At 39.7% G+C, this 492,795-nt stretch overlaps 3 protein-coding genes, 2 long non-coding RNA genes and 1 other non-coding gene across 22 annotated transcripts; 4 read left to right on the top strand and 2 right to left on the bottom strand.

Moving 5' to 3' along the window:
- Positions 1–10,567: 10,567 nt before the first annotated feature.
- Positions 10,568–129,778, top strand: SPC25 (SPC25 component of NDC80 kinetochore complex). Of its 5 annotated transcripts, none has more exons than XM_065525616.1 (8): positions 10,568–10,648; positions 11,432–11,578; positions 11,674–11,739; positions 23,329–23,475; positions 24,860–24,964; positions 27,358–27,456; positions 29,479–29,604; positions 129,611–129,778. In XM_065525616.1, the coding sequence occupies exons 2-7, from the start codon at positions 11,446–11,448 to the stop codon at positions 29,601–29,603; spliced, it is 675 nt and encodes a 224-aa protein (XP_065381688.1). In that variant the 5' UTR covers positions 10,568–10,648; positions 11,432–11,445; the 3' UTR covers position 29,604; positions 129,611–129,778. The 5 variants fall into 5 exon arrangements, with proteins under 5 accessions (XP_065381688.1, XP_045223134.1, XP_015287814.1 ...); XM_045367199.3 differs by lacking the exon at positions 129,611–129,778 and adding an exon at positions 70,405–70,423; XM_015432328.4 differs by lacking the exon at positions 129,611–129,778 and adding an exon at positions 41,060–43,083.
- NOSTRIN (nitric oxide synthase trafficking) lies at positions 41,401–104,443 on the bottom strand. Of its 12 annotated transcripts, XM_065525614.1 has the most exons (17): positions 104,360–104,443; positions 94,847–94,932; positions 86,558–86,829; positions 79,927–80,010; positions 76,420–76,482; positions 76,137–76,218; positions 73,081–73,143; positions 70,300–70,398; positions 62,598–62,723; positions 54,830–54,928; positions 54,608–54,733; positions 50,527–50,635; positions 49,214–49,302; positions 46,328–46,453; positions 45,064–45,178; positions 43,955–44,044; positions 41,401–41,622 (listed from the first exon to the last, which is right to left on the bottom strand). In XM_065525614.1, the coding sequence occupies exons 3-17, from the start codon at positions 86,653–86,655 to the stop codon at positions 41,486–41,488; spliced, it is 1,506 nt and encodes a 501-aa protein (XP_065381686.1). In that variant the 5' UTR covers positions 86,656–86,829; positions 94,847–94,932; positions 104,360–104,443; the 3' UTR covers positions 41,401–41,485. The 12 variants fall into 12 exon arrangements, 9 of the variants coding, with proteins under 9 accessions (XP_065381686.1, XP_015287810.2, XP_015287812.2 ...); XM_015432324.3 differs by lacking the exon at positions 86,558–86,829; XR_012421187.1 differs by lacking the exons at positions 50,527–50,635; positions 86,558–86,829.
- On the top strand, positions 122,835–125,297 carry LOC141408182 (uncharacterized). The gene is made up of 3 exons (XR_012421193.1): positions 122,835–122,965; positions 123,562–123,655; positions 125,159–125,297. It is a non-coding gene; the product is annotated as an uncharacterized lncRNA (long non-coding RNA).
- An 851-nt stretch (positions 129,779–130,629) lies between the features above and the next one.
- Positions 130,630–444,486, bottom strand: CERS6 (ceramide synthase 6). 2 transcript variants are annotated; one of them, XM_005573386.4, is made up of 11 exons: positions 444,123–444,486; positions 353,080–353,185; positions 339,362–339,492; positions 270,042–270,099; positions 210,001–210,051; positions 206,058–206,150; positions 189,436–189,564; positions 186,566–186,672; positions 139,929–140,085; positions 139,312–139,335; positions 130,630–136,246 (listed from the first exon to the last, which is right to left on the bottom strand). In XM_005573386.4, exons 1-11 carry the CDS (start codon positions 444,290–444,292, stop codon positions 136,094–136,096), a joined length of 1,179 nt encoding a protein of 392 aa, XP_005573443.3. In that variant the 5' UTR covers positions 444,293–444,486; the 3' UTR covers positions 130,630–136,093. The 2 variants fall into 2 exon arrangements, with proteins under 2 accessions (XP_005573443.3, XP_005573444.3); XM_005573387.4 differs by lacking the exon at positions 139,312–139,335.
- Positions 182,624–184,581, top strand: LOC141408181 (uncharacterized). Its single transcript, XR_012421192.1, has 2 exons — positions 182,624–183,203; positions 183,524–184,581. It is a non-coding gene; the product is annotated as an uncharacterized lncRNA (long non-coding RNA).
- LOC123568118 (U6 spliceosomal RNA) lies at positions 294,814–294,919 on the top strand. The gene has a single exon (XR_006691344.2). It is a non-coding gene; the product is annotated as a U6 spliceosomal RNA (small nuclear RNA).
- Positions 444,487–492,795: the final 48,309 nt, after the last annotated feature.

Raw genomic sequence — 492,795 nt, 5'->3', positions numbered from 1 at the left:
AAATGCTTGAATAAATGCCTGGGTATGAAAAATATATGATATGACAGATTATCTTCTGATCACTGATTTAAAATAAGAATCTTCAATTTTCTTTATCCAAGAGAATGATAGACTATATATGGAATAGGGAAAGAAATGTGTTGCTTTTTGACTATAAGACAAGCAAGCAGAAATGAAAGTCATTTGGCTAATAGAAATGTGTTAGGATCAAATTGTATCTTTTATTAACTAGAGAATACACTTGAGAGGAATGGGGAATGATTCATGTGACAAAGATAGGAATAGACTTCAAAGGGCTTTTGACCAGTCAGGAAAATGGTTTGTTGAGAACAGTGTTAAGCAGAAGTGGAAAGCACCAAACAAATGCTGAGAATGAACAGAGGGGTAGCACAAAGAGACTGTGGATCTAAGTCACAGGTCCACAATCTACGGCTGTGGACTATGACTAGACTATGGACCAGGGCCATGGTCCTGGACTATGGACTATGACTGGACCATGGACTATGGACCAGGGTAGACTGACAATGAACAGAAGGGTAGCACAAAGAGGCTATGGATCTAAGTCAGAGAGATGTTGGGTTTAGAGAACTGGACTGTGTCTAGAAGGATTAGTGGGAAAGCAACTAAGCCTCACAAGGGGACCAGTGATGGATCTAGGTAACCTTGTTATTTTATCATTCGGATTTTTGTCTTGGCTTACCATGGCCTAAGTAAAGACAAAAGACTTCAGTAGAGGCCTTCACAGGCTATGACTATCACTTTGAACTTCTCTTCGAATTTTGGGTCCCATCATTTAACAGCACCATTGTTACTGGGCTTCAGTGTCTATTGGTACCTTGCCTGGAATAAATGCATTGACTGACCATTAACATCTTTTGGGGTGCTTTTTAAATTGCCATAACTGTGTCCCACCTGAGATCATTTATATTTCTAGTGATGGAATTTGGGCATTGGTATTATTAAAATAGTTCTCAAGTGGTCCCAATGTGGTATAAGGGGCTTCAGATCATTGCGCTAAGGCAATCCATATAAGGAATTAGCCTTGACTAATTAGAGTCTATGCTTCGGGCTTTTTTTTGTTTTGCATATTCAGGTTCTATAATTTCCATAATCTCTTTAACGAGCCATGAAGAAGAGCATAACTTCCCTTTATTCTTTTTCTAAAAAGTGTTTGATCTACATAATTCATAATATTCATTTTCTTCAGAAATGTCTTATCCTTAAATCAGGATGTGAATGATATCAAATACATTTTGTTTTCCAATTAAAAATTAAACTTCCTGCTCTTCAACACCTCAGAGTCTGTGATTAGCCTTTCATCTATGGTAGTTAATTTAGAAAGATTGTCTCCCGAGAACTATCTGGTTCTGTAGACTGTGGGATAATTAAATGAAGCAAAAGCACCTTGATTTCTTTCACCCTTTAACAGCACCTACTAATCTGCTTATTCCTCATAGTTCATCATTTTTAGTCTTTTCGCATCTTAGCTTCTATGCATCTGTCAGTGATGCCTTCTCTAACCAGCATCCTCACCACTCCTCTGACAATGGTTTCTCTCAAACACTCTTTTCTCCTAGGGAGTTGTATGAGTCTGCTAGGGCTGCCATAACAAAGTACCAGACTGGGTGACTTACACAACAGAAATACAGGAAACTAGGAGTCTGAAATCAAGGCGTCGGTAGCATTGGTTTCTTCTGAGCCTGTGTCCTTGGCTTGCAGGTAACTGTCTACTCTTTATGTCTTCACATGGTCTTCTTGCTATATGGGTGTGTTCTAATCTCCTCTTTTTACAAGGATACCAGTCTTATTGGATTAAGGAAGATACTAATGACCTCGTTTCAACTTAATCGCCCCTTTAAAGATCCTATCTCCAAACACAGTCATTTTGGGAGGTACTGGGGCTTAGGACTTCAACATGAATTTGAGGGAACACAGTTCAACTCATAACCGGGATTTAAACACAATTTATAATAATGTATTTGTGACGAGCGTATATGTTTAGTATCTCTCTCCTGCACTACAGTATAAGCTCCATAAAGCAAGGGGTCCTGTCCACTTTGTGCAACAGTCACAAGCACAGTTCCTGTAACAGGCCTGTGTAGAAGCCAGTCGCTCATGAAGCTGGAAAAGCTCGCATGGGCCCCTAAGATGGTAGGTTGGGCCAGGCACAGTGGCTCACGCCTGTAATCCCAGCACTTTGGGAGGCTGAGGTGGGCGGATCACCTGAGGTCAGGAGTTCAAGACCAGCCTGGCCAACATGGTGAAACCCCATCTCCACCAAAAAAAAAAAAAAATACAAAAATCAGCCAGGCGTTGTGGTGGGCTCCTGTAGTCCCAGCTACTCGAGAGGCTGAGGCAGGAGAATCACGTGAAACCCGGGAGGTGGAGGTTGCAGTGAGCTGAGATCATGCCACTGCCCTCTAGCCTGAGCAACAGAGTGAGACTCCATCCAAAAAAAAAAAAAAGGCAAGTTGTTACTGATAGTTTAGAGGGTATTCACAAGTTTATTTTCTTTTTATTAAAGAGAGGGCCTATATAACAGGGGCTTTATAGAGGGGCCTATATAAAGTCATATAACAGGGGCTTTAGATTTCACAAAACCTGGAACTGCCCCTGGGCCCATCATAGTTATTTAGTAAATGTTTATTGAGTGAATGAATTATTGAACAAAGTTGATATGAGTACTACATTATAAAGAGCCTGTGTTTTAAAACTATCTTACTTACTTGGTTAGTGCAAACTCAAAATGCATTTCTCCACAGAGATCATGTTATATAGTGACAATGTCAAGAAAGTGTATTTAAGGTGGAGAAAACATAATGTGTATTCTAGAAAGGGCTAATATATTTGTGTGTGTATATATATGTGTATGTGTGTCTGCATGTGTATACATACATATAGAAATATGTATGCAAAATATGTGTATGTGTATATATACATATATTAGCACTTTGTGTGTGTGTGCATATATGTATATAACATATATTTGTTATATATATACACATATATGTATATAACATATATGCACACACACACAAACATACACATCTGCTTAAGATTAAATAGAATAGAAGATTCAACAATTAAAAAAAAATTTGGCCAGGCTTGGTACCTCACATCTGTAATCCCAGCACTTTGGGAAGCCATAGTGGGAGAATCACTTGAAGGCAGGAGCTTGAGACCAGCTTGGAAAATGAAGCAATACCCCACCTCTATTTAGTATATATTTGTTTTATATATATTTATTGTATATAAAATAAATATATTTTAAAATTCTATAAAGGAAAGAAGAGAATAGAGTGAAGGGAACAGGGATAAAAAGCAGACTTCTTTGAATATACTTATTTTATAGATTTGACTTTGAAACCATGTAAATATTTTACATAACTATACAGCAAAATTAAAATTAAGATGTGATTCATACAAAATTTTAAAAATGAAAGAAGTGAAAATACCACTTGATCCATTATACTGCTGAGCGATTCGCTTCCAGCTTCTCAGCACTTACATGTATTTTATGATTTGTTCCTGTGGGAAATCTCTTTCTACACATTTCTTTAGTCCTCCTCCATCTGCCATCTGCCTCTCGAGTTGCCACTGCTTAGGGTGGGGATGCTCCTCTATCCTATGTGGGCCCCAGCAATAGGGAGATACAGGAGGTTGGTTCTTTCTGACACTAATCATCTTCCGTTGGAGCTCTTCCCTCCAATGACAGAGCCTGCCTGACAAGCTGGGTCATTTCAAATCCAAGGTTGTTAGAGTTTAAGGTCTGTGCAAAATCAGTTCACCAAATGATGGAACAAAGTCACATTCAACCTACCCAGACCAAGATCCAAAAGAGGGTAGATCCACCCGTACTCATCCTCTTTTTGAAGCTGTCTTTCCTAAAGTGTGACCTGTGGACCGCCTACCTCCTACCACCTGCATGCAATTTCCAGGCCCACTCCAGATCACAGAATGAGATATTTTGGAAATAAAATCCAGGAAGCGTTCTAGTAAGCTTTCCACATGGTTTCTATACACATCAATTTTTAGAAGCATTGTCTTCATTCATCATTCCCTTGAAACAAGGTTTCTATACTCCTCCTGTACCTCCTATGTGGAGTTGGTCTCTCCTTGTACCACTTTCTCAACTTCTGCCTTAAGCCATTTTTTTTTCATTTGCTTTATTTGGGGGTCTGTATTATTCCACTCTTTCCCATGGATGCAGGCCTGGTCTGTTTCCATATTCTTCCTTTTAGATCTCCTTTTTGTTATCTTTTTTTAAGACACATGGTAAATACCCAAAAAATATTAGCTATAATTAATATTAGTTATTCTTATTTTGCCAAATAGTTTGTAAATGTGGAATTGAATTCAAGCTCTGACATTCTTGATCAGAGTAGAAGTAGGGTTAAAAGATATAATTTTGCTCTTATACACAATTCTTACGTTGCTTCTCTTTTGTATTCTGACATCTCTGCCTCTTCCCCACTCTCTCTGTTCTCTCCTCTCTTTTCTTCTTCCCCCCCACCTCTCACTCTCTTTTTTCCACTATCCTGTCCCCCCCTTTTTTCATACTAAATATTTAGTTATCTAAGTGTTTTAATTGGTCACTGTCAACTCCAACAGAGCAGAGATAAGTCTGAATTGTTCACTATTGCATCTGGGAATCAAGCCAGATGTCCTACACATTAGGAGATGGTTTTCAGAAATTATATAGCCAGCCACCGTTCCCTATGGGATCACCTCCTTTTCTTCCTGTTATAGTAGAACTCTCCATTTGATTCCTCCAAGTGTTCAAGGATCAGAACTCTGCAGTGTTAGAAAAAGCACTTTTAGGCCGAGCACAGTGTCTCACGCTTGTAATCCCAGCACTTTGGGAGGCCGAGGTGGGTGGATCACCTGAGGTCGGGAGTTCAAGACCAGCCTGACCAACATGGAGAAACCCCGTCTCTACTAAAAATACAAAAATTAGCCAGGCATGGTGGCACATGCCTGTAATCCCAGCTACTCGAGAGGCTGAGGCAGGATAATCGCTTGAACCCGGGAGGCGGAGGTTGCCGTGAGCTGAGATTGTGCCATTGCACTCCAGCCTGGGCAAAAACAGCGGAATTTCGTCTCAAAAAAAAAAAGAAAAAGAAAAAGCACTTTTGGAGTGGAAGAAATCTTTATGTGTCTGTGCTTTTGGGTCTAACCTTAGCCAAATCTTTTCAGTCACCAGGCAGTGCATAACGTGAATTGATTTATTTAGGGGTCAGTGAACTTCCTAAAATTGCATGCAAAATGTTTGTGCTTGTACATATCTCTTGGAAGAAGCCACGATTTTCACCAGATTCTCAATGGAATCCCTGACCCAAGCAAATTAAGTACAGCATGAGATTCACTGGAATCCCATGCACTATACATGGGGCCTATATCCAGGATCCTCCCATTTCCCCAGTTTCCTCAGAGATATCTTCATAACTCCAACCACCCTAGCATGAGTTGCTTGTCTTAATAACATCCTTCCTCTTAATGACTTTTTACAAAAAATATTTTACTACTATAGTTGGTCCCCAAACCTTATTCTGCTGCCTTGTTTTTTAGTTCATCTCTGTAGTTGAATACTTCCAGTTCTTTCTAGAATGTTCTCATTCTGATTCATTCAAAGTTTTCTGAGATTTTGATTGACAGTAAATCCCTACCTGTATTACTTAGTGGGACAGAGGATAGACTTTCTCCAATATGTTTCACCACGTCAAATATTATATAACTGCAAGATATTTCTTATCATAAAATGAACCATTCATCGCTGAGTTATAGTGCTCATGGCAATTCAACACCATTCAGAGATATTTGACTTTAGCTTGTGTTACTTATAAGGTGGCAGTAAACAAAAATATATTGGAGGCATTGACCTTTAATGTCTCTGCATGGTCATTATCCTTTTACCACAAACTTATCTGCCTTCTCTAAAATAAACTGTATTTGAGATCTCTCCAGGGTCACCTTGCAATGTAAAATGTATTTATTTAAGATGGAATTTAGACCCTAGTGACCTTCAGAAAATCGTTACCTTCATTCTGGCTAGCATCCCAGGAATATTGGCATTCCATAATGACACTATTATGAATGACCCTGCTACAGCTGTTCTAAGTACCCCCCTCCATTAGTCTCCTTAGGTACTTTTCTCTAGAAATGATCATGACCTATACATCTATATACTTTTTCTTGGATTACTGAAGGACCCAACAGAGTTGCCCATTGAGCAGTACTATTAACTTTCTTCCAAGTAGTTAATATATTGTATAGCTGTGTTCATTTTTATAGATGACTTAAAGAGTACTGTATAGAGAGATTGTGTAAAGCAGTGACTCTCAAACTTTAATATTCATCCAATTCCCCTGAAGGGCTTGTTAAAACACAGATTGCAGGGACTCCGAATCTTTGATTCACTAAGAATAGAGTGGGGTCTGAGACTTTGTATTTCTAAGTTCCCAGATAATGATGATGTTGTTGGGTGGAGAACCTCTCACTTTTGAGAAGCATGAGTCTACGACACTGACAGAGTCTAAGACACTGTACCACACAGGACAGAGATAGATCAGACCTCAAGAATCTTGTGGTCTAGTAGGGAATATATGATATTTACATATGTCACATACCATTGTGTCCTTAGAGGTGAACAGATAGGGTAAATGGAAAAAAGGAAAGGCAGACATAGCTTTCAGTCTGTGAGATTAGGGAGCTTTTGTGGTGGAAATGGCAAGTGGCTGGGCCTTGAGATATGAGTAGAATTTAGAAATGCAAACTGTAGGATGAAAGGGAAAAAATATTCAAGAACATAAATGAGATAATACCATTATCACACCTAAAAACATTAACATTCATTGATGAATGTATTTAAAAGCTGTAAAAGAAATCCTCATTTTTGATATTTATGAGACAATTTAAAAATTGTACCTAGAATGGTCAGATTCATAGAGACAGAAAGTAGAATGGTGGTTGCCAGGGTGTGAGGGGAGGAAAGACAGATTCGTTATTTGATGGGCAAAGTTTTTAATAAAAAGAGTTCTGGAGATGAATAGTGGTGATGGTGCCATAACGCTGTGAATACACTTAACATCCCTTTACTGTACACTTAAAATTGGTTAAGATGGTAAATTTTATGTTATGAGTGTCTTACCATAATAAAAATAACCTGGATATTTTTCTTACTATATTGAATGTTTTCTGAGTGCTTGGGAGATGTAGTCTTTTTTTCTTCTAAAGCTCTGATATCCTTCATCTTTTATTTTTAATTTTAACACTTTTATTGAGTTACAATTTATATACTATGAACTTCCTCATTCTAAATGTATAATTCCATGATTTTTAATGTATTTATAGAGTTGCCAGTAATTGACACAAACCAGTTTCAGAACATCTCCAGTACCCCAGAAAGTTTCTTCATGCACTTTGGCAGTCAGTGCCTGGGTCTGCTCCCAGCCCCATGCAAAAACTGAACTGCTTTCTGTGTCTGGGAATCTGCCTTTTCTGGTTATTTTATGTAAATAAAATCATAGTATATGTAGTCTTTTTCACCTGGCTTCTTTCACTTAGCATAATGTTTTTGAATAGTTTTTCATGAATAAATGCTTCTTAGTTTACTGTAATCTGTTAGTCAATTTCCAGGTCACTTAAATGGTTGTTTTTGATAATTTGGTCCAGTTTTATAGTTTCTTTTTGGGGGATAAAATTTGGTGACTTCCTTCTACCACACAGATCCAAACCATATCAGACCTCCGGCATAGTGGTGGGAGGTGATTGGATCATGAGGGTGGATTTCTTATGAATGGTTTAGTACCATCCTCTTGGTACTGTCCTTGCAACAGTGAGTGAGCTCTGATGAGATCTGGTCATTTAAAAGTGTGTGGCACCTCCCCCTCCCCCTGATCTTTCTTGCTCCTGCTTTGGCACATGAAGTACCTTCTCCCCATTTGCCTTCTGCCATGATTGGAAGCTTCCTGAAACCTCCCTAGAAGCAGAGCTGCTCTTCTTCCTGTACAGCTTGCAGAACCATGAGCCAATTAAACCTCTTTTCCTTATAAATTACCCAGTCTCAGGTATTTCTTTATAGCAATGTGAGAACAGACTGATACAAGGTCCCAGCCCTTCCTTCCTTCATTTTATTTTATTTTTTTAATTTTGGGAAGGAGATGAAAGAGTCCAGGTGTAACCTGGCATTGACTCCACTTTGGATACTGTACTTTATAGCAACTGTCAGAAAACTTACTTTCTTAAATCATCTATTGCAATGTTTGACATAGGCCATTCAGAAATCTAGAAGATTGAAAGTTTCTGTTCGAGAATCTTTTCATTTTCAATATTGTAGGTCCTCAACCTGGAATCTGCAAGAAGAGACTCCTCCTTTGAATTCATAGTAACTTTTGTCATTTCTGATTTTCTCAGTGAATGGATGTTGAAAGTGTAAATGTGAATGTCAGCATAAATGTGAATGTCATAAAGAGAAACTTATACTTAAAGGTGGGGAACTTATAGTCTCAACCATGGCATTACTCATGATCATTTCTATCCTTAGCTCTGCCCCGAAAATGCAAAGTATCTACCCAGCAAGCATATGTGCAATAGAGGACAATGATCTTTTATCCTTATACCCCATTATCCTTCACCCATCGTAGAAAGAATTAAGTTTTCAGGGGAGGAGCAATAGAGCTTTCAGTCTGAGCAAGACTATAACCACCATCTAGAAACACCTCCAGCCTGGGAACATGTGGCATCTTTCTATTCCCCACCCTGCAGAAACCTAAGCCTGGGTCACAGACTGTATATCCCAGAGAAGGCAGTGCTCAGCTCAGTACATGGCACAAAATAGAAACTCAATAAACTCTGGTTGAGTTGAAATGAAAGTCACGTAATATGTTGGTGGTGGTGATGGTGGAGTTGTGTGAATACTAATGGGTCGGTGGGTCTGTTTTCCCCTTCTTAATGCTGAGAAAGCTGGAGGCCCTATTCTGTGCACTGAGCAGAAAGAAGAGCTGGTTGTCTCTAGCTATCCTTGGGAATACGAGAGAAATTATTCAGCCAGTCTTTCAGAAATGAAAATTTTGACAAATGACAAAGAAACTTCTTCCTCACATCCTGACTGGGGAGGAGCACTCAAAGAATAAAAAACAATAGACAGCCTGAGGCTGCCCTAATAACCACACATTGGTAGGGCAATCACCCCTCTTAGCTGAAGACCCAAAGAGAGCAAGAATTTTCACTAAACAGTCTGATAAAGACCAGTATAAAAACTTAGTGAGGAATTCATCAACATGATATCAAGTCAGCCCCCTTCCATGAATCTTCTTAAGTACTGTCTTCACTAATGTGGTACTGTGGAAACCCTAAAAATGAGTACCAGCACTCAATCAGCTAAAGTTCTGAGAGGCTCGATTCATAAAATTTTGCTTTAAGGTAAATAGTATCAGATATATAAAATCAGAAGTTCTTGGGAAAATACTTGGAAATGAAAGGAGATTTATCGTAGTAAACTGTATGTCTAACTGTATTAATAGCAGTCTCTAGGCTGCAAGGTGACTTTTGGGCATATTGTGAAGTGTTAAATATTCATAATAACTTGTCCTGGTTTCACAGGTCTTAATTTAGTTCTTGGATAAAGAATGGCTAATATCTGGTCCTCTGAGCATGTTGTTTACATATTTATTTATTTATTGTTGGTGTTTGTATTGTTGATGAAAATGAAAAGAAACTAGTATAGTAACGATCTTTTGGTGTATAACAGATTTTATTTTCACAAACATACCATAGTCTAAGATGAAAATAATAACTTTGACCTCATTATTTTGGCCAGCTTTATTTTCCATTCTTCAGAAAGCGTATTCTCTAGGTTCTTTCCCTAGTTTCTTTCTTCCTCAGCTTTACCAAGGAGGATTCAAATACCGAATCCATGTCACCTTTCAGAGTTTCTAAACAACTCAGGCTCCCTGCAGCTTGTCTACTCTGGCAAATCCTAGTTGAATACCTGTGCCTCATTCCTGTCCTCCAGGAACACAGCAGGTGATTTTGATAGTGCTCTAGTTTCTTCCACTTCTGCAAGATAGTAACATAGTGTTCTATTAGGCCTCAAAAACATTATGTTAGAGAAGCTGGGGGTGTAGAAAAGAAGGAATATTTTTGTAAGCAGTAAAAACCTATTCTGAGGACCACCTGAATGTTCCTGCCCACTCATAATTGAAGTCAACTTTACAAGGTGAATACAAAGAAGAGGATGTATTTCTTGCAAAAGATACGATTAAAGATCAATATATATATTTGTTCCAGAAACCTTTATTTGAAGCCGATGAATGACTTATTGTGGGCGAGCTCTTCGGGTGCTGTTAATACTTTCGGGTCACAGTGGAGACGCTGGTTGTTGTTCAGAAAAGAACTACGAATCCCAGAATGCCCTTTTCCCCCATTTTCCCCGCGAGAATCCAAGGGTGAGTTCAACGAATCCTGTCATGAAGAACCTGTGCTATCGGCCAATCAGAAGGCGAACGTGCGGCTGGAGGCGGGTGGCGGGAAGTGCACTAGGTTTGAAATTGGAAAGTTGGCGGGAGCTGAGTCTGGAGCTCGGCTGTTGGCTAGAGTGGGCGCGGATCTGGTGTGGGGAAGGCGAAGGGACTCAGGCCTGCCTGCGAAGGTGAGGGAGGTGGGCGCCGAGCTGGGCTCCTCGGCCCGCCTGTTGCGATAGGGGAAAGTGAGTTTGGAGGCGGAATGTGTGTATTTGCGGCGGCGTTTGTGAAATGCGCATCTTGTTGCTGTTTGGGCCTCACAGCCTAGTGGAGTGGGCAGCTGCGAACCCAAAGCGCTCTGGGTTTCACTGCAGGGATATCTTTTGTCCTCCTGGGAAGGTTTTAGCGTCGCAGAGTACTGGCGGGTCCAGGATTCTCCCAGGACCTCCTTTTACAGAGGATACTGAGGCCCGAGGTGACTTGCACACATCCTGGGCAGAACCCGCTCAACTCCCACCTTAGTCCCTATTTTACTGTTAACTTTTACTGTTCTGAGGTGGAGGAGAGAAACAGGGTAGAGGTGTGGGGTCTTATTCTATGGGAGGGTGCCGGCCACCTGGCGATACTGATGATCTCTGATCAGAAAGGGTTAGAGTTGGAAAAGGTGATTTAGAAGTCAACGGTTTTACTTGTGAGAAAATGGACCCAGGGTCATAGCGCGTGTAAGTGTCCTGTGCAGTTACACTTACCTACTAACAAGCTGCTAGAAGGTAAAGGTATCCTGAATTCTTGCTGCACCGTAACAACAGTTAAGCCCAGGTTGCTTGATCTACCCTTGAATACCTAGAATTAAGGATAAGTTGCTATTTTCTAGCAAAGGACAAATTGCCAAAATACTGTATAACTGATTGGAATATGTGGCTGATTTGATTTCAGTAACTTAAAAAATGCAATGTGTATTCTGTTTTTAGCATTGTCCTACATAATGGTAGAGGATGAACTGGCACTGTTCGATAAAAGCATAAATGAATTTTGGAATAAATTCAAAAGTACGGACACCTCCTGTCAGATGGCGGGACTAAGAGATACCTACAAGGACTCCATCAAAGCATTTGCAGGTACCTAATGTTAACTTGTATCATGCTGTTTTTGCTGTTCTAGTTTATTTTTTAGCATCATTTCAGCTGAATTGAAAATTCAATTTCTCTTTCAGAAAAGCTGTCTGTGAAATTAAAGGAAGAAGAACGAATGGTTGAGATGTTTCTGGAATATCAAAATCGTATGTGAAAAAGTATAAATCATGGGTTTTTTTAGATAATACGTCTTTATCATGAAATCTCATACAAGTAAGACAACATATTTTGTGTGCACAAGTGCGTATATGTTGTGTGTGTGTATATATACATGTTTATATATGTGTATATATATGTGTATATGTATACACACACACACACACACACACACATATACATGTGGTGGCTCATGCCTGTAATCCCAACACTTTGGGAGGCCAAGATGGGTGGATCCCTTGAGCTCAGGAGTTCAAGACCAGCCCAAGCAACATGGTGAAACCCCATCTCTACAAAAAATTAAAAATATATATATATATAGAGAGAGAGAGAGAGAGAGAGAGAGAGAGACATATACACACACAAAATACATACACATTAACACATATACATGTGCTTATATATAGGAATAAACATTGACATACCATACAACTTAAGAAAGAACATCCTACGTTACACCTTCTTCTCCCACCTTCCACAACTAACCTATCAATATATTGTTTAGTATTATGGAGGTTTTTTGTTTTCTGAGACAGCGTCTCACTTTGTCAGCCAGGCTGGAGTGCAGTGGCATGATCTGGGCTCACTTCAGCCTTGACCTCCTGGGCTCAAGTGACACTCCCACTTGAGTGGTTGCTAAGTTGCTGGGACCACCGGTGCATGCCACCACGCCTGGCTAATTTTGTATTTTTTGTAGAGATGGGATTTCACCATGTTGTGTGGGCTGGTCTTAAACTCCTGGGCTCAAGCGGTCTGCCCACCTTGGCCTCCCAAAGTGCTGGGATTTCAGGTGTGAGCCACTGTGCCTGGCCTCTAGTATTATGTTTTTGAATGTTATATAAATAGCATTCTCTCGTATGTCTTCTGTCCATTTTTTCACTCAGCACTATACTTGTGGGATTTGTCAGTGCCGAGGTATAAATGCCAGTAATTTTTAAAAGATGAGTTTTCACGTTGGAAATCCCAGCCTGGGGATTGAAAAGCTGGAGTTCTCTCAGCTCTGTTAGTACTCTGTCAGTGTTTCTCTCCATAGTTTTACTCCTATTCTTGCCATCTTATTTCTACCACTCTCCAGGTTGTCCAGAGTGAATCAGCAGCTTTTACTGAGACCTGGCAGTTTTTACTGAGTTCTTACACACAGGACACAAACTTGTGTCCACAGTTCAAATTCCACTAGAGATACTCGGTTTAAAGGCATCATGTTTTAAACAATATTAGACTAGAATGTCCTTACATGGGGCATATGTTCTTTCATTTGCAAAATGGGTAGCCTTGACTTACCCACTTCACTTGCTGTGTGACCCATGAAGGTATTTGACTTTGTTACCCGAGTAGATTATTTGCTAGACTTTTACTTTACTCATGTTTACTAGTTTTGTTTTGTTTTTTTTTTGAGATGGAGTCTCACTCTGTTGCCCAGGCTGGAGTGCAGTGGCACGATCTCAGCTCACTGCAACCTCTGCCTCCTGGGTTCAATTGATTCTCCTGCCTCAGCCTCCCAAGTAGCTGGGACTACAGGCGTGCACCACCATGCGCGACTTTTTTGTATTTTTAGTAGAGATGGGGTTTCACTGTGTTAGCCAGGATGGTCTCAATCTCCTGACCTCAGGTGATCCGCCCACCTCGGCCTCCCAAAGTGCTGGGATTACAGGCATGAGCCACCGCACCCGGCCTATCCATGTTTACTTTCTAATCTGCCCTGAAGCTTCCATGCCCTTCACTGCTTCTCTCATTCCCTCTGTAACCATAAGCAAAAAGGAAAACCACTTTTGTTTGCATGTGTGTGAAAGAGTGATATTGAGTTTGAGTTCTTACCTCTTTGTAGGATCCCTAGGCATTAGAAAATTAAGTTTGGAACTGTCAGTTTTACTACTGTGAGTCTCAAAGTGTACTCTTAAAGATTATCTATAGTGTGAAGTTATGCTCTATATAGTCTAAAATCTAAAAGCGTTATCAATATTTTTCTTTTAAAAATCAGTTTATACTTGGCCTGTAATCCCAGGACTTTGGGAGGCTGAGGCGGGTGGATCATGAGGTCAGGAGATCGAGACCATCCTGGCTAACATGGTGAAACCACATCTCTACTAAAAATACAAAAAATTAGCCTGGCGTGGTGGCCGGTGCCTGTAGTCCCAGCTACTCAGGAGGCTGAGGCAGGAGAATGACGTGAACTCAGGAGGCGGAGCTTGCAGTGAGCCCAGATTGTGCCACTGCACTTCAACCTGGGCGACAGAGCGAGACTCCATCTCAAAAAAAAAAAAAAAAAAATCAGTTTATACTTGAACAGAAATACAATTTACCCAAGTTTAATTAATTCAATGAACATACGACGGCTATTGCCCAGCAGTTAGGAGAAAACAGTGCATAAAGTATAATCTACTCACAATATTGTGGAGGATATAGATGGGGAAACCACACTTAAAATATATTGTGCCAGGCTCAATGGCTTGAGCCAAAATAATCTCAGCATTTTGGGAGGCCGAGGCAGGAGGATTGCCTGAGCCCAGGAGTTCAAGACCAGCCTGGGCAATATAGTGAGACCTTGTCTTTACAAACATTAAGGAAAAGTTAGCCAGGTGTGGTGGCGGACACCTGTAGTCCCAGCTACTCAGGAGGCTGAGGCAGGAGGATCTCTTGAGCCCAGGAGGTCAAGGTTGCAGTGAGCTGTGATGCCACTACATTCCAGCCTGGGCGACAGAGTGAGACCCTATCTCCAAAAAAAAAAAAAAAAAAATTGTAATTGTTGTTATAATAATGTAATAGATGCTGTGTGAGGATGAGGATGGAATCTGGAGGGTTTGATTCTTCCAGTGAGGATTGCAGGATATTTAATAGCTAACCATTATCTTGTATACCACGTGCCAGGCCCTGTTCTAAGCTCTTTGCATATATTGACTCATGGATCCTCACAACAACCCTAAGAGGTATAGATATTGCTTTTAGTCTTACATGTTAGACTTTTATGACAAAATAAGCACAGAGAGGTTAAGCAGCTTGCTCAAGGTTAGATAGCTGATAATGAAGAGAAATATGATTTGAACCTACAGTCTGATTATACCACGCTACTTTGGAGGAGATCACATACAGAAGAGTTAGGGATGTTTAACAGAGTCAACACTACATTCTAGGAAGAGGAAACAGCACATGAAATGTGGCAGGAACACGAGAGCTTGTTAGGTTCTGGGATGGCTAGATACACTGTGGATGGGGAGTGGCGGAGAAGTGGCTGGTAGAACTGGTTGGCCAGATGGTGGACATTCCATGTTGGGCAAAGGGGGTTAGACTTTTTCAGGAGATAAAGAGTTGCTGCAGGATTTCAACCTGGAAAATGATATTGGATTTTTATTTCAGAAGAAGCAATCTAGTAATCATGCACAATAAACAGGAGGGGAGTGAGACTGTTGTCCATAAAGAGACCAGTTAAAGGAAAAACTTAGTGTAATAGTACAGGCACATAATGAGTATGGCTTGGACCAGTGACAGGTCTGAGGACTTCGACTCAAGACTGTTGGCCTGAAGGTGAGAGTATGTTGTGGTCTAGGATGATTCTTTCTGACATGGAGTATGAATCAGTGGTGATGCATTTACTAAGTGAGGGGTTGAAAGAGAGGAGGAGCATGTTTTTATAGGTGGGAAGGAAACATACAGGGTTCAATTTTAAATGTGTTGGGTGAATATGTTGAGTTTATTATGCAGCAAGTCTTCAGGTGGCGATATCTGGTAGGCAATGGATATATTCATCTGGAAGCCAGCCAGGAAAGCGGTCTTTGCTGAAGATGGGATTTGTGAGTCTTTAATCAATTTGGGGAGTTGAAGCTATGGAAGAATATGTAGAGTAGAAGAAGGTAGCCTTGGTTAGTAATAATATTTATTTACTCATTACTGTATGCCAGATACTGTGCTAAATGTCTTACATTGACCATCTCCTTCAGTCCTCATGACAGTTGTCCAGGGTTGGTATTATTTATTATTATTATTCCTACAGTACTGATATTACAGTCCCAGAGAGATTATGATTTGATCATCAGGTTAACTCCAGAAGCCTCACTCATCTTGAAAGCCTTATGTTTTCTCTACAGTTTGAGAGAGGGGTAAATGGAAGGGACCAGTAAAGACAGACTTAGTAATTGGAGAACAGAGGAAGTAAGAGAGAAGGTCACTGAAACTAAAAGAGGAGAGAAGCAAGAAAGGGTGTTGTCAACACTGGAAGTCACACGTAGATCCAGTAAGGTAAAGACTGAAGTAGATATTATTTTGGGAATAAGAAAGGTGGAGGGAATCTGTTCACTGGCTAAATACTTGTTGAGCTACTGCTCTATACCAGGTAATCTTCTAGGAAGATACTGCAGAGAACAAAATAGCCTAAAGTTCTGGAGCCATAAATTCTAATTATCACAAGAAGGAAGATCATCTGTTGAAGGTGAGAGTCATTTACTATGGGGTGGCTTTTAAGTTAGTATAAACCCTGAAGTCTGTCTAAGACAGAGATTATCCCTGTTTTACAGATGAGGAAATTGAAGCTCACTGAGGTTAAGAAACTTGCCTAAGGTCTGGGGGTAGATAGAGGATCTAAGATTGCAACCATAGTGTCTGTGCTCTTTCCATTGTACCATACTGACCTGCATTGGAGTGAAAACGCAAGGAAGGGTTCCTCTGGCGAGTAGGAGTGAAAGTTTGAAATGTTGATCCTGGGAATAAGACAACCAAGTGTGTACACATGCAATAATAGTCACACAGCAGGCCGGGCGCGGTAGCTCACGCCTGTAATTCCAGCACTATGGGAGGCCAAAGCGGGTGAATCACGAGGTCAAAAGATCAGGACCATCCTGGCCAACATGGTGAAACCCCGTCTCTACTAAAAATACAAAGATTAGGGATAGTGGTGCGCACCTGTAGTTCCAGCTACTCGGGAGGCTTAGGCAGGAGAATAGCTTGAACCTGGGAGGCAGAGGTTACAGTGAGCCAAGATCATGGCACTACACTGCAGCCTGGAGACAAAGTGAGACTCTGTCTCAAAAAAAATTGTCACACAGCATCAGGGGGGCCAAATTCACACAGTTCTTCAAATGTTATAATGAAAACACTCTTATATGTAGTATTTATGTGTCCCTACTTTAAAAGTTTTTGTGTTATTATTACTGGATACTCTAACCCCAGGGAATGGGGTAGCCACTGTTATCCCTGTTTTACAATTGAGGAAAAGAGTTTCAGAAGTTGTGATTTTGACGGAGGTCCTTGAGTAACAACTGACGAGCTGGATCAGAATTGAGAACTTTGACTTTCAATCTGGATTTCTTGTATAGTACAATTCTACTTAATTCTTATCTTTAAAGAGTAGCATTTTTCTTTCTAGTAAGATGTTTATTTTTAAATTATACTTGACATAATATATGATCATGTTCATATTCTTAGAACATACAGAAAAGTAAACAAAATTTTAACCTGTAATGTTGAGAACCACATTTAACAAAATGACTTTCTAGCTTTTATTTTTCATGAGCTATGTAGATTTTTAACATAATTATATTCATGGTATCTATATAACTATCTTTTTTTTCCAACTTTGAGAGTATTTTCCCACATTCCTATTTTTTTGAAAATACATTCCATTTTATTGATATACCATGTTTTAAAAATCATTTACTTTTTAGCCATTGAAGATGTTTTCAGTTTTTCATTATAAATTCTGAAAAAGAATTTTTTAATATAAATATTTGCATATAGCCTATTTTCCTAGGGTAACTTTGTAAAAATGAAATTGTTGGGTCAAAGGAGGTGAATACTCTTAAGGCTCTTTTATTTTACAATGTCAAAAATATTTTCTAGAAGGACCTTAGCATTTTGCATTCCTCTCAACATTTGTTGTTATTTTTGTAAACATTGTTGTAATAAATGAAAATTGAAATCTTACTGCTTTACTTGCATTTCTGTGATTAATCTGAGGTTAAATTATCTTCCATATTTAGTAACCATCTGCATTCTGTGTTTCATCTGTTTATGCCTTTGTCTGTTTTTTTTCTTAGGAATTTGTATTTGTCTCTTCCTCTTGAGATTAAAATGGTAGCCCATTGTTGGGAGAGGATAGTTTAATGAGCAAAGCATTGTCTTTGAAGTCAAGACCTGAGTTTGAATGCAGTCTATTTATTTTTGAGACGGAGTCTCGCCCTGTCACCAGACTGGAGCAGTGGCGCAATCTCAGCTCACTGCAACCTCTGACTCCCTGGTTCAAGCTATTCTCCTGCCTCAGCCTCCTGAGTGGCTGGGATTACAGGCACACATCACCACACCCAGCTAATTTTTGTATATTTAGCAGAGACAGGGTTTCACCACGTTGGCCAGGATGGTCTTGATCTCCTGACCTCGTGATCTGCCTGCCTCAGCCTCCCAAAGTGCTGGGATTACAGGCGTGAGCCACCGTGCCTGGCCCTTATTATTTCATCCTAACAAATACAGCTTTGGGCAAGTTACTGAACTGCTGAGTCTTTTTCCTCTTCTTTTAAAAAAGTAGTAAAAGACTAAAGAATTTACTTTGGATTTCAGCACTGTTTAGAGAATAATCTACCTCTTGAACATTGATTTGATATTTCATTTATCATATTAACTTCCTAAAAATGCCAACATTTGTTTGGCATGTCTTTTATAATATTTAGAAGCATAAAATATCTCTTCATATATCCAGATCAAATATGTGTCTCAGACAAGCTTTGCAGTTTTTTTCAAACAGAGGCTACATATTTCTTGATCTAGGTTGATTCTGAATTTTCTGTTTGTTACCTCTATAAACGAGAATTCCCTGTTGCCTGAGGAATGCTTGTCTTGAGAGATGTTGTTCAAGCACTGAGAATTCCATGCTCACTTCGATTTGGGAAACAGATCATAGTGTATTTCTCTTTTGAAGATTTATGGTATTTAAGGTCTTCATAAATTTGGTGGTGGACTAACTTGTTTAACTTTGAGAACAAAATTACTCATCCGTGGAGCACATATTTACTTGTAATTAAAATACTGGAATTAAATGACAGTGTAGATAGTTTAGTTTATTTGATACAGTTCTAGACTACTGGTATTACTAACTGACATTTGATTTTAAAGTGTTTAGATTTCTTTTTTTTTTTTTTGATCTGATTTCTTTTTTTTTTTTTAATGTATTTATTATTATTATACTTTAAGTTGTAGGGTACATGTGCATAACGTGCAGGTTTGTTACATATGTATACTTGTGCCATGTTGGTGTGCTGCACCCATCAACTCGTCATTTACATCAGGTATAACTCCCAATGCAATCCCTCCCCCCTCCCCCCATAGATTTCATTTAAGTATTAGTAAAACTAAATCTTTAACTCAAAAATTCAAAAGCACATTATAAAGCACCCTTGAGCTCTACTGGCTCTGGTTATTTGACCTTGGTAACCTCTGCCCTAGAGCTCTTAGGCTTTTTGTGCCTTCCTGCCTTATTTAGTCCCCTGATGGACACTTTGGGGACACTGTCTCTGGGCAGTGGGCCCCAAGTAGCAGCAGTTGTATCTTTCTTCCGACAAACAGAGGAAGAAGTGGCCGTGCCAGGGTTATTCTCCCAGCAGAGAGGTCTGGCCAGGTTTATGCACAGGCATTATTGTTTTTATTTTGAGCATGTGCAGGAGAAAGGGGTGGGTAGTTGCAGAAGCTGAGTGTTTAAGAGGGCTAGGGCAAGAAGAACTTGTACAGATAGTGACAGGGACATGGGGAAGGCAGGGAGGGTAGAGGGATTAAAGCCAAGAAGGAGTAATGAGGTGCTGGCCAATATGTGAGACAGATGTAAAAGGCCAGTATTTTGGTACATGGATACCTTGTTGAATTGCACTTGCCTTTATTGCACTTTACAGATATTGCAATTTTTACAAATTAAAGGTTAATGGCAACCATGTGTCAAGCAAGTCTATGGGCACCGTTTTTCCATCAGCATGTGCTGACTTCATGTCTATCACATACTGGTAATTCTCACAAGATTTCAAACTTATCATTATTATATTTCTTGTGGTGCTCTATAATCAGTGATCTTTTACATTACTGTTGTAATTGTTTTAAGTGCCATGAATGACACCCATATAAGATGACGAACTTAATGGATAAATGTTGAGTGACTTCTGACTGCTTCACCGACCAGCTATTCCTGTCATTCTTCCTCTCCTTGGGCCTCCCTAGTCCCTGAGACACAGCAGTATTGAAATTAGGCCAATTGATAACCCTATAGTGACCTCTAAGTGTTCAACTGAGAGAAGGAGTCATAGGTCTCTCACTTTAAAGCAAAAGCTAGAAATGATTAAGCTTAGTGGGAAAGTGTGTTAGAAGCTGAGAAAGGCTGAAAGCTTGGCCTCTTGCGCCAGTTAGCAAAAGTGCTAATTCAGTGAACACATGAATGATAAGAGAGAAACAGCCTTATTGTTAATGTAGAGAAAGTTTTAGTGGCCTGAATAGAAGAGCAAACAAACCACAACATTCACTTAAGCAAAAGCCTAATCCAGGGTGAGACTCTAGCCCTCTTCAATTCTGTGAAGACTTGAGAAAGATGAGGAAGTTTCAGAAGAAAAGTTTGAAGCTAGCAGAAGTTGGTTCATGAGATTTAAGGAAAGCAGCTGCCTCCATAACATAAAAGTGTAAGATGAAAGCAGCAGTGCTAATGTAGAAGCTACAGCAAATTTTCTAGCTAAGATCATTGAATGAACAGATCATTAAAGAACAGATTCTTGATGTAGATGAAACAGTTTTCTATTGGAAGAAGATGCCATCTAAGACTTTCATAGCTAGAGAGAAGTCAACACCTGGCTTTGAAGCTTCAAAGGACAGGCTGACTGTTTTTAGGGACTAATGCAACTGGTGACTGTAAGTTAAAGCCAGTGCTCACTTGCCATTCCCCAAATCCTAGGGCCCTTAAGAATTGTACTAAATCTACTCTGCCTATGTTCTATAAATGGAACAGCAAAGCCTGGATGACAGCACATGTGTATATAGCATAGTTTACTGAATATTTTAGGCCCACTGTTGAGAACTTCTGCTCAGGAAAAAAGATGCCTTTCAAAATATTCCTGCTTATTAACAATGCATCTGATCACCTGAGAGTGCTGATGGAAATTAATGTTGTTTTCATGCCTGCTAAGACAACATCCGTTCTGCAGCCCATGGATCAAGGGGTAATTTTGACTTTCTTGTCTCATTATTTAAGAAATAAGGCTATAGCTACCACAAATAGTGATTTTCTCTGATGGATCTGGGCAAAATAAATTGAAAACCTTCCAGAGAAAGGATTCACCATTCTAGATGCCATAAAACATTCATGATTCACAGGAAGAGGTCAAAATATCAACATGAACAAGAACTTGGAAGAAGTTGATTTTAACCCTCATGGATGACTTTGAGAGGTTCAATACTTCAATGGAGAAAGTAACTACAGATGTGGTGGAAATCACAAGAGATCTAGATTTAGAAGTGGAGCCTGAAGATGTGACCGAATTGCTGCCATCTCATGATAAAACTTGAGTGGATAAGGAGTTGCTTCTTATGGATGAGCAAAGAAAGTGGTATTATGGAATGGAATCCACTCCTGGTGAAGATGCTGTGAACATTGTTTGACAACAAAGGATTTAGACTATTACGTAAACTTAGTTGATAAAGTAGCAGCAAGGTTTGAGAAGACTGACTCCCATTTTGAAAGAAGTTCTACCAGGGGTAAATGCTGTCAAACACCATTGTATGCTGCAGAGAAATCTTTCATGAAAGAGTTGATTGATGCAGCAAACTTTGTTGTTATCCTATTGTAATAAATTGCCATAGCCACCCCAGCCTTCAGCAACTACCACCCTGATCAGTCAGCAGCCATCAACATCAAGGCAAGACCCTCCCCCTGCAAAAGTTTAGGACCTACTGAAGGCTCAGATGATTATTAGCATTTTTTAGCAATAAAATATTTTTAATTAAGATATGTACATTGGTTTTTTAGCCATAATGCTATTGCACGCCTAATAGACTACAATATAGTGTAAAACAACTTTTCTATGTACTGGGAAACCAAAACATTTGTGTGACTTGCTTTATTGCAATATTCGCTTTATCACAGTGATCTGGAATAGAACTTGCAATATCGCCAAGGTATGCCAGTACTTAAAAATAGCACAGAATAGCAAAAACTAATAAAACCAATAAAAACAAAGCGCAAAAACGAATATTACAGCTATTAATATTGGTATAAACATCTATTCTTACCTATGTATTAATCACTGGTGTTATGTACAAAAACTATTGATTTTTTTGGTGTGTAGTACCACAAATTCTGATAGGTTTTCAGTAGATTTTTCTGAGTATTCTAGATAGATGTCTATTGTCTACATATAATGAAAAATAGTTCTTTTTTTTCCTTATAGTTTTACCAGCTAAATATCTTGTCTTGGCCAGAAACTTCTAGGGAAATATTAAATAATAGTGCTAACTGGCATCTATTTTATTCCTTTTGGAAATGCCAAATATATATTATGAGATTTGAAAGGTTTTTTGATTTGTTTCTATCATGTTAAATGTCCTTCCATTTATAGTTTAAGAATCAGTATCAGGAGTAGATGCTGAATTCACATGAAATGTTCCTTCAATTTTTATTCATGTGATAGATTTTCCTAATATTACAGCTTCACTATATAAAATCCTTAGAACAAACTATATTTGCTCTTGGTGGACTATTTTTAATGTAAGTTAATATTTTGTTGAGCATCTTTGCACCTATGTTTTTAAGTGAGATTAGTTTATATAGTTGTGGGTAGAGGGCCAGTGCTATCTTTAATTTTTTGTTTTAGCTTTAGAATTATGCTTACATTGTAAGCTTTGCCTGCCCACCTGTCTTCCTTCACTTATTTCTGTCTTTTGGTATGTTCCAGAATAATTTATATAGCATTAGAGTGAGCCTTTTCCTCAAAGCACTGTGTAAAGCCATCTTCTAGAGTTTGGTTGTTGGCCAGGCGTGGTGGCTAGCCCTGGTAATCCCAGCACTTTGAGAGTCTGAGGTAGGAGGATTGCTTGAGCCTAAGAGTTTGAGACTAGCCTGGGCAACATAGTGAGACAAAACAATTTAAAAATCAGCCAGGCATGATGTGGCATGTGCCTGTAGTCCCAGGTACTCAGGAGGCTAAGGTGGGAGGCTGCAAGGAGTAGTGATTGTGCCACTGCATTCCAACCTGGGCAACAGCGAGACCGTGTTTCAAAAAAATATAAAAATAAAAATAGAGTTTGGTTATCTTTGATGGTAGTTTTTATTTCTGTACTTATTGGGAGTGGGGAGCTGCAAAGGTCATGATCTTTTGATTTTCTGTTTCTTGGTTTAATTTGGTATTCTCATTTTAAGAAGCTTTTCTATCTCACTTTTTTTAAAGATGAGTAGGAAAAAATAGATTAGGATTTTTTTTCTTTTTTGTCTTTTATAAATTTTGAATCATTAGAAAATGCTTAGCAGTCGAAACGTTCTTTATTAATCTTTATGAAAGTTAGTAAACTTTGGCCTTTTCTTAGATACATGTCAGAGAGCAAAGCATATTCTAGCTAATACCTTGTGCTTCTTACAGAGATCAGCAGGCAAAATAAGCTCATTCAAGAAAAAAAGGATAACTTGTTAAAATTGATTGCTGAAGTAAAAGGCAAAAAGCAGGAATTGGAAGTACTGACTGCAAATATCCAGGATCTTAAGGAAGAATATTCTAGGAAGAAGGAAAGTAAGTTTCCTGTTGTAAACATACTGATCTAAAATGGAAAGTGGTGACGGTTCACCATTATTAAGTACATCTTGCCTGTTCAAATTCATTGCTAAAAATGGATTACAGTACCTCAGGGCATAACCAGCCACTCATCTCTGCAAGATGTCATTAAAGTTAGCTAACTGTGTTTTATTTCCTTAACTTAAAGGGCCTTCTCTTGTGATTTTTAATATAATCAGTAATAATGAAATTGATATGAGGTTTTATTTATTTATTTTTATTTTTATTTTTCCTGAGACAGAGTTTCACTCTTGTTGCCCAGGCTGGAGTGCAATGGCACGATCTTGACTCAGTGCAACCTCCACCTCCCAGGTTCAAGCAATTCTCCTGCCAAAGCCTCCCGAGTATCTGGGATTACAGGCACCTGCCACCACACCTGGCTAATTTTTGTATTTTTAGTAGAGACAGGGTTTTCACCATGTTGGCCAGGTTGGTCTTGTACTCCTGACCTCAGGTGATCCACCTGCCTCAGCCTCCCAAAGTGCTGGGATTACAGGCGTGAGCCACCATACCCGGCTGATAAAAGGTTTTAATTAAGCAGAGTGAGAAGTGGTGTCCCTAAATAAAATTTGCTTTGGACAAGCCATAGTGTACTTAATGCAACAAATATTTATTGACCATACATTCTCTGCTAGGTAATATTAAGTGCTCTTTTTATGCTGCAAAATCTCTTTTGTATAAAGAACTTTCATATTCAGATGAATGCATCTTTTAGAAAGAAGCCTTGTTTGCTCACAAACTAGGTAATCTATTCTTCAAATCTTCTGAAAATAGCAAAGTTTGTTTTGTTAATGCTTTTTCATGTGGAGTTCTTAACCAAGTCTAAATTGTGAAATTATTTTTCTCATTACTTAGGGACTATTGTGCTACTTTAAAGTATACTTAGGGACTATTGTACTAACTTAAAAAAAAAAGAAAAAGAAAAAACTTTTTTTTTCCTGAAATAAGGCTGACCTCTTATAAGAAATAGTTACACTTAAAGGAATAGAACATTTTCCCATGAAGCAATTGGTTATCTAGAAAAAGCACAATAGTATAAATGAAGTCTGTTTATTTCTATGCCAGCCATACGAATCCCTGGCCTATTTATTTATGCTACTACATAATAAAGCAAGACAAGGCTTATTCTTCTCACTATCTGTATACATTTTCTTGGGCAGTTTTTCCTTCCAACTTGAATGAACAAAAACTTCTTTTAGCTAACTGGTAGATATAGAAACAATAAATGAAAGCAGATTTATAGGCTTGGCATCATTTTATAGTCGATTTTAAGTTTAAAAAATTAACTCAGCATTAATTTACTATTTAAAACATTTAATATGTGTGTGTTTTTTAATCACAGCTATTTCTACTGCTAATAAAGCGAATGCAGAGAGGTTGAAAAGGCTGCAGAAATCTGCAGACTTGTATAAAGATCGACTTGGACTAGAAATTCGAAAAATTTATGGTAAGTTTGTTAATATAAATAAAACACAGGAGATTAGAAAAGTATGTCTTTTCTTAAATAGAGGAGAATTTAAAAAATATTTTCAACTAAAATGATGACATTAACTTTTTAGAAAATAGGAAAAAATTACAATTTTTAAATTATTCTAACATAGTTACTGATGCTCTAGTTATTTATCATTCAGTATTTTAATAAATGTATTTTTGGCAGGATTGTCAACATGCAAATAATTTTTGTGGTTCCTATCAACATTGTATTATGAGCATTTCCTCAGTTGCTATAGCCTTCATAATGGTAATTTTTAAATAGTGGTATAATAATTCATTCTATTCATATAGCATAGTTTATTCAACCATTTATCTATTGTTTAACACATATTTTGCTTCTACCAACATTTGGAATCTGCCAGTTTTTTCAGTTTTAGAAATACAGGTATCCCCCCTTATTCACGGTTTCTGTTACCTATGTTCAGCCATGGTCTGACAATATTAAATGGATGAGTATAGTACAATAAGATATTTTGAGAGGGAGAGAAGCCACATTCAGATAACTATAACTTTTATTATAGTATGTTGTTCTAATTGTTCTATTTTATTATTAGTTGTTATTAATCTCTTCCTGTGCCTAATTTACAACTTAAACTTTATCATAGGTACGTATGTATAGGAAAAAACATAGTATGGACAGTCCCTGACTTACGATAGTTCAACTTACAATTTTTTGACTTTATAATCAGTGTATCAGGGTGGTAAGTGCATTTTTGCCCTACAAGGTTTTTGACTTTTGATGTGTTTATTGGCACATAATGCCATTGTAAGTCAAGGAGCATCTGTTTACATAGGGTTTGGTACTATCTGTGGTTTCAGGCATCTGTTGAGGGTCTTGGAATGTATTTCTCCCTGGTGGGTAAAGGGGGACTATTGTAAACCGGTGAGCATTGACTTTCCTGTTTTCTTTGTGTGGTTTTTCATAGTATTGTTTCCCAGAGAGGAATTGCTAGGCTAAAACACATGAATATTTTGATGCCTGTTGCATGTATATCACATGTACATCGCTAATGTACGCCAATGTCTGTTGTGTCTGGGCTTCCCAAGATCACTCTTAGCTTTGGTGATTCACTAGAAGGAATTAGAATATAGTCATATTCATGGCTAAGATTTACTGCAGCAAAAGGATACAGAACAGAATCAGCAAAGAAACAATAGCACATGGAGCAAAGTCTACAGGAAACCTGGCACAAGCTTTCAAGACTCCTAACCCAGTACAGTCAAACAGGATGTGCGAATCCCTTCAGCATCAAATTGCGACAACACATGTGAAGTGTTGTCTACCAGGAAGCTCATTAGAGGCTCTGGAAGCTTGTACCTGGTTCTCCTTGGACTGTACCCCATGTACCATTTCCCTTTGCTGATTTTGTTATATCCTTTTGCTGTAATAAACCATAGCCCTGAGTATGGCCATATGCTGCTGAGTGAATCCTGTGAGTTCTCCTAGTGAATCATAAAAAAGACCACAGCTGCCAAATTCATTCCATTTTATGGCTGAACAATGTTCCATTGTATGTATATACTATATCCATTCATCTGTTGGTGGACACTGGGTTATTTCCACTTTTGGGCTACTATGAATAATGCTGCTATGAACATTGGCATACAGTTATCTACTTGAGTCTGTTTTCAATTCTTTTGGATATATACTTAGGAGTGGAATTGCTGGGTCATATTGTAATTCTATATTTAAACTTTTTGAGGATCTGCCAAAGTGTTTTTCACAGTGGCTGTACCATTTTACATTTCTACCAGCAATGTACTAGGGTTCCAGTTTCTCCACATCCTCACCAACACGGTTATTTTCCATTTATTTATTTGCCATCCTACTGGGTATGAAATGGTATCTCATTGTAGTTTCGGCTTGCATTTACATAATGACTAATGATGTTGAACATCTTTTCAGGTACTTAATGGGCATTTTTATATATTCTTTGGAGAAATGTTCTTTCAGGTGTTTTGCCCATTGTTGAATTGGGTGGTTTTTAGTTTTGTAGGAGTTTTAAATACATTCTATGTATTCAACCTTTATCAGATAAATGATTTGCAAATATTTTCTCCCATTCTTTAGGTTGTCTTTTCCTTCTCTTGATAGTGTTCTTTGAAGGACAAAAGTTTTTAATTTTAACAAAGTCCAATTTATCTAGCTTTTCTTTTGTTGACTGTATTTTTGATGTCATATTGAAACTATAATATATTTTAAAATGAATTTGTAACTTCTGCATTTGGAAATGTTGGTTACGTGACTGTACATGCTTAGCAGTGCAGATATTGATTCAAGATGGAGTAAGAAAGGGTATCGCTATTGAAAGCTTTGACACACCAAATAGTTCGATCTCTTTTCAGGTGAGAAATTGCAGTTTATATTCACTAATATTGACCCTAAGAATCCTGAGAGCCCATTTATGTTTTCCCTGCATCTAAATGAAGCAAGGGACTATGAAGGTATGTACTAATATCTCCTAACTGGTATTTAAGATTGGCATTCCAAAATATTATTTCAATCAGAATATAAAGTAATATGGAGGAAAGCAATAGCTCCAGACTCTATTGCTTCCTTTTTCAGTCTTGCTTCTTGGGTTATAGTCTTCTAAAGGAAGTGAATATAGTCTTGATTTATAGATATTGTCTAGGAACCTTAATAAGTAGCATCTGTTCAGGATGGCACAGTGCCAGAGTGTCTGAAAAATCTAAAAATCACTGCATTCATGTGCAAATATGAATTTTCCTTTTAGATAACTTTTTTAAAAACTGAAGCTTTAAAGAATATGGCTGCTTAAATGTGAATATTAGAACTTATCCAAGTAGATCACTTTAAAGTCACATGTTAAATCACCAGAATTTAACAATTTATTTTCCCAAAAATACATTTTTGAAAAACTATTTCATCCTGCAAATCTCACCCATTGATAATAAAGGTTAGTTACTGATTCTGCAGCTGGCCAAAAGGCCTTTGATTTATAAGGAATATATATCTTTGATAATAATGTGAACAAGAAGGGAATAGAAATATGTTTATCTCTTGTTTATTCTTCTAATGCCCCTGTACAAGTAATCCTTAATTTATTGGAATTCATAAAAATGGTTCTCAGCTCATTACACCTGTGCTATCATCTTAAAGCCTTTGTAGCTGACAGACACTCAGGTGAACTGCTGAGCTAGCATAGCCCTGTGCCCTGGTGGCTCAGTTCCTGTTCCTAGGGAATTTATATTTTGAGAATCTGATTCATATACAGATGTTTGGGTTTTTTTCTCTCTACATAAATATCTTCCAATCTAATTAGTGCTAGATTTTAAAAAGCAAGCCCCAAAAACCTCTTATCTAGCTTTTCAATTTTCTCTAAATTGGATATTCTCTTATGGTATAATCTGATAGTACATGATAGTATATTACAATAGAATATACAGGATACATTTTGGACCAGATGCCCTTTGCTGTTGTTTCTCTGCTGTGGTCATGGACCTTGTTTCCTAAGCAGTCTGTACCCGAGAGCTGGAAATCTGATAATGGGTGAATTTCTTTTCCTTTGACCCCTTTCACTGGAGACTTGTCCCAGTGTACCAGGTGGTACAACTACATACAAGAATAATACTGTTATTTGTGACTTTGAGTCTCATTTGATTAATAGCCCCTGTAAATACCACTCTTGGAATAGCAACCACATTTTCTAATGCCTGCCATTTCACTTGGAAAATTCTAGATATTTCTTTCATAATTGTAAATTATTAAGGCTAGGCACTGAAAATTGTTCTTTTTTCAGGCTGGGCATGGTGGCTCACGCCTGTAATTCCAGCACTTTGGGAGGCAAAGGCGGGCGGATCACTTGAGGTCAGGAGTTCAAGACCAGCCTGGGCAGCATGGCGAAACCCTGTCTCTACTAAAAATATATAAGTTAGCTGCACATACATGTTACCTGTAATCCCAGCTACTCAGAAAGCTGAGGCAAGAAAATTGCTTGAACCCAGGAGACGGAGGTTGCAGTGAGCTGAGATCGCACCACTGCACTTCCAGGCTTGGTGACAAATCAAGACTCTGTCTCAAAAAAAAAAAAGAACAATTTTTTTTTTTTTTTTCAAATCCAGTGGTCAGAAATGAAAAGTCAGACCAAAGTTTTGCAGATAAAAATGACTTAACAGTTTTAAAAAAAAAGTTTAAATAGTTAAAATATATAGGTTTAAGATGATGGGCAGGGTCATTCTGCATCACTAAACTCTCAATCCTTGAGTGCCATCTGTTTAAATTTAAAGCAAGATTATAGTACTTCAGATTTGAATATTTAGAGATTAAATGAAGGAAAGATCCAAAAGATAGTTGGCATGTGAAAATCAAGTGTATCCTTTTTTGCTCAAAGAATTTCATTAAGATGGAATTGACATTCAAACCAGATGAGAGCATCTAAATTAGAAACACTTCTCTGCCATAAAAAATCTATTCTAATTGTCTTTGATTTTTTTTTTTTTCCCTAGTGTCAGATAGTGCCCCTCATCTTGAGGGCCTAGCAGAATTTCAAGAGAATGTAAGGAAGACCAACAATTTTTCAGCTTTTCTTGCCAATGTTCGGAAAGCTTTTACTGCCACGGTTTATAATTAAGGTACAAATAGTGTATATAAAAATGGTTTATTTTTCTTGTCTATTTTGTGTCTCTTTTTAAAAGAATTCTCATTATCTGCTGTCTGCCTGTAATTCTTTGGTATTTTTGTAACATTCTGTGTGGCATACTTCTTTCAATCACAGTAGTCCATCCTTATCTGCAGTTTTGCTTTTTACAGTTCTAGTTACCCACAGTCAACTGTGGTCCAAAAATATTAAATGGGTAGAATGCAGTACAAGACATTTTGAGAGAAAGAAACATTTCATATACATAACTTTTATTACTGTATGTTGTTACAGTTGTTCTATTTTATTACTTATTGTTGTTAACCTCTTACTGTGCCTAATTTGTAAATAAAGCTTTATCATAGATATTTATGTATGGGGAAAAAGCAGTCTTTATCGGATTTAGCACTACCTAAGGTTTCAGACATCTACTGGGAGTCTTTTAACATCCCCCACGGGTAAGGGAGAACTACTGTATTTTAATTAAAATCTTAGGGAAACATATAAAGTAAAATATGTTCTTTTAATTAATGAAAGATAATTAGTTTACTACTTTTTTTTTTTTCTGTAAATGTCAGGCATGAGTAACTTAGGCTAGCACTGGGAATGGAAATTTGTTCAGCCTGCACTGGGTTTCAGTGGTCTCCAAGCTTTTGTACCACTTAATATGGACTCTCAATATTAAAAAATTAAAAGGACGGGTCCAACCTAAGTTTGACAGTTTTTAACATGTACTTGGCAAAATAAACTCTACTATCTTACTATCAACCTAATGTCAAAAAAGAAAGAATATTTTTACCTTACACCAAGAGAGATCTATAATTAGAATAAAGGACGATCCTTCACATCAGAAGAAAGTTGGCAGCATTTTACTAGGATATAGTTTTGAAAATCTAATTGTAGAAATTTATAAACAGTTTCCATTCTGTAATGTTTGCCATTTAATTGTGGTCTGGATATAAGTTTGTCATCTTGGGAGTCTGTTCACCACAGATTAGAGTTCAAATGTCAACTTATTCTAGGACTTTTTTTTTTGTCCTCATCCTTTCTGTGTAAATTTGATGGCATTTAAGTATGCTAGCTATAGTGAAAGCTACATAATACTGTTCCAGTATATCGTGAGCACACCTAGAAACCATAGAACAATGCCTTCCATGCCTTCAGTTGCTTCTCCTGCCTTCTCCCTGAATAATCTGGGGGAAAATTCAACTTGTCGCCCAGTTAGTGAGAGGAGGAAGGGAGTTTCAGAGCAGCCTCTCTCAGTGGCCGCTGTAGGGACAGAAAGATGTGATACCTTTCCTCATCCATCATAAGGGTCACAACCAACACTCCTATAGCAAAAGACAGGTTAACAAGAGAAAAACACAACAAATGTATTTAATCCAAGTTTTATGTGACATGGGAGCCTTCGGAAATGAAGACTTAAATATGCAGGTAAAACTGTTTTTATGCTTATGTTTGAGGAAGAATGGAAGAATGGACAGCCATGTAGAAACGTGATTGGATGAACAGGTGTGATCTAGTGGTAATAAACTGAAGAAACCTTCAAGGCCTGTCTGTTCAGGTCTTTCTTGGGGTCTTTCTGTGTAGCTTTCCTTCTTCCTGGGCGTGGGGCAGGACCCTTATCGAAGGAGGGTCTTAGGACATAGTAAGGTGGGGGAAAGTTGGAATAATATTTCTAGGTTTTACAACTTACTTTAGAGAAGAGAGGAGCAAGAAGCAGGAAGGCAGGAAAAGGTCAGAGACCTTGGTTCTGATGCTGCTTCTGAGGCCTTCTAATCTCTCTTAGTTTAAAGTACTTACTATGCTAAAGCACCATAGTTTGGGGTATCATGTTCTGAGCCCTAACACCACTCATACCTAGGACTTGGCTCAAGGCTTTGCTCATTGACATATAGTAGTAGAACTTACCTGAGAAGAATGCTATGGCCTGGTGGAGATGTTATCACTGACACATGCCAGTGTGTAGATCAGCTTTTAGGGACCATTGATTGGTATTTTCTCTAGAGATAAAAGGCTAATAAACTGTCCTGGTAATTGGAATGGGTGCTACTAGCAATAGACCTATCCTATTTCAGCATGGGCTTGTCTGAAGGGAGTATTTGAAGAGAGAGAGTACAATAAGCAGACTCCGGTTTTTCCTCGGCAGACTTTCACATTTGGCCTTATTTTTTATATACTTATTTATTTATTTATTTATTTTATTTATTTTTTTTTTGAGGCGGAGTCTGGCTCTCTTGCCCAGGCTGGAGTGCAGTGGCCGGATCTCAGCTCACTGCAAGCTCCGCCTCCCGGGTTCACGCCATTTTCCTGCCTCAGCCTCCCGAGTAGCTGGGACTACAGGCGCCCGCCACTTCGCCCGGCTAGTTTTTTGTATTTTTTAGTAGAGACGGGGTTTCATTGTGTTAGCCAGGATGGTCTCGATCTCCTGACCTCGTGATCCGCCCGTCTCGGCCTCCCAAAGTGCTGGGATTACAGGCTTGAGCCACCGCGCCCGGCCTATATACTTATTTAAATGAATGCAAAAAACGATATCAAAACCCAACTTCGGTTTTTGTGAACCTAGCTTGATTTGGAGCTCAATTTCTATCAGCAGGATCTGTTTCTTCTGGATTGAGCCTCTATGTGGTAGACCACGGCAATTTCATACTCATCCGGTTCCTGTAAGTTAGTACAGGTGATCAAGGGGCTAAAATACATGTGTTGGGTTATACTAGATTCCCCCTGAAACCCAGCTATAGAGGCAGATTAACCTCAATAATTGGGCTAAGAATGGGGATGTTATAGTTCTAGAAAGGGAAAGACAGCTTAGATGTTTGGCATTAGAAACATTAGATGACTATCTGCAGTGAGTATGTGTTGACTGAACTTCTCCACTTGAAATATATCTACAGTGAACAAATGTAACAAAACTTGAGGGAAGGTCTTGTCTCAAAGAAGACTAAAGAAAGATCATATCTCATACTGCAAACTCGATGACATAATGTTTTGAACCATACAGTAAGAAGGCACTAGGCATTGACCCAGCTTGCCTAAGCAAGAAGAAATTCTGAAAGATCTCTTTCACCAGCAAGTTGGAGAAATGAGAATTGGGGATGAGAGAACAAATGGGTAGATCCCCACATAGGGCCCATGTTTCCTCAAGGAACAGCCATTCTTCACTTCTAACTGGTGGGTGGAATGGGGTCAAGATCTGAGAATGAGATTCCATAGCAGGAAATTCCCAAGAGGATAACATAGGAATGACCAGACCCAGTGGCTCACAGCTGTAATCTCAGCACTTTGGGAGGCCGAGGCGGGCGGATCACGAGGTCAGGAGTACGAGACCAGCCTGACCAACATGGTGAAACCCCGTCTCTACTAAAAATACAAGAATTAGCTGGGCATGGTGGCACGTGCCTGTGATCCCAGCTACTCAGGAGGCTGAGGCAGGATAATCACTTGAACCCAGGAGGTGGAGGTTGCAGTGAGCCAAGATCGTGCCACTGCACCCCAGCCTGGATGACAAAACAAGACTCCGTCTCAAAACAAAACCTAGGAACCAACTTTGCTACTGGAATCCAAAGTCAAATATACAAAGAAAAATACATTATTATGAACAGAGGGCGGAGGGCCTTGGGCCATAGAACATTAGACGATTAGACTGATTTGTTTTCTCAACAGGGAAGTTGATTCATTCCAAGATTGGGGATTATTCTAACAAGCCTGGTCAGCTGGCCATCTTAAAATAATGGTTAATACCTTTTTTTTTTCTTTTTTGCACTTCCTACATGCCCAGCACTGTTCTAAGCCCTAAGCCCTTTACCTCCATCTACTCATTTACGTTCTCACAACAACCTGTGAGGTAGATACTATTGAAATTTTTGTTCTACAGATAAGGAATACGAGGTACAGAGTTTAAATGACTTAAAGTCACACTGCTGCTGAGTGTTAGAGTTGGGATTCAAACCCAGATGACAAGCTGGCAACTGAATCCACGAGTTTCACCTAGATCTAGACGATGCCTTATTGCCTTTCTATACTACATTACAAGGAAAGTATGCAAAAACAAAGTTCTTAAAGATTCTCAACAAATTTGAATTTCTATAATATAATTTGGGTTTTGTGTTTCTGTAGAAGTATAATGATTAAGAAAAAGAACTATATTGTCTTGAAAGCAGAGGAGGACTATGCTTTGTCTGGATCCTTAGGAAATAGCCTCACTAAAATGGCAAAGAGCTACAGATCTCAGGGGAACAGTGAGCAGAGTATGAGGTGTTTAGAACCCCAGTGGCTCATTGAGAACAGTCACTAGGGATGTAGACTGCAGTCATCACCCAGGTCTTTTTGGAATGGTGTGTGAGAGGGCTATTAATTTGTGCATAAGTTTTTAATCTGTTTGAGCAAATATAAAAGCCTTAGGCTGAGCATGGTGACTTAATGCCTGTAATCCTAGCACTTTGGAAGACTGAGGAGGCCAGGAGTTCAAGACCAGCCTGGGCAACAAAGCCAGACCCCATCTCTAAAAAGAATTTAATTTGCCAGGCATGGTGGTACGTGCCTATAGTCCCAACTACTTGCAAGACAGAGGTGGAAGAATCGCTTGAGCTCAGCAGTGAGCTCCAGCCCTAGGTGACAAAGACCCTATCTCTTTAAAGCAAAACCAAAAAGAAACTTAATTTTTGAAGTTTACTATATACCCACCTAGGGATATTTTGGAGCTGATACTAATATATTAGCTCACATTTTAAAGTTGATGCATTATGAAAATTCCACTTGAGCTGATTAATAATACATATAAAAGGCAAACTGAGCTACCTTAGTATACTTGCTTTTTTATGCATTATGTTTAAGATGATGTGTCATAACAATGAAATAATTTTTAAACATTTAAAATCTTCCTAATGTGGAAATAAAGCACAAGATACACAGATAAGATACTTTCTTAAGTGGGAAAATATAGGCACAAATGTAAGTAACACTGCTTGAAATGGAATCCAAATGGGGTCACTCATCTATTCTACATTTTGTAATAAAATGGTACAGGTCTCTAAAATTAAACTCAGTAACAAATTAAGTTTAAAAAAAAAGCACAAAATTACTACAATGTTCTATTAATATATCTAAAGTTTCGATTTCCAGGCTAATGAGAATTAGAAAGTGTTGGTTATTTTTCAATTCAGAAAATCCTGTACAGACATAATTAGTTACGTTTGAATTTGTGTACCATGGCGGCATTTAGCTCTCTTACCTAGCAGTGTCTGGGATATAGTAGAAGCTTAATAAATACGTATTAATGTTGAACACATTATCAAGACTCAACAGAAAATTATTTGATGGGGAATCAAAATTGCACTTCGTAAAAGAGGTGGCTTGTTCAACAATATCTGCAGACATGTTGCTAAGGTGTTTGGACATTTTTGGAAGTTAAAGATAGCTTTGCTGTTTTTTGAGACAGGGTCTCACTCTGTCGCCCAGGCTGGAGTCCCGAGTAGTTAGGACTACAGGCATGCACCACCACACCTGGCTAATTTTTGTATTTTTTGTAGAGACGGGGTTTTGCCATGTTGCCAGGCTGGTCTCAAACTCTTGGGCCCAAGGGATCCACCCACTTCAGCCTCCCAAAGTGCTGGGATTTCAGGCATGAGCCACTGAACCCGGTGAGCACTTCTTGACTCAGTAACAAGCTGACAGAGAACAAGTTCCTTTCTGAATAAAGATAAGAGTTTCATCTAAATAGAAAAAGAGTCTATCGGTTAATGGGAGGATCTATATGCTATATAAAATCAGCCCTTTCTTGGTATTGTTAGTATATCGTGGTGTGAAATATGAAAAGTGTATGATATGGTGTGAAGAACGTTTCAAGTTTAGACACACATTTTCCTTTTTCCTTAGCAACTAGGCACGCTGGAAGTAGTAGCTGAGAATAAGGTCTAGCAAATGGAAAAACTTCAAGGGAGAAGTTATTTTACTCAACTTAATGTTTATGAATTTTGGAAAGAGGCAATGTTTGAGATTCAAATAAATGTTATCTATATAATGGCAACTGTTGAATATTTTAACTTGTCTTGCAAAAAGCTCTATATTCCGGCACCAACATGGTATTGTGGGGGAAAAAAGTTGAGAATTAAGACGCAGGCCAGTCTTTGCTCTACTATTGAAGCTGATACATGACCTTGCGCAAGTTATTTATCCTTTTTGAGGTCACTTTTCTCATCTGGCCATACTCTACTATGTGTGTGGTTTCCCAGACTTAGGGGAAATGAAGAAGATTTTCTTTTATTCTCAATTAACTAAAAGTAATTATGAATATTTGTTGAATTTTGTGTTTTTCTGTACTTATATAAATTTTCATCATTAACCTATTAATGTGATTTACATTAACAGGCTTTTGAAAAAAAATGTTGAAATAACTTTGCCTTGTTGGAATAAATCCACTTTAGTCATGTGCAGTCTTTTTTTTAATACAGTGTTGGCTTCAGTTTATGAATATTTTGTTTTGAATTTTTACATCTATAGTCATGAGTGACATTGGGTTATAATTTTCCCATGTATATTTTTCTATTTCCTGAAAAAGTTTGAATAAGATTATTGTTTTTGAACTCACTTATAAAACTATCTGGTCTTGTGGGGATTTTTTTGTAGGAAGAGTTTTAAAAAGGTACTCATTAGATTTCTTTAACAGTTATTAAATCATTCAGTTATTGTATTTCTTCTAAGTTTAGATCATTCATATTTTTTGAGAAATTTGTCTCTTTTTCTTGGCTTTCAAATTAATTGGTGTAAAGATTCATAGTATATAATTTTATCTTTTAGATAACTGCTACATCTATAGCATCTACTTACATTTTTTATGTATTTATTTATTTATTTTTAGAGGCAGGGTCTCCCTGTGTTGCCAAGGCTGGTCTCGAACTCCTGGGCTCAAGTGATCTGCCAGCCTTGGCCTCTCAAAGTGCTGAAATCACAGGCATGAGCCACCGCACCCAGCCTACTTTTTTCTTATAATGTTTATTCATACCTTTTTTCATTCTCACCAAGATTTGCTCATTTTATTAATCCTTTCAAAGAAAAACCAATGGATAGCCTTGTTCATACTCTTCTATTTTGTTACATCTCTCCTTTCTTTCTCTTTCTCTTTCTCTCTCTCTTTCTTTCTTTCTTCCTTTTTTTTTTTTTTTTTTTTTTTTTTTGAGACAGAGTCTCGCTCTGTTGCCCAGGCTGGAATGCAGTGGCGCGATCTCAGCTCACTGTGCAAACTCCACCTCCCAAGTTCAAGCGATTCTCCTGCCTCAGCCTTCTGAGTAGCTAGGATTACAGGCACTTGCCACCATGCCTGGCTAATTTTAGTATTTTTAGTAGAGACGAGGTTTCACCATGTTGCTCAGGCTGGTCTCGAACTTCTGACCTCCTGATCTACCCGCCTCCATCTCCCAAAGTGCTGGGATTATAGGCCTGAGCCACCCTGCCCAGCCCATTTCTCCTCCTCCTCCTCCTCCTCCTCCTCCTCCTCCTCCTCCTCCTCCTCCTCCTCCTCCTCCTCTTCTCGGTGTTCTTTACTGTGGGTCGATTCTGCTGTTATTTTGATAAACATAATTAGGATGCTTCATTTATTAATTTTAGCATTTCTCCTTTCCTTGTGGGACTTTTTTATAGCTGCTTTCCCGAAACTACAGATTTTGATAAATAGTGTCTTTTTCATTTTTTATTTCTAACATTTTCTAGTTTCCATTAAGATTTCTTCTTGGACCATGGATTATTTAGAAGTATATGTGTATGTGCATATATGCATTTGCATATATGGGTGTGGGCACACATACACATTCTCCAAATGCACAAAGTTTTTTTCAGTTACCATTTTCTTAATGATTTCTACATTATATTATGGTCAGATAATTTCCAGATACTTTGTGGACTGGTGCCTGGTCATTTGTTACAAACGTGTACTTTCCAGTGCTTAGGTGCAGTGCCTCTTCCTCATCTGCCTATAGCACTCACCCAACCCGTCTCACTTGCTTAACTCCCAGGCAGCTCGGACTTTCCCTGATCTCCTCGATCCTGATTGAAACCTCTCACTCCTAAATGTCCTCATTACCTGTTGTCATACTCCTGTTACAGCATTTATCATGGGATCTTGTATTTATTTACTGCTCTGTCTTGCTTACAAGAATAGAGACTGGGGGCTCTTTTGAGAAAGAGGACTCATTGTCTTTAGACCTAGTATTTAAGTGACAGATCTTTTGTTTCTTAACCTCTCCACATGGTAACTTCTATTCATCCTTCAAAATCCAGTTCAAAGATGATTTTTTTTTTTTTTTTTTTTTTTTTGAGATGGAGTCTTGCTGTCACCCAGGCTGGAGTGCAGTGGTGCAATCCCAGCTCACTGCAACCTCTGCCTGCCGGGTTCAAGCCATTCTTGTGCTTCAGCCTCCTGAGTAGCTGGGACTACAGGCATGTACCACCACACCTGGCTAATTTTGTATTTTTAGTAGGGATAGGTTTTTGCCACGTTGCCCAGGCTGGTCTTGAACTACTAACCTCAAGTGATCCACCCACCTTGCCCTCCCAAAGTGGGGGGATTACAGGCGTGAGCCACCATGCCTGGCCAAGACTACTTCTGGTGTGAGGAGTATGCTGGTCCAGGCACCACACTGGAAGAATCACTGAAAAAAAAAGCAATTCCCATTTGCCCCATGTGAGGAAAGCTCAGTTTCCCCATATACGTGGCATGCTTCTAGGTGCTCCTTGATATGATTCCCTTTGTTGACCCAGAGCCCTCTGTTAGTCCTGAGCTTTAAAACCAAAGTTTGTCTCCAACCAGTTCAGTTTGCTTCCCCTCCTAGGTCTGCTTCTCCAATTCCATAGTTCCTCTGAGAAAGAGGTTTTCACCTAATTCTCTGTAGGTCCATTTACTCCAACCTCAGAGCAAAGCTGCTTTCCTCCTATTCCTCTGACCCCCTGACCCAGTTAGTATCCCTAGGGCTCTGCCCCTTCAGCAGGATTTCCCTGATCTCAAGCACCCATACTTCCCATTACTTTCCCGGATCTGACCTCCTATTTGTATAAACACAACCTGGATTCTCTAGCTCACTGGTCTTCTCACTCCTGTCTCCATTGCTGCTCAGCTGAATGTCTAGGGATCCAGATCCTCCGTGCTGGATCACAGCATCCTGGGACCTTTGACATTCCCCTCATCCATCATCTTCAGCTCTATCCAGGTAGCTGCATTCTCTCTGCAAAAGGTTTCTGCTCGTCTCTGCTGTGTCCCCACTCTCTGACCCAAGTCTGAGTCCCGCCTTCTCATGCCCAGTCCGAATCCCACCTTTTCATGCCCCGCAACCCCAAGCCCATCTTCCTGTATGAGATTGCAGAGGACACTAGGGTGTGCCGCTATTTGATCTAACCCACTTCTCTTTCTCCCAGCCAGGCTGATTACCCCTCAAGGCCGTCAAGGCTTTGGGAGGGGACGGGTTTTATCTTGGGGGAGAACAAAATTAAACTGTGTTCAAATTACTGATCAGTTAAAGTTTTATAATACTATACAATAACATTTACCCCCAAACGGAATATTACATTTTTGATGAATCATAAGGCACTTTAAGTGATTAAAATGCCTTGTCATTAGGCATATTAATTATTATGGGTAAGTGAAAATGCAGAAAAATGAAATTAGTAAATCTTTCTGGTTGATAGCATGATGGATATGTCAGCTTTTCCTCTACTAGAAAGGAGCTAAAATAGAGTAACATCAATGTGCTCAATATCGGCCTCTGCGGCCTATATTTCAGGTTGTCAATGGTACTAAAAACTTCCTGACATATAAAACTTAGTGGAGTATAATTATGAAAGTCCATTTAATAGTTTTAAAGCACTAACATTAAAGTTATTCTATATAGGAGACTTCAGCCCATAATTAATGTTCACCACAATATGCACTAAATCTTTCTGGAGTATCATCCCCATCTATCTAATCAGAAAGTTATTGCCCTACTAAAAAGATACTCAACAAGTCCGCTATATCCAATTATATTTGTATTTCATCTGGTTTATAGTATTTCTTTGAAGCTTAAAAGTTATATGTCAGATGCAAAAATAATTTGCAGCAACATTCCAAAACAGGGGAACCATTTAATGTTTTCATAAAACACAACTGATTTATGAAGAAAAAAAGATGTCTTTCTTTGAAAATTACTTTCAAAGAGTTTTAGGGTCAAACTACCATTATGATGATTTTCTCCACAGAAAATGGTCTGGTGTAGGCTGCAGTCAATTGCTACATAATTTTTTATCCATCAAGGCTTAATGGAAAGAAGTAAGATGAAAAGGAAATATAAATTTAAAATCTCTGTTCATGGTCTAATGGCCTATTATCCAGCCAACTTTCTACTTGCAGAAAGCCTTCATTAAGACACCATTAAGGATGGCATTAAAACGTCTGAGCTGTTCTGGGTTGTAAGTTACGTCTCACACAAATTTTACTTGCGCTCCTTCAGCTCTAATATCTGTATCTAAATATCTATTGTGTTACTTATATTCCGCTATAGGAGTGTAATGGTACAGACTTGCAAAATATAGTCCTCAGTTTGAAAAATTTCTTCTTGAAAGTATAAAATTTGATGAATTTTTTTAAAAAAGAGGTCAGGGGCAGGAGAGTAATGGGATGGATTTTAATTACTCCTTTAATGCCTGTATTGAAGTTCTAAAGGACAGCCTATTTGGCACAAGAGTAAAAACATACCCAGCAGTTTCATGAAGACCATGACCTTCCAATCAATGGAGTGTGAGATCTCCAGGCCAACTTAGGTCATTTTCTGAAAGAAGCTGCTGTAACATTTCTCTTCACTCTCAACTGTTCCCCTTGGAAGTAGTTTCGGGGCCTAGCCTCTCTCATTCCCAACCTTTGCCCGTGATGGGTCATTTGAGGAAGTACCATAAATTTTCTTCACCCTAAATATTCCATTTTGATAGTGAAGATTGGTTTCCTGAACTTTCCATTCAAACTAGAAATCCACTATCATTTAAAGTCCTTCCATTAGGAAGCTGCTTAGGATATTCCGTCCATAATGACTTAGTTGGGAAGTACAGAATTCCTTATTTCTGAATTGGTAAATGAGGTTTCCAGATGGGCAAGAAGGCATGAAATTTGGGGCATTATCTCCCTCCTAGCCCTTTCCTGTCCAATTTGCTCTTGTTCTCATATCTCTAGCCATCTCTGGCTCACACCTGACCTCACTCTAAGAGCAGCTCTGGTGGTGGACAGGGGGTATATATGAAGCAACTGCTTCAGAAGATCATTGGCTTAGGATGAAACTGCATTCTGCCCGGAGGCCCTCAGCCTGGGAGCTGGACCTTTGTCTACCACCCTTTCTTTGGATCTTTTATCCTACCATCCCCTAATTTGGGTTGATCTCATTGGTGTTTTGATTGCCTGTCTCTCTGCTTGGAATTGATCTGTATTCCTCATTTCCCAGGCTCTGCTTGACCCCCTCGTAGGCCTGCTGTGCTCTGTTGCCACCCAAATCCAGAGGAAAAAGACATCTAAGTCCTCACTGCTGTTGTCTACCAGATAACTCTGTGACTTCAGGCAAGCAGCTGAACCCACCTTGGACTCAGTCTCTTTCTGTGACACCAGGGGTTATACTGGATCATCTCTAGGGTCTCCTAGAATTCGGAAACTCTAGGAACCAAGGAGCCTCTTCCTTGTCTGCCTCCACCCATCCATCTTTTAGCTGACTGTTTCAAGCTAATAATCATGAATGCAAAGTGCTGTGACGTGCAGGTAAAACTCCATCCATTTCAAAAGAAAAACCTGTAAAGATAATAGCACTTTATTCTTATTTGAACCACATTGTATTGTTGGTTACAGAGTGTGAAGGTAGTATGTTCAGAGTCTTGTTTTATGTCTTTGTAGCTGTGTTGCCAGCATTTGAAGGTAACTCCTCCACATAAGCGGCAGGAAAATGGCCTTTTTTCCCATTCAAAGATCCAAACCACCATCCTTCTTCTTTTTTCTCGTGTATAATCACAATGTCACCTGTGAAAATACACAGACAAATGGGTCTCTGCAATATGAACACATGCCTCAGCCCGATTGATAAGAGTTTTAAGGAGGTTCTGCTTCAAGGAGTTACTTGGTAGTGTCATTTTCTGCACTTGATTCAGATGAAGCCAAATGTATCAAACACCTGTGTATAAAGCAGGCATAATCCAGAGGATACTAAAAAGAGTAAGATAATGAACAACTGAGATAAAATAATTGCTTAAAAACAGGATTGGCCAGGTGTGGTGGCTCACACCTGTAATCCCAGCACTTTGGAGGGCAAGGCAGGCAGATCACAAGGTCAGGAGTTCGAGACCAGCCTGACCAACATGGTGAAACCCCGTCTCTACTAAAAATACAAAAATTAGCTGGGTGTGGTGGCACACGCCTGTAGTCCCAGCCACCCAGGAGGCTGAGGCAGGAGAACCACTTGAACCCGGGAAGTGGAGGTTGCAGTGAGCCAGGATCACACCACTGTACTGCAGCCTGGGTGACACAGCGAGACTCTGTCTCAAAAAAAAAAAATCACCTTGGGTCATATATCCTTACGCTGCCTGGCTCACTTTCTATGTAGCTGATGGATTGTCACCAAAGTCTTTCTTGGTGTCCATACTTTGAGGGTTTCACATGCTGGTGTTTATGATACTTTGGCACGTTGGCTGCTATAAGTATGTCTCACCAACAGTGTTTTCCTAAGATCAAGACAATGCCTCTGCATTATACCTGATTTCATAGTCCAAAAGCTTAACTCACAACTTTGCATAGAAATGTAACTCCCCGTTCAACAACTTAGCCAACTTTAATACAACATCAATTTGGAGACAATATTTTTTAAAGCAATGATTCAAATAAAGAGAATTCCATAGCAAATTGGACAAGAAACATGGCTCTTGTCATAAAAGTAGAAAGATCTGCCCCCTTCAGGATCCAAGAGCTTCTTTTTCTTTAGCGTCATTCTGAGGTGATTTTTCAGTCTTCCCTTCACTCTTACTCAGCAATTCTCTTTCTAAGACAAAGGAGACTATTAACTCCTTTTCTGTCTTTTCTTAGTCATAAATCGCTATTCTTAAAGGAGATCATTCTCAGTCTCTAAGTTCTGCCTTTAATGGGTTCTCTCAGGTCAGTAAATTGACATAATCTATTAACAAGAATTCCAACAAATGATTTCAAATTGTATTGCCAGCTTTCCTAAGCCTCCAATGTCGTGTTTCATTGAAAGAAACTACTTAGAATATAAAGTGTAAGCAGGCTTTGCAACCAGCAGAGAACTGAAAACAAGATAATCAATTTATTGTGAATGATATAACTCAAATGCAGCATCCATGGGTTTTAGGTGGCATCTGGGAAGTATGTCTTTTATTCACATAGGAAGAAAAGTAATTGCCTGGGGAGAGATGACTGGCAAATGCTGCAAAGGAAACACCCAATAAATAGCAAATGTGCGGTGTCCTTGTCGTTTGGCTACAAAATGTATCTTGATTTTCCACTGGCTCTGGGAGCCGTGTTCTTGTTTTGGATAATATACTTTCTCCCACAACGTTACTCTTTCTCACTAACCCTTCCGTTTCCAGATCTCTGTCTTAGCACCAACATCCAAACGTGGTTTCTAACTGGACACATAATGAAGGTTGAGGCTGGAGACTTTTTTCTTTAATAATGTTGTGGTTTATATTATAAAGCCACTATATAACACCTTTCCATGTTAAGTAAAACTCTGTGACACAAAGAAGGGGGTCTTACTCTTTAGACTGGACATAAAAAGCTTTTCTGAGAAGTGAGACCAGCACTAAGCTGGGAGTCAGCTGACCCAGGTGCTAGAATTTGCACTTTCACTAAGTTGAGAGAGGAAGTCACTTCACATTCCTGCATGTCTAGCTTCTAAAAAATAAAAAGGTGGGGTACACCTCTAATCACTTTCCATTACTGACATTCTACCCCAGTGTACATTGTGATTAGGAGTATGGCTGTGTTTCCAAGTTGAAATCCTGCGCTGCCACAGCCTGTGGCATTAGCCAAAGCACCTAACCTTTCTGTGTGTCAGTCTCCTCTGCTATGAAATGGGAATAACCAATAAAACCCTCCAAGGGTTTCATTAATATTAAATTGGACAATATGCCTGCAACAATGTCTGGCACATAGAAAACAGAATAAGTGTTAGCTATTATCATTATGTGAGCTTTTGTTTTATATGTGCTTACCTTTCAAGAAGGGTGAACTGATTTGACATGGTAGTAACTCTTAAGGCTGCCACACTAAGACAGGGTTTTATTCATGCTAAGAATCTCAATATGGGAAGGCAATTAAAATATTTGAGAATGATTCTTACCCTTTTCCAAATTCAACTCATCATCTTGCCTGGCTTGAAAAGAATATAAGGCCTTGCAAAGTCTGCTGCTGAGCTGGGCTGCACCAGGGACTGAAATAGATTAAGCTGTAATTACTATGCTGTGTTAGCAGGCAAATGAATATGAGCTGAAGCTCTTTGGTTATTTAACAGTGTGGTGCAGAGTTTCAATATATTAAATTTTTCTCAAAAGGAAAGTTTGTAATTTTACATAATTTCATTCCTTGATTCAAAAACCATTTATGATGCACTTTCTATATGTATGGACTGCATATGTTATATAATCAAAAACTATAATACATGAAATAGTAAGTCTAGAGAAAAACATTGCATGCATGTTTTAGAAAACATTCACCAGTTTTGCCATTCAGATATAAATAGGGGATATTTGGGGCATGTGCATGTTATCATCCCTAGCTGTGTATGGAACTGTTTCTCAAACAATGCAGCGGTGACTCCTTAATACATCGTGTGAACCATAATGTCCTGGTTTTACTGAAGTTCTTTTTTTTTAACTAATTTCTAATTTAAAAAACTAGATAGTCAAGATTATGGTAATTATACTTGAACATGCAGGGACAGTGACATGTGTGTGTATGCTGAAAGATGAAGAGCAGTGTGGTGTGTGGGTGCACGAATGACTGAAGTCAGATGACTGCTAATGGGGCTTTGTAGGCCATGAGTCCAAGCCCTGGCAAACCACCTGGATCACTATGTGTCTCGCAGAGAGGACAGGCTTCTTATGGGAGTTTGGAGGAGGCTATGGAGACAGAGTGACAAAGCTCCTCACAATGGTTTAAGTGTGATTATGTGGATGGCAAATAACAGGCCATTTGAATAAGGTGGATGCCAGCCATCTGATATCTGAGGCAACTTCTCATATTATAAAATACTTTCCCAACCCTCTACTCTTCTTAACTTCTCCCATTTTTACATAAAGCTACAGAGTCTAACAAATTAATCAGTCCCGATGGAAATATAAATTTCCTTAAACAGATACAGGTCAAAGTGGCTCTGAAAATAAAGTTTAAATGTAGCAATGTGCCCTGCCAGTAGGACCCAGGCCAAAAAGATTGTGGGCATGGGATTACCTGGAGTTGAAGAACTTGGATTGCTCTGCCCACCAGAAGATGCTTTGCTCACAATACTCTCTAATCTCTTCATTAAAAAAGGCCGAGATATTTTCACATAGCTATGAGTATGCTCCTGTTCAAATGGTATAAAAAGTCATATTTTATAACACGATTATCATAAACATTCATGAAAATTAACTCTTCTGTAGCTGTTTTCCTCAAGATTTTTTTTTTTTTTTTTTTAGACAGAGTCTTGCCCTGTCACCCAGGCTGGAGTGCAGTGGCATGATCTCAGCTCACTACAACCTCCACCACCTGGGTTCAAGTGATTCTCCTGCCTCAGCCTCCCTGGTAGCTGGGATTACAGGTGCCCACCACCATGCCTGACTAATTTTTGTATTTTTAATAGAGACAGGTTTCACCATGTCAGCCAGGCTGGTCTGGAACTCCTGACCTCAGGTGATCTGCCTACCTCGGCCTCCTAAAGTGCTGGGATTATAGGCATGAGCCACTGCGCCTGGACTGGAAGTTTTTAAACTGAGGGGTATAAATAATTCAATAGATTTCTAAGCCCTACTGTGTTTCAGTTTTGAGTTGAAGCCTTAATATTTTCAAAATTAAATAATTACTGTACTTTATAGCCTGTGTTTCCAATTCTAACCTGTGTGTCTAGGCCAAATAGTAACATTCATAACATTACTTTTACAAATACAACTTTAGTTGGCTTAATGCAAGTGAAATGATCACAACCCTCTAAATGACTGAGATTGTTTTTGAGCTCTTGAGCCTCTTAGAAAACCGTCCCTTCACAAGATGATTACGGCTCCCCCTTCTGATCAGTAACCACAAGCAATAGCTGCCATGTACGTTCACCTGCTCATCCACTCCTGGAGTGCAGCACTAGGAAAATAGGTGTATGTGAATTTCAGAGCTGTACTGGTGCATTATCTGCATTAGGCACCATGTTAAACAGATGAGACTAATACAATTTAATAGAAATTTTACTGTAAAACACATCCAAAGGATAAAATTCAGGTATGATGAGCCAGAAGACATTGAAAGTGTTTTTTAGCTCCTCATAGAAGTTTGGTGTACACAGAGTGTATTCGGTTGTGTCTAGCTCTTGTTGTGCTCAAAAGAAATAAAAACATTTATCTTATTAAGTGTATGAATATTAATATCACATAGAATTCCTAATATCTTTTTTGCCCTGATGCTACTTTAAGCCATTCCACCCAGCAGGCCCAATCAAGAACTTACAACCAGTCTCCTTGAATGTTACCTTTTCCCTCCACCTGAAGATGGAGTTACTGCAAGGATGGCTGGGTTGAGGTCTTTGCTCAAGTTCTGCTAACACTGATGACAGTTTGTAGGAGTTTGCTTCCAAAAGGTCTAGTTTCAAATTGTTCTGTGGATACATCATTTGGCCATGTGAGCAAATTTCTAGTAAATGAGGCACAACTGTACAGGAATATCAGAATAACTTTCAAAATAACAAAGGTTAGAAAAGTACGCATTTAACTCATACAGATATTCATAGAAAATGCCGAAGGAAAAAAAAATGGAATGAACTCTTTAAGCAGTCTAGAGGGTGGTTTTAGTTGTTGAGTGTGTCTCATTCTGTACTCTGGGGGTAAACAGGAAACCTTGGTAATAGTATTTTATGGCAATGAAGAGCTTTGACTCAATTTTCTGCTGAGGGATGAGAAAGGGAGTGTTGATTGTAGAAGGTAGATTTTTGGTGGTCTGTGAAGAAAGTGAGCCATCAGTGCTCAATCTTGTGAACAGAATTGAGTTAACATCAATAGAATCAAATGAAATTGAATGTGAGGTTCGTTTGTTCTTTGAGAAGGTGAAGTCTTATATTACCCACAAAGTTTACAGGAATACTTCTGGAAACTGGGAACAATATTCTAGGGTATTTGAGTATAAAAATACTAAGTCAAACTAAAGATACATTCCTAGTCTCTGTCTGTTCTTGATTTGACCTTGAACTAGAAACTTTATAATTACCCTGTCAGGCTGGGTCCAGCCAAAGTGAATTAAATAACAGAATCTAAGCATTGGAAGGGTCCTGCTTATCCAGCCCCCTCATCACCATTATCCCTCTCTCCCCTACACCTCCAGCATGGGAATTCCTTAACCCTAATATCCCTGCCAGGGTGTCACAACCATGGACAGAAGACATCCAACTGATGGAGAAGGTCTCTAATTGTTGGAGGAATCCACTACATTGTGGTGCAGGCTTACCTAAGACAAAACTAAAAGCTCCCCCATGCCTGCTATTTAGACCTTCACTTGATAGTCTCATAGAGCACATCTAGTTCCTCTTGTATGTGGCCCTCTTTCTGGTATCTAAAGACAGTATTTAATCTAAGTGCCTCCAATTTTCTCAACAATTTCTCCTCTGACATTGCTTGTGAACATTCTTGATTCAAATATGGCACTTCAAGGACCAAGATACAGTGAAATAAGGAAGAATTTAAATAAAAGTTTCCTCATCCTAGAAACCTTCCCTGGGTGACACAAAATCTACCAGTATCACTAGTTTCTGTCTACCCAGATGCAGAGCATGTGTAATGAAATCATGCGGATATTTGGCAGTCATCACTTAAAGGTTCACAGTTGCTCCTTCACCGGATCATAAACACCAGAAGTTCCGGGGTCAGATCCTCTCCCTCCTTTTGTCCTCCACTGTATGCTTCAGGCAAGAGGACCCAGATGACCCTAATACACGTATGCTGGTAATGACAATGACAAAATTCTGTGCAAGGACAGCCAAAGGAATAAATGTATAACCCAATGGCATCATGAAATGCTTTTTATGACTTTATTTTGGCACATGTTATTTGCATTGAATAGTTAACAGTTTGTGCGGTCACAGAAAATGTCCTACAGTCTGTTTTATAATTTCATAAAAATTGTAGCCACAGGTCATTGCAGGTATGTTAGACCTCTGTTCCCAAGTGCACACAATGCAGGCCTTTCTTTTCCTAAGAAGTGTCAGGCTTGTCTCTGCAACAGCACCCTACTCAAGAAAGCCTATCTAAACACTAGGTCAGCGATACCTCACTGCATCTGTCTTCTTTCACCAAAGAACTATTGAAATTGCCAATCTGGGTACAATTATCAGGTACCTACATTCACAAGAAAGTTAGGCTATAAGCAAGAAAAAGAAAACACCCAGATTCCTGTATCCTTCAAAACATTGCTAAAAAATTTATCTCCTTAAATGAGTCTCAGATTAACCCCAGTCCACTCCTGATCTCTAATCACAGCAGAAACCCATATGTTGCACACTGGTGCTATATATCTGTTCATTTTTATTCCTATGTAAAATTCATCAGCTTTTTGTTAACTACCCCTTTCATGTGGGTTCCTCTGAAGTGGCCAAAATGTCCATCAGTCCCCACGAATGTCTTTGGGGCTAGAGTTCACACGCTCAGCACAAAGGCCAGGAGGCCCACCTCCCTGCCTCTTCTACCATCTCCCCACCCCAATTCCCACCCTCAAAGAACTTCGCCTCCAAAGTTGCTCCTGGTTTCCCAAGATTTTGCCTCACACCCCAGACAGCCCTCTTCCCTCTGTGCAGCCTCGTCTTTCCTTTCTCCTGTTATTCTCCGATAACTGAGATCAGCAGAGGGATGAATGGAAAATACCGTCTTAATAAAAATTACTAGTTTTTGAGCTCCTCCTCTGAGCATTGTGCTAGCATTTACTAAATAATATTTCACCCTCATAAAAACCCCATGAGGTTAGTACCAATATCCCCATTTTGCAGATGAGAACACTAAAGTTGCCCCAGGTCCCTGTAAACAGCAGAGCTAAATCTAAATACAGGCCTTTCTGAATGCAGATCCTGTATTTCCTGTCACTTTTCTTAACTGGGTTAAAGTGCACATGTTTTCTAGGCCCTTAAAGAATGACTGTTTTAGAGAATACTATTTTAGACACACTTCCTAGGACACCAAAGCAAACATTTCTAGGTAGTTGGATTTTTCCAGATCCCTCAAATGACTTATGAAGCTGACCTTATAAGCTCTCCCACTAGATTGTTCTATGTCATGAGAAAGGAAAGGCAAACAAGGCCAAGCGGACCAGAAACAAGTATTCTAAAAATAACCCTTTCATCACTAAATCTAGGAAACTGCACTCTGCAAACATTTACCTCATCCATTAACGCTGCTGTGTCTTTCTGGCTCTTTGCATCAGAGAAGGAGGAGTTGCTGGAGTATGTTTTAAGCATTCGTTCCAGGCCTGAAAATGAAATAATGTTCTCAGTCACCTTTCACACTGTCTCAGTGGGACACAGCTGGGAGTCAGTCACTCTCAAAGGAAGCCTAGGAGTGATACCAGTGATTTTTTTTTTTTTTTTTAAGACGGAGTCTTGCTCTGTCACCCAAGCTAGAGTGCAGTGGCATGATCTTGGCTCACTGCAACCTCTGCCTCCCAGGTTCAAGCAGTTCTCCTCCCTCAGCCTCTTGAGTAGCTGGAATTACAGGTGTGTGCCATCATGTCCAGCTAATTTTTGTACTTTTAGTAGAGACACAGTTTCATCATGTTGGCCAAGCTGGTCTCCAACACCTGACCTTGTGATCCACGCGCCTTGGCTTCCCAAAGTGTTAGGATTATAGGCATGAGCCACAGCACCCAGCCACCAGTAGGATTTCTTAAATGGCTGAGGGAGTCTCTGCAGGTAGTTCTTAATAAATCTGTCTGAATGATAAATGAACTGTTCGTTTACCTTTCTCTTCACTTAATGAAATTTGAGAAATGCTGGTGCTTAAAGCATCTTGATTGTTATGTTTCCAGATGAGACTTTGAATTTCTTTCAGTTGACCCATTCTAGCGATTGCTAACATTTACACAATGTTGGCTTCTTCCTCATTAGTATTCACATCACTAAATATTTTCTATCTTGAATTTGCTCTCTAGTATTCCATTGCAATGAGTTATTGTGATCCATATAAAACAAGCTACTGTGTAGACATCAGATCCACGAATGTGGAGTCATTTTTGTCATCCATGTTGCTTTAGAGCTGCTTCACATTCTAATATGCCTAACTTCTACCTACAGAATTTAATTTGAATGATTTTTACATTGTTTCAAAAGTCAAAAGAAACAAACCAAAAAAATCCTCCAAAACTCTTGTGCACAGCTGGTTTACCATGTTCTAAACCAAACATTATTTCTCATTCTAGCCAATTTCAGAAACACAGTTAAAATGCTACATTTCTGAAAATAGTAGTATAATACTTATATAGGTTTCATAAATAGACCAAAATGTGATTTTCCTTTTTTTTTTTTTTTTTGGCTTTCTTCTTCTTTTTTTTTTATTCACACAATTTAAGTTTGATATATGGTTCTTTAAATGAGATGACCCCTGCCAAATAGCAAAAGCAGATTAATCCTAACTCCGAATGAAACCTCTGAGCATAATATGGTCCTTTTTCTGGCCATTCAAAGAGATGGTTACACACCTTCCTTGTCTTTTGAGGCTTTTTCAATGTCTCTCTGCAGTCTCAATAATTTTGGTTTTATTAAAGACTTTCGTCTCTCTTTATCCATTGCACTGTTAGGATCTTCTTCCTTTAGGAAAAAAGAAGGATGTCTAACAAGGGGAAGAAGTAAGAGTTGCTATTCCCTGTCCATACTGAGACTTCCACTGGCTGCATTTAATTTTAACTTTACAAAAAAAAAAAAAATTTAAGCAGGATAATCTTCAGTTTTGCATACATCGTTCTACCTGTTCTAGACCTGATGAATAAGAAAATACCTCCTTGTTCACAACTTGTAAGTCACATGGCCGAGCACTTTTTAATACAGCAAATTATTCTTTGAGGATGGACCCTTGCTACAGTTATTTCATTTTCTTGATAAATCTATTTGTTGTATACTTACTGCTTCCTTATTTACCTTTGTTCAAGTTAGAGTCCTTTAATGGCCCAAATGTAATATCATGTATGTGCTTTGGGCTATGACTGCCTCAGGAGTGGAAGACATTTTGACTGAGTTCTGTGTTGGCTCAGTACTGGGAAGATGTGAGCTAAAACACATATGCTCTGCCCAGAATGGGTTTATGATTTAGTTAGGCCTTGAAGCATGACATGAAAGAAACTAGCAATACAAGACCACATGCATTCACGAATGGTACAGACACCACAAGTGGAGGCAGCTGACGGCTTCAAGAAGGCAAGAAGATATTAACTGTCTAGTCAAGGAAAGATGGCAAAGGGCACTCCAGACAGGAGAAATGGCGGGAGCAAAGGGCTGAGGGAGGACTGTGGGAAATGTGTCAGGAACAATAAGGACACCTGTTGCATGAGCAAAAAAATAATGGAAGAAAAAATTGTTCAGGGAGTTAAAGCTAGATTTTAGGGCTGATGTAGGAATTTTATCACATAGGCTATGAGGAATCATTCATGATATCTGAGCTTTCACATGTATTATTTCAAGGATTGAATAAAAAAAAGGAATAGGATGGTAGGGTTGGAGTGAGGAGGTTGCTAAACATGAGTGTGGCAGAGGGACAGAAACCCATGGAGAAAGAGGGGAAACTAATGACTCAAGGTGGGAGGGGAGGATGCCGGCTTCTCTGACAAGGAAGGAGAAAAATTAGGATCCCAGCTGAGAGATTACCTTTAGATGGAGCTTCACAAACAAGAAGTGTGAGGATTTAGAGCAAAGGGAATAGCCTCTATAAAAACATATACAGATAAAAATATTTTATTTACATATTTTGCATTACACATTACAAAAGTTTCTTTATATTCTAGGCCAGGTGCGGTGGTTCCCACCTGTAATCCCAGCACTTTGGGAGGCCAAGGTGGGTGGATTGCTTGAGGTCAGGAGTTCAAGACCAGCCTGGCCAACATGGTGAAACCCTGTGTCTACTAAAAATACAAAAAATTAGCTGGGTGTGGTGGTGTGCACCTGTAATCACAGCTACTTGGGAGGCTGGGGCCGGAGAATCACTTGAACCCAGGAAGCAGAGGTTGCAGTGAGCTGACATTGTGCCACTGCACTCCAACCTGGGCCACAGAGCGAGACTCCATCTCAAAATAATTAAATAAATAAATAAAAGTTTCTTTATATTATTTATTATATGCAACTCCTACAACTCAGTGGTTGGTTTTATTTTCCTCATTTTACCCGTGACACAGATAAATAAAAGAAGGCCCAAGCTGACCCCAAATTCTCTACCACCCTTTCACATGTCAGCCTACAGCTGAGGTGCAAGCTGACATCACACCCCCTAGTAAACTCTGACTGAACTGCTAAGATGCCTAACTAAAACCATTAGTCCTTCCCTGTTGAAGGAATGTTAGTCATCACATAGCTCCCGTACCAGTCAAAGGCTTCTCTTGGTTTGTCTGGGGACATCTTTTGCTTAAACATGTATTTCCAGGTATAGATTGTTTCTGGGTCAGTTTCAGGATGGGGTATATTGCCATCATTCAACTCTCACATTTGTCCTTCTCTTCTAAAGATTTGTTAGGAAGAAGGTCAGTACTGGAGGAGGCATATAAAATTACAGATACCATCTTTTGAACGGCATTTATGATAACCTTACAAGTATTTTCACCAGGTCACCAGCCCTCCAAGTGTTGCACTCAGATTGGTCTCTTTGTTGTCCCTGGTCCATGTAAATTTCGTAACACTGGATAAAAACCAACCTACACTTACAATGACTATAAAGTCAGACACGGGGGTACTTTGCCTTAAAGATGTCAAGAAAATACTATTCACTCATTTTGAGACACAGTCCTTTCTCTTGGACGACAGATACATGGTTGTGAGTTCTGACACAGTGAAGTTTTATAGAAACCAAAAATTTCCCTGAACATGCCAATAAATGAGAAGTCATCATGGCTGCCTCCTTACACTTTGGTAGAACCCTAGTCAAATTTTCAAGGAGAATAATCTTCATTTTACTGACAAGTTATTTGATAGGGGCATTTTTATTATTCTTTGGAAGAAAATAGTAGATTTATTTTATTGTACATTTTTCCATCTCAGGCCCTGCCTACATTATTTGGAAGAAAAAAAGAGCTTTCCCCATTGTAATCAAATCATTTCCACTTCCATTTCTACCTTGTTTCTGCATTGAACAGACATTGATATTGCTAATATATTTCTCCTTTGCCAGGGTAGGAAAAAAAAGACTCAATAAAAAGTAGCTGGTCATTTGCTGCTCTCTGAAGGGTAGGGAAAGGGAAAGCCAGTCAGGATTTACTGCTGTGCCTGATCTAACCGCCTCTCCCTTCTACCCTCATCTCTTGTTGCCTGATCAGAGGTCTAGGAAGGTCAGCTTTGGCTGTACTTCTAACCCTATGGAGAACATAATCAGTGGGCTTGTTCTCCGTATCAGAGAAGAGTGACACCCCTAATCTGGAGCTTGAAATCCTGAATAAAATATGGCAGAGGACCCAGGGAAACACTATCAGGAATTCTTTCTGCAGATTTTGGTAATTAATAATCAGTTCCTAGAACACTACAATTAAGAATATCAAGAGGGGAGCAGAGGCCAAAATCTTTGAGGCTTGACCCAGAAGAACAAATAATTTGCCCAAGATAGCAAAGAGGCAACATGCTTAGGCTCTCACCAGGGACACTGACCAGTTTTCAGCCAAAACACCCACAGTAGAATCACTCAAATGCCCTCAAAATAAGCCTCCGGTTATCTGGTCCAAGGTTTTCAAAGGAAGGGACCATGAAAAATACTGACAGTGACTCCCACTTCCTAGAACCCATGCCTTTGGGTGATCTCCCCTCACACCCACCTTTGAGTATGGGCTGCACTTAGTGACTTGCTTCTAACAAATAGAATATGATGAGATGTCACTTCTGAGATTAGCTCACGAAAGATTATAATTTATTGGGCACTCTGGCTCTATCTTGATCACTTATTCTGCGGGGAGCAGGCTGAGACATGGAGAGACCCATGTGGCAAGAAAATGGTATCTCCAACCAACAGCAGTGAGGACCGGAGGCCTGCCAACAGCCCTGTGAGTCAGCTTGGAAGTGAGTCTTCTGCAGGAAGAGCCTGGAGGTGTCTGCAGCCCAGCCTGACACCTTGATTGCAGCCTTGGGAGGGGCTCAGAGACACCTGGCTAAGACAACTGAATTCTTGACCCACAAACTATGAGATAATACATGTTTGTTTTAAGCCATTATTTTGGCAGGGGGAGGCGGTAGCGGGGGGTGGTGATTTGTCGCACAGCAATTTGTGCAGACAATGAATTTAAGCACCACGTGATATACAGTGATTAATTATAGGTCATTGAAACATATCTACCTGGCAATACTTTTATAGAAGACCGAATATGAAGATTCTGTTTAAAACCCTGCTTGACTTTCTTTCCTTCTAGAAAATACCAAAGACATGTTTCCATCGCCCAGTTTGTAAACTAGAACGCTGGGTGTTTTTATTTATATGGGCTATGAGAAATCATTTTCATTTATAAAACATGGTATTTGCTTTCAATTTTTTCCATATAAGTCCCTCAGTACCTAAGATTCTTCATTAATGTAACTTATTTTTTTCCATTTCATACTTACAAAGTAATCTGTTAACAGGAACTCAGATTTGTTTTCTGTAGATAAAATTGCAGTTTCTTCCATTACAGCCTGGATATCTTTTTCAATGTCAATCTTGCTGATGGCACAGTGAATCTGCGTGTGGCACTGCAATGCCAAGGGGAGCAGAATAAGGTTGTCGAAGAAAGGTTTCTGCCCCTTCTTACCAGGCATACCAGAAATGGAGAGATCGTCTATACTCACTGTGGTCAGGGTTTGGCCAAAAAGAGAAATATGTTGGCTGTACTGGTTTAAGTTATTGCATAAAAGTTGAATTCTTTCCTTCTCCAGCTCCAGAATGCTCTGAAAAGAATGAAAATTGGGGTAAGATCAGCCAGTTGTTATGCAAAACAGAAGTCACTTATCAAATACTGACACACCTGAAGACAGACTGAGCAAAGTCTCATGTTTAGCCTCTTGACTATGTCATATCCAAACCACAGTGGAGGGAGATTTCCAGGAGAGAACTGTGTCTTGGTATCTTAAATCACTCCTTTAAGAGTGATTTAACTCACACACTTTCCCCAGGCTCTTTTGACCCAAAAGGGATATAGGCAGATGCTGTGGGTTACCTAAGTTTACAAGGAAGAGGGAGAAAGAAGAAATGGAAGCATTTGAGACACATCTATGAATTCTAGAGGAGAATGAAGCCCGGGAAAGCCCATATCCATGTCTTGGAAATGCATTGAGACACTCAATAGTTTTAGAATTGTTTATAGTACATTCCAGGCGTTCTGTTAGTCTCTGCAGGGAAGAGAATGACAAGCCACAAATTCTCTGTATAAGGAGATTATTTGACAAGAGAATAATCCCAAAGTCTGACCAATTCATAATTCTACCTAAAATTAGGCCTGGGAGTCAGAGTCCACTGTTTGCAGGTAGGCACATAGCTTTTTTATTTTGTGTGAGATGACAGAAGTTTCATTATTAGACTTACAACTTTTAGGTAGGAAGGGTAAATAACAAAGTGAGAGGAATCACATTTGCCTTGTTAGCTATTAACATTTTAGAGGCCAGGCGCAGTGGCTCACGCCTGTAATCCCAGCACTTTGGGAGACCGAGGTGGGAGGATCACCTGAGGTCAGGAGTTTGAGACCAGCCCAGCCAACATGGTGAAACCTTATCTCTACTAAAAATACAAAAATTAGCCAGGTGTGGTGGCATGCGCCTATAATCCCAGCTACTCAGGAGGCTGAGGCAGGAGAATCGCTTGAACCCAGGAGGTGGAGGTTGCAGTGAGCCGAGATCACACCACCGCACTCCAGCCTGGGCGAGAAGAGTGAAACTCTGTCTCAAAAAAAATTAAATTAAATTAAAAAAAAAATATATATATATATATATACACACACACACACACACACATTTTAAAATGTTACTTATTAGATCCCTGCCAATTGAGTTGCTGACTGGTGGTTTTTAGAGAGGGCAGAAAGGTTTAACAACTAAGCATTGTTATAGAAGACCGGGTCAGGCAGAGTACCAAGGGAGATTCCAAGGCCATGTGGGGGCAGAATAAGGCTGCTGGGTATGTGCCCAGGGGAGTCTGGGTTTTAATGGCGATGGCAGGTGTCCAAGACAAAATTCTTCCCATCTTTGTGTGTGTGTGTGTGCATGTGTAAAAACAAGGCCTGGCTAGGCGCAGTAGCTCATGCCTGTAATCTCAGTACTTTGGGAGGCCGAGGCGGATGGACCACCCGAGGTCAGGAGTTCAAGGCCAGCCTGCCCAACATGGCGAAACCCCATCTCTACTAAAAATACAAAAATTAGCCATGTGTAGTGGCACGTGCCTGTCGTCCCAGCTACTCAGGAGGCTGAGGCAGGAGAATCCCTTGGACCTGAGAGGTGGAGGTTGCAGTGAGCTGAGATCATGCCATTGCACTCCAGCCTGGGCAACAAAGTGAGACTCCATCTCAAAAAAAAAAAAAAAAAAAAGAAAGAAAAGAAAGAGAAAAAACAAACAAGGCCTGGGCATTCATCCTTTTATCCAGAGAAGGCCAGCTCGGTTGCTCTCATAACCGCCATCCCAACTCCTCCATCCCACAGAGATCACCAGCAATCATCTTTCATGAACAAGGCGTTAGGCAAATTGGTGGGTAACACGACCATAGGGAAGAAGAAAGATGGGTATGTCTCAAGGCCCTTGGCAGTGCAAGAGGTGAGAATGGAGAGTCACAAAGATCACTGGGTTCTCCTTGCTCACCTTTTGGCATTCCTACAGGAGCCCACTGGCCTGATCCAGTATGGTATTCTTCTATATCCCTGTGCTGTTAATTCATTTATGGTATATGGTGATTAAAATTATTTTAAATTTCTTTATACTTTTAATTATGGTAAAATTTACATAATATGACACGCCATTTTATCCACCTTAGGCATCTATTTCAGTGTCATTAAGTGCATTCACATTATTGTGCAACCATCACCATAATTCATCTCTAGAACTTTTTTCATCTTGCAAAAGTAAACTGTACCCATGAAACAACTTATTTCCTACGCTCTGCCTACTCTGGCAACCACCATTCTACCTTCTGTCTCTATGAATTTAACTTCTCTTGGTACCTCTTACAAGAAGAATCATACACTACTTGTTCTTTTGCATCTGGCTATTTCACTTAGCATAATGTCTGCAAGATTCATCCATGTTGTAGGATGTGCCAGAATTCCCTTCCTTTTTGGCTGAATAATATTCCATGGTATGTATATACCACGTTTTGATTTTTGGTATATAGTCATTTGAACACTGCTTGTAAATGAAAGTAGTAACAGGTTCAGGCAGTAACTATGAACATCTGTGCCAATCACATGCAACTTTAGATTTTGTACCAAGTGTCCTGACATTTGGATTGGAAGCCTGGAACCTTGCCCCCATGGCAGTCTTCTTAGTTGCCTCTGAAGCTGCCCAATTTTCATACATCAATGGGAGTCAAATGGATTTGTTTATGCTGGCAGTCCCCTGAGGCTTTCACAAAATTGGAGGCACCAGTCATTTGAATGTGGCTGTCTGCCCTTCTGCCTCCCAGACAAAGGATTAAAGACACAGAACAGCCTATCAAATGTTTTGCTTCTTAAAGGGCAGAATCGATATGCCTCATAAGAAATATGTAAAACAAATTCTGCTCAGTTGTTTGGATCTCCTATGTGACAATCTTCAAAAAGAAGTCCTTATCCTATAGAAAAAGATCTAGAAAGCAGCTCTTCTGTTTTAGCCTATGAGTAAAAGACAAGAGAAAATAAAAGCCACGTTTTAGAACATATTGCATCCCTAGTGGACAGGTGTTTCTTTACTTTGACAAGTGCTGAACCACTAGCATCGATCTGAGACTAGATAACCAGTGTCCCTTAGTGACATGGTAATGCTTAACAGATTTTAATTACATTTCAGGGAAATCATTAAAATGATCTATGTTTGTTCATAAAAAGAGGAGGAAATAAATTCCACTGTGCAAAGGAGAGATCCATAACTCATTTAATGATTTGTTGCTTTCTATTATCTTGTTCTTTTTACATAAAATAAGTGGTAGAGAAGCCAGATACTCTGGAGGACCTCAAACTGTCCTCTTGAAGTTCCACAATAGTACATATGAAGAAAGTGTGGTCAAGGAGTTATCCAGAAAGATTCAGATTTCAGCAGATTTAGAGCCTGTTTGGGACCCAAGCATCATGACAATTTATGTTCTTCATTCATTCCTTCCAGTTCTCGCTGTCCTAGCCTTTGGGCTGGTACTACAGGAAGAGGTCAAAGGGATTTTGTTTTCATTTAAATGACTGTCATAGAACAGATAAAAGAAATATGCTCTTTCTAGAGCAGGAACTCTCAAACTTTAGAATACCTAGACCCCTCTTTATAATCATTCAGAGGCTCTGATTGATTTAGAGGCTCCCAGGTCTAGGGAAGCGCTCAGGAATCTGACTTTTAACAAGCACCCCAGGTGCTCTGAGACATTGTCCTAGGGCCACAAAGGCCCACAAAAAATACATTTTTAAAATCATAATTCTTCCACCCAGAGGTGACTGCTATTAACATATTGATATATTTCAGTCTAGGTATGTGTATATGTACGATTTTATCTTCCAGTTGTCTATCAAATTATTCAAATTTGAAATTCTGGTTTTTCCATTTAACCATACATGTGAACAGTTTCCCGTGTCATTAGTCTCTGAAAATACCACTTTAATTACTTCATAATCGTCCATTGTGCAGCCGTGTGGTGATTCATTCAGTCATCCCTTTAATGTTGGACATTTGCAATGTTTCCTGACTTTTACTTTTGTTTCAAATAGAAATCTGTGTCTGGTTTGTCAGCTATTTCCTCAAGACAGATTTAGAGAAAGGAAATTACCTTTTTCAACAGAGTCCTAGGAAAGAATGAAGCCCTACTGTCCTGAGGAGTCCATTGTATGTAACGAGTTGTTATTCCTCTCATCTAGAGTGGGACTACTCAAGTGCCATCCTTGGGAGAACTGAGAAAACAGCCACTCGAATCATTTTCTGTGTTCTGGGATTTAGAGGAGGAACACTGGTTGAGAAAGGGAATATTTTTAAGGCTCTCGACACATATCGCAAATGGCTTTTTAAAATACTTCCTTGAGTGAGTACTTCAGTCCCAAGCATTTGATTCTTTGTAATTCTTGGTAATATGGCTATTATTGTGAAAAATATAGATTATTTCTATCATCTGAATTGTTTCTTCTTGGAGGGTAGGATGTGGCTAGAACATAGTATGATTGTGAAGTAATAAGACTAATTTTGACATGTGGTTTGTGGAATTGGTTTCATTACTTATGGTCACAGTTGAGGTTTTACAATATTTCTCACAGTATCTAGTACACTGCCTTGAATGTAGTTCAATGAATGTTCTCTGAAAGAATTTGTAAATCCACCATGTAGAGTAAAAAGAAAGAAGAGGACACTTTGTAGGACCCTAAAATGAATTCTTACATTCAATTTTTATAGAAGAATGGTGAAAGAATGGAGAAAAAATGAAACTGAGAGACCCTAACTGTCCCATTTCCATTGCTCACACTTATAATAAAATTTCTCTTTGAGTCAATTCAGGCTGTTTTTGTTATATGATTCATGAATCTAACATTTGACTCTTGAATGTCATAAACATATGCAAAATATGGCATTCATAGAGTAATATGTGAGTCAATGACCTGCTGGTATAGACTGAGTATACACAAGCCCAGGAAATACCAACTAAGGGCATCATTATTGAGGGTTCAAGTGAAGCAAGAGTGACTTGACAGAAGTCATCACACGTTTTGTCTAACGGGCTTGAGCTGGCTCTCAGGTGGCAGGAGAGAACTCAGAGGAAGGTGGGGTAAGAGAAGCTGTATGAACTAAAAAGGAGAAGGACTGAAACACTGGTGGCCTCCAGCATAGCGGTAGCAAAAATCCAGGATACAAGAGGGGAGAAAGAAAATGCTCTTCCTCAAGGACATTATGATGAGTAGATATTCCATGTGACTTGGATAAAAAAAGAAAAAAAAAGAAAGAAAGAAAGAAGGAAGGAAGGGAGGGAGGGAGGGAGGGAGGGAGGGAGGGAGGGAGGGAGGGAGGGAAGGAAGGAAGGAAGGAAGGAAGGAAGGAAGGAAGGAAGGAAGGAAGGAAGGAAGGAAGGAAGGAAGGAAACTAAACTAGGTCTTAAATATTTTGAGAGCTGAAGTTGAAAGATGCCTTTTGAAATGTAAATGAATGTATACCTTGTTACCGTCTGGAAGACTGTAAGAAAAGAGATAATTTCCATGATGCTTCAATATAAACTCTAAGAATGCTGAGAAGGGGGAGTAGTGGTTGGAGAGGAAAGATGTAGAGGATCTTATCAGGAGGAAAGGAAACTGAGTAGTAAGAGCTTCTGATAATGAAGATAATCATAGCCTTCCCTAACATATATTGAAGGCAAGCTAGTTATCAGCTACACCAGGTAGGACCCATTTATCTCCCATTGCTGCGATGTAGGTAGAAGGGTGAGGAGGATAGAGACACTGAGGTGAAGTATCTTTCTCACAGCCCTTGAAGGGTGGGTGCCTGGAAGATGGAGTGGGAGCAGAAATGTCTCTCCCATCTCCTATCAGGGCCATCCAAGGAAGCTGTCCTCAGTGGAAAGACCACGGCTCCATCAGGAAGTGATGAGGTGAGGTGAGGCAAGGTCAGAGCCCAGGTTGCAGAGCCAGATTTCAAATGAATGAAGTTAGAATTTAAATCCCTGACCTTTTCTCATCACCTTCATCTAAAATCTATCTAGCATAAGCAAGGAGAGTACCAGAAGCTTATGTTTAAAGGTGTAAATTAAGGAATTTTTTCTCATTTGTTCCTATTTTTGACCCAAGTTTTCATCTCCTTTAATTTCCCCTTTCTTCTCTAATTCTGCATCTATCCTGCTCTGAGTGGTTGAATTGCAAGAGATGTAAATGCAGCCCTTGGGTTTCCGCCTGCCACATAGCCTTTGCTCTCCCAGTTTTCACTGGAGCAGGAGCATAGCACAGAGGTCCAGGCTGAATCTTGAAACCATCTCAGGCTCATTGCTTCATCTTTCCAGCCTCAATGTCCTCATAATGTCGTGATTAATACAAAACGGAAGCACATGAATGTGCTTAGCACAGCCTAAAAGAGGAGCACTGAGCACCAAGCACTTGTTCCACGCTAGCCATTAGATCATGGCTTTCTCCAATCATATCTGCTTTAAACACTTTTTTTTTTTTTAATTTAAAACAGGTGGGGAAAAATAAAACCAAAATATGCATGTTCTTACTCTCCAGAATTGATAGTTATTTAATTTGGTCATATTCATGTTGAGCCTGGGGTTGCACTGCTTCACCAGGGGCCGTGCATAAGCTGTGTGGCTGTTTCTGGCAGTTCTGTTGTATTCCCCCATGGGCTCCATTTCTGCCACTGAATACATGGACAGTCTATATGTGTAAGTTTACAAACACACACATATAAACTCAGTATAGTTTCCACATGAGTTTAAAAGAATTTTAATTTACACAGATTGTGTAAGTGGTATGTTTCTTTTCTTCAACATCATGTTTGTTGAGGTTAACTCATGTTTAAATATAGTCTTAATTAACTTCATCGATGGATATTAGTTCGCTTTCCAAATGCGAGCATCTTTGAAGAGTAATTCTTCTCTTGATGGGTATGAAGATTGCGTACAGAATTATAAACAATTCTGCAATAAACATTCTTGTGCATCACTCTTGGAATAAAAGTATACATTTTTCTGTAGGATATATGCCTAAAAACTGCTTTTGGGAACTGCTGTGTGGTAAGTACATGCTTATTTTAGTTTCACCAAATATCATTATTTATTCCCCCTACAGGGTACAGTAATTCTTGTTTCCTAACATCCTTACCAATACTTGATATTGTCAAGTTCTAATTTTTGCCAAATAATCTAGCATTGTTTCATAGGTTTATTAATTATTTTGATTTCTCCTTTTGTGATGTGCTTGCTGACATCTTTTGCCTATTGTTATCAGATAATTTGCCACAATTCCTTCTTTATGTGTCTACTTTTGCCACTGAGATGTACACATCTCAAGCATTGAGATGTTACTTTATTCAATGCTCTGTATCTCCAGTGCCTAACACAATGCCTGACCTCCATAAGCGATCACTGTGTGAGTCATCGCTCATGACTAAAACTAATTTCCAACCACCTAACACTTAATCCTTAATTTACACTTCACTTTGACAGCACTTTTTGAAGTTAGCTGGGTGCTATCCTGTTCACTAAGAATTAGGAACAGAAACTCTGGCCAATGAAATTCAAGAAATTGTCACTAGTAATTGTATCCATGGAGAAATTGAAACAATGAGAGGAAAGGTGGTTTGTCTAGAGTCACAATATGTGTGATGCTCATAGCTATGACAGAGGGCAGGTCTTGTCACTGTAGATCTGACCTCCATCTTCAAGGTCACACAAAACTCCACAGAAGAAGAAAAAAATGTGAATATATAACTTACCTGGTAGCAGTTCTCTAGTGTGTTTTCCCATTTCAGTCTGGTAGAATAACCCACCATGTTTTTTTGGTAGTAATTTTCATCTTCCTTTTCCAACTTCTCAGTTGATTTTGTCAGTTTATTGAGGAGCTAATGTAAAACATCAATGTCACACACTCACTAACACATTTTAGAAAGCCCTTTATAATTCCATAGAAAAAATTGTATGTGGCTCAATATGTTTCTCACCTCTCACGTACAGTCATAAACAGTGACTATAGTTGACAAAACCAAAGATCTTTATCAGAAAAAAATGCATGGCCAAACCTGAAGGAAACCCAAGGGCCTTCCAGTATGGTTCCCCCAATCTTACACATTGATGGGCTTGAGACCCTTACATAGGAAGTGATTTGTCTACACTCACACAATCACAGAGAAGGTCAAACAACACAGCTTTTGAGAATTGACAGTACAGGTCAAGACTGCAATTGGCCAATGAATCCCATAGTCTTATCTGGTAAATCCTTCAGGCTCCTGCATTTCTTACCAGGTTAGGTATAGACTTGTGGAATCACACAATTTTTAGAACTAATTTTTAGAATGAGTCTGGCTACTGTTCTATCTAGCAATATTATTTTACTTTTACTATATAAACCCAGAAGTAGAGGTTTGGAATCAAACTTCCAGGATAAGAGTCCTGGTCCTAGCTGCAAACAAGTTACTTAACCTTCCTGAGCCACAGTTTTCTCATACTGGGTTGCTTTGAGAATTCGGGCACATCTTGGGACTCAGAAAACAATACCACAAAAATGAAGGTCTCAGAAGCAGCCTCAGAAGTAAAAGTTTCTCTCTGACCTTCTGTCCTCCTATCTCTCACTCCCGTTCTCCCCGGAGGCTATTGGTAGAAACCAGAATCCCTCTTCTCCAAGGAAGCTCACAGAAACCAGAACCCCTTTTCTCCAAAGCCAGCCATAAAAATCTAAAAATATTACTCCCACTTTTCCACCGCCTTTCTGTGTAAAAACTGGCCATAAAGAAATTATCTGACTTACTTGGTTTGACTGTAGGTCACAAGACCCCTATTCCAGAGAGGGTCCTGCCCCATCCCCAGCAGGAAGGAAGGCTGCACAGAGAGGCCAAGAAGAGTCTAGAAAGAGGGCCTTACTGGGTTTTCCCATGCAGCCTATTAGCATTAGATTGCACCCCTTTTGTACATAATATTTCTACATTTTGTTAAACCTAAGCATAAACATAGACAAGTTCCCCTGTATCTTTGCATCTTTTTTCTGAAGGCTCCCATGTCACATAAAACTATGATCAAATACATCAGTATGCCTTTTCTCCTATTCATCTGCCTCTTGTCAGTGATTTTTAGCCTAACATCACAGGGCAAAAGGGAAGATTTCCCTTGGCTCTGACATAGGTAACACAGATGAGGCAGATGGCACCTTGCCCAACACCTGGCATAGCACTCAAAATTTAGCCAGTATAATTATTGCCAGTGAAAAGCCTGAGATACATGCCCAGTGTTCACTGCAAGTTATGGACAGCTTGATAGATGGTTTCCTCTCATACTGCTACCCAATGATCTGCTCCCTTACAAAGAGCCCCCTCTTGCCTATCACCAAAATTTGTCATTCTCATTACTAAATCTTCTGGAAAATCAGTGTACAGTAATACAAAACTCCCTGGGCCAGGGTAGCTGAAACTGATTCTTAAAATACCCAGACAAGTAATTTCATGTTTCTGAGAAACAAAGAAGTTGGATTGCATGAATCATTCTCCAACTTTATAGATATATTTTTGAAGCATTCAATATCTTTCTTTTCCCTTTTTCTTTTTCTTTTTCTTTTTTTTTTTTGGAGACAGGGTCTGGCTCTGTCACCCAGGCTGGAGTTCAGTGGTATAATCATGGCTCACTGGCTCACTGCAACCTCCCTGTCCTGGGTTCAAGCAATGCTCCCATCTCAGCCTCCCAAGTAGCTGGGACCACAGGCATGCACCACCACACCTGGCTAAGTTTTGTATTTTTTTGCAGTGGTGGGGTTTCACCATGTTGCCCAGTCTGGTCTCCAACTCCTCTGCTCAAGCAATCTGTCTACCTCAGCCTCCCAAAGTTTTAGGATTATGAGTGTGGGCCATCGCACCCAGCCAATTCTCCAATTTTACTCTATTTAGAAATGACCTGAAATGCTTGTAAAAATTGCAAATTCCAGAATTCTACAAACAGCAATACTTATTTCATACATCTGTAGGGGGATTAGAAAATCTGAATTTTGACTATATCTCCTCTCATGGTTCTGATGCAAATGGTCTTCAAACCATTCTTTAAAAAACATCAGGCCGGGCGCGGTGGCTCAAGCTTGTAATCCCAGCACTTTGGGAGGCCAAAACGGGCGGATCACGAGGTCAGGAGATCGAGACCATCCTGGCTAACACGGTGAAACCCCGTCTCTACTAAAAATACAAAAATTAGCCGGGCATGGTGGCGGGCACCTGTAGTCCCAGCTACTCGGGAGGCTGAGGCAGGAGAATGGCGTGAACCCGGGAGGTGGAGCTTGCAATGAGCTGAGATCCGGCCACTGCACTCCAGCCTGGGCGACAGAGCGAGACTCCGTCTAAAAAAAAAAAAAAAACAAACATCAAAGACCTCCCTGATTTAGTAGTTTAGGAGTTTCAAGGACAGAGACAAAGGCTGTTAAAATGGACCCTCTCTATTTAAGGATATGTTGACTAACCTTACAATCATGAAAAACATTCATCCAAAATGTTGAATATTAATACTGCTCACTTTTTTTATTCCAATTGATATGTGGGCTATACAGCTGTCCCCCAGCTCTGATGTATGACCTACACAAGACGTATCTGGTTTTGTATCAAGTTGAATGAACCACATCTGTCTGTAGAAATGCAAGCTTGTGAACATTAACTTAGCAACAGTTCAATGCAAGGACTCAGAGAGTCATCATTATACTCTGCTAAATCACTGTCCTCAGATTCTTACTGAGAATGCTCAGCACTCCAGGAATGAAACTGAGTTGCTTTTGAGATCACCATTAATATTCATCAGCCTGTACTATAGAGTTGTGGACTAGAATTTTCTGCTCAGCAAATTTATAGCAGGTAGTTCCAAGTATATTTATGAAAGAAGAATGTATACTCATATATATATATATATATATATATTTTTTTTTTTTTTTTTTTTTTTTTTAAGATGGAGTCTCACTCGGTTGGCCAGGCTGGAGTGCAGTGGTGCGATCTCAGCTCACTACAACCTCCACCTCCCAGGTTCAAACGATTCACCTGCCTCAGCCTCCCGAGTAGCTGGGATTACAGGCATGTGCCACCATGCCCAGGGTTTCACCATCTTGGCCAGGCTGGTCTTGAATTCCTGACCTCAGATAATCTGCCCACCTCAGCCTCCCAAAGTGCTGGCATTATAGGCCTGAGCCACTGTGCCCAGCTGTAGACTCCTGTATTCTTACCTAAGGAACTGCTCAGAAACCTTTACTAAAATTTGTCAAAGATTGACTTCTTTTCCTTTCCTTCCTTTTTTTTGCTCTTGGAACAAACATCACATTCATTTGTTCACCAGACATTGAGGGCCTTCTATGTGTCATGTGCAAGGCTTTGGGAATAGAAAATGGAACAAGACAGGCTCCCTCTCTAGTCAGGGACCCACAGACCAATTACCATCTTGTGTGCTGATAGAATTGTATAGGTACCACTGGGAAGGACATCAAGAGAGGCATCTAAACTAGCCTTGAAATTAAAATGACATTTCAGCTATAACTTGGCGCATAGTAGGTGCTCAAAAAATTGATCTCCATATGAATAAAACTAAAATGAAAGTAGGAGTTGGTAAGGCAAAATAGCATGGCAGGATACAGAAAAATATTTTTTGGTGAAGTTGGATCACACAGTTTACGATGGGGAATGGGGAGAGGTGATGTTGAAGAGATTGGCAAGGTTCAAGTCAGGAAGGGTCTTACAGGCCACATGAAAGAGTTTTTCCTGGCTGAGTGCGGTGGTTCACGCCTGTAATCCCAGCACTCTGGGAGGCCAAGGTGGGCAGATCACTTGCGGTCAGGAGTTTGAGAACAGCCTGGCCAACATGGCAAAACCCCATCTCTACTAAAAATACAAAAATTAGCCAGATATGATGGTGCATGCCTGTACTCCCAGCTATTTGGGAGGCTGAGGCAGGAGGATTGCTTGAAACTGGAAGGTGGAGGTGGCAGTGAGCCAAGATTGTGCCACTGAAGTATCTGGTTTGAGTTAGAATTGGGAGGATATGGTGGGTGATGATATTCAAAGACACAGAAAACACAGAAATAAAGATTATCTTTGGTAGAAAGAAGTGGTGGTTGGAGTTTTAGATATTGAGTTTGAGGTGTCAGAAAGCAGTTTACAGACTGGTTTGGGCTAGAGATACAAATTTGGGTATTGCCAGCATAGATACTGTAGTTGAAGTCTTGAGAATATACTTAGTGAGTATGTATTATTTATTGAGTACCTGATATCAAGAGTACTGTATCAGACACTGGAGAGACAATGGTGAAGAGAACAGAGTGAGGCCCAGAAGAGAAATCTTCAGAAACTGCAATATATAAAGATCAGGCCAAAAAAGGCAGCCCATAAAGAATCTAATTTAAAATTTACAGAAAGGAGGAGGAAAACAAAAGCATGAGTTGTTACTAAAGTCAAAAGAGGAGAATATTTCTACAAAGGGGAAGTAAACAATGCTTAATACTTCCGAGAAGTGAACTAAGGTAAGACTTGGAAAGTACCTGTTAGCTTTAGCAATGAGAAGACATTGTTTTCAATGGCAAGAACACTCTTAGTGGAAAGATGGGGAAAGCTTGATTAGGGTGATTTGAAGAGCGAACAGAAGATGAGGAAGTGGAGATAGAGCAGACACCCCTTTCACTAAGATGTATTGTAGAAAGGAGACACGACAATATCTGGAGAGGAACAGAAGACCCCATAAATAAGTGTCCCTGCAACTTTCTTTACTCTTGTAAGATGGGGAGAAGGTGCAATAGACTATTTGTGCCTTCCCACCAAATTAGGTCAGGAGGGTTCCACCTACACTTCCAGAATGTCTGTTGTTGAAGCCACCCCCATCTATGGAACTTGGTTATAGCAGCCTGAACAGACTATAAGACAGGGAGAGTTATAGAAGCCTGGTGGGGAGGAATCATTAGGGAGAGGGCTATCCAAGATATGGGAAATATGGGATAATCAAGAGAGGGCCTCTGGGAGGCAGGATGGGATGAGATTAGAGCACAGGACGGAGAACTGGCCTCTCCATTGCAGATATGTAAATGCTATTACTTCAGTAGGCAGGTGGCTGTGCTGACTTCTATTTACTCTGTGAGGTAGGAGGCAAGATACTGTGCCAGGAGTGCGTGGATGGAGGTGTGAGGAGAACGGAGGTTTAGATCAGCTTCTGGTGAGAGAATCAAGACTCCTGGGCAGGAAACAAGGAAGAATTTGCTGAGCAGCACAGAGCACCAGCTCAGGTGATCATGAGCGCTTCTGTGTGAGATGAGAAAATGAATGCCTCCCTCTTGGGTGTTCAGCTTCAGGATTAACAAAAGCTGCCCGATTAAGCAGGGAAGATGGCATGGGTGTGTGACAGAGTAACAACCAAGGTTATGGTTACCAACTGGACGAAGGGAGAGAGCACTGTGGACCTTTACTTCCCAGGGAAGCTGCTGATGAGGGTAGGAAGAGGAAATTCACCACTTAGCTGCCATGCTTTTTTCTTTATTATTGCATGACATCAATAAAGAATAGCTTCTAATGAGCACTCAGAATGCCTAGGCAGGTCCTGGCACTGAGTATTTTAACAGACTGTGGGTTCGCCTCCTCGGAAGCTGCCTCATTATTCAATACTTATTATGATCATTTCCAACTGTGAAGACTGACATGGAAAGAAATAAGACTCTTGTGAAATCTTGCTAACAATGAATTTAAGTTATTCAATGGATATTTCTTCAGATTAAAGAGCTACTTGCGATGACAATTTTCTCTTCCTTTTAAGGGGTTTGCAGTGGTGCTGGTTGCATTTCCTTAGTAGGGACTCATCTTTTGTAGAAGATATTGACTATGTCAAAGGTTTTCAATCTGGGGCACATACCACAAGAGGTGTGCAAGATAATCTATTGGGGTGTAAGCAGAAAATCTTTATTTTATTCCTGTACCCCAATATTATTTGTGTTCATTTTGCCTGAAAACTTAGTGGTCAAGCTTACTCTTACTTAATATATGAGTCTACACTGGTGCTCACACATGGACAGTTGTGGATTCTGATATGGCCTGGGGGGAGGGTGGGGATTCTGCAACCTGAAAAGCTGCCGTAGGCCCTCACTGTGTTTTCCCTTCCAGCATCTGGGACATGTGGCCATTGACATATACCTGGGCCATGTAGTTTTACAGACATTATCTGGCTCCAGTTAGGTTAGCATAAACAAAATGCACAAATATCTTAGATTTCTGCCAAGAACCTGTAGATTGATGTTCCACTAGCAATTTAATCACAAAGAATCCACAGCAAAATGTCCGAGCTGACGCTGCCACCTCTCCTGGTTGTGAGTGTGTTACTACCCACGTGAAAGGGCAAACAGTGAAATGAGATCTGACAAAAATTTTGATGAACAAATAAAAAATTATCGAGAAGGCTGGCCAGGGGTGGTGGCTCATGCCTATAATCCCAGCACTTTGAGAGGCTGAGGCAGGCAGATCACTTGAGGTCAGGAGCTCAAGACCAGCCTGGCCAACAGGGTGACACCTTGTCTAAACTAAAAATGCAAAAAAAAGAAAAAGAAAAAAAAATTAGCCAAGCCTGGTGGTGCGCACCTATAGTCCCAGCTACTCCAGAGGTTGGGGTGGGACAATCTGTTGAAGCCTGGAGTCAGAGGATGCAGTGAGCCAAGACTGCACCACTGCACTCCAGCCTGGGCCACAGAGTGAGACTCTGACTCAAGAAAAAAAAAAATTATCAAGAAGACTATTAGAAATATGCATTTAAATTTACTATGGTTAAGGCTGAACCTTGCTCCAAGTATATATTTTTCCTGAAAACATTACTTAATGATTATCTAAAGACATCATGGTTGCTAATCATTTCAAATATTATTTCATCTTTCTCTCATCCTGGAAACATTTCTACTTTTATGCTTCATAATGTTCATAACATATTAACATAATACATAAAGTACTATATGTAACAAACAACATATATAAAGTATTTTTTTAACTTATTTGGGGTATTAGCTGAGAGGTTTTTTTAAGATAATGTTAATAGAGTTTCCTTTCAAAAAATTGGGCATCATTGGTCTCATTTGTCATCTGTCAATAATATTTTTAAAGAATACATGTGGTCCAGGCAAAGTAGCATGCTTCTGTAGTCCCAGCTACTTGAGAGGCTGAGGTGGGAGGATCCCTTGAACCTAGGACTTTGATGCCAGCCTGGGCAGCACAGTGAGATCCCTTCTATTTAAAAAAATTAAAATAAAGTTTAAAATGTGTGTGTGTGTTGTGTGTGTGTGCGCGTACGCACAAGGAATGATTTGGAATCCCCTTTTATGCTCTGTCAAGCTACATCTCTGCAGGGATCCCACAGAGAAAGAAGAATCAACCCATTCTCTTGTGTTTGTAGCTAAGGGCAGCAAGCCCATCCGTCTATGGCGCATGCACTCAGCCAGCCATGACAGCTTACCTTCCGCCTCTCCTTCTCAGTCATAGATTGCTTGGAGCTTTCTACAAGCTGGAAAAGTGCTTCATGTTTCTTGGTACTAACCATTAATTTCTTCTTGGCCTACAGTGAGAAACATACAAACAACAAAAAAAGGAGCAGAGGCTGATGCCAAGAGAAAACTCTTCTCTTTTGGAACAAAGCACATTCATGTGCTAGCTTTAACGATTATGTATCCTAGAATCCTCCAAAGGCTGAAACAAAAATGCGTACTCATTCCCATTCTCACTTCAAAATGTACCTAAAACATCAGAGCAGCTAACACTTTGTCCTGAGAACTCCTGCATATTTTTTCATTATATTGGGTACCCTCAAGAGGGTTTTGAATTTTGCTAAATCATCGAAGGCCTGCAAACTTCCAAAATAATGTTCTAGTGAGCATAATCGCTTTACCACAGAAGAAATCACAACAAACACGGAAGACTGCCTGCATCATTCTTTACATCAACCTAGGCTACAATTGAGATTGTTTTAAGATGTTATCTTAAAACGTGTGGCAAGGGTCGCAATTTGCTTCCTGATGGCCAAGCCTGAGAGCTGGGCATTTGCCTGGCATCTTGTGAAACGCCCTGCACTTGCTGGAGTTGGAGAAGTAGAAAGAAGTGGGGAAGGAAGGAGCACTCAGAGTCTCCCTACCCTGTTCATGCTGACCCCTTGGAGCAGGTTAGGATTTAGGGGATAATTTCCTAGTCTACCTAGTTGAATTTAGCTGAAGATGATGCTCCAGAGATAAATTATGCAAACAGAATTTGGTTTAAGTTGGATTTAGCCTGTTCAGGAAGTAGGCTGATTGAAAGACTTTGGCTTTTTGCCTCGAGGTTGCAAGGACTGTCAAACCAGATAGTAAAGGGGAGGTCTCTCTTCCTTGGCTTTTTAGCTTGGGAATCAGAGGCAACGCCTTCTGCCTCCCTCTAAATGTGAGAAACCTCAGCAAAGGAAAATTAAAGAAATAAGCTCATGGCCCTCTTTCTCTACCTCCTGTCAGCCACATGCCTGCTGGGAAATAAGATTGTGAGGCATGAATATTTGGTCCTTTAAGGCTTTTCATTAGAGTCTCCTAAATAGACTGTACTTCATTACTGACATGCTGAATCCCTTGAATTGTAACTTCAAGGGAGAAATTTATTATAGCCCAAGAATTTTATGTTCTCTAATTTCTCTGTCACTCTTCATAAAAAAAATGAAATCTTTTATTTAGAAAAATGACTTGATAGAAACTGGGAAATGATAAAAGATGTTTTTTCTTGGGAGCAATTGCAGCCTCTCAGCATTATTTCTGGCTTTTGATTCATTGTACTGAATTCCTGTGATAGCTGAATATTTAAAGAAAATGGATTTTTAAAAACAAATCCTTTTAAAGGCCAGGTGTAGTGGCTCATGCCTGTAATCCCTACAGTTTGGGAAGCCAAGGTGGGCAGATCCCTTGTGCCCAGGAGTTTGGGATCTGCCTTGGCAACATAGCAAGACCCTGTCTCTATTTCTTTAAAAAAATAAAAAACAATTCCTTTTAAAGAAAACTCATAAAATCCATGGCAAAACTAAAAACAAATGACTGGACACTGTTGCTGGGACTTATTATAAAAGTGATTCTCATGAGCATCCTTTTACCATTGTAACTACTGTGGACATAGAAATTCACTTACATCAAACACTTTTTATTAATGTCCTTGGTCTTATGGAGTCAGTCCTCAGTTTTGGCAGAAGCTTTGGAAGTAACACCAAGTTTGCCTGTTTCTGAGGGCGTTTATCTCTAGTTATTTGGCATCAGTGGCTGTTTACTTGTAAAGGTTCTCTGTGGGCACTAACGCTTTGGAGATGAAAAAGGATTTCAACACTTACAGAACAAGTCTTCTCAGAGGGGTTCATTGAGTCTTGTTAGCAGATTTACTGCTAGTCCTTTCTACCTGAAATGAATTCCTCCTATACTACATTGTTCTAGAATAATCTTCTGTGCATATGGATCCCATCTGTTATTTTCTCTGCTTCAGAACTCATACTGATATGCTCTAGCTTCCCACATCAGATCGTAATTCTTCTCCTTAGAATGTACTCCCTATTTCCTGCACATATGTCATCTAGCCAACTAAATTTTAAATTACTTGAAAAAAAGTTATGTCTTAGAATAGTGCTGTGCACAAAAAGTGGACCCCACATACTCATGCAATTGATATATGCATCCCCTTTTACATATCACTACCCACCCCTCACTGGGCCACTCTCACTAGTGATGTACATATCACTAACACCTTTCTACAAATTAAAAAAAACAAAACCCAGGTAGTGTTTATCATTTGCTGTAAGTTACAAATTATACAGAATGGCAGTCAGCATAATGTAATGATTAAGAGCAGTGACCCTGGAACCCAACTTATGACAACCATTGATTCAACCATTAACCAGCTCTGTAACCTTGGGAAAATTACTTCAACTCTCTCTATCTCCATTGCCCAATCTGTAAAATGGGGCAATGCACAATGACATATGACATTGGGTTGTTGTGATGATTAAATACATAAACGTAGAGCACTTAGCACATAATAAGTTCTAAATAATCATATTTAGAGCCATGCACTTCCATTGGTTTGGTGAAAAATATATCTATGTAACAACTCAGGTAAGGAAACATTTTTCTCTTCAGTTAGCACTTAGAAGTACTAATGCTAGAACGTCATCACATTTGTATGAAAGCAAAACACTTCAATTCTAAAAACTGAGTTTACACAAATGATATCTGTGGATACTTGCCTTAATTTGCTGATTCCAGTTGCTAATGACAAGATTTGCTGTCTTTTCAACTTCATTGTCAAGCTATTGAAGAAGGAAAAAGGAAACAAAGCTTTGCTTTCTTCTTCTTTAGTCACTGCAATAGACTAAATGTTTGTGCCCCTAAAATTTATAGATTGAAACCTATTCCCTCAAAGTGATGGTGTTTGGAGGTGGAGTCTTTGAGAGATGATTAGGTCATGAAGGTGGAGCCCCCATGAATGAGATTGGTGCCCTTATAAAAGAGACTCCAAGAGCTGCCCAGCCACTTCTGCCATCTGAGGTTACAGTGAGTAAATAGCCACTGATGAATCAGGAAGTGGGCCCTCATCAGACAGCTAATGTGCGGGTGCCTTGATCTTGGACTTCCCAGCCTCCAGAACTGTAAGAAACAAATTCCTATTATTTATAAACTATCCAGTTTATGGTATTTTGTTAGAGCAGCCTGAACTAAGACAGTCACAGTACTAGCTTATCAATCACTATTACAATTCACGGGAATTTCAAGATCCTACAATGGACATATTAGACAAATTATCTTATCCCTGTGTCAAGTAACAGGACTTAGTAAAATAATTATTTCTAATCTATAAGAATGTAAAAAGCATGCAAACATGTGCAGTCATGTGCAAGAGGCCCTTGCATGAGCTGATATTGTTGCTAGTCCCATCACATCATCTTCCATGTCAATCCATGCAGCAAAAACCTCAACACCGTGAAAACTGGTAACAGTCCTAACAGTGCCAATTTTACTATGTGTCTCCATTGCCCCTGAAGTGAATATTGCTTTAATTTCAAAGATATTGAACTCTTAATCATAATTAACTTTTTCCCTTGCTTTTAAATAGCCAAAGAGACAGTAATAATAATGATGAAAATGATCCTGACAACTTCCCAGGGAGATCTGATGGAAGTTACAGCAGAACATTTTTCCCCGGAACACAGACCCAGCAATCAGCCATTATTCAACTACTCTGAGATCTAGCGAATGCTACACTTTTATTTTTTTCCAGTTGGTTCAATTTAGAGTATATGGTTCATTGTAACAGACACAATGAAAATATTTTATGTACTATGCCACTTTTGATTTCATGTATGTGGCTGGAATGTGGAACAAGTTCACTTTACAAAATAAAATCTAACCTTTTGTGAGAGTAGAGTGGGATGGTGGAGTGCAGTGGAGAGGGGCAATGCAGAAAAGAAGAAAAACAGGACCAGTAGTTTGGGGGTGCTCATGACATCCATTAACTAAAGCACTGTGATCAATTATCACAGGACTATGCCTCATTTATGGTAAATATTAAAGAAATGCTAATGACTTATGCAGTGTGAAAAATATTTTGTAATCAATGAAATATAGACTAGTAATTGGTTTTTATTAAGTTGGCTTGCTAAGGCAGGTTATATTGCTTGCTAGTAATTCCCATCAAGTTCTGTCCATCACCCGCAACTGAATAGAGCATCCTTTCTGGTAAAATATACCTATGTACATACAAATATCAATTCCACTTCCTGACTCAGCTTAATGAGTTTGAATACAATTTTTAAAAATCATTTCTCTTCCATCAGAACTTTCATACCTCTCCTCATCCTTCTGACTTGCCCCTGAGGATGTGCTTTATCTGACTGTATTTCCTTGAAACTCCCCCTTAACCACCACCCCTTCCCTTCACAGGGACCACCTACCACAGCTTACAAACCTCTTACCTGCACCTGGTCCTGAAACAAACAGTGACCATAACCCCACCCCTATGAGAGCCAAGCAGTGTTTATTAAACACCCAATTATGTTGCCTAGAAGTAGAGTATAAAGTGCTTAACTACTGAATAATACACAAAGAAAAAGAAAAAGGAACACAAATGTAACTGTTCTAGGCCAAGGGCAGTGGCTGACGCCTGTAATGCCAGCACTTTGGGAGGTCGAGATGGGCAGATCACCTGAGGTCTGGAGTTGTAGACAAGCCTGACCAACATGGTGATACCTGGTCTCTACTAAAAATATAAAAATTAGCCAGGCATGATGGCAGATGCCTGTAATGTCAGCTACTCAGGAGGTTGAGGCAGGCAAATCACTTGAACCCGGGAGGTGGAGGTTGCAGTGAGCCAAGATGATGCCATTGCACTCCAGCCTGGGCAACAAGAGCAAAACTCCGTCAAAAAAAGAAAGGAAAAGAAAGAACGGGAGAGAGAGAGAAAAAAAAGAAAGAGAAGGAAGGAAGGGAGGGAGGGAGGGAGAGAGAGAGGGAGGGAGGGAGAGAGAGAGGGAGGGAGGGAGAGAAAGAAAGAAAGAAAAACTGTTCTAGAAGGAAAGGCACAGAGAAAGAGTAGAGGATCTGCTATCAGAGGACCAGGTGCCCCTGAAAGGATTGTTGAATTATTTTTCTGTAATTTTTAGGATATTTGAGGATTGTACCCACTATTACCTTTACATAATACCAAGCTAATAAGCTAGAAAACATCTTTGTAAAAATTGTGCTTATCATTCTCTTATTTACAAACAGAATGATAAAATTGTTTTTCAAATGCAAAAAAAGTATAAAAATGAAATAAAAACCTCCAATTTCACCATCTAAAGATCACTCATTAACATTTTGAGAAGCTTCTGCCAGTTTTCTCTATACATATATAATATATACATATTCATTTTATGAAGTTGAGATTGTATAAATTAGACTTTTTTGTTCTGCTTTATTTAACAGTATACTGTGAAAAACAATCCCCATGTGATTAAATTCTTCTACAATAAGATTTTGAATGGTTGCAAATTATTCTATTGCTTAAATTTATCACAATTTATTTTGAATGATTCAGTAGTTTCCAGTTTTTCACTATTATAAGCAATGCTCTAACATCCTTGCACATAAATCTTGGATTTGTGTTTTTTATTATTCATTTATTTTAAAATAAATACAAGTATTTATTTTATTTTTAGGATAAATTCCTGAAAGCTGGTACCATGTTCAGATCACCTTTTCCTTTCTGGGCTAAACACAGGAATCTTGCTTTAAACAGGAAAAGTAAAGAAAGGTTTGGACTCACTGATTTTCTCTTCTTCTCTTGTACGTTTAGGACTTGATAAGTCGGTTTTATTGCTTCCAATTCAATTGCCTTGCCAAGTTTTCTGGAAATAAAACATAAAAGACACAGAAGCATAATATCAGGGTTTATATCTACTTTCCAAATTACTTTCTGGGGAAACAAAGTAGGGTGTTCTGGCACATCAATTCAGTGCAAGTTGGAAGTGGAATATTTGTAGCACACCCACTTTAAATATTTATGACTCCCTTTAGAGTTGGAGAAAGGCCAGGGTGGGAGAACTCACTGATGCAGGTCCGCTGTGGATTTCATTCCCTCTGAGGCCCAGGCCCAGGCACTGCTGATACAGCTAAAGGCAAAAACAGTGGGGAACAAAGGTGAGTGTCATTTTCCTAGGAAATAGGATGTGCTGGCTAGAAATACAATATCACATCTGATTCACCACATTCAACAATTGCATTCACTTCCCTAACCTTATTTCAATTTCTCTGTGAGATTAAATTCTGCCAATACATTTATTTGCGCTATACTCATTATATATACTGCTTTTTTTTCCAGTCATTTTTCATTTAGATTTTCATTTCCTATTTCATATCTGTATAAAATAGTGGAAATGGCCAGGTGTGGTAGCACTGCCTCAGTCTCCTAAAGTGCCTGTAAATCCCAGCACTTTAGGAGGCTGAGGTGGGAGGATTACTTGAGGCCACAGGTTCGAAACTAGCCTGCGCAACACACACAGCGAGAACTTTTCTCTACAAAAAAATTTTGAAAATTAGCCAGGTGTGGTGATGCATGCCCATAGTCCTAGCTACTGTGGAGGCCAAGGTAGGAGGATTGCTTGAGCCCAGGAAGCTACAGTGAGCTATGATCATGCCACTGTACTGCAGCCTGGGCAACAGAGCAAGACCCTATCCCCTGAGCCCCTCTCCCCACCAAAAAGAAAAAAATAAGAAATAAAAATAAAATAAAACAGGGGAAATAAAATAGCCGAGGGTGAGAACAGGTTGGTCATAGGATACACATAGGTATGAAAAAACTGAGACTCAGAAAAGTTAAGTGATAAAGGGCTTGAGAGCTCTGCTCACGTCCTGCTGCTGTCCTTGGGGTTGGAGTCCGGCTCCTGTTCCCTGCTGGGTTTGAAGACAACAGCTCAGATAGTTTATGGTCCTATAAGCAGTATCTCACTTTAACACAAAGGATAATGCTACCCAGTCCCTCATGGCATAGTGGGAGGATTAGGAAGTGTGATGTCATTTTTCTCCCACAGTGGCCCTATCTAGTCTGCCTTCAACAGTCAGGATAGTAAGTCCAGTCACATCAAGAAACCCCAAGTACAGAGGCCTGTGTAGATTCTGATGAAGAGGAAGGGGGTGGATCTGCATCCTTGCCTTAATCAGAATGGTGCAGAGGTTTTGCCTCAAAATGCCTTAGTTTGCATCCTGCAGTCTAAGAATAAGAGAACTAGACCAAAAGATGCCAGATTTTCTACGCATCCAAAGCCAGATACGAGCTTAGGCACAAGAGCATACCTGCTATGTACTTACAATTATAGGAGATTCCAGAAAACACTAAATGAATCTATATTGACAGGAAGCAGATCAGTGGGTTGTTTGGGATTGGGTGGGAAGGAGCACAAACAGACATGATAAATCTTTTGGTGTGATGAAAATGTCCACATTTTGATTTTAGTGGTGGCTACACAGGGTATTTACATACGTCAAAACTGATCAGATCATATGCTTAAAATGGGTGCTTATTATTGCATGTAAATTAAAACTCAATATAGCTGATTTTTAAAAAATGAAGTCAGGCACATTTTAGGGTAGAGTATCTGACATTTGCCCCTTGGAGGAGCTGGGTATCAGGACAGGACCAAGCATGTGGCCTCAGAAGGGCCTGTGTCTGAATGGAGATGCTCCCCCTTTGTTTTCTGCATGACCTTGGAAGAATCTCTGGCCCTCACTTAACTGATCTTTTAAAGTAGAAGTAACTTGGTCAACACCTGGGAAAAGACGGGGTAAAAATTGAAAGAGAAGGAAGGAAGGAAGGGAGGGAGGGAGGGAGGGAGAGAGGGAGGGGAAAGAAAGGAAAGAAAGAAAGAGAATTAGAAGTAATGAAGTAATAAGATATCTGTAGTACCTAACACAGATTTGAGTATGGATAAAAATTCACTAATGTTCACTGTTAAATACTGTGCTAATCCCAGTTGGCCTAACATTCTGGACCTGCCAACTCTTTGGTAGTATTCTGCTGGATGCCACAGCTGCAGCACAATACACACACCCCTACACCCCTATACCTCTCATTCCTCAGGAGGCAATTCGAATCAAAAACATAATGGACATTCACAGAGCTTTCGTTCCCTGCCAGGTACTCTGCTAAGCATACTTCTTCTATTACCGCATTTAATTCTCACAGCAGCCATAAGAGATAGGCTTTACTTTTATTTTAAAGAGATCTTGAGAGATAAGATAAATTGTCCTAGGTCATTCACCCGGTAAGTGGTAGAGTTAGAATTTAAACCTGGGCAGTCTATCTATACTCAACCACTGTGCTATACTGGTTTACTGTAGTCTACTAAAAGACTGTCCTAAAAATAAAAATAAAGCTAGAGCACCTTCAAAGTCACCATTTGTTATTATGGCTGATGCCTAAAGAAGAATAGAAATATGAGCTCCAGAAGGCTTCTTTTTTTCCTTTCCCCTCTTTATCTCTTTCATCATCAAAAGAGACCTCTACAATGGCACTGCCAGTTCAAGGGCACGTCTGCATGTATTAATCAAGAATCTTTGTAGCAAATTACCACGAATGAACTATTTTTGGTATACCACTATCTTTCTTCTCTCTCCCAATAAAGGAAACTACTTCATTCTTAGTGCTGCAATATGTTGAAAAGAATGTGAACCAACACCTTTCAGCACATAATGTGCTAAGCTCGTCACACGCATGATCTCATTTAATATGCCTACGCACACACAATAGAGCAAATATTATTACTCTCTCCAACAGAGGAAGAAATAAAGGCACACAGAGGCCAGGTTACTTGTCAAAGGTCATAGAATAGAGAAAACATAGGATTCATACTTCCTGACTCCAAGACAATCTGACTTTACAACACCACTTCCCAAGTTAAATGTCATTACCAAGGCCTATTATGAATGTGGCCTTAGGAGTCATAAACACTGAGGAAGAATCCAGCTATGCAACTCATGATCTGGGTGACTGGGGGAAGTATCTTGAACTTTCCAAGTCTCAAGTCCTTATCTGTAAACAGGGATAACAAGACCTCTCAAGGGTTCTGATGAGGATTAAATGGGGGTATCAGTAAAGCATTAACACAGTGCATGCACACGGTAAGTGCCCAAGAACTGGAAGCCATGCTTGATGTGATGTACTTGCCATGTTTAGAAGAGGAAGCTGGAGTGGAACATATGTCACTTTTTACTACTTTTAAGAATGATTTTGCTGGGTGTGGTGGCTCACACATGTAATCCCAGCACTTTGGAAGGCCAAAGCAGGAGGATCACTTGAGCCCAGGAGTTCAAGACCAACCTGGGCAACATAGTAAGCCCTTATCTCAACAAAAAACAAATTTAGCAGGGCATGGTCCCAGCTACTCTATATGGGAGGCTGGGTGGGAGGATCGCTTGAGCCTGGGGGATTAAGGGTGCAGTAAGCTGTGATTGTGCCACTGTATTCTAACCCAGGTAACAGAGCAAGACCCTGTCTCGAAAGAAAACAAAACAAATTTTAAAAAGGGATGATTTTGCCTTACCTCTGCCACAATACTTACCTTTTTCTCGTGTTCTGTAATGCTTTGCTCAGCTTGCTTGCCAGTTTCTGAAGTCCTTTGGCATAGCTAATTTCTAGGTTTGCCCTGTTAGAAAAAGACTAGTCAAATGGGATGTGCTGGGCTGGGCGCAATGGCTCACACCTATAATCCCAGCACTTTGGGAGGCCAAGGCAGGCAGATCACTTGAGGCCAGGACTTCAAGACCAGCCTGGCCAACATGGTGAAACTCCATCTCTACTAAAAATACAAAAATTAGCCAGGTGTGGTGGTGGAAGCCTGTAATCCCAGCTACTTGGGAGGCTGAGGTGCAAGAATCGCTTGAACATGAGAGGCGGATGTTGCAGTGAGCTGAGATTATGCCACTGCACTGCAGCCTGGGCGACAAAGCAAGACTCCATCTCAAAAAAAAAAAGTAGGATGCACTGGCTAGAAATCAAGCAAACACACACACAGATGCACACATGCACACATGTATGCACGAAGGAGGGGTCAGGCTGAAAATGTAATGCCTACATAAAGAGATGATTTGTTTACTACAAGGATCCTCTTGTCCTTAAGCATAATCCTGAAGGGTATCCAACAGGCTCCTAAAAAGACAGAGGTTTGTTTTTGTTTTGAGATGGAGTTTCCCTCTTGTTGCCCAGGCTGGAGTGCAGTGGCATAATCTTGCCTCATTGCAACTTCCACCTCCCAGGTTCAAGCGATTCTCTTGCCTCAGCCTCTCAAGTAGCTGGGATTATAGGCACGCACCACCATGCCCAGCTAATTTTGTATTTTTAGTAGAAACGGGGTTTCAGCATGCTGGTCAGGCTGGTCTCAAACTCCTGACCTCAGGTGATCCACCCGTCTAGGCCTCCCAAAGTGCTGGGATTACAGGCATGAGCCACTGTGCCGGGCCCAAAAGAAGAGTTTTTAACTAAGCTCCTTTGACATCACACTAATGGGTTGAATTGTGTCTCCCAAGAAGAAGGTGAAGTCCTACTCCCCAGTGCCTGTGAATGTGACCTCATGTGGGAATAGGGTGTTTGCAGACGATGATCAAGTTAAAATGAGGTCACTAGGGTGGGCCCGAACCCTATATGAATGTGTTCTTATATAAAGGGAAAATGTGGACGTAATCAGACATGCACACAGAGAAAACGCCATGTGAACATGAAGGCATAGATCTGAGTGGTGCATCTACAAGCCAAGGAATGCCAAAGATTACCAGCAAATCATCAGAAGCCAGGACAGAGGCACAGAACAAATTCTCCCTCACAGCCCTCACAACGCACCTCTGACTGCTAGCCTCCAGAACTGTGAGCCAATACACTTCCGTTTAAGCCACTAAGTCTGTGGCTTTATGACGGCCCTAAAAACTAATGCAATTGGCCAGGTGCAGCGGCTCACGCCTGTAATCCTAGCACTTTGGGAGGCTGAGGCGGGCGGATCACAAGGTCAGGAGATCGAGATCATCCTGGCTAACACATTGAAACCCCATCTCTACTAAAAATACAAAAAATTAGCCGGGCATGGTGGCGGGCGCCTGTAGTCTCAGCTATTCAGGAGGCTGAGGCAGGAGAATTGCTTGAACCCAGGAGGCGGAGGTTGCAGTGAGCCGAAATCATGCCACTGCACTCTAGCCTGGGTGACAGAGCAAGACTCCACCTTAAACAAAAATAAAAACAAAACAAATACAACTAGTAAGGAACAGAAAACTGTCCTACTGATCTCAGGATATCAGCACTAATCAGATTAGCTCTAGATTATAATCGTTGGCAATAAAATAAATTACGATTGGATTAACCAAGCAGTAACTTTCTAATGGGAATCTGCAGTGGTAGCCAACACCAGATTTAGAAAATGAATTTCTATTACTTTCTGTGCAGGACAAGGCTCAGTAGGAAGTCCGGGCATGCCCTCCAAAAGCAAACCCCTTGGTTCTTTTGGATAGATTGAATCACTCTCATCTTAAACCTATTTTACCATGTCCTATTTATAGGACCATCTATAGCTAAAATGAGGGCATCTTCATATCACTTTTGACTACAGAGAATAAAAATGTAAGGAATTAAGTTCAATTTATATTATGTTTCCCCTTTTAATATGGACCCTAAGAGTTTTCACTGCATTTTTCAGTGTGTTAATCTATTTTTATTGTACTTTTAGAATGATTTATGATGTTATTTCATTTGAGAAACATCCCAGAGCTCTCTAATTAGACAACTAGTCTAATACCTGCATGTTTTCACACAAATTAACTCCATGTCACAGACTGAGGAAAGAAAGACAGCCCTCTTCTAGAAAATGAAATCCAGAGATGATGGGCTATTGATCTATTGCTAAATTACTATTCTTTTTTTTTTCTGTTGGTACAGCTGTGCTTTAAGTTGATTTTATCACTTTTTGTAAGAAAGTCATCGTAGGATGTATGTTAAGGCCTAGCTGCAGAAAACAACCATTTGGTGTCAGAATTTGCCCAGACATAAGGAAAGGCTGAGGCCAGTATTTTGAGACAATGAAGCCAGTCAATAAATATCTCATTGCACTTAAAAATAGATTTCTCTGCTCTAGGAATATGTCCCAGTTGATGGAAAGAGAGAGAAAAAGAGAGTGCTGGTTAACAGCCAGCTGGGAGAGACCATCACCCTTGATGAACTCAGATGCTCTGGAACCCCAGGAAATCTCTATCATTCAGTAGGAGTGGCTTCAGGTACTGTTAAAAAAGAAGTTATATGACCTACTTAAAGGGGTTTTATGAAAAATAAAATGTGTTAAGAGCCCAAGTCTACTAGGGGCTCAATGTCTGGAACGATTGCTGCTGACCTGTAAAGCTCTGCATCATGTGACTCTGGCAGCCTCTCTGATTTCCCTTCCTGCCAGTCACAAGTTGGCTGATTCTACTCCTACTCAGTGGCCAACTGCCATCCTGCCTCAGGGCCTTTGCACTTGCTGTGGCCTCTGCCGAGTGCTTCTGCTACATAGCCGCATGGTATTCTCCTTTGTGTCATCCCCAACAGGAGATGCTCGAACATCACCACCGCAGAGGTTTGCCCCATCTAAAAAAGGATCCTCGCCACTCTCCCCTTACAGTTTTATTTGTGTCTTATTGTATCTTGTATCACATTATAATTTTTTAGTTTACTCTGGTGAACACCCCTAGGATGTGAACAGTTCTATAAGGATCAAGAATGGCTTTGTTCGTTGCTGTATCCCTAGGCCTAGAAGAGTGCTTGGCACATAACAGGCACTCAGCATGTATGTCACAAATGAATGAATGAATAAGTGAATGGACTTCCCACCAGGTCCTGGTTGGAATTCTTACTGGTCTCTGCCATAGACTTGTTCTTACCTCACCACTTTTGAGAACTGTAAATTAACAAGCTGTTTAGATGCAGTCTCTGTAGTTTGAGCTGTGCTCAGCCCTGATGTTAGAGCACACAGCTGTCTAGCACTTGAAATAGCTAGACACATAAACCCTTTCTGAGTACAGGAAAGCTAACCAGAGGGCTGTTTAGGTCTTTTCTTTCCAGCATTGCATTCTTTCTTGGAAGCAGCACAAAGAGCATTAAATAGGATAATGCTTTTTATAATGTTCAGCTCAGTGCAAGGCACAAAAATCATTCTTACTAAATATTAATTCTTCTAATGTGATCATTGTGTATTCAGAAGGAATACACAGAGGTGGGGATGGTGTGGGAGGAAGAATCCCCAGATTTCTTGTCCTTTGGCTCTAGAACAATCCTGAATGGTTTCTAACAGGAAAGGTAATGCTGTCAGTCACAGCCTCTTCCTCAGAATTCCATTCTACTTTCAGAATGTTCTTGCAGCCTGTACAAAGGTGTTTCTGAGGCTAAGCAGACCTAAAAAGGACACCAGAAAGAAGTGTTGCTTTCCTTTATGTTGTCAAGTTTATTCCACTTGGGGAAAAAAAAGTTGGGCTTTGGTGGTATGAAAAAGGGGTGCTTGTTCACTTTGAGGTGATTTGGGGCTTTTTTTTTTTTTTTTTTTTTTTTTTTAGTTTGGCCAGCTTTTCTCCTGTGCCCTGGTGTTTCTGTCAGCTTTCTCTTGAGCATAATAGGAAACCAGCCTAAAGAGGTTCAACTACCACACAGCATTTCTTGTGTTGGGAGTCTTCTCTTTACAGACAAGTACCTTAGAAATCTTCAGCAGGGCAGATTTGTGGGTTTATAGAATGGTATTTAGGTTAAAAGTTCCTGTATATTGCACATAAAGAGAGTGTCCAAACAGTGGTCTCCTGACAAAGGTGTTGCATCACCTTTGTGACATGCTGATGCTTGACCTGTGTTCTCCCTAGGCAAGAAACAGGAACCTCCAACACTTACTGGGCACTTACAATGTGCTAGGCATCATTCTAAGTGCTTTAGGTATATTTCCTCATTTAATCCCTGATAACCCGTGAGGCAGGTATACTCTGTCTACCCATTTCATGGAAGGGAACACCAAGGCACAGAGAGTTGGGTCAGTCACTAGCCTGAGGGCACACAGGAAGGAAGTGATGGTGACAGACTTAGATTCCAGCCCTGGGCAATCTGGCTGGGGAACCTGCCTGCTTAACCACACCTCTTTCCTACCTCTGAAGTTTTGGGGAAGAGATTGCAGATGGAGAATTGTGGGAGAAGTGAACAAAAGTGCTTTCAAAAATTGATACCGCCTCTCACTTCACCTTTAATTGCAGTGTTCTGAATCAGCACAGCTCCTGGAGGCTGTGTAGCTGGAGTCCCAATTCACAGCAGCCTCGGTGCAGACATAATGAGCTTCCGGGCCTATTCCAAAGGCATCTGTGCAGTTGCAAGGCATTTGGGTAATAGGAAGTGGGGATGTTGAGGGTCTGGCAAAGTGGGAAGGATGGGGGCTCTGACAGCAAATGTCACCGAGCTAACACTTTGGGCTGGAGTGAGTTGGACACTGCCTCTCTGAACAGCACGAGTGTACCCTCTCTCTTTGCCTGTAACTTACTGATGACCCCAAAGGGTTTAGAACTAGCATTCAAATCAACCAAGCAAAGCAGGCTGCAATCATCTACTCTTGCATTTTAAATCCTAATGACCAGTTTGGGAACCTGAGCAAATTACTCTGCAAGACAGAAGGAAATGAAATGCGGTGGGGAGGATGGGTGTGGGACAGTGTCACTGTGCACTCTTTCTGCATAGATATAACGAATCCTCTCCCAGGCCTCTAGCCCTGAATGGCTTTTATCTCAACAGATGTTAACGGTTAAATTCTTCCCCTGAGAGAATCGCTCTTTTATACGAAGCCATGTTCCAAGTGGCAAGCGTGAAGAAAGCTGTTATTTTTGTAAGTCAGAATGTTTGTAAATGGAAACAAACACTTCCACGGCTCTTCCATGCTTCCGGTCTAATGAGGCAATATATGTATCCTTTCAGGATGCCTGCTAAATAGAAATAAAATGACCTAGGTGTTTTCCCAAGGCAGAGGCAGCAAGGCATACCCCACTTAGAATGATTTCTTCTCATCTCTCAAAAGGAGGTGCTTTATCTCGGTTCAAGCTGAAAAAGTACCACATGCAAAGGGAGTAGAGAGAGCAGAGCTAATCTCACATTGAGATGTGAAATTTTCATTCCCTCATTAAAATAGTCAGAAACAAGCTTGTAAAGACATTGTGCTTAATTCTCTAGCCCTTTCCCATTTTTTTCTTTCCATTCTACTGCCACCATAGCTAATACAAGTTAAAATGCCTTCTCCAAGCAATTGTCTTGGCCTGTTGCATTGGTGATGCATATATATTTTGATAGGCAACCCAATCTCAGAATAGTCCAGTGGTTTTAAAGATTCTGGACCCTGCCCTGTAAATATATACACCTACTATATGCCCACAAAAATTAAAAATTAAAAATTTTTTTAATACCCTAAACAAGATTCTGGACCAAGAAAATGACATGCCCTGACTTTTAATCCATTTATATTCTAATTTTCTCTCAGCATGCAAGGCTGGTCAATGTTATTTCATTAGTAATAATGAAGGCCAGTTGATAAGTCAAAGAGCAATGTTTGACTGTTTGACTTAGAATTTAAAATAAATTATATTTTTGAAAGAAAAGAGAGATGGAAAATATCTGGTTACAGATTCAGTATTTTGGATAAAGTACAAATTAAACTGTAAGAATATGTGACCATGTAATCAATTTTAGACTATCCTGCTTTTGTAAAATTAAGATAATGAAAAGTAGTTTAAAAAACAAACTGTAGTTGCCCCCCTGTGTCTATGAGGAATTAATTAAAATGGAGTTAAGGCCAGGAGCAGTGACTTGAGCCTGTAATCCCATCTACTCCAGAGGACGAGGAGGGAGAATCATTGAGACCAAGGGTTTGAGACTAGCCTAGGCAACATATCAAGATCCCATTTCTACAGAATTGTTTAAAATTAGCCCAGAGTAGAGGCACACACTTGCAGTCCTAGCTACTTGAGAGGCTGAGGCGAGAGGAGTTCCTGAGCACAGGAGTTTGAGGCTGCAGTGAGCTGTAATTGCACCACTGCACTCCAGCCTGAGCAGCAGAATGAGAACCCCATCTCTAAAAACACAAAACAGGGCTAAGCCCTTCTCATGCTTGAAAGAAGCAGGTGACAGAGTCCTCCCTTCATTATAAATTGAGAAGAAATTTTAGTAACCTCAAATTCTTCTGTTGGGATATCACACATCTTTTAAGTTCCTTCTTTGGACCAGCACCAGCTTCCGGTTTGCGGGTGGATGTGCTGATATTTTCCATCCAAACTTCATTGGTATGTCTTTTGAAAGACCATCACAAGCTCCTCTTACAAACAGGTTGTAAAGTTCATTACCGGCAGCTTGAAACACATTTTCATATGGACGCTCTGTTGTTGGAGTGGCTGGCTCACTTGCTAGCCCAGTGCAGCATTACTAATTGTCTTAATTCTGCTTCCTGAGAACAGTATAAAAAATGCTGAAACAGGAGGATAAGACCTGAATGATGCCCTTCTTGAATGTCTAGTCTGTGAGTCTCACTGAGACCCGGCTCACTCTGGCCCAGGGTAAACGTGAGCGAAGGCAGCTGTAGAACTTCAGAGCCTAAAGTGTGCGTTCATTCCCAAGCTTAGTGCATTAGTGTGTGGGGTAAGGGCGAACAGGGTGTATTGTGGTGAGGGAATTCAGATAAAGTGGATGAGAAAGGCAGTTTTCAAAACTTTTTAGCAGGGAAACAAAATTTTATACAGAATCCCACCGTATCTTATAAATACCAGTCAAGTTGATCTGATTAAAAGGGAGAAAGAGTGAGGAGGAAGCAGAGCCCTGCCCATGTAACCTCCTCCTCACCCCCTGAGGTAGCCCCTGCGGGCTCCCCACAAACCCCTTGAGCTATAAGGTTTGAAAGCCACTGGGCTTCATGACTGCTGCTGTCCCTTTCCATACAGGACCCTAAGACTCTGCAAAGGGGGCTGAACCAGGACCCCCGAGCATGGTGGGTCCCCCACAGCAGTGCCCAAAATTGCCTATCCACTTGGGGATACCCTGGCACTGAGCCTGGGTTGAGCTGGGTAGGACTCCAAATGTATCATATTTTCCATATCCCCATCTGTAAATCAGAAATGGAGAGAAGTATGTATGCTGTGGGTTGTGAGATAATTAAAGAGATCAAGTTAAGACACATTTAACACAGTGGCTGGTCTATGGGTTGTGCTGAATAAATGGTCTCTCCTGTGATTTTACTACTTTTTCTAGCTTTTGTTCAAAATAATATGCTACATATTATGCCAGTAAGTGTCTTTGACATACCCACTTATGACTCCTCAGAAATAGCCTAACTTGATCTTCTTTAACGTTGTGAGTGCCTGGAAGGCACAGAGTCACTCATACATTAGTGTCTCCACTTACTCAGTGAGCATCTATTGAATGCCTACTCTGCGCGAGGCCCATGCTAGTCACGTGGGACACAAAGACCCTCAAGGAGTTCAGCCTCTAGGGAAGGAGACAGACAAGTGAACAGAGAATAACAGTGCAGGCTGTAAGAGCTACGACAGATGCAAGCACTAATTCTGCACATAGAACTGAGGAGCATTTTTTGGAGACTAGACACTGGAGTTAAGGAAGGCCTGCCATGGTAGGATGACTGGATCTTAAAGAATGTGTTGAATGCAGCCAGGCAATGAAGGTGATGAAACATCTACCAGGCAGGCGATACAGCCTGTGCAAATGCAGGGACCCACGTGTGGTGGCAGTGGTGGTGATGGCAGGAGTGTGAGTGGGATACAAGTGGGGTGGGATTGCAAGTGGCTCAGTAAGGAGAGAGGCAGGGATCATGCGGAGATGGAGAGAGACAAAGTAAACAGGAAGGCAGAGTTCAGATCTCAAAGGCCCTTTTATAAAATGATGAGGGCTAAATTTTATCCTAAAGGTCATGGGAGTCTTTGAAGGATCTTAAACAGGGTCATGGCTACAGAGTGAAAGGTGCATTGAAGATAGGCACAGGGCCTCAGCTAGCCCACAGATTCAGGTAACTTTGCTTGGATTGGAAACGGGCGTCCTCTAAAGGGGCACAGCTCTGTCAGAGTAAAAGGCGTAAGGGGTAAGAGTGGATTGGATTTCTGCCTCCATTCATCCCACTCAGCCGTGTGCCTTTGTGCAGCATACAAACTCCACGGCTATAAGGCAGCATTCCTAGACAGAATAGTTTGAGAGAGCTTTGCCAGAACAGTGGAAGAGGCCATAAAATAAAAAGAAAGCTATGGATATCAAAGGGGTTTCAAAGAGAGAAGTACGGTCTTAGTCATGAGTTGAGATGGACAGAATCATGGATATGGATGGTCCCAGGCATTGAGCTTGATTGACTGGGCAGTGGTTCCCAGAAGGAGGACCAGCTTTGGAGAGGAGCAGATAAACCCTGTTTTGGACATATTGACTTTGTGGTTCCATGGGACTTCTAGGTGGAAATGTCCAATATACTGTGAAATATATGGTTTGAAGTACGGTTTAGACATGTTCCTAGTACTGCACATTTGTAAATCATCAATATGTGAGAGAGCTAAAACTGTGGGAGTTAAGGTCACCCAGGATAACGGTAGAGTGAAAGATGATTTTTCAAATATTTAATTTCAATTTGTTATTGCTTTGTTGACAGTGTCTGCAATGAATCATGGATTGAACAAGTGGCCAACTATACCTCCTTCTTTTAATCTTTTCTTTTTAAAGTTCAGAGCAGCAGATCTTGGCATTTGAAAACCTGATCTTAAACTCCCGTACAGAGGAACAATTGATTTTCCAGTCAAAGCCTGTTTAAACATTAGCTGTGAGGATGCAGGAAGCCAAACATTCACAAAGTGTTTCTGAGAATGTACCTTTGTCTCTTTAAATCTGATCTGTAATTGTATTAAAGTGAACCTGATAACTTTGGCATTAGGCATTGTAGGAGCTGCTATGTTTCTCTGGCTAAATCTGTTCGCTACTGCAAAAAAAGAAGCTGAAGTAGCTAATTGGATAAAAGAAGCTAAGCATGACCATGAATTGCAGAATATCCAGGCAAAAGGGTGTTTTAGTAACAACTGCACTTTTCTATCACCACTCAATCAGAATAAGTGCAAGAGAGCAGCTGAGTTTGGAAAGGAAACATTCTCTGGCCTGGCAGCTTGACTGTGGTGCTGCCTCTGGTATCCAAGTGCTAACGCAGAGCTCTGTCAAGCAGAACCACATTCCAGGAGCTCTTAAGTAAGGGGTCTGGAAACGCACACCTCCAAAGACAGTAAAGGCCTTGTTTTAATAATGTAGGTATAATAATTTTTAAAAACTCTTAACTATCTTTAAAAAAATTCTCATGAAAATAGAGATGGGTTGTGCTATGTTGACCAGGCTCAAACTCCTGGCCTCAAGCAATCCTCCCATCTCAGCCTCCCAAAGTGTTAGGATTGCAGGCATGAGCCACTGCACCCAGCCCATTTATTTATTTATTCAGTCTGCAAGTATTTACTGAATGCATTTTAGGTGGCAGGTACCCCTCATTCAAAACCCCATGTCCTCCTTCACTGTATTTTGCATCCTGCTGGTCACGGATTTGCCTTCATCGTTGTCTGTCATAACCCTCAATGGAAATGCCTACTGAATATATTCCAAGACTACCATTTTACTTTCTTATTGGGTTTCCCATTACTTGTCTGTAACCGTAAGTAACAAGATAGCTTCTTTTGAAGAGTAATGGCTTTCCAGGTATTTTTCTAATACAAGGGAAGCTTACCATTGTTTCACATGTAATAAGCCCACCTTTAAGAGGAAAATAAGGCCAAGTCTCATTTCTAGATAGCTGGTGGGAATCAGCCTTCTATCCAATGTATATCTAGAGGAGGAATTTCTGACTTCACAGAATGGGGAGAGTCGAGGCAAATGTAATCCCAGCCATGCTGTGACCATCCATCCTTGTTGATATGGTTTAATAAATAACCAACATAATTGTTGACTCAGTTCAAACACACTAGGAAGAGGGAGTGACCTCAGAATCATGTTACTGTGTGGGAGAGAAATGATCCAGCCCTGAGAAGTGGCCTATGTCTTTGCCTGCTAATACACAGGAATGCTGTCTAAAAGTATATAATGTGCCACATATTCATAGATTAATAGAATATTTGTGTCCATTAGAAAATAGTTATTCCCAAATGCCATCTCTTTTAGTGTGGACAAGCATCCTTCAGGTTAACTACATGATCTAAAAGCTGAGCAAGGGGAGGAAACTTGAAAGCTCAAGATAAGGAGACACTGCAAATGTACATTTACCAGGAATCAATACAAAACAACTTTAAAAATGGCTTCTTGCTAAGGGGAAATAATTTAATTGTACAAGTTTAGCTTTAGAAAATGTTCAGAAAAGCATTTATTATATAAATGACCTAATATGTAGCATAAAATTTTTTGATCTCGGTAAAACATTAGATCTGTTCTTTGTACTCATACTATACAGTCTTTATCCAGGAATGTGCTTGTAATTTTGCTAACCAGTAGACTCTTGAGATGTTCAAATTCTAAATTCTTCTCTATAAGGAGGTAAAGCTATGAGGGGAGATATCTTCAGCTACCCAAGTGTTTCTTCCCCACTGGACATATTTGTCACTCTAGAATAAGTGATTGGAGGGTTTCACACATTAATAGGTTCAGGGCAGATGGCAGCCCTAGGAAGAGACTTCAAGAAAACAAAAATAGGAAATGAAGGCTCTGACTGTATGAAGAAAGTGGATGTCGGTGGCAAGGTGGGGATGTGGAGTGATCTAGAAAAAGGAAAAACAGTGAGACAGACTTCAAGCAGTGACCCCCCACCCCAGAGTTTTTCAGTTCACTCTTGAGTCTGTTTACCAGCAGGCATCATCTATTGCCTGTCTTCTATCTTCACAGCTCTCTACCAGGCACTAATTTTGAACTCTCAGATACCAAATAATTAATGCCTAGATGACTACAACCCAGGTTATATGCCTGGCGGATACATGCATAGATTCTTCCTGGTCTGCAGGCAGAAGGTGGCTTTCTAATCTAGGTAATGAGTTGAATTTGTAGGATTCATAAAAATAACTGGTCTTATTTAAAATAATTTCCTTTGGGACTGATAACAATATTTTCTTATAAAAGAAATGACCTCTCAGATGGCCCCTCCCGCTTTCTCTGTCATGGAACCAGAGCAATTTGGCTGTTAGGGACAAACAGAGAGCCAAATCATGAATGAACTCCCATTCACAATAGCTTCAAAGAGAATAAAATACCTAGGAATCCAACTTACAAGGGATGTAAAGGACTTCTTCAAGGAGAACTACAAACCACTGCTCAGTGAAATAAAAGAGGACACAAACAAATGGAAGAACATACCATGCTCATGGATAGGAAGAATCAATATTGTGAAAATGGCCATACTGCCCAAGGTAATTTATAGATTCAATGCCATCCCCATTAAGCTACCAGTGACTGTCTTCACAGAATTGGAAAAAACTGCTTTAAAGTTCATATGGAACCAAAAAAGAGCCCACCTTGCCAAGACAATCCTATGCCAAAAGAACAAAGCTGGAGGCATCACGCTACGTGACTTCAAACTATACTACAAGGCTACAGTAACCAAAACAGCATGGTACTGGTACCAAAAAAACAGAGATATAGACCAATGGAACAGAACAGAGCCCTCAGAAATAATACCACACATCTACAGCCATCTGATCTTTGACAAACCTGACAAAAACAAGAAATGGGGAAAGGATTCCCTAGTTAATAAATGGTGCTGGGATAATTGGCTAGCCATAAGTAGAAAGCTGAAACTGGATCCTTTCCTTACTCCTTATACGAAAATTAATTCAAGATGGATTAGAGACTTAAATGTTAGACCTAAAACCATAAAAACCCTAGAAGAAAACCTAGGTAATACCATTGAGGACATAGGCATGGGCAAGGACTTCATGTCTAAAACACCAAAAGCAATGGCAACAAAAGCCAAAATTGACAAATGGGATCTAATTAAACTAAAGAGCTTCTGCACAGCAAAAGAAACTACCATCAGAGTGAACAGGCAACCTACAGAATGGGAGAAATTTTTTGCAATCTACTCATCTGACAAAGGGCTAATATCCAGAACCTATAAAGAACTCAATCAAATTTACAAGAAAAAAACAACCAACCCCATCAAAAAGTGGGCAAAGGATATGAACAGACACTTCTCAAAAGAAGACGTTCATACAGCCAACAGACACATGAAAAAATGCTCATCATCACTGGCCATCAGAGAAATGCAAATCAAAACCACAATGAGATACCGTCTCACACCAGTCAGAATGGCAATCATTAAAAAATCAGGAAACAACAGGTGTTAGAGAGGATGTGGAGAAATAGGAACACTTTTATACTGTTGGTGGGATTGTAAACTAGTTCAACCATTGTGGAAAACAGTGTGGCGATTCCTCAAGGATCTAGAACTAGAAATACCATTTGACCCAGCCATCCCATTACTTGGGATATACCCAAAGGATTATAAGTCATGCTGCTATAAAGACACATGCACACGTATGTTTATTGCGGCACTATTCACAATAGCAAAGACTTAGAATCAACCCAAATGTCCATCAGTGACAGACTGGATTAAGAAAATGTGGCACATATACACCATGGAATACTATGCAGCCATAAAAAAGGATGAGTTTGTGTCCTTTGTAGGGACATGGATGCATCATTCTCAGCAAACTATCGCAAGAACAGAAAACCAAATACCGCATGTTCTCACTCATAGGTGGGAATTGAACAATGAGATCACTTGGACATAGGAAGGGGAGCATCACACACCAGGTCCTATTGTGGGGAGGGGGGAGGGGGGAGGGATAGCATTACCTATTGTAAATGACGAGTTAATGGGTACAGCACACCAACAAGGCACATGTATACATATGTAACAAACCTGCACGTTGTGCACATGTACCCTAGAACTTAAAGAATAAAAAAAAAAAGCATGAATGAACTTAATACACTGAACTGTACATTTAAAAATGGCTAAAATAGCATATTTATGTTATGTATATCTTATTAAAATTAAAAATAAACTATGAAAAAAATTTGGCTGTTAGGTTAGAAGTTACTTCATATTTAAAATGTTTCTCTTTTTGACTCCTTTTGACAAACCTGGTTTTGTTCTTTATAAAAGTCTGTTTGAGCTCTCTCATATCTTTCTTTGGCCTCATTCATTTGCTGCTGATAAAGCTAATGTTTTCCTTTTGTCTTGACCTTGAAGGAAACCAAAACATTCCTCTCAAAAATGCTGGGGATTGTTGAGTTTAAAAAACTCTGCCCCTCTCTCTGCTTTTCCCACCTAAAGACAGTCCAACACTTGCTTATCTGCTCAGAGATAGTGGTGCCAGAGGATCTAGGAGCAGACTTTAATCTTCCCATATATTTACCTTCCCACATTTTCCTGCCTTTTGGAAGCCCGAAGATGCTATCTTCTTTGTCTTGTCCCTATTAGGATTTCTGGCTCTTTGGTGAGATACTATTTAAGCATGACCCCTAAGCCACTGCCTTGAGAGAAATGCTTTTGAACTGAGGCCTCTCCCATGTGATGGGTATAGCATGTGTTCATAAATTTCTGCTTGTTTTTTGTTAATCTAACTTGTTTTCAGAAGAGTATCTCAACTAAGAGCTTGAAAAGGGAGAGAAAAGAAATTATGTTTTGTCCCCTACAACCTACTAATTCAGGATGCAATCAGTCCATGGCGTCTTTGGTCTTATGGCACACATTCAATATTTAAAATGTGAAATAGTTTAAACAGTCTCTTCTGAAGGTCTCTTTAGACTTGCTTATTACAGAGCTATCTAGCAGTAGGGAAAAGGCCTAAAAAGTCCCTTATGACCAAATTCAGTCCTTGGGTTTTCTCATTTTAAGCAGGGCTTTTGTAACTTTCTTGACTGAGTTAAATGTCCTCATTTCAGCACAGTGAACAGTTTTACACATGATCACACCTAGTATTAAGAAGACAATGCTGAAAATGGTGACTTTTCCTTCATCCACCTGACAGTGACTAAGGAAATCAAAAGGCCAGGCTCTAAGAGGTCAGCATACAATGATGAGTAAGACAGCCTCTGCCTTTCTAGAGGAGAGAAAAATGTAAAGTAATAATTGCTGTTGGTGTGAAAAGTGCAATAATGAGAGTATGCATCAGATCCAACAGTGGGCCCCAGGAGAGGGTAATAAACCCAGTCTGAGGAATCAGAAGAGACTTGACTGAGCCTTCCTAAGCAGAATTACTTCCTGTTGTTTCTTGATTTTTATGGCATCCTGTTGATAAATGTGCAATAGGGGAGAATCATTCTTCAAGCAATCTCTCGAGTACCAAAATATAACACCACATTCTGGAAAGTAGGACAGCTTGTAATCACTCCTCCAGTCATATCACTTGCTGCAACTAAAGAGGAAGAACCATTTATTGCAAACGTGCATTTTGTACCTTTGCTGAAGAACAGATGTGACCTGTTTGCAGAAATTCTCTCCATTTTGAGAAAACTCCTTTAGGTTCTTATATACTTTATTATACTGAAAAACAAGAACAACAACAGAAAAAAAAACAATGAACAGGAAGATTACAAGCAACTCTGAAGATAGAGCACCTATAAATTCAGAAAACTACTATAACCATGATATATGATTTATACTGTCATTATAAATGATCGTGCAGCTACAGGCATGCATACCTTTTGGATGAGTTCTTAAAATCAAGGTGAGGTCTCTTCTGCCTGGATATGAAAGACCCTGGAGAACTTTTCAGAAATAAAGCTGATCTGTTTCTCTCCTCAGCCAAATGCAAACAATTCAGCAGTGGGGTGCATTTGACGCCTGGAATGTCACAGGAATATCACCCCAATTGTTCCCAGGAAGGACAAAAAAATATATTCTGAAGGATGCCACATAACTTTTTATGTCCCCTCCTGCACACACAAACTTCAAAATTATATTTCTGGGGCTCATGACAAACCGTGAGCCATTAGAGTGAGCTGAGTCTTTCTTATCTGAGATAGGAAACTGAGTAAATAACCCGGTAAGAAAACTTTGTCCTAGTCCTCTCTCTGTCTCATTTAATTCCAGTAAGAAAATGTTATCATAATGAGTTGAACATTTTGGCTAAACCAAACCATTATAAATTTATTAATTACCCTTTATAAATTCATGTATATTTGAATTTAGCCTGCGGACACAAGAATTTCCAGTAAAAGTTTTTGTCATTTGATTTAGAACTCCACAATGTCTTCCTGGAAACTATAAATGTAGACATTGATGACAATAGATTTTAAGTGCCTAAACAGAGAAGCTAAATGTCAATTGATTCTGCAGTTTTTTCTGACACAGAGCAAGTGAATTAGATGATGGAACATCCCAGACACACTCTCTCATAGTTTCCATCTGGGAGGTGCAACAGCAGATTGCATTTTTCAAAATGAGATTTTACATAAGAGGACCCAAATTCAATATGGATTGAGAGCTGTGCTGTTCTTTGCTCATACAATGAGCCAGCCTATTCCAGTGTTCAGATATTGCCAGCATTCAGTTGGGCACCATATTGAGAAGGGAAAAACGAAGGAAATTCACATTTACTGAGTGCCTCCTATTACAGTGGGCACATTCACAAACCCACACGCCCTCAGGGCCCAGAAAGCCATTCAGTCAACAAAGCACTTGGTATGTGGTGCTAGCAGAGTATCAAACTAAGAACATAGGATGACAGAGGAGGAAAGACCTAAAGAAATGAGCTGATCCAGGTCCCTACCTTTGGTGATGGAACAAACCAACACCTAGGATACAGGAACATTCTTACCATATCCATTTACCTTTATGCGGTAGTTTAACTTTCCTGTGAATTTAACACAGAAAGCTGTGATAGGACTTCATAGATGTATATTAATATTAGCAAACCACTTCCTTGAAACTGCCTGGGACACGAGGAAAGTGGTGAGGGTGCAAAGCTTTAATGAGAAAATTGTTAATTTCTAAAGCAGAGTTTGCAAAATCCTGTGGCTGCTGGCACCAGTCAGGCCCCTGAATGAGTGAGGAGCAGGGTGGGGACTGTGAGCCGGAGAGGCAGCTGTTAGAACCATTCTGGCCCATCACTGCCACCTGGAATGTGGCCCAGGAAAGCCAGATCTCCCACTTTGTCCAAAAAAACTGAAATCAGGATTTGCATCCGAAACATGATTTTTTTTTTTAATGGTAGCAAACGATTCACAAATTAAAAAAACTCTGCAGTGTAAACAAAACACACTTGTAGTGAGGTTCCAATTTGGAGCCCCCCTCATGAAGGAGAAATAATCCTCCTGTCAGAGTCATGAAAGTAAAATCACTGTTTGGCAATCAAGCTTTCTAATTTTTATTTCCAATAAAACTAACTTGCCATATATGAAAGGTATGATACTGTTAAGGCCTCCTTCCTCCCCTTACAGGCACACTGGGGAAGTTTAGGGGAGTATTTTGAAATTGTGAGACCTGCAGTAAAGAACCTTGTTGAGCCTCTTTGTTTACTCCTACGTTACCTAAACATGTTCACTAGATTTCTCCCTAAGCCTTTTGTCTTCTCCTGCAACACCTAATAGCATCCCATGAAACACACCTCAGTGTCATGAGAAGAAAATGCATAAATGTTTAGCAGGGTACATGCTCCTGGAATAAGGTCATTTCTCAGCCTCCCTCAACCTTAGGTGTTAACCATGTGACTAAAAGCTATCCAAGGAGATGTGAGGGAAGGTTCTGTATGAGGTTTCAGTAAAGGCTTGTTTGCACTCTTGTCTTCCTTCTGGACTTGAAAATGCAGGCCAAAGCCATAAAGTGGTATTGAGATTGGACATAATGCATTAAGAACATAGAGTGGAAAGAGAAAAAGAGCCTGGGTTTCTGATGGCTGTAAAGGACACCACAGGAGCCCTCAACTCTCTACTTTTGGACTTATTTTATGTGTGAGAAAAATACAATGTTTTTTAAAAGACGTATGTATTTGGGGTTTTTCTAATATGCAGCTGAACATAGTTCTAACTCATACAGGGTCTTTTTGCTTTGAATTATGAAATGTTTTTATGTTTTATAACATAATGATACAGAAAATAATAATAATGCACATTAGATACTCACTACCTAAGTTATAGAGATAGTAACACTTTGCTTCTTCTCTCTCTTTAAACAACTTTTTTTTTCTTTTCATAATTTATTTGGCTATTCTGAGGCATTTATTGTAACATATGAACATTTGTCTAATTACATATCTTTTTAAATCCCTGTTGGGATCCTGATTGGAATTGTATTACATACATACATCAATTTGGGAAAACTGACTTTTTAACGGTGTTTAGACTTTCTATCCAAGGACATAGTAAGTTTTTGCATTTGTTCAAATTTTATTTTATGTTCAATAAAATTGTATTATTTTCTTTATAGGTCCTGTGGCTTTCTTATTTGATTTATTTAGAACTATCTCACAGTATTAAGCTGTGGATTTTTATGTATTATCTTACTGACTTCTCTCTCCAGCCCACAGCAAAGCAGAAACAGACTCAACAAAAAGCCATGGGGCTGTGTGCAAGAGAGAAAGACCTGGATGCATATGCTTACGAAGTAAATCTTCTACTCTCAAACACTATAAAGCTGGGGCTGAGGATGGGAGAAAAGAAAGCAGAGAGATGGATTCGAGGGATTTAGAGTAGGAAGGAGAAAAAGAACCTTCCATTAGGGGAAGCAGGAGTGGAAGGAAGAGACTTCAAGATGAAATGTCCTACAGGAAAGGCCCTTACCAGTCCACCATCACCAGAGGATAGTCTGCACATAGAAGTTACCTATGGGAGAGAATTAAGGGACCCTGGACATCAAGTGTGGGATGGGGCATGTAGAGAAAACTCTGCCCATAACCAATGTAAAAATGAGTAGAACCAGTTGAGAATTTTTCTATGTGCTTGTGTTACAGGGGCTGCTGCATTTCCTAAACTGATCAAGCCATCAAAACTCCCTAAGACACATTTTTAAATACTGTCTCAAGGGAACTAGTTTTAGGAGGCTAGGCCATGCTGAAAGTTTACAAGCCAGTGATTGAAAACTCAATGGCCTTTAGTGGCAGTGGTGAAGCCTGTGGCAAAGGCATTCACATTCAACCTCTTAAAGTAAGGGGCTGCTGGAACAAAGCACAGTCTATGGCCTCCATTGACCCTAGGGCTGCCAGCTCTAGAATTTGGAAGATGATTTTCCGTCATTTCGTAGACTAGTACTTTCTAACTTTTTCCCCAAAATGGCACACGTAGAAAATATTTGTACTGGAAGAGTGTGGTAAATAGACACAGTTGTTCCAGGAAGAGGGAACTGGCCCATGGCTTTGCCTCCTACCTCGCTCCCAGCCATACTCTGTCAATTCAAGGGTGCAGAGGACTTGTGTCTCAGGTACACCTGTAACCATCCTCAGACGTCAAACTCCAGTATGCCCAGGCACATGCAAGTTGAGAAGGTATTCATAATTGTTAATTTAGTGATCAGATAAGAGATGAGGTTATGAGAGCAATGGAGAGAATCTTTACCTCTGATCCTATATACTATGTACCAGAAATTCCCCAACAAACCCTGATCCAGATTGAGATAAAGGTGACATCAATAAATAAAAGAGTTGCTAAGAATATTTCCATTATCCCAGCATAAATCCTTATTTAGAATCAATGATTCTGTACTTTTCATCATGTACCATCTACTCAGACTTGGAGATAAAAACTGTGAAAAGCAGATCCACTTAAATGCCAAAGCAGACCTCCAGAGACCATATAATTCTCTCTCTCTCTCTCTCTCTGTGTGTGTGTGTGTGTGTGTGTGTGTGTGTGTGTGTGTGTTCAGAAAATCTTGGAACATACCTGCTGTGTGGGGGTGAAATCACTTGACTTTAGTTTTGGTTGTCTTACTCCTACCTCACCACACTCCCACCCACTAGAGAGGACTCTGAAAGGGTTCCATGGAGCACAGTTTGGAACAGTTAAGGCCCAAAGAGATAACGATAATCTAATTAGTTAGAGACAGAGTTGTGATTAGAAATATTAGGTATGAAAATCAATTAGAGAATCTATTAGAATCAAATACATTTATAAATGGCTGATCTTTTTAACCACACTAAGTTTACTCCAAGTTATAGTAACCTTTAAGTGTCATGTGCAATACAGCTGGCTTCTTAATGTCATCAACCAGCAGAAGAAGAAGGGCTTGCTGTGGTCGCAGGGAGGTGGAAGGCAATTTTGGTGTTCTTTTCCTACCCATTGAGCTTTTAAATATCCTAACCCCCTACCAAATATTCATTTCAGAGAATAATCTACTATTGATTCTACATCTCCATATGAATTCATATTAATATGCTGCTTCTCCTGGGGATCATTCATTATTAGGAAAAACAAAAAACATTATGAGGCTTTTCTCCCCGGATAAAGGGATTTCAGTCTGGTAGTGGAATATCTGGGATCTTCCTAAGCCCCTAAAAAAATAATGACCCCTTCACAAATAGACAACTGGTCTACACAGACATTTCCCATTCAGCCATTAGGAAAATGTTTCTTCCCAGAATTTGTAAGCAAATCCTGTTGATAAATATAGCCATTACAGAAAACATTCAGTAATCCAGCCAATCAGCATATGAAATGGTTAGACAGATGACTTGTAAAGATTATAAAGTGCCTACATCAAGCTTGGCCTACCTGCTCTTTCTGGTTGAATGATTAAGAGGGTTAAATTTAGTTCTAGAAAGAATTATAGAAAAATTTATTTGTGTTGATGCTCGTATGGAATAATTTTGATAAATAATGATGATCCTCGCAGTGTTAAAGAAACCATGATATTCCACTTAAATTTAACACTGGATGCCAGGCACTGTGCTACTGATATCATGTGAGTTCTGATTCACTGGGGGCTATGTTTCAAAGCACTGCCCCTCTATGAAGGGAATCCATGTACGTGTTCACCAGCTGCGTAGTATTTGGGATCCTTGTGGCAGACTGCCGCAGATTATGGGATATGGAACATTAAAAAGCATAGTCTACTCCATCCTCTCCTTCTTTTACTTTACACATGAGGAAACAGAGGTCCAAGAATGGCATGTTACACATCTCATTGATGCACACTGGGGAGGCTGTGGGCAACATGACACCCATGCCAGATGCAGTCTCCTTCTGTATTTTTGCAGTGAGTCAGATTCTCCCAGGTGCTATGGACCATGGCACCGGCACCATTTGAGTTAGTGACAGTCTTTGTCTGGTGTCCAGGCTAAGCCACCAAGATGGGAAGCTCAGGTTGTCATCTGAGCCAGGTTACCAACCTGAGGAGCAACCTGGTGCCATTTCAATGGAGGATGACATGAGGGGAGTGGCTGACTGTGTGGAGCCCAGAAGACTTGCTTTGACAGACCCCTTCCTGGATACTGAATGAGTGTGTAAAAAGTAAAAATTTGCTCAAGCCTGTAATCCCAGCACTTTGGGAGGCCGAGACCGGCAGATCACGAGGTCAGGAGATCGAGACCATCCTGGCTAACATGGTGAAACCCCGTCTCTACTAAAAAATACAAAAAACTAGCCGGGCGAAATGGCAGGCGCCTGTAGTCCCAGCTACTCGGGAGGCTGAGGCTGGAGAATGGTGTGAACCCGGGAGGCGGAGCTTGCAGTGAGCTAAGATCCGGCCACTGCACTCCAGCCTGGGTGACAGAGCGAGACTCCGTCTCAAAAAAAAAAAAAAAAAAGTAAAAATTTGGCTACAGCTTGTTACTTGTCCTTGATTTCTATGTGATTGCTTGATAGGAAGGTGCTATTAATACTTTCTTGTGATCGAATTCTTTCCTTTGGAGATAATTGGATCCTACTTCCTCACCTTTCTTGCACATGGATTTGAAGATGAGTTCCCTAGACATATTTTTAGGTTTAAGAGCTAAACCTAAACCTTCACAGGCAATGGGGCATCAAGGCCCAGAGCCAATTCTTCTCCTTGTCAAAAACAGAACTTTAAAGATATCTTAAAGATATCTTCTTCGAATAAGTTCTGACACTCTCAAGATTAGTCCTACACAGCATTTAGGCAATCTTATGCCAACCTGGTGACAATAATTTGAACTCAAACACTGACCTGGCTCTTTGAGGTTGACGGGCCCAGGTATCAGCCTATTTTGCCCATTAAAACTTGATCTAAAAGAGATTTTTAAATTTTTTCGTACCATGAGCCCTTTTTGTAGTCTCATGAAACCTATTTGATTCAGAATAACATTTTTAAGTAGCGTAGGGTTACAAAGGAAATGAATTATATATTTTTAGAGTGTATTTTTAAAATTATGATATTATATGCTTTTTAATTAACATGCTAAATTACATATCTTAAGTATTACCAACATTTTGAAGTCAGGTTGAATGTAAATATTTCTAGATACGTGCAACAACTGTCATGTTGTTATAAAATTTCTGATTTTTATTGGTTACAAAGTCACAGACACTACACAGATATTACTAGTAGTATTGGGGCTTGTTGTCTATATTCTGGATTGAATAAAATTCTAAATCTCAATTAGAAATCAGTACAAATAGAGATTTGTTTTCACTGAAGTTCATGCAACCCACTGAGTTCCATACATGGGTATATTGGTATGGGCCCGGTTAAGAACTGTAGCTAAGACTTTATGAATTGTGCTCTGTGCAACTCTAGGGACTCATGGAAAGGGACATTTTGCAGGTGCTTAAAGCTTTGGGTTATTTTATAAAACTACCTAAGTGTTTCATGAGGCACTCATTTGCAATCCATTTCCTTGTCTTATTTTGTTCCCAAACTGTAGATTCATCTTCACATAGCATTGTTTCCCAAGTACAAGCTAAGAATGTACCAGGAAATCAACTTGAACACTTGATTAAGATGAAACAATTGCAAATAAATAAATGTTCTGTGACTTTAGAGGGTTTGGAAACCCAGGCTGAAGGGATATCCGCCTCCCCATGACTCCTGGATTCTTTTGGTGGCAATGAGCCCATACAGATGACCTTCAGCGTTTTAGCCAAGGACAGGAGTCCTTGGCTCAGCAGAGCACAAGGAACTATTCAGCATGTCAGGGAGTGGAGCTTTAAGCAGACACAGAAGTATGGTTATGGGTTGCCTTGGGGGCTGCTGAAAGAAAACATTTCTCCACATCTGAAGACTGACTTTGCTGCCTGCAAAAACAATGCTAGGCCTTCAGTTTCCTTTTTATGTATTTATTTATTCTTCTCGTTTTAAACTTAATTACATCTGGCCTGCATTTCCCTCTCTTCTGTCCATTGAACCCGTCCCCTGGTGTTAATTGTCTTCTTTGGTTACTATTAGTGCCAAGATTTTGCTGCCACTTATCCCATGCCTGTCCTGGCCTGCCACCCTGATACAAAGTCATCGAGTAGGAGTGTTGAGACAGGGGAGGATTTTACAGTTTAGTGAGGGAGCAACCTCAAGGAGAGATAAATAAATGATAAAAGACTACTGGCCGGGCGCGGTGGCTCAAGCCTGTAATCCCAGCACTTTGGGAGGCCGAGACGGGCGGATCACGAGGTCAGGAGATGGAGACCATCCTGGCTAACACGGTGAAACCCCGTCTCTACTACAAAATACAAAAAAACTAGCCGGGCGAGGTGGCGGGCACCTGTAGTCCCAGCTACTCGGGAGGCTGAGGCAGGAGAATGGCATAAACCTGGGAGACAGAGCTTGCAGTGAGCTGAGATCCGGCCACTGTACTCCAGCCTGGGTGACAGAGCGAGACTCCGTCTCAAAAAAAAAAAAAAAAAAAAAAGATAAAAGACTACTTAAAAATTATTCATAATTACCAGTGGAGAGAAGACTGAGATTGAAGTAATTAAAGGTGGAAGTTTCACTCTTAAAAATCTATAACAATATCATTGGAATTTGTTTCTACATTAAGCACAAATTATTTTTGTGTTTAAAGACAGTAAAATTAGGCAGAATTGGCTACTATCTTGTCATTAGTAAAATTACTAGTCATTTATGAGTTCATCTCATTTAGCTCATCTGATTTTCTGCAATAGTAGCCATAGTTCCATCTTTTCCAACCATGTGCTTTTCTTATCCACTGAATAAACAAAAAGGAAATCAATAATCCTCTGCTGGTCTTCTTCATGGCTCTATCTCAGCGCCCATTTATCTGCTGCTCCACAGTTTGTGTTATTAATACATGAAGGATGACTGAAACCTCTTGCTTATGACGTCACCAATCTTAGCTTTTCAGCCCCATGTGTTGGGATAAAACACTGACCCTCCTTAATTACTTTATTTTCAAAGTAAACATATCCCCTTTTATTTTAGTTGCTTCTTATTTCCTAAATTACGTCTCTGCTATTGCCACCAGTGACCTCACAATGTCTTTGGACTTCTGACCAAACTTATATTTTTGGTAGTGCTCCGAATATTACCAAAACAAGCAAACATGGAACAAACATGCTGCTAAACCAGTCTGAGAACTACTGCAGGCCAGGCAGAGCGGAGAGTCTATCCTTCCTCCTGCAGGACTTGTGATCCTTGACTCAACAAATGAGGGCAAAAAAGCACAAAAACTCTCCTCCCTCACTTTATTCTCAGAGCCAAAAATTGGCTGCAGACATTCTGCGTGTTTTTGTATCCACTCCACACGCGATGTTGGCACCATGGGTGTCTGTCTTAAGAATGTTTTCCAAACAACCACCATCTGGATCCAAATATGATGCTTTACTCACTCAAAACTTTTTCCAAGAATATGAGAAGGAAAGATGACAATTACCTGCCCTGTCATTTCCTAGAAAAAGCTCTGTTTTTAAACTGAAACAAAGAAAAACCACAAACTTTTGTACCACAGCCAATATCTAAATTTGTTTGGTTTCTGAGTGTCTCAAATTTCTTAAGTTAAAATCCATTAATATATAAACCCACCCTCCACCCTCCTCACACGCAGGCACACAACCCACACCGAGCTACTCACCGGACAATCTGTCAGTGGATCCCTCATGTCGAAATGTGTCTGGCTTTTGTCCTTTCACCTACGCTCCAGCATTCTAGACACTGTAATCAAGGTTGGGTGTGTACTGGACTTCCGGGATTCAAAGGGCCTAGAGTACGTCAGTCCTTGTCAAACACACCAAGGAGGAAGTCCCAGCTCTGGACTTTCATCCCGTTTGTTTCCTGAGAAAGTAAAGAACTGCTCTGGATGAAGAGAGCCAGGGTGAGACAGTGAGAATGACTTCTCTAAACCCTCAGAGGGCAGGATCCTGAGTCCTGAACAGCGTAACATTGAGATAAGGCACAGAAGCTGCAATGTGTCTCCAATAATTCTAGCGCTCGGTCTGACAGTGCAGGAACACATATCCTCTCAGCCTGTAGTATTAATCATGCTTGTTATTTTCTATATTGTATGATGCTTTGACTTTTTGGGACCTCGTGGACTTGGAGAGAGACTGCCTGTCTGAGGGTTAGCTAATTCCTAGAGAGAGCAAACAACTGGCTTGTGAGCATGCCTTTAATATGCAAACCAACAAATCTAGAGCCCAACCACCCCGCCCACCTCCTTTATCCAGCTCTCAAATACCAAGCCCATATTCCCCCACCCCCTAAAATCCCACAGGGCCAGATACCAAACAACTAGGAACCTACTCCTGTAGAACTATAACTACAGAATGTTCAGAAACAGCTATCAGGAGCAAAGTGTACACTAACCACTTCTCCGAGCCTAACTCCACTCTCCCTCCAGCCCCAACAGGATCAAGAGGCTAAGCTTTCAATGTAAAGAAAACAATTGCCTAGATTTGGCCTCATTTTTCATCACTCAAAAGGATAGACAGAATAAGAACTCAACCACAGCTTGAGTTCTACTGCTTTCTCTGCACCTGTGGTCCCAGTTGCCAATCATTAGATTTCCAATGAATGGGCTATTGACGTATGACAGCCATTTGCTAGGCTGTGGGCAGTTCTGTTTGACTGGCAGGCAAGGGCAGGCCCCAGTTTGAAAGGAGCTCCATCAACACAGTCCAGTGGAACATTTCACAGTTGAAAAGCATTCAGTTTTCACCTGCCTGGCTGGCTCAGCCTCCATTCATCTGTCCCTGGTGTTCAGGCTCCATTCAATGTCCCCAGAAATAAGCCAGTTGCAGTGGCTCATGCCTATAATCCAAGCACTTTGGGAGGCAGAGTCTACAAGGTCACTTGAGGCCAGGAGTTTGAGAGCAGCCTGGGCGATACAGCAAAAGACTCCTATCTCTACAATTTTTTTTTTAAATTAGGGTGTGGTGGTATGTGCTGTAGTCCCAGCTACTCAAGAGTTTGAGGCAGAGGATTGCTTGGGTCTAGGGGTTCAAAGCTGGGCAACACAGTGAGACTCTGTCTCTAAAAAAAAAAAAAGAAAAAAGAAAAAGAAAAAAAAGAAAAAAGCTCCTAGAAACAATGTAGAAGAGTCGAGACAATTAAGGAAAAGAACTTGCCTTGCACCGTGGAGAGGAGGGGTCTTTTCCATACACTTAATGTCCTCCCTCTTTGCTTATCCAAAGAACTTGATCACTGGAGGTTACAACAATCTTGGGTAGCTATCTCAGGACTGGAATTAGACAAGGCAACTCTGTATAATAAAAGAAATTTAAGTCAGGTACAGTGACACACACCTGTAATCTTAGTACTTTGGGAGGCTGAGATGGGAAGATTGCTTGAGGCCAGGAGTTCGAGATCAGCCTTGTCAACATAGCAAACCCCATCTCTTTTTTTTTTTGAGACGGAGTCTTGCTCTGTCACCCAGGCTGGAGTGCTATGGCCAAATCTCAGCTCACTGCAAGCTCCGCCTCCCGGGTTTACGCCATTCTCCTGCCTCAGCCTCCTGAGTAGCTGGGACTACAGGCGCCCGCCACCTCGCCCGGCTAGTTTTTTGTATTTTTTAGTAGAGACGGGGTTTCACCGTGTTAGCCAGGATGTTCTCGATCTCCTGACCTCGTGATCCGCCTGTCTCAGCCTCCCAAAGTGCTGGGATTACAGGCTTGAGCCACCGCACCCGGCCCCTCTATTTTTTTAAAAAGAAATTTAGAGACAGGATATAGACTGAAGTTAATAATATGTGACTCAAATTCCCACTTGCGGGGGCTTCTCTGCCCTCAGAGATTTTAGATAAACTTGTCCAGAGCCACAGTTCTAGGACTTGGGGCAGCTCAATGTCTTCTCTGTGATTCCTGCCCCATTTTTCTTGCTGCTCTTTGTTTCATTTCAGTCCCAACTGAGTCCAAACTGGGGAAATTGGTCTCCCTTGCCAGTTTCCACAAGAAATGCTGTCACACAAAGCCTACTGTGATCTTTGTATATGAAATATAGATTGGTAGGGCACTCCTATCCCCAAACTCTTCATGTGTGCCATTCCCAGTGCACTGACTAGCTTTCCCTCAGACCTCCTGGACATCTGCTGAGTTAAAATCCTTTCATCTTGCTCCCATCTGCTGCAGGGCTGTTGTAAGTGCAGCAGGGGATCCTGGCTGAATCCAGACTGAGAATTAGAATTTGGCTATTTGTTGAGCTTCTCAGAGGAGTGTTTGAATGTGCAAAAAGCCTTGATTTTGGAGGTCAGAAATAGGTTGGTATCATTTATCCTTTGTCACAATAATACTGTGTAACAAACAGAAAAACCAGTGGCTTCAAATGACACAGACTTTACTTGGTTCAAAAATCTATAGTTTAGCTGGGTGGATCTTCAGGTGTCCCCTGACCTCACTCATGTAAAAGCAGGTCATCTACACAGGGCTTGGCAGAGCCATGCATCTGGGCTTTTCTGGGCAGGGGGATGGCTGGGGGCTAGCTGTTGGCTGAGGCCGTACTTCATGAGCTGGTAGTCTAACCAGGCTCTTCTCAGGGTATGGCAGAGGAGCCACAAGAGTGAGTGGAACAGCTCAAGGCCTCTGGAGGTACAGCTTAAAATGGACATCCCATCATTTCAGCCACATCCAGCTGATCAAAGCCAGTCATGGCCCAGCGCAGATTAAAGAGGCAAGGAGAGCTTCTACTTTTTAATAGGAGGAGCTCAGTGTCCCATTGTAAAGGGCGTAGAGACAGAGAGGGGCGGACAATTGGAGTTAGTTTTCCATTCCATTTACTACAATGACTGGTTAATATTTGTTCTTGAGTGACTAGAAGTAAAGCATCAAGGACAAGGAGCAGGTAGCTGGTTATGTATCTTCCTCTCCCTCTCCCCAACCCAGCCTGGGGTGACATGTTTTGAACCTCAGCAGACTGAGGTTAGGAAGAGAAATAAGAGGACCTAAATCATAAAAGACTCTAGATGGATAAGGGCTGTTCTCTCCTCTGACCCCACATTCCACCCTAAACATACTCTGCTAAGGAGTATAGCAAAAAGCACCTCTGCTGGGTATGGGTTGGGAGGAGGCAGCAGCAGGGAGAACCTGCTAAGGTGTCTTCAGCCACTGAGGCTCAGGTAGGTTGTGCATCTTGATAAGGAAGATAGAGCAGGCCACAGTGAGCACATTTGTCCCCGAGCATGTAAGAATTCTTCTAGTCCCGAAAAATGGCCCAAGGGGACTTTGGGAGGAGAAGACTGAGTTCCTATGTGAGTAAGAGGAGCAAAGAACTTTGTAGTTTTGGAATTAATATTAACAACCTCATTTGTACCTACAGTTTGATGAGAATGTGAACCTAAAGGAAAAAACAACTGAGGCCAACTTAATATAAGTAGTGCATTTACTTGGGCCACGCTTGAGGACTCCAACCCAAGAGCATAGTTTCAAGTTGCCTTGAGTATATGCTCTGGTTAGCAGCAGGTACAAGTAGGTTTTTTTTTTTTTTTTTTTTTTGAGACCGAGTCTTGCTCTGTAGCCCGGGCTGGAGTGCAGTGGCCGGATCTCAGCTCACTGCAAGCTCCGCCTCCCGGGTTTGCGCCATTCTCCTGCCTCAGCCTCCTGAGTAGCTGGGACTACAGGCGCCCGCCACCTCGCCCAGCTAGTTTTTTGTATTTTTAGTAGAGACGGGGTTTCACCGTGTTAGCCAGGATGGTCTCGATCTCCTGACCTCGTGATCCACCCGTCTCGGCCTCCCAAAGTGCTGGGATTACAGGCTTGAGCCACCGCGCCCGGCCACAAGTAGGTTTTTAAAGGAAAAGAAGAGGAAGAGGAAGAAGCTCCTGAGTTGTTTGCCAAGAATTTCCATGAAAATAACATAAGCTATTGATTGGCTATACACTGTTCTGTGTATCACAAATTCCAGGAACATAAAGATAGTAGATGAGGTGGCTAGTCAGGAACAAAATGCCTTTAAATGATTGCTTCCAGGCGTGGGTTCAAGGAGGCACAGCAAGACTGGAGCCCCATGCTCCCTCTCTGGGCCTGATGAATTTGGCATACCTCATATGGCTCAGACTGCTCTAAGCCATTTTTCTTTTCTCAAGAACTATCTTCTTTCTTTCTATCTATCTATCTATCTATCTATCTATCTATCTATCTATCTATCATCTGTCTATGTCTATCTATCTATCTCTGTCTATCCATCTATTTGTCTCTCTCTCTCTATCTATCTTTGTCTATCTATCGATCGATCGATCGAAGCATCTCCTCCAAGAAGGTATACCATTCACACTTTCTGAAAATTTTAATGTGCAAAGAATTCTTTTGAGTTCTCTGTTCTCAGATTTGTCTCTGGTCCCACATTTCTGACCTGCACTCATACTCTGGCTGCTTTCCAGCCTAGCCTCCAGTTAGATTTACTGTCTGACCTCTCCTGTCCTAATCTTCCTGCTTTCTTTCTCAGTCTCCGCTCAGCATGTGCCTTCCTGGTAGGGCCTCTCTGCAGAAAGAAAACCTGCAACGGATTCCCTTCCAGAGTCTGGCCTGGAAGCTGCTCTGCTGGACTCCAACTTTCACATTTTGTGCTGCCTCTAAGGGGAGTTAACAACAATAGTACACATGTATTAAGTATTCACAAATACTGGGTGTTGGTAAGCTGGTAAGAAAAAGGAGCCCAAATGTAATAGGAGCTAATGGCAATTCAAAACTTGCCTTGGAAGTTTCTTTTGTAGCCAAAACATGCAAAGAACTGGCAACGGCATAAACATCATCAATTGAGACCTAGGTAAATACTTTATGGTAATATAAGCTCACATTTAAAGGACTTACCACATGTCAGGCATCATTCTAAGTGTTTTACAAATACAATTGGCCCTCCATATCCCTGGGCTCTGCATCTGTGGATTGAAAATAATAATTTTGGCCGGGCGAGGTGGCTCAAGCCTGTAATCCCAGCACTTTGGGAGGCCGAGACGGGCGGATCACGAGGTCAGGAGATCGAGACCATCCTGGCTAACACAGTGAAACCCCGTCTCTACTAAAAATAGAAAAACTTAGCCAGGCGAGGTGGCAGGCGCCTGTAGTCCCAGCTACTCGGGAGGCTGAGGCAGGAGAATGGCGTGAACCCGGGAGGCGGAGCTTGCAGTGAGCTGAGATCCGGCCACTGCACTCCAGCCTGGGTGACAGAGCAAGACTCCGTCTCAAAAAAAAAAAAAAAAAAAAAGAAAATAAAAATTTTTAAAGTAACAATAAAAATACAAATAAGTGTTTATGACTACCTATATAACATTTACATAGCATTAGGTGTTATGAGTTACCTAGAGATGATTTAAAGTACATGGGAGGATGTGTGTAGGTTATGTGCAAATGTGACACTATTTTATATAAGGGACTTGAATATCTTTGGATTTTGGTATGAGGGGGTATCCTGAAACCAATACCCCATGTACACTGAGGGATGACTTATTAACTTATTTAATCACCACGGTTATCATTTGAGGTAGATATGTATTATTTTGATCCTTATAATACCCATAGGGCAACAGAGGCACAAGGTAGAGACGAGGTCTCACCATGTTACCCATGCTTGTCTCAAACTCCTGAGCTCCAGCGATCCATCTCTCTTGGCCTCCCAAAGTGCTGGGATTGCAGAAGTGAGCCACTGCACCCAGCAACACACACACACACAAATTTAAAGGATAACACTTATGCTAACTTTAATTTTTAAAAAAGAACTGATAGTTGAGATGATGACAGCGTGCCTTGTTATTTTCGTATCTCTAGGATTTTGCTTACGCTGAGCCTTCCAGTGGGAAGTCCTTCTAGTTTTATATTGACCCAGCTGATTTTTACTTATCTCCAAAGTCTAGCTTGTGTTGTTTTCTCCAGAGAGAGTGAACTCTTGCCTTTATACTACTGCTATCTATTGCACACATCTCTTTTACTTCATTTATCTTATCGTGTTGAAAGTATTCATTTAGGCTGGGTGCAGTGGCTCATGCCTGTTATCTCAACACTTTGGGAGGCCATAGCAGAAGTGTTGCTTGAGGCCGGGAGGTCGAGACCAGCCTGGGCAACATGGCGAAACCCCATCTCTACCAAAAATAAAAAGTAAAAAAACTAGCCAGGCATGGTGGTGTGTACCTGTAGTCCCAGCTATTCAGGAGGCTGAGGTGGGATGATCACCCGAGCCCAGGGAAACTGAGGCTGCAGTGAGCCGTGTTCATGTCACCACACTCCATCCAGCCTGGGTGACAGAGAGGGACCTTGTCTCAAAAAAAAAAGAAAAAAAAAATAAAAGTATGAGTTTAATGGTCTGCCTCCCACAGTACTCAATGAGCTCCTCATAGCCAAGTATCTGGAGCAAAGTAAATGTTCAATAAATAATTGCTTTCCTTTGAATTAAATACCGAGAGAGTGACTCCATTAGCAAGTTTCTCTTTTTTGGCAAGGCAGGGGATATTGTTTACGCGTAGGCCCATATCCTCAGCTATCAGGAAGCAGAGTTCAAAACACTGAGACAGAAGATAAGTGTGACCTTCTGGGCAGGAACTCTAAAATGGGAAATGGTTCCAATGCACTTGGGAGGCTCTGACACTGATTAAAATGGCCTTGACAAGCAGGAAACGAAGTAGGACTCGGCAAGAATCCCAAGGGGCCACTTAGAGAACTTTCTTGGAGGTTTGTTGGTTAAAATATATAAACAGATGAGGTAAGAAGAGTCTTGGGATTGAGAATAAAACCGAAGAGTTCCCTAATGTTAAGAATAAGTTTGGAAGAGCTGGAGTCTAAAATGGGCAGGGGTCTGACAAGTTTGCCAAGAACATCTAAGAGAATTTTTGCCGTATTCACAGTAAGATTAGGGCAGCTGGCCTGCTGGTATTAAAGGCCCAGTGGGCAGGAGTACTTAGCCAGGCTGCTGGGGTCCAGGGGTTAAGGGGTCAGGTGGGAGCAGCTAGCTGTCAGCAGGCCACATCTTCGAGAGCGCTTTCTTTGTAGGACTAGCTATGACATGGGTGACACATCTTGATATACATTAACATGTCTTCCCAAGGCCAGCTCCTGGTTCTGAGTCCTGGATGATGCCTAGTCCTTGACCTGTTTGAGCTGACAGAGGAGCAGCAGCTTTCCCTGTTGCCGCAGCACGCACATGCGCACCACGGTCAGTGTTTACCATACCTGACATCACTTCCACCAATCACCCTCAGAGGGAAGTGTAGAAGCAATTTCATTCTGATTAAGTCACTCTTATTTTCAGTCTGGGATCATTGCAGTGATAAGTTTTCCTAATTTTCATATCTCTCCAAAGCTAAAAGATACATTTCTGAAGACTTGCCTTAATGCACATATTTTTTAAAAAAGTTTTTAAGGGTTTTGAGCTTTGCCCAAAGCCTTAGATGGAAAAAAGAAAACTATCCAATTTAGAAGCACTAATGAGTACTTTAAACTGTGGCAGAAGCAGTGGGGGTAAACACTGATGCTGTTATTGTTAATAGCCAGCCTAATTTGTAGCATCTAAGGTAACTTTTATGCTCTGCTTGTACTAATTACATTGTGGTTGTAAAAATTGCACAGAATAAGCTTTTTGCCTCTTAACACCTCATTGAAATTACTTAATTTTTAAATCTGAGCCCAAATGGTCATAATTAACTTACTATATACATGCAAATTCAGTGTGCTAGGGTTTAATTTTTATTATGCATGTCCAAGTGTCATATATATTAATTTTAAAACTCCAGGTGTTAATGGAGAAAGAAGATGAAACCAAATAGATTAATTTGCATAAAACAAATTAGTATAAATTTACTTTTCCACAATAAGCCCTAGGAAATGAAGACTAATGGACAACTAATTAACAGTCAAGTCATCCTATAGCTGTGATCTATGGCTTTAGCTTCCAAAGGAAAGCATGAGAACAAGGACATTTTACAAATGCAGATTTGCCCAAATTACATTATATCTTCATTTAATCACCTGTGTTAATATTTATGTCTCATTACTTACATTTTTTTCTAAGCTCATCTATGATCAAATCTCAATTACAAATCTCAATTTAAATGTACACTGGAATATCCAGTATAGAGTTGTTTTAGTCTCCAAGGCACATTATGAGTTGGGCATTTTTGCCTATGTAAATAAAGTGCCAACAGTGGGACTTATTCACCTTTTCCATCTTGGTCCCCTCTACACTTTATAAGTAATGGATTTATAGTGATTTCCTATAAATCATTGCCAAGTTATGGAGATGGAGTCTTAGAGAAGAAACAAAAGCATGCCAAATGGTTATTTATTGTGATCTTTTCCTGTGGCATCAACTGAGAGGCTAGGGGATGGGCATGGGAAGTGGTAGAGCTTTACTCTTTACTGGACTTCCTTTTGCACTTTTGAAATTTTATATGCTGTGCTTGCATTACCTATTCAAAACTATTTACTACGAGCCAGGTGCAGTGGCACACCTGCAATCCCAACTACATAGGAGGCTGAGGCAGGAGGATCCCTTGAGCCCAGGAGTTTGAGACCAGCCTAGGCAACATGGTGAGATTCCATATGAATTTTTTTAAAAGTATATATTAATTTTTTAAAGCCATTGTACAGCCCTGAGACTGAGGGCACCCTGTCCACTCAAACTTAGGTTCAGTCAAACAGCCCTCTGAGTACTTGTTAAAAATCATCCCCTTAGGCTGGGCGCGGTGGCTCAAGCCTGTAATCCCAGCACCTTGGGAGGCCGAGACGGGTGGATCACGAGGTCAGGAGATCGAGACCATCCTGGCTTACACGGTGAAACCCCGTCTCTACTAAAAAAATACAAAAAAACTAGCCGGGCGAGGTGGCGGGCGCCTGTAGTCCCAGCTACTCGGGAGGCTGAGGCAGGAGAATGGCGTGAACCCGGGAGGCGGAGCTTGCAGTGAGCCGAGATCCCGCCGCTGCACTCCAGCCTGGGCGACAGAGCAAGACTCCGTCTCAAAAAAAAAAAAAAAAAAAAAAAAAAAAAAAAAAAAAATCATCCCCTGTTGTCTTCTCACTCAAATTATTTAACCTCTAAGTCAACTCCTCTCCCAACTCTTCTGAAATGGTTCTACTGAAAAACACAAGTTCTTTCATTTTGCCTCTCTGTAGCGTTTTACACAATTGATAAATCATTGATGTGTATTCATCCATTCACTCATTCATTCCAGGATGTCTTTTGAAGCACCTTCTTTGTTCCAGGTATTGACGAGAGATCCAAGGAGGAACAAGCGCCAATCCCTTCTTTCAAGGACAGCAGTTTGATGAAGGAAGGTTACATTATACTATGATAGATTATGAAGACGACGATAGATATGATGATAGATAGATATGATGGACAGATTATGAAGATATGATAGATACAGAGGAGGTCTTTAGAGAAATGTAATGGGAATTACAAAGAGGTATCCCACGCAGCCTAGTTGGGAATGAAGGGAAACACAGAAAATGCTGGTAAGAGATAGTCACACTTGCTGACACTTGATATGCATGTATCAGTCGTGTTTACATAAGAGAAACTGTTCTGTTGTATCTGGAAAATTATCTCTCAAGAGTGCTTTGAGTGCACAGTTTGCATGGGACCTTATAGTTCATGAGGCTTGGAAGATACTCAGAGGCCAGATAATGGGATGACTCTAGTGCCATGTTTTAACTTTAACCCAAAGGTAAATGGAGTCACAAAAGGGTCTTTCTTCTCTCCACATAGGAACTTAACGCACATTTGTGATATTTAGATTTTTTTTTTGTTTGTTTTCTTTTTTGAGACAGGGTCTCACTCTGTCACTTAGGCTGGAGTGCAGTGACACGATCTTGGCTCACTGCAACCTCTGCCTCCCAAACTCAAGCAATCTTCCCGCCTCAGCTTCCCAAGTAGTTAGAGCTAAACGTGTGTGCCACCAGGCCCAGCTAATTTATTTTTTATTTTTTGTAGAGATGAGGTTTCACCATATTGCCCAGGCTGGTTTCCAAGCTCCTGGGCTCAAGCAATCCACCCACCTCAGTCTTCCAAAGTTCTGGGATTACAGGTGTGAGCCACAGTGCCTGGCCAATATTTAGATTTTAGTTTTAGGCTGTTCATTCTGACGGTAGTGTAGAAACTCTAAAGCAAACTGAGATAAGGATTAGGAAGAGTGAGGAGGCTGTTGCCAGGAACCAGGAGAAAAATGGTGAGGCCTTAACTAACCCTGGAGGCAGTGGTAGAGTTTTAAAATGGAACCAGCAAGACTTGGTGATAGACTGGATTAAGGGTAAGTAATGAGGGAGTGGGAGGAATCTAGAACAAAGCCCAAGCTTCTGGTATCTTCCTCAAAATTCCCTTCTCTATGGCCTCCATGGGAGGAACTAAAGAACAGGAGTTAATGATATAGGCTTTGGAGTGTGGGGAATTCAAAAGTTGGCTACACTACAAATTAGTATGCTAACTTTGGGAGAAATTTCTTAGCCCCTTTGAGTTTCAGTTTCCTGTTATGTAAATGGAAGTAATACCATATATTTCATAGCAGAGTATACATAATGACTGTTCAATAAACATTTACTGTTATTACTGTTATCAGGATCCCCTTATTTTTTGCAGAATAAAGATGTTAAAGATAATTTTATGGCCAGGTATGCTGGCTCCTGACTATAATCCCAGCACTTTGGGAGGCTGAGGCAGGTGGATCACCTGAGGTTAGGAGTTCAGACTAGCCTGGGCAACATGGCAAAAACCCTGTCTCAACTAAAAATACAAAAAACTAAACAAAACAAACAAACAAAAAATTAGCCAGGTGTGGTGGTAAGCACCTGTAGTCTCGGCTACTCAGGAGGCTGAAGCAGGAGAATTACTTGAACCTGGGAGGCAGAAGTTGCAGTGAGCCAAGATCGCACCACTGCACTCCAGCCTGGGTGACAGAGTGAAGACTACGTCTCAAAAAAGAAAATAAAATAAAGATAATTTTATATTATACACACAAAACACTAAAAAATATAACTATCCTAATTCAAAAATTTATAAAACTCACATGACTACTCACCAAACAATTTAGAATTCTCAAGAAGTTTTACTTAATGCATTTTTTTATTTCACTAAATTTTTCCTTTGATAACTTGAGGCACTTGTATTACTTTACGACTCTCGAAAGTCGCAGATAGCATCCTCATTTTAAAAAATAAACATTTTGCATCTAGAGATCTGAAAATTTTACTTAGGACATTAAGATTTTGAAAACAAACATATTGGTTAAAAATACTCTCAAAGTTACAAACAAATTGCAAGTTCATTACAAGGATTTTTTTTTCCTTTTTTCCTGAATAAGTTGCCAATCTAATGCTCCATCATCTTCTAATATTTTAGTGTGCATTTCCTTCAAACAAGGATGTTCTACAACAAAACCACAATACAACCATCAAAAGCAGGAAATTGAAATGGATTCATCACTACTATCTAACCCTCAGTTCCACCAATTGTCCTGCCTAAGTTTCCCATAGCAACAGGAGCTAGTTCAGTATCGTGCCTGGCATTCAGGCACTATGTTTCTTTAGTCTCCACTCTGGAACAGTTCTTAGCCCTTCCTTGGCTTTCCTGCCATTGACAGACTTGAAGATGACCAGTTAATTATTTTGTGTAACATCCTTCAATTTGGGCTTATCTGATGTTTGCTCATGATCAGATTCAGGTTTCGTATCTTTGGCAGGAATATCACAGAAGTGATGCTGTGATCTTATTGCATTCATTCACGTGACTCATTTCATTTGCCCCATTAATGATGGTGTTCACCTGATTACGATGGTGTCTGCCAGGCTGCTTCGCTGTTTTAACCTTTGAAGTGAGTAAATATTTTGTGGCGACGTACCTTGAAACTAGGCAAACACCTTGCTCCTCATCACATTTTCAGTTTATTATATATTAATTTATATCATATGAACTCATAGTTTCCCATTTTATTCAATGCATTATAATTTATTACTATTACTACTTTTATGGCAAAGTTGCTGTAGCATTTTATTATTGCTACAAAAGACAATCAATCATATTTTCAATGAAATATACTCACTGAATGATGGTTCAACACACGAGGCAAAGAGGGATGTCTTTGGAGAAGGCACTTAAAGTAGCAAATTTTACTGCTTGACTAAACCAAAAATGAGCTAACTCAATCTGGCTGGGGGCCTGTTAGGACTGTTCCTTCTCACTGTGGCCTGACTAAAAACCAGCGGCATTAAGCAAGTGTCACATTTCCCATGGCCTGTGCCCCAATGAGGTGGTTCTGCTCTCATAAGCTCTTTTATGAGACCAGTTTTCCCCAGTGCCGGTTCAGAAAATCTGCTCAGAGTTGGCAGAAATTGTTCAGAAAGCTTCTTGAAGGCCCTTTGTTTCTTGGTCTGACTTTCAGTTTGTACCAGCTACTTTAAGCAGCTTCAGCTTCCCAAGGTTACTAGCAACTTCTACTTTTCCTAATATATTTGGTTTTCCATTGCATTGGTTGTGATAGTCTGTTAGACTAGTAGCCTCCCAATTAACTGTAGCTCCACTTCATCCCTCTTTTTGAATCTGGGCTGGGCTCGTGACTTCCTTAATCAATAGGAGGCACACTCCAGCTGATATGGTTTGGATCTCTGTCCCCACCCAAATCTCACCTTGAATTGTAATAATCCCCACATGTTGTGGGAGGGACTCGGTGGGAGGTAATTGAGTCATGGGGGCAGGTGCTTCTTGTGCTGTTCTCATGACAGTGAATAAGTCTCATGAGATCTGATGGTTTTATAAAGGGGAGTTCCCCTATACAAGCCCTCTTGACTGCAGTCACGTAAGATATGCCTTTCGCCTTCTGCTATGGTTATGAGGCCTCCCCATCCATGTGGAACTGTGAGTCTGTTAAACCTCTTTCCTTTATACATTACCCAGTCCTGGGTATGTCTTCCTTAGTAGCGTGAGAACAAACTAATACACCAGCTTATTAATTTTGAGGCACAAAATATCCTAGATTTTAGTTGGTTCTGTGTCCTCATAACATTTTCCCATCATTCTTTACGTACTTCTTTGCTTTCTGGCCCAACAATGTTCCACACCCAGTCTTAGATTTCCCCGCCCAGGTCTGGGTTCAGCTACTTCAAGGAGCCCTGGTTCCTTTTCGTGGAGAATGGGTTTAGGATGGATTTAGAAACCAAGATCTGGGTCACTAGGTGTGCTCAGAAGGAGCTATTGAGGAGGCATTGACTCTAGGCCCTGAGGTGGACAGTTATGAAATATCTATCATCTATCTACCTATCTATCTATCTAATCTGTGTGTGGGTATACACACACATACTCACATGTAAATGCAGATATACACTTACATCTGTGTTCATTTTGATATCTACCTATTAAAAACCATACACGGATACCTACAATTTTAATCCAATACTACTAAGTTCATTCGGTTTTCTCCTCCTCCATATTTACACTTCCCTTTTCCAGCAGTGAGAAACTGGCTCCGCTTATTGTTAATATATTTACATCTCTGATCAATCCTCCCCAATGTAACCCATCTCCCACTGCTTCCACTCTGGCTTTCCATGCTCTGGCTTCTCATGCCAGGCTGCCCCTCTGCAGGGATGGCCTCACCATCCTGCTTGGGCTTTGATTCTTCGTGCTTCCTCCTCCAACTCCTCACTCCCACCTTGTGTGGATTCCTCTTTACCCCCATCTTGGACTATGATTCTGCCAGCTGCCCTGTCCTTCTGGGCAGACACCTCCATGCCCAATGTGGCCCCCAACGTTCCACTCTGGGCCACAGTGATTCCCTCACCTGGCAGAGATATCTGCTCTGCTCTGTCCTATTTGAGGTTTTGGGACTGAACAGTTCAGGAAGAGAAGCGAAAGGAAAGGAAAAAGAAAAAGGAAGAAGAGAAACTCATCATTATCATCTTTTTGTTTTTTTTGAGGTAGGAGCTCACTCTGTCACTCAGGCTACAGTGCAGCGGCACCATCATAGACTGCAGCCTTGAACTCCTGGGCTCAAGCAATTCTCCTGCTTTGGCCTCCCAATGTGCTTAAATTATAGGTGTAAGCCACCAACCCTGGCTGTCATCTTTATTATTTACATCATTTTTTTCTTATCACTTACCTTTCTTATCACTATTTTCTTTGCTGATTTATCTTCTTCCTCTCATCCCCCAAACATGGGTATTTCTCAAGGTTCTGGTTTGGCAGGCAGTGCAGAAAAGATCAAAGCTTGGACTAAGTTCTTTGCATCACCACTTTCTGGTTGTAAGACCAAGGACAAGGTTTTTACCCTCTTGTGCTTCAGTTTATCTGGAAAAAAAAAAAAAATGAAAATCATAACAGCCTCCAGTGTCAGTCTTCTATTTCCAATTTTTGTTAGACATTTCCACATGAAAGGACTCTCATCAGCTTAAATTTAAAATGTAAAAATCAACCCATTTTTCCTTTCCAAAATTGAGGCATCTTCTCACAGCTCCTCTTTCTGTAAATATATATTCACTCTACAAGAATTTATCGGGCACCTGCTGTGTAGTGGACACGGTGGCTGATAATGGGCACCTACTGTGTAGTGGACACGGTGGCTGATATGGATCAGCTATCAAAGGCAAGGCCTTTGCCCTCAAGACGTTTCCAGTGAGTCCAGTGGGAAAGGCCGTGTGGTAAGTGTTCTGATGGAGTTAAATGGTTGTACCTTTTCTTCTCAAGGAAGAGCACCAAATTCCCAAAGACTAAGGCTTTCTGGCAAGACTAACTTCTAACATACATTAGTCTTCAAGGCCAAGTAAGAGTTAGCTACATGAAGAAGAAGAGGAAAAAGGTCTCCGTGGCAGTGTAAGCAGCATGGCCAGAGTTCCGGAGCTGTCACAGGCATGGCACATTCTGAGATAGATAGTGCCGATGGGGAGGGATGAGGATGGAGTGGAAGGCCAAGGTCAGGCCACTAAGGGGAAGAACAGGTGGTAGGGAGTGGGATGCCGGCTGCCTCACTGCTTCATGCTATGCCCTTTGTCTCAAATGCCCTTCCTCTTTCCACTGGACTCATTCAAATCCTATCCATTCTTCCTAGCTTTCTCCTTGAAACCTTTTCTTACCTGATCCCAGAAGCAGCTGTTACCAGCAGCGAATCCTTATGGGTCTGCAGCAACCTCAGTTCTTAGCTCCTCAGAAGAAAGAATTTGGGGCTGGGTGCGGTGGCTCACGCCTGTAATCCCAGCACTTTGGAAGGTGGAGGCAGGCGGATCACTTGAGGTCAGGCATTTGAGACCAGCCTGGCCAACATGGTGAAACCCTGTCTCTACTAAAAATACAAAAAATTAGCCAGGTGTGATGGCGGGCGCCGGTAGTCCCAGCCACTCTGGAGCGGGGGCAGGGAAGAATTTGACCGAGGAAAAATAAGGCAGAGACTAAGGCAAGTTTTAGAGCAAGAGTGAAAGTTTACGAAAAGGTTTTAGGGCAGGAACAAAATGAAGTAAAGTACACTTCGAAGAGGGCCAAGCTGGCAACTTGAGAGATCAAGTGCCTGGCTTGACCTTTGACTTAGGGTTTTACACATTGGCATACCTCTGGGGTCTTGCATCCCTTTTCCCCTGATTCTTCCCTTCTGGTGGGCTGTCTGCATGCCCAGTGCCCTACCAGTGCTTGGGGAGGGCTGCCTGCGCAACGTGTTTACGGGAGTTATAGGCATGCTCACTTGAGACGTTCTTCCTTTACCAGTACAACGTTCCTAGAGGAAAGTCATATACCAGTTAAACTCCCCCATTTTGCCTCATAGTGCGCATGCTTGAGCCCACTTACCTAACTCCTGAGATCTTATTGGGAAGCTGCTGATAACCAGTTTCAGGTTTTTTCTATCTGTCGGGAGACTGCTTTCCCTGGTGCTGGCTGTGACTAATTGTTTTAGAGAAATAATGACTGTAACAGTGTAACAACCACCTGACCATCACTTGATGGTCGTCTGATGTTCCGGATTGGGCGGGCAGCCCTCTCCTGGCCTGCTGATGTCTGCCTACTATAACACAACCTCTCTCTCCTCTGAACTTTTCTGGCAATTACTATTCTCACAACATATTTGATATAACGATGATACCAATGTCTTCTATCTATAGATTTTATTTTTATTTTTAAAAGCCTTTTGCTGGCCGGGGGCAGTGGCTTATGCCTGTAATCCTAGCACTTTGGGAGGCTGAGGCAGGTGGATCACTTGAGGTCAGGAGTTCAAGACCAGCCTGGCCAATATGGTGAAACCCCATCTCTACTAAAAATACAAAAAAAAAATTAGCCGGGTGTGGTGGTGTGCACCTGTCATTCCAGCTACTTGGGAGGCTGAGGCACGAGAATCACTTGAATCTGGGAGGCAGAGGTTGCAGTGAGCTGAGACACTGCCACTGCACTCCAGCCTGGGCAGCAGAGTGAGACTCTGTCTAAAAAAAAAAAAAAGTTTTTGCCTTGATCATTAAGTTTGATGTACACATAGAACAATTATTTCTTCAGAGCTAATAACTTCTGCCTGTGGCCTGCCTCCCTAACTGGATTGAGACCCCCTTCAATGCAGCAGCTTTGCCCCTGACTTCCTTATACTCCTCACAAAGCCTAACATAATGTCTCAAACGATTGGTGCTCAATATATTTATTGACTTGATTTTGATGTGCATTTTACTGCTTTCATTAGCATTCTGGTTCTGTGGGTAAACAATTTGGTACATGTAGCATAGTGTAAACTACTGGTTACCATAGTGCAAACTATTTTATAACTCCTCAGAAATGACTTGTAAGTGATACAACTAAGAAATGGCAGCACTAGAAGTGTGGTATGTCAGGGCTCTGTTCTGTGTACCATCTAGTACCCTCAGCTAAGAGAAAAACAATACGCAATGCTCTGAAAAACTCTAGGGATCCTTTTGAACTCATCTTTGGTGACATGGCTCCAATTAGTCTGAAATCTAACATAGTCTTGCTTGATGGCTTGCCAGACAGTAACTAGCACTCTGGGTCAGGAACTTAGGCTAGAGCCAAGAGTTCAATCCTGATGAATCAAATTAACAGCTATGACTCAGAAAGAGGAGGGCTGGTAACTGCTCTTTTATTTCCTATAACTCAAGTTACAGGATATAAACTCAATTTGTAGCATTTCATCCCTCACCTACTACCCACCCCTAGGACTATTTCCCTATGAGTCTTTCAGCCCATTCTTAAAACCCAGACCCCTAAAAAACAACTTTACTATGCAGATCCCTTCCATTCTTCAGTCTGCAATGTCTTGAATGACTGAACTGCTTCCCCTGGTTCTTTGGGAACCTGTGTTCTGGGTTAGGTTTGACCTTGCAAGTTCCCAGGGTTAGATTGAGGAAGATGGAATTAGACTGATAGAGTGAACTTGAAAAATTGAGTTCAGTTATTGATGTATTTGATTTATTGGGGGTCTTTCCCAAGAAAAGCTTCTGATATTGTTGAAAGGACTAAACAATATGATTCCAAAAAGAGGGAAGATACAGATGAAAACTACAGGAGGAAAAATTAGATCTGTAAGAAAATTTAACAGAGGTAGATAAGAAAAAAAGCCAATGGAGAATTCGAAATGCAGTACAAATCTTGGCAGCCCACACCTTCAGAAACAAATGCAAACATTTGGAATGGAAATGAAAAAATGGAATCTGTGTAATGAACCAGAAAGAGTACGCATAAGTTTTGGAATCACTCAGGTCTAGGGTCAAATCTTTACTGTGCTGGGGAGTGTTTAACTGGCTCATCATAAATGAATAAATAAACAAGAAAGCAAGCCCTAATTTGCAGCTTTTGCTGCAAATTATAAAGTTATTAAATACATGGTCTAGGAAAGTAATGTCACTGAACACAGATTTGTGAAGAAATGCACAACAGCACACATAAATACAAATACAAATTTGTATTCATATCCTTCATACAAATACAATAGATGTAAATAACCTCAAGAGCATAGATGATAGTTGAAGATAGGTAAATCATTAAAAGTGATGTTTTTGGGTATTTATTACCTGTAAATATGTATTTTTTTGAGGCAGGGTCTTGCTCTGTGCCCAAGCTGGAGTGCAGTGGTGTGATCACACTTCACTACAGTCTTGACTTCCCAGGCTCAAGCAATCCTCCCACCTCAGCTTCTCAAGTAACTAGGACTACAGGTGTGTGCCACCATGACTGCTGATTTTTGTTTTTTGTTTTTTTGGTTTTTTTGGTAGAGACGGGGTTTCACCATATTGTACAGGCTGGTCTCCAACCCCTGGGCTCAAGCAATCCTCCTGCTCAACCTCCCAAAGTGCTGGGATTACAGGTGAGAGCCACTGTGCCTGGCCTTATTACCTATATTTTAAAATATAATTTTAATTTGTAAGTTTATACAATTTTTTAAAATGACTGTTTAATGATCAGCTTGCAAAATTTCAGAAAATAGAACAATCAGCCTGTACAAGCTGATATGAGCTGCCTCCACCACACCACTGATGAATGATGATACACTTGATCCTTATGATTGCTGGATTCCATATTTGTGAATTCACTTGCCCTCTAAAATTTATTTGCAAACCAAAAATCAATACTCAAAGCATGTGATGGTTAATTTTCTGTGTCAATTTAACTGGGCTACAGGATGCTTAGATATTTAGTTAAGCTATATTCTTGGTGTATCTGTGAAGGTGTCTTTGAGTGAGATTAACATTTGAATCTATAGGCTGAGTAAAGTAGATTGTCCTTCCTGGTGTGAGTGGGCCTCATTTAATTCCTAAAGGCTTGAACTGAACAAAAAGTCTGAGAAAGGAAGAATTTGGTCTCTCTCTGCTTGACTGTCTTTGAGCTGGGACATTGGTCTTCTCCTGCCCCTAGAACCAAACTGGGACTGGAACTTACACCAACAGCTCTTCTACTTCTCAGGTCTTTGGACTTAGACTGGAACTGTACCGTCAACTCTCCTGGCTCTACAGCTTGTGACCGAAGATCTTGGGACTTCTCGGCCTCCATCATCTTGGTGTGAACCAATTCCCCATAATAAATCTTTCTCTCCTTCCCTCCCTTTCTCTCCCTCTCTCTGTATACACACACACACACACACACACACACACACACACACACGTATTTTATTGGTTCTGTTACTGTCGGCAAATCTGTACAGGCCTGAGGCAACCTCAATTCTTGCATCCTCAAAAGAAAGAATTTGACTGCGGAGGCATAAGGCAAAGTGAAAGACCAAGGCAAGTGTTTTAGAGCAGGAGTGAAGTTTATTTAAAAGTTTTAGTGCAAGAATGAAAGGAAGTAAAGTTACTTGGAAGATGGCCAAGTGGGCAACTTGAGAGATCAAGTGCCTGGTTTGACCTTTGACTTGGGGTTTTGTATGTTGGCATACTACCCGGGTCTTGCATCCCTTCTCCCGATTCTTCCCTTGTGGTGGAATGTCTGCATGCGTAGTGCTTGCTAGCACTTGGGAGAGGCTGCACTCAGTGTGTTTATTGGAGTTGTATGCATGCTTACTTGGGGCCTTCCTCCCTTACCAGTTGAATGCTCCTAGAAGGTCATATAACAGTTAAACTTCACCATTTTGTCTCTTAATAAGCATGCCTGAGCCCACTCTCCCAACTCCTGAGATCTTATCAGGGAGCTGCTGATAACCAGTTTCAGATTTTTTCTATCTATCGGGGGAGACTGCCTTTCCTTAACACCACTTTGACAAATTATTATTTTAGAGAAACAGTGTAACAACCACCTGACAATTACCTGATAGTCACCTGACATTCCTGGTTCAGGGGTGGCCCTCTTCTGCCCTGCTCATGCCTGACTAGCTACCTACTGTAACAGTTCTGCTTCTCTGGAGAACCCTGATGAATACATGTATCTTTTATAGTCATCTGTGGTGAAAATTTTGAGTCACTTGATGCACATATTCTAAGCTGGGGCTGAACAAGGCGCCACTCTGCCTTCTTCTTTCAACTCATGCTGTAAACAAATATTCTTTTTGTAGTTTGTCTAGTGACACATCTTTCGCATCTTTGTGCTTTTTGTTGGTGATTTTGCTGTTTAAAATGGTCCCCAAGTGTAGGGCTAAAGTGCTGTCTAGGGCGCTTAAGTGTAAGAAAGCTGTGATATGCCTTATGGGGAAAATGAAACCACCTTTGCAAAATAACAGCGAGAAAATTTTAGCAGTGAAAGAAGTCTGATCTAACTAACCCTCATCTTGCCTTTAACATCCAAACTGCCCTTAATCATTCCTTGGGCTTGGGACAAGCTAACCTTGGGAGACATTTAGTTTATAGTTTAAACAATAGCCATTCCTCAAAACGAAACCACCTTTTGTAAAGCTAATGAAAGACCACCAGGTTAGGAGGATGACAGGAGCCTAAATTCTGCTAAGGTGTAGACATAAAGGATTATCAACCATTATTCTGGAGGTTACAAGATTTGCAACTTCCCCAATTACTCTTGCAGATAACATCTGTCTTGCAGAACCTAAGATTGGCCTTTTGTGATGTCTTTTCAGGTTTTTGCATTTCTGATGACCAGTGTCTCCATCTGGACCTCCCTGTGGCCCCAACCAGGTGGTGGCCCTATCCAGAAGTGAACTGAGCACTCATAAGGACCATTTTCCATACCTCTATGATTGCATCCTTGAAAAAACCCTAGCCTCTGAATTTTCAGGGAGACTGATTTGCATGATAATACGCCAGTCTTCTAATCAGCCAGCTCTGTGTGAATTAAAGCCACACAGAATTAAATTCCTTTATCTTGACAAATCAGCTCTATCCGGGCAGCCGGCAAGGAGAACCCATTGGGCAGTTACAAAAATGCATGTGTTGATAAGCTTCATTCAGGAATGAGTTATAGTGCAGTTGACTGTGAGTTCAACGGTAATTAACCAAAAATACAGATTAAATAGGAAGTCTTTAAACAAATACACATAAAACAAGGTTATGTATTAATCAGTTGATGAAATGTGACCAGAAGGTCCCGGAAAACTAACCCTGTATTTATCCTAGGAGTAATGATTCAGCACTGGCTAATTCAGTGCTTGCAGTGACTTTTTAGAACATAACTATCATGAATAATGAGAATAAAATGTATCTACCTTTGAGGGGATAAGTGGCTTGACTGAGGTAGTTTTGCACCCAGCATTATGCCTGACACACAGTAGGAAAACAAGGTTGATTCTCTTCTCTGTCTAACCTCCCTGGGTGGTGGTGTGATGCTAAACTAAGTAGGTTCATTCATATGCAACTAGCAGTTGTGAAATCTACAAACAGCAAATATTGTCATTTTTGGCTTCTCTCCTCCTCCAGAGAGGTGCTTTGGAAATCGCTCTCATCCATCAATTCACAGTCCACTAGGTGCCTTTGAACTACATACAGAAAGGTGGTAACGAAACAACAGAAAAGAACTGCCTTTAGTCAGGAAGTTTGCCTTCCTACCTAAAGATCTCCTCTGGCTGATGATTGCCAATTTCTCATATTTTTTTCAAGTTGCTTTCCTTGAAGTGACCTGAAGGCATTTCCTGTCCCAGATCTTAGCATACTTACAGCAAAATCTTCCACCTCTCACTCTCCATCAGGACTTTGACTTTGTTGCTTGAGAGTTAAATCTTCAGTAATATATAATCCTTTATATCCTCCCATGGCCATGTGCCCATCTTCCTGCCTTGTCATGCAATGCAGACACTACGGACACACTAGGAGTTTGAGAAGGCTTTTTCCAGTTATAAATACAAGTTAGTATTTGTTCCATTGCTTAGCTCATGTTCTTTCTCTTATTAAAGATGACAACCAATAAGATTATGCTACTCCTGTCTCAAATCCCTGAAGTATTTCCCACTACTCTTAGCCTAAAACTTGCCCTCCTTACCACGGGGATAGGATATGGGCCCTGTATGATCTGTCCCTTGCTAACTTTTCAGTCTCATGCCCTGAGCTTTCCTTTTGCTCATTATGCTTCATCCACACTGGCCTTCTTGTTATTCCTTGAATTTAGAAGCATACTCCCACCTTGCAGCCTTTGTCTTGCAGGTTCCCACTGCCTTTGCCTGCATTGCTCCTACGCAAGATCCCCCCACTGGCTGCTCCTGTCAGTAAGGTCTTACTTAGCTCAGATTACCTGTCCATAAGGTACCTTTAACCACCCAATCTGAAGAGCCCTGGCAATCACCATGCAATCACCTTATTTCTTCATTACTTTGTCCTTTTGAGATGGGATTGTTCCCTTGACATTGACCCCCCTTTTGGGCAGGAACTGGAATGGCTTGTTTCACTCAGCCTGCTGAATGCTGGAATTAGCTGGTTGCTCCTCTCTAGCAAAAGCAGGCTCTGTGTGGGCCCTACAATGGCATCCAAGCCCCTGTCCTCTCAGCACCCTGGTTCTTGTCTGGCATCCAGGAAGAATCAGGTCACATAGACGGATTGAAGGGTGGTGTATGCGGAGGATCTTATTGGGCAATAAAAGTGGCTGTCAGCGGGATGGGGAATTGGAAAGGGGATGGTACAGAAAGGTGATCTTTCCCTGAAGCTGCACTGTCTGAAGTTAGCCGCATCTATCTGTAGTCTCCAACACTTCGTTGCTGCTTCTCTGCTTACCACTCAGCCACCTGTATCCCTGACACTCAGCAGCTTGTATCCCCAATGCTCAGCCACTTGTGTTGCTCTGCCAGCTGAGTCCTTTTATGGGCACAGGATAAGGGTGTGGCAGGCGGGGGCGGGGGGGGGGGGGGGAATTGGGGTGAAAAATGGGGCCAGCTGTTTTCACTTAGGGCTGAGGTTCCAGGCTTAAGGGTGGGGTTTAGCGGGGAGCTCAGCTGTGCCATATCAGTTTGTCACTATGTGAAATTGCTTTGTTTTAAGGGCTGAATTGTGTCTGCCTCCAAATTCTTGTTGAAACCTTAACCTCTATTGCCTCAGGAGGTGACAATATTTGGATGCAGGGCTTTTTAAAGAGGTGATTAAGGTAAAATGAGGTCATATGGGCAGGCCCCAATCCAGTATGACTGGATTCCTTAGAAGAAGAGGAAATTAGAATACAGACATACGCAGAGGAAAGATCACGTGAAGATACGGTGAGAAGGAGCCATTCATAAACCAGGAAGAGAGACCTCAGGAGAAATCAGTCCTGACGGCACCTTGATCTTGGACTTCTAGCCTCTAGAACTGTGAGAAAATACACTCTGTTACTAAATTTATTTTCTCATGGTTCTGAGCCACCCAGTCTGTGGTATTTTGTAATGGCAGCCCTAGCAAACCAATGTTCCTTGTTTCTTTTTAAAAAAATAGACTTTATTATTTTAGAGCAGTTTTAGGTTCACTGCAAAATTGACAGGTATGGTTCCTGCTTCTATGGAACTTGCAATAAAGGGAAGGAAAAAAACAAACAAACAAGGAGCTGCACATCATATATCATCAGGGAAATGCAAATTAAAACATCAATGGGCTACCACTACAAATGTCACACAGTGGCCAAATTCCAGAACACTGACACCACCAAATGTTGGCAAGCATGTAGGGGAACTCTGTTGATTGCTGGTGGAAATGCAAATGGTTCACACACTTTGGAAGAGAGAACCCACACAGGGAAACCCTGAGTTCAGACAGAGTTAGAGACAAAGTGTTGTCTCCTGCTTGTTTCCTAACAGATGGAACGTTAATTGCTAACAACTCTTACTAGTTCTCTCGTAACTGGGTTCATTTGTTTCTTCAGCAAATATTTCTTGTGCCCTATTACATGCCAGACTCTATGGGAGGCTCTAGGAATACTGGCTTTATGCTGCTTATTTTGTTTGCTCTCCCGCATCTATTGTCTGCTGGGAGGCTGAACCTTGTAGTCTATTTCCCCCGGGCTCCGCACTGTCAGCTTTCTGATGAGTCCAGCCAATGGGTAGTACTTTTTGCTGAGTCCAGCCAACGAGTGGTACAACAAGGCAGGAAGAGAGAGACATCGGGGTATTTTCTTTCCACCCAGGTTTATAGCCCCCAAAGAGTGGCCTCTCTTCCACCCTAGCCCCTCTCACTGGCCTCTGGTTACAACCCAGGGATGGTAAAGGCTTCCCATACTTGCTAGCCTCTGGATGCCTCACTTTCCCTTGTTTGATGTTGTAATCCAGCCCATGCCTCTGTAAAGTCATCCTTTTGTTAACATTTCTTCAACTTAACCATCTCACAGTGACTCTGTTTCCTGCCTGGACCTTGGCTAAGGCAGGCTATATATAATTTTTAAATTTCAGGCTAGGTGCAATAGCTCATGCCTGTAATCCCAGCACACCGAGGCCAAGGTGAGTGGATTGCTTGAGGTCAGGAGTTTGAGATCAGCCTGGGCAACATAGCAAGACTTCACCACTACGAAAAATTTAAAAAATTAACTGTGTTTGGTGGTGTGTGCCTGTAGTCCCAGCGACTTGGGAGGCTGAGGTGTGGGGAAATGCTTGAGCCCAGGAGTTTGTGGCTGTAGTAAGCTATGATTGCAACACTGCACTCCAGCCTGGGCAACTGAAACCCTGTCCTTAAAATTTTTTTTTAATTAAAAATTTTTAAATGTTAATGTCTAGGAATAATATAACTTTTGTTTCTTCGTGCTCTAGCACTTTGGGAATAATCAAGGGTGTGGGTCCCAGGATCCAGTTACCGTGCTGTTTGGTTCTGAGGGACCACCCAGCGTCCCAGCCGATCTTGGTACACAGCTCTCCTCCTTTGTTGTCCTATCATCTCTCAATGTTGTTAGCATTGTTGCCACTGTTCTCACTGAAGCAAGTGCACGGCTGGTGGAAACAGAATTAGGCAGGAATAACAGATGCTTAGGTTGAATATGGCAGCCCCAGTAGTAAGCAATGGGTCCTAGAGAAAAGATGAGTTGCATTTTGGCTACTTGGGGGCGATACTGCTATAGTTTGAATGTCCTCTGCAAAACTCAAGTATTAAGGTAGGACCTTGTCCTGATGCATGAATTAATGCTTTTATTTCAGGAGTGATGAGAGGATGAGTTTGGCCCAGTTTCCTATGTCTAGCACACTTGCTTTCCCATGTGGCACCTTCCACCATGCAATGACCTTCACCAGTTTCCAGCGCCACGCTCTTGAACTTCCCAGCCTCCTGAACCATGAGCCCAATAAACTTCTATTCTTTATAAATTACCCAGTGTGTGGTATTCTCTTACAGCAGCAGAAAACAGACTAAGACAGATGCTTATAGCATTAGATTATGCTATGTTTATAGAACTGAAGAATTCATGAATTCCAAATACGAAAAATAAGACTATTTTTCATAGTCTGTATTTTTGTGTCTCAGAGGAATGTTGGTGGTTTAACTTATTAAAATAACTCATGCTTGAAATCAGCATGAGTTACTCTATTGTTGGGGTGGTTATAATGTTTATAAGATTTTAATAGGGTATCTGCTTTATTTTTTGTAATACTTCTGATAGTGGTGGGGTGTCTGGTTGAATTTTAGTGCTATTTTTATGGCTTTTGAGTCCTAGATGACCTAACCTTAGAGCAGAAGAGCAGAGTGAGAGAGACAGTATTTCACAGGAAAGACAGAGAAAGATGGAGAGAAGTTCTAACAAAGTGAGGTACAAACCAAGAGAAGATGATGTGGGCCAAACTCCGATGAGGGGTGCATACACAGAGAAGGAAGTTTTCTGTTGTGCTTTGGGTTGTTTATCCTAAGTGCCTCTTTTAAAATTGCTTTAAAATAAGCATAACCTGATATATTTCAGATGAACTCTATAAACCATATTTTTTTTCCAGAATAAAGCGCTACATAACATTTAACATTGAGGTTTTAATCTTAATTTTCAAAGAAACACTATAGTCTATCCAAGTTAATGTAACATTAGTTTCTCAATGATCACAGTGATACTGGGATTTGACGAGGCTTGTAACAACCTACTGGGATGATGTGAGCCCTTATTGACCTCATCCAGTGAGATGTGATGTTTTACCCACATGAGATGGTTAGCATTTACAGTAAAGGGCACTTACACTGCACTCTTAATACTTATCTTTATTATGAAAGTGTTTCCAAAGTAAAATGATCCTCATAATAATGATTGCTTCCAGAGATCAAGAATGAATAATTATATTTTCATATAAAAATCAGCAAAACACAATAACAATACATAAAATAATTCTAATTGGCTAACAGTATTTCATTCCATTTCTGACAGAGATGCTCAAGCACTGAATTGTCTTAAGAAAACAATAAGGTTTTGTCACCTATCCTATTTCTCACTGCAAGTTGAAAAAAATCAAATCCAAACACTACCACCCCTTCTATGACAACAAATGGCTCTGGAGGTAAATGACTATGTGGGCAAAGAGTTGATGAAAATCATGAGCTTAGGGGCTTTATGAAACTTTGGAAAATCAAACTCAGAGGTTGTTTCCCTTCTTAAAGTAATGAAGCTCTAAGTTAAAGTTCCAGAATCATCACATAACTGTTCCTATTCCATAGCTCATTTCTTTTTTTGCAGGCAATCTTATTTTTTTAAGGGTAGTTTCACGATGACAGTTTTAAAAAATTACTGTGGATAAAGAAAAAATTGTCTCAATGAAATAGAATTTTTCACTGAATACAGAAACCATCTCAATAGTTGTTGCCCCCTGGTTTCTAGGCCATACAACAGACATCAAACTACGAAGCCAAACTTTCATGGACCTGTGTTAAGAAAAACACACATATATAGGCATACTACTTTTTTTCAGAAAAATGGAATTAGGCAGAGAAGGAAGTGTGGGTGTACAACTGATCCACAAGCTATTGGGAAATCAATAGCTAAAAAATGTCAACACCCTGGCCTCCTTTTATCAGGAACTCCAGGAGGCTGAAAGTAATGTGAGTGCATGAGATAAGCGAGACAGATCTTAAGTTAACGGTCCCCTCCCATCCCTTTCTGGGCAATCTCCAGAATGCCTAGTTTTGTGGAGACACCATGTACTATCTGGCTGCAGAGACTTTCTTAGACCCCGTGTTAGATCCTGTGGGGTCTTAGCATGTGGCCATGTGGCAATGCATTCCTTTCAAAGGCTTTGGGTTGAACTCAAGTGGGAAATACCTGGAAAAGACTAAGCTTCTCCTTTGGGTGTCTGCTGATCCTATTAAAAATATTCATGATGCTTTATGATCTCCAATACAATTTTCTCCATGAAAACAAGCATCAGATACACTACCTCTAAGTATTTATTGGAGGGGTTCCAACAGCCTCGTGGACAGGCCTTCTCAGCAGCTACTGAGTGCCCCCTAGGGGTGGGGAGGGGACAGTGCACACAGAGGTAAACCACAGAGCCCTTTTCTGGCCTATTACGATGAAGAACTAAAATGTGGCCAGTGAACCAGTCAGTGCTCATCACTACGGGGTAATTTGAGAATGGCACAATTTCATTTTACCAAAAGAAACCTTCACTGGCTCTGGGGACTTCAAAATCTTCATTTAAAAATATTTTGCTGCGTTTTCTTCAAGGGCGGCTTGTGACAATTGAACTGTTGATTATTCCTTCCATGGACAGCATGGTAGTGGCAAGTGCAGTAACTGGCTCATTGCATTTTCTCTTTCCATACAAGTTACTGGAACTGCCATGTGATCACTTTTCCAGCAGGCTGACTTCGATGTGATTTTTTTCTTATTTAAATGTTAGAAACACCTCAGGGCTATTATTATTTATCTACAAAGCAGAAATCAGCCAAGGACAAAGGAAAAAAGTAAGCTAATCAGAACCTGAAGACCTCAAATACCACATGAAATGTAAACATTTAACTTTTTATTTCCAAAGGATTTCTTGAAGCCTCCCTCTCTGGAGATAATGACATCACCATACATACTGATAAACAATCTTTTAACACCTTTGGAATCTTACAATTTTTATACTTCAAATTAAGAAAAACGCTCAAATGGTCAGGCAACTTTGGCATTAACATTTCCAAGAAAGGGACAAAAACAACTATTAATGCAAAATCATGAAGAGATTGGGGACAATTGTGGGTGTCTATAAAGCTCTTTGAAAAGCTCTTTAAAGCGAACTCGGGTAAACGGAAATGAAATCTGACTTTACTTAGGCCAAATAACAATGAGGTTTGAATATAAAGTGGAAGATTCAGGCCCTTTTATTCAGTTTGCTCAAATTCAAACTCCACCAAATACTCAGAATGGAAAGTTTGGCAACAGAACTGGACATGTGGAGGTTCACCAACCATTTTGATCAAAGGTGATCTGATTTTATCTCGCTTCTTGCCTACCCTTTCTGCCTTGTTTACCTTGACCAGATGCCTGTGGCATTATATAATAAGACCTCAAGGCATCATCTGTCTGGCAGCCCAGCAGAAGTAGGATGCTAATAAAACCCTGGGGTAAAGCGGCAATCATTTGCATTTTTATCACATATACTTGAATAATCCAAAATACTGAGAGTTGCTTCCCTATGCTCAACATCCATAGGACCAAATTTGGAAAGGTGAACTGTAGTTGGCTTATACGATGGTCTTAGGTTCTCTATGACCTGCACTTAGCCATATTTAGCTCTCTAGATAAGAGGCTGAAAAGATTCTACCACCTTCAGGTGTGTGGAGAACATGACCAGGAGGCTGACAAACGAGGGAAGTTTCTGTTGTACCTGGTGAGTGGGTATTATGAAAAGAATATGGGTAAGGATGAGTCAGTGATATTTTGGTTTTATCACTTTTTGGAGAAACATACATATACATAAATAGAACACACGTTTTTATATAATTTATTGACCTGAGGCCAAATTCTATTTGATTTTCTACTTTCCCCCTACTAAGAGATCCAGAAAAGCTATTAACATTAGAGAATAAAGTATTCCTTCTTCTAGAATCCTTTCTACATACCCCTTTTTATCCTGGGAAGCTCTGAATGTGACCAGAAAGGAGGCGATATCAACACAGGCTAAGTTAATTAATGAGAAACAGCACTCTGACTAACCTATAGTTGAATTTACAAAATACACTTCAAAGCTATGGCCTAGCACAGGGGGAGGATGAGATACTGCACATATTTTTCTCTCTCAGCCTTATCAGGCTACCACGGGAAAGCTACAGACAGAGATATATTATTCTGCATTATAAAAAGCCTGCAAACCCTATTTTAATTAGCCCCAAAGAACTCTGCCCTGAAATGTAAAATGAAATAAAACTCTCTGGATAACACAGAGGACTGTGTGAAGTGAATGCCATCACTGAGAGAGGCCCCAAGTGTTGCCAGTTCTCCTTCTAAGTAACTTCTGGGGGGAAAAATGATTACTTAGATTTGTCTTTGCTAATGACAGGCCCAATTTACTTCATTTTATGCAATTCTTCTAAACCTTTAATTTACAAGCTGACCTCCTTGAAATTATTCTTCTGTGCTCGGGTGTCATATGATCTAAACCTGAACACATTATAGATCTCTAAAGTTAATTTTACCCATTGAGAGGACTTGCCCCAGACACTAAAGTAAGCTAAATATGTTCATATTTTAATTAAGAAACCTTTACCTTCTCAAAATTTTCAGCTATGCTATTACCTTTTATACATATACCTGCATTTTAGTAGATGTTCTGATGACTAACAAGTCCTTTTATGATTGTTCTTACAAACTCAACCATCCACAAATTACACTCCTAGACATAGGCCTGTTTTGTGAAATAAAGTAACAAGACTCTAAAAGCAGAATTATTTGCATTGTTTTCCCAATAAACAACCAGATGTACTTCTAAGCCTCTTCAATTATTACTATGGACCATAACAGAAACATTATTTTGTAAATAAGTAGGGAAAGATATAATATTACAGTAAGAATTTTTTGGTTGGGAGCATTCTTTTAACTATTAACCCACAGATTGCAAATTGTGGGCACAAAGCTTTAATTTTTTCAAAGAACTGAATTAAATGTAAATGGTTCTGAGCAGGATATGCACTCTCTGGTATTTCTGCACACTCGTTACCATTTCTGCTATTGTCTTCACGGCCCTGATTCACACATTTATATTACGGCATTTTTGTTTGGGGTTCGTGTTTTAAGTGATGGCCTTCTTGATTTATGAAGGGTTTTATAATCCCTTGTTCCTCTTACTAGAAGTTAGAAGAAGAGATAAAATCTTTGGCCAACATACAGTTTTCTTATCTGTACATAAATAACACTGCTGTGTAGAAGACTTATGGAAACTTATTCTTCAGTACTTTTCCTCATTGTTGATATTGCCATTGTCCAATAGAATTTTTCATTTTTTCCAGAAACAGCCCCACTTGAAAAAAATTCCTGGAAACCAAAGAGGCATTGCAGTGTAATGCCGCTCAGTGTCTAGTAACAGGAAAGTCATCTGGATTACGTTTAAGGAGAAAAGCAAAGGGTAAAATAGTCTCTCTCCCATTGGCTTTATTTTGCTCAGCAAAATAAAAACATCAACATCAAGTACTAGATAGGGCTTTTTCTTGAAAGCTGGTTGCATTAAAGTGCTTTGCACTGCACATGTAATTTTTATCAACTCTTGAAAGATTTTTTTGGTCCCCAAATATACTTCTTTCTTTTATAATGTGACAGAAGACTGCACTAATTATAGGGTAGTGGCAAAACCTGGCTGAAATCAGCTGCTCTCTTTATGTTATTCCCAGAACACAAGACAAATTCCCATTCTTAACAGTGATTTCCTTGTTTATAACTATGAGCTTCAGTGAATATCCTCCTTCAGAATCAGAGCACTGACCTCATCACAGAGAAAAACAAACAAACAAACACACTCTGTAACCTACAAGGTTAACCCTCAACTAGCTATCACACCCATTGAGGAAATCTTGGCTGTGTGCATAAGAAATAAAATCTATTTCAAAGCAATTTAATACAAAACCATTCAAAAAGTTCTCCAACAACCATCTTCTTTAATTTGAACTGCGAATCGACCATGAAGAGTGAATATTAAACACCCGGTTCGTCCGGTTTAAATGGTCACTAAGACTGTATAGGCAATTTCAAAATGGGCACTGTAACAAAAAGAAAGCAAACCTATTTAGAGCTGAACGAGAATCTTGCACTGGATTTTGCTTGCTCTAAGTGATAAAGTAAGCTGATGCTCATAGCACATTGGACTACAGCAAGAGAAAGGGGGAGAAGCAGATGGAGCATCTCCTTCACTGTCATGAGCCCAGTGAGTAAAAGGAGTGAGGAAACCCTCTTTTGTCCACAGATTTACAAATACAAAAAATAAATAATATTCTAAGACAGTACAAATGCAAATACTGTTCCCTTGTGTCAATTACATACAGCATGCCTACATAGAGAGAATGGTAATTCTTCTTCATTCACAGACAGGACACATGGCAGTGCACTATTCAAAATGCTTTGATAATCTTAATTTTTGTTTCTGGTGCTGAGATATTATGAAAGGAACTGCATTTGCAACTTATTAAATACTTCCAGGAACAAATAGTTCACTTTGCTTGGGACTTGTAGTTTTCAGTAACTAATCATCCATGGAGCAGGAGCCGGTCAGGAGATACCCGTTGGTACCACTGGTCCCATTGGTGGTTGTCGCAGTGTGGGGATTCTTCCCTGGAGGTTCTGAGTCCTCCTCATCTGAGCTAGACTCAATATCACTTCGATCATCCTTGGACACCTGTGGAGTAGAAGCAGGTGAGTATAACCAGCACCTAAGAAATCATCAAGGTATGGCATGCTAGAAGCACATGCAGTCATACACAAAGGGAAACAGATCCCAGTGTTAAAAAATTGAAGAGGATGAGAACATTGCCATAGCAATAAGTTCCCCTTCATTGGAGAGATAAAATGTAGGCGACAAAGGTAAGTATCATGGAGGGCTAGACTTCCTGACCTCTTGAAGGTATCTTTCCATATTCAGAACATACTAGACCATGAATCCCGCTTTTAATCAAAAAGCAGCATACTGTGCCACTGGAACAGCATCACAGGAATTTAGTACAAATGGATCAATTTACTCATTGATGATCACATTCTCCTTGAGAATAATTTAAAGTCAGCTCTCAATTAACCATACCAATGGAGATAGTCACTAGCTCAGAACATTGAAAAAAATTCCTATTTGGCTTTTTAATGCATTGTTTAATGATTACATTTTTATTTTGTGTATGCTATAATTAATTAGGAATTTTGTTTCGTATGTCACACAACAAATGACAGCAGGAGGCATCTTTTTTTTTTTTTTTTTTTTTTGAGTCAGAGTCTTGCTCTGTTGCCTAGGCTGGAGTGCAGTGGTGTGATCCAGTTCACCACAACCTCTGCCTCCTGGGTTCAGGATTCTCCTGCCTTAGCCTCCCGAGTAGCTAGGATTACAGGCATGCACCACCATGCCCAGCTAATTTTTGTATTTTTAGTAGAGACAGGGTTTCAGTATGTTGGCCAGGCTGGTCTGGAACTCCTGACCTCAGGTGATCCACCCACCTCGACCTCCCAAAGTGTTGGGATTACAGGTGTGGGCCACCGTGCCTGGCCAGGAGGCATCTTAAGAACCTGCTGAGTGGGGTAGAGCTTGAAATATTTCCTGAGTAAAATCCACTGACCAGATCATCAAGAACTGGCTCCCTGCCAGGCGAGATGGCTCATGCCTGTAATCCCAGCACTCTGGGAGCCTGAGGTGGGTGGATCACCTGAGGTCGGGAGTTCAAGGACAGCCTGACCAACATGGAGAAACTCAGTCTCTACTAAAAAAAAAAAAAAAAAAGCCAGGTGTGGTGGCACATGCCTGTAATCTCAACTACTCCGGAGGCTGAGGCAGAAGAATCGCTTGAACCCAGGGGGCGGAGGCTGCAGTGAGCCGAGATCGTGCCATCGCACTCCAGCCTGGGCAATAAGAGCAAAACTGTCATAAAAAGAAAGAACTGGCTCCCATCCTGCCAAGTCTCTTCAATGCTCCATTCAATCTCCCTAAGTCACATGGAGGTCAAAATAAGGTGAGAAGATGTAAATCTATACATTACCACAAAGGACGAGAAAAATCCTACTGTCTAACAAGGAAGTAATTTTTGTGGGAAATTAAGAAAATACTGCTTTTAAGATAAAAATAGTTTGAACCTCCTACTCTGTAAGTCTAAATTATGGTAAGCATTCTTACCCAGAAGGCCTTAAGATTTTTGAGTAACTCATCACTGCTTACTTCTATTTTTCAGTAGTGTGACAAAAGAGACCTGGTAGCCTTCCTTCATAGGAACGTTCCCAATCTGGTCCTCCTGTGATTCTCTAGGGGTGGGCTGGGGAGGTTGGCAAAGTCCCCTGGGAGGTATGGCAGAATTAACTGGGGGCTTTCCCACATCACATCCCGTCTGTGCTACCATTACACTCTAACATGAGAATCCTGGACTCCCTCCACTCTGCCCAACTTGAGAAACTAACAGTTCCTGTGGGAGAACGTCCTCTCTCTCAGGTGGGTGGGGTCAGGAGAAAGCGAAAGCTCAGAACTACTGCTTTATGCCAACCAGTGGTGATGAAGTAAATATCGTAAAAGTGAACCTCGCTCCAATACCCTTTGAGATGGGACTGAACTCACACAGGCCATCTCCAAACAGATTTAGATACTCAGACTCCAAAATGGCTAAAGGTAATTGAACTTAAACATTGTGAGTCACAAAGCCAGCATTATAGTAAAGCTCCACTATGTTGATAAGTCCATTAGTCTTAAGTAGAAATCTCCAGTTTTACAAAGTGATTAATTTACATTTGCATGCTCAGTCAGATTTTTTAAATTGCACTTAGAAAAATCTATACTTACGTTACCTTCAAAGAAAGGACAATTTAGAATATCTCAAAATAGCCCAGAGGAAAATAACTCATGGCCAAGATGAATCTTACTGTCCCAGGTGAGAGCCGCAAGGGCAGCTAAGATATTGTGAAGCCTGAGATCTAGAATAAAATTAATCATCATCTCTTCATAAAGTAAAAGGAGTAAGTTGAAGAGCAGGCAACGTGTCTGGTAGAAATAGCAATTCAATTTAGGACACAAGTAATCTAAGCAGCATTCTTGCATATTTAGTTATTGTTATCATATTGACAGTTTTGTGCATGTTGACTAAATTTGTATCCAAATGAGGACAGAGAGACTTTAAAATAGAAATACATGATCATTTTAAAGAGTGAGAGGTCACAGAGAAAAATGAACTTTAACTTCTGAACAATTAATTGATCAAAATAATTAGGATTTCTACTAGAGATGGTGCTGAGAAGTGGTTTCATACTACATGACTAGATGCCCCGACTTCCCCTGCAGAAGAGGCCAGCTCTGTTGACCTTGATGAATCAGAATGGTCACGTGCTACCATATGGCCCTGGGCAGGTCAGGCACACAGCTGATGCTCAGGCCTCCATTCTACAATGTGTTGATCCTCTCCCCCTCCAACTAGTTCTGTTTCTCCTACTTTACTTTGGTCTATTTTTGACTTTTAGCCAACATATTAAACACCAGTGAAAGAAATTCTTCTTCTCTGTTGGATCATGCAACATTTAGCAGAACACAAGCTCACACCAAAGGGCCCTAATAGAGCTGTCTCTAGTGTCCCTTGCAGCTCATGGAACTGCAGCTCACATGAAGCCTCTAGCCAGTGTCAATAGGTTAGACAGAACAATATGCACGGAAACAAAAGCATCTGAGTGCCCCTCCAACAGGCAAGAGGCACTCAGGACAAGGACAGAGAGAGAGGAGGAGAAACTTACATGTAAAGGGTTCCACTTCCCAGCCTTCCAGGGTAGCAGAAGGAAGAGAACAAACAAGTAAGAACATGTCACAGAGAACGATCTGGAAAAGTCTCTGCTCTACACACATGGTGGGAGCTGAGGCTTAGGAAGCTTTATTCGAATCAACCTCAAGTCCACTTTTAACCAAAAAGATTTAACTAAATCTTGTTGGAAGTCATGAACAGATTTGTTTTTCAGTTTGAAAGAAAGGTTTGTTTAAACAGGCATACTGCACTAAGTGATCCTTCTCATAAAAGGAGAGAAGTGATTAAATTTCTGTTCAGTATAAATATAATCAGAAGAGGTCCATGGTTGACAGGAGGAGCGAGAGCGAACACAACAAATAATATATTATTAAGTCTAAAATTACAAATGCATATCATTGGGTGCCATCGCCAGCAAAGGAACACTGAAGACTTAAAAAAATGAACTAGAGAAGGAAATGACATTTTCGTTTATGTTTCTAGGTAGTTTTGTTCAATTCTGAAGAAATAATACCAATTTTGATGAAATATGAAATAGTAAATAGTTGATCCAGAGAAATTACAGAAACAAAATTTTCTAAGACATATTGAAAAAAGTGAGTTACAGCTTACCTTGCCTCTTGAAACAGCTTTGCAAGCTATTTTCACAATCAAGTAAGACCAGAAGCAGTTCAACCCTTGTATTAGCAACAGCAGTAGGTTAAAAACCCACCAGGAAGGGTAAGGTCCAACGATCTCCCAGCTTTCAAATAATGTGGTATTTAACACCCTAAGCAAAAGAAGCAAGTGATTAGTGAATGTGGCATTTTCCTTTGCTTTCCAAGGAACTCTCATCACTCCTTTAAAGCAGAAGGTCAACAGTGTCTCCCAACTACCCCCTCTCTGGCAGGATGGTATGAAAGTTTGCCAGGTACTTAGAAATGTCATTTCCTGAAGAATTGCTCTGGTGGTATGACTTTCATTTGGTTTTAGGTTGAATATTTTTTCCCTATTCGCTTCTTCGAAAATGATAAAATAAATATAACGTAAAATTGACCATCTTGACTTTTTTTAAGTGTACGATTCATTGGCATTAGGTAAATTCACATTGTTGTGCAACCATCACCGCCATTCATGGTCAGCACACTTTTCATCTTTCAAAACCAAGATTCTCTACCCATTCTACCAGCCTGCATCAACCACCATTCTCCTTCCTGTCTCTGTGAATTTGACTACCTTAGCTACAGCATCAAAGTAGAATCATAGTATTTGTCCTTTTGTGACAGGCTTGTTTCATCTTCAAGGTTCATCCATGTTGTGGCATGTGTCAGAACTTCCTTCCTTTTTAAGGCTGAATTATACGTATATATCATGTTTTATCCACTCATCCACTGAAATGGAACTTGGGTTGCTTCTACGTTTTGGCCATTGCAAATAATGCTACGAAGAACACGGGTCTACAAATATCACTCTGAGTATATATCTTTCAGGCATATATCCAGAAGTGGAATTGTTGGATCATATGTTTCCCCCTTCACTTTTGCCATCATTTCTTTCATTAATTTTCATTCATTGTTTTGGTTGAGATGCTGTATCTACTTGTTAAAAGGCCTGTATGATCTTTGAAGTTGCTTTTGGGCTTTAAATAAGTGAGAAGAATGCCATTCAATGCCAATACACTGTAAAAAAAGAGATTAACTCCTAAACATTACTTAAGTACAAGCCATATGCCTAGCACAGGGAAAAACACAGTGGAAGTGAGAATATGAGTGAGACGTAGGCTCATATCTAGTAGGAGAGTCATTAGAGGGTCCTTAATTGTGTAAGGCTTCCCCTGGGAAAGCACTGACAATTGAAAGACATCATTTTGAAGTGATGTCTTGAAATGAGTATCGGAAGGATTTTGACAAAAATGATTAGAGAACAATGAATGTATTTAGTTTTAAGAGTATGTAAGAGTATGTATTTGAATTAGGAAAAATTATTTGAGGTAACTGGTTCTCTCTGTAATCTACCATCAGAACTAGAATGCAACAGCCACCTGGAGCAGATATCTCAAAGGCTGGTTTTAGTGCTTTGCTCTGGTCCCTGCCTGTGTCTGCTCCTAAGCACTTGGAAATGGACTCATGTCATCTGGACCCATATTGCTGCCACAGAGAAGCACAGCACCTGCATAATTTTGGAATCATTCTTATTCTCGGCTCTCCTCCTCAGCTTACCCCAGGGATGGTTTGGAGACCCACAAGAAAACTCACCTAAGTGCATTTCTACTGCCTGCCACTGCAGCACTTTGCTGGGACAATTTGATTCTAGAGGAGAGGCTGGGTGGACAACACTTAGTGGCTAAAGGGAAGGGAGAGAAAACTCTCGAATTTAAGACACAGATCACTCATATAAGAACATAAGACAAATAGATAATTTAAACAAAAGAAACTGTGATGAAAGCTTTGAGAGAGGTTAGAAAAGAACTTTGTGAATTAGAAAAGAAAAAAACAGGCCGGGCACAGTGGCTCACGCCTGTAATCCCTGCACTTTGGGAGACCGAAGTGGGCGGATCACCTGAGGTCAGGAGTTCAAGACCAGCCTGGCCAAGATGGTGAAACCCTGTCTCTACTAAAAATACAAAAAAAAAAAAAAAAAAAAAAATTTAGCTGAGTGTGGTGGTGTGTGCCTGTAGTCCCAGCTACTCAGGAGGCTACAGCAGAATTGCTTGAACCCAGTAGGCGGAGGTTGCGGTGAGCCGAGATCATACCACTGCAGTCCAGCCTGGGTGATATAGCAAGACTCCATCTCAAAAAAAAAAAAAAAAAAAAAGAGAGAGAGAGAGAAAAACAATTATTGCAGTTGGAATAAGAGGTAAAGAAAAAAGAAAAAAGGAGAGGCAAGGCACTGTGCCTCACTCCTGGAATCCCAGCACTTTGGGGGGCTGAGGTAGGAGGATTGTTTGAGTCCAGGAGTTTGAAACCAGCCCGGGCAACAGAGCGAGACCCTATCTCTATATAAATAAAATAAAAATTAACCATGTATGGTGGCAGACGCCTGCAGTTCCAGCTACTCGAAAGGCTGAGGCAGGAGGATCACTTGAGCAGGAGTTGCAGGTTACAGTGAAGCTATGATTGTGCCACCGCACCCCAGCCTCGGTAACAGAGTGAGACCTTGTCTCAAAAAAATAAAGGAAAAAGGAGAATGAAAAACAAAATAGACAAATAGATTCTTCCCCATCCCCCAATTTCTGCCACTCCTATTTACAGACTAGAATGAGACTAACAGTTTGTCTCCAACCCTGCCATACTAGTTGTCTTTAAAGCGTAATACATAATAAACATGTTAAAATTCTAAAAACGATAGAAATTTAATGATTTGAATTTTACAAGTCATTAAAAGAATAATACCTCATGAAATAGTTGTATTCACTCTGGGGAAGGGGGATAATATTAGGAAATCTGTTAACATATTACAAACATAGGCCAAATTGGTATAAATGTAATGATTTCAACAGCATCAAAGACACTTGGTAATGTTTAATTCCTCATTGTTGATGTTTAACAATTAGAATACAAAGGACTTACTATGATTTTTGTAACCCTTTCAAATCAGCATATTAATAAACACCAGAATTATTTCCTTTAAAATCAGGAAAACCATGGACAAAAAGTATAACCATTATTATTTAACACTATTCCGGAAGCTCTGGCCATTGAGTATGGCAGGGAGTCAGAGACTGAATTTCAAATACATAGACATAAAATATCTATAAATATTTTAAAAACAGCAAACAACCAAAATGTCCCATAACAGGAAACACTAAAAATTAAAAATTTCGTTTTCATTCTTATTCCAGAAATTATTTTTTTTTTACATTTTAAAAATTTAATTTTTATAATTTAAGTTCTGGGATACATGTGCAGAACGTGCAGGTTTGTTACATAGGTATACATGTGCCATGGTGGTTTGCTGCACTCATCCACCTGTCATCTAGGTTTTAAGTCTCACATGCACTAGGTATTTGTCCTAATGCTCTCCTTCCTTCACTCCCCAGTCCCCGACAGGTCCCAGTGTGTGATGTTCCCCTCCCTGTGTCCTTGCGTTCTCATTGTTCAACTCCCACTTATGAGTGAGAACATGTGGTGTTTGGGTTTTGAGAAATTATTAATAATAAATAATTAATACTTATTAATAAATACAATTACTTTGTAAAAATGACTAAATTAGGATAATGCCTACATTCCTGCCTTGTTTATTATCTGAAGAAGCAGTTATCTCTTTAAACATCAGTTTGCAGGCCAGGGGGACAACAAGGCTCAACTCCGTGGCAGTGTGGGAGGACTCGCACACCTTACACTCTTTTATCTCCAGCACCCTGCAAAACACCTGGAAGTAACATGCTTGCCAGACACGTTCGTTGATTGACCATGTGTTTGCTAATCCAACAATTCAATAAATATGAAGAAGAAAGCTCTGAAATAATAAAAATAATTTTATTTCAAAACTAGCTCTGCTTCTTGACATACTACACATGTTGATATTCAGAGAAACTTTAGTTCCCTTTGAACAGAAAGAAGTTCTGTGTAAATAGCAACAATGACTGCATTATGCTATTCATTATAAGTTAACCTTTGCTGGATTATAGACCGAGAAGCTTTCTCGCCATTGTGACGCTAGGACTGATGCTACTGCTTGGCTTAATTTGAACAGGATGTCAGAGCAGCCGTTGGCAACATGGCATTCACATTAATTTCTGAAACACTGCATCAGGATTTATGGGCTTTGCCATGACAATCAGTGGCACCTCTGATTACTTATGAGATGCTGCTCAAAAGTAATGGGATTTCGTTGAAAATCAACTTGGCTTCCCGTAGAGACACTTGAGAAAATACAATCAGTGCACCAAATGGATATATCTCTCAGTGAGAAGCATGGTAAGAAAAACAATATATTAGGAATTTATACTGGGGGACAGAGAACATATGACACTCGGACTCTAATAAACAGTAAACCTAGGAAAGAGCCTTTGTTTGGCCCAAGAATGTTACAATTGAGAAAACTGGTTTTTTTTTTTTTTGGACAAACTATTAAAACGGTGACTATAGAATCTTATTTCTGGGAGGTACTTTAGGAGTATGTACTTTAATGATGCCATCACGAACCTATGGTGACAGAGTTCAGGATAGTGGTTGTGACAGTTAATACTGAGTGTCAACTTGATTGGATTGAAGGATGCAAAGTATTGATCCTGGGTCTGTGAGGGTGTTGCCAAAGGAGATTAACACTTGAGTCAGTGGGCTGAGGAAGGCCGATCCACCCTTAATCTGGTGGGCACAATCTAACCAGCTGCCAGCAAATATAAAGCAGGCAGAAACACGAGAAAGGTGAGACGGGTCCAGCCTCCCAGCCTACATCTTTCTCCTGTGCTGGATGCTTCCTGCCCTCAAACATCGGACTCCGAGTTCTTCAGTTTTGAGACTCAGACTGGCTCTCCTTGCTCCTCAAGCTTGCAGCCAGCCTACTGTGGGACCCTGTGATAGTGTAAGTTAATACTTAATAAACTCCTATATGTCTCTCCTATTAGTTCTATCCCTCTAGGGAACCCTGACTAATAACAGCGGTTGTCTTTGAGGGAGGATTGACCGGGGGTGGGGGGATCTAAGGGAGGCTGGACCCTTCTATATCTTGATCTGGGTGATGATCACATGGGTTATACATACATACAAATTTATCGAGCCATATACTGAAGATTTTTTGCACTATATTGCATATAGGAATTATACGCCAATAAAATAAAATGGAAGACAGTACCCTGTGGGCCAAACAAAACACATATATACAAAACAAACACACACAATGTACAGCTTTCGGCTTTAAGAATTACTCTAATATCAGTGTTCTCCTTAGATGCTTAGATGCAAAGGGGTACGGCCTCAAGTATCTTATTTAAGACACTTTGTGTTTGCTTCACAAAAACGGTTGTAAACTGTTGTGCATAAATGTGTTCATCCCCCACACACATAATAAAGAACTGTATAATAGTTCTATGATAATCAAAGTTAAGATAAAGAACCCATAAAAGTTAAGCATGAGCTAAAGTAACTACAGGGCATGGCTAAATTAAATTTTATGATTCATTAAAATCACCTACCAAGGCTAAGCTTTTGGGGTGGTCACAGATGAATTTGTATTCAACATATGGCTTCTAAGAAAATAAATTCTTTTCTTTTCCAAATAATAGCAGCGAACCTCTACTGTTGCCTAATGAGTACAGAGGCAGAAGGGACCTGAGATCATTTTTCTTTTCATTCAGGTTAGGCTCATTTAACCACTAGATGGCATATCATGCATGCACAGTGCATACTCAGGCAGGTTTGTTCTGCCCAAACCTTTTGCTAAGGGTGAGTCCCAGTACAGAAAACACTTGATCTCCATGTTATACCCCCCATTCTAAAAATCCCATCAAATGAATGGGCATGCCATCAAATGAATGGAGATCCCATCAAATGCATGAAGAGGCGTCAGTCTGAGCTGTTTTCGTCCTGCATTTGACAGAAATGTGCCTACAGGGCAAAGCTGGGCTCCATGCATTTCACTACTGATGCCCTGATACACCTGTGACCACCTCAATATCTTAGCCTTGGTGGGTGATTTTAATGAATCATAAAATTTGATTTGGCCATGCCCTGTAGTTACTTTAGCTCATTCTTACCCTTTATGGGTTCTTCATCTTAACTTTGATTATCATAGACATAAGGGATATGTTGTGTGGGATGCATACATTCATGCAGAACAGTTTACAACTTTTTTTTTTTGTGAGGCAAACACAAGGGAGTCTTAAAGAAGACACTTAAGGCCATACCCATTTGAATTCTAAGCATCACTGTGACTTAAAGCATTATGCTTTCCCCTGAAACCTGAGGACTGAGGTCTCATAATGTCACAGAGTGCAGTGTAAAAAGACCTTCACTGGCATCTTACTCCAAAAAGCTATCTCCAATGCTCAATTTCCCCATTCTCATTGCAACTTCCAAGTAAGAGTTTAAATCCATTCTCTGTAATATGTAAAATTAGATGAACATTCTTTCAGCCCTGTCCATCTTACTTTTAAATACTCCAGTGACATACAGGCAGGAGCACATAATGGTAATCAAGACGTTAACAATGGCCCAGGTGATCTTATTGTATGAATGGGTTACAGGTGCATGTTTTTGATGACACCATGGCCCTTGGCCATGGCAAGTAACCGCAAGTTTACCTCCACCGCTCCTCCCCTACTTTAACTAAAGAGTTCTATCTGAGCCTTGGGTTGTATGTTTTTGGAATGATCTCTAAAAAAACCACAATAATAATTAGACCCAAGTCAAATATCCAGAGAGCCAAGATTTCTTCTCTAAGGAACAGAGTCAGGGCCTCACTTTAAGGAGTGCTACATAATGTCAGTAAGGATACCTTGAAAAGTAAAATGAACTCTGTGGTCAAAATTAGGGTGTGGTTTACTTCATAGCTTTTGAATGGTCTTGACTTTGCTTTCCCAAACAGACCTCAGTGTATTTCATGATGTGCGTTTCTCTGGCATATATGTTCATTTGACCTACATAAAACATAAATGAAAGTAGACTCTACCTCAGATGACTAATCTGCTAGCATGTTTTGTCCATTTTAAAGTAGATGCTGATAGAAATGCATTTAAAATTCACTCTGAACAAAAAACGTGGGCATTTAAAACCTGAAAGTCAGGTAATTAAGTCATGATTACAAGCAGCCCTCGTTGTGAGGGTTTTCTTAAGGTAACAGAAGTTCCAGGCTTAAATAACATCAACATCATTAGTCAACATCATGTTGACATTAGTCAACATCAAGACTATTACAAGGCTGAGAATGATGTTTGCAATGTCCTTCCTTTTTAACAAGACTGCCCCTGCTGCAGCTTGCATTCTCCACAACACTGGTGTTGATATCAAGTTCCCAGTTTTGGGAGGACAGCTTCTGGGTAGCCTCCAGCATGGGTGCCTCATTATCTTGAATAAAAAAGTCACTAATCTATTAATCTGTAGCAAACATGGAAGTTACTTATTTTCTTAATTTTTTTTGTAGAGACAGGGTCTCACTAAGTTGCCCAGGCTGGTCTTGCACTCCTGAGCTCAAGTGATTCTCCCACCTTGGCCTCCTGAAGTGTTGGGATTACAAGCATGAGCCACCATGCCTGGCCAGAAGTCATTTCTTTATCCCCGGACAGGAATCTGAACTTGAACATGAACAAATAATCTATCTTTCATTTCGCAGTGCACATAAGAGTTCCATCTGTATCCTTAGCCAATAGGACATGGGGTCAGTGAATTTATTTTTACTTTCAGGTCATAGCCAGGCCAGTCTTAGGAATTGGTCTCTTATCCCAGGAAGTTTGTAATTGGTGACTTCCTGGCTGGGGTAGATGTTATTATTATTATTATTTTTTTCCAAAAGTACTTGCTGCCCTATTTGCTGTCCGTCTGCCTGAATTCCTAACTCTGCCACTGCCTGGTCTACTTACCCACGCTCCTGACCTCCCAACCTGAGTCCTTCCAGCCAAGGCTGTGTCCTTCGGGATGTATCCTGATTCCAACATGCTTGTTTTCAGCCCTCTAGTTAGCTCTTTGTTGCCTATGTGTGCATAAGACAGACTTTTGCTTGGTTCTCTATAACTTCTCTTCCTGGAGTAATTACCATGTGTTAAGCACTGTCCCAAATATGTTACATACATTGCTTCATTTTTGCCCATTCAACGTCTCTATAAGATCCTCAAATAGCAACACTAATACTAGTTAATACTTATTGAACATTAACTATACGTTAGGAACCGGGCTTAGGCTTTATATGTTAACTCATTTAATTCTCAGGAAATAAAGCCTATGGGATAACTTCTATTTCTTTTTTTCCACACTGTGTCCTGTAATTATCCCTATTTTTCTTTCTTTTTTTTTTTTTTTTTTGAGACGGAGTCTCGCGCTGTCACCCAGGCTGGAGTGCAGTGGCCGGATCTCAGCTCACTGCAAGCTCCGCCTCCCGGGTTCACACCATTCTCCTGCCTCCACCTCCCGAGTAGCTGGGACTACAGGCGTCCGCCACCTCGGCCGGCTAGTTTTTTGTATTTTTTAGTAGAGACGGGGTTTCACCGTGTTCACCAGGATGGTCTCGATCTCCTGACCTCGTGATCCGCCCGTCTCGGCCTCCCAAAGTGCTGGGATTACAGGCTTGAGCCACCGCGCCCGGCCTATCCCTATTTTTCATATGAGGACATGGAAGCAGAGGAATGTAAATAACATTCCCCAAGTCAGATTGCATTGGTGGGCGACACTGAGACTTGAAGCTACCTGTCTGCTGGTCTAGGCCATCAGGTTCTCCCATCCCTTTCTCTGTTCTTCACCCAGGCTTACACTCAGAGCTGATCCGTCCCCACATTATGATGGAGGATGAACATCAATATCTCTGTTCAGCATTTCTGCAGATATTTGCCATTGGCCTGTAATTCCCTGTAATGTGTTGTCCCTTGGGCTCATAAGCTAGTTTCTGGTAGCCATAAGCCAGGCCCTGCTGCTTCAATGACCCATTTGGTTTTATTTATGTGGTTTCCCCACTTTGGCCCACCCCACTTGACCCTTAAATCCCAATATAATTGTCTCCATTACTGAAAATTATATAATTCCTTTCATTACTACTTTGTCATGTACACAAAATATTTAAGACACAAAACCAAAGATCTTCGTAAATTCAACAAGGAAATGGGAGTGCCAGCCCTGTGCCCTTTTCTTTGCTTTTCTCTTTGAAAGGACTGAGGCGGATGTGTATCTGTAAATATCCCTTACTTTAAGAAAAGGATAGATAAGACTGACTCCTGCTAGGCAGGTAGAAGCCTAAGAAAGACTGTGATTCCAGGGACTTACTCTTCCAGTTTTCTAAAAGAGTATAAAACCAGCCTCCCATCCTCATAGAGGCAGGATGGCAGAAGTGGCTCTGAAACCTCCCTACACTTGTGTGCTCCTCCCTGAAGGGCTACGTTTGCTCATTTCCATTGTAGGATCATTCCCAGCAAGGCCAATGGCAGGCCAAGCACTCTTGGGTCTAGGTGGGGAATGCTGTCAGATTACCATGGGCTTCCTTACCTTTTTTCCCTTTTCCCCTTCCCTTGAAGATTTCAATGGTATGTTTTGTAGAGGTGAGAGAAAACAAAGACCAAACACGTACCAATTTGAGACTCTGGTTGTGAGATTATTTGTTTCAGCTTCAAAGTTTCTGGGTCTAATCAATTAACTCAGTTAAAGTAGAAAATCTTGGTCATTCTGATAATTCACTGAACTCATCTCTGACGGACCACACTGACAAGGAAGTAGAGAGGGAATTTCTAGCTGCCTGGCAGAAGGAGCCTGTTTACAGGGTGGCTATTTACAGCAGAAACACAGAGAGGCTGCTCTAGTTACTTGCTTCTTGGGAATAGCTTCCATTTTGGCTTCCTATCTGGGCAGTTGCTGAGGCTGGGACAATTTGTATTTTCTCATTTTAACAACTTCAATACCCATCTATGGGTGGGATAGGTTCTTAAGCCAGAGGGGCCTGCAGTGGGGTGGGGGCATGCTTATTGCACTGATCACAGCCCACGGGAGTGATATGGTTTTGTACATTCCCTAGAGAAGGAAATGAGGCACACAGTATCCATCTTTATGCCTCCATGCGAGAGTCACACATGGATATTTCAAATGAAGATCCCTAGAGATGACTAGAAAGCATGAGTAAAATACTTCCCTAACTAGTCCACTGAAGGATTTAAGAGAGCTAGAGCCATAGTAATATTTCCTTCTGTTTGGAAGATGTTCAAAGACTTCATGTTTATTAGATTCAGTCTCGTTATTAACTGTAAAGTCAGCAGATCAGATACAATACCAACTTTTTGGTCAGGAGATCAAGATCCTAAAATAGTATTTAATTATCCAAGGTCACAAGACAGAGGTTTTGTTGTTTCTTACCAAAACATATAATCTTTAGGAATCCCTCTCTCCTTCTTTTAAAACTTACATTAAAAAAGAGAATGCGGGCTGGGCGTGGTGGCTCACGCCTGTAATCCCAGAGCTTTGGGAGGCTGAGGTGGGATCACTTGAGCCTAGGAGTTCAGGAACACCCTGGGCAGCACAGTGGGACCTTGTCTCTACAAAAATAAAAATTAGCCAGGTGTGGCAGCACACGCCTGTAGTCCCAGCTACTGGGGGGGGGGAGGTGCTGAGGCAGAAGACTCGCTTGAGCCCAGGAGTTCAAGGCTACAGTGAGCTATAAGCATGCACTGTACTTCCATCTGGGTAACAGAGCAAAGGCCTGTCTCGAAAAAAACAAACACAGAATGTATAGTCTTGAAACAATTTTTAGCAAATAAGAGCTAAAAGGGAGGTTTAGAAGTGATCATGTTCAGGCTGGCAAGACAGGAAGAATGCTTCCCTCTGCTGCCTAAAAATCTCTCGAGAAGGTTCTGGTAGGGTCTTGGCTCTGGGAGAATCTCAGTATTTAACTCTTTAGGGATCAAATTCCACCCATCTTATTTAGCTTGTAGGGAGTCAACATCACCTTAGGCATTGTGTGTGTACTCTGGGTATCAGAACTTCAGGTAGGCCTTACCCTGTCTGCACTGCAGGCCTGGTTGTGAGACTTCTCTACCACATCCAGGAGGCAACCGTTTTCCTAAAGCAATGTATTAACTAACAGGTTCATCTGTGATCACGAAAAAATTTCTGAAAACTGAATATTATGTATTATTATGTAAAGTATATATACTCACTTGCATTTTGTCCTTTGGCCCTTGAAGAAATCCAGGCCTAGACACTTGAACACACCAACTGGTTGGTGGGTCCAAGAGTTATGCTAAGGAGTACGCTACTGTTCCTGAGACACAGACCCTCCTTCTTTCCAACTTCCTTCTTCTCATCTCTCATGTCTTATCTCTGAGACACGGACCCATAGTGCCTCCTGGCTCTCTGGACTCTGATACTTACATGGGGAGTGGTATTTGATGCCTGGCTTCTCGCCCCCTCTGGAAAGCCCTGACTTCCCTGATGCTGTCTGCTCTAGGGGTCCCCGTCCTGACACTGTCCCCCAAATTCCACCCCCAGCCCCATCAAGCCACACCAACTCCTTCATTTGCACACAGGTGGAGAGGGAGGATGGGAGCAGTTGGGCATGGGGTGGGTGGCAGGAAAGCAGGGGATAAGAGGACAGTGTTTTACCCTTACCTAGAGTGTAAGAAATTTCTCCTCTAGCTAGCTGTGTGTGTGAGGATGTGATTTGGCATGGAATTCTAAACAGGTATAGATTCTACTGGAAGTGTTACAATACTTTAAAATGAAGGTCTGTTTTTATTTCAATATTTACAAGATTAATTCTTCACTTTTATCCTGCAAAAATATCCCTGAAAATTTTGGAAGTGCTGCTAAAAAGAGAAAAAAGTATCCTAGGCCTGCAGTCTTGAGAGAGATTCTGCACCATATTATCTCTAGGTTGGCAAAAGAGAGATGCAGTGAACATGCTTTTAACAAAGAATTGCGCCCTGTGCGCCCCATAAGTAAGAAACAGTTGTGGCAACTGAATTGTAAGATGCTCAAAATCAAGGGGGAAAAGGACCCAAATAAACAACAACAAAAAGCCTTAGGAAAGTGAATGCACAGATTTAGATAAAATTTTGCTCTTGCAGGCTTCACAAGTATGACAGAAAAATCACACACATGAAACTATATGCACTGAATAAGTGATCAAGACAAACATAAATGTATCATTCTGTTTAATCAACAACTGAAATAATGTTAACTACTAGAATCAATGCTATAGAATGTGATGGCTGTGCCTGGGAATATGGGTGGGAAGTGAGCTTCCTCAGAGAAGAATTGAGATTTGAGTACTACATTTGGTCAAAAACACCTGGTGCTAGGCTCAGTTCGTGCATTCCCTAGCTCTGTGATGTGAGTTATCTTATTTCTCCAAGCCTGTTTCCTCATCTACAAAATAAAAGCCTAAGACAAGATGTTTACTAAAGGTTTCTTAAACTCTAACATAAACAACCTTATGAATTTTTATGTTTTCAGATTTACTTAAAATTTCACTTGTTCTGATTGTTTTCTCCATGGATAAAATACCCCATTTGTATAGATGCAATCTTCTCTGGTGAGTCTTCATTGTTTCTCTGATTTTAACCTAACAAGCAAAACCAAAGGAAAGGTTTTGTTTTGTTTTTACACCTAGATGTATGGGAAAAAGCAAGAATGCAGAAAACAAGAAAAAAACGTACAAGATCCCATCTTTGGGAAGGAATCTATGAAGGATATAAGGCCCTGAGCAAATGTTATATTTATGAGATCAAACCACTGCCTCCTGAGCACACTGAACACTGTGCAGAACCTCAGCTTTCAGCAGCAGGACATTTAAGTTGGATAGCAATGGCAACAGAGATTGCTTAGCAAGCCCTCAGTTTAGGCATACTGTAGCTGGCAGCTACGTGCGGAGCTCCTTGTTGGTACCCCATCACCAGCTTCCACAGGGAGCCAGGCAACCAGGCATATGAATACACAAGGACTGGCTGGGTGTGACCTGGCAGCAGACAGGAGAGTCTGCAGCCTCACCTTATGTGCCTGTTCAATCCAGCAAAGCTGAAAGCTATCAGCAACATACTTTGCCACGTTGCTGTCTTTAATTTCCAATTTGCATGCAAGGCCTGAGGCATGAACTATACAACTTGGTGTCACTGGACACATTCCAGTGTCAAACTCAGTCTCTCTCTCTCTCTCTCTCTATATATATATACACACATACACACACACACACACACACACACACACACACACACACACACACACATATATATAGTTATTATTATTTTTGTAAAAGATGGGGTCTGTTGCCAAGGTTGGCCTCAGACTCCTGGGCTCAAATGATCCTACTGCCTTAGCCTCCCAAGTAGCTGGAATTACAGCTGTGCCACCACTACATCTGGCATAATCCATATGCTTAAGATATTTTCTCCCTGTGACCAGAATATTAAACATAAAAATGACATCTAAAATGAGCAAGATATTTGGGTACACCCTCCCTAAACAATGAAACTGTATCCCTGAGAGAGATTTTAAGATGGATAAGACTAGGTACCTACACTCAAAGAGTTTACAAATAAGTGTAGGAGAATCAGACAAATACATTGATTACTAAGGTAGAATTATTAAATATAATAGGTGTTCCAAGCAAAGGGAGAGTTTTGAGCAAAGGCATGTATAGGCTGGAAAGCAAAGGGTATACACAAGGGACACACTGGCTACCTGCAAGGCAGTAAAGGAGAAGTGTTGGCATAATTTTGTGGAAGGTCTTTCTTGCTGGGAAGAAAAGTTTGAACTTACAGTGGAAAACAAGGAAATCCTGGAAAATTTGGGAATGGGGCTGGGGGAACTAGATTAAGGCCTTGATTTAGGAAGAATATTATGGAAACTGTGAGATGGTTTCCATCAGGGGAGAGTGGAGGCGCGAGGACGCTGCATAGAGGCCACTGCACATATCTTGGCAAGAGGACATGAGGATCCTAAAAACAAGAGCAAGGCTTGAGAAACACAGCTGCTCTTAAACAAAAAAATACTGCTCAGTGATTATTATACTTCATGGAAACAAGTACTCCAGAGAAGTGTGGAGCAGTGAGAGAGAAGGATAAACAGGAAGAATGAGATTCCTCAAGAGAGAAGAAAGCTTGATTTATTTACTGAAGTGGCACGGGCTCCCATAGCAGAGTATGCACCCACCTCCCCCTCATCCAGTAGTGCTCTGTCTTCTGGTACCATATTTGGGTCATAACAAAGTACCTGATGCACCCCACACCCCAAACCACATCCTCAATCTCTTTTCTCTTTAGAAAAGGTGATCAACTCATTCACACAAGCGGTTGTTAGTACTGCAGTAAATAAGTTTCCAGCCATATTCTAGCCCCCAGATTCTTTTAACCTGACACTTCCTGCTATAACCTCTTACTTGTGTTTAGGATCAGTTTTGAGGTAACATGGCTTTTGATCAAAGTCACTGCTATCATCAATATTTAGCTCAGTGACCACACTTATCTTTTGCATCTATAGCATGAAAGCAAGTGAAGGTAGCAAAAGGGAGATTGGTTAAATATCTGGTAATCAAGAAAGTTTAGTGGAATTAACTTTATTTTTATTAAGTTTGTACTGTATGCCCAACACTGCCAGGAACTATGGAGGATATATAGTAGTGAACCTCAAAGAACTTACTCTGTATTTGAGGAACTGGGGTTGGAATAAAAACTGGCATACTATTTGGCTGATACTGTTACAATATGTGTCAAAATGTGCACATCTAATGAGCCGTAATCCACTGTGCAAACATCTGTCCTAAGGAAGTAATCAGGAATCCGTGAGAAGATTTGTCCATGAAGATGTTTATTTCAATATTATTTATAATAACAAGCCACTGGAAACATCCTAATTAATGCCCTAAAATAGTGCACCAAATAATGACTTTTTCATATGGCAGATACTCTGTAGCCAATGAAATTATATTATAGAAGAACATTTAATGAAATGGAAAAATGCTCAGAATACAATGTTAAATTAGAAAAGCAAAGCTATAAAAGCAGTATGTGCAGGATGATCTTACTTTGGTAAAGAAAAAAGATGTAATTTTAAACACATAAAATGTTAGAAACAAAGGTATCAAACAATGAACAGTGGTTATCTCAGAGCTATAGGATTGAAATTTCTTCTTCTTCGTGGTTTCAATTTTTCTACAAAATTTCTATAACAAGTATTTAACTATAATTAACATGTATGTAATCATATAAATATTTGCTTAAATTAAAATTTGAGGAAGCCACATGAGAATGATAATATACAGCCAAGCATTAACAAAAGCCAATAGAGGTCTTAACTGGGACAAAGAGTGCAACAGATTTTCACAGGGCTGGATGTAAGGTAGAAGGTGGGGCTCAGACACCGGACCACACTGAGAACTAGCTAAAACAGGGCAAGGTCAGAAGCAGCTTTCCATAGGACACGCCCACCAGTGTGCCATGTCAGTTCGCCATTGCCATTGCCAAGCCAGCACCTGGGAGTTAACTGCCCCTCTCCATGACCTGAAGACCCAAGTTACTATGCCTTCCCTAGAAATTTCTGCATTAACTGCCCCTTAATCTGAATGTAATTGAAAGTGGGTGTAAATATGACTGCAAAACTGCCCTGAGCTGCTACTCCCTGCCTAGTGGGTAACCCTGCTCTGCAGGAGGACACACAGAGCTACGGCACTGCCTCTTCAATAAAGCTGTCTTCTTCTACCTCCGGCTTGCCCTTGAATTTTTTCCTGGGCAAAGCCAAGAAGCCTTGTGGACTAAGCACCAGTTTGGGGCTCACCTGCCCTGCATCAGATGAGTTTCCAGACAGCCACCTCTCCTGTCTCAGAGCTGCAGGAGGGCAGCCTCACTCTAGCCAGAGTCCCAGCTTCCTGCTCCAGAAAAGGAGACAGTTGCCGGAAAAACTCCACTTTCCCCATCTGCTCAGACTGTCAAGTTTTATGTGCATTGAATAAGGGGTGGAGACAGTTCTCAGCAAGCATTTGGCTCCCTGGGAGTTCTGAGAAGAGAGGAGGCCAGGGAAAAGGAGGGCGTACCTGTGGGAGAAAAGGACCTGCCTATCTGGGATGGGCTTGTGCATTTCTCACTCTAAAACAGATTTTTAAATTCCATCTGAACAAAAGAAGCAGCACTCAGATTCATCCAGGTTACGAGTGTAGGGATTCAGAGAGTGAAGAGGGATCAACTTAAACAAATAGTTGCACATTTGATATCCTTTGCCCCTGGAATGTGGGTTTGTTGGCAGGCTTGGAGCTGTCTTTGTCAAGGTGCCTAATATTTAGAGCTTAATAGCTGCCTAGGGACTGTGAAACCTGCCTGGGTTCTGCACTTTTCTGTTACTTTCTCATGTCACGATTTTGGAAGATACAGGAGAGGGAGTGCTTCTGGAAACGATGGGTACAATCCCTCAAATCTTGTCTTTTGGGGAAGGAGGAAATGGTAAGAGAGAGCGGTAGGAAGGGATAGGGGAGGCAGGAATCAGGGGGTAGGAAAAGGGCAGACAGAAAGGACCCAAGAGATCTGCTTCCCTGGGGCACTGCAGATGCCTATACTGTGAATCAAGAGCAGGCCTTGCACAAACTCAGGGTGGCATTTAATACCTGTACCCCAATTTCTGGGATTAAACATTATACTAATAAAAAGACAAATAGTTGTGCCTTAGACCTTAGGAGAGGGAAGCCTCTGTGCAAAACTCAGAGCCTGAGATCTGAAAGCCTTTTCCATCTGTAACTGCCAGGCTGGAAATCTGCCTGATGTGATCAATTTGCTGGCAAGCTTTGGACAGGCACAGACAACACTTTACTGAGGAAGAGAGAAATACAAACACAATTTGACTGAAGCAGTCCCCAGGCCAGTCATTTGGTGGGGTATGCAGGTTCAGGAGTAGGACCACAATGAGTTCTTTTGCAGAAATCACTGCAAACACTTCCAAGTCATGGTTTTAGACATGGTGGTTTTATTTAGCAAAAAATATTTTTCCAATACTCAAAAGACAGTATACAGAGTCTCAGGAGGTTTCATCTAAAAATAAATTTTAAAAAATTAACTAACACGACAAGGCACTCTCTTGTGTTTCCACCAGTAATACTGAGTTTAACTGTGCTTATCCATTCAATGTTAATTACTTATTTCCGTAGTCTCTGATCACAAATAAAATGGTTACAGTCAACAAGCTGAAGGTAAGACTTCTACTCTCACTGCAGGAAGAGCAATACCCAAGGCCATACCTTAAATCAGAGAGGAAATTTATCCTACACACCATTGGCCATCTGAGTGTTCAGGGCCTAGCTCCTTGTCAGAAGGTTAGGTGGCATCTGGGTAGCATCTGATGCAGCTTTCACTCACAGATACTACGGATGTTGATGAGAAAATCGCAACATATTCAAAGAGAAAAGTGGGCAAAGGATATGAACACAGTTCACAGAAGAAATACAATGGCCAAGAAAACATGAACAAAATGTTCTGCCATATTAATAATCCAATAAATACAAAGTAAAACAGGATACATGTATGTTGAAGTCTTTGGGCTGAACTATCATGATATCTGCAGCCTAATTTCAGATAATTTGGCAAATGTGTGTGTGTGTGTGTGTGTGTGTATGTGCGAGCGTGTGTAGGAAGCTCTATTGGTATAAGGGCTAACAGTTGGTGAGGGCAACTGGGGGTATATGCATATTTACTGTTTTTTTCAAAATTTCTGTGGGTTTGAAAATGTTGAAACTAATAATTAAAAGAAATATTTAAACTATATGATCAAATGTATATAAAAAAGAGAAAACATCATGTTATCAAAAAATAAAGTAAAACCACTCAAGTACATAGTTTGTCAGGGTACAAGTAGGTGAAATCTTCATAGAAAATAATTTGGTTATACATATCCAGAATATCTTAAAATAACTCTCTACCTTCACAGTCACTTTTACAGTTATCTATGTTTTAAGAAATAAAGGTTACCAACAAAGATTTAAGTTCAAGAATGCTTTCTCCATACTATTTCTAATGTTTTTAAAAAATGATTAAAAATTCGTATCTATAATGATAGAACATTATTCATACATTAAAATCATGTCTTTTTATCTAGTGACATGAGAATATTCTCACAACTTAATGAAAAGTGACAAAAGATTTAAAAAAAATTTTTTTGAGACAGGGTCTCACTCCATTGCCCAGGCTGGAGTGCAGTGGTGCAATCATGGCTCACCGAATCCTCTACCTCCTGGGCTCAAGAGATCGTCCAGCCTCAGCCTCCTGAGTAGCTGGGACCAAAGGCATGTGCCATCATGCCCGGTTAATTTTTTTAAAAAAAAAATTTTTAAAAAAAGATGAGGTCTTGCTATGTTGCCTAGGCTAGATTAAAAATTACACACAGTATAATCTCTAATTTTCCTTTAGACATTTTACACACATACGTATAAAATATGATTTAAAGAGTAATTAAGTGAAAATATGCCAAAATGGTAATTAACACTAGGTACTTCTGATTTCAGGGATTTAAAATGTTTTCTACACTTTCCAAATGTTCTCTAATGAGTATGTATTCTTATAATTAGAGAAAATAACATACTTTAAATGTATATAAATGTATATAATCATTTTTTCAAAGATGATTATATATATATATAAAAAATATATACATATATATAGAACCCTTTACCCTTTTAAATCAGTTTGAAAATAGCTATTTGTGTTCAACTCTCAGGTGCAGAAGAGGTGAAGCTGCTTCAGTGCCAGGGCTGAACATCTTTAGGATTGCACAAGGTGTACCAAGGGGATGAAACAGAATTTGAGCCTGTTGTTAGTTTTGGTGTTAACATTCCTATGTGTAAGTATCCCCAGTGTGGCACTCAGATAGCAACAAAGAAACAAAGTCAAGCAGAGAAACACCAGACATCAGAAGAGACTCATCATATCCCTTTGCCCCAATCTTCCTTAGATGGAGACCACGCTTGGAACTTGATGGCAGAGGGGTGGGATGTGTGCTTTTCTGAAGGTCTATTAGTGGAGACTACACATCTTCTTGTATGATCAAGGGCAATAAAGTAAAATAATAAACTTATCAAATAAGTAGTTGATGATAAGTAGCAATAAAGTTCTAAAAGAAAATCCCTTTCATAAAGAACCCAAATTCTTTAGATTCTATTATTCTAAACCTCATCCCTGCTCCAGTCTCTGGCTACAAGTCAGGTTGCTAAAACCTGCTTCTATGGGTTTCTACAAGGTGCTGGGTGGGGCCTCCATGGGCCCCGGCAAGAGGGAGCAGCTCTGGACTTTCTCGGGGCACACAGCTCCCATGCGGTGAGGGGCATGTGAGGTCAAGAGGAGGTGCCACTGGGAGCCCATTCAACCCTTCTACCAGGCTCTGGCGATTCCTGAGCCCACTTTCTGGGTTTGCATTCGCCTCTTCTCTGAGGACCAGATGTGGGTATGCACAACATCCGGTTCATTTTTTACACTGATGGGGCTGGGAGGTGATCCAGAGGCCAGCTGATCTAAGAGGGGAATGTGGCATCCCCACAGGTGAGTATCAGCCCCTCACAGCGCTTGATGACGTCAAAGGTAGGAGGAGAAAGGGAGAGGCTGCCTGCCAGGGGCTGGACGCCCACTCTCCCTGACGCGCCACATTCTGGGGAGGACTCTGGGGAGATGGACATTCTACACTGAATCCAGACTTCTGGATCATTATATAGGTACATTTGTCCACATCTGAATATACTTGATTTAATAGTTGTTAAGTTTGAATTGTAACACAAACATTTAGACATGCAGTCTGTGGGTTTCCATTTGTTCTCTTATCCTGGACCTTCCAGTGCTAGGGTTGAAGGTCTGCAGTGAAGCATGTAAGCTGGTGTTCGACATTTTAAAAAATATTTTTAAACTGATAAACATACATGAGATTTTGGAACATGTACATAATACATAAGACATGCCTACTGAGATGATTAAAAAATCAACTTTTATTCATAATGGTGCTTTCCATTGCAAAACTCATTTCCCTTTATCTGAATAATTCAGAAATCTGGCTTCTCCACTTCCCACCTGTGTCCCATATGCTTCAAAGAGCCTGTTCAATAGGCTGATGGTTCCCAACCTGCCTGCTCACTTAAATCAACTGGGGAGCTTCAAAAGCAATGCCGCTTGCCACGTATCTCCAGAGATTAGAATTTAGTTATTCTGGGGTGGAGCCTGGGCATTGGAATTTTTAAACAATCCCCAGATGATTTCAATGGTAAACAAGTTGGGGAACCACTTCTGTAAGCTTTTCCCCCTTTTGTTCTCTATTTCCCATCAGTACTCATTTTTAAAAAATCCCTAACTTTGAATAACAATTCTGAGTACCTTTCTATTGATCCATTCCTGCTCTCAGGAGAGACATGATGACTATGGGTCATTTATGATTGTGTGTGCCTGAATGATATTTACTAGGCAAAATCCAATGTTTGAAATTTTGTCCTCCTCCCCTATCCACTTTATTGAGGACAGCAGAGCCTCGAGCTTTAGAATCCTCAACTTTTGAGGTTGCCAAACTGTCCCAACTCATAGATACTTCAGGGACCATTCTTTCCTCACTCTCCTTTACTGAGAGCTGCTCAAAGCTTACGCTTATCCTCCCAGGATTTTGCAGACATTGTCTTTTGAACACATTTTGCAGACATTGTCTTTTGAAGTGAGGGTCTGAAGGAGTTGGTAAACTCCTTCAGACAGTAAGTTAAAGTCCAACAAAAAGGAGGCGGTGTGTTCGTAGGATCTGATAGCCTGAAAAAAAAAGGTGTCCTTATCTCCACCCACATGTAGTTCATATAAAGAATGATTCCTAACCAGAAAACAATAACAAGACAAGACACTTCCTAAAAATTCTCTTTTTTTGGTGGTGGTGGCAGGAGGGGAGGGGCAGAATGTGGGGAATCAAGTCAATTTCTATTCAAATGTAAAAATATTTAAAAAATTTTGTGGCCCACTGTATGTTCTAAGCACACACTTAGATCCTGCGCTGGATGCCGAGTGAGTGGATGTTTGTGATTCATAATTCAGTTACAATGATTTGGGTCATTTAACATCCACGTTGTTAAAGAGAGAGCAATGTTCATTACAGACTTTTACTTAACAAAAATATTCCCCTTTACATTCAGTCAATACCATCAAGTTTCCTAAGGTGTAGCATCAGGCTTATTATATTTAAAACACTAGAGAAGGTTATATAAAACATTTTCATGTCAAGTTTTTAAAAAGCAACTCTTTCTTATTATTTTGAGACGGAGTCTCGCCTCAGCTTCCCAAGTAGCTGGGACTATAGGCATGTGCCACACACCTGGCTAATTTTTCGTATTTTTTGTAGAGATAGGGTTTCACCATGTTGCTCAGGCTGGTCTTGAATGCCCAGGCTCAAGAGATCAGCCTGCTTCAGCCTCCCAAAGTGGTGGGATTACAGGTGTGAGCACTGCGCCCCGCCAAACAACTCTTATATAAAGCTCCAACTAGTAATTCATTGTCACTTTGCCTCAAGCTGCCTCTTCCAACAGGTGTGTGTATATATGTAGGAATATAGACAGTAATCTCCCATCTTAATCACTCTTTCACTGGGAGCGTTACGGCTGGCCCCAAGTAGTGTGAGGCTCTGGAGCAAACTACACCTTCCTTACCTAAGATATCGACTCAAGTGAAAAATCAGTCCATGTGGAAAGGCAACCAAAATTCCAAATAAGTAATTATCCCAAGGAGATAAATATCAAAAGACAGCAGGGAGTGGTTCTACTGTTTAGCGATGCTGAGAAATTTCAGGGACACTCCTAATCACTAGAATCAATTCTTCTAACTTAGGTCTTCTAATGACCACCCACTGCAATTAGAATAAAAACCCAAACACGTTATACAAAGACCCACAACACAGTCCCTAATCTGCTCCCTCTTCTACTTCCCCAGTCTCAATGCCCCTCCTGTCCATCAATCTTTCTGTTCTAGGGCTAGACCAAGGCCATTCCCACCTGTGGGTGTTGGTATTAGTGGTTCCCTCTGCCTGGCCTCTTTATTGTCCTTTATTGTGTGTCTATTTCATTTTAGATACTTGCCCACAAACTTACCGCCTCCCACTTTAAAGCATAAGTACAATGATCACATGCATTTGACCTGCTTTGGATCTGCCAAGGCACTTATGTACTCTTTATCAAATAATAGGTGCTGATAATGGAGGATTCCCATTCCAAGCAAACGGACAGCTGGCGGAGCCCACTTCAGCAGCCCAGAGTGTCCCTAGTGGCCATACCAATTGACAAGTATAGATCAAACAGGGCTACTCCTCACATTTCTCTTGTAATATTTATACCCATAGGCATAATTTTTCAGTACACCGTTCCACGATAATTGTATTTGGCCTGTTCACTACCAAGACTTTAGTTTTAGCAAAAACTTTAGACATGCAACAGAAGAAAGAAGGAGAACATTAGGCTCCTGAAAATAAAGTTATTAGAAAAGCAAAAAAGGGGATGAAACATCACATTGAGACTTATACAAAGTGACTTTAGAAGCCATTTAAAGTGAACAACATAACATGCAGAACTGAAACGAACTGCAACACCAGTGAAATGTTAACACTCTGTTTTTATCATCATTCACTGTGACTTGTTTTTTCTCTGCAGAGTAAGACAAACGCCAGTCACGTCAAAGCTCAAACCTTTTCCCCTGAATACTCTGACTGAAGTTGGGTGGGCCCTCAATGACCGTGGAGCTGCCAGCGACATGCTCATTTCTTGAAATGAATACTATACTGAAACTGATGTTTTCAGATGCCACCTGCATAACCCTGGTACTTCTGTTATTTCCATGCTTCTTGCACCAAGGAATCAATGCTCACAATGCTATTGTTGCTGCTCTCCACATGTGGACAGTAACATCTATGGCTTTCCATGTGAATAGCAACACATCTTTACAGCATGCTTGCCTGAGCTAGGCCCTGTGGCTCTGAAATGAACATTTTCCTTATTTATTATATATATGAACTCTGGTCTCATTACCAGCATGCTTAATCACACCGTCAACATCATGCTCATGATTCTCTAACTCAAGCTTGTCCAACCTGTGGCCCATGGGCTGCTCTGAATGCAGCCCAACACAAATTCGTAAACTTTCTTAAAACATTGCGAGATTTTTTTTAAAGTTCATCAGCTATTGTTAGTGTTAGTCTATTTCTTGTGTGGCCCAAGACAACTCTTCTTCTTTCAAAGCAGCCGAGGGAAGCCAAAAGATCGGACACCCCTGCTCTAACTGGTTTTCTAGCTCAGTCTGTCTTTTTTTTTTTTTTTTAAATTCTCCAAATCCATACATATAACTGCCTGCTTGGTGCCTGCTCTTGGATATTTATGAGGCAACTCCAAAATCAAACTCATATTTCCCATCAACCCTATTCAATATAACACCACTATCACTGCTATTATTAATCATCATAGCTCCAGAGATACACTGTTGCTTTTATTCCCCAATTTTGCAGCTCAGTAAGAGGTTAGAGTGAGTAGATAATTCATCCAGTATATAGACGGAGTGATAGAACCAGAATTTGAACACATACAGGGTTTATCCAGAGTCCATGTTGTTAACCACCATCTCCTTACCACAGTCCATGGCTTCAGCCCTCACTGAGTTACTTAAGTCAAAACTGCGGCATCACTCTTTCTACCTCTATCTCCTTTACCCATCCCCTCCATAACCAATGTGGCTACATGCCCTGTCCATCTCCTGAATTCCTCTGGAAGCCATTTACTTCTGTCTACCACCACTACCACCACTCTACTCTAAATAATGACCAACTCCTACTTAGGCAGTAACTGCCATAGGCTTCTAGTCCCCACTTAGACCTTGTTTCAAAGTGATCATAAACAAAATGACAACATGAGCAATGAAATCATGTGGCAGTATTTTGTCAGAAGGTGGTCATCCAGATAATCTAGAATATGTGTATTTAAAGAAATTAGACTACTACTGTGAACAATTTCAGAATCCTTTCTTAATTTCTGAAGATCTGGGTACCCCAGAGGCTGAGTTAACCCAGGCTCATTCTTCAGATGGCAGCTCCAAAGTCATTCATCAGGGAAGAAGCATTGCCTGAACCTCAGAAAAGGCTGGATGTTAACAGCAGTTGATATGTTTGCATAATGCTCACCACACTGTAGCTATGTCATTCATGTCTCTGCCCTCCTAGATAGAAAGCTTCATCAGGGCAAGGACTGAAATGTGTGCCTTTCCCATCCTGGTCTCAATTACCCAGTAGTGTTTGGCAAACAGTGAGTTTTCTTTTTTTTTTTTTTTTTTGAGACGGAGTCTCACGCTGTTGCCCAGGCTGGAGTGCAGTGGCGCGATCTCGGCTCACTGCAAGCTCCGCCTCCCGGGTTCCCGCCATTCTCCTGCCTCAGCCTCTTGAGTAGCTGGGACTACAGGCGCCCGCCACCGCGCCCGGCTAATTTTTTGTATTTTTAGTAGAGACGGGGTTTCACTGTGGTCTCGATCTCCTGACCTTGTCATCCGCCCGCCTCGGCCTCCCAAAGTGCTGGGATTACAGGCTTGAGCCACCGCGCCCGGCCGAGTTTTCAAATATTGGTAGGATAAATGGAATTTTTCTATAATTCAAATGGCCTTAATATTTTCTAACTCCGAAGATAATACATAGCATGTAGTTATACAGAAAAAGTTAAGAAAGTAATCTCTTTCCTATTTTTTTTCCATATTGTGCTTGGTGAATATTTTCACCTGCTGTGTAACAACTTTATGTGAAGTGCTGTTAAACAACATGTATCTAAAGAAAAAAATCCGTGGAATTTTCTCTCATTATGCACCAAATATGCATCAATTCTGGAAAAGACTCAGCACTAATTTTTCCCTTGCTCTTTTTTTTTTTTTTTTTTTTTGCCATACTGAACTTGACAACATCAGCTCCTAATTGGACCTGGAGAGCTCAAGGAACATCCCCTTAAATGTTCCTTTCCAGGTCGGGTGCAGTGGCTCATGCTTGTAATCCCAGCACTTGGGAGACTGAGGCGGGTGGATCACCTGAGGTCAGTAGTTCGAGACCAGCCTCGCCAATCTGGTGAAACCCTGTCTCTACTAAAAATACAAAAATTAGGCGAGCACCTGTAATCCCAGCTACTTGGGAGGCTGAGGCAGGAGAATCACTTGAACTCGGGAGGCAGAGGTTGCAGTGAGCTGAGATGGTACCATTGTACTCCAGCCTGGGTAACAGAGCGAGACTCTGTCTCAAAAAAAAAAAAAAGTTCCTTTCTTCTTCATACCACAGAAGGCAGTGGAGTCAGTTGCATCATGTCATTATTGAGGATTCCACTATTTATGCTTAGCAAAAAATAAAATGGAATAAAATAACAGCATAAAATAACAAGAGTAAATAAAAAATAAATGTAATGCGGGAGACACCATCTGCCGCTCCTCTTAATTCACTTGAAATAGGGGCCATGAATCTTCTGCACCCTTGGCCCTTTCCAGTTCTGACCTGCTTACCTTTCTTAGTGAGACCACCTAGTTGCACACATGGTAAATTTAGGAATTTTCATGGAAATTTTAATATACTCATTTTTACCATGTGACGAACCTTAGACTCTATTCCCTAAGATTTTGTTCTACATTGTATGCTGTTCTTCCCTCTCTGCTTTTGCTTATGGTGTGAGCTTAAGGTGGAAGTCCTTCCTCCCATTTACTACTTATTCATTCTTCAAGGCCCAGGTCAAATATCATTTTCTCAGTTAGACCATCATCACTGAATTCATCAAAACTTCTAGTGTAGGCTGGGTGCAGTGGCTCACACCTGTAATCCTAGCACTTTGGGAGGCCGAGGCGGGTGGATGACCCGAGCTCAGGAGTTCAAGACCAGCCTGGGCAACATGGTGAAACCCCGTCTCTACTAAAATACAAAAAAAAAAAAAAAAAAAAAGAGCCGGGCGTGCCAGCGTGTGCCTGTAGTCCCAGCTACTCGGGAGGCTGAGGCAGGAGAATTGCTTGAACCTAGGAGGCGGAGGTTGTAGTGAGCCAAGATAGTGCCACTGTATGCCAGCCTGGCGACAGAGTGAGACTCTGTCTCAAAACTCCCCCCTCCAAACAAACAAAAACAAACAAACAAACAAAAAACTTCTACTGTAAAATTTTCTACCGCTGTTTACCACTTCTGGCTGTCTGCTGTGGGTTACAGTTGGCTGCCCAATGTTACAACTGGACTGCAAGCTCCTGGAGCAAGGGTACCACATTCATTTTGTCTCCCTGGTGGTTAGCCCTGTGCCTAAGCTTTTTATGATTTACATTTGGTACTTCAAAAAATCATGACATTTTCTTTGACCAAGAAAATGTGCCTAAGCTTTTTTTGACCAGGAAAATGTGCCTAAGCTTTAGCCCTATGCCTAAGCTTTTTATGATTTACATTTGGTACTTCAAAAAATCATGACATTTTCTTTGACCAATAACTTATAAAAAATCTGTGATGCAAACTCCAAGTTATAATGTTCCATTTTATGCTTATTTTGAAGTCCATCCCTCAACAGACTATTTACTTAATTTATTTAAATTCTAATCAGAGGAATGAGAGGTAACAATACGAAAGATTTTTAAATTCTCTGAAGTTCTAAACTTCCATAGTCTTAAGCATTATTCATCTACAACAGTGTTAAAAAAGTCATTATGTAACAAGAACAATTAGATGCATACCAGAAACATAAAGTGACTATTTTCTGTTTGGTTCCTGATAAGTTGCCATTATTTATCATTTAATAGTCACCACCATCTGTCATTTAAAATCTTCACACCATCCACCAACATTGAATGGCAGAGCAAAGCTGATTCACACCTCTTCCTGTTGGTCACATGTAACAAGCTCTGTGCTAACAGATGCAAGCAGAAAGCAAGGCCTGGACTACCATGCCCAGCGTCATTTGTCACAGAGGGAATCCTAACTCATAATTTGAGTCTCTCACCCTGTATATAAAATAAAAGTATATTTCATTTAAGTGTGTAACTTTTATAATTGAAAATTTCAAATATATCCACAAATAGAAAACAGAATAACAACCAACCCATCGAATACACATTCTTCAGTAGCTTTAATAATAATCAACTCATGGTCAACACTGACCTCTCTCCCCCTGCCTACCTTGGATTATTTCGAAACTAATCCTTGACACATTATCTAATCTATACATATCTCAAACTCTTAAAAAATGCTCACCATAATGCTATTATCACACCTAAAGACAGGAACAACAATTCACATTCACCTGTTGATGCCATCGTGAACCTGCTGCAGAAATGGCTGTCACTAAATATTTCCCAATAAATAGCTCAAAAGCTGTTTATAAACTGTTCATATGATGTTCAACTATTACAACGGCACTTTTAGGACAAAAGAAAACTGCTCATTCCCTGAATGCTGCTTAATACTGAATTCAGTTTTTGAAAAGAAGATGTACATTATATTTCTTTATTCACATACAAGACACAGAGCAAAATCCTTTGCATCCACACTCTCATTTCAAGCTCAACAGCCACTCTTCCTTTTGGTCCCTGCCTAGAGTCATAAACATGGATAATTTCATGCAGGATTTAAAATGTGTATCGGAACAAAAGGTTTTAGACACTGCAGCCCTTCATTTTATAATTTCACACCACCCTTAATGAATTTCCTATGAATACTGGTATTAAAGAATTTGAAAGAGGTAGCACTTTTTAAAAAAAGCAAATGTCAGATTAACAAAAGGATGTTGCAAAATTTTTTCCTTACACATTAGAGGAAAAGGACATTTATGTGACAAAGTGCCTTTCTGCGAGCCAATATTGGATTTTCCATTGTTGGTGGCTCAGTCTCTCCTGGGAGGCACTTAATTGAATCAGTCTTGAAAGGTTTTCATTGTGTTTTTCCTGAGACCCTCTTATGTATTACAGATGCAACTGTAGTGAGTACAGCTGTAATGGAAGATGCTGTCATCCTATTCCTCAGTCTGGCCTCTGTCACAATTGCTTGTGCCTCTTAAGAGGCTGGCATGCTATCAGGAAGAGGTCAAGGTAGACAGAAGCAGGAAGCAATAGCTCTTCACAGGAACGGATAAAAAGTAGTGGGCATAAAGAGGTGGTATAGTCACCAGCGGATCCCCTTAGCACAAATTCTAGGCAAATCCACCAAAATACAGTCAGATCCACACATTTATCAGACAGGGACCAGAGGTGAGAGAGCATAAGAGAATTTCGTCATGGTCTGTGAGGGCGAGGTAGGGCGAGAGTAAAGGGGAAGGGCAGGCATGAGAGACGTGCTGCCAGCAAGCCTGTCGTGCACTGCCTGCCATGCCAGGGCTGTCCCTACACATGCGTCAGTTCCATCTGAGAACCTAGAAGGAAAATGCTAACCACCACATGATTCTCTCTGACTAAATGTTGCAGCTGGATTATTCTTCACTTTCCCTGTTCTAATTTGAACAGTCAGACATTTCTCAATTTAAGCCTTTTTCCCTCCAAGAATCCTCCTCTACCTAGGTGCCCTCATCTAAGGCCCACCTATGGCCAGGCACAGGAGGCTGAGGCGGGAGGATCCTTGAGGCCACAAATCCGAGACCAGGCTGGACATCATGGTGAGATTCTGTTGCTACAAAACATTTGTTTTTTTAATTCGCTGGGCACGGTGGATATGCCTGTAGTGCCCGTGCTTGGGAGGCAGAGGCAGGAGTCCAGGAGTTTGAGGCTGCAGTGAGCTATGATTGTGCCATTGTACTCCAGCCCGGGCAACAGAGCAAGGCTCTGTCTCTTAAAAAAAAAAAGCCCACTTGGGTCTGATAAGGTCCTCATTGCGTCCATATATCAACCATCGTTTTCAAATGAAATAGACACAGCTCTATACAGTGCTTTAAACCTTGAGATACTTTCATGTGCATTTTTACTTAATATACACAAAAACTCTTTACCAAGGAAGGTCTTATTACACTTATTTACAGTGACGGTAACAAAAGTAGGAGAAGAGTGCTGATTTGATCAAGTTTACTAAGAGTAAATTAATGCCAAAATCAAAACACCACCATGCCTGGTTAATTTTTACAATTTTTCATAGATTTGGGGTCATGGGGTCTCGCATTATTACCCAGGCTAGTCTTAAACTCCTGGCCTCAAGCAATCCTTTTGCCTCGGCCTTCCAAAGTGCTGGGATTACAGGTGTGAGCCGCCTCGCCCAGTTGCCTAGAAAAATATTTCTTTCTTTCTTTTCTTCTTTTTCTTTTTTTTTGAGACAGGGTCTCCTTCTGTCTCCCAGGCTGGAGTGCAGTGGCACAATCACAGCTCACTGCAGCCTCAATCATCCAGGCTCAAGTGATCCTCCTGCCTTAGCCTCCCAAGTAGCAGGGACTACAAGTATGTGACATCATGCCTGGCTGATTTTTTTTTTTTTAATTTTTAGTAGAGACGGGGCCTCATTATGTTGCCCAGGCTGGTCTTGAACTCCTGAGTTCAAGCAATCATCCTGCCTCTTCAGCCTCCCAAAGTGCCGCGATCATAGGCATGAGCCACTGCACCTGGCCAAAATACTTCTTAAGTGCTGTTGGTGACAAAATCTCACCAGCATTTCATACTCTGTACTCAGAAACTGTTTCATGTCCAAGGATCACACTCATGGAGCCCTGAAACAGTCTGATTATATTACCACAATCTAAACAGAATTAGGGTGTCAATCACACCCTCTTACCCCAGAAAAAAATTGTCCTTGTATAAATTTTTAGGAAGCAGAAATGACTAAGATGGGTAAAATTTATAGGCCTAAATCTACCATTAACCTTAATTGATCAGTTCCTTATTAACTTTTTTTTTTTTTTTTTTTTTGCAGGGGTGTGGAAATAGTCTGTTAAAAGTATTACATGGCATGAAGTTGTATCAGCACTGATAGCTGCAAACGAGCCTGGCACAGAGTTAAAAAGTCCTACACTGACTGAACAATCAAAGTGCCGTACTGTTCAACTGAGGAGGCATAAGATCAGTCTTGTAACCCTAAAGAACACATACTCAGTGAAGAACTGGTCCACTTGAGAACAATGTATGTGTTTAAATGCTTTGACTCTGTGGTTGGATGATACTTTATTTTTTAACTCCTGTGGCCTAGTATTTATTTCTTAAAGATTGTTCTACCTTATGCTTAAGGAGCTGAAACTCTGCAGTGTCATTTGTCAGGATAGTGATTATGTGCAAGTGGGAGAGTTTTTTTAAGTCAACAATAAATGTCTTGCACTGTGAAAATAGCAGCTTGACTCCCACATTCATTTCGTAGCAGAAGGCATGAAATGAATTGGCCTTTTTGAATTATTTCCGAAATGTGCTCCAGATGCATATAGATAGAGCACTAAATATAAACCTACTTGCTTTTGTTTTTGTCCCATTGCTAAGCAACTTTTAAACCAAAGTGATATAGAATGAGTTCATCATCACTGTTCTTCAAATTTAAGTCTGTAAGAAAACAAAGCAATGTATATTCTCAATATACAGTCTGATAAACCCTGTTGACTACTGATAGATGGCCAAACACAGCCATGCTGATGTGTGTGTGCGTGTGTGTCTGTCTATCTTTTGTTCCTGATGGATTCGTTCATCAGGTTCAGTGGTAGCTTCCTATTTATAGTGGCATAAATGGTTCAGTGTTAGCTTCCTATTTATAGTGGCATAAATTATACCAAGGACGTGTGCCACTCAGATCTCCCTGCAAGACATTTTATCACTCAGCTGTGAGGGGCACAGTTAGCTGACAGCCTCCAGCAGCAGTGCCCTCAGAATCTGCCCCAGGGTATGAGCCAAGGCATGTTTTTCGTGGGCATATCCCCGTCAATAACTGATGGTCAGCTTATTTTGTTCTCCTTCTATACACTGCAGGCTTTTTAAACAAGTAATCTATGTCCACTATCTCTTCTTGCTTACCGCCCACACCTCCTATACCAGAAACTCTTGCATGCATAATTCTACACATTTTTTTTTAACTAGAAGGTCACCAACCCCCTCATCACTGCCAAAGCATAACGTCATAAAACTTTCAGAGCTTTTAGCTCTAAAACTTTTAGCAACTGAGATTTATTCCAATTCTCCCATTTTATGGATGAAGAAGAGAATGTGTACAATTTCACAGTGACTGGTAATTTCATTTGCCTTGATCTGCCCTGCAGTATTTGATACTGCTAACCCCTCCATTTTAAAATAAAGTATTGGCAATCTGATTTTTCCCCCTAATGGGTTCAAGAGAAGGCCTGCGAAAGGCCTGACAATAAGCTACATTAGGCATGGGAAATGATTACTAGAACATGTGTCCGCTGCAATTCAGATTCTTGGGCAAGACCCTTGTCAACCTTTACCTGCTCCTCCACCACCATCATGTTTCCAGGATTGTCAAGAGGCTTTTGTTACGACTGGAAAAACTCCCTAGAAGTGTATTCAGTCTTCCTTCTATGCTGGAGTTGAGCTGCTTGTCTCTTAACTTTATATATTCTTCTACTGTAAGATATGCATTTGGTTAAATGACAGCTCTAGTAACTGACATACCTTACTGTCAAATTTTTCTCCCTTTTCTCCAACAAAAGTGCATTACTTTGTACTGCCAAGAAGTTTTCAGATGCAGAAGCAATAAGGAGCAGCAAGTTGTCACAGCTTACTGGGAACAGTGTTAACATGAAGGAAAATTAACTCTCGTTCCTCTTCGCTAAGGGGAAAACAATCTCCATCTGTTCTCAGGTGATGTGGAAATCTACTTAGCTGTTTTTCAAGGTTCTCAAGATACTGGTCCAGAGAAGCGTATCCTGAGTCTAGTTATAAATGATAACATGAGAGTTTTAAGGCCCATTTGTTGTACCAAGACTCTATAAGCACAAAAAGTGCCAGGAAAATACAGTTTCAATGAAACTGTTGGGTTTTCATGTAAATGCAATGAAGTTGTTTTGTCTGAAATCTCAAAACCATTAAGGCCCTCATTTATGTGATAAACATATTCCCTTTTATTCCTTTTATTGTTTTGCAGCAGGAAGCAAGTGATAGTCTCTCCAAATTTAATTACGAAAAGGAGCCCCATGAACTCATGGAAGCCACTGGTGTGATACTTATCTGATGTAGATCATAATAAGCACAACTCAGCATCACTGTATGTTTTTATTTACATATGTAAATATAGTTATTTTATATATATATTTATCTATCTCTTTGTATTGTAAACACACAGCCAAGTATCACTTTACTTGACTTCTTTCTGGAAAAAAAGCAGGTCAGAAGATAAAAAATAAACAATGACCCTACTTGTGTATGTAGTTATTTTCAAAATAAAGCAACCTTTCATCATCTTCCCCAAATCTTTGAAGGATGGATAGAGAGCAAGTTTTTAAAAAAGGGAGAGAGAAAGAGTGAGAGAAGCCACAAGTCAGTTATGTCTGGTGTGGGCTGCCCAAAGGCCAGTCCCCTACATACTACGCCAGAAAGAGAGTTGAACCCAGACAACAGCTGTCAGGGACAGCATGTGGGGTGAGAAAATAATAGAATGGAGAATTAGGTAGAATATGTATGTTAAGGAGGAGAGAGAAGTTAAATAAGTATTACTGTGGCATTCAGAATATTTTTCCTTGATTCGGGGAGAAAAAAGTAAAAAGGTTTATACTATATTACACTGAATTAAGTAAACAAGCTACTGGTCTGGGGAGGGCCATTTATGAAGGTGAATTCCAAATTAAGATGCAGAATAAATCACAGAGATGAACTGCAAGATGCACCAGCACCAGGTGCAAGGGACTAAGCACATAAAGGGAGAATGAGATGTGGTCCTAGCCCTGTTGGAACTCACTCTTGACTAGAGAAAAGTGACAAGGATAGGCCGGGTGCGGTGGCTCAAGCCTGTAATCCCAGCACTTTGGGAGGCCGAGACGGGCGGATCACGAGGTCAGGAGATCGAGACCAGCCTGGCTAACACCGTGAAACCCCGTCTCCTACAAAAAAACTAGCCGGGCGAGGTGGCGGGTGCCTGTAGTCCCAGCTACTCGGGAGGCTGAGCCAGGAGAATGGCGTGAACCCGGGAGGCGGAGCTTGCAGTGAGCTGAGATCTGGCCACTGCACTCCAGCCTGGGCGACAGAGCCAGACTCCGTCTCAAAAAAAAAAAAAAAGAAAAGTGACAAGGAAAGAATGATTACCAAACAATTCCATTATAACAGTGCTTCAGGAAAATGCCATGTGACTGCTACTGAGAGTAGGGAATTTAACATCTACTTCAATTTTTTAATGGGATGGGGGAGATACAATTTGAAATAAATGCAATCATATGGCTAGGAAAGAAGAAGGGGGTCAAGTTCCATGAATAATTCATTGCTCAGACAGACATTCAGGTTCTGTTTCTTCCCTACCTCTTCACGGCAGCTTTAACCTATTTTGTGAAGCAACTGACTTATTTCTCCAATATATTGTAGACAATGTATAAAAAAGGGTTCTGACCATTTTTCATGACATGCTGACTTGGCAAACTGTGCTCCTAACATAATGTAGTATTCTAGGAAAGGGACGTAATTTAAGGAACTTGTACACAAAGAAAAATTCCTTCAGTGCTTCACGTATCTTCTGAATTCACTAAGAGACATGGAGTTTGTTACGTATTTGAGACCGGGCACCTAACTGATAACACAGTAAGCCTGATGAGAAATCCTTAAGGGTGGCTGCCGGGGACAACTCACCAGGTCCCTCATACAGAATTTAAAATCGTTATGCCAGAACTCTTCCTTGGATGACTGCATGGAAGAGGCAAGATAATATCCCACCCCCTGCTATTTCTCCTTTGCCCTTCCCTTCCCATGGTCAAATGATACTTGAACATCACTTTAAAGCATTCATTGCTGTATGATGATGTTTGTCCTTCAGTAGCATACAAAAGATAAAATACCCTTATATTTCCACAGGATAAAAACTAGGAAATTTGGTGTACTAAAGTCTTGATTAATGGAAATACTGTGGTTAACTTAGCGATAACTAGACATTTTTCCTTATTTTGTTTTGTTCATTTATTGTTAGTCAAAAGGTATAATAAAAAGCCACTGAAAATATTTTACTGTTATTTGATGGTTCACAATCTTGTGCTGCTTCAGATTAACATCAGTTATGACAACAGAGCATGACAGAATTAGCAGGTAGGAGGCTTGTTTGGAACAGAAGTGACTCAGGGCACTTTCTGGATGTTATTTTGGGAAACAATGCCAAATACTTCCCTATTTAATTAGCATGCACTACTGGGTAGTAGAATTACAGCTAATAGACAATTCCATTTCATTAGATGCATTTTGCTATATTTATATTTCAATTATAAAGACCATCTAAAATATTAAGTGATTAAAACAGTACTTCTGTATCGCTCAGAATTTAAAAGCATTTGCAATTGTTTCAGTCTGGTCATTCTTTTTTTTTTTTTTTTTTTTTGAGGCGGAGTCTCGCTCTGTCGCCCGGGCTGGAGTGCAGTGGCCAGATCTCAGCTCACTGCAAGCTCCGCCTCCCGGGTTTACGCCATTCTCCTGCCTCAGCCACCCGAGTAGCTGGGACTACAGGCACCCGCCACCTCGCCCGGCTAGTTTTTTTTTTTTTTGTATTTTTTAGTAGAGACGGGGTTTCACCCGGTTAGCCAGGATGGTCTCGATCTCCTGACCTCGTGATCCGCCCGTCTCGGCCTCCCAAGGTGCTGGGATTACAGGCTTGAGCCACCGCGCCCGGCCCAGTCTGGTCATTCTTAAACGGAATGTACGCAGAATCATTTCATTGAACATGTTTCCAATGGCCTTTTTGAACAATTTTAATAAATATTTTCATGAGTCCTGGATTCTACATTTCTTCATAACTTTGGAATAACTCATAGATCGCAACACAATGTATTAGTTGCCAAACAAATCAAACTAAATATTTTGCAACAAGTCTCTTTAATGCATGGCCTCAGACTACGTAGAATACAAAGTAGTCTAAGACACAACTGTTTGTGAAAATTATATGTGGGTTTACATGTTGTCCATTCAAAAAAGGACTTAAGATAGTTATATTTGGTGGCTGCAACTTGCCCTGAGAGACATGGAGTTTGTTACGAATTTGAGGTTGGGCACCTAATTGACAACAAGCCTGATGAGAAATCCCCAAGGGTGGCTGGGGACGACTCACCAGGTCCCTCACACAGAATTTAAAATCGTTATGCCAGAATTCTTCCTCGGATGACTGCATGGAAGGGGCAAGATAATCTCCCACCCCCTGCTACATGTCCTTTGTCCTTCCCTTCCCACGCTGCCCTCTCTCTTTTCTTCACTCAGAAGCCAACATACAACACACCATCATCAAAACCTCAGACCTGGCTGCTGGTCACAGCTAGTTGGAGTTTGCATTTTAGTAGACCTGCTTGTTTTGTGATTTTCTTCAAATACATTTGACAAATGTATTTCCAATTCATTGACAATCCACTTTATCAACTGAGCATTTCCGTTTTATGACCAGTTGTGGATAAAGGCAGGACTTACTAAACTTATTAAAAGCAGTACTGTCTCCATCTGATCTGTTTCTATCTGATCAAAACAATTCAGTGGCTGGGATGCTCCTGCTTTTGAAAGCTACTAAGTCACTGTTGTCTTCGTCTTCTTCGGCTGGGCCGATTCCGCATCATAAGGAAAGATGCACGTGGGCTGCAACATCTCAGTCGTGATTGTGCCAAACTGCAGGCGAAACTCTAAAATTTCATTCTCCATTAAACAAATATTTATTGATGGTTTTTTAGTGCTAGCTGTTCCTGGGCACATAACCTAATCTATATCTACATCCCCAACACCCACACTGTGCCTGATGCACAGCAGGCTCACAGTAACGTGCTATAAACAGATCGATAAAGAAGAAATGATTCTTTGTCTATGAGGAATTTGTGAAGTGTTTGCTCTCTTGTCTGGGAAACAAGACACAAAGACATGAAAAGTTAAATGATAATACATGATAAGACACAGCCTCACAAGGAACAGAAGGATTCTAGGGATGCCAATGATCCTGTGGTTCTGTCTCCTTGGCAACACTGCCACCAGAGGCATGGAAGAGGTTCTGCCAATGCAAGGACACGGCCAGGGTGGCCTGCTCTGACAGCACCACAGAGCCCTGTGCTCTGGGATTGTGCAGGGAAGGTTTCTGGGATGGTTATGGTACTGGTCCACCACACAGGCAAGAAGGCAAAGGGCAGGCACACAGCAGTCCAAGGCTGAGGTTAGGACAGTTGAGAAGGAGCTCAGCATGGATGGGAGTGGAAAGTTGGCAGGAGAGACCCAAGACTAAAGTCAGGGAGGTGATGGGAAGTGAGGATGGAGAGCACTAGCCCGGTACATATCTGTGCTATATAACAGCCTAAGCAAATAGAAACATAGTTGACGATGGTTCTTCATCTGCTCTAGGATTTTCCATAAAGTATCAGTTCTCTCAAGTAAGTGAGATGCCTGGTCAAATACACAATTTTCAAATCTCTGGTCCTAGCATGAGACTTTATTACAACACTCAGATATTTTTAAAACAGAGCAAATGGTCATACTGAATTTTCTCCCTAGATGATAAACACATCTTATAATGCCTTGAGCAAACAATCTTTTTATTTTTTTCTCTTCCCCCAGTAAAGGCTTCTCTGCAGGGATTGGGAAGGAGGGAAGGAACACTTAATACATTAATTCTCTACAGAAAGCGTTACTAGGACAATGCACCTTTTTTTTTTTTTTTTTTTTTTTGAGACAGAGTCTTGCTCTGTTGGCCAGGCTGGAATGCAGTGGCACGATCTTGGCTCATTGCAACCTCTGCCTCCCAGGTTCTGGCAATTATCCTGCCTCAGCCTTTAGAGTAGCTGGGATTATAGGCATGTGCCACCACACCCAGCTTATTTTTGTAATTTTAGTAGAGATGGGGTTTCACCATGTTGGCCAGGCCAGTCTCGAACTCCTGACCTCAGGTAATCTGTCCTCCTCAGCCTCCCAAAGTGCTGGGATTACAGACGTGAGCCACCACGCCCGGCCGGTGACAATGCATTTTTTTGTTGATTCAAGTCACAAAAGGAAAAAGACTGCTTAATCAAGAGCATATTCTGTTCTCCCTTCCCAATATTAGGAGTAATTGCCTGAGGTCAGGAGTTCAAGACCAGCCTGGTCAACCTGGTGAAATCCCATCTCTACTAAAAATACAAAAATTAGCTGGGTGTGGTGGCGGGTGCCTGTAATCCCAGCTACTCGAGAGGCTGAGGCAGGAGAATCACTTGAACTCAGGAGGCGGAGGTTGCAGTGAGCCGAGATTGCGCCATTGCACTCCAGCCTGGGTGACAGAGCAAGACTCCATCTCAAAAAAAAGAAAAAACAGAGTAATTGCATGTTTTTTTTTTTTTTTTTTGCCTAAAGTGGACAACAGTTTTAAAGACTATTCCAAGGCTGAATGCATTTAGTACTTCACTCCACCCACTGCCTTATTATTACTCACGAGACTAATTTTTAATGGCCTAGCCAGAAAGTTGGCAAGTCTCTTCTGCAAAGGACCAGAGAGCAAATGCTTTAGGCTTTATGCGGCATAACCCTGTCACAACTACTCAGCCATGCCACTGTAGCAGAAAGCAGCCAAAGACAATATTAATAGATGGCAAGGTTGTGTTCCAATAAAACTTTACTGATACAAACAGGCAGTGGGCTGCTTTGTCCCACAGGCCATACTTTGTTGACCTCTGGTCCAGACCTTCAATCCTAAAATTACATTAAAATCTTTATGTTCATCTGAAAGAGACATCTCAACACACATTACTTCCATCTAACTCTTCCACATCCTGTAAAGGTGTTAACCAATGCTGATAGATGTAAGAATTACGAAAAACACACCAAAACACCTTATGTCCAAAAGATACCGGGTTTCATCCTTCAAATCTTTCTAATATATTTAACATAGACCAGCACCAAGGCAAATTTCAGAGCAAATTTGTTGAGGGATTGCATGAAAAAAAAGTCAGGTTTTTCAAATGTGTGAAGTCTGCGACTAATCTGTTCCTTATCAACAATTCAGAAAAGCATATAAGCCATGCCACTTTGGTAAAATACATCTTGAAAAATAAATCAGATAAAAAAAAATCTTCTCCTGCGTGTCTATATGAATTTCAAATCTTATCATGGAAAATGGTAAAAGGATGATTGAGTCTCCTCTGTAACTTTTTTGTTTTGGTTTTTTGTTTTTTTTTTTTGAGACAGAGTCTCACTCTGTTGCCAGGCTGGAGTGCAATGGCACGATCTCGGCTCACTGCAACCTCCACCTCCCGGGTTCAAGTGATTCTCCTGCCTCAGCCTCCTGAGTAGCTGGGATTATAAGGCGCATGCCACCACACCCGGCTAATCACACCAGGCTAATTTTTGTATTTTTAGTAGAGATGGGGTTTCACCATGTTGGTCAGGCTGGTCTCGAACTCCTGACCTCGTGATCCACCCACCTTGGCCTCCCAAAGTCCTGGGATTATAGGCGTGAGTCACCGCACCTGGTCAATTTTTTTTTTTTTTTTTAATTGTAGAAATCTTCAGAGAGAACAAATTCACAGATAATTCCCCTACTTTTCAGTGAAGCGATCAACAGAAAGCAACATTCTGAGAAGGCAGATGCTTCTGTCCGAACAGTAGCTGACCAGTAAAGGTACATATTTGACTCTAACCCTCCTGTAGCCAAGGCCCTGGCACTTCATGGGACATGACTGGAGATGTGGAAAATCATTATCTGGCCACGGAAAGAGGTTCTGGAGATAGTGGTATGCCCATTCACTTGGGATTTGTGAGAATATGGTAAACTAGTACAGTTTCAATATTACATGCTCACTGACTACTGAGAACAGAAGCCACTAAAGGGAGACAGTTTAAGTCTCATAATTGGATAGACCATTTTAGAATTTTATTTCAGATCTATGGTCATGGTTCCTTAATACAGACTAGTGGGAAGCTATAAAATGTAATAAAAACTTCAGACCACTTGGCTATAATGGGAATTTATATATTTAACAGTAACAGCATATTTTGAAAAATGCCTAATATTTATGAAGTATTTTATAGTTCGTAAAATACTATTACACTTGATCCTTAATATTTCTGGTAAGGTAGGTAGACTATTCACCATTATTTTACCGATGAGGACATAGGGTAGGTATACTATTTACCATATTTTACCAATGAGGACACAGTTGCAGAGAAATCACACATCTGGTCTTCAGACAGTGTGGGAGGAGAAATCTGACTCAAAACAAGCAGCCTTTCTAGCCACTGTACCATGCCACTTCTCTTTCAGCATCTTTGTGAATTTGCTCCTTTCTTTACCAGATTCTAATGTATCGCTGATAGATGATGATGTTTGCAATATGTTATCTTGACTGGGGCAGAATGACAGAGGCAATCATTTTTAAATGACTCTTTCTTTTTTATTGAACTACCACCAACTATGTATCTTATCAAATGCTTTATGGCCTTAAAGAAGAGAATATTGCATTGTAGAAAGAACAAATGGAACATAGTAAGTACTTGCTGAATTGAACTGATATTAGGAGACCAGAGTCCAGAGAGCCCAGTGAATCATTGACTAGATGAATCTGCTTTCTCTGTGTATTAAGGGAGAAATCGCACCTATCTTACTTAACAAAGATTTAAGGAAATCAAATAAGAAAATGGACATGAGACCGTTTATAATTAAAGAGTACCTAATTAACTCAACAAATACTTACTGAGTGGGCACTGTAAGGCACTGTTGATGGATGTTATGAGTTTGAGTACAATCTATGCCATATTAAAACCACAGCTTTTATGGGAAATTGTTAGGAACGTAGAGATTACATATAAGTGGACTATAAGAGAGAGTTGCAGATCAATGAAAATTTTAACAGCTTACAATGATGCGTAGATTTACTCTCAAAAAGGATCAGATCATTGACTGTGTGACTACAAAGTAACGGCTAAAACGCATAGATTTTTGAGTTGAGGAGAGCTAACTAGACACGACTTTCCAGAAATTTAAATACAAGAGAAAATATTTAAACTTTTAACACTTTGAGTGATGGCAAGTCAGTGGGGCACCAGTGATTGCTTGTTTGGTAATAGTAGTGCAACAAGTATCCAATATATATTATTGAAGCTTTTAAATACTGACTACAAACCCAAATCTTTAGAAGTATATGATAAATAAAGACTTGGCTAAAATTTGATCTTGACTATATACAGCACCATCTGGGAAAAATAAGTATGTATTTGAAGGAGATACTGATAAGAAAGTCTGCTGTTAATTATATCAACAATGAAACTACCTGATTCCACAGATGTCATTTAATAAAAGAACAATCAAATTATCTAAGGATGTGTTAAGAAAGAATTCCTACCAGATAAATTCTGAGTGACCCACTAAATATTTGATTATTTGATAAAACTGGTAAAGCAGTAAAACTCTTGATATAGTAAACCTATTCATATGTTTGCTCAGGTTTTAGCAAAAAACTATGTAATTATGGAAGAAGAATGTTGTTACCGAGAACAGGAAATAAAGACACATTATCTTGGCTTCCAGGATGGTCATATTATGAAGTTACAATTTCAGAGTTTCATATGTTAGCAAAATGTGAGAAGATGATGCTTCTACAAAGATTATCATCACACGTACCTGAAGGAAACCCATAACAGTATTAGCAAGATTATTTCACAGTCATTATATGATATAATCATACAAATACTGATTCAAAATAACAAGGTATTATTAAGACAAATAGTAGAGAAAACTACATTTTGAAGAACTGATGTAATGTTCCCAGATGATTTGATACAATAAAATTCAGAATCAGAAAAGACCAGCATGAAAGCCAGAGAAAAAGGTGACTGAAGGAATTTACAATGCTTATCTTGATGAAGATAACAGGAAATGGGGGAGTAAGAATTTTTTTTTTCCCCCGAATATTTGCTGGGCTGAGGTATAGAACAAGAATTACACACTGTATATAGTTCCAGGGTCAGAACTAGGACAAAAACGCAGAAAGTATTGGGAGGTAAACTGTGACAGCCTGGGGCAGAACTCTCTAATAATGGCCACTGTGCAACTGGAAGGGACTGTCTTTAGAGGTGCAGGGTTTCCTTCCACTGGAATTATTCATGTGGTGGCTGAATTATTTGACAACAAAGGTCTCTTCCCACATCATATTCTACTTATCTCACAATCCAGGAAAGACTGTGAACAAGAAAAAGCAAAGCAAGGAATTCTGTGGTGAGGCTGTGGGCAGTGTAGTGATGGGCTAGAGGAGGAGTTGCCACTTTCTTTATCCTCCCCTTCAAAATAGGGTCATTAAACAGGTTAGCAGGGCCAACAGCAGCACAGAGTGGATATAAAAATTGCACTTTCTGGGGTAAGTCATGTCCTAGGAACAGCAAGGCCAGCATTGGCTGGAACCATCTACACAGGGAGACCACAGAGGACAGTGATATCATCAGGAAGGAACAGTGGAGAGATCAGTTTTGGTGGCCTGTGTGTGGGAGGGTTGCATCCCAGATGTCCTCTGGACAGAAATAATCAACACTCCCTTGGATAGCGTCCCAGCTTGGAGAGAAGAGGAAAGGGCTGTGCAAATGCGTCTCACCTCTTGGCTTATTAGACAGGATGAAGAGTTCCCAGGCAGGACGAATGAGTCAACCTAGGAAGCAGGCCACAGATAAAATATAGTGTGATGCTAAGAAGTGGAAATGAATTAAAGCCAGTAAAGGGCAGTAAATGAGGAATGTGACAAACACAAGTTCGCTTCGTTAGAGTTATGTGCTGAAGATGATCATAATAAAATCAATAGCCAATCGAGAAATGGTGTGGGGATGACTGAATACCCACACACACAAGAATGAACTTGGATACCTACCTTCCACCATACACAAAAATCACCCCAAAACAGAGCATAGACCTAAATGGAAGAGTTAAAACTAGAAAACTCCTAGGAAAAAAAAATAGGAGTAAATCTTCATGACCTTGGATTTGACAATGGTTTCTTATGACGTCAAAAACACAGGTGACAAAAGAAAAAATAGACAAACTTTTATCAAATCTAAAAGCTTTTGTGCTTCAAAGGACATCATCAAGGAAGTGAAATGCAACCCTCAGTAAGGGAAAAAGCATTTGCAAATTATATATTGGGTAAGTCCTTTATATATCAGATACATTATTATATTCATCATTCAGATATATAATCATACATAAACTTTGACAACAATAAAAAGACAAATAACCAAATTAAAAATGGGTAAATAATTTGAAATGCAAATTAAAACTACAATAAGATACCATTTAATACTCACTAAAATGAATACAATACAAAAAATAGTAGGTGTTGGCAAGCAAATGGAGAAAGTAGAACTTTCATACATTGTTGGTCAGATGTCAAATGATGCTGCAACTTTGTAAAAGAGTTTGGTGGGTGGGGTGCAGTGGCTCATACCTGTAATACCAGCACTTTGGGAAGCCTAGGCTGGAGGATCGCTTGAGGCCAGGAGTTCAAGTCTAGCCTAGGCAATGTAGTGAGACCCTGTCTCTACAAATAAATAAATCAGCTAGGTATTGTGGCACGTACCTGTAGTCCTAGACACTCGAGAAGCTGAGGCAGGAGAATCACTTGAGCCTAGGAGTTCAAGGCTTCAATGAGCTATGATGGCACCATTGTAGCCCAGCCAGGCCAACAGAGGGAGACCCTGGTTTTTTTTTTTTTTTTTTTTTTTTTTAAACTTTTGTTCTAGCTCTAAAGAAAAAGAACATTTGGTTGTTCTTCAAAAAGTTAGAGTTACAATGTAATCCAGCAATTCCATTCCTAAGCATATGCCTATGAAAATTGAAAATGTGTGTTCACACAACATCTTGTATGCAAACATTAATAGCAGCATTATTAACAATAGCCAAACAGTGGAAACAATCCTGAAGTCTGTCACCTGATAAACAGATAAATAAAATGTGGTATATCCATACAATAAAATATTATTCACCAATAAGAAACAATGAAGTACTGATATATGCTACAACATGGATAAACCGTGAAAACATCAGGAAACAAAAAGAACTCAGTTACAAAAGATCACATATTGCATGAAACCATTTATATAAAATAACCACAAAATGTAAGTTCACAGAGACAGAAAGCAGGTTAGTGATTGCCAGGGGATTATAGGAGGGAAGAATGAGGAGTGACTGGCAGTACAATAGGTTTGTTGACAGCAGCATCAACACAAATACATCAGTAATGAATGCACTGTGCTGTGATGCTGTCATAGGAACTTCTTAGGTCCATTATAATCTTTTTTTTTTTTTTTTTTTTTTTGAGACGGAGTCTCGCTCTGTCGCCCAGGCTGGAGTGCAGTGGCCGGATCTCAGCTCACTGCAAGCTCCGCCTCCCGGGTTCACGCCATTCTCCTGCCTCAGCCTCCCAAGTAGCTGGGACTACAGGCGCCCGCCACCTCGCCCGGCTAGTTTTTTGTATTTTTTAGTAGAGACGGAGTTTCACCGGGTTAGCCAGGATGGTCTCGATCTCCTGACCTCATGATCCGCCCGTCTCGGCCTCCCAAAGTGCTGGGATTACAGGCTTGAGCCACCGCGCCCGGCCAGGTCCATTATAATCTTGTAGGATCACTGTCATATATGCGGTCCATCATTGGCCACGAAGCGTAGCTATATGATACATGACTGTATTTCCAGAAGCTACAATTTGCTTTCTTTACTTATGGTGAGGTTAAATCTTTCTATAATTTTGTCATTTATATTTTTCTGAACTGTGCCAGTTCAGAGCCACTCCAAATACTTCTGTTGAGTTATTGTTCTTTTTTTCTTACTCATTTCCTAAGAGGTCTCTCTTTTCATGTTGAATAAATAATCTCACTTAACAAGCCAATACTTACATAACAATTACTATGAACCTGACATGTTTCTTAGCTCTATAGAGACATAAAATCACTTAATATTTACAACAATGCTGTGATTGGGCATCATCATCATTTCTATTTAAGAGATGAGGAAACTTCAGCACAAAGGTGTTAAGCAGTGGAGGCAGGATTTGAACCCACGCACACTGGTCCAAACGTCCCAGCTAACCAGTATACTCTCCTGACTCGTACAGATGTAGCAAACAGCAAACTTAAGAATGTCAACCAAGATACTCAGACCCCAGAAAATGTGTAGAATCTGGTCACTGTAAAAGACTGTGATAGGTGTTCTTTTCTGGAACTGCACTGTCCAATAAGCGAGCCACATGTGGCTCCTGAGCATTTGAAATGTAGTTAAACTAAATCTAGATGTGTGGTAATGTGAAATATACACTGAATTTCAAAGATTTAATATAAATTAAAAGAATGTAGATACTCAAAACATTTTAATATTAATGTGTTGATAATGTTAAATAGTATTTTGGGCCGGGTATGGTGGCTCATGCCTGTAATCCCAGCACTTTGGGAGGCCAAGGCGGGTAGATCACTTGAGGTCAGGAGTTTGAGACCAGCCTGGCCAACATGGTGAAACCCTGTTTCTCTAAAAAAAAAAAAAAAAATTACACCAGGCGTGGTGGCACGTGCTATAGTCTCAGCTACTTGAGGCCGAAGAATCACCTGAACCTGGGAGGCAGAGATTGCAGTGAGCCGAGATTGTGCCACTGCACTCCAATCTAGGCGACACGGCAGGTTTTTTTAAGACTCTGTCTTAAAAAAAAAATACTATTTTGAATATACTGAGTTAAATATGTTATTTAAGTGAATATCACCTTTCATCTTTAAAAAAAAACTTTTAGTATGGCTACTAGAAAATATTGTGTTACTATAAATCCTGCATTATATTTCTGTTGGACAGGGTTGTTCTAGAAGGATGTATTGTGACTGGAAGAGAAGTCTGGAGGAGCAGTGCATGGTTCTTAAAAGGCTAATCATGGTGTATGCTGTCTTTGAGGACCATGGATTGATTATACAACAGACAATAAGCCAACTGTTACTAAACCCATCAACTACCAATATTCTGATGACTCATGATGAATTCAAATATAGTCAAGAGGAACCTGGAAGATATTGTTGGTGAATACAAAGAAATGGGTTGAAAACAAAAAGGAATATAGGGCAGGGGAAATAATTTTGTTTCTTCTACCTAAAGCACAGTCTTTGAAGGAGAAATAGGTCTGTGAAATGCTTCTTAAAACTAAAGTCTAATCTACCTCCATTACACTTTACCCTCCACAGGTGAGTCACTATTTCACACAAATACTCTATTTGCTATAATGTATAATTTAGCCAACAGAGTTCCTCAGTAAGTGCAACAAAACTATTTAAATATTGATAATCCATCGATGTTACCTATGTCCAGTAAATGTTTGGAAAAAAAATTTATAATCTCTGGCCTCCCCCACCCCATACCCCAAATTATAAACCAGAATATTAAAAGGATCTGTAGGAATTCAACTGCAAGTACCCCAAGGGCAGCCCTATGTCTGACTGAATTATCAGCATTACCAGTACCATCCCAGTGCTAGTAATGCAGCAAATGCCCAGTAAATTTTCACTAAATACACACAGAAAATGGTAGTTCATTGGAATTTTAAAGTCCATGCCTAAACAATATGGAAAACGCAAAGAATGGATATTCTAGACTGGTGAGCTTACTGTTGTAGATGGCTAATCACACAGATGGGGGCAAGTACTTAGAATGAAGACCCAGGAGTCAGCAAAGGTTTTCTAAAATCCAACTTCACATTCTTTTCCTGACTCTGCCTCTATCTGTGCAGGGAGTGACTCAACAGAATAAATCCTGAATTCCTTAAGACCTTTGACAAAACTCTTTTATATACCTTAACCAAGGTGGGGAAATAGCAGGCATGACAATCTAACAGTTAGAAGGCTTAGTAATGAGTAGAAAAATCATACAGGAAGACTGGTGTTTGGGGAACTGAGGTCAATCTAAAGAAATTCTTCAGGGGTGGACAAGGAATCCCTCTTGGTCAACATTTTTCTTCAGTAAGTTGGAAGAAACATGAAAGGCATATTTGCCAAGTAACACAAAGCTGGAAGAGACTTTGGATAGAATTCAAAGACTATTTGGTTAGAATGGTATATAGCTAATGCAAATTCTCTAGGATAGTGGTTTTCAAACTTTAACATGCAGCAGAATCATCAGGAAGGCTTATTAAAACACACTGCCAGGACTCATCTCCAGAGTTGCTCACTCAGTGGGTCTTGGGTGGGGTCAAGAATGTGCATTTCTAACAGGTTCTCAGGTGATGCTGCTGCCACTAATCCAGGGACAACCCTTTGTGAACCCGTGGTACAGGAGATTCCTGTTATATACTTGTTTGCAACACTGCAGTTTCTTTCTTAATTCCAACCTTCATGGCTGAGGTTCCTGAGTCATATTCTAGACTAGTGCCTTCTATGACCGATGGCTTTCTGTGACTTCAGAACCCATGCAAGCCACATCCTTTTCCAACTATTCTGTGGAAATCATTAGTAAAGAGTGCCACCCTCTTCTGGAAGAAGAAATCAAGCAGTTTCTTGAGGTATTCCCCTCCCCCAATATATTTAAACCTCTAAATACTTATGGTAAAATTCAAAAGGAAAATGGTTCAGAAAGCTTATTTGGAAAGGGTGGCTCTATCAGGAAGAAGACTGGCATACTCACCAGAGAGGAAATATACCCAGTCGTGTGGTGATAAAAACCACGGCAAACATAACAAACAGGAGATCACACATTTTCTGAAACTTGGCATAATTTGCCATTTTGGCAGCCTATGAAAGAAAGGAATGTGACCTATTAATGTAGTTAAACTGATAATAAAGAGTTTCTTTCAATATGCATGAGTCTGTTATAAGATACACTTTATCAGATGCATAAAATTGCCTGTGACTGAAATGTCATGTATCATGCATCAGTATTTATAAATTACCCACAAGCTGAGTGAGAGGCAGCATTAGCCGTAAGTAGAATTCCTGACTGTTACAGATTTAATAAAATATTCAGCAACCTGAAAAATTCAATTGTATGGTTGATTTCAGAAAAACAGAGAGAAAAATAAGAAATTCTTACATCATAGATGATATTAGCAAGCCAGAGACACCAAAACAGAAATCTGGTATAACAGTTCAAACAGAAGTGCTGGATAATCCTTTAAACCTTTTTATGAATCTCAAATACTGAGGCCACGAACTTTATATAGAATATATGGAGCTTTCTGTGTTTTTCTTCCTTTCTCCCTAAAATTACAGGTTTTCTTTAAACAGGCACAAGGAATACTCTGGGAGATGCTTTTCTGGCTTATTCTCATGAACTTAGAAATGAAGAAAGTGTCAAGATCATGTCATTTCAACTAATCCATTTAGGTAGAATTTTCAAAGTTACATGAATGGGTCATTTTTAGATGAAAGCCACCAATGCTCAAAGGGTCTGTGAAAAGTATTTGCATAATTTATGAGAGCGATTTAAGTGAAGACTTTTTATATTATAAATTAGGGAAGAAATCACATCCCTTTCTCTACCATCTACTTTTTTACAAATGATTCTAAAAACAGGTGAGACTGAAAACATAATTTTGCTTAATCATCTCTTTTTACATTTTTACATAGAATTCACAGCACCTACACACAGGGTTATAAATTGATGATGTCTTCTGAATTTATAACGTTATTTTCTACTTCTTGGAAACTTAAATTAACTGAGTCAGATTTGAAAAGATTGTTGACATTATCCACAGAAGCTATAATTTAAAAGATTTAAATAAAGCACAAAGTTATGAGAGGAATGTATTCCTAAGGGGAAATATCTATTAACTGGGTGGAAGTTAGGATTATAAGCTTTTAATTTCATGAACACTTCAGGGGTAACACCATAAATTATGTTAAAAGGTACCTTTTACCTTCTTCTGGCTACGTAAATCATGACATTTTTCTTTTATATTTTTTCACCAGTATTCAATAAATAAGCTTTAAACACAAACTTTTCAGAAATGTCTAGGCCGTAAGATAACATGTTGAGGAGCTGACAGGTAACTTATCTCATTAATTGAATACTCTGAGTGTTATTTATTTTTATAATGTTAAAGAGAATCTAGGTGATGAAGAACATTTGTTTTTAAGCCACATGACTGAGATTTCTGAATTTTTTTTTCTGGATACAAGTGGAACTTGATTAGAAATTTTCTGAATCTACCCCATGGCACTACCAAGCATCATGCCAGCCATTTCCACAGGCAATGCAGTTGGCTAATTGTACAGGATTGATTGTACAGCCTTAGGTTGCAGTATAAATTTCTACATTCAAGCAAACTTAGGATTTAACCAAATGGTAACTCATTTCCAGGGGACTGCAATATAAGCAATCTATATTATTGATTATACTTATTATATTTCTTTATAGTAATTATATTTCTCCTATTAAAAAATATGTTGAATAGAGGTTAGCTTGAATCACTTAAAAATCATAGCAACAAATTATCATTTGACTTATCTAGCCCATTAGGTCTATTTTTCTATTTCATAACATGAAAGGACCAGTTTTTTTTTTTAACAAAGTACTGTATACACCTCAAACTTTAATTGCCTTTATAGTAGATTCAAATTTTATAGCATAGAATTCTGCTTATATTGCAATGACAGGTCATTATTTGAGGGTATGCCTAGTCTACACTCATGGTATAGTAATTGCTTCAAAGGTGGCAAAACAAAGCAGTTAAAGCAAAATGGTGGGCCTAAAGGAAAATAAATCAGAATTCAGATCAGATTGTAAGAACCATTTCTACATAGGCTTTGTACTCTTACAAGGTAATTCTGACCAGTTATATTAATTTCTTAATATAAAATGCAAAGACTTTAATGATTAACATTATTGAGTATGACTCTTCACAGGAGCCATAGTTAAAAGTAAATATCACATCACAATTTTCCTTGGGATTTTACCTTTTAAAATATGCTAGAACATTTTTATTTATTTTACCACTTTAAGAATTCTAAATAATAGTCACCAATTCATATATAACCAATATTTCCACAGATATTCTTTATACTTTCATATATAGAAAACATAGTTTCTACATAAAATTTGCAATTCGTATGCACTTTTCACTGTAAAAACATTAGGAAAATGTATCTTGGCAATAAAAATGATGACCCCTACTTAATTTTACTGGGATGTATAGCTTCCATCAGTACCCAAACCGAGTTTTACAAAATTTCCCAATAAATCAGGGTAAAAGGTACAGCACACAAAACAAAACCTAATCAAATAATGATTTTCCTTTGTAAAATCATTCATTTCTTAAGTATGGATTAGTAAAGGTTTTCAGCATTTTATTAACAATTTTTTTTTGTATAAAAGTTTATATACTAATTTAAAATCTCATTTTCACCAGTTTAACCTTCAAAGAAACACTACAGTTTCAAGGCAGTTATTTACTATTGTACCCAGGCACCATCTAACATAACATTGAAGAGCTAATGAGATTAGGGACTTCCTAAATTTTGGGTTTTGTATTCTTAAAGATGAAAGAAAACTTTTACCTCCAGAAGAGCATCAGCCGAATCATGAAGACAAAGGACCAGCGTTCCTACTCGGGCCATATTGTTGACATATGAAAAGGTAATCAAGAAAATACATACAAGGTGGTGCAGGAACATAATGCCAAAGTCCTTGAGGAAAGAAAAAACAACCATATTAGAGTTTAGCAACATCACATTTCCATTTAGCCATTCAGCCACTGAACCAGGACTTACTGAGAACCTCCACAAGCCTAGCACTGAGGATGAATAAGGTATGAATAAGGTATAACTCTTATCCTGTGGGAGTCCATCACGTGTTGGGAGAGACACATAGGAGATTGGTGGAAGCCCAAGATCAAGGCTCTGGCAGATTTGGTATCTGGAGAGGGCCCACTTCCTTGTTCATAGATGGTGACTTCTAGCTGTGTCATCATATGGCAAAAGGGGCAAAGCACTTATTTAGGGCCACAGGAGATAGGAGGAAATCAGTGACTATCAAGAATGCGATCAAGCCAGGACAAAGACCATATCATAAAGAATGCTTTGTAGCAAGCCAAATAATTTGAAGCTATGGGAGAAATCACTACAGAATTTCAAGAAAAGAAGGGTACTACTTGCATTTGAACCTTTTTAAAATTTTTTATTTTATTTTATTTTATTTTTGCTCTGTCGCCCAGGCTGGAGTGCAGTGGCATGATCTCAGCTCACTACAAGCTCCACCTCCCAGGTTCACGCCATTCTCCTGCCTCAGCTTCCCAAGTAGCTGGGACTACAGGCGCCCGCCACCACGCCCGGTTAAATTTTTTTTGTATTTTTAGTAGAGACAGGGTTCACTGTGTTAGCCAGGATGGTCTCGATCTCCTAACCTTGTGATCCACCCGCCTCGGCCTCCCAAAGTGCTGGGATAACAGGCGTGAGCCACCGTGCCCGGTGCATTTGAACTTTAGGAAGGTCTTTGGGGCAACTGTACAGGTTTAACTGGACCACTTCTCTGACTACTAAATGGTTGGGGCTTCAGAAGGTACTGGTTGTGTCTTTGAACAGAGTGTGGCATCTATGAAGGGACAGCAGGTCAGAGGAAAAGGGCATTGTATAGCTCCCAGCCCAGACGGTCCACTGTCTACAGAAGGGCTGATAAGCCACATAGCAAGGTTAACGGTGGTGCTGTGGTCTAAATATTTGTGTGCCCATCAAATTCATGTTAAAATCGTAATGCCCAAGGTGATAATGTTAGGAGATGGGGCATTTGGGAGGTAATTAGGGCATGAGACCAGAACCCTCATGAATAGGATTAGTGTCCTTGTAAAAGGGACCCCAGAGAGCTGCTTTGTCCCTTTCACCATATGAAGACACAGTTAGAAGGCACCATCCATGAACCAGGAAATGGGCCCTCATCAGATACCAGATCTGCCAGAGCCTTGATCTTGGACTCCCCAGCCTCTGGAAGTATAAGAAATCAATTTCTGTTGTTTACAGGACTCCCAATCTACAGTATTTTGCCACAGCAGCTCAAATGGATTAAGACGGGGGTGATGGTTTTCTGTTATCTCAGATTTCTTGGAATGTGCATCTCAGTGTTAGCATCCTTCTCCCAGAATATGCCTGTTGGGATACTAAAATAAGAATCCTACCATGTTGGCTTTTTTGATAGGACCTACACAAACAAGCCCTGAATTTTTAAAAATTGTTTTATGTTAGATTCAGGGGGGTACCTATGCATGCTTGTTACTTAGGTATACTGCATACTCATGGGGATTGATGCCCTGAATTTTAATCATTATCTGTCCATAGACATTAGAAAAAAATATATCTTGCAGCAATAATAGTAAATTGACCATCCTTATTTTGGTCAGCTTCAAGGGAACCTCATCTTGGCCTCAGTGAAGATTTTTTTTTCTGATATTATCTCTTGACTATCTGGACATGGTTTGTTGTGAAATGGAATTTTTGTTGCTTAGAAATACAGTCTTTTACTCATACTTTTATCTAATCTATATATCTCTCTCAGAGTAAGTCTGAATTTCTTTGAGACTTAAATGCCAAGACTGACCCTAATGTTGCTCTATTTGAAGCCTCTGGCGGAAGAGGACTATTCCCCATAGACCATTCATCTAGGGTAGATTTATTTGAATCTTTCTCTCTAAGGGAGAGAGCGTGAAAATGAAAAGCATATCTGAAAACTGACGTATGAGCAGATCCCGATTATGAAAAAGCGCAGCATGTAGGTTAAATCTAGGGGAATAAACCCAAATTTTTATCTTGAGAAGTCAATATTCATATGGTCATTTATTCATTAAAAATAGTGACTGAGCATTTACTATGCTCTAGACAGTTCTAGGCTTTGAGGAAAAATAAGTAAGAAAACTAGACAAATACTTTTGCCCTTGTGGAACTTGTATATTCTAGTAAGGGAGAACAGACAAAAAATATAAGTAAATGATCTCTTATAGTAGAAGGTAAAATTGTGCTATGGGGGAAAAAAGCAATCATGATAAGAAGGGTGGGGAGTCCTGGTTGCTGGGGGAGATACATTATAATAATACACAGAGGGGCCAGACCAGGGCAGGTCTCTCTAAGAAGGTGACTTAAAGATGATGAGGAAGCTAGTCTTATAGATAGATGGGGAGAAAATATTCAAGCCAGAAAAAACAACCAAGGCAAAGGCATTATCCATCACGGTCTTTCTATCCTGATGTGTTCAAGGAATAGCGAGGAGGTGAGTGTGGCTGGAGTCAAGTAAGAAGGAGAGACGTGTAGAAGCCAGAGCAGCATTATAGATTATAGATTTTAAAAATTAGTAGCTTTTTTTTTTGTCTATTACCACTCTTTTAAAAAGATATTTTAACTTTGTTGAATAGAAAGTAATCACTCTACTATTTAATCCCTGATATGTAACTGTTCTACGTATCATTTGTATTCAGATCTAAATTGGGAGGTTAAGGGTCAAGAATAAAATTATTTCTGAGGTTGTAAGGACTTAATTTTATCTATCACATTGCAGTAGGTACAAAGCACTTATAAATACTCTCTAATACTACTCGTCATGAACACAAAACAGGACTAGGTTTTTATTCTTACAGATGTCTTCATAAACTCCTTCCTACAACATTCCCTTGTGAGTATTCTCGTTTGTTCTGAGAATCAGTGTGGGTGACAGTGCTAAGGTTGGTGGATGTTCTGCCAAGCTAAACATCTGGTTTACAAAGGCAACAGCAACTAGATTAGGTAGACTCCTCGGTTCCTTGTGAATTCCACTTAATCTTCTACCCAAGGGGAAGGAGGAGGCCCTAGTGCTGTCTCTTTTTCTAAATAGCCTTGTACTTTTCCTCTGTGACCCTTTAGCTCTCATGGCTTCTGCCCTGGTTCCTGATTCACTGGGTGACAGAGCCACTTTCTTCTGGACCCCCACTTACCTATCCTGGACCCTCACTTACCTATCCACCTTTCCACAACTCAGAGAGGCCTCTGTCTCTAACTTATATTCTCCAATTCAGTTCAGTTATTATTGTTTGCTTTTTCTGTGGTTAAGGCAACTTCTAAGTTAAACATAAGTGCAAGAAAGTTAAAACCAGGGTCTTTTCGACAGGACCAGACTCCTGAAAAATGTAGGTGTCTTGAACAATTATGGAGCACCTATTTCATAAGAGCCAATTTGTAATCCAACTCATCAATTTTGTAATTTTTGGTAGGGTAATTGCCTATCTATATAATTTTTTTTTTTTTTTTTTTTTTTGAGACAGAGTCTTGCTCTGTCACTCAGGCTGGAGTACAATGGTGCAATCTCAGCTACTGCAACCTCCGCCTCCTGGGTTCAAGCCATTCTCATGCCTCAGCCACCCAAGTAGCTGGGATCACAGGTGTGCGCCACCACATCCAGCTAATTTTTGTATTTTTAGTAGAGATGGGTTTCACCATGTTGGCCAGACTGGTCTCGAACACCTGACCTCAAGTGATCCACCTGCCTCAGCCTCCCAAAGTGCTAGGATTACAGGTGTGAGCCACTGAGTCTGGCTATCTATACAATTAAGAGACTGGATCAGGTTATTTTTATGCTGTCAATTCTATAATTCTAGGCTTCATAGTTATGGTGATTAAATAATATTTGAAGTCTTTACTAATTTCATATTTGTGTATATGTGGCGGGGAGAGAGTGTGGGAGAGCCCACACATGCGCCCTCTTTATTTAGCAGCTGAGTAGCTGTTGATGTCACTACAGGTTAGGGTCTGAAAAGTCAACTTCAACAACTTTAATTGCTTAAATGATTCTGTCTACAGTTTAGTGAACATGTCCGGAGGTTATTTTCTTCCCTGGAAAGTGCCTAACATTTATGGACAACCATACATATTGATTTATTACTAGGATAAACAGTATATTAGTTTGCTAAATGAGGTCAGATAATTTAAGAAATGAAGTGCAACGATTTCTCTTATTTTCAATTAACCTAGTCTCCAAACAGCATGACACATTGATGGTAGATTCCACTGTCAGGAGCATGCGTCTTCCAACAGTTAATTCTAACTGCCCACGACAGAACTGAGCATTGAGAATGCAGTGGCTGACCTACCACTATATTCCTTCATCTAGACTCACATTTACATCTAGTTCTCAGCTCAGGCAGAAGAGAAATGATGACCATACTCTGAGTTTAACACGTGATTATGTACAGGTGCAACTTACCAGTTTTACCTACTTCTGAAATTCTGCTGTCTTTGCAGTTAGTACCTAAGGTTTTCTTAAATCATTAAAGTTAGACAATACCAAAATGCCTTAGACATACAATAAAAATTGCACTGATAACATTTTCCACTGAAAGATAAAATCTGTTCTCTCCAAGCTGTTACTTACTAGATTCCATCATGTGGAGTATAGTATTCTACCAGATAATAACTACTTCAAAACAATGGATCCATTAAAGTAGAGCTTACCTATCAACTAATATTTTAAACTGTTTCCTAAACATAATCAAATGAAAACACACACTGCTTAATTCAGAAATTCAATGAGTTTATATTTGCTATGCTTAATACACAGATTTCAAAGTTTAACCAGCTGAATACCTAAAAAGAACAATACTTTCCACATTTTCTATTGTTCAGCTCTGAATGACTGCTCTTGGCTCACTGAAAGAGAACAAGGGTTTTTCTCTATTTAATTTAAAAATGAATAAATATAAATTGATTAAAACACTTATGGTGGATTAGTACCATTTTATAATGAAGTTTCCTGAGATGTATCTAATATATCGTCAATAAACAACCCAATGGCCTTGCCAATACAGCACAGCTCCTTTAAAAATAAGAGCCTTGTTTTTTAGACAAAATTTGCTTTGTAAAGATGTTTTTTGCATATAAATCACCTGGTCCTAGAAAACATTTGTTCTATTACTGAAGGATTCACAGTTATGCCCATGGCAGAAGACCAATTTTCATTACAGTCCTATCTGTATGAATATGAAAAAAGAATGAATAATGGATTTGCCATCTTTTACATTTCTGCTTCAGAATGCATTATACATAATAAAATACCTTTAATAAAGGCCATGCAATCATTATTTTATGTGTTACTCACGTCTTCCTGACCCAACACACTTCTTTGAGCAGGCACTGAATCTGGTCCAAATAACCATTTTAAACAAATTGCCAATTTGGATTTTATCAATGCAGGGTGGAAAACTTCCATCCTTATATTTGCAACTGCTGAAAGTGATTAGTGCGCACACAGACACAGTCATGGCTGAAAGAACATTAGCATTTTAGGTTGAAATGTTTTCCTGCATTTTTCATAACTGCAATTAAGGAGAGAGACTGTGATTTCTTACTGGTCTTCAGACTGAAGACTGATGCCAAAGCCTTTATTCAAAACAGACTGGCCTGGATACGTGCTTTACTTGTGTCCTCAACCTCCTGCTATTCGGCCATATTGTTTCTTGACATTTTCACAGCCATTATCAAGGGCTCCTTCTATGTTCCCTGCTTGATATTTACCCTAATGTTGACCTTTACTTCAGTAGCTTTGCCTATGTTAATTATCAGAGACAAGGGGGAAAAAATCAAACATGGTCGTCACTCAAACTTAATTAGAAGTCTGAAATAAAAGAATTCAAGGAAGAGTCATCCATTTTAGCATTAAAAGCTGGTAAGATAAGGCTGTTTTTTCCTCATTACATTTTCAAATAGCATTTAGGGAACCTAGAAAACTTTTCTAGTCTGTTCTGTGTAGCTTTCACATCAGAAATTCCTGGGTACAAGTAAAATTCCAGCTACCTGGGCTCCATCCCCAACTGTTAGAATGAAAATCAGCATCTTTAATTCCGTTCTCTAGGGGAATTTTACGTACAGTAAAATATTAGCACCAAACATCCAGAGGGATCTACCTCTCATTGAGACACAGATCTGAAAGTTTATATAACGCAACTCCCTTCACAATGATCAAGCTGTAGAGAATCTCTGAAATAATATTGTTTTCAGGAGGCACTACAAATTCATCTTGATGTACATGCCTTTACAAAAACAAAATTCACCCATTTTTCATTAAAAATAATACATACACATACTATAAACAGGAACTGTTCCCTAAATTCTCATTGGCTGGATAATATATTAATTTTATGCAATCTCTTTTGGGAATAATTTTTGCAACTGATTAAGAAAAAATATTAGTGAACCTCTTTATAAAGGGAATTTAGAAGATCAAGATTTTAATTAAAGGCTGATTTAGATGTGCACAGACAAGAAGAATATGAAATACTTCTGAAGTGCAAGAAAAAGGCTCTTCTCCCTCAGATGCAAATGACGCATATGAGCTTTCCTGAATTTAATAAAATTAATAAATCTGTAATCTAACTAATATGAATAGAAGTCAGGTAATAGCACCAGGTTACTCAATGAACTGATTTTCAGACTCTCTAGGAAACAGAAGAACAGCAGCATAGCTTAAAGCTGATTTCATTTTATGGCAACTGCAGTAATAGAAACCCCTCATTAAAAAAATAAACAAACAAATAAAAAATAGTTCTCTTATTTGAAACTCCAAGGCACATAGAAATTTATATGACTTTTTACAGAGTAACATGTTTTTCTTTTTAGGGATAATAACAAACAGTTTTCCTTTCTCTCTTGTGATTTTCCTGCCTTGGCATAAAACTCAGAATGCTGGGGGTAGAAGTGGACTTTAAGCATGTAACTTGGCAACGTGCTAAAGAGAGCAGCTACTCAGTCTTCATCTCCATTTTAGAATGAATAAACAGATGGAGACGGTGAGGATTTCGGACAAAATTTACACACATCAAGAATAATCATAAGCAGCTTTTCCATTAAGGGAATATAAAGATATAATAGCTTTTCAGCCTTTGGAGATGGGTAAAGTCCTGATGATCAGGATGACTATATATAAAACCTCTTAAAGAATACCAAAACCCCCAAATAGTATACTAACAAATCTTAATATTAAAACTAATGTGTGCAAATAAATCACAAAATACGTCCTTAAGGCAAAAATGAAATACAGTACCAGAAATTCACATCAGAATAATTTGCTGCTTTGTCCTGTCTTACGGTGGGTTCTAGAATAAATAGCAGTACAACTTCTAAAGCTTTAATAATTTGGTTAAAAAACAAAACAAAGAAATAAAAGACTAAAAAATTGTGTAGGATTTTGAGACAATGGCTAAATAATAAAAATATATTTGGGGTGATTTATAGAAATCAGTTGATTCTGGGTCTCTCCCCATTAGATAATTTGAGGAGAATCATAATCTTCTCTTACCAATTCATGATGTGAAGAGTTCACGTAATGTATGTACAATCTCCCACAATTTATTTGGTTGTTCTGTTTCGACTGGCTTTGAATTTTGGCTCACTCTAAATAAGAGAGTTGGTTAAATGGACCATTTAAAGAAAGATATTTCACATAAGGCTCTTCAAAACTCCAACTAGAACTCACTTTTTTCTTATGTATAGCCTATGCACCCTAAGGTAAATATCTACAGGAAAATGTGGAAAGGAATGAAGAACTGTGACTTATTTGGGAAACGTTTGTTCCATTATAAAGTGGAGGAGTCCTGGCAGGAAAGAATCAATTACTCCCTTCTCCAAAATTCAGTCTGTGAATAAAATTTCATTCACATTAGATCTAGAGTTGAATCTATTTCAACACTTTTCCCCCAATAGATTATAGATTTTTCTCCTTTTGGACTAAATGTATACACATTTAGGTCCTTGAGGGGGATAACTGTAACACACAGACTTCATTTTAAAAACACCAAGTGCCATGAAATTAATTGGTTTAAAGATGTTGAATTTACTATGGTTACTATCAAAATGTTTTTATAATGTATACTGATGTGATTTAAATATCTCCACTAGCCATTCTCAAATCTAACATCCCCACTGTCCATCAAATATGCACAACAGGTTATTCTACTTTACAGCAAAGACAGGCAAAGGGCCAGATGGCCAGATTTGGGTTTGTAAATAAGGTTTTATTGGAACACAGCCATGCCCATTTGTTTACTTACTGTCTATGGCAGTTGTCTTGCTATAGTGGCAGAGTTGAGAACTTGCAACAAAGATTACATGTCCCCCCAAATTAAAATATTACCTGGCTCTTCACAGAAAAGCTTTGTGACCTGCCTTAGAGTCACATCAAAGGACATACAGGAAAGCATCATATTGGAAAAGTCATATTATCTAAGATGTGGTAACCACATAGGCTCATGGCTAACTTCACCACATTTTTGTCAGACCAAAAAATGTGTAAGAGATTTAATTTTCATAGCTGTCCTGATGTAATCCATTAAATATTACTCTCAACATTCAGATAAACTATAAAGAAAGAGAACAAAAAAATTCTCATGATCAAGTATAACCACAGATTTTAAACAATTTGAAAACCAAGGAGACTTCACAAGCTTTCAAAAGTAAGATGCTTGTTTGGATTCAGTATTGTTTTCTCTACTGCTAGATGTGCCGTTACTTTATGACTTCTAGAAACATATATAAATGAAATAACCATTGTATAAGCAGAGTTTACTCAATCTTTCTCCCGTGCAACATTTATGGTCCCATTTCAAGATCAAGAACTCATAATCTTGTCTACTGTGAATTATTTAGTTAATATTTAATCTTTAATTGATTTTATCACCATGGAAAAGGACACAATAAAATTTTATTTGCACAATAGAAAATGGTAAGATAGTGTTGTTGATTAGCATCTGATGGGCCCGGCCAGAGCATGGAGCTTGATTTCCAACGCCTTGGAGTCCTCCTTCACGCCTTCCTTCCTCTCCTGATCAAAAGCACACTCTCCAAATGCACTCTGCTTTCAAATGATGTAGATAGTTTTCTTAATTATACATGTCTTTTTATTCACTGAACTTTAGATCCTCAGAAGCTCTCTCTTACTATGAGCCTTGCTAAATCACAAGTGCCTGGAGATGAAGGTCTTGTACTATACCTTCTGGGTTCTGTTTAAATTACCCTTGGCTCAGTCACACTAGTTTGCACAGCTTTTAATGGGGAAAGGTCACTTCTGAGACATTTAAAACATACTCAATCTAACAGTCTTAAGTAATACAAGGGTTAGCAGAATTAACTCTTTTTTTTTTTTTTTTGCAATAATCCCCGGAACAGAGATAATGGTAACCCTTTATGATATCAAACAAACCCATTTGGGCTGAAAACATCCAGAATGATCAGTAGGGGGCAGATAGGGGGCAGATTGTGTTCTACTAAAATCAGAAACATCCCAGGACTCAAAAGCCATCGTCCATTTACTATAAAGGTCTTGAGGCCTAAATTGACAATGGGTAACCAGGGACTCAATTTTGTGCTTTAGACAGAAGATGGAAAAAGTCTCCCTCAGGTCAACCAGGTTGGGATGGCATGTAAATTGTCAGGAGGGGTTTGGGGAACTCTCATCATCCTCAGCCTTATCCTCCACATTCTAACTCCTCTTTCTTCAGCTGCCTGAGCTACCCACTCCTGACTCCTCACAAACATACAGAATTCTAGCTGCAGAATTTCCTGGAAGCTGCTTCTTGTCTCTGTGCAGACCTCTGGCCACACAGTTTTTTTTTTTCCTTCTGGCTGTGATGCTTGTGTTTTCTCCTCTTTTGGCTCCTGGCCCATCCCACCTTGACTACCTGGTGAATTCCTACTTACCCTCTGATTTGCCTAATTCTCATGTGCCAAAGGCTCTTCTGTCTGATATTGTCATTTATTCTTAACAACAACCCCATAAAGCAAGTGTAACTTTGAAACTCTATTTTACATAGAAACTGAGGCACGAGAATGCCACATCATTTTCCCTATTATACAAACACTTTTGCCCTTGCAGGCCTCCTGAAAGGGCCTCAGGGATCGTCAGGGATTCAAACAGCACATTTCGAGAGGTACTGATTTCGACAAATTATTTCCAAATATTATCCTAGGAAATGATAACTAGCCATATTATTATTAACATCTGCGCCAGTCAAGATAAGCTAAGATATGCAGCGATTACAAAGACCTTAAAACCTCAGGGGTTTAAAACAAAGGCTTATTTCTTACTCATTACATGTTATCATTGGTTGGGGGCCAGGGGACTCTGCTTGCCTGAGGCACTAAGAAACCCAGGCTGACAGAGCAGCCCCTATCTCCAGTGTTACTAATCACTGTGCTAGAGGTGGGAGTTCTAGAGAGTCTCATGCCAGCAACTATAATACTCTAGCTCAGAAGCGGCTCAAATCAATATTGTTCACAGCCCACTAGTCATAGGGCCCCACCCAATCACAAAATGGGAGGCTGGCTGAGAAGCACAATCCTGGGTGTGCCTGAGGGTGAAAAGCTGGCAGTATCTGGCAAGTGCCTTAATGACTACAAGGAAAGGCTACATTTATTGAGCATTTATGATGTGCCAGGCACTGTTCTAAGTACATGTACTACTTATTTACTTATTTACATTTACAACACACCCATGAGGTAGGTTATGTGAACTCCATTCTTTGGATCAGAAAACTAACGTACAGAAAGGTAAAGTAACTTGCTCAAGGTCACATCGAATTAGGAGTGGTGCTGGGCAGGTAGACAAACTCCAGAGCCCACGCCTTTAACCTCTAAGCCATATTGCACCCATAACAATGTTTTCCCCAGTCTAGGACAAAATGAGAAAAACAAGGACTTTTAATGATAAATTTAAAGGATTGTACTTTATTACAATATGTTCTTTCTCCCTTTCTTTTATGGTAAAATGCCCTTTCCTTTATGAATCAATGGTGTTAATGGTAGGTGCTTTTTGACTTTCCTTACTGGGTCATTATGTTCCAGGTACTGTCTAAGCGCTATTTGTCAAGTACTGTACTACCTAGTTTTACATACATTATTTTATGTAATTCTATTCCATGCTGCTTCTTCGTAAGAAGATTAAAACATGCATTTTCCTTTCCCCTAAAACTAACTGCAGCAGGCAAGATCTGGAGCATGATACGACCTCCAAAGGCATCTAAAGCACTTACAATAATGGGCTCCAGTTATTCTCCGCAAAATGTTAGTAGAGAGCTTACACAAGCTCATCAATAAGTTTCTTGCTATACTTAATCATACCTCTCTGTCAGGAATCTTTTATAAGATGTAGTGTTTCTCTCGGTTTCAAGACCAAAAGAGCAACAAGTTGATTTCACCAGCTGGGCCCTGGAACTCTGCCAGGGATGCTTTCCTGAGAAGGACTCTGAACACGAGCAGAACTCATTGGCCGAAGGCCCAAGCCTTCAAGCCAAACAGCAGCTTAGTTAAAAGGGACATAGGATTTAGACATAAGCAAGCTGTTCTGAGCTCCAACGCGAAAATATTTATAAGCTTCCTTTGGATATTTTAGATGGCAGGAGAAATGTTCATTGTGAACAGGTGCTAAAGGATAAAATTTTGATAAAAATTAAGCCTTGGGAAATAGAAGATAATTTAAACATCTTTTATTTTTCATCTAATCTTCCCTTTGGGAAGATAATAGTATTTCTTATCACTGACCAAATAAGTACCAACTCTGGAAATGATTAAAAGTGAGGCAATGTGTTCTGTCACCATGAAGATGAAAAGTTCTCCCCTCATTTTTAAACTTCAGATTCTATGTGGAAATAGAGCAATTAAAAAAAAAGATGCCAAAAAAGAAGAGTTTATGAGTACAAAGCCATTTTAGAAAAATTCGTGAACCCAATAAATCAAAATAAGTGATTGTTAAACCTATTTAAAGTACTGATTCTAAAAGTTTGAGGCATGCATTTGGAGCCAGTGTTTATAAATCCTGGTCCCTGTTTGAAAATGGCCATTGACATTCTTTGTCACTTAATATGGGAGCCAAAGAAACATTGTGATAACCCTTCTGTTAACAAACTCATGAACAGTCTTCTGAAGTTGATTTCCATACTGTATTGCCAATGGGTGTCTTCAAACACCCCTACCCCATCATAAAGAAGCAGGCTGTTTTTAGAGGCTTCAGTTAATAGTTCCAATACAGAAGGTGGAGAGTGCATCTGGCAGACAGAACGTGCCATAAATCTTCACTGATGGCTAGAACAGCAGGTCCTCCAAGTGGGGGCGTAATAAGGATGAAACTGCCAAGGACCCATGGGGCCATTCAGCAAGATGCAAAGGGTAAAAGCAAGCACTGCGGCTCCCTAATGAGAGATGGCAGCAGAGGAAAAGGCCTTCCTAATTAAAACCTGTGCCAGGGAATAAGCACGTCTGGTAGTGGCCAAATTCCCATTTTTGTGCAAGAAACAAGAATAAACCAGCTGCATCAGGAATGTACAAATGTAATCTGACCAGGAGAAGACAGAGGCGCTACCTATCTAAAACAAACTATTGGTGTTGACTAGCAAAAAATATACACTCAATTTCTAAACACTGACAATATATACAGGCCTAGGATCAATTCCACAAACTTTACTACAAAATTATCCCTTTTACAGGTGTTTTCCACTGATGCTATATATGTTAAAGTAATACAAAATGATACATTTCAATCCTCCAAAATAATTTACCTATGAAAAGTATTGAGATAATAGTCATTTGGCTTAAAGCAATTGATATGGTTTGGATCTGTGTCTCCTCCCAAATCTCATGTTGAAATGTAATCCCCAAATATGATTGGATCCTGGGTGTGGTTTCTCATCATTTAATACCATCCCCCATTGGTGCTGTCATCGGGATTGTGAGTTCTCATAATATCTAGTTGTTCAAAAGTGTGTGGCACCTCTCCCTCTCTTTTGCTCCACCATGTAAGACATGCCTTGCTTCTCCTTCACCTTCTGCCATGATTGTAAGTTTCCTGTGGCCTCCCCAGAAGCCGAGCAAATCCCAGTATCATGCTTCCTGCACAGCCTATGGAACTGCGAGCCAATTAAATCTCTTAAACTTTTCTTAATAATTTACCCAGTCTCAGGTGTTTCTTTCTTTTTTTTTCCTTTGAGACAAGGTCTGGCTCTATCACGCAGGCTGGAGTGCAGTGGTGCCATGTTGGCTCACTTGGTGCACCACGTCTGGCTAAATTTTGTATTTTTTGTAGAGATAGGGTTTCGCCATGTTGCTCAGGCTGGTCTTGAAGTCGTCAGCTCAAGTGATCCACCCATCCATCTTGGCCTCCTGATGTGCTGGGATTATAGGCATGAGCCACCATGCCCAGCCACAGGTACTTCTTCACAGCAGTGTGAAAACAAACTAATACAGCAATAAAGACTTCTTGAGCCCTGCTGGCTCATTGCAAAGCCATGTTCCCCATGTGATGAGAAAGCTCAAGCTAGTGGAGGGACTTGGTAACTTTTGGTACAGCAATGTCTTACTAGGACTAGGCTTCTGGAAGCCAAGGACAGCTATTCCTGCTTTTTGACTCTGGATGGCACCTCTAGTTCTCACTAAGCAAGAGAAGGACCGATAAAATGGCAAAGAGCTGTGAAAGGCTTACTACCTGTAATGTCAGGAGCATGGCAAAGCAAGGATTATGTACGTGTCTAATCCAAGAGCGAATCACAAGGCTCTACTTGGTAAGCCTAGCCTCTAATTCATTCCCATATTACATGGCCCTGAGAAACTTACATAAACTCACTCTGTGCGTCAATTTTCCCAAAAAAAAAAAAAAAAAAAAGAAGAAGAAGAAGAAGAAGGTTCTAGCTCTCTGTTATATAAGTGTTTTATGTGACTACCTGGACAAAAGGTCTCCTCAAAAAAGAAAATAAAATGCAACATGAGCCTTGCACAGTACCTGGCACATAGAAAATAATCAGTCTACATGTATTGGCACTACGTGACCAAAGAAGACTCCCTCATGTAGGACAGAAGAGACTCACTTGACATACCATCACTAAAGAGTCTGTAAATGATTTCAGAAACCAACTCGGAGTATTGGGTACAATGAGTAAAGGAACCACAAATTATGGGTGTCAAAGAGTCATCTGTTATGCTCAAGCTCGCCTTGACAGGGGCCACCTACTTCTTCTGAGAATCAGTTGGTATATACCATATTAAGGGCCTTGTAGCCATACAATCAGAAAAGACAGCTTTTTGCCAGCCAAGTAAGCCACTGCTGTAGGATGGCGGAAGGAGCATATGTGGCGAAGGGGACTTGGGTAGTAGGCCCATAGACTCTTAAAACGCTTTTCAGCTGCCACTTGGATACCAGTTTGCAACTTAGCAGATTACTGATTTAACCAAGAAATGACACATTGCAGTACTGTGCTCCATCATAACGTAAAGGAACTGATTTCGCTTATTCATTTACCCTCAACTTACTGATCCCCACGATGAGCAGCTACACTGATAGTCGTGGGGGTGCAAAGGTGAACATATCTTGCTTGCTGGGGACTAAATGCTTATGTCCTCCTCAAATACATATATATTGAAACTCTAACCCCCAAAGTGATAGTATTAGGACATGGGGCCTTTTGGCAGAAGCCCTTGTGAATGGGACTCATGTCCTTATAAAGGAAGCCTGAAAGAGCTGTCTTGCCCCTTCCACCATGAGAGGACAGCGTGAGAAGGTTGCCATCTATGAGAAAGTGGGTTGTTGCTAGACACTGAATCTGCTGGTGCTTTGATCTTGGGCATCTCACCTTCCAGAACTGTGAGAAATAGATTTTATAAGCTACTCAGTCAATCTGGCATTTTGTTGTATTAGCTCAATTGGACTAAGACATTGCGTTTTATCCTCCAAGTATTTGAACTTTGTCTTGAAGGTTTTAGAAACATAATTCTTAGGCAGCAGATAAACAAGAATGACTACTTAGATACGAAGACTGTTTAAGAGACTACATAACAGAGTGGGCAAAAGGAGAGGGAACTGTACGTTTGTCAGTGATATTAAGGAAAGAAGGTACACGGAGTGGCAAAAACAAGAGCAAAGGAAAACGTCCTGGCTGACATGACTGTTGGTTCTAAGGGTTACTGGAGGAAGAACAAGACTAGAAGACCATGTCTTCAGTCAGGAGCACTTTGCATGTAAGGCTTAATTTCCTCATTCATAAAATAAGCATAAATAATAAAATAATCAAACTGGATCTTTGATTTGTTGTCAGGACTAAATGATATAATGTACAAAAATAACACAATGTACGTTGTGTATCCCTTACCCCAAATGCTTTGGATTAGAAGTGTTTTGAACTTTGGATTTCTTTGGATTTTGGAATGTTTGCATTATACTTACAGATTTGCATCCCTAATATACAAATCTGAAATGCAAAATGCTCCAATGAGCATTTATTTACTTTAAGCATCATGTTAATACTCAAAAAGTATCAAATTTCAGAGCCTTTTGCATTTTCAGATTTAGGGATGTTCAACCAGTACTATCATCTGTGACTACAGATGTGGAAGTATGGACCCAGAGATAATGTGGGGCAGAAGAGAAACATTTCAGAATTAGTGGGATGTAGGTTATGGTTGGAAGTGTCAGGAAGTATAAACTCAATCATCCAGGGAGATGGCATCCTGTAATTCAGGTCCAGAACTCTGGTGCACCCAAATATGTAGGGCACAAGGCATTAAGACAAAGGACAGCAAGGTGACTTTGAAGGATTGATCCAAATATGGTGTCACAGAAAAATAAGTAGTAAAGAGCTAGAAGTGCCAATTTTGCCCAGAAGCTGGTAGGATGAAAGCCAGAATAAGTGGATTTAACACGTAGGGGGTCACACAAAAGCAATTCCAGTGGAGGGAATAGGTGGAAACCAGATCACAGTTCACTGAGGAATGCTGCATTTCCAAGATAAATTTTGACACTGGATAACCCTGCAATTGGGGAATTAACTCCATAGGGCTGAAACACTGAGACTTTACTCTCTCCCAGGAGCTACAAATAGAATTTTTGCTTTTTATTTAATTTGGAGAACAGAGGACTTGGGAATTAGATTGAGAGAAAATCATTTCTATGGGGATTCACTGCTACATCATTACATGGAGAAAAGAAGGCTAAGTTTTAGGGGATGAGTGAAGAAATAATAGAAACAAAATACAAAACAGCACAAGCAAAAATAGAGAACTTTCTGTAATAATGCAGCAGGTCATACTAACCTAGGGCTGCCAGGAGAACAGGTGTGAGTGCCTTTGAGAGTCTACACCCACCTGCTAAGGGCCATTAAAGATGCATGTTTGCAAGCACTTTACAACATAACTGCTCTTACCTTTCTTTTGATATCAGTGAACTGCGAAAACATTAAAGACCAATAAAATGACAGCTCCAGGATGTAATAGTAGTGAAGGTCAGTTGTGAGTGGCTGAAGGTGAAAGAAAAAAAAGGAATGATTAATAGTTAATAGGGAACCCAATTTGTATCCCAGACATCTCAAGTTCACTGCTCAAAAGTAACATGGTCTTGCACCTGCACAAAGGCAGTTTCTGTCCTATTCTCTTTGTAGATGATGGAGCTTTGAGGATAACTTTCATCCACAGCTTGATGATATTACTCTCATTTCATCTCCGACTCAAAAAGCATTAATTAGCATGAACATTTGGGACTTCATTCATTATTCAGTTTAACAATAGCATTTATGATTCTTTGTCACAAGTATCTGCAAGATCCCTTAAGCAACCTGAAAAAACATTCTAATACAGACAAAGAATAACCCTGGACAACTGCTGAGAGTATAGGGACAAGACAGTAGGTGATAGGAACTGGAATACTATGTGGGTCACTGAGGCATAGATTTAAGTTTCGCATTGATCAGAAAGTTTTTTTTTGTTGTTGTTATTAGAAAATGTTCAGTACATTTCAAATATCAAAAATAATTATTCAAAAATATTTACTGAAAGATCAGAGGGACAGGAAAGCTGCCAGCAGATACCAGACTAGGCACCCAGCCAGGATATCTGATCACGTCTCAGCTCCACAGCTTAGCAGGTATAAAAGTTGGGTCTTAGTTTAGTGATACCTGCTTTAACTGCTTCAGAGGCTCAGGGTTGGGGGGAGGCTCAGAGAGGCAGTGGAAGTCAGGAATATTTATTTTGCACACAATCCCACTAAAAACAAGAGAGTTTTCAAAAAACATTTTTGATGAGTTGTTTTTAATTATTATATTGAGTTGTAATGATATGTCTTGCTTTATCAAAATGAATGAAAAACATTTGAAATTCATCACACAAACAAGTCCATACCCCCATACACAAGACGATACCATATATGGTAAATATAATTGAAAGGTAAATGTTTTGTACACCAATAGTAGCATAATGAATGACAATCAGAAGAAGCTGGCACTCACCCACTCTATGCATGGGAATCACAGAAAAGTTGTCCTGCAAAGGTCTCTGACAACAAAATACACAATGGGACAGGATACTCCAACCAGCAATCCTAAAGTCTAAATGACAATGAGCCCTGCTGTGGACTGAAAGTCTGTGTTCCCCCTAACATTCATATGATGAAGCCTAATCCCAATGTGACAGTATTTGGAGGCAGGGCCTTTGGGAGGTAATTAGGTCATCAGAGTGGATCCCTCATGAATAGGGTTAATGCCCTTATAAGAAGGGACATGATCTCTTAGCGTATTCTCTTCTAGCAGCCTGAACGGAGACAAGCATCAATTCAGCATCTCCCTAAAGAGAATCCATTTCCCACTGAACTATCCTTGTAAAACTTGAAGGCATTAATGATGAAGGATGGATATTCAGGGCAGATGGATAGCTGCAATAAAGTTTAGAAAATCGGGCTCTGGTTCAGGACCCTTTGAGCCAAGGGTAAATTTTAGTTTTAATGAGATTCTCTTACTTCCACCACCTGGGGAAAGGCCCAGAGGAATTATAAGGGCAAGTCAGAGAGCATCTGGAAACCGCAGAGTTCATAGAGAGCGTCCCATTATAATAATTACTATGTCCAAGGAGTGCTTTGCAGTTGACAGTGCTCACTCACATGTTAATTTCTTTGGTTCTCATAAAAATCCTATAAAATTAGTACTATAATTCTAGACCTAGATTATATAGTTGACAGGAAATTGCTGTCAGTTAATTCAGGTTAAGAGGCTAAGGCTAGGTCTCATAGCTAGTGAGGCCCCATGACCACCAACTAGGGCATCTCATGTCCAACTTGTGCTTCTTATGTCAAGCTGGACAAGGTTCAACTGAATGCAGCTTCACATTATTTTAAACTTAGAATATACACATGTATATGAAATTATTTAATATGTAACAAATAACATGCGTACTTATATAAAGTAAGTGTATCCTTAATAAAACTGAAGTAGACCACTACTTTGTCACCTAAATGTCTGTTCAATTATCTATTTAACATATATGCTAAAGATATAATAAATACGTTTCATAAGCATGTCTTTAAAAGTGCCCTTAAGGATAGCAACTGACTTGGAACAGCAATCTATATATTTACATAGACATGCTTACACACAAAGTACTGTAATTGCATACATAATAATTGTATGTTGTTTAATTCAACCCCCACCACACACAAAGAAATCAGCTAATATTCTTTATTACTATATGGCATTTTCAAAGATGCACCATTCCCATGAGAGACCGTGAATTTGTCCTGCATTCTGGGGACTATATGCTGAATCATACAGAAAACAATCTTGATCTGAGTCCTCACAGATAGCACCTTGCCTTCCATACTAGTGGTGTTTCCTGTTTTTTTAAAAAATTACTATCTCCCAGACCCTCAAACTTTCATGTTGAATCTACAGTGCTGTGAAACCCTCTGCAGCTACAGTATAGGCCATAGCTCTAGCAACTCATTTTCTCAGAAATAAGCAATTTCTCAGCTCCAGCCATGAACATGACAGTTATTCTGGACTAAATTATAGTTAGAAAGAAGAGTAGGGATTACATTTCATTTGGCATTTGTATGTACTTTTATAAACAGAAATGTAGACATACATGGATTTTGCCACTCACTATACCATTACAGGACACAAAGAGCCTTAGGTGACAATGTTCCAAGTACGGTAAATAGCAGTTGGGCCTGAGAATTACAATTGTGTAAAATAAGCTATTGGTTTCACCATTGCTTTAGTCTCTATCAAATATCCTCTGAATGTTCAGCTTTCTTGCCATGTTCTATTGTTTATTTATAGTGTTTTCTAACGTGAATAAACCACTCGAAAGAGATGAAAATGCCAACTGGAATTCAATTTCAATGTGTCCTTAACGTTGAACTAGCTCAAGGAGTATCCAGTGCCAGTCCCCACCCTCTGCCGTGACACTGTGTGTAACAAAGAAGACACAGACACAGGGCAGGCCTGCTCGCCATAAGCCTGTGCATGCCCCAAAGACCAAATACCTCAACAGACAACCCAAAGAAACCCCAAACAAAAAACCTGAAGTTGCTCATTATAATGTATAATATGTCTCTTCAAAATACCTAGCTGCATTTGCTTCTCTTACATAACATCCCAACTGAACACGGAGTTATAGAAATTTCCCAGCTAGAAACTCTTAGACAAGTTCCAGCTTTTTTAACTGATCTGGGGACCACAACAACACATGCTTGTATCACTGAATTCATGGAAAGATGCAAAAGTGTGCCGGTGGGCAGAGATCTAAAATGCTTCCTTTCTGGAATATGATTTTAATCTCACTTTCAATGATGCTGTTTTTAGTTTCAGAAATAATCCTTCCACACGTCATAGTACAAGCCCATTTTTCTGCATTCAGGGAAACGGTGCTTGATTTACATATTTGGAGGCTGCTTCTAAGCCACAAAGTGAACTGAACTCAGTGTACCTGCTCCAGCCTCACACTTGATCTTTCCCACTTGCTGTTGAGGCAGGTCTGTGCTATGTCAACAGGACTCCAGACTTACCTCAGTGATTAGAAGCAGATCAGCTGTTAGGAGCAGGAATTTTCCACCTGTTGAACTGATTGATCCTATTCTTTTGTAAATGTACTTTCCAAGCTGACTCCACCTGCTAGGGCAATTGGGCCTTGATTCTGAACTTCACTAAGAATAATGCACAAATTACTATCCTCACTAGATTATGTCCAGCACTGATCAGCGGCAGTCGGGCCAAGAATGAAGGGGGTTGCCCAACCTGTTGGGGCCTGCCTGAGACCATGAAATTGACCTAAGGTAGATACTTTATGTGTGTAAAAACCCAGACAATAATGCCTCCTTACCTGATAGGGGTAGTTGTACCAGCAGTGCCTTGTATTCCACAACCAGGGAGTCTGAAAAAAATGACAAAAAATATTTTACATATTTTAGAACACAGATAAGAGCATAAAAAAGGTTTACAATAGGCTCTTGCTCTAATATTTTTGGATTTCAATAATTTACCTGTGTGGGAATTGAAGAACTTTAAAACAGCTAGGCATAGGATATTAAAGCAACTAGTATACAATATATTCTCTCTTGGTAATCTAAACTCAACTGGTAGTATTTTAGGCTGCTTCTGGGATGCAGTCTCAGCTGGTATTTTTTCTATTTTGCTGGTCACTTAGACATATTCCTGCTACATAACCAGCCTCAACAGCAGGGCCCTGCAGGGGTCTCACAGAAACCAGATGTAAATCCTCCATCTCACTCTTATCTATAAACATTGATGACAGTTAGCATAAACTGCCCCGAAACTCCTCAGAGTCAACGTTTACCAAGCGACATTATTCATGCCTTGACCAGGGTTCAGTGACATGCAGGTACACTTCTTATTTCAGCAGGACACTTAAGACTAACCCTCACACACATGCCAACTCCAGACCTGTGATCCAGGTCTTTTTATGACAAAATAATCATTCTTAATTTGAGGGCAATTACTTGCCTTATGACACAGTATAATTAGGAAAATCTAAGTGTACACACAGATTCCAAACATTTGTAATAATCAAGGAGGGGTTGGTATGAATTCAAACAGACAGCTGAATTATCCAATAAGACCAGCACAAACTTTCTCAGGGTTTCAAAATAATTTCAAAAAAAGTATTAACGTTGTAATTCTTTTGCATCCCTTATCCACAGCTGTCAGCACTTTCTGATATACATCTATATACATTTGATATACATCTATCTGTTTCTTACAATTAATCTGCCAACATCTTCATCAGCCCTGTGTCATAGGAATGAGGACAATCAGCTTCAGGTGGCTAATATCTGCTGAGTCCTCCTTATGTCCTATATACTTTTAAAGGCTCCTACACATATTAACTCATTTAATCCTTATAGTGGCTACTAGTATTTTTCTTATTTTATAGATAGGTAAATGGAGGCCCCAAGTCTGTGAATAACTACCTAGGTTCAATAGCTAGGCAGTGCCAAAGGTGAAAATCAAACTCAGACTCTCTGATCCCAAACCCAAACATAACCACTGTGCACCCTGTCTCTGAGTCTGATCAAACTAAAGCCGATCTCAAAGGAGGGAATCAGATTCCTATACAAAGCCATGCACTGCCCTAAACCTAACTACGTTCCAGAATCTTTACATTTCCCTTTCATTCAAGCACTTTTCATTTTCTTTCCGAGATCTTAACTTGGCTCTTGATTTTGCCTTTTGCTCCCTGTTCAACACTGTCTGTATCATGTAATAGTACTGCACTTAACTTCCTGAGTGTCTGAGTTGTCTGCCTGTCTCCTCCATTTCTCTCATCTATAACATCGATGTTCATTATTGATCTCACAGAGTGATTGTGGAGATCAAACGTGGTAGTGTGCATAAAACTACTTGGGAGACTTACTGTGTTTTTACAGTTAAGTCAGCAACATGTGCCCATTTAGGAAGATGTAAAAAATAAAGAAGAAAAAGTAAAAATAATTTAAATTTTCATCACCATTAACATTTTGATGTATGAGCCATTTTTGGTCTTTTGTTCCTATGTAATATAGTTATAAACATGATACAGATCAATTTACTTTTAAATACCCATATACATGCAGGTTTTAAAAAATGTGGGTACAACACAGCAACATCTATTTTAAAGTACCAATATTAGTTATTGCCATTCTCTCTGATAAAGTTATCTCCTCAACTGAAAGTCCTTGAAGGAAAGTTATGTCATATGCATGTTTATCCTCTCACCATAGACTTCCAAGTTCACAGTTCAGCACTCATCTACTGAATGCTAATGAAAAGGAATACAGAATGGAAAGGCAAGGCCTCATGTTCATCTAAATTTATCAGTCCCAAGACCACTGGGCATGTGTGTGCTTGCCCCTAAGGATGCAGCAGTCATCTCTGCCACTGTGGCCATCCTTTCCAGTGACAGGCAGGAGGGCAAGGTATAACTCACAATGATCCAGAAAAATCTGTCGTTCAGAACTTCCCTTCCTTTGTGAGCTTCTTGGCTGATCAGTCTTCTAAAACCCAGGCTTTTCTCTGTGTGAATCAGATGTGCATCCCCTAGACCTGTTTTCACTGCATGCCCAATGCCTGACTGAACTGCAGAAACAGCGAGTAAGTGTCTGCCTCTCTTCGGGCTCCTATGCACTGGAGGCAGGGGCACAGGCCTGGATACCATGAATCTGATGAAGCTACCAGGGCCCAAGGTCAGCTCACAAGTTTTCTGGCCAATCATTTAAGAATATACTCTTTCACACAAATGCATGTTCACATACACCCCTCACTCTGACAACATCGGGTATTAATATCACCTTCTATATGCACCGTACATTTTTCTAGGATCTTAAGTTATACCCCCCAAACACGGTGAGACAGTAGAACAAATATCTTTCCCAATTTATAGAACTCTATGAGTTGATTCTCCTGATTTCTTATAGCTCAACACTGGTGTATGAATCTGGATTGGCTGTTTATAATTTAGGCATAACTTCTCCTTCTTTTTTTTTTGATGGAGTCTCATTCTGTCACCAGGCTGGAGTACAGTGGTGCGATCTCAGCTCACTGCAACCTCTACCTCCTGTGTTCAAATGATTCTCCTGCCTCAGCCTCCCGAGTGGCTGGGACAATAGGCGTGCATCACCATGCCCAGCTAATTTTTGTATTTTTAGTAGAAATAGGGTTTTGCCATGTTGGCCAGGCTGGTCTCAAACCCCTGATCTCAGCTGATCCACCTGCCTCGGCCTCCCAAAGTGCTGGGATTACAGGCGTGAGCCACCGCACCTGGACCCAATTTAGGCATGACTTCTTTAAGTTGATACTATAAAGTTGACATTTATCTACTTTCTCCATTGATAAAAATTTTCCAGTTTTTTAGAATCATTTCCACATTCATTTGATGTCAAAATCCATATATTCTATCACACAAATTATAGGACAGTAATGTAATTAAGAACTTAAAAAGATGAAATATTTAGACATCATAGAGGAATGGTGATTAAAAATACACTAAAACCCTCAATTTAGAAAGTTAGGCCTAGCATCTCCCTAACTAATAATAAAAACTCTGTACCTAGGAGGTTGCATGGCAAGTCAAGCACATTTTCCAGAAACAGAACGCCTTTTTCACATGACGTTACAACATCAAAGAAGGTTATCAAGGTTGGAAAATCTGAAATCAAATTTTGGGTCAGTCGTGGTGGCTCACACTTGTAATTCCAACACTTTGGGAGGATGAGGTGGGAGAACTGCTTGAGCCCAGGAGCTCAAGACCGGCCTGGGCAACACAGTGGGACCTCATCTCTACAAATAATATGAAAATTAGTTGGGCCTAGTAGCATGTGCCTATAGTCCCAGCTACTCAGAAGGCTGAGGTAGGAGGATTGCTTGAGCCTGGTGGGGGCCAAGGCTGCAATAAGCCATGATTGTGCCAGGCATTGGAGCCTGGGCAACAGAATGAGATCCTGTCTCAGAAAATAAATGTTGTTACAATAACCTATGGTTCACATTATTCCTTCTCACTTATGTACACTTAAATCATGTTATAAAACATTTCACAGATTTAAAGTATTTTATATGTGTCATCTCATTTAATTCTGACAACAACATTGTAAGCAATCAAGATAACATCACCAGTAGAGGCCAGCAGATACCATTAAAGATTTACAAAGAACATGCCAGCTCAGAGCTTCACCAACTGTTAAAATGCAGACTGAGGTCTGGGCTTGGGGATGAAATTCTGCATTTCTAAAGCTCTCCGTTGATGCTAATGCTTTTAGGCCATGGACCACATTTTGCCAGTAGTAAGGTACTAGGGAAAAGTAAGAAGGGTGATTCCATCTTTTTGGTATTTACCATGTGTGAGGAATCTTGCTAAACACTTTGTTATGATATTTCACAATTCAATATAGATAAATGAACTAATGAATTATTTCTAATCTTTGCGAGAATCATTTGAAGCCGAAGAACAACTGCTACTAAAGCAATAGCTAAAGATATGCTTCTCATCCAGCCTCCTTGGCTGGCACAATTCTGGTGGAAGCTCTGGTGGAAGCAAAGTTTGCGTGTGCCACTTGGGGATGGTGCCCCTAAAAGGTCAGTGTGAATGAGTTCCTCTCAGCCTTTCTCCATTCCCATTGAAGGGAGATAATGAAAACTGAAGCAGTCACCACTGGCCCTGAAATGGAAGTTTCTATGGAGTCCGGTATCAGAAGTCTCCCACCAGCCCTGATCTGCTTCCCTCTGGATTGTATGTATGAGATAAATAAATTCCTATCATTTCTCTCATATCTAAGCTAGTGTGTTTTGCTTACTTTTATATACAGTAGCATAGCCTGTATTCTAATATCTGCATCAAGGCAAGTATCAATTATTTTGTAGACAAAGAAACAGTCTCAGAGAGGAACAGTAATTAATTAAAGGCTACACAGCTGCTAAGTAGAGAAAGTGGAAATCAAACCTAGGCCAGCTGGGCTCTTCCACTGTGCCTTCTGCTGGGTACTCTGGGTGACGAAGAATGAATAATGAAAGAAAAACATCACAGGCATTTGGAATAGATTCCCCCAAATGAGCTATTACCTAGAAACACTGAATTTTAGGTTTAGAAAGGACCTCCAAGTCCTGTAATCTACAGAACAATCCACAGGTCCAGATGGGTAACCAGTTCTTCTTACTATTAAATAACTCAATGGTTATCTCACTGACAAGATCCCTTAGGCTTCCTTCTTTCCTGCTTTTTTTTTTTTTTGCCTTGGTCAACAGAAATTGCATGTATTTATTTATTTATTGCATCTGCCCTAATCACTAACATGACTGTATTTGAAGATAAGGCCTTTGGAAGGTAATTAACGTAAAATGAGGTCATAAGGTTAGAGTCTTAAACAAATAGGGTTGGTGGCGTTACAAGGAGAGGAAGAGGAAGAGAGAGATTTCTCCCTCTCCACACGTGTGCTCAGAAACAAGACCATGTGAAGATCGCAGTGAGAAGGTTGCTCTCTGCATACTAAGAAGAGTGCACTCACTAGACACCAGTCCTTACCAGACTTTATCTGCAACTTCCAGTTTCCAGAACTATGAGAAATAAATTTCTGTTGTTCAAGCCATCTAGTATATGGTATTTTGTTACAGTAGTCTGAGCTGACTAACATAGCATCATAAGAGAACTCCTCATAAATGGTGCTTACTAGCTATTAAATTACACGTCAACTAATTTCAATTTAAGAAGACTTACAAAACGTCTGAATAAGGCTAAGACAGGCCATATCATAGTGGAAGAGAAATTACCTCTAACTCTCTCAATCTAAGCCACAATGTATAATGGGATTTTTCATTAGATTAAAATGTGCCTCTTCTCCCAGACGCATCAATTGAGACCTAAGTCAGCAGCAAGCATATCCATCAATAACAGATTCCCTTGGGAGGCATCTGTGGCTGTTCTTACCCTGAGCAAACCTGATCCTGGCACCAGGATAGGAGTCAGAAGCACTGGTGCAGGTCAAGCCTTCATCGACATTTTGACCATACACATAAGAATTGAGTGCCATTTATTCTATGATTTTTTTAAAGAGAAGGGTAAAGAAGCATCTTTAAGGGTCAGTAAATCTGCTCTTTCATCCAGTTTCTTCTTTTACTGGCTGCACTACAGAGGTTTCATTGTGAACAGAAGTCAGAAAAACAGGTAAGGTCTGAAACTTTACTTTACCATCTGCAATTATGACGCTAGTGCAAGCCTAAAGAAATAGAGATTTTGAAGCAAGGACCAGAGAAAAGGATATCTGATTAACCAGGCAAGTGGTCAGTGGTTAAACAGAAACATAAATACACATATATACATATATATATGCTTTTTTCCCTCCAAGAATCAGTAGGTATCTGCAGCTGAAGAAACAGTAGTTTCTTTGAATTAATAACTATTTTGATTTAACAAAAGAACATGAATCATAAAACATATTAAAAACATTTTGTTGCCTCATCAAAAATGTAAAAGGTGTGTGGGTATTTACTCGAAGTCAGCACATTGAGGCAAATTTCATCTTTTGCTCTTTCCATAAAAACTCTTACCTAGCTTTCACAAAGCCCAGCTGATGCAACTGGGAGTCAAGGAACATAGTCTAACAGACATTTGTTCTCTATGTAGTTGGATTATGTTTAAAACTACCAAAAATCTAGATTCTTAAACTACTTGGACACTACTTTCACTAAAACTACTCTGAGAAAACACTTACTGAGTTATATTCAAACCTTATAGCTTTTGCTTACATTGAGGATTTACTGTAAGAAACAAACAAAAGAAAAATGCTTCCATGAATTTATACTGGAAACATTCACCCTAAGTCCAATGTGTAAGTTCCACAGGACATTTTTGCTTCAAAATTTAGTCCAAGGCAGGATGAAATACTTCCTTTCTGTTAATGCTTAGCATGTTTCTTTGTGCCAAGTGATAATTATGTTTCCCCATTGTTATTAATACCTTTCCACCCTGGTTTTGAGAAGCTGAGATCTAATTCTAAAGCTCAGTCATAGCAAGTGTGACCTGTGATTGCCTCTCAACATCCTTGCTTATTTCTCTTTTCATGTGTAATTTTAAATGTTCAATATCTATATTGATAATTTGTTACCTAAATATTGAAGACTCTTTTAAGAAACAACTGTGTAATTAATTTAAATGAATGTAAATCAAATCAATTTGAGATGATAATCTACAATTTTAATTGAATACACATTATAAAATAACTCAGAATACAAAGAAATATTTCACATTTTGTGAGTTTACAAAGATATAAATAAATTGTGTTTGGGATGAAAAGAATGAAGCCAGAAGTCTCTCAGCCTGAAGAAATTCCTGATTAGTGGTGAGCAGCCGAGAGCACTCCCAGAATGCAAGAGGTGCCCTTTCCTCCTTTCCTAGGACAGTAGACGTGTTACTATAAATCTACCAAGCACAGCAGTAACCCCTCCCTAGAGGCCTGTGGCATCTGCATTAGCCTTGAAAGCTCTCCTGATGTGGAAATGTAATTTGGACTTGACCCCACGGCATTACATAAAGATAGCCTTTCATATTGATCAGACTTTAAAAAGGATGCTAGTCCTCTAGACCCGGTCTAGCATGTGCCTTTACCACATTCTGCAATCAATTTAGTAAGTAACTTTCAGATCTGTGAAGTACATACACGTAGAAAGAGTTTTTTGGAGATAAGCACTGAGGTCACAGGATTTCCAAGAGAGTTCTATCATAGAAACAAGTAGACGGAAAATGTGAGTGGCATTTCCATGGCTTCTTTAGCCTTTCAGCCAATAGTTCTCAACTTCTGCTTCTGTTCAGCTGAGGGGCTCCACACACATCTAACAGTCACCACGGCACACTATGCACACTACAGCTCAGGGTAAGAACGCCATGGTTCTCAAGAGTCTGGGAATATGGCACTTGAAAGACCACCTCTCCCATTTGTTCTGATGTGGACTCTCTTCTTCACCCAGCAAGAATCACTGCCAAGTAGAAAAGACCAATCAATTCCATGTTTAGAACAGGAATTAGGGAGAAAGAGACCAGGTATAGAAAAGAGAAGATGAATGAAAATGAGATAGAAAGACCTACAGGGAGGGAAATGGTGAGAATGTCAACACACGGGGAGAGAGATGTGCAGGCCAATGTAGAATTTGAGAACGAAGCCAGTGAGAGTGGCTATTAAGAAGCACAAAATTAGTCAAAGGATATTTTAGAGAAATGGTTGATAACATGAGACAAAGGATTACTATTTCTAATATGTAAAGAGGTCATAAAAAGTGATTAAAGCATTTAAATATCCAATGAGAAAAATGGGAAGAAGATACAAACAGGCAACACATCAAACAAAAACATGTGACCAAAAGCACATGTAAAAATTACAGATTAAAACTAGACAGAATATTTTATCTGAGAGTCTGGCAAATATTTAAAAAGGTTCATACCCAAAGGTCACTTATATACTTATAGGAAAACCAATACTCTGCAAACTGGAATAACCTTTCTGAAGGGTAATTTGGTAACATAAATCAAGGGTCTTTAAAAAGTACATATCTTTGACCCAGCATTTATTGTAAAAAATTAACTAGACCCATATGTAAAGGTATTGATACACAGATATCTATTGTAATTCTATTTACAATAAAAATTTAAAACATATCCTTGACCTAGCACTTATTAAAAAAATAATTAACTAGATCCATATGTAAAGGCATTTATACATAGATATCCATTATAATTCTTTTTATAACAAAAATTAAAATAAATTGGATTGTTCAATAATACAGGGTTGACATTTTTTTACTTTGGGATTCTCTGGAAAGAGACAGAGATAAAGACTCGGATGCCAAGCTGCTTTGGAGAAAGTAAGATAGACAAAGCTGAAAAACCAATACAATTTTCAGGAATGAGCTGGTTACTGCTGCAGGCAACTGCATAGGGAGCCCCTGCAGAACCACTCAGCATGGATCTTGTAACTGTCTCAACATGGGACAGGGATGCTGCGGCATTTATCCACCAACTCCCACCCCCCATTGTGAGAGTTGTAGTATTAACTCCCCCATTTTTCTAGGTTGTATCTTCCTGTGTCTCAGTGACCTTCGCAGCTCTGGAGAAAGAGCAGAAATATGGTCCAGCTTGTATGTCATGTGGCACTGTCAAGGGTGCATGCCACTGCTCACTACTGCTGTGCTAAAACCAGATGAGCTACGGAAATGTTAACAGGCACATTCATGTTTTAAGTTAAGATCCAGTCACAAGAAGGTATAGAGTGTACTTTACGTTTAAAGTAGTTATATATTTAGACACACCCACTAAGAATTCCCGGCAATATATTTACCCAAAATTGCTTAATAATTATTGAGTAATAATTATTTCAGGGGCTTTGTATTTTTTTCTTATGTTCATATATTACTATTAAATTATATAGTGTCATAGTTATGATTTTTCTGCAATGACCAAGTCTTATCTGGATAATAAAAAGCCAAGTTTATGTAGTTGTAATAGGTCTTATTTCAAAAAACACACTGGCAAACTAAAAACAGAACTACCATATGATCCAGCAACCCAACTACTGGGTATACATCCAAAGGAGAGAAAATCAGTATGTTAAAGAGATATCTGCATTCCCATGTTTATTGCAGCACTATTCACAATAGCCAAGATATGGAATTCAACAGATGAACAGATTTTAAAAATGGTATGTATACACAATGAAATACTATTCAGTCATATAAAGGAATGAAATCTTGCCATTTGTAGCAATATGAATGAATTTGGAGGACATTACTTTTAAGTGAAATAAGCCAGGCACAGAAAGACAACCTCAGGTTGTCACTCATATGTAGAAGCTAAAAAAGTTGATCTCATAGAAGTAGAGAGTAGAATAGTGGTACTAGGGGATGGGCAGGGTAGGGGGAGGGGGTTAGCCAGAAGCTGGTTAGTGGGTACAAAATATAGCTAGAAAGGAAGGACAGTCCTAGTGCTCTACAGCACGGTCGGGCACCTACAGCTAACAATTTATCGTGTATTTTCAAATAGCTGGAAGAGTGGGTTTTGAATGCTCCCAACACAAATAAATAATGCATGTCTGAGGTGACAGATGCGCTAATTACCCTAGTTTCATCTTTATGCATTATATACATGTACTGAACTATCACACCGTACCCAAAAAATATGTAAAAATATATGTCAATTAAAAATAATAAAAGCGAGAATGAAAATAGTTTTAAAAACCCAACTTTGCTCTATATTTATAAACAACATTAATAGTATTAATAATACATTGCCACCCTCAAATTATTCAATAATTCTAATTAACTTTAATAGCACAGGATATAGCTGCCTTTAGAGTATTTATATGTTCACAGTGATATTTCAAGTACAAACAAGTCATTAATAATTCTAAATTCCCAATTAAGAGAAAGTAGAATGAGATAAATAAGATGAGCAAATAGTATAGAATAAAACCTTGCACTCATTACAGTGATAATCAACCATTCTGCCACCCACCCAACTTGCTCTCACCTTCCAAGATCCCCATCAGTCCCTTCCTTACTACTTCTCAACCCATTTACCTAGGCCTTCATCTGTTTGTGCTATTACTGCACGCTTCTCATTCACACATTGTTTCAAGTATTAACTGAGTGCCTGCCATGCATCAGGCACTGGGCTGGGCATGAAGATGCAATGGACAAGCTCTCCATTCTCAGGGAACTTACCATCTCCTGGGTAACCAAAACAATTACATTATGTGTTACAGCAGGAATAAACAGAAGTGGTACGGACATAGTACATAAAAAGACACTTGGTCCACTTTGTGCTACTATAACAGAATATCACAGACTAATTTATAAAGAACAGAAATTTATTCCTGGTAGTTCTGGAGGCTGTTGTCCAAGATCCCTTGATTGGGATTTGGTCTTGTGAGAGCCTTCTTGCAGCATCCTCACATGACAGAATGCTGAAGGGCAAGCTACTCAGAGGCTGTGGGAAGCCTCTTTTATAAGGACCTAAATCCCATTAAGGAGGAAGGAACCCTCATGGCCTAATCTCTTCTTGCAGGTCCCACCTCTTAATATTATCATGTGGCACCACCTGAACTCTGGAGGGGACACATTCAAATCACAGCAGCCTTGGAGGGTGGGTCAGAGGGGAAGGCTCCATGAGGAGAGGCCCGGTAGTTATAGACAGAGGACAAACAGAATGTAGTCAGTGAGCAGATGGAGGAAGGGAACTGCAAGATGGAGGGAAGAACCTGTGCTTTCTTATAGCTTATGGACCAAGTCGTATCTCCAACATCACCATTTTTCCTTATCATCCCTTTCCTTGCATTATTCTCCAGATGAAAAAAGTTCAAATGCCTCCTCCCCATTTCCAGCTGAGAAGATGAGATGACTGTGCCTGGTTTTCCAGGCTCCTGTCTGCTTGGCAGACCACCGTGACCATGCATGACTAAGTCCACTCTTCGCAGCCAGCAACCCCTGCCCTCCCCAGGCCAACTTCCTTGTGTTCTATTCATTCCTATCTCCTCGCCAGAACTACTCAGACCCCTCTGTCTTTCTGCCTGCTGCTCAATCTTCCAGGCTCTAGTTTGCTGGCTTTCTGCTTCCAAAAATGTTTTTAAGCATCAGTGAGTCTTTCTCTGCATAGAACTCCAGACTCTTTGAAAATGCCGTAGTTCATAAATTACTTTCAATGTTTAAGAAGTGCCTATCATGTTTCCCTGTGGTTTCATCCTCTTAGGTATTGATTTTCTGAATCAATCATCAACATTTAAAAAGACTTCTAAGCACACAGGAGGCTGCAGGCTATCAGATATTGCTCATAAATAAGAACAATGTGGATCAGTGGAAAGAGGCAAGTAATGAAAGAGTAAACTAATATTCATTGGCCCCTTTCCTGATATCAGGCACAACATAAGTCCCACTTGTAGTTTCAGGCATTGCTGTATGAGATGCTCATCGTGAACCTCATAAACACTATAAAATAGAGAATTGACAGCAATGGCCAACGACCTGAATCCAAGCCTCTCTGAACCATGTCCTATCTGTGTATGAGCGAGGTACTAATCTCCCTAAACAATATTTTTTTTTTTTTTTTTTTTTTTTGAGACGGAGTCTCGCTCTGTCGCCCAGGCTGGAGTGGTGCAGTGGCCGGATCTCAGCTCACGGCAAGCTCCGCCTCCCGGGTTTACGCCATTCTCCTGCCTCAGCCTCCCGAGTAGCTGGGACTACAGGCGCCCGCCACCTCGCCCCGCTAGTTTTTTGTATTTTTTAGTAGAGACGGGGTTTCACCGTGTTAGCCAGGATGGTCTCGATCTCCTGACCTCGTGATCCGCCCGTCTCGGCCTCCCAAAGTGCTGGGATTACAGGCTTGAGCCACCGTGTCCGGCCCAATATTTTCAAATAAACTGTTTTTCATGACTAAGATACAGTTTTGTCAAACAGAAAAAGAGATTATGAGTGGAAGTCATAGATGAGAAAGAGAGAAAAGATGGGGATTTCTATTTTAACATCCCCTAATAGACACATCTGGATATACATACAGTGTCTTTAGTTTTTAATTGACACATTGTAATTGTACATACTTATGGAATACAATTTGATGTTTTAACACATGTAGATATTGGATAATGACCAAATTAGGGTAGTTCACATATCCATTACCTCATGCATGTAATCATTTCTTTGTGGTGAAACTATTCAAAAGCCTCTCTTCCATTTTGTAATATACAATATCATACTGTTAAGCATAGTTGCTCTACTTTGCAATAAAGCCACAGAACTTATTCCCCCATCTAACTGTAACTTTATACCTGTTGACAAACATCTCCCCACCCTCCCTCCCCAGTCTCTGGTAACTACTGTTATAATCTCTGCTCCTATGATAACTTTTTAAAATCGATGTCACACGAATAAGATCATACAGAATTTGTCTTTCTGTATTTGGTGTATTTCACTTAACATGATGTCCTCCAGGTTCATCCACATTGCTACAAATGACAGGATTTTATTCTTTTTCATGGCCAAATAGTATTCCATTGTGTATATATGCCACATATTCTTTATCCGTTCATTCAATGGACACTGAGGTTAATTCCATGTTTTGGCTATTTTGAATGTTGCTGCAATAAACATGGGAGTGCAGATCTCTTTGACATACTGATTTCCTTCCCTTTGAATATATACCCAGTAGTGGGATTGCTGGATCATAGGATCTCTTTACTTTTAATCCTATGAAAACATCTATTATTCCAAAGAGTTGATGCATATTGTCATTCCAATTAGTGACTAATACAAACGTCTGTCTAAAGAGCCTATGTGTTCCTCCCAGGGATTTACGAGGGCTTCTGGAGCCATGCCACCTCCTCAAGGCTCCCAACTCCCACCAAGAATGAAGAGCTGGTAATAAAAGTGTAATTACCATGTACAGACAGGTCTTCTCATTCCCATATGAACAACTACTCGGGTGAAAGTAACATATTATGAAGGTAGAGGACATGTGAAAATAATACAATGGACTTAAAACAATAAACCAAAATCTTGCTCTTCCCTTGTTCCAAGGTAATGGGTTTTTCAGCTGGAAGTCTGACGATCCAGCCAGACAGTGCTTCTCAGCCCCCTTGCACTAGGAAGCAGGCATGCTTCCTCCACATTTCCCTTTCCAACCAGTGGGAGCTCAGATGAGGCAGGAATCTTGCTCCCAGTAGGCCTGACAGTACCTCAGGCAGCAATTCACGAAGGGCCATCTGCAGATTTTTAAGGGTCCCTGAATCCAATTTAGGATAGTATGAAGTCAAAACTCTCTTCATAACAATAGTAAGACATTTGCCTTTGTCACTGTGTTGATATTTGTACTGATGGTAAAAAAGCAATGGTGCCGTCACACTGTCTTCCACAATGGTTGAACTAATTTACACTCCCATCAACAGTGTAAAAGCATTCCTATTTCTCCACATCCTCTCCAGCATCTGTTGTTTCCTGACTTTTTAATGATCGCCATCCTAACTGACGTGAGATGGTATCTCATTGTGGTTTTGATTTGTATTTCTCTAATGATTAGTGATGATGAGCTTTTTTTCATATGTTTGTTGGCTGCATAAATGTCTTCTTTTGAAAAGTGTCTGTTCATATCCTTCGCCCACTTTCTGATGGGGTTGTTTGTTTTTTTTCTTGTAAATATACCCAAAGGATTATAAATCATTCCACTATAAAGACACATGGCCGGGCGTGGTTGCTCATGCCTGTAATCCCAGCACTTTGGGAGGCCAAAGTGGGCGAACACCTGAGGTCAGGAGTTTGATACTAGCCTGACCAACACAGAGAAACCCTGTCTCTACTAAAAATACAAAAATTAGCCAGGCATAGTGGTGCATGCCTATAATCTCAGCTACTTGGGAGGCTGAGGTAGGAGAATCACTTGAACCTGGGAGGCAGAGGTTGCGGTGAGCCGAGATCGCACCACTGCACTCCAGCCTGGGCAACAAGAGCGAAACTCTTGTTAAAAAAAATAAAAATAAAAATAAATAAATAAAGACACATGCACACATATGTTTACCGCAGCACTATTCACAATAGCAAAGCCTTGGAGCTAACCCTAATGCCCATTAATGTTAGACTGGATAAAGAAAATGTGGCACATATATGCCATGGAATACTATGCAGTATAAAAGAGTGAGTTCATGTCCTTTGCAGGGACATGGATGAAGCTGGAAACCATCATTCTCAGCAAACTAACACAGGAACAGAAAACCAAACACTGCATGTTCTCACTCATAAGTGGGAGCTGAACAATGAGAATATATGGGCACAGGGAGGGGAACATCACACACCAGGGCCTATCGGGAGGTGGGGGGACAAGGGGAGGGACAACATTAGGAGAAATACCTAATGTAGATGACGGGTTGATGGGTGCAGCAAACCACCATGCACATGTATACCTATGTAACAAACCTGCACATTCTGCACATGTATCCCAGAACTTAAAGTATAATTTAAAAAAAATCTCCAAAAAATCCCCCCAAAAAACAAAGCAATGATGTGTAAAACTGCCGGAGGCTTAGCAGGAAACAAGACAGTAGCACCAAACTCTACTAGCGGATACTGTCTTCTTCACCAGTAGACAGCTGGGATTAGAAGGAAACAGTTTCACTGAAGACTATCCTTGATGAAGCATAAAAGTCATTAACTTCATTAAACCTCTACCCTCGAGTAAACATCCAGATGATGGAACGAGAAGTACACATGAAACACTTCTGGGGCAAAAAATAGGGAAGAAACTTGTGTGATTCTCATTTGAGTTGCAGGCTGAACTAGGCACTTTTTCATAGAGGGCCATTTTGATACAAAAGTATGACTGACAAGGTGTGGTTATTCTGAATTAAGTACTTGTAGACATTTTCTCAAAATGGACAAAGAGAGCCTGTCACTTAAACAAAATCAAATGACAGTATGTGCTGCCAATGATAAAATTCAAGCTTTTAAGTGAATATTGTTAGTATTTTGGAAAACATGTATAGTCCACTATGAACCTTAAATCTTCCCAATAGCTAAAAATTTTTCTGAGGGGATCAATAAAAACATTAACAAATGTGAGTTTTTAATGTTCCATAATGACATGTGTAAACACTTGTAAGATCGCCATACCTCAGTGGACCAGTAATTTCCAAATGACCAATGCATGCTAAAAAAACCATGTATGGGTGAAACAGCCATTCAAAGGAAAGATAGATTAATAGATGTTAACATTAACTGTGTATAGAAAGTCCACTAACATTAAAAAAAGACTATTTGTTGAGTTTTGCTATAGGATCAAATAAGAATATTTACAGTTTTCTGGAAAACACATTAAGATACACCTACCTTTCCCAACTACATATCTTTAAGTTCAGGTTTTCTTCACATACTTCAACCAAAACAACACATCACAACAGATTGAATGCAGAAATAGGAATAAGAATCCAGCTGTCTTCTACTAAACCATATATTAAGGAGAACTGCAAAAATTTCTAATTTTTTGTTTTTTTATGGTTATTTTGGCCGAGTGCAGTGGCTCACGCCTGTAATCCCAGCACTTTAGGAGGCCGAGGCGGGCAGATCACAAGGTCAAGAGATCGAGATGATCCTGGCCAACATGGTGAAACCCTGTCTCTACTAAAAATACAAAAGTTAGCTGGGCATGGTGGCATGTGTCTGTATTCCCCGCTACTTGGGAGGCTGAGGCAAGAGAATTGCTTGAACCCAGGAGGTGGAGGTTGGCAGTGAGCCAAGATCACGCCACTGCACTCCAGCCTGCCAACAGAGACTTTTTTTCTCTCCAAAAAAAAAGAAAAAGAAAATAGTTATTTTTTCCAAATGTCATTTATGTTACCTTGTAAAGCATTTATTATTATTATTTTGTTGTTGTTGTTGTTCTTGTTTTTTGTTTTGTTTTGAGACAGGGTCTCGCACTGTACCCAGGCTGCAATGCAGTGGCACAATCTTGGCTGACTGCAGTCTCGGCCTCCTGGGCTCAAGCCATCCTCCTGCCTCAGCCCCCCAAGTAGCTGGAACTACAGGTGCATGCCACCATGCCCAGTTAATTTTTTGTGTTTTTTGTAGAGGCAGGGTTTCATCATGTTGCCCAGTCTGGTCTTGAACTTGTGAGCTCAAGTAATTTAACTGCCTCGGCCTCCCAAAGTGCTGGGATTACAGGCATGAGTCACCATGCCCGGCCTATTGTTATTTTTCAATAAGGTAATGTAAGCCACGTGCGGGGGCTCACACCTGTAATCCCAGCACTTTGGGAGGCCGAGGTGGGTGGATCATGAGGTCAGGAGATCAAGACCATCTTGGCCAACCTGGTGAAACCTCGTCTCTACTAAAATACAAAAAATTAGCTGGGTGTGGTGGTGTGCACCTGTAGTCCCAACTACTTGGGAGGCTGAGGCAGAGGAATCGTTTGAACCCTGGAGGTGGAGGTTGTAGTGAGCCGAGATCACGCCACTGCACTCCAGCCTGGTGACAGAGTGAGACTCCATCTCAAAAAAACTATTTATTTATAAATAAATAAATAAATAAAGTAATGTAAATTCCTCAACTTTAATTGTTTATACAATAAATGCCAATAGATATGACAAATAGCTAGTATCAATAACATAAACAAAAGCTCTTTAAGATCCTATATAATTGTTACAAGAGTAAAGGTCCTGATACCAAAAAGTCTGAGAACCACTGCCCCAAGGATGGCAAATCAACAAAAGAAAAAAACCCGTCTCTGAATATCACGTGGAGCAGAGCTGCTCTGCTGGGCTAGGCCATTCAGAGCGGGGTTGTGACATGAAGCAGAAATGAACTTCTCTGTCCTTTAAGCCACTGTGCCGCTAAGTTTCTTTGCTACATTACTGCTTTATCCTGACCAATTCGAGGTACATATGGCAAGAACTCCAGTTCTCAAGATGTAAGTTCCTTCAAATACATTTGCCAAATAAATAATATTCAGAATGTGCAATGTCACATCAATAGTATCCAATATCCAATTTATGTACACCCTCCCTCAAACTTCCTAGCCAAAGGCCAAAATTAGTATCAAGAAGCCAAAAACCAGTCAAATCAAGTTGAGTGTGGGAAGACTCTTTTTGTTAAGGTTAGCAATATAGAAGTTTAATTAGACAATCCTTAACTGTGGAAGAGGAAAAGGGATGGCCTTTGAGATAATACAGCCTAATCAACCTTCAGGATTTTCACAAGTCATCTATTTCTAAAAATGAATTTATGTTGAGTTAAGGTCTAGCTATTTTAAAAAATCATCCTCCTGAGGACACTTCGAAGCAATTATACAAGAAAAGGTTGAAAAGCCAACACGCTCTCTCTCTTAAACATATTAGACATTCTCTGCTTGACTTTTCTTGCATATGAAAATTGACTTGCTTTTTAAAATGTTATTTTGTCATCATGCCTGGTTACTACATCTGAAAACCTACACGTAACAGGTCACAGTATATGAATCATGACTCCAAACATATTAAGTATAAAAAGTTCTCTATTTCCCAAACTCATACCCTAGGAGAAACTCCCAGTCATCTTCTGTCTAGAAATGATTGCATATGGCCATGGAAGACATATTTTACATGAGTGAATATATTAAAAGAAAAAATGTTGTGCTGTCATTATTTGAGAATGCCGTGGGAAAATACAAAATTCAGACGCTTGCAAAGCAGCCAAATACCGGTAACATTAAATTATTTAAGCAGTGAACACCTCTTGTATGAATGGCAGGGGAATCCAGAGTAGAGAGACAAAAGCTCCTTAATTTCCCAATCCCTGCAAATTCTGAAAAAGCAGGGAATACGAAGGAGCAAACTAGAAAGGACCCAGGAGCCCCACTCTCAGGCCCTACTCTGCCATCAGCCAGCTGGGTGACACTGAGCAAGCCAATTCTCCCATCTGGCTGCTCATGTATAAAATTAGAGGCTGGACCAAATAATTTCTAGAATTACTTCAAGCCCTAAATTTCACCACCACCTTTTTTCTCCCAAAAGACAAATCCTAGTTTGTCATGCTGACCGTGGTGCTGACTGACCCCGTGAATGGAAACTTGACATCATAGGGAGTCCTCCCTTTTCCTTCTTTTCGTAATGACCCAATTTATCCAGTGTAATTTAGACTTTTTGAATCGCTGATAATATTAAGCCACTTTTATTAAACATAATCAGGGCATTATTAGTAATCAGGACAATAAAAAGCTCATTTTGTGCAATTTTATAATGTTTGAGTAAAACTCATAAAGTGAGTAATTGCTTCTCAATGTATCCTCTATCTGTGAGGCTCAAGTTTTATATTATGTTTGGTATTAAAAATTAAAATTTTCTACATTAAACACTGATGAAAATTTGATGGTAATGATTTAGGAAATTAATACTCACCCTCTTTTCTTCATAGCTACTTTCATACATTAGAATTCAGAAGGAAATAATAATTTGGCTTATCATTACTCAATACTAATAAGACAACTGGTCAAACTATGTCCTTCAAATAAACAGCACTTCCTTATTTATTGTTTATTTCCTGATTTAGGATAGAGAAGTTATCCTTTGAGTTGCTCAGTTAATTACAAGGAAGGAATTGATCTCTAGGCAGTTATGCTTTGATAATCAGTTTCTGATTTTAATCAAGCTTGTTTTGCTGTTTTCCCAGCTTCTCATCTTCCAAAATTGTGTAATCATTTTGGGGGGAGGAGTTGCAAGATACAAGTAGGATAGATTAATGCAATTGAACTATGTCAAGAGGCTGAACCAGCAATACAGAAGAGATTTGCTGAATATAAGATAAAGCTTCTCTCTGAATGAATCAAGAGAGCTCTTAAAAACAACGAGACAGAAAGCCTTGGTGATTAATGAAACTAGGATATTGAAAATGCGATCTCAAGTTATCTCTCCATTTACTTGGAAACAAAAACTAGATGGCCAAGTAGCCACAGTCCACCACTGACCAACCTGTATCTAAGCAAGTAGAATACACTAAGTAGAACTAGGCCTTTCTTTATCTTCTGTTGTATTTTTGGAATGCTTTTTTGTTTTGTTTACCCCAACACCTAATAAACTTCTAACTTCACTGATGTCTACAATATTAGCCCATCAATGTGTACATTCTTGTAGTTAGGCTCATACTCTCATGGGGTTTCACTTATTACTTGCCAAATACTCGATTCTTCAGGTATACATACTATCCTTTTCAGAACGTGCCTGTGCAAACAACTGAAAAACAAGATTATTACTGTACTAGAAATTGGCAATGTTGGAAAAGGACATGAAGTTGAAACAAGCTGGAGGCATCAGCCTTTAGGCCAAGGTATACAAATGACTTCAAAACTCCAATCTATACTTCCAAGGGCTATGACTCAGAATGTATCCATGAGGCAACCATTAAATGGGAAACAGGCAAGAGACAATGACACTGTACTCCAACTGAAATAACTTTAGTAATTGAGCTGAGAAGACACACTGTTCCATCAACTTTGAGAAGTATTATCTAGAAAACTTACATGAAGCTAAGGTGTAATTTCACTTAATAGATGCATCATTGAGTTAAATGACAATGCTGTTTTAGACCTTCAACTAGCATTTCTAAGATACTCTAATTGAAGGGGTTTTGCTACCATAAAAATATTTTCAACTGTATAGAAATAGCCCAGTTTGGGCCGGGCGCGGTGGCTCAAGCCTGTAATCCCAGCACTTTGGGAGGCCGAGACGGGCGGATCATGAGGTCAGGAGATCGAGACCATCCTGGCTAGTACGGTGAAACCCCGTCTCTACTAAAAAATACAAAAAACTAGCCGGGTGAAGTGGCGGGTGCCTGTAGTCCCAGCTACTCGGGAGGCTGAGGCAGGAGAATGGCGTGAACCCGAGAGGAGGAGCTTGCAGTGAGCTGAGATCCGGCCACTGCACTCCAGCCTGGGTGACAGAGCAAGACTCCGTCTCAAAAAAAAAAAAAAAAAAAAAAAAAAAAAGAAATAGCCCAGTTTGGAGTGCTTAAATATTACTAGTCACCAATTCAATAAATACATATTTTATAATGTAAACTGGGTGAAAATGTATCAATTTAGCTTCTGAGTCTAGGACATATATCCTGAAAGAATGACCCCATTTTCATATATCATGAGTTGCAAATAGAAATAACAGATATCTTTTACATAACAGTGTAATAGGATTGTATTATAAGTAGCTACTGTGCCAGCAAACAAATTTTAATCAAAGATAGAAATAAATCTACTCATTGTAATATGAAAGTGTTTTATAATGAGACTCACAATTCACTGTAATTTTGTGCCTGGAAAAACTAAGAGGACACCCAAGAAGAGGAAAATTACAATTAGTCTAAACAGGAAGTAATCAAAAACTGTCTAAATATAGGGAAAATTGGCATCTATAACAAGCTCCAATAGTAACAAGATGTAACTAGCTGTACCACGGATTTCCTTAAGCTTCAGATTATATTTATTTAAATGACGCCACTTTAACAAGTGCTATAAAAATAATCAAACTGAATGCTGGGACAATTAAGTCCCTAATGTATCCTCACTTATTCATTCAAGAATATGCATGTGGCTGGGTGCAGTGGCTCATGCCTGTAATCTCAGCACTTTGGGAGGCCGAGGCAGGTGGATCATGAGGTCAGGAGATGGAGACCATCCTGGCCAACATTGTGAAACCCTGTCTCTACTAAAAAAAAAAAAAAAGAATTAGCTAGGCATGGTGGCATGCACCTGTAGTCCCAGCTACTTGGGAGGCTGAGACAGGAGAATCGCTTGAACCCAGGAGGCGGAGGTTGTGGTAAACTGAAATTGTGCCACTGCACTCCAGCCTGGCAACAGAGCAAGATTCCGTCTGGGAGAAAAAAAAAAAAAAAAGCATGTATCAAGCACCTGCTCTGTGCTAGCTTTACAGGTGCTAAATTTCAGAAGGAAATCATAATTTGGCTTATCATTACTCAATACTAATAAGACAACTGGTCAAACTATGTCCTTCAAATAAACAGCACATCCTTATTTACTGTTTATTTAGGAGTGAACAAAACCAAACAGACAGAAAATCATTGCTCTCCCAGAACTTATCTTCTAGTGGAGGAAACTGTCAGTAAACAAGAGAAATAAGCAAAAATACACAGTATTTTACAATACAATGAAGGCGAAGGAGGAGAGCAGGTAGCAGGAAAGGGGCATATGAAATGTCAGAGGGTGTGCAGGGAAGATGATATTGATAGCACAGCCAGGAAAGCATCACTGAAGTAGTGACCTTAGAGCAAAAGCCTGAAGGAAATCACTGTCATTGTAACTTTCACTTTTCTGTTTTGACTATGTCGTTTTCTAGTTTCTACCTTTATTTATATAGAAATAAGCCATCCACACAGAGGAAAGAAGGCATGAATAAGAGAAGACAAAAGGTAAACTTGGCTTTTAACTGGCAAAAAGTTCACCACTGCTTTCTTCATTTCTAAGTTTGTGTGTCACCTTGTGAGTGCTGCGTTACATCCTCAGGTGCAGTCTTTGCTAATTGATGGGTCCTGGAAAGAGCTCTGAGATGGTGATAATTAGACCTAGGTGGTGGGGGAAGGGGATGTGACTAGAATTCAGATTTCTCAGGAGGCTGGTATTCTCTAGCAAGTTGGAAAATGAAAGGGAAAAAATGCAGACAAATTGACTGTTTTTCTGCATGAACCCCTTAACTGTTCCTTCATTTAAACTGACATCCTATCAGCTTAAAAAATAGTGTGATTTTCTGTTTCAATTCTCTGCTCTATAAGATAGCCAAGGTGATTATCCATGAAGTTTTATGAAGTCAAAAAGAGCAAGAATTTTAAAAGTAAAAACACTGTAGGAATAGATGTCATTGATTTTATTCCTTAGATCATCCCAATTGCAACATGTTTTGATAACAAAAGACAACAAAGTAAGTAATATAAAAACGAATCTGATGGATCATACTGATAATATAATCAGGATTCTGAAGCTGTTTTTACATCCAAGACCCATATGATAAACACCTAATTCTTCAACACATTTGACCAGTGTGTCTAATCATTCTAGTCTTTCAAGAAAATCTGCTGTTCTTATACAACACATTCTTCTGACACCATCGTGTATGTTAAGATATATGAGTTCTTATGACAATCTCCTAATTTATGTCTCAGAGTAACCCGCGAGTATATAACTTTATGCAGTGGTTGTTATTTCTGGAAAACATTTGATCAAATGCTATAAATTCACAAGGGCAATGATTTTCAATTAAGGTGTCATATGAGGATCATTTTTACTTTTTTTAACTTACAAGTTTCTGGGTATCAGAGACATGAGACACCCAATAATACCAGTAATAACAGGTTTATTTTGCTCAGTATGAAGAGGGTGGCCTTATCTATCTTGAGCAGAGCTGCTTGTCCTCCTCCTCCAATTGCCTACACCAACATCATTCTCCCTTCTCTTCCGTAATTATAGAACCCCAACATTAAGGTGAACATACTGTCTCCTGAAAAAGCAAAGATGACAATTCTCAGCTTTCTTGCAGTTAGGTAGGGCCCTGTGACTCAGTTCTGATCTATGAAGTGAAAATGGTGTGTGGAATGTCTATAAAGGCTGTTTAATAAGAGATGACTTAGCTGGAGAACAACTTTCTAGCTATCTACCTTTTCCTTCTTTTGGGGAATTGTTTCATTGATGTGATGGCTGGAGTTCCAGCAGCCATCTTGCACCAGGGAATAATCGGGAATATAGAAGCCGTGTACCGGTATGGTAGAGCATAAAGACAGAAAGTCCCCATATCCTTAATAACATAATGGAACCATCATATCAGACTTCAGACTTCTTTGACATGAGAAATAAACTTTTTTCTTCTTTAAGCCACTATGACTGATTGACTATTACATGTTCCAAACCTAATCCTAACTAATATACTAGAGAGGGACAGCAAGGGACATACAAAGTCGGAGAAAGATTTCAATGGTTTACAGTACCCATCCTGTGAATTTCTAATGTACTGACATTTTTCCCCAATATCTCAAAAGTCATGCATATGTATAAGTCTAAGCATATAAAAAGATCTAATAGCATTTCAGCCCCATATGCTGAAGCAATAAAGTAAAATAATTCACCTGAGCTCAGTATACTAAAGAATAATTAGCATAGTTTCATAGTTCTAAATTGATAAAAGATTAGAGTTGCAGCCTGGTGCGGTGGCTCACAGCTGTAATCCCAGCACTTTGGGAGGCCGAGGTGAGCAGGTCACCTGAGGTCAGGAGTTTGGGACCAGCCTGGCCAACATGGCGAAACCCCATCTCTACTAAGAAAAATTAAGAAAAAAAAACTAGCTGGGCGTGGTGGCGGGCACCTGTAATCTCAGCTACTCATGAGACTGAGGCAGGAGAATCACTTGATCTCAGGAGGCAGAGGCTGCAGTGAGCCCAGACCGTGCCACTGAACTCCAGCCTGGGTGACAGAATCAGACTCTGTCTCCAAAAAAAAAAAAAAGATTGAGTTGGAAATGGAGTGCAAGCAATGAACTGAAGCTCCACAGAAGGACTCCTTAGGACATGCACTCTTGTTGACCATGGAATAATGGATAAAGAGGAGGTAAATATGATCCCAAGGCCTCTAGCTTGGGTGACTGCTGCAGATGGCGAGACCCATAAATAAGATGAGGAAAATCAAAGTAGGAATAATGGAGAAGGAAAGAGAATGAGTTTGGTTTTGCCCTTGAAGAACATTCCACATTATCTATGGGATACGATGCAAAGAAGAACGTTAGAAAAGAGGCTGGTAATTCAGGTTCACTTGTTCTGCATTTTAAAAACATCTGATGATTCCACACCAATTACTCAATAAAGCCCGGGCTCCTTATCATGATTTCAACCTGAAATCAATTTACAACTTAAAATCTGCCCTCCACCTACTTTTTCAGATCTGTCGTTAACATCGCTGTCTCTGCCTACAAGGCCCCACCAAATACAAATATTATGCTTAAGTCACAGATGACTCTTCGGAGGTTCCCCCAAACAAGCTTCACAGAAGGTCCCTCCATGCATATTTCTTTCACAACATGTATCCATTTTACTTGAGATATCTGTTTACCTGTCTGCCTCCCATACTAGACAGAACTATTTGAAGGCCTAGCCTATTATCTTGGATGTAGTACATTAAAACCGATAAGCACACCAATACTTAGTTAACAGAGGCTCACACCTGATGCCTGTATTTTTGCTTCCTCTTTTATCTGGAACACAGAAAAGAATCAATGATGACTCTGGATGTCAGGGCTGGGGGAATAATGCAGTAGTCTCATCCATTAGAGAAAACATATTTAAAAAAAAAAGAGAGAGAAAAAAACTGCCAAATAGCTAACAGAAGCAGAGAGCTTTATACCAGGAAAGAGGAACACAAACACTCAAGTCTCTGATAACTTTTATTTCATGTGACAAAACACATCGAGTGCAGAACTGATAGCTCACATTCGGTAAAGGCAGGCAGGAGAGTGTGACATGGAAGAAGGGTCAAGAGGCAGGGCTGGGCTGGGGTGGATAAAGAAAAGCACTACAGGAAACCTCTCCAAGCCCCCAGAACACAATGGCCACTTTACCTATAAAACAAAACTGAGATGCTGTGCTACCTGCTCACCCTCGCCTGTGCAAGAAACTGACAAAGTGCACGGGCCGATAAGATCTGGGGTTTTCCTGCTTAAAAGTTTTCTAAATGTCACTAGGTTAGCATGGATCATCCACTTGTTAAAAACACAGAAAATCCCAATCCGAAATACATTGCTTAGCTTCTCTAATTTATAATGAAAAGAAAAAATAAAATAATGACAAGCTATAGTGTAGAAAACAGAGGAGCCTTATCCATGTTATATGTGAAAACTTTTGCCAGCTTTTTGTGACATGTATCTTATTTTTGGTGAGAATTAACAAAGATGATCAAATGTATGTAGATTACCTTTTAATTGGCATGATACAGTACAATATAACACAGGATATGCATTATAATATTACGAAGTGCTGACAGCATGAGAACTTGTTTGAGCCCTTGAGAAACAGTGTCTTCTTAGTTTATGTATATCTCAGGCCTTTTATACACAGCATTGGAATATGGTTTTAGAAGACTCCAAGAGAGGAGAACCCGAAAAAGGAAACGTGGCACCACTCATGTATGCCTCACTCAAATTTTAACTGCTTCTCATTGTGGGTTCTCAATGCAGGCCCTTTATAAAGACACGATGAAAATGAATATTGTTTGACCTAGCAATCACATTCCTTGGTATTTATTCAAATAAGCTGAAGAATTAGGCCCACATGAAAACATTCACACAAATGTTTATACCAAAATGTGGAAGCAACCAAGATGTCTGTCAGATGAATACACTGTGGTATATCCACATAATGGAATATTATTCAGAGATAAAAAGAAAAGAAGTGAGCCATCAAGCCACAAAACAGACATGGAATAAGCTGAAATGCGTACTGCTAAGTGAAAGAGGCCAATCTGAAAAGGCTACATATTGTATGATTCCAACTACATGACATTCTGAAAAAGGCAAAACTTTGGAGAGAGTAAGATCAGTGGTTGCCAGGTCTAGGGAGGTAGGAAGGGATGAAAAGGCAGAGAAGAAAATGTTTAAGGCAACAATGTTACTCTCTATGACAGTGTAATGGTGGATGCATGTCATTATATATTGGTCCAGATCCATAGAATATACAACACTAAGAGTGAACCTTAATGTAAACTATGGACTTTAGCCAACAATAGTGTTGTAATATTGGCTCATTAACTATAACAAAAGTACCACTAATAATGCAAGATGTTAATAAAAGGGAAAACTGGGAAGTGTGGGGGCCAGGGGGTGACAATGGCAGGGTGAAGGGTATATGGGAATACTCTGTATTTTCCATTTAATTTTTCTCTAAACCTAAAACTATATATATGTATATACACACACACACACAAATACACAATCTACTAATTTTTAAAAAAAATTCTTAAAACCTCCAAGTTATTTAATGACATCACTTTGTCAACAGAAAATGCAAGCAGCTTGGAAGATAATATGCCATAATAATTCAGAGTATGTAACTTCTTGAGCTAGACCTCCTGGGCTCAAATTGTAGTTCGTTCACTTACTAGTTGCATAATTTGCATAATCTTGTTTTATTTCAGTGAGAATTTACTGACTACTGTATGTCAGACACTATTGTAGGTATGTGGTATACAGCAGTGAACACGTAAAGATCCTTGGCCTCACAGAGCTCATATTTTACTGTGCAGAGACAGGCAAAAACAAATCAACAGATAAAGTAAATACAGTAAGAGAGAAGGTGATGAGCATGTTGGAAAAATGAAAATGGAGAGCAGGTTAAGGGGGAGATTAGGTTACGAGGGAGGGCTGGGGAGTATTTCCTCATCTGTTAATGAGAGATACAATAGTTTCCACCATCTGAGGGTGCTGTGTGTTCCATGAGATCTTCCATGGGACGAACTTCCACAAATAGCACTTACCTGGCTCAGTCAGCAAAGGTGGCCTCTTACTACAATTATTGCTAACAAAAAACTTAAGTAATTGGTAGTAAATGTTTAAATAACTTATGTTATACCTACCGTATTTCAATTCCTTATTTTTTTTCCCCCATAAAATGCTAGAGCAGAAGCTAGTATCATGGGAAGTGTAAAATTTAAATACCTTAAGAGACTCATACACTTCAGGAAAAACGAATACTTGTAGAATTTGTGGTTGTTTACCAGTAAAAACCATCTTTTCATTTACCTTTCTATTCACTTCTGCCAAGAAATCTCATATATGATTGTTGATCATAGAAAAGATGCGGCAACTGTGTTTGTGTAGGTTAGGTTTGGCTGCAAAGAACAGAAAAACTCAAAGAAACAGAGGCTTAAGACAAGATAGGCATTCGTTTGTTTTGTAAAATGTCTGGAGACGGTGATCCAGGGCATCATGGTACCATGATGTCATCAGGGACCTGGGTTCCCCGTCAGAGGTGTGTGAACCAGAGTAACTCCATCTTAAGTAGGAGCTGGGTAAAATGAGGCTGAAACCTACTGGGCTGCATTCCCCGATGGTTAAGGCATTCTAACTCACAGGATGAGATAGGAGGTCAGCACAAGATACAGGTCATAAAGACATTGCTGATAAAACGGTTTGCAGTAAAGGAGCCGGCCAAATCCCACCAAAACCAAAACGGTGATGAGAGTGACCTCTGGTCATCTTCACTATTACACTCCCACCAGCACCATGACAGTTTACAAACGCCATGGCAACACCAGGAAGTTACCCTATATGGTCTAAAAGGGGGAACCACGAATAATCCACCTCTTGTTTAGCATATCACCAAGAAATAACCATAAAAATGGGCAACCAGCAGCCCTCAGGGCTGCTCCATGGAGTAGCCATTCTTTTATTCCTTTACATTCTTAATAAACCTGCTTTCACTTTACACTGTGGACTCACCCTGAATTCTTTCTTGCACAAGATCCAAGAACACTCTCTTGGGGTCTCGAATGGGATCCCTTTTTTGTTAACACTCCTAGCTCACTGCTCTGCCACTTTTAAGGTGTAGACTTAGTCCCTAACATCCAAGGAAGCTGCTGGTGCCATCACATCTGTGTGGAAGGCACAGGAAGAGATAAGGAAGGGCCTCCTGCTTGCCTCTGAGGACACTACCCAGAAGGCCTTCCCCACAATGCTTTTCATGTATGTTATTAACCACCAAAATATCCTAGCCCTTGGCTGCAAGTAAGGCACGGGTTGTTGAGTTGGCAGCTGTGTGTGCAGCTAAGAAACAAGGAGAATGGGCTCTGAGAGGTAACAGCAGCTGTTCAGAGGGGTGAAACACATGGCCATCCCACTTATCTGGCTGAATGGAGCACCCAGGACTCCAGTGGAAATGCAGAAGGAGACTTTCTGTTTGCAAGATTTTTATATAGTTGCTGGGAGAAAAGGGAATTGATGGTAGTTGCTGACATATTACTGAAAATCAGTGAAGACCAGCCTTTTTTTTTTTTTTAACGGATCCAAATTCTACCAAAGACCAAAAAACAAAGCAAAAAACAGACAAAAACAAACCACCCATAACCAATTCCAATAGATTTTAAGACTGAAGAAAAATTTAGAGATTTTTTAAAAAGTATATATTATATATAACACTACAAGAATACCTATGGTGAATCCACATAATTTTTTTAATGTAACTGTTCAAAAATATTTTCAAATACCATACAATAAGTGAAAAGGCAAGGTACAATATAATGTGAACTACACAACATATGTATATGAATGATAGTAAAGAAATTAACCTAATTTTAGTTTTCAAAATCTCTATATAGAAAACTTGAATTTAAAATTATAGGGGCTGGGCTCTGTGGCTCATGCCTATAACTTTGGGAGGCTGAGGTCAGAGGATCACTTGAGGCCAAGAGTTCAAGACCAACCTGGGCAACATAGTGAGACCCCTCTTTACAAAAAATAAAAAATAAAATTATAATTATTTTTTTAAATTCTGAATTCCAGTAGTAGTTCTGAACTGCTTGACTGCCTTTATATTTTCCTATGATCTTTGGTGTATTTTAAATTTATAATCTTTAATCATATATAATTTCAAAAGTCTAAAAGGCATGAATCATCAACTGAACTAATAATACATTTTTAAAGTACTATCATTTTTAAGTTTGGAAAAAGAAAAAAATACACACACTGTGTTTAACTGGATGGTGATTTGGAAACAAGAATGAAAAATCAGTAGCTCAAAAGCATCAGGTTCTCAAAGGAAGCGAACCACATGGTGCTAAAAGAATACAAAACAACATAAACCTCCTAAAGATCTGAACTCAAGTGGGTCCTAGCATTACCAAGATACTAAAGGTCGAACAATAGGCTCCATTCACACTGGATTTCAGGGTTTTTTTTATGACTGGGATAAGATAAAAAGAAAAATCTTCAGTCTTGTTTTGATATTTTTGGTTATGCCTGACTTCTCTTCATGGCAAAGATGAATCATCTGAATAGCTACTAAGTATTTACTACATGCCAGCAAGATGTCTGGCAGGAAGCTACAAAGCCTTTACACCACGTACTGTACGCTGTGGGAAGCTGGGCTGTGGGACCCCAGTTCTCTGGGTCTAGCTTTCTTTCCAAGGTCTTTTTTTTTTTTTTTTTTTTTTTGAGACAGAGTTTCGCTCTTGTTGCCCAGGCTTCAGTGCAATGGCGCAATCTTAACTCACTGCAACCTCTGCCTTCCAGGTTCAAGTGATTTTCCTGCCTCAGTCTCCCAAAGTAGCTGGGATTACAGCCGCCCGCCACCACGCCCAGCTCATTTTTTTTGTATTTTTAGTTGAGATGGGGTTTCACCATGTTGGCCAGGCTGGTCTTGAACTCCTGACCTCAGGTGATCCACCCACCTTAGCCTCCCAAAGTGCTGGGATTACAGGTGTGAGCCACTGCGCCCAGCCCTTTCCAGGGTCTTTGTAGGTACAGCTGTTCCCTTCAGATACTGCCTGTCTCCAGCTCTCACCAGTGATACTCTTCCTTTTACAGCGATGTCTACTCTCTCCATTTTATTTGATTCTGCAATTGTACTAGGCAAAAAAGACCACTGTATGGAATCCAGAAATTGTTTAATATAAAATATAACAAAGTATGTGAAATGTATTTCCTCCAAAATGGTGTTTAAGTTGGTTAGAAAAAGTATATTCCAATTAGCAAAAATAAAATCAAATACTAGGTTTATAGGAATGGGAAACTACAAAATTTGAAAAAAAGAAAAAAAAGAGAGAGAGAGAGAGACAGCCTTGAATGGTATACCAGGGCTCAAAGGTCTCAGCTGAAGATAATTATGACCGAACACTCAGTATTGTAATAGTCTGTCCTGATGCTGTCAACCATCTATTAGAGCACAGAATATTCTTATTTAAAAGAGACTACAATATGTCTGTAAGCCAATCTATTTTCATAAATCTTTTGGTATAAATTGTCTAAAAACTATCCTTTGATTCTTAGCAATACAATACAAGAAAGAATCTTTTCTGACCATCAAAATGCACTACCCATGTAACATTTCCATCCAGTACAGCTGCAAGCAGCATTCCTGGCAGACATTTGCACTGCATCCCAGTGGGGAGCCCGGCAGCTTTAATGCTTCTGTATCTTGTCACTTTGTGTATCTGACTCTCCCCAGGGATCCTAGTTTTCAAAGGTGCTAGTGATTCTTAGCTAAATACCCCTGTCAACTTTACATTGCTTACCCTGAATGCCATGAGAGAAAGACAAAAATCTAATTCTCAATCTTAAGCGAAAATGTCAGGGATTAAACTTGCTCTAGGAAAACAATATCCCTCTAATGAGCCACCGGAGGAAATACAAGCAGAAGATAAGAAATGTAAAGTGTCTTCCCATAACCTTAAATGGGGAGAAAGGTTTTGTTGGAGATGAAAAACGTGATTATGTGAATCACTGTGCTCCTTTCCACTTATTGCCTATAACTCATAAATTACAGCCTGTCTACGAATGGTACATTTGGTACTTGGGAAATTCTTTATAATTAATAGGCCTCATAATTCTCTAGCTGCTAGTCTAGCAGGTAATCTTACAAGCCTAATTGAAATGATTTCCTAATCTTCATTCCATTTAAAAATATAATTAAGAACATTAATGATAGTGAGTTTAAATAAGCCTTTTCCTAACATGTTCATTCTTAGGATACAACTATACTCGGATTTCGTTTGGCTTCTCTTTTTCCCTTTTCTTGAGTCACATGTACATCCTCCTGGGACACAGATACTGCTACACTGCTGATGCTAAGAAGCAACTCAGATAATCCAGGCTGTGTATGAACCGCCCCATCCCCTCCCGCCCCTCTGCTCCCGGCTGCCACTCCAGATAATAATCTCTACAGATTTGCTGTCTGAATAATCCTACGGATTTGTTGTCTGCACATAAAATGCACACTTCTTTGTTCTGTTACATTAAAACCAGGAGGCATTTCTCATTATCATGCCTCTATGTTTAAACATCACATTTCAATGTATCCGAACTATACTCTAGGAAAGAGATGGTCAATTTGGAAATTGCTTCTGGGCCAAACATTTTCTTTCCATCGTGCAACAAATTTACCTTTAAAACAAGAGACACAAATTTTCCTTTCAAAAGGATTCAAAACCAAACTGAAGCCAAAAGAAAATAATAGACTATGTAATAGCAAAAAAAAGTGTAAAATTTTTAGAGAAAAATGGATATCCAAAGATAATGACGACACTGCTATTGCTTTTCTCATAAAGAAGACATGTTATTCAAGATTTTTTCTTTTAATTCCAGTGAACATATTTAAAAAGTCACAGGTAGTGGTCAAAATATATCTGGAACAAATTTTTTCTTACTATAATGTTTGTTTTATATTTCTTACAGAGTTTAGAAGAGTATGAAAACATTTTTCTACTTCAGCCCTTGGGAAAAAGCAAAGCATCACGTGACAAAGCATTACAACTTCTAGGTGAAAACATTACCAGGGCCCTTATAAAAAAAAAAGAGAGACTGTTAGAAAGCAGGAAAAAACAAAGCCTCATTAGGTAATAATTAGCTAGGCATGGCATAGTAAACAAGGTTAGAAGTTTCTCTAGAATCTCCTTTATTTGGAGAGGTGGGAAGGGCAGAGGATTATGGGTAAAGCTAGGTTTCAGATTCTCTTATATTTGAAAGGTTAAGGGCAGAAAGCATAACTTGATGGCAGTGCCCATAGAGCTCAACCCAGTGCCCCTACATAGAGGCCTCTCAATAGATATCTGTTGAATGTTGTGCTGAGTAAATTTCTCAGCCAGCCATGTAAACATGTAGAGAATTTTCAATTATATTCCACAGTCACTTAAGGATCCATGTCCCTTGCTGTTATACTGGCAACAGAAAGCATACACTCACTCCAGGCACATTTCCACATTTGTATTCCATTTGAATTTTCTCCTCTCTTTAGTATAAAATAATCTGTTTTCTTGATTTTGCATCATAGTGCAATACTCAGGATCAATTTTAGCTTTTTAATGAAATATTTCCTACAAAGAAAATGGCATTAATTTCTTTATCTATGTGTTCTTCCATCTGGGTGATTGCCTTAATTTTATACTGAATGCCTGCTGTGTGCTAGTCAGTGTGTCAGGCACCAGGGTCACTGTAATGACCAAGCCACCATCCAGCTTTGCAAAGAGTTCATAGCTTAGATGATTAAAAAAAAAAAAAAAAACCCAGACAATATGATCAAACAGGCATTACAACTAAGATAAGGTACCATGGAAATATACAAGGGAAGTGTTAACATTGAATACACTGAAGAGACGGGAAATGATGGTTGGGGATTCGTCTTAACCTTTCTTTTCTTTCTACATCTTGTGATAATTTACCTAGCTAAAGTAGAAATTTAAAAATAAAAAAGTAATCTGATGAACAATGTGTATTAGCATGATTCCATTATTTAAAATAACATACATATATTTGTTTATGCATAAAACATTTCTATACACCTAAGAAGTACTTAGATTTCTAGAGAGAAAATACTAGGGGTAGGAAATGGTGTGAGGGAAAGAAAAGGAGATTTTTGTTATTTTTATGCTCTTTTGAACTATTTTAACATTTTCCCACATGCATTAATAACTTTAACTTAAAAATGACTTTTAAAATATGGAATTAAATCAAAAGAAAAGTGAAGGTAGTGACAAACTGAAGGTAAGGTTGACAAAACCATAACAAACCAAGTGGGTGACTACAGGATCACCTACAATCTAAAGAGAATAATGGAGTAATCACGACAAAGCCAGGGTATTTCAGACTAGTGCTCTGAATGTGTTCTATCACAACAACGCAAAGGCAACAGAGGCCTCAAAGCTTGACCAGGCAGGGGAGGCAAAATCTACTTCCTTGGGATTGCGTCAAGGACCGTAAAAGAGAAAACCTGTTGTATAAAGTTACAAACCAAGGGTGGGATACAATGATTATTAGCTTTCTAGTGGTCAACTGTAAAGAAGAAAATTTATAACGTCTAGGAAATAAAAGCAGAGCAATTTGCTCAGGGAATTTACCTACTCGTCATTCAGAGCTGAGAAAAATTTCTTCTAGAAGTACGCACAAAGAGGATACTGTGTGATACAGGGTATCCTGATAGTCTCACGATATCCAGTGACAGGTTTCATAAGACTTCTTCCCATAATTACTCCCAACAGAAGCTGATGGCACCATGCCAAATGTAACTCACAGAAGCATTTCTGAGGGGGCCCGTCTAATGTAAAAGACTGGGACATCCTGTTTAATAGCATGGCTCTGGAACCAGACCGCCTGAGTTCAAATGATGGCCCCACCACATAATGTGTTGTAAGAACTTAGGCAAATTACTTGACTTTTTTTCTGTCTCAGTTTCCTTATCTGTGCCTTAGGGTTTGGTGAGAAATAAATGAATTAATACATACACAAATTTTAGCACATTGCCAAAGAGGCAAACACTCAATCCATGATGGCTATTTACACAATTATGCTTGACTTTTCTGTCATCTGAGGCTTTACTCGGGCATTAAGCATGCCTGATACTGGGGATGACTATGGTCTTTGCTGGCTAGGTGCAGACTCCCATGCCTCTGCAAAGAGTTCCCTCTTCTGTGGAGGCTCAGGAGCCTAGCAGAGAGCAGAGACTAGAGGATCTCCTACAATCTAAAGAGAATAATGGAGTAATCACGACAAAGCCAGAGTATTTCAGACTAGTGCTCCGAATGTGTTCTATAATAACAACGCAAAGGCAACAGAGGCCTCAAAGTTTGACCAGGCAGGGGAGCCAAAATCTACTTCCTTGGGATTGCGTCAAGGACCGTAAAAGCGAAAACCTGTTGTATAAAGTTACTGATATTATGTTTACATTATTATTTATATTGCGTATAAACTAGGACTAGGCATTGCTCACTGAATTCTGAACAATAAAGCTCTTAGGTAGGTCCAATTACTATCTAATTTTACAGATAAGGAAACTGAGGCACAGAGAAGTTTAGGTAATTTGCAACATGTCACACATCTAGTAAACGACAGAACCAAGACTCAAGTCCAGCACACTGGCTTGGCTCACTATCTTAATTACTATATTGTATTACATCACATACCACATCAGTTAGAAGTTACAAAACTTTCACCAAAAAATTTATAAAGCTTACTACAGAACAGCCTTGCTTTCTGACAAGGTTTAGTTTAAGCCCCTTCTAGATAATAACATATTAACCTCCTATAAAAGAATGCCTGTTCCACATCATTGGATCAATGACTTCTTTGGAATAAGTGGCTGCCACCATCCAGGCAGAATCTCTTCTTAACCCTCTAGGACCTATTTAGGAGGAAAGCCTTGAGAAGACTAAAGAGCAACAAGCCCACAAAGAAACATGTGGGCTTTCCTCCTGAAGGTCAAAATGCATACTATCCGTATTTATTTTTCGTAAGTTTTATCATGTAATATTTCAGGTTTACAACATGATGTTATGGGATACATATAGACAGTAAAATAGTTACTACAATGAAGCAGATTAACATATTTATCATCTCACACAGTTCCTTCTTTGTGCATGTGATAAAAGCAGCTAAGATCTACTTATTTAACAAAAATCCCTAATACACTATTAATAACTATAGTCCTCATGCTGTACATTATGTCTCTAGGCTGGTTCATTCTACATATCTGCTACTTTGTATCCTTTGATTTACCTCTCCTTATTTTCCTCCTCCTACTCACCTACCCCCTGCTCTTTTATTCTCTATATTTGCATATTTGAGCTATTTTAAAATTTCACATAAGTGAGATCATGCAATATTTTTCTTTCTGTGTTTGGCTTATTTCATTTAGGATAATGCCCTCCAGGTCCACTCATGCTGTGGCAAATTGCAGGATCACCTTTTTAAAGCTGAATAATATTCCACTGTGTATACATACACATTTCCTTATCTATCCACTGATGGACACTGAGGTTGTTTTCATATCTTGGCTACTGTAAATAATGCTGCAAGGAGCATGGGAGTGCAGGTATCTTTATGAGGTGGTGATTTCATCTACTTTGGATATATACCTAGAAGAGGGATTGCTGGGTCATAGGGAAGTTTAATTTTTAATTTCTTTAGGAAACTTCATACTATTTTCTACAACGGCTGTACCAATCTACATTCCCAAACCAGTGTACTAGAACTCCCTTTTTTCCATACCCTCGCCAACATTTATCTCTCTTCTTTTTGATAAAAGCCATCGTAAGAGGTATGAGGTGGTATCTCACGGTGCTTTTAATTTGTATTTCCCTGATTAGTGATATTGAGCACCTTTTCATATGTCGGTTGGCCATTTTTATGTCTTCTTTGGATAAATGTCTGTTTGGGTCCTTTGCCCACTTTTAAAAATCAGGCTATTTGTTTTCTTGCTGTTGAGTTGTAAGTACTGTCCTTATTTATAAAGCCTTTTTGCATGACTGTACTCTACTGGCCTATAGCAACTAACTTAGGATAAGAAGGCTTAGGTTAAAGTCCTGGTTGTACATGAGATGTATAAAGAAGAGACCTTGGTCAAAACAAACTTCCTGGTCTTCAGGTACTATATCTACTATAGTGTTCTTGAGATTATCAATAAGACAATATTGCCTCGTTGTAAAAGTTAAGTGTTCTATAAAACCATAAGATAAGCATTGGGATCATCATTTATCTTCAAGTAACAGGACTTGAATAGTAATGATATAAAATATTACTTTTGTACAGAATTCTACTATTAACTCATGGCCAGAGAATATTTAGAGCAGGTTTTGCACTGGTGTGGCCAACATGATTCAACATGGCCAACAAGATCCTGTATGCTTCTGTAGGTCTTACCTTGTGAATTACAGCATACATTTTTGGGTTTTTGGTTTTTTTGTTTCGTTTTCTTGAGACAGAGTTTCATTCTTGTCACCCAGGCTGGAGTGCAGTGGTGTGATCTTGGCTCACTTCATCCTCCACCTCCCTGGTTCAAGTGATTCTCATGCCTCAGCCTCCCAAGTAGTTGGGATCACAGGTGCACACCACCACACCCAGTTAAAATTGCATTTTTAGTAGAGATGGGGTTTCACCATGTTGGCTAGGCTGCTCTCAAACTCCTGAGGTGATCCACCCACCTTGGCCTCCCAACTTGTTGGGATTACAGGCATCAGCCACCACTCCAGACCTACAGTACACATTTAAAAAAAATGTACAGTTGGTTCACAGGACCTCATGACAGACACTACCTATAGCCTTGACTTCAGCAACACCTATTTTTAATAACTAAAAACAAAATCTAAGTCATTTTACCAAATATTTTATAGGATATCACCATATCAACTTATAATTTCTTTTCCTAAGTGCTGATGTCTTTTGATTCCTGAGATGCATGAGGAATCTGAGTTTATCAGTTTAAGTGCTTAGTAATCTAAAACCAAAAGTTTCAACTCTGAAATTCATTAGGAAGATTATATATTGAGGGAGACGCATTACAGAATGGCTGATAATCAGCATCATCTCAGCCCAAGGTCCTTTCTTTCCAATATTAATATGGTGCCAAAAAGGGCCATCTGACTAGCACTTTCAAGCAGATGATTTTCTAACTATTTATTAAAGAGAAATATTTTCCATGTCCCAGGGCATATTGCTAAGACAGGGATTTGTAAGTTCCAATTCATTATTGGTTTTGGCAGAATTTTACTGTCACAGTTGTTAGCGTTGCTGGCAGCAGATACCATTTCTCTGCTGCAGCAGTCCACAGAAGAGATGTCCTAGATTAGCAATAAAAATGGAGGGAGCCAAATAATAGAAATGAAGATTTAAAGGCAGTCATGTGGAGCTGATAAACCTAAGGATGGAAGAGATAATTGAAAACAATAACACACATATCTAAGATAATTAAACAAACATAGCACACCAGAAAATGTCCTCAGGTCATGTAATTTTAACATAAGGTATTTAAATCTTAAATCTCTTTCAAAGGAGAACTAGAATCCTTCATTGTGTTGCAGGAAAAAAAGAATTCTAGGTACGCCTGAATGTCCTTGTTTTATGAATAGTTCCCTGATGCAATCAAGATGGCCATTATCAGTGTCAGAGCCATCTAGTTGAAAAATGACTCCCATCATGAAAAGTGGAGCAGCCATTGGAAATGGTAGCTGTGGAGAGCCCACTGGGGTGCAGCCTGAGTTTAAATCTCTTCCCTTCAGAGTTTCAATTGGAAAAACAGTCATTTACAAACACAGTGTCAGCACATTCTATTTTTCTTCTGAGGGACTTGCAGACCTTTAAGTGATTTTAATACTCATGACAATGCTGGTAAAAACAACAATAGAAACTTTGCTTCATATTTACTGTACTTCCAATGACCTGATAAGAGTATTGCCCAGCTACCTTTAGAGAAGCCAGACTTCAAGTGCATATTATTCACTTCACATACCTGAATCCACGACATGTATAAAGGCTGATTGTTGGGCAAATATGTCTATGGAAAAAGAATACAGTCAACAACTTGCCATAGAATTAAAATGGGTGTCCTAGTTATCTCTTCAACATGACTCTTCATTTACTTTTACAAGGAATGAAACTGGATGAATGTGAAAGAGAGCATGTGTCTGTGCATTGGTGAGGCTTCCAGATGTGCATAAGGAAGAACGTGATTTTTTTTTTTAAGACAGAAGCAAGAGGCTCCTTAGTGGGGAAAGGGCCAGATTTCCCAGGATGTTTTTGTTGTTACTATGTAGCAATAAATTGGTTTATTCTTGTCTCTTATTTTTCCTACTTGCAAACAATCAAATCAGATTAAGCTTTAAATACAAGTAATATAAGAAAAGTTTAAAAAAAACAACAATTCATTAATTTTTCCTTTTTTAATACTTTTTCCCCTTGGTTTTAAAAAGAACTACCTATTTATTTAGCAGCTAAGGGCTTGGACTTAGAAACCATTAATGAATTATGTGGTTTATGTTTGCGCTTCCAGATTGAAAACAAAGGAACACAGCTCAGGTGTTGCCTATGTGGCTTAATCCCTAAGATCAAGCAATAAATTAGTAACTGAACTAACATTTAGCTCTTCAAATTAAACTCAGAGTTATTCATAAACTTGTTCCCATCATTAGCTGGTATTCCATTTTTAGAGGCAATGTTTTGATTACCAACTTGAACAGAGGCAAAAATTCGGAGGTCAACTGGCCGCAGGGAGGGAAAATTATGAAATTAGTGAAGCTTCTGGCCACAGACCCACTAGTGACCCTAACGATTGATTTCCTTGAACTAAGTTCGCTTATTTGATTAGAGTCATCACAGCCCATCAGCAAATGTGACTGCAATTTATAATACTGACAAGCTTTTTTTTTTTTTTTTTAAATTCTTAAGGTCTAATTATGTAAGGGTTGTTGTGAAGCTGCCAAAAAAAGGGGGTTAGGGAGCAGTGACAGAAAGCGATAATGTATGAAAAAGAGATTTGTAAACAACACCACACAGCACAGATGTGCTTTACCAGCTAATAAATTATCAATCACTACTGTAACAGTCTTATGAACTGCCTGGCAACTGAGGTATTAGCCACGCTTTCAAAAGATACATAGTTGGAAAAAGGGACGAGGACTTAGATATGGTAGGCCTGGCTCAGATTAAAGTTACTGATATGGTTTGGTTCTGCGTCCCCACCCAAATCTCATCTCAAATTTTAATTCCCCATATGTCAAAGGAGGGAATAGTGGGAAGTGATTGGATCATGGGGGCGGTTTCTCCCATGCTGTTCTCGTGATAGTGAGTGAATTCTCATGAGATCTTATGCTTTAAAAGTGTCTGGTGGTTCCCCGGACACCTCTCCTGAACCATGTAAAATGTGCCTTACTTCCCCTTTGCCTTCAACCATAATTGTATGTTTCCTGAGGCCTCCCCATCCATGTGGAACCGTGAGTCAATTAAACATCTTTTCTTTATAAATTACCCAGTCTCATGTAGTTCTTTACAGCAAATATGAAAACAGACTAATAGAGTCACTTAAAAAATCTTCTATCTCCCCTTTGCTTTAATTCACAGAATAAATGTGTAATATACTTGTCCCAAAGGCTACAGAGGATACAGTTAATATGAACATAAATGACTACTTTGGAAAATAAACATATGGCTTGGTTCTAATAGTTCATCCTTCTTTAGTGACTAAATGAGAAAAAGAGTAGGAACTGCTACCTTCACAAGACATGAAAACCTAGGTAAAAGCGGAGCTAGGATTGCTATGCCAAACTGCCCACTGTAGCATGCATCACTGCACATCCCTTTGTAATCTCAAGTGTTCCTATATATAAAAAGTTAGAAAATCTAATTATCACCATTTAAGAAAAATTTCAACACAGATTTACTGTTTGCCTCAAGAAAACCTCTTCATTCATTTACAACTAGAAACTTTCTCTCCTGACTTCCCTTTCTCTCACCACCCAGTCTCCTCAAAGCTACCTCTTACACTCCTGCCCACTCTCCAAGTGACAGAATTTCCACAATCCTAAAAGCAGAAGGAAAATTTTTTACTTCTATATTGTTCAAGAAGAGTGATGCTGATAAAAATGAGATATGAGACAACAAATAATTGTTGATGCTTTTATAAAGGCAATATTATACGACAGTAGGAAAAACAAAATGCATATTTAAAACTGCAGAGAAATACTGTGAAACATTTTAATAATAATTGAAGGGGTACACGAATGCACCATGTAGCTGCCACCAGCACAGATCTAGCAGACTTCTGGTAAATTTCATTAAAAAAAATTCACCAGAAGTCAGATAAGATAGATAAAAGCATTCAGATACTGCCTCTGGAGTGTAATAAATAGACAAACGGGGCTGGGAGAGTACTTCAGGTTGCACCAAGATCTCACTATGAATTAATTTGGTTGTGATTTAGAGGCTTCAGGAGTTGGGCTATTTCATTCAAAGAAGGAATCAGTATTGGTTGGTAGGGCCAAAGAAATGTAAAGGATTTAACAATTGATGAGTCACTCTCAGTGTTCAGAGCAGGAGGGAAGGTTGTAGTAATAAATTCCCAAGCTCTGTCAATGATGTGCTGGTGAATGGACAGACAGTAATAGAGTGGAGCCACCTTTCCCTCCAGCTCCCTATTGGGACTGTTGGACACTCTGGCATTTGTGATTCCTGTCCTTCCCCTCCTCTCATGAGACACCAACTCCAATGTCTGCAAGAAAGCAAACAGAAAAAACAGGATATACCGGACCCTACCAAAACAGAGGTTTCTTTGGCTTCAGCTGTCTATTCTCCTGATGTCAGAATTAAACCTGGAGCAAGTGAGCAGCTACAGGTAAAGCACTGCTACGTGGAACCGCAGCTCCTCCTGTGTGTGTGTGTGTGTGTGTGTGTGTGTGTGTTTAAGTCTCACTTACCTATTTCTTTTTCCCCCTTCTCTGTTAAATTTGTCTCAATTCTCAATATACCTTACTTAACATGCCATCGGTTTAATCTCATATACCTCCTGGACAAAAAGCGGATCTAGTTCAACTATTTATAGAGTATTCATGTCCAGGAACCATCCTTGAGGGGCTTACAGTAAGTTTGGGGAAGCAAACAGGGAGCACTGTGACAAGGACAGTCACACATTCTTCATGGGGTGAAAGAGTGTGATGGGATCGGGGAGGGCAGGGACTTGGGATAGCCCAGAGGGAGGAGGAAGGGAAGGGAAAGGAGGATGGAATGTGAACAAAGACTTGTGTAATCAGAGGGGTAAGCCAAGGTAGGAAGGGTTGATAGCACTTAGGTCTACCAGTGGCAAAACAGAACTGCTACCGGGGAATAAAGCAAACCTTTCCCATAACAAAGTGAAATATTATTCTTTCTAGTACAGCCAAAGCTTTTCTTGGTTAAAAAAATACAGAAACAGAATTTCTGGACACTGCATACTACATAATTTTAGTAGAAATTAAATACTTTAAAGGCTAAAAATATTTTTAAAATAATTTCTTTCCCATTTCCTGCCATAAATTATCCATATTAAGACATAATACAATATCACGGAATTGGTTTGTTTTTTAGGGGTTGACTTCACACTGAGATGGAGTATTTTTACCAAGAGAGGCCATGTAACAGTGATGAACGTGGAAAAGGAAGCCCACGACCTGGGGCTGATTCCAGATCTGTCACTTAAAGTTACTTCACCTCTCTGAGACTGTTTCCTTCTGTTTTAAGTGGAGTAATAACACAGATGTTGGAGGGCCAGGGAGAGGATCAACGAAACATCACACTTGAGGATGTAGCACAGTACAGCTTGAGGCAGTAGGCTGAGGAAGCCCATGGCTGCTGCAGCGAACGGCTCATCTTTCTCTAAAATCAGTTTCCTTCTCTCCCCTAAGTACCGTACAAACTAAAGTACATTTAAAATTATTTGTATTAGGATATTCAGGGCCTAAACTCAACATTGGACCAAATGAATCTGACAGAGTTCTACAGAACTCTTCACCCCAAAACAACAGAATATACATTCTCCTCATCATTACATAGCACATACTCTAAAATTGACCATATAATTGGTCATAAAACAATCCTCACTAAATGCAAAAGAACTGAAATCATACCAAACACACTCTTGGACCACAGTGCAATAAAAATAGAAGTCAAGACTAAGAAAAGTGCTCAAAAACATGCAATTACACAGAAATAAAGAAATTAAGGCAGAAATCAGGAAGTTATTTGAAATGAATGAGAACAAAGATAAAACATACCAGAATCTCTGAGACACTGCTAAGGCACGGTTAAGAGAGAAATTCATAGTACTAAATGCCCACATCAAAAAGTTGGAAAGATCTAAAATTAACAACCTAACATCATAACTGAAAGAATTAAAGGAACAAGAACAAATGAACCCCAAAGGTAGCAGAAGACAAGAGATAACCAAAATTAGAGCTGAACTAAAGGAAATCAAGACATGAAAAATGATTCAAAAGATCAACAAATCCAGAGTTGTTTTTTTGGAAAAAAATTCATAAGATACACAGGCCACCAGCTAGACTAATAAAGAACAAAAAGAGAAGAGCCCCTACATCTCTCTCTCTCTCTCTCTGTACTCTCTCTCTCTCTCTCTTCTCTCTGTCTCTCTCACTCACTCTCTCTCTCTCCCTCTCCCCCTCTTCTCTGTCCTTCCTCCTCCACAAAAAAAAAGAGAGAGAGAGAGAAAAAGAGAAAATCCAAATAAACGCAATTAGAAATGACAAAGGGGATGTTACCACTGACACCCGCAGAAATAAAAATAACCATCAGAAACTACTAGGAACACCTCTATGCACACAAACTAGAAAACCGAGAAGATATGGATAAATTCCTGGACACATACACCCTCTAAGACTGAACTAGAAAGAAACTCATTTCCTGAACAGACCAATAATGAGCTCTCAAGTGGAATCAGTAATAAATAGCCTACCAACAACAACAAAAAGCCCAGGACCTGATGGATTCACAGCCGAATTCTACCAGATTACAAAGAAGAGTTGGTACCATTCCTACAGAAACCATTCCAAAAAATGAGGAGGAGAAACTCTTCCCCAAGTCATTCTATGAGGCCTGAAATCACCCTGATACCAAAACCTGGCAGAGACACAACAACAAAAGAAAACTTCAGGCCAATATTCTTTATAAACATCAACACAAAATCCTTAACAAAATACTTGCAAATCAAATCCAGCAGCACCTCAAAACGCGAATCCATCATGATCAAGTAGGCTTCATGCCAGGGATGCAAAGTTGGTTCAACATACCCAAATCAATAAATGTGATCCATCACCTAAACAGAACTAAAGACAAAAGCAACATGATTATGTAAATAGAAGCAGAAAAGGCTTCTGATAATATTCAACACCCTTCATGTTAAAAATTCTCAGTAAACTAGGTGTTGAAGGAACATATCTAAAAATAATAAGAGCCATCTATGACAAACCCACAGCCAACATTATACTGAATGGGCAAAAGCTGGAAGCATTCCCCTTGAAAACTGGCACAAGACAAGGATCTCTCTCACCACTCCTATTCAACACAGTATTAGAATTCCTAGCAAGAGCAATCAGACAAAGAAATAAAAGGCATCCAAATAGGAAGAGAGGACATCAAAGTATCTCTGTTTGCAGACAACATGATTCTGCATCTAGAAAACCCAAAAGCTTGGCCCAAAAGCTCTTTCAGCTGATAACTTCAGCAAAGTTTCACAATACAAAATCAATGACAAAAATCACTAGTATTCCTATACACCAACAACAGTCAAGCCAAGAGCCAAATCAAAAAGGCAATACTATTCACAACTGCTATAAAAAGAATAAAATACCGAGGAATACAGTTAACCAGGAAGGTAAAAGATCTCTACAATGATAACTAGAAAACACTGCTCAAAGAAGTCAGCAAAGACACAAACAAATAACAAAACACCCTATGCTCATGGATAGGAAGAATCAATATAATTAAAATGGTTGCACTGCCCAAATCAATTTACCGATTCAATACCATTCCTATCAAACTACCAATGACATTCTTCACAGAACTAGAAAAAGCTATTTTAAAATTCATATGGAACTAAAAAAGAGCCTGAATAGCCAAGGCAGTCCTAAGCAAAAAGAACAAAGCAGGAGACATCATGTTACCTGATTTCAAACTATACTACAAGGCTACAGTAACCAAAATATCATGGCACTGGTACAAAAACAGGCACATAGACCAGTGGAACAGAATAGAGAGCCCGGAAATAAGGCCACACACCTACAACCATCTGATCTTTGACAAAAACAAGCAATGGGGAAAAGATTCCCTATTCAATAAATGGTGCTGGGATAACTGGCTAGCCATATGCAGAGAAGCCTGAAGCTGGACCCCTTCCTTACACCATATACAAAAATCAACTCAAGATAGATTAAAGACTTAAATGTAAAACACAAAACTATAAAAACCCTGGAAAACAACATAGATGATACCATCCTGGACACAGGAACACACAAAGATTTCATGACAAAGATACCAAAAGCAGTCGCAACAAAAGCAAAACTTGGCAAGTGGGATCTAACTAACTTAAGAGCTTCTGCACAGCAAAAGAAAATATTAGCAGAGTAAACAACCTATAGAACGGGAGAAAATATGTGCAAACTATGCATCTGACAAAGGTCTAATATGCAGGATTTATAAGGAACTAAACAAATTTACAAGAGAAAAGCAACCCCATTAAAAAGCGGGCAAAGGAAATCAACAGACACCTTTCAAAAGAAGACATACATGTGGCCAAAAAGCATATGAAAAAAAGCTCAATATTGCTGATGGTTAGAGAAATGCAAATAAAAACCATGATGAGGTACCATCTCACGCCCATCAGAATAGCTATTATTAAAAAGTCAACAAGTAACAGATGTTGGCAGAATTTCAGAGAAAAGGGAACACTTACACACTGTTGATGGGAGTGCAAATTAGTTAAACCATTGTGGAAAGCAGTATGGCAATTCCTCAAAGAGCTAGAAGAAGAACTACCATTTAGCCCAGCAATCCCATTACTGGGTATATAACCAGGGGAACATAAATCATTCCACCATAAAGACACATGCATGTGAATGTTCATTGCAGCACTATTCACAATAGCAAAGACATGGAACCAAACAAAATGGCCATCAATGACAGACTGGATAAAGAAAATGTGGTTTGTACACACCATGGAATATAATGCAGCCAGAAAAAAGAATAAGAGCATGTCTTTTGTGTGAACATGGATGGACCTGGATACCATTATCTTTAGCAAACTAACACAGAAACAGAAAACCAAATACCACATCTTCTCACTTACAAGTGGAAGCTAAGTGATGACAACTTATGAACACAAGGAAGGAAACAACAGACACTGGGGCCTTCTTGAAGGAGGAGGGTCGGAGGAGGGAGAGGAGCAGAAAAGATAACTATTGGGTACTGGGCTTAATACCTGGGTGATGAAATAATCTGTAAAACAAATCCCTGTGATATGAATTTACCTATGTAACAAAACTTCACATGTACCCCCGAACCTAAAATACAAGTTAAAAGATTTTTTAAAATAAAATTATTTGTATTTTATACTAAGCATAACTTTTTTAAAAAGGCAAAATAAGGAACAGGGTTTTTCCCCTTCTCCAAAAACAAACTCAAAAAATTATATTCATTATCTTCACTGAAATATGGACGTACCTTTTTTCGCCCCTCTCTTGCTAAGTTAGAGACTCTAAATGAAAAAGTGCTTTCTCATCTCTGTGGAAAAAGGAAATCACAAAAAACCCCACAGTTTTGCCAGTTAGTGAGTAATCATTCTCTTGGGTAAGGTGGGATGGGGGGAGAACAGAATAAATCTTTAAAGAAACTCCCTCTGTCTTTTCTCCCCTTTTAGAAGTTACTATATATATATATATATATATATATATATATATACACACACACACACACACATACATACATTTTTTTTTTTTTTTTTGAGATGCAGTCTCGCTCTGTCACCCAGGCTGGAGTGCAGTGGTATGATCTCGGCTCACTGCAACCTCCACCCCCAGGTTCAAGCAATTCTCCTGCCTCAGCCTCCTGAGTAGCTGGGATTACAAGTGTGCACCACCATGCCTGGCTAATTTTTGTATTTTTAGTAGAGACGGGGTTTCACCATGGTGGTCAGGCTGGTCTTGAACTCCTGACTTCGTGATCCGCCCGTCTCGGCCTCCCAAAGTGCTAGGATTACAGGCATGAGTCACCGTGCCCAGCCTAGAAGTTACTTTTAATATGTTGAGAACATTCTGCTTATCTCTTCTTTCTAAGTTCAGTCTTACCTCTTCAGTGCCTGGTAAGTCTTCCTAACAAGCAGGAAATGGTTTACTTGCCTGAAATTGGCTGTCAGTTGAGTTTTCTTGGGTATGCCTAACAAAATCCGCAAGTGATACCCAAAAGGCTGTTTCCCTGCATGTGGACCAATGCCAAGGAAAACAAGGAACACGACTGCTGCAGTGGCTAACACAGGTCTCCTTGCCTCCAGTCTTTGTGAGTTTTAATTCATTCTGCACACCGTGACCAACTTTCCTTTCTCCAGCTCAATCATCTGTCACTTCTTTATGCTTTCACTAATAAACAGAAGGTGAATGCTTGACCCAACCTTTGTTCTTCTATCTCTCATCGTTCTCATACCTGCTGCCTCCTCTCTTCCCCATCCCCAAACACAACCCTTCCCACATTCCAGACTTACCACTCTCTATTCTTCCCCTTCACCTCCTTTCTTCATCTTCCTGAGTGGAAGCTTCCTTCATCCTCACTGTCACATGCTCCGTTCAGACTTCCCTGAGCACCCTATCTGAAATCCTCCCTCCCCTTCTGTAATCCTAGACATCTGTTTTCATCATCACTATACTACTTATCATGTGCTGCCTGATGTCATTTTAAAATACTTGCAAGCAAGTCATATCTTCTATTAGCCTGTAAGCTGTTTAAGGATAAAGAATATGTGACCTTTCCACAGAAAGATTTTTATGCTATATCAGTTCTTCACAAAATGGCATTTCCCTCTGGATATACTAGTGAATGCCTTCTCAGAGTTCAGGAGACACCAGTAGGGAACCGGCATGGTTTGATAGGCTGAATAATGGCACCCAAAGAGATCCACATCTTAAATCCTGGAACTTGTGAATGTCACCTTATATGGCAAAAGAAACTACAGATGTGATTATGGACCTCGAGATGAAGAAATTATCCTGGTGTATAGAAAGGAGACAGAGGGAGGTTTGACTACAAAAGAGAAGGCGATCTGATGACAGAAGCAGAGATTATAGTGATGGATTTTGAAGATGGAAGAAGCTGCCATGAGCCAAGGAATACAGGCAGCCACTGTGAGCCAAAAAAGGCAAGGCAAGGAATTCCCCCTCCTGAGGGAGATGACAATAATGATCAACTGGTATCAAGACCTAAACTCTATTTTTAGTTTCTACACTCCCATCTAAAGGGCTACAGTAGTTATAATAAATGATGCATAGAATGGTGCATTTTTGGTGGTAGCATTCATTAATCAGAATCTTGCTAGTCTTTGACAAAACATCATGCTATCAATACTTCTTGTACTACATAGAAATCAACTAGAGGAGTCCATTCTCTAAAGTCAAACAACTGGCTAATAAGAAAAGGTAAGCGGTGAATCATTTCCTGCCTAGCCCCACCCAACAACAACAGAAAATATTATAAATTAGGTCTATAGGGCCTCACTCATGTTGTATCCCATAGCATTTGGTAATTTTGTTTTTACAGTTTTTTAAATAATTCACATGAAATCAAACTAATTAGCAAAGTATCACTTATTCAATTTCTTTACAGCTTCAAGTACTAGCTTAAGTAAAAATTGAGGTGAGGATGGAAGGGGCTGTGATTAGGAACAAAGTAAACAGAGCTAGTTCTTGCTTCATGCTTCTGATAGCAGTGATGCGTGCACATACACACACGTGGGCAGAACAATGCGGTATAGTTACTACCTCTGCCCATTCGGATCAAATAGCTAGTGCCAAAATATAACTCTTCTGCCAATACTGAACAACATGCATCCTATTAAGAAACTATGTTATGATACCACATCATTTACTCTTAACCCCCTAATCAAGGGTCTGCTACGGAGAAGAACATTCATCCACAAAAGAGATCCTGACAATTCACAACAAGGCTATTAGTTGTGGAAACAGAGTATGTTTACTTATGCTGTGGTTACTAAGTGTCCTCAGTATGCAAGTCATTATAGGCACAATTCCTAGAATATTATCAATTAGTGCTCCTAAGCAATATGGGCCTTTCCTGTACTCTGGAAAGAGAGGGCAAGTGAAATGCTAAAATGGTTATATTCCATTCTGCAACTTTCATTAGACTACCAGGAAACCTTGTACTGTGCCAGGGAGAGGCAAGAATACCTGATCTTCCATTTTGAGGACCCAAGAGTCAGTTTGATGCTCCCTGATTACTCTGTTAAAACTGTAGTAATGGAGACATCATGAAGCATCCTTCAGTCACTTCTTAGTGGTGGGACCCTGGCTATCAGCCACCACAGCGTCACTAACCAGATCACACATGCATGTGTGTGTGTACACACACACTCTCCTTTAAACATAAGACAAAACTACTGGAAAACTGCCAACCGACCAACTCTTCAGAACTAACATTCTAAGGGTAGATCTTTTTTGTGTTTTTGAGACAGGGTCTCATTCTGTCTCCCAGGCTGGAGTGTAGTGGCACAATTAGTGCTCACTGCTGCCTCAATCTCCTGGGCTCAACAGACCTGCTCGCCTCAGCCACAATGCCTGGCTAATTTTTATATTTTTTTGTAGAGACGGGGTTTTGTCACATTGCCCAGGTTGGTCTCGAATTCCTGGGCTCAAGTGATATGCCTACCTCGGCCTCCCAAAGTCCTGGGATTATAGGTGTGTGCCACTGCCCTGGCCTACGGTTGATCATTTTTACTGCTAATTCCACATACATTACTAATGGGAAATAGGGTAACAAGAGTTAATGAGAATTCTCACCTAATTACTACAGCATACTTCATTTTAGTCATTAAAGTTCTTTTCCCCAAAAAATTTTTAACAAAATTATTACAAAATAGCAAAGTGGCATTTTTAAAAAATTTTGTTACTCAAGTTTCTATGAACCATCTACCTGGCTGGATATCAAGCGCTATAGGAGATTCATGTGGGGTATGAGGCCCTGCTGCGAGCAGCTTACAAAACTGGATGGAAATAAATTTGAGATGAAAGCACTCAGACATGATACTTCAAACTTAAGTACTGAATGATATTGTATAATAATGATAATTCCTATTTACGAATTTATGAATGAACACCTCTTGTGGCTCAGGGATGAAACAAGGTGCTTTACATATATGCAATACAACCTTCCAACCTATATGCTAGAGCTTTAAAGGGCTTAACATTATAGGTGTTCAATGGTGAGGGGATCCACAAAGAACCTGGGCTGGTAGGTTTTAGGTAAAGGTGAGGATGGTCATTCTATGTACATAAGCAAACCCTGAGGAAGCTATGCATCCATTTGCCTGGGACTGGAATGTGTGGGGCAGTGGAAAGTCTAAAGACTAGGTGACAGTTTTATGCTTCATTTGCCTTTGTCAAAGTTGCTAATGTCCAGAGGAAAAGCTGGAGACTTTGTTCAGTGCAGTTTCTATGGGAAGCCAGAGAAGAAATCTCAAGAACAAATCAGTTAAACTGATTACAATGAAAGACGTGTCTAAAAGAAAATGACATTTCCAGCACAGTAATACTCATCTGGTATTTGAAAGCAAGGCAAATGGTGCAGAGAAGGGTGAAATGGGGCGGCTGGGGAAGGACAAGTGGTCTGAGCAAGCATGTCGCCTGTGAAAGCGTTAAATGGTAATGAAGGAATAGTGACATCAACATCTGGTGGTTAAGCTCTTCCGGCCAGGATTAAGGATGTAATTTTACAGCAATCTATGCCTGGATTGGGCCGAGGGATGGAGGAAAGCTCTGAAATGACTCTCCACCGTCATCTTTAGTTTCCAACTCCCCTCAGTCACCACTCTGGGTATATGGAGGACGATGGGAAGAGAATACAGAGGAGACATGGGTTAGTGGTAGAGAATGAGTTAATAAGATGAGAGACTATAGATTAAGGTCAGGGAGAAGAAAAGTGAGGAAGCCCTTTCCACACAAACACCAGGTATCTTTTACAATGAGGACAAGCAGGAAAACTAAGCCTTCTTTGGCTAAAAAGTCCCATCTCCTTAATGCAACATTCCACTTATCAAAAAGCCTCATATTGTATAAGTATTTTTAGACAAAGCTTAACTTCTCTGCTAGATTACAAAATCCCTGAAGGCAGGAGCCATACCTTCCTGCATCTGACACCATGCCTTGTGCATAGATGCTTAATAAATGTCAGCTAAATTGAATTAGGCTCCCATGTTACTGATGACACCAGGGAAAAGAAGAGTAATAATAGCCTTGGCACCACAAGGTGAGTGTCTCAGACCGTTTCATCCATGGTGCCCACAATCACTGCTGTCATAGGATGGGTGCTCAACAGATACTTAAAGAAAGAATGAACAAATGAACAGAGATCAGTATCTCCCACCAGTATGAACAGAAGCTCTTTGAAAGTAGCCATGAATGGAACACCCTTTAAATCCCAGCTTCTTCTACTTGAATGCTTTATGCCCACATTTCCACTCAGCAACATGCAGGGACTGCTTTGTCCGGCAGCTGTAGGATTAACAGAAGCTATTAAGTTGTCAAGGTAAAGTACACGGTCCTAAGGGCACAGAAACTTGATGCATGTCTAGATATGTAAATACTGACATCACTATCCATATCGAGAACATTGCCAGCACTCACTCTAGCAGGTGCTCTTGGGCCCCCCTACCCCCACTCAGGTAAAACCACCTCTATCAATATAGATTAATTTCTATCAGGGAAAAAGTTATTTTATCCTTTTCACTCTTCACTTCCTTGTGGAAGCCTACATTTCACAAAATGGTCATCTTCTCTGTGCTGTGGAATAGTCATCCCAAGATGTCTAGTATCACCAGATTTTTGATTAATAAATCCTAAGCAATGACAGCAATGGCCCCTGTCAGGCAGGCCTATTCTCATGTGCATTAATAAATGAGAAGAGAGGCAAACATAAACAAAAGAAAGCACAAACACTAAGCCATTTGTCCCACCTGACAGCAGACCCAGTACCAGATACTCCCTGAACTAGAGTTCCCCTGGAAGCACACACAGAGCTATAATCAGAGCATGAGCTGGTCCGATCGGAATTCCTGCTGCTCTGCTCCACATCAAGTACTTGTCCTAAGCAACCCACCCCCATCCCAAACACACCCAGACAAGATGAGGCCCTTCCCTGCTGAGAAAGAACATCGGTTTCACAAGCAGAAGAACATCTCATTACTTCCCCCAGAAAGCTGTTCTTAAGCAAAGAACATCTGGTTTGTTTCATTATTGTTGTTGATGAGGAAAATGTTCTATTATGGTGATCATTGTATGTGAACGCCATTAGCTCTCAGATTTTATAAAAAACACACTTGAGTAATGCTTTCCTTGCTGAATTCAGTAAATGATTTTTCTTTCTTTTAGCTAATGCAGAGTGAATGTGCCGGTACAGATTTTGATACATGGATCGATACTTCATATCAAATTACCTGAATCTTCTGGGAGTTACTAGTTTTCTATTTCCCATGGTAGAAACAGGAGATGAATACTAATGCAATTCCCTTCTCAGGCACTGCCTCCGGCCAAAGGAAGCCTGTAAAGCTAGTTTTGTCATAGCATATAAATTAGACCAATGTTTTCCATAGTCAAGTTCAACTCTAAACTTTTGAGTAGAAGTCTATGCCTTTAGGGGACTGTCTAATAATGAAAATCATATTTAAGTGAGTGTTGGTAGACTTTGACATGTGCTCTTTTTCTTTATTTCTAAAGTTTCTACAAAGTTGCTATGTTATCAAGTGAGCTGAAATAATAAGATGTATGGTTTTATAAAACACCAAATCCAGAAACTCTTGTATAATTCCAGAAGAGCAAGTACTCAGAAGGCAGCAGCCACCATTTGCTCTTGGAGTTCAAGGAATCCCCAAAACCTCCCCCAAAAATCTATATTTCAGCTGTATTAAGTTCTAAAGTCTGTATATCTCACAGCCTGAAGAAAGCTGCCAGTCTGAAACGCCATTATATCAAGACACAGCCTGAACACAATGCAGAGACAACATGAAGAAAGGCTTCTCAACGCTCTTTACAGAAAATTTTATAAAACCAAAATCAAAGTACTGCATACCATTAAACAAGAAGCTATAAGCTATAATCTCAGTGCTGATGAAATACCTTTATCATCTGAAAAAGTTTTTAATTTATCCTAGGCAGTGGACAATTTCGGGAAAGTATATTTCCCGAAACGTCAAAATACGAAGTTGGTCAAACTAGCTTTTAAAAAAATCCCTGAAGTGAATTTTTGTTTATATATTTTAGTTGATATATAGTAGTTGTACTTATTTTGGGGGTAATGTGTGGTTTTTGGTTTTTTTTTTTTGGATACCTGTATACAATGTGTAATGTTCAAATCGGGGTACCTGGGATATTCATCACCTCAAACATTTTTCTTAGTCCAACCAGTTTCTTAATATGAATAGTATATAGATGGTCTGCTAGTTACATTGTAGAAAATAAATTCATAACATAGAAGGAGAGAAAAAATTGTTCTGTGGAATGATATCAACTTGTGTAAAAAGGAATTTCTATACCCAGTCTGAAAATTAGGAGATGATTTCTGATGAGATCCAAACTAGCAAGAATGCAGCAACCGCAGATTCTCAGCTTTGCTAGTATGAGTTCAGCTGAAAGTAGTAGATAAATAAAGCAAAACAATGAGAACTAGGCAAACACAAACAGCTGAATTTTTTTTTTGTTTGTTTTGGACCAAACATCTCTATTTCTTCACCATTTAAATGGAATTCAACTTTTAATTTTTATTTCCTCCTCTTTAAAATTCACAACCTCATATTCTTTTATGACCCAGGTATACCTAATCCTACGCATAGTCTCTTCCATTCCAATTCCTACATTTCAGAGTTAATTTTATTTAATAGAAAATAAAGTATTAAAGATATATTGAAAAAAACCCTCCAAATTTCTACCTCTAAAAGGAGTCTTCATTTTTACCTACTGTTGTGATTTATCCACTACATGACTGCCACAGTAAAACATATACATGAGATAGTTACTTTCATGTAACATTCTACTACACATTTTAAGAATAGTTTCTTTATAGTTTTTCTTAAAAAGATTGCATGCGCAGTGGCTCAAGCCTGTAATCCCAGCACTTTGGGAGGCCGAGGCAGGCGGATCACGAGGTCAGGAGATGGAGACCATCCTGGCTAACACGGTGAAAGCCCGTCTCTACTAAAAAAATACAAAAAAAAAAACTAGCCGGGCGAGGTGGCAGGCGCCTGTAGTCCCAGCTACTTGGGAGGCTGAGGCAGGAGAATGGCGTAAACCTGGGAGGCAGAGCCTGCAGTGAGCCGAGATCTGGCCACCGCACTCCAGCCTGGACGACAGAGCGAGACTCCGTCTCAAAAAAAAAAAAAAAAAAAAAGATTGCATGCCATTTTGTCACTTTGATAATTTAATTAAAATATTCTTCTAATATGAGACATTAAGCTCAGCTTTAGATTTGCTATTTTATATATGTGTATATATTCATATACATTTAGTGAATATCCATCACCTCCACGTTATCCCAAGTTGTAATAAGCAACTTCCCACATTCACACATCCATATTTTGTATTCCTGTGTAATTTTTTCTCTCTTTTTTTTTTCAGATGGAGTCTCACTCTGTTGCCCCAGGCTGGAGTGCAGTGGCACGATCTCAGCTCACTGCAACCTCCACCTACTGGGCTCAAGCAATTCTCCTGCCTCAGCCTCCTAAGTAGCTGGGACTACAGGCATGTGCCACCACACCAGGCTAATTTTTTTTTTGTATTTTTAGTAGAGACAGGGTTTCACCATGTTGGCCAGGCTGGTCTTGAACTCCTGACCTTGTGATCTACCTGTCTCGGCCTCCCAAAGTGCTGGGATTACAGGCGTGAGCCACCGTGCCCGGCAATTTTTTCTTAAGGATAAGTTAATCGGAGTTGGATTGCTAGGTCAAAATATGGGAAGATATTTAAGATTATTATGCACCATCATGCCGCCTTCAAGGAGGTGGAACCTGCTCACCATACTTATCAGCAACTTCAAATTCTTTACTCAATTATGGGATATGAGCTGAAAGCTGTTAGTCAGGATAGTCTACATTACTGATTTTAGAGATGAAGCAATTAAATCCAAGAGAGATTAAGAGGCTTGTGTAAAGGTCATAAAGCTGATTAATGGCAGAATTCAATAACAAACCCAGGCGTTCTGACTGCCTCTGCAGGGCCTCACAGTCACATTATCCTTGGTTTCTCACTGGCCTTGGAATGCCCTCCTCAGACAGAATGCCAGCCACAAGCCAACACAGAAGGAAAATGAGGTAGGGTAAATGAAAGGGATGAGGAGAATCAGAACATATGCAAGAGGGTAGATGTAGGTAGAAGAGGGAAAGGAAAATGCAACAAGCAGCAAGCAGCACTGAAGAATTTCCTTTGGTTATTCAAGATTGTTTTTGTTGCAGATGTTTACCTATTTGCAAGCATCAAAGCATAGCCAGGACAACGGGTCTTACCAAGTAGGAGGCTGCAACAGTACAGTGTTTTTCAGGTGAAGGGATGACAATGGACTTACACAAATAATTCCCAGCAGAGACTACCTCTCTTTTCCCATCTTACAGATGAGAGAAACGAGGTTTCAGAGAGCAAAGGTTCCATTAAATATAATGAGCAGGGTCAAGACTGAAATCTCAATCTTGACTTCCAATTTATCATTCTATACTGATGTGACTTTTAGCTTTCATTAGTAAGGTAAATTTACTAAAAAAAGTTAAACGGCTAGCTTTTTAAAACTTATCTAAGTTGTTGTTGTTATTGTTTTTAACCTAGACAGTCTAAAGACAGCAAAACAGGCTTCCGGTTTGGCTTCAGGCGAGTCAATTCATCTTTCTGAAATTGGTTTTTGTTTTCTGAAATGGGAAACTTGGGATAGGTGATCTTTAGGGTCCCTTCCCAATGTTAGTATTATATATCATGTGCACTTCTTATAGAAGTATTTTATGGGGGTCATTTTCATTAAAACCAAATTTTTTTTTTTTTTTTTTTTTTTTTTTTTGAGACTGAGTCTGGCTCTGTCGCCCAGGCTGGAGTGCGGTGGCCGGATCTCAGCTCACTGCAAGCTCCGCCTCCCGGGTTCACGCCATTCTCCTGCCTCAGCCTCCCGAGTAGATGGGACCACAGGCGCCCGCCACTTCGCCCGGCTAGTTTTTTGTATTTTTTAGTAGAGACGGAGTTTCACCGTGTTAGCCAGGATGGTCTCGATCTCCTGACCTCGTGATCCGCCCGTCTCGGCCTCCCAAAGTGCTGGGATTACAGGCTTGAGCCACCGCACCCGGCCTAAAACCAAATTTAAAGCCTCCTTAAACAGCAACATAGTCCAAGCAATTTTAAGATTTTTTAAATGACACAAAGAACAAAATCTTAAACGGACTCATATTCTAATGGCTAGACAAATTCTATTTTCAGTCTCAAAATAGGCAAAACAATTACAATCTTGTTTCCATGTCAGAAAGATTCCAAACTAAGCAATAAGCAAAAGAGAACGTCTCAAAATATGAAACCAGGGGAACACTTCGTGGCTTTGTGTGTTGAATTCGAGAACACCGCATGAACAATGAAAGGCTGCACCTTAGTTCAGGTTGGATTCAGAAAGTCTAAGGGAGTGGGCAAAGGACTCAGTCTGACGGGGCACTCTCAACCGCAAGTTTTCACTCAGCAGTTAGTCGTGAAGTCAATGTAACGGGGGCAACCTTCATGTTTTAAAAATGTAATAAAGTAAGTTATAATAAGATTTATCAGAGTACATTTCAGAATGCAGCAATATGAGACAATTGGGCTAGTTATTGAGATACTGCTGCCGGTCTCAGAGCGGAGACTGTGCAAGCCACACTTCTATTGGCTTTAAGGAGTTGGTGCCTCGCCAAGTTTAGCTTCTTAGAAGCACTTGAGGAAGGCTGGAAGGCTGCAAGAGGAAGATGGGACTTGCTCCTTTCTGTTTTGCTTCCAGTTCTTGTCATCACATGCGTCCCCTGCCTCTCCACCCACTCAGAAGTGTGTCTTCACTCCAGCAGTGGCAGTTCATTCTAGTGGCAGCAGCTGGTTCCAGTTTGTAGTTTTTCCATATTCCCAGAGTCAAGCCCATCCTGTTCCCTCAGGGACACCAGCTGGTCAGTGTCCCCTTGTCAGAAGTCTTCTCTGGCTCCATGGCTCTTCCTTTGAGCCTCTATGTTCTGGAATCCCCTTGTCCTCACAATGGCAGTGCATTCCTGCTATTACTACCTTCACTATATCTCAATGCGGCGCTAATGGGTGAGGGCCAGTCCTTGAAATGTCTGTTACAGGTCCACAACAACACAAGGAGCTTACACCAGAGGTAAATTAACTAGATCACTAAGCACACTGTTTTCAGCTAACTTTTCTTCATTGAGAGACTTTTTCAAAAATCAGGAGGAGCTGCTTTACATTCAGGTGCAAGCTTCTTATCCCACTGCAGACTGGCAGTAAACAGCAGACCAATTTACTTTGAGTAACACAGTCTTGATGGTTCCCTCTGGTTAATGATTCTTTATGTTAATGATTCTTTATATTACAGTCACTCCTAAAATTAACTTCTGTGGTTTCTATCTCCAATGGACCCCTGACTGATATTGAAATTAGACTTAGGTATATCTTGAGTAACTTTTCTTTTACATACATGCATGTGTGCAAAATGAATAGTGTACAAAATGTACCACATGGGTTGGGCGCAGTGGCTCACACCTATAATCCCAGCACTTTGGGAGGCTGAGGCAGGCGGATCACCTGAGGTCAGGAGTTCGAGACCAGCCCGGCCAACATGGTGAAACCCCATCTCTACTAAAAATACAAAAATTAGCCTGTCATGGTGGCACACACATGTAATTCCAGCTACTTGGGAGGTTGAGGCACAAGAATCGCTTGAACCCACGAAGGGGAGGTTGCAGTGGGCCAAGATCGCATCATTGCACTCCAGCCTGGGCAGCAGAGTGAGACTCCATCTCAAACAAACAAACAAACAAAAAAAACTCCACATGGTCAGACATGTAGTTTATAAGAAAAAATAGAACCTAGGAAAATGTGTTAATTTGTATGTGTACATTGTCTGCTAGGACTTCAGAACACCTTAAGTTTTCTAGGTCTTCCTTAACAAAAGTATTTGACTTTGCCAGTTATAATTATGAGCAGACTCTCTTATATACAGCAATTATAGAAGCAGACTATATTAAGTCAGGCTTACTTTCAACTGCTTAAGTATTTCCTACCAACACAGCAGTAACTTTACTGAATAGTTCACTAACATGTCTGTAAGGTTGTTCTGTAGTATCTACTTCCCTACTTTTTTAGGGTAGAATGGGTGCTTACTAAACCACCATAGAAAATGAGACACAACAGGCTCATCTGACCTAAAGACAGAAGAAAATCGATTAGTGCAAGCTATCAGGGATTTTTCTAACAGCACATGTAATAATTCACATTTTTGATTCTAGAAGTAAGTAGCCTCTCACCTCTTAAAATGGATCCACTATGCTGGTATTATGAGAATTTTCCTACTGTACTTTTTGGAAGAATCTGAACACAAAGACAAATTTATGCTGTATGGATAGAACTATGTGCTTATTTTCTAAAATTTAAGGCATTATACAAATTTGAATTACCGTGTTTTGATTATTTCTGATGCTGCATCCCTAATTTTTTTCTCTCAGTTTAGATGGGCAAATATATTGTCCATTCCAAGAAAATTAATACAAATATTTTTAAAACGTGCATTAAAAGAAGTATTTAAAGTTCTATAAATAAGCAAAAATGATTCGGCTAGGTCAAGTCTGCTACCCAAAGAAGGAAGTCACTTGGAAATCATGCTGAGGTCAGGGCGGTTAGGGCGGGCTCACCAACCGGAGAGAGCTCTGGAATAAGAAGGAGGAGCATGTGTTTCTTGTCAGGTTCAGCCTTTAATAAACTGTGTGACCTTCCGAATGCTACCTACCCTCTTCTGGATTTCTGCTTCCTCAGCTGTGAAATGAGAGGGTTGGACAAGATGGCTTATGAAGTCCTCCAAAGCTATTTCAGTCAGATGAATTCTATGTATGCATTTCTACTTCACATTTTGATTAAGACTAAACCACACAGCTCATCGAAAATTGAGTGCTGCTTGGATGGAATTAAAGAAAGAAATTCCCACACAAATTAATTCAACAAGAAGAACAATGTCTAGTTCTTTCCCTTCCTTTTTACTTTAAAAAAAAAAAAAAAGCATTTGTTATAACCAGAGGCAGTTGAAAGGAAATTGGCATAAAACTGATCTAGTTTAAGAAAAACTAATTTCCAAGGTAACAATCTACTGACAGTTCCTCTTACTGCCTTGTGCAGACTCACTGAGGACTGGTGGATAAAAATTATTCTCATTCCATTCTGTTTGTTTAGGGACAGAGTGAACCAGAGCGAAGTGTCAAAGTGTTTCCTGTTCTGATGACAGATAACCACATTGCCATATGAGAGCTAAAGTGGCTATATCCAGCAGGCCTAAAAGTAAAGGGCAAAAACGTGCTCATACTCTCTTTCCTTTCTCACCAACAAAGCCCCTCACCAACAGAACCAGGCATGAATTCTGAACCTTGACCTTAGTTAACAACTTGACCTTCCCATGAAGCACACCTCCTCCACATCAGCTGAAATTCCATCCAAAGCCATTTCCTCTTCCAAGGTAGTAAAGTTATAAGCACAAAAGCTCTACAGCCATTCTATTTTTTCTAGATAAGTAAATCTGAAAACTAGAACAGAATTCCAAAATAAGCCGTTTAAACCATGTTAATTTACTCCAGTTGAGAATTTCTTCATACACAGAAACCCCACAGAGTAAAACTCATCCTTTTAAATAAATTCAAATGGCCTCTGGGCCATATGGTGTTATTAAGTGAAAATAAGTGCAATTACCAAAGGAGAAGACTACAAGTAAAAAACAATCCTCTAAAAAAATATGATAATGGGAAACAACCACTATTTATAATAGAATTCACCGCAGGCAGACAATATTTGATAACCCAGATTTTAAAATCTTTTTTTTAAATGTATTTAAAATTTCCATGTCAATATTTACAAGATTAATAAGGCATGACATTTGGTGCATTCCCAATTTTAACAAAAATTCTGTAATAAATAAAGATAACACTGATATCACTTTGGAGGCTAATACTATAGAGAACTTTTAAAAATAATTCCCCACGTTATGCCAAACCACTATTGTTAACATGTGTACGACTATGAGAAGATAGGTCTTCACAGGGTTTTATTTAACGAGTCTAACCCGATAGTAGTTCCAGTAAGAATTGAAATAACCTGGAAAAAGACTATAGCAGCCACAAGGCATTACTTTCACAGATTTCGGTCCCTCAGTTCATGCAGGATTATAGTAAAATCAATAGCAGGGGAAACAATCTATGAAAGAAATGAAATTTTTCACCAGCAGTTAGTGCTGCCCTGTTAGTAACTATGCGAGAGAGAGAGAGAGAGAGAGAGAGAGAGAGAGATTATATATTATAATATATCATATAATATATATTATATCATATAATTATGATATATCATAATATATAATTATAATTATATTATATATTATAACATTTATACTATATCATATAATTATATAATATATATTATATAGTATATATTACAATATATACTATATACAATATATACAATATATACTATATAATAATATATTATATAAAATTATATATATTATAATACATACTATATAATAATTATATAGTATATATAACGTACATACTATATTATATATAGTTATTTCTACTGGTGAAGAGTACAGTGGTAATACATGCTGCAACAATTCATGTTTTCAAATTGTGTGATGTAGAAACTCTAACTTCTTTCAAAACATCAGATGGATTTTATAAGCTTCCTAATGCCTGAAAAGTAATGAATAACGCACTGGAGTGAATATGGGACCTAGCAACATCCAAAATATTTTTGTAAGTCAAATGAAAATGCACAAATAATTCTTAGGAAACCTGTTATGATGATCTAAAATATTATTACAGTCATATGTTAAAAAAAACTGAGATACAGACATACACTTATATAAGAATTACGTAAAATATTTTGAGAGATCCTACCTTTTTCAGGAATCTCACTCCGTAGGTAAATACATAAAGGTAAAATGAAAATCTCCACCTGTAGAAGGTTAAAAAAAATTCTGTGACATTCAGTTTATATATTCGCAGCATATACTGAAACATGTAAAGGAGGGAAAAAAGTTCATTAAATTAAATTTGTCCCCCTCCCTCAACTAGGAATTAAACTTAATGAGCAATTTCAGTGCTAGCTGAAGCCATACACTGGTATACATGGCTTACAGAAAATATTTTGAGTATTATATTGATAACTTAATTTTTTCATTGTTAACTGCAATATTTGCCCAATTGCTCATCTTCTCATTCTCCAACATGTGAACTTCTTCTTGTTTATCACTCATGAAGGGATATGATTCAATAACATGAAGGTATAATATCTGAATCAGACAAATAATTCAAAACCAACAACTTGAGTTAAATGAAGTTCATATTTGTTTTAAAAGACTGAATATTTTAAAATTAGGTAAGAATTTCACTTTGTCTTTTAACAACTATATTAACATCTTTTTGGATGTTGCTAAAGGAAGGCATATAGAATCTAAAGAAATCAAATTACAACTATAAATGACAATCTTATACCATGCCAAACTTACGGTCTAGTTATGACTTTCACTTTTAATGAAGAAAAATTTTTAAGTTTTCTTTTGATTTTAAATGATGGAAATGTTTTAAGTCTTTTAAAATATAAGATATATACGTGTGTGTGTGTGTGTGTGTGTGTATACTTATTACAAAAAAACTCTTACTCTAGTACTAAATTCCCAATTTTATTTCTTGTACTTCTGAGTATGCCTTTAAAAGCTGGCTGGATGTCACTAAATGGCATTCCTGATGTCATTTAAAAAAGTTATCTTGTGAGTGAAGACAATTAACTTATTGTAGTATAAAAGTCAAGAACTTAATTTTAACTCCATCTCCATTAACAATCTCTCAGTGGTTGTGGGTGAGAGTGATAACAAGTTTCTGTTGGTTGTACAAATTCTAGATCAAAAATTAAAACCAGCGATGTCTTCACGGGTGTGTGACTTAGGCAGTCACATAAGACTTCATGCTTGATTTAATGATTTGGTGTTACCATCTTGAAATTCTTAACAGTTGTTGAACAAGGGACCCAGCATCTTATTTCGCATTGGATTCTGCAAATTATGTACCCAGTTCTGGTCAAGACAGACTCAACTAATTTTGGGCAAATCTGTTAATATCCTTTGATCTCAGTTCCATCTCTATAATGGGAGAGTGGGTTTGTGCTATAAGGATGCCTTAAGGATTTGGTAGCACAAGTATTATCTCTACTTCTCTCTCGTCCCTCCCAATCCTTCTTGTATGGAACTAGCCTACTTCACGCATTTGCCTTGTCTGGCCCCTGGAGGCAAATTAATTTGCAACTCTGAGATTAAATTATTTATAACAGCTGTTTCAAGTCTAAGACCCTTGTTAGTAGGTAGTGATCAGGCAGTTTTTATGTATAAAAAAGTTTTACAGAAGTCATTGGAATTCCTACCATCACTTATGTATCTACATTTTATTTCATCACTAAAATGACCCAGTTTTCATAACACATAGATTCTATTATAGGAGTACTGATGCCTCCATCATTTGAATAGCAACTTGTGATGAATATTTACAAGGCAGAGTTTATTTCCACAAAATATCTGCAGAAAGCAAAATTTCCAAGCATCTTGCAACTTGAAAAAGTACTTCTTTAAGTTGTAGAGTTTCATATGTTATAGTTTTAAATGCTAGCTACCAGTCCCTGATATAGTCCCTCCCAAGCTTCTACTAAGATACCTGTAAAAGAGATAAATAACAAACGTCATGCAACCATGAAAAGGAAGATATGACCTTCAACCTACTGCTAGAAGCAGTGAAGAATTCTTATAACAGAAAAAGAATGAAATTAGATGTAAAAAAATGTGATTAGCAGTGAAAAGTCACAAGCCTTGAAGGAAGCAGGGAAATCTTCATCTGCATATCACCCTGTCTCCACTTTCTGCCATCTTGCATAGAAATGCAAAAATCTGTGTCAGTCGGAAACGTTGCCCTTTGCCACAAATGATTGTGTACATTTCTTGAGGCAGCAAGAGAATCCCCCACCCCATATGTTAGTGATGGCTACTTTCAAAAGCCAACTGGAAGAAGGAGATGCACTGTGAAACCTGGCAGTTTCAGCGACAGAAAGGCAGATTTAGGGACAAGATGACCTATGAAGGTATTGCATTCTGGAAGTTGGCGTCCTTACATAATCCATATATAAAGCAACAAAGAACAAGGCATTGGAGATAGCTGCTTTATATGAAACTTTCACTGAAAATGGGTCCGACTCTATAGACATCAACCTGCTACAAGGTGAGAGATCTAAAAGAGGACTTTGACTAACAAAACAGGAGGAGAGAGAGTGGGGCTGAGAGCAATCCACACATCCCCTCTGTTAGCAGGTCTAGATGAATATCTCTAAATTTGGGAATGAAAATAACAGCTTGATATCAGCATAGTTCTACTAAGTAGTAATAAATGTGGAAAGAAAAGGGCATGTTAAAGATTCAAAGGAGGAACAGTCTCCTAAAAATGACTTCCTAGAGGAATCATTAGTAATTTTTAGGAAAGTTTTAGGCATTGCCAATATAACACAAGATACGATCCCTTGAAACAAAATAGAAAGTTGTAAGTCAATAAAAGACTGCTGGGTAAGTTATAGGTGGAATAAAGAAGCATTGCATAGAGTCTGAAAAATGAAGTGCAGCATTATTATCCACTGGAGGGGAGGAACATAGATACATATGGTATAAAATTAAGTCATTTACATAGAGGGTAAATATCCCCGTAAGGTCAGAGAAAAGAACCAAAGATGAAAAAAGATCCTAGATCTGGAAGACTAGAAAATAAATCTAATTACAGTTGTTTCTGAGGAAATACAAGAACTGAAATGGAAGTAATACTCAAAGGCAAAAAGACTAAAAAAATGTGAACTGAAAAAAAAGACAGACAAGTAAATTGCATTCCAAACAATATCAATTCAAAGCAATTTCTGACAAAAATGTTGAATCCTAGGTTTAAAATAAAAAAAAAAAAAGTTCTTCAGTGTTCAAGCATAAAAACAACAAGTCGACACACATAAATCAAAGGAAAACAAATCACCATCAAAGGAACAAATATCCAGTTGGTCTTACAACTCTGCTGTATTATTAAGTGCCAAAAGAAAGGGGAGACTCAATCAAAGAAAGCTATTGCCAGGCAAACTGCCTCTCATTTGCAGAGGAATATATGAAAAGTATTCTCATATATTCAGAGGCTCTGAAAATACATTATTCATTAACCTTTATGAAAAAATTACTTCAGCCTATTCTGACCCAGCAATATACAAATAAAAAATAAGATTTCAAAAAGTAGAATTCCAGCATGAAAAGACTATGGTTAGCAACATAAACCATTGCCCTAAACTTCATCGCCAAATTAAATGCTGTTTTTAAGGGCTAGTTTAATACAAAATATTTAGCAATAATAATCAAGGGATGAATTCTTCGATTAATGAAAACAAGGAAATGAAGCATTAAATTCATTCTTACAGGAACATTTCAAGACTTCTTTTGATAACAGAAATAGACTAAGCCTATTTCTTTAAAAATTTAAAGATTACTCTTGGTTAAACAAGGTAAATTAAACACATAAATTTACCTCTGTGTCTTTGTGAATGCACTAAATGGGCAAAAGAGGGATTATGTTTAGCAAAGCATAAACTCCCAGGGACACAAAACTGGAGTGAGGACAACCACCCTGTTTCGGGGCCTGGAAAGCTGCAGGGCAGGAACGTTAGCTTAGCTAGTGGAACCAGAAGTTGAATTCTAAACTATCTGTGGAGGATGCTCGGAAGGACCACCAATTCCCAGAAAGACTCCAAATAAGGAAACAACTTTGTAAGACCAGTACTGGAAAAAGAAGCCTAGGGATTAGCCTGTCCAAAGCCAGACACTTGGTAAGTGGAAAAACTGGGACACAAACCTACCAGTGACTCTAAAGCCCTGTCTCAAATTCTACAGAATTAAAGCATACTGCTTTGCCTAAAGACGTCAATGTGTTCCACTACATTTCCTTGGATATGGAAGCCTTTTATATCTTTCAAACCTGAAAATTAGAATAGGAAGCTAGTAAAAACTACCACCCACTGAATCTGGTTTATTGTCCTTACACAACAAGGTTGAACAGGGCTCTTTGTTAAAATCAAGACTACTAAAATGTGCATTTGAAGCAGGAAACCAGAGCATTGAGGTCCCAGGTCTTGTTGCCAGGCGTCACCCAAAAGGCAAGGGATTGTAAACTACAGAGGCAGGAGAAGCAGGGGAATCATCCGGAGCAGCCACCACCCCCCACCACCCTTCGCAACTCAGCACATGTTCTAGGAAGACCAGGGCCGGAATATGAGGGCCATTTGATTTACAACTGTAACATAGTACTTCCTCTATCCCCTAAGTTCTTCTATGCCCTTTACAAATAGGAAGTCATTTAATGAAACTGTTCCACACAACAAGGTAGGCACTATTATCAACATCTTTATTTTTTTTTTCCCCCTGATGAGGAAATGAGCACAGAGTGGGTTTAATTACTTGCTGAAGGCCACACAGCTAGTAAGAGAGAAAGTCGGGATTGGAAATTAGGCTGTTTGGTTCCAGCATCCAAACTCTTAACCATTAAGCTAGGCTACTTCTTCCTGATTTTATACCTAAAAATTGAAGACAATGTATTCAGCTAAAATGATGTTTCTAACCTGGTGGATATTAGTGGGTGCTGTGTAATTGGGAATAGTCTCTACCCTGAGGAACGGCAACTGACTGCTTGCAAATCTGGGGATAGAAGAGGACTGAAAAGACGCTTCTTTTCAATACCAGGGTAGCTAAAATAATATTAAGCTTATTGACAATCATTACCCAGAGAGTTTTTCTGTCCTACTCACTCATCTCTCTCTACCTGCTGAGCCACTGTGGCTCCTTCAGGATTTATATCAAATTCTAGTTGTTCCATAAAGCCACCTTTTCTGGATGCTGCAACATGGAAAACACTGTAATTCTGACTTGTTCTTTACCTCCTTTCCTTCTCTTTGATTATAGCCACAAGCCTTTGAATTGCTTGTGAGTTCCAAGTAGAATAAGACTGAGTTTTATTTATCTTTGCATTTCTGACCACAAACAGTGGCTTGCAAAGAACAGTTCCTAAATTGACAACTGAATTTTTATTAAGGGTATCAGTGCTCCTTTCATTTACTGACTTTTAAGTATATTTAAACCACAATAGGTCAAATAATTTATCAACTACTTCCAGGAACGGTGCAAGTATGAATAAAAAAGGGGAGAGAGATGACAAATATTGCCAATCCAATTTTTAAAGTGATCAATCAATCTGATAAAAATTTGGAATAAAATGATAGTCAACTCTGGAATGGTCTAGCTAATGAAAAATACTGTTATTGTATATAAAACTAAGATACATTGCTAGAGCACCAAAAAATCAGTATATGGTTCTTTTGATTCTGAAATTGATTTTATTAATTGAGACATTTCTCATTTCAGCTTTTCCATCATCTAAATAAAAAGATTAACTCATTTATTATCAAATCCATGAAGAGAGGTGAAGTATAGCTTATACCTATGACATTAAAATTTTTCTTTCATAAAATTTAACATAATATAAATCATTGTGCTGTATCTTACAAATTACTACAAATGAAGCGAACTTACATAGTTGGATAAATGAGCAGAATATATTTAGGAACAAATATAGACTTCAATCTAGTGTTACTTTAAAATACATAAATCACTTTACCTCTAAGAACAAAGTAGATTAAGTGTCTATTTTTCCACTCAAAACTCACAGCTGATGACTTTCCTGAGATACGATATTGCACTCATTTTTATTAGTTTTCCTGTCAAGTACAATGGAATTATAAAAACCTTCCAATGAGGTTTCTGTATTATATGTGACACATTCACTTCCACAAAGTTTTGACATGAAGTAATTGTGGATTCAAGTTTGATAGAAATAGTCATCTTTGTGAAGTCCTTTTACTTATAGAAGGTTCTCTTGGGGGGCGGTCACCTATTTTTACAAAACAGTAAAAGCTGGCATTTCATGGGTACTTACTTTATACCTGATACCATCACAAGAGTCTTACATATATTAACTCACTTACATTTTGTAAGAACCCTATGGGATAGATACATTGTGTCACTATCATTCCCATCGTACTATAAGATGGCAAGTTTAAATTATTTGCCAAAGTACATGGTGAATTTGGGATTCAAATCCAAGCAATTTTACTCCAGAGATCATGATTTTTACTACGAAATATTGAAAATTTTAACACATACATTAAAATCTTATTTTTACTATAAATACCATTACTCTGCTGCTACCATCTCTGTTTCAGCTCCTTTTCTATTCTAAGGTAGGAGGGCAAATAAGACTTTGTCTACTCTTCATTTCTCTATTATAAAGCACACACTCAATGTGAAATGACTTAGCTAAAATCCTTTTCAGAGTTGGTGTCATGAATGTATACTAGCAGAAAAACAGTTCACTGAATGCAACAATTCGGTCTTACAGGTGTTTTATAGGAACATCAGTACATTTCTGTCCACATAAATCAGAGGCATCTAATCCTGCATTCTTAAATTTTCTTGAAGCAGACATTGTTTTTAACAGCTAGGCAGGGTCCCTAAGAGCCCATCTATGACCTTATTCTACAAATGGAGGACCCATGGAATTGTAAACTTTTCTACATTTAACAATTTAACTTTGTGAAAGAAAACAGGTGTCCCCATTTTTCACACCAGGTCTCCATCAACATTTTGGGGTCCTGTGACCTTAAAGTCAAGACTAGAAATGGATAACTATGCCACAAGTGTCAGAAAAAGACTCAGATACCTGATATACTGCCTATTTTCTGAGAAGGTAGTATAGTGCTCTTTAGTGTATAAACATCACATTTTACAGATTAAACTGACATCTCAAGTTCTTAAAAGTCACCAGCTTCAGCCTTTGTTTGTTTGGGTAGATTGGTAAATTTTTGATTTGTGGAACAAAATAAGGTCCTTCAATTATTTTGCATTTAATAAGTCAAACAAAGCCATCAGACATATTCAAGCACACTAATGATTCAGATACAAAATTCTTTCTTGTCCCATCGGCTTTTAGCCAAAGTGTCTAAACACGGCATTTTTTTCCTGCTTTACTGAGGTATAACTGAAAGAGAAAAATTGTATGATGTGAAGGTGTACAACATGATAATTCATACACAGATACATTGCAAAATGATTCCCATAATCTAGTTAGTTTTAAACCTGCGTCACCTCACCATGCTATATAATAGATCCCTGGAATGTATTTATCTTACAACTGAAAGTTTGTTATCTTTCAACCAATATCTCCCTCTTTCCCCCAACCCTATCCCTGGTAATCACTATTCTACTGTTTCCATGAGTTCAACTGACACCATATTCTGAAGTTGAGGAATTGGCTTGAACTCTTGGTTAACTGATTGGTTTCATCTGTAAACATGGTTAAAAAGTTGTCACATGATTTTTAGGTCAGTAGTCTCCTTTTCAAACTGTTACTGAGACACTGACTTTATTACTTGAGTTCAATGGAGATGTTCATCAACTAGGGAGGAAGCAAATTGACTGTAGTTTGAAAAACATCCCATATGTCTTAAACAACAAAATAAAGGTGAGATGAAAGATTCCTTTTTGGAAACTCTGACATAAAATCTAAATTTCTAGAGTAGCTTTCAAGCTTTCATTAGTTTAAAGAAACTAACGCCCAAAGAAATAGGATAGCTAGGGGAAAAGATGTTACTCATCCGATGGACAGGTTATGCAGATTTCAGTTCTTGCTTTAAGACAAACATTTCCTGAAACAATTTTCACCTCCATCAATAATTAACTGTAACTCCAAATAATTTTCTTCATTTGCTTAAGGCTCAGCTCTTTCTGTTTGAAAAGGAACAGAATTATCACTGCAAAGTCCTTAAGGTTGGAGGTAAGTCAAACCCATTCACCTATTCACTTTTCATTCTCCAGTCAAAGGTGAACTTAATTTGGGCAGAAGAGTCATTAAATCATTGATTCAAAAAATATATTAGGCACTTATGGAAAGTCTGATGATTTGCAAAGGAATGCTATATGTCTCTCATATATATGCATATATAAAAACACACATATATGTAGTAAAAACAAAAGAAAATAAAAACATCAAATTCAGGATAGACATTACTTTTGAAGAGTAAAGAACAGAGAAGGTATACAGCAAGCTGGTCCAAACCACAGCCTGCAGGCCACATGCAGCCCAGGATGGCTTTGAATGTGGCCCAACATAAATTTGTAAACATTCCTAAAACAGTGTTAGATTTTTCGTGATTTTTTGTTAGCTCAATGACCATCCTTACTGTTAGTGTATTTTATGTGTGGCTCAAGACAATTCTTCTTTCAGTGTGGCCCAGGGAAGCCAAAAGATTGGACATTCCTGGGGCATAAGGGGAGCTTTAGCTGATTCGGTAATATTTCCATCCTTCAAAACAGCATCAAATATAACTGGGTGGGTTTTTATTATATTAGTCTCTGTGCTTGTTACATTTTCTCTGTATTATAAAATATTTCATTATTAAAAGATTCTGTACACAAGAATTACGCTCATTCAGAAAGTATTAAATGACTATGTCTTTTCCTTCTCACACTTAGAAATGTCATATGACTTGTTCTTTATGCCATCATTCAACCATCCTTTTCTAAGCATTGTAATTACTTTTCCTGTTTTCCTGTCATTGTATTCATGTTTTCAGGGCTAAAATTGCAATTGGAAGTGTATCAGCTATTGTATGCATGTATAATTCTAAATCCACTATGTTCTATTTCACACATTTAACTTTGATTTCGTTTTTTAGTGATTTGGTCATAGGCTCCATTAACAGCTAGCCCATATTGTTCTTTATTGGGACCCATTCTTTTCTCTCCAAGTTGAGTACCCTTGTCAAGCACCCATCAAGGTAGAATTCAGCACCACTGGTATCTGTCCTTTCCCATTAGTCTTCCCAACATCAGTCCTAGTCCCTACAATCTATTTGAAATACATCTGCAAAAAATTCAATGTCATTCTATTAGGTGAAATTCTACCTATAAAATACCTCTCATTACTTCTAGAATTCCCCTGAATATACACTAATCTTATAATTGTCAGCTTAAAGTCTATTTACACTCATTTGAATGACCATAATTTGTGGGAATCAGAACAAGCAAGAATTTTCCAACTAACCATTGTCTAGTGTAAGGATAAAAAAGGGAATAAAATATTGATCTCTTGTGGCCAAAATTAAGTTCAGTCAATATGACTTTGGAGCATGCACTGGCAAAGGTCACAATTCTTTAGTGTGTGGTTCAAACAAAAGTAGCCAAGGGTTTATTATTATTTAGAGTCAAACTAATGTCATGTGTCCCTTGAACATCAAGCCTCTATGTAATTTTTTTCTTGTCTGAAAGCATATTGAAGACAAAAAGTCACTTCTTCAGCACTGATACTGCGAATTGCTAAGGAAAAGAGAAAACTAAAGCCAAAGTTCTTAACTTTTCAAAATGCATGTACATTTGATTTTAAGAAGTGAATTTCCCCAGCTGGGCAGATGGCTTGAGCCCAGGAGTTCAAGACTAGCCTGGGCAACATACTGAGACACCATCTCTGCAAAAAATACAAAAATTAGCCGGGCTTGGTGACACGAGCTTGTATTCCCAGCTACTGGGGAGGCTGCGGTGGGTGGATCACTTGAGTACAGCTGGTCAAGGCTGCAGTGAGCTGTGATCACACTGTGTCTAGAATTAGTGGGTTCTTGGTGTCACTGACTTCAAGAATGAAGCTATGGACCCTCGGTGAGTGTTACAGTTCTTAAAGATGGTGTGTCTGGAGTTTGTTCCTTCAGATGCTCAGATGTGTCTGGAACTTCTTCCTTCTGGTGGGTTTGTGGTCTCGCTGTCAGGAGTGAAGCTGCAGACCTTCGTGGTGAGTATTACAGCTTTGAAAGGCAGTGCGTCTGGAGTTGTTCCTTCTTCCCAGTGGGTTCATGCTCGTTGGCTTCAGGAGTGAAGTTGTAGACCTTCACGGTGAATGTTAACAATTCACAACACCAACACCAGCGCGGACCAAGCAAGCAGCAGCAAGATTCACTACAAAGAGCAAAAGAACAAAGCTTCCACCGTGTGGAAGGTCACCCAAGCAGGTTGTCACTGCTGGATCCGGCAGCCTGCTTTTATTTCCTTATCTGGCCCCACCCACATCCTGCTCATTGGTCCATTTTACAGAGAGCTGATTGGTCCACTTTACAGAGAGCTGATTGGTCCCTTTTGACAGAGAGCTGACTGGTGCGTTTACAATCCTTGAGCTAGACACAGAGTCACAGAGTGCTAGTTAGCTAGATACAAAGTTAGCTAGATACAGAGTACCAATTGGTGTGTTCACAAACCTTGAGCTAGACAGAGAGTGCTGATTGGTGCATTTACAATCCTTGAGCTAGACATAGAGTCACAGAGTGCTAGTCCTCCAAGTCTCCACTGCTGGTGGACCCCGCACAACCTCTGCAGCTGCTGGCCCAGGTGCTAAGCCCCTCACTGCCCTGGGCCAGCAGTGCCGGCCAGCCACGCCATGTGCGGGGGTCCCCCCAAGCCCATGCCCGCTGGAACTCACACTGGCCCTCGAGCATGGGGCACAGCCCCAGTTCCCACTAGGTTAGCTAGATACAGAGTACCCATTGGTGTATTCACAAACCCTGAGCTAGACACAGAGTGCTGATTGGTGTATTTACAAACCCAGAGCTAGACACAGAGTGCTGATTGGTGCACATACTATCCTCCCGCTAGATATAAAAGTTCTCCAAGTCCCCATCCAGTTCAGGAGCCCAGCTGGCTTCACCCAGTGGATCCTGCACCAGGGCTGCAGGCCCAGCTGCCCGCCAGTCCCCAGCTGCCCAACAATCCCCAGCCGCGCCTGCATGCCTCTGCCCTTGGGCTGTGGATGGGACTGGGCACCACGGAGCAGGGGGTGGCTCCCGTCAGGGAGGCTCAGGCCGCTGGGGAGCCCACAGCAGGAGGAGGAGCTCAGATATGGCGGGCTGCAGATCCCCAGCCCTGCCCCGCAAGGAGGCAGCTAGGGCCTGGCGAGAATTTGAGTGCAACCCCTGCAGGCCAGCACTGCTGAGGGACCCGGTACAACCTCCCCAGCTGCTGGCTCGGGTGCTAAGCCCCTCACTGCCCTGGGCTGGCGGTGCCACTGGCTACTCCGTGTGCGGGGCCCCCCAAGCCGGCGCCTGCCAGAAGTCGCACTGGCCTGCGATCGCAGGGCGCAGCCCCGGTTCCCGCTGGCGCCTCTCCCCACAACACCTCCTGGCAAGCAGAGGGAGGAGGCGCCGGCCTCAGCCAGCCCAGAGAGGGGCTCCCATGGTGCCTTGGCAGGCTGAAGGGCTCCTCAAGCGCCGCCAGAGTGGACGCCGAGGCCGGAGGCTGAGGAGGCGCTGAGAGTGAGGGCTGCTAGCACATTGTCACCTCTCAACACCACTGCAATCCAGCCTGGGCAAGAGAGCAAGGCCCTGTCTTTAAAAAAAAAAAAAAAGTGAATTTGCCCTTCTCTATTACTGTGTTTGGTGTCAGTTTTCTGCTGCAGGCTCTACTACACATCTCATAACAAAACACGAGACTGAGTAATAGAACTTTCACAGGGATAAGGTGGAATCCATCACTTATTACTAAATCCATACCTATTAACAATAGAGTAAAATGTCTTTAGTTTCTTTATCTGAAAATGGGGACTAAAATACCTAATTATTAAGGTTGTTAGGGATGAGAAGGGAAAAATTAAATTAAGACGAACAGGAATGGATCCTAGTTGGCTGAGGCGGCTCATTCTACTTTTTTTTGTTTGTTTGTTTCCATAGGTTTTTGGGGGAATAGGTGTTATGTGGTTACATGTGCAAGTTCTTTAGTGGTAATCTGTGAGACTTTGCTGCACCCATCACCCAAGCAGTAGACACTGAACCCAATTTGTAGTCTTTTATCCCTCACCCCCTTCCCATTCTTTCTCTGAATCCCCAAAATCTATTGTGCCATTCTTATGCCTTTGTATCCTCATAGTTTCCACTTATGAGTGAGAACATACGATGTTTGGTTTTCCATTCCTGAGTTACTTCACTTAGAATAATAGTCTCCAATCTCATCCAGGTTGCTGTGAATGTCATTACTTCATTTCTTTTTATGGCTGAGTGGTATTCTATCATATATGTAAATATATATGTGTATATGTGTGTGTATATATGTATTATATATATGGAATGTGGAACCAGTCCAAATGCCCATCAATCAACGAGTGGATAAAGAAACTGTCCACTTGTTGACTGATGGGCATTTGGGCTAGTTCCACATTTTCACAATTGTGAATTGTGCAGCTATAAACGTGTGTGCAAGTATCTTTTACATATAATGACTTCTTTTCCTCTGGGTAGATACCCAGTAGTGAGATTGCTGGATCAAATGGTTCTACTTTTAGTTCTTTACCATAGTGGTTGTAATAGTTTACATTTCCACTAGCAGTGTAGAGGTGTTTCCTGTTCACTGCATCCATCTCAACATCTATTACTTTTTGATTTTATTATGGCCATTCTTGCAGGAGTAAGGTGGTATCACATTGTGGTTTTGATTTGTGTTTCCCTGATCATTAGTGATGTTGAGCTTTTTTTCCTGTTTGTTGGCCATTTGTATATCTTCTTTTGAGAATTGTCTATTAATGATTGTTTTTTTTTTCTTGCTGATTTGAGTTCTTTTTAGATTCTGGATATTAGTCCTTTGTCAGATGTATAGATTGCAAAGATTTTCTCCCACTCTGTGGGTGCTCTATTTACTCTGCTGACTGTTTCTTTTGCCATGCAAAAGCTCTTTAGTTAAGTCCCAGCTATTTCTCCTTGTTTTTTCTGCATTTAGGTTTTTGGTTCTTTTAGGTTCTTGGTCATGAAATCCTTGCTTAAGCCAATGTCTAGAAGGGTTTTTCCAATGTTATCTTCTGGAATTTTTATAGTTTCAGGTCTTAAATTTAAGTCCTTCATCCATTTTGAATTGAGTTTTGTAGATGAGAGATGAGGATCCAGTTTCATTCTCCTACATGTGGCTTCCCAATTATCCCAGCACTATTTGTTGAACAGGGTGTCCTTTCCCCACTTTACATTGTTGTTTCCTTTGTTGAAGATAAGTTGGCTGTAAGTATAAACCAGGCTTTATTTCTGGTTCTTTATTCTGTTCCACTAGTCTGTGTGTCTATTTTTATACCAGTATCATGCTGTTTTGGTGACTATAGCCTTATAGTATAGTTTGAAGTCTCCAGATTTGTTCTTTTGCATAGTCTTGCTTTGGCTATGTGGGCTCTTTTTTGGTTCCATATACATTTTAGGATTACTTATCTAGTTCTGTGAAGAATTATTTTAGTATTTTAATGGAAATTTCACTGAATTTGTAGATTGCTTTTGGCAGTATGGTCATTTTCACAATATTGATTCTACCCATCCATGAGCATGAAATGTGTTTCCATTTGTTTGTGTCATCTATGATTTATTTCAGCAATGTTTTGCAGTTCTCCTTGTAGAGGTCTTTCACATTCTTGGTTAGATATATTCCTAAGTATTTTATTCTTTTTGTAGCTATTGTAACAGGGGTTGAGTCCTTCATTTGATTCTCCACTTGGTCGCTGTTGGTGTATAGGAGAGTTACTGATTTGTGTACATTAATTTTGTATCCAGAAGCTTTGCTGAATTTTTTTATCAGTTCTAGGAGCTTTTTGGAGGAGTCTTCAGGGTTTTCCAGGTATATAATCATATCAGCAGCAAACAGCAACAGTTTGACTTCCTTGTTACTGATTTGGATGCCTTTTATTTCTTTCTCTTGTCTGATGGCTCTGGCTAGGATTCCAGTACTATGTTTGAAGATAAGTGGTGAAGTGGGCATCCTTGTCTTGTTCCAGTTTTCAGAGGGAATGCTTTCAACTTTTCCCCATTCAGTATTATTTTGGCTGTGGGTTTATCACAGATGGCTTTTCTTACATTGAGGTATGCCTGTTGAATTCCAATTTTGCTAAGGGTTTTAAACACAAAGGCATGTTGGATTTTGTCAAATGCTTTTCTGGGTCTATTGAGATGATCATGTGATTTTTGTTTTTATTCTGTTTATTTTTCTCAGATGTTCTTTGTGCTTCTTGTATTTGGATGTCTAGGGCTCTGGCAAGGCTGAGGAAGTCTTCCTCAATTATTCCCCCCAATATGTTTTCCAAACTTTTAGATTTCTTCCTCAGGAACACCAATTATTCTTTGGTTTGGTCATTTAATGTAATTCCAGACTTCTTGGAGGCTTTGCTCATTTCTTCTTATTCTTTTTTCTTTGTCTCTGTCGGATTGTGTTAATTCAAAAACCTTGTCTTCAAGCTCTGAAGCTCTTTCTTCTGCTTGTTCGATTCTATTGCTGAGACTTTTCAGAGCATTTTGCATTTCTCTTAGTGCATCCAGTATTTCCTAAAGTTTTGACTGTATTTTATTTATGCTGTTTATTCACTAAAGATTTCTTCCCTCATTTCTTCTATTATTTTTTTTTTATTTCGTTAAATTGGACTTCACCTTTCGTGGGTGCCTCCTTGATTAGTTTAATAACTGACCTTCTGGATTCGTTTTCAGGTCAATCAGGGATTTCTTCTTGGTTTGGATCCATTGCTGATGAGCTGGTGTGATTTTTGGGGGCTGTTAAAGAAACTTGTTTTGTCATATTACCAGAATTGATTTTCTGGTTCCTTCTCATTTGAGTGGGCTATGTCAGAGGGAAGGTCTGGGGTTCAAGGCTGCTGTTCAGATTCTTTTGTCCCATGAGGTGTTCCCTTGATGTAGTACTCTCCCTCTTTTCCTAGGGATGTGGCTTCCAGAGAGCCGAGTTGTAGTGATTGTCCTCTCTATTGTGGATCTACCCAACCAGCAGGTCTACCAGGCTCTGGGCTGGTGCTGGGAGTTGTCTACACTGGGTCCTATGATGTGAACTGTCTGCAGACCTCTCAGCTATGGATACCAGTGCCAGAGGAGGTGGCAGGGAGGTGAAATGGACTCTGTGAGGATCCTTAGTTTTGGTTGTTTAATGAACTATTTTTGTGCTGATTGGCCTCCTACCAGGAGGTGGCGCTTTGAAGACAGCATCAGCTATGGTAGTATAGGGAGGATCAGGCAGTCGGGGGGGGACCTAGAACTACCAAGAGTATATGCCTCTTGTCTTCAGCTACTAGAGTGAGCCAGGAAGGACCATCAGGTGGGGGCAAGGCTAGGCATGTCTGAGCTCAGATTCTCCTTAGGCAGGAGTTGCTGCAGCTGCTGTGGGGGATGGGGATGTGGTTCCCAGGTCAATGGAGTTATGTTCCCAGGAAGATTATGGCTGCCTCTGCTGTGTCATGCAGGTTGGTCAGGGAACTGGGGAAAGCCAGCAATTACAGGCATCACTCAGCTTCCACACAACCCAAAAGGCCGCTGTCACTCCCACCATGCACCTCAGCAACAGCACCAAGTTTGTTTCCAGGCAGTGGGCAAGCAGGACTGAGAACTTGCCCCAGGCTACCAGGCTCCCAACTGTGAAAGCAAGCTGGGCTCTTTTCATTGCCCTGACATACCAGTCACACGATGCAGACATTTAGAAAATCATGCCTCATCTCCTGGAGTTTTAAGTTGTTTGTAAAGAAAATACCTGTATGTGTAGACACAGATGTTTATGTATATGTATATGTTCACACATATGCATATGTATATTATGAAAATATGTGTATGTACACATACGTTTGTATGCACATATGTATGAAAGTTAAATTCATATATGTCAAGGATCTCCCATCCAACTGAAAACAAATGTAGGTGCACAGACTTCTGACCAATAATTTGTATTTTCTATTCGAGAAGATGCTCTTGCTCCTTCCTCACTCAGAGAAGGGACCATAATCAGCCTAACAATCTGTCTTAGATTTTTCCAATAAATGCCAGTGAATTTGCACTCCCGCATAAGAAAATAAGCCATTTCACAAAACCCAACCCCGTTACAACGTACAAAATGAAGTTCTTAGCTGACTGGCTGATGCCATATGAGCTGCATGCTGATTGGAAGAGTTATGAGTTACACATCAGCTATATTCATACTGCAGCACTTTATGTTCTAAATAACAAGGGCCCTTTTTTCACTAGGAGCATGTGAGACTGAGCTGCCCACTTGAACCGAGCATCATGATTTCTGGTCCTAGCAGCTATTACACGGTATTATATATTGACCGTAAAGCTATACTTAGAAAATGAGTAGCATGAAACAATGGGTGAACATGAGATCATGAGGTTGCCAAGCAGGAAACACTGTAGTAACAGTGTTTACACCTATGATACTCATAGGGTGATCCTGGGCAAGTTTAAGTGTCTCTTCTGGAGAAACAATCAGACCATTAAGTTCTCTTGAACTCTTATATTTTGAGTCCAAGTCCTATATTAGTTAAGTCTTGTATCCTGATCCTGCAATATTTGGCACAACTGGCCATTCCACCTTGTTTGAATCAGTACTGCTGTGTTCATTCCCTTTTTGTCCAACCCTCTGCTTCTCTTGCCTTGTGCACAGACTACCCTTGGTCTGTCAATGCCAGTGACACATGGGGTTCCATCCTCAGCCTTCTTTTCACACCATGTGCTCCTGCTAGGTGAACTCACCCACTCCCTGTATGCTGGGCAATCACTGTCCCTAACCATTTCTATATCCCTGGACACCCAATGTCATTTGGACACCCAAACATCGGCACCTGAGGTTCAAAATCCAAAAACAAACAAACAAACAAAACATATTATCTTTCTCCCAGGAATCCACTGTTTCTTCCTTCCATTTCTATCAAGGACACTATTCTCCACCCAATGTCCCAGGTCCTTGAGTCCTCCTTCGCCTTCAACCCCCTTTATCCCAGGCATCAACCCTGAAAGTTCTGCATTGGAAATATCCCTTTCATTTACTTCCTTTGCTCCATTCCCTCAGTCTCTTCCCTAGCCCAACACATTTAGTCTTCATCTTTCTTCAAGAGGTAGGCTGGCATTAGCTGAGTGCCACAGCCAGACCCGTAAGCCAGGCTGTCAACTGATTAATCATGACAAAGAGAACAGTCACAAAGTCCAGAATATTTTCTTTGATATGAATGAGAGTTACTCCCCCTGCAGAAATATCTACACAGGAGGTTGCTTGCAAAACATAGAAAAAGAACAAGAGGAGTTTGAGATCTTAAGAAGTGCTGCTCAGACAGATGGCCTAAGGTACCGTCACTAAAGAGCAAGTCTTACGTATCCAGCGGCCAACACTCCTAATCCCCCAGTGCTTTAATATTCTCAGCCAACCTGAATATCAAAATCTCTGCAATAGGCAATCCATATGATGTCTCTGTGCCTCCACCCTTTTCTTAGTTGGGTAAAGCTAATCAACTGTTGCTCTGGCCTAGCCTGGGATAATTTCTTTAGGGAGTCTAGACAAATTTCATTCTTGTTTCACCATATGTGAATTAAACAAAACAACACAAAAAAGCCTTAACCCTGAGTTTTCTTCTTCGTCCAACTCAACCTTTCATGATCCTCCTGCAGTTTTCTCTGGTCTCCACCTCCCAGGAAGTGTTTATCCCCATAAGATACTATTCTAACATTAAATAACGTATGTTATTAGTCATCCTTTAAGTGACCTACAATCATTTGGATATTTTCAACTCTGAGTGAAACATCTGTCTTAAATCTTCTAAGCAGGACTAGCTCTCAGGAAGCTATGTTCACTCAGCCTGGGCATGAAGACTTCCTCCACAATTTTCACACAGTCTGTTTGATCCTGGGCACTCCCTATGCCTCTTTCTCATCTGCAAAATGAAAATAAAACCACCTACTTCAAAGGGTTAGAATGAGGATTAAATGAGGCAATACTTGTATAGAGAATAGCATTCAACACATGGCAAGGGCTCTGTAACTCTTAACTATTATTACTATTTTTATATAGCTGGTATATGACGTGCACCCAATAAATGACTTCAAGTTTCATGAGTATGGGCCAGTGCCAATGGCTAGACAAACTATCAACTACAATATGACTTTAGGACAGACATCGTCTACTAGATTTGAAGAAGACACAAGTGTAGAATGAAGGAGGGCTTCATTCTTACAAAGTGGTTAAGCAGTAGGACATGCAAATAAGAGACTCTGTGTTGCTTTTTTGTTAAATTTATGTGTCAGGATTTGGCTGACTTCTTACTTTTCCCTTGTTTGCATTTTTAAGGTTATTTAATATTTAATGTTATAAAACCACTTGAGACTTCTACTACCCTAAATCTGTACTTTGTACAAGCAGCTCTGAAAATGTTAAGTGTAAAATTTAGTAGGGTTGGAAAGTGAAAAGTACAGCAGTGAATTTCCATGGCAATGTGCTGTTATAAATAAGACATGATACATGGATAAATCGACCAATGAAGATGTACAGATGAACAAAATAAGTATGTTTATTCATGGATTTTAAAATCCTTTTGTATTCTGGTATTTTATAGCCACAAAATTAAATAATCTAACCTTCAAGGTCATCATGTAAGACCTTTAAGTCTCTAAACAAAAAGTTGCAAACTTAAATCTCTACAGGGACTAGGCAGGTTAAGGCAATTGAGGAGCTGGTTAAACTTAGCTCTCAGAGTACTGAGATGAATGGTTATTGGCACACAGTTTCTATGCTGGCAATGCTGGGGAATGTGGCTATTTCAATACCCCAATGAAATAAGGGCCAGTCAAATGTCAAGAAATAATGCAAACTCAAGTGTTGTCAGATTTTCCTCATTTTTTCATAGAAAGCTGAAAATCTGATATTTTATAAGATGTCAGACTTTGTAAATACTGGTGATTAATTCTACTAAAAATAAAAATCAGGCAGGTATAGTGACTCATGTCTGTAATCCCAGCACTTTGAGAGGCTGAGGCAGGCATATCATCTGAGGTCAGGAGATCGAGACCAGCCTGGCCAACATGGTGAAACCTCGGCTCTACTAAAAATACAAAAAAGTAGCCAGGCATGGTGGTATGAGCCTATAGTCCCAGTTACTCTGGAGGCTGAAGCATGAGAATTGCTTGAACCTGGGAGGCAGAGGTTGCAGTGAGCCACTGCACTCCAGCCTAGGTGACAGAGCGCGACTCTGTCTCAAAAATAAATAAATAAATAAATAAATAAATAAATAAATAAATAAATAAAATCATACAGGCCAAATTGTGCAGGCTAGATTCAACTTGGGGCTACCAGTTCACAACCTGTGCTTTAAACTCTTTAATAGTATAACTATAGTGTGTGGCAGAGATGGGTGGGATGACCTACTCTTCTTACACTCTAAACTATATTCCATATAGAATGAAAGTCTGCTTTCCTGAAGCATAGTATTTTCATAGGGAAAGTTCCCTCTTGCATTAGATTACTAAATACCAATCTAATGAACTTTTGCTCAGTTCTTGGAAAATATCTACCAAGTAAAAATGAAATCGAATCAAATAAACTCTATTTGTTATTATGCTAACAACCAGATATGGCCATTCATTAAGAGATACCAAGGATTTACTAAATACCAAGATATACAACTAGGTGCTGGGAATATAAATATGAATTAAGTCAAAGTCCTTCCCTCAGGGGCTGACAAGCTAATCTCCAAAGCTGCTTCCCGGCGGACGGGCAACAGCTGTAAATCTAAGCAAGCCTTACCTATTCTAAAAAAATCAGTCGCATCTTTTGTCTTCACTCCCAGCTTGTGACAATATTTGGAGAGTTACCTCTATTCTCAGGGTCATCCTGCCCTAGTGTCACTGGGAAAAAATGCCTGGAGAACTCAGTCTTTCCACATCAAACCGGTTAAGCCCGGTTAAAATAGAGATGGTGTCCTTTCTCATTCCTTCTCTGGGTAAGCAGCAAGGAAAGAGTGGTTGAGTAGAGAGGCAGAAGAGAAGGCAGCATACAAAACTCAAAGAAAGTTCCTGTGAGCTAAGTAGTTTTCCCAATGTCCAAATCCTCTCAAGACTTTAGGGTCACATAGAGAAGGGAAAAATGGACAAGGCTTCAGTGGCTCTCAACAGAGGGCTGTCATTAAAGCTATGAAGGTCCCTACTCCATGGTAGTGGAGGAAGAGCTCATAGGAGCTGAGGGTGGCCAGGTCCTTTCTGGTATTGTTCTGAGCCTAAAAAGGACTTGGAGCAAAAAGATTCTTGACATTATGAAACATTTATCAAGAATGAACTATATTCTTATATTTATCTTTCCTCTTCTAGTAAAAAGCACAATAAAGGCAAATCAATGTTCATACTTCAAGAAACAACAAAAAGGAAATGTAATCCACCCCACTGTCAAAGATTTCATCATAAGATCTTTTTAAAGTTTGAAAATGTACAAAAGAAGGGAGGCCGGGGTGGTGACTACTCACAGTCCCAGCTACTTGGGAGGCTGAAGCGAGAGGATCCCTTGAGTCCAAGAGTTTAAGACTGTAGTGGGTAGGTGGGAAGGCAATCAGTAAGAAATTTCCAGCTAGAGTTACTACAGTAAATAGGTCATTCCAAGTATCTCATGAATGATAACAATTTAAATTACAAAATGAACATTTCAAATCACAAAAATAAAATTATTTACACTTTTCCTAGAATATACTAGGTAATTCAAGGCAGAGATAGACTATCATATAGAAAATTGATTCTCAAGTGGTTCTTGTAATCACTTGTACATATCTGAAATATACTGGCTAAGGTAACAAACACACATTCTTTGTTCCATTGCATGCTTTAGAGTAACATTATTCCTAGTGCTATAAAACCTCTTTCATGTAGAACCTCAGGGTAACCAGGAAAGCACTGACAAGAAAAGATGTAGGTAGAGAGCAAATTGCCTTCAATGAAGGGACAGCATGCAGATATTCTCAGAACCAAGCCTAGAGATTAGGACTGCTTTCTAACAGGGTTAATAATTAACACCTGCAGTGTTCTTGAACATGGTTTCTGACTCCAGGACTTTGTCCATTTATAGCCAGATTGAGGTTCCTAAAAGAACAACTCTGAAGACACTTAGTAATTGAGCCTCAAGGCTTTCAATAATTAAATCCCACCTTTAGACTCTGGGTCTTGGTCTCTACTAGCCCAATGTGTGTGTCTCCTGAAACATCAGCTCTGGGCCTGCTGCTGCCTTGACCAACCTTCATCATCTGTCCCAAACAAATCTCCCAGAGAGGGCCCCCACCCATCATTTCTTCTGCAAGACTTCCCTCTTCCTTCAACTTCTGTGGTGCTCTCCCTCAGAAAGGGGTCACAGGATTCTTTTGCATTGCCAATCATGCCTCCTTAACATCAAAACCAAACAATCAACAACAAAAATACATCTATTGACTACCTACTATCTTCCAGCCACTGTTAAGTGCAATCAAATATGTAATACTGTTTTATCCATCACAGCAACACGTCAACGTGGTTTGTCTGAAGTCAACAGCTAGTAAATACAGGAGTGGGGACCCAAACTCAAGATGACACCAGGGATGTCTGATGTGAAAGCCTGTGCTTTTTGTACAGCAGCACTCTACCTATCGTTTAACAACAACAAAAATAATAGTTAAAATCTACCAAATAATTACCAGCAGATATGCTTCTAAACACCTGACATGTTCTAATTCATTAATCCTCACAAAAACTTTGCAAGGTTAATACTGTTATTACTCTCATTTTAGAACTATGGAAGGAGACACAGAAAGATCAAGCAATTTGCCTGAACTCCATGTCTTGTAAGTGGCAGAGTATGTGCCCTTAAGCAGTATACAGTATCTTCTGATAGTGCTGCCTAGCTGTTTTCGGATTTTTATACTAGCTCTTCTGTTCAACTTCTCCCCCTATATTCTTTATCATCCTTTTTGCATTATAAAAGAAAGTCATTTAAAGGGATGAGTGGTATGTATGGAGAGTAGGGGAAACAGAAATGAAAAAGGAGCACTCCCACTTCTTGGCCTTGGTGGTCCAGACAGGATGAAACCCTCAGGCTAGACTTGAGATACAACCAACCATCCAAGATAAGCTCTCCCTACTGATGTCCTTGAAGTCACCTTTGACAGATGCACCCTAAATGGAAAATGAATTAAACAGATATAGGCCATAGGGAAACTTGGCGCTGCCTAGAGCTCTAGCATTGTGTGGGTATCCAAAATATTCAAACTACCTAAAGAGGTGACCAACCCTGGCACTGACTCTTTGGAGGAGTTCCACAAATTCCTATAAATCTCAGCTTTAGAATAAAATAATCAACATGAGAAAAAAATATTGGAAATCTCTTCTATGTTATGAATTCTTAACTCATGTTTCAAAATGCATTGCCCTTCAAAAGATACCATAAATAAAGACAAGCCATAGACTAGGAGAAAATGTTTGCAAGTCATTAAGCCCACAAAGGATTTGTATAAAGAACTCTTAAAACTCAATAGTAAAAAAAACCCCACAACTTTAAAATGTGCAAAAGATCTAAACAGATATCTACCAATACATAAATGATCAATAATCACATGATAATGCCACATCATTATTCACAAGGGAAATAAAAAAGTGAGAAATCATTTCACACGCCACTAGAATGGCTATAATTGAAGAGATAATAGCTATGTTTTTGAGGATGTAGCGAAACTGGAACCTGAACACACTGCTGGTGGGAAGATGAAATGGTGCATCTTACTAAGTTTCATAATTTCTTAGATATTCATGTTCACATTTCATATCTCTAAATGTGAATTTATCATATAACTCAGTAAGCAATTTCTCTTTTAGGTAGCTACCCAAGAGAAATGAAGACATGTCCAGGCAAAGGCTTCTATCTGAATGTTCACAGCAGCATTATTCATAGTAGCCAAAAGGCAAAGACAATTAAATACCCACTCAATGGTGAATGGATAAACAAAGTGAGGTATATCCATTCAAATGAAGTATTGATATATTCTCTAAGCTGTATGAAACTCAAAAGCATTATGCCAAGTGGAAGAAGTTAGCCACAAATACCACATATTGGGTGATTCCATTTATATGAAATGTTCTGAAAAGGCAAATCTATTGCCACAGGAAATAGATTAGTGGTGGTTGCCTGGGACTGGGAGTACAAAGGAGTGAAAGCAAATAGGCTATCCACAGTTGCTCTGCTTGCTCCACAGGGAAGTCAGCTCACAACGGAGGTTCTCTCTCTGATGCATTCAGAAGGATGAAACATACATTAAGGAAGAGATAACCGGTACCCAAGGTATTTCATGACGGAAGCAAACACTGAGGTAATGTTCCATTCCATATGAGCCCAGAGCCAACTCCTTCATATGGGGAGGGGGGCATTCTGTAATTCTCTTCCCTTTGTATACTTCCAAAATATATTATAATGACTACTGATGGATTTAAAATTTTGCAGCAAACCTTTTCTACTTTTTTCATTAACCCCTGAAAAGACTGCAAAAACATAAGACATTTCTATTAAGATATACTAGTTTTGGCCTGGTGCAGTGGCTCACATCTGTAATCCCAGCACTTTGGAAGGCCGAGGCAGGCAGATCACGATAGGAGATTGAGACCATCCTGGCCAACATGGTGAAACCCCGTCTCAATTAAAAATACAAAACTTAGCTGGGCATAGTGGCATGTGCCTGTAATCCCAGCTACTTGGGAGGCTGAGGCAGGAGAATCGCTTGAACCAGGGAGTCAGAGGTTGCAGTGAACCGAGATCATGCCACTGTACTCCAGCCTGGCAACACAGCAACTCCATCTCAAGAAAAAAAAAAAAAAGATATACTAGTTTTGATTACTGGAAAGAGTAATTTAAAAGAGTTTTTTAAAAAAGTAATGAATTATCTCTTATAATCAAAATAAGGAAAGATGTTACAACATCATTCCCTAGACCAAGAGTTAGTACATTTTTTCTGGAAAGCCAGTTAGTAAATGTTTTAGGATTTGTGCACTAAGAAGAAAAACTAAGGATATTGTGTAAGTATTTATATAACCATTTAAAAATGTAAAAACCATTTAAAATGTAAAATATAACCATTTAAAAATGTAAAAACCCTTTGTATTAGTCCATTCTTGCATTGCTATTCAAGAAATGACTGAGGCTGGGTAATTTATAAAGAGAAGAGGTTTAATTGGCTCATGGTTCTACAGGCTGTACAGGAACCACAGCAGCATCTGCTTCTAGAGAGGCCTCAGGAAACTTACAATCATGCCAGAAGGCAAAGGGGATGCAGGCACGTCTTACATGGCCAGAGGAGGAGCAAGAGAGAGACAGGGAAGGTGCCACACACTTTTAAACAACCAGATCTCATGAGAACTCACTATCATGATGACAGCACCAAGGGGCATGATGTTAAACCAAGAGAAACAAACCTCATGATTTTCCAATCATTCCACCCTGTCCCACCTCCAGCATGGGGATTACATATCAGTATGAGATTTGGGTGGGTATGCAGATCTAAACCATATCAATTTGCCCCTGGCCCCCTCCCAAATCTCATGTTTTCCTCACATTTCAAAATAAAATCATACCTTCCCAATAGTCCCTCAAAGTCTTAATTCATTCCATCATTAACTCAAGACCACAGTACAAAGTCTCATCTGAGACAAGCCTAGTTCCTTCTCCCTATGAGCCTGTAAAATAAAAAACAACTTAGTGTGCTCACTTTGGCAGCACATACACTAAAACAGGAGGATCCAAAGAACATTAGCATGGCCCCGGCACAAGGATGAGACACAAATTCTTGAACCATTCCATATTTAAAACCAACAACAACAACAACAATAAGTTAGTTACTTCTAAGATACAATGGGGGTATAGGCATTGGATAAATACTCTCATTCCAAAAGGGAGAAATTAGCCAAAAGAAAGGGGCTACAGGCCCCATGCAAGTCTGAAACCCAGCAGGGCAGTCACTAAATCTTAAAGCTCCGAAATAATCTCCTTTGACTCCATGTCTCACATCCAGGGCACACTGGTGCAAGAAGGTGGTTCCCCAGGCCTTCCTTGGACAGTTCCACCCCTGTGGCTTTGCAGGGCTCAGTTCCCATAGTTGCTCTCAAGGGCCAGCAATGAGCACCTGCAGCTTTTCCAGGTGCAGGGTCCAAGCTGCTGGTGGATCTACCATTTTGGGGTCTGGAGGACAGTGGCCCTCTTCTCAGCAATGCTAGGCAGTGCCCCAGTGGGACTCTGTGTGGGGGCTCTAACTCCACATTTCCCCTCTGCACTGCCCTAGTACAGGTCCTCCATGAGGGCTCTGTCCCTGCAGCAGGCTTCTGCCTGGACTTCCAGGCTTTTCCTTACATCCTCTGAAATCTAGGTGGAGGCTCCAAGCCTCAATTCGTACACTCTGTGCACCTGCAGGCTTAACACCATGAGGAAGCCACCAAGGCTTATGACTGGCAGTCCTGAAGCAGCATCTCAAGCTGTACCTGGGTCCCTTTGAGCCATGGCTGGAGTTGGAGCAGCTGGGATGCAGCGAGCAGTGTCCCAAGGCAGGGCAGCAGGGTCCTGGGCCTAGCCCAGGAGACCATTCTTCCCTCCTAGGACTCTTGGTCTGTGATGGGAGGGGGTGCTATGAATGCCTTTGAGGCCTTCTCCCCATTGTCTTGGCTGTTAGCACTTGGTTCCTCTTCATCTATGCAAATTTCTGCAGCTTGCTTGAATCCCTTCCCTGAATACAGGCTTTTCTTTTCTACCACATGGCCAGGCTGCAAATTTTCCAAACTTTTATCCTCTGCTTCCCTTTTAAATAATATTATGTAAGTTCCAGTTGGATATCATTTCTTTGCTCACACAATATGAGCATAGGATGTTAGAAGCAGCCAGGCTACATCTTGAATGTTTTGCTGCTTAGAAATTTCTTCCACCACATACTCTAAATCATCATTCTCAAGTTCAAAGTTCCACAGATGCCTAGGGCAGGGTCACAATGCCTCAAAGTTCTTTGCTAAAGCATAACGAAAGTGATCTTTGCTCCAGTTCCCAATAAGTTCCTCATATCCATCTGAGACCTCATCAGTTTGACCATCTCTGTCCATATCACTATCAGCATTTCGATCACAACCATTCAACAAAACTCTAGGAAGTTCCAAACTTTCCCTCTTCTTCCTGTGGCTTGTTGAACTGGGTAATGGGCAGACATTGGAACAGTTTGGAGGGCTTCTTCTGAGAAGCCCATTACCCAATTCCAAAGCTGCTTCCACATTTTCAGGTAATTTTTATATCAATACCCCACTCTCAGTACCAATTTTCTGTATTAGTCTGTTCTCACATTGCTATAAAGAAATACCTGAGACTGAGTAATTTATAAAGAAAAGAGGTTTAATTGACTCATGGTTCTACAGGCTGTACAGGAAGCACAGTGGCTGCTGCTTCTGGGGAGACCTCAAAAAACATACTATCAGGGCAGAAGGCAAAGGGGAAGCAGGCACATCTTACATGGCCAAAGCAGGAGCAAGAGAGAGAAAAGGGAGGTGCCATATACTTTTAAACAACCAGATCTCATGAGAACTCAATGTTGCAATGAGGTACCAAGGAGGGATGATGTTAAACCATAAGAGACTGTCCCCAGGATTCAGTCACCTCTCCAGGCCCCACCTCCAGCATTGAGAATTGCATTTCAACATGAGATGTGGCTGGGGACATAGATCCAAACCACATCGCCCTTCTTATTTCACAAGTCATACAAAAACTGGCAGCAGGCCAGATGTGGTCAACTGACCCTGGTTTACCAACCCCTGACCTACACACACTTCAAACACACACATGTATACAACTGCTCAACTTCAATCTGTCTCTGTCACACACATACCCCACCCTACAAATATTTTTGAACACACTTTCCTGTGGCAATGTGGAATTAAACCCTTGCAAAAGTTGTGTTTTTGAAAAGCATAACCTTTCAAGTAGCCAAAACCTACAGCGGAAATTGCTTATAATTTTCAAGTCAGCCAGGAAATAGGGTTAAGGGAAAAGGACTAAAATCAAGTATATCTTAATTAAGGATGGCTCCAAGGAATGTAAAAATATTTAAATCTTTGTTTCATCTTCTCTGACAGATTGAGAATTACTCCCTCAAACACATTTTTACTTCTAACGCGTTTTCATTTTAATATCAAATCATATCTAATAACAGTTCTCCATAATTCCACTGCAGAAGTAAACCAAAAATTTTTATTGTTTCACTACTGATCTCAGGCTCTAGGTCAATAAGATGCAGAGATTCAGAGCTAGAGATAGACATGGATATAGACCACGGACTCGAGAGAACATAATCAGCCCACAAACTACGCTCAACTGCCTAACTCCATTTCTTACACAAACGTGGCTTTAGGACTAAGGGGCTCCTCATCAGACTCTTCAAGCTCCTAACAGCCACGGTTCTTCAGGCATTAGGCCAACAACTGTAGCCTAGATTTAGGTTTTAAAGACATTCCATCATGGAAGCTATAATTACAATCAGGTCTCCCATTGGCAGCTGTGAGAGAACAGGACCTTCCAGGAGGCTGAGCTACACCTGTAGCCGCATCTGAAAGATGTTACAAGAGCATTGGAATGTCTGCTGGGAAGGCTACAGCCAATGCACAATAAATGGGCTTCGGTAAAATCCGGTACAGCCAGTTTAATCATGAACATTAAAATCTCTTGTAAAATCAAGGCACTATTAAGCTAAATTATCCTTTGATTTTTCAATTGTTTCAGAATCAATGCCCAGATGTTCATCTATCTACATATCGATTGATATTCATTCTCTGTAGTTATTTCCCATAAAGGCTGCAAATATTCATTGGGTTATTTGGCAGCTCTTTCAGATCCCTCATGTACCTCCCTCACTACACAAGTAGCCATCCAAGTCACTCAGGGTGATTCCATGGGGCTGCTGGAAAGGGAAATGTTTGAATATGAAAGGAGAGCCCCATTTCTTCCCATCCCCAATGAGGCCTTGGGGCACATACTACTTCTCTTTTTTCAAAATGAGATACTCAGTAAAAATATCACGTTGCTACAAACATCACCTGACATTTAAAGGGCAAACCCAAGGAGCAGCAACTGAGTAATAAAGAAATCAAGAACTCTGAGCTTCTGTTTCTCCTTCTATAGAATGGAAGATCATTGTTACAGGCTCACTACATGGGGATGCCCAAGTGGAGGACGGGATGAATTGAACTATGTAGAGGTAGATAATGTATACATTTCACAAAATGTTAAGTTCACGGAATAAATTAGCTGCAACATGTTTCATGCTGGTTTGGAGACTCATCAGTGCCCCCAAAGAATTTTCCTGAAATGATGGCACTACAGGAACCTGTATTTTTGAATGGTGACCTGTTCAGGACTGAGAGGCTGGGGCTGGGAATAAAATACTGTCCAAGAACCAAAGAGTGGCTACCCAGGTCAAACCCCAAACCCCATTCCTTTATGCACACACAAATAACCACCACCCTGAACTTTACTTGATCAGATTTTTCCATTTTTGATGTCAAATCATGAGGTTAATGAATTCAAGTTCATTTATACCCACTGACCACTCTGCATGCATAGATACTTATTATTCCTCTCTTTCCCTGGGAGTAAACTACATATCTACATTACTAATTTAAACTCTCTGAACACTAATACTGCATAATTCTGGGTGATCAAAAATGTTATTTAACTACATGTTCCTTTGTAAAAAGTCTATCCACATAGGTAGGTAGATCTGGGTGATTTTTTAAAATTTATTAAGCCTATAAAGACTTGGATCAAATTAAAGCTATGGCTTCTATCAATGGGCCAACATCATTTAAGTACTTATACATTTAGCAAAAGCACTAAAATTATAGAGAAAGTCTTATACCAGGCAAATAATTCATGTATCTTTATCTTAGTTGTACTCAGATATATTTTTTAAATACTTCTATGTTTCTTAATTTTGGCTAAACTGATTTTTAATATCACTTGATCTGAAAAAAATACTGAAAATCAATTCCCTTATATTTTCTAAATGAGAGAAACAGAAAAAAGAATCGGCCAATGCTTATACTGTGTAATACACTTGCTATCTGCAACCCCCACTTCTTCTGTTACTGCTGAAATATGTGTATACCACAGTGACTGCCTCTCAGAACCCTGTCTAAATTAACTTTATTGACTTGGCGTTTCATTTAAGGTGTTTATTATGATTTTTGTGGTTTCAAACGGCAGTAAATTTTACTTCATCTGTGCTTCCTTTTCTAGAAGTCATTTAAAAATATTCTACTTCTGTATTTTCAAGCTCAACATTGCATGCAAATATAAGATCTATGAATAAAATTTGTTTTTTAAGGGTATCAAGATAAGGCCAAGAGGGCTGAGTGAGGTGGCTCATGCCTGTAATCTCAGCACTATGGGAGGCTGGGGTGGGCGGATCACCTGAGGTCAGGAGTTCAAGAACAACATGGCCAACATGGCGAAACCCTATCTCTACTAAAAATACAAAAATTAGCCGGGCATGGTGGCATACGCCTGTAGTCCCAGGTACTTGAGAGACTGAGGCAGAAAAATTGCTTGAACCCGAGAGGTGGAGGTTGCAGTGAACCAAGATCACACCACTGCACTCCAGCCTGGGCGACAGAGCGAGACTGTCTCAAAAAATAAAAATAAAAATAAAAAAAGATAAGGCCAAGAAACTGGCGTCCACCTGAGAATGTTCAACATTCTCCTCTATGAAATGAGATGGCTGGACTATGAGAACAATACTGCTAGAAACTGTTCAATCAGAATTCATCATTGGTCTTTGTCTTCAGAAAGCAGAGGTCCACAAGCAACCAGCAGATGAGTATACAATACTATTGATAAACGCAAATTAAGTTTAATTTAAATCATAAGTTAACATCACGGAGAGAAACAGATCTGTTGTACTGAGAGTCACAATTATATAGGGATAGGTTCAAAATTGTTTCCCAGATTAGGCCGTGACCTTATGTGGGAGACTGTGTCAACATTTTTAATGGAACTCTAGGTGGTAAAAGAAAGCCACCTGTTATGTCAGCTGACAATGTATATTTTTATCTACTTTTGTGAAAGGGTGTACATCTATCCAATTTGCCTGGTTGAATCACAGGGCGTAGGCTGAAGTGTAATAAGTACTGAGAGGTGGGGAGTGTGAGGAAACTGATAGAGAAGCCTTGGATTCTATGGTAATCATTTTGCATTGGCTCTAGAGGGTAGTGGACATCAACCCATGAGGTCTGTTAGGATCTAATACTTCTAGATGCACCGAAAATATTTTGTAGTTTATTGGTAAATAGAAATCAGGTGATGGTTAACTTTGCTCAATACCACAGAAAAGTAGGAACTAGACTTGGCTACCACTTACATGTGACCATTACCAAGGCACTATTAGATCAATTTAATTCAATCCTAAGATTTAATGCGTACAAGTCATTGCATTAGATACCATAGGAAATGGAAAGATGCCTTTAAGGAATGTTTACAGTCTAGAACCTCCAGTCAAGAAATGAGATAGAATAAATATACAAATAACCACAACTCAGGAAAACACACAAGGTAAATATTATCAAGGTGCCTTTAGGTTTCAGAGTGAGTGAGATGCCAAGGGGTTGAACTGCAGAAACACTTCTAGGTTGAGGGGATATATGAAAAGGGCCTGGGGCAAGGACATAGATTTTCAGGGATTTTCTTCTTGCTTTAAGATAAGTATGGTAGGTCAGGGGCGGTGGCTCATGCCTGTGATCCCAGCACTTTGGGAGGCCATGGAGGGCAGATCACGAGGTCAGGAGATTGAGACCATCCTGGCTAACACGGTGAAACCCTGTCTCTACTAAAAAATACAAAAAAGTAGCCAGGCGTGATGGTGGGCACCTGTAGTCACAGCTACTCAGGAGGCTGAGGCTGCAGAATGGCATGAACCCAGGAGAGGGAGCTTGCAGTGAGCCAAGATCGCGCCACTGCACTCCAGCCTGGGTGACAGAGCCAGACTCTGCCTCAAAAACAAAACAAAACAAAACAAAACAAAACAAAACAAAAAAAAGAGAGACAGAGAAGTATGGTAGTTTATCGCAGAATAAGTTGGATAGTTTACCCATAACTAAGCAGATACTACTGTCACCTATAATGTTTATGGAGAGAAAGGAAAGGAGGAAGGGGGAGGAAAACCAGGATGTATTAAAGCCTTCAGTATACAAGTTACAAATGCTGTAAGAACCCAAGGAGGTAAGCATCACTGTATCACTGTAACCATATCATCAGTCTAATGATTTTTAGGTTTATCAAGGGGAAGTCAGATTTTACCCCCAGGTGATTCTGACTTCAAAGCCCATTCTGGTCTTATGCTTACTACTAGTGTATCAACCTCCTTGAAGGAAAAGAGCTCATCTCTACATCACCAGCCCTACTTCCTCTTTATATTCAGAATTCCATAAATATTTATTTGTGACATTTAAATGTCCACATGTGAGGCTCAAGACAATATTCTTAATAAATTAGATACTTTATAACCTGGAAGGGTTGATAGATGGTCCTCAAACTATATATACAACCTGAAGCATATATAAAACCAACATAAAGGTCTCAAATAAACGTTACACAGATCTCAAATGAATGTCAGTAAATGATCTCTTTCCTGAAGTTATCTCTCGAGAACAATGTTTTCTAATCTAAAAAGATTTAGTGGGAGGCAGGGATTACTAACCTACTTAAATTCAGAAGTCTTTCAGGACAAGATAATAAACCCTAGCACTCACAGTTGAATTTACTCTGACAACGTTCATTTTAAAATGAACTGATATTTCCTTTGTTTGTTAAGTGTACCTGCATTCTTATTTTGGGCAAGAGAAAAAATGCAAAGAGAAAAATATAGAAAGGATAAGAATTTACTGCCCTTCTTCAAAAAGAAACAAGACATGGTTGAAGCACTTTTAGGACAATCACTTTTAAAACACATTCATGACTATGTTTTACACGTCCCTGGAAGGAACAGGAGTGAGAAATAGGATTTGAGAGGATTGGGGGGAGAAAAGAACCACAGAGAGCACAACTGTACCAAGATTTTTCCTCCAACCAGAGAAGCAGCCTGTTTTCCCACGCTCTACAAGGTAACCTGAGTCAATTTGCTTAACCTTTCAAAGCAACATTTCCTTAAATGTTGAAAAGAAAACAGAGGAGGCAGAAGAGTAGGGTATGCCTCTAATGCCCTAGTCTACATCTCAGAGTTCTTGTGAAGATGGAATTAAACAATGCTCACAAAGTTCCTTGAAAATCACAGAGCTAGAAAAATGTCAAGTGCTGTTATTACCACACCCTGCTTCCTCTCCCGAGCCTCTTCTGACATGCGTTTCTCTTGCTAGAGAGGCAGTAAAGATCTCGAGAGATGTGGATTAGTTGTGACCATGTTCCAGTAAGATTCTTCTATACCTGCTCTTCCCAAACTTGAGATTCTAAAAAGAAAATGTTCATATTAATTGTTCTATGTTGTATCACTGCAATATGTGACGCCACTTTAAACAGAAATTAAGATTAAAAAAAGATTAAGGGACAGTTCTATATTGCAGAAGTGAAGATTGAAGACAATCTTATAAGCTATGTTATTCAATTTTCTTTCTGTACTGGTTGGGGAATTGGGACCTTTTTTTCATAAATTCTGTAGTTTTATTTGCTATGATGGCATTATATTCTTAGATTGCCACACATTAATATTTAGGGTTCACGAGTACCATGTGATAATCATTAGCCTATTTAAATTTCCCATATTCCAGTAAACCACTATTTTTTTTGCCCCTTGCCATTATTTTTTTTTAACCATCAAAAATACTTAGGAATGTAAAACAAGGAAATAAACAATGTGGCCAGTAGACGTGGAAAAGGAAAAAAAAAAAAAAGAAAACCCTCTGGTTAATTACTATGCCACGTATAAACTGAAGATATGTTTTCTCTTCCCCCCCCCAAAAGAGGCTGTCATATATTCAAGTCATTACGGTCTCTTATTTATAGACTACTGTCTCAAGCGCTTTATTTAGAACAAAGAAGTATTCTTTGAAGACACTCAAATCTGAAAGAACTTCAATCAATGCCAGTCTGAGATGCTCAAGAAGGTCAGCTGATGGAAACAGCTATTCTAAGGGAGCAAAGAAATTTAACAAATACTTAAGTCATTATCTCTAAGGTGGTGACTTCATAACTGTTTGTATTAGATGTCACTGTTAACAAACCTTTCAAAGATCCCTCTTAAAGGGAGGACAGAAGAGAGTTACATGTGGGAGATCCTCAATATACACCTACAGATAAAGGACAAAAAAATGTCTGAAACAGTGCTAAGGCCTGGGTTAACATTTATAGAAAAAACTTCTTACATGGATTCCAAACACATTGAAGTCCATGCAATTTAGATGGAAGGGAAGAGAAGGCACTCTGGCACATTGTCCTAGATGACTCTGAAGTAGCTTCGCTGACAAAGACATGATGTCAAAGCTGCAAATACAGGCTCTGAATAAATTATTTCATGAAAGTGAATAGGAAAAGCATTATATCTAAATAAACATATTAATGTTATTAATATACATATCAATTGTTTCATCTCTAAAACTTTACATATTCAAGGTGGTCCCGGAATATTTTGTATCATTGGGAAACTGGAGATGTGTCTTATAGCTACGGGCATCCTACCTTCAACCATCTATGGTATCTGGGAATTGAAAAAAAGTAGAAGCTTGTATGGCAGATGCACCTGACGGCAACATCTTAAGTATACCCTGAGAATGACCCTGTAAGGCAGACACACCTGAATGTGTCTTCAGAGTTCTGAGCTAAGGAATCCGGGAGTGGCCATCCGACAGATTCATTACTTATTTATGTGGAACATCTGATCCCCTGGCCTGTCCATGGAATGCAGGTATGCAGGGGAAAGATACTCTTTGTTTTGGATTAAATGAAGGTTGCCAGGCAGAGGTTGTTAGAGAAAGTAGCTCTAAATATTATATAAATTGTATACTTTTTACAAGCATGCAATTTATATAATAAATAATGCTCTACTGTCAAGCCTGCCGCCACTAGACTGTCCCTGTATGTAAGTTCCCTCCAATAAAAACCTATGTCTTGTTCACTGGCTCCAGGTCTCTTCTTCAGCCTCTCAAACCTGGCGCCATCCCTACTGAAGTCAATAGGGGCCTGACGCGACAAAGCTAAACTCATAGCAGTGTGAAAGTGAGTCAGAGATCAGTCAGAATATTGACTTCAATGTTCACCAATTGGAGTTCAAGAAGCAGGAAAGACGCCACGAACAGAGCATTGTATTTTAGAGAGAATAGGTAGAGTATATGAACGTTTGCTACAATAAAAGAATTCTTGCACTCAGTTTATATTAGAGCAAACAGAAAGTTGCACAAACTCCAAGAGCATTTGCTCTTAACTCTAACTTTTGTGCATCGACAAAGGGATGGGGGCCGGGCATGGTGGTTCATACCTGTAATTCCAGCACTTTGGGAGGCCAAGGTGGGTGGATCAGTTGAGGCCAAGCATTCACAATCAGCCTGACCAACATGGTGAAACCCTGTCTCTATTAAAAATACCAAAAAATTTTCCGGGCGTGGTGGCACACACCTATAATCCCAGCTACTCAGGAAGCTGAGGCAGGAGAATCACTTGAACCAGGGAGGTGGAGGTTGTAGTGAACCGAGATTGCACAACTGTACTTCATTCTGGATGACAGAGTGATCTCAAAAAAAAAAAGGGATGGGGCCCTGAAACAATGATTTAATGAATGAAGGCAAGTAAAAAAGCCACTATACTGAAAATAAGCTTTTCCTTTCATGTTACATTTTCCCACTCATGTTATGTTCTGCCAAAGCTATTCATCTACATTTCCCTGAACAATTTCTGGAAGGAGGCTGGAAGTCCAGTAAAAACTGCACCAAGAAGACGACAAGCCCTCCCCCCAACCCCCCACCCACACACATAATCTGGTCTCCATCCTATTGAGGTCCCATTTCACATGACCCTGTGATCAGCAACAAACTTGGTACCCTCAGTAAGATACAAAACCAAAGCCACTCATCTTATAACCACAGAACCTCTTCTCTTTGTGGCTCATGACTAGGATCCAAGTCTACTAGCCAGATGCATAAACATTTACAAACAAATGTTGAATTTTGGCAGCTTAATGATAATTTTTATCTTTTTTTTCTTTTTTTCTGAGATAGGGTCTTGCTTTGTTGCCCAGACTGGTCTTGAACTCCCAGGCTCACATGATCCTCCTGCCTTGGCCTCCCAAAGTGCTGGAATTACAGGTGTGAGCCACCACGCCTGGCCTAACGATAATTTTTAATGTCTTGCCAATTTGGGCACCTTTCCTTTACATCTGGAAGAAAACATGAAGTCCACTTAAGTCTACTTACATTGAACAAAAAGGTCTGCCAAAAAGAAAAAAACATACAATTCTTCTTTTTGATCTCCACAAATCTTAAATAACTATGTAAACAGCAACATAACTTTTTTCAAATATAAGGTAATATTCATGTGAGTCAAACATTAGATGTTATTTGATGTCTGTATAAAGACAAGGTAAAGATGGTATCACTTCAAACCATTACAATTCATTTGCTGCAATATATCTGAATCTATAATGAAAATGTTCAATGAGAGATACTCTTCATAAGTACCATCAGCCTTACATTTATGTTTACATTTTAATGCTGTCACTAAAATCAGTCAATTAAAATTGGTATTATACATAATCCAATGTAAGGAGATTCAGGATTAAAAAAAGAGAGTAAAGAGAGAAAGGAATGAATGCAATTGTGGTATTTATACCTTTTCTTTCATCCATTGATTTTTACACTCCCAATAGTGTCTCAACATTCAATCTAACCTTGGTCCAAGAACTCTCAAGCAAAAACCACATGAAAGGGAAGTGTGGGCTAAAAGCTCAGACTAAACAATAAATAATTATCTTCTTCAAACTGAAAATATTCTCCCAAACATCTCACCCTCTGACAAGTCAGGAGCTGGGAGTGGAATTATTCCGAAACAATGCATAGGATACATGTGCTCCTTATCCTCTTATGTAATGCTTCCCCCAGTAAAAGCCACAGAAATTGGCCCTGTAAACTTTTTAAAAAGCAACCATGAAATGCTTTGAGTGTTAGGGTGCTTCTGTCTCTGCAAGCCAGAGGGCTAAACTCCAATAGAGGGCAATGGTCACTTTCCTTCATGATGCCTTGCTGAACCTGAGAGTCAGCTGCAAGCTATTGCACCTGCATCCTAACAGCCCGAAAACAGCACTGGCAATTCTCTTAATCTCAAAGAAAGGAAGTGTATTCCTCAGATTCACTTTGAATCAATCAGCAAACCACCATATATTCACTGAACACAGCCTGAATACAAGGCAATCTAGCTGGGGTGAAAACAAACACTAAGATACATGAAACAAGTAGAGAATAATTCTAAAGACTGGCTAATGGCTAAAATTAGCAGTGCTCATTATTAGTTCCACAGGGGTTCAGGAAAGAACCTCTGGAGAGATTCATGTGAGAAAGAATAGTAGAAAGGGCTCATGGTAATAACATGACTTGAGTTGGGCTTTGAAGGGTAAGTAGGACTCACATTGGGGTGGAAAGGAGGTATCCCAGAGACTAGACAATGCTTGGGGCACGCAGGCATGTAGTAAATATTTTTTAAATGAATATTTTTTTTGAGACAGGGTCTCACGCTGTCATTGAGGCTGGAGTGCAGTGGCATGATCACAGCTCACCGTAACCTCAACCTCCCAGGCTCAACCAATCCTCCTGCCTCAGTCTCCCTAGTAACTGTGACCACAGGTACAAGCCACCACGCCCAGCTAATTTATTTGTGTTTCGTAGAGACAGTAGTCTCCCTATGTTTCACAGGCTGGTCTCAAACTGCTGGGCTCAAGCAATCCTCTTGCCTTAGCCTCCCAAAGTGCTGGGATTACAGGCATAAACCACTGCACCTGCCATGAATGAATTTAACTATTATAACAAGTATCTTCATTTGATGAATGAGTTACTCAACAAACAAAGCAAGCACCCAGTAATTTACATAAGATACTAATAATAAAGGACTCGGGAAATTTTATAAACTCTGCTTTAGAAATAACTCTTATAAGTATAATAATAGTATTTTCACAAAGCATACTGACTCTTAATGGGAAAGTATTCACAATGTTATCTGTACATGAAATGAAATAATCACGAATATTAACATAAGCCCAAAGATACAGGATCTGAAACAATTTTGAAAGTTTTTAAATAAAACAAAAACATCACATAGTTGGTAAAATTTGAAAGTACAACCAAAACCAATGTAGCAATACCATTCTTGGTGCTTGTTGTCACACAAAACAGAGTAACAGGGTATTCATGGTCATAGTTAAGGCTAGTTCAAGTTTGCCTGGCAACAGGCATTACTGTACTAAGACAAAGGAGACTTTGTTTAGGATTCCTATGGAACACTAGAAACTTCATGCAAACTTAGGAGAGAGATACAGATTATCCTAGGAAAAATGTTTTATTAGGTTCTAAAAGGGAACTAGAACCTTTGAAAAAGTTAAGATGTTTTATAAAGTTTTATACTATTAAAAAAGGACAAAGAAATTTCCAGAATCTCCTGACCTGCCATAAATTCTTCACAGTTAAACGGCTTATAACAAGTGACAGAGAATGGGCTAATACCTTCTATTACGTGCAAAGAAAGACTACTACCTTAACAGGGAGAAAACGAAACAAACGAAATACACAGAAACTCAAAAGTTGGGAAGAGGCAAGTGATGATCATGAGAGCAGGTACATGATGCCTCTTTTATCCCCTTATTTAAGTCATTTTGCCACTTATGGGATTAATCAAGAAAACTGGGGGTACTTGATCTGGCAAGTACAAGTGAAGGTCTGTTTGCTTTAAGGATGCAGACGGTCCAAACACATTGGATGGCAGAGGGGAAGACACCTCCATCAAGAGAGAGCTGGAGGAGCTGGGCACGGTGGCTCCTGCTTGTGATCCCAGCTACTCAGGAGGCCAAGGCAGCAGGATCAATTGATCCCAGGGAGTTCCAGATCAGCCTGGGCAACACAGCAAGATCCCTTTCTCTAAAAATGTTAAAAAAAAAAAAATTAGCTGTGCGTGATGGCGCCTGCCTATAGTCCCAGCTACTCTGGAGAGGCTGAAGCCGGAGGATTGCTTGAGCCTCGCCTCTTAATCCTCCGGAGGGTTTTTTGGGGGTTCCAAATTGAGACTTGCAAATTGTTCCAAACTGCAGACTGGGCATTTTAATTCCCACCAGGTACTCATGACAAAAGAGCTGTGGTCAAATGATGTGGCAGGCAGAGTAATGGCCCCAATATATCCACATCCTAATCTCCAGAACCTGTAAGCACATTACCTTACACTGTCAAAGAGGCTTTGCTGGTGTGATTAAATTTAAAATTTTGAGATGCGATATTATCACGGTGTTCTGGGTGAACCCAATATAATCACAGAAGTTCTTATAAGGGAAAAAAGGAGGCAACAGGGTTAGAGGAAATAGGAGTGTCAGAGAGAGAAAAAGATTGGAAGATGTTATGCTGCTAGCCTTCAAAGTGGAGGAAGGGTCAACAAGTCCAGGTGGACTCTAGATTAAACTAGAAGAGGCCAGGGAACAAATTCTCCTCTAAAGTAATACACCTTCTGCGGAAGTAACACAGCTATGTTGACACCCTGAGTTTATCCCAGTGAAACCACTTAAGACTCCTGGCTCCTAGAATGGTAAGATAATATATTTGTGTTATTTTAAGCCACTACGTTTGTAGTCATTTGTTGTTACAGCAGTAGGAACTAATATACATAACACCCGAAAATAACAGCTTCACTTTCCTGAAGCTGTTATTAGAGGAATGGGTATTTTTTGTCATAATATTGATGGTCTCCCAGTCCCTTCTTCCAACTCACAGCAGCATAATAGCTGAGGAAAACCCGCCCCTCCACCCTGCTGCACAGAGGAAAATGCCAAGTAGTCACTGGGCACAGTGAGTTTCCACTGTTCCTGAGATCGCTCCTCCCCACTGCCCCCAGCCTTTCATTCCCACTAATTCTGTAGGGTACACACCAACAGCCTGCCTTCACCCCACGCTGCATGCTGCTGGTTAACCTGCTTGATTTAATCTCCTATCAAATACCATTCCTGCTCAAACCCCTCAATGACTGCCACTGCTGCCCTGGTTAAGGTTCTGCTTCTGGCTTCCAGAGCCCTCCCCACTCGGCCCCATCTGCTTCTCCAGCCTCACCTCCCTTTCCCACGGCCTGAGCTCCAGCCAGTGGGGCAGCTCAGGCTCTCCAGTGCTTTCCTGGGCTGTGCCTCTGCCCACAGCTGGAATAGGCTTTCCATTCTCCATTTTCTGCTACTCAAAATTCAGTCCATTCTCTCCAGTCTTTCTGAACCACCACCTCCTCCACTAAGCTCACATATCCTTAAAAACATTTTTCACTTACCTCATTTGAAGCCCTATGGCTTTTGGAGAGTCAAGTACATGTAATAATACACATTCCTCCCATTTGGGGCACTTATTTTCTTCTCATCTCATCCCCCCTCCTAAATCCAAAGTTCCATCAGAATTGTCTTATATACAATTCTTTGACACTCAGTTGAAAGTTGGCAACACAACAAAGTGAAGAGTTGGGCACCCTGTGGCCCAATTATTAAAAGAATGCCTCAATCCTGGTATTCCCGCTCTGATCTATTTGGTATCCCAGCATTGGGGGTCCATGCGGAGATTCACTCTATTCCATTAGAAAGGGCTTGTACTTCTCCCTCCACAGTCCCCTTCTCTAAAATCTAAGGAAGTTTGAGAAGGTCCAGGTTACTCTTCCTTTTGAATTATACTCCTCAGAAATCAAGCATTCTGTACTTTAAAATATTTCTAGAATCTGTTTTTATGCATCTTTATAACAATCAAATTAAACCAAGGAACATGCTGAATGGGAAAGAAAGTCTTTTGCTAGGGCACTGCAAGAACCAATAGTTAAAATGATAAAATTTAAATGTCAGAGAAAAAGGAAGCTCTACTATGAAAAAAATAAATTTTATTCAATGAAGTTTTTAGTGAATAATGTTGACTTGAAAATTAAGTCTAATGTTAAAACTAATGACTGTGTAAACATTAAGTCACTCAGTATTTCAAGGATGAGACACACATTGTATACTAGATAGCACTATTAACCCAAGTTATTTAAAAGTATGATTTGATTTAAATGCCAGTAATCTCAATTTGGGTATCAAATTCTCATTCTGTCAGTCATTTTCTGCAGCTAACAGTCTAGGGACAACATGAAATTTCATGATGTGGATGGTGAAGCCATTTGGGATATCTTCTAGAGACAAAGAGAAATAGCACTAACAATACTATGTAGAGAATTTTGAATAATTTAAAAGTCATCTTTATCTTTTTAAGCAGGTATTTTAATCCAGTAATTAGATTACTTGGACTCTATTACAAGGGTAGTCCAGAATACAGGGGGAAAATATACACAGAGGTGTTTATGGCCCTATGACATTTATAATAATAAAAGACATATTAAGACTAGTCCTAGATAATATTATAATAGTTAAATAAACCTTGGGACCATCCAATAGCTGCAATATTATATAGCTATTGAAGCAAGCATATATAATAAAGAGATGGCAGTAACATGGGCTGTTAATGCCACATGAGGCAGCAAGATGCAAATCCCACCTGTCTCTCCATAAGTAGATAACATGACAAATTAACTGGATTCAGTGTTTGTGGTAATTGACCTTCCTAGTTATGGGCTTTGGGCAAGTTATTCCAATTCTCTATGTCTGAGTTTCCTTGCCTATGAGAACAAAAACAGAACCTACCACAGATGGGCATTGTAAAGATCACACAAGTTAATCAATGTATTAATAGGATGCTTAATCCAATGTCCACCACTAATAGTACACATTTAAGTATAGTGCTTTACAGGACAGAAAATTGTATACGTAACATGATCCCACGACGATATTAAAAAATACAAAATTATACGCTGAAAAATGTTTTCACTAATTATATTAAAATAGTCTTATTTAACTTTATTTTCTAAAATTCTCTTTTATATACTCTTACATAATGGTGGTAAAAAAGCAATTTTACTTTGAAACTTCACTTCCAAGTGGCTTACCTTAATAGGAATATCATGTCCCTGATATACACTAGAATTATCCACAATGTATATGCATACATACATATATACATACATATGTGTATATAAGTGTGACAGTTTATTTCAAATATCGTTTTTATTCAGTAGTAATTTTTCTCTGATAACATTGTTTATATTATAGCCTAATTTAAATTTGTTACTGAACCTAAGTTTAAAATGGCCAAAAGATCAAATTAAAGCATAGCCTTCAAACCAAAGGACAGGCTTCACTCTTCTATTTCTTTTAGTTACAACCATATCCTCTTCTAGTTGCCCAGGTGAAAGGAATTTCACAGCAAGAACACACTTGGTAATTTGGACAAATGCAGTGGGCCAAACATCTAGCTGACATGTTGGGTTCCCTGAAGCAGGCTATGCCCAGCTGAAACCTCTCTTATCAGTCAACGGAGCAGTTCTGGAATCTTCTCCCAGGTACTGTACTTGTTTAACAAATTTGAGGCAGCCAAGGACTTTTGTCTAGCTAGGTCTTCATTAACTCATGGTCTGTGTGAGTCAGGTTTTCAGTCTAGGCTCAAACATAAAAGAAGTTTATTGCCTTTTTACCCAGAAATTCCATTTCTTGGAATTTATTCTGAAAAAGGAACTATAAAATATGCACATAAGAATGTTCCTTGAAGCCCTCTTTTTAATGGTTATACCAATAAAGCAATAATTAGCAAGTTAAATTTCTGCCAAATGCCATCATAAGTTAGAATGAGGTACATCTGTATGTAGTGGACTAGAATGACGTCTTTAATAAATTAAGCAGAGTAGAAGTAGTAGTATTAGAAAAAAATGTAAAGCATGAACACTTTAAAAATTATATTAAAAAATACATGTAAAAACATAGAAATACACCCAACATTTGGAAGGAAAGACATCATTTTCAGAGATTAATTAGAAGGCATGCACGGTATTGGAACTGGGTAAAAAAGCTCACATGCTTTCACAAACATTTCTTTATTGTTTGAACTTGCTGCATCGTTATATAATGAGGGAGGCAGTCAGAGCAGGGTACTAGGAGTTCAGATCCCAGGACCATGCTACCTGACTCACATACCAGCTCCAATTCTTAGCAGCCAACACCTTTATACCTGTTTCCTCTTCTTTCAAATGGAGATAACATGACCTACCTGCCTCTCATATTTTAACAGATAAAATAAACTAGTACATTTAAAATAAAGCCCGAAACTCATACCTATTAGGATGTCTATTATAAAAGAAAGAGAGAAGGAAGGAAGGAAAAAAAAAACAAAGTAAAAGGTATGGGCAAGAATGTAAAGGAATTGGAATCCTTGTTTACTGTTGCTGCGAATGCAAAATGGTGCAGCTTCTATGAAAAATATGGTGGTTCCTGAAAAAGTTAAATAGAATTTCCATATAATGCAGCAATCCCACTTCTCGGTATATACCCAAAAGAACTGAAAGCAGGGGCTGTGCGTGGTGGCTCATACCTGTAGTCCTAGGACTTTGGGAGGCCAAGGCAGGCAGATTGCCTGAGCTCAGGAGTTGGAGACCAGCCTGGGCAACATGGCAAAACCCTGTCTCTACTAAAGATAGAAAAAATAGGCCAGACGTGGTGGCACATGCCTATAGTCCCAGCTCCTCAGGAGACTGAGGCACAAGAATTGCTTGAAACCAGGAGGTGGAGGTTGCAATATGTGAGATCCCACCATTTCACAACAGAGCAAGACTCTGTCTCAAAAACTTGAACAAATATTCATACCTCCAGGTTCATAAGAGGATTATTCACAATAGCCAAGAGGTGGAAGCAACCCAAGTGTCCATCAACAAATAAATGGATAAACAAAATGTGGTATACACATACAATGGAATATTATTCAGCCTATAAGAAGGAAATTCTGACACCAAAACATGGGTGAACCTTGAGGACATTATGCTAAGTGAAGTAAGGCAGTTACAAAAGGACAAAAACTGTGTGATTCCACTTATATCAAGTACTTATGGTCATTAAATTCATAGAAACAAAGTAGAATGGGGATTGTGAGGGATCTGGGAGAGGGAAAAAATGGGAAAGTAAGTGTTTAATGGGTATAAAATTTCAGTTTTGCAAGATAAAGTTATGGAGATGGATGGTGGTGATGGCTGCATTGTACGACACTGTGAATGTACTTAGAAGCCACTGAATTGTACACTTAAAATGGTTAAGATGGTAAGTTTTATGCTATGTCTATTTTGCCACAATTAAAAATAAAAAAGGCCAGGTGTGGTGGCTCATGCCTGTAATCCCAACATTTTGCAAGGCTGAGACAGAAGGAACACTTAAGGCCAGGAGGTCAATACCAGCCTGGGCAACATATAGAGATCCCACCTCAACCAAAAAAAAATTAAAATTAGCCAGCCATGGGGGCATACATCTTCAGTTTGAGCTGAGGCCAAGGATCACTGAGCCCAGAAGGTCAAGGCTGCAGTGAGCTGTAACTGCGCCACTGCACTCCAGCCTGGACAACAAGAGTGAGACACTGTCTCTAAAATATAATAAAGTAATAAAGCACCTAGAGCAGTACTTCCCAGAGTAGGAGCTCAATAAATTTTGGCAAGAATAATAATGTTATACTACTATATCATTATGATGTCCTACTTGTTAAAATGCAATTTAAGAAAACCATACATTAAAATGAAAAGCCCTCAACTTCTTTAAAAACTTACTATATATCATATTATATATTAATATTTATAAGTTAATCATATTATATATTAATCACACTAACTTTGCCTGTATACCATATGCCTTCACTGAAGCATTTTTTTCTCAAACTACTCCTTCCAGAAAGGCAAAGAGGGTTTTTCACAGCCAGGAGCTGACACTTAGCAACTACCTCTGGCCAAAGGAAACAGAGAAGAAAAAGCATTTAACACAATCATGAATTGACATTGAGGCAGAGGCCAAGAAAACCTTCATTACACAAAGGCCCTTGGCAAGGAGCAGCACTGCTCTGCGCTTATTTTCAACTCCATCTCTGGCTCCTGAATTGGTGTAACCAACACATCATCAAAATAATCATGTCATACCACTTGGTATGCCACCCTATTCAGAAACTACCATAGGATATAATCTCCTCAGGTCAGCCCTGGTCATTTGTAACACAATTTCAAGAAACTCACAGAGGGGCGCATCTCGAAGTGTAACACGCATCTGAGAATGAAGAAACCAGACATAATGATTCAGTTTCAATAAACTTCTATTTTATTTTATATTTTATTTTATATTTATTTAGTTTTGAGACAGAGTCTTGCACTATCACTCAGGCTAGAGTGTATTGGCGCGATCTCGGCTCATTGTAATCTCTGCCTCCTGGCTTCAAGTGATTCTTGTGCCTCAGCTCCCTTGCCCACTGCATAGCTGGGACTACAGGCGCACAGCACACCAACATGCCCAGCTAATTTTTGTATTTTTAGAAGAAACAGGGTTTCACCATGTTGGCCAGGCTGGTCTCAAACTCCCGACCCCAGGTAATCCGCCTACCTCAGCATCCCGAAGTGCTGAAATTACAGGCGTGAGCCACCGCGCCTGGCCTCAATAAACATTTATTAAGGACCCCTAGTATATCAAGGAATGTGCCAAGAAATTTAACACTTTATATTATTTAAATCTTACAATGGGCCTCTGAAATATGTAACATTCTTCTCATTTTTCAAGACAGGAAATATGCTCAAAAATTAAGGGATTTCCTGGGGACTTGTGCTTATCAGGGGTACAGGCAGAATTCAAACCTGAATTTCAGAACCATAAAACCAATGACATGTGAAACTTACGGACAACAAAATGAAAAAATGAAATGGCTACTGTAGCCTTGTAGTATAGTTATGGTACTGGTACCAAAACAGATATATAGAACAATGGAACAGAACAGAGCCCTCAGAAATAATACCACACATCTACAGTCATCTGATCTTTGACAAATCTGACAAAAACAAGAAATAGGGAAAGGATTCTCTATTTAATAAATGGTGCTGGGAAAATTGGCTAGCCATAAGTAGAAAGCTGAAACTGGACCCTTTCCTTACTCCTTATATGAAAATTAATTCAAGATGAATTAGAGACTTAAATGTTAGACCTAAAACCATAAAAACCCTAGAAGAAAACCTAGGTAATACCATTCAGGACACAGGCATGGGCAAGGACTTCATGTCTAAAACACCAAAAGCAACAGCAGCAAAAGCCAAAATTGACAAATGGGATCTAATTAAACTAAAGAGCTTCTGCACAGCAAAAGAAACTACCATCAGAGTGAACAGGCAACCTACAGAATGGGAGAAAATTTTTGCAATCTACTCATCTGACAAAGGGCTAATATCCAGAACTATAAAGAACTCAATCAAATTTACAAGAAAAAAACAACCCCATCAAAAAGTGGGCAAAGGATATGAACAGACACTTCTCAAAAGAAGACATTCACACAGCCAAAAGACACATGAAAAAATGCTCATCATCACTGGCCATCAGAGAAATGCAAATCAAAACCACAATGAGATAACATCTCACACCAGTTAGAATGGTAATCATTAAAAAAATCAGGAAACAACAGGTGCTGAAGAGGATGTGGAGAAATAGGAACAGTTTTATACTGTTGGTGGGACTGTAAACTAGTTCAACCATTGTGGAAAATAGTGTGGCGATTCCTCAAGGATCTAGAACTAGAAATACCATTTGACCCAGCCATCCCATTACTGGGTATATACCCAAAGGATTATAAGTCATGCTGCTATAAAGACACACGCACACATATGTTTATTGTGGCACTATTCACGATAGCAAAGACTTGGAATCAACCCAAATGTCCATCAGTGACAGACTGGATTAAGAAAATGTGGCACATATACACCATGGAATACTATGCAGCCATAAAAAAGGATGAGTTCGTGTCCTTTGTAGGGACATGGATGCAGCTGGAAACCATCATTCTCAGCAAACTATCGCAAGAACAGAAAACCAAATACCACATGTTCTCAATCATAGGTGGGAATTGAACAATGAGATCACTTGGACACAGTAAGGGGATCATCACACACCGGGTCCTATTGTGGGGAAGGGGGAGGGATAACATTAGGAGATATACCTAATGTAAATGACAAGTTAATGGGTGCAGCACACCAACATGGCACATGTATACATATGTAACAAACCTGCACGTTGTGCACATGTACCCTCGAACTTAAAGTATAATAATAAAAAAAAAATGAAATAGACCCAAACAATCGTTTTATCTATGTGTCTGGTGTTGGGTAACTCCACAGTTAAAATATTTCCAATAAACACAATCTTGGCTATTTTTGAAGATCGAACAGCCCTTTGAACCTTTCCTTGAGGTACACAAGTAAAGGAGGAAAAACAATAAAATGTACACCTCTTCTATATACTTGGGCAAAATCTAATGTGCAATTATCTTCATTTCCACTGAAAATAAAATATCTTCCACCTAATAAATAAATGAGGGCTATTTTACACAAATGCTTTCAAAGGGTGTTTTATAATGGGCAAAGGAAAGAAATGTTTGTTTTAGTCCTGATTTTCTTTAGTTCCAAGTCAAAGTGTCATCTTTGACTATCTAAAAGATAGCTCCACACATGGTAAGCTTCCTTTTTCCTTTTTTTTTTTTTTTTTTCTTATGGTATCTTAACAGCCTGGGCAACATCACAAAACTCCATCTCTACAAAAAAATGCAAAAATTAGCCAGGTGTGGTGGTGGAAGCCTGTAGTCCTAGCTAACTGGGAGACTGAGATGGGAGGATCACTTGAGCCCAGGAAGTCAAGGCTGCAGTGAGCCATGATCATGCCACTGTACTCCAGCTGGGGTGACAGAGTAAGACCTTGTCTCAAAAAACATAAAGTATCTTAACCTGCCATTAGCAAGGATGGCACTCAAGATAACTTATATTGTAGAATCTAAATGCCCTAGTTGTGCAACATTTCCCTCCCTAGTTGTGTAACATTTGAACTTAAATCAGGTTGAAATGATGCCTGGAAGGGGAAAGATGTCACATAGGGAGACATGTGGCCCCAGATTTGTGAAGGACCAGCCCACATATTTTCCTGATGGGCTTCTACTCTGTCTTTATGAGCCTCTGGTTCTTCCTTCTGGTATATCCATGATCCACATTCTTCCCATTTATTTCAAACACTTTTCTTTTTTCCTCAAACCCTAGGGCCAGAATGTAATTATAACAATTAGAAAACTTCAGTGGTGCTAGGTGACATCCATGGAGCATCTGCCACACCACAGGCATGGTGAAAAGACCTTTCCCTATACGATCTGCCTTCCACCTATGTTGTACATGAAGAAAGGGAGTCTTACTGAGGCAGAATTGGCTTGGCCAACATCACACATCTGGTAAGCAGAAGGCTTTAGTTCAGATCTGTCTGACTTCATAGCCTGAGCATTTAACCATTAGACCATACTTTTCAGGGGAGAGACAAGGATAGCAGAAGAACGTAGAACATGAGCTCCTCGGGGAATGACACCATGCCTTGTCCATCACTGTCTCCTGCACCTATTGCTCAGCATCTATGTGCTTGATGAATACTGTTAGATGAATGAGTGAAGGAAGGAGAGTGACCAAGAATCTGGTCTTAAATGCCTTCTATCTTGACCCAGACAGGCGCTGTTCATTCAGCGTCCTATAAGCATGAATCTCCACTGCTATTAATGGCTGGGCCCCAGACAATCAGTGAGTCGTGTTTCCTGACATGGGTCAAGAACACAAGCCATTTGCACACTCAGTACCACTTCAACTGGAAGAACCAACCACCTCTTATTGCTCAGCAAATATGGAGTTGGCATTTCTTTTTGTTAAATTCTTAAGACAGGACATGAAATCCTGCTAACTCTTTCTGCCATCTCTTTCACTGAGAGCTCCAAAATTGACACTGAGTGCAGCCATAAATCTAGAGATAATATTGACTTACATATTTTATACCTCCTCCAACCATTTCACAGGAAAATAATCCAAGCATTGCTCTTAATTACTCTGTGTCATAAAACAAAAATCAAACAAAAACCCCACAATTTCTTGCAGCCATTTTTGTTTGTTGGTGTCTAGAGTTAAAAAAGGGATTTGCCCTTTTTTATGGCAAAACTTTTATGGCAAATTCTCCATATCAAGTTGCCAATGAGCACCTCTCAATTTCAGTGAAAGAATACTTTGAAGTATGTGAATAGACTTTAATTCAAACAGTGTTATCAAACTCCAAGTGATTAGTGCCCCACCATTACCTGTTTTGAAAGAGTTGTTGGGATAAACCCATGTTAGGGAAAAGGTCTAGTGAAATGGGGAAATTGTGTAAAAAGAAATTAGGGAATGTGTGGCCAAATTTAGTCTCAGTGAGACCCACAGAAGCTGTGTGTATGTGCATATACAGTTTGGTCATGGCTTAATAATCATGGCAGCATTATGTCTTTCTCTCTCACACATATTACACATACAGATTCCACTGTGAAGTTTTTCTATGTAGATAGATATTACTGAAAAACCAACTGGAAAAGGTTTATTAATTTCCACAGAGGGGTATCAGGCAAACAGCAAAAACATGGGAGTTGAGAAACCTAAAAAACATTTTTCTTGTAAAGATACAGTTTCATTGCAGCTCACTGGCAGTATTCATTATGTCTGTGACTCAGCCATAAAAAAGGAATGAGCAGTACCTGCATCTCTGGAGAAAGTTAATCTTAAAAGCAGCTTTGATTACTTAGGAAATTACTTAGGAAGCGTAGGCATTAGGGCCAGTCACAAACAGATCCTGACTCTTCATTACATATCATGGGTAAACTGCTTAACCTTTTTAAAATTAGGGTAAAACCATCTACCCAATGAGAGTGTTGGAAGGATTAAATAAGATGACTAAGGAAGCGATCTTGGTACATTCTAAGTATTCAGCACATGTCAGATGCTGTCATGATGGCAAAAGGCCAGGTCATGATGGCAAAAGGCCATTACGATAATCACCAAACAGAATATTCACAAGGCCTCGAAAAGCAGCCAGCACAGAGTCAGTATTCATTTTATTGAATGATAGAATGAATTCCATATCCATGGATGACAAATACATGAGAGCAGGAAGGCAAATAAAATTACAGGAATAAATGGACCCTGTAGCCTTTCAACTAACTACAAACTCCAGACAACCTAGTCCTCTAAAGGTCCTGCTTCACGCGCATTATCTTCTTCTCATAGTTCAAACAACCCTGATAATATTAAGGGATGGCATTTTAAAATTATTCTCTAAAAGCCTAATGACTGGTTTGGTCTAAGACCCAGGGAGGCCACCCAAGAGGCCTCAACTCATTGCCATGTGGTTAAACTGCAATCTACTCCTCAAATTCGAAAGAGAAAGCAAATGAAAACGAAGCAAGGAAAGCTAAAAAGATTCTGTAGTTGGCTGAAAAATGATCTGCAGTTAGGCTTTGCCCCATCCAAATCAGAGTGGGGCTGTTTCTTGAATGTCAGAACTAAAGTGTTTTCTTCTCTCACACTTTTCTTAACTGGTTCATTTCCCAATCACTTTCTTGGTGGAGTCTCCCTCTGCCAAAAGGACATGCCCGTCAATCCACACACAAACTACTTATTTGTACCTGTCTCGACGCCGCCCCCATCTCTATCTATTCCTACACTACACTATCATTAGTGCATATTTCTAAGGTTCAAAATTTTACAAGATTCTTGTCCTCTAAGAGCAATTTTCTGCTTAACACTACCAAATTGATCAGTCTGTGCTGTGTATATCCACCATTCCCTCAAGCCAGCCAAATCTGATTAAATGTACATTTGTCTATGCATTATTTTGTAACCGCAAGCCTTGTCTACGTTGCTTTCTGGCACGTTAGGCAATCGTCTGTTTGTTAGTTATTACCTACTACATACCAGACAACAATATAGGCTAATCTATAGCTTTCATGTCTTTCAAAGGCCATGCCCATCAAGGCCCCTCTATACCATAACTGTACACTGTGGGTGCTTGGAAAGGATGGCTATTTCACTGGCTCACTAAGAAATCACCAGCTATTTCACTAGCTCACTGTGAATTCAAGCACCTAAAGCTGTCGTATACATGCAATTTCAGGAAACTGTTGCAGTCAAAGTTGGGAATTGCACTGGACACAAGGCCAAACTGACCTTGTTTAACTTCACATCAATATTAAAATAATGCATCACATAAAATAAAGGTGTATGGAAATTCCAGTTTTCAAATCCTGACTGACCACATTTGAAACCTTATGATTGCATAGCACACATTTTTTTTCAGTACTAGATAATAGTTATTAAATGATTTAAGGTCTTATTAATACTTCCTTTCCCAGACACAGCAGGCTAGGCTAGTCAGACAAACCCCTTGCTCTCTATTAAAAACAACTAAATTCTCAATTTAAAAAATATCCTTAAAAGTATCAGAGGTGACAAGATAGTAAGAAGCTCTCAGAATAAAAATCTAAGGGAAACTAGGAACCCAGAGACCTAAGTAGAACACCATAGTTCTTTCTGGCCCAAAGGCATCTCTACCATGAGTTAATCTGGGTTTCTGTTTTGGCAGCCCCTGGAGGAAAGGGGGAAGAATCTAGGCCCAGTGCCCACCTAATGTGGAGGATATTATAGAAGATACTGCCACTGCACATATTAAGCTGGGACCCCAAGATATAACATTCATAGGATGAGTGTGTGCCATACATAAACCCCACCTCTATTCTGAATTCTGGGAAACTTCAGAGATGGTCACCTCGGCACTAAGCAGAAGACGGGAAAAAGGGAAAGGAAAATAACACGATGAGAAGTTGTGGTAACAGACCCCCACTGTGACCATGACCAAGGTGGTTACGGTCATGGGGAGTTAGCCCAGGTGGACCTGGGAGTCATGGTAAGTCATGTGCTTGGTCTGGGATGATCCTGGGCTGGGGTATCGTCCACGCTGGACAGGAGCATAAGCATAAACTCTCTGAGAGAATCATCAACTTCCTAGGCCTCAAGATTCTCCCTCCTTAATATTTCCTAAGAACAAAGAGTAGTACACAACTAAGCACACAAGGAAAAACAGGTTCCATGAATTAGAATCAGAAACACACCCACAAATATTGGAACTGTTAAATACAGATTGTAAAACAACTATGCTTCCCTATGTAAAAAAATAAAAGACCACATAAAAAGTATCTGAAAAGAACAGGAAACTATGAAAACCAACCAAGCAGGTTTTTAAAAGATTAAATATAACTTTTATAAATAAAAATATATACTAACCAAATTAAAAACTAGAAGGAGAAGATAAACAGAAATAGTTAAAAGGGAATTTGTAATTTGAAAGATATGTCAGATGACATCTAACATATGGCCAAAGAAACAGAAACAATGAACAACATAGAAGGAAAGTTAGAACTCATGAGGGTAGTGAGAGGATCTAAAATACATTTAACTGTAATTACAGAAGAAGAAAATAGTGACAGTAGAGAAGAAGCAATATTTAAAGAAGTAATGACTGAGAAATTTCCAGAACTGATAAAGATAGCATTTGGGCCAGGCATGGTGGCTCACGCCTATAATCCCAGCACTTCAGGAGGCCGAAGCAGGTGATCACCACAGGTCAGCAGTTCACGACCAGCATGGCCAACATGGTGAAACACTATCTCTACTAAAAATATAACAGTTAGCCAGGTGTGGTGGCACTCACCTGTAATCCCAGCTACTTGGGAAGCTCAGGCAGGAGAACTGCTTGAGCCTGGGAGGCAGAGGTTGCAGTGAGCCAAGATTGTACCACTGCACTCCAGCCTGTCCCTCTCAAAAAAAAAAAGATAGCAATCCATAGATTCATAGATTTAAGAAGGCCCAGAGAATCTTGAGAGGAATATATATATATTTTAATTGCAATACAGAAAGACAAGACTAACGGGAAAATCTTCAAGCCTACAGAGAGAAAAAGGGCATTATCTTCAAAGGAATGACAGGGTGATTATCATCTTCTCTGTGGCAAGCATGTAAGCAAGAAGACAGTGCGATGGTATAATCATTATACTGAAAGGAAATAACTGCTAACTAGAATTCTATACTCAGAGAAAAACCTTCAAGAATGAGGGAGAAATGAACTCATTTTCAAACAACAAAAAACAAGAGATTTCATCTGTAGCAGGCCTCAAGGATCTTCAGACAAAAATTCAGTGATTCCAAATGGAAGGTCTGGGTATACAAAGGAATTAAAAACAAAGAAAGTGGTAAATATATGTGCAAATCTTAAAAAAAAAGTCTCTGTTGTTTAAGGTTAATAATGTCTCTAAGATTAAAAACATGGAATAAAAGCCATGACAAAAGTAACTTAAGTCAGAAGAGGGAACATGGAAATAAAATATTCTAAACACCTTGGATTTTCTAGGAGGGTAAAAGAGGGGTCAACATTGCATTTTGATAACTTAGGTATACCCATTGTAATTTGTAGGATAACCACCAAAATAACTAAAAATTGAGTGCATAATTTCAAAACTAAAAGGGAAAATGGAATCAAGTCAAGAAAAGGGAGAAAAAGAAACATAAAATAGGCAAAAATAGCACAAAACAAGATGAAGCTGTAAAAGCATGTAAAAATGATTATATTAAGCACATATGAAATAAGCTCTGGTGGGAAAAAGAACAAATGTGTCCGGACTGAATAAAACAAAATCCCACCATATGTTATCTATAAGAAACACATCTAAGCACATTCCACTTGTATTAGGTTTTTAAATAGGCAAAACTAAATTATGGTGTTTGGGAATACTTGTTAAACGGCAAGGATGTGAGTCAAACTAAGACAATGATTAGCGCAGAAGTTGGTAGAGTGTATATTTCTTGGGCGGAAAAGTGGTGTTGTGATTATCAAGGGGCCTATGGATTGGGGGGCACTAGGGAGCTGAAGAAAGTCGAAAATGTGGAGCAGAACGTTCCAGGACAATGGGAAAGCAAGCGCAAAGGCCAAGAGGCAGGAACGAGCCCAGCAAGCAGAGAGCACCTCGACATCACTGAAGCGCAGCGAGAGGAGCTGGGAGAGATGAAGTCAGGGAGGTCCACAGCCCAGATCTGGACCATGCAGAGCCCTGCAGGTCCTGCAGGGTTCCCAGTTTAGATCTTAATCCAGAGCACAGCAGAGATGGGGAGGGCTCTCATGGGAGCACCAGGTGGGTATACCTGTGCCAGGCAAGGGTTGGGGTGATGCGTAGAAATCTCAGAGGAGAAAGGGTGCCTAAGGTAGACTTCAAGGAAATGAATAAGAATCAAACGTAGAAGAAAAGGGGGTGTGGAGGTCCCTGGGACGGAATGCACAGAGAACTTTGAGCAGTTCATTCTTACTAGAGCATGGCACGCAAGGAAGGAATTGGAGAAGTATTGGTGACTCTGGTGGACTTGAGGCCATGGAGAACTAAGAGACAGGATTTTTTAAAAAACACATTTGCAAGCTCTAGGTCTCTAATTTGGAAGCCCCAACCCATATTAAATACATTACCTTGAACCTACATCCTGTATTAATGTTTTATCTATTAAAAAAAGTGAGGGTTGTTCTCCAGTGCCCCCCCGCCAACTCCATGGGCTCCTTGACAATCACACCACCACTTTTCCTCCAAAGAAATATACACTATACCAAAGTCTTTAAAATACTTTTTACAACTTTCCCTTTAAGAATTAATATCGTAAGAAGATGGCAGAATGTGTACCACTGTCAAAGCTATATGATGGATACATGGGAATTCATTATACTATTCTCTCTCCTCTTGGGCATATCAAAATTTTCATAATAAAAATAACCAAAGGAATTGTTATTTTGTTCCTGTTCAGATTAAAACTTTATTATATTTAACCAAAGGAACTGTTATTATTTTGTTCCTGTTCAGATTAAAACTTTATTATATTTACATATAAATCTCTGATTTGAGTTCAGCCATGAAATCATATCTTGTAAAAACAGAGACATTTAATAATGTTAGGAGAAAAATTTTGAGATAATTATCAAAGGCCGAGGATTACTTTTTAAGCACCAAGAAAATTTACACCCATAGGATTTTACAATGCATCCCTTATGGTTCTTTATTTGCTATTTGGTTGTCTTCCAAGTAAAAACCGTTTTTTAAAAGCAAGAAACCTTGATCTAAAACCCCTAATGAGGATATAATACGGAAAGTATAAAGAGAAAAAACTAGAAAAGAAATAAAAACATGCTGCTTTTTTTCTTTTCTCTCCTTTCTTATTTTTATACAGCTTTAGAAAACTGTCTGGTTGGCTGCAGGCATATCTGGATGTGTTTCCTGAAATTAAAAGCATAAATTAAATAAAAACGTCTAATGTATCAAATCATCTAAAACTCAAGAGAAATCCATGTGGCAGCTTAAGCATCTTCAGTATGTTGCACAGAATTTCTTAGGAGAGAAGGGAGTTTAGAATGGAACATCATCCAATTTAACAAAAATTTACTACCTCAGCAGCTTACTGGATAATGAACTAAAAGACACAAAAGTACTTTACGAACATGGTAACGTTTTCCTTCAAGGTAATAAAATGCAAAGTAGGCTCCATAGGTTGGTTTTATATCCTCAGTATCTTCAAAAGCTACAGACTGAGTGAGGGACATAAGAGACTTGCCCTCTCTCTTCCTGTAAACAATGTGAAAATGATAAAAAATAAATGTTTACTGGTTCCACAGTCTGGTCTGATAAATGCCTAGAGCTAATCTGCACCAAATATCTGAGCGAGGGCTCCAAACCTCCCAACCCTGCTTTCAACCTAGTTTCCCATTCCCATAGTGATTCATTATCCTGTGAAGGTTCCACCCCACTCCTGGGCTTTTTGGACTGGGACACAGTGACTTGTGAGTGACTGCACCCTACTGGCACCTACACCTCTTACTCCCTAGAAACGACAATGTACTGGTATCCCTCGCCCTCGCTATCTGCCACCCACATGCAGACAGACATGCCAAACAAAGAAATTAATCAACACATCTTCAGAAAATTGTTTCACACTTTCTCCCCACTCCTCAAAATGCCAATACTTCCTCCTCCTTCTTCACTCTCCTCTGATGCCCGTTTCCTATTTCATAAAATTCTTAGGAAAAGAATAAAAACTTGTTCAAGAAGGGAGTCCATACAGAGAAGGCCCTTCTTTGCTTCAGAGGCAATCACAGTGCTACTATAGTGCTATCATTAGTATACTAGCTAACATTTATTATGCGCTTACAAAGTGATATGGTTTGGTTCTGTGTCCCCATCTAAATCTCATCTCGAAAGATTGAGAGTGAGGAAGTGGCACTTCCTCACTGTCACTCTCCCCTGCCACCATGTAAGACGTGCCTGCCTTGCTTCCCCTTGCCTTCTGCCATGATTGTAAATTTCCTAAGGCCTCCCCAGCCATGAGAAACTGTAAGTCAATTAAACCTCCTTTCTTTATGAATTATCTAGTCTCTGGTAGTACCTTTATAGCAGTCTGGAAACGGACTAATACATAAGGCACCAGTGCTCTATGTGTTTTGAACAATTCTAATGGCCCCATTTTAAATTCAAGGTACTATTTTGACTCAGGTTAAGTTTCAAGAAATCGAGGCTGAGGAAGCTGGTCAGTGCTAGAGACAGGCAGGTAGCGCTGGCAGTCAGAGCTGTCCTCTTGGCCTAAGATAGAAACCTCCCAGTTCTACCACAAGGACCTCACCCTACTGTTTAGACAAGTAAGGAACCATGGTTTCAAATTACATGCCACTTTAAAAGTCAGAAAGCCAGAAAATCATGTTCTCAACAAGAAGCTTTTCTTTGAAGAAGGAAAACAAGAAAATAAAACCATGAGATTTAACTTCTCCAAAAAAAATCATCATATCAAATCTGCCAAATAATTATACCTTCAAACATTTGGGGATTTAATAGAAACAAAGCCCAGATAAAAGGCGCATGGTACTAATGTATACCCAAAAGTATTAAGCAAGCTTAGAATGGTATTATTTGATTAGGTAGGTGAATTCAATTCAATTTGGCAGCCCTTAATACTAATTGAATTGATCAAAATTAATCAGTTTTCTTGAGCTCTGACTATGTGTTTGGCAATATTGTAGGTGCTTTATATGAATCATTTTATTTAATCACTATATTAAATAACAACTTTGTCAGGTTTTTAAGGTTATTGCCTTGTTTTATGGATAACGAAATGAAGGATTGTTTGTTCATCCTAAGGATGATGATAAAATAAAGAGATATTACCATTTATGTATCAAGGGAAGAGATCCTGTTTTTTCATCTAGCAGCAAATACAGAACCCAGCAGATAGTAAATGCTTTACAAAAAACAAAAACGAAAACAAACAAACAAAAAAACAAAGCTTATTGAGCCACATAAGTATTGGAAAGAACCAGAAAGGACAACTTAACTGTCATGGAGTAAGAGAAGCTTTTAGGTTTTAATACACCAAAGATTTAGCCAGGGATTCATGTAAACGCTTCATAGTTCCAGATAAGACAATATTTTATTTTTAAATCAATTCAATGGAAGTGATGCACACAAGTTCAAGTCTTATTTCAGAACTGGAATCAATAAGAACTGAAATCAGTTCAAGTTGGACACACTTCCCTGACTAAAATGGGAGAGAAAACAGTAGAGCAATATTATCTCAATGAATAATGGAAGGGAAATACGAGTGTCCACTGAAAAGTACATCTAAAGGACAACGTTAGAAGAAATTCTGCATTTGGCGGCTTCTGGAGATCTGTTTGGGCCTATCAACTAGAGATACAGGTGCATTTTTAATCCCTTCCTAACTTCTCATAAAATACTACATGGCCTACATTCCTCAAACACTGAGAATGTCTCACTCAGTTTCCATTTTTCTGCAAACCGTATCCCAGGCTTCAGATCACTTAGTGGGACCTGATACAAGCCAAAACCACTCCTACTATTCGGGCCTGCTCCAACCCCTCACCTACTCCTGCTCCACCCCCAGTCACCCACAGAAAAGGAAAGGAGAACTGAGAGAAAGTTCCATGACGGATCTGCAAGAAAGCTGGGTTCCACTGACAAGGAGCACCAAAGGTCCTAAATAAAGCATTTCCAATCTCAGTGACTCCGGGCACCTAGAACAATGATAAACACGGCGAGGCTTAATGGTATGTGTGCCAAAGTTGGAATGTCTGGCAGAATCCTACTACAGGATGGTCACTTGTTGTTCCATGGGTATCACTAGATAAATACTTTTCCTTTGAAAAATAAAAATAATATAAATTGTGATATAACCCACTTAGCCTATATACTTCAATAGTAATTCTGTCCCCCAAATCTATCATAAAATTTATTCACAAGAAGCTCTCTACATTGACCAATTCTTAGATTTGTTGATTTCAAATCTGGTTTGCTACCCAACAAGTACTCACTCATTTACAATATGATGACTTAGCCCTGTCCCCAGGGAGAACTAGATGCTCCTGTTGCTGTCTGTCTGCTAAATTATTGTGCCTGATTCCCCTTTAAACTCTGAGCACCAGAAAACAGTGATTTTATCCTTTTTTCCCCCACAGGTTATTGGAGTACAGGTGGTGTTTGGGTACATGACTATGTTCTTTAGTGGTGATCTGTGAGATTTTGGGGCTCCAGTCACTCCTTTTCTTTTTCTCCATTTGGTCCATGTAACCATCCTTGAAAATTCAGCAGTGTCACCTCCTCCAGAAACCCTTTCCTGCCTCCTCCTTCCCCTTTTCAGTCTTCCCTAGGACTATTTGAAAGAATAAACTCAAGTTTTCTCTAATTACAGTCAGGCCTCTAGTCCCTAGAGATTCACTCCAATCCCTGAAGTTCACTTAATTGACTCATTCACTGGACATTTCTGGGGGCCTTACAAAGCACCAGACATTGTGCTGAGTGGTGGGGGTGAAAAGATAAATAAGACACAGTCCCAGAACTCAAGGTATTGATGGCCAAACAGCAGAGATAGATGCAAACAGTGAACACGGCAAGTCTCCAAGTGCTCTAGTAGAGAACAACTAAAAGTGCAATATGGGTGGCAAGGAGAAAGCAACAAATTTAACTGCAGCCCTTCATAAGTTAGAGGTGGAAAGGAAAGAGAAAGGAGGCTGTCATGTGCAAATAAAAGACCAAACTGCCCCCTTTCCATGTTTGCTCTGCAGGCAGTAAAATAATATATTACTGAATTTCTCTAACATTGTGCTTCAGCTGGGTACAAATCCCAACTCTGATGCTTAGTAGCTGTGTGGTGTTGGGTCAGTTATTCCACCTCTCTTTACTTCTCTTTATTCGTGGGTGAGAAGAACTTTTAATATCTAACATATTACAAAAGATTGTTGTTTAAATGTAAAGGCTCCATCACAGCATCTGAACTGTATAAATACCTCAAGAAATACCTCTTTCCCCTCTCTTGTCAGGGTCTAAGTCTCCTGCCAGCATTAATGCCCACTACATCTGCAAGAAATCCTATTATATACTAATATGTAAGCTGAAAATATGCAATTTTATTACAACTGTGGCTAAAGGCAGTATGGGAGTTAGAGAACTTTGCAGAATTAAGGAATATGGCCAAGACTTGGGCCTCTAATGCAAATTCTGCTGTTAATCTTGGCTGGTGCACCAAGTGTTTAATGCTGCAACATTCCCTCACTCACAGTATATCTTCCATGGAACAGTACACCAGCTTTTCTACACAGTTGAACCTTAAAAGCAGTAAACAGCCTCCCTTGTCCACTGCTAGGACACTGTAAATGGCCAATATAAGAAATAGTGTCCAAATCTACAGTAATCTGCCAGCAGCTCACCTTGCAGTCAATAATAACTGAATTGTAAATTTAAAAATAATTAAAAAGTATAATTGGATTGTTTGTAACACAAAGGATAAATGCTTGAGGTGATGGATACCCCATTTACTCTGTGATGTGATTATTACATGCTGCATGCCTATGTCAAAATATCTCACATACCCCATAAATACATACCCCCAAATATCTCACATACCCCATACATACCGCAAGATATCTCACACACCCCATAAATACATACCCCAAAATATCTCACATACTCCATAAATACATATACCCATTTATGTACCTACAAAAATTTTAAAAATCAAATAGAATAAAAGTAGTTGGCTCCAATTGCTTTTAGTTAAGTTTCCTATCATGGGTAGGGCTTATTATGAATTTGGATGTGGGAAGGCCTATAAATAAACCTCACAAACCTACTTCCAATAGTCATTTGGAATCTGCTCAAACCATTCCAACTTGAGAAGCGGCTTGATGCCCTGTTACTTAGTCCAAATGCCCATCCTCAACCACCACCATCTTATGCACAAACTCTTTCACCCTTACATTCCTAGGTGTTATATTCAAATATCAGGAGCCATGTGCAATGTGCCAACTTTTAGGACAAACAGACAAATCAGTAACGGTTGAAGATTCTTTTAATCCTTGACAGGATGTGGTTACCATGAGCTAATAACCGCAAGGCGAATAGCCAGGAGGAAATCAAACACTCCGGCTCCAAGCAGAAGGCACCTACCCCTATGACAACGGGAAGTGACTGCAAAGGAGGGAGGAAGGAAGCATGAAAGAGAAGGAGAGCAAGAGAGGCAAGCCAGACGGGATTCCCAAGAGGAAGCAACAGAGTGCTTCTTTTTCGACAACCTAAAATGTCATTCTCTTGATAGCAAAGTAAGATACAAGGCCCAGAATAACCCATAACTGGAGCCATAAGGAAGGGCCCCTAGAAGGGAACCACTTGGCTTGAGTATTACAACTGATGGCTCCCTGTAAGGTCTTAAATAACTTTACCAATGCACAGAATCAATTGTCCCTGTGAGTTCTGCAAGGTCAGAAATTGTTGCTTACTCAACTTTGCAACCACATTTGAAAGGGAACCAGGCACTGAGAGATGCACATTAGACAAACACCCCCTCACTTAATCCCAAATGACTTTATAAATAGTAGCTATTATATCTTTTCACAGAAGAAAAATCTGGGGCTTGGCAACATTAAAGGACTTGCTAGGGGTAACAGAGCTTGAGCCAGACCATGAACCAGGTAGATGTGATTCCCACTCTCAGATTTCTTCAAGATCAGTTGCCTCTTGTACTTCTCCTGCACACAGGAGGTAACCAATAAATATTACATTTAAGAGCGAGCTCCTGTACCCAGAAGTCACGCTGACCTCCTAAGGCTGATCAGACTGTCCAGGCTCCAGCAGAGGTGGCTTTACTAAAGCCAGCACCACAGAGGACCAGGCTTTGATCCTCTATCCCTCCTGGTAGAGGCAAGCTGTGTCCTCTTCAGAATCACCTGGGTAAATTTAAAATCTCTGAAGTTCAAAGACATTCACTGTGTATTCTGACATTTCTCATGTGGTGCCTCAAAAGCCTTGGCTTCTGGAGGCACAGGGGGCATCACTCCCTAGTGAAATAGGACACCTTTCTTCATCCACTTCTGTCACATTGCTACACAACAGCAAGCCAAAGGTGCCGAGGCTCTGCACTCGCGTTGGTGTTTCATCTTTTTCTTGTGCGTGAGTAATGCCCAAGTCGACAGTCCTGTGAATCCACATGGGTTCTGCCTCCTTGGGGTTCCACAGAATGAAAGAGCTTCATCCTAAATGGAGAATCTGCTCTCCTTGCATCTTCTTGGATCTCTTCTCCTCAAAATGATGACATCAGAGCCACTGCTCTTAGGTAGCATGCTTGTGGCTCTGAGGAAGCCATGTGGCCAGGGCATGGCCGTGACAGACTAATAGCTGTTTGCTGTGGCTCCTGGTACCCCAACTTGAGTAACAACAGAAACCGACGACCTTCAGGCAGCTGAGACTCACTACCCCCGTACCATGTGCAAGACACCTTTCTAAACACTTCATTTATATATATTAATTCATCCAGTATTCACAACAACCCTATGAAGAACACTCTTAATGTGCCCATTTTACGAAGACGGTGGCCAGCAACCCTCCCAAATACCCCAGAGGTGTTTATCAGAAAGAAGACTCAAATGTAGACTCCCGAGCTCCACAGCCCACTGCCTTCACCACCACACCGACCCACTGGTCCTGCTACCAGGCTTGTGGTAAAAGCGTGCATAACTTCTAATGTGAGCCTAACACGGATTTCATATTTGCTTATATCTGATTTTGTCTGCCAGAAACACTAGGTGAACACAGAAAACTGAACCAGGCTGAACTGAATGGCCTACGAGCGTATATTTACAACACGTGTGCGCGCACACACACACACTTTCTTCAAATATGTCCAAGCTACCTTAGTCACACTAGCTATGAGCCACACCCATTTGGTATTGCAACTTTCCCTCTGATTTCAGGTCTTCCTCCTTCCAGCACTTCACAATAACTTACTGCCACCCTTCTGACGTTGTTATGGACTGAACTGTGTGCCCCAGAATGCATACGTTGAAGCCCTACCTCCCAATGTGACTGTCTTGGGAGATGAGGCTGTTAATAAGGTAATTCAGGTTAAATCAGGTCATAAGGGTAGGACTCTACTCCAATATGATTGGTGTCCTTATAAGAAGAGGAAGAGACACCAGGGATGTGCACACACAGTGGAAAGGCCAGGGAAAGAAACCCCTGGAAAAACCAAACCTATGTCACCTGGGACTTTCAGCCTCCAGAACTGTGAGAAAATACATTTCTGTTAAGCCACACAGTCTGTGGTATTTTGTTATGACAGTCTGAGATAACACAGCAACAGCCACTACAAGCAAATGTTAGGTCTATTTCAAGGTCAAGTGCCATATTTATTGTAGTAGCTATGTATTTCTTAACCATTTAAAGTGTATAAAACTGCTCCTGTTTTTATTAGGTTCCTAGCTTATTTTCAAAGTGTCACTGATGAAATTTCCCAGCGTTGTGTCCCTAACCCATTCTTCTCACAAACCCTAAGTTATTTTGTTTTGTTGTGCGATTTTGCATGGTGTGGCCATTTTTAGGAATGCATATGTCATATGACAGCACAAGTGATTATACTACTGCCCACAGGTCAATGACTTACAGATCCTGAAGATGAAGCATAAAACATAACCTTTCTACAGTCGTCTTCAGGCACTCTGATGAGACTGGTTCTATTAAAAACATTTCAAGAAGGGTAGGTGCCAAGTACAGACACACATGATGTATAAACATTGGTGTGGGCACATGTATAAAATATGACACTGTATAAGCAGTAAATGAAAAAGGATTTATTTCTGGATGGTATGCTTTGAAGTCTTTCCCCCTACAGTTCTGTATGAACATTATGTAGACTTTTATAAATCCTCTACAATCAAAATCAATTATAAGGATTTGCATGATTCTACTCTAAATCAGAAACAAATAACAACTTTTAAAATACATTACACAACAACAAAAAATAGTACATAGGTTCAAAAATAACAGGGTTAAATAATAATATGAGGCCTTAATAAATTCAGTTATTCCTCTACATTGTGTCCTCTTTATTACCATCCAATTCCATGTTGAACAAAAATTATTGAAAAAAATATTATTTAAAAAGCCTTTAGAAATTTAGGCCTTAAATGAAAACTGACCACTCAAACGTAGGCAGAGCACAGCAGTAGTTAATATGCAGCCAGCCTGACCAAGGTATGGCCTGTCTTATATTTTTAGCAAAAATCTCTTTTCCTTAATTAGCCAACACACATGCATTAGAGGCCTAGCCATATGCCATCAAGGAATGTGTGAGGCTTGTTCTAAATGGAAAACCTGAGTTCACCGGACACAGATGGTAGGTCTAGAATAGAACGAGGGGGCCAAGCTTTAGGCTTATTCAAGGCAAAAGAGCAGACTGTCCATAGTACAGTTCATCGATCTTCAGAATTTCTGTAATGAAAGCAATGCTGCCTTGAGGATACCAACAGATTTGAAGAGTGCCTGGCTAGGCTAAATGAAACTGCACTCCATCAAGGCACCATATCCCAGGAATACTGGAGATAGGCATACCAATTACAGAACTATTCAAATTTTTCTATTAAATGGCAAAACTCTGAGAAATAGATGACTGTGCCTAGCACTAGGAGACTATATTCTCTTCCTTGAAACTCTGAAAGAACTACAAATAGTATTATTACCCTAAAGCAGGGCTCTGCAAACTATGGCTAGAGGGCCAAATCCAGCCTGCCATCTGTTTTTGTACGGCCCATGGGTTAAGAATAGTTTTTATTTTTTGTAATGTATTTTTTAAAGAATAATACTTTACGACACATGAAAATGACATATTCATATTTCAGTATCCATAAATACACTTTCACTGGAACACAGCCATGCACATTTGCATCGTCTCTGGCTGCTTTTATGCTGCAGCAGAATTGTAATTACAACAAGGTCCATATGATCTAAAATATTTATTTTGGGACCATTTATAAGAAAAGTTTGCTGACCTCTGTCCCAAAGCTAAAACTGACCTGAATACAACGTGCAGATATAAAACTGTTTAAGGTAATAGTCTTGCACACCAAGACATTCACTGAGCAATAACTAGGACTACAACAATGTACTTTGGATGACAGAAGTTGCTCTCCAAACCAGGGACTGTTTTGTATTAATGGAAAATAACCACAACTATCACCATAACATAAACAAAACAGCTCAACCCTGTACTTTTCAAGAACTAGAGACTGTCCACCAATTTTATGATTTTTTTCCCAGACTTATAATCAGCATCTACACATTGCTGATCATGTATCCTAGTACTGAAAAAACAAAGATACCGTTTCTCTAGAAGATAATAGTTTCTTATTTCCCCCTTCAAAAACTGCATTCATTATGAGGAGAATTTTGGCAGTAAATTTTGTAATTGACGCTCCTGTCATGGTCTAAGAGAGAAAATAATCAAAATTGAATTTTCTCTCTGGCAAAACTTTGTCCATCGCCAGAGTATGAAAGATATGGAAATGGTTTAAAAATATTCAGGGTTTTATTTTTATTTTTTTGCAAGTAGGTGGCTGTTTATGAAAACATGTTGAACACATTCCCCATACTATTTCCTCAGATAAAAGACTGATCTGAAATAAAGGAATATGAGAGACTCAACTACTTGTTTCCAATACGACCTCACTTCCCTTCCCCTGTCATCAATTATTAGGCTCCACTTTCTATGAAGGTCACAAGATAGCACTGATAATTTATAAACAGCTGTAAAAACTGCTATTTAGATTCAAGGTGACCAAGTTAGAAGCATGGAGGCAATTGGTTAACCCATTCATTTTTCAATGATGAATTAGCTCACGTTCAATGGAATCACAAACTAAGAAAAATCACAGGGCTTCTTTGCAGGAATAATCACAATTTCGAAAGGATCCCAGGTTTTGATGAGTCTGCTGCCACTATACAGAAACATACAAATATGGAAGGATTGGGGGATAGTTTTAATCAGTATCAATTCTAAAATGGAATTCCTAAAGAAAAGGGAATCTTGAGCTGTCACCTTACTCAACAAACTCCGTAACTTCAGCAGCATATGGAGTAAGCTCCAATTCAAATCGCTGAGTATTAGTGTGAATATTCCTTGCCATAGATTTTCAGATTACATATGGGAGATTCATCTTTCCAATCTTTGAGACTGTTTAAATAAAAGCCCTATATTATATGTCCTCCTAGACCTGTGCTATGAAATGTACTGCACGATACTCAAAAATGATGAGCACAGGTAGGGTCCAAATGAAAGGAATGCCATTTATTCTGATATCTTATCTCCGCTTCTTCCTGTTATATCCAGCAAATATTTTAATACATTATTTATTTTATATTATCCTGAGTGATAAAAACCCACTTGGATGCAATTGTCAGAGAAGGATGATACAGCTTCACCAGTCCAAAGGCATAATCCCAACCGGCACCTGCTTCCATTAGGAACCAGTTGCTTCTAAAACGTCTCAAATGACATCTCATTTTTATAAATTCTTCACTCTCTCTTGAAATGCTCTATTTAAGTTGCCAATAAGAATTTCAACGCTTTTGCAAAACTAACATGACTGTGAATGACTGACATAAAGCAAGAGAAAAAAAAATCACGTCAATGTATTAGCATTTTACACGCAAAACAGCTTCTACTCAGTCCATCTACATGTAATGGATGTGCCAGAAATTGGACATGCCTGCATATGCTTACAAGCACAGTTTGGCTTGCATGTTGGTGCTATTCCACACTGCTGAAAGATGAAATACAATTATCCTGACGGAATTCTGTATTTTGGAAAATAGAAACTTATATAACAGAAAAATTATAGATTCTTTACATTTTGACCCTCAGGTGACAAGCTCCAAATTTGTGTTCTCTTGTTTTCCCATTTGATTTTTAGTATTTCTGAGCAGCAATTATCTTTCTTCTTAACCAGGGATGTGTGTTATAAGCACTTGGGGCATTTTTTTCCATGATATACATGTTCAGACTGTACCTGAGTCATCATCCTGACACCCTGGGATGGGGCTCGGGCACGTGTATTTTGAAAACATCACTAGGTGATTGTGAAATGCATCCTTAGTTAAGAACAACTATTCTAGATCTTTTTTTATATAGGTAAGTAAGTATGACACACACATTTGCATACAGAGACCACTATAATTCTACTTTATCCCTCATGGTGTTCTCTAAATGTTCTCCTTTGCCATTCCATTCTTTCCTCTGAATTTCTGCCTTTAAAATTGTCATGGAGCTTTCCATAGTCAGGTAATTTTCCTAGACAAATTTTATGCTAAGGCAGTATATATTAGGCACTCATTTATAGAAGCAAAGTGACAAATGAGGTCAGCAACTCTTTCCAAAACAATGCCATTTTAACACACAGTCATAACAAATTATTTATTTGGCAGAGTCTGTCTGTTAGGGTAAAGACTGAGAGGAATGAAAGAACAAGATGTGACCCTGTGGTCTTCAAGCAACACAGAACTGGAACTGAAATAGTTAAACAAGTTAAGTAACCATATAAGGCAGTATGTGATTCAGGGTTAAATTCCTAGTACTCTAAGGATGTAGGGGAAGCTGTGCTCACTCCAGTCCCAATAGTCAGGCCACCCTTCACAGAGGGCCTGGGATTTGAAGAATGGTGAGGGGATAAGTAGGTGAGGCAGAGGAAGTTCCTGGCCTGAAACACCATATACAAAGCAGGAAGGAAAAAGGCACAGACAGTGAAAACACAACCCTCTAGAAGGAAGATGTCATTTGGGTGATGGACATTAAACAAGCAAAAGATAGACTCTAGTTATCAGGCTGAGGGACCTAATATTTATCCTATAGTTGTCTTAAAATCATCAAAGTTTTAAAGCATAAGAACATAGGGATAGTAGTATTTCAGAAAAATAATTTGGGATTTTTTGGTAGCAAACAAAATGTCTATGTGTATGCAAGATAAAAAAAAATAAGGAGACATATGAAAGCATTTTGGGCTATAATGGTGAATTTACAAAGAATTAATAGAACTCAGCGGCTGATCGACTTCAGTTTCCAGCCTATGACAAAACGGAAGCATAAAAACAATAGGAAAAGTAAAGTCAGGAGTGGAAGCAAATTAGAATTGCTAGCTGGAGCTGGCAGAATGATGCCTTAGAAGAAACATCTGCACTGTACACATGGCTTTGGAAGAAGCTGGTGAGAGGAAATGATTTCAACACATAGAATGGAAGGTAGGGTAAGGAAAATATGAGATTGAAGACTAAATCTGGACTGTCATTAACACATTCAGGACCACAGAGCAAACAGAGAATAAATGATGCAAACAAAAGACCTTGGAAAGGCAAGAGAATCTAGTGGCAACTCACAAACCAAGGAAGAAGAGAGTTTCAAAACAAAACTTCATCAATACTATATCATACAACAGAAAGATGAAAGGCCACTGACACTGACCCAGTTCTAATCCCAGCAAACCCCCCGTGTACCCCAACCTACAGTTGATCTTTTCCCTTTAATCTTTACTGACTATCCATATCAATCCTACAACACACATATCTGGTTATTTTTTTTTTTTTGAGATGGAGTCTTGCTCTGTTGCCCAGGCAGGAGTGCAGTGGTGCAATCTCAGCTCACTGCAAACTCCGCCTCCCAGGTTTACGCCATTCTCCTGCCTCAGCCTCCCGAGTAGCTGAGACTACAGGCGCCCACCACCACGTCTGGCTAACTTTTTGTATTTTTAGTAGAGACGGGGTTTCACCATGTTAGCCAGGATGGTCTCGATCTCCTGACCTCGTAATCCGCCCGCCTTGGCCTCCCAAAGTGCTGGGATTACAGGCGTGAGCCACTGCACCTGGCCCCATATCTGCTTATTTTCTAATATCTATCTTCGACCTACACATACTAAGATATTATGTCTTACTTCCACAACACTATTACAAGTTTCTTGATGGAAGAAATGATGTTATTTTATGCACCATCTCTTCCCCATCATGGTGCCTCCATATTACCATACCACTAGCAATCATTTAGAAGCATTTTTAATTGATTATAACTATGACTGTCTTATTTATTGTGGTATGCACATAATGACCTGTGGAATTCATGGAGAAGACATAGACACTGGTCTAGAGTTAGTACTTGCTACACAAAGTGTGATCTCTAGACCAATGGCACCAGCATCCCGTGGAAACTTGTTAAAAATGCTGCCATCCCAGACCAAGTAAATCAGATTCTGCATTTTAACATGATCCTCAGGTGACTGATGCTTATCTTAAAATCTCAAATACAGTGGTATTTGAGAGAAACTGGTGTAGACTCAGCATAGTAGGGGCTGGCACCAAAGTACCAAAGAAGTTAGTCAGAGGAGGGAAAGATGGCACATGATGTTCAGCACGCAGACATTTGCTGAGACCCAGCTTCACCCTTACTCGGACTTGTGGCTCAAAGACGGAGCCCAGGCCCTTTGGATATATGGCAGGCCCAAGCTGGGAAGCAATTTTGGCTTTTGACCAGGAGCCCAGATACATAAATCCTTCTCTCATAGACTGCCACTAAGTAAGTTCATTTACTGAGAGGGCTTTGCTGATTGTATCTACCAGGTTGTTTTTCCCGACTTTATAAATATTCTCACCTCCGAAAGACCCTGTTCATGTTCTCCATATTTCCCCATCCCTAGGAATCTGTGATATTTTTCTGCCTTCCATTCATTTCTCCTATAACATTAGGTTTCCCTCTAAGGATACAATTACTGAAATACTTTTTTGACATAATTGAAAGCCAAAGCTGAAAATGCAACTTCAACCCCAAACAGAAAGGGCCGCAACTAAGAGAGCTACGCTGAAAGCACTATTGTTTAAATGACCAGGTGTCAGGAAAAAGCTCCCGAAAGAAGAAATGGAGAAACTATTAGAAGACCCAGGAACAGTAACACCCAAAAGATGGAAGACCACATAGGGTAATGACTCTCTGGGCAGCTCTTCCCTTTGTTGGGGATGTTCTCAATATTTCAATGTATTTTTCTTTTTTTCCTATAGGTAAGTGCATGAAGTATCACCACTTCAAAATATCACTGTGCTGGAAGAGCTCTCTGTGGGTCTTTTAATATTTTTAACAGCTTTATTGATATATAATTTATACACTACATAAAGTTCACATTTCAGAGATGGAAGAGACTTCCATTCCATTCCCCACTTTCAAGCAATGCTTCATTAAACTCACCCAGAAATATAATATAGCCATTTCTTAAATCTCCAGGAATACAGAAGATTGCCATGGCCCTCTGATAATATATCCTAATATCTCAGTTTTTATTAGTAGGAAGAACCTAAGTTGCCTTTATGAAAATTCAAACTATCCACATCTATAAAACTAATGACTTTTAATGCTATATTTCAAAGATGACTGATTGAAAAGACCATTGTAGATCCTTTTATAATATGCTTACTTTGTAGAAACTCCATTAAGAAGTGAACTTTATTTACTGTATCCAAAGTGGAAATCACAAATTCTTACCAACTACTGCTTCCTGTGTTTTTCCTGAACTATTTTCCCACCTGACTGCAGCTTTTTAAGGGCTGCTGAAGCCTGCACAGATCTGTATTTTTCACCTCAGGGTTGGCATGAGTACTTAGGTCTTTTCCTTCAAAAAGAGAAACAGCAGCTTACATGCTCTCACAGAACCTCGTCAGCGTGCTTGGCTTCTCCTGATTGCGTCTCTGTCGAAACCAGCGCTGAATGCTTCGAACATCCCAGTCCAGTTGCTTGGAGAGGCCTTCCAATCTCTTTTCATCAGGATGCTAGGAAACAAGGTACCAGAAAAATAATTTTCAATCCATTTTCATTTTCACCATAAACAGGTCTGCCCTTGTCTGTATCTGAGGGGTTTTTTCTTCCCCCTATTGTTTACTATCTGCTACTGAGATTTCTATTTACCACTGAGGACCGAGGCCTTCCACTAGCAGCATGAACAAAAATAACCACTAGGACAAAAGTAGTTACTCATGAAACAACATTTAAAAACATGAATCTTGCTCTAATGCTTGCAGTTCTCCTCATCAGCAATGTGCTTCCCGAAGGGCAACAAAGACTCAATGGAACATCCAACTAGCTGAGTCAACCCCATCAGCCTTCAAAGGAAGGGAGTCCATTGAAGGTAACTTTGTAAAGAGGTATCATTCAAATATCTCACTTTCTCAACAACAACAACAAAAATGCTATACTCAATGATCACATATCAAGATAATGTAGCAGAGACAAACAGCATGGAAAAAAATCCCAAAATGCCTCACTTAAGCCTAAGGTACCATTTCTACCAAACACAGTTTATCTTTCTTCCCCTTCTCATACCCTTTGTTCCCATTTTTGACACATTCCTCTCTATTCATTTTCTTGGTCATCCCTTTGTAACTGTATCCCACATCAAGTCTTTTACTAAGACTATGCATTAGTTGAAAAAAGTAAACTTGGTGAAGTGGCAAGAGATGGCCCTGAAATGATAGGCACTTGTTCAATTCCTCACTCCACTGACCTCTCTGAGCCTCAGTTTCCTCATCTGTAAAAAAGAAAAGGTTGTTTACCAACCTAAATTATATTGCAACAAGAACCAAATATGAAACTGTATGTAAAACTCAGCAAATGTTAATTTTCCTCTTTCCCATCTGATATGGTTTGGCTATGTCCCCACCCAAATCTCATCTTGAATTCCCACGGGACCCAGCGGGGGAGGTACTGAATCATGGGGGCAGGTCTTTCCTGTGCTGTTCTTGTGATTGTGAATAAGTCTCATAAGATCTGATGGTTTTAAAAAGTGGAATTTCCCTGCACAAGTTCTCTTTTGTCTGCCACCATATGGGATGTGCCTTTCACCTCCCACTATGATTGTGAAGTCTCGCCAGCCACGTGGAACTGTAAGTCCATTTCCTTCTTGTTGTAAATTGTCCACTCTCAGGTATGTTTTTCTCAGCAGTGTGAAAATGGACTAATACACTATCCCTCCCCTCTCTTCAATGTGTTGGAGAATGTCTAGCCAACAATCACATGAGGGTGACATACTACACAACAATACCAAGCCATGTGAGCTCCATTCCTTTATTATATCTTTGCTTAATATTAACTATGTTTATTTAATCTTTCTTTGATTTGATACTAACGCTTTAATGCAAGTGATGGGGAAAAATAACCAAAAAAGGGGTAAGGAGAAGGCACACTGGCCAGCGTTCAAGTTATAAGGGTGAAACATATATACATATAGACACAACACCTTTCTAAAAGCAGCTCAAGCAGCTCTAGGGGTCAGTGCCATGGAGGGAATGCCTGTGCCTCCCCAAATATTGTATGTTGAAACCCCGTGCCCATTGTGATGGTATTAGAAGGTGGAGCCTTTGAGAGGTGATGAGATCATGAGGGGGGAGCTCTTGGATTAGATTAGAAGTTATTAGAAGAGACACTAGAGAGCTTGCCCATGCTTGCATGCTCTCTCTCTCAATCTGTTCAATGTGAGGATACAAGAGAAGATGGCCATGTGCCAACCAGGAAGAGGACCTTCACCAAGGGCTCAGCCACATCTGCATGCTGATCTCAGACTTCTAGTCTCCAGAACTGTGAGAAATAAATATTTGTTGTTTAAGCCACTCAGTTGATGGTATTCTGTTATAGCAATCAGAACTGACTAGAACAGACACACACCCAGAAAACATAGTCAAAATCGCTTTAGGGCACAAAATGTGCTGACCTTGTGCCTATAAATGTTATTTGCCAACTTTCGGTTAAGTATGTATTTTGAGGATTTTTGGTTTTTTGTTTTTTTGGTTTTTTTAGTAGTAGTAATGACACCATCTACACTCACCTTTGATGTCTCTCTTAATCAAAAACACGGAAAGAAGAAAAATCATTGCCTACAATATACCTTGGCTACATCATTATCCTAATGGAATTCATTTTTAATTTCAATTTATTTTCTAAGTTTATTAATAAAGAAAAAATTCATACGGTGCAAATATGTAAAATTATCCAAAGTTTCACCTTCCAACTTTGTTCTCTTTCAATTCCTATTCTCCCCTTCTTGTCAGATAACCACAGTTATTATTAAATCAGTTTCTTTTTGCTTTTTGAGACACAGTCTTGCTCTGTTGCCCAGGCTGGAGTGCAGTGGTATGATCTCAGCTCACTGTAAGCTCCGCCTCCTGGGTTCACGCCATTCTCCTGCCTCAGCCTCCCAAGTAGCTGGACCACAGGCACCCGCCACCACGCCCTGCTAATTTTTTGTATTTTAGTAGAGCCGGGGTTTCACCACCTTAGCCAGGATGGTCTCGATCTCCTGACCTTGTGACCCGCCCACCTCGGCCTCCCAAAGTGCAGGGATTACAGGCGTGAGCCACGGCGCCCGGACTAAATCAGTTTCTTTCCAATATTTATGCAAATATAAGCAAACTTGAATATATATTATTATATCTCCCCTTGTCACAAAAATAGTTGCATACTACAGACATTTTTCTGGGCTTTGGGTTTTTTACCTTACAACGTATATTGAAATAGTTCCTTTTCACTATATATAGAACACTCTCACTCTTTTGTAGAACTGTAGAGATATACCATAATTTACTTATCCATTCTACTATTAATGGACATTTAGTAGCTTCTGAGCTTGTTCTACAGACAATGCTACAATAAATAACCTTACCTGGGCCATTTTATACATGTTTCTCTCTGAGATAAGTTCCTGAAAGTGAAAGTTGTAGATCAAAGGGGTCTATGCATTCGTAATTAATTTTGAAATTGAAAAGTTATTCTCACTAGTGATTTTACCAATTTATACTCTCACAAGCAAGAGTGCCCATTTTCCAAAGCCTCTTCGATAGACTATGACATCAGACATATTCATTGTTTCCAGTCTAATACATAAAACAGGATCTCAGTTTCAGTTTCCTTTTTATGAGAGAAGCATTTTATCATGCATTTCAAAAATCGACTGTATTTCTATTTTTTATGAAGAGCATATTCATGTCTATTGCCTATTTTTTCATGATTCCTTGGTATTCTCCTTGTTGATTTGTAAGGCATCTTCATTTGTTAGGGTGATTAAACCCTTCTCTGTACCAGAAGCTGCATACTTTTTCCAGTATGTCATTTGCATTTTAGAATTTGCTTATGATGTTTTTTGCTTGTTTTACTTCCAGAAATTTGATAAAAATATATTTGAATTTATCAGTCTTTTCTGTTATAGTTTTTACATTTGGAGTCATAATTAGCAAAGCCTCCTTCATTCCCCACGTTCAAAAGATTCTCCCAGGTTTCCTTTCAATAAATGTAGGGTTTTGATTTTTCTATTCAAATCTTTAGTACATTTGGAATACATATTGGTATTCAGTATGAGGAATGAATCTAACTTTGTTTGTTTCCAGATGGCTACTTATATACCATTCATCTTTTCCCCCATCAAAAATCCAAATCTTTTCTTCCACTGGTCTATTTATTCATGTGCCAGTACCAGTACTACACAGTTACTTTTCTCAGAAATCTTTATACATTTTCTATGTGAATTTCAGAATTAGCTTATCTATTTTCAAAATAAACAAATGGTCACACAAGGAACCCTGTTAGTACTTTCAATAAGATCATACTATTTCAATAAGATCATAATATAGGGTGAATTCACATCTTTATTTGTCTTTTGTGTCCTTCAAGAGTGTTTGAAAATTTTCCTCATTCAGGTCTTGCACATACCTTGCTATGCTTATTCCTAGCTATATTATTCTTTTAGGTTTCTACTGAGAATAAGGTACTTTCTTAATCTTTTATTATTTATTTTATTTTTTGAGATAGGGTCTAACTCTCTTGCCCAGGTTGGGGTGCAGTGGCGCCATCACGGCTCACTGCAGCCAGGATATCCCCATGCTCAGGTGATCCTCCCACCTTAGCCTTCCAGGTAGCTGGAACTACAGGTGTGCACCAACACACCTATTTTTATGTTTATTTTTTGTAGAGACAAGGTTTCACCATGTTGCCCGGGCTGGTCTCAAACTCCTCGGCTCAAGCAGTCTTCCCACCTCAGTCTCCGAAAGTGCTGAGATTACAGGTGTGAACCACCATGCCCAACCTCTTAGATCTTTTAATGCTTATTGTTTGCTTTTATATATATAGAGAGAGCAAGATTATAACAAGACTCAATAAATACTTCTTTATGTATGAATAATTCTTCACAATAGCCATAGTTTTGTCAACTACTTTCCAATTTTTATGACTTTATTTTCTTTCTCTTACTTGCTAGTTCAATGTAAAATTTGGCACAATATAGAAATATAGATATAGAAAATAAGGGGCCAGGTTTGGGACTATGATACAAATATATTTGTCATGTAGCAGAAACCACCTATCCCCACTTAAACAATTTATTTTAATCAAAAAGATGTCAGGTTTCAGCATCCATGGAGTGTGATGTATTTTTCTCGTTAGATTTACTCATAAAATGAATTATATAGATTTTTATATCAAATTATAAATAATTCTTTTAATGTGTTACTAGGTTCAGTTCACTAATTTTTTATTTAGGATTTCCTTATCAATATTAACAATAAAATTTGGTCTCTAGTCTTGCTTTTATTTTTTAGTGAAATTTTTGTCAGGTATTGATGTTAATGTCTTACTGTTATATTAAAAGAGAGCTGGATGGCTTTCTTAATTTTCTATGATACAGTTTAAGAGAATTATCTCCTGTTAAGGGTATGTTAGAATTTTCTGTGAGATGGACGTATTGATTCGCTTGACTACAGTAACCATGTCACCATGTGTAAGTATACTGAAACATTATATTGCACATCTTAAATATTCACAATAAACAAGGAGACAGAGGACATATAATTTTTGATATTATAGGTATGAGTTTAGGCCTTCACATCTTTAAAATGCTAATCACCTGAGCAAAGGAAATAAAATATACCTACATGTTCAATAAATGGTTTGGGTTAATGAAAAACAAAATCTTTTGTGAGAACATCTGAGCCTGGTACTTTTTTGTAGTTTAGTTCCTTTAATTTGATCTTTACATACATACACACACACACACACACGCATGCACACACACACGCATGCGCACACACACACACCACACACACACACAGAGTAAATTATATTGCTAGAATAAATTTTGTATTCAAGTTTTTCTATTACATTTGCCCCACTCTCTTAATTCTCCTGTTTCTGTGGTTATCGACCTTAACATTATTTGTGCTTGCTTTTTTTCTTAGTCGAGTTAGCGGCCTTTTGGTAAAACAAAAATAAATACATAAATAAATAAAGGATTTGGGGATTTTTTTTTTAATTCTATAGTTTTGCCAACTCATTGATTTTAGTGTTATCATTATTACTTTCTTCCTTCTGCTTATCTCCATTCATTTTGTTGTTCTTGTTCTAATGTTTAACCAAGTGGCTATTTTTTTTGGTATCTGTATGAGTTTTCAATGAGCACTGCTGCAGCATAGCACATAAAGATAGTGCTTTCATTACCAATGTTTTCTAAATATTCTGAAATTTCAATTTTACCCAAGAGTTAATAAGACAGTATTTATAAATTTTTAAGATGAAGAGGTTTTCTTTTCTGATTTTTCTGTTTTCTAATTTCTAGTATTAAATCATGCCTAATTTTTTAAAATCATAGTTTTTTTAAACATAACACAGCATCAATTTTATAAGTATTTAATAGCTACTTGAACAGAAAGTACAGTCTCTACATTCAGAATATAGGATTGTAAATGTACCCCCTTAGATCTTCCTAATTATGTTCCTTAGAATTTCTACATTCTATTTTATATTTTCTCACTGACTCTATCATGCCTCAGAGGTAAATCAGAATTTCTTTCTGTTGTGTTTCTATCTTTTCTTCAATTCCTTTTTATGAATATATAGACACACTAATATTTAATACATATATGATTCATAACTATTTGATCTTCACCGTGAATTGTAACCTCTGACAATAAAAAGCCAATTCTCCCTTTCGTTGAAATGCTTTTAGAAATCCTACTTTGTTATTTATATGTGCCTGGATACCCTCACCTATGCTCTTCTTTTCAACATTTGTTACTACTTTGTCTTAAGGTGCCCCTCACATATATACTTTTTTTTCCTGACTGCATTGTCTTTCTACGGCTGCTGTTAACAAAGCTCCCTAAACAACAGAAGTGTATAGCCTCCTGGTTCCGGAGGCTGTTAAGTCCCAGATGAAGGTGTTGAATCGTTTGCTCCTTCTGAAGGATGTGAGGGAAAAATCTGTAGCAGGCCTCTCTCCTTGGCTTGTAGATGGCTGTCTTTTCCCTGTGTTTCTTCACAGCATCTTCCCTCATGCCTATCTCTGTGTCCAGCTGTCCCCTTTGTAGAAGGACAGCCGGCATATTGGATTAGGACCCACCATAATAATCCCACTTTAACTAATTTACCTTTGTAAAGATCCTATCTCCAAATAAGGTTACATTATGAGGTACTAGGGGTCAAGATTTCAATGTATACATTTTGGGGAGGAAAATAATTCGACCCACACCAATAACCAAAGCCTGAATTAGTTTTTATTATATAAATTAAGTCCATTTATGTGTTAATATGATTATAAGTTTGTTTATAGCTCTCTACTTTAATTATGTTCTATTTTCCATTTTGATGGTTTTAAAAAATATTTTACTACATGGCTTTTTTTTTTTTCCTTTTGGGAGTAATTTCTGTTCTGATGGTTATCCATACGACTCTCTTTTCCATCTCTAATAAGTCAAACAAGCAATATTTAAAGTAACCTTATTTCCTCCACCTTATTAAAGTAGCCTTATTTCCTTCTCCTCCACCACCCAATACTACAATAGTCAATAATATTATCTTTCTTAGCGTTTACTCTTGTACTATTAAATATGCATATACTTCTAATGATTTGCCAGCTTTAACTGATATGCTTTGACTCCCAACTCTTAGAGATCATGCAATCAGTGAACTGATTCTGCCTCCCACCTTCTTCCCCTCTACTCAGTTACTGCTGTATCATTTCTACACTGTGAGAACCTAGAACATTAACATTCTGTCTGTCACCATTCCTCATACTTCTTTTTTAGTACTACAGTTTAAATATATTCAAAACTTACAAACATTCCCAGTGATCTCTTGGTCAGCTAAAATTAATGATTTAATAAAGTCTCTTCAAGAAAGACTCATGTAATAATATCTCTAAATTTTTTCATGTTCAAAGATGTCTAACATGATGTCTATAACCTTTACAGAGTAAAAACAATTTGGCTAGATATAAAATTCTTAGTTCACATTTTCCTTGGGAATATTGAAAATGTTACTAGAGAAAAGCCTACAATCACATAACATTTTCCCTAAAAAAAGAGATCTGATTTTTTACCCAGCTGCTCAGTGAAGTATTTCTTTACTTATCAAGTCCAGCTACTTTAATAATGTAAGTCTTAGTGTTGAACTTTCTGGGTCCATTTTCACTACATTCTTGTTAACATATTAAAATAAACCTCCATTTATTTCAGGAAAAAATCTTGAATTATATCTCAGAAGTTGTTTTAATTCATTGTCTTATTTTGCTTTTCCTTAAGGGATTCCTATTACAGAAATGCTCGATCTATTTGCCTATATGTCCATTTTTTAGCTCTTTTTGGTTTGTTTCATTTAATTCAGTTTTATTCTTTCTATCTTCCATAGTCTTTGCTGAGTTTCCTGCAGTGACTAGTGTTTCCTGCCTTCTTCCCAATTTTGACTTTTTTCCTGTGATGGATTTGGTACTTTTCTCTGAACTCTACCAGCTCACATTCCACCTCCTCTTGTTGACCAACTATTTCTTTCTTTAGTTCTTATAGTTCTTCTTTGTGATCTTCCTTCACAGAGTTACTGCTTCATTTTTTTAAATTTATGGTAAAATATTTAATCACAATTTTCATTTGCCTCTTTAGCCTCATTATTCTAGTGAAAATTTTGTTAACAAGAGTTGCTATACTTTCCTTTCATTGTCTTTGATGTTGTGTGAGTTGCTTCTTTACTAATCATCTTTAAATTAGTTGAATTTTCTTGACCTGCTACTTCCAGTATGGGGAGCAGGAAGGATGCTCTTCCAGTCTGGCTGCCAAGAAGGGAGATGGCCTCCTGAAAACATACCCTTCAGGTGGCTTTATGTGTCCCTCCTCCATTCCCACCAGCCTGGCTCACCTGTTCCTGCACCTACTGTTGCAAATAGTGGGTGGTGCTTTTGTCTGCTCAACTCTTGAGAACTGCCTTTGTGCTGGTTTTCCTGTAATCCACCCCCACAGGGCCCTCCAGACACACTTCACGCTTTTCACTTCCTCATACTTGGTTTCTGCCCAATCTAGTTAGCCTTTATTTATGTTTTGAAATCTAGAGATATGCCTCACCTAATTTGCCAAATAAAACATGTGAGATTTTCTTTCATTTTTTTCTTTCTTTCTATGTGTTTGTGTGTGTGTGTGTGTGTGTGTGTGTGTGTGTGTGTGTGTGTGTGTATACACTGTATGTGGGGTGGGGGTTTCTTATTGTTCTTTCCTTATTATTCTCCATAAGTTTTTTTGAAAGATTTACAGGCAAAGAAATGAATAATGAGGCCGGGCGCGGTGGCTCAAGCCTGTAATCCCAGCACTTTGGGAGGCCGAGACGGGCGGATCACTAGGTCAGGAGATCGAGACCATCCTGGCGAACACGGTGAAACCCCGTCTCTACTAAAAAATACAAAAAACTAGCCGGGCGAGGCGGCGGGCGCCTGTAGTCCCAGCTACTGGGGAGGCTGAGGCAGGAGAATGGCGTAAACCCGGGGGGCGGAGCTTGCAGTGAGCTGAGATCCGGCCACTGCACTCCAGCCCGGGCGACAGAGCCAGACTCCGTCTCAAAAAAAAAAAAAAAAAAAAGAAATGAATAATGGTGACTCACATAAACATTTATATATTACAAACACCTAGGTTAATCTTAAAAACATTAATCTTAACCAGTACTAGGAGGGGAAGAAGGAAAGTATAAAATAAAAATGAAAGGAAATAGGTTATTGAGGAGAATTAGGAAAAACAAATTATAGGAAATCTGCCTTTCACTTTAAAATTTAGTCTAACATACCAAAAGCAAATTTTATTATTTCCCTGGATCATAAAACCTGGCTTTATACCTGACATATATTCTCACCCCCATGGCTTAAGCACTGATTTGATTAGAAAAGTGAGGTAGTTAGCATCACAGGTATGTACAAATAATATGGTAGGAGAATCCCCAAAAGTTAAAAGCATATTTATCCAGAAAATTCTGAATATAACCAGTTAAGAAACAACAAAACCAGTTAAGAAACAGGAGCTCAAAAATATTCACTAAACAAATAATCATTCTGTTCATTTGAATGGGTCTGACAATCCACAATTGTAGATGTTCTGGTCCCATTCCAATACTATTGATGAGAATCTCTAGAAACATGATGCAACACTCTGCATTTTAACCCTCAGGTGATCCTAAATGCAAATCAAAATATGGGAACCAATGGGACAAAAGATGCCATATCATTTACTGAATGATTTACAAGATTATTTAACCCTCATGAATGCCTGTGAGATGCTTATTCAAAGATTTTTACAAATGAGCTTATCTGCAGCCTAGGGAGGTTAAGAAACTCACCTAAGGCCACAATGACAGACACAGCAGAGCTGAGGTTCCAACACAAATATCCAGGTATGACTGGCTCAAACACCAAGGCTTCTAATTATTTTACAATAGGAGTAGTTTCTATAAAATGTTTACAAAATTTTAGATAGGGGATGGGGGAGGAGAGAGAGATAGGCAACAGGCAGACAGGTGTTACTTCAAAAGGAAAGACTGCTAGAGAATATATAAGGGTTCAAATTTTTCAGCTATTAATAATTTCACAAAGGAGAACCAGATAGTCAGGGCATGTGACCTGTGCTGTCACACAGGAAAAAACACATTCAGAAAGGTCCACATTTGGGGTTGGAAACCCTGTAGTCACCATCTTGAAATTCTTAACAGTTCTATCATGGAATTTGTGCTTTATAAATGAAGCCCAATGGGGCAAAGGAGCAGGTGCCAGAAGCTTGGATTCTTGGCTCATACACAGTCCCACCACTTCCGCCAGATGTGTGTGTGGTCGCCCAGTTCCTCATCCCCTGGCTTGTAGCACCCACCAGCCTCCCTGTCTCCCCACCTCCTAGTGACTGCTGCTGCCTTCAGCCCCCAGTAGAAGGACGAGTGCAAGCACAGAGAGTCGGGGGTCGAGTTTCAGAGAGGATGGAAGCAGCTACCCCAGTGCATGTGGTTGGCGACTCGCTATGGCTAAGCCTCTTGTGTACCCCTGGATCTGGGCATAGAGGTTGCAATGCACTTGAAGGTCACTCATCACCCATGGGTTGGGGCAGTGGGCCTGGAGAGAGGCCTGACTCTATTTCTCTGCTCCCCTGAACCAAGGTACAGTGTGTCAGCCAGTGGCTGGAAAAAAGGGAAACCTGGCAGCTGGTGGGTCATGTGCACACTAAGTCACAGGGTGTACCCCCCAGGTACCTGTGAGGGTCTATACTTTCCCCAAGAGTCTCCCCATGCCATTAGGGAACACGATATTACACAGCAAATAAAAAACACTTTGACCAGGTATGGTGGCTCACAGCTATAATCCCAATACTTTGGGAGGCTGAGGCAAGAGGATTGCTTGAAGCCAGGAGTTCAAGACCAGCCTGGGCAACATAGTGAGACACTATCTGTACAAAAAAATTTTTTTAATTAGCCAGGTGTGGTGGCCCACACCTGTAGTTCCAGCTACTTGAGAAGCTGAAGCAAGAGGATCATTTGAGCCCAGAGTTTGAGGCTGCAGTGTGCTACGATTATGCCACTAGACTCCAGCCTTGGGAACAGAGTGAGACCTTGTCTCAAAACCAAAAACAACAAACAAAAAAACACCTTGACAAGTAGAGAGAGACTAAGGGAGGAAGGAAAAAGTTTTATATTTTTGTACTCTTAATGGCACTTTTTTTCATGCTTTCTGAACAAGGGGTCCCACATTTTCATTCTGTACTGGGCCCCACAAACTATGTAGCCAGTCATATACAGAAATTTTAAGGGTTCATCTCTCACACTTGAAGGATTATAATCATGCCCTTCTACAAAAAGGCAGCTGAACTGTAGTGAGGCCAGGATACTGGATGATCATTCACACACATATACAAATGCACACTTGGTTCCAGCTGTCCCAAGTCCTGCCCCTCCTATTCCAGTCAACTGACTGGTTATATTTCGTATCACAAATAAGATCGGAGAACTACAAAGAATACAAGGGAAAACGGTTCCAACTTTTGCTGCATTTATATTTCACACATGACGCTTCTGTTTTAATCATGTAAAAACCTCCACAGGAATCACCTTGGAAACTAAAAGATATGCTCATTCAAATTAAGTAGAAGCAAGTATTCTTTTTTTTTTTTTTTTTGTATGTTTGTTTTGAGACGGAGTCTTGATCCATCACCAGGCTGGAGTGCAGTGGCGCAATCTCGGTTCACTGCAACCTCCGCCTCTTGGGTTCAAGCCATTCTTCTGCCTCAGCCTCCCGAGTAGTTGGGACTACAGGTGCACGCCACTATGTCCAGCTAATTTTTATATTTTTAGTAGAGATGGGGTCTCACCATGTTGGCCAGGGTGGTCTCAATCTCTTGACCTCATGATCCGCCCTCCTCGGTCTCCCAAAGTGCTGGGATTCTAAGCGTGAGCCACCGTGCCTAGCCAAGCAAGTATTCTTTAGAGCAGCCAATCTGGCTGCAAAATCTTTTTATTACCTTTATGGAGGAAATTTCTCCAGTAACTGTAAAAAACATAAGGCAAGGGAAGTGAAACATCCACTGCAGGATTTTTAAGGAGAGGCATCAAATTTGGGGAAAATTTAAAAAACAAAAAACCCTCATTTTATTATTCATTTAGAATACTATATGTTTAATGTACTTAAAGTAGTTCACAAAGAGACTCCAAATATGTTATAATCACACTCACAAATGAACCTGAGATGTCCCTACACACCTGTTTTTTTAAGAGGGAAAAAGTTGTTTCACTCAAGTAATTTGATACACTAAATGAAAATGCAAGCTTTTTTTTAAAAATGTATTTTCTTCTTTTAAATACCGTAAGATATGTGTCCCTTCAGACAGGAACTTGGCAATCTGAAATTACCCCATAAAAACCACCAAAAGAGCTTTTCCTAAAATTCCATTCATTCTTCTCTTCTTCCTAGCAGGGATATGAAAAACACCTGGTAGTTTCTTAATTTTTTGAGGAAAAAAAAATTTTTTAAAGGACAGAGGGAAAAACTCTAGAGAATTTTGGAAGAAATGAAGACCATAAAATAGGCGAAAGTATTTGGATATCTGAATTAATAGTTGTAAGACGAGATAGCTAGTACAAATGGCTAGAAACACAAATATCAAGAAAAGAAATAGAATTTGCTTAATTCTATCAAATCACATCTTGGAAGCCTGGGTAATTCTCCCAGAAAAATGAAAGAGAGAAAATGAGCCATTTAATATATGAACACACAATACTTCTCATAGAACACTGTATTTCTCCTTGTCGAGACAAGAATAAGGTAAGATATATAAAAACTCTGTAATTTGCTTTATTTTCCTATGGCCTTCAATTGAGGGTTTCTGACTTCGGCATTCTCCTCCCTCTTTGTTCTGAAGGAGATCTGAACTTGGGATGGGGGTGGAGGCAGGAGACACGGTCTCTTCTCCCCGCTTCTCTTCCGCTCCCTCCTTCCCACTCCTAGTTTGGGCTTCATCTCCCACCTGTGTATCTCCTCCCTTTTATTCTCCACAGTGAACCTATCTCTTCACTTAAGACTCTTCTGACCCTCCTTCATACATTCATGGTACAATCTTTTATCCTGCAATTATGCCTTCTTCTTGTTTTTGTTTACATTTGTCTACTTATCACAGCTCCTAGAATCTATGGACAATGCTACAAGCCAAGAGGTCCTTTTTTTCACACACGCATAAATCACACTCTTCAGCTCTACCCAGTCACCTCCACAAAGTCCCTCCCAGCCCTCATCTTGCTTCAAGTCAAATCTTGCTTCAGGTCACATGTGATTAAAAGAGTCACAGAATTAGACTAATTGTTATTTAATCAAGACATTTCTGAGGCAAGCTACTAAAAATCAACCTGAGCGTAAACTACCAGGTCTAAGACAAGCTCATCTTCATTCCACTTCTACTACGCTTACATTCCTTCTGACAACATGTTCTCCAGCATGAGGTTAGGCAAAAGTTGATTCTCCAAACCCAGAAGGGGAGGAACTGAATGACAGCAGGCTGAGAATGGTGACCGGGGACAATTCATACCCCCGGAAAGGACAATCATACCTTCGTAATTGCAGTGAAGACCTTTTCCAGAATGGCATTGGGCGGAGCAATCTGTGGTCCATTGGCCTGAATGTTGAGGGCTATGGCACACGGTTTGGCTACAAATCTAAAAATTACAAAAAGAAAAAAGTAGATGGTCAGAATTTATTCTTTCTATGTGATTCTTAATGCCACCAGTTACACATAACTCAATTATCCCAATAAAGTGTTGGTAGGATTTCATGGGTGTACATTGTCAACACTCCCGTCAGTAACTGTAAGGCCGACTTAACCATTTTTCTCTCCATTAGCCCCCAGCAGCAACATTAAAAAAAAAATCCTTTTAAAACATTTAAACCCTCCAATCCTCAACTTCGAATAAGACAAAGCTAGAAAGACGATCAGATGAAAATATAAGTGTGTAAGATAGAAATAAAACAATGATTTCAAAATGAGATAACTTATACTGTTCTTACACAGAGCAAAAGTCATGCTATATTTTCACTGTGAGAAAACGTTTACTAAGCATCTAATTATGCATGCAGAGAGAGCGCTTTGATCACCCCAGTCATAAACTTGGCAATTTTTGTCTCCATAATCAAAGTGTGCTAAATTCAGCCCCAATCCCTTATGGCTTCTTAAAATTCTCTGCTTTGTGGTTATTTGCTTTTTTCTCATAAAGAGTAATGAAGGATGTCAAAAGGCATGATGTCCCAGACAAGATGAAAAGTCGTAAGTGTTTATGTATGAACATCCACAAAACTGTTTTTATCCTAAGCCAATGCCTACGTCAAGAGGAATGAGAGGACTGAGCCTTCTTTCTGGTCTCATTTGCTATGTGAATGAGGTGCTGAAGGGGAGCAGGTGAAGTGCATGGGGCCCCAAAGATGTGGGGACATCGCTAATAAAGTTGTGTTAAAAAAATTAAAAGTTGTTTTAGACTAAATGCTCAAGAAATAAAACTCTGTAAATATTCATTTTCAGTAGTAACATTGAACATTTTCTACGAATACAGAACAATTTTATATCATGTGAAAGTATTACCCAAATTAATTCACTGTTGGTCAAAGGCAACAATTGATAAATATGTAAAACAGACCAGGAGTAAATCTTAGATGAAGCTTCCTTAATGACAGTTGATGAGATTAAAGAACAGTAGACAAGGTTTTTGTTTTTAAAGTAGGGCCAATGAAACTTATATACAAAGTACCACATAATATCCTACTGGGTCCTATTACAAGTAAAAGTGAAGAAATTTATTTAAACAGGAAAATAGAACACTGTAGATGTACAAGCCTAAACCAGGAAAGACAGACACAGAAAACGCACCGTAATACTTGGTACACTGGGCTCTCTGGGACAAAGCTGGGAAGGAAGAAGAATCACCCTTTCCCGATATACAAATCCTCTAGATACTGGAGTTTTCCCCAAATTTCTACATTCTCAATTCTGTTTAATGTAAAATTTTCTGAGCGGTATTACCTACATCCCTACCTTCTTGGCAATAAGTATAACCTTTTCCTAACGACTCTGGCCCCTTTTTATAAATGATAATCATGGGGCTATGGCTGTAGTGATGAAAGAAGGAATTTAGTAGGCAATGACCACAAGAAAGAGTCTAGAACTTGTTTCCTTGACAAGGTTTCCTGCTTTGTGGTTATTTGCCCCTCATCATAAGGTACAAAGAGGGGGGTGAAAAGACATGTGGTCCAGCAAAAGCAAATGATAAGGTAAGACCACAAAATGCATTTGGCGTGAAGGACACAACTATTCCAATGGTTTCCTTCTAGTCTTTCCAGTTGGACTCCTCCCCCGCCCTCCCTCAGCCTCCCCTTCCCACACCTCTGACAAACTGTGTTCCAATTCCCTTCGGACTTTGTCATCATCTTTGTAGCAGTCTGCTGTTCCAGAACAGTCTTCTTTCTTCATCTAACTAGCACAGAGTCTCAATGCAGAAGCTGATCATTTCCTCTTTGTAAGCCCTGTGACAATGCCTGTGCATACACAGGAGGGGGTCAAGACATTTAATCAACTGGTTATCTTCAGTAAATATGTTTTGTTGTTGCTACCATGGTGTTGAGTGCTGCTGACAAGTTGACATTCTCTGTGTGCCCTGTAACAATGCATGGGCAGGCAGTAGGGGAGTCAAGAAATTTACTCAACACCATCTCTTCAATAGCAACTTCCTCACCTCCGTTATCCGCCAAAAAAACAAAACAAAACAAAACAAATTTTTAGTATTTGTTATACAACATAATGTATACATCTCTCCTTCTCTGAGTTTCAACCCACTTTTAAAACTCTATTTTCTTTAAATTCCAAGAAAGAAGGCAACAGTGTACCACTTAACAACTTATCAAATTTCAATAATCAAAATTATCAAATAAATATGATGCTGTTAACGTATTTTTAAAGCAATATACGAAGGATAGGGTGGGAATTATTTCTGCTGCTATCTGGCTATGGAGACTTAGCTACAGAAATTAATCTCTCTCTGCCTCAATCTCCTCACATGTGAAAAATTATTATAATTATATATGTACACGTATGTGTTTCTACAAATACATGTATGTATTACAAATCATATCATAGAGTTTCTTTGCCTAAAATGTTTGACAGGAGCCATGGGTAAGGTTTCACATAATAGCATTTACAAACCATGCCTTTCCTGGGCCCAGCGGTTCACCAGCCTCAGCTACACTGAACCAAGCCATGTGTATTCAAGTTGTAAAAGTATTACACCAAGCAGAAGCAGAAAAAAGAGACCAGATGTCAGGATAGGCACTGAAAGAAACCAGGGACATCTGGTCGAGTAACCACTTGCCCCAGTTTACCCTCCGTCCAAGTGTTCTCAGCACCACGTGCACTGACAGAAGTGTCCCCGTGTGGTATTTTGCCATAGTTAAAAGGACAAGCAAAGAGTCCCATATGGACATTAAATTGTGGTGACTCTCATCCTCAAACCCCAGGCCTGGTGCAGGTCCACAGTGAGTCCACACCAGCAGTGCGATCGGGGTCTGAGCTCATCCACACCTGGCCTTCTCTAAGGGCCCAAACCTTTCCAGCTCCCCTATTCAACCCAATGGCCCTCCAGGGTGCTGTGGCCACACTTCCCACAGGAGAGTTAAGTGTTGGTATAACTCTCCTGTATATAACATGTGCATCTCTCTCCTGTGTGTGGGGCCCCCAAGAGAGCAGGACCAGGCCTCAGTGAAGTCCACATCTCCAGAGCCCTGTTCACAATCTCATTTAATCCTCCCTCAACCAGATGAAGCGGGATTACCATCATCCCCACTTTGCAGAGAGGACCAGAGACGTCAGTGGCCTCCACTTCCAGGGAAATGGAAGCAGAAGACAGTATATTTCTTTCCCAGAAGGGTCACTGTTATAATCAGCTCCCCATTCTGATTCACTGGACAGGCTAAGCTCCCAAATCTGAGGATGTAGAGACAGACAGACAGTGAGAGAGAGGGAGAACAACAGACAAACTTAATAGAATTTAACTCAATTTAAATGTTGAAGTCCATTAAAGTTTAAATGACCCATGGTAGGCATGTGCATAAATCATCGTTCTTTGAACAACGTCATAGGATCTTTTTATTTATATGCCTGGCACACTGTGGGCACTCAATGAGTATTTGATGGATGGATGAATGAATGAATAAAACAATCAAGTAAAATACAATGGCAGGTATCCTTACTATCTTTTCCAAAGGGGCTGTGCATTTTAATTTCCTTGAATATCCACATCTACTCAGGGTCATCTGGGACCCAGAAGGTAGGAGACTGACCACTCCAACTCAAGAAGCCACTTCTTTAATATTCATTGTCCCTAGGATGTGAAAGCTGCCTAGAAAGAGCTTGTGCAGGCTCTACTCACTATGAACGCTCTTTTCAACATAACTCATACTGAGAGCCAAACACTTAATTTCCAAGATTTTTAAAAAATTGCATAAGATAGGCAGAAAAAGTGAACCTCAAATGAAAGAAGAAAAAAGAAGAGCATATAATTATTATCAAATAGGTATTACTGATTATATGAAAATACAGAAATTTTGTGTTTATTCTCCAAAAAACTGTGTGAATCATATTTTTTTTTTCAGAGAGCCTATTTAGATACCAAATAAGATCCATTACACAACTACTATAATTTTATCACTGACTATCATGGTCCATTACACCATGTAAAAAGCTGGATTTTTTTTTTTTAATGCTGGCTCTAACATAAATAAGTTCACAAAAGCCGTCTTTCATAACATTTTGAGAGAAAGAGATAGAGTCAGAGAGAGAAGCAGATTGATGGGGGATGGGGGTAACACATTGACAAATGTAATAGTTGAAAGGAAATATGTGCTTTCAAGCTTTGATGGTTACCTCTATAAGGAAATGCTCACCTAATTACTTTTTTAAATCAAAGGTGGCAACACCACCTTCAAAAGATCAAACATCTATAAAGTACTTTCATGTACTATATTTGAAAGTAAATATAATAAGGATGTAAACTTTGAAAAATACTAGGCTCAGTTAAAAAGCAGAGAAAATATCTAAGACATTGCTACTTTTCAATTCTATTTGGCAAGATGTATTTGTATTTTAAACATGAGGTAAACATCTCTGCACAAAGTACTGAAGAAAGCTCTGGGCAGTGTTGTGGTGGAGATATAGTCAAAACGTAAAATGGGCCAGATGCAGTGGCTCATGCCTGTAATCCCAGCACTTTGGGAGGCTGAGGCAGGCAGATCACATGAGGCCAGGAGTTCAAGATCAGCCTGGCCAACATGGTGAAACCCCATCTTTACTAAAAATACCAAAATTAGCCAGGTGTGGTGGTACATGCCTGTAATCCCAGCTACTCTGGAGGCTGAGGTAGGAGAATCGCTTGAACCCGGGAGGCAGAGGCTGCAGTGGGCCAATATTGTGCCACTGCACTCCAGCCTTGCCAATAGCACGACTCCATCTCAAAAGAAAAAAAATAACACCCCCCCAAAAAAAAGATAACCATGAAATGAACCTTGCACTCAACGAAGTTTACAATCTGCAAAAGGAGGTTATTAAAAAAATAAACATTTACAGGGTATATGTCATTGTTCTAATTACTTTAAAATATTTAATCATCTCCAGTGGGTAGCATGGCCAGAGACTTTTATTTCTTTCAAACTATAGCACTTCTTATACTTTCCAAAAATAGTTGGGATGCTGTGATGGTGGCTATACAAGCCTACACGTGATAAAATTGTATAGAATTAAATCTCACACATACATAAACGAGTACAAGTATTAATAAAACTGGGGAAATCCGATTAAGATTGGAAGATGGTAACAAGGTCAAAAGGCTGGTTCTGATACCATACTAGAGATTTATAAAATGTTACCATTGTAGGTAACTGGGTAAAGAGTTCATGAGCTCTCATTGCATTATTTCTTAGAACTGTATTTGAATCTACAACTATCTCAGTAAGGATTTCAATTAAAAATAATTGAAAGGGACATTCTCTTTTTGTGGTGGAGGAATGAGTTAATGGATTTCACAACTTATGAACACCACACTCTCCCCACCCAAACAAAAACAAACAAACAAACACTACCTGAGGGCTCTGGAGACTGAAAAAAGGGAAACTGACTTTGGGGAAGTGTCGACGTTGGAGCAAGCAACCAGTAAAGAGTGACCTCTCTGTCTCTTCACTTATATATTTATTCTGCAGTTCTACCCTGAGATCAGACACAGTCACAGCAGCAAGCAAAATTTTGATAGAAAAACACATCCCCTTTATAGCTGCAGGAACCAGGGGAAAAAGCCTGGGGAAATCAGAGAATGACTAGAGAACTACAGAAGAGACAATGCCAAAGAAGCAAACCCTAATTCTGTATATAAACTAAGCATGATTCTAGCTGACTTCTGAAACATGAATATACAAGGTAAACTGAATGCAGATAGGAGCTAAGGTTTAAAGAATTTATCTGAGATTAAAGCCACTGTCCACTGCAAGCATGAAAGGCTACAATTTGAGTCTAGGTAAACTGCCTATTAACAAAACATCAACATTTTTTAAAGCAACGTAAAAAAATCCACAATCTCCACAAAATAACTTTCACCATGCCCAGGATACACAATCTAATAGGTTGATGAAGAGCAAGTAAAATATGTTCCACTCTAAGGGGAAAAGACATGCAAAGGAAAAATTCAGTGAACCTGAACCATGCAATCTGAAAAAAAAAGAAAGAAAAAATGGAGAAATAAACAGATTTTAAAGACCTGTAGAACAATTTTTCAGAGTCTAACATGTGGGTAATTAGAGTCACAGGGAAAAAGGAGACAAATTAGGGGGAACAATAAAAAGAAATAATAGTCTGTAACTTCCAAAATCTGGTAAAAGATATAAACATGCTGTTATAGTTTGGGTGTTCTGTCCCCACCAAACCTCATGTTGAAATTTGATCACCAGTGTGAAAGGTGGGGCCTACTGGAAGGTGTTTGGGTCATGGGGGCAGATCCCTCATAAATGGATTGACGCTGTCCCTCAGGGGTGGGTGAGCTCTAGCTCTACTGGTTTCCACAAGAGCTTGTTTAATAAAAAGAGCCTGGCACATCTCCCCGCCTCTCTTGCTTCCTCTCTTGCCATGTGATCTCTGCACATGCCGGCTCCCCTTCGCCTTCCATCATGAGTGGAAGCAGCCTGAGGCCCTCACTAGATACAGATGCCTAATCTTGAACTTTTCAGTCATCAGAATCATGCACTAAATAAACAGTTTCTTTATAAACTGCCCAGCCCTTTCAGATATTCCTTTGGAGAAACACAAAACAGGTTAAGACATACAGATTCAAGGAGCTCAAGAACTCTACAGAGAGGTAAATTGGAAAAGAAGAAAACCTACACAAAATACAGTCAAACAGATGAAAATCAAAGACAAAAAGAAACTATTGTAATTTACCAGACAAAAATGGCTCACTATATACAGGGAAAAATAATTTGAAATACAATGCTCTTCTCGTCGGAAATTATAAAGGCTCAACAACGTGCAAAAACATCTTTAAAGTACAGTTATGCATCACTTAACGACAGGGATACATTCTGAGAATTACATCATTAGGTGTTTTTGTCTTTGTGTATCATAGTGTCCTTACACAAACCTAGATGGTATAGCCTACTACACGCCTAAGATATATGGTATTGCCTATTGCTCCAAGGCTACAAACCTGTACAGGACATTACCATTTACTGTAGTGAATGGGCAATTAAAACAGAATGGTATTTGTGTATCTAAACATATTTAAACACAAAAAAGGACTTCATCTGTCCCGTTGTCCTGTGAAAAAGGTGCCTGCTTCTTCTTTGCCTTCAGCCATGATTAAGTTTCCTGAGGCCTCCCCAGCAATGCAGAACTGTGAGTCAAACCTATTTCCTTTATAAATAAATAAACATAGAAAAGGTACAGTAATCATAATCTTATAGGACCACTATTGTATATGTGGAGTTCCCTCCAACTCTCCACTCCCCATAATTAACTGAAATGTTGTTATGCAGCTCATGATAATACTGGAAGCGGGAAAAGAAAAAAAAAAACTGTCAGCTGGAAATTCCATGTTCAGCAAAATATCCTTCAAAGAATGAAAGTGAAAAGGAAACTAAGGGTATTTGTGGCCTCCAGATTTCCATTTCAAATATGCTAAAGGAAGTTCTTCTTTAGGTTGAAAGGCAACACAACCAGATGGAAACTTAGATCTTTACAAATGAACAGATCATCAGAAATGACAAATATATTGGTAAATACAAAAGTGCTTGCAAGGTCTTTGAAATTAATCACAACCAACTAATAACAGATGAAACAGTTAAATCCAATTAGGAGAAATAACATATTCCCACCCCAAACTGTGCCAGAAAGAAACCTATATATAAGTAAAAATTCAATAAAGGAGAAGTGAGGAGAGGTAATTGAGTCAATGCATTGCTTAACTACTAACACTTCCTTGGATACCAATATTTGTCAGGAATGGTGTGCCGTGGCTACTATCCCAGTAAGTATTATCAATTTAAAACTGACCAGAACAATATAGACTAGACTTTGAAAGCTAATATGAAGGTGCATGTTTAGACAAATACACGTGTGTGTGCCTGAGTGAGCAGGCGTATGTGCATGACTGTATATTGTTAAATCCTACCTAAGACGAAACTGTTTCAAGAAAACAAATATCTAGTGGAATGAAGGCCAGGATGGAGAAAGGGGACTGCTATTTATTGAATTAAATATTTATTTCATTTAACAGAAATATAAACTAAAGCTCAAAGAAGTTAATGAGGGTGCCCAAGGTCTTAAAGGTAGTTAAACACCTTAGACAAAATTTAGACCCAATCAATCATAACATAATCTATTAATAAAAACAATATTTTCCACTCTCCCTAAAATAAGAAAAGTAAGAGGCATTGTTAAAATATTTGTGATATGGTCATACACTCTGCTCAGTAATCCCACTTTTAGGTATTTATCTAAGACAATCTGTCAGACAAAGAAGAAAGGCCACAGATGTAAAGATTTTCACGCACAATTATCTGCAGAGGGGAAATGGGTAAATAGCTTAATGAGTCACTACAAAATGACTCGGTGAGCATCTATTATGTATCAGCCCTGCTCTAGGTATTGGGGATGCTGCAGTGAACAAAATCCCATTTTTATGGAGCTTACATTCTAGCAGAGGGAGATTAAAAATAAACCAAGCAGTGTATGCTATGCCAGATGGTGAGAAGTGCTAGAGAGAAAAATAAAGCGTGCTAATAAGGACAGTGCTACCTAGGTGGGGCTGTCATTTAAAACAGATTGGCCAGGGAAGACCCCATTGAGAAGGTACACAGAATCCTGAAGGAAGTAAGGAAAGAAACTAGAAAGGTAAGTGGCGGAAGGACATTCTAGAAGGAACAGCAGCCAAGGCTGAAGGCTGAGAAGGAGTCTGACTGAGACGCTGAAGGCATATCCAGAAGGCTAGAGAGACTAGTACAGAGTTAGTAAGCACGGGAGGAATGAAGAGGGGTTAGAGAGCAGCAGGCAGCCACACACAGTGCCTTCTAGGCCATTTTGGGACTTTTTGTTTTTGTTTTTACACACAGTAAGGTAGGAAGCTTCTTCAGGACCATGTGAAGAAAACCTAAATGATTTATTCTGTCCTAAGAGGATCACTAGCTCCTCTGTTGAGAGCAGACAGAAGGGGAACAAGGATGGAGACAGCAAGGCTAACTGGAAGGCTGCTGCAATTATCCAGGTCAGAGGTGATGGCAGCAAAAGAGGCAGTGAGAAGTGATCAGATCCTGGAAGTATCCTGAAGACTGGGCTCACAGGATCCACAGACAGACTGAACATGGATGGGATGAGGCAAGAGAGGAATAACAGGTAACGACAAGGTTTTGTCCTGGCATGGGGGTTGGGCTGAAGTTCATGACTTCAGTATGAGGCCTGGTAAGACTGAGGTAATGCTTATTAGGCTACCAGGCTTATAAATGGAGATGTCCAGTAGGCAGCTGGATATGCTAGTATGAAGTTTAGGTTTGGGCAAGGGATACAAATTTATTTTCATCAACATATAGATGACATATAAAGGCACAAGAACAAGGAAATCACCTGGGAAGTGAGTATAAATAAATACGGGAGGAGATTCAAGAAATAAACCCTAAGGTGACACCAGTGTTTAATATCCGAGTACAAAGAAACCCCTGAAATATTATGTAGCTACTAAAAAGGATATTTACACAAAATATGCAAAACATGAAAATCTATAATACATTGATTTCTTTAAAGCAGGCTATTTTATAAAAACTATAAAATAAAGTATGTGATAGAATAAAATCTGAAAAACAACACTTGCTGTACCGGAGGAAATTAGCCACTCTCCCTAAAATAAGAAAAGTAAATTAAAGAGGAAGTGTTAAAATATTTGTGATACGGTCATACACTCTGCTCAGTAATCCCACTTTTAGGTATTTATCTAAGACAGTCAGACAAAGAAGAAAGGCCACAGATGTAAAGATTTTCACGCACAATTATCTGCACAGGGAAAACAGTAAATAGCTTAATGAGTAACTACAAAATAACTCAGTGAGCATCTATTATGTATCAGCCCTGCTCTTTATACTTTGCTTTACACTTTGCTCTTTCTTTATACTTTGCTTACCATGCTTTTATTAAACAAAATTGCATCATTACTTTGCAATTATTTATGTATTGCAATTATATGTATTGCAAATACATATAAATTATGTATTTATAATTTGCTTTATTTTCCTACTGTGAACATTTCCCTCAGAAAATTACATATCCTTGTAGGGCATGGTATTTAATCGTTACAAAGACTTACACTGTTGTTCTTTTTTGTTTTACAAATTTTGTTGTGTATATTTGAGGTGTGCAACACATTATAGGATACCTATATAGTAAAATGGCTACTATAGTGAAGCAAATTAATATATCTATCATCTCACATCAGTTACTTGTGTGTGTGTGACAAAAGCAGCTAGTATCTACTTATTTAAAATAAATAGGTTTATTTATTTTATTAAAAAATCTCTAAAACAATACAATGTTGTTAACTCAGGCCTCACTGCACATTAGATCTCTAGGTGTGCTCATACTATATTTTTGTTCTTACTTCTTGCTGCTGGGAATATTCTCTAAGAAAACAGTCACCGGGCCCTTTCTGACAGTACAGAACTCTGATCAAAGTCCTACCATGTTGTTATGATATCAAAGATACAAGCAAAAGTGAATCTGAAGAATTATTTAGGTTGACCACTAAAACACTCTGTCATCCAAAGGGCTAATATCCAGAACCTACAAAGAACTCAAACAAATTTACAAGAAAAAAACAAACAACCCCATCAAAAAGTGGGCAAAGGATATGAACAGACATTTCTCAAAAGAAGACATTCATACAGCCAACAGACACATGAAAAAATGCTCATCATCACTGGCCATCAGAGAAATGCAAATCAAAACCACAATGAGATACCATCTCACACCAGTTAGAATGGCAATCATTAAAAAGTCAGGAAACAACAGGTGCTGGAGAGGATGTGGAGAAATAGGAACACTTTTACACTGTTGATGGGATTGTAAACTAGTTCAACCATTATGGAAAACAGTATGGCGATTCCTCAAGGATCTAGAACTAGATGTACCATATGACCCAGCCATCCCATTACTGGGTATATACCCAAAGGATTATAAATTATGCTGCTATAAAGACACATGCACACGTATGTTTATTGCAGCACTATTCACAATAGCAAAGACTTGGAATCAACCCAAATGTCCATCAGTGACAGATTGGATTAAGAAAATGTGGCACATATACACCATGGAATACTATGCAGCCATCAAAAAGGATGAGTTTGAGTCCTTTGTAGGGACTTGGATGCAGCTGGAATCCATCATTCTTAGCAAACTATCACAAGAACAGAAAACCAAACACCGCATGTTCTCACTCATAGGTGGGAACTGAACAATGAGATCACTTGGACTCAGGAAGGGGAACATCACACACCGGGGCCTATCATGGGGAGGGGGGAGGGGGGAGGGATTGCATTGGGAGTTATACCTGATGTAAATGACGAGTTGATGGGTGCAGCACAGCAACATGGCACAAGTATACATATGTAACAAACCTGCACGTTATGCACATGTACCCTACAACTTAAAGTATAATAATAATAAATAAATTTTAAAAAATAAAATAAAATAAAATAAAATACTCTGTCATCATAGGATAACTATCCATTCTTCCATCTGCATTATCTCTGCCACTTCAATTTAGGATCACTTTTGCTAGCTAAAGCTTCAAGAAATTAACCATAAAGTTCTGAAGATGAAAATTTCCAGACTCTTCTATATCCTAGATTTTCACATTTTTAAAGATTTTTGATGATCCATAGAAAAATGGGCAAAAGATGTTAAATAGGCAATTTTCAAAAGAACAAATGGAATATCAATAAACATACAACAAGATATTCAGCCACATCAGGAAAATGTACCAAGACCATTTCATGCCCATCAGGCTGAGTTTTATAATGTGAAATGCAGCCAAGGATTTGGAGAAATAAAAATAAATTTCTCATGTGGAAGTTTAATTAAAAATGCACGAGATATAAAAAAGTAGTATACAGAAATAAGTAACAAATGACCAATAGACATACGAAAAGATGGTCATCCTCACCCAAAAAAAAAAAAAAATTGATATCTAAACATTGTTGGGCGGGGCCAAGATGGCCGACTAGAAACAGTGGCGATCTGAGGCGCTAATCAAAAAGAATGATAGTAAGCGTGTGGATCCTTCTCCGGTAACCAAGGTATCCAGCTTCTCTCATCAGAACTGACTAGCAGGCTGGCATGATCCACGGAGAGGAAGGAAGAGCAGTGTGGTATGGAGGCCCACCTGAGAGCCACACGGGGCAGGAGAACCCTCTCCCCCGAAGCAAGGGAAGCAGTAAGTGAACATGCTACCCAGCCAAGGAATCCGTGCTTTTTCCGCGGAATGGTGCAACCCATGGATCAGAAGATCCTACTCGCGAACGCTCTCCACCGAGGCCTAGCGTCCCAACCCCAGAGCCACACGGATTCTCAACAGCCTTTCAGCTGGCATCTCCTTAAAACTACTGAGCTCCCAGGGGGAAGGGTGACCAACACCACAGCTGCGGCTGCCTGCTGTCTAAGTCATATGAGTTTCTTAGGGGAGGGGCAGCAGCCAGCACCGGGACTCACACTGCTTAACATGCTAAGCTCCCTGGGCGGGAGAAAGGCAGCATCTAATACTACAGCTCCAGGACATGCTTTTCCCCTGCTGGAGCCAGGGAGGCTGGACGGCTTGGTCCCAAGACATGTCCCCAACAGCCCAACACACCGGCTGTGGCAGAGGGCAGCCAGAGTGCCTCTTCAGGCCTGATCCTCACTGGGCGGGGCTTCTCTGTAGGAACTCCAGTAACTCTAGCCAGAGGCTCAGGGACAGAACACGGATCTCCCTGGACCCGATCCCCTAGCGAGAGGGGTGGCCGCAGTCTCTGTGTAAGTATTGTTAAAAATAGAGATGAACAAGATGGTCTGTATCCCAGGTAAGACTCAAAACTCAGTGATACAAAAATCTAACATGGAAAGCCCTGAGACAGCTACAATTTAGCTAATTCCACAAGGCTCTTCTAGCAAAGGGCTCCACTGTGACTGAGACAAACGAGAACACAAATGGAATAAAAATAAAAGGCTATTTCAGTACCTGTTCAGATAGAAAAAAAGGATGACATTCAAGGCAATGAGAACACCAAAAGACATGAAACTATACAACTGGATGAAATTACTCCAAAAAAAGTGTTATCAACACTAAATAAATATAGTTAAGAGAATCTCTGGTGCCACCAGAAAAGAAACTGCTTCTTCCGGTGCCTGGAGATACCACAGAACTTCTCTATTTTCTCATCTACATAACAAAAATCATAATTACACTCTGTTTCATGTTGGGATTTTCTAAGTCACTGGCACCTTGGGAGCAACTGGAATGGGACAGAGATAGGGGAGGATGGCATGAAGAGTAGTGTGCAGTAAGAAGACAATTTTCTTCTCAGGAAGAATATCAATTGTTCTCTAGTAGCATCATACAGTAGAAATAACAATTCCTTTAGTACAAACTCATATCCCAGGTGCACCTACTCTGAGCCTAGATTGTTGGAAAGCAGTTTAATATTTCTGAACCCTAGTTACTATGTTTACAAAATGAAGACAATAAAATGTACCTGGCAAATTTTGTCTAAGCACTGACAACGTAAATATAAACCTCTCACAACAGAGCCCAAATTTGGAAAATATTCAGCAAGTGCTGGTTCTCCTTAAATTTTGATGACAAGAAGAATACTTTCACACATCAGAAGGTGCCCTCATCTGTGGTGGTCAGTGACTTTTTTTGTTTGTTTGTTTGTTTTTTGAGACAGAGTCTCGCTCTGTTGCCCAGGCTGGAGTGCAGTGGAGCGATCCTGGCTCACTGCAACCTCCACTTCCCAGGTTCAAGCGATTCTCCTGCCTCAGCCTCCCAAGTGACTGGAATTGTAGGTGCCCGCCACCAGGCCTGGCTAACTTTTGTATTTTTAGTAGAGACAGGGTTTCACCATGTTGGTCATGCTGGTCTCAAACTCCCGACCTCAGGTGATCCACCTGCCTCGGCCTCCCACAGTGCTGGGATTACAGGCGTGATCCACCGCGCCCAGCTTGTCAGTGACTTTTAATGGGAAACGTATTATGGGAAGAGCGTAAGATGCACAGATTTGTGAAGGAGCCAGAAAACTTCCAGCTTGCTATGTCATTTGGTCCAGCTACCTTTCTCCCAGCCAGATTTTTCTCTAAAGAGAGCATTCCAAAACTTCCTTTAGGCATGAACTCTTCCTTTATGTTTCTTTGCAATTTCCTGTGAAATCTATAATTATTTCAAAATAAAAAGTTGTTTTTTAATCTTCCCTAAGTGTCCTATTTTAGTTTTTCATCATACTCAAAATATTCTTCCTGTGTCATTCCTTCTTGCTGAAATGTAAACCCATTTCCTCTTTTCTCAGTCCTCTAGAGAGATGGTGCAGTCTATAACCTCCTCAAATACTTCAAAACACAAATTAAGTCATCTTGCATTCTTCTTTCTTCCAGAATAAACAGCCTGAATCCTATAAACCTTTCCTCATCCATCTTTTTCTTTTCTAACTTTAATTTATTTTAATTAAGGATTGTTTTCTGAATCTATCTTCATTTTAATATTTTTAAAAAGTGGAAAAGCCCCTTAGACAGTGGTTGCTTTTTTAAATAACCATTGGCAAAGGCTTTTTGTGGTAGTAGTTAAAAACGATTCACATGAAACTTTTTCAAAATTACAGCTCAATCTTAAATAGCAGTAATCAACAGATCAGTCAGTCTAGTCCATACCAACCTCATTTGAGGAGTTGATCACTTCAGATCAGAGACCGAAAGGCCATCATGTTCAAAACCTAAGAGCTGGGATCCTTGGACAGTCCAAGGTAATGTGAGAAATGTCAAAACTGCCGCTCCTTGCTACACATTTCCAGGATTCTAGGAAAAAGTACCCTAAACTTCAGATATTTCATCATAAGTTCACTTCAACTATTACAGAAACACAGAATCTAGCTGTTAAAGGATGAAGCTCATAAAATTCAAACAAATTATGTCTTCATCTTAAACAATGAAACATATGTTTCTGTATTTTGCATAAAACCAGATATAAAAAACATCAAATAGTAGAAGAACAATTGCACGGTATGTATTTATATATGAAAATACCCTTCTCGAGAAAGTCTTTAAGACATTACCGTTAAGTGTTAGCCAGTGTTTGCACAGTATTGTGGTGCTTGTAAAATTACAGTAATTGTCAATGAATCTTTTGGGAATCTGTAATGTATGAGTAAGGCAGTATCTTCTCTGCACATGGAGAATGATGCTGTCTGCCCCCCTCATGGAGGGATACAACTGCACCCTCAGAATGTTACTGTCAGCCATGCCACTGTACCTCACTGAATGCAATTTGGCAACTCTCTTTAACTGCTGCTTCCAGCACAGCCTGTCAGCTTTTGACATGTCACACAAATCAAGAGCTCTGCCGGAGTGCCTCAAAATTCCCTTTAACCATACCCCTCGGCACTCTTACAGACAGTTCCCTGTCACTGCCCTCAGGCAGCTCACTATGTGTGGGGGCCTGGGCCTCCCTTATCATTCATCTTCCTCAGATGACCAGCCGAGAAACACATAGCTGCAAGAAGCAGGGCTTCAGCACCTGTACACAGACTGTCTTGCAGGCCCCTGTGACTGGTGGATTTGTCCAGAAATCCCCAAATTGCCCCTGAAGCTAAATGTCAGGTCTTGGGGGTGGGGGTGGGATTCCCAAGCCTTCCTGTAATGCATTAATTCTTTAATTCCATTACATTTTCGAGGTGCCTTACAATCCACCAAACCCCTTCACACTTGATCTCAGTCAACTGTCAAAATATCCCTGAGGAATAAGCAAATAGATATTATCATCACCGCTTCACAAATGAGGAAAAGACTCTAGTGTTTCAGTAACTTGAACTAAAAACTGAAGAGGTGAATGCCAATAGATTCCTGTCATTTTGCTCCAAGGACTGAACCCTCTAACATTTCTGACTTTGTTGAGTTGGTGACACATGTTTATGAGTCTGTGAACATTCCTTTTGGCCTAGACATTAATACTACAAGGGATTATCCATTGGTGCCTTAAAGCCCACAAAATTTGGTTATCAATGATCGGTGTCTGGTTTTACTCCTGATCTACCACAGAAGACTTATGGTTTTATGTAGGGTTTAATGAGGATGATGACCTTTATTTTTCTGGCAGATTACTGATAACACAATGACTTTATAGAATTTCAAGAAACAGAGTCACCAATTTCATAAAGGTTTTCATTAAAACTCATGGTCTCTTAGTATGCTAAAATTCCCCCCAGAAGAATCTGACAGCCTAACACCACTACTTACCATATGCCTGTTTCACAATCGAGGATGACTGAGAACAACAGAAAGAATGAGACAATGAAGGTAGAATCCTTCACACTGACAGAAATGGAGAATAATTAAGAAAGTTGATTCTCAACATCAACAAACTAGTTTTGTCCACTATAAAATGGTGAAGTTAAATGAGACAGCACATGCTCCTGGCACAATGAATGCCAGGACAGAGTGGCCCTCATGATGACTTGGTCTCCATAACCCCTCACCCTATTATCACTTAACAACCCCTATGGTCCCAGCAAACTCCTTTATATAGACAGAGATCAAGTCTGATGATGGCATTACAATGTTACTTCATTGTCACAATCGTTTATTTGAATTCAAGGCCATATACTTTTTACAAGTACTTTCAATTCTCTTAATTTCATTTAACTTCACAATCAGTATTACCTAAGATTTAAAGGTGAGGAAACTGAGGTCCAGAAAAAGTAGTACTCCCAAACGTATAAGAAAAGCTGATGCTAGAACACACAGCTTCTCTCATTTGGCTGCTTTCTCCTGTTTTTTGTTTGTTTGTTTGTTTTCCTCATATTTGACATGCTATCCCAGCAGTGACTCATGCTGTAAAACTATGAACCTAACAAATTTGTTTGCAAATTCCTCTAGTTCTACAGCTTCTGCCTAATTCCCTTATGTCAGCACTGGGCAATATGTGTTCACAGTACATGCTTCAATGTAGCTTAGAGGTTACTCTCCCAAAGAGTATTGCTCAGCATCTAGTCAGGAAAACAGAAACCATGAATTATTTTAACAGACAGAATTTAAAATAAGAAATAGTTAAATTGATATTAGAGTACTAAAAGACACAAAGGAAACCCTGAGATGTCACAGAGGAGGTAGGAACAGCCACCAGTCCTAGGGCTGGGAGGAAGAGTAGGGATTGGGGAAGAATAAGACCCCTGATGAGGGGACAGCCCTCAACTGGAGATGTCTTTAAGAGGAAATGCTGGGGAAAAGGCAGAAACCAGAATCAACCACTGAAAACAAAACACTCCTGCTGGGTGTAAAACAGATGCCGATGAACTTTCAGGGCAGTGAAATCACCTTCTGTAATACTATAATGGTAAATAACATGGTGCTATGGTTTGAATGTATCCCTCAAAATTAATGTACTGAAAACACAATCCCCAATGCAACAGTGTTGGAAGGTGGGGACTAATGGGAGGTATTTAGGTCATGAGGGCACCACCTTCATGAATGGGTTAATGTCATGTAAAAAGGGCTCATGGAGGCTGGGCATGATGGCTCACACCTGCAATCTCAGCATTTTTGGAAGATCTAGGTGGGCAGATCACTTGAGCTCAGGAGTTCGAGACCAGGCTGGGCAACATGGCAAAATCCTGTCTCTATAAAAAATGCAAAAATTACCTAGGTGTGGTGGTGCACACCTGTAGAGCTACCTGGGAGGTTGAGGTGGGAGGATCGCTTGAGCCTGGGAGGCAGAGGGTACAGTGAGCTGAGATCATGCTACTTAACTCTAACCTGGGCAATAGAGCCAAACTCTAAATCCAAAAAAATGGATGGCGGGGGGCCCTCAAGGAAATGAGTTCACTCCCTCTTGCTCTTCTGTTCTTCTGCCATGGAGAATGGCATTCATCCACTCCAAAGGATGCAGCCTTCAAGGTGCCATCTTGGAAGCAGACACTTGGCCCTTACTAGCCACCAAACCTGCCAGTGCCTGATCTTAGACTTCCCAGCCTCTAGAACTGTGAGAAATAAATTTTAATTCTTTGCAAACTACCCAGTGTCAGGTATTTTATTACAGCGGCATAAAATGGACTAGGACACATGGCATTATAAATCTGTATAAACCTACAGAATGTACAACACCAAGAAGGAACCCTAAAGTAAACCATGGACTTTCGGTGATAATAATATGACATAGGTTAATCGATTGCAACAAATGTACTCTCTGCTGGGAGATATTAATATCAAGGGAGTCTATGTATGTGTAGGGACAGGGATATGGGAAATCTCTGTACTTTCTAATTCAATCTTGATGTGAACCTAAAACTGCTCTTAAAAAATAAAGTCTATTTTTAAATAAAGAAGAAAAATCCACTGATGCTAAGGGGCCACTTTCAGGAAAGGAGGCAAACAGGATAGGCATGTCCAGTCTTCCTCTTCTAGCCAAGCAGCCTCCCTCTAGAACCTCCTGTTGATAGAAACTATAGGGAAGAAGCTGGCAAAGGAGAAACATGGTTTCAGAGCCTCAGCCCCAATGTCACAAACAAAATATGAAGGGTGGATTTGGAGCTAGGAGATGATGGCTTAATAACCAGCACAGAGCGTTCTTCACGTATTCAAACTCTTCAATCTGGGGATGCTCCTGCCAACTGGGCATCTATCTTCACTTGCTTTTTATAGCACAGGCTAATACAGAATGTGTTGATGGCTGCTGGATAAGAAACTAAAGAGATACTAACTGACCAGGACAGTTATTTTCTCCCTCTCCCATTCAAAACCTTTTGCTGTCAGGCCACTCGCACAGGGTGTGGAAACATCTGCATTCCAAACAATTTACTGTTTGTATTAAGAAACCTCACTGTATAAAAAGCAGCTAAACAGCTTTAAAGGCAAGCTGTCATAGGTTCAAATCCTGATTTGATCACTTACTAGCTGTGAGATATTAGGTTAGTTTACCTCCCTGAGTCAGTTTTTCTGTAATACAGTTATATCACCTGGACCATATGGCTTTTTAAATAATTAAATGATACACTAGTGTAAAGTGCCTGGCATATATACAGGCAAATGCTGGTTTTCTTCTCTTTGTATGAGAAAAGTAACATATCAATAATAAGTTAATAAGAGCTATTAATAATCAGCTTTTCTTTTTTGAGCTCTTCATCTTGTATTTCCAGTTGGTCTATGAACTGCTTGTGCTTCTAGGAGAATATCCCCTCAATGCCAGAAAACCTAAACAGCAATGGAAACTCACAGGATTAAAATCAAAGAGAAGCTCAAATAAGAAGTCTTAGAGAGCAAACTCTGAAGCTAACAAAGGCAAAACACAGCTTACTCATAAGGAGCAAATAGGAGAAAACGGAATGAAATATTCATTTGGCTCTTAATAAGGAAACATGCATTTCCTCTCAGGGGACATTTTGTTTTCCTAATGCAAACTTGCATTACCCAAACAATGGATACAGGTCCACATTATTTTTTAAAAGATTAGTATTCTCTTGGTTTACTGTAATCCTTCCACGGCCACAACCCTAGGGGTATCATTAGAAAGCACACTGAGTGGACATAATGGTATTAAACTCTCAAAATTCTTTGATAGGAGCATTTGTGAGAAATAACCAAATGTGCAAGTAAATATCAGAGCTCAATTAAACTTAAAAAATGAAGGTCATTTCCATTTAAAGCTCAGTGGTAGACTCAATCAATGAGGCATTTTCCTAAGGGGCAAGGGCTCACAGAGTGACTTAAATGAGTTCTTATTTAAAGACCTGCAGAGAAGAGTCATAAAATGCTAGTAATGATGGTGTGATAATTGTAAGAAAAGGGCATTTTACCACAAAAATTTTTTTGAAAGGCAAAAGTCAACTTTTTCTTTGTCCCTATTAGGGACTTACCAAAATAAAATCATTGCACAGGGGCTCAGCATTGTATAGGACTTTGAATATCCTCTGGCCCAACAGCCCATTGAATGTTCAAATTTCCTCAAGCCTCGTCATCACTGACGAGGAGTTCTTTACCCCCTGTTACACGAAGTGTGGCCCAAGAACCATGAGCATTGGCATTATCTGGGAGATATTAAAAATGCAGACTCTCAGGCCCAATTCTAGGCCAACTCAAATCAGATTCTGTGTTTTAACAAAAATCCTCAAATAACTGCCACGCGCAATGTAGTTTGAGAAGTATGCTGTACTTCATCCAGTGTTTCTTAAGGTGTGGTCTCCAGACCAACAGCCTCAGCCTCACCTGAGAAGTAGATAAAAATACAAATTCTGGGGACATGTCCCAGCCCTACTAAATCAACAATTCTGGGCGTGGGGCCTAGCAACCTGGGTTTAACAAGCCCTCCAGGTAATCCGGAAGCATCCTGACGCTTGAGAACCACTGCATTGGCCTGGACTTGAACAGACTGGTCTTAAGGAATGCAGGAATTCTCTAAAGCAGCCCACACTGCACCTGTGGGCAGCACCCTAAGGAAATTCTTCCCTAGAACTGAACCTAAATGTCTCTCCATAACTCTGCCAACTGGGCCTTTCCTACCAAGAGGAATAAAGACAAACTTTCTTCCACATGACAATCCTACAACATCCAAAAATAGCTATGATATTATGCATCTTTTTTTCTTCAGGCAAAATGTCCACATAGCTAGAGATACAGACATAGACACAGATACATAGTTTAGATATATAATACACAAGGAATATAGTTAAAATACACATTAACATTATATTAACATACACTACAATTAATTTTATTAGCTATTATAATGGCATAGTCACTGTGTGAAACAAATCCTCTTTAAAGAGACATGTGTAAGTACATACCACATACATGAAACCCCATATTTACTAAAAGAAGAGTAAAATGATCATCTATCTCATTCTAGAAGTCAAATACCAACAACCAGAGCTACAGACACTAAGTTTTTAGCAGCCACATCATTCACTGGCCTTATCTCATCCCAACCCCCTGAGTGCTACAGCAACAATAATATTATTGTTTATCATTTTGTTACATGGATTTTTTTCCTTGCCACAAATGCCACTCTTTGAAAGGTGACTGGGTGTCTCGATTCTGCCTCTGTCTGAGTCTCCATTCTCATTTCAGCTTGACCCCAGCATGGAGCAGCACTGAGCTATCTGGATAGAGACTTCAGAGAAGACTGAGACTTAGCTCCACTCCTTTCACAATCACCACGTCTTTTTCCTTAATTTCTTCCCATATAGCAAAATTAGCTCAATGACTTCTCTAATTGTATGGAAAATAACTTGGCATGGCTTATTAACCATCATTCAAAATGAAACTAATGTAAGTTATGAGCATTCTAAGCCTACCACAGTTCATTAAACTGCATGATATTATCACATCACACTAAGAAAGTTGGAGCTGTGACTCAAGGTCCTTTGAGACTTCCATTTGCATAAAACACGCTACCTGCTTCTATAGGTTACAAACAACAGACGTCAGACACACACACGAACTCAACATTCAATTTGAAATGCAGTCCGGGGTGGCCCTTGAATGGGTGGAACATGAAGGGGGAAAACATTAGCATGTCTACTGGGGAAGGTAAGTCTATTTGCAGGAGCATCCAGCACTGCAACTGGTACAGAACAGACATGCCTGCAGAGGACACTAAGTTATATTTCATCCATCTATTGCTATCTAATGCAGCATTGCAGCAACCACCATGGCATGTGTGGGCTGCAAATACTTCCCAATATGCCCACTGATTACTCTCCTAGGACACCTGCTATACAAACCCAGGGCTTTAGTCTTTGCAGAGGTCTAAAGGCCACTGCCTGTCCATCTACACCTATTGAAAATGCCAGTGAATATCACAAATAATATCTTCTCCAAGATTTTCTTGAACCTCCACACCTCTCTCCAAATCTTCCTGTAATAGTGTTTTATTTGTTACCTCCTTGACACTGTCGTTATTCCACAGATCACTACAGTCATTTGGTTATTGGCCTTCTCTCCACCAGCAGGTAGTGGGGTCCGTGATGGCCAGGGCTTGCTCTTTCTACTCTAAAAGTGATAAACATGCCACTGTGGTACACAGTATGGTTCTTCCACCCAACGACCACCCCACCTTCATTCATACAAACAAAACACCCCTTTTATTTGGAAAGGGTAATTACGAATTACTATTCATCTCAGACAATCATGAAAATCGGATTCTTAATCTCTAAATATTTGTTTTCTCTGTTTCCCTAGCAGCTATGGAGAAGTTTACTAGGGGTTCTAGAAAGGACTGAAAAAAATCTTCTTCCCTGATAAGAGAACAACTGTTCATTTTTCCACTCAGCCTTTAACTTCTGCTTCCTCCCTTGCTATAAAAGTTGTTTGAAGCAGGGGCAGCCATAATGGGATCAAGAGGTGACAAGCTAAAGGACAAAATCCAAAATGGTAGAGCAGAGAGGCAGAAAGGCTCTAGGTCTCTATGGCGTTGTAAAGCAGCTAGTGCAGCAAAACCAGAACAACTGACCTACATGCTTCTCGTTATGCAAGATCATCAGTTTTCATCTAGCCAATATCCATCAGGTATTGTTACTTTCAGCCAAAAGCATTACTAATACAGCTATCAATAGTATCATTGCTGGCACGTAACAAATGCTTGAATATTTATTCAGATACAACTATCTAACTGAGTTTCATCGATTTGAGTAGTTAGAAAACACACAAAAGTTCTTGGTATCTCATTGCAACCATTTTCTCCCCCTTTATTCAACATTTCAGGGGCCAGGCACAGTGGTTCACACCTGTAATCCCAGCACTTTGGGAGGCAAGGCATGAGGACCACCGAGTCCAGCCTGGGCAACATAGTGAGACCCCGTTTCTACAAAAAAGTAAAAATTATTTAAAAATTAGCCAGTTGTGGTGGTACACACCAGTAGTCGCAGCTACTCGGGGAGGGGAATGAAATTGGAGGATCACTTCAGCCTGGGAGTTCGAGGCTGCAGTGAGCCATGATCGCACCACTGCACTCTAGCCTGCACAACAGAGCAAGACCCTGTCTAAAAAAAAAAACAAATCACCTAAGTTACAGGGAAGAGCCAATTTCTAACTTCAATGAATGCTAACACTTTTAGCATATTAACTAAATTATTATTTTTTAAATAGGGAAATGTTTGTTCGGAAGAAATTACACTTGCAGTAACAAAGAAAAAAAAAATTTTAATGTTCAGTACTATGTGAGCCCTGCTTTAAAAGGTAGTTTATGTATTACAAAATAGCCAATAGTTCATCCTAAATGAAGTAGCTGGGCTATATCAGAAACCACATAAAAACTTGCAGTTCTTCAGTTCTCTACCTGTATCCACCCAGTTCTCTACCACCTGTGCCTACTACACAGATCCCCAAATCTGTGTAAATTATAATTTCCATAGGTTTGTGACTCATTTTCCATATTCAAGGCCAATGCTATAAAACTATATCCAGACATACAGTTTGGCAAAATTTTCCAGGAATCAAAACCAAACAAAGTCGCGAAAATATATCATTTGCACAATACATTTTCCAACTGTGTTCTCAAGTCAATCACTACCCAGGAACAGGAACCTTAAAGATAACCATTTACAAAAATAGGCTTTCAATGATGGAGGTGGAAAGGCAATAAAAACCTCTACATGCCTCTATTTTACTTTTGAACAATTGCTTCTGACAAATTATATATAAACTTATATTTCCATTCAAAGAAAATTATGCTCAGTGAAGCCCTTCAGGGCCTAAAGGTTTCTAAAGGCTATTCCATTTTTAATTTAGATCTTTCCACTGTTCCTGTCAGAAATGAAGGATCTCTCTTGGCTCGCAGACCTTGGAAATCTTTGCAGGGGAAGCTCCCAAGCTACTGGCAGGATTATTTTCAACTTCTGGCCTTACTAATGTCACTTATTAGTTTAACGTGACAACTTCTCATCTTTCACCTCTGACTCAGTGAGAAGAACCCAAGACATCTGTCTGGAAGGGCCTCATTTCAAATGCACCCTAGAAGCTGCATTAGGAACTGACTGAACTGCCTGGCACAGCTCTGTTACTATCATCATCTCCTGCTCCGCCCCCTCCTTCCCCTCCTCCTCCTCCTCCTCCTCCACTTCTTCTTCCACCTGGAACTTGGCCAGTTCTTCAAAGCCAGGGACACACCCTTTATCGCATGGGATCTTTATGACAAATCTATCAAGCTCACAAGGTAGGCGTTATCTCTCTGTTAGAGAGGAGAAAAATGCAGTCCAAATTTGAAAAGTCAGATCAACAGGAACAAAAAAAGGGATCTGGTTTCCCCATTGCCCAATATTGACCATTAAACTGTAACGTTTTGCTTACAGAGCATAACTCTATCAGGCTTTATTAGGCTGGTCCTGAACCCAGCTTTGGAAACCATCTGGAGTACCTTCCGTTACTTTCCAGTATTATCACTGTACGGCGTTGTCAGTCTCAAATTCTATCAGTTCAGATTTATTCTCTGAAGGTAGAATCATTAAACCAATTCTACCAAACTTGACTTAGTAATCTATCAAAAATAGAAATCTATATATCTATAAGAGATAGAATACAGCATTTTCATGCTTTCATAAACATCAGCAAATAAATAATGCTGCAGGAAAAGAAGAGTATAGAAGTCTTTCCAAAATTTATTTACAGTATTTAATTCAAAGTACACCAGTTGGGCGCGGTGGCTCATGCCTGTAATCCCAGCACTTTGGGAAGCTGAGGCGGGCAGATCACATGAGGTCAGGAGTTCAAGACCAGCCTGGCCAACATGGTGAAACACCTTCTCTATTAATAATACAAAAATTAGCTGGGTGTGTTGGTGCACGCCTATAATCCCAGCTACTAGCGAGGCTGAGGCACAAGAATTGCTTGAACCCAGGAGGCAGAGGTTGCAGGGAGCTAAGGGTACACCACTGCACTCTAGGCTAGGCAACAGAGTGAAACTGTTTCTCAAAAAAAAAAAAAAAAAGTATATTGTAAATGTTAAAGACTTAAATGTAAGAATTTAAACTATAAAAATCCTAGAAGAAAACCTAGGAAAAAGTCTTCCAAGACATTGGTCTAGGCAAATAATTTATGACTAAGTCTTCAAAAGCAAACACAACAAAAATAAAAATTGACAAGTGGGATCTAATTAAACTAAAGAGCTTCTGCACAGCAAAAGAAACTATCAATAGAGTAAACAGACAACCTACAGAATGGAGAAAGCATTTGCAAACTATGCACCCAACAAAGGAGTAATCCAGAATCTATAAGGAGCTTCAACAAATCGAGAAAATACAACAACCCTATTAAAAAGTGGGCAAAGGACATAAACAGACATTTCTCAAAAGACATACAAATGGGCAACAACAAACATATGAAAAACGTTCAACATCACTAATCATCAGAGAAATGCAAGTCAAAAACCACAGTGAGATAAGATCTCACACCAGATACAATGGCTACCATTAAAAAGTCAAAAACTAACAGATGTTAGTGAGGTTGCAAAGCAAATAGAATGCTTATACACTATTGCTGGGGATGCAAATTAGCTTAGTCCATGTGAAAAGTCCCTGTGGAAAATTTCTCAAAGAACTAAAAACAGAATTATCATTTGACCCAGCAATTCTATAACTGGGTAAATACCCAAAAGAAAATAAATCATCTACCAAAAAGACAACTGCACTTGTATGTTCATCACAGCACTAGTCAAACAGCAAAGACAAATCAACCCAGATGCCCATCAACAGTGGATTGGAAAAAGAAAATATGGTATTAAAAGTAACGGCAAAATCTACAATTACTTTTGCACCAACCTAATACATATACACCATGGAATACTACACAGCCATAAAAAAGAATGAAATTATGTCCTTTGCAGCAACATGGATGCAACTGGAGGGCATTATCCTAAGTGAACTAAGAAAACCAAATACTGCATGTTCTCAGAAAACCAAATATTGCAGGTGAGAGTTAAACATTGGGTACACGCAAACACAAAGATGGGAACCATAAACACTGGGGATTCCAAAAGGGGAAGGCAGGGAGAAGGGCAAGGGTTGAAAAATGACTTATCAAGTACTATGTTCACTACTTGGGTGACAAATCATTAGAAGCCCAAACTGCAGCATCACACAACAGACTCATGCAACAAACCTGCACATGTACCCCTTGAATCTAAGATTTTAAAAACATTTTAAAAAGAAAATTACATCATAAATGTCTATTGCTTTTTTATTTAAGACCATATCCCTTGAAAAAGGAATCTCCTACTTCCCAGTATATTTTTCTATATATGGCAAAATATTGCCAAGAACCAATATAATTGATACATGGTCAGGAAAACTATTTGAAAAATGCTACCAAGGCCAGCATTCTAAGGAATATCAACTAGCACCAAAACATTAACCCATATTTATGATGTACATAAAATTACTGTTCAATTAGTTAAAAATCCTTATTGCGTATCTACAGCAGTGATCCTCAACGCTGCTCCACAACACAATCTCCTGGAGCATTTTGAAACATATTATGACTCAATTCGAGTGGGACCGGGGCACTGACTTTGTCAGGCACTCCCTGGGCAATTCTAGTGTGCAGCCAGGTTGGGAACGCTGACTGTACAAAATGCTAAGAAGGTGGGTGGGAGAAGGGCCATGGGGAACAAAGATACTGATGCATAAAGGAGGAAGAGAATACCAATGGTCAGCCTTAGAGATGCACCCATCTGTTGACAGAGAAATGCAACTTAGAAAGACATCAGCTTTGCAGGGAGAGAAACAGATCAGTTTTCAACGCGTCAGTATTAGTGATAGCTGGAACTGTGGTGGCTGCAAAAAGACTAAGTGGTCAAAGGTCCGAGAGACATAGCTGTAGGAACACTAGGCAGAGGAGTATTGGTTGAAACCAAGGGATTGTATCAGAGAGCTTGGAGAGCTCTGTATGAGTACCCAGAACTGAGCCTGGGGAGACGCCAGTCATATAAGGGCAGGAAAAATTAGCGAGTGGGAGGAAGGAGAGGCAGGAGGCAGGAAGAGAACAAGACAAACATATACATAGAGATTTCTAGCAAAGTATGGAGTAAGTCATTTAAGCATTAGCTATGAAATATTCAGAAATCCCATAGATTTCAAGAATCATTTCTTACACACAGGCAAAGCTATTTTCCTATGCTTGGGAGAAGTCTCTTTAATGACTATCTTCCTATATAAGTAGTTCAAATACAATTTCAGAAGACACTGAGCCTATGCTATTGTTAAGAGGGGAACAAAAAAGTATTCCCCACCTTCCAGGAATTTATAGAGTTGCAAGTCCAAACAACCAAAAGACAATTTATAATCAAATGTTGGGTTGTGTGATAGAGCCAGTTTGGTTTTACAGCACAGAGAAAGAAAAATAAAACTTACTTTCAGATTTAGGCCCTAAACTAGATTCCCAATGAAGAATAAGTGAAAGATAACAACATAAACAACAATGACTAAACCATGATACATCCTTTAATGTCCTTTCAAGCAAAGCACCAATAGTCACTCACTGCAGAATTAGTCATGAGAAAAAACTCTGCTAAATCGCCATCGTACACTATTGTGCCATTTCAATGATTAAGGGCATGCATCTTAATTTTTTCTCTAGTCTAAAAGGAATGTGCCATCTGTATATATCTGCCAAATAAAATATGAAAGGAATACTTTCCCCTCCAAAATTTTAGAGGTTATCTTGCAACAAATAACCAAAAAGGGGGGTAATCTCTTACACTCTCAGGATCCCTGCAATTTATTTTTATGGTTTTTAAAAATTAATTCCAGTTCCAAGAAAAAATTTTGCAGGATTTTTAAGTTAAAAAAGACAAGATGCCTATGTCTCTTTTTTTCCATGGAAGTTGAGGCTACTTTTGCCCCACTAGCTAAAACCAAGAGGCATTAAATGCCTCGATAGCCCTTTTAAAACAGTAGAGACAGCTTTAGTTCCACAACTACACCATCCACTTGTTTTTACTTTTCTTTTTATTATTTATTTATTTATTTATTTATTTATTTATTTATTTATTTATTTTTGAGACAGAGTCTTGCTCTATCGCCCAGGCTGGAGTGCAGTGGTGCAATTTCGGCTCACTGCAACCTCTACCTCCTGGGTTCAAGCGATTCTTCTGCCTCAGCCTCCCAAGTAGCTGGGATTACAGGCATGCACCATCATGCCCAGTTAATTTTTTGTATTTTTCGTAGAGATGGGGTTTCTCCATGTTGGTCAGGCTGGTGTCGAACTCCTGACCTCAGGTGATCAGCCCAACTCTACCTCCCAAAGCTTTGGGATTACAGGCATGAGCCACTGTGCCCGGCCTCCGCTTGTTTTTATAATCATCCTCCTGACCCCAAGAGTCCATCCTCCTGAGAGTAATCTTCCCTGAGAAAATAAACTGTTTCAACAAGAGACCCAGTTCTGGTCCATTTGGGTTCCTATGAGACCCTTCCAAACCAGGTGTTCCTCTTTTCTCCAAACCATAAGATTTACAGAGTCCAAACAACACCCATTAAACATTTGACTCATTATCCTAACATTAATGAGGGGAGGAGAAAGTTTCCATGTATACTTTTTATTGTCCATTTTATGACAAGGCCCTATATTTGGACAGACTTGTGATCAAGAGTGCAAAACTAAAAGATGCCAGAATTCAACTGAATAGAAAGAGACTTCCACAAGAATTGTTCAGAAACGAAATGGGCTGCTGTGATACAAAGAGGCAACATGTTGAAAGCAAAAGAAAAGCTAGAGGCTTCACACATGGGTGGGTTTGGCTTTCAGTCCCAGCTCTTTCTAGGCCTAAGGTCACATATCAAATAACAACGCTTAGCTTGCTTTATTTCTAATATGGGAATATTCACCATAACAGCTCCGGGCCAGCCACTCTGCCAAGAAACTTACACCTAGCAAAACTCATTTAATCCCCAAAATAACTCTAAAAGGCAGGTACTGATGACAACATTTCTCATTTTATCAATGAGGGCACTGTGGCAGAGAGAGACTGAACAACTTGATTTCAAAGTCGTATGGCAAAGAAATATGGCACTGAGATTCATTCAGTCTGGCTCTAGAATGTGTTCCCTTAATCATTACACAGTCACTCAAAAAATTGCAGCTGCTATTGTAATTTATTATTACCAAAATAAAATAACAATATTATTATTTATTATATGATATTACATAGTATACAAAATTAAATTGTTATTAAGCTGCCTGATGCTGGCCATGTTCCAGCAGAAGTTGGAAACTCCCCTGAGCAATCTCTAGGGTTCTTTTCTACTCTATGACTGGATTCCATGGTGGGTCAGTCTGGTTCTTGGAACTGCAAAGGAAGATGTTATGACATCTTAGCTCTACGTTCTTCAAGCTAGGCCCCATCAATCCCATTACCACGTGGCAAACCTTTACCCAAGGAAAATGCAGGTGGTTTTGAACATTCTGGAAACTACCTGCAAGAAGGAGACTAAACTATTGAAAATGGAAGCCTTGGTCCATTGTTCCAAATTTCAAGATGCAGCTTAAGCTGTCAATACAAACATTTGCTGAATTCTGAGGTTCCACCTCCATTTGGAGAATGTCCAACAGAAAGGGTTTGAGTTCTTTCTTTTCCATTCTTTTATACTGCAAGGGACAGACATCTCTATGAGCCGATGCTTCTCAAAAAAGTCACCGGGGATAGGATCCCAGAAAGCTAGAGAGTAGTGTCAGCTACAGTACAGACAATTTCTCCAACAGAATTGCCTCGTTACAGATTCTCTTCTTGGCACAACATGTACTTTCAAAAATAGTAGCCCAATTTCACAAGCAAGTTGGAACCCACTGATCCTGACTTCTAAAATACCGCATTCCTTCTGTTGCTAGTAATGCTCAAAATATGTCTCTTAAAATTACTTGTCAAAGTCTCCTTTTAACAGGGCCAATTACTTTTCTCCTGAGACAAAAGCCTGAGAACCAGAAGCCTAGGAAAATGAATGGATCATGATCTTGCTGGCATGTTTAGCAATGAACTTAAAGTGGTCCCCACTTTCCACATCAACTCCCCTCCCGACTTTGTGATGAGAATTCGAATGTTGTCAAAGATTCTGGACCAGGACCATCTTTAAAGTTTAAAGAATTTTCGTTTTATAAAGTTTTTTCCCACAGTGACTACATGGTTAATTATCAAAAAGGAAAAAGGTCAAAAGTTACTTTCTTAATTTATATGCTGGACTTGGACATGGGGGATTAATTTGAGCAATCCAGTTATGTTTCTGTGTATTAAAATGTAACTGGCAAAAAATACGTAATTGTTCATTCTTAACTATTAAATTGTGGAATATGTTCTCCTGCAATTCTTAGACAACTGAACTATTCAGTAAAATAATTACATGAGTCCATGTTCATGGCAATAACAATTTTAAAGGCTATTTAAGGAGAAAGTCTAAAATACTAAAATTTCATTTTATTCCTACTATCTAGCTTCCAATATCAGAAACCAATTACAAAGAAATTATTTTCTCATTACACACATATGCATGTGTGGACACATACATTACTGGCATCCACTTACCATGGTGGAAGGAGCTCAGAACTAAGACTCAGGTGAGCTCTGATCTGTTTCAGATGGTGCTGCAAAGTCAGTCTTGTTATGCTGGCTGAGTGAACTATATGATTCAACTTCTTCAACTGTGAAAATAAGGTACTAGATGATCTTACAGGTCCCTTCTAATTCTATAGCCATTCTTAAAAGTTCTCTATCTTCACCAAAGAAATTAATTTCTACTAGCAATGGACTCATTTTCACTTTCCACTGCTCATTGCTCCTCTTTATCTGAGCAGTTGTTTTCTAGAGAAAAAACACCCCAAAGAAGTATGTCTAACCCAAGGGAGGCAGGTTCTTCTCCTCCGTCTATAACATCTGATTTAGTGGTTTGGAGGAGCACATTTGGCAAGCAATCAACTCTTGCTAATAAGTAAATCTTCCCTAAAGCCACTTGAATTTGTAATCATATTTTAATCATATTTAAACCCATATTCTAAGGTTTAAAAAGGGAACCTTTTGGGGTGTGTGTGTGTGGGGGGGTCCCCCAGGACTGAAGAGCATGTATCTCACATGTGCCTTTTTCTTGGCCCTATCCTGAACTACTTGTAACTGATAAATGGCTATTATAGATGGTTGGATCCAGTTAAATCCAGGAAAAACAAGTCATATTAGAGGTGAAGCTGACCGCAATGTAGAAGGAACAGAGACACACTAAGGAAGGGAGTTGGCATGAGGGGACAGATCTATCTTTCCAGCAGTACTCAAATGACTATACTTCTTTGAGAAATTTTTAAGGCAAGGGGGAGCAAAGAAGGGTTTAAAATTTGGCCTGACAGACTCTGACTGTTCGTAACTCAACTGTCAAAAAGCTTTCAGAAAAACATTTAATTTTTTCCAGACTCCTCAAATGAAGTGGTCAAGAATGAAAATGGCAAATAACAACACTGTAAATTCTATCATTTCCCTTTTCTCCATAACTTTCAGAAATCGCACTTGAGCATAACAAGGTAGTGTCAAGCACAGGGTTTTTTTCACTTTGTATTTTGGGCATAGCACTTCTTAGAGAGCCGCAGAACAGGGACGAAGAGAAGGCAAAGCTGAGGGGAGGTGGCGAGATCTGGAAGAATGAGCGCTTCTCTCTCTCCCTAGCTCTGGTCCGGCTCCACCTCCAATCAGTTCCAATGGCCTCAGGAACAACGATAAAAGGGAAAACAGACAGAGAGAGCAGGAGACAAAGGACGGTAAGGAAGAGAAACCATTCCTTAAGTGTCAGCTGCTGTAGTGATTTCTTCCCAAAGACTGTAGTATAGAAAGCAGGGGTGCTAACTTTAGAGCAGAGAAACCTGGCAAACACCACATCAGCCAGGTGAGCGGGGTCAACATCCACCGTGGTATATGCCCTTGACATGATGGGGTGATAATGGCATGTCACCTCTGTGGTCTTCCTCCCCAAACCCATGACCTGAGTGCAATCATGGGGAAAACATCAGACAAACCCCAATTTAGGGACATTCTACAAAATACCTGACCAGTACTCTTCAAAACTGCTCAAGTCATAAATAAGAAAAGTTTGAGACACTGTCACAGCCAAGAGGAGCCTAAGAAGATGTGACTAAATGTAATGTAGTATCCTGAATGGGACCCTGGAATAGAAAAAAAGACATCTGGTAAAAACTAAGAAATTCTGAATAAAGTATGAAAGTTATTTAATAACAGTGCATCAATATTGGTTCATAAATTGTAACATGGGCTATACTAATGTAAGATGTTAACAATACAGGAAATAATTAGAAGGATAAATGGGAACTCTGTGCTAATGTTACAAATTTTCTATAAATCTTAAATTATTCTAAAACTAAAAGTTTCCTAAAAAAACTCAACAGACCTCATTCTTGTACACACAGCTCACAATGAACATTTTAGTGCCCCAATCCCAAATATATGGGGTAACCAAGGAGAACTACACATTTGAGGAGAGACTGCAGAATTAAAAATGACAGAAAAGTATAAACCAACAATAAAATGACCTCCAGAAGAAAATAACTGTAGAGGCCGGGTGCGGTGGCTCATGCCTGAAATCCCAGCATTCTGAGAGGCCGAGGTGGGAGGACCATGAGGTCAGCAGTTCAAGACCAGCCTGGTCAACATGGTGAAACTCCATCTCTACTAAAAATACAAAAATTAGCTGGGCATGGTGGCAGGCATCTGTAGTCCCAGCTACTCTGGAGGCTGAGGCAGGAGAATCACTTGAACCCGGGAGGCAGAGGTTGCAGTGAGCCAAGACCATGCTATTGCACTCCAGCCTGGGTGACAGAGCAAGAAGACTCTGTCCAAAAAAAAAAAAAAAAAAGACAAAAAAGAAAAGAAAATAGCTGTAGAAAAAAAATCATTAATTGGTACTCTCATAGAGACTCAAGAAGATACTGTATCCATGATAGATGAGCAAGGATCTTTGAAAAAGGAACAATCAGAATACATTAGAACACTTTGAAGTTTTAAAAAAGAATATGATGACTGAAATGTTACAAGAAACCAATAGGTTTGGAAAATAAAGAAAAATCTCAGGATATACAACAAAAAGATGATGAAGTGGTTTTAAAAATATGAAAGGAAAAGAATTTAGGGGGATATGTGATGAAACTGTCCTATTTTTTTTTTAACTGTGGTAAAATATATACAACAAAAAATTTACTGTTTTAACCATTTTTAATTATACAGTTCCGTGTTATTAAGAATATTGACACTATTGAGCAACCATCACCACCATCCATCTCCAGAACTCTTTTCACCTTGCAAAACTGAAAACTTAAATAGTAACTGACCATTTTCCTCTCCTCCTAGCTCCTAGCACCCAGCATTCTACTCTCTGTCTCTATGAATCTGACTATTCTAGGTACCTTATATGAGTGGAATCATACAGCAGTTTTTCTTTTATGACTGACTGACTTCACTTAGCCTAACGTCCTAAGGGTTCAAATCCCCTTCCTTTTTAAGGTTGAATGATATTTCACTCTGTGTGTGTATGTGCGCACGCACGCACGCACACACATATGGTTATGTATATCTCACATTTTGTATACCCATCCATCCACTGATAGATAACGTGGGTTGTTTCTACCTTTTCGCTACTGTGAATCCTTTATCTTAATTACAGTGGTGGTTACACTACTAAATGCATTTGTCAAAACTTATAAAACTGTACACTAAAATGAAAAACTGTATGTAAATTATACTCCAAATTTTTAAAACTTTAAATATAGAAGGAAAACTAAGAAAACCAGGATTAATTGAGAAGTTCCAACAAACTAGAAAGAGTCCATTTGCAGAAAAAAGAACAGAGATTATCAAAACATTTTCAAAGAAGTAACACCAGAATAGAGCCCAAAGCTGTGGTTTCTAAGTCCTCAGCCCGAAAAGGCCCACAAATGCTCAGCACAATGGAAAACAAAACCAACTCTTGTCCAACACTGTGAAACTTCAGAACACCAATAAGACACACAGGAAAGAGAATCACACAGGCAAGAAAACTTCTCTTCAGCCACAGAGGAAGCAAAAAGACAATACAGCAATGGCTTTAAAGTTTCAAAGGAAGGAGGATAATTTTCAGCCCAGAATCTTCCAATTAGCCAAACTGTCAATTTAATGGGAGATGATGGATAAGAAAAGTAAATAAAAAGAAAAAATATAAAAACCCAGAACATTTACTGTTTAAACTTTCTTTTCCAGGAAGTTATTTAAAGATGTGCTCTAACAAAATGTAGAATTAAACCATGAAAGGAGAAGGTACAGGATGGAGGAAACAATGGATCCAACCAAGGAGAAATGGAGACTTAAGAAGATGGCTGTGTAGCATATGCAGAAAATCAATTACACTAGATTGGGACAGGAGGATGGAAAGAGGCAGCAAGAATAAAGGAGATTTGAGAAATTTAGCATTCTGAATCTGTGGAGAGAGATACTATGGCAAAGTGGTAAACAGCATGGGCGCTATATCCACACAACACAGGTTCAAATCCCAGCTCTACTACTTAGTGTCTGTATAGCAATGCACAATTTGCTTAGCTTGTCTCTATTTCTCAATCTTCTCATCTAAGGTTATTGTAAGGCCTTATTTTATTTTTTTTACCTTTTATAAAATTTTATTTTATCTTTATTTTATTGTAAGTTAGTTAATGCATGTAAAACAGTTAGAAATTACCCAGCACATTGGGCCCTTAATAAAAGTTGGCCAAGATGATAGTAATGATAATGCTGCAGAAAGCAAACAATATAAATTTTAAAAACTCACAGACTCTAGGAAAAATAAAAAAAACACTGAACAAGAAAAGAAATGTAATCATAGCTCTTGGTTTTATAGAACAAATACTTATTGATGACAATACAGTCACACTTCACTTAACGATCAGGGCATGCTCTGAGAAATGCACTGTTAGGCAATGTTATTGTGCAAACATCACAGGGTGTACTCACACAAACCTGGAAGGTATCGTCCACTACATGTCTAGGCTATGTGGTCTGCCCTATTACTCCTAGAACACAAAACTTGCATAGCACATTACTGTACTGAATACTGTAGGAAACTGGAACACAGTGCTATCTGTGCATCTAAACACATCTGAATATAGAAAATGTATGGTAAAATATCTGTTTATAAAACATAAAAGATGGTACATCTGTTTATAGGGCACTTACCATGAATGGAGCTTGCAGTACTGCAAGTTGCTCTGCTGTTTTATCAGCAAATCATCTTCTAATAAGCCTCTGGATTCTGTTAACTGAAATGTATGGACTAAAACTACTGTCTAAACCACTTAATCCTTATGGAGGAATAAAAATAATGCTTTTTAAAAAAAAAAAAATACATGGGATCGGACTCTAGGCTTTGCCAGAATCTAATCCTATGTATCAGATAACTTGTGTTTTGTTTTGTTACCAATAATTATAAAATATCGAGTACTATACCTAATATATTACTGATTTTTAAAATTTTTCTTGTGATTATATTTTTTGGGCATGTTATTGTTACCCACTTTTTATATATAAGGAAATAAAGAGATAAACAGTTTGGAAACTAAAACAACACAAATCTAAACATAGCTGTCTTCTGTGTTTGTTTGGTTTTTGTAGAGACAGAGTCTGACTGTGTTGATCAGGGTCATCTCAAACTCCTAGCCTCAAGTGATCCTCCTGCCTCAGCATCCCAGTGCTGGGATCACAGGCGTGAGCCACTGCATCTGACCCTACTGTTGTCTTCTGAAAGAAAGCTGCTGGTCTGGCCTCAATGTAGTCTTTCTTTACGTTAAACTGTATCAGTACACCAAGTACTCTACAAATACTGAGATTCACCATCTATTATATAATTTCATCCATTATTTAGAATATACAGACCACAAGAGCTAGACCTCAGACATGATTAACCCGACATTCCCATTCATTGATGAAGACTGAGAACTAGAACACAAGTTTCTCCCAGTGCCAGAGCTACTGAATGATAGAGGCAGGGTCAGAATGCAGGTCTGTCCACCACTATCTTTCTTAAATGTCACCTGGCTCATAGACCCATTGCTTTTCACCACAAAAACTGGAATAAATGTGTGGAAATTTAAAATTAGAGCTGTAAATATTCACAATGTGCTCAACAATGAAAATGGTTGTCTTAATGGCATTAACTTCAAGGTGATTTGTAGCTTAGGTAATTTTACAATAAAAAGGAAGAAAATGGTTATTGCTCTTCATGGGTTTTACTGCTGTTGTCATCTTATGAAAAGTAATTCAGGATACATCACTCGTGGTGATACTGTTAAGAATGTTTGAATTTGTGTCCAATAAATGCAGCATTTGGTCAAATCAGCAAGAAGCCAACTGCGGGTATAGAATCAATCCTTAAAGAAGAAGAGAGACTCTGCCAAGAATGAATTAGTCTGAACTCTTCTGTAGCCAGTATGAGTTCACAAAAACAATGGCAATAGAGAAAATGGAATTACCACTGAAATTACCATCTAAAAAGTAAAATTCCTACAATTAACTCAAGATAGGTAAGAGACATAAAATGTCACCTAAAGGACAAATTGGTCCCCAAATCTAGAAACACTTAACAGTAATCTGATTTCAGACACTAAGATACTTTTTAAAATTTAGTTTTATTTATTTATTTTTATTATACTTTAAATTCTGGGATACATGTGCAGAACGCGTGGGTTTGTTACATAGGTATACACGTGCCATGGTGGTTTGCTGCACCCATCAACCTGTCATCTACATTAGGTATTTCTCCTAATGCTATCCCTCCCCCATCCCCACCCCCCGACAGGCCCCAGTGTGTGATGTTCCCCTCCCTGTGTCCATGTGTTCTCATTGTTCAACTGCCACTTATGAGTAAGAACACTCAGTGTTTGGTTTTCTGTTCCTGTGTTAGTTTGCTGAGAATGATGGTTTCCAGCTTCATCCATGTCTCTGTAAAGGACATGAATTCACCATTTTTTAGACACTAAAATATTTTAAAAAGGGGTGCACTGAAGGTGCTTAACAAAGGATGGAAGACTAAAAGGAGAGGCAGTGGCTCCAAGGCAGAGTTAAAAGTGTTCACTCAAGCCTTATCTAGGGAGAAAGTGAACTTGACTTAAGAGAATATGTGGCCTGAGGATGCAATTAACCCAACTTTTTACAGATCATTCATCAATTTTTAACTTAACCCAACCCAACTGTTTCAACGCAGGAGGCTTTTGCTATTTCATCCAGATTTTGCTGATTGTTTCAGGGAAGCAACAGTAAGTGCCCTGAAGTTATAAATTTATTCAAACACCGAGGCAGACAATCCTACTGTAAATCAATGTTTTCCAAACTCTGGCTACCAGTTACTGAGAAAGGATTTACCAGCTTACAGCATCGTCCTTTTCCACTGTACAATTAGAACGCAGTGAATTAGGATCAATCATAGAATATGGACAGACAAAAGCAAATAAAAAATCAAGAACTCCCTTTATGCTCAGCAATACAACTTTAAATAGGTAACTGTCTAAGAATAGACGGCACGACTCCCATATCAGCTCATTTTTAATGTATGTGTTCAATATACTATTACCTATGTTTAAGGCACAGTGAGCAACCTGAAATATCTAACAGTTATAAATCTTTAAAACTTTCCCAGAGAAGAAACAGAATGAGGGAGTGAGAGAAAAGGAAAAAAACCTCTCTCTCAGAAAAGAATATCAAGTAATAAATGTAAAAAGAATGATGAAAATAGTAGAAAGTATCATTTTGCTATCATCATAGAGGTGGTTGATTCAGGTGGAAGTTGTCATTGGATGTCGGTGGAGAGAGATTTGATAAGGAACAAGATGTTGGCAAAATCTTGGAAAACCTCCCCACAAAATACTAATCAATTACAAAGAGGGAAATAGTAAACCTAACATGTGTAAACCTGGCATACACCAACATGACCAGGTGATCCAGATTATCACCACCAATTGGCAGGACGAGTCAGCATCTTGTGCCTTCAATGCAATGCCCTGAGAGAAACACAGCATCATTTTTGTGCAATCCACCAAGAATGCATTAACTGAGCCCAGTCATGAGGAAACACCAGAAAGATCCTACATCCTACTTCAATTAAAGCCTATCAAGGCGCTTTAAAATTGTCAAGGATACAAAAGACAGGGAAAGACTAAGGAACTTTTCCAGAATGAAGAAGTTTAAAAAGACACAAAAATTAAATGCAATATATATTCTTGGGCAAGATCTTGGACAAGATAGGAAAAAGGCCTATTGTTGAGTTCACAATGATGACATTATAAACTGAATGACAGCGATGTACAAATGCTTGTTTCCTGATTTGGAGTGTTGTATATACTGGTTATATAGAAGAATATCCTTGTTAGGGGAAAAAAGCATACTGAACCACTTAGAGGTGATGGGACATGATGTCTGCAGCTTGCTCTCATAGGGTTAAGCAGCAGACTAAAGATCACACACACACACGCATACACACACACACACAGTGCACATATCGGACAAATACAGTAAAATATTGACAACCGGGAACCTGGGAATACAGGAATACTTTGTTCAACTTGACAAGTTTTCCATGTTTGAAATCATTTTGAAATTATTTTAAAAATTAATCCACTGGGAAAATATATATTATTATAACCTACACCATATATTTAATTGAAGAGAAGGATGTCAATATGAAAATTGGCCAAATTTTTTAAGCCACGAACATTTAATAATATGGAAAGCTAGCAATCTACTTGCTACAAATCTGTTTTAAACGACACAATGCTTTACTCCTTGTGAAAGTTACTATATCTCTGGCCTGCCAGATTCTCTTTCTCGAGAAGTTTGAATGAAGACAAAAAGAGTCATTTGATTAATAGCATCAGAAGCAGCAAAAGTGGGAACAGGTTATCATGGAGTCCCTATGAAGTCTATTCTAAAAACCTGTGAGTCTCTCACCAATGGGATTCAGAGCTTTGCAAGGGCAGGAAGTTGCTCCCAATCTCTGTGCTGTTATATCCTGATGTGTCTTACTCAATTGTAAAGTACTCTGTAAATAGAATGCCACCAATAGTCAAATACCAAAGGGGGCTACTATTCCTTATAGAAAGTCCTTAATACATGTTCAAAAAGATGTACAAAATATTCATTTAACAATAAGTAAATAAACAAAACATCATAATCATAAAACAGAACTACTCTATAGCAGTTAAAACAAATAACTTTCACCCATATCAAAGGATGAGAAAAGCAAGCTACACAATGATACAATATACATCATTTATGTAAATGTTAAAAACGCTAATAAAACAATACGATATTTAATTCATGAATAGAATAATAGGCAGAAGTATAAGAAATAGACTAGAAGGAGAGGCACTGAATCCATCATGAGTGTTTGAATGTAGAACAGAAGTGGGGAATCACACTGGAAATGACCAAGTAAATTTGATCTGTAATGTTTCATTTCCTAAATAAATAAACAAATAAACAGACCTAAAGTAGCAACATATTAGTGATTTTTTACTCTGGATGGGGTACAAGATGCTTGTTACATAATTATGTTGTTACAAAGGGGCTTACTCATAATAACAACCTACCGAATTGTTTCCAGGCTATGTGATTTAACAAAAAATAATGGTACATGCCTAGGGTCTAAAGTTAGTCCTGACTGTAGAGTTAAAAATTGTGAACTGACATGAGCTAGCAGAAACTTCACCTTGATAATTCAGTTCCTGTAGTGTCTGATGTGAGACTTTTTAATGAATGTAATTCTATTAAATGATCTGAAACTTTGCAAACTGTTAACTTTTTCAAAGTAATTTATAAAATTAAAATAAAACATTACTCATCCACTGCTTTTTTTCTGAAAAATATTGAGTAAGTAATTGGCATGCTTCGGTCTCCACAATGGCAAGCTAATTTTTAAAACTGTCCGGCAAACATAAAGACAGCCCTCTAGATTTTAGCCTTAAAATGCTAATTTAGACACTCCAGAGGCATGATTGGCACCTACTTAATTTTATTACCTATATAAACTACCACACTACACTCACCAAGTACAGAATCAACCTATCCATAAGCACGTATGGTGCAAGTGCTATGTGGCCACCCCAGCTTATCCTTTATTAGAAGGCACAGGTTTATATAAAAAATCCCCTATCACTATCTTATTACTACAGGGGACTTAAAGCACTATAATAAATGATCCTTGACCTAGGATCTTATCACCTGCTATGGCTTGAATGTTTGTCCTCTCCAAAACTGATGTTGAAATTTTATTGCCACTGTATAAGTATTAAGAGGTGGGAACCATTGAGAAGTAAATAGGTCATGAGGGCTCCACCCTCAGGGGTGGGATTGGTGCAATTAAAAAAAGGCAAGTTTGACCACCCCACTTGCTCTCTCTATTGTCCTTCTGCCTTCTGCCATGTGATAACACAGCAAGAAGGCCCTTCCCAGATGCCAGCACCTTGATATTAGAATTCCCAGCCTCTAGAACTGTAAGCCAATAAATTTCTGTTCATTATAAATTACCCAGTCTCAGGTATTCTGTTTTAACATCACAAAGCAGACTAATACTTCACTTACTTGGAGAGATTAAAAACACATAAAAATAATTGTGTGCTAAGTGACAACAGTGATTATAAGGGCAACCAGCAATTAAGTAAAGAAAAAGTTCATAGTGGAAACATAGATGAGAGAAAACTGGCAGAGAAGACAATGAGGAAATTCCAGATAGCACAAAGTGTATAAGCCATATACAGAGGCAGAAATGAATACAAGTGATAGAAGACAGAAGTTGAGCCTGATACACACAAGCAAGTTTATGGGACATGATGGGATACATGGTTGGACAGGCAGAACTGTAGAGTTTGGACCAAATGCTAAGGATATGGTAAGTCTTTGGTTTTTACGATGGGGTTTGACTTGAAGATAGGGTTTGACCTGATGATAGTAGGAAAGTAGGATAATACAACTTTCTAAGGGCTCACCACATCACTGAGGGTAAAATCAAAGTCATAGAATTACTATGTGATCCAGGAATTCCAATTCCAGTTATATACCCAAAAGAACAGATGCTTGCACATCCACGTTTATAGCAGCATTCTTCTCAATAGACTAACATTGGAAGCAACTCACATGTCCAACAAAACGAATGGATAAACAAAATGTGGCACATACATACAATGGAATATTATTCCATCTAAAAAAGGAAAAAATTCTGGATATATGATATAACACAGATGAACATTAAGGACAGTATGCTAAATGAAATAAACCAATCACAGAAAGACAAATATTGTAAGATTCCACTTATATGAGCTATCTAGAATAGCCAAATTCATAGAGGCGGAAAGCAGAATGGTGCTTATCAGGAGCTGCTGGGAGGGAGAAATGGGGAATCATTGTTTAATGGGTACAGGGTTCAAGTTTGGGATGCTGAAAAGGTTCTGGAGTGGGGACAGTGATGATGTGGTTGCACAGTTTGTATTGATTTTGTTTTTTTCTGTGACAGATTCTTGCTCTGTCACCCAGGCTGGAGTGCAGTGGCATATTCTTGGCTCACTGCAACCTCTGCCTCCTGGGTTCAAGCGATTCTCCTGCCTCAGCCGCCAGAGTAGCTGGGATTACAGGCACATGCCACCACACCCAGGAATTTTTTTGTATTTTTAGTAGAGATAGGGTTTCACCATATTGGCCAGGCTGGTCGCAAACTCCTGACCTCAAGTGATTTACCAGCCTCAGCCTCCCTAAATGCTGGGATTACAGTTGTAAGTCACTGCATCCAGCCACACAACATTTTGAATGTACTTAATATCACCTAATTTTACACTCAAGACTGGTTAAAATGGTAAGTTTATGTTATGTATTTTTACCTCAATTAAAAAAAAAGTTAAAAGATGTCACCTTTTTATGAGCTCTTCCTAACTACTTCATTTTAAATTGCAGACTTTCTCCCTAACTTCTTCCCAATCTAGCATTTCTTACCATTATTCCTCCTCTGCATTTTTTTTTCTTTCGTTAACACCAAACATAGATATTTCTCTACTTATTTAGTTCGCTGCCCGCTTTCCTAGAACGTAAGCTCCCGAGGAGGCAGGCAGCTGCCTGTTTGACTCCCCAGTGCCTACTACAGTGCCTGGCATATAATAAGCATTCAGTAAACATATGCTGCATAGATTGTTTCTGTTATGCCAGAAGGATTGGAGTTGAGAGAGGCTGGAACCAAAGTTAGCCAATCTTAGGCTATGGCTAGAATCCAAGAACAAGACAGCAGCGCTGAGGATGTAGAATATCTGTTATAAGAGAGAAGAAAGTACCAACCTAAAAGATGCCTTCCAAAAAAGGATCTATAAGAATTTTGAAACAGGTTGGGAAAAAAATGAAACAGAAAAATGTGTCAGGATGGATTTTATTTTGAGACAAGAAGAATGAGAGCACTAATAAGATAAATAGGGACAGGGAGCTAGTTTTAAGAAAATATAAACCAACATAGAATAGGCACGTCAAGCTAGAGGTAAGGATCTGTGACCCATGCCAAAGGATGGTTTAAACCAGGGGAGTAACAAATTCACCAAAAGACAATGTGTTTAAAAAGAAAGAAGGGCAGAGGGTGGTGGGCATAATCTGGGTGAACACTGTGAACCTAAGATAAAATTCTAAGCCCCTAACCACTGAGTGAACCTACTGATGGCCAAAGGGACCCCAGAGTAACCTTGAAAACTGAGCTCTCAGTGGTTGGTTGATATCAGTGGTAGAGTCTTTTGAAAGGACTGGTTTCTGTTTAGCCTTTAGGGAAGAAAGTTAAGGGAGGGAGGGAGGGAGAGAGGAAGGAAAGGAGGGCGGGACGGAGGAAGAGAAGAAGGAAGGGAGGGAGAGAGGAGGATTTAAATCTTTGTTGGTCACAATGGAGAAAGTCTGACATGCCTAAGATAGTTTATTTGTGAGCACAATTAGAACAGAGAGGGTTCCAGACCTCTCAGAAGCAGTGCAAGGCCTTTTTTAATTGGTATTACAAGAGCTCTAAAGGAAGTCAGGACTCTGATAGCCTCCTTCAAGGAGACAAACTGAAAGCTCAAAGAATCCAATTTGAAACCTGACCAGTGTATTCAAAAACTTGAGAGCCTCCCTGAGTTAGATTCTAACCACGAGACAGAAAGATGCCTCATCTCCTATCTTCCCCTGCTACTGCCCCTTCTAGGCTGGCCACATTCTCTCTTGCTCTGCTATCTTCCACCCTTTCTGAGCTTCCTTTCTTTCCTCTTCTATCCCGGAGCAGCCCATTCCTTTTACCCTCCCTTGAAATTTCTTATTGCTCCCTTTCAAGCTGCACAAAATACCAGAGCTGGGGGAAAGGGGAGAACTATAAAACTGATCTCTTATCTATTAGCAAAAACTTCTCAAACTCCAAGACAAACTTACTTGAATCTGAACAATATTTTAGTTTAATTATAAATGTCTATCGGCCAGACCTTCCCAATGTTTACTGGCTCATTTTACTGCTGGCGGGAAACATTTGAGCTAAAGAATGGATGAATCAGGTGGGTCAGACACACCTGGACACTGATCTTGTGTTTACAGAAGAGGCTCCTAAAAAGGCTGAGGAAGTGATTACAGAGCTGATTAAGACTATCCCAGTTAATTTTGCCACATCAGGTCAACTGGAAGTCTATTCAAAGATGTATTCAGAAAAGGGATGAGCCAGTCTTTGATTTTCTCAACTGATTTGAAAACAACTGTCAGACAGAATTCAGGCATCAAGGATTTAAACAATCATAGCCAAGCATTTCCATTTGCTTTTTCTTTCAAGGCTCAAAGAGACCCTTAGAACTCTAGTTCAACAACAAGATGCTGACTGGACCTCTAGAAGGCCTCGTGAATTGGCACCCGTATCTGACCAACTCTCAAAAAGAATAGAAAAAGAGAAAGATACTCAGGCAGCGAGGACATTCAAATGTCAGGAAGAACCTGCAAAACTCATGGCCCTACACGTTAAGCAGCTCAGGGGCCTTCTGCCAAATAGCAGGCCCAATCTAAGGGGCAAAAGACACAACAGTGCCTGATACAAAAGAATGCTCTTCATTATTTTTGCAAGTAAGTTGGTCACTTTAAATGGGATTGTAATAAATACAAAAAACAGCTCCTAAAGAATAATCCTGATTGAGCTAGAAGAAACCAATTATTTCCCCAAAGCAGATTGACCCCAGACCAGTTCCTTCCTTCATTACAAGAATAGGGGTACCGTGGGGAGACAGGGGGAATTTTCCCTCTCCTAACAAATTAATTTAATTGGGAGAAATTGATCTTTAATAATTGAACAGTCCGAGCCCTAATAAATACTGGGGGCCATGCTTTCAGTACTCAACTCCAACTCTTTTAGAAATCCCCACCCAGGAGTAACCAAACCATATAAACAGTCAGGGTCACTCATCAACCTATCACCGCTTTGAAGTCAGCACTGATCACTGATCTGCTGGGTCCCCTTACAAGCATCACAGTATCTTGCTTATTCTCTCTGCTTTTATCTATCTGATAGGGAGAGATTTCCTTGAGAAGCATCAGGCTCATAGTTTTTTTCTTTTTTTTTTTTTGGAGACAGGGTCTCGCTCTGCTGCCCAAGCTGCAGTGCAGTGACACGGTCACAGCTCACTGCAGCCTTGAAATCCCAGGCTCAATCAATCCTCCCACCTCAGCCTCCCAAATAACTGGGACTACAGGTACATGCCACTATGCCCAGTTAATGTTTTTCCATTTTTTGTAGAGACAAGAGTTTTGCCACGTTGCCCAGGCTTCTCTCTCCTAAATCCTGGGCTCAAGGGAACAGCCCGCTTGGCCTCCCAAAGTGCTGGGATTACAGGCGTGAGCCACTGCATCTAACCAGGCTCATATTTCTTTTTCTCATTAGGGAGATACCATTCTGCAGGTCTCTCCTTCAGAAACCTTGTCAATTGACCTTACTCATGTCTTTCCCTTGTCTGTCGCTAATTACTCAGTTGCCACTGAGCACCTGCTTTAAGAGAACTGCCTGATACACTTGGCTAAATCTAACACTGATGTGAGTCTATTACCATACATTTAGACCCCAACAAACCTCTGCCTAATGTAAGGCAATGTCTCCTCGATCCTGAAGCTTTGGCTGGTAGACAGCCCATTATTAATGATATCCTCTTCAAGGGTCTCAGTCCCTTGCACTAGCCCCTGCAGCATGCCCATACTGCCTGTCCAGAAACCAAATGGAAAGGGATGGAGGTCTGCTCAAGACCTGAGGGTCATCGACAATACTGTTATACCTCAGCACCCCGCTATGCCAGACCCACATACAATCCTAACACACCTTTTGACACTCGATGTTTCTCAGCTATTGATCTTGGTGGTACCTCTTTCAGCATCCCTGTCAACCCAGGAAGTCAGTTTCTCTGCTTTCACATGGAAAGGCCAACAGTTCACTTGCACAGTCCTTCTCCAGGGATACAGAGTGCCTCACTCGTTTTTCTCACATTTTACAAGCTGAGTTAAAGGACATGATCTTCCCCCACAACTCTACCCTGTTGCAATGCATTGATGATTTCCTTTTTTTGTTTAAATGGGATCTCACTCTGTCACCCAGGCTGAAGTGCAGTGGTGCAATCTTGGCTCACTGCAGTCTCAGCCTCCCAAGTAGCTGGGACGATAGGTGCACACCACAAGACCCAGCGAATTTTTGTAGAGATGGGGTCTCCCTGTGTTTCCCAGGCTGGTCTTCAACTCTTGAGCTTGAGCAATCCGCCTGCCCTGGCCTCCCAAAGTGCTGGGATTACAGGCATGAGCCACCATGCCCAGCCTGATAATTTATTTTTATGCCTCACAAGACACTCGTCTTACTGACATACTTCACTTGATCTACCAGCTAGCCCTTAAGGGACACAAGGTCTCTAAAGACAAACTGCAGTTTTGTCTGGATTCAATTAAGTTTCTTGGACACCCATTAACCCCTTTAGGCTTAAGTACCGACCCTTCTCTTTTCCTTTCCTCTCCGGACCCCTAAGAAACAGCTTAGAGGGTTTCTCGGACTTGCAGGATACTGCAGAACTTGGGTCCCCAACTTGTCTTTGATGGCACAACATCTGTATCCTTTGTTTAAAGTTTCCTCCCCTGACTCCCTTATTTGGACCCCAAAAACTAAAAAGGCCTTCAAAGACCTAAAAGGTCAACTCACCTCACCTCCCACTCTAGGACAGCCAAATTATGATCTCCTCTTTTCCCTTCCTGTCCATAAACCAGAAGGAAACACCATGGGAGTCCTAACTCAGTCCCATGGGAACAGCAAGTGGCCGAGTGGGTATTACAGTCAACAAGCAGACTCCATAGCTCAAGGACTGCCAACTGTTTGAGGGCAACTGCTGCCATTTCTACCCTCACTAAGGCTACCAAAACATTAATAATGGAATCCCCTCTCACTGTATGTTCCACATTCCTACCTCTCACCACACTCAGCATCTTTCAGCCAGTCAACCAACCTCCTAGGAGATACTTTTCTTCTCCTCCTCTTATAACCCAACCACTTATAACCTTGTTGCAGCCTCCTTAACCCTCCCATCCTCTTGCCTTTACCTGAAGAGGGTATCTCCCATGACTCTACTGCTTTCACAGACACTGTATTAGTCCATTTTCACAATGTGATAAAGAACTTCCCTGAGGCTGGGTAATTTATAAAGAAAGAGGTTTAATTCACTCATAGTTCCACAGTGGCTGGGGAGGCCTCAGGAAATTTACAATCATGGTGGAAGGGTAAGTAGGCATGTCTTACATGGTGGTAGGCGAGAGAGAGAAGCAAGAGCAAAGGAGAAAGAGCCTCTTATAAAACCATCAGATCTCATGAGAACTCACTCACTACCATGAGAAAAGCATGGGGGAAATCACTCCCATGATCCAATCGCCTCCCACCAGGTCACTCCCTCAACATGTGGAGATTATGGGGATTACAATTCAAGATGAGATTTGGGTGGGGACACAGAGCCAAACCATATAAGACACCCTTCTCTCACCCTGTGTGAACTTTTATTTCATTTTATTTATTTATTATTTGTTTATTTATTTTTGAGACAGAGTCTCGCTCTGTCACCCAGACTGGAGTGCAGTGGCATGATCTCAGCTCACTGCAAGCTCCACCTCCTGGCTTCACATCATTCTCCCACCTCAGCCTCCCCAGTAGCTGCGACCACAGGTGCCTGCCACCACACCCGGCTAATTTTTTTGTATTTTTAGTAGAGATAGGGTTTTACCATGTTAGGCACGATGGTCTCGATACCCTGACCTTGTGATCTGCCCTCCTCAGCCTCCCAAAGTACTGGGATTACAGGCACGAGCCACCGCGCCCGGCACCCTGTGTAGACTCTTAAAAGACTCCCTTATCCAATCCAGATTTTATCTGGTACATTGATGGATCTTTTTTCTGAGAAACTGGGCTGGTTCCTATTGGGCAGGCTATGTGGTGGTCTCTCTGATAAAGACCACTGAATTAGGCCCCATGCCAGGGGCCAGATCTGCCCAACAGGGGGAACTACATGCCCTCACTTGGGCCTGCCTACTGGCCAATGATAAAATGGCTAATATTTATATAGACAGGAGATGTGCCTTTGGAGTTGCCCATGATTTTGGCATGCTCTGGGGACAGACGATTTTTAACTTCCTCTGGACAATCTATTAGAAACAAAGATTTTGTTTTGGCCTTCTTGGATGCCATTCAGACTCCTTGAGCCCTAGCCATTATCAAAGTCTAGGGACATTCCCTTGACAAGACAAAGGACAACAAAGACAACCACGCTGCAGATGAAACAGCCAAAGCTATCACCCTGCAAGTGACTTCTTCTCCCTTTGTGGCTGCTTGACCCTCTACCTCTCCTTTTACCTCTATTCCTCCTCTCCCTTATTCTCTTCCTTATCTGAAGATCTCCTTTCCATGCTCTGTCTCACGAAAGACAGTTTCAGAGACTGAAAGAGGGAGGTGAATAAAACAAAACAATTCTTTCAACTCCCGAAATAAAATTATGGGAAGGTCCAAACGAACATCCAATTTTAGCCAGCACTCTGCAAAGACAGATTTTAATCTGACCCATTGGAATCCAGACAAAATGATCCAATGGGGTAGACAATACTATTGGAGACTATGCCCAACTGTCATGTCTCAGGTATACAAACTTTGCAATGTGTTGCCCCAGTACAACCCAGGTAAGTCCCTAAAGCCCCCTGCAGGCCAATTCTCACTCCCCAGTGGTACATTTGCTATCTGGCAACTTGATTTCATTCAGCTACCATCATCCCATAGTGGTATGAAAACAAATATGTGCTTGCAATTGTTGACATGTATTTTCATTGGGTTGCAGCTTTCCCTTGCAAATAAGTCACAGCTCTAGGGGTGGTCAAAATACTACCTGAGAAAATCATTCCTATCTGGTGTGTTTGAACTTTGTAGTGATAGGGGAACTCATTTAACCAGCCAGGTACTGGAAACAGTTTGAAAAATCTGGCCCATTCTACAGCATTTTCACTGCCTGTCACTCCCAATCCTCTGGGCTAGTTGAGCGGGCTGATGAAATCATTAAAAAACAGCTGGTCTGGCCAAAGTCACAAAAACTTTTAATTTTGTCCTGGCCTAAAGCCATTTCACTGGTACTACTGATTCTGCAGTCCACTCCTACCAGAGAACAATGACTCTCTTCTTTTGAAATTGTTACTGGTTGGTCCATTCCCTGTGACCAAGGAATATTTCTTCGACCCAATTATAGGGGGAACTCCTGGCTTACTGCCAGGGGCTCATAAAAGCTATAAGGATCAACCACCACAAGGTGTTAGAATCTTCTTACAGCTTCCATTCAGGTCAAAAACTGCAGCATCACCACCTCCAACCTATTGACTATGTATACTTGAAAAGACATCAGTTACAAGACTCCCCCCAGCCCCATTGGAAACAGCCTTATCAAATATTCTTGACTAATCCTTGTGCTGTTAATTTAAAGGGAGTTGACTCCTGGGTAAACATACCTAATCTGAAAATGGCACCTATCCCTGCTGAATCATGGATATCGATGCTGGTATCTAATACCAAACTCAAGTTAACCAAAGCCTCATCCTTGGGCTCAAAGAAAAGCCAACAACAACAGTGAACTGCTTTCATAAGACTGTGGCCAGGCCTGTATTCAGATAAACACTTATACTCACCTTCTACTGGCTATCACACTTGGTGTTTTAGGTTTAGAAATTTTCACAATTACTGTTGCCTTATGTAAACGGAGAAATACCCACCAGCATCTTCTAAATGCCTAGCCATACACCTACATTATAATCGCTTTAACTGTTATAAAGGAATTCTATGTATGCTAGGCCACATTGTGGCAACCCCATGAATTCCAACATTTAGATACCCATAGTTAGTTAAAATACTTATAAACTCCCCCCAACACACACAATGTCAAAATTAGACAGGACTCATGACCCTTTTCTCTGAGGACACTGTTATTTCATTTCTTGTAAGTCAGGTGCTCTTTTACTTCAAAGATAATTCCCCAAAGCTTGTCTGACAGTTCCCTTGAGATTGTATGGAACCTGTGGTTTCTCCCTTAGTTTGAATTCTTTAAATAGTTTTAATATCTGTTTCCCTTTCTTCCTTTGCTCTTATGGTATTAACAGCCTTCTCCCTCCTCCTTGTAATTGTCCCCCATCCCAATATACGAAATAGCATGATAATTCTCTGGTTAAATTGTCCCAAAGTGTTGCCACCAGAGGAAACATCAGATCGGATGTGTCCACAGCTTCCTAAATCCATTCACAATAAACATCTGCCATTAATAATATCCATTTCCAATTTCCCCGATGTCACCAGTAACCTGGACCAAATCCATTCCTTGTCAACTTTCTGGGTACAATTGCTTGCACAGCCAAATATGACCACCCCTTGTTTTAATTTGTCTCCTGTTATTAATGGTGTACATTCATTCTATACCGTGAGACCCTCTCAATCTATGAAGTACTGGGTAGACAAATGCAGTATAGATCAAGGAAATAATGTAAAACTTCATCTCTATTATGCCAACAATACTTATATTTAAAACATCATGTGAATGGATTTTGGAAAGCTTGTGAGAGAAGCGACCCATTTTTCAATTTAGTATTGTCTGCTCTTTGATGAGTCCATCAAAGAACATACTCTTGGGGGTATCACTTGTGCTCCCCCAGGTTATATGTTTATAAGTGGCATAGGATCTGACCCACCCACACTAGGGTAGCACACTGCTGCTCTGACAGCCTGCACAAGGTTCTTGTTTGTTGAGACATTGAATAGCCCCCTTCTCCATCCAGTCCAATGATGAGAGGTATCCTGCTTTCCACAGACTGAAAAATGAGTTACCAGGAGGATATCAAAACACTTGGGGGCAGAGCCTCTTTGGGTACAGCAGTTCCCAGTTATAGGGTTTATGCAAATAGAGACATGATAAAAAATCTATTGGACACCCTAGGAAAAATTGCCAACGAAACCACAAAACGTACTGCAGCACCACAAAAATTGAGTCAAGAAACTTAACTCAAGTGGTTTTAGATCATCGAGCTGCATGAGATTTTCTTCTAGCCAAACAAGGAGTCTGTGCAGTGGCTCAAACCACCTGTTGTACTGACATCAACACCAGGTGAGGTAGAAACCCATCCAGAAAAAATTTCCAAACAAACCAAATGGTTACAAGAAGTACAAACTACAGACTATGGACCCCTTCAATGATCTTACAGCTGGCTCGCTACAGATTTGGAGATTGGTTTGGATCCACCTTGCAAACCCTTGTCATAACAGGGTTATGTGGTAGTGTCGTAACTCACTACTTTGTTCCTTTTTCTGATTATCAAAATGCTCGTGTTCTATATAACTAATTATTGCAAGTCTGTACCTAAAACCAAGTTTATGGTGGCTCAACATGAAAAACATACAGATAAGTCCATTTTGTAACCTTGCCTTTTGGCTTTGGTTTCGGCTCTTATATTGCTCAAAAGGTTTTAAGGGTTACTGAGTGCCTGCCCACCTCCATTCCAGTCTGGCCTAGAATACTTAATTGGGTGTAGATCTTTTGGCTCTAAGTCCCTTGACCACAGGGGTCCCATCAAGGGACAGGACCTGGGGCAGGTAGTCGCATCACTCTGGCAATGTTATGGGACAAAATAAGTTTGGCTATCGCTGTTACCTCTGACAAATCTCAGCCAAAAGGGGGAGAACGTAAACCTAAGATAAAATTCTAAGCCACCACCCTACTGAAGGACCTCCACTTGGCCAAGGGGACCCCAGAGTAACCTTGAAAACTGAGTTCATGGTCATAACGAGATGTGGGGGCAGGTCAGACACACCTCATTATACCCCTTCCCTCTCTAACCACAATTAGGCTTTCTTCCCTCCCTAAGGGCTAAATAGAAACCAGCCCTTTCAAAAGACACACCCACTGATATGGACCAACCACCTGACGCTGCCCATCCCTTCTGCAGTTTTCGCGCAAGGACTGACCAGCACTCCTTCCTGGTAAGAGACCACCAGCCATGGTGTGGTTCTGGCCAGTCTATGGAGGATGCACACAAATGGCTATTGTGTCCTCTGCTTTATCTTTTGATACAAAGAGCCTAATTGAAACACATTTACATGTTAACTCTCCACCCCCAGGTGAACATGGGATGCATGTTGCATACACGTTAGCCTACTGCGCATGTGCATGCCGCCGTCTCGTGAATATTCATAGCTCCCCGATAACCTGCTGCATATGTATCCCTGGCCACCCTGCTTGGTGTAATGTACATGAAAGTCAGGCTATCACAAGTATAAGGCTATGTTTCTTGGTTAATATGTTCCCAATGAGGACAATTTTGTTTATGGGCGTTCAGCCATCCCATGGGTCAAACTATATGTCACAGCAGCAGCCAAATCTAAGCAAAGGACTGCAATATTCTACCCTGCACGGCAGATGCACCTGACAGCAATAACTTAAACACACCCTCAGAATGACCCTATGGTCTAAAAATAATGTGTGTTCAGAGTTCCAAAGTAAGGAATCCAGGAGTAGCCAACCCAGAGATTCCTTCCTTATCTATGAGGAACATCTGAACCCCTGGCCCACCCCACAGAATGCAAGCCATACAGGGAATCAAAGCCCTTTGTGTTGGGTTAAATGAAGGTTGCCAGGTGGAGGTCACTACGGGGAGAATGCTAAGTGAAAAAGTTACTGATACTCCACGCTTTTTACAAAGGGTACTGGTTCTCCCATCTAGCCTGCCACCACTGGAACACCCTGTATGTAAGTCCCCTCAATAAACCCTATGACTCGTTCGCTGGCTCTGGGTATCTTCCTGGGTCTCTTGAACATGATGCCATCCCTACTGAAGTCGATAGGGGGCCAGCAGGACACACTCAGCTCACTGGAAAAGGCTGACAAAGACCCATTTATTTTTTCCTTTGACAGATATTGAGAAACTGTTATTTTATTTAACAAGCATTTACAAAGTGTTAGACACATGTTTTAATTTAAATACTAATTTATTTGATCCTCATCATAACCCAAAGAGATACACACCATTTTTATCCTCATTTCACGGATGAGGAAACTGAAGCACAGAAAGGTTAACTAGCCCAGGGTTGAAGAACTAATAGACACGGAAGCTGAGGCAGTCTGAGTCCAGAGTTCAGGCTCTTAACCACTGCACTCTATAAAAGGCACAGAGCTAAGCACTGGGAATCTACCAGGGAGCAAGACAGACCCCATCTCTGTCCTCACCTGCTAGCCAGGAAGGACTGGTAAAGAGCAAGTCATATTAAAAATGTAATGACAACTGCCAGAATGCCACAGTGGAGAAGTGATGGGGCAGCTGCACAAACAGAAGGGTGAAGGACGAGAAAAACATTCCCTGAGCCCTCGACGATTCCTCCTACAACACTGGAAAATAACGAATAATATTCTCATTGTAGAAAGGAGGCTATTCTGGCTTAGTGAGAAGAGGCGAAAGACAGTGGCAGAATTCACCCTCAGTCTGCGCAGTCTTGACACCAGTCTGGCTGTTAGAAAAAACTTTCTCCTAGATCACTTCCACCTGCTGTCATTGTCATCTTATTGCATTATATTATATATGTTATATGTAATATATTGATATATTAATGTATATTATAGTAATATATTACGTTAATCTGTATGTTACATTATGAAAGGTTTAGGTATTTGTATTATTTGGGTGTCTCACCAAATGCAGAAGCCTGGTCTTATCACTTTGACAATAACCACCTAATACCAAGTACTCTGCCCACAATAAGATTGTAATATATATGGGTTATTGGTGTTCATCTAAAATTGACTCCTATCATTGTTGATCTGAAGCTGCCCTATCTTGGTAGCTGAGGAGTTAAAAGAGTGAGGAGACAGGAGGCAGAAGAATAAACATACATCTTATGACTTCATTCCAAGAGGCTGTCAGGTGTTTTCACAAGTTACTTTATTTAAGTGCCTAGGAGAGATCAGATGTCTCAGATAAGATGGATCTGAGAGGCTACTGGGGCTGATTTTAAAGAAAAAAAATTTTTTTTCATTTTAAAAGTACAATAAGGAAAAAGGAATGCAACTAAAACATTCAGTTTCAAAAGAACAGAAATTTAGCATAAAAAAATTATGTTTGCAAGGAGTTTGTAACAAATGGAGAAAAACTGATATTCTAATAATCTTCACATATTCAGAGAAAGAGTAAAGAATGACAGAAGTATACATTCTACAAACAAGTAATAGTACTAATGGATCCCATTATGAAGTAAAAAGATGATTAAGAGGAAATTTTAACACACATTGTATACCACTCAATTGTTTCCTATACATAGTTTTTTAAAAATTAAAACAAAATTACATTTAGTGTCTTTATGTATAAAAATGGCAAAAAATGCTTAAAGTTACTGTGACAGGACAAATTTTTTAATACAAAATAATTTTAACTACATATTCCTCTCCCAATAAAAGAAACTAGAAAACTTAAACGTAAGACCAAAAACCACAAAAATCCTAGAAGAAAACCTAGGCAATACCATTCAGGACACAGGCATGGCCAAAGACTTCATGACTAAAACACCAAAACCAATGGCAACAAAAGCCAAAATTGACAAATGGGATCTAATTAAACTAAAGAGCTTCTGCACTGCAAAATAAACTATCATCAGAGTAAACAGGCAACCTACAGAATGGGAGAAAATGTTTGTAATCTATTCAGCTGACAAAAAGCTAACATCCAGAATCCACAAAAAAAAAACTTAAACAAATATACAAAAAAAAAAAAAAAACCATCAAAAAGTGGGCAAAGGATACGAACAGACACTTCTCAAAAGAAGACATTTATGTGGCCAACAAACTTGAAAAAAAGCTCATCATCACTGTCATCAGAGAAATGCAAATCAAAACCGCAATGAGATACCATCTCATGCCAGTTAGAATGGCAATCATTAAAAAGTCAGGAAACGACAGATGCTGGAGAGGATGTGGACAAACAGGAAAGCTTTTACACTGTTGGTGGGAATATAAACTAGCTCCACCATTGTGGAAGACAGTGTGGTGATTCCTCAAGGTTCTAGAACTAGAAATACCATTTGACCCAGCAGTCCCATTAGTTGGTATATACCCAAAAGATTATAAATCATTCTACGATCAAGACACACACACACATATGTTTACTGCAGCACTGTTCACAATAGCAAAGACTTGGAACCAACCCAAATGCCCATCAATGATAGACTGGATAAAGAAAATGTGGCACATATACACCATGGAATACTATGCAGCCATAAAGAAGGATAAGTTCATGTCCTTTGTAGGGACATGGATGAAGCTGGAAACCATCATTCTCAGCAAACTAACACAGGAACAGAAAACCAAACACCACGTGTTCTCACTCATAAGTGGCAGCTGAACAATGAGAACACATGGACACAGGAAAGGGAACATCACACACTGGGCCTGTTGGTGGGTGAGGGACTAGGGGAGGGACAGCATTAGGAGAAATACCTAATGTAGATGACGGGTTGATGGGTGCAGCAAACCACCATGGCACGTGTATACCTATGTAACAAACCTGCATGTTCTGCACATGTATCCCAGAACTTAAAGTATAATTTTTTTAAAAAAAAGAAACTAGAAAACTTGAACACTATTAACCATAGTTCCATAGTTAACCCTAAGGAGTCAGTTTCTACTTTCTTACTTTTGTCTACTTTCCTATTGTTTAAAGTATTTATAATAAGCATTTATCACTTTCATTACTGGAAAAAACCAAAGATTAGAAAAGAACAAATAGTAGAGAAAATATACTAATATGATAAGTGGTAGGATTATAGTTGTTTTGCCAACACCTAAATATGAAGTCAAATATAAAGAAGCCACAATTGTCACTTGAAAATCATTAAGTTCAAAGTAAAACCTAAAATTGCTTTTAATGAAAAACAGCCAAACGTGCGCACAAAGCCCTATATGAACAAAGGAAGAAGCACTCCTGAGTTTTAAGTATTTTTAACCTAATTCTCTTTCCTTCCTCATATTCTTCTTTTTCAGATGTGGTAACCCTGTTTTCTTTCAGTTATTTGGAAAGAGAAGCTGACAATGGCAATTTGCTGGAGCCAGGTCACAGACTCCATCCTCAGCATGACTGTCAACTGCCTGCAGACAATGAGGCTCTTCCCTCACCTCTTTGGCACTCCTTGCTTCTAGGCTTCCCAGTTCTTTGGGGACTTTTGTTTTTCCCCTCAGAAAATGTTGCCTGCCTCCCCAAAGCATGAATACAAACTGCATCTCACAAAACAGTGAAAGAAAGAAAATTGCTGTTCTAAGTTAGCCTGATGTCAAAGTGTCACTTGGTAGCAAAATATGGATCTTCTTTGCAAATTCTGTGGGAAGGTCTGTTGACATCATACACACTATCATCATGTATTCTCTCCTTTGAGGTATAGACGTCCTTTGTAAAGCAGAAACAAAAGAATAGCAGGGAGCCCCGGTTCCTCTCTGATAGTAAGCCCACTAGAGCCTCTCTCTCCCTCTCTTGCTTTTTACAACTAAAAGCTCTGGACACAAAAATAGCTGAGTGCCTGGGACAGAGATGAGCAACAAAGGGAAATATGGGTTGTGACCTGAGTAAGAAAAGTCATGTAAACTTAGCAGAAGCATGTGCTACTCAACAGTTACCAAAATAATACAAAGAGCAACAACTGAGGACTGAAATGTTAACAAGGTGAATTCTGGAGGAGACAAATTTAAAGAAATGATCTACAAGGAGATAAGTTTCCAGTTTTGTTTTGTTTTTTCTTTTATTCTGACAGCTATGTCTTGGAGCAGGACCCAGTCACAGAGCTCCACTATACAGGAGAACAGCAGGGCAGCAGCCTGAGCCACTCGTGCTCCAGGAAACCCAGTCTTTATGACCACAGGAATCTGGAAAAGGAGCCCTCACAGGCCAAAGAGGATGGGGGAATCACGGAGAGAAAGAAAATGGAGAAGGGAATCCCCTAATTCTGAACATGAATCAGCACAATTCCTGGCTTCACCCTAAGCTGTGCATGCATGACACAGATCTAGAACAGTATAGCAACAGCTGTAAGAAGTGAACTAAGTCTAGAAACCACTGCCCCTGAGAGGCACACATGAGACAGACCTAGAGTCGCATCACAAAGACTTTGAAACCTGAACTGAGAATAGTACCGCTAGCCACAAAAAGGTGAGACAGAAATGCAGCCGGAATCTAGCTGGGTTTACTCCCTGCTAAAACACATTTTAAAAGATCAACATTATTCAGAAGATTAGAACAGGACCCAGAATCTATACCACACAACATACACAATGTCCAGGATACAATCCAACATCATTCCACATACAAAGAACTAGGAAAATATGATCAGTTCTTAGGGAAAAAAGCAATCAGATTCCAACTCTGAGAAACCCAAAGGACAAATATTATAAATATCCTCCACGGTGATATGGAATGAATGGAAAGACACAAGTTCTCAACAGAAAAATTAAAACTAGGCCAGGTGCAGTGGCTCCCGCCTGTAATCCCAGCACTTTGAGAGGCCGAGGCGGGCGGATCACGAGGTCAGGAGATCCAGGCCATCCTGGCTAACACTGTAAAACCCCGTCTCTACTGAAAAATACAAAACAAAATTAGCCGGGCATGGTGGTGGGCGCCTGTAGTTCCAGCTACTCGGGAGGCTGAGGCAGGAGAATGCCATGAACCCGGGAGGTGGAGCTTGCAGTGAGCCGAGATTGCGCCACTGCACTCCAGCCTGGGTGACAGAGCGAGACTCCGTCTCACAAAAATAAAAATTAAAAAAAAAAAAAAAATCAAAACTAGAAAAGCAAGTGCATATTGTGGAAATAAAAATATCTGAAATACATTCATGGGATAGCTCAAGTCAAAATACATATATATAACAGAAGAAAGAATAAGTGAACTTGAAGAGTCAGTGAAATGATCCAATATGAAGAACAAAGAAAAAAAAATTGTTGAGACAAATGAGCTGAGCCTCAAAGACCTGCAGGAAAATATCATAAAGTTCTAGCATTCATGCCACTGATTATCTAGAAAAAAACAATTGGTGGAGAAACTATTTGAAGAAATAATAGCCCAAAACTTCCCAATTATTAAAAGACACAAATTTACAAATGCAAGAAGTTCACAAACCCCAAACAGAATAAGCTCGAAAAAAGTCACACTTAGTCAACTGCTTAAAAGCAAAAAGAAAGTATTCACAATGGCTAAAGTTACATATTATTACAGAAGAAGAATGGTTTGAATTACTGAAAACTTCTCAACTGAAACCAAGCAGGCAAGAAATCAATAGAAAAACATCTTTAAAATGCTCAAGGAAAAAAATCCACCAACCTAAAATTCCATATCCATCAATAACATCCTTCAGGAAAGAAAGCTAAATAATGGTATTTTTAGATGGAGGAAAATTAAAAATATTTTCAGCAGACTTGCTCTACAAAAAGCTAAAGAGCAAGCTTTAGGCTTAAGGGAAATAACCCCAGAAAGAAATCAGAATCTTCACAAAAAACAGAAATAATAAATACCTCAGTAAATATAGAAGACTACTTTCCCTTAAGTTCTTTATTGAAAGCAAAATGTGTAACACTGGTGAGGTTTTCAATAACCTACAGGTGAGTGGGAAAGGATAAAGGAAACTATCATAAGGATTCTACATTTTACTTACAGAAAACAACATTAACTCTTGAGTAGGCTGTGACAGTTTTGGTGTGTTATATTGTAATTCCTAGAGCATCCACCAAAAATATTTTCTTAAAGATAGCAAAATAGCTAATATGGAATATTAAGATGGAATACTAAAAAGATTCAAATAACCCAAAAGACAGAAAAAGGGGGAAGAAACAAATAACTGACGGAATACACAAAAAACAAACAACAAAATGGTGTGTCTAAATCCAATCATGTCACTCACTATATTAAACGAAAACGATCTAAACACACCCATGAAAAAAGATGTTTCTAAATAACAAGAATCAACTATATGCTGCCTACAAGAAACTCATTTTAACTACGAGTCCTACATAGATTAAAAGTAAAGGATGAAGTAAATTGTCATATAATAATCAAAATCTATTAATATATTAACATATAGATTGGCTATATTAATTTCACCCAAAATCCTATTCTTGTTTTTCCCAATTTTTCATTCCTCTATGCTAACAAATTCATACATAGTGAGTATTCCCTCTTTACTCAGAAAAGCATTACCAGAGTATTAAGCTGTGTTCATCAACAATTTATAAAATATATCAACATATCCCTTCACTTTATGAACTTACCATCTAAGACAATATTAATGCAACAGTTATTTTAAAAACGAAAGCAAAATACAGCAAATAGATCTAAAAGACTGCATGTCTGACAGAGGTGCTGAGTTCCTATATACACAGGATTGTATAAGCTCTAGGAATGGCATGACATCCTCTCTAACAGTTCCAACTAGGCCAGGGTGGTGGTTAATGCCTGTAATCCCAGCACTTTGGGAGGCCAAGGTGGGAAGATCATTTGAGGCCAAGAGTTCAAGACCAGCCTGGGCAACACGGCAAGACCCTGTCTTTAAAAAAAAAAAAAATTTAAAAATTAACTGGATGTCATGGCACACACATGTCGTCCCAGCTACCTGGAGGCTGAGGCAGGAGGATTGGTTTAACCCAGGAGTTTGAGGTAGGAGGATTGGCTGAGCTATGATTGTGCTCCAGCCTGGGTGACAGAAGGAGACCCTGACCCTTAATAAAAATTAAAATTAAAAAAGTAAAAGTTATAGCTTATGTGGTTTAGAGAATACTAAGGAAAACACATAAAAGTAGCTTAAGAAAAAATATATTTTCAGAAGCAATTAAATGTAGATTTTGAGTAAGCATGCCTAAAGTAAGCATAAGGTTATATAGTATACAGATAAGCCTCTTAAAATTGTATGAGACTTATAAAGATTAGCAATAGCATTAAATGAATCACTGCATCTTACACCTTGATGAAAATAATGTTTTGGGGGTTATACCTGACAGATGTCCTTCCAATTAATATTTTGACCCAAATATTCTCTCTATGAAATTGCAGCCTTGGAGGCACTCCACCTCTCTGCCAGTTATTTCTTTAAAATAGTAGAGAAGAGAGACCGAAGGAGATTAGGCAATGGAAGGAAAATTCTACAACGGAAATTCATCAGTTGCCTAAGACCCATGGATCAGAGTCTTCAATGAAAATCGCAGTTATAGTTAAAACCTAGAGGAATAGATAAATAAGAAGAATAAAATGAAGACAAAGAAAAGAACTGAACCCTGTAGTACAAGTGAATAATCAATACCCTTTCTCATCTTCTGTGTTTTAACATACATGTTGTGTTGTGATTTAAAAACAAAAACAGTATCACTCTGATGTAGGTAAGAGGAATATTATTTCTATTTTACAAATGAGGCAACAGACAAACAAAAAGTGCTTTATCAATATAGCACCCCTCACTTTTATGATGCAGTTCATTCTTGGAAATCACACTGGAAAAAAAAATCTTTAAGTGGACTATATGGAATTCATTAAATTCATTTACTAAAATAGGTTTGACATTAGCAGTGAAAGCTAGCAATGAATAAGTGGATGAGGACAAGAAGATGTGAAATGCTGGAAGGACATGTGAAATGCTGGTCCTTCCTTTCACTGTGTCACAAGGAATGTTTGGAGGAGTGAAATGACTACACAAACAAGCAGAGACCTTCTGTAATCATGGGTATAAGCACTGACCTATATTATTAAGATAAGCGGGATCAACACAGGAGGAACCCAAAGCAAGTGCTACAAATTTGCAGTTAAAAAGGCAGTAGAGAGTCTAGAAACAGACTCACACAAATACAGTCAACTGATCTTTGACCAAAGAGCAAAGGCAATTCAGTGGAAAAACGACTGTCTTCTCAACAAATGGTTCTGCAACAATTAAACAGCCATATAAAAAAGAAAAAAAAAAAAAGAATCTAGACACCTTTAACAAAAATTAGCTCAAAATGGATCACAGATGCAAACATAGAATGCAAAAACTATAAAACTCCTGGAAAATAACATAGAAAATCTACATGACCCAGAGTTTGGCTTTGACTATTTAAAATATACAAGACCAAAAGCATAATCTAAGAAAGAAAAAAAATCAGTAAGTTGATCTTCATTAAAATTTAAAACCTTTGTTATGCAAAAGAGAATAAAAGGACAAGAGAGAAAATCTTTGCAAAACATGTACCTGATAAAAGACTACCTGGTATCCAAAATATTCAAAGAACTCTTAACAATAAGAAAACAACCTAATTAAAGAAAGAATGGGCAAAAACTCTAAAGAGACACCTTACCAAAAAGGACATACAAATGGTAAGCATACGAAAAGATGTTCAATATCATATGTCATTAAGAAAATGCAAATTAAATTGATGAGACACCACTGCACACCTAATAAGCTAAGATCTAAAACAAAAAAAGCTGGTGACAATGACGAGCAATGGAAACTCACGCATTGTTGGTGGAAATACAAATTGGTACAACCAGTTTGGAAAACAGTTTTGCAATTTCTTATGAGACTAAACACACTCTTATCATATGATCTGGCAATCAAGTTGCATGATTGCCAAATCATGCTAGATATTAACCCAAATGGGTTGAAAACTTACGTGCACAAAAACCTACACACAAATATTTATAGCAGCTTCATTCATAACTGCCAAAACTTGGACACAACCAAGATGTCCTTCAACAGGTGAATAAACTGTGATTTGTTTATCCATAAGGTGGAATATTACTCAGCCATAGAAAATGAATTATCAATGGATGAAAAAACATGGGAGAACCTTAAATGTATATTGCTAAGTGAAAGAAGCAAATCTGAAAAGGTTACACACTGTATGATTCCAAGTAAATGAAATTCTGGAAAAGACAAAATCATAGACATGGTAAAAAGATCAGTAGTTCCAAAAGTTCAATGCAGAGGGAGTCAGAAAGGGATAAACAGATGGAGAACAGAAGGGTTTTAGGGCAGTAGAACTATTCTCATAGTGTAATGATGGATATACCTCACTATACATTTGCAAAACTCATAGAATGTACAACACAAAGAGTGAATACTAACGTAAACTATGAACTTTAGTTAATAATAATGTATCCACTTGGCTCATCAACTGCAACAAAAGTACCACACTAATAAAAGACGTTAATAATACAGAAAATGTGAGCGTAGGGGAGTAATGTGGAAACTCTGTACTTGCCATTCATATTCCTATAAACCTACAACTGATTAAAACAATAGTCTATTAATTCTTTAAAAAAAAAAAAAAAGCAAGGCAGTGTGTCATCTTTTGTGTTTTCGTGTTTTACTTAAGAGTCAAGATTTTTAAATGGCACCAAATGACATTTTCATTTTCTCCAATTTCATAAGCCTGAACTGTATTATGAGGCAAACAGCTGAAATAGAAAACCACCTAATGAGAGCCTGCCTACATTTTCTATGCCTTCTTTTCTCATTAACTTCCAATATGCCCAGTTATTCATTTGTTTATTTTCATAAAGAAGGTACATTCTATTCTACTATGAGAGAATATGAAGCGTTATTTCAGTCCCCAGGGATTTATCTGTGGAAACAGCCCGCTTCACATCCCCTTAAAGCTGGACCTAGGGCAGTTTCCAATGGGTATTCACAAGGCTGAAAATACCAACATATCAGGATCAGGACTTAAATGCTAAATGCCTCTAATGAGAAAAATTTGGAATGAAAAGACACTAAAGCCCCTGTTCTAATCTGAAGGGAAAAAAAACCACGCATACTTATATTAAAACACAAGTGAGCATAAATTCTCCCCACAAAACACCATCAACAAGTAGTTCAGCATTTCCAGCTATTAAAGAGGAAGAGCACTCAGTTCAGGACACTAAATGATTATGTGTCTATGAAGGCACATGTCACCTTACCAGTGTGGTTACAGTGGACAGTTACTTTCTTCCCTCCTCAAGATCTGGAAGAAAAAAAGAAAAAAAAAAAAAAGGCCAGGTGCAGTGGCTCAACGCCTGTAATCCCAGCACTTTGGGAGGCCAAAGCAAGTGGATCACCTGAGGTCGGGGGTTCAAGACCAGCCTGACCAACATGGAGAAACCCCGTCTCTACTAAAAATACAAAATTAGCCGAGCATGGTGGCACATGCCTGTAATCCCAGCTACTTGGGAGGCTGGGGCAGGAGAATTACTTGAACCCAGGAGGCAGAGGCTATGCTAAGCTGAAATCACGCCACTGCACTCCAGCCTAGGCAATAAGAGTGAAGCTCCATCTTAAAAAAAAAAAAAAGAAAGAAAAAGAAATAGGTACTAAAAACAGCATTTTTGTTGTACTCAGTGACATGTAGAACTTTCTCCTGATTGTGCTTTTATAAAATAAGCACAGACTGCCTTTTAGCTTTGAACATACTGGTACAATATTTTGAATATATAGAGATATTCTATACCAGTAGTTCTCAAAGTGTGGTCCCTGGACTAGCAACATCAGCATAAACAGGGAACTTGTTAAAAATGCAATTCAAATCCAGATCGACTGATTCAGAAATTCTGGAGGCGGGACCCAGCCTTCTGTTCGCGTGAGCTCTCCAGGTGACTCTGACGCCCAGTGAAATTTAACAGCCACTGTTCTAGATGTTCATATTTTCTCATTAACTTCCAATATGCCTAATTATTCATTTATTTTCACAAAGAAGGTGCATTCTATTCCACTGTGAGAGAATATGAAGCGTTACTTCAATCCCCAGGGATTCAAAGTTGACTGGACTCAATTTTTGGTGAAGTCTGGCTCCAGGGAGTTCCTCATGCTCATGATATTAGAATGGCTGGTTAAGTATCTCATCTCTTAATCCCTGCTTCCCTACCATGCAAGGGTAGGACATTCAAGTGTTCCTTTAAGTCAGGAGAAAGACACATATTTGATGCCGACTCGGAACCAACTCTGCTTTCTCAGTAAAAAAAAAAAAAAAAAAAATCAAAGACTCCCTCTACAAAGAGATTGGCCCTCCCTCAACCTCCCATTTTGCACAGAAGAAAGCTGAAACACAGGGAAATTTGAGTAATCAGTAAACAGTATCCAGTCCAAGATGAGTCAACCAATAAGCACAGAGAGCTTCCACTCTACACTCCAAGCAAAGTGGTGTAAGCGTCTTCAGAAAAAAAAAAAATTAGCTATGTAATCTTGGACGAGTTATTATACCCCCAAGAGCCTGATCTCCACATCTATAAAAAAAGAAGTAAACATAGTACCTACTTCACAGACTTTATGTGAGGATTAAATGAGATAATCTATGTAAGGCTCTAAGAATAGTGAGTGATAGTAGCACAGCTACAATAAATGTTAACCATAATCTTTGATACTGACACCACCACCACTACAGCTATTAAAACACTACTGCAATTATGAACTGGGCATTTTTAAACCTATTACTGTTTCTCTTCACTCCTGCCTTTAGACTTTTTATACTGTCCAGACTATCACATGCAAGAGACATGAACTCATCATCTTTTGGGCTATGCTGGAATTTACAAGAGATTAAACCACCAATACTTAAGAGATGGCTATTTTATTAGCAGCTATTTCAATCCTTAGACACTTACTTTTTATTTCGATTTAGAGATGAGCTCTTGCAAAGATAAACCCAATAATTCTGTCAAATGTACACAGCCTTCATCCTGGAGAACTTCTAGAAATGCAAGGAAAACAAAAGGCTTAAAAATAAGCCTGCAAACTGAAAAACTGCCTTCAGCTCTGTGCCACTGCATTGATCAAAAGTAGTGTGAGTCCCCAGTTGTATAAACAAAAAACAGAAACTTTTCTCTTAGCAAATCCTTCCAGATAGATGCCTGATTGCAGCCTTTTTGAAGTTGATGCAGTTGAAATCAAATTTTTTGCATGAATTATGCACTACAGCAGAACAGAAGCAAGACCAATCATAATATGACTCATTGTGTGAGAAAGCTGAAGGCACAACTTGTACTGTGCATTTTCTGGGAAGCCAACATTCCTGAACTAGGTGAGAGGCACATGGTGAGAGGTTACTTTAGCTTCTGTGGCTACAAAACCCACAAGAGCTAATGGCTTCAACAACTGCGCAGACTCACTCACTTGTCTTTCAGTGGCTTTGTTCCACTAAGGTCCAAGTCCATTGATCTAGTCCACCATAACTGATTTTAATCCAGTTAGTAAATGGGAAATTAGCATGCATTTAAATTCATTTCAATTAAATCAAGATAAACTCTAGAAAAGCTATTTTAGTTTCTAAGGTCCACTAACCATCATCATTCAAGATTTGTCCAAGTTCAAATTTAAAACTTCATTTAATTTTTTCCCTAAAGGACTATGATTCAAGTTTAAATGCCATACTTTATTATTTCAGCACTTGTGCTCTCACTACAAATTCTACAAATCAAAATTGTTCATATTGACTGGATTTCTAAGGCTTCCATAACAGAATTTCTGAAAGTCTTTGAAAAATGTTTTTAAAGATTTCCTCTGAAGTTATTCAAAAACTCAACCTAAGCTTAAAGTGCTGTTTTCTAAAGGGAAATAACTTCTAAACCAAAACTATTCCTAAATTAAATGTATTCATGCTGGTACTATTTCAAGTTAATAAAGACACAAGAGGATAATAGATGTTCGTATTTACATAGGAATGATTTCTTAGCTCAATAAGTAAACCCACATTTGGGAGAAACAACTGGTCTTTCAGCTAAGCCATGATTTCAGGTTATTCCTACTTACATAACAGATTAAGCATTTATTTCTCAATATGAAAGTCAAAAGAAACATGGGGCATTGAAGAGCTTTATGATAGTCTAAAGGCCAGCTTCAGATCTGGAGCTAACGAAGATGGGTCAGGAATTACCCAGGAATTACTTTATTCACTCTATTCAGTGTTTACACCTAGAAGGCTCAATCAGCTGCAATTGATCCGACTTGACCATGAAATCAAAAACTTTCTGAGCACAGGTAAAAAAGGTTGCTCAGCTGCAAAGTCAGCTTGCTTCTGATGACTTGTAACTGTCCTTTTTTTTTTTTTTTTTTTTTTTTTTTTTTTTTTTTTTGAGACAGAGTCTTCCTCTGTCGCCCAGGCTGGAGTGCAGTGACACAATCTTGGCTCACTGCAAGCTCCACCTCCCAGGTTCACACCATTCTCCTGCCTCAGCCTCCTGAGTAGCTGGGACTACAGGCGCCCGCTACCACGCCTGGCTAATTTTTTGTATTTTTAGTAGAGACGGGGTTTCACCGTGTTAGACAGGATGGTCTCCATCTCCTGACCTTGTGATCTACCCACCTCGGCCTCCCAAAGTGTGGGAATTACAGGCATGAGCCACTGCACCCAGCCAACTATCCCTCTTTCAAACCACAAGCTCCTCAAGGATCCTCAGTGCAGGTGCCTCTCTGTGAGTCAAGCCCAACTTGCAGAGTAACGTTTCATTTCCTGCATGCTTTTTCTACATAGCACCAGTAAGCCTGGACTTCTAGCCACTTGCTCTTGCCCATGATAGAAGCATGCCCCTAATTCTCAGCTATCTTTCTAACATGAACTCCACACCCTACTCAGGACTTCTATCCACAATTTATGTCCTCAACAGACTCTGGCTTGTCTAAGGGTTCCAACATTTCCCTTTTATTCTGACTTAGATACATGTCTACTCTATTACACATAACTTTCCCCAGTTCTAGCTTTTCACCCTAAATTTAATGGCTCAAACTCTAATATCTGGCTTCAAAAAAACTCAGCAGAAGTTCAAAAGCATTTCTATTCCTCCAAGCTCATATGTCCTTTATCCTACACTAGGCTGAGGTCCCAGATGTCAGTTCTCAGACACATTAGTGGCCCTAGATATGCACTTAAAGCAAATATAACCTTAAAGGGTAAATAAAGAACCCGGAACTTGGAATTAGCATATGTGTTTCTGCTGCTAGCTCTGTCACTAAGATCACACCACTGTATTATCTTGGATGAGTCTGTTTTTTTCATCTCTAACATTAAAAGGTTTTATCATTTCAAAGTTCTCTTCCAGCTATGAAATTTTATTATTATATTCTGCAAAAGTAATTGTCAGATTAATTCCTAGACATATATTTAAAGGTTTAACACATTATCTATTGTTATTTACTCTGTCATTTCTCCTCTCCATTAGTGTGGACAATTGAAAGTCAATTACGTATGCTAAGGCAAAGACACTGGAGAAGATCCCCTATACTTTTACTCCACTGGCATATCTGGATGAACAACTTAGTGCCCTGCTCATTAAAAGACTCGAAGACTCATCCACATCCTTTTCTCTCACAAGTTTAAAGAGGCAAAACCCATTGACTGCTATCTAATATGGGCCAGGCATCCAGTTAAGCACTTTACTGCATCAATTCCAATCTTCACTATTTGAAAGGAAAAAATGATCACCATTTCACAGGATCAGAGTGGTTCTTTAGCTTACTCAGCATCACAGCTCTAATAAATGGTGGTGGGAGAATTCAAATGTAAGACCTCTGCTTAGGACAGGCACACTAGTAAAAGATCAGAAAAGATATTAAGGCCAGGATTGGTGGCTCATGCCTGTAATATCAGAACTTTGGGAGGCCGAGGCAAGCGGATCACCTTAGGTCGGAAGTTCAAGACCAGCCTGACCAACATGGAGAGACCCTGTCTCTACTAAAAATACAAAATTAGCTGGGCATGGTGGCGCATGCCTGTAATCCCAGCTACTCGGGAGGCTGAGGCAAGAGAATCGCTTAAACACAGGAGGAGGAAGTTGCAGTGAGCTGAGGTTGCGCCATTGCACTCCAGCCTGGGCAACAAGAGCGAAACTCTGTGTCAAAAAACAAAACAAAACAAAAAAGAAAGGGTATTTAACATCTCAGGCTTGGGCACAAGTGATCGCAACACTCAACCTGCCTGCCATACCATAAGCATGCATTAAACTTTCTATTGCATTTAACAGTACTTACATTGTGCCCTTCCCAAAAGATAGAAACAGATTCTCCCAGGAATGGCTTCAAATTTGTCATATGTGAAAAAAGAAAATAAAGTCTATAATTTAAACATTATATATACACACACACATGCATATCTACTTGCTATATTTAAAAATAGAGTTAGAAATGAAGATATGTTAATGACTATCATTTTGAATAAGTAAACACAAAATGGAATAAATAAAAATACAGATGAAAATAAATGGGAAATACAGAAGTCATTTATTTTAACTCAGAGTTTTAAACTGTCTCTAAAAATGAACAGAAATTAGTACTAACTAGTAAGATAAATTCTAAAGTTACAATAATTAAAATTGTCATCATACAGTAGAAATTTAGAATATGATCGAGGTAGTACTGCAAATCAGAGAAAAAAATACGGATTATTTAATAAATCATGTTAGGACTATTTGCCGGCCAACTGGGGGAAGAAAACTAAATCTAGAGTTCCCATTTCTGACACGAAAATTAATGAAATTCTTGTCTCTCACACCAAAATTAATTCAAGATGGCTCAAAAATTTAAACAAAAAACACAATGAAATATTCAAAGAGAGAATTTTTGTTAAACATAACAAATAAAGTAAATGTTTTTATCTCCAAGACCTCTTAAGACCCAATAAAATCACTAAAGATTAAATTAAACAGGGTAAAATTCTAAAAGGACTAATGATGATGATAACAAATAAGAGATGTCACCCAAGGCAGAAGGGCCAGGGTAGCTGATTAAGCCAAGTGGAGACAGCTGAAGCCTAACCAGCTCCAGTGATAAAAATCTCCAGGGATGGAAATCAAAGAAAGACGTCTTACACTTTCATATGCACAAGAATCACCTGGTGATGCCCAGATTCCAAATCAACAGATCTAGGGTAGAACCTCAAGTGCTGCATTTCTAACAAGCTCCCTGGTGATGGGGCAGAGGCTGATGGTCTAGGGTTCACACTTTGAGTAGAGAGGCTTTAGACTAGAGAATGCCAGAAATGTTTGACAACTGTAGGCACCAGATACCTCTGGAGGTCAGGGTGCAAAGTTCAGCTGGAAAAGGGTACTGGTCCAAAGTCTGCATAAGGAACATGAACACCTCCAGATCGGGTCCCCAAAACCAGGTGACTGCTCTCCCCCAGGCCCAGCAGAGAGGGGTGGTTTACTCCTGGGGAGGTTGAATCACAAAGGACCTGGCTTTTGGGACACTGAGTACAGTGACCAAAACAGGACTAAGATAAATCTTAATCTCACTGCTCAGCTCTCAGAACAGTGGCGGCAGGCTTATAACCATCAAGCAGGCTAGAGAAAAGCTGTTCTCTGGGGAAACTGACTAGTTCAAAAGAAAGTACTCTAAGGAAAAAACAAAACAAGCAAACAAAACCTTGAATGATCAGATTACATAAAACTTGAAATCTTCAGCCAAGGAAAAATATCATAAAGTCAAAAGACAAATAAAGCACATAAGCAAATATTCTCAGTACACATGAAAAAGAGCAAATTTCTTTCGGTTTGTATAGAAAGCCTTTATAAAACAATAAACACTCCTAAAAAAGACAAAAACATTAAGTAATTCATGGAAAACTAAATACAAGTGGCTTTAAAGCACATAAAAATGTGCTTAACTTCACTTTTAAAAGGGCAAGTTAAAATAATACCATTTTTCACACAGTCCATTGGCAAGCATTTGCAAGTTCAATCATACTGTTAGAAACTTTCCTTCAGTTAGCAGAAATATATAAACAAGTGCAATCCCCTAAGGGGACAATTCTCCAATATCTATCAAAATTCAAACAGACCCAGCCACTTCACACTAATAGAAATTTAAGGTAATTCACATGGAAAGAAAGATAGATGTACAAAAGTTGCCACTGTGACATTGCTTTTAATAGTGTATGATTGGAAATGATCTCAAGAAGCACTGATACGGGAGTGGTTAAATTATGATAAATATATGCATTATGTATGCTATATAAAATGTTAAAAATTCTATACAACCATAGCCGGGCGCAGTGGCTCACGCCTGTAATCCCAGCACTTTGGGAGGCCGAGGCAGGTGTATCACAAGGTCAGGAGATCAGGATCATCCTGGCTAACATGGTGAAACCCCGTCTCTACTAAAGATACACAAAAAAATTAGCCAGGCTTGGTGGTGGGCACCTGTAGTCCCAGCTACTTGGGAGGCTGAGGCAGGAGAATGGTGTGAACCCGGGAAGCAGAGCTTGCAGTGAGCCGAGATTGTTCCACTGTGGCCCAGGTGTCTCTGTGGCCCAGGCACTCCAGCCTGGGCCACAGAGCAAGACTCCATCTTAAAAAAAAATAAAAAAAATTCTACACAAACATTTACTAGAAAAAAGTTGACTTTTCAATATTTCCATAAAAAGATGTTCAAGATATAGTAAGTGAAAAACAAAGTGCAAATGAGCATATATAGTTGCGTTAAAATGTAGAGAGATACATTGCTATGGACTGAATGTTTATGTCCCCCAAAATTTGTATGTTGAGGCCTACAACCCCAATGTGATGGAACTAGGGTGTGGGGCCTTGAGAAGCAATTACGAAGGTGGAACCACCATGAATGGAATTAGTGCCCTCTGAGACTCTCTCTCTCTCATTCCTTTCCTCCGTCGCTCTACCATATGAGTATACAGAAAAAAGACAAAGAGCCTCTGCAAACCAGGAAAAGGTGCCTCACCAGACACTGCATCTGCTGGTGCCTTGATCTTAGGCTTGTCTCCAGAACCATGAAAAATAAATTTCTGTTGTTTAAGTCACCAGTCTATGGTATTTTGTCATAGCAACCTGCGATGGTTAATTTTGGGTGTCAACTTCACTGGATTAAGGTATACCTAGAGAATTGGTAAAGCATTATTTTGGGGTATGTATATGAGTGTGTTTCCATAGATTAGCACGTGACTCTGAGTAAATTAAGTGGGGAAGATCTGCCCTCAATGTGGGCAGACACTATCCAATTGCCTGGGGACTTGGATAGGAAAAAAAAAAAAAAACAGAGAAAAAGGATTTCCTGTCTCTCCCGGAGCCAGGACACACTCTTTTCCTCCCGCCTCTGGACATCAGGACCCCACGTTCTCCAGCCTTGGGGCTCTAGGACTTACATCAGCAGTCCCCGCTAAGTTCTCAGGCCTTTTCACTTGGACTGAGCCAAGGTACTGATGCTGCAGGGACTCCAGCTTACAGATAGCCTATTGTGGGACATCTCAGCCACTAAGGTCATGTGAGCCAATTCCCCCAATAAATCTCCTATCTAATCTATCTAAGTAACATATTTATCTGTCTATCATCTATCTATCCATCCATCCATCCTATCGGTTTCTCTGGAGACACAGCCCTAAGACATATATACTTGAACATGCATAGAAAACATTCCAGAAAGCAGTTACAAATGGTTGTCTCTGAGGAGAGAGTTTTATTTTTCATGGTATACCCTATTTTATTGTTTAACACTTTTTTGCAATATGCATGCATTGATTTTTTCTTTATTAGCTTTCTTCTCTGAGAATTACAAAGAGCAAGGTGATACAATGATGATTTAAAAAAAAAAACAAACCAGAAGATGCCAGAGAGGAGCATAATTAATGCACTGGCTGGATGCTGCCATTCCTTGTTCTGTCCAAAAATTGGTTTGAGGAGATAGGCTAACCTCTTTTGCAACTCTTTCTCTGTACCTCAGAAATAGAAACAATAGTAATAACACACAAGTTTATTTTAGTTTATAATTTTGAACCCTACATCAATTGTGATCATTTATTTCATAAACATGTGTCATATATTTGAACCTTTTCCAACTTAGTGCCTTAGGCTTACCTAGCTAACCAAAATAGTGAGTCCAGACTTGCATGTCAGAGGGTAGTTGTATTCAACATTAACAAATGTCTGATTCTAAGCCTCGAAACCACCATGTTGCAAGACCAAACACGACCCACAGAAGCACAAACACTTACCACATTGGGGCAGGAACCAATAATCTTGAGAAAGTTTGCCTGCTGTAACTAAGTCTAACAGCCTGATCTATGAGCCAATGTGCTTTATATCAATTTTCTAAAACCAAAAAAATCATTAAGAAACTAGTTAGCTACTTCTAGTAAACTTTTGGTTTCCCAATTCAAACCCTTGGACACAACTTCCATAAAATACTCATCAAAATATTATATATAATCACTCATTTTCCACTAAAATATTGCTGCTAGCCTTACTGTTTATACATCCATTAAATTTAATCATTGATTCTACATTTATGGTCTTCCTCTACCTTGTCATTTTACCAAATCCATACACAGTAAGTTCTCTACCACTTTGAAGCTACACATTTTTAAGAGAAAAAAAAAATCCCATGATATAAAATTCCTTTTTAAAAAGTTACTTTTAAAAAGCCATCCTAGAATGTCTTTCTTCTCAGAGACATTCTAGGATGGCTTTTTAAAGATCCATGCTCAGCTACTCACTGGTGATGTGTCATAGCTGCGATTTACTTTGCATGCTACAGAAAAAACATGATAAAATGTTAATAATCATTGAATTCTGGTGGCAAGAATATGAGTGTTCATGGCACTTTTTTTTAGCTTTTCTCTATATTTGAACATTTTCATAAAAGTCAAAAAATGTTAATACATGCCATCCTATTGGTATAAAAAAAAACTTTTCCCAAGTAGACAAGCACGATGAGATAATACGATGACTAAAAGGTAGGGTGGGACAGGCAATCAACTGTACTGAAGAACAACCTAGTTCTAGATTTAAAGTGTTTTTGAGTTCTCAATTCTTAGTTGTTGAATCTTGGTTACTTGTTGCTTGTTTACTTGCTGAATGAAAATGTTTCTACCATCAGAATAGCTTAATCATAAGGTAACTCTTCTGATAATAAATTATTAGGAAGTCCCATACCAGGACAGATATTCTTCATTCGTGATTTCTTGTTCAAGGTAACTTATGGTTGACTTTCATTTGTTGTAAAAGAATATAACACAACACTCACCATTCCTGTCAGCTAAGTAACCCTAAGGCAATGAATTGGGAAGGGTGAAATATGTTTGTTAAATGTTTGCAATAGATGTCACCAAGTTCAAAAGCATAAACTTGAATTTCTCATTGTATTTTATGATTATCATTCCCATTTCTTTAAAGAAAGAGTGGCAAAATGTCTTGTTACGATATTATTAAATTGCCTTCCTAACCAGCATCCCAACCTTCTGTTCTTTGGAAAAGTCATCATGTTAAAATAGTTGTTTTAACATGAACTTAATCTTTATAGATTAAGTTTACCAAAATTACATTCTGTTTGCTGCAGGATAAGTCATGGTTGGGAGGACACGAAGAATGGGTTTCCTCATACTGCATTGGTAGGGATGTCAATTGGTATAATTTTTCTTGAAGGGTTTTCAATGCATTTATCAAAATTTTAACTCTGCACATCCTCTGATCCAGCAATTCTACTTCTTTATGTAAGTTTAGAGAAAAATACCTAAATACAAAGAAGTCTGCATAAGAATGAAGTTACTGCATTGTTTCCTATAGCATTTATGGAGAAGCAGTTAAATCAACTAGGAAACACCCACATAATGGGATGCTGTGCCATCACATTAAAAAGAAAATGGCTCTACATTCACCAACATTGGAAAATCCCCAAGACATGGCCTTAAATAAAAAAAAGACAAGTAAGTTTCAGAGCAAGACTCAGTATACTATTCATATTTTCTTTTCCTTTTTGAAAGACAAGATCTCGCTATGTTGATTAAGCTGGAGTACAGATTCACAGATGCAATCATAGCTTACTGCAGCTTTCAACTCCTGGCCTCAAACAGTCCTCCCACCTCAGCCTCCAGAGTAGCTGGGACTACAAGTGTGTGCCACCACACCTGGAATCATTCATGTTTTAAACTAACTTTATCTTTTCCATATACATATATATGTAGGTAAATAATTGAAAAAGATACAAAAGGACATATATATCAACTACTAATACTGGACACATCAGAGAAGAAAGTGAGATAGAAGAAACAGTGAAAATGGAGAATTGGCTGTGTGTTTTTTTTTTGTTTTCTGTATTGGGAGTTTCCCAATGAGAGTACATACACATCATTAGTAATTTTTAAAATAACTGTTAAGTCAAGAGGTATCATATTCTAAATATTTCAAATACAATTATTAATTGTATTAATGTAGCATTATTAATCATGTTAGATATTGAAACATTTTTACTGCTGACACAATAATGCACTAAAATTTATTATATATATTGTGTCATTACATTTCTAAGAAAACTGAAAAGAATTCAGAAGTTCCATTTAAAACTAGCCCGAAAAAACAATCATCTCAAACATGAATAATTTGGAAGAACGTTGTTGTGCCCTCTTTGCACAAATACTAGGACTTAGTAAAGTGATTAGTAAAGTAAAGTAAACTGAAAAAAATGCAGAGATGGCAGCACAATAAAAGGGTAAATTTTTTTAAGATTATAGAAACATTAAGAACAAAAGAAAAAACTTAACAAACATGAGTGAAAAGATACATGGCAGGCATGTGTGAAAAAAATTAATAAAATCACATAAAAAACTAATATATTAAAATGATTATAGACAAGATGATAGACACTAAAGGCAGAGAAAGGAAATCTAACATATGTATAACTGATATTCCTGAAGAAGAGAAGAGGATAAAAGGAACTAAAGATAGATCCAAAGACAGAATAAAAAGCTTAAATTAGAAAAATCGAGATGAAAAGATACACGTTTTTAAGGTGAGCATAATTTTTCAGATGCAAGCACTGCAAGCTTTAAAGACATTATTTTCAAAACAAAGTATTCCAATATCACAAACCAATACTTTGTGTTCAAAATATCCGGCTTTTTCAAATCCAAAATATCGGATAGCTTTGATTCCATTGTCTCAATTGACAAATGAGTAAGACCATCTATATTCAAGGAACAAGATCCAGACGTTTGTCAACAAACTTATACACCTATCCCATTTAACATCCTTAATGTTTTTTTACAAAAAGATGTAAAGATACTGTATTTTTGTCTCGTTACTAGCATATATCCTTATAAAACAGTATCATTAATCAAATAAGGTGGAAAAGAAAATGGATGTTCTGACTATGGCCTTTCTCTTTCTCACATTCTCACATCCTCTTCCCATTCCTTTTTCCGTAATTTATTAAATTTGATGGCTAAATACTAATCAGATTTTGTATACATACACACACACGCGCGCGCACACACACACACACACATATCTAAGCATGTGCACAGACTTAACACAAAGAGAAAAAAGAAAGTTCTATTGGTAAAGGCAAGTACCAGAGCTCATGTTTTCCTCCATAAGGAACCTACTATTCCTTAAGTGGAATAGTGAGTTGTGCTGCATAAATTAGGCCTTTCATTTTCATACTGCAAATGGGGTACTAGCTTCTGGGGTACTAGTCATGTTCTGATCCTTGATCTCGGTTCTGATTAACGAACACATGGTGTATCCACTTTGTTGTGATAATTCAATGAGCTGTACAAGAAAGTATACTTTTGTTCATGTTTCAGTGTGAATGCTATACAGGGAGAATAAAAAGTCTACTTTAGAAAAAAACATAGCATTTTTCTAACAATGCCGTACGAACATTTGCTAAGCAAGTGATTACACATTTGAGTGTTGGGGTTTAGAGCTAACACCCACTAGGGTGTCACGGTGACTGAATCAGCGTTTCTCCAAGATGGAATTTTAAGCCCAACTCAGGAATCTATGCTCCCTTTCATTGCGCACACATGGCAGAGGGTCAGTCAGGATCTGCACTCACACTCTCATCTTCACCACTTCCTCTCTCCACAGATTTGAACTGGACCTCAGAAACAAAAAGACTGTGTTCAACTTTACCTGCAAAGGTAAGTATAACCTGTTCTCAACATCCAAAATATATAATCATACACTATTTACTTTAGCAGTTCTCATTCAGAGCAGCAGCCGGACTCTTTCAGATTGGCTTTTAAAGTAAGGCGGTAGGAAGTTTCTAGCAGCTAAGTGCATTCAATTTAGAAAAGCTTTAGACAATCTGAAAGGACAGAAATTCCTTATATTTGATCCCTGAATAAAGGATTAGTTATTGGCTGGAAAGTGGAATGGCGATTGATGGGAAGAGCAGCTACCCAGGTCTGGTTCTGCTTTAAACGCAATATTTTTGTCTCATCTTTAACTCTGAAAAGGAGGGAAACAGCTTACCAAAAAATAAACAGTTGTTTTAAAGTTGTAGAACACAATAACTCAAATTTATTTCCTTTTTAGAAATCAGAGAAACAGCCTAAAACCATGACGTTATCTTTGAGAACAGAAAGAACATTTATTTTATGCTATTTATTACAGTTTTAAATGCCAAAAAACTAAAAAGTAGTATGTCACAAATAACATTAAAAGTTTCGCAAAAGTTGAGGTGAAAGCTCTTATTAACTATCCAAGTGGATTTGCCCCAAACTCATTATTACCCTGGGAAATGTGAGAACAACAGACCATCTGGTAACCTGGGCTCAGGGCCAAAAGGTAAAAGGGATCCCCTTCCCAATGAGGAGATTCCTTTTACCCAGGACACTTTTAAGACAGAGCAGGTTCTGGGAAAGAGGGGAAGGTAACAAGATGTGAAAGCACTAGGCAAATAGGATCCAGCAGTCAAATAAGTGGTAAGCCATGGTCCTAAATTGGTTACTACTTGCCCTCTGCCCAATCTTATATGGCTTGACACTACACCAGGTGTGGACAGCCTGGGGCCCCTAGGGACACCACAGGTATTGACACTGGTAAGCCTGTTTGCTTGCTTAGAGACCCATAGCTAACGCCTGCCTCTGAGGGAGGCAACCTGGGGAGGAGCTGGAATTTCCTGGCACTGTTCTCATTAAACTCTAAGTTATAGTTTAGTGCATGTTTATTTCAGGAGCCTCATTCCTTCAAATAAACTATACCTAATGCTAGCCAAAAGAAAGCTTCACACATTGTAAAACTCAAAACTATGAACATAAAACACATACACAAAACCACTTGACTGCCTGAACCCTCCTTAGAAATCCTGTCTGGTTAACAACCACCACCTGCATATCTGTTTTTGTTCTCTCTCTGGTCTCTTTACAATTCTGCAAGCAGCCATTTAAGTGTGGGAGCTTAACAGGCAAGACTTAACACACATTGGGTGAAAGTAGAAGGAAAACAAAAAAGTTTATGGTCTCGGTAACACAGGCATGCAAAGGAGGAATTAGCACACCAAGAACTGACCCTGGCTATCTGTAGACAGTTCTGCCCTCAGGAGCTCCAACCCATACTTAACGGGGAGCCTTTTAATCACCTTTTTAAAAAGCCACAAAATGTGGTACAGGGACAGTGGGGGCAGGCAACACCCCTCAGTCACCAAGGAAGCTTCTTCCCACAAACACTCTAAGTCACCCTTAGGGCAAAACAGAGAAGCCATTTCTTATGGTGCAATCATAGTTCACTGCAGCCTGGACCTCCTGAGCTCAAGTGATCCTCCCATCTCAGCCACTGGGGTAGCTGGGGCTCCAAGTGCATACCACTATGCCCAGCTAATTTTTTTTTTTTTTTTTTTTGGTAGAGTTGGCAGGGTCTCACCAGGTTGCTCAGGCTGGTCTCAAACTCCCAGGCTCAAGCGATCCTCCCAAAGTGCTGGGATTACAGGCATGAGTTACTGCCCTGACCTCAGGATGGGTTTAATAGGCTGAGCAGTCAGGTAGAGTGGCCAGCTGTTTCAATTTTCCCTGGACTGGCATTTCCTGAGACAGTCTCAAACAAATCAGAATGAGATGGTAACTCTATAACGGCACTGCCAGGGTTCCAGGTCAGCCAGGCTCTGCCAGGACCTGAGTGAGTGGCAGAGCACAAGTCACTTCATTCATCTCTTCAGGCTGGGTATCTTCATATCTAAAGTGGGAGGTGGAGTAGTATTTTTATCTCTGCCAGTATTTCTCAGTGTGGTCTTCTGGTCACCTGTGCCATAAAACAGTGTCTGATAGCAGTATTGCAATTGTAGGGGTGGGTAGGAACAGCGTGCCTGGTGGGGAGGAGTATTTTATCACTTCTATCAATTCTGTGTTTATAATTGGCTTCACATGGTGCCAATAAAAAGACTAACTTTTAACCAATTTTTAAAAATTCTCTACAGCTAATACATCGCTTACTGCATGTACCCAAAGCAGATCAAACTCACCATTCCCCACTTCAGGACACCACTGTTGTCTAACCCACAATGGACTTGTAGATCTCTGAATAAGTAAGTTTCAATTTCCATTTTCAGTAGAAAGTCTACGACCCTAAATGATGACTGAATTAAAACGGGCAATTTTTAGTAATTTGTCGTTATACAGCATTGTGGTTTCATCTTTGCCTTACTTCCTCATTTAATAGACAACCCACCACAAATGTCCTCTTTCATCACCCTAAGATGTCTCTAACAAAGCCTTAAGAAATGAGCAGGTTTGTTAAATTATTTACATGGCTAACTACTTACAAATTATATTTAAACTATGCAGGGCTGGAAAAGTGCCTATAGTTGAAAGCAAGTGCAAATTCCTTCTGAACTAATTTAGTCAGGCTAGGTTCGCCACATTCACGCCCATGGAAGTTCCAATTTGGGGGTGTGGGTTTATTTCTCTTAAACAAACAAAAAAAAATACCTACATATATTATTTTCAGCTAATTTTGAATGTTTCCATTTTCATAAATGTGATCCCAATTTAGTCAGTAGACTAAATTTCTTTTTTTCTTAAGGATCAAATTAAGATAATCCACTAGGCTTAAAATTCTGAAATAAATCAATAAAAGTCTGTCTTGAGGTTATCCTATTTCTGGGAGGCTCTTATTAGGAAAAATGTTTCTGAGCTGTCTAGATATTAATGTACACCCTCAGCAAAGTGCATTACATGAGTGTGAAGTGGACACAGCCCCATTCTTCACTAAACTGCCAGGGGTGTTTTCTGCCAGCTACAAGAAGAAGAAATAAAATCTTCCTCAGGAAAAAAAAGAGAGAGAAGGGAAAAGAGAATAGGGAAAGTAAAACTCTGTACACAGACAGCCCTAACTTCCCCATTTTCCCAATGGGGATCTATACAGAAATGAGGTCTATGGTAAACGTCTATGATGTAAAGATAAGGCCAGTGAAGTCCCATTTCTGGAAATAAGCGTTCCAACAAACACTCAGAAAGTGATCGTGTATGTGTGTGAATAAACCTGAAGAACAAGTAAGCACTGCTTCACTGAGCTAGGCACTGCCCTAAACACAATGCATGTATTATCTCATTTAATCCTCACAGCAACCCTATGAGTTTCAGATGAAAACTGAGCTTGCAGAGATTAATTTGTCCCTAGACCAGCAGCTAGCAAGTGGCAGGACCAAAACACAGCCCAGGTCTTAAGTCAATATAAATGCCAAAGTTGATGTGCGCCATTACTAGTGGTCAAAGACCCAATCAATTTTCCCTTGAGACTGTGTGCAATAAATAACTATCATCGGGGCTAGACCAGGGGCAGTAAGTAGGTGGAGATATCTGCATATCACTGACAGGCAGCTTCCAGAGAAAACTCCACCCAGAGGGAGACCACCTTTGGGAATGGGGGTCTCTCTCCAAAGGCACAGAAGCCAGAGCAGAGGCCAGGCTCTCAGTGGCACACAGAGGCCCCCCACTTGTTTAATACTCCACCATTAGAAATGGTTTTCCACAGGTCCCCAGTATACAATCCACATCATTAACTGTTAAGAAAAGGCTTAAAAGCATCCTCCTCCCTAAACGGGCACAGTGCTGAAAAGATTGGGGTTTCAGGGACTGTCTAAAACTCTAAATATTTACTCTTCAATAGAACAAGTAAATCCTCCAGGTCCAGCATCAAATATGTAAATAGGCCCTACTGCTTCCACAAGCTGTACCCTGACCCCATGTCCTTGGGCCCCCACACATATACCCATTTATTTTATTTTAGAAAATCAAATTACAGAACAGTATTTCTCAAGCAGATACTAAATACTGTACTCTGGTATCAATTATTTTCTACACAATGTGTATTTTTAAGAACCAGGTTTCATTGAATCCCCTTATGTACACTTTTGCAGAGAGTGCTCAATACTGCAAAGGGGCATACTCTCCATTTTACAAGAGAGGACACCAAATTTGAGAGAACACGTTGTCTATTACTGCACAGGTGATAAACAGCACGGTTTGAATTTAAACCTGAATTCCGTAATCTTTCTGATATCCCACCCATTTTCCTTTCAATTATAGCTAGAAATATACATGTCTATTAATTGCAATAGATAAACAAAATAGCAACATAATTTAAATATACTATTATCAAGTCTATTCATTCACTCAAAGATGTACACACACCCTCTGACATACAAAGCCCTTTTCGTCTCCCATTTTCCATAAAGCTCAAATGACTGATCGCCTCATTCTCAGTTTTTCTTCACTCAAGCTATTGTGTCCAAAACTGCCACTTTGCTTAAACCACCACGTTACTTTATTCTGCTTTGAAATGGTGAGCTATTAAAACAAGATCTACAGGGCCACTTAGACCAGCTGGCAGCTTTTACTCTGATACTTGCCAAACTGTCCCTGGACAAGATTTTAGATAGTTTTCTAAACACCCTCCCCCACTCTTAACTCTATGCTGCTCCTCTTCTCTCAAAGACTTCCCTGTGTCTTTAACAAAGGGTCTGTACCAGTAATAACAAGAAAGAAGAGAGGAAGTGACAAAGAAAAAAGAGAGGGAAGGAGGGTGGGGGAGGAATCGAGGAAAAGAAAGAAAGAAAATACAATCTTAATCACAGCTTCAGGAGAGCAACAGTAGCTTTGTAATCTGAAAATCTCAAAGATAAGATGTGACATTTATGTAGACAATGGCAAGTCACAAACAAATATTATTCTTAGGTCACTGTGTGAAAAAGGTTACCCAGTGAAGGAATGCGTCTCTCCTGCAATTAAAAACCATTTGTGTATCTCTAACCTCAGCCTTGTCAAAAACAAGCCCCACAATCCAACTCTAAATTATAGTAATAAAAGCAAAAGTAGGAATAGAAGGCAGGAGTGGTCCAAGAGAAGTCCACTTTGAAGACCAGTACAGAGATAAAGGAAGTTCTCCTTTAAAAGAAGAAAAAAGAAAAACAGCACTGCCCAAAACATTCTTACAGATGAATTATGGAAAGCAGTATTTTGTACAATGATCAAACATTAGAATAAACTTCAAAAACTACTGTTCAAGAACATGTACCTGACTGCTTCCAATCAGATTGTTTTTATAATATGCAGCATTTGAGAAAAATCACATTTAAGTATTCAAGTGTTTGAATCATTTGCTTGTAAAATGCATGGAAAATTAAACTGAAAGCTGGGGAGGAAGATGAAATCTGATCTTCACTCACCCAGAGCTTCCATAGGATATACCTGTGGCCTAGGCTGCTAAGGAGAGTTTTATCTCATTATCCTGGTTTGCTTTAAAGGGATTGTGTACTTACCAGGTGACTTGGCTTTAATCCTAGGCTCCTCTGAAACTATGCAATGTGCTTTTCTAAAGACACTTTGCTCTCCTCTTCTATACATGCAGCCAGTTTACTATTATTAAGTTGTCATATTAACAAATGGACTTGAAATGATATGTTCAGTTCAAGTGCCTTCTAAAAAAAACAGGATACTTAAGAGCTCTCTGGGTTTAAAACCTTCCTTCTATCAGCCCTCACCTCCCACCCACCCATGCCAGACGATTCTGAAAAGAAGAGGCGATCTCCTAGATTTGAAGGGAATTAAGCAGTTTAAAAAAAAAAAAAAAAGCAGTGCTTGATGAACTGAGATCAACAGAACTGGGATGTTTGTTCCTAACTAGAAAAATGTCAAGCCAAGAAAATGAAGGCAGTAATTTCTAGTGACCTTTAAAGTCAGCCAATCTTCGATTTTTTTTAAAATTCTGGTAAAATACACATAGCATTAACACTTACCATCTTAACCATTTTTAAGTACATGTTCTATGTCATTAAGTACATTCACATTGTTGTGCAACCAAGACCACCATCCAGAACTCTTTCCATCTTGCAAAACTGAAACTCTGCACTGCCCTCCAGCACCTGGCAACCATCACTCCACTACCTGTGTCTATGAGTCTGACTACTCTGGTACTTTAGATAAGTAGGATCCTAGTATTTGTCTTTTTGTGACTACTTTATTTCACTAAGCATAATGTCTTCAAAGCTCATTCATGCTGTAGCAGAATTTCCTTCATTTTTAAAGATGAATAATATTCTATTGTATGTTGCTATGGTCTGAATGTTTGTGTCCCCCCAAAATTCATGTTGAAACCTAATAACTAAGTGTGATGGTGTTAGGAGGTAGGGCCTATAGGAGGTGATTCGGTCACAAGGGCTGAACCCTCATGAATGGGATGGGTGACCTTAGAGAAGTGACCCCAGAGCCACCTTGCCCCTTCTGTGATGTGAGAATACAGTGAGAAGGTGCCATCTGTGACCCCAGAAAGTGGGCCCTAGCCAGATGGTAAATCTGCTCACACCTTGATCTTAGACTCCCCAGCCTCCAAAACTGTGAGCAATAAATTTCTCTTGCTTATGAATTATCCAGTCTACAGTATTTTGTTGTACCAGCCCAAACAAATTGAGACATATGTACATGCCACATTTTGTTTCGCTGTTCATATATCAATAGACACTTGGGTTGCTTCTGCCTTTTGGTTATTGTGAATGATGAACACGGGTATACAAATATATCTTTGGGACCCTGACTTCAAATCTTTTGGGTGTATACCCCTAGAGATAGCATTGCTGTATCATATGGCAATTCTATTTTTAATTTTTTGAGGAACTTCCATAGCAGTTGCACCATTTTACATTCCCACCAACAGTGCACAATAGATCCAATTTGTCCTTACCCTAGCCAACACTTGTTATTGTTTGTTTTTTTGTTTTGATAGCAGCCATCCTAATCGTTATCTCATACTGGTTTTGATTTGTAGTTCCCTAGTGATTAGTCTAATAATAGTAAGTCTTTGTTGGTTTGTTTGTTTTGACATGGGGTCTCACTCACCCAGAATTTAGATAATCTATTACAAGAGTTTTGTTTTTTTTTTAAATTTAGGCTCTATCCCTCTTTCCCTCATAAAGACCCATTCATTCTTGATGCCTCAGTCTTCCTCCCAGCCCTTTTTCTCTGCCTCACTCTCCATAATGAAGTACTACTATCAGATACTTCGTCATCCTCTTGAGTGTATTCCTTCCACTATCTAAAATCTGAGAAGCTCCCTTCCTGATGATGGTGACTTAGCATGTGGGGAAGAGTCGGGAGGAAGAAATAAATAAAAGAGTATAAGGCCAGGCGCAGTGCCTTATGTCTGTAATCCCAGCACTTTGGGAGGCCAAGGTAAGTAGGTCACTTGAGATCAAGAGTTCGAAACTAGCCTGGCCAACATGGTGAAGCCCCATCTCTATTAAAAATATGTAATCCCAGCTACTTGAGGGGCTGAGGCATGAGAATCTCTTGAACCTGGGAGGCAAAGGTTGCAGCAGCTGAGATCTCGCCACTGCACTCCAGCCTGGGGAACAGAGTGAGACCCTTGTCACAAAAAAAAAAAAAGTATAAATATGTGATCAGAGAAATAGACTGAGATAAGGCCACTCTGCATTAAAAAGAAAGAAAAAACCTGAAGGTCATCAATTTCTTACAGAAAAAAGATAAAAACTACATCTCCTCATCCCCATAAGAAAATATACCTGAATTCACAGAAAATGAAATACCAATTATTAATAAATATTTGAAATAAGTTTATCATAAGCAATATAAGAACACACATCATAACAGTAACATTTTTTTCAATTCAAAGCAAAAAAAATTTTTTTGTTTTGAGACAGGATCATGGTCTGGCGCCCAGATTGGAGTGCAGTGGCGTGATCTCGGCTCACTACAACCTCCACTTCCCAAGCTCAAGTGATCCTCCTGCCTCAGCCTCCCAAGTAGCTAGGACTACAGGTGAGTAACACCACATCTAGTAAATTTTTGTAATATTTTTGTAGAGATGGGGTTTTGCCATGTTGCCCGAGCTGGTCTCAAACTCCTGGGCTCAAGCAATCCAAACTCCTCAGCCTCCCAAAGTGCTAGGATTACAGGCATGAGACACGGTGCTCACCCTCCATATTTTTTCCAATGATAATAACCTATATTCTGATAAGGAAATACGAATGGGTATAATCTTTCTGGACAACAATTTGGCAATTTGTATCCATCAAGAACACTAAAATATTTATCCTTTTGGGCTCAGAAATGCCACCTCTAGGAAACATTCCTTAGGAAATCATCAAGAATTAAAAGACATATAAATAAACTAGAAATGGACTAAATACCCAACAAAAATATGAACACTGGTTAAGTAAATTCTGGTATAACTATAGTATAGAATGGTGTATAGTCATTAAAAATATTTTTGAGCAAGTTCAATTACATGGAAAGTATTCAGATTATATCATTAAATGGCAAAAGGCTAAATATAAAAACATATATATATATCATGATTTCATATTTACTTTAAAATAGGAGATCACCAAAATTGTTAGATCGAGAAACCTAGTTCCAAATTCCTACATTGCTATTTTAAGTTATATAAAGTTAAGTGTATTTCCTAAATTCTCAATCCTAAATTTCATCCATAAAATGGGGAAAAATTAGTATCCACCTTACAGGGCCTGACAGGGGATTAGACAAAGTAAACCATGTAAAGTAATAAACTCATTAAGTAATAAATATTAGTTGTTACTATTGTTTCCAAAATTTTAAAAGTTGTTCATTAAAAATGGCAGTCATTCAAAATAGTCAAACATCAAACAAAATAAATAGTAAGCACCAAGTCATAGCTTCAGACCATGCAGCCAAACATCCACAGCATTAGTAACAAGAAACCCCAAACAGACATTGTAAGAATCCCCCTGACCGGCTGCAGTGACTCACACCAGCAATCCCAGTGCTTTGGGAGGTCGAAATGGGAGGATCACTTGAGGCCAGGAGACTAGGCTGGCCAACAAAGCAAGACACCATCTCTACTGAACACAAATTAAAAATTAGTCAGGCATGGTGGCACCCACCTGTAGTCCTAGCTACAGGGAGGATGAGGTAGGAGAGTTGTTTGAGCCTCTAGGCTGTAGTGAGCTAAGATTATGGCACTGCGCTCAAGCCTGGAAAACAGAGTGAGGCCCTGTCCCCAAAAACAAGTAAATAAATAAAATAATCACCCTTTTGTGTTCAATCATGCCACAGTATATAAAGTGTCAATAAAGATTATGGTGTCAGGAAAGAGAGACCAAAAAAAGCTTATGAAATCATTTTTAAAAGGTGGCCAGGGGGAAGAAACCAAAGAATAAAATCTTAAGAATAAAGATTCTCAAGGCATTGCTAATATGAAAGGATCACTGTGCTATACGAGGCAATCCTGTTTACCTTTAAAAAAAAATGAAAAATGGTTTCTAAGAAAAATTAAGTGACACAACTAGACATGCAATCTGGAACCCCAGTATTCTGACTCAAGGGTGTTTAAGAAAGTAATCAAAAGAAGATGAGCGAGGAAAAAACTAAAATTTTGAGAGTCCCGACTATGTAAGAAATAAATAAAAAATCTGGTTTCACCTGGTGATAAGAGGAAGAAATGTAAGTGTATGCAATAACATTTGAAACTTTTAATATACAACACGGGCCTCGGTTCTGGTGTTCAGCACCAAGGTTTAATCAGGTTAGTAAAATACAAGAGGGCAGCCTGAGGATAGTGCAGCAATGTCTGACTGGTATGCTGATGGAAGAAACTCACCTGAAATCCCATTTTCCCTCTGCTGCCACCTGTCCTTCCCCATCACAGAAGAGCAACCACTTCTGAAACACTTTACAACTAGGAATCCAAGAGAAAACTAGCCCTGTCCATAGAGAATTCAAATACTTTCAACAGAGAAGTCATAAGTTAACTCAGGGTATTAATTTCATAATCCTAGATGACATTAGATCATTGCGATAATTTAAAATTATCTCACCTACCTCCTCCACCATTCTAAGGCACTGCCCCTTGACAGTAATGTTATGCCTTTTATCCACAAATTAACCTATAACAAATAGCCAAACTACTGCACTGTGTAAATTCAAAACTTTTTATTTTACTAGATGAGAAAACTGTACTAAGTTCTGCAAAGAATGCCAACCCTCTGATTTCAGGTTGTTTTCCAACAAAACATCCACTGTCATTCAACCTTCCTATCCCACTCAGAAAGTATGAGAAGCTATTTATGTCTGCAGCCCACTTTTTTTTGTTTTGTTTTTTTGAGACAGGGTCTCACTCTGTTGCCCAGGCTGGAGTGTGTAGCAGCGCAATCACAGCTCACTGCAGCCTCAGGCCACCGCACCCGGCCTGAAGCCCACTCTTGCCTCACACACTAGTCTCTGGCAAAGCAGGAATCCATAGTTTCAATGTGAATCATGCCATATAACTTAACAAGCTAAATAAGGAACACTCATAGGGTTTAATATCCAGCACTGATTGCATGAGAAAACCATGGTTGTATGCAAGTTGTTCTCAAACACTCTTTAAAAATATATCAGATCAGTCTCTTCATTACAAGGTACACTATAGGAACACTGAGGAACAAATTCTTTCAGTAATGAACCTCACCTAATACCCCCACTGTTTCCTGGCAGTCATTCACACACGCCCCTCGTTTCCCCCTAAGTATCAGCAACCAAGAACATGCTCTCACACATTCTCATTCATTCATTCTCTCTCTCTCTCTCTCTCTCATAGACACACACATACACATTCTCATTCATTTTTTCTCTCTCTCTCTCATAGACACACACACACACATTCTCATTCATTCTCTCTCTCTCTCGCAACTATCCTCAAAGGCCTCACCCAAGGCTAGTGGACAATAAATCTAAAAGAAAAAGCCTGCTGGCCAGACATTCCCTCAGACACAACTGAGACCCTGTCGTTTCTTGAAGGTTTGGGACAGCAGATGATTCTTGGGCTGAGTGAGTGAAGCCAGACTTTGCTGTCAGCCTCGCGAAGGATGACACTCCTCACATAGCCTAGCATTTTGAGAGCCAATCTGGCAGGAATTAGCTTCTCCTTCTTACCCAGTCACCACAAGAGGTGCCAGGCCTACTCTGGGTTCTACCTAAAAGAGGTTTAAGGAAACCAACAATTGCTTTCTCTGTAGAATCTCTGTTGGTTATTCTGAAATACTGTAGCTTTTTGGAGCATAAATGATAACAGCCCAAATTATTCTTTTGACTCAAAACACAACTGAAAAATACAAGAAACAAAACCATTGACTACAATATTTCTGTGGGAAAAAAAAAAAATCTCTTGGCCAGGTGCAGGGGCTCACACCTATAATCCCAGCACTTTGGGAGGCCGAGGAGGGCAAATTGCTTGAGCCCAGGAGTTTGAGACAAGCCTGGGAAACACAGGGAGACCCCATCTCTACAAAAAATTACAAAAAATTAGCTAGGCATGGTGGCATGCACCTGTGGTCCTAGCTACTCAAGAGGCTGAGGTGAGAGGATTGCTTGAGCCCAGGAGGTGGAGGTTGCAATGAGCCGTGATCATGCCACTGCACTCCAGCCTTGTTGATGAAGGGAGAACACGTCTCAAAAAAAAAAAAAAAAAAAAGACATTCAGCCACTTCAAAGTTTCATCAGATAATAATTAGTAATCTTCAAGCACAGAAGATCCACAGGAATCAAAGAATCAGAAGGGTGAAAACAACAAGTTACAAAGGCCATTTGCCTCTACACATAAATGAGAAAATAAACAGAGATAAATTAGGAGGCTGCCCCAGTGTAAGTTTTGACTAGAATTTGAGTGTTCTGATTCCTGATCTACACTTTCTGCATCTCTCCTAAATCCACAGCATTAAAGTTAACATTTGTAACAATAACTCAAAAAATTTTTATTTCTAAACAGAGAATCAGCACGATTTCCACATTTATAAATACCATAGCAAAACACATTTTTGAAAAAGTAAAGTTGGAAGAAGCATTTATTATAGTTCCTGAGGATGGCTTACTGAATCTAAACAAGCATTAAATCAAAAATAAATCAAATAGATGACAATGGTATATTATTAATAAATAACTTTTTGTTCTTTGTGATCAAATTAACAACATAATGTAACGGTATACAATTTTTATTCTAAGAGAAACAGCCCAGTTGGGAAAAAAAAAAAAAACACACACACACACATACTTTACTCTGTCAATCAACTGGTCGCTACAGTGGTCCTTCTGGTCCTTACCCAGAGTTAAGTATGATGTAAAGGCTATGCTAAAAACCACCAAGCTTTGAGATCTTCACAGACTCAGCCAAAAGTCATTGACCTTACGCTGCCCCATTTTTTACCAACCATGCTGGGCTTCCATATTGCTGTCCATATGCTGTCATAAAGCGACATGTTCTAGCTACCAATGCCTCCACTATCAACACCCCAACAGCCAGGATGAAAACAAAAAGACAGGACTGTTTAACTGGGCAAAGTCCAATTCAGTCAATTCTTTGATGTTTCTCTTCGTAGAGAGAAATACCTAAGACTGAGAAGAAGGCATTCAAATTCACGATTTTAGCCTCAACAAGGACATTACTGACTTCACTTAATGTAAAATAAAAACTTGGATAAACAGGTGTTTCTTAGGTATGGTCTCAGCTTTGAAATAAATGACAAAGCATAAAAGGAGAAGAATCTTGAGAGAATTATTCCTATTACAAAAGCATTTCATTCTACAAAGGGATTCACAACAGGCTTTTAAAATTATCATATACATTATAGAATGCTGCAAAAGAAAAGGATGTATATTCAATATGCTAGAAGGCTATTGAAAGTGAGTTGTAGCAGTGATAATATTGAATGGTTCTGTTTTATTGATTCAGGCCGTTGATGGTTGCTACTGGGATGAAGGTCACAGGTTGGATCCCAGAATATGTCATTTAGGTTTGAGAAAAGGAGAAACATGCAGAACTTCTAACTGTAGATACAACTAAATTGTGGATTTTCAGAGAATTGAAAAGGTCTGAAGGGTTAAAGACAGAGCTGTCATAGGAAGAAACAAAGCAGACAGTCTTCCAAAAGTCAGTAGCATTCTGTGACATATGTGCCATATTTGATTATTATTCTGAACATTAACCATAAACTTTCACTTTCCATACAGGCCATTAAATCTCTTCTACTTAGATCAATGGCCTGAAGGAAACTGACCAACTCACTTTATATCAATATGAGGACATTTGCTGTGACTGACAATTGAAAGCAGCTCACTCCTCTATGTAAACTGTAAGTCGAGTCATAGGATTATGGAAAAAAAGAAAGAAAATAAAAAATGTTTAGAAAGAGGAAAAATGTACTTCCGATTTTCAACTATTACATTAGTGTTTATCTTTTTAAAGGTAGAGACAATCTAAGTACCAAGCCATCTCCATTCTAACAAATTAATTTTTTTAAACACAGTGAACAGCCTGGAATCAGCATAGAGAAGGAGGATGTCAGGAAAATTCAGCTTTTTGTGCACAGATCATGCTTTTGTTCTCCAACACATAAGACTGCACATCTCTTTCAAATGCATTAGCTATCTAAAAGTGAGCCCAGCCAGAATTTATCAGACACAATTTATCAGAATTCAGCAATTGTGTGTAGATCCCCTACTATGTGCCAACATAGAGCAACCTGCTATCCCTGAGTCTGCTTGTTTTTGGAGAGACTGCAGAACTGTATAGAGTCCATATTTTCTGTAACCAAACATTTGCTCTAGAAGTAACTCTACACCTGCAAACACACCCACTTTTTCACAGTAAGTCACAGCATTGCTGTGACTTTCTTGATTCTTTTTTGTATAGGATCAATGACACATCTGTATTAGATTCCAACAATTTAAGCATAGGTCTTTAAGTCTGTTGCTTTGTGCATGTCAATTTCTGCAGGCGAACAGCTGAGTTCGTTTCCAAGCAGCAATATTGTCCAGTGAAAAATATACCTTTCTGAAACAAAAGATACTTTTTGTCCTCATGAAGCTTTGTTGCCTCTTCCAGCAGCAAATGACTCAAAAGACGTGTTCTGCCATCCTCAATAGCGGTTTTCAGGCAAAGAGGAACAGCAAATGAGGTACCAGCAAAAGCTTAAGGAACAAAACCAAGGTGAGTTGAAGGCGGGGAAGAAAGGCGGAGTGGAAGCGAGAAATGCAATCTAAACTCTACTTTGTGATCTAAGAAATTCAGCCTTTACTGATGAATTGGGCAGAGGAAGGGGAGGGTACAAGAAAGGGGAAGACAGTATTTTCTGTTACGAAGGAAAAAAAAGTGTGCTGCTGTCCCGGTTTTCTTTCAGTACCAGCACCCAGAGAATGCATGGCAGGCACAATCTAGTTTCGTGATGAAAACGGATTCCATGAGAATAACACAAGTTTGTATTTGACACAATGGAGATATCCAACCAAACCGAGAAACTATACAATTGCATGACAATTCCTCAAAATTTTAAGTGCCTTCGAATAGCAAAAAAGAAGCTTATAATTATTCATAGGACAGGGTTATCAGTTTAATATGACCATTTGCAGGATGTGCACCCGTCCTGTCATATCCTATTTTAAAGAAACCGCTAATGACCTGAAATGCTATTATCCCCTATTTGCCAGGACTGTGGGCCTGATAGTGTCACGGATAAAAACCAAACAGCGACCAGAAGCCAAGAAGTCCCTAGCGAATTCTTTTGAAGCACAACCCCTACAATCCATGTGCCGGAGCGTAAAGATTGAAGTGTGCGCGGTTCCTCCTCCCTCCGGGCCGCGCGTCCGGAACGTTCCTGGTTGTCAGGTGGGTGGCGGGGGCCCCGGCGGGAAGCCCTGCCTGGCAGCCTTGCGTGGCGCGCCGGCGGAGAGGACCGAGCCCCGCGGAGTGCGGCGAGTCCCCAGCCAGACCACCGCTCACCTTTGTTCGTCTGCCCTCGCCGGGAGGAGGAAACAGCAGGGCCCAGGAGGACATGGGGCGACCCTAACGATCCGCGGCTCCTCCCCGGCGCCCGGGAGGAAATCCGTGGCAAGCCAGACCCTTTCTGGCTCCCAGAAAGCCAGCCGGGCAGGGGGGTCAGCAACCCCTCCCCGAACACAAAGGTTGGGAAGCGTGAACGCGAGCGTTGGGGGCGCGGGGGCGTGCGCCAGAGAGCACGCGAGTGTGCGTGTGCGCGCGTGTGTGTGTGCAGGGGGAGGGGAGGAGGGGCTTCAGCCCTTCTTACCTCTCGAAGATGAGCCGCACCATGAAGATGCAGAAGGCCAGGGGAAAAGCGAGATAGAGGTCCTCAGCCTGCGGGAAGGTGGCCTCCTCCGTGTTCTTCAGGTCCGCCCAGGTGACATTGTGCGGGAGCCAAAACCTCTCGTTCCAGAACCAGGCTAAGATCCCTGCCATCTTGCTTTGTCCACTCCTGTCCTGCGGCACCCGCAGCCCGCCAAGCTCTCCACCGCGCAGGGCGCCCGGGGATGCGCGCCCGGCTGGCCCCGAGCCTGTGCCGCCGCCGCCGCTCTCGCCCGCCGCCGCCGCCGCCTCCTCCGCGGCCGCTGCTCTCGAAGGCTCGCGGCGAGCCCCGGTTCTCTCCTCCCTCTGGCCGCGCTGGGGAAAGGGGCCGCCTCGCCCGTCACATGGCAGCTTGGGCCGCCCGCCCTGATTGGCTAGTCTTCGCGTCAAACAGCGAGGCACACACGCGGCCAACTCGCCCACGCCCGGAGGGCAGGGCGCAGTCGCTGCGCCCTGGGCGCAGGGGCACCTCTCCGGGCAGTGTCGCCCGCCCCTGTTCTCACCGCTCTCTCGCTTTGTGCTTAGGGCGACCTGAAGTCAGCCCCCCAAATCCGCCCTAGCCCCCTGGCTTGCTCGCACATGCTCAGAACGCTGGCTCCTGCCCCGCTGGGGTTTCAGGGCTCTCAGTCCTCTTCCAGTGCACCGGGAGGCGGTGGGTCGGCAGGTAGGGGCTGCGGCCAAGCTTCAGAATCAGCCCTGCTCCAGGAGGAAAGCAAAAGGAGAACTGGGGGGGGGGGAGCGGGGGGTGTGGGGGACGGGGGTGAGCAAAGAGCAAAGGAGGAAGTAGGAGGGAAAGGATCCTCCACTCCCGCGCTTGGAGAGGCAGGGTGAAAAATCAGGAACTGAGGCAGAATGGTTTGGCAAGAGCCTTCTGCCTCAGCCCCACGCCTGCCTTTCCCCAATCTTTGACTTTCCGGCCTCTTATACTGCTGCTTCTCATCAAAGTAGCTCCCCCAGGGAACAAGCCCCCCTACATTGATTTATGAGGTGCTACAAAAAATTAGGCACTTAATTGCTATTTGATTATTGCTACTTGATGACGATGATGATGATGATGGTGATAGCAACTGCAGCGTTCTGTAAAACCACCCCTCTCAACTAACCTCTCTGAAAAGGCTGCTAGACCACATTTTGACCTCACAGATCATGAGAACCTCCACTGTGCTACTGGGCAGGCTCGTTATTTCTGCCTTTTGAATCTGAAACCTTTAAGGCATTAGGCCTGTGAGGCCTAACGCAGGCACCTTCCCTCCCGCAATGCATTTCCCCATTGGTACAGGAGCCATGTGTGAATTTGTTCCATGGCCCATGTATTCCTGGTTCTGGGACATTTTTGTTCATTTTTCTCACATTCATTTTCTGCCTGGTGCTGCCAGTAAGCTATACTGAACCTTTCCAATGGGCATATAACTGCACACACACACACACACACACACACACAGAGAGAGAGAGAGAGAGAGAGAGAGAGTTTTACTCCTCTTTCCACTCTATCTCTTGAAAGTGAAACTGAAGAATGGCCTATACTGGTACTTCCAATTTCTCTGCCCTCATTTTCTTTTGGACTTCCATTTGGACATGTGTCTCCTCTGCTGCATTGAAACTGCTCAAGGTCACCTGTGATCTTTATGCTGTTAAACACAAAGGTCAGTTCTTATCTTAGTTCATTCTGCTTAGACTAGGTGGCTTAAACAGCAGAATTTATTCCTCACGGTTCTAGAGGCAGGGAAGTCCAAGATCAACGTGCAGGCAGATCCAGTGTCTGGCAAGGATCCTCTTCCTAGTTTGAAAACAGCTGTTTTCTTGTGTATCCTCACATGGCAGAGAGCACAGAAAGACAAAGCGCAGATCAGTGACTTATCTTCTTATAAGGGCACTAATCCCATTCATGAAGGTTCTACCCTCATTAGCTAATTACCTCCCAAAGGCTCTATCTCTGAATTCTATCACATTGGGAACTAGGATTTCAGCATATGAATTTTGGGGGACACAGACATTCAGTTCATAGCAGTTCACAACACCTCTGTCAGTAGTATTTGGCCCAGATGTCAGGTCCTGTATATTGAAACATTCTTGATTTGGCTTCCAGAAACCTCACTTTTCTGGATTTCTTCCTCCCTCATGGCCATTTCTTCTCAGTCTCCTTCCTGGTTACTCCTCACTTTTCTAACCCCTAGAAGTTCGAGTGGCCTAGGAGTCAGTCTTTTGTCCTCTTCACTTTTCTAGCTGAATGTATTGATTTGGCGATTTTATCCAGTCTCGTGGCTTTTAATGACATCTGTATGACCTCCAATGTCATGCCAATAGCTCCTGTATTTATATGTCTAGCCATGAACTTTTTCCTGACCTTCTGACTCTTAAATCCACTGTCAATTTAACAACACCACTCAGATGTCTAAAAGCCATCTCATGGCCAAACTATTAATCTTCCCCTTAAAATCTCTTCCTCCTGTAGTCTTGGCTCAAGCCAAAAATGTGGAGTCATTTTTTTCCCCTTCTCTCTTTCTCTCATACCTCCTTTCTAGTCCATCCCAAATCCTGTCAGCACCATTTTAAAACCATAATCTCACCATTTTTCACCACCTCCCCTGCTAGCATCTTGGTCCAAACAACCAATATTTCTAATCCATGTTACCCCAGTAACCTCCCAACTCCCAGTTTCACCCTTTGCCCCTCTACAGTCTATTCTCAGCCAGTGTGATCCTATGGAAATTTGTCAGATCACCCCTGGGTGAAAACCCTGCTTCTTCCCCATCCCTCCCAAGTGAAAGCCAAATTATTCCAATGGCCTGTGATATTTGGCTCCATATTAACTCTGACTTATTTACTCTTCCCTCTCCCTCACTCTGCCTGAGTCCACTCTGGCCACCCTGCCCTTCCTGGGACACACCAGCCATGCCTTAGAGCCTCTGTGCTTGCTTTTCTCTGTCCCTGGAACTCTTTTCACACAAATATGCATGTTTGTTTTTTCCTGATGTCATTTTCTCCCTGAAGCCTTCCCTGGCCACCCTAGTTAATCTACATCCCTCACTCCCCACCACCACTCCTCCTATCCTGCTTTGTTTTCCTCCAAGGCACTTACCACCATCAACACAAGATATACTGTACCTATATCTTCATCAATCACCCACACACACATGCACTAAAATGTAAGCTTCAGAAAGTTAAAAGATTTGCATTTATGTTATCAACTGTTCTATTCCTAGCACTTAAAAAAAAACTGCCTGGCACATGGTAGATACTCAATAAACTGTTGAATAAATGAATCAACATTACTCTAACCCCAAAAAGTCTTCTCAAGGAGAATAAAAAAATCTGAATAATTGTGTTAAATGTTTATATATCCATGTTAGACTCCTGTGAAGAATAGTGTGGGCATAAAGAAGGGATTGGTCAATCCAGGGGTGAGGGAGGTGAGGTGTCATTGAAGTGAGTCTTCATTCAGGAGTAGAAGTTGCCATCACCACTCCAGACCATGCGGCCAGCTTCTTAGTAACACTGGAATATGCGTTGGCACCAACTGCATTCTCGTAGGCCATAGGCAGAGGTTTGTTAAGACCTCTCACCGTCTTTGTGTCCAAAAGTCATGTCATGGTGGAGCCTAGCCTTGTGGGCCAGCCATACTTCCTCTGTGACTACCCTGGGTTTCTCATGTCACTCCCGTCTATATGACCTGATAGTACCTTGCCTCCTACTCCATGGCTTATGTGCTCTCTGGCAGCTCCTTCTGTGTCCCCAAGCATGTATAATAGTGTTGGTGAGTTAATGCCCTGAGATCTGACTTTGATCATGGGCAATGAAGACAGTGAGTACATTTTAATTCCTTTCCTCCCCACCCCTCGGACACACACAATGGCTTCAAACAGCCTCTCTGAAAATATCCCCGTCATTTTATTTCAAGGTTGTGACCCACTTAGTAACTCACCCCCTGATACAAACTCATCATTTTATTTCAAGGTTGTGACCCACTTGGTTATTCACTCCCTTATATGTCATCTCCTCTTTCTCAGCTCACTCTCCTTTTCTCTCATTCCTGCTTCCCTGAAACTACACTTCCCTGGAACTTAGAAGCTAAACTAATAGGAGAGCAAAAGATAATGTGGCTCTCCCATTCGTCAACTTTGAGAAGGTGGTGGGATTTCAGGAACATTTTGAAGGGTGAGTTTCGTTGGACAGTAAAAGGAGGATTTAGTACTTTCTATGAATCTTCCATAAGTTCCTTTGTTTCCAAGAACATGTCAATACCCTCCTGTGTGATTTGTGCATCCACAGTACCTGTCTTGACTCTGTCATTGACTGTCATTAGGCTCATATGAGATAACATGTGAGAAAAGGCTTGTAAACTATTCCTCTCTATACCCATGTACAGTTCAACAAACACCTACTCCTTATCTGTCTAGTAGAACTCCTCCAGCCAATGGCTCCTTCCTACCACTTTGCATCTAAATGGTTACCCCAGAAACATAGTAGAGTAAAATATCATTCCAAATATGATCACATTTTATTGGTCCAGGGATGGACAATTGGCCCAACATGGCAATAAAAGTCCTTTTTCAGGTGTTGTGAGTCGGGTCAAGACAGTCTTTCTCTGGACGCTTAGATTCAAGGATTCAAACTCAGAAGCTCTTGGCCCCCTTGCTTCATTACACAGCTAGAAAAAGCAGAAGCTAGTCTACAACAAGAGAAAAAAATAAAGCAGACCTGTAGAGTTAAGACCTGTAGAGTTAAAGGTAAGAGACACACAGGGAGTCCTGTTGGCATTGGAGCTCCAGGTTCCATTTAATACCTAGGGGCCAACTGTCTTCTCATCCTTAAGTTCTGTGAAACAGCCTCATATCTCGATAATTCCACTTTTGGGTTGAGTTGCTGCTATTTCAATTCACAAAAGACCCACTATCCAAGACATTAAGAGCACATGTCTTTTTTTTTTTAAATGATGGGGTCTCACTATGTTGCCCAGGCTGGAGTGCAGTCCCACTACTGATCAGCATGGGAGTTTTGACCTGATCAGTTTCCAATCTGGGCCAGTTCACCCCTCCTTAGGCAACCTGGTAATCCCCTGCTCCCGGGAGGTCACCATATTGATTCTGAACTTAGTGCAGACACCCGTTTGGCATAGTGCACTGTAGCCCAGAACTCCTGGGCTCAGGCAGTCCTCCTGCCTCAGCCTCCTTCCCGAATAGCTTGACCACAGGTGCATACCACTGTGCACAGCGAGAGTACACGTCTTTAACACTATCCTGAGCCCAGCTGAGGCCTTAGGGAAGTTAGTCACAGGAGGGGGATAGCACAGCATACCTCCCAAGAAAGCTACTTTGTAAATATACAAGAAAGACTTCTAATTGTTGCCCCAGGAAACCAAAATACAATTTATGCATCAGACTAATATGTAGCCCAGTGAGAAAGTAAGTAGCTGGTCGGTAAATAGAAGGGACAAGGCAAGAGAAAAGGGGAGAAAAAAATGTGTTCAGGGGAAGTGACACAGTTACACTGCATATTAGGAAAGCATGCTTTGTTTTCTGAATAGAAAACATCACCTGAGAATACACCCTGATTTCCAAGCAACTGGAAAATATCAACAAGGCTGAGCTTTCTCTCTCATTCTCAGGTCCATACCCAGGTCTTAATTTGAGTTCACATTGTAAGCAATTTCCACTTGTTTTGTTTTGTTTTGTTTTGTTTTGTTTTGTTTTGTTTTGAGACAGAATCTGGCTCTGTCGCCCAGACTGGAGTGCAGTGGTGCGATCTTGGCTCACTGCAACCTCCACCTCCCGGGTTCAAGTGCTTCTCCTGCCTCAGCCTCCCAAATAGCTGGAATTACAGGCGCATGCCACCACACCTGGCTAATTTTTGTATATTTAGTAGAGACAGGGTTTCACCATGTTGGTCAGGCTGGTCTCAAACTCTTGACCTCGTGATCTGCCCACCTTGGCCTCCCAAAGTGCTAGGATTCCAGGCGTGAGCCACCGCGCCCAGCCGCAATCTCCACTTTTTAGATGCAGGAGAACAGCCAGAAGTTTAGATGAACTTCCACTATGGGTTACATAACACGAATTTATATAGTACTTGTTCTACAAAAAGAACATGAAAGCTATTTGGGGAGCAGGATGTGCTCACATGAAAAGCTAGATAACAATACATGCCAACACCACTGAAGATGGCCCTCAACAGTATGTGACAAGTGTGCAAGTACTGCAGACAACAAGCGCTTCCTGCTCAAAGGAGGACGACATTCTGTTTTGAAGAGATCAAGGGAACTTCAAGGAAGACACAAAAATGGAATCAGACTTTAAAGAATGAGTAAGATTTGAAAAGGCGTGATCAAAGATAGAAAGTGAGGAAGATTTGCTGAGGGACAATAAACAAAACATTGCCGGCACTCCAGATTCCAAATGGCCTTTAGGATGAGGCAAAGGAATACTTCTGTTTATTTAGTGAGAACTGTGTTTTATCTCAGATCATAGCAGTAACCATGATGCCTGGTACACGATACACACTCAACTATTGTAGGTTTTAAAAATATATACAAATAAAGGTTATTTGTTGGTTAAAACACAGGAGAATACTAAAGGTAGGCGCTCAGTTTAAACACACAATTCATTGATTTTAAAGGAACCTGGTTTTCACTGAGAATATGGAAATACTGCTAAATTTTATTTGTACAGTTGTTTTTCATAAATGTAAAACCTCCTTGCTGTGGTTGGCAAAACTATCTTAAATCTACACTCATTTTTTGTGGTCCATGTACTAATCTCTTGGGTTTTCATTATACAATATTGAATGGGAGGTGGGGAGGATGAGTTTGGGCAAGAAATAAGCAGTATTTAGCCTCACAATGTGAAGATCCCCCATAGCAGTGCAGAAAACGCAGCATCTCCTGCCATCTTAAGATAAGGAAATGAGTATTTAACTCACAGCATTGGAGTTAGGCTGAGTTAAGGTCTGTAACCCAGATGGGAATTGAGTACATGTTATTGCTGGAAGTTGTCCAGCAGGACTGGCTCCCTCCTATGCTCGCCTTCTTTCATACAACCATGTCAGATGTTGAAGATCTTTCTCCTCCCTCCTTTGTCTTGACGGTTTCTACCTCTGGAAAATCTTTTCTAATACTGACAACCATCAATTACTCTGGTATTCCTAGCTAAACCAAATCACTGGCTAGATTTTCTGACTTCTCTCTAATAATCAAAATCTATTTAAATGTTAATGTTCCCCTTGCAACTTTCTTCAGCCTACTAATGTTGTGTTAGAATCCCATTAAAATTTTAACCAGGCCAAATGTGTTGCAACACTACCAAAGAAAAGTGAGAAACAGCTAGGTTGATCTGTCTGTGGGCTGTCCAGTTAGCGAATGAATTCACCTAGTTACATATCTGTAACTTTATGCATACATTCAACCACCTGCTAGACATAATCAGCAATTATGGCATTTTCTGCATATACATATAGGTAATTAGCATTTAGGGAGCAGGTGTCTTTTTCTGTTTTCTGCTGCTGTAACATAACACCAAAGACTGGGTAATTTATCAAGAAAAGAAGTTTATTTGGCTCATGGTTCTGGAAGCTAGGAAATCCAAGAGCATGACATTGGCATCTGGTGAAGGTCATCCCATGGCAGAAGGGATCACATGACAAGCACACATGAAGACAGAGAGAGATGAATGGGGCTGAACTTATCTCTTTTTAAAATCAGGAATCCACTTTTGGCAATAACTAATCCACGCCCAAGATAACAGCATTAATCCAATTGAGGACACAGCCCTCATGGCCTGTTCATCTCTTAAAGGTCCATCTGTTAATACTGTCACAATGGCAATGAAATTTCCAACATACAAACTTTTGGGGACACATTTAGATTTATGAGCCAGAATGTCTAAGTTCTACTTTCCATTGTGCAAAGGTTTTTACAATCAACGAGAAACAGAAACTCAAGCAATTATCTGGCCAATTTGTGGGAGGAGTAAATAACTTGAAATATTGCTTGAAATTATTGACTTTATATAGAAACAGAATTTCAGGACTGGAAGGGACCTTATATACCAATGAGTAAAATTCATCTTTTGTGATCATCTGAGCCATAACTAAACATCTCTGATGGCAAGAAGCTCACTACCTCACAGAATGACCCATTCTATTTTGACACACCTATGACTCTGAGAAAATCCATTAATAAAGACATGATCTTGTGAAGCCCAGAAAAATCATCTTAGTTTTCACACTTATAAAATAGGAATCGTATTTTTGTGTTGGATAGATGGATCTAGAATTCAAGGACAGGATTCACGTCTAGTATCATCACCTTGAACAAATCACAGCACTGTGTATTTGATTAATCACTTCTACATGAAGACATTAGGAATATCTCCATGTCACCCAGGGATTCCTTGCCTCTGAACAACAGCAACAACAACAAAAGTCTAACTTGCCTGCAGGATTATCAACCATTTGCCTAGTGAGTTCAGATGAATTTTGTGCTATTTTTGGTTGGTTATACTTGAATTTTTTTTTCTTTTTTTTATGGAGACACAGTCTTGCTCTGTTGCCCAAGCTGGAGTGCAGTGATGGAATTTCGGCTCACTGTAACCTCTGCCTCAGCCTCCTAGGTGCCTGCCACCATGCCCAGCTAATTTTTGCATTTTTCGTAGAGATGGGGTTTTACCATGTTGACCAGCCTGGTCTCAAACTCCTGCTCTCAGGTAATATGCCTGCCTTGGCTTCCCAAAGTGCTGGGATTACCGGTGTGAGCCACTGCTCCCGGCCTTGAAAAATTTTTTAACAGATAGGCATCATAGAAATCATCAATCAGCGGTGTTGATTCAGAGAAAAATGGAAACTTCCAAGGTTTAAAGTCTAAGATCTTCACGAATTCTACAGAACATGAATGACCTTATAGCATATAGTTTTCTGTATAGAATAAAAAATTTAAAGACAAATAGAGAATAGAAAGGTCCTGTCATATGTAGAAGCTGGGTAGTTTTCTAGGTGCACTCATTTGCCGAATTACTTCATGCCAAACAGTAGTTTTAGAGGACAGGTAATTCATATTCATTCCACAACAAGGTTAGAAGTTACCAGAAGTCATAGACCTATTGAGTTGCTTGGGAAGGATTACAACTGTAACTATCAAATCCTTGGAAGCCAAGAATGTGCCATGTTATTTAAAAGTAGGGCTTGAAACTCAGATGACTTCAGGAGCCAGACAGGACACAAAATAAACTAAACAGGCCAGGTAAAAGAAAATATTAGTGAACTGAAGATTTTACAGGGATTCAAATTCTCCTTTCTTCTTCCTTCTTCTTTTTATCTATTGGCCAGTGTTTGCAATCTTCAGTTACTTCCTTGTCTTCACGCCTAAAGGACTGTATTCATTTAGGAGGCCATATTTTTAAAGGAGCACTTTTTTAAAATGGAATTTATCCAACGAATAACAATCACAATAGTGAGGGATATGGAAATCCTGAGGAGATGTTTAGTAACCATGTTAAGAGTACCAACTTTGGAGTTAAAAGGCAAATGTGGGTTTAAGGGCTGGATTTTGCCAGTAATAATGTATTTTTCCTTATAAAAACCACTCGAGCTCTTGAAACCTGTTTCTTTACATGTACAAAGGGAATCATATTGTCTACCACCGGGGCTTAAAGTAAGATTTAAATGAGATAATGTAACATGTTTAACATTTAAAAGGAGGAAGTTATTGTGTATTGTAACAAGTTGGTGAACATTTCATTGTTTTAGGAAAAGAAGACCCGGACTTTGTTGAAGTAATCTACCTTTAAGGTAGGCTGAGCTTTTTAAATCTGGGAATGAGTGACTGCTATTTCTGAGATGAATAGAAGAATTAGCTTTTACTGGGCAGAGAAAATGAGGAACGAAGCAAGGAAGGGAGAGATAAAGGGAGGGAAGGAGGGTTCAGAAGCCCATGCATCTACTGTGGGATTCCTCAGGATGTTTTTGCCACAAAGCTATTATAAACATCTTAAACACAAACTGCTTAGATCCAGTGTCATTTTGTGGAAACCTGTAAAGAGACTGGGTTTTGATATTGGCAGTTTATACAAACAAGCAAATTAGAGAATGTAACCAGAAGAAAATTAGAAAAATTATAGAGTTGGATTTTGAATCTCAGGGGACCAAGAAACTGAATTTGAGCCATGTGTAAGGAACAGGTGGGATCCACAGGGACAGCTGTGTTCCAGTTATCCTGGGAACCATGGAAGAAACTAGAGAATAAAAGATTGTTGGGAGATCTGATATGTGTGTTCCAATATTGGAAGGGCTGTCAGGGGTGCGATTTTACTTAGTCTCTATAGGTGGAGAGGGCAGACTTTAGGACAATTTGCTGATGTAACTAAGAGGCTAACTGTGTCTTCACAGAAGAAATGCACAAAGCTGGCCAAAAATTAGTCAGCAGCTACATCAACCAGTAAATGTCCTGTCATGTGAAGTGTTGAGGTAGAGGTTTAACTGTTAGACATGTGGGGGAAGAGGTATTCCTGTGTAAATGTGACTTGGAAATAGAAGTCATCTAAGTGCTCTTTAATATTTTGGAGTTAATGTAAAACACTATGGAGGCCGGACGTGGTGGCTCACGCCTATAATCCCAGCACTTTGGGAGGCCGAGGCAGGCAAATCACGAGATCAAGAGATTGAGATCATCCTGGCTAACACAGTGAAACCCCATCTCTACTAAAAATACAAAAATTAGCCAGGCGTGGTGGCACGTGCCTGTAGTCCCAGCTACTCGGGAGGCTGAGGCAGGAGAATGGTGTGAACCCAGGAGGCGGAGTTTGCAGTGAGCCAAGATTGTGCCATTGCACTCCAGCCTGGGCGACAGAGCAAGACTCCATCTCAAAAAAAAAGAAACACCATGGAAAGATGGCAGGAATACAAAACAGAATCTGGAAGTCCTTCTGTTGGGAGGAAGACATGGACCCTAATAATTCCCTTTTCATGTGCCCATGATGTGGAAATTTTAATCTGCATGCTTTTGAAGTTGATCCTGTTCAGCAGTTTTATTCTAGGGATATTTTTCTCATCCTCAGAGACTTTTCATTAACCATCTCAAAAGGGAGGAGATTAAAAGCCTAAAAAAAAAAAAAAAAAAAAATATGCAAGAAAGTACAATAAAAAGGGAGATACAGGAAGCAGTACAAAGAAATACTATTAAACTATTATTGATCTATCATTTGAAGGTAACCAAAATGGATTATTTTAATGAGATTAAAATTGCATTTTTAAGATTATTTTATACCTTTATGTGATAGCATCATATAGTGACTTAATTTGTATGTTCATATGGGATCTTTGAGTAATTTTAAACAAATTCTTTCAACACACATGTATATCCTTAGAGAATGACTAATATCCTTGAGTAGGCAACTCTGGAACAAATTTAGATTATTTGAATGGGGCAAAAATGAGGAACATCTATATCAGAATAAGCACTGCTGTGCCACAGAATTGAAAAAAACAAACTTTCTCTGGCTTGATGCATGAAAAGGTTGTTTCTCATTCATACTACATGTCCAATGTGGATCATCAGGGGTCTCATTTTAATCAGAGATTCGGGGTACCAGAAACTATCATCTCAAGATGCACTTTCATGATTACCATTGTAGGAACAAGAAGCATGATAAATTATGTACTGGTGCTTAAAGCTTCTACCTGTAAGTGACGTTGCTTCTCCTGTTCACATTTTATTGGCCAAAGCAATTAACATGGCCAGGTCTAACTTCAAAGTGCGACATGGATGTTCAAAACAGCTACTGAGAAACCTCAATTTAAATGGATTCATAACTTGATGCTGTGGCTAACAGAGAATACAGTATAATTTAACAGTTGAAAGCATGGGTTCTCAAGTCAAATGCCTGTGCTTGGAGTAAGGGCCTCTAGTCACTAGTTATGTGACCATTGGTAGGTAAAAATCTCTATGCCTCAATCCCTTTTAAAGAGGTTCAAAGAAACCAGCACCTACCCCATAGAATTGTTGTAAGTTTCAAATAAGATAATGAATGTAAAGCACACAGTGTAACACCTGGCATGTGGTCAGTGTTCAGTAAAAAGTGGCTTCAGTCATTTTGATGATGAGAAGGAGGAAAAAGGAAGATGCAGAGGAAGAGGAGGAGGAGTTGTGTTTCACCTACAGATCCTGGGATGCAGTACTAGGATGGACTTCAGTCTCAGAATTCATTCATTCATTCAACAAATATTTACGAAGCTCAATGCCAAGAGTTAAACATAAAATACTGAGCAAAAGAGACACGGTGCCTGCTGTTTTAGATTGTATAGTCCAACCGAAATTCTATAGAAAGATATGTAGCTGAGGCAAAAGTATCCCCATTTCTAAGGTGTCTTCATCAGGGCACTGTCTACTGTTTCATGCTTAAACCATCTTGCCTTACATATGTCTGCCTCTGGCACTCTGATTGCTTATATAGTCATACCAAAGGCTTACCCTGGCATTCTAGAGCCTTTACTGCCTACTGACTCTACCTAGTGGGAGGTTTGCTTATAAGCCTAGATCCCCATGGTATCACACTTCTTGGCTTTGCACACATGTCTTAGCCTCCTGCCCTGTTCTACCCTGTTCTGCTGCTATCCAAAAATATCCAATAACACAAATCTCCAATAACACAAACTGGGCAATGTGCTAATACTTTAGGACATCTTCTGTCCTATATTTCTCCTCTCTCAGAGGGCAGATGAAACAAGGAATGAAAGGAAATGGAGAAAGAAAAGACAAAGCAGGAGGCAGTTACTGTCAGACAGAAGCATGCTCAAAAGTTAGAGAAATTTTAAAAGCCAAAGAAATAAATCACTTTTTTCTTCATCCTACATCAAGTCCTAAAAGCATCCAAAAGGCCATATCATAATATGTTCCTGGCTGCCTACAGGATCTCAGTGGGGAAGAAAAAAGCAAAGGGTTCAGGCCATATAGTTGTATTGGCAGTACTGGTTACTTGCCAACTTCCCTTCCTTGCACTTTGAACGTTTCTGCACTGTTTTTAATTGTGAGAAGTTCAACATCAGAAATCACTCTGCACAATCTGAGAATCAATGATACTAAATCAAAAGACTGTATTCTTCCTTTCCCTCAATGGTTGATAGAGTTCAAGGTCATTCTCATGTGTGGATCCAAGAGAGTAGAATCTCAAAGGTAACCTTCCCTTGCAGTAATTGTTCATCATTAATGTTGCCTTCAGAAGTACATCTTGGGCAGGTGTTCATATCTAAGTCTAAAATAATCATTACTTGGCAATCATTAACATATATGAAAGTAATCTCTACATGGTCATATTTGAAAAGACATATAATTTTTAAAGTCTTCCCCTAAAATTAAAAAATACGTTAATCTACATAATAACCAAACAGATTAGCCCACTTTCATTGTTAAATTCAATGTAGCATAGATACTTTAATAGGAGAATCATATCGTAAATATGCCAGAGAATTAATTGATCTCATTTAATTGAATCTGAGACCCATAAACTGTGATACCTTGTGCTGCCCTAATTGTATGTGATGTTGTAAACGATCAACTCCATGTGATGGATGTGTCTAAGCTGAGATGTATCTATTTGTCTGGCATTTTTATGATCTCTGATTTCACTTAAACTTTAAAATGCAGTTAAATTACAGCATAATCAGGATTTAGGGAAAAAACAAGCTTTCAAAAATCTGCACAGATGTGGGTTATTAGGTTTAGGCACTCTGAATTTACCAGCTATATATTCAGAAGACTTCCCCAGTGATTGCCACAGAATTATTAACAAAATCCAGAGGCCCTGGAGCTTCTTAAATGCTTATGAATGAGTTGGCTTAAAAGACTTTTGCAGTCCTCATTTGCATAGTAAAACTGGCTTCAGCTATAAGTTTAGGGAGAAGTTTTAGAAGCTCTGACATGGCAAGTTGCCATGAGAATATTTTCCCTGTGGAGAAACGAAACTCAAATGTGCTAATTAAGGGTGCTTAATATCCTTCAAAATTAATTCTTTGTTACCTGCGGTGGTTTAATTATTCCCTTATGGAAAGCTTGGAAATGCCCTGCATCTTTAAGTACCAGTGGACCACACATTGATACTGAGTCAGCAGCCACTTTGAAAGTATTTCTTCCGCTCATTGACTACAGGGCAGTGGCAAAAGAGAAAAAGACTTTAGATGTTACAATAAAACAGTAAGACAAATCTCCACTGGTGGTTTGCAAAATTTGTTTCATTGATATCATCATACCTCAAATAAAAGAACCTTCCAGGAAAAAAAATAAAAATCTTTATAGCAATAAAAATGAAGGGAAGGAAAAAGTTGTAAATAACACCAGGCAATTCTAACTAATCTCCAACCAGCAGGAGCAGCCAACCAACTCTGACACTTCCCCACAAGCAAGTAGCCTGCCCTGTCCACAAAAGTAAAAATCAAACGTTCTCAGAGGATATTGGTTGGACTCAGAGATAATTAAGCATGTATGAGACTACCTTAAGTAAGAGGCTTGAGTGTTATCCAGGTAACTATTGTTTCTTGTGGAATTCTTGCATCAGGGAGCTCTATATAGTTATGAGACACAATAAAAAGCTCTAAATGTTCAGCTCTAAATGTAGGTACAAGTCATGGGCTCAAACATCACTTCCTCTGGCAGTGAACTCTGACCATATAATCTAAAGTTGCTACCTAATCTATCAAATCACCCCATGTTATTTTCTTCACATGCTATGTGAAATCTTCTTGTGGGTTTAGTTATTTACTTGTTTGTTCTTGTCTTCCCACCACAGCATGTGGGCTTGGGGACAGCAGGGCCTGTCCTGGTCACTGTTCTACCCCATGCCTTGGGCAGCCCTTGGCAGCTGGGGCTGTTCAGTAAATCATTGTTAAACGAGTGAAATGCAGGGTTATTGAGGGTTTTTGTATGTCAAACTTACTTTTTTCTAACAATCAATAAAGATTTATTCTGGAAGCTGAGCTAGGACAGTGGCTGGATACCCTGTGTAGGCAACACGGGCCCCAGGTATTTGATCAGAATAACTGTGTGTGGACCCAAAGTCACATGCACACAGGCAAACCTTCGCACTAAAACTGGCCATCTTAGGTGAGTTTGGCCAGAATCAGTCAAAGTGTAGTCCAAGCCGAGCACGTGGCAGGATTAGCTAACAGCACTTGCAGTGTTACTCATTTTCCTAGGCTGGAATCTTCTCAGCTCAACCCTCATGTGTGCTGTCTCCACACAGAATCTCCAGGTTCTCATTTTTGGTAGATTTAACAAGTGCTCATAGACTACCCCTTAAATGCTTTGAGAACAAGAAAACGCTACAAAGCTGGGCTTGGTGGTATGCAACTGTAGCCAGGAGGCCGAGGCAGAAGGATTAGTTGAGCCCAGGAGTCCTGGGATGTAGGGTGCTATGCTGATCAGGTGTCTGCATTAAGCTTGCTTCCAATATGGTAAACTCCCTGGACTGGGGGACCACCAGGTACCCAAAGGAGGGGTGAACTGGCCCAGGCTGGAAATAGAGCAGGTCAAAACTCCTTTGCTGATACGGTTTGGCTCTGAATTCCCACCCAAATCTCATGTCAAATTGTAATCCCCAGTGTCGGAGGTGGGGCCTGGTGGAAGGTGATTGAATCATGGGGGCGGTTTCTAATGGTTTAGCATCATCCCCCTAGTGCTGTTTTGTGATGGAGTTATCATAAAATCTGGTTGTTTAAAACCATGTAGCACCTCCCACTGTCTGTCTTCCTCCTGCTCCTGCCATGTAAGATGTGCTTGCTTCCCCTTCACCTTGCACCATGATTGTAAGTTTCCTGAGGCCCTCCCAGAGGGAGAAACCTGTACAGCCTGCAGAACCATGAGCCAATTAACCTATTTTCTTTATAAATTACCCAGTCTCAGGTATGTCTTTATAGCAGTGCAGGAATGGACTAATACACGGGCTGATCAGCAATGGGATTGTGCCTGTGAATAACTACTGCACTACATCCTGGACAACATAGCGAGACCTGTCTCTTTAATAAAATATTTTAAATTTTTATTATAAAAAAAAAGAAAAAATGCTATAGACTGCTTCAGGGAAGATGGACAGCTCAGTCAGCAGGACCTAAAATGGGCAAGCTTAAGTACTGACACACATATAATTCATGTTAATGCACACCAGTTTTCCAAACCTGGAGGTGTTTTCCTCTATGGCTGGGACTCAGGAGACAAGTGACGAAGCTCCATAACTTCCCCATATTCAGAGTGCAGGGAGGTCAAGTGAGGCTCCATTTGTAGGTACCTAGTCAGGCATGAGCAGGGCAAGAGAAGGCTCCCTACCACCACCAGGAATGTCAGGCAGCCATCAGGTTATGGTCAAGTGGTGGTTACACTGTTTCTCTAAAATAATAATTGGTTGCAGCCAGTACCAGGGAAAGGCAATCTCCTTATAGGTAGAAAAAACCTGAAACTGATGATCAGCAGCTTCCCAGTAAGATCTCCGGAGTTGGGCCAGAGGGCTGAAGCATGCTCATTAAGAGGCAAAATGGTAGAGTTTAGCTGGCATTTGACCTCCTAGGGACATTTGGCTGGCAGGGGAAGAACATCTCAAGTGAGCATGTGTACAACTCCAACACTGCACATGCTCCTCTCCTAAGTGCTAGCAGGCCACTGCACATGCGGACAGCCCACCTCAAGGGAAGAATCACAGGAAAAGGAATGCAAGACCCCGGAAGCATGCCAACATATAAAACTCCAAGTCAAAGGTCAAAGTACATACTTGATCTCTCCAGTCACTGGCTTGGCCCTCTTCCAAATGTGCTTTACTTCCTCTCATTCCTGCTCTAATTTTTAAAATAAACTTTCAATCCTGCTCTAAAACTTGCCTTGTTTTTGGTTTTATTTTTTTGAGACAGAGTCTCGCTCTGTCACCTAGGCTGGAGTGCAGTGGCGTGATCTCGGCTCACTGCAAGCTCCGCCTCTCGGGTTCACGCCATTCTCCTGCCTCAGCCTCCCGAGTAGCTGGGACTACAGGCGCCCACCACCACGCCTGGAGAATTTTTTGTATTTTTAGTGGAGACGGGGTTTCACCGTGTTAGCCAGGATGGTCTCGATCTCCTGACCTCGTGATCCGCCCGCCTTGGCCTCCCAAAGTGCTGGGATTACAAGTGTGAGCCACCGCACCCGGCCTAACTTGCCTTGTTCACTCCTTCTGCCTTATGCCCTTCAGTTAAATTCTTTCTTCTGAGGAGGCAAGAATAGAGGTTGCTGCAGACCTGTACGGATTCGCTGCTGGTAACATACTTCAATTCTTTGAGGCTTCTGGTATATTAAAATAAATAATAACAAAATGGCTCTACAGACTTACAAGACTGGCCATTTTAGAAACTTCCTAATTAACATTAACACACACAAACACAATGCAATATAATTGTGCCATCATCAGACAATTATGAAATCTATTTAAAACACTTGAATTATAGAGCACAATGGGTAATATAGACTAGCACATACACTTCAGGCTGATGAGGAATGTCCTCTCCCTCTAGAGCTGTCAGTGAATCTCACAAGTTCTAGGACTCATCCCATTTTGACCTACATTGGTACGGTCAAATGTCTACGTCTGAGGCACATGATAAGCTTAGGAAGTCTAGGCCAAATGCCCTGTGCAGGCCCCTACCCTGGCCTCTGGGTTGACCTGCCTCCTAATGTACAGAAGTGATAGCTGCACTCCAGTTACTCCATTCTTCCAAACAATGTCAAAGAGTTTCTTCTACAGGCTTGGTGAACAGTTTGCATAAGTTTGCATGTGGGTATTATCTCTTTACTTAAACATGAGGATATGGTTTTCTATGCCTTCTATACCCCTCCTAATTCAGTGGCCAACCAATAACTGTTCTGACCGGTGGACTAACTTTTAAGCTGCACACCAGAGCTACTCAGCGCCTGAGGGTAAGCATGGCAGCCCACGTGGAATTAGACAGTTTATAAGCTGTTGTCAGTTTGAAAAGAGAAATTTTCACGGAGGCAGAAAGCCTGCTTTATTTTCTCACAATATCTGATTCCACCTACTCTAATCTAGCCAGCAGCACAGACAGAGGTGTCTGCTCAGGCTTTACAAGGTTAGTCAAGGTAGAGATTATATGGGCATTGTAGCAATTACTTTTCTGGACTCTAGATCATTCTCACAAAGGCTACTTAACAAGGATGAGTCTCCTCATAGATCTCAGTGAAGAAGATCTCTACGGTATCAAAAAGGAATAACAAATCATTTGGAAAATTTTCATGTCTTAGGCTTTCCATAAAGAGAAATTATTTTAATTGTGCAAGGCTAAAAATACAAAGATGAACACATGTAATTGCAGAGGCCCAGGAAAAGGCTGTAACTGTGAAGTAACCCTTCCTCCTGCCCTTCCCTCTCCCAGTTCACTTTCAGGACTGTAGTGGATTTGCTCTTCTCCCACACACATTCTCCCCTCTTGCAAACCTTTGCCCTCCCTGGGAATGACTGCCAGTCATTGGCCTCTGGTTGAAAATTTAAGCACAAATCCCAGCCTTTCCCCCCACTGTTGGAATGCATCTAAGTAACTTGAAAGCCACATGAAAGGCAATGCCACTAAAAATCCAACCCAAGGAAACAAAATAGAGCCCTGGAGATGAAAGATGAGTCTGGCTCTCCCTTTGGGGTACCCCAACCAGCTTGAAAGTATGCAAGGTGGATCCAAAAATTCTGTCCATTAGAGGAGTTACAGGAGCTACCTAGTATTGAAAACACCTAGATAATTTCGCCACTCCTCTGCACAAAAGCCTCTGAATGGCTCTCCCTGTCCACAGGACAATTCCAAACTCCTTTGTGGACAAGCAAGGCCTACCACAACTGACTTCCCTTCTCTCTTTCCTGATCCATCTTTTGAGGCTCTCACCCAAACCACCTAACTTTCTATCCATCTCCTGACAATTCAACCTTCCTTTCTCCACACCACACATTTTAACAGACCATTTGTCTTCTTTTTTCTTAATATGATTTCCTCATTTAGAATGTCTTTCCCTTTCTTTCTTTTCTACCTATCAAAATTGTATTTATAAGCTAATTTCCATTGCAAAAACCACATTCTAGAATTTTCTCTAGATCGCATCAGGGTTAAAACTAATCCCTCCCTACTTGGTGATCCCAGAGGACCCTAAGAGCCTTTCCTACTATGCATGTTGTCTTCCCTATTGAACCCCTGGCTTCCTTAGGCAGGAACAGGATCTTATTCCATTTCTGTCATCCCAGGACCTAGCATGGATTTGTGCACACAGTGAGTGTTTAATAAAGTTTGGACTAACTGGATTTCTTAGGAAAACAACAGCTAACAGCTAGTTAGCTGTTGACATAAACTATGGACGAGTTAAGGAGTAAAAATACTTGGGTCTATTAATAAATCCCGGCTTCACCTCTTAGAAGCTGTGTGGACTTGGACAACTCTCAACTCTGAACATCTTTAAACCTGAATTTCCTCATCTGAAAAAAAATGGCATCTTTTCATACACATACCTAACAGTGTCTACCTCATCTAGCTGTTTCAACTAAATGAAAGCATTTAGCACTATGTTCAGCACTTAGAAAGAATTCAATGCATGTTACTTCTCTCCTCCTGCACCTTCTCCTTCTCCCTTTTCCCCTCCTCCTTCTCCTCCTCCTCATTATCTACCACTGCTATTACTAGTAGTATCCTAATCCCATGAGGGAAAGGCCCGCTGTGGAATATAGAGCCTTCTGCTACCTGCCCCACAGCTGGGCTCCCATATTTGAGCTACATCTTAGCAGGAATTTTTCTTCTTGCAAAGAGTTCTGAAGCTGTGGCCTTGATATCTCGCTAAAGTAGAAAGAAGCCTGGGAAAACTTTTTTTCACAGCTTTGAGCAGTGTACAAAAAGAGAATTTGTTTTTGAGTTAACTCCTCTTTTGTTTAGGGAAAACTACCTCACTGTTCTTTGAGACATCCAAATGAAAAGGAAACGTGCACCCATTGTTTTGGCAGCCACGTGAGGTCACCTATAACCAGAAGATTCATGTTTAGCCCCAGAAGTCAGAGGTTATGTTTGGTACATAAGTTCTTTTGTTATGAGCTGAGCTTTTCCAGTAGACTTTGTTGCAGTTTTTTGGTGGAAAGGAAAAACATAAGTCTTCCTAACCCTTGTAGAAGTAAGTTTGGACACCCAGGCTGAATTACGGCCTGTCCTAGATAGCATAAGGATAGGATGGGGTGGATTCTTTTGCTTTTATTTTTTTTAAACAGAGTCTCGCTCTGTCACCCAGGCTGGAGTGCAGTGGCAGGATCTCAGCTCACTGCAAGCTCCGCCTCCCAGGTTCACGCCATTCGCCTGACTACAGGCGCCAGCCACCATGCCCAGCTAGTTTTTTGTATTTTTAGTAGAGACAGGGTTTCACTGTGTTAACCAGGATGGTCTCCATCTTCTGACCTCGTGATCTGCCCGCCTCGGCCTCCCAAAGTGCTGGGATTACAGGCACCCAGCAGCTGCTTTTTTTTTTTTTTTTTTTTTTTTTTTAAAAAAGAAGGAGGGAGGGAAGGAAGGAAGGAAGGAAGGAAGGAAGGAAGGAAGGAAGGAAGGAAGGAAGGAAGGATTAGCATCAGTGAAAGGGAACGAGAATGACATGGAAATGAAATGGAAGGATCAGCTTTCATGGACCCTGTCAGTCTCTGGGAAAGGCTATGCTACTTCTTTGCCTAGGTGACAAGACAAAATGTGGCTCGGAGTTAGTATGTGTGTCTTTGTTCCTATCTTTGTGCAAAACCAGTTCTCCTCTGGCTCCCCCAGCTGCTCCTGTAGAGAGAAGACCCAGCTCCCTTGTCACCGATGTTCTCAGAACTCCCACTGTTGGCAGAGGAAACAAAGTCAGGGTATCTGTCTCGCGGAGGACAGATAGGTTTGTAGGCACATAAGACATACCTCTTTAGGAGCTATAGAAATAGCGAGAAAGAAATTTTAGGGAAAACAGTAAGATCAAGGACTTGAATTATTAGAGGCTTCAGCTCTTGTAATTTGGACATTAAAATAATTGTGATCTTGTATTACCACCCCGACTCCAGGTTTATGAAGTCTGTGGCATACTTTTTATAATATAAATTGAAATCCATTATTTTAAATTTATTTTTTCTTTAAAATTTTAAAGCTGGAAAGAATTTGGGGTGGGATATAGTGTAACACTGATTTTTTTTTAAGCATGGATTCTGGAAACCAGTAGATTTCTATCTTGGCTTTTCTTTTTACCAGTTGTGTAATCACAAGCAATTTATTTATCCTCTTTAAACCTCTGGTGTTTCATCTATAAAACACAGGTGTGTGGCAGTTTATATTTTCCAAAAGACAGCTGCACCAATATATATTTCATCCCACATGCTAGTCTCGTGAAGTGATGTTGATATTCCTTCATTAAGAGATGGGATCTGTATTCCTTTCCCTTGAATCTGGGCTGAGCTTTGAAACTGGCTCAATAAAAGAATGTGGCAGAAGTGATGTGACTTCCAGCCAGGGCTTCTGCCTGGCACTTTCTCTCTCTCTCTCTCTCTCTCTCTCTCTCTCTCGCTGGCTCTCTCTCTTTCTCTTTCTGTCTCTCTCACACACACTTACACACACACTCACACACACTTGCCATTGAAACGCAGTCACTATGATGTGAGGAAGCCCAAGCCACATGGAGAGGCCACATGTGGGTGTTCCAACTGATATCCCCATCTAGACCCGTAGCCGACAGCCAGCGTCAACCACCAGACGTGAGTGAATGAGCCTTTAGAACTTTGCAGTCTCCAAGTCCCCCAGCTGAGCCAGACCTCATGGGGCAGAGATAAATTATACTTACTATGTTTCGTCTGAATTCCTGACTCACAGAAACCGTAAGAGCTAATAAATTAATAAATAAATTTATATTTAGTAAATAACTTAATAAATTAAACCATATCTAATGCATGGTGGTATTATGAGGATTGAACAAATAGTATACCACAGTAAGTGCTCAGTAATGTTAGATATTATTATTATTATTATCATAAAGGCAGCTACTAGAGGTAAAACTTGGAGGTGAATGGGGGCTCTCAATATACACCCTTTTCAGGCTCTCTTAACAGATAACTGGGGGAAAGAGAAGTTGAAATGCAAGGGGAACCAAGTTAGAAGATAGTTGCCTGTGGGGTTTGTGCTTGAATCAACAGTCATGTGTAGACTTTGTCTTCATTCCTCTAGAAAAGGTCCTCTTAAAGCTGCTGCAGCCAGAACCTCGGGATAGAAGACAGAATATATTTGTTTGGGGCCACCGTCATATCTGAGGACCTCACAACTCTTAGTCCACCATCCGGTGGCAAGCACCAGTCCTTAACAGAAGCTCACTTCTGTATGAAATTATAATGATCTCTCCAGTCAATTATCCTCCAAGTAACCTATCAGGTGCTGATCTAATATTAGTTTCTTGGAGTATTTCAGTAAGATATCAGCATGCCATAAAACCCTTCTGTAAATCCATATGGCGTTAACGGGAAATTGGCCAAATGCCAGGGAACTTGGCCATATGCCAAGCTTGTCTTGTGTCACTTGGTAATTGCCACTCTGTCATCCTCAGAGTTTGGTCTAGTTTCCACAGCCATCCATAATTTTGATGTGGATACATGTGGACCATTGAATATTTTGGGGAGGTTCACAATGATTAAGGATTTCAATCAGAAAAGGAAAGATAATTGTCCATTTTTACTTCTAACCTTTTATTTCCACATGCAAAAAAAAAAAAAGGTTATCAAATGTTAGAAAGTCACTTATGGAAGAAGGACAATGAAAGTCAATTGGGAAGTATCGCTTTTTTCCTCTGTTCATGAATATGTACTGTGTAGAATTTGGGATTCATTCAGATTATAAGCCATTATTTTATAAGCAGCGATGTGAAAGGAGAGGCAAGGCTTTAGTGGTGGTGTCTCTGGCATGGTAGCTAAGGAAATGACTTTTAGGTTAGAAGTCATTTTAACATCCTTTAAATCATCCTTTAACCTTGCTGACATTCACATCCTGGTAAAATTAGATACCGCTTATTAAGTGCTTTTTCTTGTTCTAGGCACTGTACTAATTTATCATAAGAGAGAGTTGAGATGTCATCCAAAGCCTGCCTTGCCCATTACACAGCATTGCCTCTCTGCTGCTGGCTGAGATCCCTTCTCCACTCTGTGTGTCTAGAGTCTGCCACCATTCAAGACTTAGCTCCAGTGTCACCTCCTCTCAGATAGCTTTCTGTTCACCATGGCTCTCTGTGTCTATCCTACCACATATATAGGACATACTCCCCTACTCCTCTGTAAACTTCTATAACAACACTGCCTAATAGAAATAATGTGAGCCAAAGATGCAATTTTGAGTTTTCTAGTAGCCACATGAAAAAAGGTAAAATGAAACAGGTTAAATTAATTTTAATATATGTTTTCCTTAACCCAACATATCAAAAATATTACCACATTAACATGTAATCAGTATTTAAAAATTGAGATGCTTTGCATTTTTTCAGTAAATCTTTGAAATCCAATGTGTATTTTAGAATTAATGGTGCATCTCAATTCAGACCACATTTCAAATGCCTCAGTAACCAATTAACTGGCAATTATTCTATTGGATGGAGCAGTTCTATTGCATTCAGCACATGTTATTTCCATCTTATTTTATGTATGGTTCTTAAGGTCAAGAAATGGGGGGACTCTTCTATGTATTTCCCAACATTGCTAGAGTACTATGCCTAATAAATGTTTGAGTCAGTGTGAAAATCAAGAAAACAAGTTATCGTGCCTTGCTGAATTTGTAGAAGGGAAGTATCTCTACCACATCAAGGCACAGGTAGTTCTCACAAAATGAACAGCAGAGCCTGGGAAGCTGCAAGTTGCTCTGTGGGCTGAAAAACATCCTTGAGGTCAAAGTTATGAAACTGACAAGGACAAAAAAGAAAGACTGCGCTGGGGGCTGTGAAAACAAGGAGACAGAGACAAATCACCCGGCCACTTTCTAGGTTAGCATTTTGAAAATGAAAATGAGATGAACTGACAATGATGAGCGGGTACTCACCTGCCTGAAAAGAATAGAGAAATAATTGACCCTTCAATGTAAAAGGATTCTTTAAAGCTCTCCAGTGTGGCAGACACAGTTGAATCACATCTTGAGCAAATATTTCCAGCATATAAAGGTGACATATTTGAAAAAAAAAATACTATTCTTTTTGGTCAGCTATTCTTTTTGGTCATTCAGGTTATATCTGGTTGACGCAAAATAAAACAGGTAAAATCCATTTTTTAAAAGAAAAGTCATTAATGAATGTTCTAAGAAGTTGCCCATTATTTTCAGTTTTTTCTTTTTTGCAATGAGTAGCTGTTAAACTACAAGAATCCAACTTCAGAGTATATTTATTGTATTGTTTGCAAATTTGTATTAAACATTGCCCTGGAGACTACGAAAATTAGTAGCATATCCTAAAATACTTTGTGTGGGACTTCACTGTTCACTTTTATATGCATTATCTCATCTTGATTAAAATCTCCAGAACATTTTATGTCACTCCCATGGATCAAGGCTTCTTGAGTTGATAAAATCAAAATTGCAGACTGTTGATTTGAAACTCATGTTAATTTATACAGTTTCAAAATGATGAAAACTCAGTCTTCTTTAAAACCATAGCTCCCCTTTTCTATACATACGTCTTTTAGTACACACTGGTTGATTCTATGTGGAAAATCCTCAGATGCTGGCTTTGCATGCTGAGATAATAGGGTTTTGAAAGGGCATTTGACTAACACACTTTGATTTCCAGCAAAAACATATAGTACAAAGGTTGTCAACAGCCAATGACCACTAGTAAAATATGATAAGGTTCAGTTTGTTTGTTTGTTTTTTAAAGTCAAGGAGCATTCTAACCCCAAAATGTCATCCTCAGAATGACTGTCATTCAAGAGGAGGCTTGAAACCGGTAAGAAAGCCTTTGGGCACTGTGGTCTGGGCACTGAGGCTCCATCTGCAATCTGCACTTGAGCTGGCTGAGGACACCTTGTCCTGGGGAGTCTTTTTGTGTTCTCACCATGAGGCCAAGTAGCTCAGTCTGCCCAAAAGTTCACCAACTGTAATTTGATGATTGGTAACTGAAAAATAGAATATGATGGTACTTCTTTTCTGTTTTTCAAATCCTGTGCTAATTTATATTTAAATCCTTCTAAGCATTCAGAGAGATAAAGCAAAGCTTTCTTCCCTCACATGGCCATTAAGAGCAGAGTGTGGATTGGGTCACTATATGCTTTTTACACCCCATAAAGCTTAGAGAGAAACTGAGCTCCTAGGAGCCTGAGAGTTGATAGTTTTTTTGTGTGTTTTTTTTTTTTTGAGATGGAGTCTCGCTCTGTCACCCAGGCTGGAGTGCAGTGGCCGGATCTCAGCTCACTGCAAGCTCTGCCTCCCGGGTTCACGCCATTCTCCTGCCTCAGCCTCCCGAGTAGCTGGGACTACAGGCGCCTGCCACCTCGCCCGGCTAAGTTTTTGTATTTTTAGTAGAGACGGGGTTTCACTGTGTTACCCAGGATGGTCTCGATCTCCTGACCTCATGATCCGCCCGTCTCGGCCTCCCAAAGTGCTGGGATTACAGGCTTGAGCCACCGCGCCCGGCCGAGAGTTGATAGTTTTAAAGCCCCCTCCCATCAGCATTTGAAATGTGCCATTGAATCTTCAATCAATATTAACCCAAGATGTTATGGTTGTGAGAATAGAGTCATTTTCTGAGGGCATTTATGTATATAACTAACAGGAAGGAAAGTATGTTATCTTAAAAAAAATTGAATAACGTTGAAAATTCCACCCTGATGGATCTTTAGTAACAAACATGTTTAGGAGGGGATAGGCTGAAAGACTGTGGGAAAATAAGAGAGGGCTTTAGGGTCATGGTCATGGTACTTGTTCATTTTTATAACAAGTAATTTAGAATGCCACCATGACTATCTTCAAATAAAATTTAAATGAACTTAAAAAATTGAATATACTTTCCTAATGGTAATATAAAGGAGAAATAAAGGGAAGCAATTTAAGGAATACATAAAAATATGTCTACAATATACAAGTGCTTGGCCAGGAGGACACTACAAAATACACAAGGAGTAAGATGCTTGTGGGACCCACAGAATCTAGGAAGTGCAGGGGGTGACACTCAAGCTCTGAACCTCAGGCGTCGCCTTGACATCACCACATGCACCATTGCCATCTTTAAAGATGTGATGTCTCTAAATAGCAAAGACCGTTGGGGAAGTTCCAAACCAAATACAGTCTTCCCTCAAAAAGTCCCAGATATTTTGTTTTTGTATGTAAAACAGAGTCAGATTCTAGACTCAGATAATTATAAACAGTGTTTTTTTTAACCTGGGGACATTTGAAAAGGACAGGAGATGACAGATACTTTTTCATTGTGTGTGACTCTCCTGTACATTGCAGGAAAACTAGCATCTCTCCCTCTCCCAAATGTCAGCATTGACCCCAAAACATTGCAACATCCAAAAATACTGCTATAAATTCCTCTGTGGGCACGGCCTAGGAAGAAAGAAGGCCCACTAACCACGGCTGGAGGCAAGTTTCTAAAAAGACAAGCAGTAAGAAATTCCCAGAGTGGCCTTGTATTGCACTTTAAGCAGTTACTATGCTGAAATCTCCTATTTTTGGCCCTAAACCTTCAGCAAAGCTGGAGAATCAGTCTTGGAGATAAGTAGCCAAAAGCAATGCCCATATCATGCCATGAAGTTTGGTGAAGACTTTGCCACTCCTACCACAGAGCACAGACCAATCAGTGTGCCTATTTGCCGCTACTGCTAGATTTTCTGCCATCATTGACTCAGGAAACCAAACGCAGCTGTCTCCACAGGCATCACCCTCAACTGCTTCAGAACTGCAGGGTCTCTGCTCTTCCACATCCCTGACTTCCACAGCCAAGTGGGGTGAATGCATCCGATTGGCTCAGCCTCTGTCACGTGCCCTTGTCTTAACTGCAGGGGAGGCTGGGAAAATGTTCAAGCATCTTCAACTTCCATAGGCAGGCTCTGCTTCCCTCAAACTTAAGAAAGGGCTTCAGATGCAGAGTAGCCTAAAAGAATGACACATGCCCACTCTAATTAGCTGGCCAAATTAGTTCTACAGAAGAGAAGCACCATGGGATTTTGGAGCAGAAAGTGATGATTCTGAGGCGGCTTTAGAGGAGGGGAGATTTGATCAAGTCTTGAAGGAGGAGAAAATTGGTAGGGTTGTGGGTAGGGATAGAAGGATTTCGAGAGACACAAATGGAATGACAACAGTAAGAATGCTGAACTGGGGAAAACAAATGCAGGGCTAGGAATCCAAGTTCACCAGCGCTGAAAGGTCAAGGGGAGTCGGCGAAAGACAAGACTGGAAAGGACAGGAACAGCACTGGGGAGTTACTGAGGGTTTGACGACAGTGCTAGGAGGTAGCCGTGAGCTGCTTGACGGGGGTACTTATATATCTTTGCACTTGCACTGCTTTATCAAAAAATAATGTCCTTGGCAATTTGAATCTCAGTCTTTAAGAGAACACATCTGTGTTTATGATTACCAGGAGTCTTTTTGTTTTTTGTTTGTTGCTTTTGTTGCTGCTTGTTTTTGTATTCTTTCTGGTAATGGGACTAACTCCTTTTCACTTTGAATTTGTATTACATTGTATCCACAGAGAAATTTCACAAGTATCTTTTACATTATTTTAACAAAGACCCCCAAACCTACAACTTTAAATTAAATATCATGATCCATTATTTCCAGTACTTGTTGCCCACCTAACATGTGCCAGACTCCTTATTTAATGCTTTCACCAGGATATTTAGTATCGTCTTAAAATTATCTTTTTATATACAAAGACATAGGATCTGAGAGAGTAAGTAATTTGCCCAATGGCACACAGGAAGTGGTGGGATAGGGGTTCTAACTCAGGTCCGCCAATCTAATTCCTGATTGTTTCTCCCAATCAGAATGCAGTCTGAAATGATGTTCTTTTTTAGGGCTGTGCTAACAGGAAGGCCTGTGATGTTTGCAATCAAGCCATTATGAAGTCAAGAATGGAGCTTCCATTTTTAAAGAACTCAGAGGGGGCAGATCTTGATTGACATCTCATCTGGGGTCACCTGGTCTTCAATTGAGAGATCTTTTTGTTCGCCACGGATGCCTCTTGCAGTTATGGAAGGAATAGTCTTTATGCCACTTTTGCTTGGTTGTCCCAACAACCCTACCTTGAAGTGATATAAACTACCTTCCTCTAAACAAACTTGGTGGTACTTGGTACTCAGGTGCTGCCTATTTAGTGCACCCTTGTGCAATAAAGTTACACCTGAGGGGATCCACCACACTCTTGCCTCATCTTCTGAACCAAGGGCTCCAAGTCCTCGAGAATAGTAAGACAAACCAACATCCGTGGGCTAGGGGTTATGATGGAGAAACAAGGGTAAGTGAAGTCCAATAATAACAAGCTACTTTTGTGCCCACTTCATCCTTACACCACCAAAGCTTGAGCAGAAACTTTATGATGTGGTCCATTCAGTCTAACCTTTAACATTTCGAGTTCACTCTGAGAGAGAGGTAAATAAACATTAAAATGTAAAAAAAAAAAAAAAAAAAAAAAAAAAAAAAAGCAGTATTGGAAGGAAAAAGGAACAAAAAGCAATCCATGGTGTCAAACTTGACTGGACCTCTCCCCTGCTCTGCTGCCCTTAGTGAACCTGACCCTGCAGCAGGAGTCACAGACTCACCACTCACCTCAAGTCCTCACTTCCTGGACCCTCAATCTACACGTCACTTTGTCTTTTATTTCCCTGAGAAATATAGGCCATCAGTTTGCAGATCTCTCCTTTCCCCTTACCCTGCAAATCTCCATCTATTTGGAAAAGTGTGCCTCCTACATTCCAAAGCTAATCCCTCCTCCTGTGCCCCTAATATCAGCCCTACCTGCCTTCTTCTGTAACTTGCTCCATTAATTACCTCCCCTCTCCCCCAAGTCTCCCAGCCTATAAACATATTCGAGGACATCATATCTTAAACAAAGGCCAGGCACAATGGCTCACACCTCTAATCCCAGCACTTTGACAGGTCAAGGCAGGAGGATCACTTGAATCCAGGTGTTCAAGACCAGCCTGGGAAACAGGGAGACCCTATATCTACAAAAAATATATATTTTTAAAAACTAGCCAGGTGTGGTGGTGTGCACCTGTAGTTCTAACTACTCAGAAGGCTGGGGTGGGAGAAATATTTCAGCCCAGGAGGTCACTGTGCACAATCGCTTTATTTCTTTTTCCCTTGGTATAGACTTGTTGAAGAGTAAGGTTTCATGTACTGTTTCCTCACCTCACATTCACTCTCAACTGGAGGCAATATAGAGTCTTCGTACATGCAGCTTTCTCCAGACCAATGATGTGGTTAGACATCTGGTTTTGCATTGTTGTTGTTTGATTTCTCTGACTAGCTTCCCTGACCAGAGGTCGTTTTGAATTTCCTTCTCTGGAATTTGACCACTGAGCAGAGACACATAGGAGAGAAGATGTGAATGCTGAGTCATCAATCAGCATCCCTGGGAAGAAAAAGCCTCTCAGTTTCTTCTGCTGGGACTCCCAGAGCTGGAGTATTTTCTGCTCTTCCTAAGGTCTGGTAATTCAGCTCTTTGTGAGACTGTGAGCTTTACCATACCCTTCCAGTAGCAACCTTCTTTTTTAAGTTCATTGCAGGGAGTAGGGAGTGATGGCTAATGGACATAGAGTTTCTTTTTGGGGTGACAAAATGTTCTAAAATTAAGTGGTGGTGATGGTTGCACAATTTTGAATATACTAAAAACTAGTGAATTCTAAAGTTTAAACAGGTGAATTCTATGCTATGTAAATTGTATCTCAATGAAATTACTAATACTCTAAAGCCTCCCAAGTGCCTTAGATGTTCAGTGAATGTTGAAAGCCAGTTATTTATCACATATCCTTAAGTCCTGCTACCTGTCACTCAGTCTCTAAGTTCAGTTTCCTCTTTGGTTTGACTTGGACCAATCTGCAACAACTCTTGATGTTTCTTGTAAATTCCATGACTGACTCCCAGAATGTCCCCTGTCTATCTGATACACATTTAGCTTCAAACAGCATATTTAGAACAGAACCTGTCTTCTTCTCCCCAACCTGCTTTACCTTTTCTATTTCTCACTCAGTTACTGGCACAAACTTCTACATATATGTTTAAGAAGACCACTCCTTTGACTTTCCCTGCTCCTTCTAACTTACATCCAATTAATCAAAACGTTGTATCAGTTTTATTTCTGAAACAATCTCTCCCATCTTCTTTATCTCTTCGTTCCACTGCCAGATCTCAGAGTCCACCCTTTACTATTTTATGTTGGATAAGGCAAACCTCCTGTAAAGAGCTTCCCTGTCTCCTGCAGTCTCATCCTCCAGTCTCCCTCCATGCCCACACTGAAGTCCTCTTCCTAAAACAGGAATAGGATTAACTCACTCTCCTCCCCCAAAACTGTTAGCGGCTCTGCACTGAGTACTGGATCAAGTCTAATGTAATGAGAAGGCCCTATTCAATCTAGGCCAAACTTCCCTTCTTAGCCTAGTGTCCTCCTATGCCCCCTGCACAGACCTTAGCTCCAATCACGCTAATCACTGCCATTACCCAGACACACTGTGCTAGTCCACATTCACGTGCCCCCAGTTCACACCTCCCCTTTTCCTGGAATGCCATGTCCATGTGGCCTGGAGAATGACCTAAAGTTAGTGCCAGCAAAGAGCTTATCAGTAGTGGGGCAGGTCACAGGGGAGAGCAGGTTCTGGAGCTAGGGTGAGGTGTCAATGAGAAGAAGGGTGATTTATTAAGAAGTAAGCTCATTTCAAGCCATACCCCTGAAACCTGATGCCCAAAGAGGAGGCAGAGACCCAATCAACTGCTGATATAGCTTGTGGCGGTGAGCAGGCTGGAGACTTGAGAGAACAATAGACTGAGGCAAGTGTAACCAATAAATTAATTCCTTACCAACCTAGGATCGCTGGAGCATGGAGTGCCCCAGGCCTGGTGGCACCAAGACTTTAAAAAGAAAAACCGGCCGGGCGTGGTGGCTCACGCCTGTAATCCCAGCACTTTGGGAGGCCGAGGTGGGCGGATCACAAGGTCAGGAGATCGAGACCATGGTGAAACCCCGTCTCTACTAAAAATAGAAAAAATTAGCCGGGCGCAGGTGCGGGCGCCTGTAGTCCCAGCTACTCGGGAGGCTGAGGCAGGAGAATGGCGTGAACCCGGGAGGGGGAGCTTGCAGTGAGCCGAGATTGCGCCACTGCACTCCAGCCTGGGCGACAGAGCAAGACTCCGTCTCAAAAAAAAAAAAAAAAAAAAAGAAAAACCATTAAACAGTGAAATTCTGTCTCTACAAAATATTAAAAAATTAGCCTGGCGTGGTGGCACACAACTGTAGTACCAGCTACTCAGGAGGCTGAGGTGGGAGGATCGCTTGAGCCCAGGAGTTTGAGGCTTCTAGGAGTTTGAGGCTTGCTATGTTGCTCAGGCTGACCTCCAGCTCCTGAGCTCCAGATTCTCCCGCCTCAGCCTCCTGTGTTGTTGGGACTACAGGCACACACCACCATGCCCTGCTGGTTAGCTGTTTCTAAAAATTATTTTTAGAGCATCATTAAATTGCTCATACTGAAAAAAATGGCTTGGATACTTTAAGAAGAATAAGACAGATTTGAGCATTCAGCAATAATAGCTGAACTTTCTAAGAGACTATAGCAACCTAGTTACTAGGGAAATTGTTTTTTTTCTTTCCTGAAAAAAAATCCTGTGTTAATATATCATTTTAGATGTGTAATGTTAAGGGGTCCTTATTGTTCAAGGAATATAAAGTAAGAGGGGACGTCTCTCATTGTATAATATAAAACAAAAAAGAAAAAGTATCGATCTCAGAGAGAAAGTGAAGGTTACGATGTCAATTAACACTTCATGGTAGACAAGTGAGTGCTATGTGGGTCTCAGCCATTCAATACCTGGAAAATGTGGATATCAAATGTGGAACATAACTTCAACAGTTTTCTGAAAGCAACAAGGAGAAAACTAGTTAATTAAAGATGTATAACACGGGGTCTTTAGATCAACTTTTACTGGACTTGTAACTTGGTATTTCTTCTTTATTTCTGTTGTTACGGCATGGTATTAAACAATTTGCTTAGATATAAAATCAGAGGACTGGGCCTTATATCCCTATGCTACTGCTTAGTACTTGGGTAACCTTGGCCATATCATTTTACAGATGACCTTTCTGTCATCTGTAAAATGTGACAAATAAAGACACTTGCCCTACTAACATCAAAAACCTATGGGGAACTCAAAAGAAATATTTTAATAATGTGAACATATTTAATAGCAAATTATAAAGCAGGATACAAATATTGGTTGTGAGTATGCAAAATTTAGTGATTAGCAAATGGTTAAATGCTTTATACAGTCACTTATTACTTAACAACTGGAATACATTATAAGAACTGCACTGCATCCTTAGGTGATTTTTGTCATTATATGAACATCATAGAGTATACCTACACAAAGCTAGATGGTATAGGCTAGTATAAATGGAGGCTATATGGTCTACCCTATTACTCCTAGGCTACAAACTTGTATAGCATGTGGCCGGGCGCAGTGGCTCACGCCTGTAATCCCAGCACTTTGGGAGGCCGAGGCAGGTGGATCACGAGGTCAGGAAATCAAGACCATCCTGGCTAACACGGTGAAACCCTGTCTCTACTAAAACTACAAAAACTTAGCTGGGCGTGGTGGAAGGGGCCTGTAGTCCCAGCTAATCAGGAGGCTGAGGCAGGAGAATGGCATGAACTGGGAGGCGGAGGTTGCAGTGAGCTGAGATTGCACCACTGCACTCCAGTCTGGGCGACAGAGCAAGACTTTGTCTCAAAAAAAAACAAAACAAAACAAAAAAACTTGTATAGCATGTTACTTTACTGAATACTGTAGGCAATTAGAATACAATCGTAAGTGTTTGTGCATCTCAATGTATCTGAATATAGAAAAGGTAAAGATATAGTATTACAATCTTATGGGACCACTGTCATATATGTGATCCATCGTTGACTGAAATATGCGATGCATGACTATATTTTAGGGATATGTTTTTATAGTGAAAGCAAAATTAACTTCATCAGAAATTTATTTAAAATAAATAATATTTGTAAATTATGGGCACCAGCATTAGACACCACCTGATGGCAGTTAAGAATAATGCAAGTCCATTGCCTTGCAACAACACAAGTGCCACAGAAAAGTAAGGTACATAGAATGTCAGATTCTGAGAACCTCAAACAGAGGCTTAGACTAAAATGAGCTCAAATGGGAATTGGCATACCTAGTATTGAAGCTGGAAAATGCATCTAGGATTTGGTGTTCTATGGCTCAATTATAGCTAAATTAGAGGAAGAAAATCATGCCTTTTATTTATCCTTGGCTCCCCACTGACCAGCACAGTGCTCAAGAAATTTATTAAATAAAGAAAGAATCAGAAAAAAAAAAAATTAAAGGAAGAAAAAGTGGAAGGAAGAAAGTTAGGAAGGGAGGGAACGTATCTTAAAAGAAACTGTAAACCAGTCTGTTCTGTTTTTATTTTTTTCCCTCCTAGTTGCCAATTGAAGTTTACTCTTAAAAATAACTCTATGTCAACTGAAGTAAGTTAAAACATGCTAACCTCGCATAGATGAAAAGAAACATTATGTCTCTATAGGTTCTTTGTGATGAAACAAATCTGTCTTGACCTAGAACACTAGCAAGGCATGGGGTAGGGCAAATAAGACCTAAACGTTTTGATGATTTGTAGAAGATAGTGAAGTTCACAGTTCAGCAGTTCCTTCTTGCCTAGGATGATCTTCACAACACCAGCCCCCAAATGGAAGAGTAACTAACTGCTCCAGTTCAGTTGGCTACCTTGTGAGGCTGGCATCCATTCCTAGCAAAAATGGCCGGAAATGGGGAAATTAGCTTTTCACTTTGACCTTCCTCCATTTTCTCTTCTCCAGAAGGTCTCCACCAAGCTCCCAGCATCACAGCATGCTCAAAACCTGACATATCCATGATAACTTTTCACAGCAATGTGATGAAATTTGAGAAACAGACCAGAAATGTAATGTGATCACCCACATCCTACTAGCCTCACAGGCAATCAAGAGCTTGGCTTCAATTACAGAAAGAACTCCAGAAATCTTCCAACACTTAGTCAATCCCAGCCTTCACATGAAAATGTATTTAATTTACATAATACTGTGAAGAAGGTATTGTTATGATCCTCACTTTGAAGCCTATGGAAGTAGGGATTTGTCTTTGATGAAGAGTCGGAAGATATATGTACTTTCAAAAGTGATTTAATATGGAAACTAGAAAAAAATTATAAAACATGTAATGGAATCCTAAATAGGATTCTGCTAAGGTTTGGCTCTGTGTCCCCACAAAAGTCTCACCTTGAATTGTAATAATCCCCGCGTGTCAAGGGCAGGACCAGGTGGAGATAACTGAATTATAGGGGTGGTTTTCCCCATACTATTCTCATGATAGTGAGTTCTCATGAGATCTGATGGTTTTATAAGGGACTTTCTCCCTTTTGCTCAGCACTTCTCCTTGCTGCTGCCGTATGAAGAAGGATGTGTTTTCTTCCCCTTCCTCGGTGACTGTCAGTTTCCTGAGGCCTCCTCAGCCATGCTGAACTGTAAGTCAATTAAATCTCTTTCCTTTGTAAATTACCCAGTCTTGGGTATGTCTTTACTAGCAGCATGAGAACAGACTAATACAGATACCCAAAGTCATTGATATTAGGACAAAGGAGCAGAAATTCATAAAGGAAAGACAGAGACACATAGAGATGGCTGACTTTTTTCTTAATGCCAGGTTTTAGAAATGAAAATATTTAAGGCTTTGATATACATTATCAAATTATATTTCAAAGTGTGATAATAATCTACAGTCCTTCCCAAAAGTCTTGAAAATGTTTATTTCATTTCATTAGGTATGATACATTTAAAAGTCCTTAAACCTTGATATACAAGAATATATTCAAATAATTTTGCACTTTCTTCAACATTTTCTTATATGTGTGATAAATATATTTCCTATTCTGTGTATTATTATGGTTTTTATACTTATCATGTTTTAATATTTTAAATTATTTCATAACAAACATATTAACCTTTAAAAAGAAGACAAATGTAGACTGTTTTTAATTACATTCTGCATTAGAAACCATGAATATTATAGCATTCAAATTCATGAAGTCGAGAAGAGTCTTGAAAAATTCTGTAGGTGTTCAAATGGAAAGATAAAGAGATTGGAGAAAAATTGATCTCAAACAAGAGGGAGAATAAAAATCACTCATAAGAAGTATAGGTGTCCCATGGCTAAATTTGGCAATGGTGGTAAAGTGGGAGGTGTAGATGAGAAGATTTGAAATAGAATAAATAATCAAGAATATATCCTTAAAACACTGAGTTGAAACATAAGACTGGAATACCTTTATAGAGGTGATTCTATTATGCAACCAGAGTTGAGAGCCACAGGTCTCATTGATTTATGCAGTCCTTTCCATCTAGAACCCTCTCTGACTTTAAATTCAATGTATCAATACATTGATATTTTATCACATCCACTTCCTTTCTGTCCATAGTCACTTTGGATGGACAGTTTACACAATAATTTGTAGAAATAATAATAAATAATAAAATAATGTGGAGAAGAGTTTCCACAATAATTCAATGATTTTGATATTACACATGGTCTTAATGGCTTGATAGAAACAAATGTGTGACTTGATAAAAGATCAGCAGATCTCATGAATTCTTAAACACAGCTCTTTAAGGAATTTTTCCTATTATAAGGAATCATCATATGAGAAAAAAAATTTAAGCTTTTAATATCATTGGACTTGCTATTATTTTTAGTTTATTAATTTTTTTAAAAAATTAGAAATGAATTAAAATTAATGGCAGAAATACCTTCAAATACTTTCACACTGACTAATCTGAATGAGGTTAGGGACAGAAAACAGCAACTCAAAATGACACAGAGGAAGAAACTTCAAACTTCCTGGGGATTTTCTGGTAAACTCTGACTAAAAACTAACTCCTCTGATTGTGCAGCAATGTTCCCTGCTAACATAGCCTTCCTTTTGGACTACCAGCTTTTTTTTTTTTTTTTTTTTTTTGAGACAGAGTCTTGCCCTTTTGCCCAGGCTGGAGTGCAATAGTGTGATCTCAGCTCACTGCAACCTCTGCCTCCCAGGCTCAAATGATTCTCCTGCCTCAGCCTCCTGAGTAGCTGGGATTACAGGCACCCGTGGACTACCAGCTTTTTAAGTGGACTTTTTAGCCAAAGGTCAAGGGAAACTACCCTCTTCCTACTGGAGTTCAAAGTGATTAAAATGGTTTGCTTTGACTTTTGTCGAAGTCTCTTTATTTTCTTTTTAAGATTATGTTAAATTATAATCCACATTGGCTTTCTTTTTACAGGTAAACTTTTTCTCTTCTAGATTTCTAGACGACCTTCCCCCACTTCATTTCTTTCTGTCTTCCCCTCTCCCACCTCCCCAAGTTAGAAGAGGCTGATAAAAAGAGGTTCATCAAAGTTAAATGTTGTCAACATAAATTGGTCCCTCTTCTCTTCCTTGATGTGACTGGTCTCTCAACCTGTTGATGACATCCAGTTACAACTTTCCTCTTCTCACTTGGGACACTGGAAGGAGAGTAGCCTCTATTTTTAATAACAAAGTAGTGAGTATGTAACGCTTCTGTTGACTGTGCAAAAGACCAAAACTGGAGAACATTTTAAGCTTTGATTTTCTTTCTCTTTGTTATAACTTAGATACATTATCTCTTGGGAATGGAATGTTCCAGGCCTTTCTGTTTCATCCTCTCTTAGTAACAGTCTATCATTCTGGGTTTACAGGTGAAGAAAATATCATCAAATGACAAATGGCCATAAAGATCTCTCATCCAGATTATCTAATGGTTTTACTTATGCACAGAGACTGTAGGCTCTGACCTTTTAGAGTTTTGTAATACTTTTAATGACACTTTTTTTCCTTTATAGAGCACCTACAATCAGGCAGGTGGAGTATTTTCTGATTTGGATGAGTTCATAAGACATGTATATATTATGGGAATTATATGATTGTTCCACCTGCATCACATCCAGATCACCTCTGGACTGAGCTGTAGGGATGCAGGGAAACCCTGCTAAGTGTCAAGCTGCACCCTCCCCTGCTGGTGCCCATGCCTAGACCCTCATTCCGTTGTTCACAGAATTCTATGGCTTGGGATTTTGTCTCTACTTGTCCAGAACTCCAAATTCCTTCACTCTTCCCACATTCTAGGTCCTCCTCTATCAATTTAAGTACCAGATCCCTGTCAGCTGCCTTCCCCAGACTTTAAGTCAGAAGCTCAGTTTGATGGCAGGGTGTGTGTTTCCAGGGGTAGAAGGGTCATGGGGGAAGCCACCACTCTCTCTGAACATATTCCCCCCAAATGGCACTTACTCCAACAGTTTCTCAAAGTATATGTTAACATAATGATTGTTTTCCACAACAGTTGGACTTGTTTATAGTCCCACCAACAGTGTAAAAGTGTTCCTATTTCTCCACATCCTCTCCAGCACCTGTTGTTTCCTGACTTTTTAATGATTGCCATTCTAACTGGTATGAGATGGTATCTCATTGTGGTTTTAATTTGCATTTCTCTGATGGCGAGTGATGATGGGCATTTTTTCATGTGTCTGTTGGCTGTATAAATGTCTTCTTTTGAGAAGTGTCTGTTCATATCCTTTGCCCACTTTTTGATGGGGTTGTTTGTTTTTTTCTTGTAAATTTGTTTGAGTTCTTTATAGATCCTGGATATTAGCCCTTTGTCAGATGAGTAGATTGCAAAAATTTTCTCCCATTCTGTAGGTTGCCTGTTCACTCTGATGGTAGTTTCTTTTGCTGTGCAGAAGCTCTTTAGTTTAATTAGATCCCATTTGTCAATTTTGGCTTTTGTTGCCATTGCTTTTGGTGTTTTAGACATGAAGTCCTTGCCCATGCCTATGTCCTGAATGGTATTACCTAGGTTTTCTTCTAGGGTTTTTATGGTTTTAGGTCTAACATTTAAGTCTCTAATCCATTTTAAATTAATCAAGGATCTAGAACTAGAAATACCATTTGATCCAGCCATCCCATTACTGGGGATATACCCAAAGGATTATAAGTCATGCTGCTATAAAGACACATACACACGTATGTTTATTGCAGAACTATTCACAATAGCAAAGACTTGGAATCAACCCAAATGTCCATCAGTGACAGACTGGATTAAGAAAATGTGGCACATATACACCATGGAATATATGCAGCCATAAAAAAGGATGAGTTCGTGTCCTTTGTAGGGACATGGATGCAGCTGGAAACCATCATTCTTAGCAAACTATCGCAAGAACAGAAAACCAAACACCACATGTTCTCACTCATAGGTGGGAATTGAACAATGAGATCACTTGGACACAGGAAGGGGAACATCACACACCAGGGCCTATTGTGGGGAGGGGGGAGGGGGGAGGGATAGCATTAGGAGATATACCTAATGTAAATGACGAGTTAATGTGTGCAGCACACCAACATGGCACATGTATACATATGTAACAAACCTGCATGTTGTGCACATGTACCCTAGAACTTAAAGTACAATAATTTTAAAAAAAGTTCAAAAACATAATGATTGTTAAGACTTAGTAGAAAAGCCCTTAAAAAAGTGAAATACGAGAATGAAACTTGGCGATAAGATCATGAATTGCATAGAGAAGGGAGTAGAAAAGTTCAGCCAACCCATCCCTTCTGCACATCCAAAAGTGGGGTTCAGTCTGAGGGACCTTGTGTGCTTGGCTTCACACAAGAAAGAAGTCAAAAGCGATCTGACAGAAAAAAGTAAGAGGAAGATGAATGAAATAAAGGAACAAAGGGAAGACTGCTCCATAAGCAACATAGGGCTACCCCATAGGCAGAATAGCACTGTGGGCTGCTCACTGGTTATATTTGTGGTTATTTCTTGATTATATGCTGAATAAGGGATGGATTATGCATAAGTTTTTTGTAAAAAGGGGCAGAGAACTCCCAGAACTGGGGTTTTCTCCCCGGTTTAGACCATTCAGGGTAACTTCTGAGAGTGGCCATGGCAATTGTACACTGTCATGGCCCTGACATGTTTTTTAGCATGCTAGTGAATTATAATTTGTGGATAATGAATAGTGAAGGTCACTTGCATTCCACCTTGGTTCTAGATGGTTTATTTATTTATTTATTTACTTTGAGACAGAGTCTTGCTCTGTCGCCCAGGCTGGAGTGGAGTGGTGAGATCTTGACTCACTGCAACCTCCGCCTCCCAGGTTCAAGCGATTCTCCTGCCTCAACCTCCCGAATAGCTGGGACTGCAGGTGTGCACCACCACGCCCGGCTAATTTCTGTATTTTTAATAGAGATGAGGTTTCACCGTGTTGGTCAGGCTGGTCTTGAACTCCTGACCTCATGATCTGCCTGCCTCAGCCTCCCAAAGTGCTAGGATTACAGGCATGAGCCACTGCCCCCAGCCTGGTTTCTTTATTGTTATCCTCTTAGCAGCAGGATCTTGTGACCTGTTGTTTACTGTCTCCTGTGTTATCAGTGGGGTCATGTGGCCTGTTGTCTTGGAGACTATGACTGCCAATTCCTATCTCAGTTCTGTGGGCTGCCAGGCTCACTCCAGGGTGGATAGACCAGGTACAAGGGTCTGCTCTGAGCATCTGCCCAAACTTATGGCATCTTTCTACCCTTCCCTGCTTTATGTCATCCTCTCTGAACTTGCCTCCTCCATCCTGTTGACTTGTAGTATGTGCCATTCCACTACAGATCCAGTCAAAGTCCCACTCTTGTTCCCCTCAACCTCTTGCCCCACAACTCATAAGACACAGTCATTCCTTTAAACTGGGCTACAGTCTGCTTGGAAACCCCCATGAGCAGAACTTAAAACAAGGAGGGCAGGGGAGATGGCAAACGAAGACTGTTTCACCCTGACTTCTTATTCACAAAGGGACTCATTATAGATTTTTAGCCTGATCTTTTATTGCGGCATTACATACAACCACAAAGATAATGACAGGATTAAAAGACAAACATATTCATCATAGGAATTTACATTTTTGTCTTTCATATGTATACTCTGATTTCATATCTTTCATGATTTGTAGCTGTGATGACTAGCATACTTACTTTTATTATAATTTGTATCAAAGGCCTATTGTTAATTGTAAACAATATATAATCATTGTAGGTCTCTTTTGGTATTTCGTCATTTTTAATATGCTAGAGCCTCAGAAAAAAAAAAAAAAGAAGAAGAAGAAGCGGCCCAAATTTCTCTTGTCTTCTGAGAGGCTCTATAATAATATGACAGTATATGATGGGTTCTATTGCTACTCAGAATTTGAAGTTAGCATGGACTGGCATAAGATAAATTTCAGGAGGGGTGAACTTTAGTCTTTCCCTCTTCTACTGTTATTATGCCTTACCAGAGATTTTCACCTTTTCGGCCTCTTACACAAAAAGAATGTAGTATTTTCTTACCACTGACATCTTACCTAAGCCTCAAGGGAACTGGCACCTCTGCTTGTTATTTACTCTCGGCTCATTAATGTATCATGCCCATGTTCTGTTAGCTGGAAGAGTGTGAGGAGTTGCAGGAAGGAGTCTCGGGGTAAATTTTCTCTATCCTCTCTCCTACCCACCCTTGCACCCCCACCACAACCAGAATCAAGTCTTTCTAAAAGAACTCAAAGAATTCCCCACAATGAACTTGGCTTTCGGACCCTCTCTTCTGTTTTTCTTTCCATACCTAACCAGTCCTGTTCAGAAAAATGATCTGATTATTCTAATCAGAGACATTTTTGAAAAGAAAATTCTAAAGACACTTTGGGCATTTGATCTGCATATTTACATTGTATGAAAGCAATTTATAAGTCCCTTTTTAAAAGTGCTTAACTGTGAGAGATTCAAAGGGAAAAAGTTACAAAGAGCAATACAGCAGATGTCTTATTTGGCTATTTTGAATTACACATTTTAAATATTTTGTCTTGGGACCTGGCGTGGTACCTCATGCCTATAGTCCCAGCACTTTGGGAGGCTGAAGTTGGAGGATTACTTGAATACAGGAGTATAAGACTGCAGTGAGCTATGATTGCACCACTGTACTCCAGCCTGGGTAATGAAGCAAGACCCTGTCTCTATAAACCAATCAATCAATATGTTGTCTCATTGGCTCTTAATCTTTTATTTATTTAAGAAATAACATACTACAGATATAGATTAGTGTTCTTTAAACCCTATCCCCAGGATTACTCCCTCCCCACTTGCCACACCCTCCTCTTCTGGTGTGTTTGAAGTGTTTTCTGTTTTCTTCCAGTCTATTCTGGAAGAGAATTACATTAATCTGCATGTAGTTTTACATATATCTAAATATAGATGTGTGTACCTATACTTATGTACACATATATACTATGTCTGCATTTTAATGCTATGCATATGTAAAAGATAAAAATACATGTAATATTTTCTTTTTTTTTCTTTTTTTGAGATGGAGTCTTGCTCTGTAGCCAGGCTGGAGTGCAGTGATGTAGTCTTGGCTCACTGCAACATCCGCCCCCCAGATTCAAACAATTCTCCTGCCTCAGCCCCCCAGGTAGCTGGGATTACAGGGGCCTGCCACCATGCCTGACTAATTTTTGTATTTTTAGTAGAGACAGGGTTTTGCCATGTTAGCCAGGCTGGTCTCTAACTCCTGACCTCAAGTGATCCAACTGCCTCGGCCTCAAAGTGCTGGGATTACAGGCGTGAGCCACCATGCCCGGTCTTATTTTCTTTTATATATGGTTAATATACATAAGCAGCATCATCTTCTATGTATCAGTCTCTATCTTGCCTTTCTTTTTCAGCATGGTTTTTGGTGTCTATTCATATTAATGTTTATAAAGTTAAAGGTCTTTTAAACTACCACTGAGTATTAAATTGCATGGATACCATACATTTCATCCCTTCATTCCCTTGTTGATGGGCATTAAGGTTTTCCACTTATTTACTGTTAGCAGTACTTCCATGAATATCCTTGATGTTTCTCCTTTTTGTAATATCTGTGTTTTTCTAGAGACTGTACTGAGACATAGAATTAATGGATTACAGGATATGTATATTTTCAAGTTTACTAGATGCTACCATGTCATTTTCCAAAGCATTTACTAGATGCTACCATGTCATTTTCCAGAGTGTCATACCAGTTTCTGCTCCAGTTTCTATTGAGTTGTCCTTTTAAAATTAATCTGTCAGATTTCTATATACATGACGTGAATATTAATCCTTTGCTAATTATTGTGCTAAAAATACTTTTCCAGTCATTTGCTTTTCTTTCAACTTTTTTCATAGTGTCTAACTATGTGGATGTTTTAATTTTAACATAGTCCAATTTATCATATATTTTTCCTTTTGATTGATGGTTTTTGTTTTATTTAAGAAATATGTAACTGTTATATTTCTTTTTCAAAAATTGCCTTCACTATTCATGTACTTTGACTCTTCTTTATGAATTCTGGAATTAGCTTATCAAAATTTCTGAAAAATTATTTTGTAATTTTTATTGGAGCTTATTGAATATATTGATTAAATTGAGAAGATATTTTTAATAATAATATGTCCTTGCATTTTTATTTATTCAAATTGTCTTAATATGTCCTTTAAAAAGTTTATAATTTTCCTATAAAAATCCAACTTTTGAAAAATGAATTTCTTGGCATTTTATACTTTGTACCCTTCTTGAGAATGATTTGGTATAAAGAAATTGGTATAAAAATACTATTGATTTTTTTTAAATTTATTTTTTATGTTTTAAGTTTTGAGTCAGGGTCTCACTCTCTCACCCAGGCTGGAGTACAATGGCAAAATTATGGCTCACAGCAGCCTCAACCTTCTGGGCTTAAAGGATCCTCCCACTTCAGCCTTCCAAGTAGCTGGGACCTCTGGTGGTTACCAACGTGCCTGGCTAATTAAAATTTCTTTCTTTTTTTTTTTTTTTTTTTTTTAGAGATGGGATCTTACTATGTTGCCCAGGTTGGTCTTGAAGTTCTGAGCTCAAATGATCCTCCCACTTTGGCCTTCCAAAGTGCTGAGATTACAGGCATGAGTCACCACATCTGGCCTCACTGAGAAAATTTTGCTGAATTATCTTATTCATTAAAATAGTTTTTCCACTTCTTGTCCTGAATCTTGATAAGATTATATCATTTGCACATAATGACAACTTTGTCTCTTTCAGAAATGAACAATGTGGTTAACTTTTAAATTTCCAAACCACAATAAATTGAATAATGCTTAGTCTAATTGATACATTCTCTAATATTTTTTACTGCTTATTTTCTGTATTGACTAGGACTCCTAGGACAGTATTGAAAAGTTATGGTCTCCTGACTCTAATGGAAATATTTTAAAAGTTTTATAATTAAATCTATTTGCTGAAGGATTTTTAAAAAGTATTCTTTTCTTATTAGGTTAAGGGATTTTCTTATTTTCCTAATCTACTAAAAAAAAAAAAAAATCTTTTCATGAGTAAATGTGTGATATGGTTTGGCTATGTCCACTAAAATCTTATCTTAAATTTTAGCTCCCATAATCCCCACATGTCCTGGGAGGGACCAGGTGGGAAGTACTTAATTCATGGGGACAGGTTTTTCCCCAGCAGTTCTCATGATAGTGAATAAGTCTCACAAGATCTGATGGTTTTATAAAGGGGACATGCTCTTTTGCCTGCAGCCATGTAAGACATGCCTTTGCTCCACTTTTACCTTCTGTCACAATTATGAGGCCTCCCCAGCCATGTGAAATGGTGAGTCCATTAAACCTGTTCCCTTTATAAATTACCTAGACTCTGCTATGTATTTATTAGCAGTGTGAGAACAGACTAATACAGTAAATTGGTACCAGTAGAGTGGGGTGCTGCTGTAAAGATACCTGAAAATGTGGAAGTGACTTTGGAACTGGGTTACAGGCAGAGGTTGGAACAATTTGGAGGGCTCAGAAGAGAGATAGGAAAATGTGGGAAAGTTTATAACTTCTTAGATACTTGGAGGGCTCAGAAGACAGGAAAATGTGAAAAAGTTTGGAACTTCCTAGAGGCTTGTTGAACGGCTTTGACCAAAGTACTGATAGGGATACAAACAATAAAGTCCAGGCTAAGGTGGTCTCAGATAGAGATGAGGAACTTGTTGGGAAGTGGAATAAAGTTCCAGCACATGTCAAAGAACTTTGCGGCAACCCCTCTCATCACAGGCCCAGAGGTTTAGGAGGAAAAAATGGTTACTTGGGCCAAGTCCAGGGCCCCCTTGCTATGTGCAGCCTTGGGACTTGATGCCCTGAATCCCAGCCACTCCAACTCTGGCTAAAAGGGGCCAAGGTACAGCTCAGGCCATGGGTTCAGAGGATGTAAGCCCCAGGTCTTGGTAGCTTCCACATGGTGTTGAGCCTGCAAGTATAAAGAATCCAAGAATTGAGGTTTGGGAATCTCTGCCTTGATTTCAGAAAGTGTATGGAAGTGCCTGGATGTCCAGGCAGAGGTGTGCTGCAGGAGTGGAGCCCTCATGGAGAACCTCTGCTAGGGCAGTGTGGAAGGAAAATGTGGCATCAGAGCCTCCACACAGAGTCCCTACTGGAGCACTACCTAGTGGACCTGTGAGAAGAGGGCCACCATCCTCCAGACCCCAAAATGGTAGATCCACCAACAGCTTGCACTGTATGCCTGGAAAAGCTACAGACACTCAACACCAGTCCCTGAAAGCAGCTGGGAGGGGGGTCTGTGGCAAAGCCACAAGGGCAGATATGCCCAAGGCCATTGGAGCCCACCTCTTGCATCAGTGTGACCTGGATGTGAGACATGGAGTCAAAGGACATTAGATCATTTTGGAACTTTAAGGTTTAATGACTTCCCTATTGGGTTTTGGACTTGCATGGGGCCTGTGGCCCCTTTGTTTTGGCCAGTTTATGCCATTTGGAGCAGGTGTATTTGCCCAGTGCTTAAACCCCCATTGTATCTAGGAAGTAATTAACTTGCTTTTGATTTTACAGGCTCATAGGTAAAAAGGACTTGCCTTGTCTTAGATGAGACTTTGGACTTGGACTTATGAGTTAATCTGAAATGAGTTAAGACTTTGGGGTACTGTCGTGAAGGCATGATTGGTTTTGAAATGTAAGCATATGAGATTTGGGAGGGATCAGGGTCAAAATGATATGGTTTGGCTGTATCCCCACCCAAATCTCATCTTTAAAAATAGCTCCCATAATCCCCATGTGCTGTGGCAGGGACCCAGCAAGAGGTAATTTAATCATGGGAACAGGTTTTTCCTGAGCTGTTCTCATGATAGTAAATGAGTCTCATGAGATCTGATGGTTTTAAAAAGGGCAGTTCCCCTGCACATGCTCTCTTGCCTGCCACCATGTAAGATGTGCCTTTGCTCCTACTTTGCCTTCTGCCATGATCATGAGGCCTCCCTAGCCATGTGGAACTGTGAGTACATTAAACCTCTTTTGCTTTATAAATTACCCAGTCTCTGATATGTCTTTATTAGCAGCATCAGAACAGACTAATATAGTGTGCTTCATAAAATGTTTTTTCTGTAGCTATTGAAATGTCATTTGAAAAATTGACTAATTTCCTGAACAATATTGATAGGACATAGATTTCTGCTACTGATCATTTTATTTCTGGAATATATACTACTTTATCATTAGCACATATTAGATTCAATTTGCTTATGATTTATTTAGAAAGTTTGCATTGGTCTTATTTGTTTATTACAGAATTAAAAGCAGTGCTTGTCTGTGTTCCATTTAAATATTTGCCTTTAATTTTGCTACTTTGACTTATTAAGGATCTAAGAAAACAAATAAAATATCATTTCTTCAAGGAGAACTTCTCCAAACTCCAGCCTAAATTAGATCCCTTTTTAGCCCTGTCATAGCACCCTGTATTGTAATTATACAGTTATCTGGAAAGTTGTTTATTGGCTGAGTTATCAACTAAGCTTTAAGTTTCATAACAGTAGGGGGTTCCATCTGTTTAATTCACTGCTATAATCTTAGTGCCTAACCTGTGAACAGTATGAGGAAATTTCAAGTTGAAATTTCTAGAAAAATTGAATTAAAAGTAGATCCGGGCAAAATGGCCAAATAGGAACAGCTCCAGTCTGCAGCTCCCAGCAAGATCAACACAGAAGGCAGGTGATTTCACCATTTTCAACTGAGGTATCCAGCTCATCTCACTGGGACTGATTAGACAGTGGTTGTAGCCCATGGAGGGTGAGCAGAAGCAGGGTGGGGCATTGCCTTACACAGGAAGTGCAAGGAGTCAGGGAACTCCCTCCTCTAGCCAAGGGAAGCCGTGAGGGACTGTGCTGTGAGGAACAGTGCATTCTAGCCCAGATACTATGCTTTTCCCACAGTTTTCACAGCCTGTAGACCAGGAGATTCCCTCAGGTGCCTACACCACCAGGGTCCTGGGTTTCAACCACAAAACTGGGTGGCCATTTAGGCAGACACTGAGCTAGCTGCAGGAGTTTTTTTTCATAACCCAGTGGCACCTGGAGTGCCAGTGAGACAGAACCGTTCACTCCACTGGAAAGGGGGCTGAAGCCAGGGAGCCAAGTGTTCTAGTTTTGCAGATCCCACCCCAACAAAGCCCAGCAACTAAGATCCACGGGGTTGAAATTCTCACTGCCAGCACAGCAATCTGAAGTCAACCTGATATACTTGAGCTTGGTGGGGGGAGGGGCGCCTGCCATTACGGAGGCTTGAGAAGGTGGTTTCCCCCCTACAGTGTAAACAAAGTCACTGGGAAATTTGAACTGGGCACAGCCCACCACAGCTCAGCAAAGCCACTGTAGCCAGACTGCCTCTCTAGATTCCTCCTCTCTGGGCAGGGCATCTCTGAAAGAAAGGCAGAAGCCCTGGTCAGGGGCTAATAAATAAAACTCCTATCTCCCTGGGACAGAGCACCTAGGGGGAAGGGGCAGCTGTGGGCACAGCTTCAGCAGACTTAAACGTTCCTGCCTGCTGGCTCTGAAGAGAGCAACAAATCTCCCAGCAAAGTGCTCAAGCTCTGCTAAGGGACAGACTGCCTCCTCAAGTGGGTCCCTGACCCCCGTGCATCCTGACTGAGAGACACCTCCCAGCAGGGGTCGACAGAAAGCTCATTCAGGAGCACTCTGTCTGGCATCTGGTGGGTGCCCCTCTGGGACAAAGCTTCCAGAGGAAGGAACGGGCAGCAATCTTTGCTGTTCTGCAACCTCCACTGGTGATACCCAGGCAAACATGGTCTGGAGTGGACCTCCAGCAAACTCCAGCCGACCTGCAGCAGAGGGGCCTGACAGTTAGAAGGAAAACTAACAAACAGAAAAGAATAGCATCAACATCAACAAAAAGGACATCCACACAAAAACCCCATCTGCACATCACTAATATCAAAGACCAAAGGTAGGTAAATCCACAAAGATGGGGAAAAACCAGTGCAAAAAGGCAGAAAATTCCAAAAACCAAAATGCCTCTTCTCCTCCAAAGAATCACAACTCCTTACCAGCAAGGGAACAAAACTGGACTGAGAATGAGTTTGACAAATTGACAGAAGTAGACTTCAGAAGGTGTGTAATAACAAACTCCAAGCAAAAGGAGCATGTTCTAATACAATGCAAGCAAGCTAAGAACATTGAAAAAAGGTTAGAGGAATTGCTAACTAGAATAACCAGTTTAGAGAATAACATAAATGACCTGATGGAGCTGGAAAAGAAAAAGCACGAGAACTTCGTGAAGCATACACAAGTATTAATAGCCGAATCGATCAAGTGGAAGAAAGGATATCAGAGTTTGAAGATCAAATTAATGAAATAAAGCATGAAGACAAGATTAGAGAAAAACGAATGAAAAGGAACAAACAAAGCCTCCAAGAAATATAGTAGTATGTGAAAAGACCAAACCTACATTTGATTAGTGTACCAGAAAGTGATGGGGCAAATGGAACCAAGTTGGAAAACACTCTTCAGGATATTATCCAGGAGAACATCCCCAACCTAGCAAGACAGGCTAACATTCAAATTCAGGAAATACAGAGAACACCAAAGATACTTCTCAAGAAGAGCAACTCCAAGACACATAATCATCAGATTCACCAGGATTGAAATAAAGGAAAAAAATGTTAAGGGCAGCCAGAGAGAAAGGTCAGGTTACTCACAAAGGGAAGCCCATCAGACTAACAGTGGGTCTATCTACAGAAACCCTACAAGCGAGAAGAGAGTGGGGGCTAATATTCAACATTCTTAAAAGAATTTTCAACCCAGAATTTCATATCCAGCCAAACTAAGCTTCACAAGTGAAGGAGAAATAAAATCCTTTATAGACAAGCAAATGCGGAGAGATTTTGTCACTACCAAGCCTGCCTTACAAGAGCTCCTGAAGGAAGCACTAAACATGGAAAGTGAAAACTGGTACCAGCCACTGCAAAAACGTACCAAATTGTAAAGACCATTGACAC

This window comes from Macaca fascicularis, chromosome 12 (assembly GCF_037993035.2).
Source record: "Macaca fascicularis isolate 582-1 chromosome 12, T2T-MFA8v1.1".
Taxonomy (NCBI): Eukaryota; Metazoa; Chordata; class Mammalia; order Primates; family Cercopithecidae; genus Macaca; species Macaca fascicularis.
This window is presented reverse-complemented; position numbering and strand designations above follow the sequence as displayed.

Excerpts from the sequence above, each read along its gene's own strand:
- NOSTRIN (XM_015432324.3), bottom strand. The coding sequence starts at position 104,386 with ATGAGGGATCCACTGACAGATTGTCCG. Across the intron at positions 76,219-76,419 it reads TCCACAGCGGACCTGCATCA|AAAACTTGGCAAGGCAATTG; the intron begins GTGAGTTCTCCC and ends TTTTATTTCCAG. Across the intron at positions 50,636-54,607 it reads TCCTGTTAACAGATTACTTT|GAAGAAGATCCTAACAGTGC; the intron begins GTAAGTATGAAA and ends TTTTTCCTAAAG.
- CERS6 (XM_005573386.4), bottom strand. The coding sequence starts at position 444,292 with ATGGCAGGGATCTTAGCCTGGTTCTGGAACGAGAGGTTTTGGCTCCCG. Across the intron at positions 206,151-210,000 it reads GGTACAACTACCCCTATCAG|CCACTCACAACTGACCTTCA; the intron begins GTAAGGAGGCAT and ends TTTCACCTTCAG. Across the intron at positions 136,247-139,311 it reads GGAAGTGGAACCCTTTACAT|GTGTCCAAGGATGATCGAAG; the intron begins GTAAGTTTCTCC and ends TCTACTCCACAG.
- SPC25 (XM_065525616.1), top strand. The coding sequence starts at position 11,446 with ATGGTAGAGGATGAACTGGCACTGTTCGATAAAAGCATAAATGAATTT. Across the intron at positions 11,579-11,673 it reads CTCCATCAAAGCATTTGCAG|AAAAGCTGTCTGTGAAATTA; the intron begins GTACCTAATGTT and ends TTTCTCTTTCAG. Across the intron at positions 11,740-23,328 it reads GTTTCTGGAATATCAAAATC|AGATCAGCAGGCAAAATAAG; the intron begins GTATGTGAAAAA and ends TGCTTCTTACAG.